Genomic DNA, 576716 nt, shown 5'->3' with positions numbered 1-576716 from the left:
TTATGGAATCTTCCTGGACCAGGGATTGAACCTGTGTCCCCTTCATTGGCAGGTGGACTCTCAACCACTGTACTGCCAGGGAAGTCCACAAGCTTATCTTTCATTCTCTTTGTTTCTTCATTCTTTGGTTCATGAAGGAGAGTCAGTGATGGGTGGGAAGAGCATTGCTCTTAGATGAATGCAGACTGCACAGTCTCCCTCTCTAGCAGAGGCTAGTATATCTTAAGGAGGGTAAGAAAAATAAGAGCTAATCTCATAGTATGATAGTCCTCAAGACTTTGGCTCATCTTCCCTTCTCCTCCTGCCCCCAATCCCTCCCAGCATCAGAGACTTTTCCAATGAGTCAACTCTTCGCATGAGGTGGCCAAAGGACTAGAGTTTCAGCTTTAGCATCATTCCTTCCAAAGAAATCCCAGGGCTGATCTCCTTCAGAATGGACTGGTTGGATCTCCTTGCAGTCCAAGGGACTCTCAAGAGTCTTCTCCAACACCACAGTTCAAAAGCATCAATTCTTCGGCGCTCAGCCTTCTTCACAGTCCAACTCTCACATCCATACATGACCACAGGAAAAACCATAGCCTGGACCAGATGGACCTTTGTTGGCAAAGTAATGTCTCTGCTTTTGAATATGCTATCTAGGTTGGTCATAACTTTCCTTCCAAGGGGTAAGCGTCTTTTAATTTCATGGCTGCAGTCACCATCTGCAGTGATTTTGGAGGCAAGAAAAATAAAGTCTGACACTGTTTCCACTGTTTCCCCATCTATTTCCCATGAAGTGATGGGACCAGATGCCATGATCTTCGTTTTCTGAGTGTTGAGCTTTAAGCCAACTTTTTCACTCTCCACTTTCACTTTCAAGAGGCTTTTGAGTTCCTCTTCACTTTCTGCCATAAGGGTGGTGTCATCTGCATATCTGAGGTTATTGAGATTTCTCCTGTCAATCTTGATTCCAGCTTGTGCTTCTTCCAGCCCAGCGTTTCTCATGATGTACTCTGCATATAAGTTAAATAAACAGGGTGACAATATACAGCCTTGACGTACTCCTTTTCCTATTTGGAGTCTCCATAAATGAGGCACAGTTGTTCTCTGCATAAGAGGTAATCTGCTATAGCCAAAGTTCAAGAAATTTTTACTGAATATTCCCAACTTCTTGACTCTCATCTTCATTATGAGTAATTAGTACTAATTCTCACTTTCTCAATTTTATGCCCGAGACTTCTATTAGTTAGTTAAAGCAATCTGGGTAAAAGTTTAAGAGGGTCTTTTTTCCTGATGTAAAAAACAGCCAGGCAAGCCAGTACTGGTATTTCCTCCACTAAACATTTTTGTACTCAGTATCTCAAATTGTCTTTAGGACAAAAAAATCCTACCATGACTTATAATTCCCCTGTTTTTTCTTTTTCTTTTTTTTTAAGTTTCTAAACAGTTTTATGTTTCTTTTAATCTCAGATTTTGCAGATGTCACCGGCTATGCAGGAGAGAATTCCCTTTGCCTGAATCTAGTTAATACATTCTTTAGGTCTCAGGTTTAGTGTCATTTCAACCTGCAATGTGGGAGACCTGGGTTCAATCCCTGGGTTGGGAAGATCCCCTGGAAAAGGGAATGTCTATGCACTCCAGTATTCTGGCCTGAAGAATTCCATGGACTGTATAATCCATGAGGTCGCAAAGAGTCAGACACGACTGAGTGACTATCATTTTCACTTCCCTTACCAAAATGAGATCATATTTCCATATTGCCTGACAGTAAACTTTTCTGCTGCAAAACATTCACTTCTGTGTTTATACATGTGGTTATTTAATTAATGGCCATCTCTATTATTAGAATGTTAGTTCCATGTGGCCATAGGCCACATGTACTATGTGCAGTGTCTTTTTTTTTTTAATTTTATTTTATTTTTAGACTTTACATAACTGTATTAGTTTTGCCAAATATCAAAGTGAATCCACCACAGGTATACATGTGTTCCCCATCCTGAACCCTCCTCCCTCCTCCCTCCCCATTCCATCCCTCTGGGTCATCCCAGTGCACCAGCCCCAAGCATCCAATATCGTGCATCAAACCTGGACTGGCAACTCATTTCATACATGATATTTTACATGTTTCAATGCCATTCTCCCAAATCTTCCCACCCTCTCCCTCTCCCACAGAGTCCATAAGACTGTTCTATACATCACTGTCTCTTTTGCTGTCTCGTACACAGGGTTATTGTTACCATCTTTCTAAATTCCATATATATGCGTTAGTATACTGTATTGGTGTTTTTCTTTCTGGCTTACTTCACTCTGTATAATAGGCTCCAGTTTCATCCACCTCATTAGAACTGACTCAAATGTATTCTTTTTAATGGCTGAGTAATACTCCATTGTGTATATGTACCACCGCTTTCTTATCCATTCATCTGCTGATGGACATCTAGGTTGCTTCCATGTCCTGGCTATTATAAACAGTGCTGCGATGAACATTGGGGTACTCGTGTCTCTTTCCCTTCTGGTTTCCTCAGTGTGTATGCCCAGCAGTGGGATTGCTGGGTCATAAGGCAGTTCTATTTCCAGTTTTTTAAGGAATCTCCACACTCTTCTCCATAGTGGCTGTACTAGTTTGCATTCCCACCAACAGTGTAAGAGGGTTCCCTTTTCTCCACACCCTCTCCAGCATTTATTACTTGTAGACTTTTGGATCGCAGCCATTCTGACTGGTGTGAAATGGTACCTCATAGTGGTTTTGATTTGCATTTCTCTGATAATGAGTGATGTTGAGCATCTTTTCATGTGTTTGTTAGCCATCTGTATGTCTTCTTTGGAGAAATGTCTATTTAGTTCTTTGGCCCATTTTTTGATTGGGTCATTTATTTTTCTGGAGTTGAGCTGTAGGAGTTGCTTGTATATTCTCGAGATTAGTTGTTTGTCAGTTGCTTCATTTGCTATTATCTTCTCCCATTCTGAAGGCTGTCTTTTCACCTTGCTAATAGTCTCCTTTGATGTGCAGAAGCTTTTAAGGTTAATTAGGTCCCATTTGTTTATTTTTGCTTTTATTTCCAATATTCTGGGAGGTGGGTCATAGAGGATCCTGCTGTGATGTATGTCAGAGAGTGTTTTGCCTATGTTCTCCTCTAGGAGTTTTATAGTTTCTGGTCTTACGTTGAGATCTTTAATCCATTTTGAGTTTATTTTTGTGTATGGTGTTAGAAAGTGTTCTAGTTTCATTCTTTTACAAGTGGTTGACCAGAGTTCCCAGCACCTCTTGTTAAAGAGATTGTCTTTAATCCATTGTATATTCTTGCCTTCTTTGTCAAAGATAAGGTGTCCATATGTGCGTGGATTTATCTCTGGGCTTTCTATTTTGTTCCATTGATCTATATTTCTGTCTTTGTGCCAGTACCATACTGTCTTGATAACTGTGGCTTTGTAGTAGAGCCTGAAGTCAGGTAGGTTGATTCCTCCAGTTCCATTCTTCTTTCTCAAGATCGCTGTCTTATATAAAATGTATTCAATGAGCATTTGTTAAGTGGGTCAATTCATTTAAATATGAGAATAAAAAATAATTGGATCTTATAAAATCTTTAAACACATATAGCAAATGCAAGAATATAATTTCTACTCAGGTGTTGGTTTGGGCAGTTTTTGTTGTTGTTCAGTCGCTCAGTCATGTCCAGCTCTTTGCGACCCCATGGACTGCAGCACACCAGGTTTCCCTGTCCTTCACCATCTCCCAGAGTTTGCTCAAACTCATGTCCATTGAGTCTGTGATGACATCCATCTCGTTCTCTGTCATCCCCTTCTTCTTCTACCTTCAGTCTTTCCCAGCATCAGGGTCTTTTCCAGTGAGTCAGCTCTTTGCACCAAGTGGCCAAAGTATTGGAGCTTCAGCATCAGTCCTTCCAATGAATATTCAGGATTGATTTCCTTTAGGATTGACTGGTTTAATCTCCTTGCAGTCCAAAGGACTCTCAACAGTCTTCTCCAACACCACAGTTTGAAAGCATCAGTTATGGAAAAATAAATGCCCTTGTTATATACCATTTAAAATATATAACAGTAGAATATGAGAGAAAGAAATATGAATTATCAGAATTGTGTAAATAATTACTCATGAATCCTAATATTAATTTTAAAATCTAGAGTTAATACTATTTCCATATCTAGAATTAAATGGAATAAAGCAAAATCACTGTTTTCAAAATATGTGTGATATCACTTTTCCATTACACAGCTTTCACCAGGAACTGGAGTGAGTGAAGGCATTTATGAAATTTCAAGTGTATTGATAGAGGACTCCAGTCAGGACTCATCTTCACATTAAAATACTGCTAAGAAAATGTTTTTTAAAGATGTATACATCCATATTAGAAGGGCCTATACTACTCACTATAAATAGTCCAGTTAAGGCACCAGTTAAAAGAAACAAAAACTAAGGGCTGCTCCCTTATGAAAGACAGTTTTGAACACTATTTCTCCTTTCCCTCCAATGAAAAACATAGTAAAGATAGAATTTTTTGGAAGCTAATCCATTTGCAACATACAATAGCTGAAGCCAAAAGAGATTTTGACAAATAGCATGGCTTTCCCTGCTTTTCTCTGCTGTGTTAAGAAGAATTTCTTTCACAACACAATTAAAGCCTATTTCACTACATAACCAGATGCTCAAATGGACTCTGAGAAAAAATTTAATGTCAGAGAAAGCCATTGTCCAGTGCAAAATCAATGACCTGGTCAAGTTAAAGACATATTTTAAAACCCGATTACATTGGATGGCAAGTCTTGTGAGAACATTCAAACTGTTACTGTATTAGTCCTCAATTCAACCACCAGTGTCAAACATCATTAGTTTTGATTGCTTGGGGATTTGGAAATTCATATTTATGAAATATTTTTTTTGTGGAACACTGGGAAAGAGTTTTTCACTTCTTTCCCATAATTACCAAGAGGAAGAGGATAATACTGCTTTCATTGACTAGATTATAGAAAAAAATGTTAAAAATAGGGCACAACTATGCAAAGACATTAAACTCTAAAAGCATATAAAATAAGCTTGAAGAAATTGAGTGCTCTACTAGAGATGAATATGTTATTTGATGATCATATAATATGGAAGAAAATATTTAGATTCAAAAATACAACCTACATTAATAGATTTAAGATGATGCCTATCTTTTGTAAGGTGTTCAGTCATAAATAAATGAAATGAACATTTTAGGTGTTATACTATTTCTTTATTTTATGTTAAAATTGTATTAATTCTGCCTAGCCTATAGCAGAATGTTTTTGTGTTTTACCAAGAAAATGATTCCTTACAATGTGATTTGTTATATCAATTTAGAATACTGACCAAAGTGCTTAAACCTGGTAATTTAGCCTGGTAATTTAAGGGTATTTAAGTTATGCTTTTTAATTTTATTATAAAGAATGAATGTTGTTTATTTTGCATGTGATATACTTTGCCTATATAAAGATAGAAAACTGGATTTTTCATTTCTTACATTTTGAGTTTGCATAATATTCAGATCTATTGGTCTCTTTTCTCTCCCTCATTTCCATGTACTTTATTGGTAATAGCCTTCAATTTATTTTTAGAAAGAGCTATAAATTGTCTAACAATTCCTGCCCACCTCATTTTTGTTACTAAACTAGACCCTTTTTCACCTCAGCAGGGAAAGATATTGTGTTATGACAAAGTGGTGTATAAAACAAAATATATGGATATTGATTTCTAAACTCAAGATCCACTGTTTTAGAAAGGTAAAGAGGTTGACATCTGAGCACAATATATTCTCTCATTGCTGGTGACCATTACCTCCCATTACAAAATGAGGTTGTCCCGGGTTCTATCATAAATTTTATTTAGTGTTTGTAACTCAGCTATAAAACAGTCTCTGAGACAGAAATTCAGCACATGAGGATTCAACTTGGGGTGCTTTATTTTTTAATTCAAGTTTAGTTTAAATTGGTTCAACTATTTCTAAACAATAAAATAGTAATAAAAAAGCAAATATGGGAGTGCAGCATGTCTTTGAATTCCTGTAACATGGAAATTAATTTCTTTTCTAAAATACAGTTTGGGGATTGTTTGTTGGAGACATAATTTTATCAATTAAGAGAGAGATATTAAAAATTGTTGAATAGCAAGAAACTAACAATTCAGCACATTTAGATGAAAAATAATAATTAACATATCCATGTAGGCATTTGTTCCTTTATTTATTTTAAGATTAATAAGTCCCTCTATAGCCACTGTCAATTTATCAGGTAGATAAATACTTTTTCTATTAAATAACTTTGCATAAAGTTGGTGACAGACCTAGAAGAAATGCAAGATGTTCATTTATATTAAGTTCCATTTAAAAAAAAATAATTTAAAGTCAATTCAGTACTGGCTAAGGTTATTCAAACTATGTGATCCTGCCTAATTTTAGTAAATAATTAACCAGAAAATGCTATATACATAAGAATATTATATACTGATACATAATATAATGTTACATTTATAGATTTATTTCTCTCCAACTTTACATCTGTACTGGAGTTTGGAGAGAATAATTGCATAAATTATAAGAATAAAAATGCAAATTACAATAAAATTTCTCTTTAATCATGAGGTTGTATACTGACAGGTCATTAAATCTCTTCTAGACCCAAGCTTAGTAGGGGAACTACTTTATATTATTTATCCAGCAATTGGGAGCAGTTTAACTGTGCTATTCACTCTTTCCATCATCTAGTTACTTGTGTCTAGTCCTGTTGGGTAAGATCATAATCACTGACTCTGGAACACAGAACAATTCAAGGACAACATGAGAATCAAACTCATAGGTTTCGACGCGAGACCCCTTAATTTGCTTGCTACGATCCCTGATAGCAACATAAAGCTCAAAATCCCTCAAGCTAGGCTTCAACAGTATGTGAACCAAGAACTTCCAGATGTTCAAGCTGGATTTAGAAAAGGCAGAGGAACCAGAGATCAAATTGCAAACATTTGTTGGATCAGAGAAAAAGCTAGAGAATTCCAGAAAAATGTCTACTTCTGCTTCGTGGACACTAAAGCCTTTCACTTTGTATATACAACAAACTGTGGAAAATTCTTAAAGAGATGGGAATATCAGACCGCCTTTCCTGCCTCCTGAGAAACCTATATGCAGGTCAAGAAGCAACAGTAAGAACAAGACATGGAACAACAGACTGCTTCAAAATTGGGAAAGGAGTATGTCAAGTGTGTATATTGTCACCCTGCTTATTTAACTTATATACAGAGTACATCATGTGAAATGCTGGGCTGGAAGAAGCACAAGCTGGAATCAAGATTTCTGGGAGAAATATCGATAACCTCAAATATGCAGATGACACCACCCTTATGGCAGAAAGCAAAGCAGAATTAAATAGACTCTTGATGAAGGTGAAAGAGGAGAGTGAAAAAGCTGGCTTAAAACTCAGCATTCAAAAAATGAAGATTATGGCATCTGTTCCCATCATCTCATGGCAAATAGATGAGGAAACAATGAAAACAGTGACAGACTTTATTTGCTTGGGCTCAAAATCACTGTGGAGGGTGTCTGAAACCGTGAAATTAAAAGATGCTTGGTCTTTGGAAAAAAAAGCAGTGACAAACCTACACAGTGTATTAAAAAGCAGAGACATTACTTTGTCTACAAAGGTCAATCTAATCAAAGCTAGGGTTTTCCAGTAGTCATGTATGGACATGAGAGCTGGACCATAAATAAAGAAGGCTGAGCACTGAAGAATTGATGCCTTCAAACTATGGTGCTGGAGAAGACTCTTGAGAGTCCCCTGGACAGAAAGGAGATCAAGCCAGTCAATCCTACAGGAAATCAGTCCTGAATATTCATTGGAATGACTGATGCTGAAGCTGAAGCTCCAATACTTTGGCCACCTGATGTGAAGAGCCAACTCATTGGAAAAGACCCTGATGCTGGGAAAGATTGAAGGCAGGAAGAGAAGGGCATGACAGAGGGTGAGATGGTTGGATGTCATCACCGGCTCAATGGACATAAGTTTAAGCAATCTCTGGGAGGTGGTGAAGGACAGGGAAGCCTGGTGTGCTGCTGTCCATGGGGTCACAAATAGTCAGACATAACTGAGCAACTGAACAACAACAGCAGCAACCCCTGTAGACACCAACTTAATACCTTTTTAAATCTTTGGGTTGAAAGCCTATATGGCAGGAATGAAAGAAAATTCAGCCAAACAAAAATCCTAACACCTAGGGTTGACCTGGGTCTTTCTGGGCCCACACTTTTGCTGCCTCTGCTTTTTCTATACCAGTCTATATCTGATTTTCTGTCCCCCGCCCCTGATATTATACACAGCCTGCAATGTGTTTAATTTGACTTGGATAACCTCTGCTATTTGATCACTGCCTCTGATTCATTAGATATAATCTCTGCCCTTGGACTCTCAGTCTCTGGAGTATCTCCTCACTTTCTTTCTCCCTTTTCATTCTTTTTTTTCTTTGGTTCTGTAGAATTAGCATTCAAATATCAGTATAGCACCTGACCTAAATAGACTTCTGAAATTTCTCACCAAACATATTGTTGGGTCTACAGAGGTACTGATAGAAAGCAGAAGAAAAATACATTGGTGCTTCAGTTTTGGGGTGCAAAAGTAAAGTCCCGCACCTTTCCAAACCTTGAATAATGCTTTGTCAAGAGCCATGTTGGGCATTACTGACAAAATGGAGGTACGGCCCCAGCCCCCTCTCCTCATTCCGCAGGCACGGACCCGGGATGAAGGAGTTAGGCCTTGTTTTTTCCTCTCCTCGGCTGAGTTGACTGAAAAGGAATATTAAGGTGCTTATTGTTCTTGAGAGGAGCATGAGAAGGCATGAAGCCTTCTACAGCTGTGCTCAGAGAATAATTCATAAAGTTAATCATTGACATTTCAAGGACTTTTACAAAAGAGTATTCCAGGATGAGCACATAGGCCATAGCTTAAGACCATGGGAGGGATTGCTATCTGAAGCCTATTTGTGAGGAAAATGTTTATGGCAAAGGTGTTTACTGAATTTAGGGCTTAGAAATAATTAAAATAGTTAGAAGTTAAAGATTTAAGAAATGTTGTAAGTTAACATATTTTACTATAGCTTATAGAGGTTAGGAATTTTAGAGATACTATAGCTAGAAGCCTTTTTAAGAGATAGTGAGCTCAGGATATTAGGGGCAAACAGGATTTAGAAAGGTAAGAAATAAACAGGAATGTAGCATGAGTTACAATGTAATCACAAATTAACTATAGGACACATAAGAGGAAGTAGATAATAGATGGTAAAGCTGATTCCGAGAGAATTGCTAAAGGAGGAACTCTGTTTGAAGAACAACAATGATTTATGGAGATAATAAATCTGGGTGAGGCGGAACTGAAAATGTCAGACCTCTGGCCTAATGTTTTTGTAAAAGTATAAAAGAGAATCTTAAACTTGAAATAAGTAGGCAGTCCAAGAAAACTGAGAGGCTGTCTCATCACCGACACCGTCCATCTTTTCAGGTTGAATCCCTGGCTGCTGGAGCTGGACTCTGGCAATGCTTTATATGGCATTTTTCATCTATGCTTTTGACTGAAAATGACCTGTAATTATCCTTTTCCATAATCTCTTTGTCTTATTTTGTAAGCAAGATAAGAAAGTTGTAAGACAAGTCGTTGATTTTTCTTTCTATTCTCTTCAAAGAGTTTAAGTAAGATTGATATTTATTCAAAAACATTTGGTAAAACTTTTTTGTAAAATCATCTCCTTTGAAGTTTTCTTTGTGGAGAATTCTTTTTGTTTGTTTGATTGATTGGTTTCTTTGTTTTTATTAAGGATTTAATTTCCTTAATGGTTGGGAGAGAATTAGGATGTCCTACTTTTGTTGAATTTGTTAAATGTATTTTTGTTGGATTGATGGGAAAAAATTAACAAGGAGATTAATTAAATGGATTTTCTGTCAAGAAAATATTCCATTGTGAATCACAGTTTCAGCAGGCAAATGAGATCAGTTAAGTTGTGAGACACTATTCTCAGTGCCAACTAGAAATTTTTGTCCTAAATCAGTAATTTATGGTATTTAAAGATTTGTGTAAGCAAAAAGAAATGGTATGCATACATCTAAAACAACTATATAGAGGGAAGGCAGCTATGAAGAGGCAAGTTGGAGCTAGATTTTATGATTTTTTTACAGCCCATATATTTTTTAAGTTGTTTTTTTTTTTTTACACCATTTTTATAAAGTCTTTGGTTGAATTTGTTACAATATTGCTCTGTTCTATATTTTGGTTTTTTAGCCCAGAGGCATGTGAGATCTTACCTCCCCTAACAGGGACTGAACCTACACCTCCCTCCATTAGAGAGCAAAGTTTTAACCACTGGACTGCCAGGGAAGTCACATAACCCATATATTTTAGGAATTATAGGTATTCTCTAAAAAATAAGATTTATAAACATTTAAAATTCTTTCAAATAAAAACTGTAAGTCAAAGGTTCTTATCCACAGATGACAGTAGGATCACCTATGGATACTTTATACAAATATTGATGCACATGCAGTCTGAATCAATTAAATGAGCAACTTACAAGTTGAGGCTTACCATCTGTGTTTTGTAGAAGTTCCAAATGATATTAAAATAAAGCCAAGTCTGAGAACTACTGATTTAGATGGATTGGTGATTGCTCTCAAGACAAAATGTGAGGGTTTGAAATATTATATTTTTCATTGGTGGGCTATGATACATTCACAGTAAAGTATGGGGCTGAAATATGATTTTCATGTTTCATTAATACTGTTCCTGAGCACTTTCTATTATTATAATTCAAGACATTCAGAACAAAGCAGTGAACGTTGTCTAGCTTCATGGTTTTATGGAGTATATTTTTGGGTTGTGCCAAAGGAGGAGTAACAAATAAAGGTCAGTTATTGATAAGTGCACTTATTTGGATGAAGGAGTAGAAATTGTAGGCGGACGATCAGGGGAGTCCTCTCTGGGAGTTATTAACTTACATTTAAGGAATGGGAAGGGGGATTCCTTGATGGCTCAGATAGTAAAGAATCTGCCTGCAATGAAGGAGACCCAGGTTTGATCCCTAGGTCAGAAAGATTCCCTGGAGAAGGGAATAGCAACCCACTCCAGTATTCTTGCCGAGAGAATCCCATGGACAGAGGAGCCTAGTGGGCTACAGTCCACGAGGTCACAAAGAGTTGGACATGACTGAGCAACTAAAGCTTTCACTTCACTTTTAAGCAACAGGAAAGAAAAGGCTGCAATGGGCTTGTAGCAAGAAGAGATGGCACAATAGTAGGTAGAAGTCACCTTATAGCAGGTTTTGTAGTTGAAACCAATGAGTTTGGTTTTCATTCAGAGCTTTTAACTCAGGGAAGTATATAGTCTGATTTACACTAAAAGAATGGGGCCATCCTGGGTATAATGTGAAGAATAAATTGAAGAAGAATCAGAGAGAAAGCAAGGATACTGAGAATAGGTTCTCATATAATGGATGAGTTTTTTTTTATTTTTTTTTATTGGAGTATGGTTGATTTACAATGTTGTACCAGTCTCTGTTGCACAGCAAAGTGACTTGATTATACACAGATAGACATTCTTTTCCATTATATTTTATCACAGGATCTTGAATATAATTTCCTGCACTACACAGTAGAATCTTGCTGTTTATCCATCCTGTATATAACAGTTTGCATCTGCTAATCCTAGTATTTCCCTGTCCTCCAAGCCCCTCCCCTTTGGCGACCACAGGTTTGTTCTGTCTGTGATTCTGTTTCTCTTTTGTGAATAGGTTCATTTGTGCCCTAGTTTAGATTCCAAATATAAGTGATATCATTTGATATTTGTCTTTCTCTCTGACTCACTTAGTGTGATAATTTCTGTTTCTATCCATGTTACTGCAAATGGCATTATTTTGTTCTTTTTTATAGCTAATATTCCATTATATATATGTACCACATCATCTTTATCCATTCATTTGTCAATGGACATTTAGGTTTTTTCCATGTTTTGGCTATTGTCAATACTGCTGCTATGAATATAGGGTTGCATGTTTCTTTTTGAATTATAGTTTTGTCCAGGAATTAGGTGGTTTTGACTTGGGTTGAAGGGTGCAAGCATGAGATGAGGTGGGTGGATACAGAATATACTTTGTAGTTTGACCTGACAGGACTTGATAAGGAATGTCATACAGAAACTGAGAGAAAGAAGAGAATAAAGATGACTTCTAAATTTTTGGTTTCAGCAACACGATAGGCATTAAGATGGTAAAGACTGAAGGAGAGGAGAATTATGTGAAGAAAATGAAATCAGGAGTGGAATTTTCCAGTGTCAAGTTTGAGATTCCTAATAGAAATTCAAACAAAAATGTCCAATGGGTATTGGATATACAGTCTAGAATTCAAATCGCAGAGACAAGCCTGAAGTAGAAGTTCTGGAGTCAAATATATTATGATAATTGAGGGAAACTGCCTCTGAGTAAAACAATGAAAGTCATGGGAAAACTGAATCGCAGAGACTGTACAAGCAGGGTTTCTTCCCAGAGAATAAAAAGACAAGGGAAAACAGAGCGTTTGGGTTTGGCTTAGCCATCAACCAGTTCTTAGGAAGAGTTAGGGTACAAATAGAAGTCAGAAGTCAAGAAAAATTTGGAAAGAGTTGTCAAGAAGCAAAAAGATCAGGAAAAACACTGAGTCCTAACCCAGCAAACAGACTGAGGAAATCTCCATATAGTCTTAACAACGTTTATATTGGAGCTTCTTTCTTTCTGATGGAGCTGAAGTCAATTCTGGAAGTCCATGGCCCAAAACTGAAATAAGGAACCCGAACAAGTGGATTTCTGACTAAGTTAATGCAGGTGGAAATTAGGATAAAAAGATTAAAAAAGGAAATTAGGATAAAAGGATAGATAGTAACAAGATACTTAGGAACCTGAAAGATGTGTGCTAATCAGATATTCCAGTTAAATATTTAACTTTGCACTCCACAAAATTCTGTAGACTTGGTTAAATTCAGTAATATAGTTTATTTTACTGACCAGTTAAAAAAGTACTTTCTTTGCAGGAAAAGTATTCAATTTACTAAACTTGGAAATATACATATATGTATATCAGCAAATGTAGTAATCCTAGAAGTAGTAAACAATGCAATAAAAAAAACAAAAGAGCAGTTAAGTACAATTAAATTTTCTGTGCTATTTGAACTCATTGACATGTAAAGTCTACTGTATTTCCTCAAGCTGTGTTTTTTTATCATTAATGTGAACAAAAAAGATTATATTACAAAGTATGTTTGTGATAGTAAAGGGAGGAAAATGTTTTATAAAAATAAATATATAAGGGAAGTCCTTTGGATCTAAGATTTCATATTGTTTCTGGCATGATTTCTTTATATAACAAAGAAGCCATCTGTAGACATCTGTTTGGGTTCTACATTTTCCTTAACAAAATAAAATCTTAAAAACATTTTTTGCATATCTGCAGTGTTCTTATATTTCAGATTCAACTTGCAAATTGCATAGAATTTGTTGCATCACCAGAAAATATTCAAAGTAGGAAAAATCAGTGCTTTGCAAGTAGGTCATCCCTGTTTTTTTGTTTAATTTTTAGAAAAATACAATATAAATATTCAGTTGTTATTCATGTATTGCCTGTACAGATAAATAATGAAATTAATCTCTATGTCTCAGCATATGAAAGTAAAGTAAAGAATAAATGTTTATTCTGGTGTAACATAAAATTAGCTATTCAGAAGGTAAGATTGTCAATGTGGCCATAAGACTTCTCACCTCCTGCCTCCTGGTCATTAGGACTGCAATTACAGGCAAGGAAGAAGAAAATGAGATATGAAATTCATATTACTCAGTTTTCCTTCTAGCTCACAGTTACAGTAAAAGATCTAAGGGCCAAAAGAAAACTTGGTAAACAACTTCCCATCTGAAATTAGAGTTGTCTTAGACTTCTCTTTGCCTGTTTCATGACCCAGAATTTAAAAACTCACATGTGATCTCTTGTATCCTATTACTATTATAATGTAAATATGACTCTATTGGCAAATGGAGAAGAAATAGCTACTTTCTCATCCTAGTCTGAGTGAGTTCCAAAGTCAAATGTAACTGTGGCAGCATCTGGTAAGAGACAGAGCTGCAAAGTAAGCAGTGTACTGAAATGAAAGATGGGTACCAGACAACCATATGCAGGTACTAGATAACCTAACTCAGGAATTGACTGAAGGCTTTGTACAAAGCTACTGGAGAACTGATCTGTGTGGGACATCCAACTTTTTTAAAAAGGAAAGAAAGAGAGAAGGGAAGAAAAAATGACTATTTCTAATGATTTCAATATTTTGGCTAGAATATCTCCAGATCTTTATGGATTGTATTGTTTCTTCAATAAGGACATTTGAGTTGTGTGTAGTAAACACTATTATTCACTTTCCCTTTAGCTGCTGTTCCATTACCTCCTTCTAACAGAACCTAATGTTAATGTGTCCCACACCAGGCAATGTAAAACAGTTGGGAAAAGACAGTCTCAGTGTTGCTGTAACCCTTGGACAGATAGTTTTCCAGACTCCCTTTCCGCTCTCACTGGCCATGTGAGCCATTCTCTCCCATGGGACGTTGCATGCTCTCCTGGGATAGGGCTTTTCTTTTCAGAAATGTTATGTTCCCAAGAAGGAGACAGGACAGATACCTTTTTTCAATTTCTTATTGTTTTGATTTTGAAAAAGATGCCTGTATATTCAGTAGCCATGCTGTACACACAAGGTAACAAATAGCAGATGAGTGGGTATGAACTAAGTCCAGTGAAACAGAAAAAAAAGAGCCATGAGAACCAAAGTAATGCTTACAGCATTTTACCTCCAGACTTTTATTGTAAGTGAAACATTGTGAGTTGAATATTCTGTTACTCTACCCAGTTGAATTCCTAACTTATATATTCTGGCCAAATTATTCTTAAGGATTATCTGTAGAGCTCTTTGACTCCAAAATTCTACCATTTCCTCTTGGGTAATGTTGAGAGAAAAAATGGTCATCCTATATCTCTATTTGATTTATTTTGATTCATAATACCCAGTGAAATCATGACATAGTCATCAGTTTCTCATCCTAGGATTATATCACGTTCAGTTTCATTAAATGTAATTGTTCTCTCTGCACTACAAACTAAAATCAAGAATTGGTCTACTTATTCACCAGTTGGCCTACTTATTTACTTTTATTTTTATCTTTTTTATTGAAAGTATAAAAAAGTATAACATTATAAAGTATAATAGTGTTTTTCTCTGAAAAATATCAAACATTACTTGTGTCATGTATTTCTTAAAAACAAAAGGCATTACTATTGTTAATACCAATATAAATATTGCTTTGAGTTTTAAAAATATATCAAAATTTTCTCAGAAGAGATAAAATCAGGAATGCACCCTGAAATTTTGACTAGCTTTATAGATAATAGAAAATTATCTGACTATCTCTGTCCTGAAACATCATAAAACAAAGAAATATACCTGTCTTTCAGCTCCATCCATTTTATCACAAATGGCAGGATTTCCCTCTTTTATAAGGTTAAATAGTATTTCATTTCATGTATATGTGTATCTATACATGCACATCTATATGTGTGTGTACCATCTACCACATTTCATCATTCATTCCTCCATGGATACTTAGATTGTTTCCACAATGTAAATATTATAAATAATGTGGCAATGAACATGTAAACACAAGAGAACAAATGTGGCTTTGAGATAATGACTTTATATCCTTTCGTTATATATCGGGAGGTGGGAGTGCTGGTTCATATGGTTCAGTTCAGTTCAGTTCAATCGCTCAGTCATGTCCAACTCTTTGCGACCCCATGAATTGCAGCACGCCAGGCCTCTCTGTCCATCACCAATTCCCGGAGTTCACCCAAACTCATGTCCATCGAGTCGGTGATGGCATCCAGCCATCTCATCCTCTGTCGTCCCCTTCTCCTCCTACCCCCAATCCCTCTCAGCTTGAGTCTTTTCCAATGAGTCAACTCTTCACATGAGGTGGCCAAAGTATTGGAATTTCAGCTTTAGCATCAGTCCTTCCGAAGAACACCCAGGATTGATTTCCTTTAGGATGGACTGGTTGGATCTCCTTGCAGTCCAAGGGACTCTCAAGAGTCTTCTCCAACACCACAGTTCAAAATCATCAATTCTTCGACGCTCAGCTTTCTTTATAGTCCAACTATCACATCCATACATGACTACTGGAAAAACCATAGCCTTGACTAGATGGACCTTTGTTGGCAAAGTAATGTCTCTGCTTTTGAATATGCTATCTAGGTTGATCATAACTTTCCTTCCAAGGACTAAGCGTCTTTTAATTTTATGGCTGCAATCACCATCTGCAGTGAATTTGAGCCTCAAAAAATAAAGTCTGACACTGTTTCCCCATCTATTTCCCATGAAGTGATAGGACCAGATGCCATGATCTTAGTTTTCTGAATATAGTAGTTCTATTTTAAAATTCTTGAGGAACTCCCTGCTGCTGTTGCTAAGTCGCTTCAATCATGTCCAACTCTGTGCAACCCCATAGACGGCAGCCCACCAGGCTCCTCCATCCCTGGAATTCTGCAGGCAAGAATACTGGAGTGGGTTGCCATTTCCTTCTCCAATGCATGCATGCATGCTAAGTCACTTCAGTCGTGTCCGACTCTGTGCGACCTCACGGACAGTAACCCACCAGGCTCCCCTGTCCACAGGACTCTCCAGGCAAGAATACTGGAGTGGGTTGTCATTTCCTTCTCCCAAGGAACTCCCTACTCTTTCTTAAGGCTGCTATGCAAGTTTACACTCCCACCAACAGTGTACAAAATTCCTCTTTTCTCCAATCCTTGCCAGCATTTGACATCTCTTGTCTTTTTGATAATAGCTATTGTAACAGGTGTGGTTTTGATTTGCATTTTCCTGGTATTTAGTAAGGTTGAGCATCTTTTCATGTACCTCTTATCCATTTGTATGTCTTCTTTTGGATAATGTCTGTTTAGATCCTTTGCTCATTTTTAATCAGTGTATTTGTTGTTTTGCCAATTGAGTTTAATGCATTCTTTGTGTGTTTTGAATATTAACCCCTTTTGGATATATGGTATGCAAATATTTTCTCCCATTCAGTAGCTTGCCTTTCATTTTGTTGATGGTTTACCTTGCTAGTCACAGGTATTTTAGTTGGATATGGATTCAATTGTCTATTTTTGCTTTTGTTACCTTTGCTTTTGTCCTGGGTGTTCTTTGGAAGAAATGATGTTAAAGCTGAAACTCCAGTACTTTGGCCACCTCATGTGAAGAGTTCACTCATTGGAAAAGACTCTGATCCTAGGAGGGATTGGGGGCAGGAGAAAGGGACAACAGAGGATGAGATGGCTGGATGGCATCACCGACTCAATGGATGTGAGTTTGAGTGAACTCCGGGAGTTGGTGATGGACAGGGAGGCCTGGCGTGCTGCAATTCATGGGGTCACAAAGAGTTGGACATGACTGAGTGACTGAACTGAACTGAACTGACTGAACTGACCTTTGCTTTTGGTGTCAAATTCAATACAATGTCAAGGATTTATATACCTATAGGGTTTTTTCTAGGAGTTTTATGGTTTCAAATCCTCATGAAGAAGCTGACACTTGGGGTTCCCTCCTAATAATTGTGGAGTGGAATTTATGACAAGAGTGTGTCTCAGCCTTTCCTATCTGTTTCAGTGTAGATATTTTTTTCACTCGCCCTGTTAAAAGATCAGCTAAAATATATATAAAATATTAAGAGTTTATTTGAGCAAACTGATTCAAATTAGCACCTAATGCGAAGTGGTTAGGAGCGCTCCACTGACAGGAGCTAGCAGCAAGAGTTTTATAGAGAAATGTGCTTAGTCGCTCAGTCATGTCTGACTCTTTGTGACCCCATGGAATATAGTCTGCCAGGCTTCTCTGTCCATGTGGATTCTCCAGGCGAAAATACTGGAGCGGGTTGCCATGGCCTCCTCCAGGGGATCTTCCCAACCCAGGGATCAAACCCAGGTCTCCCACATTGCAGGCAGATTCTTTACCAACTGAATCACCAGGGAAGCCCAAGAATACTGGATTGGGTAGGATATCCCTTCTCCAGGACATCTTCCCAACCCAGAAATCAAACTGGGATCTCCTGCATTACAGGCAGATTCTTTACCAAACTCAGAAACAAAACAAAGCAATTGATTGGCTATATAGCTTAAGTGGTTATCTTTTTTGGGGGGTGGGGGGGGCGGGTAAAGCCTAGTTGGCTGTTTGTGATTGGTTGTCAATTAAGTTTTAATTACTTAACCTGAGGCATTTATAGGCTTAGGTTGTTTCTGTGCTTAAATAGTGTGCTAAGGCATTGAGGCCACCTTGTTAATTAAACAATCTGGTGTGTAGGAGTGCCTCAGCTAGTTTCTGATCTCTTTCAGAAGATTGTGTGGCTGCATGTTCCATGTGTCTGTGGAGCAGGGGAACTCAGGAGCTTCTATGTCACCCTTTTAGCTGAAGAATTTTGTTTCATGCAGGTTGCAGAACGTATTGGCATACAATTGTTCTTAGCACTCCTTCATCTTGTTGTTTAGTCTCTAAGTCATGTCTGACTCTTTGTGACTCCATGGACTGTAGCCCCAGGCAAGAATAATGAAGTGGGTTGCTATGCCCTGCTCCAGGATCTTCCTGACCAAGGGATCAAAAGCATATCGCCTGTCTCCTACACTGCAGGTATATTCTTTACTGCTGAGTCACCAGGGAAGCCTATTTATTTCTATAAAGTTGTTACTAACAAACCCTTCTTTATTTCTAATTCTAGTCATTGATGTCTCTTTCACTTTTTTATTGGTCAGTGTAGTAATTTGTTAAGTTTGTTGTATTTTCAAAGAGTCAGTTCTTTGTCTTGTTGATATATATTGCTTTTCTAGTCTCCATTTCCTTAATTTCTATTCTAATCTTTATTGTTTCTTTCTGCTTGCTTTATGTTTAGTTTTCTCTTCTTTTACCAATGTCTTAAGGAGATCCAACCAGTCAATCCTAAAGGAAGTTAGTCATGAATATTCATTGAAAATACTGATGCTAAAGCTGAAACTCCAGTATTTGGCTACCTAATGCAAAGAACTGATGCACTGGAAAAGACCCTGATGCTGGGAAAGATTGAAGGCAGGAGGACAAGGGGACGACAGAGGATGAGATGGTTGGATGGCATCACTGACGCAATGGACATAAGTTTGACTAGGCTCTGGGTGTTCGTGATGGACAGGGAAGCCTGGCGTGCTGCACTCCATGGGTCTCAAAGAGTTGGACACGACTGAGCGACTGATGTGGTCCACTGGAGAAGGGAATGGCAAACCACTTCAGTATTCTTTCTTGCCTTGAGAACCCCATGGACAGTATGAAAATGCAAAATGATAGGATACTGAAAGAGGAACTCCCCAGGTCAAGGTGCCCGATATGCTACTGGAGATCAGTGGAGAAATAACTCCAGAAAGAATGAAGGGATGGAGCCAAAGCAAAAAGAATACCCAGCTGTGGATGTGACTGGTGATAGAAGCAAGGTCCGATGCTGTAAAGAGCAATACTGCATAGGAACCTGGAATGTCGGGTCCATGAATCAAGGCAAATTGGAAGTGGTCAAACAAGAGATGGCAAGAGTGAATGTTGACATTCTAGGAATCAGTGAACTCAAATGGACTGGAATGGGTGAATTTAACTCAGATGACCATTATGTCTACTACTGCGGGCAGGAATCCCTCAGAAGAAACGGAGTAGCCATCATGGTCAACAAAAGAGTCTGAAATGCAGTACTTGAATGCAATCTCAAAAACGACAGAATGATATCTGTTCGTTTCCAAGGCAAACCATTCAATATCACAGTAATCCAAGTCTATGCCCCAACCAGTAACACTGAAGAAGCTGAAGTTTAACGGTTCTATGAAGACCTATAAGACCTTTTAGAACTAACACCCAAAAAAGATGTCCTTTTCATTATAGGGAATTGGAATGTAAAAGTAGGAAGTCAAGAAACACCTGGAGTAACAGGCAAATTTGGCCTTGAAATACGGAATGAAGCAGGGCAAAGACGAATAGAGTTTTGCCAAGAAAATGCACTGGTCATAGCAAACACCTTATTCCAACAACACAAGAGAAGACTCTACACAGGGACATCAACAGATGATTAGCACCAAAATCAGGTTGATTATATTCTTTGCAGCCAAAGATGGAGAAGCTCTATACAGTCAAAAAAACAAGACCAGGAGCTGACTGTAGCTCAGATCATGAACTCCTTATGGCCAAATTCAGACTGAAATTGAAGAAAGTAGGGAAAACCACTAGACCATTCAGGTATGACCTAAATCAAATGCTTATGATTATACAGTGGAAGTGAGAAATAGATGTAAGGGCCTAGATCTGATAGACAGAGTGCCTGATGAACTATGGAATGAGGTTCGTGACATTGTACAGGAGACAGGGATCAAAACCATCCCCATGGAAAAGAAATGCAAAAAAGCAGAATAGCTATCTGGGGAGGCCTTACAAATAGCTGTGAAAAGAAGAGAAGTGAAAACTAAAGGAGAAAAGGAAAGATATACCCATTTGAATGCAGAGTTCCAAAGAACTGCAGGGAGAGATAAGAAAGCCTTCCTTAGCAATCAATGCAAAGAAATAGAGGAAAACAACAGAATGGGAAACACTAGAGATATCTTCAAGAAAGTTAGAGATACGAAGGGAACATTTCATGCAAAGATGGGCTCAATAAAGGACAGAAATGGTATGGACCTAACAGAAGCAGAAGACATCAAGAAGAGGTGGCAAGAATACACAGAAGAACTATACAAAAAAGATCTTCATGATCCAGATTATCAAGAAGGTGTGATCACTGACCTAGAGCCAGACATCCTGGAATGTGAAGTCAAGTGGGCCTTAGCAAGCATCACTACGAACAAAGCTAGTGGAGGTGATAGAATTCCAGTTGAGCTATTCCAAATCCTGAAAGATGATGCTGTGAAAGTACTGCACTCAATATGCCAGCAAATTTGGAAAACTCAGCAGTGGCCACAGGACTGGAAAAGGTCAGTTTTCATTCCAATCCCAAAGAAAGGCAATGCCAAAGAATGCTCAAACTACAGCACAATTGCACTCATCTCGCACGCTAGTAAAGTAATGCTCAAAATTCTCCAAGCCAGGCTTCAGCAATATGTGAACCGTGAACTTCTTGATGTTCAAGCTGGTTTTAGAAAAGGCAGAGAAACCAGAGATCAAATTGCCAACATCCACTGGGTCATCAAAAAAGCAAGAGAGTTCCAGAAAAACATCTATTTCTGCTTTATTGACTATGCCAAAGCCTTTGACTGTGTGGATCACAATCAACTGTGGAAAATTCTGAAAGAGATGGGAATACCAGACCACCTGACCTGCCTCTTGAGAAATCTGTATGCAGGTCAGGAAGCAACAGTTAGAACTTGACATGGAACAATAAACTGGTTCCAAATAGGAAAAGGAGTATGTCAAGGCTATATATTGTCACCCTGCTTATTTAACTTATATGCAGAGTACATCATGAGAAACGCTGGACTGGAAGAAACACAAGCTGGAATCAAGATTGCAGGGAGAAATATCAATAAATTCGGATGTGCGATGACACCACCCTTATGGCAGAAAGTGAAGAGGAACTAAAAAGCCTCTTGATGAAAGTGAAAGAGGAAAGTGAAAAAGTTGGCTTAAAGCGCAACATTCAGAAAACGAAGATCATGGCCTCTGGTCCCATCACTTCATGGCAAATAGATGGGGAAACAGTGGAAACAGTGTCAGACTTTATTTTGGGGGCTCCAAAATCACTGCAGATGGTGATTGCAGCCATGAAATTAAAAGACGCTTACTCCTTGGAAGGAAAGTTATAACCAACCTAGATAGCATATTCAAAAGCAGAGACATCACTTTGCCAACAAAGGTCCGTCTAGTCAAGGCTATATGGTTTTTCCTGTAGTCATGTATAGATGTGAGAGTTGGACTGTGAAGAAGGCTGAGCGCCGAAGAATTGATGCTTTTGAACTGTGGTGTTGAAGAAGACTCTTGAGACTCCCTTGGACTGCAAGGAGATCCAACCAGTCCATTCTGAAGGAGATAAGCCCTGGGATTTCTTTGGAAGGAATGAATCTGAAGCTGAAACTCCAGTACTTTGGCCACCTCATGTGAAGAGTTGACTCATTGGAAAAGACTCATGCTGGGAGGGATTGGGGGCAGGAGGAAAAGGGAACGACAGAGGATGAGATGGCTGGATGGCATCACTGACTCGATGGACATGAGTCTGGGTGAACTCCAGGAGTTGGTGGACAGGGAGGCCTGGCGTGCTGCTATTCATAGGGTCGCAAAGAGTCGGACACGACTGAGCGAATGAACTGAACTGAACTGAGCGACTGAACTGAACTGAACTGAACTAAGATTAAGTTTCCCTCTAAGCACTGCCATAGCTATGTCTCATAAGTTTTTATATATTATGTTTTCATTTTCATTCCTTTCAAGGTATTTTTTATTTCTTTTTTGATTATTTTTAATAGATCATATCTTGGGTGTCAATCTTTGCCTAGATCTCAAGATTCTACTTTTAATGCTGAAATCAAGTTGATTTATTGCATATAGTTAGGCCATGTGTTTCAATTCATTCTGCCAATCTCTGTCATTTAATTGGTATATTCGACCATATACATTTTATTATATGTATTGATATCTTTGAACTTTTTCTGCTTTTTATTTTTTATGTTTGTTCTCTATATATTCCTTAATCTTTCTAATATTTCCTTGAATATTGTTTAGAATCCTATTCTTATCTTAATAATGTTTTTGAATGAATTTCTTTGTGTGGTTTTTCAGTGGGTCTAGAAATTTAACAATACACACATTATTCTTTACAGTGTACTGGTGACATAATTTTATGAGTTTGAGCAAAATACCTCCCTTTATAACTGTCTATCCTTTCTCACATATAACATAGTTATCGTTAACCATTTCCTCTATCTTTATTTAGAACCACATAAGACTGTTATATTTAAAACCCAATCTTAGATATGTGTGGGAAAAACCAAGCAAACAAACAAATAAAACACAAAACGTAGGAAGCATACCTTTATACTGTCCTTCGGTCTTGAGGACTTTAGCCTATTGGTCTTCTCCTCTCCACTTTGTCTTCTTAGAATTGTTTTATATATAATATCCACATTTCTTAGTTGTCTTAGCAGAGGAAATAAGGGAAAGTATCACTATTTTCACACAAGGAGAAGTCTCAGTTCATTTTTTTTTAATCATTGAGCAGTGCTCTATTATATGAACAGACTACCATTTGGTTAGTAGCTAGATGATTTTTTTTTTGTTTCCAGTTTTTTGCATATATGAATAAGGCCATATTAAACATATAGTACAAGGGGGTTTTTTGTATGAACATAAGTTTTTATTCTATTTTGGTAAATACTGTGGAATAAAATTGCTGGGTTGGATGGTAAGTATATTTTTAACAAGAGACTACTGAACTGTTTTTATCAATACCTGTACCATTTTTTGCTTTCACCAACAATATATTTATCTCTGTATGTATATCTGTCAAACTGTTCATATTGTTTACCTTATGAATGAGTGCTAAGTGGCTTCAGTCATGTCCAACTCCTTGCAACGCTATGGACTGTAGCCTGGCAGTCTCCTCTGTCCATGGGATTCTCTAAGCAAGAATACTGGAATGAGTCAGCATGCCCTCCTCCAGTTGCTACTTACCCTTATTTTACCATTGCCTGCTTTCAATTTTATTAATAGAACTTACCATATTAGATGTGGCAAATTGTTTATCAAATATATTTTCACATACATATGCAACCTGGAAAGATTTTTGAAACTAGGTATTATTAATAATTACCCCTCCAAGATTATGATATGACTTTATATTTTTTTAGATCATATACTGTTATCTGTTTAGAGTACTACATTTTTCATTATAGGGACTCATAGTTTTTTTACACATTTATTTCTAAAAATTTTATATATTATTTATGACTGTGAGTGAAATATGTTTCCCACTTCAACTTACAGGAATTTATACTTAGAGTAGCATAGAACTATGTTTTATATCTATATCTATATCTATATCTCTTTTATTTAGCTATGTTAACTGGATTAGAATGTATATTATTAATTCTGATAGGTATATTTTATGAGATTCTCTTGAGTTTTATAAATTATTTACATATTATAGCAAAAGACATCAAAAATGTTTTTGTTATGCCAATTTTTTTTCTTATTTCTTTTTCCAAAGTCTTCCAGTATATCTTTAATAATAAAGTAAGAGTAGACATCTCTATATGTCACTGATTTATATTTTAAAAATGTTGAGGATTAGAATAATACTGAATTTTGTCTATATGTACTTTATTTCTATTTTACTTGCACTTTTCAAAATCAACTTTATTAAAGTATAACTTGTGTATAATAAATTCTCCCCATATATAAGGTATTCAGGGCTTCCCTGGTGGCACTAATAATAAAGAACCCTCCTGCCAAAGCAGGAGACATAAGAGACACAATGTAAGGGAAACAGGTTGGATTCCTATATTGGGGAGAATCCCCTGGAGGAGGGCATAGCGACTATTCCAGTATTCTTGCTTGGAATCCCATGGACAGAGGAGCCTGGCAGGTTGACAGATATACAGACAGACATAAAACCACCACAGTCACTGTACAGAATTTTTCTGGGGTCCTTGAAAATGTCTTCATGCCTCTACAGGCAATCCTGCCCTTTGTGCAGCTCTCAGGCAATTATATATCTGACTTCTGCCACTTTAGATCACTCTGTATTTCCTAAAGACGTCCATTGAAATCACATATCCTCCTTTGGACCTAGCTTTTTTTCACTCCACAGGTGACCAATATGCTACTGGAAATCAGTGGAGAAATAACTCCAGAAAGAATGAAGGGATGGAACCAAAGCAAAAACAACACCCAGCTGTGGATGGGACTGATAATAGAAGCAATACTCGATGCTGTAAGAGCAATTTGCATAGGAACCTGGAATGTTAGGTATACGAATCAAGGCAAATTGGAAGTGGTCAAACAGGAGATGGCAAGAGTGAACATCGACATTCCAGGAATCAGTAAACTAAGATGGACTGGAATGGGTGAATTTAACTCAGATGACCATTATACCTACTACTGTGGGCAGGAATCCCTTAGAAGATATGGAGTAGCCATCATAGTCAACAAAAGATTTCGAAATGCAGTACTTGGATGCATCTCAAAAACGACGGAACGATCTCTGTTCATTTCCAAGGCAAACCTTTCAATATCACGGTAATCCGAGTCTATGCCCTGACCAGCAATGCTGAAGAGGCTGAAGTTGAATGGTTCTATGAAAACATACAAGACCTTTTAGAACTAACACCCAAAAAAGATGTCCCTTTTGTTATAGGGGAATGGAATGCAAAAGTAGGAAGTCAAGAAACACCTGGAGTAACAGACAAATTTGGCCTTGGAATATGGAATGAAGCAGGGCAAAGGCTAATAGCGTTTTGACAAGAGAACACACTGTTCATAGCAAACACCCTCTTCCAACAACACAAGAGGAGACTCTACACATGGACATCACCAGATGGTCTACACTGAAATCAGATTGATTATATATTCTTTGCAGTCAAAGATGGAGAAGCTCTATAGAGTCAGCAAAAACAAGACCAGGAGCAGAATGTGGCTCAGAACATGAACTCCTTATTGCCAAATTCAGAATTAAATTGAAGAAAGTGGGGAAAACCACTAGGACCATTCAGGTATGAACTAAATCAAATCCCTTATGACTATACAATAGAAGTGAGAAATAGATTTAAGGGCCTAGATCTGATAGACAGAGTGCCTGATGAACTATGGTTGGAGGTTCACGACATTGTACAGGAGACAGGGATCAAGACCATCCCCAAGAAAAAGAAAAGCAAAAAAGCAAAATGGATGTCTGAAGAGGCCTTACAAATAGCTATGAAAAGAAGAGAAGTGAAACCTAAAAGAGAAAAGGAAAGATATACCCATTTGAATGCAGAGTTCCAAAGAACAGCAGGGAGAGATAAGAAAGCCTTCCTTAGCAATCAATGCAAAGAAATAGAGGAAAACAACAGAATGGGAAACACTAGAGATATCTTCAAGAAAATTAGAGATACCAAGGGAACATTTCATGCAAAGATGGGCTCGATAAAGGACAGAAATGATATGGACCTAACAGAAGCAGAAGATATTAAGAAGAGGTGGCAAGAATACACAGAAGAACTGTACAAAAAAGATCTTCACGACCGAGATAATCAAGAAAGTGTGATCACTCCCACTTAACTAGAGCTGGATATTCTGGAATATGAAGTCAAGTGGGCCTTAGAAAATATAACTACAAACAAAGCTAGTGGAGGTGATGGAATTCCAGTTGAGCTATTTCAAATTCTAAAAGATGATGCTGTGAAAGTACTGCACTCAATATGTCAGCAAACCTGGAAAACTCAGCAGTGGCCACAGGACTGGAAAAGGTCAGTTTTCATTCCAATCCCAAAGAAAGGTAATGCCAAAGAATGCTCAAACTACCACACAGTTGCACTCATCTCACACACTATTAAAGTAATGCTCAAAATTCTCCAAGCCAGGCTTCCACAATATGTGAACCATGAACTTCCAGATGTTCAAGCTGGTTTTGGAAAAGGTAGAGTAACCAGAGACCAAATTGCCAATATACGCTGGATCATCAAAAAAGCAAGAGAGTTCCAGAAAAACATCTATTTCTGCTTTATTGACTATGCCAAAGCCTTTGACTATGTGGATAACAATAAACTGTGGAAAATTCTGAAAGAGATGGGAATATCAGACCACCTGACCTGCCTCTTGAGAAACCTATATGCACGTCAGATTGCAACAGTTAGAACTGGACATGGAACAACAGACTGGTTCCAAATAGGAAAAGGAGTACGTCAAGGCTGTATATTGTCACCCTGCTTATTTAGCTGATATGCAGAATACATCATGAGAAAAGCTGGGCTGGAAGAAGCACAAGCTGGAATCAAGATTGCAGGGAGAAATATCAATAACCTCAGATATGCAGATGACACCACCCTTATGGCAGAAAGTGAAGGGGAACTAAAGAGCCTCTTGATGAAAGTGAAAGAGGAGAGTTTAAAAGTTGGCTTAAAGCTCAACATTCAGAAAACTAAGATCATGGCATCCGGTCCCATCACTTCATGGCAGATAGATGGGGAAACAGTGGAAACAGTGACTGACTTTATTTTTCTGGGCTCCAAAATCACTGTGGATGGTGACTGCAGCCATAAAATTAAAAGATGCTTACTCCTTTGGAGGAAAGTTATGACCAACCTAGATAGCATATTAAAAAGCAGAGACATTACTTTGCCAACAAAGGTCCATCCAGTCAAGGCCATGGTTTTTCCAGTGGTCATGTATAGATGTGAGAGTTGGACTAAAAGAAAGCTGAGCGGGGAAGAATTGATGCTTTTGAACTGTGGTGTTGGAGAAAACTCTTGAGAGTCCCTTGGACTGCAAGGAGATCCAACCAATCCATTAAAGATCAGTCCTGGGTGTTCATTGGAGGGACTGATGTTGAAGCTGAAACTCCAATACTTTTGTCCACCTGATGTGAAGAGCTGACTCATTTGAAAAGACCCTGATGCTGGGAAAGATTGAGGACAGGAGGAGAAGGGGATGACAGAGGATGAGATGGTTGGATGTCATTGCCGAGACAATGACATGGGTAGATTCCGGGAGTTGGTGATGGACAGGGAGGCCTGGCATGTTGCAATTCATGGGGTTGCAAAGAGTTGGACACGACTGAGTGACTGAACTGAACTGAACTAGTATCAAGTGCATTATCCAGCAACCTGTTTTTGAACCTTCATCTTGATTCCTATTTATGGCTATTACAAATAAAATCGCTGCAAATATTTGTATACAAGTCTTCTTGCACATATTTTGCTTCATGCATCCTTGAATATCAATATTTTATGTTTTTGAAGTTTTTAAAATAATGTAACTTTTTTTAAATCTTTTTTTTCTTCTTTTTAAATTGTATTGATTTTGTCTTACATTGACATGAATGTATGGTATGACATGCCATACATTGACATGAAAAAAAAAATAATGTAACTTTTATTTTGCAACTTTTTTGATAGTATGTGGAGATACATTCAGTTTTTGAAGAATAATTTTGAACATTTCTATTTTTTTCAACAAGCTTAACAATAGTTCTAGTAGTTTCTTTTTTTGTAGATTCCTTAACATTTTCAACTTAAGCAAACTTACAAACTTACTACTACAAGAAAATAAAAGAAAATTTAGTTCTTCTTTTCCAAATTGACATTTTACATATCTTTTACTTGCTCTTGTGTGTGTGTGTGTGTGTGTGCACGCCCCCGCATGCTTTACTGCACTGTTTAGGATCCCTGCAACAATGTTGAACAGCAGTGGCAAGTGTTGACATCTTTACCTTGTTTAAGACATTGTATAGAATGCGTTCAATGTTTTACTATTAAAATGCTAATTTAGGGTTGTACTTAGATGGTCTTTTAAGTTTGAAGAAGTTTCTATTCTTGGTTTGCATAAATGAGTACTGAATTTTATAAAGTGTTTTTTGTACATAAAGGAAATAATTATCAATATATGTTCATTCACCTTGATTCAGTTTATATGGTGAAATGTTAAATAAATCTTTGATTCTCAGAATTGACCTCTCTTGGTCCAGAAGTAGTATAATTTTTATAAGATTTAATTTACTATCCAACAATATAAAAAGATACTGTATATACCAAGTGAGGTCTATCCTGAAAATCGAAGGTTTATTTAACATTTTTAAGGATACTTACATTTATGCTCTCGAGGGATATTTGTCTATACTGTTTTTTCTTATAGCTTCTAGTCTGGTGTCAGCTTGTTAGTGGTTCTAGAAAATAAATTGGGAAGTGTTTTCTCCTCTTTTAATTTATTTAGATTTTTAGTCAAGAATGGACTCTAGGTTTTACTTGTCCTTTTAACATGTTTCAATATCTTTTGTTTTTTCATTTGGCATAAATTATATGATTTTTTGGTGCCACTGTATTAATTCTTTCTTATATTACCAGAGACTATTTGCTAACAATTTATTTCAAATTGTTATCTCTGTATTTCTAATTAAGGTTATAAACGAGTGTCCTTTTGTAACCTTAATTTTTTCAGATTCTGATACTAAAGGTAATTTTGCTATGTAAGTTAACTGAAGGAATGTTTCCATTCTTTAGTAATTGAGATATTTAAACCTATAATTTTGTTATCTAAGTGTAATTTGCAACATATAGATTTAGTTACTGTATGTTCTCTCTTTTTTTTTAATCTTCTTATAGTTTTTAAGAGAAGGCAATGGCAACCCACTCCAGTGTTCTTGCCTGGCAGAGCCTGATGGGCTGCCGTCTCTGGGGTCGCACAGAGTTGGACACGACTGGAGCGACTTAGCAGCAGCAGCAGCAGCAGCAGCAGTGACGATATACGGAGAAGGCAATGGCACCCCACTCCAGTACTCTTGCCTGTAAAATTCCATGGATAGAGGAGCCTGGTGGGCTGCAATCCATGGGGTTGCTAAGAGTCAGACACGACTTCACTTTCACTTTTCACTTTCATGCATTGGAGAAGGAAATGGCAAACCACTCCAGTGTTTTTGCCTGGAGAATCCCAGGGACAGCAGAGCCTGGTGGGCTGCCGTCTCTGGGGTCGCACAGGACTCATCTTCTTGAATTCATGTAATTATTTGATTTTCCAAAAACATTTTTAGCTTAAGAAAATCTGAAATACTGGGTCACTTAGTCATAAAGAGAATATGGTTTTTGTTTTATTCAACAATTGTAAAACAATTTTTATACATGGATGTTCTTCTAAGAGCTAAGGATAAAAATATAATAGGTAATGAAATGCATATAGATTTTGTCAGTGCCTAAAGGGAGGGGTTAACATACCACAGGACTTAAAATACTTAAATGGCAAAAAGAAACAATCCATGTAAAATCTTCAAAAATTTTGTGAAATTTGGCGTTTCATGATGAAATAACATAAAGTGCAAAAGCCCCTCGCAAATCCTCTAGGGGTCATTGGAAAGAAAAGTTTCCAGAGCATGCTCATACCACTATCTAATGCTGTGATTACTGGAGTTTAATCTGGATATGTATTTTTTTCATATATGAATCTCCTCAGTGCTATCATTGGTCTATGTTTTTCTTCTTTAGTGCATGGGTTGGTTACTGAGAAATGTATTTATTCTGGGGAAAAAAAAAAAAACAGCCTACAAAATTACCACTGCTTATGAAAGAGTAATTTACTTTTGCTTACTATTGGTTTTCTAAAGTCCTTTAAAAATAGTTTTATCTGCTCAATAACATGAAGAGATATTTGTTTAATTTTTCAGATATTATGATAGTTAAAACCTCACTGCACATAAACCCCTTGTCAAAGTGGTATTAAAGCACCTACTATAGGAGAAATATTATTCAAATAAACATCAAGACAAAAATAACAAAAATGACACACTGAGAACTCTATTATCACACAAATCACACCTGACATCAAAACTTTTCTTTAATTAGTTTATCTAATTCCACATGCAAAGAAGACTGAGCATTGAATTTAATATGAGTGAGTGAAAGTCGCTCAGTCATGTCCAGCTCTTTGCAATCCCATGGACTATACAATCCATGGAATTCTCCAGACCAGAATGCTGGAGTGGGTAGCCTATCCCTTCTTCAGGGGATCTTCCCAACCCAAGGATTGAACCCAGGTCTCCCGCATTGCAGGTGGATTCTTTACCAGCTGAGCTACCAGGGGAATTTAATATATATCCACTTATGTGAGCAATATGATATGACATAACAAAATCAGAGCCTCTAGTTATATAGTGGAAATCAATAATGCGGAATTAAAGATATTGAAAAATCTGATACAATTTCCCATCTCTTTAAAGAAAGACCTTCTTATTCCCCAGTGAGCCGTGAACAACACAGGCTAAGTCTACTGATACATTCTGACACACACGATAAAGAAGAGGCAAGTATCTGGAGCTCTTTTAAACAGAACAGATTGCCATCTATTCACACCATCCATTTTTACATTTTTATCACTTGGAGCTGAGTGAGCACTGTGAAGTTTTTGTCTAAAGATCTAGCTATAAAATCTTTCCTGCCCTTTCCCTGCCAACTATGTCCTGAATGTTACTGAGCACAGAAGAACTCCTGGATGATGTGTTCTTTTGATGGTTTAGGACCACCCTACATAAAACATTCAATATATATTTTAACAGACCAAATTATATAGATGATAAAATGAAATGGGAGTGTATAGCATTTGGCTTTGCTCTATTTCTGTGTGAAAATATAGAAGAATTTATCTTTACCTTTAGGCAATACATCACTTAATTTGGAAAATTTTAGAGTTAAAAGATCCTTGGGAATTATATACTCTCACCTACTCAAAATACTCAAAGTAGTCTCACCGATAAGAGAGTTCATCTATAGAGGATCTTCCAACTTATGCTTGATTACATCACAGAACAGGACATTTCTGTAAGAAGCAGCCCAAGTTTTAGATAAATCATTATTATAATCAACTGTATTATTTGTTATTGGAACGTTTTTTAAATCACAGTTCTGTTCTCTTGATCAACAGAAAATAAATTTAGTGTAGTCCTTCTTCCTCATGGCATCCTTACAGGTCTTTGTAGATGGATATCAGTTCTTTCAAAGTTCATCTATATGATTCTTCTTCCTTCTCCTTTCAGTTAATCTCACTTGATGTTAATACTCCCTGTTCTGTTAACTTTATGTGAATGCAATCTATCACATGAAAGCCTCTCTTAAAATATTGCATCAGGAACTGAGCATATTATTATTCCATGTACAATTTAGTCAAAACAAATTATTTCCAGTTATTTGAACAATTTGCCATTTTAAATACAACTTATCATACTGTTTGCATTTTTAATATTTTTGCAATCACGGAAGACTTGGGGCTTGTAGTGACTGTGTGGTTTTTAATTCTTCCAGGTTCTTTGCACATGAAATGCTATTTAGAAAAACATCCTGACTTCTTTTTGGCTCAACTAAATAAATCCCTATTTACTATTGCCAATTTTTTTCTTGAGTCTGTTTATCATTTCAAGCCTATTGATGTTTCTTTTAATCTATGATCATATTATGTACTTTCCTTCTCTTAATTTCCATCTCCTTCCTATATCCTTCTTCCCCATTCACATTCTAAGTGGTTTGGCCGGGGCTGTCAGTCACAGGGTCCCACCTTTCTACCACAGAAGTCTTGGTCTCTTGAAATTCTGAGTCTTGAACTGAGATAAAAAGGCATGTAAAGCTGTCAGAGCTTTGTTATCTGGTGACAGCAATACATAAGCTTGTCTCAGAGCTCCATCTTCTGTGATCTCCTCTGCCTCCTGGTCGTGATTCTGCCTATTCAGCTGTTCTTGCAGTTCTGTGCGATAGCATGTATTCCCCAGTCATTTCATTCCAAGCTTAACTTACTCAATGCTGATCTACTTGCTCACAACCAAGTATTCTAATTATTTCATACAATCCTCAATTTTGCATCCACTGTAACTTTTATTATTAAAAGTAAAACTTTATTCTTAAAAAAAAAAAGCAAAACTTTATTCTTAAAAAAATTAAGCTTTGCATTTATTATAGGTTAGAAGATATTTATTGATTGTTTATGTAAGCTATGTTTATCCTTTTTTCTGAGAACTGCCTAGTCATTTAGGAAAACAAAATTATTTACTTCCTGGAAATATAATTTAGAGGATAATGATTAGAAAACCTGCTTAGAAAATGTACAGACATTAAGAAATATATGCAAAGATATTTAAATAGATTTATTTTGTTGTTGTTGTTTAGTCTCCAAGTCTCGTCTGACTATGCAGCCCCACGGACTGCAGTGCACCATTCTTCCCTATTTTCACTATCTCCTGGAGTTTGCTCAAACTCATGTCCGCTGAGTCAGTGAGGTTATGCAAATATCTCATCCTCTGTCACCCCCTTCTCCTCCTGCGCTCAGTCTTTCCCAGCATTAGGACCTTTTCCAATGAGTCAGCTCTTCATATCAGGTGGCCAAAGTATTGGCACTTGAACATAGTCCTTCTAATGAATATTCAGGAGTGATTTCCTTTAAGATCTTTTTTAAGTGTAAGATTTATTATATTTACATTTTAAATTCTCAACATTTTAGAAGTATACATTTTAAAATCCAGTTGGTTCAAACACATTTGGCATGTGGGTATAGATGCACATATATGTGTATACCTGCATATATGTGTGTATACATATATTTTATTATACTATATATAAGTTACTTTGTATTCATCACTTCTTTTCTTTTAAGGACTTTTAGAAGATAATTTTCTATGCTTAATAACATGGATAAGTATTTGTTTAATGAATTGTTCAAAGATTATGACACTTAAAAGTTTTACTCAACATGAACTTCCTGTCAGAATTACATTAAAGCACATGCTATTAGAGCAAATATTATTAAAGAAAATGAAGATAAGAAATATGACAAAAATAACACATTTCAGAATGAGAATTTTCTACCAAAATTTTGGAGTGAGAGCAAATACTGTGTAAACTTTATAAAAAACATGTAGAAAATTTATTTCTATTGTGCTTATGTGTGCACCATTCATAAACGCATTTAAAAAATAATATATAATTATATCTTAAGTCTTGGGGGGAAAGTGAGCAATGAATGAATAAATGGATATGTAGAGAGCACATTTATCTTGTTCTTAAAACAGAAACTTGAAACTATCTTTCATTTTTATATGTAAAAGAGAATTTGCTCTATTCTACATCCCTATACAGAGACATTTTGAAAATATACAAGACCATGAACATTTAATTCACTTTTTAATAGTGAGTGCTAAAATTAAACAAATGGCAGCTAAGTTACAGATATTTGTAAAAATGTTAAAATAATTTCCAAACTGAAGCTACTGTGATTTGGAAGCTTAAAAATGTTGGAACAAATGCTCCAATACTACTTGTTGATATTAAGGTACATTGCAACTTAGTATCTAATGCTCTATACTGAGTCAAAATACAACATTTTTTTTTCTTTTAAAGTAATTTCTGAGTTCTTACAATATTAAAATATAAGGCATTTTAAATTATTTTTTCATAGTACTCCTGCTGCTGTTCAAGATAAAAAAGAACTTAAGTTCAGTCACTCAGTTGTGTCTGACTCTTTGCAACCCCTGAACCCCAGCACACCAGGCCTCCCTGCCCATCACCAACTGCCAGAGTCCACCCAAACCCATGTCCATTGAGTCGGTAATGCCATCCAACCATCTCATCCTCTGTCATCCCCTTCTCCTCCTGCCCTCAATCTTTCCCAGCATCAGGGTCTTTTCAAATGAGTCAGCTCTTCACATCAGGTGGCCAAAGTATTGGAGTTTCAGCTTCAGCATCAGTCCTACAAATGAAAACCCAGGACTGATCTCCTTTAGAATGGACTGGTTGGATCTCCTTGCAGTCCAAGGGACTCTCAAGAGTCTTCTCCAACATCACAGTTCAAAAGCGTCAATTTTTCGGCGCTCAGCTTTCTTTATAGTCCAACTCTCACATCCATACATGACTACTGGAAAAACCATAGCCTTGACTAGACAGACCTTTGTTGGCAAAGCAATGTCTCTGCTTTTTAATATGCTGTCTAGGTTGGTCATAACTTTCCTTCCAAGGAGCAAACCTCTTTTAATTTCATGGCTGCAATCACCATCTGCAGTGATTTTAGAGCCCAAGAAAATAAAGTCAGCCACTGTTTCCACTGTTTCCCCATCTATTTGCCATGAAGTGATGGGACCAGATGCCATGATCTTCGTTTTGTGAATGTCGAGCTTTAAGCCAAACTTTTTCACTCTCTTCTTTCACTTTCATCAAGAGGCTCTTTAGCTCTTCTTCACTTTCTGCCGTAAGGGTGGTATCATCTGCATATCTGAGGTGATGGAATTTCAGTTGAGCTATTTCAAATCCTTAAAGATGATTCTGTGAAAGTGTTGCACTCAATATGCTAGCTAATTTGCAAAACTCAGTAGTGGCCATGAGACTGGAAAAGTTCAGTTTTTATAAATGTTTTTACATTTTATTATACTAAAAAATTATGTCTACTTTGGTAAGAAATTTTTATGAGTGACTATTAAGTTTTTTCAAATTATTTTCCTTTTTTGATTGAGATAGTTAAGTCGTATTTATATTGCATAAAGAGAGACCAAATATCAAATCAAAGAAATTAGAATATATAACTGAGGTAAGGATGTAAAAATGCATTGTTTTGCAAAACCAGCATATCTATTTATAGTTTCGTTTTCATTTTTCACTTCAGTATCATGGCACTTAACATTAAATTTCATTTTTCACTATATTATAGCTCATTGGCTCCAGAATTCCTTTTTTTTTAATCATAGAGATTACATACCTATTTCCACAATGGATAATTTTATTAGGTATGGTTAATACAAATTTGAATTGTAATTTTGAGATTGCATATAAATACAAGAGGAATATTAGCTTATTAAAAGCAAATCTAATATCAATTGTTTCTTCCTTATAAGTCTAGGTATAGAATAGATTATTTTTTATGAAATTAATAAGCATTCAGTAAAATGACTGTGCATCCTGATGAAGTAGTAGTGACTTGTTCTGGTATGAAATAAGTTCAGATGAGAATTTTTACATAAGAATTTAAAATATCTTCCATCATATTAAGGTAACATGTGGTTTTTTAGTTTACAACAGTTGGCGCAATTTATAGAGGAAATTGAAAGGGACAAGCAGATAGTATTAAAGTCACAAAGCATGTTATTCAATTAGAAGCAAATAACTATGCTTTAGAAAAATAGCTGCCTCAAAATTTAGAATAATGAAGTCTTATTTCAAACTGACTTATTGTAGCCTGATACACTGTGTAAATATTTAATAGATAAACAGTAGTATTTCTGAGATCTCTGAAATTATAGACTTAAGTATAAGTGTCTGTCACTATTTGATACATTTATTACTGCTATGGAATTTTTAAAGTTCATTTATCTATTCACATTATGCTTTATTTTATTTATTTTAGAGCCTTTAGTCTTAGTGAAGTTTATTTTCTGTGCATATGTATGTCAGCAACAAAATCTCTGTGATTTCTACTTAATTAAAATAGCAATCATTATTTAATTAGTGTAGTAGGCAGAATTCTAAAATGATCCCCATGATTTTTGTTTCTTCAAGTTAAGCCCCTGATTATGTTATAGTCCATGGCAAAGGGATCTTTCAGATATAATTAAAGTTTTTAATCAGTTGACTTTGAATTAATCAAAAGGGGGATAATCCAGACCAGCCTAACCTAATCACCTGAGCCCTTTATTTTTTTTTTTAATTTTATTTTATTTTTAAACTTTACATAATTGTATTAGTTTTGCCAAACATCAAAATGAATCCGCCACAGGTATACATGTGTGAGCCCTTTAAAAGTAGGATTTCTTTGGCTGTTTATAGGAATTGGACAAATAAAATGAGAGAGGTTCAGGGAAGGCTTTCCATTGTTCTCATGGAGCAGGGCCACAGGGCAAATGCAGAAAGTATCCAATTAGCTCTCTCTAGCTCTAAGCACAATTATCCATAATATGTCTCCTAAAGAGCTTTCGCTTCCTCCAAAGAAATGACCCTGATGGATTATTTTAGTTCCTGGATCCAAGCAGTGTCAGCACTGGGTTTCTGTGAAGACGAAGGAAGGAGGACAGGCTAGGGAGGGCTTCTCATCAGTACATGTTCTGACCGGTCCTGACTCTCCTCTCCTTCACCTTCTACACATACAGCAGCATTTAACTGAAGAAACTGCCTCGTCTGAAAGAATGAGAGGGAGTAGGAAGCAGCCTCTGTCAGGCCCTGAGCTGAGGTGTTCTGAGTCTAAATCTGGAATACAACCGAGGAGCTTTCAGCCCACCAGGGGCAGGACAAATGTGAGAAACAGACCATAGAAATATGCCTACAAAGTGGGTAGTTCTGGCTGAACTGTAGACTTCAGGACTTTTCTGCTAGGAGAGGCAGCCTATTCAAGGTAACTCTGAGGACAAAGTTCTATTGTCACTGCCCTGTGGAGGGCCAATTCTTGTCAAACTTGTGAAATGGATTGTACTGGAACTTTCCGTGATAGAACCTCTATTCACTTTGGTTGGGCTAAAAGGGGAATTGGCTGACTCACGTTGGGAAGAACAAGACAGGGGCAGCTACAGGCACAGAGGAATCCCCAGGTCTCTCCTTCTCTCTCTCTCTCCTCTTGAGTCCCACGTTTGTTGCCTTTTAAGGCATCCTCTCTCCCTGTGGTGACAGAGGGTTACCATCAACGTCAGGTTTTCACTGTCTTAGTATCAATCCCCAAAACGACTCTGATGGACCTTCCTTGAGTTAATTTGTACCTCCAGACCCCTCACTGCTTCACCAAGACAGGAGCGGGGACAGGTCCACTCACACTATTCAAATTGGGAAGCCAGAAGAGGGAAAGGGCTCTGAGAAGGCAAAACAATGACATGTACTAGTCATTGGGGCAGCTTTATAGTTTCCCGCCTCCACCTGCCCTGTGAGGCATTTACTCTCCTTTCACTTCCCATCTACCGTCCATCAACCATCTCAGTGCTCTCTGTATCTGTAAGGACTGTTGTCCTAACCACTCTGTACTTTACAGCCTTCAAATTCCAGCCCCTGATAAGGATGGAATGCATAAATTTGGAGCTGCTGAAAGAAATATTCCTTCAACAGAGGAGCCTCCTCTGTTGATGGAGGAAGGTCAGAGCCCATCAGAGTACAGGGTGTAGGCAGTTGTCTTAGAAAGTCAAAAGGTGTTATTTCATTTATTTGAATTCATGTCAGAGCTTCAGGATCCTCTCTAACATACAAGAATAGCCTCCAAGTCTTAGAAAGCTTCTCGAGAAGGCTGGCATTTACCTTATCCATTCAAACAAGCCCAAGCTTAAAAATCTGTTACGAACGCAGCACTAGAGGTCTGAGCCTAGAAGCAGAGCTTGCTCCAGGTCTAGGGCTGCCAAAGTGGCCCCTCCTGGCCCTCACTTCAGAGAAATTCCTTTGAATCAGATCAACATTGCTGGGCTTGTTCTGTGCTCTAAGTTGGACCTGAGGATCAACAAACAGTGAAAAACCATACTGAACCCCCAAGAGGCCCTGACTCATCTTCCCTCACACTCAGAAAATGTCACCTTCCTTATATAACTCTCACAGCTTCCATAGATTATTTTTTGTTGTGTTGTGTGTTTTAATAGTAATTGGACCAGAAGGATTGTGAAAAATCCTCTCAAAATCAGAGATCATAAAATTTAGAACAGTATGTTGGGCTTTACAGGCTAAAGTAGACTTTCCAACTTGTCTTGTTTTCTTGCTACCAAATAACAGCCTTGACCTCTATGGCTCCAGTCAGGGCCTAGTTAAGGACTAGCACTGGAATGAGTACCAAATGCCTCTCTTCTGCATGTAGGGGGAGATCTGTATCAGCTGTGTCTAATAGTCATATGTGCATAAGAGGCCAGAAGAATCATCTCCTCTCTGATTTCTATATTATGTTGGCAAATACCAGAGATTCTCAACCGTTATCACACACAGGATTGCCTGGGAAGCTTTCAAAATAGGCCTATGTCCTGACTTCATCCTCAGAAGCACTGAAATAATTAGTCTCAGGTGGAGCACAGACATTGCAACGTGTTAAAAACTTCCCAGGAGATTCTGCTGCTCAGTAAGGGTTCAGAACCTCTGGTATACACACAAAATTATATTTATTGAGGCCTTGCCATATGCTAAGGATTGCACTAAATTATTTAGAAGCATTATCTCATTCAAGTCTCAAAACAACTCTATGTGATAGTTGCCATTGTTATACTCATTGTATAGAGGAAGCTACTGAATTTAGAGGGGTTATTTAAATAGCCATTAAGCCTTTCTATGGTTAAAAGTCAGTTTCTTTGGGGAGGAAGAAAATTATGATGATGATAGGAACGACATGACAATAATGTAGAAATATTTAGTGCCCTCACTCTTCCTTTTAGGTACACAGAAAAGTTCATTAAAAGAAGATACACATCAACAAAGGAATGGAGAAAGAAGATGTGGTACATATGTACAATGGATATTTTTCAGCCATAAAAAGGAATGAGATTGGGTCATTTAATGAGGGGTGGATGGACCTAGGGACTGTCATACAGATGGAAGTAAGTCAGAAGGAAAAAAAAGTTGTATTTTAATGCATATATGCAGAATCTGAAAAACTGGTAGATATGGTCTGATTTGCAAAGCAGAAATGGAGACACAGAGGTAGAGAACCAACATGTGAATACCAGGAGGGAAAGGGGAGGAGTGGGAAGAATTGGAAGATATGGAATTACATACATACACTACTGTGTATAAAATAGATAATAAATAAGAACATAGCACAGGGAACTCTACTCAGTGTTCTGTGGTTACCTAAGCGGTAAGGAAATCACAAAAATCAAAGTGATTCACTTTGCTATACAGCAAACACTAATATAGCATTGTAAAGTAACTACACTCCAATAAAAATAAATTTGAAAAAACACACACGCACTTGCACATATGACAAAGGGTTTAAAAGAACCTTAAAATGATTTATACCAGCATTTAAATTTTACATATGAGAAAATTGGGAAATGAAAAGTGAAATGATTTGCTCAGTATCACACATATTTGAAAAACCTGATTGTAAGTCTCCTGACTCCTAGTTTGAGCCACTTTTCCATACTCAGTGACAGACAGCTCATCAAGAAGACAGATCAGTACCAGAAAATACACAACATAGTATAATTGCATTCCTTCAACTTATGGTCATGACGTTAAATTGCATTCCTCCAACTTACAGCCATGACATTACCAACCAAGTCACAGTCATGTGCTTATTCTGAGAGTCTGAAAACAGTTTGCAGAGGGCTTCTTGGGAAAGTCTCAGGGCTGTGTCCTCCGTTATTTATACCTGAAAAACAAACGTGTTTTTTTCCAGAAAGGCTACCTAACCCATGTGAAATGAGTCCACCAAACACATATGCATTTAGGTTTTGCTTTTTCAGTGTTTTCCAAACTGGTTCTTCCCTGTCAGGTCAGAATTACTCAAGGTACTGATATCAAAATACATAATTGTGGGTCATGAAACATTAGTACCAATCAGAATTTCTGGAAATGAGGCCCATTTTGAAAAAGTACTCAGGTGATTCTTCTGCATATGAACACTTAAAAACCACTGACTTTAGGCAAGAGCCTTTCCTGCTACAGGTGTGTTCCCAGAAGAACCAGGATAAAATCAGCGACTTCATGACTAAAAATGCCTTTTGCTTTGTTAGTTCTGATTCTTATCTCATACTGAGAGCAATGATATCCCACTAGGAAATCTCTGAGAATCTCTATACAGACTCTAAGCCAGGCTGGAAGGCCTACGTAAAGAGCTGTGGTTCCTCTATCTTTTGATCTTGGGCACTGGAACCAGCAGAGCATGGCATCTTTGTTCACCAAGTCCCTTGAGCCTCTCAGCTCCTTGATGCCTCGTGTGCTGCCAAGAGGACCGTCAGAAGGGGCAGATGGCCAGCACTGGGACTCAGCTCCTGCCCTGCTCGGCAGTGCTTCCCCAACCAGTGGCTTTCCAGAGAGTGACACTCTGACCCTCCTCTGGTCACTTGCCATATTTATACCTTTTTATCATCTCTGGGGAATTCAGCCTTTCCATTTATGCTAGCAATGGAAGTACAAGTGGACCCCTCTGCTGATTCAAAAGTTCTTACCTCTTCTTGTAATGTTTAACCTAAAAAAAAAAAAAAAAAAAATTATGAGGAACACTGGGTGCTTGCTCTCTGAAAGGAAGGCAACCCTCTATATAAAATATATCTATTTCTTTGTATTCTAAGACTTATTTTTCAAGGCATAGGTGTGCCTTCTGTGATATCATAGGATCATAGTATGAGACCTGTCTGATCAGAGATAGGAAGCATCCTGACAATTGGATGTTATATATCTGTGATGCAGGTAGAGGCCAAAGAACAAGGAGAGACAGAAGGGAGTTGCTTCTAACCATTTGTATGAAAAAAAAAACCCATCCAGCTATTTGAAGTAAACTGAACCATGTAGTATTATCATGTTCTGTTATATGTTACCTTGTCGAAATCTTTAGTCAAACAGAATTAAACCCATATATAGTAGGTAAATTTACTAAAACAGAAGAAAACTAGAAAATCCTTATTCTCCAATCTCCTGAATAAACAAAATCTAGAGTTTAATCTGACTTACAGCCCTAGTGCAAATCCAGTCCTACATGCTCACAATGTATACAATGTAATATCAAAATATATTACAATAAACCTATTTTAGACAAAGTATTAAACTAGAATCCAATCATGAATCATGGCATTTGGTTCTAGAGGGAAACATGGTAACAAAGGTGGGAAATCTAAGCAAAAGTATGGCTCTGTGGAATAGTAACTCTGGGAGATAGTGAAGGACAGGGGAGCCTGATGTGGCCATGGGGTCTCAGAGTTGGACATGAACAACAACAACGGAACAGGCCCAGAGCCATACCCCTGTTCCCTGAAACTCTGCATCTGACTACTGTGGAGTCTCATGACTCAAGTGGTTAGGGCTAAGCCCAAGTAGGACAGGGTTGATGTATTTCCCCTAAGTTAGGAACCAGGATTGAGCTCATTGGTGGGTTTGTCCTAAAGACAGCTAAGACAGACAAAGCCTTAGACTAGGAGAAGACAATGGCACCGCACTCCAGTACTCTTGCCTGGAGAATCCCATGGACGGAGGAGCCTGGTAGGCTGCAGTCTATGGGGTCGCCAAGAGTCAGACACGACTAAAGCGACTTAGCAGCAGCAGCAGCAGCAGAAAGAAAGAAGTTGATGGTAACAAAGAATCAACTTGGAGGGGTGCGGTCATACACAGCCTGCTGGTGGAATCAGTCAGGTGGAAAAAAGTCTCCCAGTTCGTTCCCACTGGAAAATAATTTTCCTCCTTAATCACAAGACTTGTCCTTTTACTCTGAGCCAACTATCTGCAATTAAGTTTTCCCAGAACCGAGGGTGCAGTGGAATTCTGGGGCTAGGGTGAGACACCTGCCTCTGGCACCAGCACAAGGACATTGAGTGCTTGGCCTGCAGAGCTGCCCGTTACACGGTTTTATCTGGAAGCCAGGACCACCTGGCTGGAAAGCTTCATCTCCTTCCAAGTCTCTTAAACACAGCGACACCTGGGCTCCCCGACAATGCTGACATTTAAAGAGAAGCCTGTCTTTAAAAGGCAGTGACTATTACCCACCAAAATGATCTCATTCACTTTTGTTCTAGAAATACTTTAACACATTAATATTTAATACTTACCTGTGCTTCCCACAGCATCAACCCAGTAAGTATTGCTTCAATCTTAATATAAAACAATGTGCTTGATTGCAAAAAATAGATGAGTAAAACTCTATATTTGCCCTAAATAGGTTTGCAATCTAGTAATAGTAATGTTTTACACATGCAAAGTGGTGAAGCATCAAGAAGTGCAATCTAGGACAATCTGAATTTGTTAAAGGCAGACAAAGCCTGAATAGGTGTTTCTAAAGATTTAGTGCTAGGTTCTCAGAGTGTCTTTTTTGCTTGATGTGGGAGGACTGGAAAGCTTCGTAGGTTCATTTTTTGTATCTGGATCTAGTCTTTGGCTGTTATTTCCTCTCTGCCTTTTGAGTGTTATTGAGGATATGTAAAACACAAGGAAGAGCTAAAAGGAGTTACTCAATCAGTCTATTGACGTACTTTATATATATGTAATTTTTGTTTATTTCTTTATCTAGCTATGCTGGATTTTCATTGCTGCATACAGGCTTCTTCTCTAGCTACGGTGAGGGGGTCTGCTTTCTAGTTGCTGTGCACAGGCTTCTCATTGCAGTAGCTTCTCTTGCTGTGGAGCACGGGCTCTAGGGTGCACAGGCTTCAGCTGGTGTGGCATGTGGCCTTCGTAGTTGTGGCTCCTGGGATCTAGCGCACAGGCTCAATAGTTGTGGCACATGGGCTTAGTGACCCCGCAGCATGTCGGATCTTCCCAGACCAGGGATGGAATCCATGTCTCTTGCATTGGCAGGGGTGTTCTTTTACCAGTGAGCACCAAGGAAGCCCCAATATGTTTTTAAGTGCTTACTTTTATTCTGGAGCATGAACTCTACCCTGCATTCCAAGCATGTGCTTTTCCATATATTTTCCATATTCTTCACAAGCACCTTATATCCAGTTTATAACAGGCTTAGATGTTCTGTGGAACTTGTCAAAACTTGTTAGAAAATGATAGAGTTGGGACTTAAGTCCAGCTTTGCCTATTTTCAAGTAGTTCTCCTAAAATATTGTTAGATATTATCTTATGCTGTAACTAGCTACCTACCAAATTGTTGTCGTTCAATTGCTCAATCGTGTCCGACTCTTTGTGACCCCATGGACTGTAGCCCACCAGGCTCCTCTTCCATGAGATTTCCCAGGCAAGAATACTGGAGTGGGTTGCCATTTCCTTCTCCAGGGGATCTTCCCAGACCAGGGATCAAACCTGTGCCTCTTGCACTGGCAGACAGATTCTTTAACACTGAGCCACCAAGGAACCCCAACTACCAAGTAGTTGGTATCAATATGGTACTAGGGTTGGGGGTAGAAGTGGAAAATTGTATTCTAGTTTGAACCAAAAATTATAGAATTAAGTTATTTCTCATCATGTCAGCAAAACTCATGGGGGTGGGCAAACTAGACATATTTGCATGAGATGAAAGAAAGTTCATCTGTTATGATTATTAAGTAGCAACCCCACTTTGGGGGATTTTGAAATACCTCTAGTTAAATTCACATACCCACAAAATGTTTGTACAAATTCAGTAGGCTCATATAACTGCTGCAATCCATTCAGACCCAATTAGAGCTGGTCGACTCAGGTAAAGAACATATAATTTCTAAGGGAAAAAGGAACCAGTCACAGTAAGCCTGATGCATTAACCAAGTCTCAAGCATAGTGTGGTGTCTCCTGCTCACCTTTGGCTGGTACTCTAGCTGCCATCCACTCTATTCTTACAGTACTGAAAGCTAAGGTGACAGTAGAAGAAAGAGTAAACCCTTAGGAGGGGTTAAAATTCAATGCAAGCTGCTTTTGTGTAGTAGAAAAACTGCACACATACCAAAGAGAGTACCAAATTCCACCTAAAATGTGGGATTTAGTCCTAACCCTCATGCAGCTTTGGTACACTGGGTGTCAGGTTTGAGTAGCAGTGCGATCTGTCAGGGGCTCCTCCAGTGGCTCAGCAGTAACAGTTGGCCTGTCAATGCAGGAGCCACAGGAAACCCAGAAGCAATCCCTGAGTCAGGAAGATCCCTTGGCAGAGGAAATGGCAACCCACTCCAGAATTCTTGCCTGGAAAATTCCATGGACACAAGAGCCTGGCAAGCTACTGTCCATAAAGTCGCTAGGAGTCAGACTGAGAGACTGAGCAGAGAAGAATGGGATCTGTCACGTAATAATTGATGTGATCTACTAGGGACTTTCAAAACAATTCTGAGAGTTGTCAGTCTAAATGAGGCTAGAGAGATGAGAGCATTAGCAAGAATAACTGCTACAAAACACACACACATACCCCAGAAATTAACAATAACTACTACTATATATGGACTGCAAGGAGATCCAACCAGTGCATTCTGAAGGAGATCAGCCCTGGGATTTCTTTGGAAGGAATGATGCTAAAGCTGAAACTCCAGTACTTTGGCCACCTCATGCGAAGAGTTGACTCATTGGAAAAGACTCTGATGCTGGGAGGGATTGGGGGCAGGAGGAGAAGGGGACGACAGAGGATGAGATGGCTGGATGGCATCACTGACTCGATGGACATGAGTCTGAGTGAACTCCAGGAGTTGGTGATGGACAGGGAGACCTGGCATGCTGCGATTCACGGGGTCGCAAAGAGTCGGACATGACTGAGCGACTGAACTGAACTGAACTACTATATATAATAATTATTATATTATTATAATAAGTAAATAATAATGCAATTATATAATTATTACATATAATGATAGTTATTATTGTGTGGAAAACTTTGCAGAAGTAATTGAAAACATGAAAACATTTGATGTACCAGTGAAAAAAGAAGTGGTTCATTGTGTGAGAAGACTGGAATGTGAAGAGATGGGATCCCCAAAGTGATCAGCCAGCAAAAGCATTACTTTAAAAATCAAATGATTTTTCTATCTTCTAATAATTCCCGTTTTTTTGTAGTGGCCCCATTGAATTCTACTAAAGCTATACAAAATGCATTTTTTCAACAGATTACTTCTCCAAAACCATTAATGTATTGCTTTAAGAGCCTTTTACTATCTATTGTTATTCAAATAACTGTCAAAATAACATGTCAGTTGCTTCTCCAGTCAGAAAAGTCCCTTTAGACCATGAAAGAAATGGTAATTAAACAGAATCCCTACTGGATGCCATTGATCTTTCACTCGGGATTGAAACCTTTCTATAGAATATCAGAACTGACAATAATAAGTTAACACTTGAATATAAAGTGTCAGTGTGCTTTGGGAATCTAATTTCAAATTCTGATTACAAAATATTAGACAGCCATGTATTTTTCAAAGCATTAGTACTTAATAATTGTACTTTAAATTGCTTAATTCTAAAATGAGAATAATGTGTGGCTTCATATGAACTACTTTCTTATTTATAATAATAACATATGCATCTTATGTACAAAAATTATCTCATCAATTTTTTATGTTATTCTGAGGTTTGGGGGATGTTTCTGATATTTTTATGGATTAACCAAAACTAGAAATTGGACATATTGCCATGAAATCCCTTTCTGCAGAAGAGTTTACAATGTAAATCAATAATTGTGGGAAAACAAACTTTGGCAGCACAGGGGTAGTTTTTTTGTCCCTTGTTGTTGATGGTTTTTGTTTTCATGGGGTTTTGTTTTTGTTATTGTTTATCAGGTTAGTTTCTTTGCTTTTGGACACCAGAGAACTTTTATCTCATTTCAGCCCCATCGATTTTTTTAGACATACGTCACTCCTTTGTCTGCTACATTAAACAACTTTTAACTGTTATTTTGCAGCTGAGATTTTTAAAAATCTATTTGAAAACCCTAGTAATCAATTTATTCAACTTGAAACAGTATCCATTGGGCACCTACTACATGCCAAGTACTATTCCGGGCAGCTGGAATACATCCATGAATGGAAAAAGCCCACTAACTCCATGAGCTTGTAGTTTACAAACACCCTAATTAAAAAAAAAAAAAAATTAATGCTATGGCAATATGTAAAAAGGTAGGTAGTGCTAAGGAACAAGAAAATAACAGAGCACAGAAAGAGGGACCAAGAGTCGGTGCAGGGTTGCAATCTTATATAAGGTTGTAGGTGAGACCTCTGGAGAAGGCAATGGCACCCCACTCCAGTACTCTTGCCTGAAAAATCCATGGACAGAGGAGCCTGGTAGGCTACAGTCCATGGGGTCACGAAGAGTCGGACACAACTGAGCGACTTCACTTTTACTTTTCACTTTCATGCATTGGAGAAGGAAATGGCAACCCACTCCACTGTTCTTGCCTGGAGAATCCCAGGGACGGGGAAGCCTGGTGGGCTGCCGTCCATTGGGTCGCACAGAGTCGGACACGACTGAAGCGACTTAGCAGCAGCAGGGGAGACCTCACTGAGATGTCTTTGAGGAAGGATTTAAAGGAGTTGAAGAGGTTAGCTACAGACATCTGGGAAAAAAGGATGAGAAAGAGAGAGGCAGTGCAACTAATATAAAGTGGAATTATATCTCATGCATTCAAGGAATAGTAGGAAGGCCAGTGTGCCTCTAATGGAGTGAGTGAAAGAAGAAAAGATAAGCAGATAATAGGGAGACTTATAATTCTCTACAAGTACTTGTGATTTTACTCTAAGTAGCAGGGAAAGCCATTGGAAGGTTTTTAAGTAGGGAGTCCCATAATCTAACTAAGTTGTAGCCGTTCTGTTGTGATTAGGCTGTAGAGTGTAAGGCCAAGGCTAGAAGAAAGATCAGATAGGAAGATATTAAAGTTATTCAGGTGAGGGAGCATGGCAGCAGAGATCAGAAAAATAGCTGTGTAGGTGACAAAAAGTGGTAAGAAGTGGTTGAATAATTGTTGCTGTTGTTCAGCCGCTAAGTCATGTCTCTTTACAACCCCATGGACTGCAGCATTCCAGGCTCCTCCTCCACTATATCCCAGAATTTGTTGAAATACATGTCCACTAAGTCGGTGATGCTACCTAACCATTTCATCCTCTGCTGCCCGCATCTCTTTTTGCCTTCCTTCTTTCCCAGCATCAGGGTCTCTTCCAATGAGTCAGCTCTTTGCATCAGGTAGCCAAAGTATTGGAGCTTCAGCTTCAGCATCATTCATTCCAATGAATATTCAGGGTTGATTTCCTTTCAGATTGGCTGGTTTGATCTCCTTGCTGTCCAAGGAACTCTGAAGAGTCTTATCTGGCACCACAGTTCAAAAGCATCAGTTCTTCAACTCTCAGCCTCTCTTATGGTCCAACTCTCACATCCATCCATGACTACTTGAAAAACCATTGCTTTTACTCTTTGTCAACAAAGTAATGTCTCAGCTTTTTAATATGCTGTCTAGTTTTGTCATAGTTGTCCTTCCAAGGAGCAAATATCTTTTCATCTTCACTGTCTGAAGTGATTTTGGAGCCCAAGTAAAGAAAATCTGTCACTGCTTCCACTTTTCCCCCTTCTATTTGTCATGAAGTGATGGGACTGGATGCCATGATTTTAGTTTTTTGGATAATGAGTTTCAAACCAGCTTTTTCACTCTCCTCTTTCACTTTTATCAAGAGACTCTTTAGTTCCTCTTTGCTCTCAGCCATAAGAGTGGTGTCATCTGCATATCTGAGATTGCTGATATTTCTACCAGCCATCTTGATTCCAGCTTGTGATTCATCCATCCCAGCATTTCACATGATGGTTTCAGCATATAAGTTAAATAAGCAGGGTCACAATATATAGCCTTGACATACTTCTTTCCCAATTTTGAACCAGTCCACTGTTGCATGTCCTGTTCTAACTGTTGCTTCTTGACATGTATACAGGCTTCTCAGGAGACAGGTAAGGTGGTCTGTTATTCCGATCTCTTTAAGAATTTTCCACAGTTTGTTGTGATCCATACAGTCAAATACTTTAGTGTAGGCAATGAAGCAGAAGAAGATGTGGGTTTTTTTGGAATTCCCCTGCTTTTACTATGATCCAAAGGATGCTGGCAGTTTGATCTCTGGTTCTTCTACCTTTTTTAAATCCAGCTTGTACATCTGGAAGTTCTCAGTTCATGTACTGTTGAAGCCTATCTTGAAGGATTTTGAGGGTTACCTTGCTAGCATGTGAAATGAGTGCAATTGTACAGTAGTTTGAACATTCTTTGGTATTGCCTTTCTTTGGGATAGGAACAAAAACCGACCTTTTCCAGTCACGTGGCCACTGCTGCATTTTCCAAATTTGCTGGCATATTGAGTACATCACTTTAACAGCATCATCTTTTAGGATTTGAAGTAACTCAGCTGGAATTTCATCACCTCCACTAGTTTTTTTCATAGCAATGCTTCCTAAGGCTCACTTGACTTCTCAATCCAAGATGTTTGGCTTTAGGTGAGTGACCACACCATCTTGGTTATCCATGTCATTAAGACCTTTCTTGTATAGTTCTTCTGTGTATTCTAGCCACCCCTTCCTAATCTCTTCTGCTTCTGTTTTGTTCTTATCATTTTCAGTCCTTTGCCATGCCCATCCTTGCATGAAATATTCCCTTGATATCTCCAATTTTCTTGAAAAAATCACTAGTCTTTTCTATTCTGTTTTTTTCCTATGTTTCTTTACATTGTTCACTTAGGAAGACTTTCTTATCCCTCCTTGCTACTCTCTAGAAGTCTCCATTCAGTTGGGTATATCTTTCCCTTTCTCCCTTGATTTTTGGTTCTCTTCTTTCCTCAGCTTGTAAAGCCTTCTCAGACAACCACTTTGCCTTCTTGCATTTCCTTTTCTTTGGGATGGTTTTGGTCACTGCCTCCTGTACAGTGTTAAGAAACTCCATCCATAGCTCTTCAGGCATTCTGTCTACCAGATCTAATCCTTTGAATCTATTCATCACCACCACTGTATAAGGGATTTTACTTAGGTCATACTTAAATGACCTAGTGGTTTTCCCTACTTTCTTCAATTTAAGCCTGAATTTTGCTATTATGAGCTCATGATCTGAATCAGTCAATTCCAGGTCTTGTTTTTGCTGACTCTGTAGAGCTTCTACATCTTTAGCTACAAAGAATATAATCAGTCTGATTTCAGTATTGACCATCTGGTGATGTCCATGTGTAGAGTCATCTCTTGGGTTGTTGGAAAAGGGTCTTTGTTATGACCGGCATGTTCTCTTGACAAAACTCTTGTTAGCCTTTGCCCTGCTTCATTTTGCAATTCAAGGCCAAACTTGCCTGTTATTCTGGGTATCTCTTGACTTCCTACTTTCACATTCCAATACCCTATGATGAAAAGGACATCTTTTTTGGTGTTAGTTCTAGAAGGTCTTGTAGGTCTTCATAGAACCATTCAACTTTGGCATCAGTGGTTGGGGCATAGGCTTGGATTACTGTGATGTTGAATGGTTTGCCTTGGAAACAAACTGAGATCATTCTGTTGTTTTTGAGATTGTGCCCACGTACTGCATTTTGGACTCTCTTGTTGACTATGAAGGCTATTCCATTTCTTCTAAGGGATTCTTGCCCACTGTAGTAGGTATAATGATCATCTGAATTAAATTCACCCATTCCCATCCGTTTTAGTTCACTGATTCCTAAGATGTTGATGTTCACTCTTGCCATCTCCTGCTTGACCATGTCCAATTTGCCTTGATTCATGGACCTAACATTCCAGGTTTGTATGCAGTATTTTTCTATCGAGTATCAGACCTTACTTTCACCACCAGACACATCCATAACTGAGCATCGTTTCTGCTTTGGCCTAGCATTTCATTCTTTCTGGAGCTATTTGTAACTGCCTGCCATGCTTCCCCAGGTAGCTCGGCTGGTAAAGAATCTGCCTGCAATGCAGGAGACCCCAGTTCAATTCCTGGGCCAGGAAGATCCTCTGGAGAAGGAATAGGCTACCCACACCAGTTTTCTTGGGCTTCCCTCATGGCTTAGCTGGTAAAGAATCTGCCTGCAATGCAGGAGACCTAGGGTCCATCCCTGGGTTGGGAGATCCTCTGGAGAAGGGAAAGGCTACCCACTCCAGTATTCTGGTCTGCAGAACTCTGTGGACTGTACATAGTCCATGGGGTCGCAAACAGTCAGACATGACTGAGCAACTTTCACTTTCACTTCCCCAGTAGCATATTGGATGCCTTCTGACCTAGGAGGAGTGCTCATCTTCTGGTGTCATATCTTTTTGCCTTTTCATACTGTCCATAGGGTTCTTCAGGCAAGAATACTAGAGTGGGTTGCCATTTCCTCCTCCAGTTGACCATGTTTTGTCAGAACTCTTCACTATGACCTGTCCACCTTAGGTGGCCATGCACAGCATGGCTCATAGCTTCATTACATTATGTAAAGCCATTTTCCATGACAATGCTGTGATCCATGAAGGGGGCCTGGATAATAGATATGTTTTAAAGTTAATGCCATGGGATTTGCTGATGGGTTAGAGAGTGAGAGGAGTTGAAGATAGCTCTAAGTGTTTGGTTTAAGCAATCAGAAAGATGGAGATTTCATAACTTGGAGAACACAAAGCCAAAGAGTAGACTTAGAAAGATCAAGAACTCTAATTTTTTAAAAAGTGGAGTTTGGACTTCTGCTTTCCTGTCTGGGATTTAAGAAACTTAGAAGTCATCACTCCACTCTAACGTATAAAAAACTGAAAAATCAACAACTCTTCTTACCTCCATCACAGAAATGATGTCACAGCCCCACAGTTGCCCCTCAAATTGGGGAGACAGGCAAGTACATGGAGAGGCAAGTACACTGGAGAGGGAACCTGTAAGCAGTAACTTCCACAGGAACCAGTGCAGTGCAGGAAAACTTGCCCTGTAATTGATGAATTGCTGGAGGCTCAGTGTGGGAAGTTTGAGAGTTTAAAACTACAGGGGCCCCACTCATGAGGTTCCCCAACATTTATGTACGCTTTACCTTCAGAATCCATACAGATCCTCACAGTGAATACCAGAAAAAATTCTCTTCATGATTCCAGCAGAGGACAAAAAAAGAAACCCTTTGAAAATATGCTAGAGAATTCTGATTCTAAGGCCTATCCTCAGGTAAAGCTATTTCACCAGAGCCTAATTTGCTGGGGTTTTATCAGAATCCAAACTATATGAGGGAAGGGAAATACGCAACTGCAGCCCATCCTGTCTCATGTAGGGGAAGAAGAATATTGAGAAGCACTGGTGAAATTCAGAGTCCAGGGATACAGGCTTTCTATGAGACTGAGATCTAACTATAGGTCTTGTTAGCATTACAGAATGCTTCCCCTCCCCACCACACCTTAAAAGTCTTTATTTAGTATCTCATATCCACATTTCAACAAAAAACTTTATAAAACATACTAGCAGAGGAAAAAAAAACAATTTAAAGAGCATTAGAACTGGAGTCAGAAATGACAGCTATGATACGGTGGGGTGTATTCAGTGTTAGATGCAAATGATCAATAAATTTCTGTCTGCCCTGCTCCCAGCTTTTTACGCAATTTTGCCTCCAATGAGCTACAGCTGTCTGTTGTGACCTATTGTCCTCAGTGTACCAGAGCCACTTGTGCAGAAAGCTGAAAGCATCTGGGTCTTTCATTCTCACCACCATGCCCACACCCTTATTCTACATCCAGTCCTTTGCAAGTGACAGATGGCACGGCAGGATGACAGCCCAGCTTACTTGCCTTGATTTGGGACTGTTTGCACCCTTGCAGCATCAGGCTAGGGTACCCATCCCCCTTCTGTTCATATTTACCCCGTTTCTCCAAAGACTGCTTCTCAAATACAAGAGTCCTTCTGAGAAAGTTGACCTGAAACATTTCTGTAGTAAGTTTTCACAGCACCTTGTACTTCTGCTTCATATTACTCAACTCATAGGCAATTGCTTGTGCAAAATCTATTTTCCCTGAAGTGTGTGAACTCTATGAGTGACTCTGTTGTCCTCACTGTTGTATCCTGAGCATCTAACCTTGTTAGTAGTACATGGATTCAAATACGTGTTGGATTATAAGTGAATGAATGAACAAACCAAGAGGGTCAAGATTAATTAGTGAATTAGTGACATGTTTGTAAGGTTTTTAAAGGAAACAATGCTTTATTGCCTCTAAGTAGAATTAGTGAATTAACCTAAGATAGATAAGCCAGACTTACTGCTGGAAAAGTCCTTACAAATATGCTTGTCAGTTTTTAGCCTTCTGGACCTTCTTTATATTTTCAACTCTGATCACTTTGCTTAAAAGAGAAGACAGAAGCAAGAAAGGGGCTAAGTAGGTACCAGTTACACAGGATACATGGTTGCCTTAGTCCTTCTTCCCCTTAGGTTCCATTCTCATAGCTATGATCAATTGAACAATGTTCAGAATATCAGATTCTTTGAACAAAATCAGCAAGACACAACTCATGGTTCAAGTCCCAGTCATCACCTCTGCTGCTCAAGTTTGCTAAGTGAGGCCTCAGCAAATGGTTCAGGTCATCAGAGCAATAAATTCAGGAGAGAAAATGTGTGCATTAATCCACCTGTTCATCTGAAGGAAAAGGAACTAACTGATTCTCTCAGTGTGTGTTCTCACTCACTTAAGACACCAAATGGCAACATATAATTCCTGAATAATGTTAAGGCAAAGAATACTGAAGAGAAGTACACATGGAAAAAAAAAAAGTTGATTCTTCCTGCCCTCCTGCCTAGAATTTTAAAAGGCACACTGAACAAATGTGAATTTTTCATTTTTAAACCTTTTTTTCAGCTGTCTTCGTCCTTTGTGAGTTGAATATTTCATTCATCCTATATAAATGCCAATTTTGAGTTGTAATGTGGAACAAGATGTGTTCATTATTCATAAGACCTTGACTCCAATTTGTACCATATTCCCTTGGGGAGCTAAGGAACCTTGCTCAAGATGAAAGAAAATAAGGTCCTGCTCTGAGTTGAAGAGAGTCCTGAGGAGAGAAAAGTCAATGTATATTGTCTGCAAAGATGTCTTCTTTATAAAAGCCTCATGCTAACATATGTTATATCATCTCAGAAAAGAATGAAAACTTTGTTTGACTTTGTGTGCTAAAGGAAGAGAGAATTCTTCCTCTTCTTTCTCTTGAAAGAGAGATTCCTTCTAATTCAAACTAAATCTCTGTTTCATCATGTATGCAAATTAACTGTATTGATTTTAACTCAATAACTAAATCTTTGTTTCCCCATAAATGCAAATTACTGTACTAAAATATAATGTATTTAATCCAAACTTAGATGAAATGTTTATTCACATAGTCCATGTGAAAAATAAATAAAAACCCTTAGTTCATGGCAGTGTTGTTTTATTTTTGTTTTCCATTTATGGTAGTTGATTTCAGTTCAGTTCAATTCAGTTGCTCAGTCGTGTCTGACTCTTTGCAACCCCATGAATCGCAGGACGCCAGGCCTTCCTGTCCATCACCAACTCCCGTAATTCACTCAGACTCACGTCCATTGAGTTAGGGATGCCATCCAGCCATCTCATCCTCTGTCTTCCCCTTCTCCTCTTGCCCCCAATCCCTCCCAGCATCAGAGTCTTTTCCAATGAGTCAACTCTTCGCATGAGGTGGCCAAAGTACTAGAGTTTCAGCTTTAGCATCATTCCTTCCAAAGAAATCCCAGGGCTGATCTCCTTCAGAATGGACTGGTTGGATCTCCTTTCAGTCCAAGGGACTCTCAAGAGTCTTCTCCAACACCACAGTTCAAAAGCAACAATTCTTCGGCGCTCAGCCTTCTTCACAGTCCAACTCTCTCATCCATACATGACCACTGGAAAAACCATAGCCTTGACTAGACGGACCTTTGTTGGCAAAGTAATGTCTCTGCTTTTGAATATGCTATCTAGGTTGGTCATAACTTAGTTGATTTAGAATTTCCTTAATGCTGTTCCTGTGGCTTTGGTTGACATTTGATAAAGACAGCTTGATGGTTACATTTTTAAGTTCCTGAATATATACTCTGGTTCTTTCAAAAAAGAGTTAATGAGCTTATGAAAAGATGGCACTGGAATGGTTATTGGAAATAAATAAATCAGGAATGGAAAATAAGGACTGAAGAAAAAATAGAAATTCAAAGATGCTTCTCATGGAGATTAATGCTGTGTATATGACTGAACTTCTCAACTTCAGGACCTCCTGTCAGCCTTCAGAAGGTCAAATGCAGTAAGTGTAAACACACTAAACAAAAGACAATGGGGAAAAAAAACATCAATACTTCATTATATGAGACTCAGTTCAGTACAGTTGAGTTGATCAGTCATGTCCGACTCTTTGTGACCCCATGAACTGCAGCCAGGCCTCCCTGTCCATCACCAATCCCGAAGTTTTCTCAAATTCATGTCCATTGAGTTGGTGATGCCATATAACTGTCTCATCCTCTGTCATCCCCTTCTACTGCCCTCAATCTTTCCCAGGATCAGGGGCTTTTCAAATGAGTCAGCTCTTCGCATCAGGTGGCCAAAGTATTGGAGTTTCAGCTTCAACATCAGTCCTTCCAATGAACACCCAGGACTGATCTCCTTTAGGATGGACTGATTGGACCTCCTTGCAGTCCAAGGGACTCTCAAGAGTCTTCTCCAACACCACAGTTCGAAAGCATCAATTCTTCGGCATTCAGCTTTCTTCACAGTCCAACTCTCACATCCATACATGACTACTGGAAACACCATAGCCTTGACTAGATGGATCTTTGTTGACAAAGTGATATCTCTGCTTTTCAATATGCTATCTAGGTTGGACATAACTTTCCTTCCAAGGAGTAAGCGTCTTTTAATTTCATGGCTGCAGTCACCATCTGCAGTGATTTTGGAGCCCCAAAATACAAAGCCTGCCACTGTTCCCACTGTTTTCTCATCTATTTGCAATGAAGTGATGGGACCAGACGCCATAATCTAAGTTTTCTGAATGTTGATTTTGAGCCAACTTTTTCACTCTCCTCTTTCTCTTTCATCAAGAGGCTCTTTAGTTCTTCTCACTTTCTGCCATAAGGGTGGTGTCATCTACATATCTGAGGTTGTTGATATTTCTCCCAGCAATCTTGATTCCAGCTTGTGCTTCTTCCAGCCCAGCATTTCTTATGATGTATTCTGCATATAAGTTAAATAAGTAGGCTAACATTTTCCGATTCTAAACCTTAGACTGAAATTTTCACTTGGAATTGTGTATATGAAATATTGATTGTTCACTAGACATTACACTTGGTAACATTTTACAGCAAATGCACAATCATTTCATGAAATTGTACATGGTTAAATATTTAACACAGCTGAGTAAAGATGAAATGTTTCCTTGGTATCTCTAATTTTCTTGAAGAGATTTCTAGTATTTCCCATTCTATTGTTTTCCTCTATTTTTTTGCACTGATTACTGAGGAAGGCTTTCATATCTCTCCTTGTTATTCTTTGGAACTCTGCATTCAAATGGATATATATTTCCTTTTCTCCTTTGCTTTTCGCTTCTCTTCTTTTCACAACTATTTATAAGGCCTCCTCAGACAGCCATTTTGCTTTTTTCCATTTCTTTTTCTTGGAAATGGTCTTGATCCCTGTCTCCTATACAATGTCACAAACCCCCATCCATACAGGCACTCTATCAGATCTAGTCCTTTAAATCTATTTCTCACTTCCACTGTATAGTATAAGGGATTTGATTTAGATCATACCTGAATGGCCTAGTAGTTTCCCCTACTTTCTTCAATTTAATTCTGAATCTGGCAATATGGAGTTCATGATCTGAGCCATAGTCAGCTCTAGAGATATCTTCAAGAAAATTAGAGATACTAAGGGAACATTTCATGCAAAGATGGGCTCAATAAAGGACAGAAATGGTATAGACCTAACAGAAGCAGAAGATATTAAGAAGAGGTGGCAAGACTACACAGAAGAACTATACAAAAAAGATCTTCATGAGCCAGGTAATCACAATGGTGTGATAACTCACCTAGAGCCAAACATCCTGGAATGTGATGTCTGGGCCTTAGGAAGCATCACTATGAACAAAGCTAGTGGAGGTGATGGAATTCCAGTTGAACTATTTCAAATCCTAAAAGATGATGCTATGAAAGTGCTGCACTCAATATGCCAGCAAAAGTGAAAGTTGGAAAACTCAGTAGTGGCCACAGGACTAGAAAAGGTCGTTTTTTATTCCAATCTCAAAGAAAGGCAATGCCAAAGAATGCCCAAGCTACCACACAATTGCACTCATCTCACATGCTAGTAAAGTAATGCTCAAAAATCTCCAAGCCAGGCTTCAGCAATACGTGAACTGTGAATTTCCAGATTTTTAAGCTGGTTTTAGAAAAGGCAGAGGAAACAGAGATCAAATTGCCAACATCTGCTGGATCATGGAAAAAGCAAGAGAGTTCCAGAAAAACACCTAATTCTGCTTTATTGACTATGCCAAAGCCTTAGACTGTGAGGATCACAATAAACTGTGGAAAATTCTGAAAGAGATGAGAATACCAGACCACCTGACCTGCCTCTTGAGAAATCTGTATGCAGGTCAGGAAGCAACAGTTAGAACTGGATATGGAACAACAGACTGGTTCCAAATAGGAAAAGGAGTACATCAAGGCTGTATACTGCCACCCTGCTTATTTAACTTATATGCAGAGTACATCATGAGAAAAGCTGGGCTGGATGAAGCACAAGCTGGAATCAAGATTGCCAGGAGAAATATCAATCACCTCAGATATGCAGATGACACCACCCTTATGGCAGAAAGCAAAGAAGAACTAAAGAGCCCGTTGATGAAAGCGAAAGAGGAGAGTGAAAAAGTTGGCTTAAACGTCAACATTCAGAAAACTAATATCACAGCATCCAGTCCCATCACTTTATGGCAAATAGATGGAGAAACAGTGGAAACAGTGGCAGGCTTTGTTTTTTGGGGCTCCAAAATCACTGCAGATGGTGATTGCAGCCATGAAATTAAAAGACACTTACTCCTTGGAAGGAAAGCTATGACCAACCTAGATAGCATATTAAAAAGCAGAGACATTACTTTGCCAACAAAGGTCTGTCTAGTCAAGGCTATGGTGTTTCCAGTAGTCATGTATGGATGTGAGAGTTGGACTGTAAAGACAGCTGAGTGCCGAAAATTGATGCTTTTGAACTGTGGTGTTGGAGAAGACTCTTGAGAGTCTCTTGGATTGCAAGGAGATTCAAACAGTCCATCCTAAAGGAAATCAGTTCAGAATATCCATTGGAAGGGCTGATGTTGAAGCTGAAACTCCAATCCTTTGGCCACCTGATGCAAAGAACTGGCTCATTTGAAAAGACCAAGATGTTGGAAAAGATTGAAGGTGGGAGGAGAAGGGGATGAAAGAGGATAAGATGGTTGGACGTCATCACCAACTCAATGGACAGGAGTTTGAGAAATCTCCGGGAGTTGGTGATGGACAGGGAGGCCTGACATGCTGCAGTCCTTGGTGTCCCAAAGGGTTGGACACAAGTGAGCAACTGAACTGAACTGAACTGAGTAAAGATGATTCTGTGAGCCATGCTTACATGGCAAATTCTGGTAATCTGAGTCATGTTAATGACAATTTTAAATGACCAGAAGTAGAGGGCACTTTATTTTTCTTAAATGGGTGTTTTCTCAGCCAGGCTTTTGTTAAGATCTAGATGGTAGAAAAATTAGATTTATACTCTTCAACTGGTGTTTGAGAAGCAAATGTCTGTGCTGACTGTGCACTGAAGAAAGCTCCACATGCTTTGGAAACCGAATGAGGAGGTGCGTAGACTGATCTTTTCTCAAAACAGTTGGTGAAGAATCTGCCGTTCTCCTTTGGATAAACTAGTGATCCATTGATGCCCACAGGTGAGTGTTTCTTAGAAAGCCAATAAGTGTTATTACAAAAAAAATTTAGATATAATACAATGCTTAAATAAGTCATATAATTTATACTCTCACATGACAAGAAAAAGATTTTTACTTAACAGCACTTTTGCTTTGGGAGCAAATGCAATGATGCTGGTGATGAGAGTTCCATTGCTACACAACACAGTATGCTTTGGTCATAACAACAACAATAATAGTAATGATAATAGTATTATTTATTACAAGCTTATTTGTGTATGAAGCACTGGTACCAGTGATTTACACATAACAACAGGTAATCTTCAGTAAACTTGGCATTATTGCCCAATTTTACAAAGGAAACTACTGAAATATGAAGGTCACACAGCTACTAAGGGTTGGAGCCTAGACAGTCTGATTTCAAATACTGATCTCTTAACCGATTTGCTAAAAATGAACAACTATAAGAATTATAATGGGAGAAACAAACTTATCGGCAGATAATCACATGATTGTCTACATTGGAACCTCAGCAGGATACCACAAATTAACCATTCTCCAGGGTAACTTGATAAAAAATCAACAAAGGACAATAAGTAGAGTTTCTATATCTCTGTAATATCCAACTAGAGAGGAAAAGTAATAGAAAAAAGATCCCCTTCACAAAGTTGAAAAAAACTGTAGAGCATCTCAGAATAAACGTAACAAAAGATGTTTGAGACCTTCACGAATAAAACTGCAAAGCATTATAAAAGGATATAAATAAATTTAAATGAATTTAAAGATGAATGGCTGAGAAAAAAATCAATACTCTATTCCAAAAAGATTGATATAGATTCAATTCCAATTAAATTCCCAAGCAGGACTTTTACGAAAATTGATCAATTAATCTCTAAAACTAATATGGAAGAGTGAGTCAAGACTAAAGAAAAATAAGATATCAAGATATAAAAAAGGCATAGTCATATACTTAGAGAATGAACTTATGGTTGCTGAGGGAAGGAAAGGGGAAGGGATAGTTAAGGAGTACACACTGCAATATTTAAAATGGATAAGCAACAAGGACCTACTGTATACCACATGGAACTATTTTCAATGTTATGTGGCAGCCTGGATGGGAGGGGAACTTGGGGGAGACATACATGTATAAGTACGACAGAGTCCCATCGCTGTCCACCTGAAACTATCATAACCTTGTTAGTTGGCAATCAGTTCAGTTCAGTTCAGTTGCTCAGTCGTGTCCGACTCTTTGTGACCCCATGAATCACAGCACGCCAGGCCTCCCTGTCTATTACCAACTCATGGAGTTCACTCAAACTCACATCCATCGAGTCGGTGATGCCATCCAGCCATCTCATCCTCTGTCATCCCCTTCTCCTCCTGCCCCCAATCCCTCCCAGCATCAGGGTCTTTTCCAATGAGTCACCTCTTTGCATCAGGTGGGCAAAGTATTGGAGTTTCAGCTTTAGCATCATCCCTTCCAAAGAAATCCCAGGACTCATCTCCTTCAGAATGGACTGGTTGGATCTCCTTGCAGTCCAAGGGACTCTCAAGCATCTTCTCCAACACCACAGTTCAAAAGCATCAATTCTTCGGCACTCAGCTTTCTTCACAGTCTAACTCTCACTTCCATATATGACTACTAGAAAAACCATAGCCTTGACTAGATGGACCTTTGTTGCCAAAGTAATGTCTCTGCTTTTGAATATGCTATCTAGGTTGGTTATAACTTTGCTTCCAAGGAGTAAGCATCTTTTAATTTCATGGCTGCAATCACCATATGGAGTGATGTTGGAGCCCAAAAAAATGATGTCTGACACTATTTCCACTGTTTCCACCATCTATTTCCCATGAAATGATGGGACAACATGCCATGATCTCAGTTTTCTGAATGTTGAACTTGAAGCCAACTTTTTCACTCTCCTCTTTCACTTTCATCAAGAGGCTCTTTAGTTCCTCTTCACTTTCTGCCATAAGGGTGGTGTCATCTGCATATCTGAGGTGATTGATATTTCTCCCCGCAATCTTGATTCCAGCTTGTGCTTCCTCCAGACCAGCATTTCTCATGATGTACTCTGCATATAAGTTAAATAAGCAGGGTGACAATATACAGCCTTGCTGTGCTCCTTTTCCTATTTGGAACCAGTCTGTTGTTCCATGTCCAGTTCTAACTGTTGCTTCCTGACTTGCATACAGGTTTCTCAAGAGGCAGGTCAGGTGGTCTGGTATTCCCATCTCTTTCAGAATTTTCCACAGTTTATTGTGATCCTCACAGTCTAAGGCTTTGGCATAGTCAATAAAGCAGAAATAGATGTTTTTCTGGAACACTCTTCCTTTTTCCATGATCCAGCAGATGTTGGCAATTTGATCTCTGGTTTCTCTGCCTTTTCTAAAACCAGCTTGAATATCTGGGAGTTCACAGTTCATATAATGCTGAAGCCTGGCTTGGAGAATTTTGAGCATTACTTTACTAGCATGTGAGATGAGTGCAATTGTGAGGTAGTTTGAGCATTCTTTGGCATTGCCTTTCTTTGGGAGTGGAATGAAAACTGACCTTTTCCAGTCCTGTGGCCACTGCTGAGTTTTCCAAATTTGCTGGCATATTGAGTGCAGCACTTTCATAGCATCATCTTTCAGGATTTGAAACAGCTCTACTGGAATTCTATCACCTCCACTAGCTTTTTTCATAGTGATGCTTCCTAAGGCCAACTTGACTTCGCATTCCAGGATGTCTGGCTCTAGGTGAGTGATCACACCATCATAATTATCTGGGTCGTGAAGATCTTTTTTGTACAGTTCTTCTGTGTATTCTTGCCACCTCTTCTTAATATCTTCTGCTTCTGTTAGGTCCATACCATTTCTGTCCTTTATTGAGCCCATCTTTGCATGAAATATTCCCTTGGTATCTCTAATTTTCTTGAAGAGATCTCTAGTCTTTCCCATTCTGTTGTTTTCCTCTACTTCTTTGCATTGATTGCTGAGTACCCCAATACAAAATAAAAAATTTTTTAAAAGAAAATAATCTTGTCCACAAAACACATTCAATCAATTTTTTATTGAAGTATAGTTGTTTTACAATTTTGTGTTAATTTCTGCTGTCCACCAAAGTGATTCAGATATATATATATATATATATATATATATATATATATATATATATAAGCTAAGTTGCTTCAGTTGTGTCTGACTCTTATGACATTATGGACTGTAGCCAGCCAGGCTCCTCTGTCCATGGAATTTTCCAGGCAAGAATACTGTAGTGGGTTGCCACTTCCTCCTCCATGGGATCTTTCTGACCCAGAAATCCAACCTGCATCTCTTATGTCTCTTGCATTGGCACGTGGGTTCCTTACCACTAGCGCTACAGTTATATATATACAAATTCTTTTCATATTCTTTCCCATTATATTTTATCACAGGATATTGAATATAATTCTCTGTATTATACAGTGAGACCTTGCTGTTTATCCAAAACACTTTTAGTCTTAGTGTTAAGATTTTTGTTTTGTATTTTGCATACTTCAGATTTCCTAAAATTAATCAAATTCTATTTTTTTAAATGGCAGAGTAATTAAGTAATTAAGACAGCCAGCATTGGTGGAGCACATGGAAAGGACATGACCAACCACTGATTCATGAGCTGTACCCAGGCAATCAGAATCCCCTTGCTCCCCTCCCCTGTCCTTTTGATACACTTTCTTCCCCAGCCATTCCAACAGCTGGAGCCATTTTCAAGGATTCAGTCTTCAAAGTGATGATTTATTAAAATCACCTGGACTGATTGGAACAAGATGGCGGAGGAGTAGGTGGACATGGAGTACATCTCTCCATGGATACATCAGGAATACACCTTCAGACATAGAAGTACATGCAGAACACCAGCTGAGAGCAGACAGGAGTACCTGACCAGTGGAAAAGAATATATAGACCCACACAAAACTTGGTAGGATGAAGGAACTAGCGGGGAAAACAGGAATGTCAGTAAGACTGGACATACCCTCGGTAGGTGGGGGAACTGAAGCAAGGGCCTGATCCCCACAGCGGGGAAATTGTTGAGTCAGAGAAATATTTAAGGCTGAGAGTGAAACAGCTGATATGCGGCAGCCTAAATGGAATGAGAATCAGACAGTCCTTGCCACAGCCATACATACTCTGGACAGGAACGCTGGTCTCCTGGAAGGGGCAGCAGCTGGGAGCTGGAATTAAGGGATTGTTGATCAATCCCAGAGCAAGGGCTGCTGTTGACTGCAGAGAGATGGATTGAGGGGATGTGAGGGAGGAGATTGTGGTGGGAAATACTGGTGGAGGAAAGCCAGGCAGCCATGGAAGCAAGACAATACTGCTGACACATGTATTGGGTGGAGCCATCACCATAGCCTCTCTCCCCACATGCCAGCATAAGAACATAGATGCAAAAATCTTCAGCAAAATTTTAGCAAACAGAATTCAGCAACACATCAAACAGCTCATACATCATGATCAATTTGGGCTTATTCCAGGTATGCAAGGATTCTTCAATATATGTAAATCAATCAATGTGATATACCATATTAACAAATTAAAAAATAAAATTCATATGATCATTTCATTAGATGCAGAAAAAGCCTTTGAAAAAATTCAGCATGCATTTGTAATTAAAACTCTTCAACAAATTGGCATAGAAGGAACCTACCTCAACATAGTAAAGGCCATATATGATAAGCATACAGCAAACATTATTCTCAATGGTGAAAAACTAAAAGCATTCCCCCTAAGATCAGGAATAAGACAAGGGTGTCCACTTTCACCACTATTATTCAACATAGTTCTGGAAGTCCTAGCTACAGCAATCAGAGAAGAACCAGAAATAAAAGGAATCCAGATCAGAAAAGAAGAAGTAAAACTTTCACTGTTTGCAGATGACATGATACTGTACATAGAAAACTCTAAAGATAATATCAGAAAATTACTAGAGCTAATCAGTGAATTTAGCAAAGTTTCAGGATACAAAATCAATACACAGAAATCATTTGAATTTCTATATACTAACAATGAAAAATCAGAAAGAGAAATTAAGGAATCAATCCCATTCACCATTTCAACAAAAAGAATGAAATATCTAGGAATGAATTTACCTAAGGAGACAAAAGAACTGTACACAAAAAATTATAAGACACTGATGAAAGAAATCAAAGACAACCTAAACAGATGGAGAGATAGTTTGTGTTCCTGGGTAGGAAGAATAATATTGTGAAGATGACTATATTACCAAACATATTCTGCAGATTTAATGTGATCCTTATCAAATTACCAGTGGCATTTTTCACAGAACCTGAACAAAAAAATTCACAACTCAAATGGAAACACAAAAGACCCTGAATACCTAACAAGTCTTGAGAAAGAACAATGGAACTGGAGGAATCAACCTTCCTGACTTCAGACTACACTACAAAACTACAGTAATTAAGACAGTATGGCACTAGCACAAAAACAGAAATATAGACCAATGGAACAAGATAGAAAGCCCAGAGATAAACTCATGCACCTGTGGGTACCTTATTTTTTACAAAGGAGGCAAGAATATAAAATGGGGCAAAGACAGCCTCTTCAATAAGTGGTGCTGGGAAAACTGGACAGCTACATGAAAAAGAATGAAATTAGAACACTTCCTAACACCATACACAAAGATAAACTCAAAATGGATTAAAGACCTAAATGTAAGACCGGAAACTATAAAACTCTTAGAGGAAAGCATAGGCAGAACACTCGATGACATAAATCAAAGCAAGGTCCTATATGACCCACCTCCTAGAGTAATGGAGATAAAAACAAAAGTAAACAAGTGGGATCTGATTAAACGTAAAAGCTTTTGCACAGCAAAGGAAACTATAAGCAAGGTGAAAAGACACCTCAGAATGGGAGAAAACAATAGCAAATGAAACAACTGACAAAGGATTAATTTCTAAAATATATAAGCAGCTCATACAACTCAACCCCAGAAAAACAAAGAACCCAATCAAAAAGTGGGGGAAAGACCTAAACAGACTTTTCTCCAAATAAGACACAAAGATGGCTAAAAAACACATGAAAAGGTGCTCAACTTCGCTCATTATTAGAGACATGCAAATCAAAACTACAATGAGAATTCACCTCACACCGGTCAGAATGGCCCTCATCAAAAAGTGTACAAACAACAAATGCTGAAGAGGGTGTGGAGAAAAGGGAACACTCTTGCACTGTTGGTGGAAATGTAAATTGATATAGCCACTATGGAATTTGGTGTGGAAAAGGTATGGAGATTCCTTAAAAAACTAGGAATAAAACCACCATATGACCCAGCAATTCCAGTCCTAGGCATATACTCTGGGGAAAACAAAATTGAAAGAGAAACATGTATCCCATTGTTCATTGCAGGACTATTTACAAAAGCTAGAAAATGGAAATATCAATAACCTCATATATGCAGATGACACCACCATTATGGCAGAAAGTGAGAAGAACTAAAGAGCCTCTTGATGAAAGTGAAAGAAGAGAGTGAAAAAGTTGGCTTAAAGCTCAACATTCAGAAAACTAAGATCATGGCATCTGGTCCCATCACTTCATGGCAAATAGATGGGGAAACAGTGGCTGACTTTATTTTTCGGGCTCCAAAATCTGCAGATGGTGATTGCAGCCAGGAAATTAAAAGACAGTTACTCCTGCGAAGGAAAGTTATGACCAACCTAGACAGCATATTAAAAAGCAGAGACATCACTTTGCCATCAAAGGTCCATCTAGTCAAGGCTATGGTTTTTCCAGTAGTCATGTATGGATGTGAGAGTTGGACTGTGAAGAAAGCTGAGTGCCGAAGAATTGATGCCTTTGAACTGTGGTGTTGGAGAAGACTCTTGAGAGTCCCTTGGACTGCAAGGAGATCCAAGCAGTCTATCCTAAAGGAGATCAGTCCTGGGTGTTCTTCAGAAGGAATGATGCTAAAGCTGAAACTCCAATACTTTGCCCACCTGATGTGAAGAGGTGACTCATTGGAAAAGACCCTGATGCTGGGAGGGATTGGGGGCAGGAGGAGAAGGCGATGACAGAGGATGAGATGGCTGGATGGCATTACCGACTCGATTGACATGAGTTTGAGTGAACTCCAGGAGTTGATGATGGGCAGGGAAGACTGGTGTCCTGTGATTCATGGGGTCACAAAAAGTCGGACACGACTGAGCAACTGAAATGAACTGGGAACATGGAAGCAACCTAGATGTCCATCAAAAGATGAATGGATAAAGAAGTTGTGGTATATATACCCAATGGAATATTACTCAGCCATAAAAAGGAACACATTTGAGTCAGTTCTAATGATGTGGACGAACCTAGAACCTATTATGCAGAGTGAAGTGAGTCAGAAAGAGAAAGATAAATACTGTATTCTAATACATATATACAGAATCTAGAAAAATGATACTCAAGAATTTATTTACAGGGCAACAGTGTAGAAACAGACATAAAGAATAGACTTATAGACATGGGGATAGGGGAAGAGAGGATGAGATGTATGAAAAGAGTAATGTGGAAACTTACATTACCATATGTAAAATAGACAGCCAATGGGTATTTGCTGTATGGCTCAGGAAACTCAAAACAGGGGCTCTGTATCAACCTAAAGGGATGCGATGCAGAGGGAGATGGGAGGAAGTTTCAAAAGTTTCAAAAGGGAGTGGATACATGTATACCTATGGCTGATTCGTGTTGAGGTTTAAACAGAAAACAGCAAAATTCTGTAAAGCAATTATCTTTCAATAAAAAATAAATAAATTTTAAAAAATCATTTGGTCCTAATACATGATTGAACACCAGTTAAGGCCTCTATGTAAACTTAAAATGTGGTGGTGGGCATAGAGATTGACTGGCTTGGTGGCCTCGCAAGACAAGCCTCATGAGTAAGTTCTCTTGTTTATTGAATCTACCACCTCCTAGTCTGGAGTGGTCTGCCTTTTTCTTCCATCTCTCAATGACTTTCATGTACAGGAAACAATTTGTGAACCAACAGTTGGCAAACCAGTTAGGAGATGGGAGAAATGGGCCTTGGTAAAGGGGTGTCCACAGAGAAAATCCAAAGTTGGTCTTTGGCCTCTGTGTTCTTTAGATGCTTGTGGATTGCTGTGTGTATAGGGACTCCCTGAAAATGCTGGCTAGACTAATGTGCTTCTTCAAGGAACAGGGTGGAGTGCACTTCAGCAAAGAAAACTGCATGGCTGCACATTAGGCTGGGCTCTGCTGTGGGCAGTTCTGTGGTCACTGATACCCAACTAGAGGCAGAATTTTGGGTTAGACATTTGGAAGGAGGGCTGTGATTAGAGAAGAATGTGTGGGTGTCCACTACTCTGGCAGTTCAGGGCTGGCATATAAGATGGGCAAACTGGATAAATTGGAGACATTTATGTGCTGCTTTGCAAAGCTAGAAGGGTAAAAGTTGCAATTGATCATGGTATGAGTGCTGGTGATAAAACAGGTTGGGGTGCCAAGAGGTGGAATCTTTGTGAAAATGAATCTAGAGGAAGATGCTCTTGTGTTTGAGAGAAAGGATGATCCTTCAATAGATGCAGCAGACTGGGTGCATGGAAAAAAACACCCACTGTTGCACCTGGGTGGATGGCATATTGCCAAGAATGCCAGATTTCCACTGAAGTATTGGGCCGGCCAAAAGATTCATTTGAGTTTTACTTTCACATTGTATGGAAAACCCTGCACAAACTTTTTGGCCAACCCAATGCAGTAACTTGGTTAATGCAATTATAGCTTGTTCTGTGTGCTCTAAACAACAGCCAAGGCAACTATCAAAGGAGTCTGAGGTTGCCCACCAAGGTTCTCAACACGCAAGGGATTGGCAGATTATATTAGGCAGACCAGTCCCTCTGAGTAAGGTTCTAAATGTGCCTTAGTTTGTGTGGACACCGTGTCTGGCCTATCCCAGCCTGCCATCACTAGGGACTAGAGAAGCTGAGTACCATGTATGAATACCCTCCTCTACTAGATGGTGATTGGGATCACATTTCAAAGGTCATGATGTGTTATTGTTGTTCTTTAGTCACTAAGTCGTGTCACTCTTTGCGACCCCATGCACTGAAGCATGCCAGGCTTCCCTGTCCTTCACTATCTCCCTGAGTTTTCTCAAACTCATGTCCATTGAGTCAGTGATGCCATACAACCATCTCATCCTCTGTTATCCCCTTCTCTTCCTGCCTTCAATCTTTCCCACCATCAGGGTATTTTCCAATGAGTTGGCTCTTCGCATCAGGTGGCCAAAGTATTGGAGCTTCAGTTATCACTCCTTCCAGTGAATACTCAGGGTAGACTTCCTTTAGGATTGACTGGTTTGATCTCTTTGCAGTCCAAGGGACTCTCAAGAGTATTCTCCAGCACCACAATTCAAAACCATCAGTTCTTCCACACTCAGCCTTCTTTATAAAGACTTAAGTGAACACCCAAACTGATCCAATCCCCAAAGGACTTAATAAATTAGTGGTTTGGCTCTTGGTGGAAAAAAAAAAAATGTGTTACTTCTTTTAGGTATTGGTGAAGAGGAACTATAGGGCCTCTTGATAAAAGTGAAAGAGGAGAGTTTAAAAGTTGGCTTAAAGCTCAACATTCAGAAAACTAAGATCATGAAAACAGGTCCCATCACTTCATGGCAAATAGATGGGGAAACAGTGGCTGACTTTATTTTGGGGGGCTCCAAAATCACTGCAGATGGTGATTGCAGCCATGAAATTAAAAGACAGTTACTCCTGGGAAGGAAAGTTATGACCAACCTAGACAGCATATTGAAAAGCAGAGACATCACTTTGTCAACAAAGGTCCGTCAAGTCAAGGCTATGGTTTTTCCAATGGTCATGTATGGACATGAGAGTTGGACTATAAAGAAAGGTGAGTGCCAAAGAATTGATGCTTTTGAACTGTGGTGTCGGAGAAGACTGTTGTTCATTGGAAGGACTGATGTTGAAGCTGAAACTCCAATACTTTGGCCACCTGATGAGAAGAGCTGACTCATTTGAAAAGACCCTGATGCTGGGAAAGATTGAGGGCAAGAAGAGAAGGGAACGACAGGGGATGAGATGGTTGGATGGCATCACCGACTCAATGGACATGGGTTTAGATGGACTCTGGGAGTTGGTGATGGATAGGGAGGCCTGGCGTGCTGCGGTTCATGGGGTCTCAAAGAGTTGGACACGACTGAACAACTGAACTGAACTGAACTAATCTTCATATGTGGTTTTTCTTGCATTCACTTCTGTTGCTATTGTGGTATCTGCCTCTACTGCAGCCAGATAGCCACCAAATGAGCCATTTCCATGCTAGTGGAAGTCCTTGCTGACATCTCAGGGTGTCTGTAAGTTATGAGGCACACTGGAGAAGGTCTTCCATAGGACATGACTGCTGCTTGACCCATAATTTGGACCCAGGCAAATGGAGGCTCCTCACAGCCTCGCCTGTCCTTCAAATGAATGTTCTGCTCACTTTATCCACAGTGGGAGCTATTTTCAAAGCTGTGGCCTTGAGAGAACAATATGTTGAGACCATCTGGATGGTAGGTATACTTGACTGAATCTCATTATGGCCTCTTTATGAACTTTTAAGGTTAAGGCAGGCTGGTGCAAAGATCTTCTCATCTTGCGACTGCACAAAACAAGCCTCGTTAATTTCCATAACTGTTAAATAGCACCTACCAATCTAGAGTGGCCTGCCTCCTTCTTCCATTTTTCCTTTCCCTCCTTGTGCAGGAACCAGTATTCAAACCAACAATGAAATATTGGCATTAAAAAAAATCAATGAACCAGAAGAGATCTAAAAACACAGATGCATGGGTGTGCATCCACACTTGTATATATTTATAAACTTAAACAAGTGAAAATAAAAAAAAGTGCAGAAGGATGGACTATTCACTAATTGATTCTGGAATATAATAGAGAAAAAAACTTGATTCCTATCATAAAACATAAAAATTATAACTAATTAGATACACATATAAATAATACAATTTTAAGAATGCTTAGAATAAGTAGATTATAGTAGTTTCAGGGTAAGAAGGCTTTTTGGAGGGATAGTTGATATACAATATTAAATAAGTTTCAAGTGTATAACATTTGTTGTTCATGTCTGACTCTTTGCAACCCCATGCACTGCAGTATCCAGGCTTCCCTGTTCTTCACTATCTTCTGCAGTTTACTCAAATTCATGTCCATTGAGTCAGTGATGCCATCTAACCATTTCACCCTCTTCTGCCCTCTTCTCCTTTTGCCTTCAATCTTTCCCAGCATCAGGGTCTTTTCCAATGTGCACCATAGTATATAGTGTACAACATAGATATTCACAATTAAAGGTTATATTCCATTTATAGTTGTAAAATATTGGATATACCCCCTGTATTGTACAATATTTTCTTGTAGCTTATTTTACACATGATAATTTGTACATTCATGCCCCATTGTTCTCTTGCCCCTCTCCCTTCCCTCTTCCCACTTATAGCCACTAGTTTTGTTCTCTAGATCTGTTTTCTTTGTGTTGTACTCATTAGTTACTTTTATTAGATTCCATTTCTGACTTATTTCACTTGGCATTATAGACTTCCAAGTTCATCCACGTTGATGCAAATGGCAAAATTTTTATCTTTCTTATAACTGTGTAGTATTCCATCATCTGTGTGTATCCATTCTTTATCCACTTATCAGCCGATGAACACTTAGGATACATCCATAACTTGTCAATTGTAAATAATGCTGCTATGAACATAGGTGTGCATGTATCTTTTCAAACTAGTGTTTCTTTCAGATACATACCTAGGTTTGGAATTGCTAGACCAGATGTTAGTTACATTTTTAGATTTTTTAGAAATCTCCATACTGTTTTCAACCAGAGAAGGCAATGGCACCCCACTCCAGCACTCTTGCCTGGAAAATCCCATGGATGGAGCAGCCTGGTAGGCTGTAGTCATGGGATCGTTAAGAGTCGGACACGACTGAGCAACTTCCCTTTTACTTTTATGCATCGGAGAAGGAAATGGCAACCTACTCCAGTGTTCTTGCCTGGAGAATCCCAAGGACGGGGGAGCCTGGTGGGCTTCCATCTCTGGGGTCGCACAGAGTCGGACACGACTGAAGCAACTTAGCAGCAGCATACTGTTTTCAACAGTGGCTATGCCAGTATACATTCCCAACAACAGTGTAGGAAGGTTCCCTCTGCTCCACATCCTTGCCAACATTTATTTGTGTTCTTTTTGATGGTAGCCAATCTGATAAGTGTGATGTGATGCCTTTGTAGTTTTAATTTGTGTTTCTCTGATTAACGATGTTGGGCATCATTTCATGTGCCCATTTGCCATCTGTAAGTCATTTTTGGAGAAATCTCTATTCACGTTTTCTGCACATTTTTTGATCTGTTTGCTTTGTTTTGTTGGTTGCTGAGTTCTATGTACACTTTGTATATCTTGGATATAAATCCATTATCAGTTATATCATTTGCAAATATTTTCTCCCATTCAATAGATTGTCTTTTCACTTTGCCAGTGGTTTGCTTTGCTGTCCATAGGTACCATATGTGTTTTTGTTTTTGTTTCCTTTGCCTTAGGAGACAGACAAAAATATTGCTATAATTTATGTGAAAGAGTATTTGGCCTATTCTTTCTTCTCAGAGTTTTGGGTCTTAAATTTAGTTCTTTAATCCATTTTGAGTTTATTTTTTGGTATAATGTTGGAATATATTTCATTCTTTTCCATGTAGCTATTGGATTTTCCCAGCACCACTTATTGAAGAGACTGCCATTTCACCATTGTATATTCTTATCACCTTTGTCATAGATTAATTGACCATAAATGAATGGGTTTATTTCTGGCTCTCTGTTCTGTTCCATTGAGCTATGTGTCTATTTTATGCCTGTATAATACTGTTTTGATTACTGTAAGCTTGTAATATAGTCTAAAGTTAAAGAGCATATTTCCTCCATCTCTGTTCTTCTTTCACAAGATTTTATTGACTGCCAGAGATCTTATGTTTCCACACAAATTTTAAAATTATTCTAGTTCTGTGAAAAATGCCAATGGTATTGACAATGTAATTCTTCTAATCCATGAAAATGCTATATCCTTCCATCTGTTTGTGTCATCTTCAATTTTTTTTTCATCGATGTCTTATAGTTTTTGGAGTACAGGTCCTTTGCCTCCGTAGGCAATTCCAAGTATTTCATTGCTCTTAATGCAATTATTTCATTGCTCTTAATGCAATTATTTCATTGCTCTTAATGCAATTACAAAGAAAATCGTTTCCTTAATTTCTCTGACAGTTCATTGCTAGTGTGCAGAAATTCAACAGGTTTCTGTATATTTTGTACTCTGTAAATATATTGATGATCTTCAGTAGTTTTCTGTTAGCATCTTTAGAATTTTCTATGTATAATATTATGTCTTCTACAAACAGAGACAGCTTTATTTCTTCTTTTCCAATTTGGAATTATTTTTATTTCTTATTGCTGTGACTAGGACAGATGGCCAGTACAACGTTGAGTAAATGTGACAAGAGTGGACATCATGGTCTTGTCCCTGATCTTATAGGAAACACTTTCAGCTTCTCACCATTGAGTATGATGTTTGCAGAGAGTTTGTCAGATAAAGTCTTTATCATGTTGAGATGTGCCCTTTATGCCCATTTCCTGGAGAATTTTTATCCAGGAAATGTTAAATTTTGTGTAAAGCTTTTTCTGCATCTATTGAAATGATCATATGGTTTTTGTTCTTCAGTTTGTTGATGTGGCGTATCACATAGATTTTTTTGTGAATATTGAAAACCCTTGCATCCCTGGTATAGATCCCACTTAATCATGGGGTATGATCAATTTAACATACTGTTGGATTTGATTTGTTAATACTTTGTTGAAGATTTTTGTATCTATCTCCATTAGCGATATCAGCTTGTAATTTTCTTCTTTGTGATATCATTATCTGGTTTTGGTATGAGGATGATACTGACCTTGGAGAATGAATTTGGATGAGTTCCTACCTCTGCAAATTTTTAGAATAGTTTGTGGAAGTTAGGTGTTAACTCTTTAAATGCTTGGTAGGAATCATCTGTGAAACCATCTAGTCCTAGACTTTTGTTTGTTGGGAGACTTTTTACTACTGATTAAATTTCATTATTGGCCATTAATCTGTTCATATTTTCTATTTCTTCCTGGTAATATTGGAAGATTGTTCATTTCTAAGAATTGGTCCATTTCTTCTAGACTGTCCATTTTATTTACATGTATTTGTTTGTAATAGTCTCTTATGAGCCTCTGTATTTCTGTGGTGTTAGTTTTGACTTCTCCTTTCTCATTTTTTATCTTATTGATTTGAGCCTTCTCTAATTTTTTCTTGATGAGTCTAGCTGAAGATTGATCAGTTTTGTTTATCTTTTCACAGAACCACGTTTTAGTTTCATTGATCTTTTTATTGGTTTTTTTTTTTTTTTAGTCGCTGCTTCATTTATTTCTGATTTTTATGATTTCTTTCCTTCTACTAACTTTAGATTTTGTTTGTTCTTTTTCCAGCTCCTTTAGGTGTAAAGTTAGGTTGTTTGTTTGATATATCCTTGTTTTCTGAGGTAAACTCACATAACTATCAACCACCTACTTAGAACTATTTTGCTGTGTCTCATAGATTTTGGATTGTTCTGTTTTCATTGCCAGTTCTAAGTATTTTTTGTACTTCTTTCAGAGATTCATTAGTTGTTTAGGAACGTACTCTACTTTATTTTGCAGCTTTTTCTTATAGTTGATTTCTAGTTTGATAGCATTTTGGTCAGAAAAGTTGCTTGATATGATTTCAATTTTCTCAAATTGATTGTTTTCTCTTGTGACCTAGCATGTTATCTATCCTGGGGAATAGTCCATGTGCTTTTGAATAGAATGTATATTCTGCTGGTGTTGAAAAGAATATTCTACCTATGTATATTGAAGCCCATCTGGTCTCATGTGTCATTGAAGGCCAGTTTCATATTGATTTTCTGTCTAGATGATCTGTACATGATGTAAGCAGGGTGCCTCCTACAATTACGTTACTGTCAATTTCTTCCTTTATGTCTATTAACATTTTATTAACTGGAGACATATTAATACATTTTTTGTTATCCAACTAAAAACATTTCAATATTCACTTATGTAACAAATTTCTGGCCACAGGCAGTAGCTTCTGCAAAAATCCTCCAGTCAATTATCTGTTACTATTTAATTTCTGTATTTAGGTGCTCTTATGTTGGGTGCATTATATATTTACAGTTGTTGTATCTTCTTGAGTTGATCCCTTGATCACTATGTAATGTCATTCATTGTTATTTGTGACAATATTTTAAAGTCTGTTTTGTCTGATACAAGTATTCTTCAGTTCAGTCACTCAGTCGTGTCCTCTTTGCAACCCCATGAATCACAGCACGCCAGGCCTCCCTATCCATCACCAACTCCCAGAGTTCACCCAAACTCACGTGCATCGAGTTGGTGATGCCATCCAGCCATCTCATCCTCTGTCGTCCCCTTTTCCTTCTGCCCCCAATCCCTCCCAGCATCAGGGTCTTTTCCAATGAATCAACTCTTCGCATGAGGTAGCCAAAGTTTTGGAGTTTCAGCCTCAGCATCAGTCCTTCTAATGAACACCCAGGACTGCTCTCCTTTAGGATGGACTGGTTGGATCTCCTTGCAATCCAAGGGACTCTCAAGAGTCTTCTCCAGCACCACAGTTCAAAAGCATCAAATATTCTTACCATGGCTTTATTTTGATTTCTAAAAAGAAATATCTCTTAAAATACCTCCTTCTATCTTCTCACTTTCATTCTATGTTGGTCTTTAGATCTGATGTGAGTCTGCTGTGGTTCTTGTTCAGTGCCTAAGTTGTATGCAACTCTTTGTGACCCCATGGACTGCAGCATGCCAGGCTTCCCTTTCCTTCACTATATCCCACAGTTTGCTCAAAGTTATGTCCACTGAGTTGGTGATACCATGCACTCATCTCATCCTCTGTTACCCCCTTCTACTCCTGCCTGCAATCTTTCCCAGCATCAGGGTCTTTTCCAATAAGTCAGCTCTTCAGATAAGGTGGCCAAAATATTGGAGCTTCAGCATCAGTCCTTCCAATGAACATTCAGGGTTGATCTCCTTTAGGTTTCACTGGTTTTATCTTCTTGCTATCCAAGGGACTCTCAAGAGTCTTCTACAGCACCATGATAGGAAAGCATCAATACTTCAGCACTGAGCCATCTTTATGGTCCAACTCTCACATCCATACATGACTACTGGGAAACCATAGCTTTGACTATATGGACTTCTGTCAGCAAAATGATGTCTCTGCTTTTCAATACGCTGTCTAGGTTTGTTGCAGCTTTTCTTCCAAGGAGCAAGTGTCCTTTAATTTTGTGGCTACAGTCACCATCCACAGTGATTTTGGAGCCCAAGAAAATAAAATCTGTCACTGTTTCCACTTTTACCACAACTATTCATCATGAAGTGATGGGACCAGATGCCATGATCTTAGTTTTTTGAATGTTGAGTTTTAAGCAAGATTTTCACTCTTATAAAGAATCTCCTGGTTCCTCTTCAACTTTCTGCCATTAGAGTGGTATCATTTGCATATCTGAGGTTGTTTATATTTCTCCCAGCAATCTTAATTCTAGCTTTCAGATTCATCCAGCCTGGCATTTCACATGATGTACTCTGCATATAAGTTAAATAAGCAGGCTGACAATATACAGCCTTGACGTACTCCTTTCCCAAAGTACTGTTGTACAGACTTTCCCAAAGTCTGTTGTTCCATGTCCAGTTCTATCTGTTGCTTCCTGTCCCGCATACAGATGTCTCAGGAGACAGGTAGTGTGTTCTGCTATTCCCATCTCTTTGAGAATTTTCCAGTTTGTTGTGATCCACACAGTAAAGTCTTTAGCATAGTCATTGAAGCAGAGTAGACATTTTTCTGGAATCCCCTTGCTTTTCCACGATCCTCTGCTTTTTCTAAGTCTAGCCTGTACATCTGGAAATTCTTGGTTCACATACTGTTGAAGCCTAGCTTGAAGAATTTTGAGCATTAACTTGATAGCGTGTGAGATGAGTGCAACTGTATGGTAGTTTGAACATTCTTTAGCATTGCCTTTCTTTGGGATTGGAATGCCAACTGATCTTTTCCAGTCCTGGGACCACTGCTGAGTTTTCCAAATTTGTTGACATATTGAATGCAGCACTTTCACAGCATCATCTTTTAGGATTTGAAATATCTCAGCTGGAATTCCATCACCTCCACTAGATTTGTTCATAGAAATGCTTCCTTGGGCTTCCCTGGTGGTTCAGCTGGTAAAGAATCCACCTGCGATGTGAGAGACCCGGGTTTGATCCCTGGGTTGGGAAGATCCCCTTGAGAAGGGAAAGCCTATCCACTCTAGTATTTAGGTCTAGAGAATTCTATGAACATGGAGTACATAGGGTTGCAAAGAGTCAGACACTACTGAGCAACTTTCACACATACAAGTACAATGCTTCCTAAGGCCCACTTGACTTCACAGTCCAAGATGTCTGACTCTAGATGAGTTCCATGCCGTTGGGGTTATATGGGTCATTAAGACCTTTTTTGTATAGTTTTCTGTGTATTTTTGCCACCTCTTCTTAATATCTTCTACTTCTGTTCTGTTCTTGCCATTTCTATCCTTTATTGTGCCCATTTTTGGGTGGAGTGTTCCCTTGATATCTCTAGTTTTCTTGAAGAGATCTCTAGTCTTTCCCATACTGTTGTTTTCCTCTCTTTCTTTGCATTGTGCACTTAAGAAGGATTTATTATCTCTCCTTTCTAATCTCTTGAACTCTGCATTCAGTTGGGTATATCTTTTCCTTTCTCCTTTGCCTTTCACTTTTCTTCTTTTCTCAACTATTTGTAAAGTTTTCTCAGACAACTGCTTTGCATTCTTGCACTTCTTTTTCTTTGAAGTGGTTTTGGTCACTGCTTCCTGTACAAAATTACGAACTTCTGTCCATAGTTCTTCAGGGACTCTGTCTACCAGATCTAATCCCTTGAATCTGTTCATCTATCCCACTGCATAATCATAACCACTGTATAATCATAAGCGATGTGATTTAGGTCAACGAAAGGCAATGCCAAAGAATGCTCAAACTACCGCACAATTGCATTCATCTCACACGCTAGTAAAGTAATGCTCAAAATTCTTCAAGCCAGGCTTCAGCAATACATGAACCATGAACTTCCAGATGTTCAAGCTGGTTTTAGAAAAGGCAGAGGGACCAGAGATCAAATTGCCAACATCCACTGGATCATCGAAAAAGCAAGAGAATTCCAGAAAAACATCTATTTCTGCTTTATTGACTATGCCAAAGCCTTTGACTGTGTGGATCACAATAAACTGTGGAAAATTCTGAAAGAGATGGGAATACCAGACTACCTGACCTGCCTCTTGAGAAACCTATATGCAGGTCAGAAAGCAAAAGTTAGAACTGGACATGGAACAACAGACTGGTTCCAAATAGGAAAAGGAGTACGTCAAGGCTGTATATTGTCACCCTGCTTATTTAACTTATATGCAGAGTACATCATGAGAATTGCTGGACTGGAGGAAGCACAAGCTGGAATCAAGATTAGCAGGAGAAATATCAATTACCTCAGGATGCAGATGACACCACCCTTATGGCAGAAAGTGAAGAACTAAAGAGCCTCTTGATGAAAGTGAAAGAGTAGAGTGAAGAAGTTGGCTTGAAGCTCAACATTCAGAAAACGAAGATCATGGCATCTGGTCCCATCACTTCATGGCAAATAGATGGGAAAACAGTGGAAACAGTGGCTGACTTTATTTTTCTGGGCTCCAAAATCACTGCAGATGGTCATTGCAGCCATGAAATTAAAAGATGCTTACTCCTTGGAAGGAAAGTTATGACCAACCTAGACAGCATATTCAAAAGCAGAGACATTACTTTGCCAACAAAGGTCCATCTAGTCAAGGCTATGGTTTTTCCAGTACTCATGTATGGATGTGAGAGTTGGACTATAAAGAAAGCTGAGTGCAGAAGAATTGATGCTTTTGAACTGTGGTGTTGGAGAAGACTCTTGAGAGTCCCTTGAACTGCAAGGAGATCCAACAAGTCCATCCTAAAGGAGATCAGTCCTGGGTGTTCATTGGAAGGACTGATGTTGAAGCTGAAACTCCAATACTTCAGCCACCTGATGTGAAGAGCTGACTCATTTGAAAAGACCCTGATGCTGGGAAAGATTGAGGGCAGGAGGAGAAGGGGACGACAGGGGATGAGATGGTTGGATGACATCGCTGACTTGATAGACATGGGTTTGGGTAGATTCCAGGAGTTGGTGATGGATAGGGAGGTCTGGTGTGCTGTAGTTCATGGGGTTGCAGAGAGTCAGACATGACTGAACAACTGAATTGAACTGAACAGAATGGTCCTGTGGTTTTCCTGACGTTCTTCAATTTAACCCTAAATTTTGCAATAAGGAGCTGATGATCTCAGCCACAGTCAGCTCCAGATCTTGTTTTTGGTGACTGTATAGAACTTCTCCATCTTTGGCATAAAAAAAATATAATCAATCTAATTTTGGTTGACCAGCCAGTGATGTCCATGTGTAGAGTGGTCTCTTCTCCCATGAGGATACCACAATCACAACTAGCTGTTGAACAGCCGTTGACAGAGGATGCTGTACCTCACCAAACCAAGATAGCCCACATCCAGGGACAAAGGAGAAGCTGCAATGAGATGGTAGGTGGGACCCAGTCACAATAAAATCAAATCCCATACCCAGTGGTTGGGCAACTCACAAACTGGAGGACAATAATACCAAGGAAATTTGCACACTGTTGTGAAGGTTTTAGGCCCCACATCAGACTTCCCAACTTGAGAATCCAGCAAAGGAACTGGGAATCTCCAGGGAATCTGACTTTGAGCCTGTTGTTGGCAACATATATATGGGTCTTGTTTTTGTATCCATTTAACCACTCTGTCTTTTGATTGGAGCCTTTAATCCATTTACAGTTAAAGTAATTATTGATATGTGCCATTTTGCTAATTGTTTCAAGTTTGTTTTTTTATATTTTTTTTAATAGGCTCCTTCTTTTGTGATTGGATGTCTATCTTTATGTTTGGATTCCTTTCAGTTTGTGTGTGTGTGGTTTATTATAGATTACTGGTTTTCAATTACCATGAGGTCTATAAATATAGCAACAGAAATGGCAACCCACTCCAGTACTCTTGCCTGGAAAATCCCATGGATGGATCCTGATAGGCTACAGCCCATGGGGTTGCAAAGAGTTGGACACGACTGAGCGACTTCACTTCACTTTGTGTTTGTGTGTATGAATATGACTTTTGAGTTATTGATCTCTTAATTTCAAATTCATTTTAACAACCCTGTATTTGCACTCTCCTCCCCTCATGATTACTGATTCTGATATCATATTTTACATCTAATTGTTTTGTGTGTTCCTTAACTGCTTATTGTGGATATAGATGATTTTACTATTTTGTCTGTTAACCTTTCTACTAGCTTTGTGCATAGGTGACTACCTAACTTTACTATATGTTTACCTTTGCCAAGGAGCTTTTTCCTTTCATAATTTTCTCATTGTTTCTCAGTGCATGCTTTACTTTCTCTCTTAAAGAAGTTTCTTCAACATTTCTTGTAAAGCTGTTTAGATGGTATTAGAACTCTTTTAGTTTTTACTTGTTTGTAAAGTGTTTAATCTCTCGGTTCAAATCTGAGAGACTTGCCAGGTAGAATATTTTTTATTGTAGGTTTCTCATTGATCTCTATCAATATATCATGCCATTTTCTTCTGGCTTGCAGTTTCTGCTGAAAAGTCAGCTGATAGGCTTATGGGAGTCCCCTTGTACACAATGTGTTGCTTTCCCCTTGTTGATTTTCATATCCTCTTTATCTCCAATTTTTGCTGTTTTAATTACAGTATGTTTTGGTGGGTTCCTCACTGGAATTTTCTGTTTCCTGGACTGGTCTATTTCCTTTGCCACGTTAGGAAATTTTTTAATCATTATGTCTTCGATTATGTTCTCAGATTTCTTCTCTCTCTCTCTTTTCCTTCTAGAGTTTCTGTAATACAAATATTAGTGTGCTTGGCATTGTCCCAAAGGTCTTCTAAACTGGATGCATTTATTTTCCCTTTTTTTTCTTCTGTTCAGTGTTGGTGATTTCCACTACTTTCTTCCAGCTCAGTGACCATTGTTCTGTATCATTTAGTCTACTATTGACTCCTCGTGTACTTTTCATTTCTATCCCTATACACCCATTTTGCTCTTGAGTTCTTTGATCATTGAACTCTCTTGGGTCGATTGCCTATCCCCACTTCACTTCATTCTTCTTCTGGAGCTTTATATTGTTCCTTCTTTTGGAACATGCTCCTCTGTCACCTCATTTTGCCTCAATTCCTCTTTTTGTTTCTATTTATCTGGTACATCGGTTTTGTCTCAACCTTGGAGAAGTGACTTTTTTAGGAGGCATCCTATGGGTCCCAAAAGCACACTACCCTCATCCCCAAAGTTATATGCTCTAGGGGTTCCCCCTATGAGTGTTGTGTGGCTCTATCTATTATGAAAAATTATATGGGCAGTCTGATAGGCCTGGTTGGCTTCCAGTCTACTTGGTTGCCAGGTCCTACCTTGTGGGAAGGCTACCAGTTGCTGGTTGGTGGGAGTCAATCAACAGACAGCTGACTGTGGAATCCTAGTGGCCCTGGGGTTAGTGCTAGGTCCAGTCAGTGCAGTTCAGTTCAGTTGCTCAGTCGTGTCCAGCTCTTTGCGACCCCATGGACTGCAGCACGCCAGTGCTAGGTTACTTGTGGTTAAAGTCAGAGTCCAGGATACCCAGGGGCTGTTTTCATATCCTGGTGGATGAAACCAGCCCTGGGGTTACTGCCAACATACTGGCAGTTAGAACTAGGTCCTGGAGCTTGGTTGCAGAGTGCATGGGTCAAAGAGCTGGTGTCAAATCACTTGTTTGATGGGGCTGGTTCATGAAACAGTTGGAATCAGTCTTGAGGCTTATGTTGGTCTGCTGGGTTATGGGACCAGAGCCCAGTGGATCACAGGGCAGATTCTGGCCTGCTCATGAACAAGTTCAGTCCACAGACTGAAGCACTACAGTTTTCTTACAAGTGGTGTCTGCTCACTGATGGGTAAGGCTGGGCCTGAGGCTAGAGCAGGCTTCCTGGAGTACAAGGCCAGGACTCAGGCATTCTGGGGCTGGTACCTGTGCACTAGTGAGTGGAGGTGGGTCCCAAAGTGTCTAGTTGGAGCACCCTGGAAGTTTATGGTCTAGCACCTATGCAGTGGTATGTGTGGCTGTGCCCTGAGCCCTTTGAAAAACAGGAATGTTTCCAGGGGTGACTTTAGGCTCAGAGAGACTTAAGGCAGCGTGTCTGCTGGTAGATGGGGCTTTGTCCATGCCCAGTTAGGTGTTTGGCCTGAGGCATCCTGGAAGTAGTAGCAGTGGGCTGTTGGTCCAGGGCGGGGCTGAGTTCTGGGGCTAATAAGCTAGAGGGAGTATTCTAAAATGGTACTCGCCAGCACCTGTGTCCACGTAGTAGAACAAGCTTCCCAAAATACTTGACACCATGGTCTATGTCCCCAGGGTGAGCTGCAGTTGCCTCCTGCCTCATCAGGAGACTCTCCAAGATAAGTAAGTAGGTCTGACCCATGTGTGTGTGCTCAGTTGCTCAATCATGTCCAACTGTCTGTGGCCCCATGGACTGTAGCCCATCAGATTCTTCTGTCCATAGAATTTTCCAGGTAAGAATGCTGGAACAGGCTGCTATTTTCTACATCAGGGGATCTTCCCGACCCAGGGATCGAATCTGCATCTCTTGGTGTCTCCTGCATTGGCAAGTGAATTCTTTACCACTAGCACCATTTACAAAGCCCAGATCTGACCTAAGTTCCTATCAAATTACTGCCTCTTCCCTGAGTCCCAGAGTATGTGAGATTCTGTCTGTACCCTTTAAGAGTGAAGATTCTATTTCTTCTGCTGCTGCTGCTGCTAAGTCGCTTCAGTCGTGTCCGATTCTGTGCGACCCCATAGACGGCAGCCCATCAGGCTCCACCATCCCTGGGATTCTCCAGGCAAGAACACTGGAGCAGGTTGCCCTTTCCTTCTCCAATGCATGAAAGTGAAAAGTGAAAGGGAAGTCGCTTAGTCATGTCCAACTCTTAGCGACCCCATGAACTGCAGCCTACCAGGTTCCTCCATCCATGGGATTTTCCAGGCAAGAGTACTGGAGTGGGGTGCCATTGCCTTCACTGTCTATTTCCTCTCGCCCTCCTAAAATTAAACCCAACTTGCCTTCAAAGTCAAATACTCTGGGGTCTTATCTTCACAGTGCAGGACCACCCGTCTGGGGAGCCTCATGTGGGAGTCAAGTCTCTCACTCCTTTGGGAGAACTTAACAATTGTAGATATTCTCCCATTTGGTGGGTGGCCCTCCAGGGGGATTTGGCACTTGACTATATCGTGATTCCACCTCTCCAATCACCTCATTGTGGTACCTTCTTTATGTATTTATGGAAGATCTTTTCTGATAGGCTCTGATCTTTTTTATTGATGGTTGTTCGGCAAATATGTGATTTTGAGGTCCCTGTGAAAGGAGGTGAGCGAAGTCTTTCTAGTCCACCATCTTGGCCAATCTCCTTAAGAAGCCTTTCTCAAACTGCAAAAAAAACCAAATATGATAAGGGAACACTAAAATTTTTCCTATATAAATATCGTAGGTTGGGATCCCCTGGAGAATGGAATAGCTACCAACTCTAGTATTTTTGCCTCCAGAATTCCACGGACAGAAGATCCTGAGGACACAAAGAGTTGGCTGAATGAGCAACTAACACACAAGAAGTAACGAAAAAAATTGGGAAAGATATGTGCAGTACATAAAGCACTCAGGCATACTAAACAAAATGTATAAAGCCCTAAAATTTAAAAAGCAACCTAGAAGACAAATGGTTAAGTACATGGACTTCAGGAGGAAAACCATATGACAATAAATATTATTATGGTTAATCTCACTAACAGTGGGGTAAAGCAGACTAAAATCACAATGAGATACTATTTTATACTTATCAGATCAACAAAACCTGTATGAGATCATATGTACCAAATGCTAAGTACATAGGTAAATAGATCTCTTGAGTGTTCTACTGGTATGTAGACACAATCATTCCAGAGGACAGTCTGGTAATATATTATAATTGAAGACATTCATATCCTTCAAACAAATCATTCCATTTCTAAGTGTATATTCTAGAAACTCTGGCACAGAGGCACAAAGAGAAATGCACAAAGGTTTTCACTGAGCATTGTTTATTTTGCTACTATACTTGGCTATTATAATCTAAAATAATCTAACTTTGGGTCATAACAAATTGTGGCATATTCTCATGATGAAAAATTATGCAGCCATTTAAAAATATGAATTAGATCCTCATGAATTAAAATGTACATATCTCAAGTTTTGAATGAAAAATTTGCAGAAGGATGACATTTATGTAAATGCATAAAACACAAGAACAATTTTCTATACATATGAACATATTTATGTTATAAAAGTATGAGTGGAAAGGACACATAAAAACCCTGGAACAGATTTTACCTTTAGAATGGGGAGAAGGAGATGAATACTGAAGGGAATTCAAAAGAGACTCTGTAAAAAATGTTCTCTGTTAAGAGTGAATCAACGATTAGCAAAATGTCACCATTTGTTAAAACATTCTCTTTTCACTAAATCTTTGAAATATTTTATAATTTGGAAAAATAGGCAAACTCCAAGTCCAGAGTTTTATTAACATCTCTGCTGCTGCTGCTGCTGCTTAGTCGCTTCAGTCGTGTCCAACTCTGTGTAACCCCATAGACGGCAGCCCACAGGCTCCCCCATCCCTGGGTTCTCTTCTTGGAAATTCTAAAACTCCTAGGATTCCTTTATTTTCCTCCCAGTGGCCCTCTCCCACCCACCACTGATCCATTTCCTTGCCCCCTCTCTTCTTAGCTCCCAGCATAGTTGGGTCTGAAATAGTGCTTCTCACTCTTCCCGCTGCATTTCTATTTTTTTTAATAAATTTATTCATTTTTTATTTTATTTTTTAATATAAATTTATTCACTTTAATTGGAAGCAAATTACTTTACACTATTGTAGTGGTTTTGCCATACATTGACATGAATCAACCACAGTCTTCCTTTACCATTGAGACTCTGCCTCAGCACTATTTTTTTTTTCCCAGATGGATTGGAGGATGGAGGAGTTGGGAGAGGTGTGACACAACAGATAAAAATAAACAAGCAAAAGGAAGCAGGAAGGCCATGAAAACCCTCAGTCATACAGCATAGTGATTTAGTATTTTTGAAGATTATACTCTATTATATGTTATTACAAGATAATGGCTATAATACCCTGTGCTATAGAGTAAATCTTTGTTGCTTATCCATTTTATACACAGCTGTTTGTTAATCCCATATCCCTAATTCCTCCCTACTTTCTCTCCTGTTTCATAGCCATAAGTTTGTTTTCTATATCTGAGTCTTTTTGTTTTTACATATACATTCATTTGTATTTTTGAGATTCCACACATAAGTGATATCATACAGAATTTTTCACTCTCTGATTTATTTCATTAAACATAATATTATCTAGGTCCATTCATGTTGTGCAAATGGCAGTATTTCATTCTTTTTTATGGTTGAGTAATATTCCATTGTGTAGGTTTATGTACATTGTGTATGTATATATACACATGTATGTATATGTATATGTATATATGGTGTTTGGGTTTCTTACATGTCTTGGCTATTGTAAATAATCCAGTTACGAACTTTAGGGTACAAGTATCTTTCCAAATTAATGTTTTCATATTTTCTGGAAGTATACTGAGGACGAGATTGCTAGATCAGATGGTGGTTCAATTTTTAGTTCCTTGAGAAACTTCCATGTTGTTTTCAATAGTGACTGAACCAATTCACATTCTTCCCAATGGTGTGCAAGAGTTCTCATTTTTCCACAGCTTCACCAACATTTGATATTTATAAACTTTTTGAAGATGGCCATTCTGACAGGTACAAGATGATAGCTCCTTGTCTTAATTTGTATTTCTCTAAAATAATTAGTGAGGTTGAGCTTCTTTTCATGTGCCTGTTAGCCATCTGTATGTATTCTTTAGAAAAATGTCTATTCAGATCTGTACTTTTTATGATTGGTATTTTTTATTTATTGAATTATTGTTGAATTAAAATATTGCACGAGTTTCATGTGTACAGTGTAGTGATTTCATTTTTTTCAGAGTATGTTCTATTATAGGTTATTACAAAATATTGGATATAATTCCCTGTGCTATATGGTAAATTCTTGGTTGCTTATATGTTGTATCTATAGAAACTTGTATCACTTCATCCCATACTTCTAATTTGTCCATCACCCTTTTGGTGACCATAAGTTTGTTTTCTTTGTCAGTGAGTCTGTTTTTGTACACAGACTCATTTATACTATATTCTCTATTCCACATATCAGTATATAACTGTTTGCCTTTCTCTGTTTCACTAATATCCTCTATGTTTATTGATACTGCTGAAAATGGAAATATTTTACTCTTTTCAATGGTTGAGTAATACTCCATTGTGTATTAATATATAATTTCTTCTTAAGCCTGTTAATGGTTACTTGCTGTGTTTTTATGGCATGGATATTGTAAATAGCACTGCTATAAATGTTAGGGTGCATGTATCTTTTTCAATTAAAGTTTTCACTTTTTCCCAGATCTATACACAGGAGTGAGATCACTGGATCATATAGTAGCTCTATTTTTAGTTTTTTTGGAAGCCTCTGCACTATTTTCCATAGTAGCTGCACTAAGTTACATCCCAACCAACAATGTATGAAGGTTTTCTTTCTTTACACCCTCCTCATTATTTATTACTTGTAGACTTTTTTTTTTCCATTTATTATTTTTTTTAATTAATTTATTTATTTTAATTGGAGGCTAATTACTTTACAATATTGTGGTGGTTTTTGCCATGCATTCACATGAATCAGCCATGGGTGTACATGTGTTCCCCATCCTGAACCCCTCTCCCACCTCCCTCCCCATCCCATCCCTCTGGGTCATCCCAGTGCACCAGCCCTGAGCACCCTGTCTCATGTAGACTTTAACATTTTTTATTAGAATATAGTAGATTTAGAATATCATGTTAATTTCAAGTGCACAGCAAAGTGAATCAGTAGTATATATACATAAACCTACTCTTTTTTACATTCTTTCCCCATATAGGCCATTACAGAGTATTGACTAGAATGCCTTCTGCTACACAATAGATCCTCATTAGTTACCTGTTTTATATATAGTGGTGTATACATGTCAACCCTAATCTCCAAATTTATCCCTTCCCCCACCTTACTCACTTGTATCCATAAGTTTTTTTTTCTTACATCTGCAATTATATTTTTGTTTTGTAAAGAAGTTTGTTTTTACCCCCATTTTAGATTCCACGTATATGCAGTATCATATGATATTTGTCTTTCTCTGACTTGACTCTGTGTGACAGCCTCTAGGTCCATCCACATCTTTACAAATGACCTAAATAACCCATTCCTTTTCATGATTGAATAATATTCCATTGTATACATGTACCATATCTTTATGCATTCTTCTGTGGATGGACACTTAGGTTGCTTCTGTGTCTGGGCTGTTGTAAATAGTGATGCAATGAGTATTGGGGTGCACATATCTGTGGAAAATTCTTCAAGAGATGGGAATACTAGACCACCTGATCTGCCTCTTGAGAAATTTGTATGCAGGTCAGGAAGCAACAGTTAGAACTGGACATGGAACAACAGACTGGTTCCAAATAGGAAAAGGAGTTCGTCAAGGCTGTATATTGTCACCCTGTTTATTTAACTTATATGCAGAGTACATCATGAGAAACGCTGGACTGGGAGAAACACAAGCTGGAATCAAGATTGAGGGGAGAAATATCAATCACCTCAGATATGCAGATGACACCACCCTTATGGCAGAAAGTGAAGAGGAACTCAAAAGCCTCTTGATGAAAGTGAAAGTGGAGAGTGAAAAAGTTGGCTTAAAGCTTAACATTCAGAAAACGAAGATCATGGCATCCAGTCCCACCACTTCATGGGAAATAGATGGGGAAACAGTGGAAACAGTGTCAGACTTTATTTTTCTGGGCTCTAAAATCACTACAGATGGTGACTGCAGCCATGAAATTAAAAGACGCTTACTCCTTGGAAGGAAAGTTATGACCAACCTAGACAGCATATTCAAAAGCAGAGACATTACTTTGCCAACAAGGTTTGTCTAGTCAAGGCTATGGTTTGGAAGATTTGGGAGAATGGCATTGAAACATGTAAAATATCATGTATGAAATGAGTTGCCAGTTCAGGTTCGATGCACGATACTGGATGCTTGGGGCTGGTGCACTGGGACGACCCAGAGGGATGGAATGGGGAGGGAGGAGGGAGGAGGGTTCAGGATGGGGAACACATGTATACCTGTGGCGGATTCATTTTGATATTTGGCAAAACTAATACAGTTATGTAAAGTTTAAAAATAAAATAAAATTAAAAAAAAAAAGGCTATGGTTTTTCCTGTGGTCATGTATGGATGTGAGAGTTGGACTGTGAAGAAGGCTGAGTGCTGAAGAATTGTTGCTTTTGAACTGTGGTGTTGGAGAAGATGCTTGAGAGTCCCTTGGACTGCAAGGAGATCCAACCAGTCCATTCTGAAGGAGATCAGCCCTGGGATTTCTTTGGAAGGAATGATGCTAAAGCTGAAACTCCAGTCCTTTGGCCACCTTATGTGAAGAGTTGACTCATTGGAAAAGACTCTGATGCTGGGAGGGACTGGGGGCAGGAGAAGTGGACGACAGAGGATGAGATGGCTGGATGGCATCACTGACTCAATGGACATGAGTCTGAGTGAACTCTGGGAATTAGTGAGGGATAGGGAGGCCTGGCGTGCTGCAATTCATGGGGTCGCAAAGAGTCGGACACGACTGAGCGACTGATCTGATCTGATCTGATCTTGATATATGCTGAGAAATGGGATTGCTGGATCACATGGTTGCTCTATTCTTTAGGTTTTTAGAAAACCTCCATACCATTCTGCATAGTAGCTGCACAGTTTACATTACTACCATCAGTGTAGGAGGGTTCCCTTTTCTCCACAACCTCTCTAGCATTCATTGTTTGTAGACTTTTTGATCATGGACAGTCTGACTGGTGTGAGATGATACCTCATTGTAGGTTTTTTCTGTTTGCTTGTTTTTTACATTTCCCTAATGACTAGTGATGTTAAGCATCTTTTCATGTGCCTGTTAGGCATCTGTCTGTATTCTTTAGAAAAATGTCTATTTAGATCTTCCACCCATTTTTTTGACTGAGTTGCTTGTTATCTTGATCTTTAACTGCATAAGCTGTTTGTATATTTTGAAGATTAATCCCTTGTCAGTTGCTTCATTCCCAAATATTTTCTCCCATTCTGTAGATTGTCTTTTTGTTTTGTTTATGGTTCCCTTTGTTTTGCAAAACCTTAAGTTTAATTAGGTCTCATTTGTTTATTTTGGTTTTATTTTCATTAGCCTAGGAGGTGAGATTTATGTCTAAGAGTGTTCAGCCTGTGTTTTCCTCTAAGAGCCTTATAGTATCCGACCTTACATTTAGGTCTTTAATGCATTTTGAATTTATTTTTGTGTATGCTATTAGGGAGTGTTCTAATTTTATTCTTTTACATGTAGCTGTCCAGTTTTCTTAGCACAACCTACTGAAGAGACTGTATTTTCTCCATTGTACATTCTTGTCTCCTTTGTCATAGATTAGATAATCACAGAAGCATGGGTTTATCTCTGGGCTTCTATCCTGTTCCATTGGTCTACATTTCTATTTTTGTGCTATACCATCCTGTCTTGATTACTGTAGCTTTGTAGAATAGTCTAAAGTCAGGGAGCCTGATTTCTCCAGCTCCATTCTTCTTTCTCAAGATTGCTTTGTCTTTTGTGTTTCTGTACAAATTGTAATTTTTGTTCTAGTCTTGTGAAAAAATGTCATCGGTAATTTGATAGGGTTTACATTGAATCTGTAGATTGCTTTGCATAGTGTAATCATTTTCAAAATATTGATTCTTACAATCCAGGAACATGGTACATCTTTCCACTTGCTTTTGTCACCTTTTATTTAATTCATCAGTATCTTAGAGTTTTCTGAGTGTAATTCTTTTGTTTCCTTAGGAAGGTTTATCCCTAGGTATTTTATTCTTTTTGATGCAATGGTAAAACATGGTTTACTCTTTGATTTCTCTTTCTGATCTTTCATTGTTAGTGTATAGGAATGCAAGAAATTTCTCTGCATTAATTTTTTATCCTTCAACTTCACTAAATTCATTGATGAGCTCTAGTAATTTTTTTCTGGTAGCATCTTTAGGGTTTTCTATGCATAGTATCATGCCATCTGAGACAGTGACAGCTTTACTTCTTCTTTTTCAATTTGGATTTATTTCTTTTTCTTCTCTGATTGCCTTGGCTAGAACTTTCTGTTGACTAATAGTAGCAATAGTGGACATTTTTGTCTTGTTCCTGATTTTAGAGTAAATACTTTTTTTTTATTTTTAAACTTTACAAATTGTATTAGTTTTGCCAAATATCAAAATGAATCTGCCACAGGTATACATGTGTTCCCCATCCTGAACCCTCATTGAGAATGATGTTTCCTGTAAGTTTGTCATATATGGACTTTACTATGTTGAAGTAGGTTCCCTCTACACCTACTTTCTGGAGAGATTTTAAAAAAAAATCATAAATAGATGTTGAATTTTGTCAAAACCTTTTTCTGCATCTATTGAAATGATCATGCATTGTTTATTATTCAGTTTGTTGATGTGGTATTGTGGTATATCACACTAATTTATCTGCAGATATTGATAAATTCTTGCATCCCTGGAATTAATCCTACTTGATCATGGTGTATGATCCTTTTAATGTGTTGTTTGATTCTGCTTGCTAGTATTTTGTTGATGATTTCTGTGTCTATGCTTGTCAGTGATAATGACCTGTAATTTGGTGGGGGGATGTGGTGGTATATCTTTGTCTGCTTTGGTATCACCACGACAGTGGCTTTGTGGAATGAGCCTTTAAAATCTTTTGGAAAAGTTTCAGGTTGACCTCCCAGATGGCTCAGTGGTAAGGAATCTACCTGCTAATGCAGGAGACACAGGAGACATGGGTATAATCCCTTGGACAGGATGATCCCCTGGAAAAGGAAATGGCAAACTGCTCCAGTATTCTTGCTGGGAAAATCCCATGACCGAGAAGCCTGGTTGGCTACATTCCATGGGGGTTGCAAAAGAGTAGGACATGAGTAAGCAATTGAGCACATCAGAAGGTTAGGTGTTAATGCTTCTCTAAATGTTTGATAGAAATGTCTGTGAAAGCATCTGGTCCTTGACATTCATTTGTTGGAAGATTTTTAATCACAGCTTCAATTTCAGTATTCATGACTGGTCTGTTCATATTTTCTGCTTCTTCCCGAGTACATAACTGAACCAAGAAGAAGTAGAAAATATGAACTGACCAATCATAAGTATTGAAATTGTTGACTTTTTCATGATATCTTTCTGACCAGTATGAAGTGATTTTTTTTTCCACAAAAAAAGCTCTTTGTGATTTTTATTTGTATTTCTATAAAAGTTAGCAATGCTGAGCATCTTTTCATGTGCCTGTTAGTCATTTTATGTCTCGTTTGGTGGGGGGGGGGGAAGTGTCTATTTAAGTCTTCTGTCCATTTCTTGTTTTTTTTAATTTTGAGTCAGAGCTATTTTTATATTTTGGACATTAATTTTGTTAGTACAACATATTTCCTCCAATTGCATAGAATGTTTTTCTCATTTTGTTGATGGTTTCCTTTGCTTTTGAAAACCTTTTAAATATTTCTTTTGCATTAGGAGACTGATCTAAGAATATATTGCTGGGATTTTTATCAAAGAATGTTTTACCTATGTTCTCTTCCAGGAGTTTTATTATGTCATGTCTGATATTTAGGACTTTAAACCATTTTGAGTTTATTTGTGTGTATGGTATAAGGGAGTGTTCATTGATTTACGTGTAGCTGCTCAGCTTTCCAATCAATATTTGCTGACCAGACTGTCTTTTCTTTATTTCTTCATTGTATATTCTTGCTTCCATTGTCATAGAGCAATTTACCATGGGAACACAGGTTTATGTCTGGGCTCTGTATTCTGTTCCCTAGGTCTATATTTCTGTTTTTGTGCCAGTATCGCATTATTTTGGTTATGTACCTTTGTAGTATAACATGAAGTCTGGAAGGGTTATATATCTGCTGCTGCTGCTGCTATGTCGCTTCAGTCATGTCCAACTCTGTGTGACCCCATAGATGGCAGCACATCAGGCTCCCCCATCCCTGGGATTCTCCAGGCAAGAACAGTGGAGTGGGTTGCCATTTCCTTCTCCAGTGCATGAAAGCGAGAAGTAAAAGTGAAATCACTCAGTTGTGTCCAACTCTTAGCGACCCCATGGACTGCAGCCTACCCAGCTCCTCCATCCATGACATTTTCCAGGCAAGAGTACTGGAGTGAGGTGCCATTGCCTTATCCGGTTATACATCTAGCTTTCTTTTTTCCTGTAATTGCGTTGACCATTCTCAGTATTTGGTGCTTCCATATGAATATTGGAATTATTTGTTCTAGTTCTAAGTAAAAAGTGTCATTGATATTTTGATAGGTATTGCATTAAATCTGTAGATTGCTTACAGTAGGATTGCTCAGTCAGTCAGTTCAGTCGCTCATTCGTGTCCAGCTCTTTGTGACCCCATGGACTGCAGGACACCAGGATTCCCTGTCCATCACCAACACCTGGAGCTTGCTCAAACTCATGTCCATCAAGTCGGTGATGCCATCTAACTATCTCATTCTCTGTTGTCCCCTTCTCCTCCTGTCTTCAGCCTTTCCCAGCCTCAGGGTCTTTTCCAAAGAATCAGTTCTTTGTATCACATGCCCAAAGGATTGAACTTTCAGCTTCAGCATCAGTCCTTCCAAGGAATATTCACAGCTGATTTCCTTTAGGATTAACTGGTTGTATCTCCTTGCAGTCCAAGGGACTCTCAAGAGTCTTCTCCAACACCGCAGGTCAAAAGCATCAATTCCTCGGCACTCTTTACAGCTTTCTTTATAGTCCAACTCTCACATTCATACATGACTCCTAGAAAAACCGTAGCTTTGACCAGACCCTTTTTGGCAAAGTAATGTCTCTGCTTTTTAGCATGCTGTCTAGGTTGGTCATAGCTTCTCTTCCAAGGAGCAAGTGTCTTTTAATTTCATGGTTGCAGTCACCATCTACAATGATTTTGGAGCCCAAAAAATAACATCTGTCACTGTTTCCATTGTTTCCCCAGCTATTTGCCATGAAGTGATGGAACCGGATGCAACGATCTTAGATTTCCGAATGTTGATTTTTAAGCCAGCTTTTTCACTCTCTCCATTCACTTTCAGTACGAGGCTCTTTAGTTTTTCTTCACTTTCTGCCATAAGGGTGGTGTCATCTGCATTTCCAAGGTTATTGATATTTCTCCCAGCAATCTTGATTCCAGCTTATGCTTCATCCAGCCCAGCATTTTGCATGATGTGCTCTGCATATAAGTTAAATAAGCAGGGTGACAATATACAGCCTTGACATACTCCTTTCCCGATTTGGAACCAGTCTGTTTTTCCATGTCCAGTTCTAAGCGTTGCTTCTTGACCTGCATATAGATTTCTCAGGAGGCAGGTCAGTTGGTCTTGTATTCCCATCTCTTGAAGAATTTTCCACAGTTTGTTGTGATCTACACAGTCAAAGGCTTTGGCATAGGAACTCGCTTGCTTTTTCAGTGATCCAATGGATGTTGGCAATTTGATCTCTGGTTCCTCTGCCTTTTCTAAATCCAGCTTGAATGTCTGGAAGTTCACAGTTCATGTACTGTTGAAGCTTTGCTTGGAGAATTTTGAGCATTACTTTGCTAGTGTGTAAGATGAGTGCTACTTTAATAATATTAATTATTCTAATCCAAAATGTAGGATATCTTTCCATTTATTTACATTATCAATTTTCTTTATCAATGTTTTCCAGTATTTAGAGTATAGATCTTTCACATCCTTGGTTAATTTTGTTACTAGGTATTTTATTTTTATAAATGTAATTTAAAATGGGATTTTTTAAACTCTCAGTTCAGTTCAGTTCAGTTGCTCAGTCATGTCCGACCCTTTGAGACCCCATGAATTGCAGCACGCCAGGCCTCCCTATCCATCACCATCTCCCGGAGTTCACTCAAACTCACGTCCATCTAGTCCGTGATGCCATCCAGCCATCTCATCCTCTGTTGTCCCCTTCTCCTCCTGCCCCCAATCCCTCCCAGCATCAGAGTCTTTTCCAATGAGTCAACTCTTCGCATGAGGTGGCCAAAGTACTGGAGTTTCAGCTTTAGCATCATTCCTTCCAAAGAACACCCAGGGCTGATCTCCTTTAGAATGGACTAGTTGGATACCCACCTGATATTTCATTAGTGTAAAGAAACATAACAGATTTCTATATATTAATCCTGCTTTCTAATACCTTGCAGAATTTATTCTAATAGTTTTTGGGTGGTGACTTTGTGGTTCTCTGTATAGAGTATTGTGTCATCTGCAAAGAGAGAGTTTTACTTCTTCCTTATCAATCTGGATAACTTTTATTTCTTTTATTGTCTTATTGCTGTGGCAAAGACTTCCAATACTATATTAAGTGAAGTGGTGAGAATAGGCATCCTTTTCATGTTTTTTCTAAATTTAGCAGGTATTTTTTTCAGCTTTTAACCTTTAAGTATGATATTGGCTGAGTTTCTCAAAAATGGCCTGTATTATGTTGAGATTTGTTCCCTCTATACCTACACTGGTGAAACTTTTTATTTGAATAGATGTTGAATTTTGTCAAATGTTTTTTCTGCATCTAGTGAGATTATCAGGTATTTTTTTTTCTTTCCTTTTGTTAATGTGATGTATTACATTTATTTACATATGTGGGTTCATTCTTGTGACACTGGAATGAATCCAACTTGATCATGGTTGATACTTATGTATTGTTGAATTCATTTTTCTAATATTTTCAGATGTTTGCATCTATATTACTGGACTGTCATTTTCTTTTTTGTAGTTTCTTTGTCTAGTTTTGGTATCAGGGTGATGGTAGTACCATAGGATAAATTTGGGAGTATTCTCTCTTCTTCAGTTTTTTGGAATAGTTCGAGAAAGATAGTTGCCAAGTTCTTTGTATACTTACCAGAATTCCCCAATGAAGCACTCTGGTCCTGGACTATTTATTCCTGGGTGGTGTTTTGTGTGTGTGTGTGTGTGTGTGTGTGTGTGTGTCTGTGTGTGTCTGTGTGTGTCTGTGATTAGAGAGTCTATTTTCCTTCTAGAGTTTCATCTGTTCAGATCATCTATTTTTTCTTTTCTTGGTCTTGGCAAGCTGTATATTTCTAGAATCCTCTTCTTTGCTTCTAGGTTGTCCAGTTTGTTGACATTCAACTGTTGAACCCACTCCAGTACTCTTGCCTGGAAAATCCCATGGACGGGGGAGCCTGGTAGGCTACAGTCCATGGGGTCGCGAAGAGTCCAATGCGACTGAACAACTTCGCTTTCACACATTGGAGAAGGAAATGGCAACCCCTTCCAGTGTTCTTGCCTGGAAAAATCTAGGGATGGGGGAGCCTGGTGTGCTGCCGTCTATGGGGTCGCACAGAGTCGGGCACGACTGAAGCGACTTAGCAGCAGCAGCAGCATTCTTATAGGACTTTGAGGATATTTCTATTGTATGGGTTGTTATTTCTCCTCTTTCAATACTTACTTTGATTTTTGGGTCCTTGCTTTTCTTCCTGGTGAGCCTTACTAGGGGTCTTGTTGATCTTTTTTTCTTAATCTCTTCAAAAAGCCAACTCTTGGTTATATTGATCATTTCTCTTGGTTTTTGACCTTTGTGTTATTTATTTTCTCTCTGATCTTAATTTCCTTCCTTCTTCTGACTTTGGGCTTGTTTTTTCTTATTTCTCTAATTCTTTTAGGTGATAGATTAGGTTGTTAAGATTTTTTTTCTTTTCTTCAGGAACACCTGTATTTCTGTGAACCTCCTACAGCTGTTTTGCTGCATCCCATAGATTTTGTGATTTGATTTCTGCTTTATTGACTAGAAAACAAGATTCTCTTTCTGCTTTATTGACTACACCAAAGTCTTTGACTGTGTGGATCACAACAGACTGTAGAAAATTCTTAAAAGATGGTAATACCAGATCACCTGACTTGCCTCCTGAGACATCTGTATGCAGGTCGAGAAGCAACACTTAGAACTGGACATGGAACAACAGACTGGTTCCAAATCAGGAAAGGAGTACATCAAGGCTGTATATTATCATCCTGCTTATTTAACTTATATTCATGGCACATTATGTGAAATGCTGGCTTGAATGAAGCACAAGCTGGAATCAATATTGCCAGGAGAAATATCAGTAACCTCAGATACATGGATGACACCACCCTTATGGCACAAAGCGAAGAACTAAAGAGCCTCTTGATGAAAGTGAAAGAGAGTGAAAAACTAGGCTTAAAACTCAACATTCAGAAAACTAAGATCATTGCATCCAGTCCCATCACTTCATGGCAAATAGCTGGGGAAACAATGGAAACAGTGACAGATGTTATTTTTTGGGCTCCAAAATCATTGTAGATGGTGACTGCAACCATGAAATTAAAAGACACTTGCTCCTTGGAAGAGAAGCTATGACCAACCTAGACAGCATGCTAAAAAGCAGAGACATTACTTTGCCAAAAAGGGTCTGGTCAAAGCTACGGTTTTTCTAGGAGTCATGTATGAATGTGAGAGTTGGACTATAAAGAAAGCTGAGTGCCAAGGAATTGATGCTTTTGACCTGCGGTGTTGGAGAAGACTCTTGAGAGTCCCTTGAACTGCAAGGAGATCCAACCAGTCAATCCTAAAGGAAATCAGCTGTGAATATTCCTTGGAAGGACTGATGCTGAAGCTGAAAGTTCAATCCTTTGGCCATGTGATACAAAGAACTGATTCTTTGGAAAAGACCCTGAGGCTGGGAAAGGCTGAAGACAGGAGGAGAAGGGGACAACAGAGAATGAGATAGTTAGATGGCATCACCGACTTGATGGACATGAGTTTGAGCAAGCTCCAGGTGTTGGTGATGGACAGGGAATCCTGGTGTCCTGCAGTCCATGGGGTCACAAAGAGCTGGACGTTACTGAGCGACTGAACTGAACTGATCCATTTGTTAATATCCGCTTTACAATATTTGCTTTAGTTGCCCCTCTATTTGGTGCATAGAGATTAATAAGTGTAATATTCTTACTGAATTGCTACCTTCATCATTATATAATGTCCTTCTTTATCTTTCTCTACACCTGTGTTTTAAAGTTTAGTTTGTTTTATATGAATATTGCTACTCCCACATTCTCATCATTTCCCTATGCATGTAATATCCTTTTCCATCACATCACTGTATTGTGTATTTTGCCATGAAGTGGATTTCTTTCAGGCAATATATTGCAAACTGTTTTTGTTTATTTTATTTTTTTGTATTTTTTTAAACTTTACAATATTGTATTGGGTTTTGCCATATATCAACATGAATCCGCCACAGGTATACACATGTTCCCCATCCTGAACCCTCCTCCCTCCTCCCCTCCCCATACCATCCCTCTGGGTCGTTCCAGTGCACCAGCTCCAAGCATCCAGTATCGTGCTTTGAACCTGGACTGGTGACTCGTTTCATATATGATATTATACATGTTTCAATGCCATTCTCCCAAATCATCCCACCCTCTCCCTCTCCCTCAGAGTCCAAAAGACTGTTCTATACATCAGTGTCTCTTTTGCTGTCTCGTATACAGGGTTATTGTTACCATCTTTCTAAATTCCATATATATATGCGTTAGTATACTGTATTGGTGTTTTTCTTTCTGGCTTACTTCACTCTGTATAATAGGCTCCAGTTTCATCCACTTCATTAGAACTGATTCAAATGTATTCTTTTTAATGGCTGAATAATACTCCATTGTGTATATGTACCACCGCTTTCTTATCCATTCATCTGCTGATGGACATCTAGGTTGCTTCCATGTCCTGGCTATTATAAACAGTGCTGTGATGAACATTGGGGTACACGTGTCTCTTTCAATTCTGGTTTCCTCAGTGTATATGCCCAGCAGTGGAATTGCTGGGTCATAAGGCAGTTCTATTTCCAGTTTTTTAAGGAATCTCCACACTGTTCTCCATAGTGGCTGTACTAGTTTGCATTCCCACCAACAGTGTAAGAGGGTTCCCTTTTCTCCACACCCTCTCCAGCATTTCTAGCTTGTAGACTTTTGAATCGCAGCCATTCTGACTGGTGTGAAATGGTACCTCATAGTGGTTTTGATTTGCATTTCTCTGATAATGAGTGATGTTGAGCATCTTCTCATGTGTTTGTTAGCCATCTGTATGTCTTCTTTGGAGAAATGTCTGTTTAGTTCTTTGGCCCATTTTTTGATTGGGTCATTTATTTTTCTGGAATTGAGCTGTAGGAGTTGCTTATATATTTTTGAGATTAGTTGTTTGTCCGTTGCTTCACTTGCTATTATTTTCTCCCATTCTGAAGGCTGTCTTTTCACCTTGCTAATAGTTTCCTTTGTTGTGCAGAATCTTTTAAGTTTAATTAGGTCCCATTTGTTTATTTTTGCTTTTATTTCCAATATTCTGGGAGGTGGGTCATAGAGGATCCTGCTGTGATTTATGTCGGAGAGTGTTTTGCCTATGTTCTCCTCTAGGAGTTTTATAGTTTCTGGTCTTATGTTTAGATCTTTAATCCATTTTGAGTTTATTTTTGTGTATGGTGTTTCTTTTAATTGAGGTATAGTTGCTTTACAGTGTTGTGTTAGTTTCTACTGTACAGTGAAGTGAATCAGCTCTAAGTATACATATATCCCTTTCCTTGCGGACCTCACTCCCACCTCCCTCCACCCCACCCATGTCCGTCATCACAGGACATTGAGCTGAGCTCCCTGCACTTTATTGCCTGTTCCCACCCTCTATTTTATACATGGTAGTGCATTGGAGAAGGCACTGGCAACCCACTCCAGTGTTCTTGCCTGGAGAATCCCAGGGACAGTGGAGCCTGGTGGGCTGCCATCTGTGGGGTCGCACAGAGCCGGACACGACTGAAGCAACTGAGCAACAGCAGCAACAGTGTATTTATAGGGCTTCCAAGGTGGCAGTAAAGAACATTCTTGCAAATGCAGGAGATATAAGAGATGCAAGTTCAATCCCTGGATTGGAAAGTGTCCCTGGAGAAGGGCATGGCAACCCATGCAAATATTCTTGCCTAGAGAATCCCATGGACAGAGGAGCTTGGCTGACTATAGTCCAATAGGGTTGCAAAGAGTCAGACATGACTGAAATGACTTAGCACACAGGCATGCACATGTATTTATGAACTTCACTGGTACCTCAGATAGTAAAGAATCTGCCTGCAATATGGAAGACTCAGGTTTGATCCCTGGGTCAAGATCCCCTGGAGAAGAGAATGGCTACCCACTCCATTATTCTTGCCTGGGGAATTCCATAGACAGAGGAACCTGACAGCCTACAGTGTATTTATGTCAGTCTTAATCTTCCAGTTCATCCCTCCAGCCATCAACCCTATGTCTAAACATCCACTTTCTATGTCTGCATCTCTGTTCCTACAAATAGGTTTATCTGTACTGTTTTTGTATAGTCCACATATATGTGTTAATATACAATATGTGTTTTTATCTTTCTGACTTCACTCTGTGTAACAGATTCTAGGTCTTCCACAAATGACCTGATTTCTTTTCTTTTTATGGCTGAGTAACATTCCATTGTATATGTGTACCACAATTTTATTATCCATTCATTTGTCATTGGATATTTAGGTTGCTTTCATGTCATGGCTATTGTAAATCATGCTGCAATGAACAATTGGGGTGCATGTGTCTCTTTGAATTAGGATTTTTTCAGGGTATATGCCCAGTACTGGTATTGTTACATCATATGGTAGTTCTATTTTTAGTTTTTTAAAGGTCCTCCATACTGTTCTCCATAATGGCTGTATCAACTTACTTACATTGCCCTAAGAGTGCAAGAGGGTTCCCTTTTTTCCACACCCTCTCCAGCATTTTTTGTTTGTAGATTTTGATCATGGCCATTCTGACTGGTGTGAGATAATACCACACGGTAGCTTTAATCTTCATTTCTATAATAAATAATTATGTTGAGCATCTTTTCATGTGCTTTTTAGCCATTTGTATGTCTTCTTTGGAGAAATATCTATTTCGGTCTTGCCTGCATTTTTTGACTGGGTTGTTTCTTTTTGTGATATTGAGCTGAATGTGCTTTTTTATATTTTGGAGACTAATTCCTTGTGAGTTGCTTTATTTGCAAATATTTTCTCTCATTCTGAGGGTTGTCTTTTCATCTTGTTTACAGTTTCCTTTGCTGTACAAAAGCTTTTAAGTTTGAGTCCCATTGTGTTTAGTTTTGCTTTTATTTTTCTTACTCTGTTGCTGTTCAGTCACGAAGTAGTGTCTAACTCTTTGTGACTCCATGGACTGTAGCATGCCAGGTTCCTCTGTCTTCCACTATCTCCTAGAGTTTGCTCAAATTCATGTCCATCAAATCCGTGATGCTATCTAACCAGTTCACCTTTTGCCACCTCCTTCATGTTTTGCCTTCAGTCTTTCCCAGCATCAGGGTCTTTTCCAATGAGTCAGCTCTTTGCATCAGGCCAAAGTATTAGAGCTTCAACATCAATCCTTCCAATGAATATTCAGATTTGTTTGACTAGTTTGATCTCCTTCCAGTCCAAGAGACTCTCAAGGGTCTTTTCTAGCACCACAATATGAAAGCATCAATTCTTCGGTGCTCAGACTTCTTTATAATCACATCCATACATGACTGCTAGAAAAACCATAGCTTTGACTATATGGACCTTTGTCAGCAAAGTGATGTCTCTGCTTTTTAATACACTGTCTAGGTTTATCATATCTTTCCTTTTAAGGAGCAAATGTCTCTCAATTTCATTGCTGCATTCACAGTCTGCAGTGATTTTAGAGCTCAGGAAAAGAAAATCTGTCACTGTTTCCACTTTTTTCCGTTCTATTTGCCATCAACTGATGGGACTGGATGCCATGATCTTAGTTTTTTGAATATTAAATTTCAAGCCAGATTTCCCATTCTCCTTTTTCACCCTCATCAAGAGGCTCTTTATTTCCTCTTCGCTTTCTGGCATTACAGTGGTATCACCTGCATATCTGAGGTTGTTATTTCTCCCAGCAATCTTGATTCCAGCTTGTGATTCATCCAGCCTGGCATTTCATATGATGTATTCTGCATATAAGTTAAATAAGCAGAATGGCAATGTATAGCCTTGTCATACTCCTTTCCCAATTTTGTACCAGTCAGTTGTTCCCTGTCTGGTTCTAACTGTTGCTTCTTGACCCACATACAGGTTTCTCTGGAGACAGGTAAGGTGTTCTGGCACTCTCACCTCTTTTCCACAGTTTGTTGTGATCCACAGTCAAAGACTTGAGCATAGTAGGATGTGGTTTAAAAAGATCTTGCTGTGATTTATGTCAAGGAGTGTTCTGCCTGTGTTCCTCCAAGTTTTATAGTATCTGGCCTTACATTAGGTTTCTAATCCATTTTGTGTTTACTTTTGTATATTGTGTTAGGGAGTGTTCTAATTTCATTCTTTAACATGTAGCTCTTCAGTTTTCCCAGCACCACTTGCTGAAGAGATTGTCTTTTCTCCATTGTATTTCTTGTCTCCATCATAGATTAATTGAGCATAGGTATGTGGATTTATCTCTGGGCTTTCTGTCCTGTTCTATTGATCTATATTTCTTTTTTGTGTCAGTACCATACTGAGTCGATTACTGTAGCTTTGTAGTATAGTCTGAAGCCAGGAAGCCTGATTGTCTAGCTCTGTTCTTTTCTCTCAAGATTGCTTTATCTTTTGTGTTTTCATACAAATTGTAATTTTTTGTTTTAATTCTGTGAAAAAGCCACTGGTAATTTGATAGGGATTGTACTCAATCTGTAGATTGCTTTGGGTAGTGTAGTCATTTTCACAGTATTGATTCTTTCTATCCAAGAACATTGCACATCTCTCCATCTGTTTCTTTCATCTTTGATGTCTTTCATCAGTGTTGTATAGTTTTCTGAGTAAAGGTCTTTTGCCTCCTTAAGTAGGTTTATTCCTAGGTATTTTATTCTTTTTGTTGCAAGGATAAATGGGATTGTTTCTTTAATTTTTCTTTCAGAGCTGTGACTGTTATTGTATGGAAATGCAAGAGATTTCTGTGCATTAATTTTTTTAATATAAATTTATTTATTTTGCCACTTTACCAAATTCACTGAGCTCTAGTAGTTTTCTGGTGGCATCTTTAGGATTTTCTATGTATAGTACCTGGAGAAGGCAATGGCACCCCACTCCAGTACTCTTGCCTGGAATATCCCATGGACGGAGGAGCCTGGTAGGCTGCAGTCCATGGTGTCGCTAAGAGTCGGATACGACTGAGCGACTTCACTTTCACTTTTCACTTTCATGCATTGGAGAAGGACATGGCAACCCACTCCACTGTTCTTGCCTGGAGAATCCCAGGGATGGGGGAGCCTGGTGGGCTGCCGTCTATGGGGTCGCACAGAGTCATGACCATATCATCTGAAACAATGACACTTCTACATCTTCTTTTTAGTTTGGATTCATTTTATTTCTTTTTCTTCTCTGATTGACATGGCTAGAACTTCCATAATTATGTTGAATAATAGTGGTGAGAGCAGAAGTTCTTGTTTTGTTCCTGATCTTAGAGGAAATGTTTTCTGTTTTACACCAGTGAGAATGATGTTTGCTGTGGGTTTGTCATATATGGACTTTATTATGTACAGGTAGTTTCTCCCTATACCCACTCATTGGAGAGTTTTTAGCCTAAATGAATTTGAATTTTGTGAAAAGCTTTTTTTTTTTTTTCTTTTTGAAAGAAGAGAAGCTAAAGGCAAAGGAGAAAAGGAAAGATATACCCATTTGAATACAAAGTTCCAAAGAATAGCAAGGAGAGATAAGAAAGGCTTCCTCAGTAATCAGTGCAAAGAAATAGAGGAAAATAATAGAATATGAAAGACTGAGATTTCTTCAAGAAAATTAGAGATACCAAGGGAACATTTCTTGCAAAGAAGGACACAATAAAGGACAGAAATGGTATGGACCTAACGGAAGCAGAGGTATTAAGAAGAGGTGGCAGAATACACAGAAGACCTGTACAAAAAAGATTTTCATGACCCAGATAACCACGATGGTGTGATCACTCACCTAGAGCCAGACATACTGGAGTGCAAAGTCAAGTGGGCCTTAGGAAGCATTACTATTAACAAAGCTAGTGGAGGTGATGGAATTCCAGTTGAGCTAGTTTAAATCCTAAAAGATGATGCTGTGAAAATGCTGCATTCAATATGCCAGCAAATTTGGAAAACTCAGCAGTGGGCACAGGACTGGAAAAGGTCAGTTTTTATTCCAATCTCAAAGAAAGGCAATACCAAGAATATTCAAATTACTGCACAACTGCACTCATCTCACACGCTAGCAAAGTAATGCTCAAAATTCTTCAAACCAAGCTTTACCAGTACGCAATCAATAAAATTCCAAGTGTTCAAGCTGGATTTAGAAAAGGCAGAGGAACCAGAGATCAAATTGCCAACATCCGCTGGATCATTGAAAAACCAAGACAGTTTTAGACAGACTTTATTTTCTTGGGCTCCAAAATCACTGCAGATGGTGACTGCAGCCATGAAATTAGAAGACGTTTGCTCCTTGGAAGAAAAGCTATGACCAACCTAGACAGCATATGAAAAAGCAGAGACATTACTTTGCCGAAAAAGTTCTGTGTAGTCAAAGTTATGGTTTTTCCAGTGGTCATGTACAGATGTGAGTTTTGGACTATAAAGAAAGCTGAGTGCCAAAGAATTGATGCTTTTGAACTGTGGTGCTGGAGAAGACTCTTGAGAGTCCCTTGGACTGCAAGGAGATCCAACCAGTCAATCCTAAAGGAAATCACTCCTGCATATTCATTGGAAAGACTGTACTAAAGCTGAAACTCAAATCATTTGGCCACCTGATGTGAAGAACTGACTCATTGGAAAATACCATGCTGCTGGGAAAGATTGAAGGCAGGAGGAGAAAGGGGTGACAGAGGATGACATGGTTGGATGGCATCACCTACTCAATGGACATGAGTTTGAGCAAGCTCCGGTACGTGGTGATGGACAGGGAAGCTTGGCATGCTGCAGTCCATGGGGTTGCAAATCATGTTGATGTATGGCAAAACCAATATAATATTGTAAAGTAATTAACCTCCAATTTAAAAAAATGACATCTTAAATAAATAAAATTAAAAATAAAATAAAATAAAAAGAATTTTCACTGTAAAAAAAAAAGTCGAACATGACTGAGTGGCTGAACTGACTGAATGAGATGATGATTATATATGTTTTTTATTTTTAATTTGTTAACATGGTGTATCATATTGATTAATTTGGTATAAAGAATCCTTCATCACTGCAATAAACCCACTTGATCATGGTGTGTTATCTTTTTAATGTGTTGTTGGATTCTGTTTGCTGGTATTTTGTTGAGGATTTTTCTGTTTATGTTCATCAATGATATTTGCCCCAAATTTTTTTTTAGGGGTTATATCTTTGTTTGTTTTTGATATCAGGATGATGGTGGCCTCATAGAATGAGCTTAGGAGTGTTCCTTCCTCTGGAATATTTTGGAAGCATTTGAGAAGGATGGATGTTATCTCTTCTTTAAATGTTTGATAGAATTTACCTGTGAAGCCATCTCGTCCTGGAATTTTGTTTGGAAGATTTTGCCACTTTGTCTTTTCATCAGATTATTTTGTTTTTTGTTATTTAAAGTAATTATTCTTAGGCATGTACTTATTGCCATTTCTGCCCTAGTTGTTTTTGTTGTTGTTGTTCTGGTTTTTTTCCTTTTATGGTTTCATTTTCTTTGTAGTATGTTTGAGTTCCTTTCTTTTTGTTTTTTTATAAATCTATTTTATATTTTTGATTTGTGGTTATCATGGAATTTAAGAATTTGACACATAATTATATCTATTTGCTTTAACCTGAGTCATTCAATTTAAAGGCATTCCAAAAGATCTATATTTTTATATACTCCTCACCCACATTTTGTGATTTTTGTGTTCTGTTTTATATCTTAATACATATCCTTCTACTTCTGTTGGAGTTATAATCATGTTTACCATTTTGACTGTTTTTAATCTATGTACTTGATTATTTAAATGATTTTCAATTCTTACAATATATTTGCCTTTCATTTTGGGATTTTTCTGTTTCCTTTAGATTTTTGTGTGTTTTTTTTTAAATACCTTTCTGTTCTCCTTTTAAGGTAGGTTTAGTATGCTGAATTCTTTTAGTTTTCACTTGTTTCAGAAGTCCTTTATTTCTTCTTCTATTCTAATCCAGGTAAGAGTATCCTAGATTGTAGTTTTTTCCCTTGTAGGACTTTAACTATATCATGCCACTCCCTTCTGGCCTGTAAAGTTTTCTGTAGAGAAATAAGCTGGAGAGGCTTAAGGGAATTCCCTTGTGTATCACTTTTCCTCTTGCTGCTTTTAGAGTCCTATTTTTACCTTTAAACTTTTACCATTAATTATATTAATATGACTGTTTGGGTTCATCTTGATTGGGACACTCTGTGCTTCCTGTACCTGGATATTTATTTCCTTCTTTAGATTTGGGAAGTTTCCAGCCATAATTTCTTCAAATAACATTTTTAATGCCCTTTTCTCTCTTCTCCTCCTGAAACACTTATTATGCAGTTGGATGGCATCACTGACTCAATGGACATGAGTTTGAGTAAACTCCAGGAGTTGGTGATGGACAGGGAGGCCTGGCATGTTGCAGTCCTTGGGGTCGCAAAGAGTTGGACACAACTGAGCGAGTGAACTGAACTGAACACGCTTTATATTATCCCATAGATCTTGTATGTTATATTTTTTTGGTCTCTCTGCTATTCTGATTGGGTGATTTCCATTATTCTATTTTCCAGACCACTTAAGCATTCTTTGCTGTCATTTAGTTGACTGTTCTTTGCTTCTAGATTGCCTTTTATTTCAGCAGTTGAATATTCTATTCTTGATTGTTTTATCTTTATACTTTCCATTCCTTTTTACTGTATCTGCATTTCTATTGATAATTTTATTAATTCAGTTAGCATTTGTATTACCACCCTTTTGATCACAGAGTGTGGTAGACTGGTAAGCTCTGTTTATTATTCTTTTAGGAGATTTCTCTTGTTTCTTTGTGCTCAGTCACTTGGTCATGTCCGACTCTTGGGGACCCAGGGACTATAGCCCACCAAGCTCCTCTGTCCATGGAATTTTCCAGGCACGAGTGGGCATCCATTTCCTACTCCAGGGGATCTTCCCAACCCAGGGATTGAACCCCTATCTCTTAGGTCTCCTGCATTGGCAGGCAGATTCTTTACCACTAGTATCATCTGGGAAGCCCCAGGTATTCCTTTATTTGTTCCTTTAGTTGCGTATAATTCCTCTGCCTTTTCATTTCACTTTACTGTGGCCTTGAGGGTTTGTTTCTATGTTGGAGCAACTTTGTACAGAGTGTGTATGTCCAAAGTCTTTGGTACAAGGGCTGGTTTTGGTATAGACACCAGTCATGTCTTTCCTCAGGGTGTACTGGCCTTTATCTGATAGGAGGGTGCAGTTGGTGTTGGAGAAAGTAAAACCTGTGGGAGATATGATGTAGAACTTGCTCTCTGCTCTATGTATGTCACTGCCCTGTTGGTAGTGGGGCAGTGCTTCCCAGTTTTTGGAGTAGAAGCCCTGAGGATAATGTTTGATCAGGCTTCATTGCCCTTGAGTGCATGTCCTGCCCCAAAGGAGGTAATTGCTAAAGTGATTCCCATGTGGTGATTCCCACATGCACTGCCTGTATAGATGTCTGCAGCTCTGCTTAGAAGCAGGCCAAGATCACATCCCTTCCCATCTGTGTTCATACCACATCTAGTCCAAGGTTATGTGGTAGAATAATCTGGGACTGAGGGTATGGCATTCTCAGGTGGCTGCAATGTTGCCCAGTATCTGGGCTGCCTCTGTGGCAGTATTCTCCCAAGAACTGTCTGCCCCAGATCAAGTCCTAAGTTTTGGTGTGGAATGGGCAGGGCAGGGTGGTCTCATTGGGAGATGAACCACTGCATGCCCCTGCAACGCATAGCTGCCACTGCCTGCCTGGACCACACCTAAGTCCCCCAGGTGTCTCTGCATAGCTAGGTTCTGAGTCCTTTCCCAGAGCTTGTCTGCCAGTCTTCCAGATCTAAGCTGCAGTGCACTCCTATGATATTGCCTTTGGCACATGCTGACAATGGCCGTCACTGCTCCACTCAGATTACACACCAGACACTCCTCTGTGTCTATGTACCTAGTATAAGAGGGCTGTGACTAGAGTGAATGGAGCCAGGGTTTTTGCCCTGTTTGGATTGGGGAGTACAGCAGCAAGGTGGCAGCCCATAGTGCAAGACTTTCTCCACTCTGATGGTTGGCAAGCCAGCACACATGCACTCCTCATGAGTAGAGTTTAGGCTTCTCCAGCTCTTCTGTCTATGCCAGTGGTTTTCCCAGCAGCCAACAGGATTTGTCTCTTCTGCACAGGCCCCTAGGACTAGGATACCCAGATTGCAGCTTGACTGCTTGTTCCATAGGATGAGGGATCTACAGTGACCTACATTTAGATCTTTAAACCATTTTGAATTTATTTTTGTATATGGCGTGAGGAAATGTTCTAATCTGATAGCTTTACATATGACTTTCCAGTTTTCCAAGCACCACTTTTTGAAGAAACTGTCTTTTCTCCATTGTATATTCTGGCCAGTTTGTCATAGATTAATTGACTTTATGTTTGGGGGCTTATTTCTGAAGTCTATTCTGGTCCATTGACCTATTCGTCTGTTTTTGTGCCAGTACCATGCTGTTTTGATTACTGTAGTTTTGTTGTCTGGGAGGGTTATAACTCCAGCTTTTTTTTTTCTTTTTTCTGAAGACACTGTGACAATTTGAGGTCTTCTGTGGTTCCATGTGAATTTTAAGATTATTCGTTGTTGCCTGTAAAAAATGTGATACCTTTTTGTGAGGTGTACCTCATTTGATTTGCATTTCTCTAATAATCAGTGATGGAGAAGGCAATGGCACCCCACTCCAGTACTCTTGCCTGGAAAATCCCATGGACGGAGGAGCCTGGTGGGCTGCAGTCCATGGGGTCACAAAGAGTCAGACATGACTGAGCGACTTCACTTTCACTTTTCCCTTTCATGCTTTGGAGAAGGAAATGGCAACCCACTCCAGTGTTCTTGCCTGGAGAATCCCAGGGACAGGGGAGCCTGGTGGGCTCCCGTCTATGGGGTCGCACAGAGTCAGACACAACTGAAGTGACTTAGCAGTAGCAATAATTAGTAATGTTGAACATCTTTTCATATATTTTTTGGCCATCTGTATGTCTTCTTTGGAAAAGTATCTCTTTAGATCTTCTGTCCATTTTCTGATTATGTTGTTTGTTTTTTGATATTGAACTACATGAGCTGTTTGTATATTTTGGAGATTAATCCCTTGTCAATTGCTTTGTTTGCAAATATTTTCTCCCATTCTGAGACCTGTCATTTTGTTTATGGTTTCCTTTGCTGTGCAAAGGCTTTTAAGTTTAATTGGGTCTATTTGTTTGTTTTTATTTTTATTGCTGTTTGAGGTGGATCAAAAAAGATGTTGCTATAATTTATATCAGAGAGTGTTATGCTTATGTTTTCCTCTAAGAGTTTTATAATATCTGGCCTTATATTTAGGTCTTTAATCCATTTTGAGTTTATTTTTGTGCACAGTGTTAGGAAGTATCCTAATTTTACTCTTTTACATGTAGCTGTCCAGTTTTGCCACCATCACTTTCTGAAGAGCCTGTCTTTTCCCCATTGTATATTCTTGCCTCCTTTGTCATAGATTAGTTGGCAATAGGTGTGTGGGGTTATCTCTGGACTTCTTATTCTGTTCCATTGAAATGTATTTCTGTTTTTTTCCTAGAAACATTAGTTTTTTAGTAGCATGTTCTTTAGTGTCCACGTGTTTGTCCTTTTCTCATTTTTGCTTCTGTAGCTGAGTTCTAATTTTGTACTATTAAGGTAAGAAATAGTGCTTGATATAATTTCTATCCTATTCAATTTGTTGAGCACTCTTTTATGCCCTAGTATGTGCCTTTTCTGGAGAATGTTCCATGTGCACTTGAATGTGTATTATGCTGTGTTTGGATGTAATACCCTGTAGATATCAATTAAATCCAACTCATCTATTGTGTCATTTAATACCACTCTTGTCTTGATTTTTCCATCTGGATGAGCTGTATGTTGATGTCAGTGCCTCAGTTAAAATTTCCCACTATTATTGCTCTTCTGTCAGTTTCTCCCTTGAAGTCTGTTAGTATTTACTTTATATACTTACATGCACCAAATATAGGGACACCTAAGATCATGGCATCTGGTCCCATCACTTCATGGGAAATAGATGGGGAAACAGTGGAAACAGTGTTAGACTTCATTTTTTATGGCTCTAAAATCACTACAGATGGTGACTGCAGCCATGAAATTAAAAGACGCTTACTCCTTAGAAGGAAGATTATGACCAACCTAGATGAATTGACTTAGCAGCAGCAGTAGCAGTAGATAGCATATTAAAAAGCAGAGACATTACCAACAAAAGTCCATCTAGTCAAGGCTATGGTTTTTCCAGTGGTCATGTATGGATGTGAGAGTCGGACGGTGAAGAAAGCTGAGTGCCGAAGAACTGATACTTTTGAACTGTGGTGTTGGAGAAGACTCTTGAGAGTCCCTTGGACTGCAAGGAGATACACCAGTCCATCCTAAAGATCAGTCCTGGGTGTTCATTGGAAGGACTGATGTTGAAGCTGAAACTCCAATGCTTTGGCCACCTCATGCAAAGAGTTGACACTTTGGAAAAGACCCTAATGCTGGGACGGATTGGGATCAGGAGAAGAAGGGACGACAGAGGATGAGATGGCTGGATGGCATCACCAACTTGATGGACATGGGTTTGGTTGAACTCTGAGAGCTGGTGATGGACAGGGAGGCCTGGCATACTGTGATTCATGGGGTCACAAAGAGTCAGACACGACTGAGCAACTGAACTGAACTGATCTTAATGGATATTATAATATCCTCTTATGCATTATTCTATCAATATATAACAGCCTTATTTGTCCTTCATTATCATACTTATTTTAAAGTCTATTTTGTCTGATATGACTATTGCTATCTCTGCTGTCTTGGGAGTTTCCATAGAAACTTTCTTTTTTCCAACTTCTCATTTTGTGTGTATATGTCTTTTGCACTGAAATGTGCATATTGCAGGTTATTTTATTTTGTTTTTTAAATCTAATCTGCTACTACGTCTTTTGATTGGATCATTTAGTTTGTTGATATTTATCATAATTATGGATAGGTATGTACTTATTGCCATTTTAATCATTGTTTTCTGGTTATTTTTGTAGTCCTCTGTTCATTTCTTTTGTGGTTTGATTATATTTTGTAGCCTGATTGATTTCCTTTTTATTTTTTATGTCTGTTGGAGGCTTTTGATTTGTGATTACTATGAGGTTCTTATTGTTGACCTATAATTATATCTACTTGATTTAAAGTGATATTCATTTAAGTTCAAATACATTCCAAAAGATCTACAATTTTTACTTTCCTTCTCCATTTCTTTCTAATATTATATTTTCTAACTTAAGCTTATCCCTTAACTGTATCATTGTTATAGCTGCTTTTACAAATCTTTGTCTTTTAATCAATACACTGGCGTATCTAAATGATCTTCAATCCTTACTCTATATTTGTCTTTTGTATTGAGATTTTCCCTGTTCTGTAGACTCTTGATTCTATTCTATTTAGAGAAGATACTTCAGTATTCCTTTTAAAGGGTAGGTTTAGTATGGGCAAATTCCTTTAGATTTTGCTTGTCTCCTGCTGCAGTCCATGGGGTCACAAAGAGCTGGACACGACTGAGTGACTGAACTGACTGAGAAGTTCTTTATCTCTCTTTATATTCTAAATATTTAATAATCTTCCTGGGTAGAGTACCCCGGCTTGCAGCTTTTTCTCTTTCAGGATTTTGAATATATCATGCCACTCCCTTCTGGCCGGTAAAGTTTCCTTAGAAAAATCAGCTGTCAGCCTTATGGGAATCCCCTTGTATAACTTTTCTTCTTGCTGCTTTTATTCTCGTTTTGTCTTTCAGTTCAGTTCAGTCACTCAGTCATGTCCGACTCTTTGCGACCCCATGGACTGCAGCACGTCAGGCTTCCCTGTCCATCACCAACTCCTGGAGCTTACTCAAACTCATGTGTATCATGTTGGTGATGCAATCCAACCATCTCATCCTCTGTCTTCCCCTTTTCCTCCCACCTTCAATCTTTCTCACCATCACGGTCTTTTCCATTGAGTCGGTTCTTCTCATTAGGTGGCCAAAGGACTGGAGTTTCAGCTTCAACATCAGTCCTTCCAATGAATAATCAGGGCTGATTTTCTCTAGGATTGACTGGTTGGATCTCCTTGCAGTCCAAGAGACTCTCAAGAGTCTTCTCCAACGCCACAGTTCAAAAGCATCAATTCTTTGGCACTCAGCTTTCTTTATAGTCCAATTCTCACATCCATACATGACGACTGGAAAAACCATAGCTTTAACTAGACCATTTTGGGCAAAGTAATATCTCTGCTTTTTAATATGCTGTCTAGGTTGGTCATAGCTTTTCTTCCAAGGAGTAAGCATCTTTTAATTTCATGGCTGCAATCACCATCTGCAGTGATTTTAGAGCCCAAGAAAATAAAGTCTGTCACTGTTTCCACTGTTTCTCCATCTATTTGCCATGAAGTGATGGGACCAGATGCCATGATCTTCATTTTCTGAATGTTGAGCTTTAAGCCAACTTTTTCACTCTCCTCTGTCACTTTCATCAAGAGGCTCTTTAGTTCTTTTTCACTTTTTTCCATAAGGGTGGTGTCATCTGAATATCTGAGGTTATTGATATTTCTCCTAGCAATCTTGATTCCAGCTTGTGACTCATCAAGCCCAGTGTTTTGCATGATGTACTCTGCATATAAGTTAAATAAGTAGGGTGACAATATATAGCCTTGACATACTCCTTTCCCTATTTGGAACCAGTCTGTTGTTCATGTCCAGTTCTAACCATTGCTTCCTGACCTGCATACAGATTTCTCCAGAGGCAGGTCAGGTGGTCTGGTATTCCCATCTCTTTCAGAATTGTCCACAGTTTATTTTGATCCACACAGTCAAAGGCTTTGGCATAGTCAATAAAGCAGAAGCAGATGTTTTTCTGGAACTCTCTTGCTTTTTCAATGATCCAGTGGTTGTTGGCAGTTTGATCTCTGGTCCCTCTGCCTTTTCGAAATCCAGCTTGAACATCTGGAAGTTCACAGTTCACGTATTGCTGAAGCCTGGCTTGAAGAATTTTGAGCATTACTTGCTAGTGTGAGAGATGAGTGCAATTGTGCAGTAGTTTGAGCATTCTTTGGCATTGCCTTTCTTTGGGATTGGAATGAAAACTGACCTTTTCCAGTCCTGTGGCCACTGCTGCATTTTCCAGATTTGCTGGCATATTGAGTGCAGCACTTTCACAGCATCATCTTTTAGGATTTGAAATAGCTGAACTGGAATTCCATCACCTCCTCTAGCTTTGTTTTCAGTGATGCTTCCTAAGGCCCACTTGACCTGGCATTCCAGGATGTCTGGCTCTAGGTGAATGATCACGCCGTCATAGTTACCTGGGTCATGAAGATCTTTTTTGTATTGTGTGTTTTTATCTTTAACTTTTGCCATTTTAATTATGACATGCCTCAGTGTCGATCTGTTTGGGCTCATCTTTATTGGGACCCTCTGTGCTTCCTGTCTGAATATTTCTTTCCTTCTTTAGGTTTGGAAAGTTTTCACCCATAATTTCTTCAAATAGTTTCTTGAAATCCTTTTTTTTCTTTCTTCCTGTAACCCCTATGTTGGCACCTTTGATAGTATCCCAGAGACTTCATATGTTATACTCACATGTTTTTATTTGTCTGCCATTCTGATTGGATGTTTTCCATTAGTCTATCTTCCAGATCATTTATGCATTCTTCTGTGACATTTAGTTAGCCATTTGTTGCTCTTAGTGTGCTTTTTATCTCAAATATTTAATTATCTATTTTTTTGTGGCTACTTCTTTATAATTTCTGAGTCTTCATGAAAAATTAACTTTGTTTACATCAATTTTCTCCCCTAATTCAGTCAGCCTTATTATTACCAATATTTTGAATTATCTGTCTGGTAGATTACAGTCTGTTTCATTATTTTTTCAGAAGTTTTCTCTTGGTGTTTCAATTGAGAGTAGTTCATCTTTTCATTCTACTTAACTTTCTCTGACTCTATGAATTTAGATGAAAGTGTTACCTATTTTGGTCTTGAAGGGGTGATCTTATGTGGGAATGTACCTGTGTAAACCGCATGTGTTCAACCCCTTTGATGATAGGGATCAATTTGATGTGGCTGCCAGTCATGTCTTTCGTCAGGGAGTGCTGGCAGCTATCACTTTGGCAGGAGGTGCAGCTGCTGACAGAGGAGTTTGAGCCTGATAGGGGTGTAAGGCAGGACTTGCTCTCTGCTCAGTGGCCATCACTGCCTGTTAGGTTGGGGGTCTTCTCTCAAGTTGCTGGAATAGAATACCTGAAGGTTTGGCTCAAGCTAGCTCCAGTCCCTTCAATTGTGTGTTTTTCCTTCTCCCCACACCGGGACCTTTGTACCAAAGGAGGGCACTGCTGAAGTAGAGCCGGTGTGCTCACAGAGGCCCAGTGCTCTGCCTGTGTAGGCATCTGGGGCTCTGCTCAGATGTACACATGGTACATCTTTTCCCCTGTTGCAACCACCTTAGATCTAGTGCTAGACTATGGCATGCAGTGGGCAGGGCCAGAGCATTCACTTGGCTTGGACTGGGGACCTCTCTCTTCCATGCCTGGGGGCAAACCAACACCTGTACACTCCTCAGGAGTAGAGTCCAGACTTCTCTAGTCTTTCTATCTGTCCTAATGCTTTTTTAATCAGTCAAATGGGCTTGCCTGCCATACATAGGACCCCTGGACTGGGATACCCAGTCTGCGCCTTGAGCCATTCACTCCCCAGGGTGAGTGTTCACATGTGCAGTCTCCCTTTTCCTCCTGGTCCCCTCCCAGGTGGACAGATCCTGGCTCAGTGCTTTTCTTCCCATCCTACCTAAATATGTCTGTATCTTTCTTACAGCATTGCTTTTATAGGAGACCTTCTGCCCATTTCCAGTTAGTTTTTCATAAGAAATTACTCCACATGTAGATATATTTTTTGTGTGTTTGTGGGAAGAGATAAGTTCCACATCATCTTATTCCACCATGTTGACCTCCCTTCTGCTAATTTTTATTCTACTACATAAAGATAACATAGAATCTCTTCTTTGTGACAGCAGTTAGAGGAATCAGTTGTTTGAACACACTGTTCTTCCCAATACAACTAAGCCAGCATTGTAGACTATTTATCTTGCAATTTTCCACATCAGGAGAGAGGTATTCAATTTATAACATTTCAAGTGTACAATATTAGTAACAGAATCCCAAATCAAAAACAGTATGGAAACTTTTAATCTCTAAGAGTCCAGAATTAGGGGTAGACTCCAGACAAGGTATAATCCATGTTTCAGCTCCCTTCTTCATAGTTCTCTTGGCCCTACCCTCTCCTGTATGCATGCTTTCTCCTCAGGATGAGTTCTCAACAACAGTCAGTATGGTTTCATGCAACAGACAACTCTTCCTTATACATCTAAAAAAAAAAAAAAACCTTCTTCCCCAGTAAAACTTAGACAAACTCTGTTGGATCATGTTGCCACAGTTGGGCCATAGGAATGCTGTGTACTAATGGGCTGAGGCTGGGCTTCCTAAATCAATTACTGGCAACCAGGATGAGAGTACCAAGATGAACTCTGAGTCTAGGCTTTAGAATAACCAAGATTCAGCGATAGAATTGGAAACAGCTTCTCCTCATTCTCTTGGGCAGTGTCTTTCTAAAGCAAAGGAGAACTGTCTTAGGAAAAAGAGAAAAATGAATCTTGGGTAGCCAGTCAATATGGTCACTGTTGAGTGGTAGGGCTAAACTGAACCCGGTGAATGATGATGGTTAAAAAAGACAGAACAAAGCCCTCCCTAGGGACTGTTATCTGGACTGTCAGGAACTCATTCTTACCTAACCCAGATTTTTGAAAAGGGAAAACAGATTTTGTATAATGCTGTATTAAGCCCATGCAGGTTGGCCCATACACAAAAATGGCCCATACAATCAAAGGCCAATTTCAGAGCCTTTGTGCTTCTTTAAACCTGCATTCCTGATTAGCATATGAATCCAGTTGCCATGGCAATTACAGTGGTGTATATTGTGTGCTGTCACTTTAGAATAGGATCTAGAAAACTAACGGTCCTAGAATAGAAAATGAAAGCCTTCTTGGTAATAGGACCAAATGGAATTATAACTTGGGCATCAAAACTGAGAAACATTTCCACAAAATGAGAGGCTCTTGTGTTTCACAGAGACATTCTGAAATTTCAGTGAAATGAGACTACGCTTCACTTATGATTGCTCCTTGCTTCCAAATGGTTTTGTGGTACCTTTAACATTTAAACTCATAAAATAGGGCAACTAAACAACTAGGAAAGAGAAGGAAGAAGGAAATGGAAGAAATTGAGAGACATGTTGGGTGGTGTTTGGTGGTATATGCATCTTAGTATTGAAATTTCCATATTAGCCTGCTATGTTTATTCTAACCACTTGCTGGAAGAAGAGGTAAGGATACTGGGTGTGGGAGATACTTTAGCCTCTAAGTGCAAAGGAGTGGTGGGACAATCTTTTAGGCAAGATATATCATTAGCTAAGGATCTGAACACAGAAGGTCCCTTTTCTACTGGGTGTTGCCAATCCAAAAACTTTGCACTGTGTCTGATTCAATCATGTTTCTCCTCTATTCTGGCCTGGGAGTAACTATCTCTTTTGTTCTCTGCCTGAGCTAGGGAGGCAGAGGTTATATGCAGGAGTCAAAAAGCCTGACTACTGCCAATTATCCCAGGATCCCATGCCATAGGTGTATCAAATTCTTCCTTGTTTAACATCCTTGGAGCCATGACTCCTTCTTAAACAATACCCTCCATCATGTATTTTGATTTTTGGATCCATTCTTCAATGAGATAATGTTTTGTTTCCCTTCTTTCAAGAATTGATCATAATTGAGGATCTACAGAGTACACTATTTTTTCATGTTCTACTGGAATTATGAGTTTATTAAGTATCTTTTCCATCATTTTTAGGGATCCAGGCAAGAGGGAGAAGCGGTAGTATGTACTCATTCTGCCATTTTGAAGTGAAAATATTCACAAACATTTCTGTGATGGCATGAAAAATAAAGAAGTAAATGGTTATGTACACTGTTTTTCAAACATACTCTTCCTTTGTGAGAATCAGACAAATGCCTCTTTTCTGCATTTCCAAAATCACAGTCTGTGATTGGTCACGACAGGGCCTGTGGTAGGCAGAATGAGATGTAAAGGACAGAACCTGGAAGTACATACATGCAGCTAGAATCTCTGTGTGGTAGACTGTCCCTTCCCCCAGCCTAATGGTATAAACTGCTCACAGGTCTAGGCTCTAGTATCTTAAAGGAATTACCATTATTTCTTGTGAACTGTCAAGATCATTGAAATTTGGAACTAGGAAGACTACTAAGAAGCTTAGAGTAACTCAGCTGTTGTCTCCATGAGGCATGTCAGGACATCGAGGCTCCATGAGGTTAAGTTGTTCAAACGCACAAAGCTAATAATAGTCACATGCCGAACTCGCTGCCCCAAAGTCAGCCTCACTAAGCCAAAGGCCTTTTATTCAATGCTGCACTTAGTAAAGCATACTGCTCCAGCTCAACATGCTGACACTAACCTGTACTGCATTTAATCCCACGAAAAATCTACTAATCTTACAAAGTTGTACCATATGAAATTGCTGTTTTTATAACCCAGAGATGGTCAAATATTGGTAATCTCATATGGTTCAGTCTGATATATTGTCCTTTAATTGTATAATGAGATGGAAAATTTTTTCTTTCAGCAGTAAATATAGGAATTCCTCATAGAAGTATCTTGAGCTTGTTGGGAATTTACCTTGATAAGCCAGCTTGAAGTAGGCAGATCCTTTCCGAGAATGGGTGACAGGATTTCTAACAGAATCAGTTTGTCTTTGAGGTGAAAGAGGATGAGGCAACAGAAAGCTTGCCATAGAGTGAAAACTCTGGAAATGAGAAGTCACAAGGAAAAGTAGCACTTCCTAAAGATCACAAAAATGGATATTTGAGGGAAACTTATCTAGGTCTCAAGGATAAAGGAAGATCTTACTGGTACCCAAGATACTATGGTTCCATGTATTTCCTGAACAGTCACATCGTGAGTAGGGAACCAAAATATGTTTATTCATGTGATAGTGGTGGACATTCTTTAAAAGTTCATTGAATTAAAGAATAAGATTGTCAGTATGTTGCTGGATGCCACATATGATCTAAATATTCTTTAGTGCATTTAGCATGTGCTAGAAACTTATAAAGCATGAATATAAATAGCTTAGATTCTGATAGACTGACAGCTTCAAGGCTGGTAAAGGTAACCTACCAAGATATGTAAATTAACCTTTTTTTCCAGGGAAAACGAGATAAATAATCTGGTCACATAAAAGAAGGGTATCACTCAGTTTTACTGATAAAAATGTTGGGCAGTAGCAAGATTCAGACCCTAAGCTGTCCATCTACTATGCCATTTAAAGTAGGGACTAATGCTAAGCATAAGAAGCCTTGTTCCACAGTGATTTCCAAGAAGTATGTCTGTCCTCTGACTTGCGCCTTAAGTCATTCTTTCCTCAAAAATGCAGAAGTCTCTTAGAGACACCAAAGTTTTCCATTTCTTTAATACTTCCCTTCTAGTTTATATCCTTCTGTCTACTAGTATTTTAATAATAAATAATGGAGGTTTAATATTAATCTATATGAATTAAAAGTAAAAGATACCTAATTTTTAAATATTCTTCAATATCATTCTAAACTTTTTAACTACATTATACTAAAAAAATAGTGAATTAAGGAATCTCTAAATATGAAATCCCTCTTTAAGAGCATATTTAAACATGCCTTTGTTTTATATTTATATCATTATTGTCATCATACATGAGCAATATGATACTTAGCAACTATGAAAAATCTCAATTTAGGGAAAACATTTTGAAGGAAAAAAACACTGGGATGAAATAATTTATTACCATTGCTAAGATGAACACATATACTTGATACTCAATTTTAACTTTAGAACTTTAAAAAAATAGTTTTAATACAGTATCAAAATTTACACAAGTATTTTGTCAAAAGACCAGTGTTCCTTGTATTAGCTTCTGCAGGCTCTACTGCAGGCATAAAACTTTTTTTAAATGTCTTCAGAGTGTAGGAATACAACAATTTAAGGATGAAAGCTTTTCCAGAAAAGGTGTAAATATAGCAAGCAATTTTCCCTTATAGAGTAATAATATTCTCAAAATATATAACATTTTAAAAGAAAAGCTTAAATGGTAACCCAATTACAATAATTAGAAAGATAATTCTATAGCAAATTAATTCATAAATATTTTCTGAGAATAGGATTGCCTTTTCATCACAATAACATTCAAAAAAGTATAACAATTCCTTCACCAATGACAATTAATACATGTATAATGAGCCCACTTAAAAACAAGAGCAACAGAATATCTGCTATGAATCAAATCTGAGTAATTTAGAAGAAAACTGGGAATCGTTGCATTCCTACTTTTATAATTTTATATTACAATATAAAGTTAGCATTCGGTCACAGGCCTCTTGCACATTCATACAAGAAACTATCATTGCATTTGAATAAACACAAAATACCTATCATAGCATTTCCAATACACACAGTCTATTACTTTATATATATATATATATACCAAAAATAAGGAAAAACTAAAGCTAGCACACCTCCTTTTCAAATCTCAAGCAATCTGAACAAGAGCTTTTAGCTTCAATAATGAAGGACATGCGTCAGTTTCATAAAACGTTAAGATAGCTGCTGTAGGCTAAGAAAGCTTTTTCCATAAATGCAGTGCAATATTTTAAAGTTTACAGAAAGTTTATTAAATATAACAGCATGTCTAGAAACTAAATTGTAGAAATTGACATTCACAGCTGGAAACACTTAGAAAAATTGTTTGCTTGTTCTTTAATTGAAATTGTTAATATTAACATTAATGAATACACTGAAGATGGAGGTTGATATGTCCCCAAGATGTGTCTTCATGAATAATACATTAAGATGAAAAGAAAAGATGTATTTACTTTGATCAATTTAAGTAAATGGCACTCTGACAATGCACTTGACAAAGTCCTGCTACCCTTCTAGCTGGTAAGGAAAACTGATGTGGTATTTTTAGTACCTCAAAAGTCAAAACAAAATCCAAGAAACCTAACCTTATCTTGCATCCAAATTAATTATGCATCAGGAACTAGCATTTTATTGACTAAAATATAATAGGTGACCAACTCTCCAACTTGGGAAGCTGGAAACCACTTGTTATCTTCAACAACATGGTAGAACACTGCCACCATGATATACAATGATTCGATTCTATCAAAACCACTGAGGCTCTACTGGGCTCTTCCAATCATGCAGGTTTCCCCATTACAATCTTAGATCTGAAGAGTCAAAAACATTTTAGTTCTAATGAAAATATTGGAACCAAAATGGTGATTTTCAAAGCTACCTTGTTTGAGATGGACTGTAGTGAACATCAAAGTGAGAGACAAAAAATACAACTTCAGCCATACTAAATTTTATCGAGGGAAAATATGTGCAATGTACAATTGCTCCAGGTCTGTGGAAATCCACTCTTTCCTCTCTTATCTCTCTGGCAGTGGTGATGTCATGTTTGAAAGCGAGTACATCTCACATGGGTCCCTTGTACTGGTTTCCAGACAAATGTTGCCTAATTCCAGGACACGAACCTGCAGCATCTCCAAGTTTCCTCCATACAACCTTAAGAAAAAGAAGAAAAAGAGTAAGCATCTTAATTGTCCTGTTCCACAAAGGAGTGTGTATGTTTTTTGTTTTTTTTTTTTAAGCGGGGAAATCTATGAGAAGGACAAAGAGGAATATAAGACAAGAGACAAAATATTCACACAAATGAGCTCAAAAATAAAATGAAATGTGATGCAAGTTTCTAAATCATGAGAACTGCTCAAGAGACAGGAGTGCCATGCTTCTTTAGCAATCAGGGTCAAAATTACAAAATGATATGCCAACTTACATTGGTTATGAGAGTGGTCCTCAACTCTGGCTGTCCACTAGGAATTACTCTTAAACAGGTAGGGTTGTCTATTTTTTTTAAATCTGTCAACATGATTCTAATGTGTAGTTAAGAATACATGAGCAAAATCATCCTTGTTCCTATATTATACATCTAAAATGAGGAATACCAAAATGTTAAATAACTAAGAACAAAAGCTCCTCCACTGTCTGTAGTGGTTTAAAGTCCTGAGCTAACAGCCTTAGGGTCACTAGTAGATTTCCCTTGTTTTCCCTGTGGAATGGGGGCCTTGCTGCTGCTGCTGCTAAGTCGCTTCAGTCGTGTCTGTGCGACCCCATAGACAGCAGCCCACTAGGCTCCCCCATTCCTGGGATTCTCCAGGCAAGAACACTGGAGTGGGTTGCCATTTCCTTCTCCAATGCATGAAAGTGAAAAGTGAAAGTGAAGTCGCTCAGTCGTGTCCGACTCTTAGCGACCCCATGGACTGCAGCCCACCAGGCTCCTCCGTCCATGGGATTTTCCAGGCAAGAGTACTGGAGTGGGGTGCCATTGCCTTCTCCGAATGGGGGCCTTAGTTATCATAAATCTTAGCTACCCAATAGTATATCTCAGATTACGACAATAGAAAGCATTCAGATGCAGGGAAAAGATAAGAATAAATTCAAGAGTCACTAAAAACAATATGTTAAAAATCAGGCTATTTTAAAGGGACAATAGCAAAGGGTGAGATTAATAACAAGTAAAACCACCGAATCCAACAATGATATACCAATATACTACATTAAGAAACCACATAGTAACAGTCATAACTCTTTTAGTGTTTCACTGTTAGGATTATGATCAGATTGACTACTTCCACAGAAATTTACATTGCTCTAACATGAACATAAACCAGCTGGTTCATCAATACTTCTTTGTTTTCTCTTTTAAAAGAGCAGATATTCCAGTGAAGTAGGTTTCTAGTCATAGTAACACATAAGCATGTAGGGGTCTGTCTACCCTCATTTTGAAACCTATGGAACTATTCATCTCTGTGTGTTAGCAGACACTACTATGTGGTAGAGATGTCCTGTCATATTTGAAGGGAGCTGTAGTTATGGTCCTTAAATATTTGGGAGGGAATTTCCTAGTAGCTTAGATGGTAAAAAATCCACCTGTAATTCAGGAGACCTGGATTTGATCCCTGGGTCAGAAAGATCCCCTGAAGAAGCAAATGGCTACCTATTGCAATATTTGTGCCTGGGAAAGCCCATGGACAGAGAAGCCTGGCTAGCTACAGTCCATGGGGTTGCAAAGAGTCAGACACATCTGAGCATATATAGCAGTGAGTGGTTCAGGCTGTTAGGGAAGTGTCCTTTCTCGATACACTGACTGAAGAGGGACACATTCTGAATCAGGAAGCCAACAGACACTATGGACTTTCCCTTTCTAGCCCTTAAATGGTATTACATCTACCCAGAATGTTTCGATGTCTTGTTTAGAAGCAAAGGATAGATTCAAATGATCAGGAACAAAAGGCATTAGATGATTACAACTCCAAAGTGTTGTATACAACTCCCTCTCCAAGTATTCAAATGTAGAATGTAATGGGCCTTAACCCTGAAATTACATGGTGAAAGGAAACTCAGAGAAGACAGAACTTTGAAATAAGCCAAAGACACTAAGACAGACACAGAGTAGTGACTTGTTAAATAAGAGAGCTGACCAGTTGGGTATCTGAGATGGTTACTGAGATGCAGGGCCAGTCAAGTATCTCAGCTGCTCTCAGGGAACTGACAAGGGCCAAACAGAAAAACCTAAGATAAAACTATTACTACAAAAAGATAGATAATATACTGTTTCTTAGAGAACAGTATATTTTTGTGGTAGAGCTTGGAAGAGACTAGAAGCACTACATGCTTACTAATCAAAATGATGGTGCTGTGAAGAAAGGTTGTTAACATCTATAAAATGGAAGACTGTATAGATGTTAACCTATTTCCAGAAAGAATACCAGAGACAGATATAAACCTGAGTCTTTTAACTGATCTCACATTATGAGAAAGCTTTACATTTCTGTAACATTATTGTAAAAGCCCATAATTCCTCTAATAGGTTTCATAATCTTATATACATTATTGCTTAGAAATTTTGAAACTGACAAACTGTATTTTTGTTTATTCTCCAATATTTGCTATGTGTTCTTGATGTGTATATAACTTACAATGGTGACACAAATATTTTAAATCAACATTTTTTATTCTTGTGGCTTTTAAATAGTTTCCAAATATAACAGTGCTAACAATCAGATTTGAACTAATTTACTTTTTTTGTTCCTCAAATTTCGGTGACCAAAGGCAAAAACAGAAAAGATGCCCTAGAGAACTTTCAAACGTAAAAAGCTCTTGGCTTTCTGAAGGCAACAATAATTACCACTGTGTGTGTCCTTTTGAAGGATTTTTGGAAATACAGGCAAATCAAGATCAATGCAAAACTAATCAAGATCCAATTCATTAGTGGGTCCCTTCTCTAAGAAATAAATTTTCTAATATCTAAAAATATTTCATCAAAAAAAGAGACAAGAAACAGTCCTGTGTTTATTTAGACAAATTCTGGCATTGAGCACAATAGAGATGGTTTCCTCTGTAAGACACATTGATTTTCATTCTTGAGAAAGAAAATGGAAGTGCCTAGATTCACTACAATTGGGAAAGTGGAAAGAGCTGGTCTTCAGAGAAAATCTGGGTATATGCCTGACTTCCCTATTCACTAGAGGACAATTTGTGGCAAGTAACTTAATTTCAGAATCTTAGTTTCTTCAAGTATAAAATGAGTTCCTACCCCGAGTGCCCAAGATCTGGTGCGAAACCCAGACTTCTGAATTATGAAGGAGCCTCAATATGACTCTGAGAACCACTGAAGATATGACCTCCTATGGTCCCTTCCAGTTTTACAATTCCTAATGTTTGAACTTTAAAGTTTATCTGAGGCAGGTGTTCAAACTGAAAAGTTTAAGAACAGACAAAAAGCTACAGAAGACAAATAGTGATACATTTAGGAAATCAAGACATCTAGAACCAATGACCATTTGAAAACAGACAACAGATATGTAAGAAAGAAAAACACCACCACAAGCAAGCAAGAAACTATATGTGCTGGGGCAAGAGTGCTAAATGCCCATGGGACTTATTTAACATTTACTGGATTCTAGGAATGCCTCAGGGAGGTAGGTACAGGAGATACCTGGTCCTAATAGCCTAAAGCTGAAGGGTATTTCTAAGCAATTTTGATATCCTAATGAACAAAGGATAAAAGTATAATGAACACCAATTCAAATCAAAGCTTAAAATAACTGACCATGAATTTTTGCTTTTTAACAAATGTCTTCCCCATCATATTCTACTTAGTTTTTAAATAAATTCCACAAATTATATTCTTGATTAAATGATATATCCAAAGCATATTACTCAAAAATTAAAATTAAGATTAATCAAATCCAAACCTCAATAATGATTACATAGGCTAAGCATTGTGAAAATAGCATGTCTTCTTTTTTTTTTTTTTCCCACTGTATTTCTGTGATTTCATAGGTAGATTTCTGTGTGTTTATCTCTTAAGTTCATATCTATCTCTTACTATTTTGAGATACTGCTGGGCATGACATGAAGCACACCTCATATGAATGAAGAACTTAGCAAATATTACCTATTGGGTTGGCTAGGAAGTTCATTCCAATTTCTATGGAAAAAAAAGAACAAACTTTATGGCCAACCCAATATTAAGATGGTGATTTTTTTCCCCAAGTATTGTTACAAATAATCTGCAGAAGGCTGTGTTTTCTTTGTTTATCATAGGTTTTTAAACACTGCTCTTTAAGGAAAACTATGAAATGGAAACTGATTTATTTTATCAAAACTAGTAACATTTTAGGAAATTTATTGTTCAGAAACTTTCACAGTTCATTCTGGAACACAGAATTGGCTGATTCTTGCTCACCTGCATATTTTACATGATTATTGTGTTAAAAAATACTACAATAACATTTACTAAAGAAAATCAAGGTCTGGTTTTACTTTTACATAAAAATATAAAGGCATTTGGCCAGCATTTTAAAAGTAGGTATTCATGAAGCAAAATCTAAGCTATGATGAGGCTTTCAACACAGAATACACAATAAAGCACATTAAACTTACATTGCACATTTCTCTGACTATAGCTTTTTCTGTCTCACTAAGGTCATGTTCATACTCTTTACCCTGTTGACGATCTATAGTTTCCTGAACATCCAAGACCTGGATTTGTTGAAAAAGAAAAGCAAATTTCACATGGAAAAAAAAAGTTTGTTAGTTATGAATAAAAATCATCAAGGAGCTCCACTTTGTAAAAAGAAAAAAAAAAAAAAAACCTTAGTTTTTTTCCATGTCTGCATATCAGAGTAGGTTAGTATATGGCAAAATCTTTTAAAAGAGTTGATTGTTCTGAAAGCTATCTGGAGTCAATTCTACTTGATTTTCAAATGGCCATTAAGAGCAATCTACTGCATCACTAATAGTCAATTGAATTCATTCATGTCCAAAATAATTAGATGCATTAGTTAATTTGGTCATTAAGATAAAGCTGACTGTCAACCATTTGGAGATAGTCAATAAATCTTGCTCCATTGTAAAGACTGGCATGTAATTAATTATATTACTCAACAGTCCAAATGATATGTAGACACGGCCTACAGAAAAAATGACTAAAAAGGATAATAGTGACAGGTGAAACTTGTCAGAACCCATAAGAACTTTTAACATGAATGTTACTGACCTCAGAGTTCTTGCCTGGCTGTGTTCCTAGTGCCTAGGACAGGACTATGGAGACAGCTCTTTGACAAAATCAAAGAGAAGCAATGGCTCCCCAGTTGTGAAAATATGTGAGCAACACTAAGTATTTTTCATTTTTCATCTGAGAATGAGATGTTTTTAAACAATTTTAGATTCTACCTCTCTAAATTATTCCTAAATGAATTGAGAATAAGATTCTGTTCAAAATGTCTTTAAAAGTTTCATGTCAATACTCTATATAGGACAAAACAAGACAAAACTTTGGCCTTGAGTGCTGTTTGTTATTTTTCTCTACATCAGCTTCTAAATCAAATCACTGATGTAGTATTAAAAAAATGCTTTTCCTAAAAGCTCCTGTATAATCCAGACTGAACTATAACACTGCTAAACCCCTTGGTTCTATTGCCACGGTCAACGCTGATGGCCACACCTAAAGGCGTCACCTGAGAATCCACACTTAAAGGCCTGAAGCAGAACCCTACAGAGTCAGTTCACATTCTTTTTATACTTAGAGGAAATTATTGATGATGCCCAATGAATATTCATAGAAAACTTAAGGCAGTCCTTGGAACAAGCTCATTTGCCCACAAATTCGATTTATTATACACCTGAGAGACGTGTACTTCAAATCAGTTAATTTCTGCTAAATGAAGTGAAGCTCCAATTAATAGTTATGAATTTTAAAGCAAGAAAAATGTGGCGTATTTCAAGTGGACTAATTCCTCACGTTGATTTACAACTCTTTCCCCCAAACTATGACCATGGAGTTTATTAAAGTTTAGAAATTTTTAAAACTTTACGAGAAGATGAGAAACTGAGCCACTGTTTCAACTACTACTTTCAGAACAGAAAAAAATGATATAAATCAGCTCTAGATTGGTAGCCTTTTAAAAACAAAACATGTCAAGAGGCTACATTTTTTTTTATGTTGAGGTATTCCAAAGATGCGTTTCCCAGAGGCTATGCTTGCACATATTTCTGTCTCAACTCATGGAAGCAAATGCATTCTATATTCAAGAGCCTCCAGTTACTCAATCAAGGTGCTTTAGTTGCTCAGCACTACCCATCAGCCAAGTGAGGACACTTAATGTGTTCTGATTATAACATAATATCTTCCTCTCAAGATAAAATTTTATATGAATTTGGAGAAAACTGAAGAGCTCTTCCTTGCCCTCCCCTTCCTTTTAGGCCATACTACCACAGCTGCGTTGAGAAACCAGGGAAAGATGGCAGTGTGACCCACTACACTGATCTGATTCCAACCGCACTTGTAATTGAATAAGGCAATGGGCTGAAACAGGCTTCAGTTTGGAAAGCAGGGCAGTGTGTCATTTCTGGAGCATGTGTAGATACCAATACTACAGGCTTGAAGCCACTCCTTCATTTTTCCATTTCTAAAGTGCTTTCAGATTGCTAGTGCCTGATTTATGCTCAAGTAACAGCTTGTTTAGCATGCTGTTCACACTAAACAGTATCCAAATGCTGTTGCTAAGAGCAAGCTAGTTGATAAACCAGCAGCTGTCAGACAAAGGGCAGGGAGGGCCCCTCATTCTGGTGTGCCTTCCCACAAATTCCCCTCAGTTGTTCATTTTGTGAGGTTTCCCAATCGAAACAGGAAACACCAAGTTCATTGCCACTGGCCCCCAGCATAGTTCTACCACCTCCCCTTATCAGCAATCTGTAAGTGCTTGGGAGAAGCACACTCATTTCATCTAAGTTACAGCAAAATGTAATGAGGGAGCTAAATCAACTGCTAAAACAATCATCCTCAAGTCAAGTAAATATTTTGAAGTTCTCATCTACTTCTTTGCTTTTCTGCATGCCAAGGACAGTGTGGCCCCCTGCATAAGAGTGCTTCATCAGCCTGTGGATAAATCATTCTGAAACCAAAACAACTTTAGAAAAGTTGTGAAATCCATGTGGCAAAAGCAGGACTGAAGCACTCTACCTACTTTATGGCTCAGAAAGGTTTAGTCAAGGCTGCTGCTGCTGCTGTTGCTAAGTCGCTTCAGTCGTGTCCGACTCTGTGCGACTCCATAAACAGCAGCCCACCAAGGCTCCTCTGTCCCTGGGATTCTCCAGGCAAGAATACTGGAGTGGGATGCCACTTCCTTCTCCAACGCATGCATGCATGCTAAATCGCTTCAGTCATGTCCGACTCTGTGTGACATGTTAGGAATTAGAGATAATTTGGAGGACAGTGTTTTATACTTTGGAGCTGATGAAATTTCAAGGAATTGTCTCAGGTTTTAATATGATTTTTATTGCCTGCAGTTTCTTCTTAGGTAAATATTCATATTGCATATTATTAATTTTACTTATTGGAAAGCTCATTACTGGTAAAGAAAAATAAACGATAAATTTAAGCCACATCTTTCTTTATTTCAGAATCTTAATTATAAGCCAAAAATAATATATCTTTATGAATAAGACCAGATGTCTATTTTCTATAGTCTATAAAGAGGCATTAACTAGACTTTGAAGACTTAATTTCTACTTAGTGATGAACAGAGTAGGCTTTTGTTTATTTGAAAACTTTTTTTTAGTAAGTTGCACAACATACTTCAGTTGCAAAAAGAAAAATATGGTATCCTTCGTTATTTTGGCTAACTATTAAGTTCTGTATTTGAAGACGTCCATGCTACAAACATTGCACAGAAAATACCTGTAACAATATTTTACACATACATGCACATCAGACTTCAACTTCAATGCAGATAGATATGAATCACATTACTCAAAACAAAATGATAAAATTAGAGATTCAATTCAACCATAAGTACTCGAACCCACTATTAGTTTATAAAATTAAAATCATTCTTCAAAACTTAATATTAAAAAAAGTATACCATAGGGGTCAAAAAATAAAGTATCTATGGTTAAAACGAGACCGTGAGGATTACCAGACTATAGTGAACAAGCCACAACACAACTGAAGTACTGAAGAAATGGTTGTACACAGTTGGTTACCTTAAGAGAGTGTACCACGGGTTCAGGCTGCTGAGAAGGTGTGGTATGTCCACTGAAGCTAGCTGGAGAGTTGGGTGAACTGTTACTCCCATCAGCCCCAGATGACAACCTAAAAGAACCCTTAGTAGAAAATCAACAACTTTGTTATTAAAACAAAAGTCGTTTATAACTGAAGAGATGTCATTAAATATTCAATTTCACTGCCAAATGAGAATTAGCTTTTTTTTTCCTAGCCTGTCATAAGATGCTATCAACCTGTTAATTGGAATACACTTGCTGCTTGACCAGCAAAAAAAAAGCTAACCAAGAGCCATCTCTATGCATTTCCAGATGTCAGCTCTGATTTACTGAAGAGAGCAATGCCCCCTAAGGAATGCCCATTAAGAACATTTTAAGAATGATTTTTGAAACTTAAAGATACTCAAGAGTAGGGAATTTGTGAGTTACTCCACATTTGAGTTAAAATGCTCACTCAGCATGACAAATGCCATATTCCATATGTCTCAGAAAATGCAGATACTTCACATTGGAGAAATGGTGTCCCTTACCTATGGTGGAACATTTCCCAAAGAGATTTAACCATATGCAACATTTTCTTCAAGAATTCTCTTATTTTATGAACTTTTAAAAAATGAAAAAAACAGATTGCAAATTATATATTTGTAGTTTAGTGACTTTTCAACTGAATTGCTGAGAAGTCAGAACCTGGGCATGATTAATTTGACCTGCAAGAGTCACAGTCGCCCATACAGGAAATGGGAAAAAGTAAAAATGTCACTTTTTCCAGGGTTCCTTAGGAAAAATATTAATGGATCAGGAAAGAAAAAGAACAGCAGTGTTCTACCCTCCTAGCAAAAACAATCTAATGGGAATTTTCCTGTTTTTAGGGTCTGAGAGATTTTAGTTTCTATCCATCAACAAATCTGCAGATTTTTTCATACCTACTAGATTAATAACTGTTCCCTTTAACTTGACCCTATGAATCTAATCCCCTGAGAAGGAGCCATGGAAGGCGCAGCATATGTGGATTCTTGGTAGGAAGAAACAACACTGATCTGGGACATTAATTTTCTAGCATCCACAGAAGCGCTTCTGTGTTGTGCATTTTAGGGATGGGTGGGAGAAGCTGAGCACAGCAATAGTTACAGGTATGGGTTTTACACAAACCGTGCTAACTGCAGAGAAATTAACTCTTGCTATTGATTTTTACAGAGATTATTATTTATAATGAATTGGGAATATCTTATCCGTTCCCTCGTCACTGTCCTTTCTATCTATATGTCCCTGAAGGCTGTCCTTGCCATCTCACAAGCCAACTGAGGCCATGTTCTTTCCTATGCAATCAGGTCAGGTCCTGCCCCCACCCTCACTAGCCACCAGGGAGAGGAAGCCATGGATTATGACATTTAGGTGACCTTCCAGCTTCTGTTTGCCACTGAAATTAATGATGCAATTAATAGCAGGTGATGACATAGGACATACAATTGTCACAACCCAACCTGCTCTGGGAAAAAAATATAAGGTTTGTTTTGTTGTAATTTGAATCATATCAGACATAGAGTACCTAAAACAAATAATAGAAAGTAATCTATATGAAGTTTAAAGATGATTAATAACAGGCACATGCCCCCCATCCAACCACCAAATTTGGACATTCTCTTCCTTTGTAGAAATCAAATATTTCCAGAACAAATGAGGAACTAAAGGAAGTTCTTCCCTGAAAAGCTCTGGTTCTCTACTATTCTCCTTCCTTACCGGTACCACCCTCAGGAACTCTTCGGAAAAGTTTTCTGAGGTTATACAGAGTTCACATCCATGTCCCATTTGGGCTCCACCACTGCAGTGCTGTTTCCTCTGAATGGTAATCTAACTTGTCAGGCAAGATCCCTCCCCTTCTGGAACAAACACCCTTCAAATTCTTCCTTTTCTGCCCAGCCTGTTTCAAATCCCAGACCTGGCAAAATGTGGTAGGCATGCCCAATTCTAGCTTCTTTGCCCTTGGGCACAGGACCTCTATCTTTCAGGGTAATTTGGTTTAAGAGAATTTCTGAAATCAATGATAAGTAGCTTCCCTAAACCACATTCTTTGGGCAATTTAGCATTGTTTAGACTTAAGGACAGTCCTGCCTACTCAGAAAGACATACCCTTTTATTAAAGAAGTTTCACCACCATCATCATCACAAAAGCTACAATTGAAGCTACATAGGTGAGGGAAGGGGGAAGAGGTGGTGGCAGGCAACTTATTCAGGGATTCAAGCTCTACTTCAAATCTGCTTTGCAAGCCATGGACTTAGTCATCATTAGAAAGGTAAAGTTTCATATTTCATGTAGTTTTTGTGTAGCTGCAAAGGTTACTGAATGCAGGTTAAGTTGTACACTAATAGATGCTAAATAGTTTTCTTGATTATAACAGAAACAAGCACCTCATTCTTTCTGTCACATCTCATTTAGTTACTATAAAATAAAATTTTAGATTTCTAGTGCTGATTGGTAGAGTTTTATCTGGGCTTTCTCTAGGCTCTGGGCTCCATCAATACATATTCTCAGTTGAAGAATATGTTTTCACTGAAGTACTTTTTAAAATATGCTACTGGGTAAAATACTAGCACAAAAAATATTTTAAAAGAGTCCCTTGGAGTTTATTTCAATAAGATTTAGCCTGCTTATTTAAATTGTATCTTGGCTGACTCAGGAGACTGGGAATTTAAAAAGAAAAAAATCTTACCGAAATTGGAAATGAGAGTCCCAGCTTTGGGGTTGCTTGTTTTCAAGCTACACGTGACCACACACAGTGCACACACCACCGCTTGGGTCAGGTGTCAGTTTGAAAGGGCAAGGAATAATTTTCTGAGCTGGTCTTGACACTTCTGGCAGTGTCTAACAGTTCATTTTCATGGTCACTGAAAACCCCTTTTCAAAAAAAAGGTGTAGGTACCATTCTCCTTCTTCAATGTTTGGGGTTATTCAACTTTCACCCCCAGGTTCAGGGGGAAAAGCACTGTTCAGAAGATAAAAGACTCTATTCCCGCCTTCCCTCCCCTGATCTGGACACACAGTGACTTTCCTTCATGTGTGCAGACTTGTTCTCTCCCCCCAGCATAACTTTTCCTCTAGCAACAGAATCCATCTGGTTACGCACAGGCAAATCAGTAGCTGACCCATCTTCACTCACCGGGAGAGTGGGCAGGCATCGTCCTATTCCTCGGCACCCTTGCCACCACTGCAAGACCCGCCGGGCTCTGGGCCCCCAGCCTTTCTCCATATTTGAGCTGTTTCTAGTTGGAGGTTGCCTTCTATTCTGGGTGGCCTTATATTTGGAACAATATAGTACAATCACTCAGAAAAATGCTGTTTCCCAAGTCTCAAGAAAGCAGATAGAACAAGAAGCTTAATGAAATGAACCACAATGACCACGATGGCAAGCTGTAACATGCACCTCTAACAAGGGAGAACATTAAAAAACTCAGTGAAGTCCTGTATGTAAGAGCTAATATTGATTCTTTTTTTTAAGTTTTGGGCAGAGGTATAACTAATTCTCAAGCTATCAAAAAGAGATAGATGATAATGCCAAAATTCTACCAAAAAAATAGAAAAGGAAGCTATTTATACAACTTAATTTTGTTGGTTTTATTTGTGAGAAATAGAGAATTAACATAAGGTCTTCTAAGTATTTAAACCAGTATCTTCAGAACTTAGAAATTATTTAAATGTACTTGGGAGCACTCAGACCTTATGTTAAGAAACACAAGTTGGGTAGATATATTCATACTCATAAAAACTAACACTGCATCAAATTCTCAGCAAAATTTCTGTACACTGAAGAGTATATAATGAACTCAGAGAACTGTTGCAAAAAACTATTTTACATGGGGCACATACATAATTATCAAAATTTCTATTAATCAGTCATTTCCTAAGTTTCTGTACTGGTTGTAACTAGAGCTATCATATAACTGACATAAAAAGAAAATAAAAAGAGTTTTCATCCCCAAATTCTAGTTTTTTCAACAACCAAACTAATTTTATTAAAATGATCAGAAACAAAATTAACTCATTTGTCCATAATTTCCTTTCCCTGCCAGCTTTCACTAAGACCTTCTAAGAATGCTATGTCCTAAAGAATAAACAATTTTTGAAATATAGAAAACTTGCAAATGTAGTCTAAAAATTCCAGTGTACAAATATTTAAGTTAATTTTAGGAGACTTAAAATGAGAAAATAATTTTTTAGTTCTCATTAATCTGTTATTTGTTTTATGGTGAACAGCACTGGTCTAATTTTTACTTTTCTCAGACTTTTGGAGGCTGAACAATAAAGAAAATATACCATGGTCAGAAGTGAAATCAGAAAGGGAGCAATGTCGACCAGCATTTGGTACTCACAAAATTTTATTCTGAGTCTACAAAATAAGTACAAGTTACCTATTAAGTAAGAAAGTCACACATATTATTCACATATAGCAGAGAAAATTATATATTTGCAGTTGGACCACAATGATCATTTCCTCAATCAACACTAATTTAAACTTTGCTCTCTCAGTAATCATCTGTCAGTGTCTATTTCCATCATTAAGAATTATCCAACAATTTATAATATGGTGGATGGCTGAAAAGTCACCCCCTATCCCAATCTGCGCAGTTTTGTTCCTGGGATGATCATTAGCAATGAATGAAGATTTTTTTTTACAAATGAGCTCTACATTCTCTCCAAGACTTAAACATCTCACAGATTTCATGCTTTTTGTATCCAACAACCAAATAAAACATAAAAATTTATTTCATTTGTATTTAATGTGTAGTGAGATTTAATCCCAATGCCTCTCCACTGTAACAAAACTTATTACAATAACCATGAAATCTAAGGTAATATCTATGACCAGTTAGAGGCCTGCTGGAAGGAGCAGTCATTTATTTTCATTTCCAGAAAGTTGATACAACATGCAATAACAACATTTTTCAGTATCTGGTAAAAGGTTCTTTTTAAACATACTCAATACAGATTGTAGAGGATTAATCTCATAAAAGGGGGCAATATATGTATTCTTGCCTCAAGAGCCCCATGAACAGTATGAAAAGGCAAAAAGATAAGACACTGGTTGTACCCAATATGCTACTGGAGATCAGTGGAGAAATAACTCCAGAAAGAATGAAGAGATGGAGCCAAAGCAAAACTAACACACAGTTGTGGATGAAACTGGTGATAGAAACAAAGTCTGATGGTGTAAAGAGCAATATTGCATAGGAACCTGGAATGTCAGGTGCATGAATCAAGGCAAATTGGAAGTGGTCAAACAGGAGATGGCAAGACTGATCATCGACATTTCAGGAATCAGCAAACTAAAATGGACTGGAATGAGTAAATTTAACTCAGCTGACCATTATATCTATTACTGTGGCCAAGAATCCCTTAGAAGAAATGGAGTAGCCATCATGGTCAACAAAAGAGTCCAAAATGCAGTACCTGGATGCAATCTCAAAAACGACAGAATGATCTCTGTTCGTTTTCAAGGCAAACCATTCAATATCACGATAATCCAAGTCTATGCTCCAACCAGTAATACTGAAGAAGCTGAAGCTGAACGATTTTATGAAGACCTACAAGACCTTCTAGAACTAACACCCAAAAAAGATGTCCTTTTCATTATATAGGGGACTGAAATGCAAAAGTAGGAAATCAACGAATACTTGGAGTAACAGGAAAATTTGGCCTTGGAGTACAGAACGAAACAGGGCAAAGGCCAATAGAGTTTTGCCAAGAGAACACACTGGTCATAGCAAACACCTCTTCCAACACAAGAGAACACTCAACACATGGACATCACCAGATGGTCAATACCGAAATCAGATTGATTACATTCTTTGCAGCCAAAGATGGAGAAGCTCTATATAGTCAGCAAAAACAAAACCAGGAGTGGACTGTGGCGCAGATTATGAACTCTTTATTGCCAAATTCAGACTTAAATTGAAGAAGTAGGGAAAACTGCTAGACCATTCAGGTATGAGCTAAATCAAATCCCTGATTATACAGTGGAAATGACAAATAGATTCAAGGGATTACATCTGAAAGATTGCCTGAAGAACTATGGATGGAGGTTCATGACATTGTACAGGAGACAGGAATCAAGACCATCCCCAAGAAAAAGAAATGCAAAAAAGAAAAATGGCTTTGTGAGGAGGTCTTACAATAGTGGTGAAAAGAAGAGAAGTGAAAAGCGAAGGAGAAAAGGAAAGATATACCCATTTGAATTCAGAGTTCCAAAGAACAGCAAGGAGAGATAAGAAAGTCTTCCTCAGTGATCAGTGCAAAGAAATAGAGGAAAACAACAGAATGGGAAAGACTAGAATCTCTTCAAGAAAATTAGAGATACCCAAGGGAATATTTCATGCAAAAATGGGCACAATAAAGGACAGAAATGGTACGGACCTAAAAAAAAGCAGAAAATATCAAGAAGAGGTGACAAGAATACACAGAAGAACTACACAAAAAAGATCTTCATGACCCAGATAACCACGATGGTGTGATCACTCACCTACAGCCAGACATCCAGGAATGTGAAGCCAAGTGGGTCTTAGGAAGCATCACTACAAACAAAGCTAGTGGAGGTGATAGAATTCCAGCTGAGCCATTTCAAATCCTGAAAGATGATGCTGTGAAAGTGCTGCACTCAATATACCAGCAAATATGGAAAACTCAGCAGTGGTCACAGGACTGGAAAACGTCAGTATTCATACCAATCCCAAAGAAAGGAAATGCCAAAGAATGTTCAAACTACCACACAATTACATTCATCTCACACGCTAGTAAAGTAATGCTCAAAATTCTCCAAGACAGGCTTCAACAGTACATGAACCATGAACTTCCAGATATTCAATCTGGTTTTAGAAAAGGCAGAGGAACCAGAGATAAAACTGCCAACATCCACTGGATTATCAAAAAAGCAACAGAGTTCCAGAAAAACATCTATTTCTGCATTATAGACTATGCCAAAGCCTTTGACTGTGTGGATCACAATAAACTGTGGAAAATTCTGAAAGAGATGGGAATACCAGACCACCTGACCTGTCTTCTGAGAAATTTGTATGCAGTTCAAGAAGCAACAGTTAGAACTGGACTTGGAACAACAGACTGGTTGCAGATTGGGAAAGGAGTAAATAAAGGCTGTATGTTGTCACCCTGCTTATTTAACTTCTATGCAGAGTACATCATGTGAAATGCTAGGCTGGATGAAGCACAGGCTCGGATCAAGATTGTCAGGAGAAATAGCAATAACCTCAGATATGCAGATGACACCACCCTTATGGCAGAAAGTGAAAAAGAACTAAAGAGCCTCTTGATGAAAGTGAAAGTGGAGAGTGAAAAAGTTGGCTTAAAGCTCAACATTCAGAAAACTAAGATGATGGCATCTGGTCCCATCACTTCATGGCAAATAGATGGGGAAACAGTGGAAACAGTGACAGACTTTATTTTAGGGGGCTCCAAAATCACTGCAGATGGTGATTGCAGTCATTAAGTTAAAACATCCTTGCTTCTTGGAAGAAAAGTTATGACTAACCTAGACAGCATATTCGGAGAAGGCAATGGCAACCCACTCCAGTATTGTTGCCTGGAAAATCCCATGGACAGAGGAGCCTGGTAGGCTGCAGTCCATGGGGTCGCTACGAGTCGGACACGACTGAGTGACTTCACTTTCACTTTTCGCTTTCATGTATTGGAGAAGGAAATGGCAACCCACTCCAGTGTTCTTGCCTGGAGAATTCCAGGGATGGGGGAGCCTGGTAGGCTGCCATCTATGGGGTCACACAGAGTCGGACACGACTGAAGTGACTTAGCAGCAGCAGCAGACAGCATGTTAAAAAGCACAGACATTACTTTGCCAACAAAGGTCCATCTAGTCAAGGCTATGGTTTTTCCAGTAGTCATGTATGGATGTGAGAGTTGGACTATAAAGAAAGCTGAGTGCCAAAGAACTGATGCTTTTGACCTGTGGTATTGGAGAAGACTCTTGAGAGACTCTTGGACTGCAATGAGATCCAGCTAGTCCATCCTAAAGGAATTCAGTCCTGAATATTCATTGGAAGGACTGATGTTGAAGCTGAATCTCCAATACTTTGGTCACCTGATGCAAAGAACTGACTCATTGGAAAAGACCCTGATACTGGGAAAGATTGAAGGTGGGAGGAGAAGGGGACAACAGAGGATGACATGGTTGGATGGCATCACCGACTCAATGGACATGAGTCTGAATAAACTCTGGGAGTTGGTGATGGACAGGGAGGCCTGGCATGCTGCAGTCCACGGGGTCGCAAAGAGTGGACGTGACTGAGCAACTGAACTGAACTGAGCTGATATGAGCCAGATTTTCACAGATGAATAAACTACTTTATTGTCATTTTAAAGGAAAAGGTACTCTTTTAGAATCAGGATTATTGACTTTCTACTCATTTCAGTAACTTTCTTGTTTTAAATCAGGTCATGGAAAAATGTATTCTGGACTGGCCATCATTTTTGACCTTCAAGTAAAATATAATGAAGGTTTTGTGCTAGCTCTACAGTTGTCAATCATGCTATTTTTTTGAAGATAGATTTATAGAATATAATCATCAGTAATTCTGGTTGGAGTGATTTCTGGCAAATTCAGAACCTGAAGTGGGGATACCCAAATTCTATCCAGGAATTGGTAGAACAATTCCCAACCACCTTCATAAAGTCATTTCCTGTTTTCTAAGGAATTCTATTTTGCTTTGTTTTCTGCAGTTTTCCAAAAATTCAAATCCATTTTTTTCCTAAAAAGCAGGCATGAATGACCCTGCTATGGTACTCATTAGCTATTGTTGAGCTACATTATATATAGTTAATCTGAAAATTATTTAGTATTCCATTTATTTAGTATTCTATCTATTTACTATTTATTTAGTATTTTGCATGTTATTTATCTTTCAGTTCAGTTCGGTTCAGTCGCTCAGTTGACTCTTTGCGACCCCATGAATCGCAGCACGCCAGGCCTCCCTGTCCATCACCAACTCCCGGAGTTCACTCAGACTCACATCCATCGAGTCAGTGATGCCATCCAGCCATCTCATCCTCTGTCGTCCCCTTCTCCTCCTGCCCCCAGTCCCTCCCAGCATCAGAGTCTTTTCCAATGAGTCAACTCTTCACATGAGGTGGCCAAAGGACTGGAGTTTCAGGTTTAGCATCATTCCTTCCAAAGAAATCCCAGGGCTGATCTCCTTCAGAATGGACTGGAGGACTGTCCATTGACTGTCAGCTATGTCATCATAGCTGACATTATAATCAATGGGTGAAAAGTAAAAGCATTTTCCCTAAGCTGAGCAACAAGACAGGGATGTCCCCTTTTGCCAGTTTTATTCAACATGGTGTTAGAAGTCCTAGTCATAGCAATCAGACAAGAAAAAGAAATAAAAATACTAATTGAAAAAAAAAAAACTGTCACTGTTTGCAGATGGCATGATACTAAACAGAGAAAATCCTACCCATTACCAAGAAACTATTAAAGCTCACCAGTAAATTAAGTGAAGCTACAGTATACAGGATTTATACACAGAAATCTGTTGCTTGTCTATGCACTAATAATTAACTATCAGAAAGAGAAAGCAAGAAAACAATCACATTTAAAACTGCACCAAAAAGAATAAACTACTCAGGGATAAAATTAACCAAGGAGGTAAAATACCTGTACTCTGAAAATTATAACACTCTGATGAAGGAAATTGAAGATGATACAAATAAATGGAAACATATCCTGTGTTCGTGAATTGGGAAAAAAATAATATTGTTAAAATGTCCATACTATTCAAAGGAATCTGCAGTCCTAATGAAATCCCTATCAAAATACCTATGACATTTTTCTCAGAACTAGAACAAATAACCCTAAAATTTATATGGAACCACAAAAGACTTAATAGCCAAAGAAATCTTGACAAAACAGAACAACACTGGAGCTATCATGTGTCTTGAATTCAGACTATACTACAAAGCCACAGTAATCAAAACAGTGAAACGCTGGCACAAAAATAGACACTTAGATCAATGGAACAGAATAGAGGGCCCAGAAGTCAACCCACACACTTATGGTCAATCAATCTATGACAAAGGAGTTAATAATATACAACAGGGAAAAGACAGTCTCTTCAATAAATGGTGCTGGAAAAAACTGAACAGCTACATGTGAAACAGTGAAATTAGAACATTTACTTACACCATATATACAAATAAACTCAAAATGGATTAAAACCTAAATGTAAGATCAGACGCCATAACACTAGATGAAAACATGAGCAGAACAGTCTTTGACATGAATCAGCAATGTTTTTTGAATCTGTCTCCTAAGGCAAAGGAAACAAAAACAAATGAGACCTAATTAAACTTAAAAACTTGTACAACAAAGGAACCCACTGACAAAATGAAAAGACACATAATGGGAAAAAAATATTTGCAAATGATATGCCCAATAGGAGTTAATATTCAAAATATTTAAAACTCATATATATATCTAAAGCTCATATATATATATATATATATATATATATATAACTCACATATATATGAGTTTTAAAAGCTCATAAAACTCAGTATCAAAAAAAAAACCTGATTAAGAAATGGACAGAAGACCTAAATAGACATTTCTCCATAGAAGACACACAGTTGGTGAACATGCATATGAAAAGATGCTCAACATCACTAGTTATCAGAGAAACGCAAATCAAAACCACAAAGAGGTCATCCTGCTCACATCTGTTAGAAAGGTTATCATCAAAAAGACCACAACTAAACACTGGTGAGACTGCAGAAAAGGGAACCTTTGTGCACTGTTGCTAGGAATGTAAATTGATGAATCCACTACGGAAAATGTTATGGAGGTTCTTTAAAAAACTAAAAAGAGAACCACCATAGGATCCAGCAATTCCACTCCTGAATATATATCTTAAGAAAACAAAAACATTAATTCAAAAGGATACCCCCCAATGTTCATAGAAGCATTATTTACAATAGCCAGGATACAGAAACAACCTCAGTGCTGACTGACAGATGAATGTATACAAAAGATATGTAACTATGTATGCATGATCCTAGTTCCCCAACCAGGGATTGAATGCACACCCCTTACAATGGAAGCACGGAGTCCCAACTACTGGGCCATCAGGAAGTCCATACTACCAATTTTTTATGACATAATATCTGTAAATTTGGGATACTTTCTATTATTGTCCTTAAAATAACTGACCTTCAAAATTAAGCAAAAAATATGAAACCATCAAATTTTTAAAAGATCATCTAAACAAAAAGAAAATACTTATGGTCCCAGAATACTTATTACTTACAGTCCTGGAAGAAAATTATTGCAATTCACAATGTGAGATTTAAGAGAACTAGCAAGATAAAGCTTTTGTGATTATCTTCTTGCTATTGTATGGTTATATTTTACTAGTTTTAATAAAATTATATTTAACTGACACTCTAGAAGCTTCCAGTCTTTTGCCTCATAGAAGTACATTTTTAAAAAGTCTTTAACAAGAATAGGACAATATTGTGTTTTTATATTTTATCATAAATACATGCTTCCCACTTTGATATAAATCAGATGTAATGCATTTGTAACAAACATTAGAGCCCAGCCCCCTTACCTATTATAGAAAGCCAACTATGAAAGCCTGAAGATTGATCGGCTAAAGTGGTTTCCTGTTAGTTAAAGATGTTTAATTTTTTATAAATCCTGAAGCTAGGTCAAACTATCAAACTGTGTGCCTCATACCTCATGAGAATGCATACCTAGTTTAAGAGTGAGGATGAATTCTCTTTTTCCTTATTATATGGCAAGAGCAGATGCTTTGGAAAATAATATTTTGCTCAGTTTGATCAGTCTTCATTCTGACATATCGCAATACTGCCACAGCACGCCAACAAATGCTCAGATAAGAAGAGATTTCCTGAGAATAAACTTAAAAATGCTAAGAGACCCTCTGCTTTGGTCTAATAGACAATAGTTGACTGTATTCAGAGAAAAGCACTTCTTATTTAAATTAAAGAATCTATTCAATACTACTTTAAAATATTAAATAATTTCCTAGATAATTCAGATATTCATTTATTCACTTCACATATATTTACTAAGCACCTACCAAAGATAATATTCCATATGATGCCAAGTACATTTCCATTCCAATAAATTTTTGTTGCAAGAAAAGCACAGTAAGTTTGTATTGTTGACTATAGGATCACAATGCTTAGGTTCAGAGTCTTAAGCTGACACTTAGCAGTGGCATGACCTCTCTGTGCCTCGGTTTCCTAGTCTATAAAATGTGGGTAGTAATGCTACAATGGAAAGTCAGTCTACAGGTTTGGTTACTTACATGAAAAGAGCTTTACAACAATGCCTGGCCCACAGTAAGTGCTAAGTAATCGCTGTCATTATCACAAATATTTTAGCTTTGCTTGTCAACACATTTTATAACTTGTTTGTCAATCTACTTTCACATGTTTATTATTTAGTGCAGTTCTCAACCTGAGGTGATTTGGCCCCCAGCAGGAGATACTTGGCAAAGAGGCCTACAGATATTTTTAGTTGTCAAAACTGGGCAGTTTCTATGGGAATCTAGTCGGTAGAGGACAAGGATGCTGCTGAATATCTGACAATGCACAGGACAGGGACAGCCCACTACAACAGCATTATCCAGCCCCACATGTCAATAGTGCTCAGGTTGAGAAATCCTGATGTAGTGAACCTAGGGAATCTCTGCATTTTGTGTGTGAAGACAAGTTGCCCACAAGACTGCGATGGAGCCTGTGATGATTTTAAAGGAAATTCTCTGAGCTTAAGACCTCAGGTGATCTAAGTATAAAGACATCCTTATTTCCACCCACCCCCCATAAGCAAATTACTCTTTCTAACAAAAGGAATAGTATTAAAAACACCTGATACATTCTACTGTAATAACACTAGCAGAAACAGCACACAGAATGGGCAGGCTCAGGGCAGCAGTCCAGAGGACAAAGAACTGTAAGAGTGGAGAGAGACAGCACTCTGCAGCACCTTGAAAACAGAGACATCCATCCCACAGAGAGTAAAACTGGCAGAGGTGACCTGTGGACATTATGGGAGAAAATGAATCTTCCTTAGCAAAACAAAAGGTAAAGATTCTGCCATTAACATTAAGTAGTCATACCAAGAAAGAATAAAATTGCCCACAAATAGAAATGAGGGCTCTGACACATGAAACAACATCCCAGGGCAGATGAGAACATGCTGTGATAGGCAGAGAGCAATCAGAGAACACTGGACTAGAACACGGACCACTCTCTCCAGATGCAGCGAAGTCTGTTCACATGTTTGTCTCCTCAGTGGGAAGAAGACTCCTTGAGGGTGCATCTGAATCATAACAGCTCTCAATTACTAAGCCCCTGCTACGTGTTAGGCCTCTCCTAAGTGCTGTCAATTAAAAGATTATTAAGAGTAGCTCATATGAGCTTCTACTATATGATAATATCCATTAAGACATGAACTGTTGGCCTGGCGCTTGTTCTCAGTAATTTATACTTCGTAGTGACTTTTTTTTTTCTTTTTGGCTTGGGGCCCTGAAGTTCTTCTGTTCCAGGTACTCGTCCTTTAGCTCCTGGGCTACAAGGAGATCGTGTAGATCCTAGGGAGCATCAGGACTGACCCAGGGGCTTGGGGAGGTCAGAATAGAAGCATGTTAATAACTGATGCAGAAGAACTGGTACATACCAGGTGAACATCAGCTGTGGGCCCAAGGACTTTGTCCACTCTAGACCCAGAATTGTGGCCACAACAGTTACATAAAGCTTGTAGCTGTAAAAAGCCAAAGATTTTGAGATTTGAGATTTGCTGAAGTCACCTAATGAATTTGTTGAGAATTGTTAGCAGCTCACTTTGGAGTACTGTGTAAGTCACGGTATAAATGAAATACAATAGGGTTCCAGCTCAACACAGTTATCAAGAAAGTAATCTATTTCCTATTCTAGCTTTCTGCTCTCTGGGTTTGCAGTTCCAGTGATAGTTTCCTGGATCCCATGCTTTTCTTACTCTATACTGGTGTGATCCAGGATGTCACTCTCTTGATTCCGGTTCCTTCATATTTGTTCATATTCTTTCTCTTATTCTGGAACAGGTGTTGAAAAAGCTTGCTTCCATCCTGGCTCTGATGAACAAGTCATGATCATGGGGACTCTACTTTCATGCTTTGACAGAGGGTACAATTACCCTGACCACTCACTGCAAGGTGAGCTGATAAGACTCTTGTTCATAGCCCTATCCCATTTGATAGTAATATATCATGTATCTTGGAGCTCCTTAAGGTCACTGCACTTTACTTTTATTATCTCTATAATCACAATGACCAGCACCCTATCTCCACATAGAAGTTGCTCAATAAACTTAATATACTAGTGGATAATAAAAATCTATGTGCAGGACAGTGGCTTTTCCTCTTTCATCTCAGAAGTAGTTATGTAAATGCTTTAATTGTGTGTCTGTGTACTCTGTAGTTAGTAGGTACTCAACTATTTATTGAGTCATTAAAGCTAGTGGAGGTGATGGAATTCCAGTTGAGCTATTTCAAATCCTGAAATTTTATGCTGTGAAAGTGCTGCACTTGATATGCCAGCAAGTTTGGAAAACTTAGCAGTGGCCACAGGACTGGAAAAGGTCAGTTTTCATTCCAATCCCAAAGAAAGGCAATGCCAAAGAATGCTCAAACTACCACACAATTGCACTCATCTCACATGCTAGTAAAGTAATGCTCAAAATTCTCCAAGCCAGGCTCCAGCAATACGTGAACCGTGAACTTCCTGATGTTCAAGCTGGTTTTAGAAAAGGCAGAGGAACCAGAGATCAAATTGCCAACATCTGCTGGATCATGGAAAAAGCAAGAGAGTTCCAGAAAAACATCTATTTCTGCTTTATTGACTATGCCAAAGCCTTTGACTATGTGGATCACAATAAACTGGAAAATTCTGAAAGAGATGGGAATACCAGACCACCTGACCTGCCTCTTGAGAAACCTATATGCAGGTCAGGAAGCAATAGTTAGAAATGGACATGGAACAACAGACTGGTTCCAAGTAGGAAAAGGAGTATGTTAAGGCTGTATATTATCACCCTTATTTAACTTATATGCAGAGTACATCATGAGAAACGCTGGACTGGAAGAAACACAAGCTGGACTGGAAGAAACACAAGCTGGAATCAGGATTGCCGGGAGAAATATCAATAACCTTAGATATGCAGATGACACCACCCTTATGGCAGAAAGTGAAGAGGAACTCAAAAGCCTCTTGATGAAAGTGAAAGAGGAGAGTGAAAAAGTTGGCTTAAAGCTCAACATTCAGAAAACTAAGATCATGGCATCCAGTCCCATCACTTCATGGGAAATAGATGGGGAAACAGTGGAAACAGTGTCAGACTTTATTTTTCTGGGCTCCAAAATCACTCCAGATGGTGACTGCAGCCATGAAATTAAAAGACGCTTACTCCTTGGAAGGAAAGTTATGACCAACCTAGATAGCATATTCAAAAGCAGAGACATTACTTTGCCAACAAAGGTCCATCTAGTCCAGGCTATAGTTTTTCCTGTGGTCATGTATGGATGTGAGAGTTGGACTGTGAAGAAGGCTGAGCACCGAAAAATTGATGCTTTTGAACTGTGGTGTTGGAGAAGACTCTTGAGCGTCCCATGGACTGCAAGGAGATCCAACCAGTCCATTCTGAAGGAGATCAGCCCTGGGATTTCTTTGGAAGGAATGATGCTAAAGCTGAAACTCCAGTACCTTGGCCACCTCATGGGAAGGGTTGACTCATTGGAAAAGACTCTGATGCTGGGAGGGATTGGGGGCAGGAGGAGAAGGGGACGACAGAGGATGAGATGGCTCGATGGCATCACTTACTCAATGGACGTGAGTCTGAGTGAACTCCGGGAGTTGGTGATGGACAGGGAGGCCTGGCGTGCTGCGATTCATGGGGTCGCAAAGAGTTGGACACGACTGAGTGACTGAATTGAACTGAAAGCATACTTCTAGGGTGCTAAAATGGTCTGAAACAAAGAAAACTGAAATTTCTGTGATGTCTACAGAATTTAAACACAGACTAAATTTCCATTCTTTTTTTCTGATTCATCAGAATTTAAATATAGACTAAATTTCTATTATTTTTTTATTAGCCAGAGCAAAATTAATTTATTCTGAAAATCTTGAGTCACTTTCTTCTATTTTTAAAGCTGCAGTGAGCTCAAAATGTTAAAGAAAAAAAAAAGTGAAAAGATTACTAGGAATGGTTAGCAAACCAAAAGTAGAAATAAGATCTTATTATGGAGGCATCCAAAGTATATGGTGATTTCCATCAAAATCATTGTATAATGCCAAACACCAAATGGTGAATATAAAAAAAGTTATTATCAAAAGAGGTATTATTCTCAGCTTCATTAAGTATAAGCCAATGAATAAGTAGTCACATGTTCCCAGCTAAGGATTCAAGAAGGTACTATTCATTCACTGACCAGGCGGCATCAGTGGTAAAGAACTCGCCTGCCAATGCAGGTTCGACATAAGAGACATGGGTTCCATCCCTGGGTCAGGGAGATCCCCTGGAGGAGGGCACAGCAACCCAATCCAGTATTCTTGCCTGGAGAATCCTATGGACAGAGGAGCCTGGCAAGCTGTGGACCATAGGGTCGCACAGAGTCAGACATGACTGAAGTGACTTAGCATGCATACATGCATGACTCCTCATTTATCATGCCAAACAATGTCTAAGATTGAGGTCTGTGAAGTCACAGTTGAGGTGGTGAGGAGCGCCAGTTCAGATAACCCGAAATTTTAAGTAGTTGTCACATTCAGGGAAACAGGAAGTTGTTCAGAAGAATGTGAGCCTAGAACATTAGGGACAGGGTAGCAAGAAATGAGGCTGACATGAACAGCAAGAGGTGAGATGATGAAGAACCTTCCATAACATATAAAGGATTTGAAATTTATTCTATGATGAGGCATGAGCTGCATGACAAGACCTGATGTGGTCTGGTTGGTTGTTATGGGAATAATGTGGAGCTTGATCAAGTGGGCCTTAGAAAGCATCACTATGAACAAAGCTAGTGGAGGTAATGGAATTCCAGTTGAGCTATTCCAAATCCTGAAGGTGATGCTGTGAAAGTGCTGCACTCAATATGCCAGCAAATTTGGAAAACTCAGCAGTGGCCACAGGACTGGAAAAGGTCCGTTTTCATTCCAATCCCAAAGAAAGGCAATGCCAAAGAATGCTCAAACTACCACACAATTGCACTCATCTCACACGCTAGTAAAGTAATGCTCAAAATTCTCCAAGCCAGGCTTCAGCAATATGTGAACTGTGAACTTCCTGATGTTCAAGCCGGTTTTAGAAAAGGCAGAGGGACCAGAGATCAAATTGCCAACATCTGCTGGATCATGGAAAAAGCAAGAGAGTTTTAGAAAAACATCTACTTCTGCTTTACTGACTATGCCAAAGCCTTTGACTGTGTGGATCACAATCAACTGTGGAAAATTCTGAAAGAGATGGTAATACCAGACCACCTGATCTGCCTCTTGAGAAATTTGTATGCAGGTCAGGAAGCAACAGTTAGAACTGGACATGGAACAACAGACTGGTTCCAAATAGGAAAAGGAGTTCATCAAGGCTGTATATTGTCACCCTGTTTATTTAACTTATATGCAGAGTACATCATGAGAAACGCTGGACTGGAAGAAACACAAGCTGGAATCAAGATTGTCGGGAGAAATATGAATAACCTCAGATATGCAGATGACACCACCCTTATGGCAGAAAGTGAAGAGGAACTCAAAAGCCTCTTGATGAAAGTGAAAGAGGAGAGTGAAAAAGTTGGCTTAAAGCTCAACATTCAGAAAACGAAGATCATGGCATCTGGTCCCACCACTTCATGGGAAATAGATGGGGAAACAGTGGAAACAGTGTCAGACTTTATTTTTCTGGGCTCCAAAATCACTCCAGATGGTGACTGCAGCCATGAAATTAAAAGATGCTTACCCCTTGGAAGGAAAGTTATAACCAACCCAGATAGCATATTCAAAAGCAGAGACATTACTTTGCCAACAAAGGTTCGTCTAGTCAAGGCTATGGTTTTTCCTGTGGTCATGTATGGATGTGAGAGTTGGACTGTGAAGAAGGCTGAGCGCTTAAGAATTGATGCTTTTGAACTGTGGTGTTGGAGAAGATGCTTGAGAGTCCCTTGGACTGCAAGGAGATCCAACCAGTCCATTCTGAAGGAGATCAGCCCTGGGATTTCTTTGGATGAATGATACTAAAGCTGAAACTCCAGTACTTTGGCCACCTCATGTGAAGAGTTGACTCATTGGAAAAGACTCTAATGTTGGGAGGGATTGGGGGCAGGAGGAGAAGGGGACGACAGAGGATGAGATGGCTGGATGGCATCACTGACTCAATGGACGTGAGTCTGAGTGAACTCCGGGAGTTGGTGATGGACAGGGAGGCCTGGTGTGCTGCGATTCTTGGGGTCACAAAGAGTTGGACACGACTGAGCGAATGATCTGATCTGATCTGATCTGGGTGGGACAAGACTTGTACTTAGTCGCTCAGTCATGTCCGACTCTTTGCGACCCCATGGACTGTAGCCCACCAGGCTCCTCTGTTCATGGGGTTCTCCAGGCAAGAATACTGGAGTGGGTTGCCATGCCCTCCTCCAGAGGATCTTCCCAATCTGAAGCCAGGTCTCCCGCATTGCAAAGAGTTCCAACCAGTTCATTCTAAAGGAGATCAGCCCAGGGTGTTCTTTGGAAGGACTGATGCTAAAGCTGAAACTCCAGTACTTTGGCCACCTCATGCGAAGAGTTGACTCATTGGAAAAGACTCTGATGTTGGGAGGGATTGGGGGCAGGAGGAGAAGGGGACGACAGAGGATGAGATGGCTGGATGGCATCACCGACTCGATGGACGTGAGTCTGAGTGGACTCGGGAGTTGGTGATGGACAGGGAGGCCTGGTGTGCTACAATTCATGGGGTTGCAAAGAGTCGGACACGACCGAGCGACTGAACTGAATTGAACTGAGGGAGGCTGAAAGAGGACTCCAGGATGGGACCAGCTAACTGGTCATGCCATTAACCAGCATAGGAAATGCCAGGAGATGTAATATATCTAACCCTTTCATCAGATTTTAAAATCAAGATCAAAGAGGGAATTAACAGCATAAAGCACAAAAGCATCTTTCTCACAAATATTCCCCAAAATGGTTTCCTTCTGACATGTAAAATAGGAGCTTGCAAAATATTTAAATTGTAAATGACTTGAACTTCATGCCATAATGAAAATATGTTCTTGGAAAAGAAAATAATTCTGAAATATCTATGATGCTAGGTGAAACCTGCAGATATTTAAATGCAGTTTCCAAAAATAATAATAATAAATGAAAGTAATTACAGAGGTTAGCAGGATGCCTTTTTACAAGAATGAGAGAGGACAAACCCCAGGAAGAAAAGAATGAATATCTTGAAAGGGCCAGCACAGCGAACACCCTCTATCTCTGCAGCCAGTGCAACAACAAAGAATAACAACAAAGGCGTAGCAAAAAAAAAGCTATTAAACAATAGGTAGGAAATGTGGACAATTAGATTTACATCATTCTGCTTCTAAGTAAAGCGTTTGCGTGCTTAATTCTTGTTCTGTATTAACCATACACCTCCCTGTTGAGAAAGACTGAAATTTCTAGGGGAGGGGGGGAGATGATATCTAAATGGGTTTCCAATCAGGCTGACATTAAGTAGTATGGGTACAACACTGTTGTTGAGAGAAACATATCTGAATAGTTTTAGGTCTTGAGCTTATAAAAAAAAGGCGGCGGGGGTGGGGAATAAGGAGAGCATGAGGAAGAGTGAGAGTTCAAGGCCTGGAAGGCAAATGACAGTGCAGATGCAAAATCAAAAGCGTAATGCTAATTAACACTGCATTTGGCTTGCAGAGCAGAGCTCAGTAATGATTGTGTTAAATACCTCAGCACTTCAGAGCCCAATAGAAGAGATGTAGCTAGAGCCCCAGGGACTAAACAGAAACTTAAGACAAATCCTTGCGAGGTGGTGTTTGCTGGTTGGGCTTTGGCAAGCGGAAGGATCTCCAGTTTCTTCAGAGTCTTCCAGCCCACAAGGGTCCCACACAAAATGGGGTGATCAAGATACAAAAGAGGTCAACAGAGAAATGCAAAGAGTCAGCTTCATCCAAGGGCGGTTACCACCCTAGGACAGGCGTTCATAACACAAATAAGGACGCTGCCTGTCAGGCTGCAGCTCAGCTGTGCCATTTGTGGAAAACGCTACCTCGGAATGATTCACAAGGATCTGAGTGCAAAAGGTTTATAAAAACCAGAGTGGCCCAAACGAACCGAGGCCCCATAGTCTCTGCACACATGGCAGTAATATCACCAGTGGGGAGAACTGAGATCTCCAATCAGTGACAGCTCCATTAGAGCTCAAAAGGAAGCATCACAGGGACATGAGCTCAATTTTCACAAAGGGCTCTTACTAGGGAAGGAAGAAAATAAGTGATTTTACAAATATGTTTATTTCCGCATTACTTTCTAACATAAACAATTTAGGATGCACTGTACTCCTCTCTCCTTCCCTACCTCTAACTTGTGCTATGTCCCAGGGCACAGTCCACAAACCACTCCCACCCCCCCAAACATGCATTCACAAAAATTGCTTATTCAGTCCCATAGCTGTGTATTCTTTCAAATTTTTATATTCAGCACTGACCTTTCCCGAGTTCCCCATATCTGACTCTACATCTGACATCTCGTCTGTGTCCAACAGCTCACCTTTCCCACAGCCCAAAGAACTTGATTCCCCTGCAATCCCTCACCTGTTCCTTCCCTGCCTCCCCATCTCAGTAAGAAGCGCCACCAATCATACAGACAGCTGCTTAGATCATAATCCAAGGGTCATCCTTGATTTCCCCCTTGGCCACCATGTGCTTCACAGTCTCTGTAAACAGCTCCTCCTGGGGTGGTTGGTGCCCAACCCGTGCAGTTTCTTTCCTCTATAGTCCACATCCAATTTGTCATGAAGCTCCATCAGCTCTACTTAAAGATACAGCATTGTGAATCCCATGTCTCCTCACCATTTCCATCCCTACCTCAAGCTACCATCAGCCCTCAATCCTCCAAAACAGCTCCCTAATGAGTGGCCCTAAGTCCGCTCCCCCTGCCTCTACCATTTGCAATCTGGTCTCCATCCAGCATTCACAGAGACCTTTGAGAATGTGAACAGATGATACCACACCCTCACCCAATTCCTCCAATGGTTTTTCATTAACTAAGACCCGGAATCCACCCACTTGACCTTGCTCAATAGAGCCCACAGGGTCTGTCCGCGTGTCAGACTTCTCATCCTGTTACTCTCTGTTCCAAGCATTCTGTTCCAGCCCCTCTAGCCTTGTAGCTCCTGTTTCCTCACACACACCTATCTCAATCCTACCTAAGGCTCTTGCCCTTGCTGTTCTCACTTACTGCAATCCTCTTTTCCAGCCATAAGCCTTTCCTTCTTTCAGGCCTCTTCGGATGTCACATCCTAGAGAGGTTTTTGCTAACTCCACGTAAAACACCCCTTACTCCAGTCACCATCCAATTCTTTACCCTGCTTTTGTTTTCTTTATAGTTATCATCACTTCCTGTTACTACGTATTTAAGCTTTAAAACAATAATCCACCTATTAAAATGTAAGCTGCATGAATATTTTATTCAGGGCTGTATCCCCATTGTCTGAAACAGTATCTGTATATGAGGGATGCTTAAAAAATACTTGAGGGGTAAAACACTGACTGAGTTGCCAATACAAGTCATCAGCCTCCCATGACCTACAGAAATTCCATTCCCTATTTGTTAGGGGTTGTTTTGGTTATACTAAGAAAAGCAGAGAAAGCCCAGTGATCACTCATTATTGAATGACTATCGCTGAACCAATTTAACAACAAATGTCAGCATCTCTCCTTCCAAAAATTGAGGTTAATGCTTTGTCTAGCCTATATAAGCTTCTGGGAAGAAAAGACAGACTAACTGAAATAGAAAGCAGTTTTATCTTACCCTTCCATACAGATTTTGACAATAGCTAATGCCACAAACCAAGTCTCCCTGGTTAAAAATTTTTATTTCTCCTGAAATCTCTCCTGAAGTCTCTAGGTGAAGAACTCAAGAGAAATAAAAGGGCCAGAATCATGAGATCATTACCTAAACAAAGAGGCTGGCTAAACTTTAAAATGCACAGCTAAATTTCCTCTGAAAAGGTCTGAAAAGTGACATTATAAAGCTTTAAGAAAGGCAAATTTTAAAAATTATTAAAGTTAGAATTTCTGTAGTAGTTTTTTCCTGGAAAACAATCAGGTCAATGAGTAGGTAAGTTTTCCAAGATTAGAGTTGTCTTTAAAAACAAAAGAGAGATAGTATTTTTCTAACCCAAGAGAGATGACCCAGGGATTAATGAGTTCCATATGCAACTCACTGCCTGACCCTCAGCAAGTCATTTGGACTCAATGCTAAAGCAGAGAGAGGCCTGTCAACTAGCTTCACGTGGTGACTGAGACAGGTGACTAAAAAGCTGATTGCAAGGTACTCTGAAAACAACAAGCAATACAGAGAAAGGCCTGCTAATGGCTAGGTTGCCATCAGTCACCATCTAAGCACTGCGCACGCACTCAGCTCTTTTTAAGCTCCCTTCTTCCTCTTGACTCTTCTGATATCAATCACTCCCGGTGACAAAGACAAGTGAGGATTCCCCTGTTTCTCCAACTCATTTCTCATTTCCTGATCTACTGGAGACATGAACTAGCCTTTGTATTCCTCTTTTGTTTCCAAAGCACTTTGCAGATCCCCTATGAAGGGGTGTGTGTGTGTGTGTGTGTGTGTGTGTGTGTGTGTTTTGGTTGCTCAGTCATGTCTGATTCTTTATGACTCCACGAACTAACTGTAGCCGATCAGACTCCTCTGTCCGTGGAATTTTCCAAGCACAAATGGCCAACTGAAGGCCTAGCTTTCCTTTCCTTTCTAAGCACACACAGATCATAGTGAAAGCCACATATTTGACAAAGATGATGAGAGAGAAGATTAATATAAAGGACCTGAAAATACACATTTCACTTAATTCCTGTCAGCCATCTCCCTATATTTTTAGTCTTTCATGAAATGCTCTCACTAAAGGGAAATGGAGATTAACTGATTTCTGATCTCCTCCCAAGTGAGAAGTGGTTTTCCTCATTTATTGATAAACGTGGATTTAAAATTTTGCTTGTCTGTGAAGGACTTTACAGAAATTCACATTCTTTCCAAGCCACCAGCCATATGGTATTTATTAAAGACAAGCCTGCCCCATATTATCTTCCCAGCCATCTCTTGAAGATAGGCAAGAATAGCCAGGACACAAAACCAATATAATCACTCATTCACTAAGTGCAGATTCAGTCACCATATGTATGTGCTTCAGAAACATACATATTCCTGTTAGCATCGCAACTGTCCTTGTAAGGGAGGACTTGCCTTTTCAAGTCAAATGTAAGCACCTTGATCAACAAAATTCTTCCAAAGCTAAGTCGTTTGTTAGGAAACAATACCTTTACTTTTGCTCAACTACTCATTTAGTTCAATTACTTTTCAAATCCCAGATACTGATAACATGTTTGGAGATGATGAGACAAACTTAAACCAATGAAAAAATAATACTTATTGAGAAAACTATTTGCATACAATAAATTCTTTACGCACATATGAAAATTTATGTAACACTGAAAGCGTTAGTCACTCAGTCGGGTCGGACTCTTTGTGACCCCATGGACTGTAGCTTGCCAGGCCCCTCTGTCCATGGAGTTCTCTAGGCAAGAATACTGGAGTAGGTTGCTATTCCCTTCTCTAGGAGATCTTCTATGAGAGACCAATTTAAAAAAAAGGTATTAACAGATAACCCAACTGACACACAAATGTTTTTAGTGTAGGTCAGGAGTCAGCAAACTACTCCTGACTGAGTTAATTCCAGCCCCTTTTACCTGTGCTATAAACAAAGTCTTTTTAGAAAACAGCCAAACTTATTCATTTAGATATTCTGCATTTGTTGTCAGCTGTTTTGGTTCTACAATGACAGACATGTGATGCTGAAACACACCGTATGGCTTACAAATTTGAAAATGTTTACTATCTGCCCCTTTACTTAAAAAGCACCAACCCCTGGTATAGAAGATAACAAGGTCACTGCCAACTGGAATAGTCTGGGAAGCTTCTGGAGAAGGAGGCAAACAGTTAAGGAGAGACTATAACTGGACCAGAAGGTAAGTGATGTAAGTGAACCAGTATGTTTTTTCCGGAGTACTCATTTATCTAGGGGCTGGAAGTGTCCTCAAGACTGATTAAAGGATGAGATCTTCCCATGCTGAGAAAATCATTATTAGAGTGATGAAAACTCTCAGTGAATAGCAAAGCAGATGGACGAGAAAATTAACTGGGTTTCTTAGTTAATTCCCAATTCACACCTCAGTGGTACCACACCAGAGGTTTGTCTTGGATGGTGGTGGAGACGTTGCTGGTCCTGGTGTTTCCGTAGCTATCTTGTTTCAAGAGAAACATACTTGCCACAGGACAAGTTTCAGCAAAATGGGAAGAATACTATGCTAGTGGCCCCTGAAAATCTGCACACAAAGCTTGTCTCTGCCCATTAGTGAACATATGCTGCTGCTGCTAAGTCGCTTCAGTCGTGTTCGACTCTGTGTGACCCCATAGACGGCAGCCCACCAGGCTCCTCCGTCCTGGGATTCTCCAGCAAGAATACTGGAGTGGGTTGCCATTTCCTTCTCCAGTGCATAAAAGTGAAAAGTGAAAGTGAAGTCGCTCAGTCGTGCCCGACTCTTAGCGACCCCATGGACTGCAGCCCACCAGGCTCCTCTGTCCATGGGATTTACTCACCTGCAATAGGGATAATCACAGGGACCAAGGTCAGAATGGAAATCAGTCCCAAGACGGACTCAATTTCGGTCTACTCGCCAGGACCTCAGCTGTTACTCGGCTTGTGGTTTAGTGCCTATGACCTAAACGAGCCTCCTGGGTGGAATGGGAGACAACTGTTACATCCTGTAATGCACTGTCTGCACCCTGAGGGGGACCCAGCTGCAAGGGTCACAGATTCTTCTAAGTCACTCATCGTACTGTGGGCCAAGCTGTTTCTCAAAGAAAGAAAGGTTCATTTTAGTCTATTACCACATCATGTAAAAGAAGAACATATTCAAATAAAAGAATTAGACATTATCCTTTTCATAACCTACAATGGGGTATCTCAATGGGCTCTGAAAACTTAAGATTCTGAACAAACATAAAATTAAAACTAGCAGGATTGATGCCTTCAAACAGAATTACCATAAAAAAGATATAAAATAAAAAGCATAATTTAACAAAGAATAGCAAAGAGAGATAAGAAAGCCTTCCTCAGTGATCAGTGCAAAGAAATAGAGGAAAACAACAGAATGGGAAAGACTAGAGATCTCTTCAAGAAACTTAGAGATACCAAGGGAACATTTCATGCAAAGGTGGGCACAATAAATGACAAGAAACAGTATGGACCTGAGAGAAGCAGAAGATTTTAAGAAGAGGTGGCAAGAATGCACAGAAGAACTGTACAAAAAAGATCTTCACGACCCAGATAATCACGATGGTGTGATCACTCACCTAGAGCCAGACATCCTGGAATGTGAAGTCAAGTGGGCCTTCGAAAACATCACTACAAACAAAGCTGGTGGAGGTGATGGAATTCCAGTTGAGCTATTTCAAATCCTGAAAGATGATGCTGTGAAATTACTGCATTCAATATGCCAGCAAATTTGGAAAACTCAGCAGTGGTCACAGGACTGGAAAAGGGCAGTTTTCATTCTAATCCCAAAGAAAGGCAACGCCAAAGAATGCTCAAACTATCGCACAATTGCACTCATCTCACACGCTAGTAAAGTAATGCTCAAAATTCTCCAAACCAGGCTTCAGCAATACCTGAACTGTGAACTTCCAGATGTTCAAGCTGGTTTTAGAAAAGGCAGAGGAACCAGAGATCAAATTGCCAACATCTGCTGGATCATGGAAAAAGCAAGAGAGTTCCAGAAAAACATCTATTTCTGCTTTATTGACTATGCCAAAGCCCTTGATGTGTGGATCACAATAAACTGTGGGAAATTCTGAAAGAATGGGAATACCAGACCACCTGATTTGCCTCTTGAGAAACCTGTATGCAGGTCAGGAAGCAACAGTTAGAACTGGACATGGAACAACACACTGGTTCCAAATAGGAAAAGGGGAACATCAAGGCTGTATACTGTCACCCTGCTTATTTAACTTCTATGCAGAGTACATGAGAAACGCTGGGCTGGAGGAAGCACAACCTGGAATCAAGACTGTCTGGAGAAATATGAATAACCTCAGATGTGCAGATGACACCACCCTTATGGCAGAAAGTGAATAAGAAATAAAGACCCTCTTGATGAAAATGAAAGAGGAGAGTGAAAAAGTTGGCTTAAAGCTCAACATTCAGAAAACTAAGATCATGGCATCTGCTCCCATCACTCATGGCAAATAGATGGGGAAACAGTGGAAACAGTGGCTGACTTTATTTTTGGGGGCTCCAAAATCACTGCAGATGGTGACTGCAGCCATGAAATTAAAAGACGCTTACTCCTTGGAAGGAAAGTTATGACCAACCTAGATAGCATATTAAAAAGCAGAGACATTACTTTGCTGACAAAGGTCTATCTAGTCAAAGCTATGGTTTTTCCAGTAGTCATGTATGAATGTGAGAGTTGAGCTATAAAGAAAGCTGAGCACTGAAGAATTGATGCTTTTGAACTGTGGTGTTGGAGAAGACTCTTGAGAGTCCCTTGGACTACAAGGAGATCCAACCAGTCCATTCTGAATGAAATCAGTCCTGAATATTCATTGGAACAACTGATGCTGAAGCTGAAACTCCAATACTTTGGCCACCTGATGCAAAGAGCTGACTCATTGGAAAAGACCCCGATCCTGGGAAAGATTGAGAGCAGGAGGAGAAGGGGACGACAGAGGATGAGATGGTTGGATGGCATCACCGACTCAATGGACATGAGTTTGGGAGAACTCCGGGAGTTGGTGATGGACAGGGAAGTCTGGCGTGCTGCAGTTCATGGGGTCGTAAAGAGTCAGACACGACTGAACTGACTGAACAAGACAGTAAAATATTCTTTTAAAACAGCAATGAGATAACAAAATTAAACATTTTCCTGGTTTAAAGACCAGTTGAAGTATGATTCACAAATTACTCTGGTATCACTTATAGCCCTGAAGCCCTGAGAAACCACCTAGAATTGAGAGATGTCTTATCACATTCTGGTGACTGACTCTGAAGGACCTTGTCAATACCCAGATCCTGAGCAGCGCACTTGTTTTAAGTGAAAAACATTGGAAGGGCAGCTGTCCTTACCTGCTCTCAGGCCCATTTTGATCTTGTTCTCAAGTGTCAAAGGCTCAATATAGCTGGTCCCTCACCAAGAGAATCCTCTCTGATAAAATGAAAGCTGTGAGGCCACATGAGCCACCTTCTTGACAAGTGGCCATTTAGTAGAGGGTCCAGTCTTCAACGGACCTCTCCAACGTCCTTTTTAATTGGCAATGAACCTGAGCTGCCATCACTACCTACCATTTTCAGAAATTATCAACAAAGACATGTGAGTTTTGCTGGCTAAGGATTTGTGCATTATAACAGGAGTGGGAGAACAAGGGCTGAAAAGTGAATGGAATTTGTCCCAAACAAGATAAATTTCAGAATGCAAAGTTGTTAAACCCCACTCTGTCTAAAACTCTGTCAGAAAGCAAGCATCCAGATTCTATCTGCAGCTTCTGTTATGTTCTGGCACTCAGTACATGCCTGGCACCCAAAACGATAAAGACCCATCATTCCCAAACAATTTATTTGTGATCAAATTTACTGGAGTTGTAATTTATTTCTGAGTTTGTATTTTATGTTTTTCTTTTATGATATTTCTATAGTTAGGGTTATTTCAAATAAATTTCTTAGGACATGAAAGTGTTTAAATTTTTTTTTTGACTCTTTTTGTTTTGTTTTTTTATTTTTTTTTATTTTTAAACTTTACAAAATTGTATTAGTTTTGCCAAATATCAAAATGAATCCGCCACAGGTATACATGTGTTCCCCATCCTGAACCCTCCTCCCTCCCTATACCATCCCTCTGGGTCGTCCCAGTGCACTAGCCCCAAGCATCCAGTATCATGCATTGAACCTGGACTGGCAACTCATTTCATATATGATATTTTACATGTTTCAATGCCATTCTCCCAAATCTTCCCACCCTCTCCCTCTCCCACAGAGTCCATAAGACTGTTCTATACATCAGTGTCTCTTTTGCTGTCTCGTATACAGGGTTATTGTTACCATCTTTCTAAATTCCATATATATGCGTTAGTATACAGTATTGGTGTTTTTCTTTCTGGCTTACTTCACTCTGTATAATAGGCTCCAGTTTCATCCACCTCATTAGAACTGATTTAAATGTATTCTTTTTAATGGCTGAGTAATATTCCATTGTGTATATGTACCAAAGCTTTCTTATCCATTCATCTGTTGATGGACATCTAGGTTGCTTCCATGTCCTGACTATTATAAACAGTGCTGTGATGAACACTGGGGTACACGTGTCTCTTTCCCTTCTGGTTTCCTCAGTGTGTATGCCCAGCATTGGGATTGCTGGATCATAAGGCAGTTCTATTTCCAGATTCTTAAGGAATCTCCACACTGTTCTCCAGTAGTGGCTGTACTAGTTTGCATTCCCACCAACAGTGTAAGAGCCCTCTTTTGAACATTAATGTTTAAATTTTTTTAAAAAATCCCTCTTTTTAACATTAAGACATACCTTCCTTGAATGTCAAAAACAGCTGAAATATTTTGATGATTAAAAAGCCTTTTTTAGAGCCAGCTTTTATGTAAGCCCAGGATGGCTCCCATCTGGTCGTGGGTTTATTAGTTATTTGCTATCTGTCAAACATTAGAACTTCTGCTTCACATGTTGTTCTGTTGCAAATGGGAGGCATTTTAGGTCAAGAAAAAGACAGTATCAAATTTCTTTATTTTTTCTACTACATTTAAGTCAGATTTACATTTCTTCTGTGATCCTTATATTTCTATGTCCAACCTTTTTCTAATAAACTTCTAAGAGCAATAGCTGGATGATAAAACTACCAAAATACTAATTAGTCCAAGAGTTTTTAAGCAAGGTTAGCTGTCTCCTGTGTTTTATTTTTCTCTGTTTTAGAAAATAATAATTCGAAACTTGCTTCTATTCCACTAAACTATGTTATGGAAGTTATAGAAATCTGAAAGAGGATTAAAAACTCATAAAGAGGACTTGATGATCTGTGTGCCATGGCTAAAGCACTCCTGAAATCACAAGTATCTGAGATGAGTGGATTTGTATGAGTTATTGAAAAGTTTGGGGACAAGATGTTCTCTCAAAGGAAAGAATTACACCAGGGAAGATACACTTAAAGAAATACTTTCAAAAGGGAGGAACAATCTTTAAATAGACTGTCCTTTCACTAATCATACCTCTTCCTTCCCACCTCCAGTGCTGGGTCTAACACTAAAATCCTGTGGTAAGAAATGGTTTTTCTATGGGCTTTGGGCCTGGAACAAGATGGATGACAGATAGGAATTGGGGAATTTTCTCAGCCCAGAGAATGCTGGGAGCCCTGATCACAGGACCCCTGGGAAAGGGCCAGGATATCACTGTAGCAGCCAGTCAACAACTCAAGTCAGGACCAGACTTAGGAGGACAGGGAAACCTGTACACTTGTGGGGGAAGCAGCTCCCAAAGGGAGGCCCCCAAGCGCTGAGCATAGACCCCATCCACCCACCCAATTTGTGCTGGCTGGGCCTCAGCAAACAGTCTACCATGACTTTCAAAGGAACACCACATTTACACGTGTGTGGGGGTTGCTTTTCAGATACTCTACTGCTTAGCAATACAGAAACTGCATTGTAGAATTTCTAGATTAAACTTTAAAATAAACCCTAAATCCAGCCCCTAAAGGCCTTTAGGTCATAAAACAATTAAGGGGAAGCCTGTAGTGTATTTCATACACTTTTTCTTCATATTGCTTCTCTGCTGCTGCTAAGAAGCTTCAGTCGTGTCCGACTCTGTGCGACCCTGCTTCTCTACACATGCTTTAATTAGCTTCATATGTCAACACGTTACCAGTTTATACAGATTCCATGGCACACAATCCGAAAGACAGTTTATAAATGTTCCGTGGGAACTGTAAAAGCAACACTGATCACTGCCTCGCAGTGTATCTCCTACCGGTTCTCTTTCAATCTCTGCGTCATCTACTATATCCAAAGAAACGCCTGGTTCACTTCTTGCTGGCTGCTATTTCAGATGCTTTAGTCTGCAGCCTACAGTCATCTATGAGAAATCAGTTTCCTTTGAAAGAACATTTTCTTCCTTCTGTGGATCCCAGTATATCCGCCTTTGATGCACACACAGGGCCTCTTGCATTATTTCCTCAGTCCAGTCACACTGCAAAAGACTGTCTGATATGTCATATCTTTGTCATCTCTTTTTCACAGTACTTTATTTTGGCTTCTCTCAGAATCGAATTCCTGAAAAGTATGTTATATTTTAGAATAAAGGATACACATTGTTTTGGCATAAATTAGAGGTAAATAATAAAAGTTGATTTTCTAACATTTCCTATATTGGTGTTCTCTTTCAACATAATTTTAAAAATTGTGTGAAATATCATTCTCCATTTCTTATATAAAATCCTTTGAAATATTTTAAATATGATTTTTTTTAAAATGTTGACATTAGTTTTTGTGCTTAAGAGGGAATATCCTAAGTTCTGGTGATCTTTAACTATTATTGGTATCAACCTGGAAAAGGCATTTCTTCTCAAATGATAAAACCTAATAGATAATACTGCATTTTCAAAATATAATAGGGCTGTTCATACTTTGGGGGCTTCGCTGGTGGCTCAGAGGATAAAGCATCTGCCTGCAATGCAGGAGACCTGGGTTTGATCCCTGGGTTGGAAGATCCCCTAGAGAAGGAAATGGCAACCCACTCCAGTATTCTTGCCTGGAGAATCCCATGGACAGGGGAGCCTGGCGGGCTACAGTCCACGGGGTCACAAAGAGTCGGACACGACTGAGCGACTTCACTTCACTTCACCACATCTTTCTTTGAAATGCTGTATTCACAAACTGGATGTAGAGCACAGCTCAGTGATGCTTGTGGGGTACCACAGAAAGCATGGGAGAACAAAGAGCCTGTGCTCAGTGGGTGATGAGTGATACCCATCCATATTTCACATGGGCTCCTCGTTATCACTGGATAGAACCAACTCAGTTGTCACTGCATTCCTCTATCTGTTCTGGACTACAGACCCCTTCATTCTGGGGCTTGGTGGTTTTGCATAGTTTTAAGACATACACACACTTTTATTTGTCCTTGGGTTCAGAATGTTCAGGGCTGAAAGGAACTACACTTTCCAGTGAACAGAGGCCTTTGTATCTGACCAGAGAGATATCCATAAGCGATCATTACACTCATCTTGGTTATTTTTAAATGTGTATACTATTAGGGAAAATGAGTGCCTTTATGTTCATTACATATAATTTTATATAAAGAATAAAAATAAACATTAAGGGGACTGCGCATTATCTCTCTAAATATACATAAGCTAACATGGCCCGGACTCAAATGTGAGCCCCATTATATGCATATTTGATGCGATATGAACCTCAAAGTTTAATACACAAGACAAAATGTTAACAAATTTAATAGCTATCTGATGAAATTTCATTAACGTTAGAACACAATAAGGTAGAATAACGTACAATACACACCTGTAAATAAAAGATCCAATACAGTGTCAAGTTGTAGTTTAAGGGAACTTTCTATCAGAATTAAAAAGGGCGCACCTCTTTTGTGCATACATTACACATACACACAAACTTTCTCTGGGTAAAAAGTCATGGATTTCCAGTGTCCCATCAGGACACTATAAAACTCTTAGAGAAAACACAGGAAGACCATTCTTTGACATAAATCACAGCAAGATCTGTTTTGACCTACCTCCTAGAGTAATGAAAATAAGAACAAAAATAAACAAATGGGACTTAACGAAACTTAAAAGCTTTTGCACAGCAAAGGAAACCATAAAGACAATGAAAAGACAACCTTCAGAATGGGAGAAAATATTTGCAACCAAAGCAACTGACAAGGGATTAATCTCCAAACCATGCAGATAGTTCATGAAGCTCAATATATTTTTAAAAAATCTGCAAAAAATAGGGCTTCCCTGGTGGTCCACTGGTTAGGAATCTGCCTTGCAATGCAGGGACACTGGTTCAATCCCTGGCCCAGGAGGATCCCACACGCTCTGGAGCAACTAAGCCCAGTGCACCACAACTCCTGGGCCAGCTCTCTAGAGGCCAGGCGCCACAACTACGGAAGCCTGTGTGCCCCAGAGCCTGGGCTCCAACCAGAGAAGCCGCTGCAATTGGAATCCCGCACACCACAACAAAGAGTAGCCCCTGCTCACTGCAACTAGAGAAAGCCCGCGCAAAACAACAACTCAGCGCAATAACAACAACAAAATAATTACAAACAATAAATGCTGGAGAGGATGTGGAGAAAAGAGAACCCTCTTGCACCACTGGTGGGAATGTAGATTGATATACCAACTATGGAGAACAGTAATGGACAGTCCTTATACTGAAAAAATAATTCAAAAAGACAGATGCACCCCAATGTTCATTGCAGCACTATATAATAGCCAGGTCATGGAAGCAGTCTAAGTGTCCGTCAACAGATGAATGGACAAAGATGTGGTACCTATTTACAATGCTATATTAACTCAGCCAGAAAAAGGAATGAAATTGGGTCATTTGTAGAGACGTGGATGGACCTAGATATTGTCCATCTGTAATTCTTATACAGACTGATGTCAGAAAGAGAAAAACAAATATTGTATATTAACACATATATGTGGAATCTAGAAAAATGGTACAGATGAACCTATTTGCAAGGTAGGAGCAGAGATGCAGATGTACAGAATGACATGTGGACATGGGGGATAAATTGGGTAATAGGGACTGACTTACATACAATACCATGCGTAAAACAGAGCGCTAGTAAGAACCTGCTGTATAGCATAGGGAATTCAGCTCAGTGCTCTGTGGTGACCCAGAGGGGTGAGACTGGGGGGAGGGGAAGGCAGTGGGAGGGAGGGGATATATGTATATATATAGCTGATCCAATCTTCCTTTTTAATCAAGGCATTTAAGGTTCACAGAGGTTAGGGTTCCGTCCTGGTCCAACAGTTCATTAGGTCAAGTCCTAATTCTTGTAATTCCTAGTTGGTGCTTGGTCTAGCATATTCACAGTGACTCCATTAATTACTTGTTTACTAACAAGAGTCCAAAGTCATGGCTGACTATGTCTCAGCTTTTTAAAAACAACTTAGTTATGTTTTGCTTATTTATCACACAATGATAGCTTTTAAAATATAATTTAGGAAAATCTCAACTCACTTGGAAATATATTGACAAACTGTCTTCCTTTGTCAAAGAATATAATTATTTGCCTATATTACATTTATTATTTATATTGTATTTATACTTAGGAAATACAGATGTTGCCTATATTACATTTATGTTTGTCTACATTATACTCTGAAGATATAGGTAACTACCAATTATTAAGACACACCAATTTTAATTTTTATTCTAAGTTACGCATTTTCCTCAGCAACAGTACACATGTGTGCTCAGTAGCATTCGACTCTGCAACACCATGGACTATAGCCCGCCAGGCTCCTTGGTCCGTGGGATTATCCTGGCAAGATACTGGAGGGGGTTGCCATTTCCTCCTCCAGGGGTTCTTCCAGACCTGGGGATCGAACCTGTATCTCTTGGATCTCCTGAACTGGCAGGTGGATTCTTTACCACTGTACCACCTGGGAAGCCCACACACTTCCTCAAGCTACAGTAAAGAACCAAACTGAACATTTAGATTCGTAAATGAAAAAATGCCAAAACTCCACTGTAGGAAAGGTTGGAACCAGAGATAAGAGGAGGATAGAACATGGTTCAGATGCCTCTCCTCCATCCGTCAGAGAGGTCATGACCTCCAGCAGGAAACAGAGATAAGAATGAGGCTGTGCTCCAATGGGGGTCTCAGCACCTTCACAAGTGTCAACTAACCATGGTGTCATAACTTACATTTTTATATCCATATTTCAGTAGTATTTAATTTACTTAATTTAATCCCCAAGTCAAATATGATACAACATTTTCCACCACATTTTTTTTTAGTGTTTGTTTATTTGTCTGAGCCAGGTCTTCTTTGTGGCACACGGTATCTCAAATTGTGGCATGCGGGATCTAGTTCCCAGACCAGGGATTGAACCTGGACCCCCTGCACTGGGAGCACTGAGTCTTAGCTACTGTACCACGAGGGCAGGCCCTCCACCACTTTCGATAAGACTGTTTTCTTACCCTTAGAAAGGAGCAAGAAAAGCGAAGACTGTTCCATCTCTACCTTATAAAAATTTTTTGACTCGACTCTGGATTTAAAAACATGAGTAAAGAGCCTTTACTACAGCACAAGGCATCGTTAATTTCTCTCATAGTTCCATCTCAAATTTTCCCCCAATATTCCTCCATATTGCTTCTCCTTCTTTGACTCTAGTTGATATTACTATACAGCTAAACTTTGTGCTCAGCAAGTCCCATCCTTTTTGGTGACAAATTCTGCCACAGACAGGTAACAAAACTGCTGCTATTTTTATGGTGATGACAAATCAAAAACCTTTTTAAAAACATGCCTTTGTGATTGAATTACTAACATACCAGTATAGCTATAAAAAAACACATTGTTAAATATAAATTATTGACACCACAGCCATAATAATTGAGTACCTTTTAAAATCAATAATTATATTAATAAGTTTAATAAGTAGCATAGCTGTGTTTCCTATTGCATTTCTACTTCATTAATTTTCTCTCATTAGAAATAAGATTACTCATCATGAAGCAGATTCTCAAACAAGAATTCTCAAGCATGAAGAGGGTCACTGAGGAAAGCTATAAATACACCCTTTGAGAGAGTCCATGTTGCCATAGACATTTTTCCTATGAGCTTTACTTTTTTATATTTCCTGAAAGATGTTCGCTTTTCCCTTAACCTAGTCTCCATGTATTTAGATTCTCCAGCATGACTTTCCTCCATTAATTTACTTTCCATATCTATCTGTCTCTTTTATTCCAATACACCCACACCACTTGTGTAGCACCCATCTGTCCTTTGAAAACTCTATTGAACTATACATAAAAGCTTTTTTTCCTTGTGTTTAATTATATAAATCATGGTGATTTAGAAAAAATCATATTCCTCAAGCACTGTTTCTCTGGTGGAGGATGACTAGCAGCAACCAACCCTTAACGGATTTAACTGAACTCTCCTATCACTACCATCCCGATTCTACTCAGGTTATGTAACATAATTAGAGCTGCTATCCAGGAAAACAATCTTTTTGCACAAGTTACTCCCTAGGAGTGTCACATGCAAATAACAACAGGATACCACCACTCACTTGAAGCCTCCTAGAAAGCACCACTGTGTGTCTCCTTTTGTGCAATTGTTACTGAATTTTCCTTCCAGAGCAACTATAGCTCAAGAAAAGCCAAATATATTTATGACCTGATAAGACAAAAGTGATTTGCAAAACATAAAGTCAGAAAAATGTGGAAAGGAGAAAGAGTGACACAATCAGTAAATAGCTCCACAGCAAGACAGGAAGAGCACAGGAGGCAAATCTACACGTCAGAGAGAAGCACCCCCAGCCTCATCTCTGCCCCGCGCCGGGCAGTCTGCACAAGCACACAGGTGAGGGCGCCTTTCTGAGATGTGACGCTGACCTGCGGTGTGTTGCCATGGAAGTGAGGGGCTCGATTTCCTCAGCTCCTGTGTACCCTCCTCAGCACTTCTGGGAACAGTGACAGCTTCTTTCTTTTATTCTGAAACAGTTCTAGAAACGACCCTGCCTCTTGCCCAGAACACTGAAAGACCGCACTGTTTTGAGGCCACATTGCAACCAAATTACATGAGAGGGAGATTTTGCATTTCCATTCCTAAAATTAGCCTCTTGCATGTGTGCTAGCACAACAGAAATAGAAACACTTGCTGGAAGGGCCCACTCGGTGGTGAGCCAAGTTGCCAGTGCCTTTCAAACACACTGCTGAACCCACAGCACAGGGCAGGCGCAGGACACTAGGCACCAACACTGAAAACTGGTTCTAAAATGTTGGTCTCAAGAGGTGGGTGCTTTGTTCTGGAGAGGGTTTCTGGGGCGCAGAGGACATACAATGCTTTCCTAGCAGATGCTGGTGCCAGAGCATTAGAAGAAAAAACAGATTTCCCAGTAAGACTTGTAATAAATGTACTTAATTGATTTTGAATTTTCAGCAAACCGCTTGTTTCTTGTCTCTAGCCCTCTCTGTGATGCAAGATTCAAACTCAACACAAGATGGGTGAAAATAGCTTTAAAAATCTTAGTTTTTACCTTATGGTTGTATCTGAAAAGTAACTGATGCCTTCAAAGGATAGTATTTATAATAAAATCATCAGATAGGTAATCATCATCCACTTTAAGATATTTTCTCCTGGTGAATAGACTGCATCTCAGACATAACACATCAACGTTATCGGTTGCTGCTGCTAAGTCACTTCAGTCGCGTCCGACTCTGTGTGACCCCATAGACAGCAGCCCACCAGGCTCCCCCATCCCTGGGATTCTCTAGGCAAGAATACTGGAGTGGGTTGCCATTTCCTTCTCCATCTCAGACATAGCACATAGCACAATAAACGTTATTGGTTAGGTCTGGATTAAAAAAATATTTGTGACCATCAAGAAAAAGACAATGGAATGAGTAAAGAGATCCAAGTAAGGGTTTTGAATTTTGGCTAAAATATCAAATGTCACTGGGATATGCCTCAAAAACCACTATTGCATCTATTAATTTCCCTGCCCACCTGCCTCCCAATTATCTGAACAAATGACCGTCTTGGACCACATGCTGAGAAATCAATTTCTAAGTATGCAGATATGAGTCAGTGTGTTTGTATAATACAATTTTATGATTCTGAAGTATTTTGAAAATGTGTCAGGGAGGAGAAGACTCTAAAATATGTTTTTCTTTCATTTATGATGGATACTGCAGCCTGAAGAACAGTATTTCCCTTAAAGCAGGAATAAAGGCCTAATGAATCTTAGATGGCTACTCAGATCTAATTTTAATTCTTAAGATGGTGGTGGTTTAGTCGCTAAGTTGTGTCCGACTCTTGTGACCCCATGGATGGTAGCCCGCCAGGCTCCTCTGTCCGTGCGATTCTCCAGGCAAGAACACTGGAGTGGGTTGCCATTTCCTTCTCCAGGGGTTTTTCCTGACCCAGGAATCAAATGTGGGTCTCCTGCCTTGCAGGCAGATTCTTTACCGACTGAGCTATGAGGGAAGCCCTTTTTTTTTTTTTTTTTTTTTTAAAGATAAATGTTTAAAAAAAGAATTTGACAGTAGGACAAAAATAGACATAGCAACTTAATTCCAGTGAATTAAGTTAATGGTATGAAATGATTAAAGGCAGCACTGTGTGTACACTAGAAAGAATGCTGAACAGGCCCACATCTTGGCCTGAGTCAGTCTGTAATTAGCTGTCTGACCAGGACTATACTCCCAGACTCTGTGAACCTTACATACCTTTTCTAAAGGAGGGGGTTGTCCAATCTGATACAAAACTAAGGTTCCAGTCAGACTTGAAAATTTATAACTTTATCCAGAGCAAGCTTGTGTTTATGTGTAAATATACATGAAATAAGTATGTTCCTTTTAAATTTCATATAAAATTCCTGGGACTTCTCTGGTGGCCCAGTGGTTAAGAATCTGCCTTCCAATGCAGGGAATGCAAGTTTGATCCCTGTTCAGGAACTAAGATCCTACATGCTATGGAGCAATGAACACCCAGTGAAGCCAAAATAATAATAGTAATAATAAATTTTATATAACTATAACTTTATACATCTCAGGTCTTTTAGTTACAAATGGCTATGCATGACCTTGTGGGTAAATCTACCTTATTGGATTTGAAAGTTAATGTAATTTCATAGATAGCAACTACATGTATTTAAGTAACACACAATCTTCATTTAGGGTTCATACCATATTAAGTGGGCTTCCCTGATAACTCAGTTGGTAAAGACTCTGTCTGCAACACAGGAGTCCTCGGTTCAATTCCTGGGTCAGGAAGAATCCCTGGAGAAGGGATAGGCTACCCACTCCAGTATTCTGGCCTGGAGAATTCCATGGACTGTATAGGCTATGGGGTTGCAAAGAGTCAGACACGGCTAAGCAACTTTCATCATATTAAGTATATAGATAGTGGAGTTGATAGACCAGTCCGAGCAGTTTTATCATTATATGTATTATAAGAGGGTAGATACAATCGTTTGAAACATTTTCAAACATAATTTGTAAAAAATGTTAGTTTATGTGCTCAAGGAAGATATCCCAGGTCCACGTTATTTTTAATGACTATTTATGCCAACTTTCAGAAATGCATTTTCAAGGTTTACCCATGTTGTCTTGTATGGCAGGATTTCCTTCTTTTTTAAAAGGCTGAATAATGATCTATTGTATGTTTATACCACATTTTCATTATCTTTTCACCTGCTGATGGATATTTAAAGTTGCTTCCATATCTTGGCAATTGTTAATAGTGCTGCAATCGACATAAGAGTGCTAATATCTCTGTGAGGTCCTGATTTCAATTATTTTGGGTAAATTGTCTGGATGTGGGATTGCTGGATCAAATGGTAATATTACGGCAGGAGAAATAAGCCAGTCACAAAAGGACCGACATCACGTGATTTCACTTACATGATGAGGTGTCTAATACAGTCAGACTCATAGAAGCAAAAAATAGAATGGTAGTCGCCAGGAGTTGGGAGAGGGGAAGGGAGAGATGAGAAGTCACTAATCTACATGTGTAAAATTTTCAATACGCAAGGTAAGTTCTAAAGATCTAAAGTACAATGTTGTGCCAGTAGGTAACAAGACTGTATTATACACCGAAAAATCTATTAAGAGGGTAGACCTCATGTTGTCTTCCTCACAAAGTTTTAAAAACAGTATAAAAAAGCATTTCCTTTTCAAATAATACCTAGCAAATAATAATAATGCATTTTATGAAATTAATGAGACTGTTCTCACTTTAGGACACCTTTGAAATACTGTGTTTACAAAACGGACTTCCGGGGCAGCTTAGCTGTCCTCGGAGGATACTGCAAAGGCTGTGGCAGAGCAAAGAGTTCTGTGCTTGCTAGTGATGACCTGCCGCAGCAGCCATACTGGCATCCCATCCATGCCTCCTGTGAGCTCCTCGTCACCGCCAGACACAACCAAACTGAGTCTTCACTACATTTTTCTATTTTATAAAAAATCCTTCATTCTGGGACCTGGTAACTTTGCATGGGCATAACACTGGACCCAAGCTTTAATTACACTTAGGCCTATGAAATGTAAGCGCTAGGAGAAACCTTGTTATTTACATATTAGGAAATGGAAGCGTTTGCAACTACCCAGAGAAAAATCCACAAGCATTTATGACACTCATCCTGGTTAGTTTTAAATATGTATTTCTAGGGCAAAGTTGTGACTTTCTGTTTATTATATACAATTTTATCTAAAGAATAAAAGTAGGCATTAAGGAGATTTCTTCATCCAGGAAAGGTTTTATGTAATTTAGTCTAAATACTCAACCAACAGCAAGGAACCTTGCTATAGCCACAAAAGGTATCTGATACACTTGGAATTCCTATTGTCTACTATATTCTTATTTCTGATTATCCAAACACAAGTGGACTTAAAAAAAAAAAAAAACGGGAATAAAAAAATAATACCTTCTAATCAAGGCACAGTGAGCAAGTTCTTATAATTGAAAATCAAGTGTTCAGATACTGATACTAATTTATACAGGGATGTCAGCTTGTCACATTGAACTGACCTTGCAAATCAGCTCATATCTTGCAGTCAGAAATTGTTTCTGGAGGGAAATTTCATGACTAAACATCTAAGAATAAGTTACATATGTCTTTGTGTTATTTAGTCCAAGTCTCAGACTTCTACAAGGATTCAGTTGACATGATTCCCACTGCTCTGAGGTCCATATACTATTTTCCATTCTCAGTTCTGATCTACCATCCGTGTTCATTTCAGGGTTTTTTGTTATTGTTCATTTTGTTCAGTTTTTGTTCACCAATTTCACTTCATTTCAGTATTTATATAAGTAGTCGCAAATGGTGATTCTATCATACCTATCTTAGCTATAAATGAAGGCAACACTCTCAAGTACAGAAATTTAAAATGAATAATATTTTTGAACTGAGTCAGACTATATTCATTGCATAAGTCCAAGAGAGTATTGCAAACAATAGATCTTCTCAGCATTAAAGTACTTTAGATACATAAAAAGCTGAATTCTAAAAAAATTATTTTTTCTTAACATCCATCACTGAAATCAGCAAGAATCTGACAATAATTGACAACATCTTCTTTCTTTCTGAAAAGTACATATGATAACAGTGCCTCCCACATTAATAACATCCTAGGTTCAATAAAATATGGGTTTTTTTAGCCCTTTCTCGTAGAGAAAACCAAAACCAAAACAACAGCAATCTTCTTTGATGAAAAACAGCAATGCACTTAAAACTATATGAATTTGTAAAAAATAAGTAATATCATCTATTCTTAACTATGCAAATATTTAAATATACACGCACATATCAGGTATAGTTGAGGACTCTTCTGATCTCCTTTCAAGACCTCTAAAACTCACTTTCACAGATTAAAAAAAAATCAATTTTATAATTATTTTCCCATTTGTTGTACCTCTTTTTCAATAAGACAGCACACATGCATATACTCAATACTTGGTGTAAATTTCAATTCCCACTCAGAGGAAAAGCAAGAAACATTTCTTTTTTCCCTCTTTTTTTGTTGCTTACAATCCCAGTTGCCTCAGAGATGGTATAACATGTATAAAATAAACTAATTGCATTTCTTAGGTTTCTTGGAACAGAGAAGTTAGATGTTGTCAGTTAAGGATATTAGCACAGTCATACCCTGAATCCAATATAAAAGGGAAAATGGCAAAGAAATTTTAAAAATAAACAATACAAAAGAAAGCAAGAAAAAACTCTACCAGTAGTATTTTATTTCATAATGCAAATAAACCTTTCTGTCATCATAAGCATTGACATATGTACAGTTTGAGAAGGGTGAGAAATAGCCTCACTTCATTTAATCTCCAATGACTGACCAATAAAAGAAAGAGACATTCCTACATGCAGTACCTGACAGCCTAAACCATTGCAAAACTACTTTAAAAACAAGGTTTAAAAGACCTAAAACAGCTTTCCAAAGTCTTTGGTTAATTCTTTGTATTAATGTTTATATATCTTCTCCTGAACTATAAACACTCTTTGTCTTGACATTTAAATTGTTTATTATTAGAGGTTTAATTTTCTCTTAGTCACTAATGAAATAGAAAAAGTCACCAGAATGTAGAAAGAACACTAGTGACTAAATGTTGAGAAAATTCTTTTCTATAACATATTAAAATACGTTACTGTTTACCTGTCTGTCAAGGAAACCAAGCCAAATCAGTAGATTTGTTAAACTCTTCAACAAGACATTTCCCAAGAACCATGACCTCAACCAACATCATTTCAAGATAAACAGCCCATGGGAAAAAAGTAAAATACATTTTTAAGTAAAATATATGGCAAGGCCTTAAATCCCATAAAAAGTACCATTTTATATTGATCCAGGAAAAGAAATTAAGCCCCAAGGTAAAAACTGTCAATTACTGTCATTTTTTTTTGTTGCACTCTAAGTGTTCAATTATATCACAAAAAATTTCAGAAAGTACTCATTTAATTAAAATATGAAATCTTCAAACTACCTGTAGCTCTCCCTAGCTTGTAAATTAGCACATTTCCACTGAAATAAAGTCCCTTCCCTATGTTCACCAACAACATGCATGACAGATGTGAGCAGTACCTTTCTACTCTTTCTACTCTTGTTTTCTCTTTCTTCTTCCTTACAAAATGATACGACATACTTATTTTAGACACATGTACCCTTTGGTATCACGCTTAAGAATCTGGACAATATGATGATTCATTATGAAAAGCAATCATGCTGCACAGTGATGAATGACTACTGACAAAATGATGTCTATCATTTAAAGGAGAAAATGTAATTGAGACTTTAAATTCCAAATAAAATACTATAACTCAAACGACACTGACTAGCTGTGAGCTTCTAGAAGTCACCCACCTGGGGCAGCACGCGATTTTCTTCCTCCAGCTGTCTTACTCTTGCCTCCAGCTGCCTAACATAGGACAAGGTTGATTCTAAAATTGAAAAGAAAGAACTCACATTATACACACAGGTCTTGTTTGGTACACTGTCAGGCTACTTCTGGCTCCATTTATTTAAATCAGGTAGTGACTGATATTTAGGGAAAAAAAAAAAGATCTCTCCCCAGAAAAACTAGGTAACAGAAGCCATTAAAACTCTAAGCAGTTTGAACAATGGCACAATGTTAAGGAGAATCAGAGAAATATATAGGCGATAAGATTGTAGGCGTCTGCACACCATGCAGCCTTCAGAACATTAGACTTTATAGTTATTCCCCCTTTTCTACTTATTTTGTGCATTTTGAGCTTTCCCACACATAAGCCTTCTTGTAATAATCGTTATAACCAAGCTAAATTACAAGGTCTTTAAAAAAATTGAAAATAAAATATTTTGAATACCCAGCTCTCTTCATTTTCTCAATAAACTTTTCAAATCTTAAGAGGAATGGTTTGTTCTTCTCACAAACCGATAGATACCTATGACTGTATCTAGAGAACAGCTACAAAAGGGCTAAATAATAAAGCTAGTCTGAATTTTGACTTGATTTTGGCTCAAGTTTTTCCCTATTTAGGTAAATCAGAGCAGACTTGAAATTTGTTGTTTTCATTTCTTTAACAAGCTCAGGTGTGTGCTGACAGCTCCGAGTCAGCATCATGTTAGAGTCTGTTCCATAGGGAAACACTAGATTTTATAGCTTTACATTATGAAAATGTGGTCCACATGTGGAAAAGGCGGAGTTTCATTCTGAGCAACCATTTGACAGCAATGCTTCTTCATTAAACCGAAGATAATCCAGAGCACAGCATCATACTACAACATAGCTGAAATTCATTCCTTAGCCAAGAGCAAACATACTTCAGGTATAGTGAAATGTACATGACCAAAGAATCCCTCCAGAGCACACTTCCACAGTTAATATTAGAGCAACAGATCCTCAGTGCATGCTCTTCAGCCTCAAAAATACAAGAGTAAGAGGCAAGGCCAAGTTGGTAGTGGATTTAAGAGGACAGCATTTGAAGCCCCTGATTGCACTTAGGATGACTATGTGTGCAAATGAATATCTTGACCTGAAATTAATCATGGAAACTCTATAATTTTTATATGAAAATTGGTTATATGAACCCAGTTCCATTTTGTGACCTCCAAAGCAACAAAATAACATTTTATTTTCTTAAAACACCTAAGAAACTTCAGTACTTAATTCACAATGCAAAAATTAAACTCACCCCTAACTGGTTTATAGCCTGCCTGTTTTCATAAATGTTTGCAGAAGTCCCCATCACTAACATTAATAGAATCATCCACTGATCTCACACCAATGGTGATGACTTGCCTTGAGCATTTCTCAACAAGACAGAAGAAACACAAGGTAAAGGAAACTGGTGACATTTGCTAGAAATATGTTCTCATTCTTTTTTTAGCCCAATGAAATGTTATGTGTTTGCCTTATGGACTTCAAGAGGGGAAAAAGTGTCTGGCATAAATGAATAACAAACTTACTGATTTCATGAATCTGTTTTACTCTAGCAAATGCCTACGTGATTTGCTGATCATCAAAATGTGAATGTATAACAGATTCCCTGATTTACACAGTTCTACAAGCTCCCTCTCTTAAAAAAAAAAAAAAAAAAAAGACTTGATAAATGCCATTGAAGTGAAAAGGTGCTCAGAAACAATCTATGTAAACCATGAACAGATACAATCCTTTTATACTTTGTTCACAATTTATACCCTATCTTTATTGTACATACTGCACTATCCTTAAGGCTAGGATACTGAAAGGAGCTGAAATGACACTTATACAGAGTGATTTAGGTGACAGCTGAAAAATGCTACTGAATGAATTTTAACTCAATAACTATCCTCAGTCACTTTAATCTATTTCTCTTCTTTAAATCTTTGCAGTTTACATATTTGATGACTTCATTAACTTTCTACTTATATTACGAAAGTCATATGTCAATTCCAAAAAATGGGAAATTCTTGAATTTGGAAAACATTCCTTAACTGCAATTTTTACTGTCAAGTTACAACAGATGAAGTCCAAATATTTGTTTCAAAGCATTCACTGCAAATACGGGCAGGGACAGGAAATGATAGGGAATATTTTCAGACAGGCAACATAATGAGATGGGTTAGCTCTACAGTAAAGGCAGAGTTGAGGAAAGTTTTGAGTTTATTTGTTCCACACAAGTATTTATTGTGTCACTGATGTCTGTCAAGGCATTACTGGGGTTGGGATGAAGAGAAGGCCAGTTACTGGAAGTCTTAAGTTTCTCAGAAGGCAGACTCTGTTTTAAGATTACATGCCCATGTGCTGTGTTCCAGAAGGTCCTGTTCTTCCAGGTTCAGTTTCTGTTGTAATTATTACTTAACAATGAACAGATACAAAGAATGGAAAGACTCCTCATGTGTGTGTGTGCATGCACATGTGTGCATGCATGTGTGTGTGTGTGTTTATGTGTGTGTGTGTGTGTGTGTGTATGGAGGGAGAGGGGACAGGAAGCATAGCTGATCTGCATAAACAAATACAAGAATTCACACTGTTCACTGTTTAGTTCATAAAGAAACTGATTATATACTGGTTTTACATGGGAATAGAGCATGCACACTTTTTTTCTAGAATATACTGGAAGATCATCACTGAATCCCTGAGTCCCTATATGAAGAGCTATTGAGGAACCATTCAATCTTTCAATTGTGACATGACAGAAAAACAAACATTTGTTTTGTTAAACCCATATGACTTCAAGATTTGTTACTGCACCATAGGCTAGCCAAGCCTGACTACTAGTACATAACCAATAATGGTACACAAAATATGTAAACATTTTAATAAAACATAATACGATAAAGTGCAAGAAATTCCACTTCAAAAAATACACCACAATCCACATCCTAGCCCTAGTTGATCATTAGAAAAGAAAGATAAAATCTTGTAAGAAAGAAAAAGAGCCCTTTGTGTGCTGGAATATATTTAGCCATGTCTGCAATAGTCCCTTCCCCAGGCTGCTGCTTCCTTTCCCTTCCTTCCTCAAGGACCTTCCAGAGTGGTGTCAACTCTAAGATAAGCTGGTCTTTCATTACACCCAGGGAGTGTGGAGTACAGCTGTGCTCCCAAGAGAAGTATATGACAGAAATAAGTGTTTTTATTACAAAATGATACATACATGCATGTGCATGCACGCACACACAACTGCATTAGAACATGCTATCATTTGAACTGATGGCTACATTTATACCAGTGGCTGACAGCTGTTAAAACAGATTTCAGGATGTCATTTTTGGCTTTCAGAAGTGTGAGGATGAGGTTGCAAAGGAGCAGCAAGATTCCCTGCATAAAATAGCCAAATATGAGGCTATACATAGATGTCCAACATATTAAAGAAGGATGCTATCTTCAAGGAGTGTATAAAGAGTTGAGGGGAGATAAGGAGGGAAAAAAATAAAGCAATAAAGTAACATGATATTCTGAGCTGAATCATGTGAAACAGGAGTACACCAAGATCAATACTGTCTGTAGTTCTTCTGAAGAAACCTCACTAATGGATCAACAAGAGCTTCAGAGATCAGACAGAAGCCAGTGAAGTCACAGGATGGACAAGAATGATACTGCTATAAACAAGGAAGAGAGAAGGAATTTACATGAAAGAAGAGAAGGGGATATACTGGGGAAGAAGAGGAGAAGCCAGGTAGGTCCCACTCTCATGGATCTGAAGAACCAATGTAAAATCACAGATACGCAGATTGTGAGATTTGCTTTCTACTTCCGCCAAGGGCATTTTCTATTTCCACCCTGGGAAATCTACAGACATCTACACATTAAAAGAGCTAGGTAAAGCAAACAATCAGATCAGATCAGATCAGATCAGTGGCTCAGTCGTGTCCGACTCTTTGCGACCCCATGAATCGCAGCACGCCAGGCCTCCCTGTCCATCACCAACTCCTGGAGTTCACTCAGACTCACGTCCATCGAGTCAGTGATGCCATCCAGCCATCTCATCCTCTGTCGTCCCCTTCTCCTCCTGCCCCCAATCCCTCCCAGCATCAGAGTCTTTTCCAATGAGTCAACTCTTCACATGAGGTGGCCAAAGTACTGGAGTTTCAGCTTTAGCATCATTCCTTCCAAAGAAATCCCAGGGCTGATCTCCTTCAGAATGGACTGGTTGGATCTCCTTGCAGTCCAAGGGACTCTCTAACACCACAGTTCAAAGCAAACAATACCACTGTGAAAATCCAATGACATTCTCAAGATATCCTGGGTAAATCTTGATCACATTTTCAAGGCAGAAACCATTCTCTCCATGTATCTCACTTTTTTTTTGAACCTATATTGAACATGAGTTCACAGTATCTCTTGCAATAAAACAAGTCTAAGAAACAGTCATAAGAATTTCACTAATATACATCTTCTAATTGATTCCACTTTTAGAACTGAAATATACCTAAGCGATTCCCTAATCTAACCCATCCCTAATCCCGACTCATTTGGCAGATGAGAGAATAAAGTCCAGGAGCTAGTGAATTTGGCCTCCGACACTGGGGATTAGCTACACACATTCAAAAGATTTTGTTTCATTCCTGGGGCATCACAGGGATTCCTACTGTGGATCTTCTAATCACTGAGATGTCAAATTTCTCACACAGATCATTAACTTCTAACTTCTTTTATTTTTTCCTGATTTTAGATATTCTGGATGAACTTTTACCTTTATTTTTTTTTATTTTACTTTATTTTTAAACTTTACATAATTGTATTAGTTTTGCCAAATATCAAAATGAATCCGCCACAGGTATACATGTGTTCCCCATCCTGAACCCTCCTCCCTCCTCCCTCCCCATTCCATCCCTCTGGGTCGTCCCAGTGCTTGATATTCTCCTTGGACAACATCCTGGACTTGATTTCACTTGAATTTACCTGAAATGCATTCAGTCATACAAAGTAGCTTGACTTTTTTATTTTCTCTGCTAGTTTGAAAATACCCTGGTCGGCATATTAAACCCTCTAATTTCCCCCTTGGTTTCTAAAGTGGTGTTTCTCTCCCTGGAGGACTCCCATCCATGAAATCAGCCATGAGTTACTCTGATAACTGTACCTAAAAGGTTTACCGCTGATATTTGCAACTGCCTAAGGTTTGTCAACAGAGAAGGCAATGGCATCCCACTCCAGTACTCTTGCCTGGAAAATCCCACGGACGGAGGAGCCTGGTGGGCTGCAGTCCATGGGGTCACTAAGAGTTGGGCACGACTGAGCGACTTCACTTTCACTTTTCACTTTCATGCATTGGAGAAGGAAATGGCAACCTACTCCAGTGTTCTTGCCTGGAGAATCCCAGGGACAGAGGAGCCTGGTCTATGGGGTTGCACAGAGTAGGACATGACTGAAGCGACTTAGCAGCAGCAGCAGCAGCAAGATTTGTCAAACTTCTAAGTGGTTTTGATTAGAGAAAGTGCCATCCGGTCTTTAAGATTTCAGGGCAAAAGATAAAATTTGGTAATGGTCCATTCTAAAACACATTACAGCATTTGGAAGGATGTGCAGGAGGAAAGTCATCTGGAAGACTTTTGCCACTGTGGGTTTACAGGCGTTAGCTTTTCTGAGGCCAAGTTAGTCTCTCTCAGCCAGAGAAAGTCCAACAGCCAGATGATTTCAAATCTGTAGGCAATCTCTTTAATAAACCCCAAACTCTAAAGACACTCCTTGAATTAGTTCCAAATTAATCCCACCATCCACAGGCTTTTACATATTCCTGAGGGAAAGTCTTCAGAACTATATGTTTTAAGAATTATTATGGTTCTAAAAGTGTTACTCTTTCTTCCTCAGGCAAGCAAAGTTCAGCCTCCTACTTAAGAATTAATATTAGCTCCAGAAGTATAAGTGATTACCATTTCTCACTATAATTTGATGCTTTTCTTATTAAAAAAAAAAAAATCTTGTTGGCATCAGCATTTTAGGATTTGCCTGGATATTTAACTCAGACTGCTTTATTGGCAGAGATAGAATTTTTTATTTTTAATGGGATCTTTAATTGTCCTCAGTAGGTTAAAAAAATGATGTCAGGTCTTTGCTCTGGTTCATCATCTATGAAGCTAATTCTACTCTTGTCAGACCCTTCTCTGGATGGCAATCTGAAAGAAATATGAGATGGTTATTTTCTATTCCAGTCCTCCCATGTGGAAACCTGTTCACTGTTTTTCACTGGCCCCAACTTCTCTTAGCTCTGGGTCTCTGCCCACACCTTCCCTGCCAAATAATCTTTCTCTGCCTAGTCTATACTCCTTATTCCTCTATGCATGTTATGAAAAACAGCTTTATAATGAGATTCAGCAAAGATTTCCACCTGCATATGCTGCTGGGCTAGTCTCTACCTCTGAAAATCAATAACTGTACAATTTTAAATTCTTCTCCCTTCATAAGTGCCTTTCAATTTTCCTTATCATTTGCCAAGAAATCATATATGGAGGGTCCTGGGATTTTTCTTTACATAGTTGTTTATGTTGTTGCTGTCGTTCAGTCACTAAGTCATGTCCGACTCTTTGAGATCCCATAGACCACAGCATGCCAGGCTCCTCTGTCCTCCACTATCTCCCAGAATTTGCTCAAATTCATGTCCATTGATTCAGTGATACTATCTAACCATCTCATCCTCTGTCGCCCCAATCACCTCCTGCCCTCAATTTTTCCCAGCATCAGGGTCTTTTCCAATGAGTTGGCTTTTTGCATCAGGTGACCAAAGTATTGGAGCTTCAGCTCAGTCCTTCCAATGAATATTCAGGGTTGATTTCCTTTAGGATTGACTGCTTTGATCTCCTTGCTGTTCAAGGGAATCTCAAGAGTCTTCTCCAGCACCACAGTTCGAAAGAAAGCATCAATTCTCTGGCACTCAGCCTTCTTCATGGTCCAACTTTCACATCTATACATGACTACTGGAAAAAACTATAGCTTTGACCATACAGACCATGGTCAGCAAAGTGATATCTCTGCTTTCTAATACACTATGTTTGTCATAGCTTTTCTTCCAAGCAGCAAGTGTCTTTTAATTTCATGGCTGCTGTCACCATTTGCAGTGATGTATATGTTATTTATTTTCACATTTTCATTTCTTGCCCAAATATGCTACATTAAAACATTCCCTTAAACCCTACACAGTAACTGCTGGTGTTCCCTGCAGGGATTTAATACACACTTGTTGATTTCCTGTAATATCAACTCTTGGTCATCACCAATAGTGAATATCTGCTATGTACCAAACACTGTTCTAGATACTGCAGATAAAGCATCAAGCAATAGCAAGAGCGATAAGGATGTGAGTTCATGATAGCACATTCCAGAGGGGAAGACAGACAATGGGAAGCAAATACACTTTTTTGTGAAGGCGACATGAGAAATAAAGGCAGCAAAAGAGAGATCTTGGGAAGAGAGATGAGCACAAGTAGGGCTGCATTAGGGAGCCTGGCCTGGGAAGAATTCTCTGGGGAAGACAAGCTGCAAATAAGTCAACTATACCCATGGCTTGGGGAAGAGAATTCTCCACATCAGGGAAGGGTGTGCACAGGCTCTGCTGCAGAGTCCCTTCTGGGGTCTAGCTGTGAAGGGGAAAGGGACAGCAGCTTGAAACTGGGACCTGTTTATCTCATCACCTTTCTCCATTACTTACATTTTTTAAAAACCTTGTGTTCTCTTTGGCTATTTACACTTAGACTTAGACTTTAATCCTTTGACTGTTAAGTTTTCTTTGTGGCAAAAGCTTTAGCATTCCACTTGGCTGCACCCTCTCACACACTCTGCTTGCCCCTCATCAGGAAATTCTGTTGACCCTGCTGCCAAAATATCCTGAAAATCCAACCTCCTACTAGTCTCCTAACAGGTGTCCTCTCTTCTATCCCTACTTCCTTTCCTGGATCTACTATCATGCAAGATCTATTTCAAACCCACAGCAGCCAGGGTTTACTTCCTAAAATGATGTCTGATCACGTCATTCTTTAAAACGCCACAGGAGCTCACCATTTTGCTCCACATAAAAGTCAAAGTCCTGTGGCTCCTTTGGTGGTCTCAGGTGGCTGAGAATCCGCCTGCCAGCGCAGGGGACACGGTTTCAATCCCTGGTCCAGAAAGATCCTGGACGTGCCACGGGGCAACTAAGCCTGTGCACCACAACTAACTAAGCCTGTACTCTGGAGCCCAGTAGCCACAACTGCTGAGCCCACTTGCCCCACAGCTCCTCCTTCAAAATGAGAAGCCACTGCCATGAGAAGCCCACACACCACAACTAGAGAGGAGCACCCCTGCTCTCCGTAACTGTGCACAGCAACTAAGACTCGGTGCAGCCAAAATAAATAAATGTACACTCTTAAAGTCAAAGTCCTTAAAAAGCCCAGCAGGGACCCTATGATCTGGACTCCCGGCAAGTCTCTGACTTCACGACCTCGCACCTCAGCTCCAGCCCCCAGGCTTCATTTCTATTCCCAAACATCCCAGAAACACACTTGCTTTTGTTATCCAGCTTCTGGGCTGCTCGTCCCAGGGAGATGCTTGGCTAATTTCCTCACTCCTACAAGTCTCTGTGCAGATCCCTCCCTCTCAATGACACTCACCAAGCCTACCTAATTTAATCCTGCAAACTGCCCCTATCTCCACCCCACATCTTCCTGACCTCTGGTAGCTTATTCTATTTCCTTATTTTTCTTCAAATACATTATCACCTTCTATCATATAAACTGTCTTATTCATATGCTACGTTTACTGTATAAGCCCCATCTCTCCTCATCAGAATGTCAATTCCAGGAGGCAGGGATCTTGGTGTGTTAGGTGATGCACTCCACATGCCTAGAATGGTGTCTGGCACCATAAAAATTTACTGAACAAGTCAATAAACCAATTACACAGACAGTGCCCTGAAAGGACACAATTTCATAGGACAAGTCTGCATGTTTCAATCACACCAGGTAAGACAGTTTGTATTTGAATGGAGCCAATATCAATTCGGTTGTGCCACTGAACATGAAGAACATTCTACAGAACATTAAACTTTGGATGGAAACACTGGAGAGGTTCTCAGATTATGTCAGATCTAATCATTGATGGGCCATTTTGGTAAGAAAATCTAAAATGCGTTTTCATCGGGCTCAAAAATTTTTTTTCTGTATTGGGGAGGGTGGTGCATGGAGAATGAAAAAGGGCAAGAGGGAAAGTCAAGGTGAGGGAGGATAGAAGGAATAGACAGAGAGACAAATATAAGAAGAGTCATGGGAAATGCGCCAATATGAAGCATTTCTGCCACTAGTATCTTGGAACACAGTATTTCCAGCTGGAAATCTGCTTAAATTGATAAGGTTCCCCATTTTGGTTAGAAATGCCAGTGGAAGGAATTTAAACTTCACCTGGAATGGACATTCTCCTCCCAGCCCATCCCTGCGACGGAGGGGTGTGTGAGGGGGAAGGCAGGGAGGCAATCGCAGGGGTGTGTGAGGGGGAAGGCAGGGAGGCAGTCGCAGGGGTGTGTGAGGGGGAAGGCAGGGAGGCAATCGCAGGGGTGTGTGAGGGGGAAGGCAGGGAGGCAGTTGCAGGGGTGTGTGAGGGGGAAGGCAGGGAGGCAATCGCAGGGGTGTGTGAGGGGGAAGGCAGGGAGGCAATCGCAGGGGTGTGTGAGGGGGAAGGCAGGGAGGCAATCGCAGGGGTGTGTGAGGGGGAAGGCAGGGAGGCAATCGCAGGGGTGTGTGAGGGGGAAGGCAGGGAGGCAGTCGCAGGGGTGTTTGAGGGGGAAGGCAGGGAGGCAGTCGCAGGGGTGTGTGAGGGGGAAGGCAGGGAGGCAGTCGCAGGGGTGTGTGAGGGGGAAGGCAGGGAGGCAGTCGCAGGGGTGTGTGAGGGGGAAGGCAGGGAGGCAGTCGCAGGGGTGTGTGAGGGGGAAGGCAGGGAGGCAGTCGCAGGGGTGTGTGGGGGGAAGGCAGGGAGGCAGTCGCAGGGGTGTGTGAGGGGGAAGGCAGGGAGGCAGTCGCAGGGGTGTGTGAGGGGGAAGGCAGGGAGGCAGTCGCAGGGGTGTGTGAGGGGGAAGGCAGGGAGGCAGTCGCAGGGGTGTGTGAGGGGGAAGGCAGGGAGGCAGTCGCAGGGGTGTGTGAGGGGGAAGGCAGGGAGGCAGTCGCAGGGGTGTGTGAGGGGGAAGGCAGGGAGGCAGTCGCAGGGGTGTGTGAGGGGGAAGGCAGGGAGGCAGTCGCAGGGGTGTGTGAGGGGGAAGGCAGGGAGGCAGTCGCAGGGGTGTGTGAGGGGGAAGGCAATCGCAGCTGTGGGGCATGGGGCAGGGGCCAGCTGGGCCCTGAGCGAGGGGCTCTGAGCTGGCAGAGAGCAGCCTGAGGAGGCCGGAGAGCAGTGATCCATGTCGACACAGGTTATGTTTCTTCATGAAGAGAAAAACCTGTCATTTCAAAGGAAAAGAGAACAGAACAATGTGTTGTCCTGTTTATTTTAATTAGAATGAAGGCTGGAAATGAAGGCCTTTCCCGAGAATGCTTTGACAGGAAAAATCACAAAGTGCTATCTCCTGAGAGTGCCATGCAAAGGGTATGTTTTTGGAAACAACCCAGAGTTTGTTTCACTAATTATTTTCTATAAAAGAGTAAACAGTTAAATGAGTATGGAAATCCAATGATGCGCACATAAACCAATTTAGAAAACAGAAAAGAAATTCAGGGCCTATGTCTTAGCTTTGTTTTCGGTGAAAATAATCACCGAACATTTTTCAAGTTTCTCCTTTTTTCAAATGAGAGTGTTTTTAAACTGAGAGAGAATGGCATTTTGTTGTCTATTTGCCAACACCCACCTGTGCCTATTCCTTGGGAATTAGTGCCTGGTTCTTTCAGCTTCCATTTCTCTTTAGAAACTAGAGGCTCCACATGGCAAGTGTTTGGCCTTGTAGTTACGTTCTGATCGGTCCTATGACTCACACAGCGCTATGTGTGAAGGTGTCCCATAACTTTTGGTTGAAGAAATGAATGAATGTCCTTATCATTCGGTTCCCAGCTGCTCTGGTTGCTCTCTAAGTTTGGTGTTCCCAGAACAGTCTGAAGCATTTAACTCAAAATCCAGTCAAATTTCCACCAGAAGATCACCAATAACAAGCCATCTAAACTGATGTCTGGCTTAGAGGAAGTTTGTGTGCCCTCAAAATGTTTTCCCTTTGACTTTGCTCTTTGAAAGCATCAACCCTGTGAAGGAGAAACTAGATATGTAGCACTGAACTGGCCTGAAGGACTGGAAAATATTTCAAACTCTAAATAGCTGTTTAGTGTATTATTTTAACAGTTACTCTGGGTTCAATTGTGCCTTACTTTCCACTGTTATGATGCTGCTGCTGCTGCTGTTGTTATTTCCTAGGGAAAAATGACTGCCTTTTCCCAATGCTGGAGGATAAAAATTCATGTCATTTTAAGAAATGTAACAATTTCCTTCAATGTATGTGGCCCCCTTGTAAGTGCATCTTGTCAGCACTGTCAATGAATGAACAAGGAAGCAAATCTATAAGAAAATAGATTTTCAAAAGACAGTAAGCCTATAAAATTTTTTTCTTAGGATAATTACTTTGATTTTTATGTATATTTAGATGTTTTTAAAAGCCTATATACAATAGCTTTTTATTGTCATACTTTTCTGCAAAATAAAATATTTTTATGGCATTGTACAGCAAAGCATCATTAGTTTGAATTTCATCAATTGGGAATTCATAAAAATTTTGTTCATTTCAGCTTATATATAATTTCTGCATTGGCTATGAAAAGTAGTGGGCAAAACAAACTCAGAGTGTGACAATTAAGGAATAATTGCCTTACTTAAGAAAAGCAAAGTTTTCACAATGTTTTAGCATTATCTATCCACACACACAGTGATATAGATAGATAATGGATGAGTCTATTAGATAATGGCTAAATAGTTTAGATAATATTGGAAAGACCACATACTGTGGAACTTTTTTTTTTTTGGTTAAGTATTTTAGTTGTATTAACAAGCACTGTGGACTCAGTTAACATACATTTATTAAGTAATTACTATGTGCTACACTCTGGCTTGCTATACTCACTCTACTGAAAACAAATAGGGCTCCTCTGCTCAAAGAACACTCTAGTATGGAAGACAGACAGACATGCAAACACCAACACAGAAGTAAGCACACTGCTCCCCTGTACACTCGCCACAACTTTAGCTGAGACCTAGATCATAAGAGAAGACTTCAGGCATTCAAATTGAAGCTTGAATCTAAAGATTCTGGGAACAAACTTTCCAAACAGCAAGAATAAAATCTGTAAAGTTCCCAAGAAGGGGATGAGCCAGAGGCGCTCAACAAAAAGAAAGACTGTAGTGGTCCTAGAGAAGTGAGGGGAGATGAAGTTGGAGGAGTAGAGACAAGACCCATGGTGTCAGTGAATCAACAAAAGGAGATGCGATTTGGTACTATTTGGAGCAGGGAACCATTAGGGAAGGGAGGCGGGTATGCTGCAGTGGCATCAGTTCAATGTGTTGGTCACCTGCTGTGAAGAGCCGACTCATTAGAAAAGACCCTTTTGCTGGGAAAGATTGAAGGCAGGAGGAGAAGGTGAGAGTGTCAATTCCTAGGCAGGTTGATAAGAAGTCCAGGGTCTCTGAGAAGGAGAAAGGCGTCTGCGGCTCTCAAGGAGGAGATAGGAGTCTGGCATGCTCAAGGAGGAGGAAAGGACAAACTTTTTTATTTTTTCCCCTACATTTCTTAGTAAGGATTTTATAACAAAACTACATCCTGCTTGAGGGCAATTTCTTCTTCCTGAAAACCTTCTGACTAATCCTGTTCTTTCTATTGTTAAATTCTAATCCTGTTATCTTAAAATGTAAATTGTGGGAATGGGTCTAGTAAGATCTTTACAACCTTGAGACATGCTTTTGATTGACTGTAATAACCAATTGAAAAAGTATATAACTCCTTTTTCTAAGACTAGCGAGGGGGGAACTCTTCTTCCCCCTTCTGATGTCAATGTCAGAAGCTTTCTTTGTCCCTTTTCAGTGTAATAAAACTCGGCTACACAAAAGCTCTCGAGTGATCAAGCCTGGTCCCTGGTCCCAAAGCCAAATCTTCTTCCTCAGAGATCACAAATCTGACATCGTTCACTGTAAGCTATCAAAGGGAATGACAGAGGATGAGATGGTTGGATGGCATCAGCGACTCAATGGACATAAGTTTGAGCAACCTCCAGGAGACGGTGAAGAACAGGGAAGCCTGGTGTGTTGCAGTCCATTGGGTTGCAAAGAGTCAGACTAAATGAGTGACTAAACAACAAATCTCAGAAGTCCTATTAAATACACCCAACACAGGGCACCCTGGATATGTTTGTGATGGTTTTCATGCCCTTTGATGTCAGAGACACCTGATCATAGTGCAGGAGGGAGGGCAAGTTCTAAGCTACTTTGCATCTTTCTTCATTCCCAAAGATTCAATCATCTTGTCTCAGTAAACAGTTATTAGGCAACAAACAACAGACTAATCAGTTTGGTCAAGCAAGTATATCAGATGATACCCATAATACCTAATAATTTTAATTTGACTTATCATTTATCAAGCAATTCACTAAAGGGGCAAAGGCATTTTTCACATGCAATAATGCATTTAATCCTGACTACAAGATCATGAGAAATGCTGGACTGGATGAAGCATAAGCTGGAATCAACATTGCTGGGAGAAATATCAGTAACCTCAGACACACAGATGACACCACACTTATGGAAGAAAGCAAAGAAGAACTAAAGAGCCTCTTGATGAAATTGAAAGAGGAGAGTGAAAAAGCTGGCTTAAAACTCAACATTCAGAAAACTAAGATTATGGCATCCAATCCCATCACTTCATGGCAAATAGATGGCAGTGGCAGACTTTATTTTGGGGGGCTCCAAAATCACTGCAGATGGTGATTGCAGCCATGAAATTAAAACACACTTGCTCCCTGGAAGAAAAGCTATGACCAACCTAGAAAGCATATTAAAAAGTAGAGACATTACTTTGCCAACAAAGGTCCATCTAGTCAAAGCTATGGTTTTTCCATTAGTTATGTATGGATGTGAGAGTTGGACCATAAAGAAAGTTGAGCACCAAAGAATTGATGTTTTTGAACTATAGTGTTGGAGAAGACTCTGAGAGTCCCTTGGACTGCAAGGAGATCAAACCAGTCAATCCTAAAGTAAATCAGTCCTGAATATTCATTGGAAGGACTAATGTTGATGCTGAAACTCCAGTCCTTTGGCCACCTGATGCGAAGAACTGACTCGAAAGATATGAGTTTGAGCAAGCTCTGGGAGTTGGTGATGGGCAGGGAAGTCTGGCAGGCTGCAGTCCATGGGGTTGCAAAGAGTCAGAGACAACTGAGTGACTGAACTGAAATGACCTTCAAGTAAGCCAGAGTCAGCCAAAGTAAAGCCACAAGTTTCTAGTTCAAAAACCACCAAACCACCCCTGGCTAAGTGCTTGGATTTGCCAGATCATTAGGTGCTGATGAGGTGTAAGGTGCTCAGTCATGTGCAACTCTGCGACCCCATGGACTATAGCCCACCAGGCTCCTCTCCTCTGTCCATGGGATTTCCCAGGCAAAAATACTAAAGTGGGTTGCCATTTCCTCCTCCAGGGGATCTTCCAAACCCAGGGATCAAACCCGGGTCTCCAGCATTGCAGATTCTTTACCATCAGACTTCTTCTTTACCAGAGAAAACTGCCAAGTCATTAGTGGACTTAATGAACACAAATACCTTTTACAACATGTTCTTTGAACAATTTTACAAACTTCTTACAATTCAGAAACCTACAAACCAGTCAATCCTACAGGAAATCAGCCCAAAATACTTGTTGGAAGGACTGATGCTGAGACTGAAGCTTCAATACTTTGACCACCTGATGTGAAGAACTGACTTATTAGAAAAGACCCTGATACTGGGAAAGACTGAAGGCAGGAGGAGAAGGGGACAACAAAGGACGAGATGGTTGGATGGCATCACTGACTCAATGGACATGAGTTTGAGCAAGCTCCAGGAGATGGTGAAGGACAGGGAAGCCTGGCATGCTGCAGTCCATGGGGTTCGAAAGAGTTGGACATGACTGAGCAACTGAACAACAACAGGCTTAGAAGAAAATTCTGGACAAAGACAAAGAGCAGTTTCTTCTAGCTTGCTGAGGTCTAATCTGAGTTGTTTTCACAGCAGCTGCTTTCCTGGATTCGCTTCTGAACCGCTGGGGAACTCAATGAAATGATACCCACTCTGCTTAATTTAATGTCACAGCTACCAATGCTGTTTACCATTCTTCCTGGTGAGAGCAAAAAGAAATCTGATATACATCACCTCGTAGGCATCTGAACAGAAGCTGGTTATTCCCCCAAGGCAAATATCTCAACACAGTATTTCTAAAGTAATCATCCTTGGCCACAAAATCCTATAGACACTCAAAGTATGTATCAACACTTAATGAGTCATGAGAAACAAGAGCAGGTACAATGAACTTGTACACCTAAAGTAACCGTAATCACCAAACAATGATGTCTCAAGTTCTGTACAGTATAATTTCAGACTGGAAAACAATGGAAAGCATATTTTAACTTCATTTTGGCCCTGCAATGAATTTACTAAATTCTGTTTATACTAATTTCCAGACTGATAATGTATTATCCTAGAAATGTTATGTGCTGTATTATAAAATGACATAATTGAATCAATGATTTTTATTCACCCTCACAAAATATAAGAGGGCTTCTTTAACTTTCAAAGCAGATGGAATTGAAAATCTTTAAGTTTTCACTTGTGTTAACTCTTCTCAGTGCAGTCTCTATTTAGGGAAAACCTTAAGTTATAAATAAAAGAAATGCATAAGTCAAAAAGTAAAAGAAGAAATAATATAGAGTGTGAAATCCTAAAATAAACTATGAAGTCCACATTCCTTAGGGAAGGGACTGTGCTTTTTTTTTTTTCCTTTATAACCCAAGTCTGGCACCAATATTTAACTTCAAATAGATGCTAAACTAAACTGCTAAGGTGCATGCCTCTTCAACATGAAAATGACCTTTGAGTATTTTGAGAATAAAAAATGTGTCTATAAAGTTCAAGTGTATGTGAGCTGAAAGAAAGTCCAAGCAGGTGACTTTAAGGAAGAATTGTAACAGTGAATAAAAGCAGCAGATGCGCAAATCAGATCACAATAAAAACATTTTCCTTTAAAACACATTAAGAAAAAAGGTCTACCTGGTCTCAGATGGGTTGAGTGAAGGATTCTAATTAAAACAATAATTAAATGATGTTTTTATACCCTTGGGAAAATTGCATTCTAAAGAGATATCTTAGGGTGTAGGTAGGAGACTGGTCAAAGAGGTACCCTTTGCCTGTGTATTCCTTCAATTAATAATTATTATTTTAAACATTATTCTATTCCTACTCCTCTGGGAGTACATTGCTCTGGGGGTGAGTATCATCATCGTGAAAAGAGTATTATGAGTCTAATATTTCTCCTTGAGAATAAAGCCATGCAAGAATTTACAACAATGCAAGGGGGGGGGGGCAGGATCCACTAATGGAACTGTTTATAAATATATCCTTCTCCCCTCTATGGAGAGCTCAGCTTTCTGCCATTAGCACCAACAAACTAACCGGGGCTCCTGTTTATGGCTATTGGCTTAGCAGATTTATTGAGAAAAGGCTTCTTAAATCATCACATTTGACCCAGGAATGGGACAAGATAAAGTATTTTTAATTTGCTGTCTGTCCATAAGAAGTACTCAGGAACATTAAGATAGAATAAAACAGTAGGTCCATGGCCCATGTAAATTCAAATCCATGGAAAATGATGAATGCCTCTTAAATCTACAAATGTATATATCTTTCCATAATATCCATTTTAATGAACTGATTTATAAAGAGATAAATTGTCTTAGTCTAAATAACAACTCACTTGAAATTTATTTTCCTATTGCTCTCTGTGCAGCCCCCAAAGACATTCATCTGGGATCTGGTATAGACTAGTGGTGAAGAGCATGGAGCCAGACTGCCTGAGTTTGCATCCTCACTCAACCACCTCCTCTGCAGCCTTGTGTGAGTTATTAAACTCAGTTTCCTCATTTGCAAAGTGGATCAGTAACAATCATCCACTCATGACGTAGGTACTGAGTAAGTTACTAGGGAGAAGCACCCCAGACAGCACCTGGCACAGGGTAAGCCCCAGCTACTCTTCACACTTGCCTCCCTTCTAGTGCTCCGTGTGGTTCTGAGGCCACCATCAGCACCACAGGCCCTCTGCAGTGGGGCAGGCTGCTTGCTTGGCCCTCCTCCTTCCAGATACTCGATGGCAGACAGGATGCACTCCACATGTGTGCTGTCTCCTGTGCACATGCATTTCACAGGCTCTTCAGCCTTGCTCTCTGGCTACTTTGTCTCAGCCATACACATGAGCCCTGGTAAGTCAAACCTTTCACTGAGTGCAGCCTGACCACTGCATCAAACACTGAACATCAGCAAAGAGAATCTGTGAGATGGGAGTGAAAACCAGCTGAATACAAATGGATAAGAAGATTTAAAGGAAAGGGAATGCCTATGTTTGGGAGCAGCACTAACGAAATGTGCATACACCTCATTTGATTAGTCTTTATAAAGTGACTAGTGACCCTCTGGCTGTTAATGAACACTGAATGTAGACCAAAAAAGCATATATTTTTATATAGCAAATGGTGATGAAGGAGTGGCTGGAGAGTTAGAGAAGGCCCCTTTAAAGAATGGGCATTTAAATGAAGAAATAATGACTGAGAGCCATGGTTTAGAAGATGAGCATTCTAGACAAAAGGGGCAGTTCATGCAGAGCCCCTGTGGTAGAGATGAGCAAAGTATTTATTGATTTATTTTAATTAGAAAATACAGGGACTTCCCTGATTAAGTGGTTAAGAATCTGCCTTGCAATACAGGAGACATGGGTTCGATCCCTGGTCGGGGAACTAAGATCCCACATGCTGTGCAGCAACTAAGGCCACAACTACTGAATCCTGGGCGCAGAATGAGAGTCTGTTCACCACAATGAAAGATCCCACACGATGCAACAAAGACCCCCTGTGCTGCAACTAAAACCTGATACTACCAAATAAAATAAATAAATATTAAAAATAAAATAGTTAAGTACAATTAAAAAGAAAAGTATTAGGCGCCAAGTCTGTATCTGGTGGTTAGGTTCATGTGATCCCTTCCAGCTCTAAAACTCCATACATCTCTCTAGAAGGTGATGTATTGGTAGGTACAGATAAGGCAGATTAAACTGGCTCTAGTACTCTGGACTGACTATACAAAAATGCCAGAAGAAAGCATTTTAGTAGATGATGTGCATAAGCAGCCATCTGCTTTCATCACAAGAATATAGAAGATGGATTGGATTTTATAAGTTCTGTTATTATCTGGTTGGTCAAAGAAAGAGTAAAGTGGTCAAAGACAATCCTCATCTTCACAATTTAAAGACCATGGGACTTGAGGATGAAGGAGATGAGAGAGAAAGTGGGAGTTGGAGATGAGACAACAGCCAAGCAGATCCATGAATGACCTAGAGTTTAAAAAATCATTTAAAAAAATTTTAAATTTCAAAGGCTGTTCATGAACATCAGTTACACTGCTCTGCAAGACCTCTGAAACAAACACCCTCTTCAAGTCCCTTCTGAAAAATTCTTTTCCAATTATGAAGACAACTCCAATATTTTAGGTAAAATTTCCTCTTAATGAGGGAAGAAAGAGTCTGAGGATAGATAAACGGAGTTGCCTGGCTAAGTATTTAATTTCTCACTCAGTCTGGCAAGTCAAGACAGAAAGCCTTAGTTCATACATTAATATTTATGAAAAATGGCATAATGTTCCATTTGGAAAGAAGATGTGGGGGAAATGCTACACCCAGCAAAGCTCCTCAGACTCTCTGGACTACAAACTGCTGCTGCAGGTATGCCCCTTATTAGGGAAGGTAAACTTCCAATTAATGTGGAATTTCTGTTGTAAAAATATCTTCCAGATAAATAGATCAAAGAGAGGCCTCGGAAACCACAGAAACTATATATTTTAATTAAAGTTTGCAGCCCAAAAGGAAAATCTTAAATAATTGGTGCCTCCAAGTCTTTGCTGAATTGGCTTAGCTATGGGAAATACAGGCTTTTAGTAACAAAAGAAAAATCTTCCACTTTACCATCTTCCATTTACTACACGCATCTCTTAGAATGTGAGATAGCCTGAGTTAATTCTCCAATATGTGAAGCTAAAATTTGCCCTCTGAATAGAAAGTCCACTTGAACACAAATAGAAGAAAAATTATAACTCTGGCTTAGGAATGTTTTTCCAGCCACAGGTAAGATGTACACAAAAGACATTTTAAAAACCTTTTGACAACTACCATTAGTACTCTCAATTTATTGAATGTCAATGATGTCTGTTTATCATAGAAAAGTGACATTTTGCTACTTTGTGAATAATTGCCTGAAACAATTTAACCACATACTTATTCAACAAACATTTTATGGGCAGTCAGCCATGTGTCCGTATAGAAAACAAATATCCTAATAGAATACATTTAACAGAACTTTCCGATACTATGTGCCTTCTGGACACTATGCTTTATTTTCACAATAATATCATAACTATTTGACAGACAGGGTGACAGTGACCTAGTGAAGATTAGTGACTTTTTGTAAGTACTATGTCCAAAATCACTGCAGATGGTGACTGCAGCCATGAAATTAAAAGACGCTTACTCCTTGGAAGGAAAGTTATGACCAACCTAGATAGCATATTCAAAAGCAGAGACATTACTTTGCCAACAAAGGTCCGTCTAGTCAAGGCTATGGTTTTTCCAGTGGTCATGTATGGATGTGAGAGTTAGACTGTGAAGAAGGCTGAGCACCGAAGAATTTATGCTTTTGAACTGTGGTGCTGGAGAAGACTCTTGAGAGTCCCTTGGACTTCAAGGAGATCCAACCAGTCCATTCTGAAGATCAGCCCTAAGATTTCTTTGAAGGGAATGATGCTGAAGCTGAAACTCCAGTACTTTGGCCACCTCATGCGAAGACTTGACTCATTGGAGAAGACTCTGATGCTGGGAGGGATTGGGGGCAGGAGGAGAAGGGGACGACAGAGGATGAGAAGGGGATGACAGAGTAAGGATGGCATCACTGACTCGATGGACGTGAGTCTGAGTGAACTCTGGGAGTTGGTGATGGACAGGGAGGCCTGGCGTGCTGCGATTCATGGGGTCGCGAAGAGTCGGACACGACTGAGCGACTGAACTCAACTTAACTGAACTGAAGACTGTGTCTATAACTGCAAGCCAGTTCAAAGCTTCAATAGAACTAGTCAGTTAACTTCATCAACAGCCTGTCAATTTCTGTCAATAATACCAAAAATAAAACTCATGTAAATCACTGGAGTGATCTATCTATGCACAGGAAAAAATCCAAATGGGATCAGACTGCTTTTGTCCCTAACAATGAAGAACATGTTGTAGGAGAACCATATAAGTGTCTGTATGATCATATAAGCGTCCTGGCAAAGATTAATAGTTAAATGTCATCCAAACCAAATGTAGCACTGGGGCAGTTCTTGGAATGATTCCAGAAGGAAACAGGCAACATTTTATTTGAAATTTATAATCTCCTTTGCTGTCAACTAATCCAAATATCTAAGTTTTTCAACAAATATGTCTCAGGAATATATTGTTACTATTTATTATTAACATTGTGCTCCCCTATCACCACTCTATCTGGTCCCAGGTCTGCCAACACCAAGTCCACCACTGAACTGCCTCCTTCTATCATAAATGGGTGTTCTACGTATCGCCACCAAGCTGAGAAAGTTCCAACTTACAATTAAGCAGGGCAGCTGGGATGGGATTCTTCCTGTTTGAGGTGGACACATTCATTCTCTCAGGTCCTGCAGGTCCACTTGCCACCGCAAAGGGGAACTTCCCATGATCACCCCCTGACACAAAACACTGCCTCGCACACAACAGGGCTTAAGGAGCCTTTCCTTTGAGGAGGTGTGACTTACATATACTTTTGCCCATCTAAACATTGTCCCTTTTCTTGGTGAGATCTACAATTCCCACCTGCCTTTCAGTAGCTGGCCCTCAAGTCCTTCCATCTCAGCAGAGACTCCTTTGACTAAGCCAGTCTGTCACAGCCGCTCCCGTCTCTGAATTCATACCACACTTTGCCTTAACTCAGTGTAATGCTACACGGAATAACAGTGGATTCCATTCCCATGTATCCATGAGAACAGTGGTTCTACCTCGCCAGTTGTTTCAGTCCCTTGAAGGCAGAAGCTTGGTTGATATTCCATGGTGTCAGGGACAATGACAGACACATAGTATAAGCTGCATAAATACTTTCTATGTGGTAACTATTTTCAGTCTCAAAGTCATTTCCATAGCTAGATTCAGTTACTTAAAAAATAGTCACTTTTACTTCTACCAAGTTTTTTTTATGAAATTTCCCCATTCCCAAAAGACTTCTGGGAAAAAAGTTATTTATGCAAAATGCAGCCTGATAAAACAATTAGTATTTTTCCCACTCTTGATTACAAAATGTTTAAACAGATTGCATTTAAGAAGTTACCTCAGCCAACCCAATGGGAGGTGGGGTGGGTGGGCAGAATTCCAAGAGTTTATTTGTAAACCAGTCGTTGGGAAAAAGGAAAACACGTTCCAAGTGACTGACATAATGCCCCAGGTTTGGGGGGGCGGGGGCGGTGTTGTTCGTCTTCCGGCAGCCTGTAACTGATGAACCCAAGGGGGCTGAGAGGAAGGGACACGGCCTCAGGGAGGCTGACATGACGCCCAACATCAAGGCTCTGGGAAAGGAAGGAGGAACAATTGCAGGCGCCCTCCACACCCCTTCCTCTAAATCCTGACTGGGAATCAGGGACCAGTGCTCCCATGCTGGGGGTCAGGAAATTCCAAAGAGCAGTGAGTCTCCACTATAACTTTCAAGAGGGAAGGAACACCAAGTTAAAGTAGAAAGGAAAGGACCACTTGTGGCTCCTCAACTGGATGGGTCATTTGTGTATCCATGGCCTCTTAAATGAATGATGGATGTACTGAGGTACCCTCCACTAGCAGGCATCTGGGAGATCGCTGAGCACAGTCTTTCTCAAGCTTGAAACTCCCTCACCAAGTCAACAGCTTCTCTGGGAGAAGACACACCATGGTCCATCAGTCTGGGAACCACCAGGCTAAATAAAAATCATCTCAGGTCATCACCGGCTACTGGAAGATAACAATGAATATTGTAAATCTTGTCAATGTTGAGGGAAGACAAACCATGCAACATTTCCCAAACTATATGAACACAGGATGCTTTTCCAGAAGGCAGCACTGTGCGGGTCAAAGGGTGGAAAACACATATGAACCCATCCTCTGTATTTTACAGATGAGACAACTAATTTCTGGAGACAGCAGGATTACTATATGGAAGAACAGGAATAAGACTCAGATCTGTCCTACTCTAGAGCTGTATTCTTTCTTCAGAGCACCTCCCAGTTTCTAACTGCAACTCTGATCACAGAATCCATTGTTAGGGAGCTGTGGCTCAGCCCAACCTTCACTCCTCACAATCCTAAGGCTCTGCCTTTCCCTTCCCTTCCATAGCTAAGAGCCCAAGCTCATTCAAGACCACCCTTGCCTCCTGAACTACTCAACTCTACCTAATATCAGAGCCAGTCTCAACTGCCTGCTCACCTGGATCTCTGCAGATTATTAGAATCCTCACCTCAAGGTGGTTGAGCCAAAATCTGTTGCCCTTTTCAATGCTGACTACTGCCTGCAGCAACTCCATCTCCTGACACCACACTCTGACTCCCTCCACAGGCCCAGCCCTGACTATAAGGTCCCCCATAGCTTCAGGGGTCCAAGCAAAGTCCCTGCCCTCCCTGTGAATACCTGGTACTCACATCCCATCCCTGTTCCTTCACCACCCAGCTAGTTATTTGTTGCCACAGGCAACATCATATACCAGGGCCAGGAGGACAAACTTCTGCCAGGGCAAGTATCCATGGTAACCAGATGGGGCCAGCAAATAGAATTAAATTCCATAGATAATTCCCCAAAGTTAGCTTAGCTGATAGATGATTTATCAGAGCAGTAAACATTTGGCAAAACCAAGTACATTGGGCCCCAAATCCTCTTTGTTGCATTGTGGTCTGCTGGGCAAAGACATGGCTTAAAGTGAGAGTCTGCAAAAGACAGCAGTCCTAACCTTAACAGACCTAGAGAAAAAACACTGCCTAGGAAATGAAACAAATGCAGGCAGGATGCAAATCAGGATGTTAGTTCTCCTTATTCCCACTTCAGATTCAACAACATTTATCAAGGGCCTGTGATGTACCAGGTAATATAAGGAATATCAAGAAATGTATAACACACGTGAGATTTGCACAGACTAGTTAGGAAAGTAAAACTGAAATGCATAAGAAGATAAATATGATTTAAGTGACTATTAAGATAAAAACAGAAAGCAAAGTTACCATAAAAAAGAACGTGACTAGCTGTCAACTCAATGGTACAAACAACAATAGCCATGAATGGTCAGATGACAGTATGACAATTACTCATCTCCGCTCATAACAAAAGACTCTGAGGACACAAAGGCAGTGAGACCATCTGACTCATTAATCCTTTGATCAACTGAGTATGTTAAGCCCTGACCCATGGGAGGGTTAGACAAGACGGCGTATATGAAGCAGTCTGGAAGCATGAAGAACTCTTCAAACTCAGTTATCATGCTTTCGTATTTCAGGATCAAGAACTAGACCACCAAGTCAATTCTCTTCATGTGCAACTCCAGAAACATTGCATCAAATCAGCTTCAGGGCCAGTGAATATTGGCAGATTTTCATAATTAGAGATGACTGTAATTAGCACAGAGAAGACAATAAATACCAAATACATGACGTTAAAATCAAAGTGCTGTGCAGATAGTATTTCCTTTTGCCAAGTTAAAATCCTTAAACTCACTTTATAAAGTGGACTCTCATAAAGCAGATCATGCTTCCCTCTGAGACTATACAGTAACTGGACGTTTATTTCTGACCAAGGATTCGGTATCACAGCTGTCACAAATATAGTCTACAATGTCAGAGAAGCAAAGACAGAATAATCATAAATCTTCATAATCATGGAACGCACTAAAGTTCTCCTTCAAACCCTATAATAGAGGCATCTTGCATGGTACACAATGATTACACAAAGGACCTAATGCATCATAAATTGTACGTACATCAAAATACAACCCCATTATATTATAAATTCAAACCCAAACTACTGTAGTAACTATAATAAACATTTAATTAAAAATGATTTTCTTGCTGGCTTAGCACTGTCTCCAGGTACTCACACACAGTACAAGACATTCTGATTTAGGCTTCAATTTTCTCCCAATAAATGTCTCATAATAGAGGCATTCTAAATCAATCCATCAACTGAGAGCTGCCATTTGAAGAAAAAGGTTTTAATAGATGCTTTCTAGTGATCCTGATAGTGATGCAGGCATGTCTACACCTCAAAAATTACTCTGCAGGTCACCAAGAACCCAGCGCATGTCCTCTTCTTTTGCTCCTACCTCCTGCTTTAGTCACAGAAAAGCAAATGCCCCATGTCACAGCTCAACAGTGCCACCAGGAAGCAAGTGCCCCCCATCCTCCTATCTATAACAGTCTGGTTTACCAGACTTCTGTGTATAGCAGTGCCTCTCCACCACTAATGTGCATTCAAGTCACTTATGGATCACCTTAAAGTGTAGGCTTTTGGCTCAGCAATTCTTGGCTAAGATGACACTCCTGTTGCTAGTCTTGGTACTACCCTTGAGAAATAATGTATTAGAATGCTGCAGATGCTTGAATCCCTGCTCTGCCTTCCACTAGCTGTGAGACCCTGAGCAAGTCATTCAGCCTGTAGAACTGGTCTGACATCTGCAAAAGAGAATTTCCACTGCTCCATCTTTAGAATTATTGTAAAGCTCTTAGTAAGGTACCTGACAGATAACTAGATTCTCATTAAGTGTTAGTTACCTTCACTATTGAAAAGTCATCAAAAGGAACCAAACCAAGATAATAACAGATCATTAGCTTAAGCTTCCAGAAGCAATCTGTAAACAACTCTTATCAGAATTGCTAGAAGCCAACAATGGCCAAAATCCTGTGTTTAAATATTGATGGAAAGTGTCGAATGGAAAAAGACACTGGGACGTAAGGGATGGTGTGACTGCTACAATATGATGAGAGCAGGAGGAAAACGGACAACAGTTAAAGAGGGCTATGAGATGTTAAAGCTTATATTCTCTTCCTCTGTCTCTTCCCCTGAGCCTTATCACCAGAGAGGACCAAGAATTCTGAAGAAATACTGAAACAAAATACAAATCAAAATTATTCTCTCCCTTCTGTATTTCAATCCAAATACCAACATATAAGGAAAACATATATAAGAATGACATAAGAATAACATATCCACAGAAATGTTTAAGGACACTGCTACTGAACTTACAGGAAATCTGGGTAGAAAAGGTCATATTTGACATTCACTCCTGAAATTAAAAGTTGCCAGCATTGTAAGGATCAAGAGTTCCTGGAAGGTATGAATTCAACAGACAAATGGCTCAAGCTGTGGGAGGAATAGGGATTCAATAGTCTTTGTTTTCTGTCTATGCACATCTATAAATCTGCAGTGAAAATTTTGATGGGATTAATTGTTTCTTCCTGAAAAGCACATGCAATTTTCCATACAACCTTGCTATATATAATTCTCAGATATAGCCATATATTTAATACAAACTTAAAACAAACTACTAATAATCAGTCAGAGAACCCAGGGAACATGAAATCAATTAGGAATGTGCTCAGATAATCCAATAAAGTAAGGTGAAGTTGATCAATTTTTTGTTTGTTTATTTGCTTGATCAGTCTAGTTGGACTGATTTGGTTCTTAATATAAAATCATTAAGTTAAAAAATAAAATAAAATTTAAAAAAATCATTATCGTGGTCCAACTTTGTAAGGACCTTGTTATAAATTAGAATAAAGGAAGTCCATTTTGTCTAAACAGAATTGTTCTGAGATTCCTGTTGTGTCCTCCCATGAACCCCGGGACTTCTTGTTGCTTCTGGTAGCTGCAGTTGACAGAATAGAAAGGTAGATTCCATCAAGAATATATGCTAACCTCCACAGCATCTTAAGCTGGTCCATGGTCCACTAGAAACTGCTTCATGTATTTAGGGGAAACCCTCCTCTTCAGACCTGCCCCTCTCCTTGTCCAAATAAGCAAACCTCTGCTTAACAGTCAGTTGTATCAGTGAACATGGCCGTGGCATTTCATCCAAGGCATGTTTCTGTCTTCCCTGAGACTACAAGTACATAGGTTAAACAGTACTTGGAACCAGAGACAGCAAATAACTCCAGCCCTCCCACAATTGGATGGGATCAGGAATATATCATTTCTTGAAGTCCCTGGTTCTTCATATGTCATATGGGCTAAACTGAGATTCACGATATGACCAGTATGACTCCTCCAGGGCCTTATGCAAACATACAAGAAGAAAGAAAACCCTTTTTCTCTGTTAGGCAAAGTGCATATTAAATTATAAAAACTCAAGAAGCAGGACTTCCCTGATGGTCCATTAGTTAAGACTCCATGTTTCCACTGCAGGGGGAGCCAGTTCAACCCCTGGTTAGGGAATTAAGATCCTGAATATTGCATGTGTGGACCAAAAAAAAAAAAACAAACAAAGAAGCAAACAAACAAAAACTTAAGTAGCAGCCATACAGTTTAGGCATAGAGCTCAATTTATATTTAGCCAACTGTGCTGTGATGAATTCAGCTTCAAACCCCACTGTCAAAACCCCAGCACCTTCTCAGAAGCATTCAGTTTCCTAGTTAACATCCTTTCCTGCCCTCAGCTAGCATAATAGTCAGTGACAACTTTTCACCACAGGGTACATGATGGCTTCTTTATTTGTTCAAATTCCTTCCTAAAGCCATTGAATAAATGTGACCATCAAAAGACGAACCAATATCAAGTAGATTCATTTCCTCAGTTCAAACTGCCCCAAAATTGATTTTCAAAATCACTTTTATTATTAATCAAATGTTATAAACAATCTTGTCACCTCGCCCATCAGCATCACCATTACTTTCTGAGAACTATTTTATACAGTGCCATTAGGTAAGTTATCACTATACCATCAAACATTTTAGAAACTGAGCTTATGATCCCAAATAGGGTCTCTGAAGCTTTTACGATCATTAAGCTGATGGTCTCACTTAATGTGTTGTAAGCGGAAGCTCATAAAACATTCTTACAAAACAACTATATCTGCAGAGAGTTGCCTATCAGATTCAAGAGCTGGTTCTGATTTCAAGAAATTTAACCATTACAAGAATTCACATCATAAGTTACTTATTTTCTTTATTCTGTCTTCAGACAAGAAATAAAATCTAAAAAGTTTACTCTGTAAAGTTATCTTACAAAAAAGTTTTGCTACATAAATTCATATACTATGGTTTTTTCCTAATTTTTCCCACAGAAAGAATGCCCAGGTTCCCATTTAATCAAAATAAATCTCAACAACTCTCAATACAGCAGACTTATCTTATTAATAATAATATTTTCCCATTATTTCTATAAGAGGCAGTCTCAGGGTCACTTTTAGAGTCTGGAACTTTGGAAACTGGGGAATTCACCTCTCTTTGCCACATCCAAAAGGGAATTCTGGTTTCCAAAGAGAAGAATCCCCTCACTTCCCCCAAAGGAACAGCCTCTCTCTCTCCAGGCAACCACCTATAAGTTGTAAGGCTAGGACTCCAAAGCCAAAGAAACTTGGACTATACAGCACATGGTACACAGATTCAGTGTAACTGTAGACCTGTCAAAGGACTGGAATTAGTGGACATCTAAAATACAAGCTTTTTCCCACTCACAAATAATTGCCATTCTGGCTGAACCCCCCTTCTTTGCTTTCAATGAATAGTAGTATCAATAGTGACAGAGCTTTATAAAAAAAACTCCACAGTAGGTTATCATTAGGTTCAATTTTCCAGCTGAGGGAAAGTAAAGTTCAGGAAATTCATCTCTCCAGTACTCACTAATGTTCAAATAACTAGCAGATAGCAGTCGAGATTTGAAGCCACATCTTTCTGGGTCCAGAAGAAAGTGCAATCTGGTTAACTCCCACTTTAAGTGGATCCTCACAGTTCCAAATGCCGTAAATAAATCCCAGTCTAAAGTGACACTGGCTGAGCCCAGAACCCTTCATGGATCTATTGATGAGCGCTCCCCCAACACTGTCCTCCATTTTAGTCCAAAACAGGTTAGGCAGGAGCAAGGAGGAGTTCTTTCTGCAGAGATATAGACAGCTTGCAGTATATAGACAGCCTGCAGGTGGCACAGTGGTAAAGAATCCTCCTGCCAATCCAATAGATGGGGGTTTGATTTCTGGGTTGGAAAGAAAACGGCAACCTGATCCAGTATTCTTGCCTGGAAAATTCCATGGACAGAGGAGACAAGTGGGCTACAATCCATGGGGTCGCATGACTGTGTGACTGAACGACAACAACGTAGCTCGAAGAGTGAACTTCAGAACAGAGACATTTTAATGAACATCAATTAAATCTCTCTCTAGTGGAAGCAGCTCAGATATTCTTCTTCACTAGAATGGAAGAATAAACTGTGGTACATCCAAACAATGAAGTATTACTCAGTGTTAAGAAGAAATGAACTATCATACCATGAAAAGACATGGAAGAATCTTAAATCTATATTATTAAGTGAAAGAAGCCAATCTGAAAAGACTACATACTGTATGATTCCAACTCTATGACATTCTGGAAAAGGCAAAATGATGGAGATGGTAAAAAGATCAGTGGTTGCCAGAAGAGGGGCGGGTGGATGAATAGGCAGAGCATAGAGAATGTTTAGGGCAGTAAAAGTAACCTATATGATATTAAAATGAAGGATATCTGCTATTATACTTTTGTCCAAACCCATAGAATGTGCAACACCAAGAATGGACCCCAAGGTAAACTGTGGATTTTGAGTGATTAGGATCTATCACTGTAGGTTCATCAGTTGTATCCAATGTACCACTCTGATGAGGGATGTTGGTAGTCGGGGAGGCTATGCATGTGTGGGGTAGTGGGTATGTGGGAAAACTTTGTACCTTCCAATTTTGTTCTAAGTCTAAAACTTCCCCAAAATATAAAGTCTTGAAAAAGGGTCTCATTTGAAAAAAATGACTGAAAATGGTGAACTACACCAGCTTCTCCATGACTAGTTTGAGGAAATGTCAAGATTTGCCCATGATGGCTTAGGCTGCTGTCAAACCACCAGGTCACCTCTTTAAATATCTAGTCATGCTAAGAGTATAAAAACAGAATGCTCTCAGATTGAATCAACTTCAGAATGGGAGTGACTCACATAAAATGTACTTCCTAAAGACATTTAAGGGTTTGCTACGGACAATAATGTCATGAGGCCTGTGTTCAGAAAGGCCTTTCTGCACTGCACTGTTACTCACACCAAGCTTACCTCAACTGCCAACAGCCACTGCTCAAAAAACTCAAGAAGTCATTCCTATATATGAGTCATAGCCACCTCTCTGTACATAACAGATGTATTTGGAAAAGATTTTTTTTTAATAAATCAAAGTTTCTATATGTCAAATCATTTTATATCAGGTTTGCTTTAGTCTAAGGTATATTACATCTTCTGCAGCAAAGCCGGAAGCAGGGAGGAACATCTTGATATTGGAACTACGTAACAACCATTACAGGCTCTTCTATCAACTTTGCTTCACTGCAGGTCAGTGCTGGGATGCCCTTGGGCTCTGTGTGCGTCCTGCTATTTCCACTTAAGCCATCACTGGACTCCCCATCTTTCCTTGCTAAGTAAAACAGCACAGATATGGACAAGGCATGGGCCTTGAAGTCATGGAGACATTTGCTCTAATCGTGGTGCTGCCAATTACTAGGTACACTACTGTTAACTGACTCTCAGTTTCCTCACCTGTAAGATGAAGATAATAATATTTACAGAATTGCTCTAAGAATAAGAAATAACTGTCACAAAATAATCAACAGTAGGCTAAGTATTATCACTTTTACATGCAGACATCAATAAAGAAGAGCAGACCCAAAGTCTCCACTCATCAGTGTCACTCAGTAGAAGAAAAAGGGCTATTTGTTCAACAGATATTAGTTCATTAAGTTTCTACACTATTTCTTATCATTGGGCAAGGTACCAGGGTCACTCCTGCAAATGAGAGAGGCCAGTGTGGGACTTGACTGAAAGCTGTCCTGATTCACACTGGACTTAAACCCAGTTTTTTTAAATGCACAAATGATAATTTCTTATTATGGAATTAATACATTTCATAATGATAAATTTCATTATTTGCTATTTTTCTTGTTTTGCATACCTAAAAGCAGGCAATCACTTTAAGTGGTCATATAAGAAAAGAAAGAAAAATGAATTTTAAAATATTTACAATAAACTACTTAAAAAGACTCCAATTACAACTAGTTAAGACCCTGGAAGTAAATTATGAAGATGACCGCCTAAACATCTTTGGCTTGGGCTGAAGTTCTAGAAATTCTTTAAATGTTTAACTTTATCTCCAGCTTAAAAATCTAAATTATTAAGAAAGTCACATAAATTTTGAATCAAGTAAAATCACTCTTTCTGAATTTTCAATCGATCAACCTAAATTAGGCAAAATGCCTTTCCAAGATAATGAGGGCTGGGAAAGAGAAGAATGTAAACCACTGTGGACAATAATCATGTTGAATATGGCAGTAACCTACTAGATCATCTTGTCCAGAAGGACAGGTGCTGCATCTTGCTCACTGCTATAACTCAGCACCTAGCCCGGGCCTGGCACATAGTAGGCGTTCAATAAATATCTATTTATTGATGGGTGTGTGCTCAGTTTTGTCCAACTCTTTGTTGGACAAATGGACTTTGTTGACCCCATGGACTGTAGACCACCAGGCTCCTCTGTCAATGGGATTATACCGGCAAGAATACTGGAGTGGTTGCCATTTTCTCCACCATCTATTTATTGCCTGACCAAGTATTGAATTGTTGACTTGATACTTGGCAGATCTCCAGCTAGAAACAGTCCATGCTACGGACTAAACATGTCCTCAGACCCCTACAGTGAAGCCCTAATCATCACCCCACGGTTTTTATTTGGAGGTGGAGCTTTTGAAAGGTAATCAGGTCATAAGGGTGGAGCCCTCATGAATGGGATTAGTGCCTTTTAAAGAAAAACACAAGAGAGATGGTCTATCTTCTCTACCATGTAAGGATACAACAACCAGGAAGAGGACTCTCACCAGAACCCAATCATGCTGGGACCCTGAATCTTAGACTTCCAGTATAGAATTAGAATAGAATCTTAGACTTCCATATAGAATTGTGAGAAATAAAATTCCATACCTAGTCTGTGATATTTTTGTTATGGCAGCCCAAGTTAAGACAGGCCATGACAGTGGGTAACTACATGCAATAAAGACAGTAAGTAAAGCAATTCTAAGTTATTATTTTCACTATGGTTATGCAATGAGTTAAAATTTGAATATTTCTATAAAACATTTTCAATCCAACTCAAAAATTGCTGCTAAGAAAGACAGAAGTTCTTCTATGCTCAAGTCTCACAAAATTTGTGGTACAGAAGAAGAGGCTAAGACCGCCTTGTTTGTGTTTACCATCATAACCACATCATTGAGCACAGTCTGGCACCTAAGGTTTAATACAATTTTTGTGAAGAAAGTGAAAGAAGGAACAAAGAGCATGAGAAAGGAGGGAATCTCTTCTTGGAACAACTTTATAGTTCAACTGAAAAGAAATGTGTCAATCTTCAAATTGTCATTTTTGGTACCAAATATCATTATCCAGGAAACAAGAGTACTTGATTATTAAATCAGCAATGCTGATTACATAATCAAAAGCACTCTACACAGAATTAAATTCAGCAGTTAATCAAAAGCCAACATGCCCACTTGTAAATAACAATATCAAATTTTAAGCATATAAACCAGCCAATCAATTAAAACTGAGACCATGACTTTAATCAGTGAATGTTGAGATGCAATTTGCTGAATTCTGCAAGTAAAGAAACTTAGGTCATTGTTGAAACCTGTTAAAAGGTAAACTAAGGCACATTAAAGTTTTGAAAAGCCTATGAGAAAATGTTTATTGGCATTGGGCAGTACTAAACCAAAAGTGGCAGTACTAAACCAAAAGTTCCACCAAGAGGAACTGGGGGCAAAGTTTTCATAGTGAAAATATGAAAGCAAAGAATTTATAGCTTCCCTCAGTATATACAGGGGACTGGTTCCACTGCAGATACCAAAATCCATAGATGCCTGAGTCTCTTATATAAAATAATGTAGAGTATCTGCATATAACCTATACACATCCTCCTGCATACTTCAAATCACCTCTAGATTATATTACCTAAAACAATGTAAATGCTATGTAAACACACTTTGCTTCTTGGAACTTTCTGGATTTTTTTTTTTTTCCTATCATGGTTGAATCTGAGGATACAAAACCCCTATATAGGAAGGATCAACTGTACTTGACTATTTATAGCATAAGTGGTTGGTGGTTGCCTTATTTGAAAAAGTCTCATTGGCTGTTTGTGACTGGGTGTCCTTAAGTTTCATTTTCTTGTACTCAAGTGTATTCACTCTGATTGAGATTTCGGTTAGCTTACCTAGGTGACCAAGGCATCACCTAATGGCCTCCTTATCATAATACTTTTAACAATCCTGATCTTCTTGCCTTTGGGGCAGATACACAAATTATAGAAATTCTCAGTGTCATTTCTACTGTCTGTTCTCTTGCCTTTTGAATAAATTTGGAAGCAGAGGTCATATACTACAAAGAGAACTCCCCTAACTGCGAACACAGGGCAGTATGTTTTAGCTTTTAAAAGTATAGGAACTAGAGACTACCCAAGTTCAAGTCCCAATTTCACTCCTTACTAGCTGTGAGTAAGTAAGTTACTAGGGTAGGTTACTTGGCCTCTCTGTGCTTTGATAAAATGGAGATGATAATATTGGGTTGGCCAAAAAGTTCAGTAAGACCTGAAGAAACTTTTTGGCCAACCCAATACCTACCTGACATACTTATTGGAAGATAAAGTTAACACCTGTATCTGCTACACAGTCAACTGTTCAGTAAATGTTAGCTATTACTAACAAATTTATGTATTTGCTGTCCATTCCTTAAAGTCGCAATGTGTCAATAGCATTACATTCTAAATATATTCATATGGTCATTAAATTTTTTTCTAATAATCCTAAGGATAATCTTCCATGGATTATTAAAACTTTTTTAAAATTTCTAAACATTTAAAATTAAACATTTTAAAGAAAATTTACTAAAGTCAGACATTTTCTTTAAAATATTTGAGATAAGGACTTCCCTGGTGGTCCAGTGGTTAAGAATCCACCTTTCAATGCAGGAGACATGGGTTCGATGCCTGGGGTTAGGGAACTAAGATGCCACATGCCATGGAGCAACTAAGTCCTCACGCCCCAACTACTGAGCCCCACACCACAACTTAGATAGAAGCCCACACGCCACAACGAAGAGCTTGTATACTGCAACCAAAAATTTTAAAAAAAGAGAATTATTTTTTTTTAATATTTGAGACACATTTCTGTCTCCCAGATTCCCCCATGAATAAAACTGAATATCAGGTGAATCATTTTTTCATACATTTGCTATCTCAACATTTCTGAGTTTCACATTCCTCACAGTATTATTTCAAGTGGCCCAACAGTTCTCCCCATAACTTGAATTTCCTATGCTTCTACCAGCACAGATGCAAATAAAATCACAGTGTTATTTCACCTCATAATTATGTCTACTTGGCCCAGTGAATTCTCATATAAATGCACTAGTCCTAGAGGAAATTATCAATGCCACTGCATAAAAGTCAAACCTGCATGCATATCATGTTCCTTAGAATTACAATTCTATTCAGAATCCATCTTCAGTGCAATTGTTTAGTGTGAGCATGACAGTGTTTCAAACATTATTTATTTGAAATGTCACTTCTGTGAATCTCCCCGTAAGTCCAGAAAGCCCAAATAATAGGTGCTATCTTCAATAAAAACCACAAAATGTAAGGTGAACCTTCCTGTCAGTGGCACCGGTCATGAAATGGGATGGGACCGCAGATAACATGTCGTATTTCCCAATGAGAATGCACTTACAACAGCCCAATTCACAGCAATGCAGGGAACCATCACAATTGCCACCTAATTGAAATAACTCATGTAACTGCTGCTTTCATCTGATGAAAATCAGTAGGACAAAGAGCTCTAACACCTACTTTTTCCTCTCTTTGTTCTAATCTTTATCTCTTTCACAGCTTCTCCTGGCTTTCCTTGATACGATGAACTTCCTCAACTCTTAGTGTCAGTTCCCAAAAATGCCCTTACAGACTCTTAGCTTCCAACCAGCCTGCACTAGGACATACATCACCCAACTTATTACCTGTCCATTAACAATGCCAGAACATAAGAGTCTAAACTATACTTAATGCTTATCAAATAATTGCTCCTTGCATTCACCAAAGACAGTTCAAAACTTTATGGGTATAGTAATTTTCTTCCTGCAATCAATCAAAAAAAAAAAAGAAAGAAAAGAAAGAAAGAAGGGACCTGGTAGTTTCTCATCTGCACTGGAAACAGAGCAACCATGCAGAGAGAGAAAATGATCAGGCTCTCATAAAGGCAAACTCCTCTTTCTCCCTAAGCTTTTGCTCCTAGTAATTAGCAACTTTAGAATGCCTTTACTGGCTGGTACCTTTCAAGCAAAGCCTACTTATTCTTTCAGATTCAGTGTTCAAATCATGTCCTACTCATGACAGTCCTTGATCATCTTTATCCATTTCTTCATGCAACAAATACTGATTAGGCATATACTCTGGCCCAGGTCTCCAGCCAAGAACTGAGGGTGTATCAGAGCAGAAAATAACAGTTGATGTCCTCTGGGTTCTAGGTCCAGCATTATATCTTTAGAACTATTTGAGTTTGAACCATGACACTATGCATATTCTTTCACTTAAACATTACATAGGTGCACGGGCATGGGGACCATAAAGTATAGAGAGGACATAATCGTAGACAGGCAGCTTTTTCTGAGTCCAGCACAGGGGACAGACAGATAAGTAAGGAACTGCAATTCAGGGAGATCAGTTTGTAAAAGATGGGTGTAAGGGGATAAGAAAACACAGAGAAGGATTCTTTTTAGGTTGAGGAGGAAGCTGGAGATGCCTTCACAATGGTAGCACATAAACAAAGGGCAAGCACAGTGTATCCTAATGCAAAAACAAGGCAGACAGACATAAGGGGCAAAAGTACTGCCAGGGAAGTGGGAGAGAGGCCAGGGGGTGGGCAGAGGTCAGGGGATGAAGAATCTTTTCCTATCTTCACAATGCTCTTTGACCAAGGCATTGGATAGCCACTGAAAAGTGATAAATGGAAGAAGAACAGACCAGATTTGTGTGATAAGAGATGGGTAAATAACAAGCTAAGAAACTAGTACAATTTAAGAGGACAGTATAATTTTGTAGGTAGCTAATGAGGAGAAAGATAAAATTTAAAAAAAATATTTGGAAAAATCATGGAAATTAGGACAGAGTTCATACTCTGAAGAGTGAAGGAAGGAGGTGATGGATGCAAGAGAAATCTATGTTCCTTGATGACGGGTGCTATGTTTCAAATTTCTTTTGTATCATAGAGCATACCCACTGCAGTATATAGACATAGAAGAGGATTTCAATAATTTTAGCCATTTGATCATTTTGGGAAAAAATCAGGGTGTGGAGAAAAGGGAAGCTTCCTACACTGTCGGTGGCAGTGTACATTGGTACGGCTCCTCTGGAGAACAGTATGGATATTCCTTAAAAAATACTAAAAATGGGAGTTATCATAAGACCCAGCAATTCCACTATTGAGCATCAGTTCAGTTCAGTTGCTCAGTCATGTTCGACTCTTTGCGACCCCATGAATCATAGCATGCCAAGCCTCCCTGTCCATCACCAACTCCTGCAGTTCACTCAAACTCATGTGCATCGAGTTGGTGATGCCATCCAGCCATCTCATCCTCTGTCGTCCCCTTCTCCTCCTGCTCCCAATCCCTCCCAGCATCAAGGTCTTTTCCAATGAGTCAACTCTTCACATGAGGTGGCCAAAGTATTAGAGTTTCAGCCTCAACATCAGTCCTTCCAATGAACACCCAGGACTGATCTCCTTTAGGAGTTATTGCTTTGATCTCCTTGCTGTCCAAGGGACTCTCAAGAGTCTTCTCCAACACCACAGTTCAAAAGCATCAATTCTTCAGTACTCTGCTTTTTTCACAGCACAACTCTCACATCCATACATGACCACTGAAAAAACCATAGCCTTGATTAGATGGACCTTTGTTGGCAAAGTAATATCTCTGCTTTTTAATATGCTATCTAGGTTGGTCATAACTTTCCTTCCAAGGAGTAAGCGTGTTTTAATTTCATGGCTGCAATCACCATCTGCAGTGATGTGGGAGCCCCCAAAAATAAAGTCTGACACTGTTTCCACTGTTTCCCCATCTCTTTCCCATGAAGTGATGGGACCAGATGCCATGATCATCATTTTCTGAGCTTTAAGCCAACTTTTACACTCTCCTCTTTCACTTTCATCAAGAGGCTTTATAGTTCCTCTTCACTTTCTGCCATAAGGGTGGTGTCATCTGCATATCTGAGGTTACTTATATTTCTCCCGGCAATCTTGATTCCAGCTTGTGCTTCTTCCAGCCTCACATTTCTCATGATGTACTCTGCATATACGTTAAATAAGCAGGGTGACAATATACAGCCTTGATGTACTCTACCGATTTGGAACCAGTCTGTTGTTCCATGTTCTGTTCTAACTTCTGCTTCCTGATCTGCATACAGGTTTCTCAAGAGGCAGGTCAAGTGGTCTGGTATTCCCATCTCCTTCAGAATTTTCCACAGTTATTGTGATCCACACAGTCAAAGGCTTTGGCAGAGTGAATAAAGCAGAAATAGATGTTTTTCTGGAACTCTCTTGCTTTTTCTATGATCCAGCGGATGTTGGCAATTTGATCTCTGGTTCCTCTGCCTTTTCTAAAACCAGCTTGAACATCAGGAAGTTCACAGTTCATGTATTGCCGAAGCCTGGCTTGGAGAATTTTGAGCATTACTTTACTAGCATGTGAGATGAGTGCAATTGTGTGGTAGTTTGAGCATTCTTTGGCATTGCCTTTCTTTGAGACTGTAATGAAAATTGACCTTTTCCAGTCCTGTGGCCACTGCTGAGTTTTCCAAATTTGCTGGCATATTGAATATAGCACTTTCACAGCATCATCTTTCAGGATTTGAAATAGCTTAACTGGAATTCCATCACCTCTACTATCTTTGTTCGTAGTGATGCTTTCTAAGGCCCACTTGACTTCACATTCCAGGATGTCTGGGTCTAGGTGAGTGATCATACCATCATGATTATCTGGGTCATGAAGTTCTTTTTTGTACATTCTGACAGAATGTGGCCCGCTGGAGAAGGGAATGGCAAACCACTTCAGTATTCTTGCCTTGAGAACCCCATGAACGGTATGAAAAGGCAAAATGATAGGATACTGAAAGAGGAACTCCCCAGGTCGGTAGGTGCCCAATATGCTACAGGAGATTAGTGGAGAAATAACTCCAGAAAGAATGAAGGGATGGAGCCAAAGCAAAAACAATACCCAGTTGTGGATGTGACTGGTGATAGAAGTAAGGTCCAATTCTATAAAGAGCAATATTGCATAGGAACCTGGAATGTTAGGTCCATGAATCAAGGCAAATTGCAAGTGGTCAAGCAGGAGATGGTAAGAGTGAATGTCGACATTCTAGGAATCAGCTAACTCAAATGGACTAGAATGGGTGAATTTAACTCAGATGACCATTATATCTACTACTGTGGGCAGGAATCCCTTAGAAGAAATGGAGTAGCCATCATGGTCAACAAAAGAGTCCAAAATGCAGTACTTGGATGCAATCTCAAAAATGACAGAATGATCTCTGTTCGTTTCCAAGGCAAACCATTCAATATCATGGCGATCCAAGTCTATGCCCCAACCATTAACGCTGAAGAAGCTGAAGTTGAATGGTTCTATGAAGACCTACAAGACCTTTTAGAACTAACACCCAAAAAAGATGTCCTTTTCATTACAGGGGACTGGAATGCGAAAGTAGGAAATCAAGAAATACCTGGAGTAATGGGCAACTTTGGCCTTGGAATATGGAATAAAGCAGGGCAAAGGCTAATAGAGTTTTGCCAAGAGAACACATTGGTCATAGCAAACACCCTCTTCCAACAACACAAGAGAAGACTCTACACATGGATATCACCAGATGGTCAACACTGAAATCAGAATGATTATATTCTTTGCAGCCAAAGATGGAGAAGCTCTATACAGTTAGCAAAAACAAGACCAGGAGCTGACTGTGGCTCAGAACATGAACTCCTTATTGCCAAATTCAGACTTAAATTGAAGAAAGTAGGGAAAACCACTAGACCATTCAGGTATGACCTAAATCAACTTCCTTATGATATACAGTGGAAGTGAGAAATAGATTTAAGGGACTAGATATGATAGACAGAGTACTTGATGAACAATGGATGGAGGTTCTTGACATTGTACAGGAGACAGGGAGCAAGACCATCCCCATGGAAAAGAAATGCAAAAAAACAAAATGGCTGTCTGAGGAGGCCTTACAAATAGCTGTGAAAAGAAGAGAAGCAAAAAGCAAAGGAGAAAAGGAAAGACATTCCCATTTGAATGGAGAGTTCCAAAGAATAGCAAGAAGAGATAAGAAAGCCTTCTTCAGCGATCAATGCAAAGAAATAGAGGAAAACAACAGAATGGGAAAGACTAGGGATCTCTTCAAGATAATCAGAGATACATTTCATGTTGAGATACATTAAATTAAAAATACATTAAATGTTCATGAAAGGGAACATTTCATGCAAAGATGAGCTCGATAAAGGACAGAAATGGTATGAACCTAATAGAAGCAGAAGATATTAAGAGGTGGCAAGAATACACAGAACTGTACAAAAAAAAAAAAAAAGATCTTCACTACCTAGCATATATCCAGACAAAACTCTAATTCAAAATGATACATGCACTGCCATGTTCATAGCAGCACTATTCACCATAGCCAAGACATGGAAACAACCTGAATGTCCATTCACAGATTAATGGCTAAATAATATTTAGTGTGTATATATATATATATGTATATATATATATACATGTATACACACACACAATGGAATATCACTCAGCCACAAAAAGCACAAAATAATGCCATTTGCAGCTTTTGGAGCAACATGGATAGACCTAGAGACTGTCATACTGAGTGAAGTCTGACAGAGAAAGACCAATATCATGATATCACTTATATGTGGGCTTCCCAGGTGGCCTGCTGCTGCTGCTAAGTCGCTTCGTTCGTGTCCAACTCTGTGCAACCCCAAAGACGGCAGCCCACCAGGCTCTGCTGTCCCTGGGATTCCCCAGGCAAGAACACTGGAATGGGTTGCCATTTCCTTCTCCAGTGCATGAACACGAAAAGTAAAAGTGAAGTCGCTCAGTCGTGTCCTACTCTTTGCACCCCCATGGACTGCAGCATACCAGGCTCCTCCGTCCATGGGATTTTCCAGGCAAGAGTACTAGAGTAGGGTACCATTGCCTTCTCCATCCCAGGTGGCCTAGTGGTAAAGAACTCATCTGCCAGTGCAGGAGACATAAGAGGTGGGTTTGATCCATGGGTCAGGAAGATCCCCTGCAGGAGGACACGGCAACCCACAGAGAACTCTACTCAATACTCTGTAATGTCCTACATGGGAAAAGAATCTAAAAAAGTATATGTGTAACTGATTCACTTTGCTGTATACCTGAAACTAACACAACATTGTAAATCAACTATACTCCAATAAAAATTTTTCAAAAAGAAAACAAATCAGCAAAACATTTATCTTAATGGGTCTAAGTTCAGATTAAAAGAACTAAGATATGGTACAATAAAAATAATGAAGAAAGTCATGTCTACTACTAAGATACTGAATAGTAATATCACTTTCAAATGGTTGAAATTTTAATTTTAAATGGGAAAGAAATTATTCCCTTGGAAGTTTCAACCTCATTCTTTATCTTCAGCCCTACAAGATACATTCAAAAATGCTACAGTACGCTTTGGGGAACCTAGGGTTTACAATCCAACGTAAGCCCCAAATGCCTTGCGTGTGGAAATGACTAAACTAAAACGTGAAGGATTTCTTTGAAATTTCAATTATCAGAAATATATTCAATCAGAACTCTCTAAATCCACTAAAGAATGTGCAGTCTGCAACTGTCAGCATGTCCTATGAGTTAAGCACTATAATCTGCATCTCAGAGACAGAACACCACAGTCCCACAAGAAGAAGGACTGACACTGAGTGGTCACATTAGCAACATATTGTTCCAGCTTGGAGAGCCCCGAAGAAACTTTGTTTTTCTTTTCTTTTCATCCTCCCTGTTCAATTTTAATCAAGTACTTATCAATTTTTGGTCTCTGTTTCTTTATCTCTAAAATAGCCATAGAAATAGTTCTTACTTCACAGGGTTAATATAAGGATGAAATAAGTCAATATGTATCAAATATTTAGAAAAAGAATATAAATGCCCAGTATTTCCTATTATGTTTTCTTTTAGATGATAAACCTAATCTTATGACAAAAGTTGAAAGTATATTAAGTCTCTGGATTTTATAAGAAATCTGTGACTGGAAAACAAGTAATTATTTCCAGCAGTCTATAAGCTTAACTCCTGGGTCAAGGAGAGAATAGAAAAGAAACCAGCCAGTCCATTCAAAGGGGGCATGACAAGTGGACAGGAAAAGCACTGATCTGGCTCCTCTCTCCAGCTCTGCAAGACACAGAGCACAAATCTTGGTTTCTCCCCTTACTCAGGTTATCAGCTTAAATGCACCAACAAAGTCTTATCAATTTCATCTGCCTCACAGGGTTCATATGAGCATCAAATAAAAGAAAAAGAGGGAAATGCAATTTACTAAAACCCTCATTCTCAATTCTTATTATACCAGGCTGGCTGTAGAGAAGGGTACAAAAAGCTTAGAAGAGCTGACATAATGCACACTAATAAATATAACACACATGCTCACAGTGACTCTAACAGAGATATTTGTAAAAATGAGCTTTATGTTGCAATTATGACATTAGTTTAATATTAGGTTTATGGCAGAAAACAGAGGAAACAAAGATATCTTTGTATTCAGAAAACATTATCTGAACACATTCACCTCTATCTAGATCTTATTGTCCTTAGCAAATAGTACAAAAGCAAATACATTTCTTCCAAATAGTTTTCCCCCTGCAATCACGTGGTTAGTTTTTATGGTCCAAATTTCTGAATGCCATACCCATCTGGAGGTGGGTTGCAGGAAGGAAACTTATGTGGGCCAAAGCATCACATGTTATTCTCAGTGGTTTTACAATCAGCCTCATTTCTGTCTCTCAGTGTTTCTCAGAAGTCCTTCATTATATTTCACTTCATCATGCCTATCTAGGTATCTACTGCCCTAGGGAAAACAGTCTTCATCCAATGGTGCAGGTCTATTTATGGTCTTTTAAACTCTATCTTTTGTTTAAGCCATTCTTTGTGCAGAAAATGTCCACCTCTCGTCTCAGAACCTAAAAAAAAATTCAAATTCCACATTGCCTATAAAGTTTTTCCCAACACCCAAACACCATTTCCAATGGCTTTTCCCTTTCTTACTTGCTATTCACTCAGTGTTAATCACATCTTGTCCAAAAACTCATTCAGCTGGATATCCCATGTTTCAGAATAATGCCTCAAGAAATTCGGCTTGGAAAGTAGGGCCAAAGAAACTACATTTAATGGCACCTTAGGGGATTCTTTCTTGGGTGGTAGGAAGGCAACACTCAGAGGAAGTCCTGCCACTAATTCATCTCATGACAGAACTCTGCACACACTCACACACAAATACACACATTTAGCTACCACTGAGTAATTTGATTTGCCTCATAAATACTTTCATGACATTATATTATTTCAGTAAAAGCAGTATCCAAAGTGTAGAGGTTGACTTCTTTCACATTTTATGGTACAAAAACTTATTTTATGCAACTTGAACAGATTAAAAAATAGTCAGGGGAGGGGGTTGAATATTACTGTTTCCATTCATTGCTGCTTATAAAATAAAGCCAGGGTTTCAAAACCTGTATTACTTAGATGATAATGTAGACTAAAATTCACAGTTTGTAGGAAAAAATTAATGTGATTAAATGTGACTCAAAACATAAACTCTTAATGTAAGATTCACTGTCTTTCCAAGGCAACCAACACAAATGCAATTGCACTAGGAGAAAACATCATTCCAGATTCGAGATGACAAGAGCAGGCCAGCCCATGCACACTGACCAGAGTGCCCCATACTGCCACCTACTTTTACATCAGGTTATCTGTAACTACTTTGGAATGCTTCCCTAAATCCTCTGGGAAAAAAAAGACTATAACTGAGTTTACAAACAGAAAGGTACTCCATCCTTGAAAATTCAGGCAGTGGTGTGCTAGAGTGACCCTTGATTTCTGCATCTACAGTCTCTTCCACCCAACTAGGACACACTGATCATGTTCTAGGGGGCTCTCTTCCCCCGACCAAGCTCAGCCTCAACCGAGGTGACTAAATCTGCCATTACAGTAGGGGGAGGGGGAGAAGGGATTGCTGGGGAACTCTAAGTCAACTCACTAACAGATCCATCATTATATTATACTTGCTGATCAGTCAGTTCAGTCGCTCAGTAACATCCAACTCTTTGAGACCCCATGGACTGCAGCACTCCAAGCCTCCCTGTCCATCACCAACTCGTGGAGTTTACCCAAACTCATATTCAGTAAGTCGGTGATGCCATCCAACCATCTCATCCTCTGTCCCCCTTCTCCTCCCACCTTCAATCTTTCCCAGCATCAGGGTCTTTTCAAATGAGTCTGATAGATATACCACCTGAATCTATTTTCAGCATCAAGAAAAAGTGCTTTCTATGTTTACCTATTCAACAAATATTTATTTAGAACCTACTTTGTATAACATATGGTATTTAATTTCAAGAGTCTTATGGTCTAGACACAAAAGTAAAACTCCAAACTCCACCCATCTCTTCCCCAAAGAACCATGTCCTGTCCTTCATCCCCAAATATCTCATTCTGTGTCTTGATAACTTGTACAGCAGCCAGCTCCTTCAGGTCCAGGGTCCATGGAATTCTTTCTGTGAATCTCAGTCACCTTGGAGGGGCCTGGTCAGCCTGGATCCACATGAACTATCTGTCTCTGAATGCTGGCAGCTCCCAGGGCCACCACTAACACCTCTTTATGTCACCCAGGTGCCTCTTACCTGCCATCATTCTCTCCAGATACTGTACTCCTTTATTTCCCAGAATAGGGCCTATTGAATATGCCAAAGGTCAAGTCTCCTGGCCAGCTGCTCATCTCGTTCAGTTTTTCCCAAACTGGTAAAGTTCACTCTTCAAGTCCTGATTTTGCCCTTATAGTCACTGCACCTGGGACATCTAAGAAATGGGTCCCCCTTGTACTAGGACCTGAAGTGAACCACTGTCGGTCTTTAGTTAGCAAGAACACACTTTCCAGCCCCACATCAAACACCTTAATCCAGCTGTAAAAAGCGATGGGGTGGGGATGAAAGCTGATTTCATGAGGACAACGGCAGGGATCTGCAGCTAATATTACTTCAGGGAGCTAATTCGGTCTGTCTTTTTGCTTACAACGAGCTGTTCCTCACCCTTCTCAGTTTCTTGAATCAGGACAAGTGTTCAGCAGCCATCATCCTTTCCCATCTCCACAGCAGCTGGAATCTCCTCTTCCAAGTCAGACAGACTATAGCTGACCACCCTCCACTCCCAGCATTTTCTTTCCCGTGTTCATGCTGCTCATTCAACAACCAGCCCACTTGCCAGAAAATGTGTTTCCAGTGGCAAAGCAAGGAAAAAAAAGGCCTCTGGGCTCCAAAATAGAGAAGAGCCTTGCGCTCCCAGGCAGACATTGAGAATCTTAATTCTAGACTGCAGCACGGATGCACCCAGGCAAGGACATTAGAAAAGACTAATCAAGGAAGAAATCAGCAGGGGGCATCCGTGCAGTGGATGGCTGACAGCACTCAGCTCAGCACAGCCAAGGCTAATAGCCTCCTTACATCCTTCCTGCCCATTAAAGATGCCCTGAAAACAAGCTACCCCAGAATACTGCTGCAGTTATCACAGTTACCAAATTGGCAGGCCATCTTCTCTAAGTGCACTAGGCCAAGAGCTGAGGATTTCCTGTGCACCCTTCTCTCTTTCAGATGGAGTGCAGTTATAAGAGCAGTGAGAGCAGAGGTGTCGCGATAAATAATGCATGAGAGCTACAGGTGCAGGAAGCTTTATTCAGACCTGCCAGGCTAATGCATGCCTAAGCCTGCTCCGCACGGCCCGCCCCCTCAGCATTTGCTACAATGTGACTGGATTTGCTACTCTGTGTGTCCACAATGGTAATCAGAATGACAGAGTTGAATAAGGATCAGTACCTTTGATCTGGTCCTTACCCTCCCTCCAGCTGCTCTGTCCACTCTGCTCTGCAATCCTCTCCCATCTAGACCTTTGCAATTTGCCTAGCTAATAAAATCACAGCATTTCCAAGGCCACAAAAGTAAACAGAACTAATGTGTGCGGTTAAATACTCTTTATTAGTAAGCCCACAAATTTCTAACCTTGCAGAGCTGTATTTGCAATTAAATTAGCTGCCGCTCCTTATTTCCAGTTGTTCTCTACTCTTTAGATTGGTGATGTCACCATGAACCATTCAAGTGACTGCTTGGACTTCAGTTGTCCTAGAAAGAGTGGAAGAAAATCTAAAAATGGAAAAGGTGTAGTGGGCTCAAAGATACCTTCAACTCATCAAATCCTTAGGATTTGATATCACATATATTAAAAGACCTGGAGGAGGGCATGGCAACCCACTCCAGTATTCTTGCCTGGAGAATTCCCATGAACAGAGCAGCCCAACAGGCAACAGTCATGGGGTCACAAAGAGTCAGACACGACCGAGCAACTAAGCACACACACTTATATATTAAAAAAATATTCCTCAAACATTTCTGAATTCAGCTGGGCAGAAACAGAAGTAAGGATCCAACTACTTACTGAAAGCATTAACATGCGCCTTTAACCAACTGTGGAACAATATCACTTTTTCTCCACAATGCAGACTATCATGTGGTTGAAATGAAGACTCTCCTGCATTTAGGAGACTCCAAGATCTGAAATTCCATGATGTTTCCTATCTATGGCATCTGACTGGAACTTCTTCACACACCGGAACCCTCACTTCTGCAATTACCTCTGTATAGAGCACAGAGCATTGGATATTGCTTCAGTCTTGCATATTCTCTCTCCTGCTGCCACTTCTCAACCAGGACTATTAAGTCAGCTTCAAATTATCCCCAAACAGCACAGGTTGCCATTTAGCAAATGCATCCACAAACAAGGAATCATCATGTTTCAACATAACATCAACCCCAGGAAGGTTCCATGGCTGTGCAAGACGGCTCCAGGGTTTGGAGCATGACCTTGTAAATTTCTGCAGCCCTGTATGGAATGGCACAGCCTGGGAATAATAGCTAACCCTTTCACAGAGTGACTACATAGCTGATAGCAGATCACAGAGATTTAAACTTGGAACAGGTTGAAAGGTACCACCATTTCACAGACTTCTTTTTTTTTTTAAATAAACAACCCTAAATACTGCCAATGGTTGGTGCCAAGCTCTGTCTGCCAAGTGCCACACAATTTGGCCAAATGGCCAAGGGAGAATGCAGCTCTGGACCCAATTCGATGTACTAACACCCAAGGCCCCAAAAGCATTTCAGGAGGCAAGCTCTGACACTCACCTGAATTTAGTGAGAAAATATTTCCCACCATCTACACTATTGGAACTCACTGAGAATGGGGCATACCCTTGGTCCTTGGGGACCTCAGTGTAACACAGAAAACCTACCAATGAGGAACCACTTTCCTTGGCCCTGCACTGTGATTCCATTTGAAATGTATCAGCATTTAGTTGATTAACTCTCCCTCATTATGTAGCTACATCACAAATGCCATAACTCTTGGCCCTAAAACTTGAACCACCACACACGCATGCTTTGGAAACAGAAAAATGTACATATGTCACATAAAGGTCACATAATGGAAAACACAGACAAGTACAAAGACTGGGGTCCAAAAAAGCTAAGAGAAGGATGTGCTTTTCTAAACACAGAGCTAGAAGAAAGGCATTGCCTCTCTGTTGTCCTGAATATGTTTCCCGAACTCATCCATACTCCACTTAACACACTGATAAGAATTCAATTCAATGAAGCAATGTGGCTTGGCTTGCTTCTTATTCACCCGATCATTTTAGTGCCATTGTGGGAAGCATTTGTAATGTGCTTACAGATACATGCCCCCACCTCTCAACAAATAAGTATTTCCTCAGTAAATCCCGCTGAGAATGCACTCCAGAAAAAGCAGTGCTTGCAAAACATCTCATGTTCATTTTTCAGAATTCAGAATGAAGTGACTAACCCCTGATATACAATAAAAATGATTAAATGCAAACACTACTGAGCCTCCATAATAAATATTTTATATATTAATACATTTTCAAAAGTCTTATATCATTTTTACAGCTTTTGGTACAGCATTATTCTATTTTAGTACATGCAATGAAATAATCTTTCATGAAAAGAAGTTGAATTTTCCGGTCCATTTTAAATAAGCAAATGGATAATTATTGTGTTATTAATTCACTATGTAAATTGTTTAAACTGTTCTTTCCTCTTTCCATTATCAGAGATGGTTGAATCCTTCCCAAGGAAAATGGAAAATTCCTTCCCAAGGCAAACTGTTTCCTCCCTCACATTCAAGACATATAATCCAGGTGCTCTCTCCTATGATTTTTTACAAAACAAGTCATAAACTCAGTGAGAAGCACTGAGTATAATGCCTGCTTAATGCTCATTCAATGTCAAAATCCGCTAACATTCCCTTCTCTACTCCAGAAGCCACCACCTTGCTTAGGCGAAAACAGCGGGTAGGGACCACTTGGTGCCTCCACAGAGTAATAATAGATGCCTGGTGATGCTGCCTTCTCCTCCAACAGGCTTAGGTGTGCTTCAGTAGTCTCCATTCCTTGGACCTAGACATTATCCTGCTAAGCGAAGTAAGCCAGACAGAGAAAGAAAAATATCTTATGATATCGCTTATATATGGAATCTAAAAAAAAGAAAAATTCAGTGATATAAATGAACCTATATACAAAGCAGAAATAGATCCACAGACACAGAAATGATATCTGTAGTTACCAAGGGAGAAAGGTGAGAGAGGGATAAATAAGGAGTTTGGGATTAATAGATACACACTAGGACATATAAAATAGATAACCAACAAGGACCCACTGCATAGCACAAGTATACTCAATATTTATTAAAAACCCATATATCACTATATTGTACACCAAAATTAACACAACAGTGTAAATCAACTACACTTTAGTAATAAAAAGGTCTCTATTCCTTGTTTTCATGTGCTGTTTATGGAGAAGGGAAAGAAGAAAACTACCACATTCCAGGGACTCCTCAGTAGGTATGATAAACAGTTTTTATAACATCCTGGCACAGTTTAGCAATAGATCATTTTCTAAAATAAGGGACACACCTTTTATGCAGGTGCTATGATGGTAGCCAGGGAGGCACACACATGGCCGTGAGACACATTTAGAAGCTTCTATTAAGTGGGAAATATTAAGGAAGAGAATAAAAAGAGGCAATGAGAGCTATACCCATGAGATTCTGTCAGCGTGCTAAAGTTCCTGATGTTATTTTCACATAGAAGAAAGGAAAATTGCTTCCTGTAGATTTCACATTTTAAAAACTGACTTCTTTTTTCATTTTCAGGCAGGGCTGCCTGCCTCCCGTCTCCTTATCATATATGTAAGAAAGATGTCAACACTTTACTGACTTAATTGGAAAGTAGTAGAAAACCCTGTCAGCTAAATTTGCAGAATCCTGACCCAGAAATCCTCAGGCTCACAGCACGTGGGCAGCCACCTAAGTGGCTTGGCACCTCCCCCTCTCACCAGGCCTGTGCCTGAAGCTAGAAGCTACTAGGTGTGGGCGGGAGAGGGATTCCCCCCAGGCATAGCCTTCTCATTCTATCCCCCACAGATTTTCCTGACATTAGATAATGATGCTAAAGCTCCTGGGAAGAAGTCACTACACAGACCTTCTTAATTTGGACAGAGATGATCTGGAACAAGAGTGAGTAGCAGCAGAGGACCCCTCCTCAGAGAGAGGGGTCACTTGTCTTTAGTGGAGCCAGGCACCACTATCCACTCTGAATGCCACCCTCTGAGGACCCTTAGGATGGACTTCAGTAGCATCCTTTCAGAAAGAGGTCAACCTCCTTCCCACTAATCATATGTAGGCTGAGTTTCCAGATCACAAAGACAGAAGAGTGAACAGCATGCTACTAATCAGTTAGACTCACAGCACAGCCCGTAAGCAAAGTCTGGCCCTTTGTAAAGAAACCTACCCATCCTGGAAGATGACAGATTAATAAACACAAAGGAAACCTTGATTTTTGTCTTACTACACAAAAGAAAATAAAATTTAGGATAAAGTTCAGAAATAATGATCTAATGCTCTTAAAAACAAGTGCAAGGGAAAAATAAATAATAAACACATGGGCTTCCCTGGTGGCTCAGACAGTAAAGAATCTCTGCAATACAGGAGACTTGGGTTTGATCCCTGGGTCCGGAAGATGCCCTGGAGAAGGGAATGGCCAACCCACTCCAGTATTCTTGCCTGGAGAATTCTATGGACAGAGGAGCCTGGTGGTCCATGGAGTTGCAAAAGAGTCAGACACGACTGAACAAATAACATGCTTGTCAAATTAACTTCTTTATTGAAGCTGTGAGACTACTTTTAGTGGGTTAAATTTAGGTAGCTGTTTGACTTATTAAAAAAAGAAAGAAAAACACTGGTCAGTGAAAAAGATCTGGGCAGAAAAAAATGTAATATTTGGAGCATATTCCTTCAGCAATCTGGATGTTATAAATACAATGTTTGAATCTAATACTCTTATCAGGTAATGCATATAGTTAGTTCAATGACTCAAGTTTCTGCTATCACATGTTTAGTCTTCATGACTACCAAAACCACTGCTGGAATTTTTACTACTATTAACAACACCAACCCATTCTGAGAATTTTTGGTACCTAGCAATGGGAGATCAGAGAAGGCGATGGCACCCCACTCCAGTGTTCTTGCCTGGAGAATCCCAGGGACAGGGGAGCCTGGTGGGCTGCCGTCTATGTGGTGGCACAGAGTTGGACATGACTGAAGTGACTTAGCAGCAGCAGCAGCAGCAGCAGCAGCGATGGGAGGTACTGGCCTTGGGAACCACCATGTACTTCCTCACAGCTAAAGCTCTCTTCAAAGCAGCAAATCTCATATTAGACTTAGGGTCTTCTTTTGTCAATAGAGATATAGTTGATTTGAAAGCGAAAGTTTTAGTCACTTAGTCGTGTCTGACTCTATGCAATGCCATGGGCTATAGCCCACCAGGCTCCTCTGTGCATTGAAATCTCCGGCAAGAATACTGGATTGTAGTTGATTTACAATGTTATGTTAGTCTCTACATATAGAAAAGTGATTCAGTTACATTATCGGTTTTCAGATTCTTTTATATTATAGGTTATCACAGGATACTGGATATAGTTCCCTGTACCATACAGTAGGGCCTTATTGTTTATTTTATCTGTTATCCCAAGCTCCTAATTTATCCCTCCCACCACCTCATCCCTCCCCCACCTTTTATTCTTTGGTAACCATAAGTTTGTTCGCTGTGTCTTTGAAGACTTAGAATCTTAAGTGTGAAGTTTCTAGAAGTCCTCCCCTCCAGCTCAGCAACCTGGAAACACTATACTCTTTTCAGTCCCCAAATTCTGATGCTGCTTAGGTAAGGATTTTATCTGTCATTGCCAGCCAGTTGCTATATGAAACAGACCAAGTGACTGAAAATGATGTGAATCCTCAATTCTGAAATTTTTCCAGTAGTCATGTACGGATGTCAGAGTCGGATCATAAAGAAGGCTGAGTGCCAAAGATCTGATGCTTCCAAATTGTGGTGCTGAAGAATCTTGAGAGTCCTTTGGACTGCAAGGAGATCAAACCAGTCAATACTAAAGGAAATCAACCCCAAATATTCATTGGAAGTACTGATGCTGAAGCTGAAGCTCCAATACTTTGGCCACCTGATATGAAGAGCCAACTCACTGGAAAAGATCCCAATGCTGGAAAGACTGAGGGCAGGAGGAGAAGGTGGTGACAGAGGATGAGATAGTTGGATGGCATCACTGACTCAATGGAATTGAGTATGAGCAAACTCCAGGAGATAGTGAAGGACAGGGAAGCCTGGCGTGCTACAATCCATTGAGTTGCAAAGAGTTGGACACAACTTAGCAACTCAACAACGAGAACAACAATTCTGAAAAGAGTTATCTGATTAGGATGAACAAGAAGATAAACTAATTACAATATGCCACTTCCAAACTAAGAATATCACTGACTAGATAACACTACTGTAACCATTTCTACAGAATGAAAAGCCAACACCATGAGCTGGGAAACTGACTTGTAAGTCCAATCTATGGTACGCCTTTGGCTTTTCTCTTCATACAGTCCTCCAGCATAGAACATTCCAACTGGGATAGCTAGTAGGCAGCAAATAGGTCATTAATAGGCCACAGACACAGATCCCCTCACTGACTGGAGCAGCCATCCAGTGCCCAAGGGGCTGGAGTCCTGAATCTGTGCTTCTCCAGCCCGGTCCATTCACTCCACTGTGCTGTACAAGGGCTCTCATTTTCTATGTGTGACATGACAAGGCTGAGTATGTTATATTCTTTCATCTGGGCTTCACAGGATTATTTCGCTTTAAAATATCCAGAAATTTACACCTACATAGGTATGCACATTACTTCATTTTTAGCTTCTTTTTATAAACGATTTCATCAATGTTAGCCATGATGGGATGGGCTGGGATGGCACTAAGCCAGGGACCAAAATCCACAATGCCTTTGTGGTCCCTTTGGAAGATACAGGTATAAATGCCATGTCCAAAGGAACTGTGCACTCCTGTAGACCCCTGGTAACCCAGAACAGACCACGTGGAATATTTTTCATTATCTGCCTAGGTTTGAGGCAGTTACAATGGCACCCCACTCCAGTACTCTTGCCTGGAAAATCCCATGGACGGAGGAGCCTGGTGGGCTGCAGTCCATGGGGTCACTGAGGGTCAGACATGACTGAGCGGCTTCACTTTCACTTTTCACTTTGATGCATTGGAGAAGGAAATGGCAACCCACTCCAGTGTTCTTGCCTGGAGAATCCCAGGGACGGGGGAGCCTGGTGAGCTGCCATCTATGGGGTCACACAGAGTCAGACACGACTGAAGCAACTTAGCAGCAGAGGCAGTTACAAGTGACCTACAACATTAAAAGCAGGCCAGACTAATTTCATGTCCCACGTGCATGCATGCTCAGTTGCTTCGGTTGTGTCTGAGACTGTGCAACCCTATGGACTGTAGCCTGCTGGGCTCCTCTGTCCATGGGATTCTCCAGGCAAGAATACTGGAGTGGGTTGCCATGCCCTCCTCCAGGGATCTTCCGGACCAAGGGATCAAACTTGTGTCTCTTAAGTCTCCTGCATTGTAGGCAGGTTCTTTACCATTAGCACCACCTGGGAAGCCTCCATTATCCTGCAAAGCTCCAACCACACTGGGCTCTGATGGCTCCTCAAATGTCCTTTCTTACTTCAGAACCTTTGTACTTACTGTCCCTCTGAACTCCCAGATTTTCACAGAAATAGCACCTTTTCATCTTTTAAGTTTCAGTTTAAACATCAGCTACCCAGAGAGGCCTTCTCTAAGCAGCCTAGCCAGGGTAGCCCCCAGCGTCATATTCTCTCAGAGCCACAGCCCATGACTTCACAGCCATCGCTACCGGCTCTTTTCGTCATCTTCTGATGCGTTCCATTGTCTACTGATGTGTTCTTCCAGCCTCTCTCTCACTAATACCCTGTCACCAAGGCCCAGTTCAGTGCCTGCCTCACAGTGGAGGCTCCACCAGCACTTCAGTGACGAGTAAGTGAAGACATGAGCCACAATATGGCTGGATCCATCTATATTTTGTTTTTGAGCCTCTACGCAAAGATTAAGACATCAAGATTCTCTTAATTCTCTCACTGTTCTATTTGTATTCTTTGTTACTTGTCTCTGAAATACATTTAATTTTCCCAAGATCAGAGTCTCCCAATTTATCATCGGTTGTACTAATAAGGACTAGCATACAACCCACACAACATAGTTTCTGTAAATCATCTCCCATCCCCCAAATAGAGTTACAGGATCAAATGAATCCAGGCAACGTGCCACATTTCTTTTTTTTTTTTTTTGCCTTGGAAATTCACAATGCACATTAACATATTAAAAGCTCCAGAAGAATTTCAGTAAAGAAGCCTGGTTATCCTCATTTAACCACAGCTTTAAGATTTTCCACACTTGTTTGACAACAGCACCAGTTTTTCTACCGGCACCAATGAACATCCGTGAGAACTAGCATTTCACAGGATACGCCAGGGAAACGATTTAAGTCGTGTCCGACTCTTTGCACCCCTATGGACTGTAGCCCACCAGGCTCCTCTGTTCATGGGATTCTCCAGGCCAGAATACTGGAGTGGGTTGCCATTTCCTTCTCCAATATGAATATATAGAAGATGCCAAATGTAATTTTCTTAGGAGACATTTGCCAAATTCAAGGTAGATATGTATTGGTGCTATAAACTTGAAACAATGAAAAAGATAGTTAAAAGTCAACGATCCACAGGAAGCTCAACCTGGTACTCTGGGCTGTGACAACCTAGAGGTGTGGGATGGGGTGCGAGGTGGGAGGGAGGCTCAAGAGGGATGGAACATATGTATACCTATGGCTGATTCATGCTGATGTATGGCAGAAACCAACATAACATTATAAAGCAGTTATCCTTCAATCAAAAATAAATTTTTAAAAAGTCAGTGATCTATAGACCAGAGGTTAATTATATGATTTCAGAATCATGTACACTATTTCCTTTTCCTGTTTGTCTTCTGGATAGTTAAACAATAACCATTAGTGATGTTAACTATCAAGTTCAAACTAAAGCTGAGTAAGCCTGGAGGAGTTAAAGAGCAAAATTTCACCATAAACACAAAGAGAATTCATTGTTCTCATTCGCCATTACTGAGAGGCAAAGAGTCAGGCATGTTGAATCATAAACATGGGAAATGGCAAAAAGCTATTCTCTTGCCCTGTGCTCCATAAACAATGACTCTTCTGAAGGCCCCCTTCTAGCAAAACCAGGAAAAAGGCACACTGAAAAAAGTAGAGATGTCATGTTAGTATTGGCAAAAAGTTACACCTTCAGCATTCACATAAATGATGTAGTTAATAATTCAGAACCAAAACAGCTAGAATGACAGATAATGGATTAAATTTAAGACTGATCTCTCTGAGTGACTATAGACAGAGAGACTGAGAACTCACTACAACTGAAATGTCAGCACTGATGTAAGAAAAGAGGAGGGAACTGGAGAAGGATGTGACCCACAGTAGTACAGTACGGAGAACCAGGTCACAGCAGGAAAAGATAGTTGAGTCAGAACCAGGACCATCACTACCCCAACTCTTCTGGGATAGGGTCTGACTGAGACTCCAGGGCCAGAATAAGCTCTTCAACTTGATCTGTGTGAAGAAGATGGTGGCGGGACAACTGAGAGGGCCCTTTAAGATCCGGTGTGCATCCATCTCTCCAGCTCCATCTCTCAGTGTCCCCTACTGTCACTTCTGCCTTAACTGTTTTGGACTCTACATTCTAAGCAATGAAGCAGCTTCCCAAGCATGCCACTGTCTCTCAGGCTGCTCCCTCAAAAATAAAAAATAAATAAATAAATAAAAATGTTCATTCTAAAAAAAATAATAAATAAAATAAAATGTATATGAAAAGCCAAAGTCCTAGAATGACCAAAATAAACAAGCTCAAAAAAAAAAAAAAAACCACCTTAAAAAGTCTGAGTTAACGGAGTCTCCCAGGGCTCACATAATTATATCAGAATAGCTATAATTAAGCTGTTGATGGGAGAATCCCGTGGACAGAGGAGCCTGGTGGGCTACAGTCCACGGGGTTCATACAGAGTCGGACACAACTGAAGCAACTTAGCATACATGAACGCATGCTGCCGAGTCTATTTACATGACAGTTTATTGTCATGCTTATCCTCAGTGCCTGTCACAATCAGCAGTAAACAGTAATATGTACACGTAGAAAGAATACATGAAAAAAATCTATGCAAAAAGAGAGACAAGGAGTGATAATGTGAAACTGAATTCAGCCAATAATCAGAAATCATGGGTCCTGGTGCCTACTGACTTATGAATCTATATACTGTCACTGAACATGCTGATGGAGCTTAAGCAACTCTGCCTGTACTATAACCGGGAAACCTGGTCTGCCTCCCAGACTCCCCAGTCCCCTCCCATCTCTGCTAACACTGTTGAGTCACTCACTGTCATGCCAGTGAATCCATCAGAAACTAAAGGGTCACCATATATGGGGCACAAGTTTCTCTGCACACTGGCCTTTAGAAATAATCATCACTTTTTCACTAGAGAGCAAATGCCATGCCCCCCTCCTCAAGTCATGTGAACTATTAACATAGACACCGAACTACAATTTGCAAGGTTCATTGATTAGGAAAATGGTGTTAATTGTGGTGCTCTGGTTTCAGAATCTACAATTTCATCGCCATCAAATTTTTTTTTAATATTGATTTGAATTCAGCAATGGTAGGAAGAAGCAGAAACAGGGCCCCAGGAGATGAAACATATTTCTCTAGTGGTGTGCTCCAAAATACACCACTGAACTTAGTTCTCAAAATGTCATTTTCATGCCAAATTAAAGGTAAACATAATTATGTGTAATACATCAAAAGTGCCTAATTAAAACATTCTTTGAGGCTAAAATATGCATACAGACATAACCAATTCTAACTTATTTCCTAATAATTTCATTACTTATTGAAAAGTATCAGTCAAAAAACATTAAACTGGTTTGTGTTTATAATAAGAGCTTAAAAACTGGCAGCGATTCTCATCATAATTCATTCCTGGTTTCTTGCTTCGTGAAATCTATAAGCTTCTGATTATTTTGATTTTAAAAGGGGAAGAAAACAACAAAAGGAAATTTTAGGTATGGAGAGGCGGTTAGTGAAGATTAACCCTGGTGAGTCATGTTGAGTTTGCTTCAAATAAAAATGCTAGAATTGTGACCAGATATAAAACTATTCATCACACTAATATAAAGGCCTCTGTCTTCCTCAGTCCACCCATCCCTCCACAACGAATAATGACTATAGCATCAGTGATCCCTTTCAGCAGTGGGGAGGGAATTGTCAATCAGCTCCCAAGCATCGTATTCAGAGGTGAGGCTGTCTGCCAACTCTGGAAAGCAAGGAGACAGATCCTAAGGCTTCCCCAGAGAGCCTCTTCCATGATTCATGGCAGTTCTTTGGGGAAGAGGAAAAACCTGAAGATAACAGAGAAGGAACTTAAGAGGCCTAAAGCCCTGCTCCAAATTGGGAAGAAAAGGTCACACTCCCCAAAGTAGTTCACATTTATATGCACGGAATGTTGCATGCTGGGGCTACCAGGTCCCATTTCTTAACATCAGGCAAACAGTGAAAAGAGAAAGAATTCAAAAAGGGTAAAGGTGAGAAAATAAAAGACAAATAGCAGACCTGGAGCCAAGAAAGAAGACCCACATAAATACTGGGTCTGAAAGGCTGAGCCTGACATATTAATGTATCTGGTAGACAAAGAATGCAAGACAGAGAATCAGTCATTTAACTTTAATATGTATCCAACAGACAACGTTCAGTTCAGTTCAGTCGCTCAGTCGTGTCTGACTTTTTGTGACCTCATGAGTCGCAGCACGCCAGGCCTCCCTGTCCATCACCAACTCCCAGAGTTCACTCAAACTCATGTCCATCAAGTTGGTGATGCCATCCAGCCATCTCATCCTCTGTCATCCCCTTCTCCTCCTGCCCCCAATCCCTCCCAGCATCAGGGTCTTTTCCAATGAGTCATCTCTTTGCATGAGATGGCCAAAGTATTGGAGTTTCAGCTTTCTTCTACTTTTAGTCCTGACACAGTAATTGGAACTGGCCTTGCCTTCCTGGCATAAACAACTAAAAAGTTGGATGGAATATTAACAACCATTTTCAGAAACTAGACAACAGGCAGTAGAAAATCTTTGAGAGAAGGGAAACCTAACAAAGTCTGTAGATCTCCCACAGGTCCCTGATCAAGGGCTGGGCTGTACAAGAGAAGAGAGAGACCCTGGAAGTCCAAAATAAATGAATATTCCAAGTGTTACACGAACATGAAGAAACACTGGAGTTCAGCTGTAGCCAGAGTGGAGAGACCTCATCACACAACTTAGCCTTCAGTTAAGACCACAGAATGGCTACACTTTGGAAAAGCACCACACCCTAAGGAAAGGTCATCCCATAACACTAAAAAATTAGTAAGGACTTGAGAGATCTGCTCAGAACTATCAACTCATGAACATTTAGAAATGGCTACATCCAGGAATGTCAGAATTCACATTCTTCTCAATTACAAATGGGTTACTCAAGAAAGAGCAATAAAAATCATATTATAGAATATGATATACAGAAACAAGAGAATTATATTAAAAATCAAGAATACTATAAATACCTAAGTATTTAAAAGGTAATGACTTATTAGTAACTTTTTTATTTAAGAACAAATCAGAAGGAAATTTGAAATTGATGAGTAACAAAAACACAATATACCAAAATATATGGGATGCAGGTAAAGAAGTGCTTAGAGGGAAATGCAGAGTTTTAAATACTTAAAAAAGATAAAAAGGCTTAAGACCAGTTATCTAAGTTTCTTTTTGAAGGAGCTAGACAAAAGTGAAAGAAATGTTAGATCCAAAACAATTAGAAAGAAGAAATGATCAAGATAAAACTTAATAGACTAGACAACACAAACACCAGTAAAAATTTAACAAAGGTTAAGCTAATTAATTTAAAAATTATGACAATTAATAAACCCCTAACAAAGCTAATTTAAAAAAAGAAAAACACAAATTGCAAATAATCATAAAGGAAAGATGGTATATTACTATACACCTACACATACAGCAACCAAGTAATAGAAACTTTAAAAACTTGGATGAAATAGACACATTCCTTGAAAAATACAAATTATCAATATTTATTCAATAAAACCAGCATAACTATGATACCAAAACCAACCTAAAATGATTTTAATTACAAATCAAAAACCTTCATAGATTGAAAAAATAATCATAAAAATATCCACACCCAGCAAGATAAAAAAAAAGTCATGATTATGCAGAGTTTGTTCCAAACACTAATTATGTTTAACAGTCAAAAAATCAATGTAATTCACTCTAAAATAATTTAAAAAAAAAAACATATTGTAATAAGAGACATAGAAAACATATTTGACAGAACACCCATGAAAACTCGGGAAACTGGAACAGAAGGGCACAACATTACAAAGGACATCGACAAAAAAGTGATAGGGACAACTGGACATTCAAATCCAAAAAAAAGAAAAATGAATCTAGATATTAGACTCTTCACAAAAATTAACTCAATATGGTGCACCTGGAAGAAAACCTCAATCACATTAAAAAAAAAAGTGACAGACACATTCAGTTCAGGTCAGTTCAGTCGTTCAGTCGTGTCCGACTCTTTGTGACCCCATGAATTACAGCACGCCAGACCTCCCTGTCCATCACCAACTCCTGGAGTTCACTCAAACTCATGTCCATTGAGTTGGTGATGCCATCCAGCCATCTCATCCTCTGTCGTCCCCTTCTCTTCACGCACCCAATCCCTCCCAGCATTAGGGTCTTTTCCAATGAGTCAACTCTTCGCATGAGGTGGCCAAAGTATTGGAGTTTCAGCTTCAACATCAGTCCTTCCAATGAACACTCAGGATTGAGCTCCTTTATTGTGGACTGGTTGGATCTCCTTGCTGTCCAAGGGATTCTCAAGAGTCTTCTCCAACACCACAGTTCAAAAGCATCAATTCTTCGGCGCTCAGCTTTCTTCACAGTCCAACTCTCACATCGATACATGACTGCTGGAAAAACCATAGCCTTGACTAGACGGACCTTTGTTGGCAAAGTAACATCTCTGCTTTTCAATATGCTATCTAGGTTGGTCATAACTTTCCTTCCAAGGAGTAAGCATCTTTTAATTTCATGGCTGCAAACACCATCTGCAGTGATTTTGGAGCCCAAAAAAATAAAGTCACCCACTGTTTCCACTGTTTCCCCATCTATTTCCCATGAAGTGATGGGACCAGTTGCCATGATCTTCGTTTTCTGAAAGTTGAGCTTTAAGCCAACTTTTTCACTCTCCTCTTTCACTTTCATCAAGAGGCTTTTGAGTTCTTCTTCGCTTTCTGCCATAAGGGTGGTGTCATCCGCATCTCTGAGGTTATTGATATTTCTCCTGGCAATCTTGATTCCAGCTTGTGCTTCTTCCAGACCAGCATTTCTCATGATGTACTCTGCATCTAAGTTAAATAAGCAGGGTGACAATATACAGCCTTGATGTACTCCTTTTCCTATTTGGAACCAGTCTGTTGTTCCATGTCCAGTTCTAACTGTTGCAGTCCTGACCTGCATATAGGTTTCTCAAGAGGCAGGTCAGGTGGTCTGGTATTCCCATCTCTTTCAGAATTTTCCACAGTTTATTGTGATCCACACAGTCAAAGGCTTTGGCATAGTCAATAAAGCAGAAATAGATGTTTTTCTGGAACTCTCTTGCTTTTTCTATGATCCAGCGGATGTTAACAATTTGATCTCTGGTTCCTCTGCCTTTTCTAAAACCAGCTCAAACATCTGGAAGTTCACGGTTCACGTATTGCTGAAGCCTGGCTTGGAGAATTTTGAGCATTACTTTACTAGTGTGTGAGATGAGTGCAATTGTGCAGTAGTTTGAGCATTCTTTGGCATTGTCTTTCTTTGGGATCGGAATGAAAACTGACCTTTTCTAGTCCTGTGGCCACTGATGAGTTTTCCAAATTTGCTGGCATATTGAGTGCAGCACTTTTACAGCATCATTTTTCAGGATTTGAAATAGCTCAACTGGAATTCCATCACCTCCACTAGCTTTGTTCGTAGTGATGCATCCTAAAGCCCACTTGACTTCACATTCTAGGATGTCTGGCTCTAGGTGAGTGATCACACCATCGTGATTTATCTGGGTCATGAAGCTCTTTTTTTGTACAGTACTTCTGTGTATTCTTGCCACCACTTCTTAATATCTTCTGCTTCTGTTAGGTCCATACCATTTCTGTCCTTTATCGAGCCCATCTTTGCATGAAATGTTCCCTTGGTATCTCTAATTTTCTTGAAGAGATCTCTAGTCTTTCCCATTTTTCTGTTTTCCTCTATTTCTTTGCATGATCACTGAGGAAGGCTTTCTTACCTCTTCTTGCTATTCTTTGGAACTCTGCATTCAGATGTTTATATCTTTCCTTTTCTCCTTTGCTTTTCGCTTCTCTTCTTTTCACAGCTATTTGTAAGGCCTCCTCAGACAGCCATTTTGTTTTTTTGCATTTCTTTTCCATGAGGATGGTCTTGATCCCTGTCTCCTGTACAATGTCACAAACCTCCATCCATAGTTCATCAGGCACTCTGTCTATCAGATCTAGTCCCTTAAATCTATTTCTTACTTCTACTGTATAATCATAATGGATTTGATTTAGGTCATACCTGAATGGTCCAGTGGTTTTCCCTACTTTCTTCAATTTAAGTCTGAATTTGGAAATAAGGAGTTCATGATCTGAGCCACAGTCAGCTCCATTATGAAATATCAAATGCTTTCCCTTTCTAAGCTCAAAAAGGACTCTCTCATCTATTCAATTTATTATTTGAGTTCCTAGGGGCACAAAGAGTCAGACACAAATGAGCACGCTTGCACATGTCTATTAAGGCAATAAAAATAAGCAATATAGATTGCAAAGTGAAATAAAAATGTTTTTATTTGTAGATGACATGATTCTTTTCCTTTACACAGATAATCCTAAATATTTCACCAAACAACTACTACAGTAGGAGAATCTAATACTGTCACAGGACACAAAGTTAATATATAAATATCAACTGATTTCTACATACAATCAAAAAAATGGAACAATCCAATAAAAAATAAAATCTTTAGGAATAAATTTTTAAGAAGAAATGCAAGGCCGCTATTCTGAAAAAAAAAAAAATTCTAAGAGATGAAACAACCTAAATTAAAAGACTCCAGTATTATTAAGATACATAGATTCAATACAACCCAAATTGAAATTCCACCTGGCTTTTTTTTTTTTGAAAGTAAAAAGTTGATTCTGAGATATATTTGATCTCAAATGATGGAAATAATCTTAAGAACAAGGACTTAGGCTATCTGATATCAAGACTTTCTAGAAAGCCACAGTTATCAAGACAGTCTTTTAGACGAATATAACAGAACAGATCCACAGAAAGTTCCATGCATATCTGATCAAAGGATCTTTAACAAAGGTACCAGTATAAGACAGTCAATGGAGAAAGAATACTCTTTTTCAACAAATTGGGCTGGAACCAGGATATTCTTATGGAGTGGGAAGAACCTTCAATTCCTTGTATTAGTGGGGGAGAAAAAATGGCATTAAAGGAATAATAGATCTAAAAAGGTAAAACCTAAAGTGATAAAAGTTCTAGTTAAAAGAAATATAGCACAGAAGATAATGATGGAGTAGACAACACTTTCTTAGAAAGGATAACAAGTACAAACTTAAATTTTTTCAAGGATACACTGGACTTCACCAAAATTAAAGACTCCTGTTCTTCTAGAAAGTGAAATATTAAGCTTAAGACTGAAAAACTATTCACAATGTGTAGTATCAAACATGCTTTTCTGACAAATGACTTGATTGCAAATATATAGAGAGAGAACACCAACAATTTAATAAAAAAGATGAATAATCCAACTTAAACTCAGAATAATTGCACACTTCATTAAAAAGAAATACAAACAGCCAACACACACATCAAAAAGTACTTATTACTTATCAGTTCAGTTCCTCAGTCGTGTCCAACTCTTTGCAACCCCATGAACCACAGCACACCAGGCCTCCCTGTCCATCACCATATCCTGGAGTTTACCCAAACTCATGTCCATTGAGTCAGTGATGCCATCCAGCCATCTCTTCCTCTGTTGTCACTTTCTCCTCCTGCCCTCAATCTTTCCCAGCATCAGGGTCTTTTCCAATGAGTTGGGTCTTTGCATTAGGTGGCCAAAGTGTTGGAGTTTAAGCTTCAGCATCAGTCTTTCCAATGAACACTCAGGACTGATCTTTAAGATGGACTGGCTAGATTTCCTTGCAGTCCAAGGGACTCTCAAGAGTCTTCTCCAACACCACAGTTCAAAAGCATCAATACTTCAGCGCTCAGCTTTCTTCACCATCCAACTCTCACATCCATACATGACTACTGGAAAAACCATAACCTTGACTAGACGGACCTTTGTTGGCAAAGTAATGTCTCTGCTTTTTAATATGCTATCTAGGTTGGTCATAACTTTCCTTCCAAGGAGTAAGCGTCTTTTAATTTCATGGCTGCAATCACCATCTGCAGTGATTTTGGAGCCCAAAAAAATAAAGTCAGGCACTGTTTCCACATCTATTTCCCATGAAGTGATGGGACCAGATGCCATGATCTTAGTTTTCTGAATGTTGAGCTTTAAGCCAACTTTTTCACTCTCCACTTTCACTTACATCAAGAGGCTCTTTAGTTCTCCACTTTCTGCCATAAGGTTGGTGTCAATTGCATATCTGAGGTTATTGATATTTCTCCCGGCAATCTTGATTCCAGCTTGTGCTTCATCTAGCCCAGAGTTTCTCATGATGTACTCTGCATATAAGTTAAATAAGCAAGGTGACAATATACAGCCTTGATGTACTATACCTATTTGGAACCAGTCTGTTGTTCCATGTCCATTTCTAACTGTTGCTTCCTGACCTGCATATAGGTTTCTCAAGAGGCAGGTCAGGTGGTCTGGTATTTCTATCGCTTTCAGAATTTTCCATAGTTATTGTGATCCACATAGTCAAAGGCTTTGGTATAGTCAGTAAAGCAGAAATAGATGTTTTTCTGGAACTCTCTTGCTTTTTCGATGATCCAGCGGATGTTGGCAATTTGATCTCTGGTTCCTCTGCCTTTTCTAAAATCAGCTTGAACATCGGGGAAGTTCACGGTTCACGAATTGCTGAGGCCTGGCTTGGAGAATTTTGAGCATTACTTTACTAGCATGTGAGACGAGTGCAACTGTGCATCAGAAGAATGCAAATGAAAACCACAAGGTATCATTATATACCCCCCCCCAGAATGGCTACAGTTAGAAAGCCTGAATATTGTTTGAGTATTTGAAGCAACTAGAACTCTCATGCACTTGATGATAAGAGTGCAACGACTTTCAGAAATAATCTGGCATTTTTTTTAAAACAAAGTTCAACATATACCTATCCTATGACCTATATTTCCACTTCTAAGTTTTAACCAGAACAAATGAAAATGTATGGGTACACATACAAGGCATTATTTAAAATAGTCCCAAACTAGAAGCAACCCAAATGCCCATCAACACAATCATGTATAAACAAGTTGTGCTATATTCATACAATTGAACACATTTTTTGAAAATAATTAACTGATAATGGAGAAGGGAATGGCAATCCACTCCAGTATTCCTGCCTGGAGAATTCCATGGACAAAGGAGCTCGGCTGGCTACAGTCCATGGGGTTGCAAAGAGTCAGACAGGACTGAGCAACTAACAGAAACACACAACTAGTGATACATGTAACATGGCTCTGTCAGGCATGTCCTTCCCTGTCTGAGCTACTCCAACTCACTTTCCTAAACTCAAAGCAAGAGTCACCCCCTCTTAGAAACCCAGCAGAGATAATGCTGCTTTCTCTACATTATGGTGTTTCCTAAGAAGAAAATATTAAGTGCAGCCCCATAGGAGGCTCCAAGGCCACATTTAGAGCCTTATCTTACTCATGCTTGCATTCCTTATGCTGAGCAGTATCTTGCACACAGAAAGGGCTAAAATATTTTATCTGAGAGAATAAATGAGAGAACCACTAAAGATATGAATTCTGTCAAGGATTTCTTCCAGAAAACACTGAAATGTAGTATCTGAAGCAATCATCTTACAGCAAGTCAAAGTCTGAGTACCGCCTATGACTTTAAATGAGGCCGGTGAATTTTCTTATGCTTCCATGTCTCTGGTGTCAAATGGGGAGACTGTTAAACAATCACTAAAAATTCTTCTCAAATCCAGACGTCTGGGGTGCAAGAAGGAAATGGGCTTAATTTAAAATAGGAGAGATTCTAGCTGGACAATAAGAAAGAGCATCTTAACAAGGAAGAAAATGAGGGATATTTTGGGGTTCTGCTCCCAGAGTTTTCAGGAGAAAAACCACCAACCATCTGTTTTAAAAGTTTGAACCATGCCCTGAACATGAGGGGCCATACAAGATTATTTTTAAATTTTACCTCCTTTCCCACTTCCTAATTATTATAGGATGCAGACCTCAAAGGTACAAGTAGAAATTCCCCACTGGGAAAGATTAGGGGAAGGTTTATCAAAGAACTGCCAGCTTGACACCAGGACCCAGCTTCCCTGTTTAAGCTGAGCTACTGTAAAGGGATCAAACTGTCACTGGAGACACCATCAGCAACCCAGGGGGAGAGCTTACCAGACACCTGGCCCTGCTGATACATCACTGATCATGGGCTCCAGAAATGTGAGAAAGAGATTCGCGTTGTTTAAGCCAGTCTATGGCATTTTGTTAAGGCAGCCCAAACAGGCTGAGATACAGGTTACACTTAACAGATTGTGATGGTTAACTTCATGGGTCAACTTGGCTGGGCTAAGGCACCCGGATGTTCGGTCAAACACTAGTCTAGATGTTTCTGTGAAGGGATTTGTGAAGGTGACTAATATTGATAATTGATAGATCTTAAGTAAATCAGATTACCCTCCCTAATGTGGACCCAATCAGTCCAAGGCCCCAAGAACAAAAATATGGTTTCCCTAAAAAGTGAGTGAGTCTGCCTCAAGACTACAGCAAAAAAACTCTACCCGAGCTTCCAGCCTGCTGGCCTGCCCTACAGATTTTGGACTCATTAACCTTTAGCCAGATTTCTGATATGCTGCTGCTACTGCTGCTGCTGCTAAGTCGCTTCAGTCGTGTCCGACTCTGTGCGACCCCATAGACGGCAGCCCACCAGGCTCCCCCGTCCCTGGAATATGCTACCCAGCCCCATAAACTTCAGATTTACCACCCCTCCCCAACTGTCCCTTAAAATAAATCTGTTTTCCTATTTCTCTATTTGTGTATCACATGTATATGCTCTTTGGTTCTGTTTTTCTCTAAAACTCTGCCTAATACACAAGTTAAGCAAAATGGTACAACACACACACGGGACATATCAAACAATATACCAAATAATTATGACTAGGAGAGACAGGGACATGAAGAAAGAAAATAGCACACCTTTCCCAAGTTATCTTTAAGAGGGGCAATTTGCAGAGAAGTGTGTGTGTGCACACGCGCTTGGTCACTTCAGTCATGTCAACTGTTTGCAACCCTATAGACTGTAGCTTGCCAGGTTCCTCAGTCCATGGGAATTCTCCAGGTGAAGATTACTGGAGTGGGTTGCCATGCTTGCCTCTAGGGGAATCTTTCCACCCACAGATCAAACCCAGGTTTCCTGTGTCTCCTGCATTGCAAGTGGATTCTCTACCGTTGAGCCATCGGGGAAGCCCTTACAGACGTACACTATTTTAGACTTATCTGATTTGGTTGATAAGGCTAAGCAAAGAAGTAAAAGCTTTTAGTACTGTCTACTATGATTATGTTTAAGTAAGTGAAAGTGTTAGTCCCTCGTTTGTACCCAACTCTTTGCCACCCCACAGAGAGTAGCCTGTCAAGCTCCTCTGTCCACAGGAATTCTCCAGGAAAGAATACTGGAGTGGGTTGTCATTTCCTTCTCCAGAGGATCTTCCCGACCCAGGGATCAAACCCTGGTCTCCTACATTGCAGGGAGATTCTTTACTGACTGAGCTACCAGGGAAGCCCCATGATTACGCTTGCTTTGACTAATTTTGTGTTTTTCCCTAGAGATAATAATGGCCTTGAAGATTTAAAAAAAAAAAAAAGGAGTTTTCCCATTTGCAGAGTTTTCAATTCATTCATCTTTAGTATTTGCCAGCAGATTGCCATATGTCTGACAAAAGATTTTTTCCCCACAGTGAACAAACATCAGATATCCTATCAACTCTTTTTCTTCTGGGGTCCTCTTCTGGAGTCACCTCCAAGTCCTCCTACTCCTCACACTCAGATCTACTCCATAGCTGTCATCCCGGGACACCCTTTTCCTTTCAGTGTTGTATTGTCTTTTTTATGGAACCCATGTCCTTCTTTCTTATTTACTCATTTTGTTGGAGTGCATCTTCCAATAACTTTTCAAGATAGGTTATATGGAAGGTACATTTTAAAAACACTTTTATCCCTGAAAATATCATTATTTTACTTCACAATTGTTTGATCATTTGCTGGGCATGAAATATTAAGTTGAAGGTAACACCCCCTCAATTTCAAAGGTGTTGTTCCTTTGCTTTCTAGAACCTAGCTGGTGTTATTATAAAGTCTGACTCTAATTCCTTTGTGTTTCTCTGCCCCCTACCTGCCCGCATCCTACGGTGTGGAATTCTACCATGGTCTAGGTTTTACTCCATGTACTAAGGCATTCAGTGAATGTACCTTTCAAAAATACATGCCTTTCTGAATTTTGATTTGTTCAAAAACATGTATTTTTTTCATTGCTTCTATGTTCATTTCCTATCCTTTTTTGTTGATCTCTGCTGAATTCATATTGATTTGAACCTCACAAGGTGATCTACTTTTCTTATCTTTCATCTCCTATTTTCCATGTTTGCTTTTTATTTACTTTTTAGGAGAATTATTTTCCAAATTTTCCTTCAAATTTATTTCGGCTATGTTTTTATTTACAAGACTGCTTGTTTGTTCCCTAATTCTTCCTTTATCATAGCATCATATTAATTCATAAATAAACTACCATCCCAAATCTCTTTAAAAATATTAACTGTGGCTATTTTGACTTTTTCTTATCTCCATTTTTATACTTTTTTTTCCAATTTGTTCATATTAGTGTTTCTTCCTTATTGAAAGTTTCCTCTAATGCTGTGATCTTTGCTTGCATATTCATATTTACAAGTTAAAGCACTAAAAATCTCAGTGGGAGCTTGACATGTACAGGCTTGGCACGTTGCCTGGTAGCTTCACTGAGGAGGAATCAATCAGAGAAGATGTTTCTTCTTTTTTTGAAGAGACTCTCAAATGTAAGGATCTGGAAATCCATCCAGGAGTCAGGCTGTTTCTCAAGACACTAATTTTCTACTCTCCTGCCTCTGGAGTATCTACGTGCAGATTCACTGAATTTCCTTGCTTTCCCCTGTAATTTATCTTTGCCCCCTGCTACATACATGATATTCCCAAGTACAGAGGCTTCCCAGCTAATTTGTCAAAAAAGAATCTCAGTTCTATGATAAAGAGAGGGGAGGTTGGTGAAGAAAGTATCACATGACCATGTCACATACAGAGGGGCCGATGATCCCCAAACTTACTGTTTCTTATGAGGCTTTTCCTAGATATTTAAGATCTCAATTTTACTTCTACACATGGCAACGAACATATCAATAAAAATTTAATAAAAACTTTAAATGAAACCACTTACAATAGAATAAAAAAATCAAATATCCAGGAGCACATCTAACAAAATATGAATACAACTTCTGCATGGAAAAACAGAAAAAGGAAAAAAATAAAACCTGAGAAAAATTAAGAAGAGCTAAATAATTGGACTGATATATCTTTGTCCATGGATTGAAAAGCTCAATATGGTAAACATATCACATTCATCCAAACTGATGTAGTTTCAATGTGATTCCCCAAGAAAGAGAGAAACATCTAGGTGCTTGCCAAGCCCATCAGCTAAACAGTTGTGTTGCGACAAGCTGGTCTAGTCATTGCCTACAGGCCTTGGTGTTCTCCTGTTAAACAGTTCCACTGAACATGAATACCGGAAAAGAACACCCAGTGCCCATGCTGGAGCAAAACAAGACTACTCTAATCACGTCTGGAAAGAGGCAGGACATGAAAATTGTCAACCCACAAACCACCAAAGAGTCCTCTATCCTGGCAAAGATGAAACTGTAGCTTCTTTACTGATTACAACTTTGGCTTCAGTCTAGTTTGCCTCTAAGGGAAGATTTGAGATAATAATAATAGAATTAGCCCTGTTTTCTGACAATGTCTGATGCAGAGCAAACACATACTTCCTTAAACTTTCCATAAAATCATGTAATACAAACCTGCTGCTGCTAAGTCACTTCAGTCGTGTCCGACTCTGTGTGACCCCATAGACGGCAGCCCACCAGGCTCTGCCATCCCTGGGATTCTCCAGGCAAGAACACTGGAGTGGGTTGCCATTTCCTTCTCCAATGCATGAAAGAGAAAAGTGAAAGTGAAGTCGCTCAGCAGTGTCCGACTCTTTGCCACCCCATGGACTGCAGCCCACCAGGCTCCTCTGTCCATGGGATTCTCCAGGCAAGAGTACTGGAGTGGGTTGCCATTGCCATCTCCAGTAATACAAACCTAAATTCTACAATAAATCTTTTAAAATACCATCTAACTGAGATATCCTCTAGTTCCTCATGATGTACATTCTCTCTCGCTACAGTAAGTAATAAATTCAACATATTCAACAAGTATATTCCTGGCCTACTTTGGCTGGAGAACATTGCATCTGGTAAGCTTATTCCAAAAGCTGAAATATTATTGCCTAATGTCAAAATTATTTGGATACTTTCTAGTTACACCTTTCTTTGAATTTTTAGCATAATTCTACTCTTTCTGGCTAATATGTTGTTAAATAACAAAATTCAAATCAGTAAATTGTAAGGATATTATTGGCCTCATTCAGTGATTCATGAATCGAGCAGCATCCCCTCTAGCACAATCAAAGGCATTCGGAAGAACTGTACAAACTGTAAGAATTTTATAGGCAGAAGGGAGTGGGGAAGGAAGTTACGTTACTACAAACGGGACTGGCTGTGGCAATGTCACTGCCCTTTAGAGGATGATAAGCATCTACGAGGCAGGCTACCTCACTAGTGCTTATCAGGCAGATCCTGGTCCAAAATTCTGCTTCTGAGAGAGGCTATAAGTGTAATTAAGTTAACTCTCAGTTTGGTAACATTGGGAGTAGCATAAGTGACTTTGGGCCTGTTGTCTTGTTTCTGATAAGCATTCAGGCTTGTGGATTTCTGTGCTGTTGTTTAGTTACTAAGTTGTGCCTGACTCTGTGACCCCATAGACTGTAGCCCGCCAGGCTCCTCTGTCCATGGGATTTCCCAGGCAACAATACTGGAGTGGGTTGCCATTTCCCCTTCTAGGAGATATTCCTGAACCAGGAGTTGAACCCACATCTCCTGTGTGGGCAGGAGGATTCTTTACCACTGAACAACCAGGAAAGCCCATGGATATCAATGAGTTCAATGTAATGAGGAAACTGCTTTCATTTTGGTAAACATTCCATGTTCATTTGGGGAAAATGTAATAATAAGGTATATGAAGGAATATAATAAAGACATATATTTAGTTTTTCATTTTAATATTCTCTGTCAATGTGACTAAGTTTATTAGTAATTTTGTTCAAATTTTTCACCTCAACTGGATTTTTCAAGACATTTATATTAATGTCCCCATTCTGTTTTTTTTTTAATTTGCATAGTTTCTTTTAGTTCAACGTTATGAACCTTCTAAAAAAGAGTATTTTGACAGTTTTCAGACCTATCACATTGCCACCATCTGCAGTACCTGCTACCTCTAAGACCATTAGGTTCTATAAGATGAATCTATTTGCTTCTGGGCAGTATACCCCTCTGTAAGATGTTAAGTGGTAGCTTCCTCTGTTTTTCTAAGTTGGTTACCACTCCTCTTTCTGCATTTGGTCTTGCTAAACTTGATTCAAGTCTACTATCCACTAATGCCATCCCATTTTCTTTAGCCTTAGGGATTAATATCATTTAATAACTTTACTGGTGTTTGATAGTAGGACTTCCCTGGTGGCTTAGATGGTAAAGCATCTGCCTATAATGTGAGAGACCTGGGTTCAATCCCTGGGCTGGGAAGATCCCCTGGAGATGGAAATGGCAACCCACTCCAATATTCTTGCCTGGAAAATCCCATGGGCGGAGGAGCCTGGTAGGCTACAGTCCATGGGGTTGTGAAGAGTCGGATATGACTGAGCGACTTCACTTTCACTTTCACTTGGGTGCAGAAGGTGAGGAGAGAAAAAACAAGTGGTCTACTCATCATATTAAATTGTGTCCAAAGTCCAGGCTCACCATATTAGTCACACACACACACATAATACAGCTTGACTAACATATTTAGAAATGAAACCCCACCTCACCCACTCCTCTGAGCTTCCCACCAGGTTCAGGCAGAAGCTGGAAGAAGAGGAAGTTCACAAATCCAAGTGGTGCATAACTTGCTTAGACCTTTCCCTCCATGTCATCAATGCCATCATTTGTCAACAACAGCAGGGACCTGGCCGGGGACAGCCTGCCACTGACAGGAATAGCCTAGATCTGTTTCTGCCCCTGAGCACACTGTCTTTATGCTCTGTTTGAAGCTTCCTGATCTGGGGCTTCTCACCTTCCCCAGATGGAGGGAATGCCTCCCCTTGTCTCTGTGCCTCGTCCGCCATCAGACACAGAGAGCTGTTCAGCGGTGGAGACCAAAGTGGTCTGAAACTTTGAGGCAGAATAATGCATCAGGAGCAGCTTGACAGGGAGGGGAAAAAAAAGACTGAAGGATTTACTATCACTTGCTTGCCTCTTTATAAGGCAACCCGACCATCTCTGCCCTGAATCTCACCAGCATAACTCTGACACCTGCTGTGTAGTGTCTGTGAACCCAAAGCAAAGATGCTCCATTAAATAGGGCAGAAAGAAGCTCTGGCTCATGTAAAATGCCTCCCACTTCTAGTTAGCATTCCCGCCTTCTCGGCATCTGAGCCCTGCCAGCCTAACCAGTGATACCTGTCTGCTCCTCTCCACTAGAGTTTGCTGTTTAGCTCAATCTTGTGCTTGCCTAAGGACACACAGGTTCTACCCATCCTCCCATTGTGCTCTGTCCAGTGGTAATCCACTACTCAAATTATTCTTGTCTTTACTGAAAACCAGTTTCTGCTCAAAATCCACAGCTCCTCAAAACTGACCCACATCTGACCCAAATCTGATTCTAGCCCCAAAACTCTAGTTTAGTAAATCCTACAGAAGAGGTGATGTAGTATACTAGTAACAGATTAAACACTGGAGTCAGACAGACCTGGATTCAATTGCAGCCCTGCCACTTATTAGCTGTGGGATCTTGAGTGAATTATTATAATTCCTTAAGCCTAACTCAACTGGAAAATAGAGATAATAAATTCTAATTCATAGAGTTGTGAGGATTCAAAGAAATAATATAAAATTATCAATTAGCAGAGTATATAAAATAGAACAAACACTTGATAAGGGTTAGTCCATCCCCAAACCAATTTGAACCAATAATAAATCAGTAGTTTCCCCATGGTGTACAACTTAAGACTGTTTGAGAAGCACGTGGACCCTGCCTGCCTTGCATTCCTAAAGTAATCACCTTTATCTTTAGTGCTGATTTCTGGATGCTTCTAAATCCTTCAACCTCCATCCAAATACAATGCAAAGTCAATCTTTCAGATCCATTACAATAGTCAACATATATTAAAAGAGCAACTAAAAAAAATTAAAATGGGAGGTTGCTACAATTAATTTGAACATGTAAAAATAACTACAAAAATAACACCTAGGTTTCACAGTTCTTGATTTAAGTGGAAACTCAACTATACTCCTAGGTACATAGTAATTGACATAATATTGCTGATATCCACAAAGTATAGTTCACTTTTCATCCCAAGTTTTTAAATACAAATGGTAGGATACTATTGCATTCAAAGATTTTCTTGCTCTTTGGTATTTTATTATCATACTGTCTTTGGAAATCAGAGTGGTAGCAATATTCTACTCAATTACCTGCTGCTGCTACTGCTAAATCACTTCAGTCGTGTCTGACTCTGTGCAACCCCATAGACAGCAGCCCACCAGGCTTCCCCGTCCCTGGGATTCTCCAGGCAAGAACACTGGAGTGGGTTGCCATTTCCTTCTCCAATGCATGAAAGTAAAAAGTGAAGTGAAGTCGCTCAGTCGTGTCTGACTCTTCGCAACCCCATGGACTGCAGCCCACCAGGCTCCTCTGTCCATGGGATTTTCCAGGCAAGAGACTGGAGTGGGATGCCATTGACTAGGACTCTTAAAAATCAGTCTTTATATATATCTATATCTATATATATATACACCATATACCAGACCACCTTACCTGCCTCCTGAGAAATCTGTATGATGGTCAAGAAGCAACAGTTAGAACCAATGGAACAACAGACTGGTTGCAGATTGGGAAAGGAATATGTCAAGGCTGTATGTTGTCACCCTGCTTATTTAATTTATATGCAGAGTACATCATGTGAAATGCTAGGCTGGATGAAGCACAAGCTGGGATCAAGATTGCCAGGAGAAATATCAATAACCTCAGATACGCAGATGATACCACCCTTATGGCAGAAAGTGGAGAAGACCTAAAAAGCCTCTTGAGGAAAGTGAAAAAGTTGGCTTAAAGCTCAACATTCAGAAAACTAAGATCATGACATCTGGTCCCATCACTTCATGGCAAATAGATGGGGAAACAATGGAAACAATGACAGACTTTATTTTCTTGAGCTCCAAAATCACTGCAGATGGTGACCTCAGCCATGAAATTCAAAGATGCTTGCTCCTTGGAAGAAAAGCTATGACCACACTAGACAGCATATTAAAAAGCAGAGACATTACTTTGCCAACAAAGGTCCATCTAGTCAAAGCTAAGGTTTGTCCAGTAGTCAGGTATGGATGTGAGAGTTGGACTATAAAGAAAGCTGAGCGCCAAACAATAGAAGCTTTTGAACTGTGGTGTTGGAGAAGGCTCTTGAGAGTCCCTTGGACTGCAAGGAGATCAGACCAGTCAATCTTAAAGGAAATCAGTCCTGAATATTCACTGGAAGGACTGATGCTGAAGCAGAAATTCCAATCCTTTGGCCACCTGATGCAAAGAACTGACTCATTTGAAAAGACCATGATGCTGGGAAGGATTGAAGGCAGGAGGAGAAGGGGACGACAGAGGATGAGATGGTTGGATGGTATCACCAACTTGATGAACTTGAGTTTGAGCAAGCTCTGGGAGTTGGTGATAGACAGAGAAGCCTGGCGTGCTGCAGTCCATGGGTTTGCCAAGAGTCAAACATGACTGAGTAACTGTACTGAACTGATATACCTAGTGAATTATTAATAATAGAAAAATCTATTTTAAGGTGTTGTTCTTTGCTATCAAATTATGAAATTATATGAATACTACTTACAAAAACAATGCTAATTCCTCCACAATTCTTGAAATCTTGTCAATTTCCAAGAAATCAAACCTTTCTGGATCCTACCAGTAATTACTGTAGTGGAAAGGGGCAAATTAGCCAATCCCAGCCGACACAAACACATGTATACATTTACCCACCAAGATCTTAATTCCTGCAGTAGAATGAAAACAGGTTGGGTATCCTTGACAGGCTATTTCTGCACAAAATGAATCTGACACTCACTTAGCCTGGCAATGCCATTACTGTGAGAAATCATTTAGCAGACAAGACTCCTAACAGAAGTCCAAATGACAGATATGCACACTCTAAGCTGAGTATAAAATAAAAATCACCAGCAAAGCTAATGTGGAAGGAAAAAAATCTAATAGTGCTGTTTCTGGTAATGGATCATCTGAGATAACCCAAGGGAATGAATGAGTGTTAACTCCGTCTTAGGCCCAAGAGTCAGCCTAATTTAAACAGCTGACTCAGCTTCATACATACACACACATACCCTCACTTTAAAAAGAAACAACAGCTTTCTTTCCTGGTACTTTTTTATCAAGGGGGTGGGTAGGAATGAGACACCATCAATTAAATACAAGGAGATTTTAATTCACATGCTTAAATTAGGAGGACTGAATGTGACCCTGGGAATTGGCACTGCTGGTGAGGCCAAGTGCTATAGTCTTCCCTAGGGAGCACTCTTGGTGATGGATTTGATAAACCCTCAACACATATTAGCAGAGACAAATTTACTGTGATGATAATGAAGCTTAATCTTTAGGATTCTCACTTACATGGGCCTCTTCCAAGGACTTGGGAGGAGCTCCAGCAATGTGTTCATAACAGATTTGGAACTTTGTAAATTTTGTAAAAGTGAGATCTGTTACCACTACCATTGAGATTGCTTCCTTCTACTCCAAATTTTCCTGCTTCACACACACCCTGTCAAACAAACACCCTGCCAGGCAGTGTGGTAACATCCAGGGCAGGTTGGGATCCAGCTAAGGAGAAGTTCAGTTGGGAGGACATTTAGTTGGGATTTAGGAGGATACATTTATGTGCTTCTGTGTAAGGTAAATTATTACTAGGGGTCCTGGTGGAAAATTATTTTCAGGGACGCTCCTGCCATACACAGTCCCAATTCCCCCTGCGTCATGACCCAAAGATGCAGGGCCAGGGACTGCAAAATAAATGTGGTCTGCATCGCCTAGCACCAAAAAGAAATGAGGTGTGGAAGGAGAAAACAAAGGTTGAAATACATGTTCAAAGCCAGAAAAGTCTGGAAAAGTCTTCCAAATCTTAGAGGAAGATATTTTCCATGAAAGAAACTGAAGTTTCCCAAATTTGACAATAGTGCTAAAAAACATATGACATTATTAATAAAATCTAAAATTTTTCTAAACTAATGATAAAAAACAAAGTCCAATTAATGCTGATAAAGGCAAGATAATTATCTAAGCTCTTTGTAGAAAATATCACAAAAACCATTGCTGTATGAAGTGATCAAAGACCATGCAGCCAAAAATGTTTTTCAAAAATCAAACGGTAGAAGCAAATAAAATATTACATAATTTTTCTGGATATTTATGATAATGGTGTTATTTGTCAGGCTTTTTTAAATTGTAATTTGTTAGGATTTTTCTCATTCTAAATAGTCCGTTTGTACTTAATCTATTGTTTTTCCTTTAAGCTGCTACTGCTGCTGCTAAGTCGCTTCAGTCATGTCCGACTCTGTGTGACCCCATAGACGGCAGCCCACTAGGCTCCTCTGTCCCTGGGATTCTCCAGGCAAGAATACTGGAGTGGGTTGCCATTTCCTTTTCCAATGCATGAAAGTGAAAAGTGAAAGTGAAGTCGCTCAGTCGCGACCGACTCCTAGCGACCCCATGGACTGCAGCCTACCAGGCTCCTCCATTCATGGGATTTTCCAGGCAAGAGTACTGGAGTGGGGTGCCATTGCCTTCTCCTTTTCCTTTAAGAGAGCCTCCAAAATTTTGTGCTTCAGGTCCCATAAAACCTGGGTCTGCTTCTGAATAGTAGATCCTTATTTTCAATATTCCATAGGATAATGGAAAATCATTTCTGATATATATGTGAAAGCCTCAGGGACTTCAAAAATTAACTTAATCTTAACCTGAAGAGCTTATGTAAATCTTCTAAAAAATAATGAATTAACCTGGAGCATAATTGGATCTAACATCTCCTTTAATTCGTATATAAAGCTTCAAGGGCATCATTTAACCATCATACAGAAGAGTCAACATAGACAGTCTATGAGATTTATCCTTGAAATTTACCTTTTAGGAAAAAGTGTTGACATAAGCCTTCTGAGCCTACCAAACTTCACACCAAACACCAATGGCTCTAATTCCACTACCATTTAGCCTGTTTCTCTAAATTATGTTTGAGGAGAAAGTCTAGACATTTCTAAATCCTGATAGTTAGATTTTTGAGTAATTACATTTATTTTAAGTGTAATTCTGGGTGAAGTTCAAAATAGTCCTGAATTACAGTGAATCCCAGTCCCCAGTGTTTCTAGTTGAAATATGAGTCTATTGGTTGTCTTCTGAGGTTAACCATGTAAAACACACCCAGATTTATGCTCCATGAGGTCTGTGAGCACTCAATAAACCTACCCCAATAGACCCTGCCATCCCCCTGGGTTCCCTCTGGATGCCAGCACGCTGAGCCATGTCGGCATGCCACATCCTTCCCATCTGGTCCCAGTCAGAGTGAACACAAGGGTCTGTGCACTGTGATGAACACACCAATTACCTTTTTGAGAAAGAATAAAAAGCTGGGTGGATCAAAACATCGTTCAAATGATTTAGGTGTGCACCATATGTAAAAAGGCCATGAGCACTTGGAACACTATCATTTCCAACAGGTTTAATCAATCTTTTTACAAGTCTGCATCTTTTTGTTTAGGGAACAAAGATCAGAAATAGCAGTACTGGTTGTTACAGAGATCTGCTCAGGGAGCTGGCTTGACTCCTGTTCTGTAGCCTTCACTAGGGATGGTGCATACTGGCAGGAAAATGGGTCTGGGGGGTGGAGGAGGAGGAGTTCATCTCTATTTTTAGGGTCAGCAAAAACTGTTCCACTTCAGAACAGCTTCTACTTCTCAGCTGGAAATATCACAAACCAAGCCCATAAACATATTTCATTGTCCATAATTACATATTACACTATCTCTACATTGTATATATATTTTTTAAAAAAGCTAAGGCCATCTTCATGTGTGCAAGCACAAGGAGATTCACAAATAGAAAAATCTTTAAAGACCTTGTTCTCAAATAGTCACTTTTTATTTCAAGCAAACCATATTCCACCCGTTTAATGTCAAAGGTCTTTTATCCCATCTTCATATAACAATAGGGAAGTCTTAATTAACTGCTAACGTAGCTTAAGCATCCTCATTTGAACAACTTACTAAGGGTCGGGTTATAAGCAGGTGACAACAGCAGGGACAGTGAAGTAACAGGACAAAGAAACTGAACAACAGGAATCAGGAGGCGGCTGAGGCCAAGCAAGACCCTCCGTGAAAACACAAAGTCACGAACCCTAAACTATACACTTCAAGGCTTTCTTCAACTCATCTCGTATACATTAAAGTTAACATTTGGTAGCTGTGTTAGTAGAACTGTCCTCACAGAAGGGATCAATCCAGAAAGTTGATTTAACTATAGGCAACTTTAACTGGTATTAGAAGGACAGCTGTTCCTTCTATAGCTTGTCCTTTCCTTCTGATGCCTCTTCTTTTCTCCTCTTCCCTTTTCCTACCCCTCAAGTAAGACTTAGGAGTGCCAGCAGTATCCATGAGCAATGCCTGCCCCCTCCTCCCCTTGGCATTCTGGCAGATTAAGTTCACACAGTAGTATGTACCAGGAGAAAAATAAAGGAAGGTAGAAGGGGAGGAGGTTAACACCAGAATGAGGCCATTGTGTTACAGGCAAATCCAGGAAAGCCTCCTTACAGAGGTGACATTTTACCAGAGATTTAATCCAGGGTCTAAATCATGCAAGGATATCCAACTAGTCCATCCTAAAGGAAATCAGTCCTGAATATTCACTGGAAGGACTGATGATGAAGCTGAAACTCTAATACTTTGGCCACCTGATGTGAAGAACTGACTCATTGGAAAAGACCCTGATGCTGGGAAAGATTGAAGGCGGGAGAAGAAGGGGACAACAGAGGATGAGATGGTTGGATGGCATCACTGACTCAATGGACATGAGTTTGGGTCATCTCCGGGAGATGGTGATGGACACAGAGGTCTGGCGTGCTGCAGTCCATGGGGTCGCAAAGAGTCGGACACAACTGAGCTGAGCTGAATAGAACCATACAAAGTACCTAAAGGTAAAAGGGAACAGTACACGCAGGGGTCCCAAGGCAAAAGCACACTGGGTGTGGCTGAAGAGCAGGGTTGCAAGGATGGCCTGGAGGGGAGTGAGTGAGGTGAGGTGTGTTGGGAGGTGAGATCAGAGAGAAAGGTGGGGGCAAGATCACAGAGGGGCTGCCTTCTGAGTCCTTTAAGGACTTCTGCTTTCAGACTGTAAGAAGGGAAGCTATTAGGAGGGTTGAGAATAGAAGTGTGATAGAATGAGAATCTCTGGCTGCTGTGCGAAGAATAGACCATGAGGAGCAAGGGACATGTAGGGAGACCAGTTATGAAGCTACTGCAAAACTCTCAGAGAGAAACCACAGTGGCTCAGACCAGGATGACAGAGGGGTAGGTAGGGAAAGTGGATGAATTCCACTTTGAAAGCAGAGCCAGTAGGATTTGCTGGTAGTTTGGACATGAAACTTCAGAGAAAGAGAGGATGTGAGAGAGTCAAATGTGACATGTGGGTTCCTGGTCTGGGAAATAGAAAAGATGGTGTAGATGATGTTACTCTCTATGAAAACGGGTCAGGCAACCCAAGGAGCAGGTTTTGGGGGGATGAGGATATTAGAAGTTTGGTTTTCAACAAATTTGAAAACCTACTGGATATTCAAGAAGAAATATCAAATACGAGATACAAGAATACAAGAATGTGGAATTCTGGAAGAGAGGTTCAGGCTGTAGATAAAATGTGAAAGTTAAAAGCAGAGAAATGATAATAAAGGCTGTATGAGTGACACGAAATGGGATAAAATCATTTATGGAACAAGGAGAATGGAAAAGGGAAGGGAGTTAAGGATTGAAACCTAGGGCAGTTGAATGTTTCAGTTTGTAAATTGAGGGAGATAAAATCAGGAAAAGGGGCTGAGAAGGAGTCCCTTCTAAATCATATGTGCCTCACTGTAAAAGGAAAATGAACTAGTTCACAGTCCCCAAGAGTCATGCTCCCCACTGCTCAGGTGTCTACACTGTCCCACTCTGGCTCTCGCCAACAAACATGCCTTCTATACACACAGGAACACACTTTGGGATTTTCCCAGCCAGGACTTCATGGAGCCAGGAATTAACCGCGAGCATCACTCCACTCACCTGCCGAGGCAGACAGAGAGGGAGGAAGGGAACAGGGACTCTGAGGACTTCAAGGTAGTGTATGATTCAGTTACATAGACTATTTTCCCAAAGGAAACAAAACCTCAGAAGTAAATTATTCTGCTTGTCTCCAAACATTCATTCAAGTATTAAAGAAGAATTTATTTCTTACTAAAACTCACAGAGATTAACACTATCCAGGAGCTCTCTGAGCATGCTCAGCAGTGAAGACGAAGAGCCCCAGGACGGTCAACTCCCCTTATGCACCAGGACTGAGCAATCTAAGTCTGCGGGGCTTTCTTTGGAAACTCTAGGCCTCTGGATTAGGCTGCGTTTCTATGAGATGTGATAGTGCCCAGGAAAGGTCAAGTTTTACACTCTAATTAAGTACTTTCTCTTGTTTTGTTGGCTCGCAGTATTTCTAGTTCTGTTCTGCAACTAAGTATTCATTTGGTCCCTGCTGGTCTCTTTGTTAATCAAACGCTTTAAGTGGTCTTGAAAAAGAAATGTTCTCTGAGGCGCCTCTTATTTCTCAAGCATTATAATTGAAGCTGTAGTTATATTTTGCCAAAGTAGTGGAATGATCCAGTCAGGGGAGAAGTGGGCAAACCAAATGCCCTATTTAGAGACATGTGGCTGAGTCCTTAAATTTTCTATTCGTAAGCTGTTGTGCTGGCATCACATGGACATCCTCTGTACCTTGGAGCCTGCCTGTGATGACTGGACTGGAAGCAAGAGACAGCAATGCCCTGTCTCAATCCTCCTCTGAACATGAGTTCTGACCCTGCCACAGTTTCTCATAAACACAAGCACCAGTACGTACCAGTTACCACAGAGACTTTAATGAACCCGTAACAGTGTGTGGATTGCTTACTGATGGCCACCACTAGGAATGAGCACCTCCCAGTGAGGTGAAGACAACCTTGATTACCTGGGGGTACCTGAGTTACACCACTTTATCCAGCAGCACCTAATTGCCCGAACTCAGCCTTCTCATTCAGAAAAACCTTTAGACACTAAGGGAATCTGAGTGAAAGTCATTTTTGTATTAGACTGAGACGTTTCCAACAATTAGTTACAGAAAAAAGTGAAACAAGTCTGTGAGCAAAGCCTATCATTCTGTTTGAGATAAAGCCCCAAAATATCTGATGTACTCCTGTTCATACCAATTTTTTTTTAATACAAAACCATTATTAAGTTGGCCCTGAAAAAACCACCCTACAGTTATCCAAACCTCAATCAATGCTTAAGTACAAGAGAATGAAATCTTGCCATCTGCAACAACATGGATAAACCTTGAGGATATTATGCTAAGGGAAATAAGTCAGACAGTGAAAGACAAAATACTGTATGATCTCATGTATGTGTGCAATCTTAAAAGTAAAAAAAAACAACCCCAAGCTCCTAGATACAGCGAACAAATCAATGGTTACCAGGGGCTAGGGCTAGGGGAGCAAGTGAAACGCCTGAAGAGGATCAAAAGATACAAACTTTCAACTGTAATGGGGATGTAACATACAGCCTAGTGACTGCCTTAATAACAGTATATTCCATATATGAAAGTTGCTAAGAAAGTGTATGTTGAAATTTCTCAACACAAGAAAAGAAATTCTGTAACTATTAAATATTATGGTGATACCAGACTTATTGTGATCAGTTAGTATATACACATGGAGAAAGAAATGGCAACCCACTCCAGTGTTCTTGCCTGGAGAATCCCAGGGACCGGGGAGCCTGGTGGGCTGCTGTCTATGGGGTCGCACAGAGTCGGACACGACTGAAGCAACTTAGCAGCAGCAGCAGCAGTATATACACAAACACCAAATCACTATGCTGTACACCTGAAACTAATTAATAATGTATATTAATTACACCTCAGTGGTAAAAAATTAAAAGTGAAAAAAAATTTTTTTCAAAAATAGTAAAACTAAAATTATACTGACTTTAGACATGTGTCATAACTCAGTAGATTTTCAACAATTCAGTGACATTAAAGAACAATGAAAAAAGACTAAAAAAATTCAATTTTAAGATGCGTTATTGTACAGCTAGAAGTGAAAGTCACTCAGTAGTGTCCAACTCTTTGTGACCAAATAGACTGCAGTTCATGCAGTTCTCCAGGCTAGAATACTGGAGTGGGTAGCCTGTCCCTTCTCCAAGGGATCTTCCCAACCCAGGGATCAAACCCAGGTCTCCCACATTGCAGGCAGATTCTTTACCAGCTGAACCATAAGGGAAGCCCTTATACAGCTATAGACTAGCCCATACCTCCACTGACCCTCTCAAATTTCCTCTACATTCCCACTCCTGATCATGGAAATTTCACCACTAGAGAAAAACTGGGTTCATGAAGTTGTCTCTTCTTAGCTTCAAAATACTCTAAAATTCTCTAACACAGTATATGGCAAATGTTCATTGAGTACATATAAATGAATGTATGGTTAACTGCTTCCATTTGCTCTTTTCTAGTTTCCAGGAAAGTAGATGCCAGAGTAGCTAGGACAGTAGATGCCAAGATGGGGTTAAGGGGTGAAGAGTCAGCATGTGGCTTGGTTTGAATCTCTGAGCAACTGAGAACTACAGTACATGCGTCAAGGGCATCATTAAAGGATATGTGAAGGGTGCTCCAAAACTTCACTTCACATACAACACAAACTTGCCCCATCACTAGCACTATTTCCACCTTTCAAATAGCAAATGTACAGCTAGCTCATTCTCATTTCACCAGATGGAGAGTCTTCGAGAGCCGGGGCCAGGTTATCCTTTACAGGTCTTTGATACTCACTCAGTAAATGTCAGGTAAAGTGGACTAAGTAAAATGAGGCATTGCTTCAGTTGTATCCGACTCTTTGTGACCCCATTGACTTTAGCCCACCAGGCTCCTCTGTCCATGGGTTCTCCAGGCAAGAATACTGCCGTGGGTTGCCATGCCCTCCTCCAGGGGATCTTCCCAACTCAAGGATCAAACCCACATCTCTTATGTCTCCTGCATTGGCAGGCAGATTCTTTACCACTGAGCCACCAGGGAAGTCCTAAAATGAGGCATAGATTGTGTGAATACAACCAAAGTGATCCTACTGTGCTGTAATGAATGCAGAATTTCAGGCTGGCTTAAATGTGATAAGTCTTAGCATATGAATTTGGTTAAGTGATGTATGAACATTCGGAATGGCAGCAGAGCTATGCCTGAGTCACTTTGGATGCAGGAGGATATGCACACAGCATCCGTAAAGGAAGGAAAGAGGATGGAACACCCAGGCTTATAAATTACCAATCTCACTGCCCTACTTCCCTCTGCAAGGCTCAGTGTTTCAGTTCTAGCCCAAGAATAGCACTATATGTTTATACAGCCCTGTGGTTTTCAAAGTGCGACTGCAGGTTTCCTCACAATCTCCCTGATGAAGGAGGTTTCATTATCCTCATTTGAGAGATAAGGAAATGGCATTTCCAAGAGGCTTTGCATATTTCCCTGGATCACTCAAGGACAGGACTGATCTAAGATTCAAACCCAGGGTTCTGACTCAGGACTATTCAGGGCTGTGTCAACTTCATTCCTAAAGCAGATTTGTTTTTAAGAGACGAAAACTAAAAACTAAACGAAATTGTATGAAATGATTTTCCAAAGGCAAGGTGCATTTAAATTTTTTTTGCTTTTTGCAAAGATCTATGAGAATCTAATAACCAAAGGTTAAATGCCCTGGAATACTACAGAGACTATTCAGGCTAAATAGGATGTTTAGCCAACAAATTGAACCACTAGGAATATTTTTTAAATGACACTGTTTTATACATCCAATCGATATTTTCCTTATACTAAAGTAATTACCTGCCAGGTATGCTTCCCTGATGGCTCAGCAGTAAAGAATCCACCTGCCAAAGCAGGAGACCCAGATTCAATCTCTGGGTCAGGAAAAACCCCTGGAGAAGGAAATGACAACCCACTCTAGTATTTCTGCCTGGGAAATCCCATGAACAGAGGAGCCTGCAGGGCTATGGTCCATGGGGTCGCAAAAGAGTCAGACATGACTTAGTGATTAAACAACAGCAACGGTTACTACACTTCCAGAGCAAGTGACTTTACGCTAACTCCAGGCACCCTCACACACAAAATTCCTGGCAGCAGCACCTAGTGGAGAGGTCACCCGGGTCATGAATGCGACATGATTACTAACACAGCTCCGACCTGCTCATTATGCTAAACTTCAGAACCACGGCACACGGCTACTTTTGACGGCAGGTAAGTTATCATGACGTTAGAGCAGCTCAAGAAAAACTGGACAAATATCATCATGTTTGTGAAAGCCCATGTTTGAATAAAAAGTTCCACTAACGTTTTATTTCAAGCATGACATCTCCCATTATGGGCAGAGGCAAATATCTTCTGGAAAGAGCAGTGATTAAAGGAAAGATTCTTGTGATTCTTTGTTAGAATCGACCTTTATTTTTCACCAGTGCCCCCAGGCTGATTCAAGCTGAAATCCCTAGGAAAGCCAAGCTCCAGAAAGTCTACTCTCCAGCAGGAGGCCAAATGGTGTTTTGGCAAGGGCACACATTACTGATCATCTCTTGCCTGCTGCCCTGTCCATTTTGCCCTGCTGCTGTTGTTGTTCCATACTATCTTTCCAGACATCAAGATGCAGGCTGATTTTCAAATTGGTATTTCTCTGCTCACCATCAATCTTAATGTTTTACGACTCTCTGGTTTATTTCACATTCTACTTCTCATGTCTTGAATGCTAGTTTGCTTGCTAATCCACCACCTCACATTTCCCAACTCAATAGGAACATTTGAGTAGGTTTGGCCAAGGGAGTCCTCAGGTCTCCAAAGAACAGACTCATAAGGAAGCAGGTCCACTGGGGTCCAATGGAGATGTTCCAGCTATCAAGACTGTCCCCCAAGATGAGCTATGGGAGTTCAGCATTCAGTGTCTGAGGAGACAGGGAGAAATCAGACCTGACCTGGGCCATCAGCAGTGTATCTGAAGAGGCCTAATGTGGCAAAAAGGACAAAGGAGCTTTCAGTGGTTTTCAGTCCATTAAGGCAACAGAGGGCTGGCCATGCAGGTGGAGTTCCAGGTGATACCAAACTCAAAGAGGAGCACTAGGAGGAAATAGAAACAGTTGCCCAGACTGCAAATACCAAAAGGCTCAAGGGAGGGCTACAGCTCTGTGGACATCCAAGGGGCAGAATCCACCACATCCATATCAGACATGGGAGTACAGAGAAAAACTAAATCCACCTCCAGCCACCAACAGACTGGAAGCTCCCAGTGTGCACATTCCCTGTCCTGCTGAAGGTGCTCAGGGACTGGATGGGCCTGAACTAGAAGGGAGAGGCCTAGAAGACCAGGGCCAGGAAGTGGTGCCGAGGGGACCAGGGCCCACTGGCTCTGGGGCCATGGCTTTCCCTCTTGTCTCCTTTGCTCTTTACCATTTCGTGACATTAATTCTGATATGTCAGTCTCTAGGAGTGGGGAAGAAAAAAGAAGTCAGTGCATGTGATTCTGTCTACAAAAAATGAGCCACATTCAAAACAGTATTAATGTAGCCCCAATGTTCACTGCAGCACTATTCACAATAGCCAAGACATGGAAGCAACGTGCATGTCCATTGACAGATGAATGGATAAAGAAGATATGGTGTGTATATACACATGCATGTGTGTGTATACATACACAATGGAATATTATTCAGTCCTGAAAAAGAATGAAATAATGTTATTTGCAACATCATAGATGGACCTAAATGTTAAATTACTAAGTGACCTAACCAGAGAAAGACAAATATCAGATATTGCTTATATGTGAAATCTAAAAAAAAATAATTAAAAAAATGATGCAAATGAACTTACAAAATAGATCCACAGACATAGAAAACAAACTTGTGGTTACCGAGGGGGAAAGATAAGGAAAGAGGGATAAATTAGGATTTGGGGATCAACATATACACACTGCTATGTATACATATTGCTATGTATAAAATAGATAATCAGCAAGGACCTACTGTATAACACAGGGAACTATACTCAATATTTTGTGAAGTGAATTGAAAGTTGCTCAGTCGTGTCTGACTCTTTGTGACAAAATTTTGTAATAATCTACAATGAAAAAGAATATATATATATATATATATATTCTTTTTCAGATTCTGCTTCTTCCTTATCAATGTATGAATAATTATACTTGTAAATAAATATAAATTTCCTAAAAAAAAGAAAAAAAAGGAACAAAATAGTATCAATAATATACCCCTACTACCCCTGGCTCGCAGGCCTTTATTCTTTACCAACCTTCCTGCTCTGTTCATCCTCAGTACTAGTAAGCCCTGCACAGCCCTCAGCTGAAGGAAAAAGTCATAATCTAGGTCACTATAAATACATGACATCCGACCTTACTTGGTCCTCAAGGTTGCCTAATTCTTATTTTATTCATCTCACATTGATGGGGAATCACCTGACACTCAGCAATTATCCTAGACTTTACCAAAGGGCCTCAGCTCACATCTTACCCACCTATTTAAACTGAGGACTTTATTTCACATTTTAAGGAAAAGACTACAGAAATCCAACTTAAAGTGCTCCAAATTTCTTTCCATCTGTTTCAAAATCACTCTGTGTTTACCTTCTCCCTCGTATCTCAGGAAAAAAATGTCTCCTCTTCTTGCCAAGCCAAACCCAGACTTGATCTCTTTCCCTCTTGACTTGCACAACTTTATGAGTTCCTTTCTCTCATAATTCAACTGCATTTTTCTACTGACCCCCTCTTTGTCACAACCATATTCAGGTCTCTCCTGCCCTGTATCTCATTTTCTCTTTTAAACTACGACCTTATTCTCCCAAAATTCTAGATGAAAGAGTCTGTACCCAGATGCCAAACAGCCCCATCCCACAGCCACCTTTGTTTGGCACGATTCTCTATGAAGAAGGACACAGGTTAAGGCCAAGCCAGGCCAGGGCTGATGGCAGAGCATGACATGGGGAAGAGGCACCACACTCAACACACTGCCTTTATCTCCCCAGCACCCACTCACCCCTGAATGTCTTGCATCCTGGCTTTTAGTGAGATCCTAGGGGCTGTGTCCACAGACATTTTTCATTCTTCATTTTTCTCGTGTCCTCCCACCGCACACTTTCTTCCACTGGCTTCATTCTTCTCCCTCCCTGGCCGTTCCTCCACATCTCCTCCCACAGTCCCGCTTCCCCCCTCACTGCTTCACTGCAGGGGTGCTCCTAGACCCAGCTGTCTACCGTCTTCTACATCCTCACATTCACTCCTCAGAAACTGGTTTACTCCTTCAATGCCATGTCCATGGCTCCCAGGCTGACATCTCAAGGAAGAACATCTCTGATAAATTCTAATACTTCGATGATTTAAGAAGTAGAAATCCAAACCTGTTATGCTCGCTGACCCCCATAAAGAACAGTCCTGATTTATCCACTCTTGTTGATGAAAAGGATATCAACATCTTATCACCATCTTCCACCCCTGTTTCTTTCCCTCCCTCAGTGGCTAACACACAAAAATTTGACATCAAGAGCATCTTTGTTTTTTCTCCTTCATACCAATTCAAAGATAAACTATCCTTTAGATCTTTGCAATTGTTCATTTAGATCATCAAAATAACTTCCAAACTCATCTCTCTGCCTCTAACTCTTCTTATGCATACCTGAATACATACCTCATTAGCCTTCCAAAATATAGTTTCTTCCACTCAAATCAAAAAATTAACAACTCCTCATTCAGGCATCTAAGAACCTCCAAAATATGCCCAAACCTACCTTCCTCCTGGATATTTTTTACGTAACTTCTCTACCCCTGCCCCTCGCTTCTGCCTGTGAGGTTGCATACCCCTCAACTTTGCCACCGCCTGTTTCTCTTCCACTGCCTTATGCTCTTCATTGTAACTTTACCACATTTCCCCATCTTTCTCTTTCACTAAAGCTGAAACTCCAGTACTTTGGCCACCTCATGTGAAGAGCTGACTCACTGGAAAAGACCCTGATGCTGGGAGGGATTGGGGGCAGGAGGAGAAGGGGACGACAGAGGATGAGATGGCTGGATGGCATCACTGATTCCATGGATGTGAGTCTGAGTGAACTCCGGGGGTTGGTGATGGACAGGGAGGCCTGGCGTGCTGTGATTCATGGGGTCGCAAAGAGTCAGATACGACTGAGCAACTGAACTGACTGAACTGAACTGAAACCACCGTAATTGGGTTTATTTTTTACTTAGGGTCCATTTTAAACACTACTTTCTTCATTAAAAACTTTCCTGATCCCCTGACTGAAAACACTGCCTTCCCTTTTTGAACTTCTATAGTACTCTGGGTCTCATTTTTGTCACCCGTTACAGTCTGGTTTGCATGATTATTTCTGCCACCTCCCCAACACATATACACATATATGATAATACAATACTATAAAGTTCTCTAAAGTCAAGGATTGAGTCTTATTTAAGTTTGTGCTTTGTGCTTCCAGAATGTAACAAGACCTTATTCAGGGAGGGTACATGTTAAATGTTTGATTAAAGCAACTTGATTAAAAGCAAACTAGAGTCTATAATTGCATTGGAGAAGGAAATGGCAACCCACTCCAGTGTTCTTGCCTGGAGAATCCCAGGGACGGCAGAGCCTGGTGGGCTGCCATCTGTGGGGTCACACAGAGTCGGACACGACTGAAGCGACTTAGCAGCAGTAGCAGAGTCTATAATATGGTAACTTCTAAGGTCATGGACCATTTGAGCTCTTTTGCATTCATGGTATTGGAAGGGTGGCACTATGTGGACTTCAGGTCAAGGTTCCCTGTGTGAGTGAACTCTCTCCTTTTCTTTCTCAATACTTTGACAGGTTGAATCTGTCTGAGGTTACTACCAGTTATTTTTAAAACTCTCAAGCACAAAATGAAAAATAAATGGCATTTAGCAACACTTTACAAACGGTACCTGTTCTTTTTTGTTTGTGTTTCCTTTTTAATATGTTTTCAGATGAGTCTGCAGGACTGTTTCCTCTTTTCACAACTTCTGAAATCACAGGGATCTTACCAGCCCCGGTGTGAGCGTACAGCTTACAGTACACAGCAGTCATTCACACAGCTTAGGCCCTGGGCAGGAGATCTGTTCATCTGGCTAGGCAAGAGACTCTAATCCAGACAATACCTGAGTCACCTGTGTGGCTCTTAAATTAGGATAAAAATGGCTTGCCCTACTTTGAATTTTTAAAGTGAACACTGAAGATGTAACCCTCTAAAAAAAAAAAAATCCGACTTAATGCTGCAAATGAATTCTGATGGGTATAACTCATTCCCTCCTTATGCATGAGTTATTTTAGTCAACTATTTTATAATTGAATTTTCTTTAGGCAATTCACAGCTAGTCTGACTGACAGGTTTTAAAGTGATAACACTGATCAATAGACCACCAAGGACACATTGTGCCCACTTAATAAATAGTAATAAGGTGCCTGACATCTGAAAGATAGTCTCATTAATTAATCTCAGACACAGCCCTACAAGCTACCTTGACTCTGCTTTAAAAGATCTGTAATCCCTTACAGCCAGCAGGTTGGTTCTATCTTCCCATAAAAACATAGCACAATAACATGCACAATTATTCAAAATGCAACACTTACTCTTATTTTTAATTTCACAATAATAGCCCTTTCATAGAGTCCTCAGTATTTCAGCCCGTAATCAAGATATTTTAGAATTCTGATCTTTGTAAAGAGCTAATTTGAATATTTGATCCCACCAAGCAATTTACTGTATTTTCCAGGATCATGAACAGGAAGCCTCTAAGGACCTTGAATCTACAAGGGCTATGCACATCTTCTCATCTCTTCTACCAACCCTTTCATCACCTCAAATGCTTCTCTGTATTTTCAAATGCCCCTCCCATCTACTGCTTTCAGCTCTAAGAAAGAAATGCAATCCCCCTCACCTTGTTACCAAGGCTAACTTTGTACTCTGCTCTGGTCTCCGCTAAATACTATTATTCCTGTATTTTCATTTTCTCTTTCTCCACATCATGTCTATTCTATGCTTATCATCATATCCCCTCAAAAAAAAAAAAAATCCCTGAACCCATGACTTTAGTAATGACCCAGAGTTCCATCACTTCTTTCTCCTTCCTAGCTGATCATCAACGATGTTCTCAATTCCCTGGACCTGATGACTGGCCTCGTTTTCCAAGCTCTTAAATGTCTACAGCATTTGACAGTGCTGGTTGCTTCTTCCTTCTGAAAGTTCCCTCACTGGCTACCATAACTTCATGTGCTATTCTCTGGGTATTGGCTGCAGGAAAGTGCTCTCCAAGATGACCTAGAGTCTGTCATACAGAGTGAAGTGTGTCAGAAAGAAAAATAAATATCGTACATTAATGCATATATGTGGAATCTAGAAAAATGGTGATGAGCCTATTTGCAGGGCAGGCATAAAGATGCAGACATACAGAACAGATACGCGGACACAAAGTGGAAGGAGGAAAAGTGGGATGAGTTGGGAGGTGTGGACTGACATATACACACACCCACGCGTAAAATAGAAAGCTAGTGGCAACATGCTATATAGCGCAGAGAGCTGAGCTCAGTGCTCTGTGATGACCTAGAGGGGTGGGACGGGTGGGGAGGTCTGAGAGGGAGGGGATATATGCACACATATAGCTGATTCACTTCACTGCAGGCAGAAACTAACGCAACACTGTAAAGGAATTATACTCTAACAAAAAATGTAAAAAGACTAAATACACTAATCCAAAAAAAGAAATAAGATACAGTTCTCACTATCTTCATTCTCTCCAGTAGTTTCACCTATGGCTCCGTATTTGTCCTTACACTTAAAATGCCATCTCCAGCCCTCCCTTCTCTTGCAAGGTCTAGCCCTGCATTTCCAACTGTCTGTGGGCATCTCCAACCTAATATCCCAGATTAAACATGATCTCAGCCAGACTTACCCTCTTCCTCTCAAAAGCCTCTATCATTCCCTTAACCTTATGAATTGTACCTTAACTCCACATCCACTCAGGTGCTAAAGGTCACCTCTTTTCTCCCTAACTCCTTCCCCTCCTTTACCACCCACCTTTTATTAACCACCAAGTCATTCTGACATATCATTTTCATGGCCACTGATATATGCTTTACTCCTCTGACATATCCATAATCACTACTCCAGTACATGCTATCTCTGTCTCCCAATTTCTAGCAGTTAGGTGGGATCATGCAATCAGTCTGGTTAATCACCTGTGAGGGGAAATAGGTTACTTCTGGATGGGAATAAAGAAAAGCAAGGCATGGGGACTCCATGTGTTCTCTCCTCATTTTGAACCAGCCAGCAATGTTCTAGAAGGGGAAACCACCATCAGCTGGGGTCCCCCAGGGCCTAGAAAAAACAGGAATCTCCTCTCCAAGGCATATCATTCATGTAGGGAAAGGAGGAAACAAGCCTCTTTAAAGTCAAGCCCCTAGCATCCGGTGGTTAATGTGTTATCATACAGAACCTAGCTGGCTGTCTGTCTTGCCCCTTCAAACAGCCCTATTAGATATGTTTTTCTCAGCTCCTTCTCCTACCCAAATGATACTATTCTTCTTGCACCTTAATTATCAACCTCCCTAGGCAAGCCTTTGCTGATGTCACTAGCTAGATCCAAGCCCTATTTATAAGCTCTCATAAACCATGTATTTCTCCCTTATGGGATACATCACGAGCCTGGAAGTGCCATTAAGAGCAGAGATGCCATGCTTGTTTCAGGTCACCATGGAAACCCAACAACCAGCACAGCATAAAGAAATTTATACACACTTGGGAACTGAGTCAATGTTGCTCATCTTTCTATTTACAGTGTCTAGCACAATGCTTGGTACAATATTTGGTTTTCAATATTAATTAAATTATATATGGTACTATCATGACTTAATCACCTCTATTCAATTGTTTCAGGGCAAGATTCACATTTTTATCCTTCTTTAAATTATTTTTTTATTGGAGTATGTTGTATTAGTTTCTGCTGTACAGCAAAGTAAATTAGATGGACATGTATACATATCCACTTTCTTCTAGACTCCATTCCCATATATCATTACAGAGCACTGAATAGAGTTCCCTGTGCTCTACAGTAGGTTCTTATTAGTTATCTTTTATATATATTGAGTGAAGTAAGTCAGATAAAGAAAGACAAATATATATGATATCACTTCTATGTGGAATCTAAAAAACTGTACAAATGAACTTATTTACAAAACAGGAATTGAGTCAGAGATATAGAAAACAAGAAAGAAAGGTGAGGGGATAAATTGGGAGATCAGGATTGGCATTTACACATTTTTATTCTTGATATCACTGCTCCCACCACCACCATAGTTACGGGGACACAGCATCAATAAATCCTGTACAGCATCATCAAAGTGACAGCTGGACCCTCTGTGAACTCGCTGAAGAGTGCTTTATGAGCTGCAAAAAGAAAGTAGGATTTGTCCTTTCATATTCATCAAGTTCAACAGACCTCATCATTCCTCCATATACCTACTCTAGCTAACTCGTGCCTGCTAAAAGGGAAAATACAAACTCCACACTGACATACACATATCTATGTGCTACACTGTGCTTAGTTGCTCGGTCATGTCCGACTCTTTGCAGCCCCATGGACTGTAGCCCACCAGGCTCCTCTGTCCATGGGCATTCTCCAGGCAGTAATACTGGAATGGGTTGCCGTGCCCTCCTCTAGGGGATCTTCTCAACCCAGGGATTGAACCCGAGTCTCCCACATTGCAGGCGGACTCTTTACCACCTGAGACATCAGGGAAGCCCAAGAATTCTGGAGTGGATAGCCTATCCCTTTTCCAGGGGATCTTCCCAACCCAGGCAATGGAACCGGGGTCTTCTGCATTGCAGGCGGATTCTTTACATCTATATTCATATATATATATATATATATTTTCAATATATATAGATATATAAGTACATGTCTATACATACATATATACATAGATTCAATACACATACATTTGGTACACATGGATAGATGTGTGTGGGTGTGCATGTATGCGTGTTTGTGTATCTCTTCCTCAGGAGTACAGAGGAATAAGTTAGAAGAAATGTAACACATTCTATTAATACCCACGTGTCAATCTATGACTTAGAGCCACCACAGCCAGCAACTGCTTAGATGAACACAAAATTAGTCACGCCTGTCCTTGGTTTTGCCAACCCCTTCCCAAATCTGCATTCTTCACAGCCATTTAGTTGAGGTGCAGATGGCATTAGTCACTGACATCACCCTTTTGCCACTTTTCCAACCAGAAACCTAGAAGTCATGCTTGACACCTTCCTCTTCCAGTCCCTATAGTTTAACATCAACAAGTCATGTCAATACTTGCTCTGAAATCTCTCTCAAATCCACCCACTTCTCTGCATTGCTGCTGCTACTGCTAAGTTGCTTCAGTCGTGTCCGACTCTGTGCGACCCCATAGATGGCAGCCCACCAGGCTCCTCTGTCCCTGGAAATCTCCAGGCAGGAACACTGGAGTGGGTTGCCATTTCCTTCTCCAGTGCATGAAAGTGAAAAGTAAAAGTAAAGTTGCTCAGTCACGTCTGACTCTTCACGACCCCAGGGACTGTAGCCTACCAGGCACCTCCGTCCATGGAATATCCCAGGCAAGAGTACTGGAGTGGGGTGCCATTGCCTTCTCTGCATTGCTACTGCCACCCTTAACCAAGCCACTTCCTCTCTGGATTAGAATACTGAAATAAGCTTCTAACCATCTCCCTTTATGCACCCCGGCTCTTCTCCAATCCAATCTTCAGCCGACATCCAGAGCTATCTCTTCATAAAAAGATATCTGATACCCTCCTCTCTCCAACTCTACTGCATTTAGGATGAGCACAACCTCACATGATGGTTCACAAGACCCAGAAAATTCAGTCTTACCTTCCTCTCCAGACTCACTCTGCACCCGCCTCTTTCTGTGCACCCCATGCCAGTCTTCTTTCAGCTCCTCAAATGCTTCCCACTCCCTTTTGCTACAGGAGAACTCACCTGGAAACTCTTTCCAATCATCGCCTGAATTGTTGTCATTCTCACCCTTCAGCTCTCAGTTCAAGCATACTTCCTCAAGGAGGCCTTCCCAGACTTCGTATTTGATCCATTCTCTAAACCAACCCAGAGACACCACTTTGCTAACAAGGGTCCATACAGTCAAGGCTATGGTCTTTCCAGTAGTCATGTACGAATATGAGAATTGAACCATAAAGAAGGCAGAGCACTAAAGAATTGATGCTTTCAAACTGTGGTGTTGGAGAGGACTCTTGAGAGTCCCTTGGACTACAAGGAGATCAAATCAGTCAATCCTAAAGGAAATCAACCCTGAATATTCGTTGGAAGGACTGATACTGAAGCTGAAACTCCAATACTTTGGCCACCTGATCCAAAGAGCTGACTCACTGGAAAAGACCCCAATGCTGGGAAAGATTGAGGGCAGGAGGAGAAGGGGACGACAGAGGATGAGATGGTTGGATGGCATCACTGACTCAATGGACATGAACTTGGGCAAACTCCGGGAGATGGAGAGGCACAGGGAGGCCTGGTGTGCTGCAGTTCATCAGGTTGCAAAGAGTAAGATACAACTTGGTGAGTGAATAACAACAACTAAACCAATCCACAGTTTTAGAGACTGCCATCAGAGTTCATCCTCCAACAGGGAGCAGCACTTGAAGAGGATGTGAGGGGGCACTTCTGGGTGCTGGTAAGTTCTTGATCGGTCTCAAGATCTGTAAGCTGATCAGTTTCTTGATCTGGTGCTAGCAACACAGGAATTTTGAGGTCATGAGACTCCATCAAGCCATATACTTATAAATGTCCTCTCCGATATGTATATCATATTTAATAAAAAGCTTTTAAAAGTACACAGGGCGCCCTGATCCTAATGTATTTCTTCATTTGTGTATCTTGCCTCTGCACAGCTGCAATTTCAAATCATTAGAATAACATCTAACATTCTCCCATTAGATGATCAGCTCCATGGAAGTCGGCTGGGTGCGCTCTTCAGTAACTCTGCACTGCCCGGCCTAGATAAATGCTCAAGAAATATGTGATTTGGCCGGTGAGACTATGGTAAAATGAATCTCACAGAAAATTTTAAAATGGGTCACAGTGAATGGCACAGACTACATGACAGGAGAAAGAATGGTCTCTTTCTCTCCTGCAGTGGACATTCCACTCTCTCAGGGTGCCCCCACCACCACCCCGTGCTCATCTGGTGTGAGGAAGCCAAGCTCCCCATCCTAGAAAGACCTGTGTCATTCAGGAAGGCAGAATGAAGAAGCCATAGAGGCACTATAGAAGGGAGGGAAGTAGCGGCATCTCGATGGCAAGGACAGGACAGCACGACGAGACCGCACAGGCAGAGGAAGCAGGGAGCTGGCACCAAGCTGGCCGTGGAGGGAGAAGCCCAGGGGCCTCCGGCAGCAACACAGCCCACGGGAGGCTAAGCCAAGAGGAAGGTGCAGCTTAGGGTAAACAATGGTAAGAACAAAGAAGGGAAAAGGAACAGTAGAACCCACTGAAAATGAGCAATTGTGAAGGAAACAGAGTCTGAGACTAAACAGCGGCCAAAACAGCAAAACCACCATACACAGAGGCAAATCCAAGGGAAATTTTCTTTTTCCACCATTTTCCCAAAGAGCAGCCTTTATCTTTCACTCTTTTGCCCACCTTTTGCAGAGAAAGCAGCCACTTTTTCTCACATCCACCAAGCACCCAATATGCAGCACGCAATGGGCTGACATGGGCTCACAAGGCCTTAGATAACCATGAGGAGGAAACAGAGCCATGTCAAGTCAAACGCACCCATGCCCTCCTTTCCCCAAAATCTACAGGACTATCAGCATATCTTGGCGTTACTTAAGGATCCAGGATATGAGCCTGGGGGAGGAACACAGCACTGATAATATCAGATGAGGGAGAGTATTGGACCAAAACCACCCAAAAAGAAAAACAAAACAAGACAACAGCAACATAAAAAGGGGGTAGGGGAGAATTACACTAGAGTGGAAAAAGAATAAACAGGAAGCAGAATAGAAAACAAAACAGAAGAGAAGGGAGGTCAGGTAGGCATAATGGAAATCTGGCAAAAAAAAAGGTGAGACATTCACAATAAGAGCACTGTGCACAAAATCCTTCAAACACACTCCTAACATTCCTCTGTTTGTTCTGGCTCAACAGATCATCTCTGGACACAACAAACAGTCAATGAGCAGAGAACTGATTGCTAAAATTAACCAAACACCTCAGTTTTTCTGGATGCATCAATATTTTTAAAAGAAGCATACAGTTTGAATCACATTATAATCCTTCTTCTAATATATTCACTTCTAAAAACCCAGGAAAGAAATCCCTACTCACTGCTTCTTAGGAGACCTGGAATTCTCCATCCTCAGCCTGAATGTCCCGGCCCTGGCCTCCATCCTGGTTTCTTCCTGGTTCAACTGCCCTGCCAGTAGGCCAAGGAGAGCTTTTCTTCACATTTATCCGAGGAAGATATCTTGATACGTTTATCATCTTATTCTTGACACACAGTGCAATATCTTTCTCAACAATGGGCCCAATAGAAAGTCTGCATGTCTTCTAACTTCAAGCTAAGAACACTTTTCAGAGTACTCATGCACAAGCCTGAGTGCATGGAAATAACTGTAAAACTCCACTGCAGTCTCTATACCAATTTCAGATAGGATCTAGGGGACATTTCTACGGCTAAAGATTAGGAGAGTATCCTAACTTAAAATCGTATTTTTTGAGCAGGCTTCCCCCAAATGAAACAAGTACCAAGCCCGTTAAAGAGTTAATATTTGTTTCTAGATGCTTCTGCTATCCCACAAGGCCCTTGCCATCCATTGTACTCCCTGATAACCCCTATGACTGTACACAGTAGGGAAGTGAACTCTGTGAACACACAGATTTCATGGACAAGGCCCCGCCTGCCCTTCATGGCTGCTGGCTGATGGCATTTACTGCCTCAAGATCCTCAAAAGCAGAGCTGATGCAAAGAATGAGGTGATGAAGCCATTTAAATAAAGCTATGGCTGGGCTTGGCAGTGTTACAGCAAATTAAATTTTAATGAGACACGGAAAATGCTGAACCTTCGGAAAGTTTATCAGAGGAAGGGGCATCTGAAGGACACAAATGCCCCAGGGCCCAGGCATAGACAGAGGGATAACTACATGCCACCGCCACTCAAGGTCAAGAATTTGCAAACAACACAGACATCCAGAGAGGGGAGACTGCTGCTGCTAAGTCGTTTCAGTCGTGTCCGACTCTGTGCGACCCCATAGACGGCAGCCCACCAGGCTCCCCTGTCCCTGGGATTCTCCAGGCAAGAACACTGGAGTGGGTTGCCATTTCCTTCTCCAATGCATGAAAGAGGGGAGACTAGCCCTCTGCAAATATGCTGGGTTTTTTACTCAGAAGGCAAAGCAAATTGATGCAAGCTTCTTCCTAAGGTCTCAGAGAAAACTAATATGTAACAAGGTCGAGTGAAAGATGCCATATGTACAAAGGTAACTGACTTAAATACAGCTGCTGACCAACGACCCAGTGACCTCCAAGCTGCCAGTGTGTCTTCTGAGGTTGGTTTCAGGGACAGACTCACAGATGGGCTATGAGCAAAGACATTTGCTGTGTCCTCATCCGGATTCACTCTCCCCTTGTCCACCCTGCTCTGTGCCCCAGAAAGCTGCCTCACCCCAGCTTCCCTGCCTTTTAGCATTGGGCTCAGATGATAAGCCTTAGCAAGAGATGGGAGTCAAAAAAGAGAAAAGCTGGAGTTCTCCCCAGCCAGGCTGTGGTTTGGCAGTGGGTACATGCTCCTACTTCAGGCAGCACTCATATCTGGGGGCCCCTCTCTCATGTTGACAGCCATGTCTTCCCCTTGTGCCCTTGTCCCTGTGGGCCTGATCCATATGGATTACAGAAGTGGCTTCTCCCAGCCTCTGGCTTCCGCCTGGGGTGTCACTGAGCAGCATTGGAGGACACTGGACAGAGGGCAGAGAGCGAGGTCCTGGTTTTCATTCTCCCAACAACTCCCTCCCATGGCACTGTGGGCTGACATCTGACACTTCACTGAAGGTCACCCCTGTCTTAACCTTTGTCAAGGAGTTCCACCTGTTTGTTCTGAGCCCTGACACAGATACCCACCTGATATGATCTTCAGGACAACTACCACAGCTGTGAGTGTGGATTTTAAGGTTCAATTCTCTGATATCAGTTTTGATTTTTGCCAGTCAATATCATGGAGCTTCCCAGATGGTTCAGTGGTAAAGAATCCACCTGCCAAAGCAGGAGACACACGTTTGATTCCTGGGTCAGGAAGATCCTCTAGAGCAGGAAACACACTCCAGTATTCTTGCCTGGAGAATCCCAGGGACAGAGGGGCCTGGTGAGATACAGTTCATGGTGTCGCAAAGAGTAGGACATGAATGAGCAACTGAGCATGCCACAGTCAGTATCTATGCTACCTTGGACCAGTGACCTGCCCTCTTCGAGCTTCCTCATCTTGGGGATCCTAACGGAACCCAGATCAGAGTGTTGTCATGACAATGAACTCAGGCATGTGGCATTGAGCTTACCCTCACCATGTAAAAGTGCTTGCTAAAGTTAGTAATTATTATTATTACAATGATTCCTCCCTAGCTTTTCCTTTGCTGAAATGTTACCTGCCTGAAACTCCCACTTTTGTGATAAGCCTCTGCATTGCCAGAAGGCACTTGTTAAAATAGAAACACCTTGAGAATATCGGGGAAATCTCTGTACTTTCTATTCAATTTTTCAGTGACCCTAAAACTTCTCTAAAAAAATAAAGTCTATTAAATTAAAAAAAAAAAAAAACAGAAACACTGCAGGGAGACATGACACATCCAGCAGCTTGGACCACCTATCACTTTAAGCAATTATGCGCCCAGAAGGGACGAGTGTGGTAGGGAGGACTGAGTGCAATGCCACAAGAGTCCTGAGAAGCCAGGGCCTTCAAGCAGAAACCAAGGCCTCGAGAGAGAGGCCAGCCACAAGGCAGAGAGGCCAGCACGGGAATGGAGGTAGACGGGCACCCAGGGCCTGTGTCATCTGCTTTCCTGTCTTTCCAAGGGCAAGCCTGATATATGGGCCAAGCAGCATGGGGGTCTCCCAAGTGTACCACCACACCCCAGCACCTAATCAGGAAACTAGGGCTGTCCCCAAACCAGAAGTCACCAAGGCTGGAGACCCTAGCAAGGAAGCCCCTTCCAGACCCAGCCAGGCCCAGAATAGACTCTTCACCCTAGATCCATCGTCCTTCCTGCCAGCTGGCAGGACTTTCTCCTTCTTGAGCCAACGCTTCTGTGGAATATTTAGACAGCAAGAGCATTTATCACAGTGATATATTCTGACTTCCAGAAATGGAGACATCTAGAAACAGCCATCTGAGTAATATCACTTATATCTCCTGTCACTCTCTCAAACAATCCAGGAGAGAGAAAGATCAAGTTGCTGTAATTTTCCCCTGAGCAGGTAAAGCATGAGTATGCCTGACATGTCTCCCTGCTCCCCGGGAAGCGCGGGATATTTCTGAAGCACTCTCCTCTCCCTCTCTAAGCAGCTTCAGGTACCAGCCAAACATGGGTCCCAATTCCAATATCCTCAGACTCCCCACTTGTTTGTTCCATCAATGTATTCTGTCCTTTCTTGGAAAGGATTAAACAGGGCCACACTCCACAGAACTGTATAAGAAGGGGAAAAAAAAAATCTCTTTTCTGTGTCCTTCACATCCTCTATGATGTCTTTACTTTGTTTATATTTTAAACGGTCTAGTCTTTTTCATTTAACATTTTTATCAAAGTAGAAAAGAAGACACTTATCAGTCCCCATCAAAACAAGACAGTCTGGAAATATCCAAACAAAACACTTCAAGGATATAAACAAGGTGGCTTCAAGGATCCTATTAATTCTTTCTGTGGCCTCCTACTGCATTAAAAGCCAAAATACTCTCAATGAGAAAAACCAGGACAACACTCCAACTGCTTTAAGATTGTAGAGGGACACTCCAGGTATGTGATCCATGCAAGGCAGAATTGCAGAAGAAAAATGTATCTTCAAGTTTCTTTCCTCTTCCTCCCAGGAACAAAAAAAAAAGTTACCTGTCACATTCCAAGTCTATAGTTCCCAGATAAATATTAAAGTTTAAACTTCTCAGCACTCACTGCCACTAGATATCAGTAGGTTACTTACTGTTAGTCTCCAAGCAACGTATTTTTACTGCAGCTCAGTGTCAGAGAGTCTCAACGCCAATCCAAACAAGAGATCATGACAAAATAGGAAAAGCTCTAGAATTTACTGTGTTCTGCTGCTGCTACTGCTGCTAAGTCACTTCAGTCATGTCCAACTCTGTGCGACCCCAGAGACGGCAGCCCACCAGGCTCCCCTTCTGGTCACCTTCAAATTCCCCCACATTAGGCAGTCAGAGTCACACACCCTACTCAGTCATGGTTCCTAGGCAGAACCTGTACCATGGCATAATCATGTTTCGAGAGGCTATCATTTAGCCTGTAGCATATCTGAATTCCCATAATAAAATTATAAAATGAGCTTCGTTGAATTTTTATAAGAATAGTTAAGATTATTCTAATCACAACTCCTTCAAATCCTTCACACAAGATGCAAGGATGACTGGAATGGATTGTTCTTTCTCACAATAAATATTTTCAACCATGAAGTCAGCAGAGAAAGATCCTAAAACCATCAACCTTCGAATATAAAACAGAGCTGAAACAAATACAACAAAAGATACATATTTAGCTTTAAAAAAAAAAAAAAAACTCAATGAAAGAAAACTATGCATTGAAAACTATAATGTTGAAATCAAAGTTGACTATATTCTCATGTTCCAAATCCCCTCCTCCTCATATGTGTTCTCCTTTATTACTTTACATTGACTCTTCTTTCTAGGAATTTCTTGTTTAAAAAGTTGTCCCTTCTTCAAAGGTCACCATTTAAGATGTCAAAGGGAGCTGCAGATTAGAAGAGGAAAACACAATGACATACTAGGGAAACATCTCTTGGCAACGGCACTATTCCCCACTCTCCTCACCCTCAAGAAAGCCTGTCCTTCCAGCAACTCGCTGTGAATGTCCAAAACCAAATGAAGCGATGATCCTCTAATGGATTCCCTATGCTGACGCTGTGATCTGCCTCTAAATGCCAATTCAGGTCACACTCCTCCATCGTCTCTCAGGATATAAATTTCATTAATTTAGCTTAAAAAATATAGAAGGCATCACAACATAAAACCTTTTCCTCTCAAGACAGGAGCCTGAAAATCAAGTTGAATTTAAATTCTACCCATTACCAAGTAAGAGTTGTCTCAGGAATGCACAGTTGGTTCAACACATGGAAAAAAAAAAAAAAAAACCACAACATAATAGACCATATTTATAAAGAACAAAATCACATGTGATAAATTCCAATACCTTTTCATAATAAAAAGACTCAACAAACTAGGAATAAAAGGAAATTTTCTCAAGCTGATAAAAGGTGTCTATGAAATATCCACAGCTATCATCATACTTATTAATTAAAGACTGAAATTTTCCTACTAAGGTCAGGAACAAAATAAGGATGTCCCCTTTCCACTACTTCTATTCAAGATCGTTGGTGTAGGAAATGGCAACCCACTCCAGTATACTTGCCCGGAAAATTCCACCAGACAGAGAAGTCTGGTGGGCTACAGTCCAACGGGTCACAAACAGTAGGTTTTAACTATGGAAATTAGGCAAGAAAGTAAAATAAAAAGCACCCAGTTTGAGGGGGAGGGAAGTAAAACTCTCTTTCTGCAGATGGCATGATCTTCTACATAGCATCCACAAATAAACTACTCGAGCTAATTAATGAGTTCGGAAAGCTTTCAAGATACAAAAATCAACTGTATTTCTATTCACCAGCAATGAACAACCCAATATGAAATTAAGAAAACAATTTACAAAGGCATCAAAAAAGTACAACACTTGGGAATAAATTTTACAAAAAAAGTGCAAAATATGTACACTGAAAACTATAAAACTGTTGAAAGAATTATGAAACTGGAGCCTATTATACAGAGTGAAGTAAGCCAGAAAGAAAAACACCAATACAGTATACTAACGCATATATATGGAATTTAGAAAGATGGTAACAATAACCCTGTGTACGAGACAGCAAAAGAGACACTGATGTATAGAACAGTCTTATGGACTTTGTGGGAGAGGGAGAGGGTGGGAAGATTTGGGAGAATGGCATTGAAACATGTAAAATATCATGTATGAAACGAGTCGCCAGTCCAGGTTCGATGCACGATACTGGATGCTTGGGGCTAGTGCACTGGGACGACCCAGAGGGATGGTATGGGGAGGGAGGAGGGTTCAGGATGGGGAACACATGTATACCTGTGGCGGATGCATTTTGATATTTGGCAAAACTAATACAATTATGTAAAGTTTAAAAATAAAATAAAATTAAAAACAAAAAAAAAAAAACAAACAAACAAAAAAAGAAGGCCTAAACAAATGGAAGGATATCCCAGTTCACTGATTTGAACACTTATAATTGTTAAGACGTTCAGATGATCCCCAAACAAAAGTACTCCCCAAATACAATGCCTATTAAAATCCCAGCTGGCTTCTTTGCAGAAAATGCCAAACCCAAATACACAAAGCAATTCAAGGGCCCCAGACCAAACAAAACAGTCTTGAAAAAACAAAGTTGGAAGACTTACACTTCACATGCAAGATTTACTACAAGCTACAATAATTAAGCAGAGAAGGCAATGGGACAGTGTGGTAGAGGCATAAGAACACGTAGGTCAGTGGAATAAAATAGTCTAGAAATAAACTCACATTCACAGTCAACTGATTTTTAACTAAGATGCCAGGATATTTCAATGGAGAAAAGTCTTTTCAACAAATGGTTCTGAGATTGTATATCCCTGTTCAAAAGAACAATATTAAAATTCTAGCTCATATCATATATAAAAACTAACTCGAAATGAATCAAAGACCTAAAAGTAAAAGGCAAAACTACAAATTTCTTAGAAGTAAGCATATGCATAAATCCTCATGACTATGGATTAGAAAGTTGTTTCTTAGCTATGACACCAAAAGCAGGAGCAAAAATAGGCAAACTTGATTTCATCAAAATTAAAATTTTGTTGTGCTTCAAATGACACTATCAAAAAAGTGAAAAACAGACCCTAGAATGAGAAAAAAAATTTCAAATCATGGTGATAAGCAATTTGTATCTGGATTATATAAAAAATTTGTAATCCTAATAAAAGACAACTCAATTTAAAGAATAGGCAAAGTATTTATCCAAGCAATACAAGAAAAAGGCCAGTAAAACATGAAAAGATGCTTACTAATCTATCAAAAAAGTCAAAGTGAAAGTGAAGTTGCTCAGTCGTGACCGACTCTTTGCGACCCCATGGACACTAGGCTCCTCCGTCCATGGGATTTTCTAGGCAAGAGTACTGGAGTGGGTTCCCATTTCCTTCTCCAGGGATTCTTCCCGACCCAGGGATCAAACCCAGGTCTCCCGCATTATAGACAGACGCTTTACTGTCTGAGCCACCAGGGAAGTCCAAATGTGAAAGTGAGAGTCGCTCAGTTGTGTCTGACTCTTTGCAACCCATGGACTATACAGTCCATGGAATTCTCCAGGCCAGAATACTAGAGTGGGTAGCCTTTCCCTTCTCCAGGGGATCTTCCCAACCCAGGGATCTAACCCATGTCTCCTGCATTGCAGGCGGATTCTTTACCACCTGAGCCACAAGGGCAGCCCTACTAGTCTATAGGGAAATACAAATCAAAATTTCAAGATACAGCATTTATACCTATTAGGATGACAATGATCCAAAGACAGACAATAACAACTGGTAGCAAGGATGTGGAAGAGACAGGAACCCTCGCATATTGCCAGTGGGAATGTAAAATAGTACAGCCACTTTGAAAAATAGTTTGGCAGTTGTTCAAACAGTAACACAGAGTCACCATATGACTCTACTCTCAAGAGCCATTCTATTCTCAAGAGAATTCAAAACATATATCCACACAAACACCTGTGTACAAACATTCATAGCAGCGTTGTTCACTAGTCAAAATATTTAAATAATTCAAATACCTATCAATGGATGAGTGGATAAATAAAATAGTCCATCCATACAACGGACTATTATTCAGTCTTTAAAAGGACTAAAGTACTGATACATGGTACAATGTTCAGTTCAGTTCAGTTCACTCGCTCATTCGTGTCTGACTCTTTGCGACCCCATGAATCGCAGCACGCCAGGCCTCCCTGTCCATCACCAACTCCCAGAGTTCACTCAGACTCACATCCATCGAGTCAGTGATGCCATCCAGCCATCTCATCCTCTGTTGTCCCTTTCTCCTCCTGCCCCCAATCCCTCCCAGCATCAGAGTCTTTTCCAATGAGTCAACTCTTCGCATGAGGTGGCCAAAGTACTGGAGTTTCAGCTTTAGCATCTTCCAAAGAACACCCAGGGCTGATCTCCTTTACAATGGACTAGTTGGATCTCCTTGCAGTCCAAGGGACTCTCAAGAGTCTTCTCCAACACCACAGTTCAAAAGCATCAATTCTTCGGCACTCAGCTTTCTTCACAGTCCAACTCTCACATCCATACATGACTACTGGAAAAACCATAGCTACAATATTAATGAACCCTAAAAATATTTTACTAAATATTGGGTTAGTATTCTATAATTTCTTACAGAAAAATCCAAATGAACTTTTTGACCAACCCAATGAAAGATGCAGACACAAAAGATCACCTATGGTATGACTCTATTTGTATGAAATCTCCAGAAGAGGCAAATTCATAGCAACAGAAATCATGTAAGGGGTTCCTTGAGATTAAAGGAGAAAGGAATGCAAAGAAACTGCTAATGTTTCTGTCTGGAGTGATAAGAATGAGATCTATGATTGGTGTTAATAATAGTTTCACAATTCACTATAAATTTACTTAAAACCAATGAATAGTACTCTTTAAGAGGGCAAATTGTATGGTATATGAATTATACCTTAAAACTTTGAACTTTAGTGGCATGTAGATTTTAAGAGTATGAAAATCTTGGTTTAAAAAAAAAATCAAGCAATTCCACTAAAAACTTACCATGAAACAGATAAATATATAAAACTACAAACTAATAAAAAATATCTGAAGTTAAGAGAGTCCTTAAAAGTATGATTCCAGATAATTTCCAAGGGAATTCTTCAACAAATTATCACATCATATTACCGCTGTCACTGAAGGGTCAGGATAATGTGCTTGCTGAACAAGGCCAGACAGTCCAAACCTGGAAAGTGTCTTTATCTTGGTCTGAAGATTCCAACTCAGTAACTGTTTAAGAAAACCCTTAGTCAAACAGAGTTTATCCCCCCAAAATTTCTTAACAAATCTTCATTATTAAAATGGGTACTGCCAATTTATTTCTCAAATAAGTAATTTGAGAAATAAATTACAAATAAGTGAATTTTACAAGGCTCCAGATGCCAACCTAGTTGGTGGAAAGTGTTTTCTCTCCCAGTAACAAGTAGCTTCCTACAAAGTTACTTTGAAGAGGGAGCTGTCGCACACCAGATAAAACCTACACGGAGTAATTTGTCAGCCAATACAAGCCATTAGTCAGCCTGGCTTCATAAGCCTATCACTTCATGTCATTGCTCTTTTGGACTTCATCATCCTGAATTCTCTATCCCTCTTGTCCACTTTTAAACAAAGAATAGCATGACATGTACCTCGCACATGAGGACATTTCATTATCTCTTTTCTGACCCAAACAGACTTTCTGTGCCTACTCCACAGTCTTACAGTGACCCTGACAACTAGCTCAATAAAAAGACAGTGAAATGTCTACTCAGAGAAGCTCAAAAAGCACACCCCTCTCTCTTCAGGATTTTAAATTTCAGCACACCTTAGAGAGGAAACCTGTCTCTCTCTTGAAGCTACTGTGCATTTTTTTTCAGCTGCCAAGGGGATTCTTAAGTATAAGGACCCATTTTGCTTTTAGATTAGTACCAAGTATATGGATATAACGTCCATCTCACAGGGAAACATAACATGAAAAGATATAAAGTAGTTAAATAACCTTCAGCAAACATCCGCTTCACATGTAAGGTTACATGTGTACAGGATAGTTATCAACTGAATCAATCCTCTGTGAAAATGACTGGTTTAGTGTAGACTAACCCATGATTCAAAATTCAAAATAGTACAAGTTAATCACTCTTGCCCAGAACTTAGTAAATGATCAATTCTTTGAAGCAAAAACAAGTCTCTGATTATGCAAACAAACTGCATAATTTGGTCACTCCAATTAACCAAGTACCCCTACAAAAACAAAGCCTCTAAATAATTTTCAAAGTTTTTTTCCATATTCTCGACATGTTTGTACAATGCTCAAAGATATGGGCTACACAGACTGCACCAGAAATGCCATAAATAACAAGCCCTATTTTTAAGAAAAGGCTATATTATACATTTGAATTTTAAAAAAGAAAAAGTTGAGTGCTGGGTGCTGATTTGACATCAACTACTACCTCCTGGCAGAGCGGCCCAGTGGAAGGAGCAGAAATAAACAGGACAGGCAGGCAGCCCTGTGTTCAAAGCCCAGCCTGGCCATGAATTGGCTGTGGGTGAACTTGAGAAAGTCACTTTACTTCTTCAAATGTCTGCGTTTAACTCCGGAAAATGGAAATAATTATATCTAATTTTTAAGGTTACGTGAGGATGCAACAGTCACTGTCTCAGGTAACACAGCATGTGGCACAAGACCCACCGTCCATCTCTATGCCTGGAGTAGGCCCCTAACCTATACTGTTTTCACTTACAAAAGAAACAATACTTTACTACTCATTTGTCACAGCAGATTTGTTTTATCATTATCATCCAGCGCTTAGAGGCATCTCAACTGTGGCTCCAGCAAACCAACGAGACTTAACTTTTAATCCTACCTGCACTGCACCCAAATAAGTAGACTCACACAAAATTTCTTAACCTTCCAAATGCAGTCCTTTTCCCTTGTTCTTCTAGTCCCTTTGTCTTTAAAACAGGGATAAGACATTCACATAAATTGCCTAACAAGGTGTTTGATACACATTTGGGATTACTGCTATTACTTATTAAGATTCTAATATGAGGTTTTTTTTTTTCTTTCTCATGAATTACTTTATGTACCCATCTGCTTAATCTCCATCATGGCAGCAAAAACAACATCCCAGAAACACCTGCAGACACCTGCTTTCTGCCTCCTGCACCCAAGCTTCCTAGCCAAATGAGCTAGGCCTGCCTGTTATCTGAATGATCATTCTAACTGCAACGAAAATAAGCTTGAAGAGCTAATGATAGATGATGCATGCTAAGTCATGCTGGGAATCTAGAGAGGACATCCAGCTTTGCCAGGGTGCACAACAACATCTGAGCAAGTGCCTCTCCAGACTGGCAAGGTCTGGGTCAACCCACCTAGTGAGGCTATAGAGTCTAGGTCTACTCCAGGGAGAGGCTTGATAGAACAGAAATGCTGAATTAAGCACTGTGTAGAAATGGCCCTTTGTATCAAAGAGCAGTTTGCACAGATTAGCAGCCAGTTAAAATATACATTTTGATGAGCCATGTAAATAAGCTCTAGGCAAGCTGGACAAGACAGATGGAATCAACATTCCTAAGGGGAGGGGACTGCTTTGTAATTTCCATGAAAGACTCTGCATTACTCACATACTTGGGCATAAGAATGAGTAAGGGTGATGCGGACAGAAGAAGCCTGACAAATCTGCACAAACGTGAGGCTGAGTTTCTGAAGCAGCCACCTACAGAGAGAAAAGAACATACTCGGGAGACCTGGACTCTTGACCCTCTTTCACTAGGTAGCCCAGGATGCTGATTTTTATCTCATCTGCCCCAAGTCATCACCCCTCATCCTGATCCTATGCAGAGTATTTTTAGATTTTGAAATGGAATGTGCAAAATGTGGGAGGAGAGCTAAACAAATAAAATAAATTTCTCATAAAATGTCAAGAAGTGTGCAGGCTCACACCTCCTCTATCCTTCCATCCATTGCTCTTCCTCTTCCCTCCACAGAGACCCTTCTCACCTCCTCTCTCCTTACCATCTGCACCGGACTCCAACTCAAGGGAGAGGCCAGGTCTGCAAATGGATTACAGAAAACACAGCACAGGTCACACTGTGTTGACCCTCCTGGTCTCCCAGCTTTGGTCCCTCCCTCCCCGTCCCATTCCATCAGGCACACGATTGTGTCACTTCTCTGCTCAAACACAGGAAACAACTTTCAACTGCCCGCTTAATACCAGCTGGTAACTCGTAGCACATACAGGGTACCAGAACTGTACGAGGCTTTCCTTCAGTATTCCCGGTGCTCACAATGACCCTGGAAGAAAGTTATTCTGCTATTATTGTTGTTACCCCCAGTATTCTTCCACCACCATATCTGGTCACATCTGTACATTCCGTATCATTCCTTGAGCCCTCAACAAACTGAACTTGCAGCTTCTTATTCAAGCCTTTGGCTCTTCCCCTTTGGTTCTTGCCTGTGGCTTTCCCTCTAACAGAAACGTCCTCCTACTTCTCAGGCACTTCTTTTCAAAGGCGGTCCAGACACACTTCCTCCACAAGAACTTCTTATACCTCTTAGCCAAAAATAATGTTTTTTCTTCATTATTAGAGATATTTTTGTAGCCTGCCAGGCTCCTCTGCCCATGGCATTCTCCAGGAAAGAATAGTGGAGCGGGTTGCCATGCCCTCCCCGAGGGATCTTCTCGACCCAGGGATCAAGCCTGTGTCTCTTACGTCTCCTGCACTGGCAGCCGTGTTCTTTACCACTAGCGCCACCTGGGTGGCCCCCTCTCATCGCTAAGTTCTGTCTTTTCTCTAATTTACCTTTTTCATTTGTGTGTAAAAAACAGTATCAAAACAAGCCTTCTACAGTCTTATATTTTTCAAAGTATATCTAATAATGGTTACTCAAGGCTCTGGTTGACTCTGTAGTAAGTGGACCTGAAGAAATTAAGGGAAGAAGCTATGCAGAAAACTTTCTGTGCCTACTCGATCAACTAGTCTGAGTGACAAGATTATCCAGATTTTCATTTAGTTACGCTTGCAGATTAGGAGTAATAAACTAATATTTAGCTTCATACTTTTTCTCTATCACTTGGCACACTAGAGAAGATGGTATTTCAGTATTTTCAGCTTGTTCATAGGTCTCCATGGAAGTTCAGTGTAAATTAATGACCCTGAAACCTTACATCTGCTTTGTTTCTGATTTTAGTAAACTGTTTTTCACAACCTGAGATCAAGTTATTTACACTCAGGCTTATAGGTATTTGGGAACATCTACTAAGCTATTTCTATCAGCAGACATGATAGAACTGTCAACTTTCATAATATGCTAATTATTATTCAACAAATAATTAGAACATAGCATCTCCCCTAAGTCAGCAAACAGGCAGGACAAGAAAAGAATGTGTAAACACTCAGGTGAAGGAAAATGAATACATAATCAAAGGATTAAAAAGATTAGATGAATTCTGAATCTCTTTAAGAAAGGTCTAAGCTGGCTCTGGAAGAACATGCATATTTGAAAGGGAAATGGAACCCAGAGAGGAGAAAAAGATAGATGATGAATAATGAGGGACTGACAAGTAACAGGCAAATATGGGAAAAAGGCTGCTGCTGCTGCTGCTAAGTCGCTTTAGTCATGTCCGACTCTGTGCGACCCCACAGACGGAAGCCCACCAGGCTCCCCTGTCCCTGGGATTCTCCAGGCAAGAACACTGGAGTGGGTTGCCATTTCCTTCTCCAATGCATGAAGTGAAAAGTGAAAGTGAAGTCGCTCAGTCATGTCCAACTCTTCTCGAGCCCATGGACTGCAGCCCACCAGGCTCCTCCGTCCATGGGATTTTCCTGGCAAGAGTACTGGAGTGGGGTGCCACTGCCTTCTCCGAAGGAGTTACAAAATGAATCAAGATGAGAAAAAGCTTGAAACACAAGGGAAAATCAAAATCCACGGAGGGTGAATTTTTTAAAAAATCAGAAAAATAATTGTAGCCCAGACATTCTAAAGTGGTAAGAGCAATAGTTAGGAAAGGCTAAGGAAGCCTGCGGTGTTGGGGTGGGGATGGGGGAGGCGGTGGTAAGGTGGAAGTTTAATTCCACACTGCTTACTGAAGTCCTATTCAGGACAAGCTGTCATGTCAAGAGCTGCAGAGCCCACAAGACAAAATAAGAAAGAATTCACTCTCCAGAAGCCTAATGAGATGATGAAAACAAAGCTAGCACCACACCTAAAAACCACGATAGATGGCAGATGGAGATGACTACCAGGAGAGAAGAACCCAGAGATGAGGAGGAAAAGGACTAAGCTCCATAGTAAAGGACACGACTCACCATCATTGACACACTTGACCACGAGCTCAAGACCACAAGAGTCATTCAAGAGAAGAGAGAGTTCAATAAACACATGAAAGCCATTCTCAGACTCACAAACACAGCATAGGAGAACTCCAGTAGAGAAGGGGTCTGCAAACTGTGGCCCCTATGCTAAATCCAGGCCACTGCCCATTTGTACGTGGTCCACGAGTTATGAATGAGTTTTATATTTTTAAATGCTTAAAAAGAAAGTTTTTAGAACATATTTTGTGACATGTGAAAATTACATAAAATTCAAATTTCAGTGTCCATAATAAAGTTTCATTGGAACCCAGCCACTTTATTACAGATTGTCTATGGTTTCATTGGCACTATAATAGCAGTTGAGTAGTAATAACAGAGACCTTTTGGCCCAGAAACCCACCCTAAATATTTACTATCTGGGTGACAGTAAAAGCTGACTGACTTCTGCTTTAAGAGCCTGCCAGGCCTCTTCAACACAAATGTCAAGCATGAATTCTGTCACTTTTCAAAGTGAGACAGGAAAGCTGTGTAGTTTTGTCATTACACAACAGGCTCTGTTGTCACAAGGACGGAGTTCCAGTCCTGATCCCTCAGTCACCAGCCATGCAATCTGCCAGTTTATTTAACTTATTAGAGCCTCAGTTTCCTCACCTGCCCAGAACACTATCAATCCACACCAACCAACCAGCAGTTAGGCTTACCAGGAGCTGGCCAGGCTGCGAGTTCTTGGCCTTCACCTTTTAGCTCACATAGAAGTTCTTCTTCTTTCACATGCCCATCTGAGATGTTTATATGTACACGACACAAAGGCACTGGCCACACAGGGGCACGAAAGACTAATCCCAAATCACAAATCAATTGTTTTGCTAACATCAGTCATTTTTAATGCCTTTTTAAATCACAAATCCCTTTGAGTATAATCATGCATTCATTTACCCAAAAAATAATTGAGTTCTGTTATTGCCAACTGATATTCTGTTGGGGAAACAGACAACAAATACAAATCTATATACCCTTACACACATTCACATATATATAGTTTTTTATATATATATATATATATATATATATATATATATATATATATATACACACACACACACACACACACACACATACCCCCATACAATTTTACTATGTATAGACATATGGAGAGAGAGTCAACAGGCTGGATATGGAGGATGAGGAAATGCAAGAAATTGAATACAAGTAAGAGATTTTTGGTGTGAGCAACTGGTGCCATTTTCTAAGATCAGCAATTCCACAGGAGAAGCAGCGATAAGCAAGAAATCCCCAGTGTGCTTTGGGGCAAGATTTAAATACCAATCAAACACCCTAGTGATAATGCTGAAGAGGGATTTAGAGAGAAGAGTCTGATGTTCTTCAGTAAAGTGATGGATACAGGCACAGATTTGAGAGTCCTCTGTACTAAGTTAGCATTTAGAGCCCTTGGAGCAGACGAAATGACTTAAATATGCAGATAGAAAATGGGGGGGGGGGGGCGGTACACAGGAGAGCACCCTGGGGCCCTTCAACACTGAGAGGTCAAGCAGAGAAGCGAGGAAGGTCTAAGAGGAAGAACAGCCTGAGAAGTAGACAAAGGGAACACGAAGTCACGAAAGCCTCGAGTTAAGAGTATTATTAATACAAGGAGAAATGGCCTTCGCCCATTGCTGCTGAGCAGCTGCAGCACAGTGCCCTCTGGGATCACCAGGACGGAGGCAACTCGAACGGAGTCATCTCAGTGAAGTGGTGGGCAGTGAAGAGCTACTGGAATGGGGTAAGAAAAGAACATGAAGTGAGGAAGTGAAAAACGTAAATATCTCTGATGAAACCAAGAACTTTTATCCCAGACCAAAAAAAAAAAAAAAAAAAAAAGGCACACTAACATATGAAGCATCAAGTATTAGGGGACTGGGGGGATTACACAGTAGAACTCTCTAGAACTATGAACCCCCTAAGGTTCTATGTACTCCATTAAAAAAACCTTGGTCCACAGTGGAAACATGCCGCCATGGCAAACTCCACACTGCCAACCAAAACCTACAGTCATGAAAACATGGACAATTCCAGGTATTTGGAGATCTCCTGTCTTTCCCATGAAGCTTGCTTCCTTTAGAATGTGTCTCTTTTTTATAAAATGGAATCACTGAGATTCAGAAAGAACCGTTTTCATGGACTTGTTTAAGAGATCCTGTTCAACTGGGGAACGGGGGCTTGGTGGGGGGAGCATCAGAGCTCAGATACCTTAATCCTGTTACCTGACTTGCTTTTCCTGCCACCTCAAGTTTTCGAGACTGTGGCTAGCACAAGGATTTAACCAAGAAAGCAGTTGAAATATTCTTATTTTTCCAGAAAAGACTCTAGTGCCAAGTTAAGACAATGAGTAGCCAGGACATCATACTGTCAGATCCTACAGAACTTGAATTTTTAAAAGATAAAGTAGTATTCACAGAACTAATTTTTTTCCACCTCTCATTGGCTCCTAAATCTCGACTTTGGCTGGCATGTTGCCCTTTCATATAGGGGAAAGATACCAAACCATGTATGTCAGACTTACCACATTTCTTACAGCCATGCTGAGATGTAATGCACAGATAACCAGGGCTTGTGTGGATCATGCTTTACAACTCACTTAAGCACAGACACCAACTTTTAGTAGCAAAAGAATCTGAACCAGAAACAGTTCATGCTTGTTCTTCTATCTCCTCCAGCAACCCTCTACCAAGCACTGCCTATACTCTTTCAAAAGGCAAAACCAAGGTGAGGACCAAGAACCAATCACTGAGTTACAGCCGAGCTGTAATGGAGCTCACATTTTAATGATGAAAGACAATTAAATTAAATAGCCATGTCTCTCACTATATGAAATTTTCAAATGGAGATACACACACACACACACACACACATACACACATATATAAAGAAACTTTCAAATTGGGATTCTTGTTTTTTTTTTAAAATATGAGAGAGCAGGGTGGTCAGGGAAAGACTCTCAGAAGAGGTCATGCATGAGCTGAGATCTTAATAACAAGGTGTCAGCCATGGGAAAAGCTGAAGAAGAGTGTTCTGTCTATGCTTTTAAAATCCTGCTTCCAATATCAGACTTGGAATCACTGGAAAATAACCTAGACTAAGCCATTTAGCAGCAGTATTGCTAACAGCAGAAAAAATAAATATGAACTCCTGGGATTGCCTATAAAAAGGAGTGAGTCATTACTTCTTTTATGAGGTTTTCAATGACTAATTAAGAGAAGAGGGAGCCCAGAAAAATTACAACTGCTTGTACTTTTACTGCCTGTGTCCACGAATTACATCATCTGCCCTTGGTATCTATCCCTAGAGTAAGTCTATGTTGCTAAATTATCAGTCATGACTTCCGAATATCACAAGCAGGGAAGGGTTTAGTTCAATTAGTCTAAGTAATTGTACAAATTTTATGCAGACTCAAGAAAAGGACTGAAACACAGAAAATGAAACATGAGATGCAGAAAGTAGAATGTTGAATATGCTGGGCTCAACGCTGGGGCTTCCCAGGCGGCACAATATGGTAAAACATCTGCCTGCCAATGCAGGAGACTCAGGAGACATGGGTTCAATCAGGAGACATGGGTGCAATCCCTGGGTAGGGAAGAACTCCTGGAGTAGGAAATGGTGACCCAGTCCAGTATTCTTGTCAGGAGCGTTCAATAGGCAGAGGAGCCTGGTGCCCTTTGGTCCATGGGGTTGCTAAGAGATGGACACAACTGAGCATGTGTGTAATGTTGCCCAATACCTTGATAAATTTCACTCGCTGATTCTGATAATTACACTGTCTAGTATTAAAAAAAGAGTTCAGGCATAATTTTACTGACAACATCAATATCTGTATCAACTTCACCAAAATTCTCCGACAAAAAGAAAAAATTTTCCTAGCATAATATCAGAATCAAAATTCAGGTACATCCTGCTGCTAAAGCAAAGTCAGCTCAAAGTGTAAGTCACTGATTCCCTGGTGAAAACCCATTTGCTGGGACTGATTCATTTTTGCCTCAGAAAAAAACACAGACAGTGTAGGCTATTTAAGCCTAATTTGTACCATATTATCTCAAAAAATTGATCACTTTCATGTTTCATTTAGGAAAAAAAAAAAAAAAAACAAGACAAAGATTTAACTGTTTGTAACTGCTTCATCATCTTCAACATGGTTCTCCTACCTTTAAGAATGAGCAATTTTATGATTACCTACGGCAAAACTCAGAATCAACCTGCCAATGCAAGAGATGCAGGTTTGATCCCTGGATTGGGAAGACCCCCTGGAGAAGGAAATGGCAACCCACTCCAGTATTCTTGCCTGGAAAATCCAATGGACAGAGGAGCTTGGTGGGCTACAGTCCATGAGGGTTGCAAGAGAGTCAGACATGACTTAGCAACCAGACAAAAACAGCAAAAATCAGAGGTCTAAGATACCAGCAGTATGCTGCTCCTTTTTCTCTAACTTCCCTCTCCTCTCCCCTATTGCTAAGTCACTTCAGTTGTTTCCGACTCTGTGCGACCCCATAGACAGCAGCCCAACCAGCTCTGCCATCCCTGGGATTCTCCAGGCAAGAACACCGGAGTGGGTTGCCGTCTCCTTATCCATTGTGTGAAAGTGAAAATGAAAGTGAAGCCGCTCAGTCGCGTATGACATGTAGCGACCCCATGGACTGCAGCCCACCAGGCTCCTCCATCCATGGGACTCTCCAGGCAAGAGTACTGGAGTGGCTTGCCATTGCCTTCTCCCCTATACTCCAGTGGAATTAAAGAAATAGAAGGAGGGAGGGATAATATGTGTAGACTTCCGTGTTACTGCCACCAATACTCAAGGCTTACAGAATTTTGCAGAACTAAGGTCTAAAATGACTCAGGTCTAAAATGGCACTCACTCACTCAAAGCTCAGGCCACAATTACTAGCTACAGTGTTCACAACTGTATCTAAACAATGCTCCTTTAAGGTCCTCTATTAAAAATGAGAGAAACATCACACATGTCCAAAACATTCAGCCAAGCAAAAAGAGGAAATGAAATGGATTAGAAATAAAATAGATATTCAGAGACAGAAGTGCCCTGATCATGCAGGATTAAGACTCATAAGCTAACACTCAGTTCAGTTCAGTTCAGTCGCTCAGTCATGTCCGACTCTTTGCGACCCCATGAATCACAGCACGCCAGGCCTCCCTGTCCATCACCAACTCCCAGAGTTCACTCAGACTCATGTCCATCGAGTCAGTGATGCCATCCAGCCATCTCATCCTCTGTCATCCCCTTCTCCTCCTGCCCCCAATCCCTCCCAGCATCAGAGTCTTTTCCAATGAGTCAACTCCTCGCATGAGGTGGCCAAAGTACTGGAGTTTCAGCTCTAGCATCAGTCCTTCCAAAGAAATCCCAGGGCTGATCTCCTTCAGAATGGCCTGGTTGGATCTCCTTGCAGTCCAAGGGACTCTCAAGAGTCTTCTCCAACACCACAGTTCAAAAGCATCAATTCTTCAGCGCTCGGCCTTCTTCACAGTCCAACTCTCACATCCATACATGACCACAGGAAAAACCATAGCCTTGACTAGACGGACCTTTGTTGGCAAAGTAATGTCTCTGCTTTTGAATATGCTATCTAGGTTGGTCATAACTTTTCTTCCAAGGAGTAAGCTAACACTAGGATGGAAAAAAAAACACCCTGGATATGCAATGACAAGTGAAGCTTTAGATAAATTCCTGCAAAGAAAACAAAACTTTCAAACAGAGGGTATATAGGTCCTAATTCAGCTGATAAAAGTAACTGTGTCACAGCAGTCCTGGACTAGGATAAATAATATAGGAAAATCCTTCACTGGCTGAGAGAGAGAGATTCTGACCAGCAAGAAGTTCAGGGTCTTCAGAACCATCAGCAGCATCCAGGTCTCTTTTTATTTTAGTTGTGCAATGGGAGAGCCTTATCCTGAAAGCTTATTATTTAAATGTATTATCATCCAATGAATACAAAGTTTAGAAGGTTGATGAAAACATATCTTCTCTCAATTTGATTCTGAATCTTAATGAGGCCACATCCAGTGGAATTAAAGAAACAGAAGGCAGGGGAAAGAATGTGTAGACTTCTGTTACTGCCTTTAGACACGTATCAAATAAGAACGACAAACATATATACTGTCCACTTATAGTGCATAAGTGTGTTGTCTCACTTAATTCTGAGAAGCACCTTATAAAAAGGTGGGTATTATCCTCAGTTTACAGATAAGGAAACTAGGGCACAGATAAGAAACCCTATCACAGAGCTTGAAAGCAGAGTCAGAAGCAGTTAACAGTCTGGCTGGCTTCCCAAAGGAAGTTCTTAGTTACATAGTTATTCCTTGATGCTCCACGGGAGACCTTTAGTCCTCAGCTCTGCTCTGTGCTATGTCCTTTAAAAAAGCACCTCTTAATCTCTCAGCAACTCAGTTACTTCTATGACTCTGAAATAGTACAGATTTACTTTACAAGTCACAGTCAAAGTTCACAACAGAATGAAAAATTCTGTGGGGAGAGCACTGGTGTCCAAATTACTGAGTCACACTTTTTGAAACTTAGGTAAGCTCCCTTTGAAAGGGCACTCAGACCATCAACAAACTTCGTAACAAGCCCACAGAGGGTTCTGAAAAAGGTCTTCAGGGGCCTTGAATTCTGACAGGGGAGAGAGGTTAAGCTAATATATAGTTATTATAAACATACAATAATTAAATACACCAAGAAGATGGAGTAGGTCTCATTGTCTCAGACAATGGATAGGGTTTGTTTCAGAAAGGCTGCCTGGAGAAAAAAGGCCTGTGGGCTGTAATTTTTTGGAAGGAAACAATAAAAAGAAACCGGAAAAAAAAAAAAGAATATTCCTCCATACATAATGAGTAGCCTGGGCAAATCTTCAGATCGTGAGCCTGAGTTCCGGCCAGAGTATCTATAGAGCTCAAATGGACAAAAGCTAATTTCTACTTAAAACATTTCTTAGAAGACAAATGCAAGAAAAATATTGCTGCCATGCTGTTTTCTTCTACCTCTAGGCTATTTTTCCCCAAATAATGAAATCATTTTAATAAAAAACTGAATAATAAAACCCTGAACTATTTTTAAAGTCTGAAAACATTATATCTTTCTTTCTGTTGCCAAGCAACATATGTTTGCTATGATAAAATCTGAGACCTTGATTAACATTCTCAGTCGTATAGAAAGGTTATAGAAACAGGAAATCTTGATTACAGAATGACGGGTTTTTTTTAAATAAATAAATGAAAAGAAAACAGTAAGAAATGAAATAGGACTCATATCAAACCACTGCATTTTTACACTGGAAACAGAAAGCCATGAATTCCTCAATCTCAGAAAACTCCAAGTACAGGGCTAATAATAAAGGGGGATTCTATGCAGATACTCAAATTGCTGCAGCCATATGTAAACGTAGCAACGTCACTGCTACTGTGTTAGCTATAATTAAGTGCTTTTGGTGACTGAATGGTTTTTTGTTAGCTTTCGCATCTTTCAGTGCTAGACTTCACCTAGCTGATGGTAACAGAGCTGGGTAACTGATGGTAAACAGAGCAAAATGAGTAGAGTTCTTACTCTCATGAAATCCAGAGTCTAGAGGAACTTGCTGCACTCACCATCCTCATTTTATAGATGAGGAAATAAAGTAACTTCCCCACAGAGCTAGTTTGTGGTAGGCGTGGAATTGCAACTCAAGTCTGTTTTGACTCCAGAATCTACCACAGTTCAATGCTTGTGCCCTAATTTGAGAGGTGAAAATTCCACTGTGCCTCACAATAATATCACACCTAGAAAACAGTAGTTATTAGTTCTACATGACTCAGTTTAAAGGGAGCCTTGAATTCCTCTAGACACATTCTAGTTTGTCAATCAGGAGAGTGGAATATCTGGAAAATATATTAGGAATACTCTCCAGGTTGTCTGACCAGCAGAGAAGATTTAGGTGGATATGCAATAAACATCTATATAACAGAAAATTTTTGCATAGAAAAAGTATGAGACTTATTCTATAAAGCCTTGAAACAAGAGTAGAACCAAAGATAAAATAATGGGTGGAGGATAAGAAGGGGCAGATTTCAATTCAACAAAAAGAGCTTTTTTGACACAAAAATTTGTCCAAAATTGATTATAGGTGGTTTCAGAACAAAATGAAGACGCTTCCCTGGTGGCCCAGTGATTAAGAACCCACCTGCCACTGCAGAGGACACAGGTTCGATCCCTGCTCAGGAAAGACCCCATATGCTACAGGGCAACTAAGCCTGTGCACCACGACTCCCGAGCCTGTGCTCTGGAGCCCGCAAACAGCAACTACTGAGCTCGCCTGCCGCAACTGCTGAAGCCCTCACGCCTAGAGCCTGTGCTCCTCAACAAGAGGAGCCGTCACGATGAGAAGCCCGCACACTGCAACTAAAGTAGGCCCTGCTCGCTGCAACGAGAGAAAGCTGGCGCACAGCAACAAAAACGCAGCACAGCCAAAAACAAAACAAATGATTTTTTAAAATATGCTTAAAAAATGAAGTCTCAGGAACTAAAATTCTTCAAGTGGAGAACAGCCAATAAACCATGGATGGTGATATGGATGATGTATGAGAACTCGAGGTTGGATCATAGTTTCTAAAAATCCATCCACATCAATATATTATCATTCTAGAGGAAAGTCTTATACTTTAGTTTTTGACACATACGTACATACATATAAAATTCAGGCCACCACGCATATATTCCTACGTAGAAGAAAAAACTCATTTTTAATTTTCTTTTAAAATTATGTTGACTATATCAAGGAGAAAAGGTTCAATGAGGTGCCTATTTATCTTTAACAACTCTCTTTAAGGCTTGCTGAAAAAAATCAAAACAATAACAGCCAAAATATAGCAGGAGTGGGCTGAAGGAAACCCAAGAGCCAGGAATCAAAGAAGAGTTAGCAAATATAAATGAATATTCAAAACTCTAAATCCTCTACCAGCAAATCTGTAAGGTTTCCAGTTCAGAGAATATACATTGGTCCTATCACAGGACCACTGAGTATCACTGTGCATTTTATAGTCTCTGTGAATTACACTCCATGGAGCTGTTCAAGGCATAATTTGCCAGGCCATATGCCCCAACCCTGCATATCCTTCATAAACCAAGAGAACATAACCAACTCCCTTCCAGGTAGAAGAAACATGTGGAGTTCCATGTCCCCTAGTGCCCATGGCCTTGTAAGCTCAAGTTACCTTTTCACCAGCCCCTCATGACAGAGGATGGTATGTATTTACAAGACTGGCTAAGACAGTGATCAAATTAATGATCCTGATTTCACTGGCCCATTGCTCTAAGACAATAAGCTAAGCAAGCACCCTGTCTGGTTATGGCCAAAAACGAAAATCAAAATCAGCTCACTATTAATAAAAATTGTAATAATTTCTTTTAAAAAAAAAGGTCACTACTTTTCTGACCTTGCACTTTTTTTTTTTTTTTAACAAACCAGCTATGAAGGATAGAAATTTCTTTTTTTCAGCTTGTCCCTGATTTGCAGTTAAGGACCGATAATACAGAATTGCTTGAGGTTTCCCACACATAATATACAGTATTATTTAGCTCTCTTCCTTTTTGTCATCCTAGGAGATTTTCTGCTGAGAGTGGAGGGTACAGAGCCTGAAAAGGAAAAGGAGACTTAACTATGGTGTTAAAAGGTCTGAAACAGTTACAGAGAGGAACAAGAAAAAAAGATGTTAACTGAGTCCAGTATTTTTTTAATGTCTAATTTGCAGATATGATGTTAAATACAGAAAATTCTAAGGAATCCAATAAACTATCAGAACTAATAAATGAATTCAGTAAGACTGCAGGATATAGAAATCAACTCTATTTCTATACACTAGCAATAATCAAACAAAATAAAATTAAGAAAAACCAGTTCTATTGACAAGGCCATCAAAAAGAATAAAGCACATATAAATAGATTTAATAACAGAAGTGTAAAAAGATCTAGAACAAATAATTTCACAATTTGTATGGAAATACAAAAAACCTCGAATAGCCAAAGCAATCTTGAGAAAGAAGAATGGAACTGGAAGAATCAACCTGCCTGACTTCAGGCTCTACTACAAAGCCACAGTCATCAAGACAGTATGGTACTGGCACAAAGAAATATAGATCAATGGAACAAAATAGAAAGCCCAGAGATAAATCCACACACCTATGGACACCTTATCTTTGACAAAGGAGGCAAGAATATACGATGGAGAAAAGACAATCTGTTTAACAAGTGGTGCTGGGAAAACTGGTCAACCACTTGTAAAAGAATGAAACTAGAACACTTTCTAACACCATACACAAAAATAAACTCAAAATGGATTAAAGATCTCAACGTAAGACCAGAAACTATAAAACTCCTAGAGGAGAACATAGGCAAAACACTCTCCGACATACATCACAGCAGGATCCTCTATGATCCACCTCCCAGAATACTGGAAATAAAAGCAAAAACAAACAAATGGGACCTAATTAAAATTAAAAGCTTCTGCACAACAAAGGAAACTATAAGCAAGGTGAAAAGACAGCCATCAGAATGGGAGAAAATAATAGCAAATGAAGCAACTGAAAAAGAACTAATCTCAAAAGTATACAAGCAACTCCTGTAGCTCAATTCCAGAAAAATAAATGGCCCAATCAAAAAATGGGCCAAAGAACTAAATAGACATTTCTCCAAAGAAGACATACAGATGGCTAACAAACACATGAAAAGATGCTCAACATCACTCATTATCAGAGAAATGCAAATCAAAACCACAATGAGCTACCATTTCACGCCAGTCAGAATAGCTGCGATCCAAAAGTCTACAAGCAATAAATGCTGGAGAGGGTGTGGAGAAAAGGGAACCCTCTTACACTGTTGGTGGGAATGCAAACTAGTACAGCCACTATGGAGAACAGTGTGGAGATTCCTTAAAAAACTGGAAATAGAACTGCCATATGACCCAGCAATCCCACTGCTGGGCATACACACTGAGGAAACCAGAAGGGAAAGAGACACGTGTACCCCAATGTTCATCGAAGCACTGTTTATAATAGCCAGGACATGGAAGCAACCTAGATGTCCATCAGCAGATGAATGGATAAGAAAGCTGTGGTACATATACACAATGGAGTATTACTCAGCTATTAAAAAGAATGCATTTGAATCAGTTCTAATGAGGGGGATGAAACTGGAACCTATTATACAGTTAAGTAAGCCAGAAAGAAAAACACTGATACAGTATACTAACGCATATATATGGAATTTAGAAAGATGGTAACAATAACCCTATATGTGAGACAGCAGAAGAGACACAGATGTATAGAACAGTCTTTTGGACTCTGTGGGAGAGGGAGAGGGTGGGATGATTTGGGAGAATGGCACTGAAACATGTATAATATCATATATGAAACAAATCGCCAGTCCAGGTTCGATGCAGGATACAGAATGCTTGGGGCTGGTGCACTGGGATGTCCCAGAGGGATGATACAGGGAGGGAGGTGGGAAGGGGGTTCAGGATGGGGAACACGTATATACCCATGGCAGATTCATGTTGATATATGGCAAAACCAATACAATATTGTCATTAGCCTCCAATTAAAATAAATAAATTTATATTAAAAAAAACCTATACACTGAAAACTCCAAAACATGATTGAAAGACATTAAAGAAAATCTAAATAAATGGAAAGACATCCAATGTTAATGAATCAGAAGACCTGATACTGCTAAGCTGAGCATATTCCCCGAGTTGGTCTCCTGATTCACTGTAATCCCTATCTAAATCTCAGCTGCAGGACTTTTCAGTGGTTAACAATCCGAGCTCCCAAAACACGGGGCCTGGGTTCAATCCCTGGTCAGGGAACTAGACTCCACATGCTGCAAATAAGACTTCATGTTGCAACCAAAGGTCCTGCATGCGGGAACTAAGATCTGGCACAGCCAAATAAATATTTTTAAAAATCTGAGCTGCTTATTTTTGAAAAAATTATGAAACTGATATCAAAATTCATAGAGAAATTCAAAGGACCCAGAATAGCCAAAATAATCATGAAAAAAAAAAAGTTGGATGATTCACATTTCCTGATTTCAAACTTACTACACAGCTGTGGTAATCAAGACAGTATGGTACTGGCATAAGGACAGACTTTTAGACCAATGAAGAGAACCTTCATAAATCTAAGGGTTTATTTTTGACAGAGGTCCCAAGTCCATTCAATGGGGAATAGTCTTTTCAAAAATGATGCTGGAGTAACTGAACATCCACACGCAAAGTAATGAATCTGTACTTCCTACCTCACCCCATGCACAAAGAAAAACACAAAATGGGTTTTAGACCTAAATTTAAGAGCTAAAACTATAAGACCCCCTAGGAAAAAGATGGGTGTAAAACTTTCATGAGCTAGGGCAAAGCACTGGTTTCTTAGACATGACCCTAGAAGCACAAGCAACAAAATAAATTGGACTTCAACAAAATTAACACCTTTTATGCTTCAAAGGTGGAGAAGGAAATGGCAACCCACTCCAGTATTCTTGCCTGGAGAATTCCATGGACAAAGAAGCCTGGTGGGCTACAGTCCATGGGGTCACAAAGAGTCAGACACGACTGAGCGACTAACACACACACACACACATATGCTTCAAAGGACAATACCAAGGACAAAATGACTTATAGAATGGTGAAAAATATTTGTAAATCTGATATGTATACTTGATAAAGGACCTATATCTAGAACATATAAAGAAGATTTACCACTTTAAAAAAAAAAACAGCTTTAAAATGGGCAAAAGAATTGAACAGACATTTCTCCAAAGATGACATACAAATGGTCAAGCACATGGAAAGATGCTCAAAAAACTGTGATACTACTTCATATCAACTAGGATAATAATAATAATAAAAAAAGACAACAACCAGTGTTGGTAAGGATGGAGAGAATTAGAACCCTCATATATTGTTAGTGGGAATATAGAATAGTGCAACCCCTTTGAAAAACAGCTGGAAGTTCCCCAAAATGCTAAGCACACATCATATGGTTGCCATGTAAACTAGAATCTCACTCCTAGGTATTTATTCAAGGAATAGGAAGACATATGTCCACACAAAAAACTTTCATACAAACATCCATTGCCGGGAGCCGGCATATTGCATATTGAGTGAGGATCTGTAATAGCTCAACTGGAATTCTATCACTGCCTGGAGCCAGCGTGAGGCACTCCGCCCATGACAAAGGTCATGAGGAAGGAGGCTCGGCATACGCAAAGGCGGGATCGAGCCTCAGGAGTCCCCCTGGAAATTCTCGAGCATCTACCCCCAAAACCAGAGTCTGCCTACTTTCTGCTTTGTGCTTTCACCTACACCTCTGACTTTACGGGGGGCTGTCTCCCACTACCTCTCTCTGAAAAAAGAGTTAGCTTACAGCTCCAGTTAATAATCCCTGGGCGTGACAAGAGTGTTTTAACCTACAAACTCCTCTGAAGGTTCTCTAGCCTGCCTGACAGGCTTGTCCGGCCACATGTGATTGCTCACAGCCTCCCAACCATGAGAGGCACAAGATGCTTTAAACCTTCTAAAAACAGGTTCTTTAGAAAAGTTAGAAAATTATTAGTATAAGTGTAATGGGCTGATTAGAAATCATATTGGTGAAGGGTTTTTCATTTGTTGAGCCAATGTTTACTGCTAAGTCTCCACATCCCCTGCCCTTATACACATTAATGAATATATAGAAGACATAAGTATTAACCTTTGATATTAATCACGTTAGACCTTAGGCTAAGTAAATTCTTTCCTTAACTAAAACCCACTACACCCTCACCCTATAGGAATGTAACTTTATTTGGGTGGCGTCTGTTTTAAGAATAATCACCCCTGGAGAAATAAGTGTCCTGGTTGACTGACCGCTGTCACAAGGAGAGGGTCGTAAATTGTCAGCAGGCCCCCTGGCCAGAAGATGATGTAACACCCCTAAGACCTCTGTATACATTTGTATGAAGCACCTGACTTTGATAAAAGTCAGGACTGCTGACCCCGCGTGACTTTTGCATAACACCTCAGTGTATAAAAGTAGACCATGGAAAATAAAGAATTGGGATCAGTTCCTCGAAAGACTGGTCTCCCCATGTCTCTCTCTCTCTCACTCTGGTTGAGTCTCCATCTGGAGCGCGGAACCCACCATGCTTACTAATTATGCCTGGGCTTCTAAGATCCGACCGGGGAGGCCTCAGTGTCTCCTCTCCTTCGGGAGAACGGAAGGACGCCTGCGGCCTACGTAAGTGGTGCAAGCTTCTTGTCTTGAAGTTTTATTGGTCCCCCGCGTAAACCAAGCTACTCAGCCTCTTTTCTCCACTGAATTTTCCTCACTGAGCTATCCTTATTCTATTCCTTAATTAACGTTTAATTAAGCAGTTGTTCCCCGACCCTCGCCTAGCCGTCTCTCCTTCGAATACCCTGGATCAGCTGGGGCTGGTCCCCGGCAATCCATAGTAGGTTTAAAACAGCCAAGATAAGGAAACCTAAATGTCCATCAACGGATGGAGGGATCAAAAAATGTGGAATATGCATACAATGATGCATATTATCTGGCAATAAAAAGCAACAATATACAGATACATGTTAAAAGACAAAGTTTGAAAACATTATGTCCAATGAATGCAGTCACAAAAGAATAATTATATGATTCCTTTTATATAAAATTCATTATAGGCAAATCTATAGAAGGAAAATATATCAGTGATTTCTTTAGGGTTGTGGGGGAGGGGAGAGATGGACTACTAGTGTGCATGGTGTGTGTGTGTGTGCCTGCGTGTGTGCTCACTCAGTCGTGTCTGCCTCTTTCCGACCTCATGGACCAGCGCCCACCATGCTCCTCTGTCCACGGGGTTCTCCAAGCAAGAATACTGGAGTGGATTTCCATGCCCTCCTCCAAGGGACTCTTTCAGACCCAGGGATCGAACCCACGTCTCCCGTGTCTCCTGCATTGGTGGGTAGATTCTTTACCACTAGCATCACCTGGGAAGCCTTGGGGTAAATACAAATTCTCTTGGGGAAAATTAAAATGTTCTCAAGTCTCAGTGGTGGTTGTACAACTGAATATACTAAACGTCATGGAAGTGTACACTTTAAACGGGTGAATTTTATGATATAGGTTATATTATCTTAAAGACATGAAAGGAGGCGAAAAGGTAAGGTGAGTAGGAGGAGAGAGGGAAGAAGTTGGGTAGGAGGGAAGGGGAGGAAAACAAAAAACACCACTAGACTGTTGAGGCGGATTCTAGAGGATTGTTTAGCGCTATGGAAAGATCCATCTCAAAAAAAAAAAAAGAAAGATCCATCTCATCACAGCTCTGACAAATCGCTGATGAAGCCGCTCCAGAAGTCTGTATGGTCAGACTTTGGGGCAGCAACACTGATGGTCAGAACAATACAGTGGATGAGGTACAGAAGTAAACTCCCCTTCAGCCCTTCAGACTTCTGCCCAGGCTACTTGCAAGAATATCAGATTTTAATTTATAGTAATTTTTTTCACCTTTGGTGTAATGAACTGTCCTTTAAAATGATAATTATTATGTCAAAGATGGGAGCAATGATTTCAATTCGTATTTTCAGGGGATGAGACCAAGATAGAACTATTGAGGTTCATCCATTTTTGGGGACACTGTGAGAGCAATGGTTGACAAACCATGGCTCAGGGTGCCAGAACCTCCTACCTGTGTTTGTAAACAAAGTTTTAGGGGAACAGAACCACGCCCATTCATTTACATGTCGTGCACGACTGCTTCTGTACAGAGTTGAATATCTGTGACAAATTCATGACCTGCAATGTCTCAACTATTTACTTTTACTCTTTACAGAAAAAGTTTGCCGATTCCCACTCTAGAGAAATACAAGTAATTTGATTTTTAACAAACAATTTATACACTCAAATTAACAGTCTCCTTTTCAAAGCATTCACCTTGCTCGATGGTTTATATTTATTTCAGTGATGCCACCACTGCTCAATGCTTTTCTGAAATTCTCCTTCCGGGTTGTCTTTTAAGATCTGAAATGCATATCCTAGCAATGGAAAGCCAAGGTAAGTAGCTATTTGGAACCAAGATGGTAAATGAGGATGGGTAAAATTATCACTGGTTTAAAATCAGGTAAAGCCAGGAAGAAAAACACCAATACAGTATACTAACGCATATATATGGAATTTAGAAAGATGGTAACAATAACCCTATGTACGAGACAGCAAAAGAGACACTGATGTATAGAACAGTCTTATGGACTCCGTGGGAGAGGGAGAGGGTGGGAAGATTTGCGAGAATGGCATTGAAACATGTAGAATATCATGTATGAAACGAGTCACCAGTCCAGGCTCGATGCACGATACTGGATGCTTGGGGCTAGTGCACTGGGACGACCCAGAGGGATGGTATGGAGAGGGAGGAGGGAGGAGGGTTCAGGATGGGGAACACATGTATACCTGTGGCGGATGCATTTTGATATTTGGCAAAACTAATACAATTATGTAAAGTTTAAAAATAAAATAAAATTTAAAAAAAAATCAGCTATGACTTTACATAATCCACTCCAGTATTCTTGCCTGGAGAATCGCATGGACAGAGGAGCCGGGAGGGCTAGAGTCCATAGGCAGGCAGAGTCAGACACGGCTGAAGTGACAGCACAGCACAGCATGCCTGGAAATAATTCAGCCGGTATCCCCATGAAGCGTGTAAACTGTCTTCAGTAGCAATTTCAAACCAGTTCCAAAGATGACTTGAGTAGAGACAGCATCTTTTGAATAATTATTGACGCTCCTACTGTCATTATTTTGAAGAAGAAAGCTCATCTGGATGTATAAATTCCAATATATTGGTTACATTCTCTCTTTACCTCCCAGTCACATATCCTCCTGGGGACTTTGGATACATTTATTATCAACGGGTGGGCAAATATGTCTGATATGCCCCTGAATATTATGTGCCAAGAAAACAGATTTACAAAGACATTAACTCTCCATGGTTCAATTATCCTTGATGGGCTTTCTGATAGGCTGCACATCTTCTTCCCTGCCTAGGTCCAAAAATCCATTCCTCTATAACAGAGAAGTGTTCCAGCCCAGTGGCTCTAACAGAGAATACCCCTCTATGCATGATGGCACATAAAAATGTGTGTGTGTGTTGGGGGCGGGGGAGGGGGGAGCTTGCATTTCAAATAATTCCCAAGTCTTTTGCCTAAGATATGACCTGATGGGGTTATTTCATTAATTCCAAAAGTTGGGAGTCATTTTAACAAGGATAAATATGCACAAAGACCTTTTCTCAGACTCTACTGTACTGCTCACAAAAGCCAGTTCAAAACGCATCACCTAGATGTTCTAGTTTTCCTCTCTTCTTTAAAGTGCAGTGAGAAATTCACACTTAAACATTTGAAAGTAGAGTGAGAAATATGTTATCTAGCAAAATCTTTCTCAATTTTTATGATTCTGTTTTCAAATATTTTACCACTTTCTTGCCCAATTTCAAATTTGACAGCAATTTTCATTAAACAACTTACCTTTACTGAATCTTTCCATAGCATTTGATTTACTTTTCACAGAAAAATAACTCTCCCTTTACTGTTATAGTTCATCAATCTATACAGTATTTTAACCAAATTTCAGGATTACAACAATTGTAATGGACAATAAACAGGTTTGGGAATACATACAACTAACTTCTGGTAAGCAAACAGCTCAACTAGTGGGAGAAGTTGATGAGTGTACCAGAGCGAGTCTTCTTCTAGCCGCAGTGGCACTGGTCAGTATGCTTTATTGCAAAAATGGAAATACTCATTGTGTTAAGTAGGAAAAGTGAAAGTTAAGTGCACATCTACTACACTGTATGTGCATAGGTGGTATACAACTTCATGAGGTTGATAGTTTAAAAAGCCTTGCACACAGGCTGATTCTATCTGAGTAGCCATCTATGAGCCCAAATCTATCCAAGACATTTTGATGAAATGATTTGTGGTTCATCTCTTATTCATAAGTGAGCATTTGTTATTTGTGTACCAGGAAATAGAGTCAGAAAAGTGAAGAACCACAGAAAAAAGAATTAGGATCTTAAATGTGCATGTTTTCATAAAACAGGAATCTGTTTTGAAAAGGAACAGAGACATAATCTGATCCAGTGGACCAGGGGTTGGAGGGTGGTGAAGGCAGGGATGACGAAGGCTTTGGTGGGAATGGAGAAGCTATACTAGACTCCACCAAGAGACCCTACATCCTTGGCCACCTGAGTATCTCTTTCCTGCTAGATCCATGGGAAAATTTATTATATGTTATTTTTGGTAGCCAGGAGACACAAGAGAAGAGGTTATCGATGGAGACCACCTTTACTGCTGTTTTGTTAGGTAAAGCCAGTCACACTTAGCTTTTAGACAATCCATTTGTGGTTGGGCCTATCACTAAGTGCGCTGACGTTGCTGAAGAGTGATCTTCTGGAATGCCACTTAGCTACCGAGAAGAAATGACAAAGTACAAGCTGCCTTCTCAGAAATGCCCGACCCGCTAAACTGTCTGCAATAAGTGAGTGAGTTTCTGGAAAACAAAGCACTAGCCCCTCTGTGTCTTTCTTTGTGCCTAGTTTATTCTTTGAAAGTACATTTGTCTTTCTTTAGAGTCATTATTATAAAAGGTAAGCTGTTTTCAGAAGCTTAGTGATAGCTTCCTGGCTTGCTATAAATAATCACATCTTATTCTCTGATATGTCAATAGTTTAGTGTTTTGTCTTTATACTCTACAAGCTTGGTTTCATAAAAACAAAATCCCTAAAATATTTATTCAGCATGTGGAAGGTATCTGATTTAGCAACCTTTTAAGAGAAAAAAATATAATAGCGGAGCAATGGAATTTTAGATTAAATAGAAAACAACATCCAAAAGGAATTAGAGAGAATATTTGTGCCTAAAGTAACAAGCAAAGATGTTCCCAGAACACTGACATCTCAGGCTTCCCCTAGTATGTCTTGACTTCAGAACGCCATGCTTTTATACTTACTGTTTCCCATATTCCACTGGCCTCCCCTAGCAAAGGTCAGACTCTTCACATCTTTAGAAACCTCAGTGAAGCTCTACCTCTTTCCCACATAGTCAATGGCTCCTTACACCTTGCTCCCATAAACCACCACACTCATGTCTATTACAGTTGGTACAGTCTACTGTTTCTGACACTAACGCCTACTATACTTCAGTCTTATAAAGAAAGGGACAAATTCTTATTCTCATTTGTATCTATCCCACAGTCTAGTATTAATCCTGACACATAATGAATATTAGAAAAATATTTACAGAATAGATGAAACAGAAAAAAGGAAAATGTCTGTTTGTAAGGGGCTAAACAACGATATTGTTCAAATGGAATGGAAGAAAACTAAGCTTACACTTTCTTTAGTAAATGGTGCTATATACACGGATCTCTGAGAGGACAGAGAGGGGTGAACAGCCAGGTGTGAGGCTAAAGTTGAGAAGTAAAATTTGCAAAGCAAGTCGGGGTTGGGGGGCATTCCAGACAAAGGAACAAACCAAAGGCACAAAAATACCAAAAAGCTGGAAAGGCAAGAGGAAGACGAGAAGGCAGAAGACTGAGTTGTTTTTGCAGCAGGATGAGGGAGGGAGTGGTCAGGAAAAAAGAAGCTATTTAAAATGGATACATTTTATTGTATGCAAATGATGCCTCAAGAGAGGATTTTTAAATGCAAGATCACAGAGTGTTTTAACAATAGTTGATTCATAGTATTGTGTTAGGTTTAGGGGTACAGGGTTGTAGAGTATTTTTAATGCCATCTTGTTTGTTGTTGACACACCCTCTAACACTGCATGTAGTTATTTCTCCATATACTGGTAGAGCTTTTTTCTCCACAGTTATTCTACAGAGATCCCTGAGCAAAGAGTCTGTGCTGTTTATCTTAAGTTACTCATCTTCGCCTCCTTAAGATTAACACAAGGCATGGCACATTGTAGGTACACTATACTACTGCTTCTGGCAGGGGACCTAAGGGCCCAGAAAAAAATGGGTGTGTGTGTGTACACGCACACATGGACACACACATACGAATAAAGTCAGTGTGAAGGCACATTACAGCCTAAACAAAATTCAACAATGGTACCCCTGCATCACTACCAACCTCCTTAGTACATTGGTGCTCATGACTATCTTACTTCAGTTCAGTTCAGCTGCTCAGTCGTGTCCAACTTTTTGCGACCCCAAGAACCGCAGCAGCACATCAGGCCTCCCTGTCCCTCACCAAGTCCCAGAGTTTACCCAAATTCACGTCCATTCAGTCGGTGATGCCATCCAACCACTTCATCCTCTGTTGTTCCCTTTTCCAGCTCTCAATCTTTCCCAGCATCAGGGTCTTTTCAAAGGAGTCAGTTCTTCGCATCAGGTGGCCAAAGTACTGGAGTTTCAGCTTCAGCATCAGTCCTTCCAGGACTGATTTCCTTTAGCATGCACTGGTTGGATCTCCTTGCAATCCAAGGGACTCTCAAGAGTCTTCTCCAACACCACAGTTCAAAAGCATCAATTCTTCGGTGCTCAGCTTTCTTTATAGTCCAACTCTCACATCCATACATGGCTACTGGAAAAACCATAGCCTTGACTAGACAGACCTTTGTTGGCAAAGTACTATCCTACTTAATATACTAAAAAATGGAAAAGTCAGGCCCTCACAGTTTGGGAGGCATCTCATAAACTAAATATGTAAATAATAAGTAATTAGCACACCCTTGCAGATGAAAGTATTTTCTGAGCTCAGTAATATATTCACACGTTCCCTCCACTCCTACCTCTGATCTACCCTTCTAAGAAGTGAATTTCTAATAATTCAAGAAGTTAAATGCTATCTCCAAAAATTCTAATATTAAAAATCTATGAGAACAAGACAGCTTGCCCAGTTCCTTCTGACCCAGTCTCTTCATCAAGTCACAACACAGGAAAAAGGCGAGGACTGTGCTAGATGAAAGAACCATAAAGGGACAAAACAACTAGATGCGAAGAGTGACTTGCAATAGAATCTAGGCTAGACTAACTAAAGTTCTAAAGGATATTTTGGGGATGATCATTCAATTTTGAATATGGACCAGGTAATACATAAAATGCAAATTTACTGACCCGAAACAGTAGTGAGCATTAGCTGGAATAAAAGTAGACTATAAAATAGCATGTAGAATATGATTATTTTGGTTAAAAAAGCATGTGCGTGGAAATGGATATGAAGAAAATTTACAGACATTTATGGTAATCTCTGGTGTTAGGAAGATGGTGTTTACTTTCTTATATTTTCTATTTTCTACAATGTATATCTTTGCTGTTATAATAAAGGTTATTTTTAATTTTAAAAAAGCAGTTAAGTAACCTAGCTTCTTTAGCAAGCATAGTTTTGCTTTAAAATAGTTTAGATCACTATATTAAGACTATAGTTTCCATTTTTGTTTTTAAATTCTTCTTTCTCACAAAGATATTTAGCACTCTACCCAAAGTTACAACGTGCAATGTATTTCCTGAAATTACTTAAGGAGCATTTTGACTGAGAAAAATTCTACATTGAGGTTTATTCTTCTTTTTTGCTGCTTTTGTTTTGGTTCCTAAGCAAGATTTTTCACACAAGATGTTGTATCAGACACGATGCCATATGCCCTCAAAACTCAGCAGGAACAACTCAAGAGTCTGTAAAACAGATTTCATGATGCTTTTTCATAAACTAACTTCCCTATGATCCTTAAAATATGCACATATTTTGAGAAACCAATAATCAGGCAAACCCAATTAAGAAAGATAATTATAACTAACCAAAAAGGTTGGCAAATCATATTCAGAGATGTATATTCAGATGTTTGTCATGATTTTCATGTTCAATAAATATAATCCTTGGATAATTAAGATACTTTGCATTAAGTTTTTAGGAAAAAAAAAATCATTATTTTGAACATTTTGCTCTTATTCCACATAGTTCTTTTTCCCTTCCATGCTAGATGTTTATGCCTTTGGGAAGAAAACATCAATACCTTACAAATGCTGGCTGTCTTTACATAGCATCAACATATGTGGATACAAAGTGAAAATTCATTATCCACTTACTTTGCATAACACCAAACATTCACGTACTTTAAAGCACCAAAAAGATATGACTGCCAGTGGAAAAAAAAAAAAAGCTAAGTAAAAGGATTCACCTCCTCCAAAACCAACTAAAAAATTAAATATAGAAGAAATCTCTTTGGAATAAGAAATGACAAATCCACAATGGGAACTATGGAGCACATCTCAACCACAGAGGTAACGTTATCACCCATACCTCCTCGTACATCAGTGGAAGTAGGTTTTCCTAAAAGTTCAAGTCAGATGAGGCCTACAGGCAGAGGAGGCCTATCCAGTGACTAAGGCAACCAGAGGCAGAGGTTTAAATCTGGGGAAAGGGGTGTGGGGAATTGGGAACTTGGGATGGTTATAGGAAATATTGATATATCTGAGGGCAGTAAAGACGTAGAACAAGCCAGAGTATAATAGGAGATACAGCTAAAACAGAAACCTGTTTTTTTTGTTGTTGTTGCTGTTTTTAAATATCTGTTACCTCTGACCTAACCTTAGAGGAGGGAGATTTTCAGAGGAAAAGCAGTCAGGCCAGGAGATCACCGAGTTTCTTACTTCGCTGGTATTGCCATGAGTCACATCACCTGTTAAAAGCTAAACTCTAAGGGAAGACTAACTCAAAGGGAATAAAATAGCCTATTTAATGAGAGGACTTCTGAAGCAAAAACCAAAATTACAACCAAAGATTGTCCCAGTTCACATTCCCCTTACCCCATAAGCAAAGATGAAGAACATAAAAACAATGAAACAGAGAAAATTTTCAAGCTAATAGTTTCCGACGTCTGCAGGGAAATTTTAGATAAAAAGGCTCATTTAAGGGACTTCTCTGGTGGTCCACTGGTTAAGAATCTGCCTTCCAATGCAGGGGATGGGGATTCAATCCCTGGTCGGGGAACTAAGATTCCACATGACTTAGGGCAACTAAGCCCATGTGTCACACTAGAGAAGCCTCCACTTTCCTCAAGAAAGAGCCGTGGGTCAAGAAAGACCCAGCGCAGTTCAGTTCAGTTGCCCAGTCATGTCCAACTCTTTGCAACCCCACAGACTGCAGCACGCCAGGCCTCCCTGCCCATCACCAACTCCTGGAGTTTACTCAAACTCATGTCCATTGAGTCAGTGATGCCATCCAACTATCTCATCCTCTGTCGTCCCCTTCTCCTCCCACTTTCAATCTTTCCCAGCATCAGGGTCTTTTCAAAGGAGTCAGGTCTTCGCATCAGGTGGCCAAAGGATTGAAGTTTCAGCTTCGGCATCAGTCCTTCCAATGAATATTTAGGGCTGATTTCCTTTAGGATGGACTGGTTGGATCTCCTTGCAGTCCAAGGGACTCTCAAGAGTCAGAGTCTTCTCCAACACCACAGTTCAAAAGCATCAATTCTTTGGTGCTCAGCTTTCTTTATAGTCCAAATCTCACATCCATACATGACCACTGGAAAAACCATAGCCTTGACTAGATGGACCTTTGCTGGCAAAGGAATGTCTCTGCTTTTTAATATACTGTCTAGGTTGGTCATAACTCTTCTTCCATGGAGCAAGCGTCTTTTAATTTCATGGCTGCAGTCACCATCTGCAGCGATTTTGGAGCCCCAAAAATAAAGTCTGTCACTGTTTCCCCATCTATTTGCCATGAAGGTGTTTGGGGAAGAGCACTGACTGAAACCTCCCACCCTAGCCAGGCACCATAGTAACCATTTGCATGAGTTGTTTTAGGACAGGAGGTCCTGCTAAGGAACAGGGAACTAATAAACCACCACCAACCAGAAGAGTTCAGAAAAGGTCAAAAGGAGACACCACATGTCTGACCATCTCCCAGAATCCTTCTCTCTGGCATCCATCTTGGCTGAACAAGGCTTGCACCACCAGGAAGGACTCTTGAGTCAGAATGATTGGCTAAAGATAACCCAGAGGGATGGTATGGGGAGGGAGGAGGGAGGAGGGTTCAGGATGGGGAACACATGTATACCTGTGGCAGATTCATTTTGATATTTGGCAAAACTAATACAATTATGTAAAGTTTAAAAATAAAATAAAATTTAAAAAAACCAAAAAACAAACAAACAAAAATAACCTGGAAACTAATCCCATCACCATAAAACCCAAGACTGCAAGCCATGTGGCAGAGCTGTTCTCCTGGGTTCCCTTACCCTACTGCTCTCCACCCAGGTGCCCTTTCCCAAGAAAATCTCTTGCTTTGTCAGCACATGCATCTCCTCAGACAATTCACTTCCGAGTATTAGATAACAGCCCAGTTTCGGGCCCTGGAAGGGGGTCCCCCTTCCTGCAACAAAGTGATAGGACCAGATGCCATGATCTTAGTTTTCTGAATGTTGAGCTTTAATCCAACTTTTTCACTCTCCTCTTTCACTTTCATCAAGAGGCTCTTTAGATTTTCTTCACTTTCTTCCATAAGGGTGGTACTATCTGCATATCTGAGGTTGATATTTCTCCCGGCAATCTTGATTCCAGCTTGTGCTTCATCCAGGCCAGCATTTCTCATGATGTACTCTGCATATAAGTTAAATAAGCAGGGTGACAACGTACAGCCTTGACGTACTCCTTTCCCTATTTGGAACCACTGTGTTGTTCCATGTCCAGTTCTAACTGTTGCTTCCTGACCTGCATACAGATTTCTCAAGAGGCAGGTCGGGTGGTCTGGTATTCCTGTCTCTTGAAGAATTTTCCACAGCTTGTGGTGATCCACACAGTCAAAGGCTTTGCATAGTCAATAAAGCAGAAGTAGATGTTTTTCTGGAACTCTCTTACTTTTTTGATGATTCAACAGATGTGCAACCCAAAATAAAAACATTTCAATAAAGTAAAAAGCTCAATTAAAAAAAGAAACAAGTTTCAAAGAAATAAGATGGCAAAACCCAGATTTAAAAAGGAAAGAGAGAAATGGAAATATTCCTGAGACAAAAAACATTACGAAGAAAAACAGATGGAATGAATACAACTAAAACTACAATCAAAAACAAGATGGACAGGATGGAGTAAGTCATCTTAAAAGGAGGGTGGGGGAAAACACAACACATATAATTGGTGTCTCAAAAGAAGAGAAAAGAATTAAATGCAGAAAAATACTCACCCTAATATAATGGGCCTCATTGGTGGTCAGGAAGGAACAAATGAACACCTGTATTCTAGGTTTCACCTATTAGACTGATAAATTTTAAGTTATACAAATTGCCATTATTGGTGAGCATTTCATCCACTACCGGTGAGAATCTAACTAGAAATGTCCACTCTGGAACAAGTGGTATCATCGAGGAAAGCTGAAGACTGACACACCCCATGACTCACTCCAAAGTACAATCCTAGCCATGGTACACATGCTTACATGAACCAGTAACATGTATAGAGCTGTTCATGATGACTTTTTTCATAATTGTCAAAATCCAGTAACACCCTTAAGCCCATCAGCAGGAGAACAGATTCACATTTTGTGAAATATTCATGCAGTAGACTACTACACTTTCTACTTTGAGAACCTGTGATCTCTGTTGCAATTACTCAATTCTGCCATGGAAACACAAAGGCAGCCATAGACACTACACACACAAATCAACTGCCATGTTTCAGTCAAACTTTATTTATGGACAATAAAATCTGTATGTCATAACTGTCACATCACAAGATATTATTTTTCTTTAGACCTTTTAAACTATCATTTAGAAATTTTAAAACCATCTCAGCTTGCAAGTCATAAAAACAGGCAGCTGCCTAGCCATGGCCTGCAGGTCAGAGTACAGCAATGAAAATATACAAAGCACAACCAACTGCAGAAGACTTATGAATCTACAAACATAAGACTGAGTTTTTTAAAAAGTGAGCAAATTCCACATATAAGTGAGATCATGAAAATTTTTTTCAATTTAAAAAGTTTAAAAAGAATATATGCTAAAGAGGGAAATTATTATATTAATATAGAAACAGCCTTTAACAAAAACCCAATACTCTTAAACCAGGAATAGAGAAGAACATCCCTAATTTGATCTCAAACATCTACAAAAATCATACAGCCAAGTTCATACTGGATCCTTTGCCCCTAAGATCTAGGACAAGGCAAGAATGTCCTATCTCACCATTCCTATTCAACATCACACTGAAAGTCCAGCAAGTACAATAAGGAAATAATATACAAATTGGAAAGGAAGAAATAACATTATCTTTGCTCACAAATGACATGATTGTCTATGCAGAAAATGCCAAGAGGTGGGGAGGTGAAGGAGGGGAATACCTCCTGGATCTAACTAATAAGCCAGTATGGTAAGGTCACAGGATAGAAGGTTAATACATAAAAGTCTACCACCTTCCTATATATCAGAAATGGATAACTGAAATTTGAAACTTAAAAAACAATACCATTTATAGCAAATCAAGAGCTAGGTTCACAGACTGGAAAACTTACTGTTGGCAAGACATCAATTTTCCCAATCTGATCTACAGATTCAATGGAATCCCAATCGAAATCCCAGAAAATATTTTGTGAATATCAACAAACTGATTCTAAAGTTAGAGGCCCCGAATAGTCACCACAATCGTGCTGGAGAACAAATTTTGAGGACATGCACAACCCAGTTTCTATAATCACAAAGATATAGAAATCAATGGTGCAAAATTAGCAAAAGGATACACATCAATGAAACAGAAAAGAGAGCTCATAAACAGACCCACATAAATACAATCAACTGATCTTTGACACAGAAACAAAGGTAATCAAATAAAACTGGTGCTGTCCATAGACACAAAAAATTGACACAGTCCTTACATCTTTCACAAAAAGTCAAAGTGGATCACAGACCTAAATGTAAAACATAAAACACTCAAAAAATAACAAAAATCCAGGTGACCTTGGATCTGACTATGAATTTTTAGATATACCACCAAAACATAATCCATTTTAAAAAAAATTGGTAGACATCATTAAAACTAAAACATTCTGCTCTACAAAAGACACTCCACAGACTGGAAGAAAATAATTGTAAAACACATATTTGATAAAGGACTTGTATCCAAAAACACACAAAAAAACTTAAAAGTTCAGTAAAACAAACGATCCATTTTAAAATGAGTAAAAGATCTGAACAGATGTTCACCAGAGAAAACATACAAGTGGCAAAACAAAAAACACTCAATGATACTGAACATCATTTGTAATTAATAAATCCACACAGTGCAAGTTTAAGTAAACTAAACTAGACCATTTCAGGAAATGAACACTGAGGTTAAGACTACAAGAAAAGCAAGGAAACAATGACTCTCAAGGTCAGCTTAGGGTCCCCCCAAGGGAAAGAAGGGGTGTCATGATTGGGAAGGGATAATAGGAGTTTTGCGGAGGCAGTGAAGATTTGGGTCTTCACCCAGGTGGTGGTTCCCTGAAAATTTGGTTTATAAACAATTCTTCAGTTCAGTTCAGTTCGGTTGCTCAGTCGTAACAATTCTTACAACTGTACAATTTAGTTTCAATCCATTTTCTCTACATTATGTTACAATAAAAAAGTTAAATACTTCAATGATATAATAGAATAATAATAAAATTTAAAAGCATCAATAGGGCATCCTCCACCCCAGGAAAAACAATTCTGAAGCATCAACATCAAGACATGCTCAGAGGAAGTTTACTGAAAAACCTAGGCGGAAAAAGTCACATTCATGAAAAGGAAAAAGTCAAGTTGGCCTTATATTTCTCTACGGTAATCTTCAAAACAAGGTGGGGGGATAGATTTATCTCAGTTTATAAAACAATTTCTGTCTACCTTTCATCTATAATATGCATGGGAGCTGTGTAGAAGGTTCACAAATTTGAAGGATGTTTTTAGCTGGATGATACAACTTTGGCTTTTCTTCCCTTTCTTATAATTTTTCTGGGTTGCTTAAATTTCTTTATTATATGAAATTTTACAAAAACAATGAAGTCATTATTCTTGAGGGTGAGGAGGAGGTATATCACATTTCACTTTGAGGTTAAAAGTCCAGACTCCAGATTCAAACTGCCTGAGTCTGAATTCAGGTTTGCCAGGAAGCAAAATCCACTGTTAACCATGATTTACTCATACTCTTCATTCCCATTTTTCTTTACTTGTACAATCTTTAGCTCATCTTAGATACTAGGAATTTGGCAAGCGAGATGAAAGAAAATTCACCCCCTGGGGAATTAGCCTCCAGGTAAAGTTTCCACCTCTGTTACCACTAACTTTCACTTACAGTCTCCAAGCAATACAGCCATCAATGGAAAATCCTAACCCGTCTTAGACATTTATGCAGCACTTACTAGGTGAAGGTTCAATCTAAATGCTTTAAATATGTTGATTTTCTTACTATTCACAACATCCCTGTAAGGTAGTTTTACCACCTTCTTCCTATGAATGAGAAAAATAGGTTCAAAAAGGTTACATCACTTATCAAAGGTCATACAAGTAGCAAGTGGAGAAGCCAAGAAATAAAATCCCTTCTGGCCTCAAAGTCCAGACATGTATAATATATTCTATATACAGTAACATCAATTTCGTCCCTAGGAAACTGTGCTTATCTGTGCAGACTTGTCTCTGGAGAACGCTCAAATCACCACCTACTATCAGTCAAGCTGAGTCCCCGACGCCTGTCCAGCTTTACTGGACACATCTGGTACCAAACCCTGCTGCTGACTGTGCACCCTCTCCCCCAAATTCCTGTTCAGTAGTAAGGCTTCCTCTACCCAGACTGTGCCACTTAAATGTGACTGGCTCACATTTATAAGAAGAGACTATTTAGGATGGTTCTATTTTCAGTTATTAGACTTTGTTCTTTCTATGCCCGAGTTGAGGCAAGGGATAAAGAAAATCACTTCAACAGCAACTTTTTTACACTTGAAATAAATACGCCTAATATCCAGTCATTAAAAGTGCATTAGTCTCCTTCCAAGGGGTTCCTAGAGTACATAATAATAAAAATTTTAAGAGGCAACTCAATCCCCGTTTGGCCTAGATCCTAGAGTCTGGGTATTCAGTCACAAGTCATCAATCTCCCCTCTTGCTTCAGCTGCCTAGAAAAAAAAGCAATTCCTAGAAGAACTCCTTTTTGGTTGAAACCTGGGTAATTTTAGCCTCGGCTCTTGGCAACACAAAGAGCCAGCTGCCAATTACAGCCAAATCTAAACTCTTCATAAGACAAGATTGTGGACCTCAGCTGCTCCTGCACTGCCTTGCCATCGGAGCCCTTCTGAGTTTCTGTCTATAAGAAGTGGGAATGAAATACAGCTCCACGTGAAATACTGACCCAAGACCACAGAAACAGTCAACAGAGGACCAGGTCTAAGCAGTTAGCTTGAAACTGAAATTCTAGACACTCAGAGCATGTCAAGTGCTTCTTTCTTCTTTCATAAAACAAGAGTGACCACAGAGAATCTTTGTAAAGCTGTCAGCTAACATAATAGTATAGACCCCTGCAGAGGACTGAGTGGTCAGTTGAGAGCTCTTCACCTTTCGTTCCCTTGATCCTGTGATCTTATATCCTCTATACACATCACTAGTGACAATTCACTTGCAATCTGAGGTTTACTTGCTTCTAAGTTGCTGCAATTAAAGTGACAAAATAAGGAGCTAAGAGGTGAAGGAAATGGCTCTCCGATTGTCAAACAAAATATTTAGGTGTACAATTATTTCCCTTCTGGAGGAAGGAAAGAAGGGACCTAACATTTGTTAATTTCCACTCTTACCTGCTACTTACATTTTATAAATATGGTGAGGCTCTATGAGATAAGCTGTCCTCCAGGACGTGTAGTTCAGGAAAAACTAGAACCAGAATTTGCAGAGTGCCAGGCTCCAAGTTCACATCCTGCCCACTGCACCACAATGCTTCAGAGAGAACTATTGTGAAAATCTGAGTTGCTCACTGAGGGAACTAAGAAATGAGTCACAAATGCAGGGACACACAAAGGAAGGTTCTTCTTGACATTTATCAGGAAGGACTAGATTTAATACTTTTATTTTGTAATATACACAAATATATTACCACAGGCTTCCCAGGTGCCACTAAGGGTAAAGAATCTGCCTGCCAATGCAGCAGAAGTGAGAGATGAGGGTTTGATCCCTAGGTCAGGAAGATTCCCTGGAGGAGGGCATAGCAACCCACTCTTGGTAATCAGCCACCTACCTGTATGTTCTTCTCATCTCTAATATCTCCCATTCCAAACTGTCCTCTGTTTTGCAGTGATCTTCCTAAACTATCAGATCATGTTAATTCTCTGCTACTGACGGTAGCATCTCTATGCTGGGACAGTAGCATCTCTATGCTTCCCATCTTTTAACTGGGAAGATAATCCACTGAGGTGTAATCTGTGCTTGTACTGGCCGTGTCCTGTATCTGCACTTGCAGAAATGTATTATCTTACCCATGTATTCATTTCCTTATTTCTTGCCTGGAGAATCCCATGACAGAGGAGCTGGGCAGGCTACAGTCCACAGGGTCGCACAGAGTCCGACACGACTGCACACATGCACATTATCAGAATATACAGTTTTCAGAAAAAGATCTTGCCTCCTTCCCCTCCCAAATACACAATTTGTATACATTCCCTTTCAGTGTGAAGAGCACAGAGAAAAATGCCTTCCCCCTGCCAAACAATAACTTGGAACAGGATTCTCTCCCCCATCATAAATTTGCCCTTCCACAAGAGTAATTTTGGAATGGAATCACTGGTGGGCTTCAACCAGTCAACCATTCCATCAACATTTACCAACAGCCCTACATATGCCAGGGATTGATATACAAGACAAAAGATAGTTTCTGCCTTCAAGAAATCTAAACTAGAATGTGAAAGCAGGTGGTAAACACATTATTATACTGCAAAAATACTCTGGAATGTCACAGAAACCCAAAATTGAGTTGGGACACAATGGAAACGTCAGAACACCAGCAAAGGCTTCCAGTTTAGAATATGGCCAGGTGTACCTGGCAAGTACTTGGGAGCAAGTGGCCAGTTATGACCAGAGTAACTTAGGGTGTGAATGTCCTGGAGCGGGTAAGAGCAGTTTGGATATGAGGCCTAAGAGCCACACGCAGTTCATTCTGTTAAGATATCCTGTGCCATTTTGAAAGAAGGCTGAGTTTTATCCAGAGGCATAGAGATGCTACTGTCAGTAGCAGAGAATCAACATGATCTGATAGTTTAGGAAGATCACTGTAAAACAGGATAGTTTGGAATGGGAGATATTAGAGATGAGAAGAACATATAGGTAGGTGGCCGTTTACCAGAAGTACCAGTGATGAGAGGCTGAGCCAAGGGAGCAACAGTAGGTACAGGGGATCGAGAGAGGAATACACACAAGGTTAAATAAATTAGACAGTCTAGGGTGATGGGCAAGGAAAGGACTGGATAACACCCAGTATTCCAACCAGGACAATGATGATACCTTCACTGAAAGAAGAGAAGTTGGTAAAAATGAAAAGGGAGACAACGGCACTAGTTTTAGACAGTTTTTCTTAATTCTTTAAGCCTGTGGTTGCTTTATTTCTAATATTCCTACGAGTGCAGCACCAATAAACAAGAACTTCATTATTTACAACAACTGTGCTAACACCCACAGGATATTTTAAAAATAATAAACAAGTGGCTTGGCCCATCTTCCCCAAAAGAAGGAAATGCACATGGCCAAGAACAAGAAATAAGGAAATGAATACACGGGTAAGATAACATGTTTCTGCAAGTGCAGATACAGGACACGGCCAATACAAGCACAAATTACACCTCAGTGGATTATCTTCCCAGTTAAAAATCACACAAAGCTTCTCAAAAGGACTCTGCCAGGTGAGTAATCTTTGCATTTCACTCCTTTCCCCAAAGGACACACTTCGATTTATCACTGTGAATGGTGACAAAAGAAACTAACTAGAATTTAGGGTTCACCTACTTTTGGAGGTACAAAGGAAGAGCAGTAATTCCTTACCCAAAGCCCTCGGGGGCAGTCAGATGGTAGAAAAGAGACAAGGAACTAGACAAGGAACAACAGACTGGTTCCAAATAGGAAAAGGAGTACGTCAAGGCTGTATAGTGTCACCCTGCTTATTTAACTTATATGCAGAGTACATCATGAGAAACACAAGGCTGGAAGAAGCACAAGCTAGATTCAAGATTGTCAGGAGAAATATCAATAACCTTAGATATGCAGATGACACCACCCTTATGGCAGAAAGTGAAGAGGAACTAAAAAGCCTCTTGATGAGAGTGAAAGAGGAGAGTGAAAAAGTTGGCTTAAAGTTCAACATTCAGAAAACAAAGATCATGGCATCTGGTCCCATCACTTCATGGGAAATAGATGGGGAAACAGTGTCAGATTTTATGTTTTTGGGCTCCAAAATCACTGCAGATGGTGACTGCAGCCATTAAATTAAAAGACGCTTACTCCTTGGAAGGAAAGTTATGACCAATCTAGATAGCATATTCAAAAGCAGAGACATTACTATGCCAAAAAAGGTCTGTCTAGTCAAGGCTGTGGTTTTTCCAGTGGTCATGTATGGATGAGAGAGTTGGACTGTAAAGAAGACTGAGCGCCGAAGAATTGATGCTTTTGAACTGTGGTGTTGGAGAAGACTCTTGAGAGTCCCTTGGACTGCAAGGAGATCCAACCAGTCCATTCTGAAGGAGATCAGCCCTGGGATTTCTTGGGAAGGAATGATGCTAAAGCTGAAACTCCAGTACTTTGGCCACCTCATGTGAAGGGTTGACTCATTGGAAAAGACTCTGATGCTGGGAGGGATTGGGGGCAGGAGGAGAAGGGGATGACAAAGGATGAGATTGCTGGATGGCATCACCGACTCGATGGACGTGAGTCTGGGTGAACTCCAGGATATGGTAATGGACAGGGAGGCCTAGTGTGCTGTGATTCATGGGGTCGCAAAGAGTCTGACACCACTGAGCAACTGAACTGAACTGAACTGAATGGTAATAGAGATGTGTTTTGCCTCCTTGGGCAGTTTTAAAACAAAGTTGCAAATTCCTCTACACTTAGCAGGATGAGAGGAGGGGTATGATCTCTCTTTACAACTTGGTGGGCTTGAGACTCAATCAGTAATAGGCAAGGAAAGTGACACAGTATGACCTCTGAGGATAGATCCAAAAAGGCCAGGTGGCTTTTGCCTGATTCTGCTAGAACTCTTGCTCTTGGCTGGCTGAGCTGCCAGGTAGCAAGCCTGATTATCCTGAGGTTGCCAAGTCACAGAAGACACAGAGAAAAGACCACATGGAAAGACCTGGAGCTGCACACAGATTTGGAGGGTGCCCAAGCAACCCCAAGATATCCCAACCCAAGCATATGACATGTGAATAACAATCAGTTCAGTTCAGTCGCTCAGTCATGTCCGACTCTTTGCAACCCCATGAATCACAGCACGCCAGGCCTCCCTGTCCATCACCAACTCCCAGAGTTCACTCAAACTCACATCCATCGAGTCAGTGATGCCATCCAGCAATCTCATCCTCTGTCATCCCCTTCTCCTCCTGCCCCCAATCCCTCCCAGCATCAGAGTCTTTTCCAATGAGTCAACTCTTCGCATGAGGTGGCCAAAGTACTGGAGTTTCAGCTTTAGCATCATTCCTTCCAAAGAAATCCCAGGGCTGATCTCCTTCAGAATGGACTGGTTGGATCTCCTTGCAGTCCAAGGGACTCTCAAGAGTCTTCTCCAACACCACAGTTCAAAAGCATCAATTCTTCGGCACTCAGCCTTCTTCACAGTCCAACTCTCACATCCATACATGACCACAGGAAAAACCATAGCCTTGACTAGATGGACCTTTGTTGGCATAGTAATGTCTCTGCTTTTGAATATGCTATCTAGGTTGGTCATAACTTTCCTTCCAAAGAGTAAGCGTCTTTTAATTTAATGGCTGCAGTCACCATCTGCAGTGATTTTGGAGCCCAAAAAAATAAAGTCTGACACTGTTTCCCCATCTATTTCCCATGAAGTAATGGGACTGGATACCATGATCTTTGTTTTCTGAATGTTGAGCTTTAAGCCAACTTTTTCACTCTCCACTTTCACTTTCATCCCCTGAGCTGAGGACCCAGACACTGTGGAATAAAAACAAACCATCTCCACTCCAAATTGTCCAAATTTCTGACACACAGGATCCATGAGTGTGATGAAAGTGTTGCTGTTTTAGAATTCTAGGTGCTGAATGGTCTGTTACCCAGCAATGGAAAACCAGAACACTTCCATGAAAGAGGCCGCCACTACTGCGTCTGCTGACCAGTACCATGTGGGGGTGCATGACCAGTGGCAGAAGACCCTCCCACTTATCAAGAGAAGACAGAAATGCAGGTTTGTATGCAACTTTTCCAACTGCTAGAAAACTGTGTGGGCCAAATGAAATATGACTGTGACTGGATCTTGTCCTTAGATCATTCGTTTGCAAGTCCTCGTGTAGAATATAGAAGCTACAGTGGCACAAGGATATGCACGTGGTGTTGGCCTCTTTCAACAAGCACACAGTCAGTCAGTGGTTCAGACCACCTTGCCATCGCCACTCTGTGCCACACCAGCTCTCATGGCTGCTTTTCCTTAGATAACACTAGGCCACAAACAGCTCTAGATAAGTCTGAAACACTCCCCCAAATATTCCTAAAAAGCACTCTAGGATTTGCTTTAGTTTTAAACCTCCAAATGATTTTAAGGTCCACATTCCAACACCCAAAACCATGGGGTTGATGTTAAAATACAAGGACCACTAAGTTTGGAAGTCCCATATGTGAGTTCAAGCAGCAGGCCTAAGATCCATAGTCTATAAAGCAGAGCTGGAGAATAAAAGTTCAGCTGGAGAATAAAAGGGAGCACTGAGCCTAGTACCGAGTGCTGTGTTGTGTGTTGTGCTTAGTCGCTCAGTCGTGTCCAACTCTTTGCAACGCCATGGACTGCAGCCCGCCAGGCTCCTCTGCCCGTGAGGATTCTCCAGGCAAGAATACTGGAATGGGTTGCCATAGCCTCCTCCAGGGGAACTTCCCAACCCAGGTCTCCCACATTGCAGGCAGATTCTTTACCAGCTGAGCCACCAGGAAAGCCCAAGAATACTGGAGTGGGTAGCCTATTCCTTCTCCAGGAGATCTTCCCGACCTAGGTATTGAACCAGAGTCTCCTGCATTGCAGGAGGATTCTTTACCAGTTGACTTTCCAGGGAAGCCCAGTACCTAGTAGTAAGCTCAGTAAAAGATAAAAGAAGATCCCGGAGAAGGAAATGGCAAGCCACTCCAGTCTTCTTGTCTAGGAAATCCCACAGAGATCAGAGCCTGGCAGGCTACAGTCCATGGTGTCACAAAGAGTTGGACATGACTCAAAGAGCAAAAGCACTCATAAAAAGAGGAATAAATAACCATTTCAATAGGTGATGTGTCCCATCTTCCTTCAAAATGTATTTTGGCATCTCCACAAAGACAAAATCATAACCCAGTCTCAATTCACTTAGGTCTTAAACTGATGTGAATTATTAAGTCTCTAAAACAGAAATGACAAATTCTCCCAAGTTTCTATCTCTGATGGTGACCTAGCAGTACAGCTAGTTCATTACAGCCCAATACAGAATAAAACCTTTGCCAAAAATGAAAGTATTAAATAGACAACCAAAAAAAGGCCACTTTCATTTAAACTATGAAAGAGGAAATTTTGTGTATGAATCAACATTGACTTCTGGGGGGGAGGGGGGGGGAACAGACTCTATTAGTACCCAGGCCTCCCACAATGCAGGCAGATTCTTTACCAGCTGAGCCACCAGGGAAGCCCATTTGTATCTCTAAGTTTTACCAAATATCACCCAGGCCTAAATTAATCTTTTTGTGACTAGGATTTTGCTTAATTTTCTTTATAAGAAGCAGAGAGAAGAAGGCACATGAGAATCCATAAGAATGTTTACTTTCAAATAGGTTGCATTCAACAAATTAGCATTCTGTTTACTTTCTTTGAAATCACTGTACCACAGCCATCTGTAGAAGGAAGCTGTGATAGAAATTATCACATCAAGACCAAATATGAAAGACAACTTGAATACGAACTCTGACAGCAAATTCAAATCTGCCACCATTCTTCCATCTGCTCAGAGAAATATGGCTCAGAATGGCCAGACACTGACACCACGGCCAAAGGATTCCTTCCTTCCTTTCCTTTCTGCCTGATTTAGACCCCAGGCATACACGCACAGGAAGTTCTTGTGATGGTGAAGAATGCCTGCTGCCTCCTCTCTGTCTATCACTAAGGATACAGTTCATTGCAGCAGAGCATTATAACCAAGGGATTTCTGAGATTCCATACAGGGTACAGAAGGAAATTCTGGTTTCTTTGGTAATTATGAAAGGATTCTGGAGACCAGAACGTGCCAAGAGTTTACAAGGAGACAGGAGGAACATCCCCACTGCCAGCTCTCCTGATAATGCTCTGTCCTCCCCTACCTCCCTTTAACCACATATACTGGGTGAGTCTGGAAGAGGAGAATGAGGTAGAAGCTGGAAATTATTATATTGAAGCCTGTCAAGTCAATGTGAAAGTTTCTCTGACTCAAGCTGGGTTCAAGGCACTTCTTGACCCCATGGCAAGTGGTTCACCATGGGCCCAATAAATTCTAAGCTTCCATTCATCAATCCAGGCTCTTTTTGATTTACCTGAACCCAGTATTCTAGAAGCCCTGACTACAGTAAAGCAGAGGCTCCTGTGTTGCTGTAATAAACACCACTGCTTCAAAATGCTCTGCTGCAATGAACTGTATCCTTAGTGAGTTTTAACACTTTGGTGGTGGTACAAAATTAGGCATGTTTGTGAGAGAGAGTATGTGTGTATAAGAGAAAGAGCAGAGATGTAGAACAAAACCTCATTTTATAGATAAAATTACCAATTTATCTTTTCTTTCTGAGCTAATATAATTTAGTATCCTGAATAAAAGCTGGCTTTTCAACAAATAAATCTTCTGGTCAGAACTCAGAATTAAGTCAATGAGGCCATTAAATGACCCTAAAACTCAAACACGACCTTTTCAAATGGCAACCTACTGATGTAACAATAAAGATCACATTTATCTAATTAAGCTAAGAAAACATAAATTCTGCCCAAGTAGTTCCACAAAACAGAGAGGAAAAGGGAAGGCTCCAACAGAAAAAAGTTATTTGTTGGTAGATTCAAGGATAAACATTAAGTTACATTTCTCTAGAAAAGTTTGTCACTACTATGAAAATCACTCAAAATGACCAGCACACACCTCAGCAGCTCCCTGCAGAGGTTAACAAAAGCTTGGTTTCCTTCAAAGAAAGTACATTTTGTTTCTTCTCCAGCCCCAGAGGGCATCACAAAATAAAGAACAGATGGTGGAGACTAAAGCAGGAGACCCTGAAGGTGAAGGTTTTTGAAGATGCACTAATTTAAACGCCTACCTCTGAAAAAGACAGTCCCCAGGCCTATAAATTAACCTGAATGTGTGTTTTCATAACATGCCTATCATCACAGCTGAGACCAAGTTCACACCCTCAACGACAAGAATAATCAAGAAATGGTGTTATCTGGGACCATCTATTCTCTGGTCCAGAAACCCAGCTCATGCATCCAAATGTTGCTTCTGTTGGCCTCTCTGGGTTAGATCATGGGTTTTCAAACTTTGTAAAAAGTCACCTTTGTTCCACAGAAGCTTAAGCAGAAGTGTGAACAAGCCAGTTAAATGCAGGGCTGCCCCAGATGAAGGGCACCTGTGGTCATCTGCAGCGGGTGGCAGAGTCTGGCTCCTCCTACCCCTGCCAGGGCTCAGTGGAACACTTTAAAAACCATCTGAGACTGAATATACAGCAACAAGGGCTAAACTGAGGTCAAAACAGCACATTTGGCCCATATATGAGAGACATCAGAATGAATGAAACATAAAGGCTAAATTAGGTTAATTTTACATTACACCAACCCAAAGGTCAAAAAGTTCCAAGAATATTTTTCTCACTTTATTGTTTTAACAGAATTAATTTACTGATTTGCACCTAGCAGTGTATGTCTGCCTTCTGGAGAATGAGGCTATATTTTCCCCAAAACCTTACCACATCTTTATTACTGACTGAAAAGATACTAGTCAGAAGATGGGTTTTCTTAGCGGATGACCCTCATTGTAAAACTTGCCCACTAAAAAAGAACTGTAACTCAGCATAGCCTTTGCTAGAAAAACTAACGGAAGAGGATTAAATGGTAGCATAAATTTGGGTACATAAAGCCCTCAGGCACTGATCACTGTAAAATTTTTTTCCTTCAGGAATCCTAAAGAAAAGAAACAAAGAAATTAAACAGAGTTATAAAAATCCTAACAAGGGATTTTTTTTTTATGCTAATAAACTAGCTTTTCTGGTCCATTTCATTTAATCAAAAGGTCCCACCAATGGAAAACATTTTACCTTCCTCCTAGTATGAGAAGTTAATGTCTACTAGGAAACAATATTGGAAAGCAATACCCTCTTGTAATCTAGCCTCTACCCACTTTGCAGCATCACTTGCCGCAACCTAACAAAGACCTCCAGCACAGACCTGCTCCCACCCTCGTGGTTCCTTAAAACTGTTTGCACATTTCTGATTCACATTGTCTTTTCCAGACATCCTCAACCCGCTTGCCAGTGAATCCAAATTAGACTTCTCCTAAGACCCAGCCTGACAACAGGGCTCCATAAGTGGCCAGCACTGATGTTACAGAATGTGAACAGCACTCAGGCTCACAGAGGCCCACAGCACCAAGTTCACTCTGTCCACTTGGCTCATAATCACACACCTCCTCCCATGCACAAGGTGGACAGCTAATTCCTAGTATGAAGGGCCTGTGGCTCACTCTTCTGCTCCCCCTCATAGAGGATGTATCACCAGGCTGCACCCACACAGAGCATACAAACACTTGTCGAATACATGTGTTTATACCCGTGTCCTCAGACAGTAAAGAGTCTGCCTATAGTGTGGGAGACCCAGGTTCAATCCCCGGGTAGAGAAGATCCCGTGGAGAAGGAAACAGCAACCACACCAGTATTCTTGCCTAGAAAATCCCAAGGATGGAGGAGCCTGGCAGGCTACAGTACATGGGGTTGCAAAGAGTCCAACACAACTAAGCAGCTTCACTTTCACTTTCTATGTGTGTCATTTTCAATCATCTCTCATCTACACACGAGACAGTGGAGATACTTTTACAAAGCAATGAAACATGAGCAGAGTTTGGCTTTCTGCTACCACCCACAGCCTTGAGTCTTTTACCAGCTCGTGCTTCTTCCAACTGTCATTTATGTTTGTTTGGCTATGTTGTTTATCTTAGGACATGCTGTGATTAGCCTTTAATTGTTGTAATAAATCTGTTACCCCGATACTGCTTAGAACATGTGCCTGGCTGATAAACCAAGGAAAGCTTTACAATGCAACTTTGCCTTTGCCTTCAGTTCATGGTACCCACTCAGTTTCATCGAAGAGTCTCCCTCCAAAGTAGTCCAAGCTCCAGCTGTGAAGTTACAGGATTATAGTGCTAAATAATGGAAAGAATGGCTCCTCTTTCACCCCAAGGTTCCAGGAAAAGGTGACCAACATCTGGCTGGATGGGACATAACAGAAACATAAGAACAGTATGGCGACACTGGCTTATTCTCGTTCGATCTTGAGTTGATTAAACCATCCTCTCCCATTTGGTACAAAGGTGGCAAAGAGATTTGAGAAAATCTGGTCTACAAAGGAGCAGAAAGTAAATTCCTCCGCTCTGATTTTCCAGAGCACTGTCCCACTAAGCAACAGGGAAATAAGAATCTTGACCCAGAATGCATTTTTCACCCATGACCAACCCATTTGCAGCCTACCATCTGAGACCACCCAAAGAGAAGAAATCTTACATCAGACTCCAGGATGCTACAAATCCCAAGACACCTCCGCTATAGCCTCTAGAGCTCCCTGTTCACCCATGAGGTATTCAATCCTTACTGTAGCCATGCCCAAGGGCAGTGAGTCTGTTTGGACATTGCTGGGTGAATGCTGCAAACCCAACAAGTTCCTGACAAGGCACAGAGACGCAGGGCAGGATCTAGTGCCACAGTTCTCAGGGGGTGCCATACACAGTGAATCTTCCACCTGAGCACAGAAGCCCTCAAGGGTAACAGCCTCACTGCTCTGTGAGGAGCCCAGACCCAGCTGCACAAACTCTGGAGAAGGCAGGTAGGCTCACATGCAGAGAGAGGAGCCCCCAGCCCAAGCTGGTCAGGCCCTCAATGCGTCTCCAGTCTTCCCGTCCTTGTAAGAGGAGGAGCAAGAAGCTGGAAGTGGTACATGGGCTGTACTTCCTGGTTTCCATCAGTTCACCTAGACTCTGCCTAAGTGAAATCAACATTGTGGGTTCTGTGTTTATCAACATGTCAAGCTGTTGAAACTAGATTTTCTATGATGACTGAGATATAAATAAAGTCCACAATCATGCTGGGCACTTGACATGCACTTCACATTGCATCCTGGAATCTGAAAGCCAGGCTATATGTTGTTACTATCCCCAAAAAAAGGTTAGTAGAGATGTAGAGATATATCAGTACAATGTGAGGGGAAAAAACTACACTTTAGTAAATAGTATCTTTTGTTTCTAAATGTTCAAATGATCTTTTGTGACAGATGGTGTTAATAGATGATTGTTTTACAGTAGTCCTTACCTAACAAACATAGAAAGTTGGCAATTCTTGGTTTATTCTCAGGTTTTATACATCTATAAAATCCAAATTCTGAGACTATTGACTTAGAAAAAATGTATTCCAAGCCCCTTATCTGAGAGAGAAATTATCTTGCCCACTGAAGTGAGTGTGCTAAAGGTCATACAGCAAAGTACGAGGTTGAAAGTGGCAAAGCCAGCTGTATACCCAAATCTCCTTTTATGAAGTTAGGGTATCACGCTTTAACTCCATGAAAAACTGTACTAATTTTTAACTGTTTTGAAATACGTTTTAAATAAATATCACTTAAAGGAAGTTTATAAGACTGCTTCATTGTCTTTAAGTTATAAAGGTAGTGTGCTGCTGCTAAGTCATTTCAGTCGTGTCCGACTCTGTACGACCCCAGAGACGGCAGCCCATCAGGCTCCAACGTCCCTGGGATTTTCCAGGCAAGAACACTGGAGTGGGTTGCTATTTCCTTCTCCAATGCATGAAAGTGAAAAGTGAAAGTGTAGTCGCTCAGTTGTGTCCGACTCTTAGCGACCCCATGGACTGCAACCTACCAGGCTCCTCCATCCATGGGATTTTCCAGGCAAGAATACTGGAGTGGGGTGCCACTGCCTTCTTCTAAAGCTAGTGTGCCATATGCCAATTTAAGGATGGCTGGAGCCACATGGTGCTGGAGCAACTGTGAGAAGATACCCCACATCCAAGGGTAGAGAAGCCCCAGCAAGACAGTAGGCACAGGAGCAGTGGCTACTTGGCACTGGAGCGACTTTGAGGAGCTACCCCATGTCCAAAGGCAAGGAGAAGCCAGCAAGACAGTAGGAGGGGCAAAATCACATTTGGAATCAAACCCCATACCTGCCAGAGACAATCAGAGGTCTCAAACATACCTTGTGCACACCGGGACCCAGAGACCCCACAGAGACTGAGACAGAACTGTATTTGAGTTTCTCCTGAGAGGTATGGGTCAGCAGTGAACTGCTCCAGGGGCAGGGGCAGGGGCTCTGGGTAGAGCAAATCTGGGTATGGCATAAGCCCTCTTGGAGGAGGTCACCATTAACCCCACCATAGAGCCTCCAGAATTTACACAGGACTGGGGAAACAGACTCTGGGAGGGCACAAACAGAACCTTGTGTGCAGCAGGACCCAGGAGAAAGGAGCAGTGACCCCACAAGAGACTGACCCAGACTTGCCCAGGAGTGTCCAGGAGTCTCCAGTGGCACTGTGGGTCGGCAGTGGCCTGATGCAGGGTTGGGGACACTGAGGGTACCAAATGTGTGCATGGGACCTTTTGAAGGAGGTCACCATTATCTTCATTACCTCCACCACCATAGTTTGGCCTCAGATCAAATAACAGGGAGGGAACACAGCCCTGCCCTTCAACAGAAATTTGGATTAAAGACATACTGCGCATGGCCCCGCCGATCAGAACAAGACCCAGTCTCCCCCTCAGTCAGTCTCTCCCATCAGGAAGCTTCCGTAAGTCTCTTATCCTTCTCCATCAGAGGGCAGACAAACTGAAAACCACAGTCACAGAAAACTAACGAATCTAATCACATGGACCACAGCCTTGTCTAACTCAAAGAAACTATGTGCCATGCTGTGTAGGGCCACCCAAGACAGATGGGTCATGGTGGAGAGTTCTGACAAAACGTGGTCCACTGGAGAGGGGAATGGCAAACCACTTCAGTATTCATGCCTTGAGAACCCCATGAACAGTATGAAAAGGCAAAAAGACAGGACACTAAAAGGTGAACCCTCCAGGTCAGTTGTGCCCAATATGCTACTGGCCAATATGTTAGGTTCATGAATCAAGGCAAATTGGACAAACAGGAGATGGCAAGAGCGAACTAAAATGGGCTGGAATGGGTGAATTCAACTCAGATGACCATTATATCTACTACTGTGGGCAAGAATCCCTTAGAAGAAATGGAGTAGACATCATAGTCAACAAGAGTCCAAAATGCAGTACTTGGATGCAATCTAAAAAACATAATGATCTCTGTTCATTTCCAAGGCAAACCATTCAATATAACAGTAATCCAAGTCTATGCCCCAATCAGTAATCCTGAAGAAGCTGAAGCTGAAAGGTTCTATGAAGACCTACAAGACCTTCTAGAACTAATACTCAAAAAAGATGTTCTTTTCATTATAGGGGACTGGAATGCAAAAGTAGGAATTCAAGAGATATCCAGAGTGACAGGCAAATTTGATCTAGGAGTACAGAATGAAGCAGGGCAAAGGTTAATAGAATAGAGATCTCTTCAAGAAACTTGGAGATACCAAGGGAACTTTTCATGCAAAGATGGGCACAATAAAGGACAGAAATGGTATGGACCTAACAGAAGCAGAAGATATTAAGAAGAGGTAGCAAGAATATACAGAAGACCTGTACAAAGAAGATCTTCACAACCCAGATAATCACGATGTTGTGATCACTCACCTAGAGCCAGACATCCTGGAATGTGAAGTCAAGTGAGCCTTAGGAAGCATCACTACAAACAAAGCTAGTGGACGTGATGGAATTCCAATTGAGCTATTTCAAATCTTAAAAGATGATGATGTGAAAGTGCTGCACTCTATGTCAGCAAATTTGGAAAACGCAGCATTGACCACAGGATTGGAATAGGTCGGTTTTCATTCCAATCCCAAAGAAAGGCAATGCCAAAGAATGCTCAAAGTACTGCACAATTGCACTCCTCTCACACGCTGGTAAAGTAATGCTCAAAATTCTCCAAGCCAGCCTTCAACAGTACATGAACTGTGAACTTCTGGATGTTCAAGCTGGTTTTAGGAAGGCCAGAGGAACCAGAGATCAAATCGCCAACATCTGACAGATCATGGAAAAAGCACGAGAGTTCCAGAAAAACATCTGTTTCTGCTTTATTGATTATGCCAAAGCCTTTGATTGTGTGGATCACAATAAACTGTAGAAAATTCTGAAAGAGATGGGCATACCAGACCACCTGAGCTGCCTCCTGAGAAATCTGTATGCAGGCCAAGAAGCAATTTAGAACTGGACATGGAACAACAGACTGGTTCCAAATTGGGAAAGGTGTAGGTCAAGGCTATATACTGTCACCCTGCTTATTTAACTTCTATGCAGAGTACACCATGAGAAATGCTGGGCTGGATGAAATACAAGCTGGAATCAAGATTGCCAGGAGAAATATCAATAACCTCAGATATGCAGATGACACCACCCTTATGGCAGAAAGCAAAGAACTAAAGAGCCTCTTGATGAAAACGAAAGAGGAGAGTGAAAAAGTTGGCTTAAAGCTCAACATTCAGAAAACTAAGACCATGGCATCTGGTCCCATCACTTCCTGGCAAATAAATGGGGAAACAGTGGAAACAGTGACAGACTTTACTTTGGGGGGCTCCAAAAATCACTGCAGATGGTGACTGCAGCCATGAAATTAAAAGACGCTTGCTCCTTGGTAGAAGAGTTATGACTGACCTAGACAGCATTTTAAAAAGCAGAGACATTACTTTGCCAAAAAAGGTCAATCTAGTCAAAGCTATGATTTTTCCAGTAGTCATATATGGATGTGAGAGTTGGAGTATAAAGAAGCTGAGTGCCGAAGAACTGATGGTTTTGAACTGTGGTGTTGGAGAAGACTCTTGAGATTCCCTTGGACAGAAAGGAGATCCAACCAGTCCATCCTAAAGGAAATCCAGTTCTGAATATTCATTGGAAGGACTGATGCTGAAGTTGAAACTCCAATACTTTGGCCACCTGATGCGAAGAACTGACTCATTTGAAAAGACCCTGATGCCGGGAAAGATTGAAGGCGGGAGAAGGGGACAACAGAGGATGAGATGGTTGGATGGCATCACCGACTCAATGAACATGAGTTTGGGTAAACTCTGGGAGTTGGTGATGGACATGGAGGCCTGGCGTGCTGCAGTCCATGGGGTCGCAAAGAGTCTGACACAACTGTGCGACTGAACTAAACTGATCTACATATTCCTTTAAAATGTGAAATTTCACCTATACCTACAAATGTAAAAATAACTAGCTAGGTTTTGTGAATAGGTATAATAGTAGTAGCCTAACTCTCTTTTTTAAATAAATGCCTACTGTATACATGGCTAGTCAGACTCTAGCAAGAACAATGTTTCCATCACAGATAGATTTATGTGCTAGGCCAATACAACCCAAAGTGGACAATTTTGAGATTGCAACAGGAAAAAGTCAAAAGTAGTTTAGGGTGAAAACCATATGGCATGTAGTGTAAGAGTAAGAAGGACTAAGTATTGCTCTCCGTTTAAGAGCTAAAAGGACACTATAAAATCAAGCAATTTTCTAGCCTGTTTCTTGATTCCTAACAGTTTTTCATGAAAATCACTACAATGAGGAAGCTATTCATGACAAACCACCTGAATGTTTATTTCTAGACCTCTAATTGATCATAATCGTAAATGTATTCTCTTCCAAAGTGCCCTTTATATACAATAAACAGCTAAATTCAGCCAGTCCCCCTGCCCTCCCATACAGCTCCATAAGCAGGTCAATTCTGGTTGGGTCCTGTAACAATGAGGCAGCTGACCTTGCCTATCACATAAGACTGCTGCCCATTAGCAACAAGGGGCACCACCAAATAGATCTTTTAACATTCCTCAACAAGGGGCACCACCAAATAGGTAGATCTTTGGACATTCCTCAAGGCACCCCCCTCACTCAGCCTTTGTCCAGTAATTTCACTCTGTCCCCTTCTTTCCTGTAAGTTGACTTTTACATCACTTTCTTGTGAGTCACTAGGAATCCACCACCTACAGATACGACTAAGTGGCTTGTCTGTCAGGGTTATATTACACTGCGTAGGTGAACAGGTGAACTGGCACTTGCTGTTTAGGAAAAATTGAAGAGATGCTGAATTAACAAGCATAGTTCATTTGAATTCTCAAGAGTAGTTCAACAGACCAGGCTGCTTGGAACAGAAATTTGCAACTCGGATATTCTGACCTTTTAAATGACATCAAAAGTGTAATGAAAGTGTACTTTACTTCTGCCCACAGTAGCATAAATCAGAAAAACGGGCTTAATTAGTTTTGTTTGCAGTAAGCAGAGTTATTAAAAACACAATTCCTTGAGAGCAGTTGGTGTTGCCATCTGGTCTAACCCCTTGCTCCTGGTCTTTCCTTCTGTTTCTTGTGGTCCATAAGCTGACACTTCTCCAGACAAAGCCCTTTGGCTGTGAAGACAATCAGATGTGTGAGGAGAGGACTAACGTCAGCCCATCTTCACAAGACTATTGATCTGGAGGAATGTGGTCCTGGGATGGGATAAGTCCATGTGTGAGGAAGAAGAGCAAGAAGCCCGTTGGTCTCTCAAGCAAAAAGCAGGACTATTCCTTCTACTAGGGATGCATTTCAAGACTTGTTCACCCAGCTGTGAACAGTTCACCCCATTTAACTGAATCAAAGGCAGGAAATCCCAGCTCCCCTCCTGCATCTCCAGGTCTCCTCTGTAACTTCTCTAGGCCCAAGTCTACTGACATCCACCCTGTCTCACTCATCATTGCAATTCGCTGGTTTTCTGGAATTTCCAGCAGGAATACAGGAAGACTGGTTTCCTATTCTATTTAGCATCTTTGTTAACACTACCCCTACATCAAGCACCTTCCAAGTCTGGAGGATTAAATATCTTTATAAAAGTGATGCTTTGCCCTGGAGTCAACAGGATTCTAGTTCTCTACTAACTGGCAATTGGCCTTGAACAACTCACTGAACATCTCTGAAAGTCAATTTTCTCAATCACAAGTGCATAAAATGGAGAGGACTTTACAGCTCCATCAAGTGGGAGCTCAATGGACTTGATGGACATGAGTTTGAGCAAGCTCCAGGAGTTGGTGATGGACAGGGAAGCCTGGTAGTGTGCCGCAGTCCATGGGGTTGCAAAGAGTCGGACATGACTGAGCGACTGAACTGAACTTACAGCTCCAAGTGTTATCAGATAGTGTCCTAATTGTTTAGCAGTGAAATAGACATTCTCAATTAACCAAATAAAATAAATACGTATGAACACATATATCTATGCTCCCAAATGCAATTGACACTTAACATTTCTAAAACAAGAGGCAATTATGGACACTCAGGAAGCTGCAGCTGCACATCAGCCAGATCGGGGTCACCCTTAAAAGCCAAAAGATGCCCCCCTCAATAATTGGAAGAAAGATGAGAGGGCCTTTCAGTTTCCTTTATAATCAAGACTAGAAGACAAAATTCTGAGTTTAACATAGCAATGAACATGTCTGACTAGAGAAACCAACTCAGGAATCAGAAACCATCTTCAAAATTTTGGTCATCAAAAGGTAACCAAAGCATTCTATCCCTCAACTACTGCTACTGCTAAGTTGCTTCAGTTGTGTCCGACTCTGTGCGACCCCATAGACAGCAGCCCACCACGCTTCCCCGTCCCTGGGATTCTCCAGGCAAGAATACTGGAGTGGGTTGCCATTTCCTTCTCCAATGCAGGAAAGTGAAAAGTGAAAGTGAAGTCGCTCAGTCGTGTCCAACTCTGGCGACCCCATGGACTGCAGCCCACCAGGCTCCTCCGTCCATGGGATTTTCCAGGCAAGAGTACTGGAGTGGGGTGCCATTGCCTTCTCCGATCCCTCAACTACAGCAGCAAGCAAAAATGGTTATATAATTATCTTGTCTGTGAGATTTTTAAATGTAAGTAGTCACTTTCCTTTACATAGCTGACAATGGAAGGAGTCATTCAGTATTTTCAAATTCAAAGCATTTAATGTTTGATGAAAAATGCATATAAGAACACTCAATGTAGTGTGCACATGAGAGAGAGAAAAGCAAATAACTGAAACAGAAACTTCGAGCAATCATCAAACTCAACCTTTCTCCTTTACATATTCCGTCTCATAGAAAAGCCCACGGGAGGCCTAAAAACTAAGGATCTGAAGAAGGAAAAACTAAAAAATATCACTCCCCATACTTTCATCTATTTATAATTGAATGTGTGCCTAATTTCAAACCAGGGCCAAGATGAACTCCCAAGACTTTGTGCACCCTTCCATAATGATTCAAGTATGTTAGCGCTGTAATACATTTAACTCTTTGCCATGTGAAAACTGTAAACCACTCAATGGTGTGAATAACTTAGCCATTGTCTTTCCTTAAGGAGGACAAACCAGCGTTGCCTTTATAAGGACAATGAAACAAGCTGCTATTCTTCTGCTCTTTTCTCCTCTCTAAACACCTCTTCTGCCACTCTGCTGCTCAAGGATCTCCACTCTCTGAAAGAGCAGCCACTCTTTCTATTGGAAACTCTCAAATGGCACTCTAAAAGAGAAAGCAATTTATGTCAGGAGCAGCAGTAACTTGAACCTCACTCTCTTGCAGATTAGAGACATAGAAATTAGAGCTGAGATTTCACACATCTGATTTCTCAAGTGTCCCATGGTCTACTCTTGATGTTGAATCACAAATTTCCTAGATCTCTTGAAGAATCAGCCCATTTCATAAAATGAAACTTTTAATATTTCCCAGGATTGAGTTCAAAATAAGTGTTTTTCTTCAAATGTTCACAAAGCTTGTCATAAACACTATGCATTAAAGTAGTATTAAGAGCAACCTGGTTGTTCTGTAGTACCCAAGGAGCAAAAATTGCTGAGTTGCTAACAGGTTCTCCGGCTATCAGAAAAAAATGAGAGTTCCTATGAAACTGTTTGTAAGCTAAAATGCTGTAAAGTGAAGCAGCAATTACCTCAGACACATCTTGCTAACAGATGCACAAAGCAAATTGAGATAAAGCACAGATGCTCACAGACACAGTGCAAAGCTATGGAGGCCTGATGCTGAGTGTGCTTCCTGGGGAAGGAGCTTGGGGGTGCTGCCCTCACCGCTGGTGTGTCCACTGGGTCTCCAGAGGCTCACTGCCAAACCAACCCTGAAAGCCATTTTTGCTTTTCACTTTTCCATAAAATTGAATATCCTCTTTAGATTTCTTTAGGTTAGCAAAAACAGGTACTAAGGTAGGTCTTCAGTAGAGCAAATTTTTGAAAGGTAGGGGGACCCCTGTATTACAGAAACACTTCAATTATCTGAAACACAGTCAAGACCCAGAAAACAAGCAAAAACTTACTTTTTCAGCCCAAATAACTGACAAATGCATGACACATGGATCATGCACTAAAGCCCATGCACTTTACTCATAGAAGGATACTTCAAGGTCACTTATTCTTGTTTTCAACACAGTTCTTTCTAATCAGTGTGGTTATCCATTTTCCCAAGGTATGACAACCATTAGAGCAGAGCAGAATTTAGAAACAGCGAGGCCATGAGTTAAAATCAGGCCAGGTAAGGGCAGCAAGGAATACTGCTGACACCATGCTGGTACTAGAGTGACTGAAAATCTATTAAAAGTAGATATTGGGAAAAAAAAAAAAGATGAGCCATCTAACATAGGGACTCACAGCTCTATCTAGCTTCAGAGTTTCTAAATATCAGAAGTGGCTAAAACGAGTAATTTCAGAGTCTAGGGCCATAGACTTCAGCACGTGGGTACATGCTAAGTCGCTTTAGTCATGCCCAACTCTTCGACCCTATGGACCGTGGCCACCTCTGGAGACACACAGGCTCCTCAGTCCATGAGACTCTCCAGGCAAGAATACTGGAGTGGGTTCTCACGCCCTCCTCCAGGAGACTTGAGCACACACTAGCCCAGTGGTACTACACAAGCAAAACTTTTTTTTTTTTCAGTTATTGCAAGGTTTGCCTTCACATTCTTACTTTTGAGCAGTGGAGCTTAACTAATATGATCCCCACACTGACGTCTCCAGAATAATCTATCATTACTATGAGTAAATGTAGAGCCTTACAGCAATCACTCTGTCTTATTCATTTGACACTTGTGAAAATGACTTCTCAGATGAAATGGAATAGTCACCGTAATTTTGTTGTAAGTTAGGCTTTTTCTGAATCATTTCATTTAAAAAGATAAAAGCATTACTAACTCAAGGGTATTTTCCTACTGTGCATATCTTCTGAAAAGTTGCAATGGACCCCAAACTACAAATGTTTAATTGATTTCAACTAGGTCTAAAGAGCACAACCATGATCAGCTGAAAGTAATTTGTCTTCAGCTTCACAGCTTATGTGACTGAACCCAAATGCATTTGAAGATGTATGCTAAACAGAATCAATCAGCTGAATGGCTGGCATTATTTAGACATAATATTAAAGTTACTGAAATATATATATATATATATACACACACACATACATATAGAGCATATAGATGATATAGATAATCTCTTTAGAAGATTAAAATGGTCCCCAAGATTTCAAGAATGTTTATAGCTTTGTGCTATTGCCAGTGCAGCTGAAAACCTTACATTCTACTAGAAATTACCTCTGTAAGCCATCTAGGCTTTCCAATAATAGCTTGCCCTGCAGATATTTTGCAGTATCTTAAACTATATTTTCAATATTAAGCATTCTATGTCATTAAATAGAACTAACACCCAAAAAAGATGTCCTTTTCATTATAGGAGACTGGAATGCAAAAGTAGGAAGTCAAGAAACACCTGGAGTAATAGGCAAATTTGGCCTTGGAATACGGAATGAAGCAGGGCAAAGACTAATAAGAGTTTTGCCAAGAGAATGCACTGGTCATAGCAAACACCTTCTTCCAACCACACAAGAGAAGACTCTACACATGGACATCACCAGATGGTCAACAAAGAAATCAGATTGATTTATTCTTTGCAGCCAAAGATGGAGAAGCTCTATACATTCAGCAAAAACAAGACCAGGAGCTGACTGTGGCTCAGATCATGAACTCCTTATTGCCAAGTTCAGACTTAAATTGAAGAAAATGGAGAAAACCACTAGACCATTCATGTATGACCGAAATCAAATCCCTTATGACTATACCGTAGAAGTGAGAAACAGATTTAAGGGACTAGATCTGATAGAGTGCCTGATGAACTATGAATGGAGGTTTGTGACATTATACAGGAGACAGAAATCAAGACCATCCCCAAGAAAAAGAAATACTAAAAAGCAAAATGGCTGTCTGAGGAGGCCTTACAAATAGCTGTGAAAAGACAGGGAAGTGAAAAGCAAAGGAGAAAAGGAAAGATATAAGCATCTGAATGCAGAGTTCCAAAGAATAGCAAGGAGAGATAAGAAAGCCTTCCTCAGCGATCAATACAAAAATGCACACAAGACCACCAGTCCAAGTTCAATTCATGAGACAGGGCACTCAAAGCCACTGCGCTGGGACAACCCTGAGGGATGGGATGGGGAGGGAGGTGGGAGGGAGGTTCAGGATGGGGACGCATGTACACCTATGGCTGATTCATGTCAGTGTTTGGCAAAAACCACTAAAATATTGTAAAGTAATTAGCCTCCAATTAAAATAAATAAATTAATTTTAAAACTGTTCAAAAAAAAAAAAGAAATAAAGGAACACAATAGAATGGGAAAGACTAGAGATCTCTTCAAGAAAATTAGAGATACCAAAGGAACATTTCATGCAAAGATGGGCTCGATAAAAGACAGAAATGGTATGGACCTAACAGAAGCAGAAGATATTAAGAAGAGGTGGCAAGAATACACAGAAGACCTGTACAAAAAAAGATCTTCACAACCCAGATAATCACGATGGTGTGATCACTCACCTAGAGCCAGACATCCTGGAATGTGAAGTCAAGTGGGCCGTAGGAAGCATCGCTACAAACAAAGCTAGTGGAGGTGATGGAATTCCAGTTGAACTATTCCAAATCCTGAAAGACGACACCGTGAAAGTGCTGCACTCAATATGCCAGCAAATATGGAAAACTCAGCAGTGGCCACAGGACTGGAAAAGGTCAGTTTTCATACCAATCCCAAAGAAAGTTACCTTTGCCAAAGAATGCTCAAACTACCACACAATTGCACTCATTTCACACGCTAGTAAAGTAATGCTCAAAATTCTCCAAGTCAGGCTTCAGCAATATGTGAACCGTGAACTTCCAGATGTTCAAGCTGGTTTTAGAAAAGGCAGAGGAACCAGAGATCAAATTGCCAACATCCACTGGATCATGGAAAAAGCAAGAGAATTCCAGAAAAACATCTATTTCTGCTTTATTGACTATGCCAAAGCCTTTGACTGTGTGGATCACAATAAACTGTGGAAAATTCTGAAAGAGATGGGCATACCAGACCACCTGACCTGCCTCTTGAGAAACCTGTATGCAGGTCAGGAAGCAACGGTTAGAACTGGACATGGAACAACAGACTGGTTCCAAATAGGAAAAGGAGTACGTCAAGGCTACATACTGTTACCCTGTTTATTTAACTTATATGCAGAATACATCATGAGAAATGCTGGGCTGGATGAAGCACAAGCTGGAATCAAGATTGCCGGGAGAAATATCAATAACCTCAGATATGCAGATGACACCACCCTTATGGCAGAAAGTGAAGAAGAACTAAAGAGCCTCTTGATGAAAGTGAAAGAGGAGAGTGAAAAAGTTGGCTTAAAGCTCAACATTCAGAAAACGAAGATCATGGCGTCTGGTCCCATCACTTCATGGGAAATAGATGGGGGAAACAGTGGAAACAGTGGCTGACTTTATTTTTCTGGGCTCCAAAATCACTGCAGATGGTGACTGCAGCCATGAAATTAAAAGACACTTACTCCTTGGAAGGAAAGTTATGACCAACATAGCATATTAAAAAGCAGAGACATTACTTTGCCAACAAAGGTCTGTCTAGTCAAAGCTATGGTTTTTCCGGTAGTCATGTATCGATGTGAGAGCTGGACTATAAAGAAAGCTAAGTGCCAAAGAATTGATGCTTTTCAACTGTGGTGCTGGAGAAGACTCTTGAGAATCCCTTGGACTACAAGGAGGTCCAACCAGTCCATCCTAAAGGAGATCAGTCCTGGGTGTTCATTGGAAGGACTGATGCTGAAGCTGAAACTCCAATACTTTAGCCACCTGATGCAAAGAGCTGACTCATTGGAAAAGACCCTGATGCTGGGAAAGATTGAGGGCAGGAGGAGAAGGGGACAACAGAGGATGAGATGGTTGGATGGCATCACCGACTCGATGGACATGGGTTTGGGTGGACTCTGGGATTTGGTGATGGGCAGGGAGGCCTGGCGTGCTATGGTCCATGGGGTCACAAAGAGTCTGACATGACTGAGTGACTGAACTGAACTGACTGATGTCATTAAATCAAATTTATTTTTATGATAAATGCAACATGCTTTGAATAAACAGGTAGAGTATAATCGATTATATTTTTCAAAATGTCTTAAAATTGATAACCTATCAAAGTGTATATAAGGCCACCAAATTACCATACTGAAGCTTGAAGATTAAAAACTATTATCCATGTCTTTAACCATCTCTGTGTCAGCTCACACAATAGAAATTATACTCAGAGAACCTCAGTTAAAAATCAGTTCTGTAGTATTTCTGTAACTGTAACTGCTGACATTTTTCTCCCAAGAGACAGTCAATTTCTATTGTCCAATGCATTCATAAGTGATGGTCTGACTTTTTCTAAGCAAAAATAAAAGATGGATGAGAGCAATCAGTCATGCTGTAATGTACCACTATTGAACTCACAGTCAACCTTGCTTCAGAGAAACCCTGCTGTGCTCTTCCACACACAGGTTATCTCATTCCTAACAGACAAAGCCATTTTTGTGTTATCAGCATCTTTCGTCTACTCATTAGTAATCTCAACAGAGAATTAGAAGCAATCTTAAAACTCAAGGTAAAACCTATAAACTGAGAGATCTGAAATGCGGGGTTCTCTTGTGGGAAAAAGCCATTAGGATGGCAGATGCCATGTGATCTACATGCACCGTAAGCATCCACTGGAAATAAGTTAGAAACCCCCATGCTTCTTTATCTTGATTTGAAGGCTTTAAAAAGTAGCCTTAAATGATTCATATGTCAGAGCTTCCCCAAACTAACGTAATAATCCCACCCTCCAAAAACTCAAATTTTCAACCCACACCCCCAAAGATAGCCTTGGGCTGGGGTTGTGAGGGGTGCAGGTTTTCGGTAGCTGCTATGATCAGTCCTCTCAGTTCTGGAGTTCAGCAAAGACAGAACTTCCATCTTCCCAGGCTGCCTAGGTGTTTAAGAGCTTCACTCACACCAACTTACCTTATCCAACAACCACGCACCTTGGCTAGGGGCTTCCACCTGGTCTGCTTATTAGAATCACCTGAAGGGCTCTTTTTAACAATGTGCCCACAGGACAGTGCCAGAACAAATCAATGTTCATCAGAACGTGGGGTCCGTGCGCCAGTGTTTTTACAAAGTCAGCCCAGTGATTTTAACCTGCAGCCAAACTGAAAAACACGGCTCGGAAGCAGTGATTTTGAACCAGGGGCAATTTTGCCGTCTCGCTACCCCAGGAACCTTTGACAGCCGTCTGGAGATATAATCGTCACAACTGGGGATGGCTTACCGGTAGACCCGTGGGTCGGGAATGCTGCTACACCTGCCAAATCACACACGACGACTCCCTCACAACTTTCACCCGCTTTGTGTTCAAGCAAAAACATTTAAGTACTCACCCAAAACACCCATCACGTCAACCCCACTCTGAAGGACTCTGTAAATGACTCAGCAAATTTGCAATTTGGGATTTACCTCGCTCTTGATTCCTATCTGTTTATAAACCAGTAATTCAACCAAAGTGTGTGGGGATTTAAAAATTTGAAAAGTCATGTCTCACCATCCATATAAAAAATTAATTTGCAACAGCAGGATAAACACAAGCTACCAGTGCCCAAGTTTCCAGGCTGATGATCCATAAACATCTCATCGTGCCTCTTCATTTTCCAATTAATTATTGAAATAAAAATGCAATGCAAATGGACCACAAATACACTTTGGTGAGGATATCAACTGTCAGAAGATTTGTCAGTTTTGAAAGAGAAAACCTGAAGTAAACGAGAAGCTATGGTTTCATTCTAAAGAATACATCTATGTTACATCAAATTTTTAACTAAATTAAAAAAAATTTGTTTTAATAATTTTCCTGTGACATTTGTCTGAACTCAGGCAATAAGATTCCATGATGTAATGTCCTCTCAATCTAGAGACAGACCTTAGCACAAATTGCTTAAAAACTGCACCTAAAATCTCTTCTGGTAAGTTAAATCATACATTAATTAGAGAAGTTCTTTCTTTAAATAACTTCTTTTGCAAGAAGAATTGTTTTGTAAGTGAACCACCTGCCCTTAAGTAATCTTTATTTGGATTCAAGATACAAAATTTCCTCAAAATAGTGTGCACATTTACTTGTCATGCTAGTTAAAAAATAATCAAGAAATGGAAGTCATCAACTTTACCTTCCCATTAACCCGTTACCCCCAAAGTCAGATTTCATGGCTGGTGATATATACATCCTGTGATAGCAACACAACCAAAATATCTTTTTAAAAGAATTGCATCTCTTGTGAGAACTACACAGCTGAGGCCGCCCTGCAATCAGGCTGCTCCTGCACCTCCCCGAGAAACAGCAAGTGCAAGGGAGGGCCCATCAGCCAAGTAAAAGCCCCCGCCAGCCAGGCAGTGGCCTCAACGCAGCAGTGAATTGGCTTCTCCTGGCTTCCACTTCCCAGCACACACAACTGAGAAAGCAACAGCATCCGCCCTTTCCTGCTCTTTCCAGTTCCAAATCTGTGCTTAAAATATTGAATGTATTAGAAGCCAAGCTTCAGGAGTCAATTTTCAGCACTATGAGATTAGGATGAAATGAAATCCAACAGGTAAATCCCCAAGTATAATATTGAAAATTTACCCCTTTGTGTCATTGCTAAAATTAGTGGCCTCGACCACTGCTCAGAGCTGACTGCACACAGACTCTGGGGCAGCTTTCAAATAAAGTGAAAAACCTCAGATACTGAAATTTTTTGGATGCAAAAACTCCACTTGACAAAATCTGTCATTTTAGTTCTAACTCAGCCACATGTAACATAAAAGAACTGTGAGGATTTTTTTTTTTTTTAACAGAAAACTATTTTCTCTAGAGTTCAAAGTGGTTTCAGAACCAAGGTGCAGAAAATTAAACCTCTTCCAAAAGGTTTGGAGTCACGTTTAGGGGTGCTTCAGCAAATGTAGTGGCTGTTATGCTTTGGAAAGCAAAAGAATGTCCAAACACATCTGTACATTTTAAAGGGAACATTTAAATAACCAGAAAGACGACTCACAATGTAAAAGAGCATGCTACTCAGAATACGTTTGAGGGACTTTGGTGAGAGGATTGGGTGGGTTTTGACTGAACTGGGAAGGAAATCATTTGATGCACTCCAGATGGAAAGAGAAGTCACAGATTCCTGTCAAAGTCCCCAACACAATGCAAAACATTCTCAAGGTAAAGTAAGGCATGTTTACAGGCGCCTGGCAACCCAGTTTCAAGCCATTTAAGGATGCCCTAGTTCTTTTTTAGTGTTATTGTTTTTCATAATAAATACTTATTTCTTCCTGCACATAAAAGCTGTTAACTGGATTCAAAAAGCTTTGGTCACCTGTTTCAGCAGAGCCCGGTAGGAAACTATACACAACTAGGAAAATGTTCAAGATACAGAAATCTTCAATGACCTAAATCTCACCCTAACTACTCAGGGTCCCACAGAATTATTGTTTTCCTCTCCTTCCCCTGCCCCCTCCTCCCCAGCATTCTCCAGGCTACCTGATAAATGCATAAAACTAGGACAAATGGAGGGGGAGTAACACACATCATAATTTGGGGGCAAATGTATGCTGCCCTTCCCCACACACCTCCAGGCCAGCGCCTGCTGGCACCTGCACTTTCTTACGTGGCTGGCAAGCCTTTCATCATCTTAACTGTCTACAGAGTTGCCCCAGCTCCGCAGCACGTACTGACCCACCGTTCATGCCACTGTAGACATTCCGGTGATGGGCTGACGCATCCTCTTGCGCCTGCCGTCGGAGGGTGCCCTCCCTGCTGCTGCTGCCGCTGCCGCTGCCTCCTCCACCCACGTGTTTGTGATCAGGGCTCCCTCCGAAATGCTGTTTGAGGTGCTCGGGGCTAGTGCCCCTGACCCTGGGGAGGTGCTCCAGGCTCCCACCGAGGGCGTGTTTCTGCAGATGCTCGGGGCTCCCTCCGCTGTGCCTGGTGTGCTCCGGGCTGCCGCCGGGCCTGTGCTTCTGGAAGTGTTCGGGACTCCCGCTCAGCACGTGCTTGGGCAGCGTTTCCGGGCTGTTCCCTGCGTGTGGGTGCCTCTGCTGTTCTGGACTACCCTTGCACAAGGGTTTGTGGTGCTCAGGGCTGGGGCCTTTGAGAGCTTTGGGGTGATCTGGGGTCCCGGAGGCCCTAGCTTTCTGCAGATGCTCGGGGCTGGCACTCCCGTGCTTGGAGTGTTCCGGGCTGCCCTCCGCCCTGGGTTTCTGCAGGTGCTCGGGGCTGCCGCCGCTGGCGTGGTGCTTATGGTCGGGGCTGTCGGTGCTGCCCGTGCTCGAAGTGCTGCTGCCGTCGCCCACGTCCCGCACGTAGGGGGCTGTGGTGGCGGAAAGCTGGCACAGGCTGGCCTGGCTGTCGATGGAGCCACGGCTGCCCGCGCAGCCCGGGCCCTTCTCCTCGTCCAGCAGCACACACAGCTCCTTGAGCTCCATGTTCTCCTTCACCACCTCCTCCTGCTTCACCTCCAGCTCCTTCAGCTTCTGCAGGTATAAGGCCACTTCCTTGTGCATCACCCCCGCCGTATATCGGCCCAGTCTCTGCCACTCCCGGGACACCCTCTTGCCCTTCTGCCGGTCATCATCCAGGAAACAGCAGAGGTCCCTCAGCTCCTGGTTGTCCTCCTGGAGTTTCTGGTTAATATCCTGAAAAGAGACACACAGCCATTCAAGGGAGGAATAATCGTGTATGGGCCGGGGCACTAGGCTCAGACTTCCTGGGAACTGGGAGTCTGGAATGGGTGAATTCTCTGTGATGTTAGGGGAGGAAGTGAGAAGGTTAGAGCAAGCTAAAGATGCCTGCTGCTGCTGCCGCTAAGTCACTTCAGTCGTGTCCGACTCTGTGCGACCCCATAGACAGCAGCCCACCAGGCTCCCCCATCCCTGGGATTCTCTAGGCTAGAACACTGGAGTGGGCTGCCATTTCCTTCTCCAATGCCTGAAAGTGAGACGTGAAAGTAAAGTCGCTCAGTTGTGTCCTACTCCTAGCGACCCCATGGACTGCAGCCTACCAGGCCCCTCCGTCCATGGGATTTTCCAGGCAAGAGTACTGGAGTAGGTTGCCATTGCCTTCTCCAAAAGATGCCTAGCTATCCATAAAGATAAAAACAATGGGTATCGATTATGCTCCCTGCCCTATGTTTTACTTGCATTATCTCATCTACTTCTCACCAAACCCTCAGGGGATAATGGTTATCATGGGTCTTTTACAGAATGGGAAACTGGACCTCGAAAAGCTTCACCTGTCCAAGGTCAACCAGTCAGTCTTGAGGGAGTAGCCAGTTCATTAACAGGAAATCGGTAAAAAAGAAAAAGAAAAAAAAAAAGACAAGGGTCCCTGCTTCACCTTCAAGAAAGAAAGATGGCTACCTGTGACCTGTGAAAGACTTAAAAGCTCTGAAGCGACAGACTTTTCATCACCGCAAACAAGAAACAGAGCCTTGGTGTTCAGCCCATGACATGGGATGCGCAGCCCCGATCCCTCGCTAGGGAGCAGCATAATTGCCCTCTGGTGGCGCTTCAATCCTGCACATCCAGCCCCTTATTGCCACCCCCAACCGCCACAGGTCTCCCAGGCATCTCATGGAAACTCAAGCTCTTGTGTTATATCCAGACTCCCCTCCCCAAATCACACCTCTCAGCACATGCCACCTCCACCCATCCTGTTTCTCTTCATAAGAATTTGTAGTTGTGCCTGACACCTCCTTCTCCCTCACCTCCCATTTGCAAGCCAAACACATTTCCTGAACTCTACCTCTGAAACTTACCTTGTCACTCCCATGCTTCAAACCCTTAAAAGGGTCTCACTGCCCTTAGGATAAAGTACAAAATCCTGTAAGTCTCAAAAGGCTCCCAGTCCTCTTAACTGGCCTACTTCTCCAGCATGAATGGTGATTCCTTCATGAATATTTAGTAAACATCTATTATGTGCAAGGTATTAGTCCAGGTGCTAGGGAGAGATCAGTGGACACAGCAAGGACATTGACTGTGGACCTTGACCTTGAAGGACCTTGACCTTCCTATGGCTTTCATTTTGGTGGGAAAGACTAGCAAAAAGTATAGAATGTAATGTCATATAGTAACAAGTGCTGGGAAAAAGACTAAAGCAGGTGAAAAAATACTATCTATAAAGAGAAAGCACCTCTGCAGAGAAGGAAAACATTTGAGCAAAGACCTGGGAGAAATCAAGGAGCAAACATTTGTTGAAAGCGAGAAAGGCCAGTGTAAAAGCCCTGAGACAAGTGTGGCTCAAGCTGCAGCAAGGCCAGTGGACCTAAAGCGGAAGGAGCAAGGGGGGCAGAGTGAGGAAGGAGGTCTGGGAGGCGAGGTCCAAGTGGGTGAGTGCCAGGGCTAGGTAATGTGGACCACAGCAGCCACAGGAAAATTCTGGACTGTTGATGAGCTGAGGCTCAAGGATTGACATGATGTGATTCATTCTATAAAGAATCACCAGTGTTCTGTGCAGGAAAGAGTTTGCTGGGGGATGGAAGGAGGGAGTGACTTGAAGTGAGGGAGACAGGATAAGGTGAAAGCTGGAAGACCAGCTAGGAGGCTACAAAGTCTAGGTAGAGGGAGATAATAGCGGCTGAAACCCATGGAGGCAGTGGACAAAGTGAGACCATTCCTCCCCATCACGCACTGAGCCCCACCCATGCTGGCTGGTCTCAGGCCCAAGGGATGAGCCCTTCCCCCTTTCACTCAGTCTAAAGAAGTCCTCTTCTATGCTGGACCCCTTCAACGTCCCCTCTGTTGGGCTTTTTACAACTTCTAATCACACATGGTTGAGTGTGACTATTGGTCAAGTCTCCTTCTTCACAGGACCAGAGGCATGAGAATGGAGACCCATCTATTCCTTTCATCTCTGTGTATCCCACACACAGCACCCCCACTGTGGATACCTGAAATCAAGGAATTCAGAATTAATTGTGAAATCCCCATTTAAATCTCCATTCACACAGAGTAAAAGGGGTAGCTGTTTCTTGCAGCACCATCCTTTGGAGGGGGTGAAAGGGGGCAGCTACCTAAGATTTCCCTTGCTTCACAAAGCTTGAAAACCTCTGGTCTTGTGACTGTCAGACGACCCAGAACTAGAGGCACTCAGAGAGGGGACCTGATTCTCTCAAACTCAGACTGATTCCAACACTTTCCTTGATATTGACTAGAAAGTAAACCATAAAACATCTGCCAACCATGCCTGGTACCTCCTGGCAGTCATGAGGCCTAAGGCAGGAGTGATTCTCAAGGCCTGAGGAGAAAGAGGATCAGTGCAGCTTAGTTTCCAACTTGATTCTAACTCCTAGCATCACCAATGGCTCTGTTTCCTTGTGTCTAATGCCCCATCCAGTTCTTCCGCTTCTCAGTGCCACCTCTGACCTCAGGCCTGCTGTCTCCAAAAGCATCCCCAGGCCTCCCAGCCTTGATCTGCCCAGCCCCTAACTTCCCTCAGTCATTCCAATTCAAGCTCTCCCTGGCCAGACTGATCTTCAAACACCCTCCCTGCAGGTGACATCTCTCCTGCCTCCATCACCTCCCCTTTGCCAGGGAAAATGAAGAAACCCTTGGACCAGGCCTGAAAGGCTTTCTCCTGCCTTTCTACCTTTAGACCCCTCTAATTAAGAACCAGCCAACCAGGAACCCTGATTAGGTCTAAATTTCCAACTAGAAAAAACTACCTTGTCCTGTCTGTGAATTTGCCTAAGAGGAGAGCTTGCACTTCTAAGACTCCACCAGCCCTACAAGAGCACCAGGTCTGAAAGAACGAATGAATGAATTTCTACTCACTCCTCACTGCCTGTAGGAAACTCTCCCTAGAGCACTCACTGGGCATCACTTTTTTTTTTCTTTTCTAATGTAGATGGCTTCTGGAGGGCAAGAATCCATTTCAGTGTCTTTCCTTGCATATTTGATTCATCTGACTTGGTGCACTGCACACAGTGAATGCTTAATAGGTGTTGATGGAGCGACCAACCCTTTAAAGCCCTAGGCAAGTGATCCAAACAAGACACAGCTCTAGCTGCTGACAAAAGGCTTCTTATTGTTTTCTGCTGGCTCCTGCTGTGTTGGAGCCTATTGTAATAAGAGAATAAATTATCCCTTGACACGGGTGCTTTATGGAAAATCAGAAGCTGTGGATATTCTAAGAAAATAATGCTAAACAAAATCAATCTTTCACAGCTTCAAAAATTCTTGCACATTTAGCTTAATTCTGATATTTCACAGAAATTTTAAGTCATGTTCTTCATCTGAATCCCCATGTGAAAATATTACATTTTGACTATCCTACAACTATTCCTGTTTTCTCTAGAACTGGGAAGTAAACAGGACTTGTGCCACCATGGGTTGCTTCCCAAATGGAGTGAAATATATACATGTGACCCCTGAACAAGCTGGGGGCTAGGGGTGCTGACATCTGGCCAAGTTGAAAAGCCATGCAACTTATAGTCGGCCCTATACACACCAGATCCGCAATCGCGGATTCAACCAATGGCAGATCATCACCCTGCAGTCTTTACTAGTGAAAATATCCCTATAAAAGTGGACCTGAGCAATTCAAACCTGTGTTGCTCAAGTGTCAGAATTCTAGTTGAGGTTGAAGGGATAGGTATTGCCTCATTCAGTTTTTTCAGTATCCCCTTTTTTTATTTATTTCATTTATTCACTATTCCTTTTTTTCATTGCATGCGTGCTAACTCACTTCAGTCATGTCTGACTCTTTGCGACCCCATGGACTGCAGCCCACCAGGCTCCTCTGTCCGTGGTGTTTTCCAGGCAAGAATACTGCAGTGGTTTGCCATACCCTCCTCCAGGGGGTCTGCCCAACCCAGGGATCAAACCTGCATCTCTTATGTCTCCTGCATTGGCAGGTGGGTTCTTTACCACTAGCGCCACCTGGGTTCTTGCAAATATTATGTCCTCTCCAATTTTTAGCTATTTCCTTTGCCTTCTAATGAATAGCTCAGCAACCAGCTTGATAATAACCGTGTGAGCTAGTTTTTTCAAATCTGTCTCTTTAAGACTTGGGTTGTCTTTTTCAAAACAGTATTTTTTTTAACATTGCAACAGGCCACTAGATGTTACCCATTTGTCTAAAGTGGGCTTTTTAAAAGACTATATGTATAATCACTTGAAATTCACATCATCCCAAATTTCATACCTAGGGCTCTCGAGTGCTACGTGTGTATGTGCGTGCGCTCAGTCACTGAGTCGTGTCTGACTTTCTCGTGACCCCATGAACTGTAGCCCGCCAGACTCCTCTGTCCATGGGATTTTCCAGGCAAGAACACTGGAGTGGGTTGCCAGGGGATCTTCCCAACTCAGCGACTGAACCCGCATCTTCTACACTGGCAGGTAGATTCTTTACCACTGCACCATCAGGGAAACCCCTCAAGTGCTATAACTGAGGTTAAAGAATTAGTTTGTTGTTTTTCCATCATTGCAGAATGGGGAATTAGTGTGTTGGAGAGCAAGGAGGAAAATTAATGTGTTGCAGATAAATCCATAGAGATTCAGTTGCCCCCAACCTCCCCTGCCAAAATTCTAGGCCAGAGCCGTGTGAGTGCTGGTACATGTTCAGAGAGCAGGAACGTGGTTCTTAGGAATTCATCCCTTTCAACATCAGCACCCTAACCAGAATCTCCTTTCTCGAACCCCTTTTAGGAAGACGCATCCCAACCAGAGAATGTCAACCAGCCAAAAGAAAAAAAAATCAGCTTACTTGGATCATTTCATATCTGTGTGACCTTAAGAAAGCTATTGAACCTCACTGGGTTTCTTCATCTGTGTATCATTTAATCTTCATCAAACTTCATGCAGAAATAATATACCCATTTAGCAGATGAAAAAAACAAAAGCTCAAGAAGGTGAGTTATTTGCCCATGCTACCCAAATTACCAGGGCCCAAAACCTTTCACTTTCCACTGCTCCACCCTGCACTACCAAGCCAATGCTAGGACTTAGTCATAGGCCCCTCAAAGGACGAGAATGTTGCTTCCATCTCCCCGTGTCCACAGCCAGAGTACCACCTAGTAGCCTTCAAAATATTGAAATGCAATTTCAAAGGCAGCTCACAGAAAGAGACATTAAAAAAAAAAAAAAAAGGCAAAGTGTTGTGGCCTTAATTACTCCAAACTTATAGTCTTCAGCTAAGAGTCCCAAACCAACAGAGGGCACAAAATAAATTCCCTTCCTTCCAAGTAAATGAAAATAAATATACTATTACTTATTCAGTCAATGACATTTATGGATCATGATGGTGTCTACAGAAGCTCTGAGCAGAGATGAGGAAGGGAAGGAAGATGGCTGGCCCCTTGACAGGGCTTTACCATAGCCCTGGGGGGATGAGGGAGGCCTGGGCGGGGGCGGATGATGGGGATGAAGAGTAGAGGCTGTGTCAGATAGCAGTAACCTGCCCCGTCATTTCTGAACTTGGTGGACTGGTCACAAATTCCAGCCACAAGGGAGACTACTTGAGGTGTAACAGTTACTCTTAACTGGCCGTATAGGTATTCCTCTAAATGAGGTTACTGGAATCAAGACCAGGTCCCCCATTCCCCACACCACTTACACATAGACTTACACACACAGTCCACACAAACGAAAAGAACTTTTAAGTATTTCTAAGCACTTATATCAATGCTCCATACTATCAAAATCTCTAGGAAATTAATTACAAACTCTCCCAAGTCATATTATAGTTCAAGCCATAGAAGAGGATGAAATTGGACAATCATGAACTATACCTGGGTCCAGCTTTGCCTAGGAAACTGAGACTGATCCGGAAGATTCACAGCTATACATACACTTATGCATCGTCACCTGATGACAATAACCACCATTTTTGTAGACAAGTCCAGAATTAAACCTTTGCCTACATTATCATAATTGTCACAACCCCCAAGGTGATGGTTACTATGATTTGCATTTTATTAATGAGTAAAATGAAGCTCTGAGAAATTAATTACCCAAGCTCACCCTCCTGGCCAAATGAGGATTCTACTGTAGATGCAAACCCACCTGAGATGATCTCCCCACTACCCTGGCCTGCCTCTCATCCCCCAAGAGTCTAGTACTTAATAAATAGTCCATTAGTAATGAATTAAACCAAAAGAGAGATTAAGCCTTGGGGTTTTTCTAACTGAGATTCTCCCAACTGCACCCACTCTAGGGACCATATGACAGTCAGCTGGAGCCTCAGGGCAGAGCCATCTCCACCTGGAGTGGGCCCAGCACCCAGGTGAGCATCTTGCCTTCTGCTCCTCCCATTCCCCTTTGTCCCAGAATCCTAGAGCTGGACCGCTGAGGAAATCCCGAAAGCGTCTAGGGCCTGAGGAGTTGGGTGGGAGTGGAAGAGAGACAAGAACAGCATGTGCCTGTGGGTATTTGCTCCCCAGGTTCCTTCAGAGATTTCGTTTGTGTCTGGCTTCCTATAAACAAAAGAAGAACAATGAGAGGAAGGAATACCAGGAGGCACCAGCGCAAGCAGTGAGGAAAGGAAGTTTGTGATACACAGGGGCAGGGCGGTTCCCCACCACTCATCTGCGGCAGCCACTGGGGCGGGCACACTGCAGGCACACTCAGAGGCTGCCAGGAGAAAAGAAACTTAGTGGGGGTTTGGGGCTTTACTGTTTTGCTTTTCTTTCGTTCTTTTCTTTCCCCTAATAGCAAAGAAAGGAAAAGCATCATTGGCTGATACTTGAGGTACATTTTCAAATCCCTGTGCTTCCCGCACTGAGTCCCTCTGCCCTTCACCCCAGGCTAGATGAACTTATAATCAAATCGGGGGCAAATGGTACGGTCGGGCAACCCCAGATGATGCCAGTCTAACTCGAGGAGAAGGAAAGCATCGGAACAGGTAGAAAACAGAACGGGAAGGCAGAGGTAAGCTTCTCTGCAAGATGAGACATAGCCCAGCTCCAGGGATGGCGCCGGGCTTCACCCTGGGCGCCCCGTCAACCCCTCTCCCCCGCCCCTTTCTTCACTTTATGCCCCATGGAGAAGTCGTGGCGCCAGAGCAACGCTATCGTGTCCCTGATCCCCAAGGGCGAAGACGCTCTGGACTCAACCCTTCGCTCGTTTTTGTTTTTTTCCTGCCTGGCTGTAACCCGGCTCCCCAAAGCACCGATTTTCCAGGTTTCCTGGGAAATTAAAGATTGCGCGGGCCCATCGCTGACCTCCCAGCCTTTCTACATCCTTGGAGCACGCTCCTGGGGCCACAAAGGACCACCGAGCTCGACGCTAGCGCGCCCCATATGGAGAAGAAGAGAGAACCGAATGTCTCCGAAGTTTGGAAAAGTTTCCAAAGGGCTGGGGAAGGGGAGCGGGGGGGTGGGGGGGGGCGCTGCAGACAGGGAGAAAGGGGAGCACTACCTGTTGACGGAAGGAGGGAAAGTCGTCTGGCCCCACCTCCCCGGGGCGCCCAGCTCCCCGCCCTGCCGAGCTCAGCGCTCACCTTGAGCCCGCGTATCTCGCCGAGGTGCAGCTGCAGGCGGCGGTTGACCTCCCGGATGAGGTTGCTGTGGTCCAGCATCGCGCTCACCTTCTCGGCCTCCGCTCGCCGCAAGCAACGGATCAGCTCCTCCTTGCTCCACTGCAGCAGCTCCTCGTCCGACACTTTGGACAGGTCCTCCACGGCAGCGGCCGCAGACGGGCCGGCAGAGGTTGGAGGACAACTTTCCGCCGCCGATGCGCCTCCAGCCGCTTTCGACATGGTATCCGCGCGGTGGCAGGTGCCAGTGGGTGGAAAACGCAAAGCGACTCCGGAAGACGCGGGCGCTGCGGGGCCGCCTCCGCCCACACCCCTGTGCGCTCCAGCGAGTCAGCTGCACCGCCCAGGGGCCGCTGGGTTGGGGCGGCAGGGGTCGCACTGGACGGCCATCCTACCTCGCCATCTCCGAGCGCGCGCCCGCGCACCCCCAGGGCCGGGCAGCCACCCGCGCGCTGCGGCCAAGGCACATCCCGACTCCGCGCAGGTCCATGGTGAGGGGCGCCGGGAAGCGGGTGCCGCTCGGGGAGACACTGGGGAGCCGCACCCCGGATCCCCTGCCCTCTCTGCCGCCCTAATTTGAGCCTGTCGCCCCCTACACTCTCTCACGCACACAACGCACACACGCTCACTTTCTTCTCCCTTGGCCAGCTGCAGCCCCGCCTCTCTGCTAGCCTCGCTGGGGCGCGCTGGGCCCCACGGCACCTCCGGGGCTAAACTAGGGCCGCCGCCGCTGCTGCCCGGGTGATCCGTGCGGACGGCCGGCTGAGTTCCTCCGACCGCCTTCGCTACTCCCGCCGCCGCTCCCAGGGAAGCCTAGGATTTGCAGCGCCGAGCCGAGGAGGGGTGGAGGCTGGGTGGGAAAAGGCTAGATCGGCAGGAGGAGGAGCCTGGAGCCAGGGCCGCCCGCAGCCGGCCGCACCTCCCGCGCGGGCCGGACGCAGCTGCAGCCGTTCGCTTGCCTGCTGGGATGCCGAAGCACGCTCTCAGCTGTCCCGCCGGGGAAGGCCGGGGGTGCGGCTCGTTCTGCGCCCCGGCGCGGGTGGGGCGGGAGAAGTATGAGAAGACGTGATGCTAGGGCTTTGGGAGGCTCGCGGGCGCCACCGTGTGACCGAAGTTACTGCTTCCTCCGCCCCTTGCCTGCCAGGCTCGTTACCGGGCAGGCGAAACAGCTGTGAGCAAAATGAGAGCTACTTGAAGAAACTGGGGTTCAGGAAAGATGAGTAGGACGACATGAGGGTAACCTTCTGAGTATACTTTGGAGGACGGAAGAAAAGGTCGGCAGCAAAGACATCAGAGGGCTGTGGGGAAGAAACGTGTAAGAAAACCCTCTAAGAAGGGGAAAAAGAGGCTTCTGGGCAATACTCTAGGGACCACAAACCCTTACACTCACCACAGCAAGCCTCTGTCTTGTCTAAAAACCCACTACTTAGTGAAGAAGCTTAAGGGGAGGTTCTGGATCTTTTATATTTTTGTTTGAAAAACATCAAAGCCTTAAGGGAAAAATAAAAACTCCTGCTCAGGGAGGGATTTGATTTAGGTCATATCTGAATGGTCTAGTGGTTTTCCCTACTTTCTTCAATTTAAGTCTGAATTTGGCAATAAGGAGTTCATGATCTGAGCCACAGTCAGCTCCTGGTCTTGTTTTTGCTGACTGTATAGAGCTTTTCCATCTTTGAATGCAAAGTATATAATCAATCTGATTTCAGTGTTGACCATCTGGTGATGTCCATGTGTAGAGTCTTCTCATAATGAAATCCCTTATGATATACAGTGAAAGTGGGAAATAGATTAAAGGGACTAGATCTGATAGACAGAGTGCCTGATGAACTATGGATGTAGGTTCGTGACACTGTACAGGAGACAGAGATCAAGACCATCTCCAAGAAGAAGAAATGCAAAACAGCAAAGTGGCTCTCTGAGGAGGGCTTAAAAATAGCTGTGAAAACAAGAGAAGCCAAAAGCAAAGAAGAAAAGGAAAGATATACCCATTTGAATGCTGAGTTCCAAAGAATAGCAAAGAGAGATAAGAAAGCCTTCCTCAATGATCATTGCAAAGAAATAGAGGAAAACAATAGAATGGAAAAGACTAGAGATCTCCTTAAGAAAATTAAAGATACCAAGGGAACATTTCATGCAAAGATGGGCTCAAAAAAGGACAGAAATGGTATGGACCTAACAGAAGCAGAAGATATTAAGAAGAGTTGGAAAGAATGCACAGAAGAACTATACAAAAAAGATCTTCATGACCCAGATAATCATGATGGTGTGATCACTGACCTAGAGCCAGACATCCTAGAATGTGAAGTCAAGTGGGCCTTAGGAAGCATCACTACAAACAAAGCTAGTGTAAGTAATAGAATTCCAGTTGAGCTATTTCAAATCCTAAAAGATGAGGCTGTGAAAGTGCTGCACTCAATATGCCAGCAAATTTGGAAAACTCAGCAGTGGCCACAGGACTGGAAAAGGTCAGTTTTCATTCCAATCCCAAAGAAAGGCAATGCCAAAGAATGCTCAAACTACCGCACAGTTGCACTCATCTCACACGCTAGTAAAGTAATGCTCAAAATTCTCCAAGCCAGGCTTCAACAACAAGTGAACCATGAATTTCCAGATGTTCAAGCTGGTTTTAGAAAAGGCAGAAAAACTAGATATCAAATGACCAACCTGTGCTGGATCATCGAAAAAGCAAGAGAGTTCCAGAAAAACATCTGTTTCTGCTTTGTTGATTATGCCAAAGCCTTTTACTGTGTGGATCAGAATAAACTGTGGAAAATTCTGAAAGAGATGGGCTGGATGAAGCACAAGCTGGAATCAAGATTTCAAGGAGAAATATCAATAACCTCAGATATGCAGATGAAACCACCCTTATGGCAGAAAGCGAAGAAGAACTAAAGAGACTCTTGATGAAAGTGAAAGAGGAAAGTGAAAAAGTTGGCTTAAAACTCAACATTCAGAAAACTAAGATCATGGCATCTGGTCCCATCACTTCATGGCAAATAGATGGGGAAACAGTGGAAACAGTGGCAGACTTTATTTTTTTGGGCTCCAAAATCACTGCAGATGGTGATTGCAGCCATGAAATTAAAAGATGCTTGCTCCTTGGAAGAAAAGCTATGACCAACCAAACTATACAGCGTATTAAAAAGCAGGGACATTACTTTGCCAACAAAGATCCGTCTAGTCAAAGCTATGGTTTTTCCAGTAGTCATGTATGGATGTGAGAGTTGGACTATAAAGAAAGCTGAGCACCGAAGAACTGATGCTTTTGAACTGTGGTGTTGGAGAAGACTGTTGAGAGTCCCTTGGATTGCAAGGGGATCTAACCAGTCCATCCTAAAGGAAATCAGTCCTGAGTGTTCATTGGAAGAACTTATGTTGAAGCTGAAACTCCAATACTTTGGCCACCTAATGCGAAGAGTTGACTCATTGGAAAAGACCCTGATGATGGGAAAGATTGAAGGTGGGAGGAGAAGGGGACAACAGAGGATGAGATGGTTGGATAGCATCACCAACTTAATGGACATGAGTTTGGGTAAACTCCGGGAGTTGGTGATAGACATGGAGGCCTGGCCTGCTGCGGTCCACAGGGTCACAAAGGGTCAGACATGACTGAGCGACCGAACTGAATGAACTGCTCGGGGAGGCCTCGATTTTAAGGTCAGCAGTCACCTCCTGAATACACCCCTTAGGCAAGCTGTAATGCCAGTCAAGACTGCCCTGTATTACTGCTTGGCCTTTTATGGTGGTAATTTCTGGAAGGGGTACCCTGTGCCCCTGTGTACTGTCCTTGGGCTACAAGAGTCTCTTCGCCTATCCTCAGTTCTGCTCTCACATATGATTCACATGGAATCATCTGAGAGGAAAACGCTTGTTTTTGCCTGAAGAAGTGGATGCGTTTGGTCCTGGGCATGTCACTTCAGTGTATACTTGCTAAAGTGACATGCGCAGGACCAAGGGTGGGGCATGTCATGGGGAATAGGATGGAGACAGTGTCAGAAAACCACAGAGATTTGCCCCCAAGGGACTTCAGAAAACCAGGGTGCAGAGACAATCTCTCTGTCCAGTAGGATGAGGATCTAAATCAGAGGACCACCCCCCACCAGCTGCTCAGTGTATGTCCCCTGATAAAGCTGCTGCCTATTAAGAGATGATCGCTCAGGGACTTCTGAGACCTGACTTCCTGGAGAGCCTGAATGGTGGTGTCTCCCTTTGACCTTGATGCCCTTAAATTTCCCCTCCACTTAACTACACTTCAAACAAGTTTCTTCCTGACCATCCTGAAGGTCCATGACTTCCCTTTCCATAGAACACTTACTTTAGAAGACTTTCCATCATAAATTCTTTCTCTGCTCTCTTGAACTGTAGATCACCTCCCAGCCTATCACCAGTATTACCACCCAGAAATTCTTTCTCAAGGACCTGAGAGCCATCCCTTTGAAATGTGATCATCAAGGAAGATAGTGCCCTAGCTCTCTGGGAGGTAGAAGCCTAACTTCAATGAGTGCCAGTTAGCAAACACAGATGGCTCATCACATCAGCTAACATTCCCTGACACCCAGACTCCTCTAGTGCTGTTGACCCTTGAACAACAAGAGTTTGAACTGTGGGGTTCTGTTTATACCTGGAGCTCTGGCCATCCATCTACATTTGAGGCAGGAAGGAGTTAGAGGCAGATGGCAAAAGTTCTCTTGGTAACATGACCCAGTGAATCTCATTTATATCCTAATAGGGCTTACGATCTGACCACCTCCCAGCTTCACGGGAAGCTAGGTAGTTTTTTTAAGATAAGCACAATAATGTCACAAGTAAAATCAAAGTTGTGTTAATAAGAAATAAGGAAACTGATATTATAAAGCCAACTAACAGTTTCATATGCAAACCTTAGCAGGGGATTCTGTATACAGTAAATGGAGGTATCTAAAACCAGCCATTACGTGACTCTACGTCATTAGGTCCTGATGGTTTTACCTCATCTGTCCTTTTGAATTAACTATTCCATAATAGCTCACTATTGCCCAACCCAGAGTCTCATTAGGTCTCACCTGAGTGTCCGCACTGGTTCTTCTGACTCCAGCATCACTTCTCTAGAGTTCACACAAATAAACTTCCTTCAACAGTCAAGTCAAGCTGTTTCACCCCTCAGGTGGGGTGAATCATGGCTCCTCTCAACCTCCAGGTATAATTCATACCATCTCTGCCCAGCGACTTTGCAGTAAGTCCCACCAAGGCAGCAGGGTTTATCCTCTGCCTTGATGATTTTGTGCTTGGCCACAGGACTTGCTTTGCTAATGGAAAGTGGGTGCCCCTGAGAGTGTATCGTTTCTCCGGTGAGCACGCACCCACCTGTACTGTCACAGTTTATGTGGAAAGAGCTAACCTTGGGTGGCTTCCGTTGCTTCAGTCTGGGCCCCACACAGAGTCACCCTGAAGCCAGGCCACCCTCCCCTTGTAGACTCAGATCTGTGTGCGAGAATGTGTGATTGTTAGTAAGCCACTGAGTTTGGGGCATCTTTATCGTGCATCATGAATGCAATAGATAGGAGATACAACTCCCTTGCTGAAATCCCTTCAGTGGCATCTCGGTATCTCTCCATCAGGCAAAGCCACGTTCCTTAACAGAGCACAGAGGGCTGGCACAGTCTGGCCTTTGCCTACCTTGCCTTGTATTTCATACTTATCCAGTGCCAAACTGCCCATCGCTCCCTATGGGTGCTCTCCATACCTCTGTGCCCCACTGATGCTCTTCTCTCAATGCCTCTGCTGCCTTTTCCCCTGAACAATTCACACTGATTTTTCCCATGGGTACCAGCTTCTCCAGGTCCCTGGCATCAACCCACACTCTTCAGTGGAAGTAGGAGTGCGTATCCCATCTCATCTCCAGTGCATACCATAGCTCAGCACTTGAAACAGAGTATCAACTACAGAATAGTATAGGTAGAGACTCAGACTAACCCAGCTCAATCCTAGTGGAAAGTTTAGCTCCAGCCAGAGTTTAATATTCTATCTTTCGTATTGTCTCCAAACCCTACAGACTCCCATCATCCCCTACAGAGCCCCTCAGGACCACGGGAGATGCTTGCTATTGAGGACACTACTGAGTGTATTCCACAATGCATTGCATGACACTTCATCCTCATCCTTGCCTGGAAAATCCCATGGACGGAGGAGCCTGGTGGGCTGCAGTCCATGGGGTCGCGAAGAGTCTGACACAACTGAGCGACTTCACTTTCACTTTTCACTTTGACGCATTGGAGAAGGAAATGGCAACCCACTCCAGTGTTCTTGCCTGGAGAATCCCAGGAATGGGGGACCCTGGTGGGCTGCCATCTATGGGGTCGCACAGAGTTGGACACGACTGAAGCGACTTAGCAGCAGCATCCTCATCCATAAGACTTCTTGGCAACTCATTAGTTTTAATCTTATGGAGACTGAATTATGCATCTGGTAAGCACTCTTCTTTGCACTGCCTGCTGGGAAGTCAGATCCAGATTTGCAGCCCACATTCAGCTACTTCAACAAGACTTAAGGAATATAGTCTGTTGACTAACTCTGACTTCTGTCACTTTTTTTTTTTACTTTCAAATTCCCTTCTCCAAATTTCCAAATTTATTTTTTACCTTGTTCTGTATGTATATTTGTACATTGTCAGATACATACATCTGTAAACATACACACAATAAAAAAGGAACAAAAGGGAAAGAGAGGACTTTTCTTCAGTCATAGACCCTATATGTTTTGTCTCCCATTTACTTTGATGTCTTTTCCCTCTATCAGCCCTAAACTCTGTCAACAAGGCCTGCTTCCTACTCAAAGTCAGCACTTAATAAAGGAGGGAAGCAAGGAGAGAACAAGCTTCCTAGAAGCTTTTGTTCAGAATTTTTTATCCCCCTGGTTTGGAATGCCTCTTCCTTTTGAAAATATTAATTACTGTTTGGCATTTGCTATTATAGAAGTCAAAGGAGTGCTTTGCAGTTTAGAAGACTTTTCAGATTTTTCAAAATTGTTTAAAGGTAGGGTATTATGGTGCTCAAATGCTACAAAATGCTCTCAGGTGACAGATTTATTCGCTGATGATGCCAGAGTAAGTAACGGTACTGCATCAACAAGGCCGAGGCTTATCTCATTGTATGTGTGTTGTGTCAAGTAACACAAGCAGCCATTGAAACATCCTATCTTGCTCCCCCAAGGGCCGGTTTCCCAGGCAACATTTCAAAGCTCGATGGAAGTACATCAGACTCTAGCTTTGGTGTCTAATTCTGTATCCAGATCCAGAGAACATGGCCCTTGTGTGGAGCTGGGCAACAGCTGAGATTCCCAGCTCTGGTGAGAAACCTCTGGGGGTAGTGGGTATTATTGATGGTTGACTCCAAAACATGTTTCTGCCTCAAGCCAATGCGGAAGTGCTTTGCCTTGATCCAGCCGCACATACAGGACATTTAGGAGCTTGCTGGTTTTTATTGTACTTTGTTCTGCCAAGTACTAAGGCAGAAACTTCCAGGCAAGTGTTAATGTCACTGCCAGAAGCACCCAAGGGGGAGAGGTTCAGTCGGCCTGATCATCAGTGTTGGGATCCCCAGTGTCTCCCGGCTCATGGAAACAGCAGCTCTGCCCCGCTCACACACACAGTCTCACAGCTGCACCGTGGGTGGGATGAGGCAGGTATCTCAGGGAAGAAAGTGAAAGCAGAGGGTACTTCAGGAGCCCCTATTTTCTGTCTTTTGTAAAGGAAACAGTCATACCTGTTCATGGTCATCCCTGGACCTTTAATGCTGTTGCCACTGTTAACCCTCCTCCGGTCTTTACTCCACAGATTCTCAGTCTTGATTGCATATTGCAATAACCAGGGCTTCTCCCTAGAGATTTTTGATTTGATAAGTCTGGGGTACAGCATACACATTGGGTTTTTTTTTAACTCCTCACGTGATTCTGTTGTGTAGCCATTTGAAAATTACTGTTAGATGGTGTAGATGGAATAGAAATACAGTACAAACCACAAATACAAGTCACAAATGAAACTTTAAAGTTCCTAGTTGTTTAGTCCCTAAGTCATGTCTGCCTCTTTGTGACCCCATGGACTGTAGCCCACCAGGCTCCTTTGTCCATGGGATTCTCAAGCCAAGAATATTGGAGTGGGTTGCCATTTCCTTCTCTAGGGAATCTTCCTGACCCAGGGATCGAACCCGTGTCTCCTGCATTGGCAGGCAGGTTCTTTACTACTAAACCACTGGGGAAACCTGCAAAGTTTCTAGTAGTTTTTTTTTAAAGTAAAAATAAATGGGTGATACTAATGTTTCATTTACCCTAATGTATCCAAAATGTTAGTTCAATGTGCTACTGCTATTGCTAAGGCTGCTAAGTCGCTTCAGTCGTGTCCAACTCTGCGCGACCCCATAGACAGCAGCCCACCAGGCTCCCCGTCCCTGGGATTCTCCAGGCAAGAACACTAGAGTGGGTTGCCATTTCCTTCTCCAATGCATAAAAAGTGAAAAGTGAAAGTGAAGTCGCTCAGTCGTGTCCAACTCTCAGCGACCCCATGGACCGCAACCCACCAGGCTCCTCCGTCCATGGGATTTTCCAGGCAAGAGTACTGGAGTGGGGTGCCATTGCCTTCTCCGAGTTCAATGTGAAATCAACATAAAAATTATGAATGAGATGCTTTGCATTTTTGTAGTAAGTTTTCAAGATCTAACATGAGCTTTATGCTTATAGCACATCTCAATTCAGACAAGCCACATTTCAAGTGCTCAATATCCACATGTGACTAGTGGCTTCCAAATTGGACAGCACAGATGTATTATTCCATTTGGTGGCAGGGGGGGAGGAGTGGAAGAAAGAGAGTGGCACCTGTGGTGGACTGAATAATAATGCCCTCAAAGATAACCTGTGCTAATCCCTGGAACCTATGAATGTGACCTTACATGGTAGTAACAGACTTTGCAGATAGGATTGCATTAAGAATCTTGAGATAGGGCAGTAGCTTATCCTAGCAGGTCCTGCACGCAACCACATGTATCCTTATAGAAGGGACACAGAGGTAGAATTCCCCAACAGGAGAGGAGAGGGCTATGTAACCACAGTGACTGGGATTGGAATGATGAGGCTGCAAATAAAGGAATGCTGGCTTCCACTAGAAACTGGAGGAGTCAAGGAACAGACTCTCCTGAGAGCCTCTGGAGGAAACACAGCCCTTCCGACACTTTGATTTCAGCCGCTTAAGACTCATTTCAGATTCCTGGGCTTCTGTGAGAAAATACACTTCTATTATTTAAAGATGTTAAATCTGTGGCCACAGTAGGAACTAATGCGACATGACACCACTTATAACAGAGCACTTGCTTTTGATCTGTAGTATTGGAGTCGTCACAGCCTGTCTTCTTTTACAGCTAGTTGAATATCTATTGATATATTCTTTTTTTTAGTAAGAATTTATTTTAATTGGAGGCTAATTACTTTACAATATTGTATTGGTTTTGCCATACATTGACATGAATCTGCCACAGGTGTACACGTGTTCCCCATCCTGAACCCCCCTCCCACCTTGCATCCCCATACCATCCCTCTGGGTCATCCCAGTGCACCAGCCCCGAGCATCCTGTATCATGCATCGAACCTAGACTGGTGATTCATTTCACATATGATATTATACATGTTTCAATGCCATTCTCCCATATCATCCCACTCTCGCCCTCTCCCACAGAGTCCAAAAGACTGTTCTATACATCTGTGTCTCTTTTGAGGCAGGGATATGCATATTCATTGATGTACCCTCACCACACCCAGCCAGTAAGGTGGTTGCTGTAGGCATTACCAAAGATTGTTCAGATGCACCTGAAGTGCTGTCTCCAACGTGCCCAGATTGTGTGTGCTCTGAAAAAGCATGAAAGGAAAGCTGCCTCCAAGGGAGATCTCTATCTGATGGAGTGACAACAGATCACAAACATCTAGACATTCATTTGATCCATTTTAACACCTGCCTGCCCTAGTCTCTTGAAGTATCTTTGAGAAGCAGTAACCCCAGGAGTCCCCACTCCAGTACTCTTGCCTGGAAAATCCCATGGACGGAGAAGCCTGGTAGGCTGCAGTCCATGGGGTTGCTAAGAGTCGGGCATGACTGAGCGACTTCACTTTCACTTTTCACTTTCATGCATCGGAGAAGGAAATAGCAACCCACTCCAGTGTTCTTGCCTGGAAAATCCCAGGGACGGAGCCTGATGGGCTGCCGTCTATAGGGTCGCACAGAGTCGAAAACGACTGAAGCGACTTAGCAGCAGCAGCAGCAGCAACCCCAGAAGTAGAGAAAAGGAAGAAAGTGCTAGAAGCAGGAACTGGCTACAAGGTCTGACCTGCGACACAAACTCCAGCAGAACTAGCCCACCCCCGCCTGTCCCAGGGCAGACCCACCCCGACGGGAATTTTTTGTCTGTTTGCTCAGCTGCCTGAAATAGACATAGTTAAGAGTCTCACAGGTGAAAATACCTTTTCACATGTCTGCTCAATAAGATAGCTTTCCTCCTAATGTGGAGATCAGCTGCTCTGAGGGTGTGTAAGTTTGATTGGGAAGTCTGCTCTTAGGCAGAAGGACAGTCTCCTGGAAGCATTGGTACCACCTGGGATGTTGCTTATCATGCCCCCAGATAATTTAAAATGATAAATGACAGAGCAAAAATTAAAGTACACACTGTCCTTCAGAACAGAAGCTTCCAAAATGCTGTGGGCACACAGAACTGGAGAACTCTCATGGGCAAGGTACACGATCTTACTGGATCAACTATGGGACCAGGCATTTGATTCCCTTTTATATATGAGTAGTCCAAGGCTCAGTCCAGACTCTCACAGTTAACATAGAATGTCATCCGGATGATAGTCTTCATCCAAAGAAAACAGGAGGCGTTTGAAGATTCTGCAGGAGACTCTCTGGGCCCCAACTTCCATACAGCCTTCAAAGAATGGCATGGGGTCTTCGGTGGTGCACTGATTCCTAGGTTTTTGGAAATAGCAGTAGAGCAAACATAGAATGAGAACAGCCTCTGAAAGGGGACATATAAAGGGTTCTTATGCCTTTGCCACTGGGAAAGAAAACCTAATTGCAGAATATTTTGCAAGGAAGGGAGTTGTAACATTTTTTTGTCTTTTGGTTTGTCTGGTAGCATCTACAGAAGTTGCTAAAGCAGGCTGTTTCCCACAGGGATATTTGCAAATGATGCTGTCTGCCTCAGCACCATTGTGCTGCTGCTAATTCCTGCCCCTTCATGTTGCAGCCTTAATGTCACTGCCTCAGAGATACCATCACTAATCAGGTCATCAGAAGGACCTACTCCTTCATCGTGGGTTCATCACCTTATTAGTTTCCTTTATAACACTTTTCATTTGAAATTGTTTCTATTTTGTTTGTTTACTTTCCATTTTCAGCTCGGAAAGGCACATAGGGAAGAAGTGTGTTTGTGTTGTGCCTGACTCATGGTATCTATTTGGAAACTCTTTTTTAATAACTAGATAAATTGCAGATGTTTAATATTTGCTTATCAGCACAGCAAGCCCCTAATCACTCTATGCTTTGTAACAGTACAAATCCCCCAATACTAGAAGGCTGATATAGTTGGTCGGGGGTGAGGTCCTGGAAATGTGTATTCTAAAAGGCTGCTTCTTGCTAACCCTGATGTGATCAGTCAATAGAACAGCACACAGGACCCCATGGCTGCCTCCTCACACAATTTGTATTTGTTCTCTTTGCAGTGAGAGACATGGCAACAACCTAATTCACACACCCATTTTTGGATCTTGGGGATGTCTGAGTGTATCTTGTGACTCCTATTTGCATATGTACCCTTGTCTAGCCACAAGAAGGCATAAATAAAATTCAGAGCTCATGTTACCTTCTATACACCATGAGTTAATGCTCCCCAGTAAGAAGGAGAGACAAAGACCACCAACATGGTGGGAATTGGGGGCAATATTCAGGGTAGCTAAAGAATTCCACTTTCTGGAAAATGTATTCCAAGTTCCTTGGAACCTCAAAGTGACTTACATCTTTTGGGGGTTTGCAAAAGAACCAAAAGGTAGACCACCTAAGGATGGCATGTGAACCCTATGCAGATTTGAGTGACTGGAGATAATACTAAATACTCTTTTAGCAATAGATGGGGAATGAGGCTGGAAATGGCAGTGACAGGGAGCAGAGTCCACAGCCACACAGTAGTAACATCAAAAGGAAAAAAAAAAAAAGGAATTGAGTACCTGAGAAATTAACATCACTCTGGGCCTTTACTCTTCATGGTGTGGTCCGAGGACCAGCAGCATGGTCTTCACCAAAGACCTTACTAGAATATCAGAATTCCTGCCCCCACTCTGGAAGTACTGAATGGGAATCTGCCTTTAGACAAGCTCTCCAGGGAATTTAAAAGAACTTTAGAGTTTGAGAAGGGCTGGATTCTTGGCCTATAACTTTAGCCTCCTGGAATGCTGTGTGACTATGAAGATCACAAAACTTTAGAAGATAGTGTAGGAATCTGTTATTAATGCTCCTAAATAAACTGTGTCATTCTTCATAGGGGTCTTTCCGGAGTTGGAGGTGTGGCTGTGTTGCTTTCCTCTGCATTAAATGACCCAGAGGGAAGGTTACATAAAAGTACAAGAAATCATGAAACCAATTTAGACAGCATCTGAAAACAAAGCAAAAGCAAAACATGGTTCTCTGGTTCACTGACTTCCATCTTCTCCCTGGGGCACAAGAAGCTCTTAACAGCATGGTAATATCATTGCCACTCTTTCTCTGCCCGCTGGGGATGGGCATCAACAATAATTCTTACTCTGAGGCCAATATGTCAGATTCTGCAAACATGACCTCACATCCACTCTCTCTCTTTTGTGGTGACCTGTGTGACACCCCAGTGCCCTGAGTGCTTAGGTATTGAGGGCTTTTTTAAAGAAATTGTTAAGCAAACAGACCTGAGATGTATGTGTGTATGTGTGTGCACATTTGTGCACACATGTGAGCATGTATTTGTGTATGTGTGGATTCTTGCTTTACAGCAACTAGAAGAGACTATGGACCGTGGGAATAGAAAACTCGATTAAAATATACAATTATAATCCAAATAAGCATGACTATTTTCTCAAAAACTTAAAATCTGCACCAGCCAGGATCTATTTGTTCTTTGATGAAACCATGCTCCTACTTATCATATTCTACTTTTCCTAAGAAGTAAATGTTTCTACAGGCATATATTTTTTAAAATTTAGTGTGACTCTTAGCATAGATGTAAGGTGTTCAATAAACACTAGCTGTTAGTTTAATTACTGTAGTATCCAAGAATGATAATTGCACATACTGTGAATGTTTAAATCTCCACTGATTATCTGAACATTAACTTTGAATATTTTAGAATCCAAATCTCATCACCTTTGCTATGAGACAAAGTTCCAATTCTACAATAAAATTTTCAAAGTGTAATTTCCTTCCTGAGATACAAGTTTAATAATCTTATATTGTGGTGTATATTAGAATTCATAATCTCTCTGAACCCTCAAAAATTATACAAAAGTTTTTGAAACCAAGGAGAGAAAAGAAGTGAAATGCTTTGAAAGAGCATTCTGTCAGGCCTGTGAGGAAGCCTGGAAAGAATCCAGGAGTCCAGACAGCAATTCAACTAGAGAAAAAGCCTGACCCCTAAAAGCCACCTTGCCACAGGGACATCCCTTTGCAGCTCTGTTACCCCACATTTAAAATGAGACTAAAACAAGCATTCAGCATCCTTCCCTGTATTAAAGCAGAGAAGGGAACATGTTTTGAAAAGTGCACACTGCTACACCTAAATGCAGCTTGACTATTTTGTGCCAATAGCTCTTATCCCCAGTTTGCTGTATCTCTTTCCAGTGAGCAAAGGTGTTCTCAGGGTTTACTGCTAATGTAGCAGAGGAACTAAAACCTTTAATTGCTTCCATCCCTCTGGAATTAGAAGAATCACCTAGAATATAAACTCATGCTGTGACTAGGAGCTTTAAACCACAGTCAAACTGTAGGCTACACAGCAGTGGAGGGGAACATGGTTATTCAAATTATACTTATCAGCCCCCTTCCCACTTCTCCACACCCAGTGCCAGAACCTTTGTTAGTCCATATGGAAAGACTCTCAAGAGTCTTCTCCAACACCACAGTTCAAAAGCATCAATTCTTCGGCGCTCAGCCTTCTTCCCAGTCCAACTCTCACATCCATACATGATCACAGGAAAAACCATAGCCTTGACTAGACGAACCTTTGTTGGCAAAGTAATGTCTCTGCTTTTGAATATGCTATCTAGGTTGCTCATAACTTTCCTTCCAAGGAGTAAGCGTCTTTTAATTTCATGGCTGCAGTCACCATCTGCAGTGATTTTGGAGCCCCCCAAAATAAAGTCTGACACTGTTTCCACTGTTTCCCCGTCTATTTCCCATGAAGTGATGGGACCGGATGCCATAATTTTCGTTTTCTGAATGTTGAGCTTTAAGCCAACTTTTTCACTCTCCTCTTCCACTTTCATCAAGAGGCTTTTGAGTTCCTCTTCACTTTATGCCATAAGGGTGGTGTCATCTGCATATCTGAGGTTATTCATATTTCTCCCAGCAATCTTGATTTCAGCTTGTGTTTCTTCCAGTCCAGCATTTCTCATGATGTACTCTGAATATAAGTTAAATAAACAGGGTGACAATATACAGCCTTGACGTACTCCTTTTCCTATTTGGAACCAGTCTGTTGTTCCATGTCCAGTTCTAACTGTTGCTTCCTGACCTGCATACAAATTTCTCAAGAGGCAGATCAGGTGGTCTGGTATTCCCATCTCTTTCAGAACTTTCCACAGTTTATTGTGATCCACACAGTCAAAGGCTTTGGCATAGTCAATAAAGCAGAAATAGATGTTTTTCTGGAACTCTCTTGCTTTTTCCATGATCCAGTGGATGTTGGCAATTTGATCTCTGGTTCCTCTTCCTTTTCTAAAACCAGCTTGAACATCTGGGAGTTCACAGTTCACATATTGCTGAAGCCTGGCTTGGAGAATTTTGAGCATTACTTTACTAGCGTGTGAAATGAGTGCAATTGTGTGGTAGTTTGAGCATTCTTTGGCATTGCCTTTCTTTGGGATTGGAATGAAAACGGACCTTTTCCAGTCCTGTGGCCACTGCTGAGTTTTCCAAATTTGCTGGCATATTGAGTGCAGCACTTTCACAGCATCATCTTTCAGGATTTGGAATAGCTCAACTGAAATTCTATCACCTCCACTAGCTTTGTTCATAGTGATGCTTTCTAAGGCCCATTTGACTTCACATTCCAGGATGTCTGGCTCTAGGTCAGTGATCACACCATCATGATTATCTGGGTCGTGAAGATCTTTTTTGTACAGTTCTTCTGTGTATTCTTGCCATCTCTTCTTAATATCTTCTGCTTCTATTAGGTCCATACCATTTCTGTCCTTTATCGAGCCCATCTTTGCATGAAACGTTCCCTCAGTATCTCTGATTTTCTTGAAGAGATCTCTAGTCTTTCCCATTCTGTTGTCTTCCTCTATTTCTTTGCATTGATCATTGAAGAAGGCTTTCTTATCTCTTCTTGCTATTCTTTGGAACTCTGCATTCAGATGCTTATATCTTTCCTTTTCTCCTGTGCTTTTCGCTTCTCTTCTTTTCACAGCTATTTGTAAGGCCTCCCCAGACAGCCATTTTGCTTTTTTGCATTTCTTTTCCATGAAGATGGTCTTGATCCCTGTCTCCTGTACAATGTCACAAACCTCATTCCATAGTTCATCAGGCACTCTATCTATCAGATCTAGGCCCTTAAATCTATTTCTCACTTCCACTGTATAATCATAAGGGATTTGATTTAGGTCATACCTGAATGGTCTAGTGGTTTTCCCTACTTTCTTCAATTTAAGTCTGAATTTGGCGATAAGGAGTTGATAGTCTGAGCCACAGTCAGCTCCTGGTCTTGTTTTTGCTATATATAAATATATATATATATATATATATATATATATATATATAGTGTGAAATAAAGAAGTTATAGACACTGATAAGTCCCAAGATTTGCAGCTGCAAGCCTGAGACTCAGAAGAGCTGATGCTCTCATTCCAATCTAAATTCAAGGTCTGAGAATCAGGAAAGCCAATGGTATAGGTTTCAATCTGAGTCAAGTCCAAAAGGCAGGAGAAGACAGATGTCCCAGCTCAGAAGCAGACAGAGAGGAAAATTTCCCTTATTCCACCTTTTGTTCTATTCGGGTGTCCAGTGGATTGGATGAGAGCCACTCATGTTGGCAAGGGCCATCTGCTCGACTGAATCTACCTATTCAGATGTTAATTTCATCCAGAGGCACTCTCACAGACACAGGTAGAATCATGTGTGACCAAATATCTGGGCACACTGTGGCCAAGTCAGGTTGACACATAAAATTAAGTAAGGTGCATGGTGGACTACAGGCCTATCTGCCCCTCGGCTGGGCACAGCAGCATAGAACACAGTCTACACAACGGTGGGAACTGCCCACCGTTTTAACAACTGCTCCAAGAAATGGCCTCCTCTTCTCCAAGTTCAGGGACTTTATAGTGGCTTCCTCAATCCCACCATGTTTCTGGACTGATCATGGTTTAGACTCAGTACCCTAAGAAGGTACCTCATTTTAGGAGTTGTTCTGATGAAGCCTCCTTTTATGTTAATTTGTATTCTTTTATTTAAATTTTTACTTATTTATTTGGCCGCACCTGGTCTTGGTTGTGGCACACAGAATCTTCAGTCTTTAGTTGTGGCATCCGAATTCTTAGTTGCAATATGTGGGCTCTAGTTCCCTAACCAGGGATCAAACCCAGGCCCCCTGCACTGGGAGCACAGTCTTAGCCACTGGACCAACAGGGAAGTCCCAAAGCCTCCTTTTAATTTTTACTAGGGCTACCCAGACAAGCATCTGAGTTACGTGACTTGTGTAGGTCAAGGGTATGATGCTGAACCCCCCCCTTTCAGTGGGAGAAGCACAGCTTTTCCCTGGACTGGCAGGTCTATGTGATACACTCAATCTCCCCTCAGAAATTGAAGAAAAGAGAAAATAAAAACAGAAAACAACAGGAAGAGGACGAAAACCAAAATGAGTCTACAAAGTAAGGACTCATGTAATTGAACAGGGAAATAAACAGAAAAAACAGCTGCCAAAGTGTTCAATGAGTACTGAGTCCCAGAAACGGCATTTGTGCAGAATGGTAGCATACGAAATGACTCACTATTTACTAGTCACAGACAAGGTGCTGTCAAGTTCAACACTCTGAGACAATTAGGAATGGAAAGTGTGATGCCTGGAGAGTAGTGGTGTAGGGCCGGCATCAGAAAACACACAAAACTTACCTTTATCACGACCCTATCAGATAGGAGGGTGGTGTGTAAAATTCCCCCACATAAGAGAATTTTTTCACACATTCAGAATATAAATGTTTCATAAGCAAAGGTTGCAATAAATGGCAGTTCCAAGTGAGTTAGAAAAAAAAAGGTTTAGATGTTGTTAGCTAAGAAATATAAACAATGCAACTAGGGAAAACTGGGGAAAATAGTTCTTGCTGTGGTGATAGGTTTAGAAACCAAACATGACTCTGATGTGAAAATACAATTTTTTATGCTGGAAGAATAAGCATAAATTAGTTTGCCTTAAAATACAATTTCACGGTTCATCCCTGAGATCTGAAAACCTGGAAAGGGGTCTCAAACCCAAGGAGGCAGAAGCTTTGAGGGTGGGGTTTTTAGGTGATTTTTCTCCCACAGAGTATGAAACTCTGGCCTTCTGCTTGCCATGTGGAGATGCATTTATAGCCTATTTTTGTAAAAACTCAGATTAGTCATCATGAGTGAACCTCAGTCCCAGGTCAGCCTGCCCTCTAGATACCAAGGACTAGGCTTCCCAATGCCCTTCACAATTGAATGTCCACTCAGAGAACCTGGACCTCAACCTCCTAGGGAAGAAGCGTCATCATCTATGTCCGTCTGTCCACCTCCTTGCCAGCGTAGCCTGGTATACTCTCCTTCCAGCAACAGTTGCATGTTCAGTGGTTATCAGCCTAATTCATCCAAACCTGACCTCCTGAGAGTCTTCCAAAATTGATCTACCTGCAGCCCTCCCCTTCTCAGCAAATGACCACTGCATCCTCCCAGTTACACAGACCAAAACCATGAAGTCATCCTTGACTTTCTCTCTCATACACTCAATCTAATCATCTGTAATTCTGTTGCTCTACCTTCAAACTACAGAATTTGACTGTTTCACACCTCTTCTGTTGTTGTCACCCTAACCCAAGCCACTACCATCCTTTGCCTGGATTATTGCTGTAGACTCCTAGTTAGTTTTGCCTCTTCCTTTGTCACCCTGGTTCTGTTCTCAACTGAGGTTAATGTAAGTCAGATCATGTCACTCCAATATGCAAAACTTTACAGTGTCCCCTACCATGAGAGCTGAAGTCCTTAAAAGGACCTAGAAGGCCTTGCACATCTGTTCTCTTCTCCCTCCATTTGGTATGTCTGTGACTTTGCCCCTTGTTCTCTCTGCTTCAGCCACATTGACTTTGTCTGCTTCCTTTAACACACCAAAGCCAACCTCACATTAGGACCTTTGCATGTGCTTGTCCTTCTGCTCACAATACTCCTGTCTCAACTGCCTCTCATCCCCTCACTGCCTTGAAGCTTTTGGGTCTCAACTGAAACATCTCCATTAGAGCTTTCCTGGCCTCATTATTTAAAATGTAACCCCCTCCTTCACCACTTCCAAACTCCCCCCAGTGAGGGTTGGCAGAAGAGGAGGAGGGTGGTCTGTCTCTATATAGCACCAGGGTCCAAGGCTGTTTAATATTGCTGTCCTGTAAGCTGCACAGTCTGGAACATGCGACCTCCTAGGTTGCCAGAGATGGGAAGAGAGAGCTCAGAGGTGGCACACTGGCCATTATGTGCCTGAACATAGAAATGGCATATGTCACTTTCATGTGTATTTCATTGGGTTCAATTAGTAAAACAGTTTCACCCAGTTGCCAAAGGGCTAGGAAGTGTAGTAGTACTACACAGGAAGGAAAGTAGGGAAAGACACAGGTGGATTCTATGTGGATTCTACACCGTGAACTACAAGCCGCTTCCCTGGAAGTCCCTCATAGCCTGAGCAGTAGGGATCCTTGCCTCTCTATCTTATTGCTCTAAGATTCAGCATAGACTGATTCCTTTCCACTCATCCATTCAACAAACAGTGTTTGAGTGTCTCCTATGTGCCAGACATTGTGAGTGATGCTGAAGATACAAGACAAGGGGTAGTGTTGTATTCCTGGCTGTGGTACCCGTGGGAGAGTGTGATAGGCACAGCACAATACATGACACCAACTGCCCGCACCCAAAGTCAATGACGTGATGCACATGCTCCCTGGATAGATGTGCAGGATGGATACAACAGTCTTAACCAGGAGTGTTGATGTTCCAAAGGGGTGCTATCAATGTAAGCTTTCCTGAAAGTTCTTGCAGTCTTCCCAGAAACTAATAAACCTACCTTAGATATATGCAGCCACATAACTAACTATGATCTCCTTTATTCAAGAAATAACATGGAAATGTTCATATGATCTTCCCAGAATGATGAATTAATCACAAACATTTATTCTTCTTTAGACTTCATGTCTTCACCATAGAATTTTTTGCAGCAAACTAGAAACAGAAATCCGAACATGCTCACAAGGGTAGAATTTTTTTAATGTGCTAATCGTGGAAACCGTAAGGTATACAATATTTATGAATATAATTTATGTAAATTAAAAATGCATATACTCAAAACCACAAAACACTATATATTCTTCAAGGAAATGTGTATATCAAATACATGTGTGTGTTAAACACACTAGAATGGCTGCTTATGGAAGAGAAGAAAAATGAAGTGGGGATAAGGATGAAAGAAGAGGAAATAAACAAGGGGGCTTCCAGGCATGGATCATGGTAATAACATGCCATCAGCTGAAGAATATGATTAACTTGCCAAATATAAAAATTTACATTCCAAATTCTGTTTATTTTCTGAAGAGACACTCTGAGAATATTTGTTGAATTGATTAATGAAAAGGTATCAATCTAAAATTAGTATTTAGAGCAATGAGACAGACTGACAATGCTTCCTTCTGTACTTCTATATTCTGATCTAAGCTCAGAGTTAGGCCTATAAGTAGATAAAAATAATATATCATACTAGCACACTTTTTTCTTTTGAATTGACAAGCATAAAAAGTTGTAACAGACTTTGTTAGCCAGGGTGTAGAGAAAACAGCACTTTCAAATTACTGTTAAGAATATAAAATGGGGGCTTCCCTGGTGGCTCAGCAGTAAAGAATCCACCTGCCAATGCAGGAAACATGGATTTGATCTCTGATCTGGGAAGATCCCACATGCTGTGGGGCAACTAAGCCCATGCTCCACAACTATCTAGCCTGTGCTCTAGAGCCCAGGAGCTGCAACTACAGCTCTGCAACGAGAGAAGCCATCACAACGAGAAACCCACAACCATAACAGAGAGTACCCCTTGCTCGCTGCAACTAGAGAAAAGCCCATGCAGCAATGCAGACCCAGTTTAGCCAAAAAAATATGTAAACTGATATATCTTTCTGAGAAACAATATTTACTAAAATCCAAAAAAATATTTGTAGTTAAAGACTTCCACTTTTAGGACTCTAACATAATAAAAATAATTTAGGTACAATCATATTTATTATATAAAATTTCTTTGAGGCAATATAACTTGAAACAACAAAACTGCAAATAATGTAAATATTCAGAAACCAATTCAGTTCAGTTCAGTCGCTCAGTCATGTCCAATTCTTTGCGACCCCAAGGACCACAGCACACCAGGCCTCCCTGTCTATCACCAACTCCTGGAGTCCACCCAAACCCATGTCCATTGAGTCAGTGATGCCATCCAACTATCTCATCCTCTGTTGTCCCCTTCTCCTCCTCCCTTCAATCTTTCCCAGAATCAGGGTCTTTTCAAATGAGTCAGTTCTTCACTTCAGGTGGCTAAAGTATTGGAGTTTCAGCTTTAACGTCAGTCCTTCCAGTGAACACCCAGGACTGATCTCCTTTAGGATGGACTGGTTGGATCTCCGTGCAGTCCAAGGGACTCTCAAGAGTCTTCTCCAACACCACAGTTCAAAAGCATCAATTCTTCGGCGCTCAGCTTTCTTCACAGTCCAACTCTCACATCCATACATGACCACTGGAAAAACCATGGCTTTGACTAGACTGACCTTTGTTGGCAAAGTAATGTCTCTGCTTTTCAATATGCTATCTAGGTTGGTCATAACTTTTCTTCCAAGGAGTAAGCGTCTTTTAATTTCATGGCTGCAGTCACCATCTGCAGTGATTTTGGAGCCCCAAAAAATAAAGTCTTACACTGTTTCCACTGTTTCTCCATCTATTTGCCATGAAGTGATGGGACCAGATGCCATGAGTTTAGTTTTCTGAATGGTGAGCTTTAAGCCAACATTTTCACTCTCCTCTTTCACTTTCATCAAGAGGCTCTTTAGTTCCTCTTCACAAAATTCTGCCATAAGGGTGGTGTCATCTGCATATCTGAGGTTATTCATATTTCTCCTGGCAATCTTGATTCCAGCTTGCACTTCTTCCAGCCCAGCGTTTCTCATGATGTACTCTGCATAGAAGTTAAGTAATCAGGGTGACAATATACAGCCTTGACGTACTCCTTTTCCTATTTGGAACCAGTCTGTTCCATGTCCAGTTCTAACTGGTGCTTCCTGACCTGCATACAGGTTTCTCAGGAGGCAGGTCAGGTGGCCTGGTATTCCCATCTCTTTCAGAATTTTCCACAGTTGATTGTGATCCACACAGTGAAAGGCTTTGACATAGTCAATAAAGCAGAAATAGATGTTTTTCTGGAACTCTCTTGCTCTTTCAATTCAGAAACAGAGGACTGTTTAAATAAATTTTGATATAGCTACATGATAGAATTATATTTAATATGCAGTGATATAAGAATATGTTTATAATATATTAATAAGTAAATGTAGCAGTCTAAAATATGTCACATAGTTCCAATTTTAAAAACAAGAAGTGAAAGTGAAGTGAAGTCGCTCAGTTGTGTCCGACTCTTAGCAACCTCATGGACTGCAGCCTACCGGGCTCCTCCGTCCATGGGATTTTCCAGGCAAGAGTACTGGAGTGGGTTGCCATTGCCTTCTGTTAGATATCTCTGCATTAATAATATATTAATTCAATGAGTACTGAGTGGTGGAATTATGTAAGATTTTTATATTCTTTGTTCTCATCTATAGAGGATATTGTTTTAGTTGGAAAAATACTATAATAATAAACATCACTGTATGTATCAGATTATAATTTCTCCTGTTATACTGTCTCAAATGCATGAAAAAAGATGATCATTTACATGCTAAGTTCTTAAAATGAAACACTTCCCTGTGTACAGAATTTTCAAATCTTAGTCACATTTCAAACATTATTCAGTCATACTCAGATGTGCCACCTTGAGCCACTACATCATTCCCATGTTAATAATTAAAGAGAGTCATTTTGAGATAAGAATATGGATTAAAAAATATCCCCTGGAATTTTCTAGGCCTTAACCAATAATTCATTGAAACATTTTATGAAGCTTTTGTTTGTGATTAAAATCAAGGGAATCCATTTTATCATCAACATGAGTGTTCTTACAGTTAAATCATGTCAAGACAAAAGATAAATGACAAAGCATATGACCCATTTGAAGCTAAGAGTTCTATTAAAACCCAGGTCAGCTTTTCTTTAATACTAAAGAATAAATGTTATTTAATATTTTTACTCTGAAATATAAAATCATGGAAGGGTGGAGAGATAAGCATGGGCTGGATGGAGTCGAAATTCAAACACTGATATATTTTCTTTCTTCTATGTGTAATCACTAGCTGTAGTATCTTATCACTTTAATAAATAAATCTTCTTGGGGGGGCGGTTAATTAAAAAACAGACACATGAAAACAAAACTAACCTGGATCAAGATTTAAATTTCACAGAGACCAAATGTTGTCACATTTTTTAATTCCACTGTAATGAGTATACCCATAAAAACAAACATGGTATTTTTAGTCTATTAAGCACAAAAACTAAAGAAAACTGAGGGGAAAATAGGCCAGCCAGGTATGACTTAAATCCTGTATAAATTCACAGTAAAGGTAACAAATAGATTTGAGGGCCTAGATCTAGTACACAGCGTGCCTGAAGAACCATGGACAGAGGTCTGTAATATTGTGCAGGAGGTGGTGAACAAAATCATCCCAAAGAAAAATAAGAGCAAGAAGGCAAAGTGGTTATCTGATGAGGCTTTACAAATAGTGGAAGAACAGAAAGAAGTGAAAAGCAAGGGAGAGAGGGAAAGTTATGCCCAGTTAAATGAAGGGTTCCAAAAAATAGCTAGAAGAGACAAGAAGGCTTTCTTCAATGACAGTGCTTAATAATAGAAGAAAACAACAAACGGGGAAAGACTAGAGATCCCTTCAGGAAAACTGGAAACATCAAGGGAGAATTTTGCCCAAAGATGAGCACAATAAAAAATAAAAATGGCAGAGACCTAGTAGACAACGAAGAGATCAAGAAGAGATGGAAGCATACACAGAATTGTTTAAAAAGGTCTTAATGAACTGAATTACTACAGTGGTGTAATTAGTCCCCCAGAGCCAGACATTATGGATTGTGAAGTCAAGTGGGGCTTAAGAAGCACTGCTGTTAATAAAGCTAGTGGATACAATGAAATTCCAGCAGAACTATTCATATCCTTAAAGGAAAATGCCATCAAAGTTTTGCATTCATTATTTCAGCAAATCTGGATGACCCAGCAGTGGCCACAGGACTGGAAAAGGTCAACTCTCACCCCAGTTCCCAAGAAGGGTAATACCAAAGAATGTGCAATCGGACAATTGCACTCATCTCCCATGCTAGTAAGGTCATGCTTAAACCTGCATGCTAGCCTTCAGCATTATGCCAACCAAGAACTTCCAGATGTCCAAGCTGGGTTTAGAAAAGGAAGAAGAACTAGAGATCAAATTGCCAACATTCACTGGATTATAGAGAAAGCAAGAGAATCAGAAAAACATCTACCTCTGTTTCATTAGCTACATTAAAGCCTTTGACTGTGGGGATCATGACAAACTGTGAAAAGCTCTTAGAGAGATGGGAATACCAGACCATCTTACCAGTCTCCTGAGAAACCTGTATGCGGGTCAAGAAGTAACAGTTAGAACCCTGTATGGAACAAATGATTGACTCAAGATTGAGAAAGGAATACGACAGGGTTGTCTGCTGTCACCCTGTTTGTTTAATCTATCTGCTGAGCACATCATGAGAAATGCCGGGCTGGATGAGTTACAAGCTGGAATCAAGATAAGCAGGAGAAACATCAACAACCTCAGATATGCAGATGATACCACTCTAATGGCAGAAGGCGAGGAGGAACTAAAGAGCCTCTTAATGAGGGTAAAGGAGGAGAGTGAAAGAGCCGGCTTAAGATTAAACATTAAAAAATCTAAAATCATGGCATCCAGCCCCATTACTGCATGGCAAATAGAGGGGGAAAAGGTGGAAGTAGTGACAGATTTCCTCTTCTCGGGCTCTAAAATCACTGCAGGTGGTGACTGCAGCCATGAAACCAGAAGACAACTGCTTCTTGGCAGGAAAGTGATGACAAACCTAGACAGTGTGCTGAAAAGCAGAGGCATTACTCTGCAGACAGAGTTCCGTATAGTCAAGGCCATGGTCCTCCCAGTGGTCATTTATGGATGTGAGAGCTGGACCGTAAAGAAGGCAAAACACCAGAGAATTGATGACTTCGAATTGTGGTGCTGGAGAAGACTTCTGAAAGTCTCTTGGACAGCAAGGAGATCAAACCAGTCAATCTTAAAGGAAATCAACCCTGAATATTCACTGGAAGGACTCTTGCTGAAGCTGAAGCTCCAGTATTTTGGTCATCTGATGCGAACAGACGACTCACTGGAAAAGTCCCTGATGCTGGGAAAGATTGAGGGCAGATGGAGAAGAGGGCATCAGAGGATGAGATATCTGGATGGCATCACCGATGCAATGAACATGAACTTGGGCAAACTTCAGGAGATGGTGAGGAACAGGGAGGCCTGATGCACTGCAGTCCACGGGGTCTCAGAGAGCCACTGAAGAACAAAACAGCACACACCAATACAAAAATTGAGTCTTGGTAATTACAGGAAGGGCCACATTCCAAGACAAAATGTTACAGTTAGCATCAGCTGATGGATAGTACTTTTTTTTAGTGGTTAGTTACTAGTTTAGGATGTCACTAAGATTTAGAAAAGTGTATGAGTTTTTGTTAAGTGTACATTTGTAAACCTGTCTACCACCTGTTACTTTGAACTACTGGCTTCTTTGATATAATTTTTAAATTGCATTATGTAAATGACTTAAGTTATTATGAACAACCCATAAGATCAGATGTGTTTAAAACTCATAAATGTGGCTAACATGAAAAACGTTAATTAAGAAATCAATTTTGATGTCTTGCTTTTTAAAAAATGATAACCCTGGCTAGATAGCTAACTCCTATAATATACCATCCTCCAAACAGGAGATATAAATCTACCCTGTACTGCTAAGGACTGAATGTATTCTCCCAAAATTCATATGGCGAAGCCCTAGACACCCCATTCCATGTGGCTGTATTGGGAAATGAGGCCTCTAAGGAAGTAATTAAGGCTAAATGAGGTTATAAAGCCAGGGCCCTGATCCCACAGAGCCTTATCACTCTTTCCTAGAGAACACAGAAAAGAGATCATGTAGAAAGAGACTCATAGACTTAGAAAAGAAACTTATTTCAGGAGTTTAGAATTGAAATATACTGCTATATTTAAAATGGGTAACCAACAAGGACCTACTATATAGCCCAGGGAACTCTGATCAATGTTATGCAACAACCTAATTGGGAAAAGAATTTGAAAAAGAATAGATACATGCATCTGTAAACTGAATCACTTTGCTGTGTACCTGAAACTAACACAACATTTTTAATCAACTATATGCGCGTGCATGTGTGCTAAGTCGCTTCAGGCATATCCAACTCCTTGCGACCCTAGGGACTGTAGGCCACCGGGATCCTCTGTCCATGGAATTCTGCAGGCAAGAATACTGGAGTGGGTTGCCATGCCCTCCTCCAGGAGATCTTCCTGACCCAAGGATCGAACCTGTATCTCTTTTGTCTCCTGCATTAGCAGGCAGGTTCTTTACCACTGACACTACCTAATACCGTGGACTAGGTGACTCACACAACAGAAATTTATTTTCTCACAGTCTTGGAAGCTTAGAAGTCCAAGATGAAGTTTTGGGCCAGTTCAGTTCCTGTGAGAGCTCTTTCTTATGAATGACTGCCTTTTATACACCCATGACCTCTTTTTTAAAAAATATCTTCTAGCCTCCAGGACTGTGAGAAATAAATTTCTGTTGTGTGAGCCACCCAGTGCCAGGAGCCAGCGTGAGGAGCTCCACTCGTGGCAAAGGTCATGAGGAAGGAGGCTCGACATACGCAAAGGCGGGATTGAGCCTCAGGAGTCCCCCTGGAAATTCTCGAGCATCTACCCCCAAAACCAGAGCCTGCCTATTTTACTGCTTTGTGCTCTCAGAACCTACACCTCTGACTTTATGGGGGGCTGTCCCCCACCACCTCTTTTGGAGAAGGAGTTAACTTAGAGCTCCAGTTAATAATAATTCCTGGGCATGATAGGAGTGTTTCAACCTACAAACTCCTCTGAAGTTTCTCTAGCCTGCCTGACAGGCTTGTCCAGCCACATGTGATTGTTCACAGCCTCTCAACTGTGAGAGGCATGAGATGCTTTAAACCTTCTAAAAACAGGTTCTTTAGAGAAGTTAGAAAACTATTAGTATAGTATAGTAGGCTGATTAGAAATTGTATTGGTGAAGGGTTTTTCATTTGTTGAGCCAATGTTTGCTGCTAAGTCTCCACATCCCCTGCCCTTATAAATATTAATGAATATATAGAAGAAATAAGTATTAACCTTTGATATTAATCACGTTAGACCTTAGGCTAAGTAAATTCTTTTCTTAATTAAAACCCACTACACCCTCACCCTATAGGAATGTAACTGTATCTGGTACTTTCGGAAGGTGGCGTCTGTTTTAAAAATAATCACCCCTGGAGAAATAAGTGTTGACTGACCGCTGTCACAAGGAGAGGGTCATAAATTGTCAGCAGGGCCCCTGGCCAGAAGATGATGTAACACCCCTAAGACCTCTGTATACATCTGTATGAAGCACCTGACTTTGATAAAAGTCAGGACTGCTGACCCCGCGTGACTTTTGTATAACATCTCAGTGTATAAAAACAGACCCTGGAAAACAAAGAATTGGGATCAGTTCCTCGAAAGACTGGTCTCCCCATGTCATTCTTTTTCTCACCTTCTGGCTGAATCCCCATCTAGAATGTCAAGCCTACTAATCATGCCTAGGCTTCTAAGATCTGACCAGGGAGGCCTTAGTGTCTCCTCTCCTTTGGGAGAATGGGAGGATGCCTGCGGCCTACGTAGGTGACGTAAATTCCTTATTTTGGAATTTTATTAGCTTTCCACGTAAACCAAGTTATTCAGCCTCTTTTCTCCACTGAATTTTCCTACTGAGCTATCCTTATTCTATTACTTTTTATATCTCTAATTGATATTTAATTAACGCTACCGTATCCTGATCGCCAAAGCCATTTCTCCTTCAAATGTCCCTGGATCCACCCAGGACTGGACCCCGGCAACCCAGTCTATGGTATTTTGTGATGGAAAGCCCAATCAGATTAATACATAATTATTTCAGGTAATTTATGTATTTGTTTGGTACTTAAATATAAGTTATTGACTGACTGGATTCTACTAAATACAAGCTTCTTTTACTATCTGGACTTCATTCTGAAAATTGGGGATTATGGATGTGTGGCATCTGTGCCACCATTTTCTGAAAGAGAAAGTCACTCAGTCCTGTCTGACTCTTTGTGACCCCTTGGACCATAGCCTGCCAGGCTCCTCTGTCCAAGGAATTCTCCAGGCCAGAATATTGGAGTGGCTAGTCATTCCCTTCTCAAGGGGATTGTCCCAACCCAGGGATCAAATTCAGGTTCTCTTGCATTGCAGGCAGTTTCTTTACCATCTGAGCCACCAGGGAAGCCCATTCTCTACTCCTAAATAAAATGGTAGATATTGCTAATTAATCACGGCATTATTTCCTCCTGAATCTAAAACAGATTTTATAATCCTTGTCAGCGATCCAAGCAGCCTTCATCAGTTAATGAACTAGACATTTAAGATGAAATCTAGCCATCATTCATGGGGTAGACATAAGCACATTGAGTACTTTGATATTATCTTATTTCTTTCTTATAACTTATAACCTTTCATGTAAATATTTATTGAATTAAATAAATTGTATTCTGAGTATAAACCTTCTATAAAGAAAGATCCCTATACAAGACCTCTGGGCCTTGAGTCAAGATAAGTTCTACACGAATGCATGAGAAAGAGAGCATCATGTGTACTTTTAACTTTGACTGAATTTTCATCAAGTATGAATAATGAGTCATAATGAGGATCATAAGAATAATTCATAACAATAATACATAATTCATACTAATGAATGGCGCATTATGCATCATTATATGCAAAGTTCAAAGCTGGAAGATACAAGGACATGAAGGAGTAGAAAGCTCAGTTTTGTGCCTTGCAGAACTTCCCATCAAGTTGAGATCTTAGACTCTTACACATGAACATCTAACTCACAATATGGACAGAATGTGACAAAGGCAACTGCCAAGTGAATGGTTTTGACAGAAGCACCAGTGTTCGGAGGGAGGGAAAGATGGTTTCGGGTTCCCCAAACAGGTGCATACTTTCTCCAATGCTCCACCCTATCATATGCAAAGCAGATGGAGAGGAATGACTTTCTTCTTTCTTGAGCAGCCTGGGAGATGCTCTGTATCCTCCCTTTGATGACTCAGTAACCCATGCTCAAAGTCTTGTCATCCTGATTTACGATGTTCAAACTTTCAATAGCAAATCACAGCAACAAATAAGATGTGAGGCTTCAAACCCACCTTTGGGGCCAAAATTCTAACAAATTGCTTGATTTCTTACTCTTAGGCATTTATTTCTTAAGGCTACATGTAACTTACTGAGTTAAGTAAAGTGAAAGAGAAAGTGGCTCAGTCATGTCGGACTCTTTGCGACCCCATGGACTAAACAGTCCATGGGATTCTCTGGGCCAGAATTCTGGAATGGGTAGCTAGCTGTTCCCTTCTCCAGGGAATCTTCCAGGTCTCCAGCATTGCAGGCGGATTCTTTACCAGCTGAGCCACAAGGGAAGACCGAGTTAAGTAAGGAGAGCAGCATTTAAATTTTCAACCAAGAACAAATTTGGCGTTCCTGGACTAGTGGTAGTGAAACACCATTATTCTCAAAATTAGCAAGAGAATAGCCTCTCACCCAACTCATGGTGAGCAATAAGCAAGTATGTATTAAAACTATTAGCATTTGATTACAGAGAAACTCTATATCATTCTGAGTCTGATGATTTTCTTTTTAAGTGGAAACTAGATGAAGAAGGGAGCGCATCATTTCCCATGCATGAGCACTCAAAATACTCTTTAAAGACCCTGAAACTTGTACCAAGTGGCAGCCAGAATTTTTAGAGCTGTTTACTCTAGTAGAAACTAAGAATCATGTCCCAGATTACATTTTCCCTGGCAGCCATCCAGTTTATCTATAGAATGAGATAAAAGAAATAGCCCCAGGCTCCATGCTGGGTGCCATAAACAGGCATCCCCTGTTCTCCTCTAAATTAAAAAAAGAAAACAAAAACAAAACAAAAAACCGGGAGAATCTTGTTTTCAAGATGTAGAACTACATCCTCCCACCAACAACCCTTCACCTTTAACCCCACTTCCCTAGGGCATCTGGATCTCAGGATAAGAGGAACATGGAATCTGGTTGATAGAGCTACATATTTTTAAGATTAAAGGTTAAAATGACCTCATGTTTAAGAGCTGGCAAGTGGTAGAGTTTTCTGTGCTTAACAGAGAAAAGTTTTGTGTCACCAAGTGAATCATTTTCTCCAGCTGTAAACAAATAACTGAAATAGCACAAAAGACAGAAATATTGAGAAAGGGGACAAGGAGGGGTGAAGGCTGCCACCCTTATTCTTGTTTTTGAGATGGTAAATGGGCACAGAACTCTTTCTGGTCTTACCTCTCCCAGACCAACTGTGAAAGAGGGGGAGAAGCGGGGCTGGCAAGAGCATGCCTCTCCACCTGCTCTCCCTCTCATCACCTGCTCAATTGCAGAAATCATCATGTAAGTGGTTTCCTGGCTCTTCTCAAAAGAGAGATCCCCAAAGGAATCCCCAGTAAGTGAGGAGTTATTTGGCTGGAATCCCAGGATAAGAGGGAAGAAGGAAAAGAAGAGGAAGAAAATCAACATTGTTGAGCTCCTAGTTAATGATAGGCATGTTTAATCTACTTAATTCTAGCAATCAAATATGAGACACTGGATTCAGATGAGACCTAGATTTGAATCCCAACACTATCACTTACTAGCCATGTAACTAAACCTATCTGAAAGTCAGTAGTCTTGTCTGTAAAGTGGGGTTGCTAATAATACTCTTCTAGGCTTATGGAGATGATTAGGTGAGGTCAAGTATGTATACTACTTATTGTAATAAATGATAGCAACAACTTATCAAAAATGAGCTCTGCTGTACACATGAAATATATGACTCCGAGGTTTAGGTAACTTTCATTCCAAGTGACACCCAAAAGACAGCACATTCCCTCCTGAAATGATGCCTGACTAGTTCTAAACGTTTTACAAGTATTTGCATGTCTTTAAAAGGCACGCCCATTCTATACATTCAGGAGTTACTTGGTAAAATCCCTTCATAATAATGTGAAACAAAGACCTTTGAAAGTGACCAGGAGACTGTGCAGCTCAGTGCCTGCCGCAGGCCATCCTAGTAGCCAGAGTGAGAACCCAGCTAGTTGAGGGCTCCATGGAGCTCCTTCCAGACAGACCAGGCTCTTTTGTTACCCTCCTCTACCTCTCTTTTGAGTGGGTTCCAGCACTTCCCTCCTCAAACTTCAGCCATAGCACCCCTGCCCCATTCCTTCTGATGAGGTTTTTACTCATGTATATTGTGATAGAAACAGAATTCTCACCAAATATTACTTTCTCTTATACATTTCCTGACCTCCTTAGAGCTACAGGGCCATCTGACTAGTTCTAACCAACAAAACATGTTCGGAAGTGACATATATCACTGTTGCACCATGGAAGTGAAAAGCCCATGTCAGATTCTTCAGTTTTATTTCTCCTGCTGTGGGGCATAAAGTCTACATGACACAAATGATGCAGAGAATAAAACAGCAGAAACTTGGATAGCTTGGGTCCCTGAGTAACTGAGTGGGACAGATCATCACACTATACCACACTGGATACCTTGTATGAGATATCAACTTTCATTTTGTTAAAACAATGATTTGGGACTGTGTGTAATTATAGCACAATCTATCATACTCTAATTTATACAAAATGCAATTCCTGCCTATAAGTTAGATGTGAATCTCTTACTTTTGGCCACCTCTCCATGATTCCCACGTTGGTTCTCATTTTGCCTTTTTGATCCTAATATGCTTTGCAGCAAGTGTAGAACCTGAAGTTCTACTCACCTCCCAGGATAAATTATCTGAATTCCTTCTTCCCCTTTTTACCCTAAATCCTACCTCAACCCAAGTTGGTCAGGAGCTGACCCAGCTGGAGATTAAGTTATCACAGGGAGTTTCCAGCTGAAGCAGAGTCACTAGAGCAAGGGAGGTAAAAGAACTGAAATTGAGAGATTAGATGGGGGCGCTCAGAAGTCAGAGTCTTGAACCAAATGGTTCAGGATGGGAAGATGAGGCCAAGGGAAAAGTGAGTCATGATCAAAGTTTAGATGGTCCTGGACACTTCCCTCTAGCTCTGTTGGTGTACCTCTACCGGATAGGCAGGTGAGTCTGCTGGGGTCAAGAATCCAGTCCAATCCTGGCTGGCTTCAAGGATCAGGTGCCTACCAGCACAGAAGCACCTACCAATCAACTGTGCTAGGTGGTCTGTTAAATTCTATTATCCATGCTAATACACTGGGGAGCATGGTTTATTCCATGCACCTTGGTGCAGGGTCCCTCTTTCTCTCTTAATGCAGCAATTCACATATCTCTTACCAGTGGGCTCCAACCTAACATGCTTAGTAACTTGCTTCCTATTCTAAAAGCTTATAATCTTATTCACTTGCGTAATGCAATTTCCCCAGAATAAGCACAGAGCGAACTGAAGAACTTAATGACTAATTTCTCAAGCCAAACAAGATGTTCACATTACCTTTTGACATTCAAGTTTGTGACCAGATTATCTGATTTGGCTATGAAAGCAATAATCACAACTTACACCCCAAATAACATTAAAAACCAATGTGCAATGGAAAAGTTAATTAAGATTATGAAATATTAATTATCCTTTTTGATCTTTTCATTTAAAAAATCCATTCTTCCTTCATTTGCTCTATATTCAAAGCTGAACTATAGATGATGTATCTCTGAATTTACAAGGTTATACTCAGTGATATTTACAAGATAAATCTCCGTATCACACACTGAATATTTGATGAGAAGCAGCACACTGCGCAGTATCTCCTCTATTATTGATACTCCTCGTATCTGGAGAAACTGTAAATCTTTACATATAGACCAAATTAAGTTTGCGATTAAATGAAAAGTCAAAAAAAAAAAATCCATCTACTTCAGGCCTCCAGATATAGTGAGAGGAAATGTTGCTATCAATGAAATTTCTAAAATGATCCAGTCTAAACCAAGCCAAATTCTTTTACCATGAAGGAACACTGAGTTCATCTGTAGAATGGCTCCCTGGTGGCTCAGACTGTAAAGAATCTGCCTGAATTGCAGGATACTTGGGTTCAATCCCTAGGTTGGGAAGATCCCCTGGAGAAGGGAACGGCTACCCGCTCTAGTATTCTGGCCTGGAGAACTCTATGGTCAGAGGAGCCTGGCAGGCTACAGTCCATGGGGTTACAAAGAGTCAGACACATCTGAGTGACTTTCATTCACTCACTTCCACATTAAATGGAATGAAAAGTTCAGGTCTTCATTTGCACAAGCTACATTTCAAGTGTTCAATTATCACATGTGAGAAGCATCATGGCAGAAAGGTCTATTGAACAGTTCAGAATTAGGGAAATCTCAAGGAAGAAAGACATACTAAACTCTTGACAATAGGGATCTAATATATAACATGGCGCTTATAGCTAATAACACTCTGCTATATACTTGAAGTTTGGTAAAAGAGTAAATCTTAAATTTTCTCACCCCCCCAAAAAAAACACAGTAATTATGTGAGGTGATGGAGGTGTCAGTTAACACTACTATGTTTTTTTCAACATATAAGTGTATCAAATCAACATATTCTGCACCTTAAACTTATACAATATTATATATCAATTATATCTTAATAAATCTAGGGAAAAAACCCAGGATAATAGGTAGTGAAATAGCCGTTCTAAAAATAAAAAGATGTGCACCCTAAGTTTGTGAACAGTTGATATTAGTTACAAAATTACAGATGTTACAAAATAGAGAATTGCTACAAGAAAATTTAGAAATTATATAAGCCAACCTCTTGACCTAATGCATGAAAATAAGATGGTTTACCAATAAGTTTTGGAAGAAGTAATGCATAAATGCTAAGGGAACTATAAAATCTCTATTGTATTAATAGTTAAAGAGGCAAGGGTTAATTTTAGCTGGGGTCAATAAAGGTATGCTTCAAGGGGAGATGGCATCTTCAATAAGTCTTAAAGTACATGCAAGATTTCAGTAGGTGGAAAACTCAGGAGAGGAGGGGCACTTAGTCTGAAGACAGAGGCAAAAAAGCAGAAGCCAAGTTCAGTGAAGTTTTATTTTTCAGATTGTCCTTGTGGTGGACGATAAAGATGGACCAATGAGCTGGGGCCACTTGAAGGAGAACCAAGCAAATGAAGTCTCCCTCCTAGCAAAAAAGCCAGACTCACAGACTGTTTCTGTGGAGACAGACTCAGACCCTTTTCACCCATTTGTCCCTCTTTAGCTTGCTATTGTTAGGGCAATGAAAAGTGATTTCTCATCACAAGATCACTCCAAGTGTTCAAATGATCTATACCCTCAGGGTCAGCCCCTGTCTACAATTTGGCAGGACTTGAGGTTAATTCTTCAGAGAAGGCAATGGCACCCCACTCCAGTACTCTTGCCTGGAAAATCCCATGGACGGAGGAGCCTGGTAGGCTGCAGTCCATGGGGTCGCTAAGAGTCAGACACGACTGAGTGACTTCACTTTCACTTTTCACTTTCATGCATTGGAGAAGGAAATGGCAACCCACTCCAGAGTTCATGCCTGGAGAATCCTAGGGACAGGGGAGCCTGGTGGGCTGCCGTCTCTGGGGTCGCACAGAGTCAGACACGACTGAAGCAACTTAGCAGAGGTTAATTCTTAGATACTAAAGGACAATGGTGACTTCACTCAAACAAAATGGACTAATATTTCTATGGTGTGATTTCAGGACATTGTTATAATTCTGTGTCCCATTCCCTACCCTAAAACTTTGTAAATTGGTCAGTGAAACTAGCTTAAGCAAATAGGAAATGTGTTGGCAGGACTCTAGGGTAGCTCAGAGAATCAAAGAGAGCTTGCCTCCCAGGCTCTTAGCAGGACAACAAGGGCAGTGCTGAATATCTTAGAGGAGAACAGATTGCTTGTCACCTGGGCTTTCCCTACCCCAAATGCTCCTCGTCCTCTGTCTGTAGACAGTCTCGGTCACCAGCTGTGAACACGGAACCGCAGCTGTGTTAGGGGAAGCACACTGATTGAAACTGCCCACCCTGGCCAGGCACCATAGTAACCATTTGCATGAATTGTTTTATGACAGGAGGTTCTGCTAAGGAACACGGAACTAATAAGCCTCCATCAACCAGAAGAGTTTGGGAAAGGTCAAAAGGAGACACCACATGTCCAACCACCTCCCAACATCCTTCTCTCTGGCATCCATCTTGGCTGAACAAGGCATGCACCACTAGGAAGGGCTCTGAGTCAGAATGATTGGTTAAAGAACCTGGAAACTAATCCCATCACCATAAAACCCGAGATTGCAAGCCATATGGCAGAGCTGTTCCCCTGGGTTCCCTAACCCTGCTGCTCTCCACCCAGGTGCCCTTTCCCAATAAAATCTCTTGCTTTGTCAGCAGATGTGTCTCCTCAAACAATTCATTTCCGAGTGTTAGACAAGAGCCCAGTTTCGGGCCCTGGAAGGGGTCCCCCTTCCTGCAACAGTTCTGTTATCAGAGAGGGCAGCTGCCATTTAAGAATTCACAAGGAAGAACTCAGAGGGCATGTCTGGATCCATCACCGTGGTCTGGGAACCAGGGACATATAAAATGATGGCAGTCCTCTTTTAGACTACATGACCAGGGGCTAAGGCGAGAGGAGGAGCTTTCCTCAAAAGAAGGGGGCAAGACATGACCACTGGAAAAATTTTTGTCGTCAGCTACCTCACTATGAGTATCGGGCACAGGGAGCACCAAGAACAGTTCTTTGAGGAAAACAGGGGCGAGAGTTTGCAAAAGGATCACCACAGCAAGTCCCACTGTGCCAGGCTACCATCATAACATGTACAGGAGGCCTGATGTTAGCCAAGCCATGACCTTCTCCTACTCAACTCCAGTCTTGTAATCCTAAGGCTACACTAAAGAGCGTGGGGTAACTGCCTCCAGTTTGCCAAACTCTCCCATAAAATCCCTCAGTATGGAACTTTTCTGTAAGAAGCATGCTGCCATCCGAAGCAGAGCTAAGCCTGATTCCCATTCTCTCCTCTGTCTTCAGGGTATTTCTCAGGCACACTATGATTTTTTCATTAAACAAATACATTGATTGTCTAGGATTTGAATAATAATAAATGTAACATGTATCAATGATGGATGACAATATATTTTAAGACACAAATATGCTAAAACTAAAGATGATCCCAAAATGGGAAATCTACTCTAGGGGACAGTCATCTTGGCTGGAAAAATCACACTCCAATTCACAGTATTCACTGAATAGAGCCCAAGGCATTCCTGACCTTTGTGGCCCCTACAGTGGTTTACCACATCCACTCAAATGCAAATGTGTGCCTGCAGAAAGAATAAAACTTTCAAAGTCCTTTGGAGAAAAGAGCCTTTGCAGCTGGATCTGCACCTTCCAGAAGCTGCTTATTTAAGGAAAAGGGGCAGTCCTCTAGTGGGCCAGATTAGATAAATCACCCCAGCCTTCAAACAAAGCAATCCCATACACAGACCGCTCACAGCCTGTATGAGCATTGAATATCATTGCCGACTGCCAGTCTTATGGATGTTTCCAGACTGCATGCATGCTAAATAGCTTCGGTCCGACTCTTTGCAACCCTATGGACCATAGCCCACCAGTCTCCTCTGTCCATGGGATTCTCCAGGCAAGAATACTGGAGTGAGTTGCCATGCCCTCCTCCAGGGGATCTTCCCAACCCAGGAATCGAACTCGAATCTCATGTCTCCCACTCTGGCAGGCGGAGTTTTTAGCCACTAGTGCCGCCTGGGAAGCCCAGACTGGCCAAAACCAATTTAAAAATGTGGTATAAACTGTGTAAAAATGAAAAGCAAATGCATCATCTGTCTCCAAAATCAGCTTCTCTTCCTGACTTCCAAGTAGTTGTCAATGAAAATATTATTCTCTCTATATCCCAGGCTTTGGACCCCACCTCCTGATACCTTCTTTCTCAGTCCCTGCATGTAGTCACAAAGCCTAGCAGTTTTTCATCCATGGTTTTTCCTAGCCCATCCTTTGTGTTCCTGCCCCCTGGCACAGCTCTAGTACCATTTGGGCTGAGAGCCAAATCTGGCCCACCACCTGTTTTGGGGAAATAAAACTTTACTGGAACTCAGTCTTCCTTACATTTCCATATTATCTGGCTGCTTTCACACTATAATAGCAAAACTGAAGGATTGAGACACAGACTGTTGCCTCTCAAAGCCTGAAATATTTACTATGAGGCCCTTAACAGGAAATATTTGCCAACTGCTTGCTCCTCTATATATATTATTGCAACAGGTCTGCCCCATTCTAATTTTTTTCTTGTTCTTTCTACTTTTTCAAGTGTCCCCTAACCAATACCCTGTAGTCAATTACTAATGGATTTTATCACTCTCTCACACACACACACTCTGTTTAAAACTTATAAAAAAAAAAAAAGCTTCTCATTGCCCTTAGAACAATTCCCAATGCTATGTTCTACTCGAGTGGGTGTGGCTTACCTCTCCACCTTGCCTCCCCACTCCATACTCCAGCTCCACTGGCTGTTCTTGTTGTCTTCCAGTATCAAGTTCTTCCTGCTCCAGGGCCTTTGCACCTACCGTTCCCCTTGAGTGGAACCATCTTCCCCATCCACTTTCATCTGGACAACAGCTCTCATCCTTCATCCCTGCATCAATGTCAACTCCTAGGAAATGAGTTCACTCTTCCTGATGAAGCTTTCTCTCACTCTGATCTCTCCTACTTTTCTAGTACCCTCTCGTTTTCATCCGTGGAAAGAAATTAAGCATTTATTTGTTTGTTTATTGTATTAATGTCAATCTCACTGATCATAATAGCTCCATAAGGCCAATAATTATGTACATTTTAATTATCATTCCACATCCAGCTGTGGTCAAATCATATTTTTTTAATGAATGGATGACCTTCTGTTCATTCTCAAATACAGGAGCAACCCCAAGTCCAAGGAGTGGTGGCTGCATGGGCATAGGAGGCCGAGAGGAACTACTCCACGTTCAAGGTCAGGAGGGGCGGTGGAGATATCCCTCGTCCAAGGTAAGGAGCAGCAGCTGTGCTTTGCTGGAGCAGCCGTGAAGAGATACCCCACGTCCAAGGTAAGACAAACCCAAGTAAGACGTAGGTGTTGCAAGACAGCATCAAAGGGCAGACACACTGAAACCATAATCAGAAAACTAGTCAATCTAATCACACAGACCACAGCCTTGTCTAACTCAATGAAACTAAGCCATGCCATGTGGGGCCACCCAAGATGGGCAGGTCATGGTGGAGAGGTCTGACAGAATGTGGTCCACTGGAGAAGGGAATGGCAAACGACTTCAGTATTCTTGCCTTGAAAACCCCATGAACAGTATGAAAAGGCAAAATGATAGGATACTGAAAGAGGAACTCCCCAGGTCAGTAGGTGCCCAATATGCTACTGGAGATCAGTGGAGAAATAACTCCAGAAAGAATGAAGGGATGGAGCCAAAGCAAAAACAATACTCAGTTGTGGATGTGACTGGTGGTAGAAGCAAGGTCTGATGCTGTAAAGAGCAATATTGTATAGGAACCTGGAATGTTAGGTCCATGGATCAAGACAAATTGGAAGTGGTCAAACAGGAGATGGCAAGAGTGAACGTCGACATTCTAGGAATCAGCGAACTAAAATGGACTGGAATGGGTGAATTTAACTCAGATGACCATTATATCTACTACTGTGGGCAGGAATCCCTTAGAAGAAATGGAGAGGCCATCATGGACAACAAAAGAGTTCAAAATGCAGTACTTGGATGCAATCTCAAAAATGACAGAATGATCTCTGTTCATTTCCAAGGCAAACCATTCAATATCACAGTAATCCAAGCCTATGCTCCAACCATTAACGCTGAAGAAGCTGAAGTTGAATGGTGCTATTCAACAAGACCTTTTAGAACTAACACCTTTTAGAACTAACACCCAAAAAAGATGTCCTTTTCACTATAGGGGACTGGAATGCAAAAGTAGGAAGCCAAGAAATACCTAGAGTAACAGACAAATTTGGCCTTAGAATATGGAATGAAGCAGGGCAAAGGCTAATAGAGTTTTGCCAAGAGAACACACCGGTCGTAGGAAACACCCTCTTCCAACAACACAAGAGAAGACTCTACACATGAACATCACCAGATGGTCAACACCGAAATCAGATTGATTATATTCTTTGCAGTCAAAGATGGAAAAGCTCTATACAGTCAGCAAAAACAAGACCAGGAGCTGACTGTGGCTCAGACCATGAACTCTTTATCGCCAAATTCAGACTTAAATTGAAGAAAGTAGGGAAAACCACTAGACCATTCAGGTATGACCTAAATCAAATCACTTATAATTATACAGTGGAAGTGAGAAATAGATTTAAGGGCCTAGATCTGATAGATAGAGTGCCTGATGAACTATGGACTGAGGTTCATGACATTGTACAGGAGACAGGAATCAAGACTATCCCCATGGAAAAGAAATGCAAAAAGGCAAAATGGCTGTCTGGGGACACCTTACAAATAGCTGTGAAAAGAAGAGAAGCGAAAAGCAAAGGAGAAAAGGAAAGATATAAGCATCTGAATGCAGAGTTCCAAAGAATAGCAAGGAGAGATAAGAAAACCTTCCTCGGTGATCAATGCAAAGAAATAGAGGAAGACAACAGAATGGGAAAGACTAGAGATCTCTTCAAGAAAATTAGAGATACCAAGGGAACATTTATTGCAAAGATGGGCTCAATAAAGGACAGAAATTGTATGGACCTAACAGAAGCAGAAGATATTAAGAAGAGTTGGAAAGAATACACAGAGGAACTATACAAAAAAGATCTTCATGACCAAGATAATCACAATGGTGTGATCACTCACCTAGAGCCAGACATCCTGGAATGTGAAGTCAAGTGAGCCTTAGAAAGCATCACTATGAACAAAGCTAGTGGAGGTGATGGAACTCCAGTTGAGCTATTCCAAATCCTGAAAGATGATGCTATGAAAGTGCTGCACTCAATATGCCAGCAAATTTGGAAAACTCAGCAGTGGCCACAGGACTGGAAAAGGGCAGTTTTTATTCCAATCCCAAAGAAAGGCAATGCCAAAGAATGCTCAAACTACCGCACAATTGCACTCATCTCACACGCTAGTAAAGTAATGCTCAAAATTCTCCAAGCCAGGCTTCAGCAATACGTGAACCATGAACTCCCAGATGTTCAAGCTGGTTTTAGAAAAGGCAGGGGAACCAGATATCAAATTGCCAACATCCGCTGGATCATGGAAAAAGCAAGAGAGTTCCAGAAAAACATCTAATTCTGCTTTATTGACTATGCCAAAGCCTTTGAGTGTGTGGATCACAATAAACTGTGGAAAATTCTGAAAGAGATGGGAATACCAGACCACCTGACCTGCCTCTTGAGAAACCTATATACAGGTCAGGAAGCAAAAGTCAGAACTGGACCTGGAACAGACTGGTTCCAAATAGGAAAAGGAGTACGTCAAGGCTGTATATTCTCACCCTGCTTATTTAACTTCTATGCAGAGTACATTATGAGAAATGCTGGGCTGGAAGAAGCACAAGCTGGAATCAAGATTGCCGGGAGAAATATGAATAACCTCAGATGTGCAGATGACACCACCCTTATGGCAGAAAGTGAAGAGGATCTAAAGAGCCTCTTGATGAAAGTGAAAGAGGAGAGTGAAAAAGTTGGCTTAAAGCTCAACATTCAGAAAACAAAGATCATGGCATCTGGTCCCATCACTTCATGGGAAATAGTTGGGGAAACAGTGGAAACAGTGGCAGACTTTATGTTTTGGGCTCCAGAATCATTCCAGACAGTGACTGCAGCCATGCAATTAAATGATGCTTACTCCTTGGAAGGAAAGTTATGACCAACCTACATAGCATATTCAAAAGCAGAGACGTTACTTTGCCAACAAAGGTCCATCTAGTCAAGGCTATTGTTTTTCCAGTGGTCACGTATGGATGTAAGAGTTGGACTATGAAGAAGGCTGAGTGCCGAAGAATTGATGTTTGAACTGTGGTGTTGGAGAAGACTCTTGAGAGTCCCTTGGACTGCAAGGAGATCCAACCAGTCCATTCTAAAGGAGATCAGTTCTGGGATTTCTTTGGAAGGACTGATGCTAAAGCTGAAACTCCAGTACTTTGGCCACCTCATGTGAAGAGTTGACTCATTGGAAAAGACTCTGATGCTGGTAGGGATTGGGGGCAGGAGGACAAGGGGATGACAGAGGATGAGATGGCTGGATGGCATCACCAACTCGATGGATGTGAGTCTGAGTGAACTCCAGGAGTTGGTGATGGACAGGGAGGCCTGGCGTGCTGGGATTCATGGGGTTGCAAAGAGTCAGACATGACTGAGCGGCTGAACTGAACTGAACTGAATCTCTCTTTGGCCTGGTACACTGTGGTTCTATTCCATTTTCCAGTCCTAGTTGGATGCCTCACTCCAGATAAACTGAGATAACCAGCATTTCCCACATATACCCTTTTTCACTTTCCTCATTCCTCTCCTTCACTGGCTTCTCTATCATTTTTGCTTGGGAAAATCTTTCTCTTCCAGGCTTAATTCAAGCAATTATCCTAGGATGCTGTGTAATAATTAAAATAGTTTGAATAATATAAAATAAAGGCATATTTCATAAGGATGCTTCCTGAAACAATCTTTAATATAGTTTCATACTCTCATGCCAAAGTATACAATTCAACAAAAGAAACTTTCTGCAGGAAGGCTATGATGCATTCCTGATTCTCTAATAGGCTTCACTTAGGGAAAAATTTTAGAGTGTAGATGGATGACTCACATAACCTTCAGGTTGTTTTCCATTAATATTTTTTCTCTCAGCTTCAGTTTGGAAAGTAATTGAGTACTAATGAGTACTGACAGGTACCTTTACTCTGTTTCAGTTAAACTGAGCTGGGGAATAGAATTGATAGCTTTGTGTGAAATCTGAGGATCCTGACTGAGACTCATGCCAAAGAACAAAGAAGGCGAACTCACATTCAGTGATAATTCGGTGATAAGAAAGTGCATCCTTATGTCAACCTCAATGAGGTGCTATACCAAGGATATGGCAACCTGTCTACTGAACACTTTTAGCTCATCATCGTAAAACTTTACCATCTGCATAAAAGAGAATGCTCAGGGTCTATTGCCTATTGTCTACATTCAGTTTTTTAGAAGAGATAGCAAATTATCCCCCCAAAAGTTAAAGAGGAGTGAGGCTACAACACATTTCTGTTGTGCGTGTACTTGTCCCCTCCCTTGTTTCACATAAAGAGTATAGCTTTCTATTGCTATTGTTTCTGAGTTGTTTACTCATAATGACCTTGTTTTTGGCAAGAATCCAAAGCATTTCTTTTGTGTTGCTGCTCATCGACAGCTTCCTGTTACATATGCAGTTGTAATTGTAAGATTCAAATATAGGGATGTATACACAAATATATGCATACCCAAATTTTGTTCTCCCTCATAGTTTCTTTATGTCAAGTGGCTTTATTCAAGCCATTTATGACTCTGTTGAACCTGACAAGAGCCACAATAGCTTCAGCATGCCTCCAGTCTCTTCCAGTGACATTCACTATGAATCAGTACCCTAATCGGTGCCTCAACAAGCTCTTTGCCCTCACATCCAGTACTTTGACATGAAACCATTAGACAAATAATATTGAGCTCCTACTGTGTAGCAGGCATCTTGCTAGGGATTATTAAAAAGAGAACATTTCTGACATCAGTTACTAATGGAAGCTTATAGGTGGGCCATAAGTTTTTTTCTTTGGGATGATTTTGTTTGCTTCCTCCTGTACAATATTATGGACCTCTGTCCATAGTTCTTCAGGCACTCTGTTTACTAGATCTAATCCCTTGAATCTATTTGTCACGTCTACTGTATGTTCAGCTAGAAAAGACTCTTGAGAGTTCCTTGGAAAGCAAGGAGATCAAATCAGTCAATCCTAAAGGAAATCAACCCTGAATACTCTTTGGAAGTACTGATGTTGAAACAAGCTCCAATACTTTGGCCACCTGATGTGAACAGCTGACTCGCTGGGAAAAAACCCTGATGATGGGAAAGATTGAAGGCAGGAGAAGAGGATGACAGAGGATGAGATGTTTGGATGGCATCACTGATTCAATGGATAAGAACTTGGGCAAACTCCAGGAGATGGTGACGGACAGGGAAGGCTGGCATGCTACCATCCATAGGGTCTAGAAGAGTTGGACATGACTTAGCTACTGAACAATAACAAAAGTCACACTTATAAACATAAGTAAATAACATTTATATACATAAGTAACATTCGTATTGAATCAGCCACTATTTTAAGCACTTTAACTGTACTGTGTCATTTGGTCTTTTAAAAAAACAAAAATCCCTAAGGAAGGTGGTATTATCTATTATTTATACAGAAGGAAACTGACATTTAGGGAGATTAAGTAATATGCCCAAAGGCACTCCTCTAGAAAGTGGTAGAGGCAGGATTCAAACCCACATGCTTCAAAGCTGGCACATTTAACCCTCTTGCTATTTAAGACACCATGTCTGGCCACGCAGTTTGCGCACACTCAACTCAGAGGAGCAAGTTCAAATGAACTACAGCCTGTACAATCCCATACAGCAGCATAAAGCACACCACTGTGTTTCCTTGAACTATCCTTTTCTAGTGTCCAAGACAAAAATAAACATAAAGATGAAGGGAAATGAAATGGGCAAATTCCTAGGAAGACGTAAAATACTGAAACCAACAAAAAGAAATAGAAAACCTGAATAGACATAATAAATAAGGAGATAGAGTCAGTAATTTTTAAATTGTCTACAAAAAAATTCTAAGCCCAATTTTCCTTAATGATAAATTCTACAAAACCTTTGTAGAAGAAAACTAACATGTCATAAAATTTCCAAAGAAGAGAGAACACTTCCAACGCATTCTTTGACACCAAAAGCACAAGCTATAAAAGTGAAAAATAAAATGGCTGCAAAGGGTACCATCAAGAAAGTAAAAACATAACCACAGAATGGGAAAAATATTTGGAAATTAAATAACTGGTAAGGGAACTAGTGAGCATAATATAAAAAATCCCTTACAACTCAATAATAAAAAGACAACCCAATTTTAAAATGGTCAAAGGATTTAAAAAGACATTTCTCCAAAGAAGACATGCCTGAACAGGCAACAGGCATATAAAAAGATGTTCAACATCATTATTCATAGAGAAATGCAAATCAAAACCACAAAGAGATTTCACCTCACACCCACTAGGATGGCTATAATAAAAAAGACAATAACAACTGCTGATGAGGATGTGGGGTATTTGGGACCCTCATACATTGTGGGAATATAAAATAGTGCAGCCAATTTGGAAAACTGTCTGGCAGTTTCTCAAAGATTAAATATAGAGTTAACTCAGCAATTCCAGTCCTAATTATACCTGCAAGAAAAATGAAAGCATACATCTACACAGAAACATAGTATTATCCATAACGGCCAGAAAGTAGAAACAACCCAAAGTCCACCAAGTGATAAATGTATAGATACAATATGGTATATCCTGATGCTGGAATGTTATTTGTTAATACAAAGAAATGAAGTATTGATACATGCTACAACATGGATGAACATTTTAAACATTATGCTAAAGGGGTCAAACCCAGGTCTCCCGGATTGCAGGCAGATTCTTTACTATCTGAGCCACAAGGGAAGCCCAAGAATACTGGAGTGGGTAGCCTATCCCTTCTCCAGGGGATCTTCCCGACCCACGAGTTGAACCTGGAGGAGGTGAGCTACCAGGGAAACCCTAAGTTAATTAAGCCAGCCACAAAGGGCCATATATTGTATGATTTCACTACATGAAATGCCCAGATTGTAGCTCAGATGGTAAAGAATCTGCCTGCAATGCAGAAGACCCGGGTTCAATCCCTGGCTCAGAATGATCCCCTGGAGAAGGGAATGGCTGCCTACTCCAGTATTCTTATCTGGAGAATCCCATGGACAGCGGAACCTGGCAGGCTACAGTCCATGGGATCACAAAGAGTCAGATACGACTGAGCGACTAAAACTTTCATAGCGACAGAAAGTAGACTTGTGATTTCCTAAGGCTGGTGGGATTGAGGGAAATAGGCAGTGATTGCCAACAGGTACACATTTATTTTGGGTTTGAAATATTCTAAAATATTCTACATACTTGGACAAAAATATACTAAAATTGACGGTGGCGATGACTGCTCTGAATATACTAAAAAAAAATATTGAATTGTATACTTTAAATGGGTGAATTGTAAGATCTATGAATTATAATTGAACAGAGTTTTTACTAAAAATTGATGTAGAAAGGGTGGGATGGAGGGAGAAAAGAATGGGGGGGCAAAGTTCTCTTTAAATATGGAACATTAAGTAACATTCATTTCAGTCAGTTCAGTTCAGTCGGTCAGTCGTGTCCAACTCTTTGTGACCCCATGAATTGCAGCGTGCCAGGCATTAATCTCTCCCCAAATGCCAACAAAATACTGAGAAAAAAAATTTTTTTAAGGCATAATCTCTTTTTTAAAAGAGATGACAAATAACATGGGAGAAAAGACTACAGCCAAGGGGAGATGTCAACACAATTTTGAATGCTGGAAAAGTAGATGCATGAGTGTCATCCCGACATAGCAGACTCAAAAAAGCTGAAAACCAAGCTTATATGGGAAGACAAGATGGAATATTTGCATGCCAGAAAGGACCAGAAAGTCTCAGAAATGGAATGCATTGGTTACTTCTGAAGACCGTGCTATGGGATGAGGCTGAAAATAGGAGTGTTGGTTGAAAGTTTATGTAAGGAGGCATTAAGTTCCCTTCCTACACCCATGGAATTAGGCAACACACCCCATCACCACCTCTATGCCTTCCCTGACTCTGCTGCTGCAATGGGAGAAAGACAGGTGGTTTTCCTTCTGCATAGGAAGTGGGTTTCAGACTCTAGGTTCAGGACATAGGCTCTGGACTCAGAGACCCAAGACATGGATGCAGGAGGATTGAGATGATCAACTAAAAATAGGAGAATGTAATCAAATCCATGGAAAAATAAAGTATAAGAATCTCACATAATGTAAAACAAAGTGACAAAAAGATGGTAAATAAGAGAGAAAAGAACATTGGAGGATTAATTCAGATGGTCAAACATTAAAATTATAAGAGTTCTAAGCATGGGTGGGTGAAAAATGAGATCAGGAAAATAATGGAAGGAAGATTATAAAAAGAAATAATGCAAGAAATTTTTCTACAACTTGAATGTGCTTCTAAATGGAAAGGATGTGTCAGGTATCCTGCAGAATGCCCATCATTGCAAAATTTCATAATACTAGAATTCTGGAAGAGTACTTACTTCAAATTTCTAAGGGAAATTCTGCCCAAGACAGATTTCTATACTTAACAAAATGACTGGTCAAGTGTGAGGGTAGAATGTAGACCAAGGAAGAGGAATCATGTAAACCACGAGGTCAGGATTCAACACAGGAGAGAAACAAACAAAATTCCCAGAATGATGGTGAAGGGGAGCCTCTGGGTGACAGCTGGGCTGCAGACCTAGAGAACAGTTGGAGCAGATGGAAACAGAGGGTAGGAGAATTCTGAAAGGCTTATCTCCAAGGCGAATGGGCAGGGGTAGGGAGAGCAAGACATTACTTGAAGTGATGACCTTATAGAAAGAAGGGCTCAGCCTTCAGGAGTTTAGGGGTGAGCTAAATAGATAAGAAAAACAGAGCAACTTAATAGCTCTAGAGCAAATAAAAGGTACTATAAGAAAAGAAGAGTAAATTTAGAGGTTGTTGTTGTTCAGTCACTAAGTCGTGTCTGACTCTCTGCGACCCCATGGATTGCAGCACACCAAGCTTCCCTGTCCTTCACTATCTGGTGGTGTCTGCTCAAACTCACATCCATTGAGTCAAGGATGCCATCCAACCATCTCATCCTCTGTCACCCTCTTCTCCTCCTGCCCTCCAACTTTCCCAGCATCAGGGTCCTTTCTAATGAGTCAGTTCTTTGCATCAGGTGGACAAAGTATTGGAGCTTCAGCATCAGTCCTTCCAATGAATATTCAGGACTGATTTCCTTTAGGATTGACTGGTCTGATCTTGCAGATTTAGAGGTATATAATTGTAATTTTTGGGTCCTTCCAAGATACTTGGTAAATCATTTTTTCTCTTCCCCACATAAGTTTTGAATAATTTGATAAATAAAACTAAAATTCAGGGGAAAGATAAAATACCACTTTTATTCTTTATGATAAAGGTTGATTTGGCTAAAGTAGTTTAGTTGGGAGAGCCAAATGGACTGAACCCCAGATTGGGCACATTTTCTCACCCAGCAAGGGCAGTGCTCCACGGAGTGCTTGTTCCTTGGTAATGAACAGTTTCCAGTGGGGCAGAAGGAAAAATAACTGATCCGAATTTACCAACCAAATCAAGCTACTCCCTCTCCCTTGAGAGAAGGAAATGACTAACTGAGTTGGGCAGAGAGAACAGAGAAATCCCACCTCAAGGAAGAAAACTTCAGGAGTGGGGAACAGGCTTCCCTCCTGACATTAACGATGCCAACGTGAAGAGTGATTTCACCAGAAACTATAACCAGGCCATGTAAGAAGGGTAAGGGAGTGCGGACATTTACAACAGAGGTAGCGTTAGAGAGCTAAATCCCCATTCTCAAAAGAGAACTGCAATAGCTGGTATGAAAATGAAAAGCCAAGAAATGGTAGAACATATTCAGAGGCAGTAAGTAGCCAAAGAAATAGCTGAAAACAGCTCTAAGAGTAGAATGTGGCAGCTTTGGAGAAAGGGCTGGGTGGGGAAATGCAGAGCAGAGAACTCCTACTCTTTCAATGTGGACTTGTCTGTCATGCTGTTGAACTTTAAGATTTTGGGTTAGGTTGAATCAACGAAATTGCCAATATGTGACTATGTATGACCTTAAAATGGCCATCCCATGTACACGAACATACATTTGCATAATTCAACCTAAAATGTTAAGAGAAATTCAATTTTAGAAACTTTTCTAATGGGAGGCAAAGGAATGTGATCCTTGGAGAACTGTCTCTGCCCCTCTTTCTCTGGTTTGTGTGCCTCTCCCTGGAACCCCCTCGCCCCCATTGATGTACCTATGTGTGTGGTTCACAGCACTGTCATCCTCTGACCGGTCTCCTCTACACTGGTTGTGACTATTTTGAGAGGATGACTCTTTTTATAAGGGAACCCACACAGCAGCAAGCCCAAAGCAGCCGCAGTATTTTCTAAATGACATAACCTGTGTTAACAACCTTTGTTGAGTCTTGGACCCAAAGCTCCCTTTCCCAGGCATTCATAGTAACTCCTTATGGCTTCTTGACCTTCTGGCTAAGATCAAGCGTAGTATCTTCTTAACAGTTTACTATAATAACCCCTTAGTAGACTATCATAGGATTTTTCACAGAATCTATATCAAGCTCACTACTTGCAATTTGTAGAATCTATTATAGTCTCCTTTCTTTTAAGGGAAAAAAACATTTTTTAACAGAAACCAGTTTTCCCATCGAGGCTTCCCAGGTGGCTCACTGGTAAAGAACCCACCTTGCCAATGCAGGAGACCCGGAGGAGGAAATGGCAACCCACTCCAATATTCTTTCCTGGACAATCCCAAGGACAGAGGAACCTGGTGGGCTATAGTCCATGGGGTCGCAAAGAATCAGACATGACTGAGCAAGCACACACACATTTTTCCATTCAGCTTCTCACCACAGTCCACGTTACATATTTGGAAGTTCTCTCAACAGTTGGAGTGATGTGTGTGCACCAGGAGACCTGATCTCTCTTAGGTGCTCTAGAGGCCAAATAATGGAGTGATTTAGCTCTCAGACTCAGATGGCCAGGGTATAAATTATGTTCCTTCCCTTCCCCTAATTACATGAAACATAAATAGTTTCACCTTCATAAGTTTGTGGTTCCTAATATCTAAATAAGATAGTGCCTAAAACCACAGAGTTATTGTACAAATTCAATGAGATGATGCAGGAAGCATTCAGATATGTCACTGTTACTCTCTGACACGGGTTTCCTCCAGTCTGGACTTCTATTTCCCTTTCATTGATGGATGTTCTATGATTTTCAATCCAAAGATCATTCTTTGTTGCCAAAATAATGGTGAAAGAAGGAGAAAAAGCTCTGCTTTTTTTTTTTTTTGAATTATTGGTATGCACAAAACTCCAGGTAACAGGCCCATTTCCCACCTCTGCCTTGTGGAGTTACTCTTAACCTAATTTTATTGGGTTTGTTGCCCTGAACATTTCTTACTAGCTCATGGGAATTGAAGTCTCCACAACATTGTTCCCACAGGGTTTGCCTATCACCCCTGGCTCCAAGTGCTCACTTCCCTCTCCAAGTATACTTCTGAAATGACAACTCATCAGAGAGTCCAGTGTAGCCACCCTGGTTTTTCTAAGCACCCATTTTTACCTCTCACTGGGTGTCTGCATTTGTGCAGATGAATACCATGGCTTTGAAAGCTCCTCATCCCTCCAGGTACCTGCTTTTCTCTGAATTCCAGGCCCCAGGGTCTCAGCCTCATCAGGTCCAACTTTCCTCCCTGGCTCTCACTGCCTCAGCGAGTCTCACAAGACTCTTCTCACTCACCACTACCCTCTCTTGGCTAGAATTAGATCTCAAGCAGTGATTTTACTACTTACTTAATTTCTAAATAAGCTGGGAAATAATAGATAATCAGAAAAACCCTATTTGTGTGAAGGTGTTTGGGGAAATTTACAGTACAAATGCGTAAGTACCAGTTTTCACTCAAAGAAGGAACTCTAATTCTGAGACTTTCTGACAGCCTATTTAGCCAGCAAAGGAGAGAATGTTTGGTGCCCTGAATAACTTCTTGGCATCCTTTAAATCATGATCTTTACCCAAATGGCCACTTCATCTAAATGAGAACCATTTTGGTGATGAGATGAGAAGATGTAGTTCCTCTGCCATCATCCCTTTCCTCGGAGCCTCTGTTTCTCAACTGTAAATGAAGGTGCTGAAATGGGTGATCCCAAAGGTCTTATCACTATGAAAGTTTGGGGATTTTAAGTAGACTGAGGGTTTAATAGACTGAGGATTTTTCCTGATAGCTAATGTTTGACCTAATCAGACAGTAAAAACTCTGCTTGCAATGCAGGAAACCTGGGTTTGGTCCCTGGCTTGGGAAGATCCCCTGGAGAAAGAAATGGCAATCCACTCTAGTATTCTTGCCTGAAAAATCCCATGAACAGAGGAGCCTGGTGGGCCACAGTCCATGGGGTTGCAAAGAGTTGGACATGACTGAGCGCCTAACACTTTCACTTTAAAGAAAATATTATGTCAAAGAAGCATATTAGGCCTGGCGTGCCGCGATTCATGGGGTTGCAAATAATCGGACACGACTGAGCGACTGATCTGATCTGATCTGATCAAGGAATACGTAAACATCCCATCTCTTTCCATGTTTCCTTTTATATATTCATGAAGTTCTCTTTTTCTAAGTATTCATTCTTTTGCACTGAGGCCCTCGCCAAGCCTGTTTTTCATCTATTGTTCTATTTCCCCAGTAGATGGCAGCCGGTCACAACTTTCAATTACCTTCTGCCTACAAACAGACAATCCAGAAAATGAACGCAGAGTGAAGAGAATGGGATGGGGGGAAGGCATTTATCAAACACAGATAAATAAAAATAAATTTATATTAAGCATGCACCCAAAATATTTATTGAGTTTTCTAAAATTTAAACAACAAATTAGGTTCTACATATTAATATAAATTATGTCATAAACTAGTGTTTGATAGACATTTCAGAATGTTGTATGTTAGAATTGAGTGCAACCCTTCAGAATTATGAAGCTATGGGATAATGGTTGATCCAAATGATGCTGTCACATTGCTATTTTTAAAACATTTAGAAACCCATTTTCTGGAGGACACTCCCAGGATCAGTTTCTAGCCTACATGAGAAAAACAGCCTCAATGCCCCCTTTTTGACAATCCTTCCCCAATAGCATCACCTTCCTTGATAATCCTTAAATTTAAGAGATGTTTTTAATCCCCTTGGAAAGTTATTTCCAAATATTCCACACTCAATGAAGTTTGACCATTGACTTTTAATTATTTTGGAAAGAACAGAACTCAGCATCTTACTACCAAATTTTCAGCCCATGTGCTCTCTCTCCCAGCTGGCTGCTTTGGCCTTGGTGGGTAGAGCATGGTCCATATTGTAGGAGGGTTTATTCTGGAACTCTGGCAACCAAAGAAGCCAGATGGAAAAGGCCTCTAGAATTGTGAAACATGAACCCTTACAAATTCAGATTTACCTTCTGAGAAATTTAAGATGGTGAGCAAAGATCTCACCAGCCTCAGGTCATAAAGAACCAGTTCCTGCTTCAAGCCTGGCAATGGATTAGGAACCCCAGTGCCATCAGCATAGGCCTTACCAGGACTGGTCTTGCTGCCCTTAGCCTACATGCAGAGCTCCTAAAAAGGCCCAGCTACTTGATACCCTTGGAGCCAGAACCATCCGGAGTCATCTGAAAGTGAAGTGAAAGTGAAAGTTGCTCAGTCTTTGCAAGCCCATAGACTATAGCCCGCCGGGATCCTCTGTCCATGGAATTCTCCAGGCCAGAATACTGCAGTGGGTAGCTGTTCCCTTCTCCAGGGGATCTTCCCAACCCAGGGATCAAACCCAGGTATCCCTCACTGCAGGAGGATTCTTTACCATCTGAGTCCTTATCTGAAGGCTTTCCTATTTCCCTACTGGAAGAAAAGCCCTGCCCTGAACTATTTCTCTGTAAATCCATCCCTGGCTCTTTCAACATGGCCAGCCCATGCTGAAAATGCACAGGCATGCGTGCATGCCAAGTCACCTTGAATTGTGTTTATTTGCAACCCTATGGAACACAGCCCTCCAGGCTCCTCTGTCTATGGAATTCTCCAGGCAAGAATACTGGAGTGGGTTGCCTTGCCCTTCTCCAGGGAATCTTCCCAACCCAGGGATCAAAGCCGAGTCTCTTATGTCTCCTGCATTGGCAGGTGGGTTCTTTATCACTAGTGCCACCCGGGAAGCTGGAAAGTACACAAGAAAGATGCACAAACACTATCATCCAGCCCAACCAATAGACCCCACCTCAGATATTACTGACCTGTCCTATTCTCCTCATATCTCCTCAAGTATTGTGTTCCCTGACCTTTACACTCCAACTCTCAAAGACTACCTTGGGCTCTGCTTACCACGGGGCCCTTCTTTCCCCACCACTGTCAGCTTCTGTAACTCTCTGGGTTTGGGTTCCTCCAGGTATGAGATGGGCTCCTCTTGGCCCATCCTCAACCTATGAACTCCCTGTTCTCTGAGAGGAGAAAGGATCAATACCTGGCTCTGATGCCCTCATTTCTCACCACTGAGATCTTAGAGGATAGGGAACATCAACATTTCAATGGATTATACTCTGAAACCACTGGGTTGAGTTAACATAAAGGTTGGTTGCATGATCTTCTAGACCTCTAGTGACATGAGCAATTATGTTTCCTAGTTGCTAAATCTAGTTTGATTCAAGTTTTCACTAATTGGCTCCTTCAACTTCCTCTGGTGGTTGCAGCCTCACCCACAGGCCATCACGAAGTTCACAGCTCTAAAGCTCTGCAGGTTTATAGGCGCGGTTTCGTGGCTTCCTACGGATGTGAGGATACTCACTGCAGTTAAATGGTGGGAGAACTAGGCCATCTGACTCCCAGGTTAGGTTTCCTTGGGCAAACCTTTACTGACCCTGAATTGCTCTCATTTTAACCTTCAGTGTGTTTTTTCCACAGCCTGAAAATTCTCTGCTATAGGAACTTACAAGTTAGTATAACAATGACAATTCTATCCACATCCTATAACTCTATAGTAATAATCCTAATATTTATTATTTACTATGTGTTCGCCCCTATTCTTAGCACTCTTTTTTATTATTTAATATTGTAAACAACTCTAGGGGTTGGTATGATTATTATCCCCATTTTTAAGAAGAAAAGATTGTGAGATAAGCCACAAACCAGAGAGAAAAACAAATATTCCTATTTCAGATTCATCCACACAAGTTTGTGACTCAAATGAGCTGTTTAGTCCATAAAGAGGCCTCGGGTTTATGGCAGTGGTCCAGGCAGGTCTTTTGGCAGGAGCTCCAGAGCCCAAATGAAGAGAAACTAAACCCTTGAATGTGAAAGAAGAGAGTGAAAAAGCTGGTTTAAAACTCAACATTCAAAAAACTAAGATAATGGCATCAGGTTCCACCACTTCATAGCAAAGAGATGGGGAAAAAGTGGCAACAGTGGCAGATTTCATTTTCTTGGGCTCCAAAATCACTACGGATGGTGACTGCAGCCACAATATTAAAAGACGCTTGTTCCTTGGAAGAAAAGCCATGACAGATTTAGAGAGCATATTAAAAAGCAGAGACATCACTTTGCCAACAAAGGTCTGCATAGTCATAGCTATGGTTTTTTCAGTAGTCATGTATGGATGTGAGAGTTGGACCATAAAGAAGCCTGAGCACCGAAGAATTGATGCCTTCGAACTGTGATGCTATAGAAGACTCTTGAGAGTCCCTTGGAAAGCAAGGAGATCAGATCAATCAATCCTAAGGGAAATCAACCCTGAATATTCACTGGAAGGACTAATGCTGAAGCTGAAGCTCCAATACTTTGTCCAAGCTGTTGCGAAGAGCCAACTCATTGGAGAAGACCCTGATGCTGGGAAAGGTTGAGGGCAGGAGAAGGAGCCACAGAGGATGGATGCAATGGTTAGATGGCATCACCAACTCAATGGACATGAGCTTAAGCAAACTCCAAGAGATAGTAAACGACAAGGAAGCCTAGCATGCTTCAGTTCATGCAGATGCAGAGTCGGACAGGGCTTAGTGACTGAACAACAACAGAGCCCAAGGGGAGATGCTTGGTCCATGGGGGACACTATCACCAAACTTCTCTCAGAGATTTCAAACCAGGACTTTTAGGAGTAACCTTACATGGGTAAGGTTAGCTTCCAAACAGGCTTTGGAACACAGAAGAGAAAGGATCTAAGAATCATATGATATCTGAAATGGGCCTTGTACTGAGGGGTTCCCAGCATGTGGACTTTTCAGTGCAGATACCAGGAAGATTCCAGGAAAACCAGGATGAACCATTCTATCTTTCAAAGAAATCCAGCTCTACTTTAATACTACCAGAGACTCCAGGGGTCTCCTGTCTTCCCTCAAAGTTCATAAGACTCCTAATTTCATTGGCTTCCATCTCCCTCCAACACTCAAACAGGGATGAGATCTATATATCAAATTCCACGAGACCTGTTGATGGGTTTCCTAGCTGGTCTTAGTACAAAGGATGAAAATCTCTTGCTTCTTGCCAACAGTAAACTTGTGGAACTTATTACCACCACCACCGCCCCCTCCACCAACCCAAATAGAATTGGAATAACTTTTTTTTTTTTTAAGTTTGGATGCAAAGGAGTTCAGAACATGCTACTACAAAATACGGCACTTTGGCATATTGATTATTCTGAGTTAAAGGTTTTGAAAAAGTGTACATGGAAGAAAGACTCTCTGATCTTTCTTTTTCTTCCTGAAAGCAGGAAATAAAATTCCCACGTGAAAATTGCCCTCCGTACATTCTAGGGAGTCAGGAATAACTCTCATTTTCCTTTATATTTTGGTTACTTTTCCACAATAGCCACATTTTGTTCAACTTGGAATAGAAGCACTTAGGCCTAGTCACCACTTTGGATCTTCTTTGTTCTTGTAAGGGCTATGTACATATTCAATATAAATAAAACTTGTATGCTTTTCCCCTGTTAATCTATCTTATATCAGTCTCAGCTGGAGACCCTAGAAGGGTGGAGGAAAATTTTACCTTCCCCACAAATGAACTAATGAAATTCAGATCTCTAAAGGATTAGAACTGGAGAAGGTGATGGCACCGTACTCCAGTACTCTTGCCTAGAAAGTCCCATGGACGGAGGAGCCTGGTGGGCTGCAGTCCATGGGGTCATGAAGAGTCGGACACAACTGAGTGACTTCACTTTTACTTTTCACTTTCATGCATTGGAGAAGGAAATGGCAACCTACTCCAGTGTTCTTGCCTGGAGAATCCCAGGGACAGGGGAGCCTGGTGGGCTGCCATCTATGGGGTCGCTCAGAGTTGGACACAACTGAAGTGACTTAGCAGCAGCAGCAGCAACAAAGGATTAGAAACATAAAGATGGGTGAAGGAAGGAAGTGATGTCACCCTATGAAAGTCCCACAGGCCTCTATTAGCATAAAATTGTAGCCCTGTGGACCATAGATCTGAGTCAGTAAAACAATTCTTGTATTCAGCAATTATTATGGGTGTTTGGGGAGAAAACAATGAACAAATAATCCTGACTAACATAAATATATAACTGAAACACTTCAAAAAAAGAAAACCAATTAGTTATAGCCAAGTGATTTTTTAAATCCTTTCTTCCATTTTTGCCAAATTTAAAATACAAGAACCAAGAAGAAAGATAATTCCAGTTTATGATTTTCTTATCTTCTTCTTATTCCTTGTCAGACTTCAAATGGCATGTCTTCCTGAGGTTAGGCAGGCACAAAAAGTTCTGTTGAATAAGGGACTCACCGAGGATTTGCCTCCTGGTGAGCCAGGACTGGTCATTTAGTAAAGCCTACCACCCAAGTCTCACCCAGCTGCAGTTTCAGACAATTGCCCTGACCATACTCAAATCCATTTTCCAGCTGCTGAGTTCTGGCTTTGAACTCTGTTTTTAGTCCCTGCCTTTAGCCCCTACAGACATGATATTTAAACCTCTTCCATCATCAATATTTTAGCTACAAGACTTTGGCTTGTTCTTTGGGCTCCTGGGATCCTCCACGGGCTTTGATAGGAAATCACAGCCCTAGCCTTGACCCCTCAAAACCTAATCCACTCTCCAGTTACTTAGCTGGGCAACACTGCTGCTGCTGCTGCTAAGTCGCTTCAGTCGTGTCCGACTCTGTGCGACCGCACAGACGGCAGCCCACCAGGCTCTCCAATCCCTGGGATTCTCCAGGCAAGAACACTGGAATGGGTGGCGACACTGGCCTCTCCTGTATGGAGTCAGGCCTGAGATTCAGACAATCTAGAATCTGGTACTAACTCTTTAACCCCACGGGCCTCTGTATTTCCAGATTAAAATAAAGGCAATCCCTGCCCTTTCCCTTAGACAACTGGGGACTTCTTAGAACAACTTGATAAACCCATGAGGAAGACTGCTAGGATTCTAAGAACATCATTCTACCCAACATTGCCCTTGACCACATTTAAAAATAGGCCCAGTGCTTTCCAACTTAAAAAAAAAAAAAAAAAAGACAAGGAAAGCAATTAGAAGGATTTAGGTAAATACTTTGAACAGTTAAAGAAAGGTACTGTCTAAAACTAATTCCTAATCTTTATTTGTATTCACATTTCCAGCCTAGAACCAATAAGTAGTATAACATTAGGAAACCACCAATAAACCTCATTTAGTATAATAAAATGATAGTCATCATCTTTACTCCAAAAGAGAAGACATAGGTACTGGAGACATTACTGCCAAGCAGATTGCTAAATAGGATCAGTAGAAATCATCCAGGCAATTCCAATTTTCTAATATCAGTGAAACCATGTCCTTACTCAGTAGTTTCTCCAGAAGCGTCTGAGTCAGACTTTTGGTATCGTAGAGGTCTGGTTTTGTACTATTGCTCGAGTTCCCGGGTTCAGAAATATGCTACCTGGTGGAAAGGGTCCTCATCCAAGCAATGAGGCGAGCTTTCGGATGAAATACCCTTTGTGTCCTCCGGTGCCTCTTTCATTTGCTCTGTCTCCCTTACATCTCTCTGGGATAAAATTCATTCCACCTTTTAAATAAAATACGTCTGCTGAATCCTGCCCCAAAGAAACTTGCACTGTCCTATTTATTTTAATAGTCCTGGGATCTACTAATGAACATTGACCAGCAGAGATTAAACAGGAACCCTCTTTCTAGAAAAGCTGTGCTTTATCCACTAAATACATGTGAATTTATGATGATCTTGCCTCTCCTTGTGCCCAATGACTAATCAAGTTTGAGACAGTGGCTGTCAAATGCTAGGAAAAGAATGATTTATGTGAAGGGTATTTTTGGTCTCTGATATACCCAGCTTCAGAGAGAATAAAAGAAGTCATTACTGTATCAGGATTGTGATGACCAGCAGTTTCTAACAATGGAATTGCCCTCCTACAATGAGCTAGTCTAGTAACTGAAAGCATTACTTCCATTTTTGCTTTCACATCCTGCTCCTGTACAGGTTTGTATTTACATTTTGTATTTGTAGATTTGTGTTTACATTTGTAAATACAAATTTGTGTTTACATTTGTAAATACAAATTTGTGTTTACATTTGTTTCAGCTGCAACATTTATTCCATTGTCAGTTATCCTTCCCTGAGATCTTATTGAAGCTGGGAACCATGGAAATAAGTGATAATCTCAGTAAAGAACCAGCTACTGGGCCCAGCAGATGATGTGTGATGTACCAGCTTGCCCCCCTCTCAGAAACAGCAACTCAGGAACATTCTGGTCATCCATGGAGGAAACCCATCCCCTGTCTATAACCCTATCCCATTCTTCTCACTTGGTACTGTAAATGGTAGTAGGTGAATAGAAATTTCAGGCTGATATATATGAACCAGGTTTACAATACTGCCTTTTTAGAAAGAAAAAGGCAGGAGGGAGGGTGGGGGAGAGTTGAGTAGGGGAGGCGGGACTGATTTTTATTTTTATTATTTTTTTTGTATTGGTTTTGCCATACATCAACATGCATCTGCCACGGGTGTACACATGTTCCCCATCCTGAAGCCCCCTCCCACCTTCCTCTCCATACCATCCCTCTGGGTCATCCCAGTGCACCAGCCCCAAGCTTCCTGTATCCTGCATCAAACCAGGACTGGTGATTGATTTCTTATACGATATTGTACATACCCAGGATGTGTAATTCAGAACTACAATTATGTCAACCTATAAGCTTTAGAAACCCCAATAACTTGTTTAATGTTGGTGACTATATATTGGCTTATTTTATCACAGAGATAATTTGACCAACTAGCCAGATCTGAAAGACTGGCATGGATCACAGTGCAAAAAGACTTCTGACTTTTTGTGACCTTGCTTCATTGGATCTTCTGCTACCCCTGAGAGTTGTTTCACATGGATCTAAGAGTAGTATCACCATTTTCCATCTCCTCCAAGTTCTGATGCTCTTATGGTATCAATTCTGCCCAGGTAACTGATAGAGTACCCTCTAGCCATCCACTCTCCAGTTCCTCAGATGGGCCCTGGGCACACACTTCTCTCCATTTCCTACCCTATCCCACTTGTAGACCCAAACGTTGACTCCTATAAGTAGATTTTTCTGAGAACTTGTTAAATGGATCTTCAGTGATGTACTTGGAAATGGAGGCAAAATTCTTCCAAGCGTTTAGATTCCCGAGGAGTGAGGAATTCAAAGAGTAGATATTCAGATCTCAAGGTAACAGACGGAAATTGTTTTCATTTTACCCCCTTCCTCTCATGTTCTACTCCTCCTATCTCCCATCAGGTATCCAGGGCCTTCAAGCTGCCTCCACAGCTCTGCTGCTGCTGCTACTGCTAAGTCGCTTCAGTCGTGTCCGACTCTGTGCAATCCCATAGACGGCAGCCCACCAGGCTTCCCTGTCCCTGGGATTCTCCAGGCAAGAACACAGGAGTGGGGTTGCCATTTCCTTCTCCAATGCATGAAAGTGAAAAGTGAAAGTGAAGTCGCTCAGTCATGTCTGACTCTTAGCAACCCCATGGACTGCAGCCTACCAGGCTCCTCCATCCATAGGATTTTCCAGGCAAGAGTACTGGAGTGGGGTGCCATTGCCTTCTCCGCCACAGCTCTGCAGCCTCTCTCAATACTGTTTGCTTCCCCATGAAAAGCCCCATTCTTTTCTCTTACCCCAACAACCCTGCTCAAAACATCCACCAGCGAGAATCACGGTGATTAGGCTGTGACATTCAACTATAACAGATGCATTTAACACAAAGGGAATTCACATAGATGGGAAGCTCCAGGGCAAATGAACTGCAGGAATAGCTGGGTCCAGGGGTTTAGACACTGTTTTCAGAAATCTATCTCCATTGCTCAGCAGTTCCTTTTTGGTCTTAACTTCATTTTAAGGGGCTACCTCGCTGTGTTATAACAAACAGCACTGCCAGCTCTCTGTTGTTTACACAGCTAGTGTTCTCAGTAATTCCAATAAAAATCCCAAGCTGGACTCTGCTTGGCCGAGCTTAATTACGTATTATCCCTGAACTATTTACCAAGGTCAAGTGGATTGTATTCTAATTAGTCAACCTGGGGTCATATACCCACCTGAAAGAACTTGTAGTGGGCTCCCCACTGGAAATAGGGGCTTTGTTACCATAAGCAGATAGGTCAAGAGGCAAATTTGGAAAAATACAACTATAGCTATGCTAACAGTCCACTGATGAAATGGATTCATTAAATTAGATTAAGTTAATACTAATTAAAATGCCTCAGCCCAGATAAACAGGCCTACAATGGAGAAATCTCCTCCATTAATAACAGGCTAGTACGAATCAGGGTCTTCTAGAACCATTCTAATCATTTTTCCTGCAATAGGCTATTTGCTGCAGCCATATCTAACTCCCTCAAAAGGGAATTAGAAGTGCAATATGTAGAGTATTCATACTGAAATTGGTCCTACTTCGCATCATTGTCTAAAGCAACAATATTCAAATTGTTTTTAAGCACCAGGATTTCTTCAAATTAAATATATGTAAAATTCCAAATATAAAATAGATGAACATGAGCTGCTCCATTTATAGCTAAGAGTTGCAGGTGATGAAGAGGTAGAGGGGCAGACACTTTCCCTGGGATGTGACATGGGGGCCCAGCCCTTTACCACTTGTTGTCCCAGGGAGGTACATCCTTGGAACCCCTGGGGTTCCTGAGAGAGCAATTTGAAAATGATATCCAGATCTGGACACCAGTCTTTTGATTATGAATGGGCTCAGGGGGTAAAGAATTTGCCTGCAATGCAGGAGACCTGGGTTTCCTGGGTCAGGAAGATCCCCTGGAGAAGGGAAAGGCTACCTACTCTAGTATTCTGACCTGGAGAATTCCATGGGCTGTATAGTCCATGGGGTCACAAAGAGTCAGACATGACTGAGTGACTTTCACACACTAAGCTAGTAAAGAATTTACCTGCCAATGCAGGAGACCTGGGTTTAATACCTGAATCAGAAAGATCACCTAGAGAAGGAAATGGCAACCCACTCCAATATTCTTGCCTGGTAATTCCCAGGGACAGAGGAACCTGGAGTCATAAACTGTTGGACATGACTTAGCAACTAAACAACAATTTAGTTTTCTTATTGTAACTAACTGTAAAGGAGATCATTTAAGATAAGTAAATAATAAAATAATAATATATTAAGACACTTATATTGAAATAACGGTAACCCAAAAGAAAATATCTTACATCACAATCTGAAATTCAATTAATATTTCAATTTATCTGTGTCAATGTGCTAGGTACCATCTATATAAATGTTCAATCTTCAGTTATTTATAATATTATTCAACTTTATATTAGCATTATGCTACATATATTTTTCCTTCTCCTTTCTCTTCTCCATCACTAAGTAATCACCATTGACAGCCTGCTTTTCTATATTTGCATATCTTTCTTTAAGCTTGCACAATCATACATAGACATAATATGCACATCTATGGGGAAGAGTAGTTTTTCTTTGGTTTACAAATAAGAAATTAGAATATGTTAGAAACTTTGTTACACCTTACATTTCTCCTTACAGAATTCTTTGTAGAAATCCCTCTTGCCCAACTAGTGTAGACCTAAATCATTCTTTCAGTTCAGTTCAGTTCAGTTGCTCAGTCGTGTCTGATTCTTTGCAACACCATTAACCACAGCACGCCAGGCCTCCCTGTCCATCACCAACTCCCGAAGTTTACTCAAACTCATGTCCATTGAGTTGGTGATGCCATCTAACCATCCTGTCCTCTGTCGTCCCCTTCTCCTCCTGCCTTCAATCTTTCCTAACATCAGGGTCTTTTCAAATGAGTCAGCTTTTCGCATCAGGTGGCCAAAATATTGGAGTTTCAACTTCAACATCAGTCCTTCCAGTGAACACCCAGGACTGATTTCCTTTAGGATGGACTGGTTGGATCTCCTTGCAGTCCAAGGGACTCTCAAGAATCTTCTCCAACACCACAGTTCAAAAGCATCCATTCTTCAGTGCTCAGCCTTCTTTATAGTCCAACTCTCACATCCATACATGACTACTGGAAAAACCATAGCCTTGACTAGATGGACCTTTGTTGACAAAGTAATGTCTCTGCTTTTCAATATGCTGTCTAGGTTGGTCATAACTTTCCTTCCAAGGAATAACCATCTTTTAATTTCATGGCTGCAGTCACCATCTGCAGTGATTTTGGAGCCCAAAAAAATAAAGTCAGCCACTGTTTCTGCCTTTTAAATTTTCTTTTGTCAACACTTCATAATCTTTAGTCTACAAGCCTTTCACCTTTTTCATTAAGTTTATTCCTAAGTATTTTATTATTTTTGATGCTATTGAAATTAGAACTGCTTTCTTAATTTCCTTTTCAGAGAGATCATAATTATAGAAATGGAACTTGATTTTTATATGTTGATTTTGTATCCTAAGACTTTACCAGATTCACTTACTAGTTATAACATTTGTGTGTGTGTGTGTGTAGTTTTTAGAGTTTTCAAATATAATATCAAGTCATCTGCAAACAGAGATAGTTTTACATCTCCCTTTACAATTTGGGATGCCCTTGGTTTTGCCTGATTGCTCTAGCTAGAAATGCTAATACTATGCTGAGAGATGAGAGTGGGCATTCCTGCTTTGTTGTGGTAAAGGGAAAGCTTTCAGCTTTTTACCATTGAGTGTGATGTTAGCCATTTTAAACTAGCCTTTAATGTGTGTTGAAGTAAATTCCTTCTATAATTCCTAATTTGTTAACAGTTTTTATCATGAAATGGTATGTAATTTTGTCAAATCCTTTTTCTGCATCTGTTGAGATGTAGTTTTTATCCTTCATTTGTTAATGTAGTGTATCATATTGATATGTTGAACCATATCCATATTCCAGGGATAAGTCCAATTTGGTTATGGCATATGATTCCTTAATGTGTTGTTGTTTCAGTTTACTAGTAATTTGTTGAGGATTTTTACATCTATATTCATTAGGACTATGGTATTTTTGGAGGTGTCTTTGTCTGGCTTTGGTATCAGGATGATGTTGACCTGACAGAATGAGTTTGGAAGTATTCCCTCTCCTATTTTTTTTTTTTTTTTTGAAAGAGTTTAAGAAAGATTCTTCTTTAAATGTTTGGCAGAATTCACCCATGAAATCATCTAATCCTAGACTTTTCTATGTTGTGAGCTTTGTTTTCATTACTCTTTCAATCTCATTTTTAAATTTTGTTTGTGTTTTCTATTTCTTTTTGATTCTGTTTTGATAGATTGTAAGTTTCTAGGAATTTCTCCATTTATTCTGGGTTGTCTAATTATTTTGTACATAATGGTTTATATTGTTCCTAAATATCTGTGGAATCAATGTCTTTTATTTCACTTTTTATTTGAGTCTTCTTTTTTCTTAGTTAACAAAAGGCTTTTCAATTTAGTTTATTTTTTCAAAGAAACATTCTTTGTTTTGTCATTTTAAAATTCTTTTCTATTATCTATATCACTTATTTCTGCTCTGATCTTTATTATTTCTTTAGATAATTTTAGGTTTAATTTTTTCTAGTTCTTTGAGATGCAAATTTAGATAGTTTATTTGAGATGAACCTTCTATTTTAATGTAGGCCTTTGTTGTTATAATCTTCCCTCTTAGCATTGCTTTTCTTGCATTCCATAAGTTGTTTGCTTTTTTCCTATTGAAGTATAGTTGATTTATAATATTGCATTCGTTTCAGGTGCACAGCATAGTGATTCAGTATTTTTATGGTTTATACTCCATTTTAAGTTATTATATGATAATGGCTGTATTTCCTGTGCTATACAATATATCTTTGCTGCTCATCTATTTCACACATAGAAGTTTGTATAACTTAAGGCTTTACCCCTGACTTGTCCCTTCCTCCCTTTCCTCTCCCCACTCGTAACCACTAGTTTGTGTTCTATACTTGTGAGTCTGTTTCTGTTTTGCTACACACAGTCATTTCGAAATATATACAGTTGGTTTTTTTTAAAATATTTCTGTCATTATTGATCTGTATTCTCTTGTAGTTCATTGAATTTCTTTAAAGTGATTATTTTTTAATTCTTTGCCAAGCAGTTTTTGGGTTTCTATTTCTTTCCAGTCCATTACTGTAGCTTTACCAATTTCTTTTTATGATGTCATGTTTATCTGATTCTTTGTGATCCTTATATTTATTTCTTCATTGCTGTCTGTATATTTGAAGAAACAGTCACATCTTCTAGTCTTGAAAGACGGGTTTCAGATTAAGACTTTCACTTGTCAGCCTAGCCAGAGATTCTAGGCTGGTTAGCTGGCAGGGTTTTGGACTATCTGGTGGTGTCTGTAGGTAACCTTACTTTTGGCACCCATGAGTGAGGCCGTCAAGTCCCTGGTCAGGTGGGAATAGAGCCAGATCATGGGGCTGCCTCCATATCTGCAGTCAGGTCCGTAGTTGGCGAGCCTGCTCCTGGGACCATTAGCCCACCTTCTCCAGTTAGGTTTCCTCAATATTGGACTCCACTAGGGTGTCACAGCCTCCTACCTGGATCCTTAAGCTCCTGACAGAGGCTCTTTGGTCCATGAATGGTTGCCAAGTTGGTGTTTCTATGGGGAACAAGGACTGGAGATGAGGCCTCCTATTCTGCCATCTTGCTAACATTTCCTTTTCTTTCCAGTCTATTACTCTAGCTTTACTAATTTCCTATTATGATGTCATGTTCTCCAGGCAAGAATACTGGAGTCGGTTGCCATATCCTTTTCCAGGGGATCTTCCTGACCCAGGGATCAAACCCAAGTCACCTGCTTGGCAGGTGGACTCTACCACTGAACCATCTTTCTGACTTTTATTAAGATATAATTATCATACTGCACCAGATGGCTCAGTGGTAAAGAATCTGCCTGCCAAGCAGGAAACATGGCATGATCCTTGGTTTGGGAAGATCCCCTGGAGAAGGAAATAGCAGCACACTCCAGTATTTTTGCCTGGGAAATCCCATGGACAAAGGAGCCTGGAGGGGAGAAATACCCAGTGCAGCTGGAAAAAAAAAAAATAACTCTAGTATTTATTTATGTTATAGCTGAAAGTTCCTATCTTTTGACTGCCTTCATGCAACATCTCCTTCCCTCTCTCTTCACCTCTGGTAATCACAAATCTGATCTTTTTTTTTTTTTTTCCTAAGAGTTGTTTTGTATGTTTATTTTTGAAGTATAATTGACAGACCACACTATGTTAGTTCCTATAATGTTAGTTCATTACAGGTTTCTCTACATTTCAAATTGACCATGACAAGTCTAATTATGATATGTCACCATACAAAAACTTTACTTATTGACATATCCCCCCTGCCATACATTTCATACCCATAACTCATTTATTTTGCAACTAGAAGTTTGTACCTCTTAATCTCTCTCATCTATTTCTTTCCTCCCCAAGTCTCCTTTCCTCTGTCAACCACCTCTTTGTCCTCTGCTTCTGTAACTGTTTCTCTTTTGTTACATATGCTCATTAGTTTTGATTTTGCTGCTGCTAAGTCACTTCAGTCGTGTCCAACTCTGTGCGGCCCCATAGACGGCAGCCCACCAGGCTCCCCCGTCCCTGGGATTCTCCAGGCAAGAACACTGGAGTGGATTGTCATTTCCTTCTCCAATGCATGAAAGTGAAAAGTGAAAGTGAAGTCGCTCAATCGTTTCCGACTCTTAGCGACCCCATGGACTGTAGCCTACCAGGCTCCTCCGTCCATGGGATTTTCCAGGCAAGAGTACCGGAGTGGATTGCCATTGCCTTCTCCGACTTTTGATTTTAGATTCCACCCTGCCCACTGTTGTTGGAAATATAAACTGGTGCAGCCTCTATGGCAAACAGTATGGAGGTTCCTCAAAAAATTAAAATTAGCTCTACTATGATATTCAGCATTTCCACCTCTGAGTATTCATCTGAAGAAAATGAAGTCAGTATCTCAAAAAGATATCTGTACCTCTCATTTATTGCAGTTCATCTACAACAGCTGAGACATGGAAACAACCCAAGTGTCCTTTGACAGATGAATGGATAAAGAAAACATGATAAAAAAAAGAAAATTTTTCATAGATTTACAACAACATGAATGAATCTTGAGGGCACAATAATAAGTGAAATAAATCAGGCAGACAAAGTCAAAAAAAAAAAAAAGATTCCACATATAAGTAAAATCACACAGCATTTGTCTTTCTCCGATTAACTTCACTTAGCATAATACCCTCTAGGTCCATTCATGTTGTCTTTTTAAAGTCCATTTTGTAGGGTTGCTTTTATATTACATATATATATATATATTTTTTTTTTTTTCCCTGTACGGGTTTATTTGACTCAAGACTTTATTTGCACATCAAAAAGGATGGATGAGATCAGACACAGTATAAAATGAACTATATGACCTGTATATTGCTTATTAAATAATTAAAAACTCAAACATAAAATTAGTAAACTAAAGATGATATTTAGATGTCACTATAGTGTGGTTCCTCTATTTCCTTGCATTGTTCGCTAAGGAAGGCTTTCTTATCTCTCCTTGCTATTCTTTGGAACTCTGCATTCAGATGCTTATATCTTTCCTTTTCTCCTTTGCTTTTCATGTTTCTTCTTTTCACAGCTATTCATAAGACCACCCAGACAGCCATTTTGCTTTTTTGCATTTCTTTTCCATGGGGATGTTCTTGATCCTGTCTCCTGTACCACGAACCTCCATCCATAGTTCATCAGGCACTCTATCTATCAGATCTAGGCCCTTAAATCTATTTCTCACATTCACTGTATAATCATAAGGGATTTGATTTAGGTCATACCTGAATGGTCTAGTGGTTTTCCCCACTTTCTTCAATTTAAGTCTGAATTTGGCAATAAGGAGTTCATAATCTGAGCCACAGTCAGCTCCTGGTCTTGTTTTTGCTGACTGTATAGAGCTTCTCCACATTTGGCTGCAAAGAATATAATCAATCTGATTTTGGTGTTGACCATGTGGTGATGTCCATGTGTAGAGTCTTCTCTTGTGTTGTTGGACAAAGGTGTTTGCTATGACCAGTGAGTTCTCTTGGCCAAACTCTATTAGCCTTTGCCCTGCTTCATTCTGTACTCCAAGGCCAAATTTGCCTGTTACTCCAGGTGTTTGTTGGCTTCCTACTTTTGCATTCCAGTCCCCTATAATTAAAAGGACAGCTTTTTTGGGGTGTTAGTTCTAAAAGGTCTTTTGGTCTTCATAGAGCCGTTCAACTTCAGCTTCTTCAGCGTTACAGGTTGGGGCATAGGCTTGGATTACTGTGATATTGAATGGTTTGCCTTGGAAATGAACAGAGATCATTCTGTCATTTTTGAGATTGTATCCAAGTACTGCATTTCAGACTCTTTTGTTGACCATGATGGCTACTCCATTTCTTCTGAGGGATTCCTGCCCACAGTAGTAGATATAATGGTCATCTGAGTTAAATTCACCCATGCCAGTCCATTTTAGTTCGCTGATTCCTAGAATGTCGACATTCACTCTTGCCATCTCCTGTTTGACCACTTCCAATTTGCCTTGATTCATGGATGTAACATTCCAGGTTCCTATGCAATATTGCTCTTTACAGCATCGGACCTTGCTTCTATCACCAGTCACATCCACAACTGGGTATTATTTTTGCTTTGGCTCCATCCCTTCATTCTTTCTGGAGTTATTTCTCCACTGATCTCCAGTAGCATATTGGGCACCTACCGACCTGGGGAGTTCCTCTTTCAGTATCCTATCATTTTGCCTTTTTATACTGTTCAGGGGTTCTCAAGGCAAGAATACCAAAGTGGTTTGCCATTCCCTTTTCCAGTGGACCACATTCTGTCAGACCTTTCCACTATGACCCTACTGTCTTGGGTGGCCCCACAGGGCATGGCTTAGTTTCATTGAGTTAGACAAGGCTGTGGTCCATGTGATTAGATTGACTAGTTTTCTGTGAGTATGGTTTCAGTGTGTCTGCCCTCTGATGCCCTCTCGCAACACCTACCGTCTTACTTGGGTTTGTCTTACCTTGGATGTGGGGTATCTCTTCACAGCTGTTCCAGCAAAGTGCAGCTGCTGCTCCTTACCTTGGACGAGGGGTATCTCCTCACGGCTGCCCCTCCTGACCCTGAATGTTGAGTAGCTCCTCTCGGCCCTCCCATGCAGCAACTGCTGATTGGACATGGGGTTGCTCCTCTAGGCTGCCGCCCCTGACCTCAGGCAAGGGGTCTCTCCTTTCAGCCACATTTTTGTGTGGTCCAAATGGGAAAGACTAGAAATCTCTTCAAGAAAATTAGAGATACCAAGGGAACATTTCATGCAAAGATGGGCTCGATAAAGGACAGAAATATATGGACCTAACAGAAGCAGAAGATATTAAGAAGAGGTGGCAAGAATACACAGAAGAACTGTACAAAAAAGATCTTCATGACCAAGATAATCACGATGGTGTGATCACTCACCTAGAGCCAGATATCCTGGAATGTGAAGTCAACTGGGCCTTAGAAAGCATCAGTACGAACAAAGCTGGTGGAGATGATGGAATTCCAGTTGAGCTATTTCAAATCCTGAAAGATGATGCTGTGAAAGTGCTGCACTCAATATGCCAGCAAATTTGGAAAACTCAGCAGTGGCCACAGGACTGGAAAAGGTCAGTTTTCATTCCAATCCCAAAGAAAGGCAATGCCAAAGAATGCTCAAACTACCGCACAATTGCACTCATCTCACACGCTAGTAAAGTAATGCTCAAAATTCTCCAAGCCAGGCTTCAGCAATACGTGAACAGTGAACTTCCAGATGTTCAAGCTGGTTTTAGAAAAGGCAGAGGAACCAGAGATCAAATTGCCAACATCCGCTGGATCATCAAAAAGCAAGAGAGTTCCAGAAAAAACATCTATTTCTGCTTTATTGACTATGCCAAAGCCTTTGACTGTGTGGATCACAATAAACTGTGGAAAGTTCTGAAAGAGATGGGAATACAAGACCACCTGACCTGCCTCTTGAGAAACCTATAAGCAGGTAAGGAAACAACAGTTAGAACTGGACATGGAACAACAGACTGGATCCGAATAGGAAAAGGAGTATGTCAAGGCTGTATATTGTCACCCTGCTTATTTAACTTATATGCAGAGTACATCATGAGAAACGCTGGGCTGGAAGAAGCACAAGCTGGAATCAAGATTGCGGGAGAAATATCAATAACCTCAGATATGCAGATGACACCACCCCTATGGCAGAAAGTGAAGAGGAACTAAAAAGCCTCTTGATGAAAGTGAAAGAGGAGAGTGAAAAAGTTGGCTTAAAGCTCAACATTCAGAAAACAAAGATCATGGCATCCGGTCCCATCACTTTATGGGAAATAGATGGGGAAACAGTGTAAACAGTGTCGGACTTGATTTTTTTGGGGCTTCAAAATCACTGCAGATGGTGATCACAGCCATGAAATTAAAAGACACTTACTCCTTGGAAGGAAAGTTATACCAACCTAGACAGCATATTCAAAAGCAGAGACATTACTTTGCCAACAAAGGTCTGTCTAATCAAGGCTATGGCTTTTCCAGTGGTCATCTATGGATGTGAATGTTGGACTGTGAAGAAATCTGAGCACCGAAGAACTGATGCTTTTGAACTGTGGTGTTGGAGAAGACTCTTGTGAGTCCTTTGGACTGCAAGGACATCCAATCAGTCCATTCTAAAGGAGATCAGTCCTGGATGTTCTTTGGAAGGAATGATGCTGAAGCTGAAACTCCAGTACTTTGGCCACCTCATGCAAAGAATTGACTCATTGGAAAAGAATCTGATGCTGGGAGGGATTGGGTGCAGGAGGAGAAGGGGACGACAGAGGATGAGGTGGTTGGATGGTATCACCGACTCAATGGACATGAGTTTGCGTGAACTCCGGGAGTGGTGATGGACAGGGAGGCCTGGCGTGGTGCGTGTGATTCATGGGGTCACAAAGAGTTGGACACGACTGAGAAACTGAACTGAACTGACTGATAGTATGGTTCAGGACTATTGACTATTGACTCTTAATGGGAATGGTGCTGATCCATTCTTAAGCACTGCTGAGCCGTAGATAAGTCATTTTCCCAGCACCAATTTTTGGATACCTGTGCTCATATCATGCTTCTGCCTCAGGCAAGTACTTTCATCTTTTTCTCAGGAATCAGAGAAAACATGTGAGGAAAAGCTCAAAGAATCTTTATGACCCAAGGTCCTGCGTCAGTAAACTTAGAGGCAATTTGGCTGAGGGCTGGGGCACAGAAAAAGAGAACACTGAACAATCTTGTTCATCATACAGAAAATGAATGTTCCAGCAAATCATCAATCTTTCCACAGACATTTTAAGAGACTTTCCAGTAAGTGGAGACATATAGTTGAAACATTCCCTGGAAGCTCAGAAAAATTATTGTCCTTTTTGTCCCTATAATATTGTTAAATAATTACTATGTACCAGGTCTCAACCTCAGCCTTTAATTTTTCACCTTACTAATTCTCCTAATAGCCTTGTAAGTTAACAATTATCATATCAACTCAGCTGAGAAACTGAGTCTTGGAAATTTCAAGTCGCTTTCCCAGAGTCACACAGTTGGAAATATAAGTGGTAAAGCTAAATTCTAACCCAGGTCTGCTTATTCCCAAGCCAGTCTTCTTACATTTATACCATATAAACTCAGAACCTAGGATAGAATAGTAATTGAAAAGAGCTGGCAAAAAGTTACATGTGTCTAATATGAGCCTACCTATTTAAAAACATAAACACATGATTAAAAGAGTGAAAGGGAATATATGAAAGCATTAATAGACCATCCATCTAGGTTGATGAGACTATCATAAATATGCTAATAAATAACCTCAGATATGCAGATGACACCACCCTTATGGCAGAAAGTGAAGAGAAGCTAAAAAGCCTCTTGATGAAAGTGAAAAAGGAGAGTGAAAAAGTTGGCTTAAGCTCAACATTCAGAAAACGAAGATCATGGCATCCGGTCCCATCACTTCATGGGAAATAGATGGGGAAACAGTGTCAGACTTTATTTTGGGGGGCTCCAAAATCACTGCAGATGGTGACTGCAGTCATGAAATTAAAAGACACTTACTCCTTGAAAGGAAAGTTATGACCAACCTAGATAGCATATTAAAAAGCAGAGACATTACTCTGCCAACAAAGGTCCGTCTACTCAAGGCTATAGCTTTTCCAGTGGTCATCTTTGAATGTGAGAGTTGGACTGTGAAGAAGGCTGAGCGCTGAAGAATTGATGTTTTTGAACTGTGGTGTTGGAGAAGACTCTTGAGAGTCCCTTGGACTGCAAGGAGGTCCAACCAGTCCATTCTAAAGGAGATCAGTCCTGGGAGTTCTTTGGAAGGACTGATGCTAAAGCTGAAACTCCAGTACTTTGGCCACCTCCTGCAAAGAGTTGACTCATTGGAAAAGACTCTGATGCTGGGAGGGATTGGGGGCAGGAGGAGAAGGGGATGACCAGAGGATGAGATGGCTGGATGGCATCACTGACTTGTTGGACGTGAGTTTGAATGAACTCTGGGAGTTGGTGATGGACAAGGAGGTCTGGCGTGCTGCAATTCATGGGGTCACAAAGAGTCGGACACAACTGAGCGACTGAACTGAACTGAAGTGCTTACTATATGCCAGGCACCTTGCTATGGTTATTATATCATTAATTCATTATCTTATTAAATCCTCACGACAACCACTTGAGGCTGATATGATTATTTTTCTCATTTTACGGAAAAGAAAATGGTAAGCGACTTGCCCAAAGTCACATAGCTTGTGAGTTCTGGGCTCAAACTCAATCTCCTAAGACATTGTTCTTAAAAATATACTGACACCTGTCACTAATAGTGGACATATATTTATTTTTTAATCAGACCGAAAAAAACCACTAAAGATTAAAATGAAATCAGATCTGGAACCAACTTTTTTTCAATGCAAGGTTATTCAGCAAGACATGGGAGCTTCCTAGGCTTGGCCGTTGTTAAGCCTAAAGGTTAGTCTGAGCTGCAAGGCCATTCAGCCTTGCCCTGGTCGAGTGGCTACAGGACATGCAACCCCACAGTCACTTTCTCCAGCTGGCATAAACCCTCCTTCATGGTGGCTCAGCTCATGCCCTCTCCGGGGAGGGACACTTGCTGGGTGATCTGCTTCAGAACCAGATTACAGAGATCTAACAGCTGTTGGTTTGGCCTGCACTTTCTGTGTTTCCAGACTGATGCCTGCCTCACTTCCATACCATATCTCTTCCATACTTTTGCTACCAAGTCTCTGGGTCACCTAAAGACAGAACCTACACAGACCGCTTGTAGGTAGCCTTAGAAGGATGGACTACAAAGTCCACAAATCACAGACACAGCTTCCAAAATGATCAGAAAGAAAGCAAAGTTGCCATCATAATTTCTCCTTGACCAGCTAGTCAGCTCCTACCCTCTGAACTGGGGACTGGACTCTGATGCTTCAGCACCGACCGGCTCTGTTGATTTCCCTGGTAATGTGTCTGCTCCAACGGCAGGCAGCTGGGGAGTACTCCCCAGTACTGCCTCCCTCGTGGCTTGAGCCTTGACCATAGCAGTCCTCGTGTCTTCAGTTGAACACTGAGCTAGTGTTGCCTCCCTGACACATTCAATGCTGTCCTTCAAGCTAAGCAACTCCGAGGCCTGGACTTCTGCATCTAAAGTTGGGTGAGGCTGACACCCATGCCGCCAGCCACTCTGTCAACCAGCTCACAACTGCTCCTGACCTGTGGCTTCCTTCTCATGAGAACTGGTCTCACTGATCCACCTGAGCCCAGGTGTGGAGTTCAGGTGTCAGAGTTGGTTGGTCCAGAGGAAGTCTGTGTGAGTTCACAGCCTCCTGAGACTCTGATCTTGAGTGACTACGGACTCTCTGTAGCTTTTCTCAGGGCAACACAGAGTATTACAGCAACTTGCCATTTTCTTTAGAGTAGTGTCCTTTAGAGGCTGATAATATGTTACAAGGGGTGGGGGCAGTGTCTGTTATTAAACGAGTTTGGAAAACTGTACCTCCATTACCTTTATTGGAGATAGTTCACAGTTCGCATTAGAATATCCAAGGGTCTGTGCCATCCTACCATAAAGAAACCTGCTTACATAGGCTGTACCCAGTGTTCCCAGACTTATTTATAAAGCCACAGTTCACCCTTTTGTCCCCCAGAATACCTAAGGAACCCACATTGGACACCGATGTTTTAATGAACACAGTTTGGAAATCTCAGTGGCTTGAAAATGAGCACATGAGGGTAATCACCTAGTTACACCTCAGTCAGGTTACACAAGCCTCTTCACCTCTCTAGGCCTCAATTTCTTCATCTTTAAAATGGGTTTTTGTTGTTGTTGTGTTAGTTGCTCAGTCATGCCCAACTCTTTGTGACTCCATGGACTATAGCTCGCCAGGCTCTTCTGTCCACGGAGTTTTCCAGGCCTCCGGGAGATCTTTCTGACCCAGGGATTGAGCCCGGGTCTCCTGCATTGCAGGTGGATTCTTTACTGTCTGAGCCACCAGGGTGCCCATAAAATGGGGTTTAGATTAAAACTATTTTAAAACTAATCTCGAGGGAAATTTAAAGAATCTATGAACATACCTTAGGAGCTCCTACCTCAAGGAATGAAGTGGAAGAGAGTTTGGCCTGGAGAGAGCCCTCCAGATCCCCTCCTCCCCACTCTTGGCATAGCTCTGTTGGAAATTGTTTTGTGTATAATGAAGTGGCCTTATCAGAGAATCTTTAGAAATGCCTTTTGGGAGAGAAGGCAGTGGGAAAGGGACAGACGAAGGGAGGTAGAGTGGGAGGATATAAATTACTGTCTTGTTCCCCTGGTTCCCATACTTGTGCCTCACTCTCCCAGTTTGGTCATTGGTTTACCACCCCCCTCAATCTCTCTGCCATTCAAAGGCTGGATATGACATGGTCAGACACCCCTGTTACCACCAGCAAACCTCTATTTCTCAAGATGAGGCATACAGAATGGTCATATGCTTATTAAAATGCAGATTCCTGAGCTCCACCTCAGACCTATTGAATCAGAATAAGAGGAGAGCAGAACCTAAGAATCTGCATTTTAACTCCAGCTGATTGGTAGAGATTCTGAAGTTTCAGATCCACTGCCAAGATCTTGGGAGCTGGAAAGTTTCCATCACGCTAGGCATTTGACCCCCTCCCTCCTGACGAGGGTTACTCCCGTGGCAGGTGCTAGAACTCAGCAATGCTCCCACTACAAATGCACTGCGTGGGCCGCAGGTGCAGCCCCGTAAGCCTGACCAGAGAACACTGAACATGCGGCCAGGGAATAAAGGTCGAAAATTGGTTGTTAGAAAAAGAAAGTCTGATAAATACATTACTATATATAAAAGAACTAATAAGAACTTGCTGCTCAGCACAGGGATCTCTACTCAATACTCTATAGTGGCCTATATGGAAAATAATCTAAAAGAGAGTGGATATATGTGTATGGATAGCAGATTCACTTTGCTGTACACCTGAAACTAACACAACATTGTAAATCAGTTATACTCCAATAAAGATTTTTAAAAAAAGAAAAAGTCTTTAATGCATATAGGACGTTAAACAATTGTCAAAAACAGGGTTGGCACTGGAGAAGCGAAAAGCAAGCCATGGAAGGTCTGCATGGCCAAAATGAGAGAGAACACCAAGCTGAATTCCAGAGACACAGATCAATGCCCAGATGGGATTTGTTCTGTCTTTTTAAATTTTTTGTTCTGACTACACATTTGTGTATTACCAGCTTATGTTTGCAAGAGTGGACAAATCTGTTGAAGAGATGGCAGGAAAGCAGCAGACACAGGTGGAATCAGGAAGACTTTCCTCCCTCTTTCCATTGAATGCTGGCTCTGCGGCTCACACGCTCCGTAGGTTAGGTACTTGCAAAACTAAGGGTCCGTAAGCCTAGGTAAAGGGCGTGTAAGTGTCCTCGTCTGCGCTGGAGATAATAATGACAGTGCCTGCAACATTAAGGCCACTATGACGAGTCAATAAAGAAATACCGGGCAGGCCTTAGCACTGGACTCCATACACATTTAGATTTTTATTATATGCCTCAGATTTCCAACAAGGCCTTTACAAATTCTTACAGCAGATAAAGTTCAAAACCTTCCTAGATGGTCAGAAGTTATTGAATTGGTCAGCAGCTACTGAATTGAATTTTGCAAGTAATGAAAATACAGAAACTCGGGTTTCTGGTATAAATTGAGGAGAGCATGGATTTGAAAGAGATGTAGGTGCCTTTCAAACTAGTTCACATACAATTGAGACAGACAAGCGGTTTCTTATTTGTTCTAGTGGAATTGTAACAGAGTAAAACAACCAATAGCACAAATCAACCAATTTTCCTCATAAGCAGGGGGAAAAACACCGAATTCCAAGATGAATACTGGAAGGTACAAATAGGCATCAAAGTTCTGAAACGGCACTCACCCTTCCTTAATACGAATACGCTTCTTTTAACTGCTATCCTCGCTCCTGACTTCTTGTCCTGGCAATGTTCCCTTGCTTTCTGGATTGTTGTTCTAAAAGTTTGATGTACCTCAGAATCACCTGGAGGGTTTGTTAAAACACAGATTTATAGGCCCATCCACAGCATTTCTGATCCAGGGAGTCCTGGGCAGGACCTGAGAATTCGCATCTTCACAAGTTCCAGGGAGGCTCCTGACTGAGTCCTCATTTTAAACAGCACATACTTAATTCCATCCCTTAGGAGTCACTCAACCTCTTTATGCCTCAAGTGCTGCATCTATAAACTGGGGATAAGAACATTTACCTCACTGGGTTATTGTGAGGATTAAATTAGTTACTCCTCAAAAAGTGCTTAGAACACTTTCTGTAACTGTTAAGCCCTCCATAAATGTGGGCCTTGGTTCAGAGAGAGAGCTACAGTAAGAAAGTACTCTACTAATACAATCCTCCATGCTTGCTCTATGCAACTCAAATGGTCCCACAAAACAAGTCTCTTTCTCCTTGTGCTCATTACATCAAGCTAAATTAAAAATAACAACACCTAAAATTTATTGAGTACTCACTATGTGCTGGAGAAGGCAATGGCACCCCACTCCAGTACTCTTGCCTGGAAAATCCCATGGATGGAGGAGCCTGGTAGGCTGCAGTCCATGGGATCGCTAGGAGTCGGACACAACTGAGCGACTTCACTTTCACTTTTCCCTTTCATGCATTGGAGAAGGAAATGGCAACCCACTCCAGTGTTCTTGCCTGGAGAATCCCAGGGACGGGGGAGCCTGGTGGGCTGCCGTCTATGGGGTCGCACAGAGTCGGACACAACTGAAGTGACTTAGCAGCAGCACTATGTACTAGGCATGCTAAGCAATTTACAAACATCCTTTCACTTTCACAACAATCCTGGGAGGTGCAACTATAATCCCACTTGTGCAAATGAGGAGAATGAGGCTGCAAAAGTACCTAAATATCTTGAGTATCTTGTGTTGTCTCACAACCTCTAAGTGTCAAGACTGGGATCTGACCCCCCAAACCCATGAATGCAAAGCCCATGCCCTTCATCAGCCCAGATGAAACAAGTAGGTTTCATTGTCCATCATCTCATCTGCTGAGAGCTGCCTGGGGCACAGTATTCTGAGGCATAAATATCCTGGCTTAAGAGGAAGGATTGCTAGAATTGATTAGACATGTCTAGCTGCCATGCAAGCTCGTGGGGGTGGGGAGGAAGTAAAAACATAGACCAGATATCTGCTGTCCCTGCACTTTGCTATGGCAACACGGATGGTGGTAAGGGTTTCCTAATTTTATTGAAGATTATATTTAAATACACACAAATCAAGTGAATGCTCTCAGGAGTTGCTAATGATTTCAGATCTGTAGTCCGGCTCCCCTGCCCACTGTAATTTAATTCACATGGTATTTCAGTGCATCTCGACAAAGGCAAATAGTTGTGTGACTAAGAGTCATCTGTAGACGATACAGAACCATTGTTCTTTGGTTTTATCCAGTGGGGATATGGTGGTTGAAAATTGTCATTAGACTATCTGACATGATTAATAAATATTCTAGCAAGCTTTTGGATAGTATTCAAGGATTTAAAGGGGAAAGCAATATTCTGTTTTCAGGTAAAACACACACACACACAAAAAACACCAAAGCTTTAGCCTCCTGAAGCTGACTCCTGTTGGTGTTAAGATATTTTCCAACTCCCTTAAGCCCAGGGTTCTCAAATTTCAATACATGGGAAAACTGGCATCAGGAAGTTTTTTACAAATATTTCTAGTTCCCTGCCTAGGAGATTCTAATCCAGAGGGTCAGGGATGGAGCAGGGTAGTTGCACGGCAAATAGGTACCACAGGTCCTAGGACAAGACCTGGGAAGCCTTGCCTTAGAGGACAAGGACAATCCTGCCTGCCTACAGAGGACCATGGGCCAAGGGGGGGAACCTCTGACTTCAGTTTTGATTTCTGACCATTCTAGCACATGCTGTAGAATAGGCGTTCCTTCTGTTTTTCAACAGGAAGAAAGCTTTTCTATTCAAAACATATCTTAGACATCACTGGATAGCAGTTGAGAAGATGAAGGATGGCAAAAACTACAATTCATTTTGTAGTTATTATAGATAAATATGGATATATTTGCCACAATACTGTACAAATAGATATTTGAGAAAGAGGAGAAACGCTGTGTAAGAGACAGTGTTTAATTCATCTGTATGACATGTTCTGTGCACATACAAATTTTAAATCTTTTACGGCAACTCTGCAAACCTTTCCTCACTCCTCCCAATCCTGCCTGCCTACAGAGGACCATGAGCCAAGAGGGGAAACCCCTGACTCCAGTTTTGATTTCTGACCATTCTAGCACAGCTGTCCCTTGGTTTGTAGATGAGCCATTACTCACTGGAGAAGGAGAGAAGAAAAATCACCCTCATGGAGCCCTTATATGACAAGTGTGGATCCACATTAGCTGTTTCACGTACAATTCCTTCTTCCACCATTAGCACTAACACAGTCCAAACCCAAATTTGATTAATAAATTCTCATTTTACTGTAAAGTCAGATATCTCCATCCCTTATATCTCAGTTCCAGTTTCTATGTTTTTTAAGGCTAAAGCTCACATTTATAAGCAGTAATGAGTCAGAGAAAGGTGTTGGGTATCTACTGTGAGCAAAGCACTATGTTGAGCATGATAAAGAACTTATTAAAAATCAGCGTGGATTGAATACTAGGGTTCTTGTCATTAAAGAAATATTCATTTGGATATTTTTGGATGGTTTCTATTCTGTTGTCAGATTTAAAACTCTTCTTGTCTTTAGAAATGGAAAGGTAGGAAAACAGGATTGTCTTTTCTTTATTAAGAGTTACTCAGTTCCAACAGACGTGGTTTAAATAAGATTATGATCCCAATTTCCATTTGTTTATATGCACATTCATTTTGGCTGGGTTTCCCTGAGAAATCCCTGCCTAGACAGTGGAAGGTGTTGGTCTAAAATTCAAAATTTCCAGAGAAAATCTATAAAGCACGCGTGAGCAGAAAGAAACAAGGAATATATGTAAAAGACAAAGACAGCACAATGATCAGTAACCAGGAAGTGCTTGCCCGTGTCTGTCGTTCCTGGACTGTGTCGTGGCTGGACATGGCATGTTTGTTTGATATTGTTGTAACTGGTAACAATGAGGACTTGGACTGTGCTGAAAGTCCAAACTTAATAATACAAGGAAAAAGCACTCAGAAAGCTATCTTAATTGACTCAGTTCTGATGGTTTCTGGGAGGCTGTGCTCAGATGTAAAACCACCATGCTCATAGATGATTGAGCTGTAGTTCATTAAGAAATGCTTGAAGGGTGATGAGAAAGGAGAAAATGAGAACTGCTTCATTGCGGGAAATTTTTTTTAATGCTATTTGTCTTCATGACACCAAGGAGAATCACAAGGAGAGTCAGCAGCTGCATTTAGTTTGTGATGACCTTTCACCTCTGTTGATCTCTGACCTGGCTGTTTCAATCACACAGATGCAGCAGCTCGACAAGGAGATGTTTAAGGAGACAGTTTTCCTTTGTAGTGCAGTGGGAGGAAAAGAAGTTGAGAAGACAATCTCTCCAGCAAAACAAATTGCTTCTGTGCTTCAGCTGACAAAGGGTTAACAGACCATCAGGCCCAGTTTCTGCTCAGCAGTTTAATTGCTGCAGGCCAGGAAATATTGGAGGGAGAGAGGGCTGTTACTGGGGACCTCATTTTTCAAAGACCTGTCAGAAAGCTAGGCCACTGCACAAGTTTGATATGCAAACCAGAAACTGGGTCTCTCTCCCAAATTCAAATGAGTCAGGTCCTATGGACCTGCCCCTCAGCAGGAATTCTCTAGGTGTTGGCCTCCAGGATCCTTTTAATCTGTTAATAGATGGTTTCCCCAAAGAGGCACACCAGACAGAGAGTGTGAGGGTGTGTGTGTTTGTGTGTATGTGCCTTTAAAGCAGGGTTCCTAAGCTTTAGGATGCTTCAGAACCACCTGGAGGACTTGTTAGATAGTATTCAGCGCACACTTCTATATCTGTTTCAGCAGATCTGGGGTGTGGGGCAGAAATCTGTATCTCTAGTAATTCTGAGGTATGCTGTTGCTGCTGGTCTTGAGACCTCTTTGTGAGAAACAGTGTTCTAAAATACACTTTCCGCTATCTTCTTTCTGCCGTAATAACTACACTTATACACACACACCAAGATAATAAATGTTACATATTATGCTATAAAAATGCCAACATTATCATTATTAATAATAGCCACTTGGAGTATGCACTGTGTGCCAGGGCTACTAATTCTCCAAGGCAGATAGTATTGCCCATTTTTACCAATTAAGGCCTGACCCAGCCCAAATCCAACTCCTAAACCCACGATTTTAACTTCTTTAACATATATCTAGCAAGTAATAAAGCAATGAGTTAAAATTAACCAACATGCACATGTTTTTAATCAATGTATTTTCTATATGCTAATAACAAGCATGGGCTTCCCTGGTGAGTCAGCGCCTGCCGTGCAGGAGATGCAGTTTCAGTCCGTAGGTGAGAAAGATGCCCTGGAAGAGGAAATGGCAACCCACTGCAGCATTCTTACCTAGAGAAGCCCATGGACACAGGAACCTGGAGGACTAAACAACCTCAATAACAACATACCTGTACTAACTCTCAGTGAAAGAGTATAAACGTCCATATATCACCTAGAGCTAAAAAAAAGGAATATGCAAGGAATATTGCAAAATCAACCAGCCAAGAAATGCGTACTGAGTTCTTCCTGAACTTGAGGACCACAGGACAAGCCAGCTTCCTGATCCAACGCACCTGAAACAAGCAGGGAGTAGTCTAAGATTAGTGCAAATGTCGAACGTAAGTGTCATGAGATTTTCTTTCCTGCCTTGACAAACAGTAGTAAGTGCAAAAGATAATATGGCACCCTAGCAACGTCTTAGAGCCGTGGTTCTCAAGGTTTACCCAGTCTCCCGGAGGGCTTGCTGAAACTCATACAACTGCCTTCCACTTTCAGATTTAACAGGACTTGTGGGAGGCCCAAGAATTTGCACTGCTAACAATTTCTCAAGAGATGCTGAAACTGCAGGTCCAGGGACCACACTGTAAAAATACTGTTTTAAATGAGGCTTCCTGGATTCTGATCCAACTTTTAGGCATGGATTCAGCAGACCACTGCTGGAGTGACTCCCATGTGTAAAGCTTCTTTCTAGCTCTGAGAATAAAGCTGTAAGCCAAACAGACAAAATCTTTGCCCTCACTGGGCTTCCTAGGAAGGACACTGACAGGAAATAATAAATTCATAATGTAACAGGTGATTTGAAAAATGGGCAGATAGAGGACTCTCTTAGTGCACTCACCTCTCTGAGGAGATAATATCCATCAGAACAAGCCAGTGTAAGCATCTTGGTGACGAGAGTTCCAAAGAGGAAGTACAAAGGCCCTGAGACAGAAATGTGCTCAAAGAAAAAGTGAATTCAAAGAAAAGCAAGGAGACTAGTGGCAGAGGGGTTTGTGCAAAAGGAGAATGGTAGATGAAATTCAGATTTAACAGGAGTCAACTTTCTAATAAACACCAAGGCTCAGAAATGACTTCTGAGGTGCAATTACTTCTAAAGCTCATCCAACTTTTTCAGTTTCTCATCAACACTATTTTGGTGTGAGATTTGAGAATAGACATGTTCCCTGAAGCAGAAAACAAAGAATACATCCTCATAGGAAAGGTTTCGAAGAAGGCAATGGGCACCCCACTCCAGTACTCTTGCCTGGAAAATCCCTTGGACAGAGAAGCCTGGTAGGCTGCAGTTCATGGGGTTGCTAAGAGTCGGACACGACTGAGCGAATTCCCTTTCACTTTTCACTTTCATGCATTGGGGAAGGAAATGGCAACCCACTCCAGTGTTCTTGCCTGGAGAATCCCAGGGATGGGGGAGCCTGGTGGGCTGCCATCTATGGGGTCGCACAGAGTTGGACACGACAGAAGCAACTTAGCAGCAGCAGCAGGAACAGCAGGAAAGGTTTATTAGGCATGCCTGGAGACAGAGCTTTGCATGATTTTTATTGAAAAAAATCATGTCTCCCTCCTAAACAAGACCCTGAGTCAAGCTTACATATTGAATATGCAAATGGAGGAAAGAATTGAATCCAAAGAGGAAAGGGAAGCTCTTGATGACAGACAAGATATGGAGGGCAAAGGAGGGAAAGAATAGATATGCATGGCTATGAATGAGGATTTAGAGAAGGAAAGGAATTTACACGAGGATGACAGCGAGTCTGGCTTTATGCCTAAGTCTCTGTGAATCTAGTGGAAGTGTGTGTTTGTGTGTGTATGTGTGTGTGTGTGCACATACGCACACTGAGAAGTAGGAGAGATAATAAGACTTGGAGAAAAGTCATGGCTGAACACAAACAGATGACAAATGAAACCCCCTAATTAAATATGTTACCTGAAGAAGTGAGCATGGAGGGTGGAGAACAGAAGGTAGGGACTCAGCCCTGGTGCAGAGAGATGACCATGGGAGGAAGAAGAGATACAGAATCAACAGCAGGGTACCAATAGCTCACAACAGCCCACCGCCTATTACCCTAAATTACTGTTTCTGACAGAACTGCAGCAAACACAAATCAGGAAAAGGCTAGTTCTTCTGTCCTTCAAGCATCTGGCTTTGCAAAAGGGAGCTCACATTACAGAAAACACTTCATCCCATAAATAAGTCAGACTCAATTATTTTATATCAAAACAATATCTTAGCTTTTAACAAGCACAACTGCCAATACACAGAGTCAAGCGTTATGCTCACAAGATTTGCTCCTTCCTACACTTTCTAATTTCCTGCTAAGGAGACAGGGCTGAATGGGGTCATTAATCTGAATTAGAAATACTGTGACCTGCTCTGCACTTTGCTTGCTAACACTGTGATGGAGCTGGACCTGTGGGGGGTTTACTTCCCATTCAGTTCTGAGGAAGAGATGGAACAGAGAGATGGACGGAGATTCTGAGTGAGTTTTAACTTTTAAGCCCTTTTTAAATTCCAGATACAATTTGGGCGTCTCACTATGGGGCTTTGAAATCATTGCTGTTATCTCAATGCTTTTACTGGAAATGGCATCAAATGACAAACTTCACTCAGCTTCTGTCTGGGTTCTAGAAGGCTCACCTACGCAGCCTAAAATGATATGCTGGCTTTATTAGAAAAGGGGAAATGTATGTATCTTGCTCAAACTACCGCACAATTGCACTCATCTCACACGCTAGTAAAGTAATGCTCAAAATTCTCCAAGCCAGGCTTCAGCAATATGTGAACCATGAACTTCCCTGATGTTCAAGCTGGTTTTAGAAAAGGCAGAGGAACCAGAGATCAAATTGCCAACATCCGCTGCATCATCAAAAAAGCAAGAGAGTTCCAGAAAAACATCTATTTCTGCTTTATTGACTATGCCAAAGCCTTTGACTGTGTGGATCACAATAAACTGTGGAAAGTTCTGAAAGAGATGTGAATACCAGACCACCTGACCTGCCTCTTGAGAAACCCGTATACACGTCAGGAAGCAACAGTTAGAACTGGACATGGAACAACAGACTGGTTCCAAATAGGAAAAGGAGTACGTCAAGGCTGTATATTGTCACCCTGTTTATTTAACCTATATGCAGAGTACATCATGAGAAACGCTGGGCTGGAAGAAACACAAGCTGGAATCAAGATTGCCGGGAGAAATATCAATCACCTCAGATATGCAGATGACACCACCCTTATGGCATAAAGTGAAGAGGAACTCAAAAGCCTCTTGATGAAAGTGAAAGAGGAGAGTGAAAAAGTTGGCTTAAAGCTCAACATTCAGAAAACGAAGATCATGGCATCCGGTCCCATCACTTCAGGGGAAATAGATGAGGAAACAGTGGAAACAGTGTCAGACTTTATTTTGGGGGGCTCCAAAATCACTGCAGATGGTGACTGTAGCCATGAAATTAAAAGACACTTACTCCTTGGAAGGAAAGTTATGACCAAACTAGATAGCATATTCAAAAGCAGAGACATTACTTTGCCAACAGAGGTTCGTCTAGTCAAGGCTATGGTTTTTCCTGTGGTCATGTATGGATGTGAGAGTTGGACTGTGAAGAAGGCTGAGCGCCGAAGAGTTGATGCTTTTGAACTGTGGTGTTGGAGAAGACTCTTGAGAGTCCCTTGGACTGCAAGGAGATCCAACCAGTCCATTCTGAAGGAGATCAGCCCTGGGATTTCTTTGGAAGGAATGAATCTGAAGCTGAAACTCCAGTACTTTGGCCACCTCATGCGAAGAGTTGACTCATTGGAAAAGACTCTGATTCTGGGAGGGATTGGGAGCAAGAGGAGAAGGGGAGGACAGAGGATGAGATGGCTGGATGGCATCACTGACTCGATGGACGTGAGTCTGAGTGAACTCCGGGAGTTGGTGATGGACAGGGAGGCCTGGCATGCTGCGATTCATGGGGTCACAAAAAGTTGAACATGACTGAGCGACTGATCTGATCTGATCTGATGTATCTTGCTGGCTTAACTGATGTAACGTAATGGATGATTCACTGGCACTGCCATAGAGGGAAGGATCTAAATGAGTTAGGGGCACCTGCAAGACCTTTGGTTCTGTAAGTGTCTCCCACAACTGCCTGCTTACTTCAGAGTAAATATAGTGAATGGCCCTTCAAAAAACATAATGGCAAAACCATCATTGACAGCTTTCAGATAGTTATTTCACTTGTAATAACTACTTGCTGGGTGGGCTGGGAAAAGACACTGAGAGAAGTTTATTAATTTATCTTCTTGTTTAAGTCTGGTAAGAATTTTGATGGAATTACTGGGGCTGATGGGAGTTAGGAATTCTCTTCAGAGCTATACCCACCTTGTTCTCTTGAGGCACCTGGAAGAGAGTCACAGGTTACAGCAGACACATAGTGTAGCAACCTGTGGTTGAAAGATGCCTTTCTTGACCTACCCAACCTAGCTCTACCCCCTGACTGCTCACAGCCCTTGCTGTTAACAGTACTACGAAGGGAAATTCATTAGAAATAGAGTGGGTCTGCAAAGGGTTGGATGAATTCCCAGTAGGTAGGTCTGTTGGGCTTCCCTGGTGGTTCAGATGGTAAAGAATCTGTCTACAATGCAGGAGACCTGGGTTTGATCCCTGGGTTGGGAAGATCCTCTGGAGAAGGGAATGGCAACCCACTCCAGTATTCTTGCCTGAAAAATTCCATGGACAGAGGAGCCTGGTGGGCTACAGTCCATGGGGTCACAGAGAGTTGGACATGATTGAGCGACTAACACACACACACACACAGGTATGTTAGGGTGTGTCTGGAGGTGTAGGCCCAGCCTTCTGAGGTCAACAAGAATGGCTGCATCCCCTCAAGCCACTGCTGGATGTCTCTCCCAGGCTCCAAATACAGAACTGAAGGGACTGCGGCTTGAGCTAAGAGTCATTCATTTGTCTGTCTTAATCACTGGGTCCCACCACCCCACTCCTCCTTGGAAGCCAGGAGGGTGGGAGCCTCACATTTTCTTTATAGCTTGTGCGTGAAAAACGTTCCCTTTCTGACTCATCCCCTGGCCCCACATGGCCTCCCGTGGTCCTGGGTGGTAGGTCCCTGAAATAGGCCCATCAGCAGCTTCACCCTGACCCTCTTGAGCCGGCCAGCATTCTACTGCCCACTCCACGTACCCCATCCCCTCCTGAGAGACCAGAGGTGACTGCAGCCAACTTGCTTTGGAGCCTTGGGCTTTGGGGGTTTTGTTGTGGTTATTGTTGTTTAGTCGCTCAGTTGTGTCTAACTCTTGGATCCCATGGACTGTAGCCTGCCAGGCTTCTCTGTTCATGGGATTTTCTAGGCAAGAATACTGGAATGGGTTGCCATTTCCTTCTCCACAGGATCTTCCTGACCCAGGGATGGAACCCACATCTCCTACCAGTCTCTTACATTGCAGGCAGATTCTTTACCACTAAGCTGCCTTGCTCTAGGGCTATGGAAAACTCAAGTAATCTTCTGTGGTCACAACCCCAGGGTCCCCAGGCAGTGTAACTATGTCAATCACTTCCCTTCCAATTCTGGTTTCTCTTCCCTTTTGGCAGGTAAAATCACTTCCATGGCTCCCTTCTCCTCTCAGTAGGACATTTGTACAGGCCATTTACGTCACATCACATGAATCTTCTCAACTGAATGCTATTTGGGGTTTTGCACTTATTTATTGAACTCAGAGAGTGGAAGGCCTGTCATCCACCTCACCTCCCTCTACAGCCTAGGGCAGTCTTTTCTTTCCCTAAGTGTGAGTGCCAGGCAGACAATCCGTGGATGAAGAAACCACCCTAACACAACCTGCAGCCCTCAGTCCCCTACAGCCTGACTTGGAGATGCCCCCAGCATGTACTGAGGCCAGAGGTAGCAACATGCTTTCCACATGGAGCCATGGAGGGTGGACAGGGCAAGAGGAGGCTTTATGTGCACTGGGAAATGTGAGGGAGAACCCCTTCCAAGCAGGTCCAGGCCTCCCTTACTACATTAACTAGGAGGAAGAAAGAAAAAGAGAGTGGGAGAAAGGGAGGGAGAGAGAGAAAAGAAAGGAAGGAAGGAAGGAAAGAAGGAGAGACAGAGAGAAAGAAAGAAAAGAAATGCCTTCTTGAGTCAAGTAAAGCAGTTTCCAGGTAGTTCGATGGTAAAGAATCGGCCTGCTGATTCAAGAGATTCAGGAGACTCGGTTTCAATCCCTGTATCAGGAAGATCTCCTGGAGGAGGAAATGACAACCCGCTCCAGTATTCTTGCCTGAAAGTACTAAGGACAGAGGAGCCTGGTGGGCTACACCTCTCCATGAGTCCATGGCATCATAAAGAGTCGGACACGACTAAGCATGCACATATTTATGAGTCAGTTGTGTGGAGCCAGAATCCAGGGGGCTTGGGCAAGTGTCCCTAGAACAGCTCCTAACTGCCCTTCCCCTCTCTGCTCATCAACAATCCCACCAAACAACCCCACAGAAGGTGTCTGTGTTAAAGCTTTTCATGAGGTAGGAGTTCTGCTTTGGTCTAAACCAACCCACAGAGCCCAGAACCCGGAAAGTTCTATGCCTGACATGCCTCATCATCTTTGAAACCTTAAAATTCCCTGAGTGATATGCATTTGCATGGTTCCAGGTTTGCAGTTTCCTTTTTCTGAGAGCATGGATTTTGCAGTCAAACTTGGAGCCAGATTCACTGTCCATTCTTGCCCCAGCAGCACATACTTCAGAGGCCTTGCTGCATTTTTAATTATGTCATTCAGCCACTGTCAGCATTTCCACAATCATTTCTTGTGCTCCTTCCCCCAGCATTTTCAACATAGCAGCAATTTCCCACAGAGGATGTCAATATAGTAGCATAAAGTGGAAAGAGAGTGTGGTCATAGAGTTGGGGGGACCTGAGTTCAGATCTCAAGTCAGCAACTTGGTAGCTTCGTGGCCTCGGGCAAGTTACCAACCTTTAATTCCAGTGTCTTCATGAATAAAACAGGGGTGATAATGGCATCTACCTCCTGGAATAGTTGTGAGGATTAAATAAAATAATGAACAAAAATATCCTGGGTCAAGAGCAGGACTGCCCAGTAAGTGCATATCGTGAGCTATGCATTCAATTTTAAATTTTGTAGTAGCTTCATTTTTAAAAAGGGAAGACAGTTGAACTTTATCTTATCTATTATAAAGAGCATCAATATAAAATATATAAATGAGGTATCTTTAAATCCTTCTTATCATACTAAATCTTTGAAATCTTATGTGTATTTTATACATCTCAGTGCAGACTAGCCACATGCCAAGGGCTTGTGTGTAGTGGCTATAATATGTTTCTCTGCCACCGATTAGTTTCACACCAGAGTCCCACTAAGGCCCAGTTGAAAAGAATGGGGTGGGCTATGCATGAGGATGTTGGGCGGGGCCAACACACTTCTCCAGAGATGTGGAAGGAAAGGAGCAGCTGCAAGGGGAGATTAAGCTCAGCTGCGCTCCCATCGATCAATAAATCAGTCCATCTTTATCGAGCTCCTCTGCCTGTACATGCTCATTAGCCAGCATGGACCCAAGAGTTGCAGCCCTGAGTCTGGGATTGGAGGGGGAGGAGAAGGCCTCTGGTCAAACTATTTGCACCTCACAAAGTTCACTGGCATCCCCATAGGGTCATTAGCTAGTTCATGCTAAGGTGTTAATGACTTATCAGCTTTCATTCTTTCTAAAGGGACTCTAGCCCAGGGAGTGATCCTGGGTAGGGACTACCGAAAAGGGTAAATGATAGAGAAGTAAATACTAAAGGCAAGTTTTGCCGTTTTCCCTAAGGTTTGGGACGTGAATATTAATTGGGGTCAGGACAGAAGGTAGGAGCAAGGCTCTGGTGACAGTATACTGCTTTCATTCCCCTCCCCGAACGTGACCTTCAGCTGGTCAGTTAGACTCCCGAGCCTCTGCTCCCTGACCAGTACAATGGGAAGGTCCACCAAGTACAGTTGGGAGGATAAAGCACTTAGTGAAGCTCTCAGTTTAAAACAGAACAAAAACATGGCAGTTACTTCTATTCATATTGAATTAAACCCAGATTGACAAGAGCTACAACCTTGGAAAAAGGGGCTGGCTAGTGGATCTTCCTTGGCCTTCCCCTTCTTGTCATCCAGGCTTCATTCGGTGGTCTTTTATAACACTGTCACCTGCAAAATTGTCCAAATTTTTTGATATTCATCTCCTTTCATTTATATATCCTCTTTGGCTTACTTCTTAATTGCTGAGTCTTGTAAGTTTATTGCTCTAAAATCTGAAATATCAAAGTGAGCCTCCCAGCCCAGTATTTTGGGACAAGGTGACCAAATGGCATTTTATTTTTCCCTTTGGTTCATAATTTTATAGATTCGGCCTGTGTTTTGTCTCAGGCTTTTCCCTCTTCAGAGCCTGCAGTGTGTCTTTATGCCATAGTCTTGCCTGCTCCCCATTCTCCATTCATTCTTTTAACAGACATTTATTGGATTCCCTCTAAGTGCTGCTAAGAAGGGCAGGGCCACAAAATGGTCCCTTTCCTCATAATCATTACCTACTAATAGGTGAAGACAGGTAAGAAATAAATAAGCAAATGAATAAAATAATTTCAGTGTACTAAAGTATAAATAAGTGTGATAGAGAAAAGAAATAAGAGGTGAAGATGAAGACTACTAGATAAAAGGTTGTCCATGTGAGGGAAGAGGTCCTCAGGTGTGGAAGAGGCTAGAGTGAGATCCTGAGACATTGACTAGGAGGAACTAGAATTAGGCTGGCTACAACCTCATGAGCTTGGGGGACTTGGACAGTCAGTGAGGGTGAAGGCATTGGATGGAGCCAGATCACCCAGAGCTTAGTAGTCCATCATAAGGAGCCTAAACTTTACTTTAAATTTGGTGAGAAGTTGTTGAAAGTTTTAACCATAGAAGTAACATAATCTGATCTGTGTTTTGCAAGATTAGCTAGTGGAACATGGATTAAGTTTGAGAAGAAAACAGATTGTAAATTTGGAGAGTGCTGCCTTAATCTCAAGGAGAGATGGTGGTCAGGACCAGTGGAAAAGGGTAGATTGATTCGGAGCACATTTACAAAATAGAGAAGAGAATTAGAAGGGCTTGGTGATGGATTGGATGTGCAGAGTAGGGTGAGGAAAAGTATTATAAAGAATGATTCTCTGTGGAGTAACTGGATCAAGGTACAAAGGTATCATTAATGAGATATGGAAGATATAAAGCAACGCATAGAGAATTAAGTGCCCTGTTTCAGACACACATTAATTTTTCGATGTCTGCATGGTGTGATGTGTTAAAAATGTGGATGGATTTGTGAGCCCGGAGCTCATCAACATGACCAGATGTGAATTTAGATGTCATAGCATAAAGATGACCTGTAATCCTCAGCACTCAATCCATTCATCTCCCTCCCACCAAGCCTTTTAGGTTCTCTCCCAGGATCACACTCCAGTGCTATTTTATTTGTTGAGCAGCCAGTAAGCCTGGGCCCACAGATTTCCAGGACTGACCAGAGTCCCAGGAGACAAAAACCCAGAGATGAGGTTCAGTTCAGTCACTCACTCATGTCCAACTCTTTGCAATCGCATGGACTACAGCACACCAGGCCTCCCTTTCCATCACCAACTCCCAGAGTTTACTCAAACTCATGTCCATTGAGTCGATGATGCCATCCAACCACCTCATCCTCTGTCATCCCCTTCTCCTTCTGCCATCAATCTTTCCCAGAATCAGGGTCTTTTCAAATGAGTCAGTTCTTCACATCAGGGGGCCAAAGTACTGGAGTTTCAGCTTCAGCATGAGTCCTTCCAATGAATATTCAGGACTGATGTGCTTTAGGATGGACTGGTTGGATCTCCTTGCAGTCCAAGGGACTCTCAAGAGTCTTCTCCAACACCACAGTTCAAAAGCATCAATTCTTCGGTGCTCAGCTTTCTTTACACTCGAACTCTCACATCCATACATGACTACTGGAAAAACCATAGCTTTGACTAGACGGACCTTTGCTGGCAAAGTAATGTCTCTGCTTTTTAATATGCTGTCTAGGTTGGTCATTACTTTTCTTCCAAGGAGTAAGCATCTTTTAATTTCATGGCTGCAGTCACCATCTGCAGTGATTTTGGAGCCCCAAAAATAAAGTTAGACACTGTTTCCACTGTTTCCCCATCTATTTGCCATGAAGTGATGGGAATGGATGCCATGATCTTCATTTTCTGAATGTTGAGCTTTAAGCCAACTTTTTTACTCACTCTCATCTTTCACTTACATCAAGAGGCTCCTTAGTTCTTCTTCACTTTCTGCCATAAGGGTGGTGTCATCTGTATATCTGAGGTTACTCATATTTTTCCCGGAAATCTTGATTCCAGCTTGTGCTTCCTCCAGCCCAGCATTTCTCATGATGTACTCTGCATATAAGTTAAATATGCAGGGTGACAATATACAGCCTTGACGTACTCCTTTTCCTATTTGGAACCAGTCTGTTGTTCCATGTCCGGTTCTAACTGTTGCTTCCTAACCTGCATACAGATTTCTCAAGAGGTAGGTCAGGTGGTCTGGTATTCCCATCTCTTTCAGAATTTTCCACAGTTTGTGGTGATCCACAGTCAAAGGCTTTGGCATAGTCAATAAAGCAGAAATAGATGTTTTTCTGGAACTCTCTTGCTTTTTTGATGATCCAGCAGATGTTGGCAATTTGATCTCGGGTTCCTCTGCCTTTTCTAAATTAAACTTGAACATCTGGAAGTTCACAGTTCATCTACTGTTGAAGCCTGACTTGGAAAATTTTGAGCATTACTTTGCTAGCATGTGAGATGAGTGCAATTGTGCGGTAGTTTGAGCATTCTTTGGTATTGCCTTTCTTTGGGATTGGAATGAAAACTGACCTTTTCCAGTCCAGTAGCCACTGCTGAGTTTTCCAAATTTGCTGACATATTGAGCTCAGCACTTTCACAGCATCATATTTTAGGATTTGAAATACCTCAGCTGGAATACCATTACCTCCACTAGCTTTGTTCATAATGACGCATCCTAAGGCCCACTTGACTTCACATTCCAGGATGTCTGGCTCTAGGTGAGTGATCACACCATCGTGATTATCTGGGTTATGAAGATCTTTTTTGTATAGTTCTGTGTATTCTTGCCACCTCTTCTTAATATCTTCTGCTTCTGTTAGGTCCATACCATTTCTGTCCTTTACTGAGCCCATCTCTGCATGAAATGTCCCCTTGGTATCTCTAATTTTCTTGAAGAGATCTCTAGTCTTTCCCATTCTATTGTTTTCCTCTATTTCTTTGTACTGATCACTGAGGAAGGCTTTCTTAACTCTCCTTGCTATTTTTTGGAACTCTGCATTCAAATGGGTATATCTTTCCTTTTCTCCTTTGATTTTTGGTTCTCTTCATAGCTATTTGTAAGGCCTCCTCAGACAGCCATTTTGCTTTTTTGCACTTGTTTTTCTTGGGGATGGTCTTGATCCCTGTCTCCTGTACAATGTCACAAACCTCCATCCATAGCCCATCAGGCACTCTGTCTATCAGATCTAGTCCCTTAAATCTATTTCTCAATTCCACTGTATAACTGTAAATTTTGATTTAGGTCATACCTGAATGGTCTAGTGGTTTTCCCCACTTTCTTCAATTTAAGTCTGAATTTGGCAATAAGTAGTTCATGATCTGAGCCACAGTCAGCACCTGGTCTTGTTTTTGCTGACTGTATAGAGCTTCTCCACCTTTTGCTGCAAAGAATATAATCAATCTGATTTCAGTATTGACCATCTGGTGATGTCCATGTGTAGAGTCTTCTCTTGTGTTGTTGGAAGAGGTTGTTTGCCAAGACTAGTGCGTTCTCTTGGCAAAACTCGATTAGCCTTTGCCCTTCTTCATTCTGTACCCCAAGGCCAAATTTGCCTGTTACTCCAGGTGTTTGGAGACCCAGTAGTCACTGCTGTTTCTGTGGAGCCACACCCTCTCAATCAATTCTTAGGAGCACTGCTCAGTGCCCATATAGTTTTCTCCCAAGGCTTACTGCAAGTTTACTATAAGCACCTTTTGGGAAAATGGCCATCTCAGTAGGTACTCAAGCAAAAACTTGTTCTGGTTTTGAAAGTGGACACAAATGACCATTCCTATCTGTAAAAGCCTCTTTGATTGATACCACATCCTTTGGGTGGCTAAATTTACTATTATTTCAGGCTTTTTAAAGCCAATATACTTTAGGCATTACCTATAACCATGGTTATGACATCAAATGAAAGGAAATATAAACTTTGATAAACACGAGAGAGGGCAAGAGAAGAGACTGGGGCATCTTTTATCCTGTGGTTACATCCCTAGGGAGCCCAGATTTCCACAGTGATTTTTCTCAATGAGTCTATTCAGGAATCATGAGCTATCAGAGAAGAGAACCATTACTTATGATATCCAGTTTTTTCTGGCTTTTATATTTCTCCCATTTTAACTGAAAGGATGCTGCACTGTTTTCCCCTTCTTGTGTGTATAGAATTTACTTCTAGACAAGGTTTAACAAAACTTAAATTTTGAGTTTGTAAAATATTTCCAGAGGGTAGTCATTTATAAAGGAGATGCTGGTGAACAAGTACTTCAAGCAAAAATCACTACACTATTAAACATTTTGCATACTATTGTAATGTTTTCCATATAAAATTACAAAAATTTGCTAGCTATTTACCTGCTCTCAGCCTAAGGAGAATCAAAGCCATCAGCATATGCCACGCCAGCAACTTTTTTTCTGTTTTAAACTGCACTAGGGAGCTTGAATTTGCATGCTAAAGTAAATGAAACAATTTGATTATATTTGCTGAAACAGCCCATTACTGTGTATCATTTCAGAAGACCACAAAATTTAGCACATGTAATCGAAATGGATTGCCTCCTTCTAACTGTGAGAGCATTGAGGAGAAACCATAAAAACACTGGGTATTGTGATAAATTGAGTTCTCAAAAATAAGACTGGTTAATTTTCTTACCAATTATCTTGCCATTACTTGAATACAGTTTAAATACAAGTGTTAAGTCTTTGAATTTTCCCTATGAATATTTCAGTGTTTCCATTAGAAGGATTTAACTCTGCATTTATTTGTTCATATCTAATCTTCTAAGCCAATTAGATATCTTTTAGCTTTTGATGCCAAAAGAAGTATTGTTGTATGTGGTATGTTGCTTATTCTATAAGGAAGATTTCCAGCACGTGACAATTTAAGTTTTAATATAGAAGTTTCTAATGTATCCATTTTCTAGTCAACATACTAACAAAAAATGTGTTTTAAAGGAAAGTTTCTTAATCTATCTCTATGGGAGTACTTTTGCTTAAGCAAGCCAGCAAGCTAAAATTAGAAATGTTCTCTGACAACAAAAAGCACACAAACTCTACAAGAGGCCTGGGAATTGAACAGAGTGGAAACACAAAATGAGTCATGATATGGAAACACTTGGCCTCGTGTCACCTTTCTGTGCAGATGCTCATGTTCACCTTTCTGGGGCACAAATCCCTTCTGTTCTCCTGGCTTCTATCTGAGGTTTTGGCTGAAAGTGAAAGTCGCTCAGTCCTGTCTGTCTCTTTGTGATCCCATGGACTATACTCCATGGAATTCTCCAGGCCAGAACTCTGGAGTGGGTAGCATTTCCCTTCTCCAGGGGATCTTCCCAACCCAAGGATCAAACTCAGGTCTCCCACATTGCAGGTGGATTCTTTACCAGCTGAGCCACCAGGGAAGCCCAAGAATATTGGAGTGGGTAGCCTATTCCTTCTCCAGCAGATCTGCCCGACCCAGGAATCGAACCCAGGGGTCTCCTGCATTGCAGGCAGATTCTATACCAACTGAGCTATCAGGAGGTTTTGGTTAGGAGCTCATAATGTAAATGTGCAGGTGTCTCCACATAATTCTGGGCTTTTTGTTTCAATTTAATTGGGAGTTTTTTTTCACCATCAGAAAAGTAAGATGCATACTGTTCACAAAACACACACACACACAGACACAAACCTTAGAGAAATATGTCTCAAAAAACTTTTCTCACAAATGCTCATTGACACAGAACATCTTAACAAGAATACCAATCCAATATCTGGCCAAAGATAAAATGATAAAGCAAGGATGTTATGAGAAAGAAAATTGAAGACCTCTGGAAACAAATTGAAAAACCGAAGTAGTATCATTAAAGAGATAAATAAATTAGAAAAGCAAGTAGCAGAATAAGTGCCACCAATAATTAAATTCCTAGCATAGAATAAAGACTTAAGATAATTAGGATACATGCATGCATACAAAGATTAATTAAAGCCGTGGGGGAAAAGACAATTTATATAAAAGACATGGGATAACTGATATTCTTGAGAAAGCTTCATATATGGAGTAGTTACTTATTAAAACATATTAAAAAAAAATATATATATAACATATTATACTATAGGAAAATTTATCTGAACCAATGGAAATTTTAAAAAATTATCTATAGTTGGGCATTTCCCTAGTGGTTCAGTGGCTAAGACTCTGTGCACCCAGTGTAGATGGCCCGAGTTTAATCCTGATCAGGGAACTAGATCCCAACATGCTGCAACTAAGAGTCCACATGCTGCAATTTAAGATTATGCATGCCACAACCAAGACCCAGCTCAGCCAAATAAATAAATAAATATTTTTTAAAAATTATCTATAGTTGGAAAGAACATGTGATCTGAGAAAATTAATACAGGTGTCTACACCAAGGCAGATTCTAGTTAATTTCCTAAATTTCGGGAATAAAACAATTTCAGGCATCTGGACAGAAAGAGCAAATAACATGCAAGGAATTAAAATCAGACTGCTTTAGAGCAATCAATGCTGTAAGACAATGAAACCACCATTCTGAGGTGAAAATAGCATGATTCTAAAATGTTATATCCAAAATGGCAATCAAGTATAAAAGCATTATGAGCTATGACTAAGAAAAGCAGTCTACCCATGAGCCCATCTGAGAAAAACTCAATAATGAAAAACCTGCCAATTTACTTTTAGTCAAAATTTAAAACTTAGAGAAAAAGAGGTTTTTTAAAACAGACTAATCACTTCATGGGAAATAGATGGGGAAACAGTGGAAACAGTGGCAGACTTTATTTTGGGGGGCTCCAAAATCACTGCAGATGGTGACTGCAGCCATGAAATTAAAAGATGCTTACTCCTTGGAAGGAAAGTTATGACCAACCTAGATAGCATATTCAAAAGCAGAGATATTACTTTGCCAGCAAAGGTCCATCTAGTCAAGGCTATGGTTTTTCCAGGGGTCATGTATGGATGTGAGATTTGGACTGTGAAGAAGGCTGAGTGCCGAAGAGTTGATGCTTTTGAAGTGTGGTGTTGGAGAAGACTCTTGAGAGTCCCTTGGACTGCAAGGAGATCCAACCAGTCCATTCTAAAGGAGATCAGCCCTGGGTGTTCTTTGAAAGGGATGATGCTAAAGCTGAAACTCCAGTACTTTGGCCACCTCATGTGAAGAGTTGACTTATTGGAAAAGACTCTGATGCTGGGAGGGATTGGGGGCAGGAGGAAAAGGGGATGACAAAGGATGAGATGGCTGGATGGCATCACCGACTTGATGGACTTGAGATTGAGTGAACTCTGGGAGATGGTGATGGACAGGGAGGCCTGACGTGCTGCGATTCATGGGGTCGCAAAGAGTCAGACACAACTGAGCAACTAAACTGAACTGAACTGAATGATGAGCAGTCAGTTCATTTAAATATTAAACATATGTAAATTGAAGTTACAGAATAAACCCAAACTAGGTGACAGTAATAATAAAATATACAAAAGTTGAAGGCAAGGAACTGGAGGAATCAACCTACCTGACTTCAGGCTCTACTACAAAGCCACAGTCATCAAGACAGTATGGTACTGGCACAAAGACAGAAATATAGATCAATGGAACAAAATAGAAAGCCCAGAGATACATCCACGCACATATGGACACCTTATCTTTGACAAAGGAGGCAAGAATATACAATGGATTAAAGACAATCTCTTTAACAAGTGGTGCTGGGAAATCTGGTCAACCACTTGTAAAAGAATGAAACTAGAACACTTTCTAACACCATACACAAAAATAAACTCAAAATGGATTAAAGATCTCAACGTAAGACCAGAAACTATAAAACTCCTAGAGGAGAACATAGGCAAAACACTCTCCGACATACATCACAGCAGGATCCTCTATGACCCACCTCCCAGAATATTGGAAATAAAAGCAAAAATAAACAAATGGACCTAATTAACCTTAAAAGCTTCTGCACATCAAAGGAAACTATTAGCAAGGTGAAAAGACAGCCTTCAGAATGGGAGAAGATAATAGCAAATGAAGCAACTGACAAACAACTAATCTCGAGAATATACAAGCAACTCCTACAGCTCAACTCCAGAAAAATAAATGACCCAATCAAAAAATGGGCCAAAGAACTAAATAGACATTTCTCCAAAGAAGACATACAGATGGCTAACAAACACATGAAAAGATGCTCAACATCACTCATTATCAGAGAAATGCAAATCAAAACCACTATGAGGTACCATTTCACACCAGTCAGAATGGCTGCGATCCAAAAGCCTACAAGTAATAAATGCTGGAGAGGGTGTGGAGAAAAGGGAACCCTCTTACACTGTTGGTGGGAATGCAAACTAGTACAGCCACTATGGAGAACAGTGTGGAGATTCCTTAAAAAACTGGAAATAGAACTGCCTTATGATACAGCAATCCCACTGCTGGGCATACACACTGAGGAAACCAGAAGGGAAAGAGACACGTGTACCCCAATGTTCATCGCAGCACTGTTTATAATAGGACATGTAAGCAACCTAGATGTCTATCAGCAGATGAATGGATAAGAAAGCTGTGGTACATATACACAATGGAGTATTACTCAGCCATTAAAAAGAATACATTTGAATCAGTTCTAATGAGGTGGATGAAACTGGAGCCTATTCTACAGAGTGAAGTAAGCCAGAAAGAAAAACACCAATACAGTATACTAACGCATATATATGGAATTTAGAAAGATGGTAACAATAACCCTGTGTACAAGACAGCAAAAGAGACATTGATGTATAGAACAGTCTTATGGACTCTGAGAGAGAGGGAGAGGGTGGGAAGATTTGGGAGAATGGCATTGAAACATGTAAAATATCATGTATGAAACAAGTTGCCAGTCCAGGTTCGATGCATGATACTGGATGCTTGGGGCTGGTGCACTGGGACGACCCAGAGGGATGGAATGGGGAGGGAGGAGGGAGGAGGGTTCAGGATGGGGAACACATGTATACCTGTGGCGGATTCATTTTGATATTTGGCAAAACTAATACAATTATGTAAAGTTTAAAAATAAAATAAAATTAAGTAAAAATAAATAAATAAATAAATAAATCCACCAAAAAAAAAAAAAAAGTTGAAGGCAAGAGCAGAGAGATGTGAAGATAAATGATAGTATTATGGCCTTATTCTATCACAGCAGAGAATAAATTTAAAATGTTGAAAATTTAAACATGTAACTTTAAAAACCTTGATTCCAGTATCAATATTTTTCATGTTTTCTTAACTTTAGACAAACTTTTTATGAAATAAAAGAGGAAACATGAGATGAGATTAAGAAATAGACATGTGAAATTCAGTAGTTCCTCTAGTCTTACTTCTAAGTTCAACTAACATTAAATGTAATGCTTTTTATTTCAAAATAACATTTATAATTTTATAAACATGATGATAAACTACTTATTTTTAAAAAGACTGAAAGTAGATAGGTCAGATGTTACCAATGGCTCATTTTGAGTGATAGAAAGATTATTATAATTTCATCTTTGCTCTTTTCTGTAATTTTTTAAATTAAAAAAATTAAAGCACAAATTAGAGCTGCACCAGCAATGTATGATAAGAGTTTTTCTCAGATTCTCCCCATTCTAGATAGATTTTTGAAGAATTTTTATCTTAGACTTTCCCTGGTGGTCCAGTGGTTAAGAACCCATGATTCCACTGCAAGGGGCACAGGTTTGATTCCTGGTCAGAGAAGTAAGATCCCACATGCCCCACAATGTGGGGAAAAAGAAAAAGAATTTTTATCTTAAGCTACTGGGAAACTTATGTAGCTATTTGTCTGCTACCTATACATATATTGGGGCTTCCCCCATGGCTCAGTGGTAAAGAATCTGCCTGCCAATGGAGGAGACTTGCAGGAGACAAGGGTTCTATCTCTGGGCCAGGAAGATCTCCTGGAGGAAATGGCAACCCACGTCAGTATTCTTGACTAGAAAATTCCATGGACAGAGGAACTTGGCGGGCTACAGTCCATGGGGTCACAAAGACTCAGACATGACTGAGTGCCTGAGCACACACCTGGTGGTGGCGCTTAAGTCGCTCAGTCGTGTCCGGCTCTTGAGACCCCATGGACGGCAGCCCGCCAGGCTCCTCTGTCCATGGGGTCTCCAGGCAAGAATACTGGAGTGGGTTGCCATTTCCTTCTCCAGGGGATCTTCCCAACCTGGGAATCAAACCTGGGTCTCCTGCATTGCAGGCAGATTCCTTACCAACTGAATTACAAGGCAAGCCCCGAGTACACACATATTTATCCATCTATTATAGTATATATGCATGTATGTATAAATGAAATAAGTAGCCCTTCCATTTTTTTCATTCTATGTATACCCCTCTAACTCTCCCCTCACCAAACCCTGGCTCTCTTTCTTTGCTTGTTCAGTAGACTGAAGGTAGCACAGCATGGTGTCATGAAAAGGTGTGTTTTCTGCCTCCTCACTTAGCCGCAAGAGAGGGGCTTCTCTTTCCAGGCCTCACTGTTTCATCTATAACACATTATCTCCTGCCTGACGATAGGACTTCAATAAATAACTGAGCAGATACTTGGGTTGGAGCTGAGGAACATGGAAGAGGCCTGAGCCCTAAACAACTAGAGCAGTGTTCCCAACGGGGCTACCTTTCCATCCAGCCTTCAGGAGGACTGTGGGCAGGGAAAGGTAACTGGTTTATGGCTGGACCAAGTTGTTCACCCTTGTCAGATGAATGTCAATGACATAAACATACTGGTTAGTTGTTTTAATCTTTAAACTTTCCTGTTCTTTTTCACAGACTTTAGGAGGGGTAAGGTTGGGAGGAAATCATACAGGAAGCAAGAGAACATACCCCATAAGTTCATTAGTATGCAAGGAAAAGAGAATTGAAGGAGGGACAAAGGTACAAAGCAGCTATATGACAGCCCTTTCTATAAAATATTTGTGTAGCCTGAGACCTCACACCTGTACCTTCCTTGACCCTCATGAATGCAATACTTTCATGCAAAGTTAAGGAAAAGTAGCATGACCATGGTCCCTACTTTATACACCACATCAAGGATTTGCCCAAAGTCATTAGACTGGTGAATGGGAATATCATTTTCCCCAAAAGAGGATGCTCTTTCTAGTACCACAGTCTTTCAGATATAAAACTATCACAGTCCTAAGTTCTTTTATGCAACAAACAAAGCAGAGAACCTGAAGAAAAACAGAAAAGGGACAAAAGAAAAAAAAAAAAGCTCTCCAACTTTCCCAGTTCTATGAAAGGAAATCTCTTACTCCCAATTTGCCCTGGACCTTCTCTGACAACAGCATTCCACCCAAATGCCTGAGTTCTGCCCATGCCAAGCACAAGGCTCAGCTAGAGCCATGCAGAGAGGAAGTAGAGTATTGTGTGTGGGAGGCTGTGTGTGTCACACAGAAACTTGCTCATGAGGACCTTAGTCCCCAAATGCTTCCATGACTTCATTGATCTGCTTACAGCCTTGTTGGGTGCTGCACAATTACTCTTATATTTAAAGAAAAGAATAGATTTTAGAAAATATTGATATGCTATATATTTCTAAGCCCCTGGGAGAGTGCAGTTCTGTCCTTTCAAGCATCCCTTTTGCACAGATTCCAGTGGCTTATTTCCTCACTTACCTTCACTAATGTAATTTTTGGTAGTTTGAATGGAGATCGCAATTAAGAGTTCACATTTCTTGAGCACTTACAGGCCCTGGGGCAAGAATGTTGTTGGCATTGTCTCAGTTAAGAGAATTATAATTTTGATATTTTAGATGATGGAACTGAGGATCAGAAAGGTTAACTCTTTCTGACCACATAGCTTCTATGTAACAAGCATTAGATTCAAGCTCTGGTCCAGCTGATTCCAGAGCGATATTCTCCACCACTAGTCTAGCAACTGACATACTCCATCGGGTTAGCACCACAGCTGACAAGCACAAAGAATATCTGCTGAGTGCCTGAATAACCCCTTTGGAATGAACATGGGAAAGCTTTATGGTAGCATGGCATTATGGCTAAAAGTTTGGGCTCTGGTGTCAAGAAGCCTCAAGTGCAAATCCCAGCTCTGACATCTAGAACCTGGCAACATATTGGAGACTCCGCTTCTCTAGTGAAACAAGATAATGACAGCAGCAGCATCACAGCGTTTTAATGATTAAATGCAATACCTAAAGTAAGCTTAGCTTGACTGTCATGTTGCAGAAACTCAAGAATGTTACTACTATTCATATTAAGCTGAAATAGAAGCGACTAGTCCTTCCTGTCAGCTTCCATTAGCAACTTAATTGGAGTACAACTAATAAGAGTTTGCAAATTTTAAAACTATTGGCTAAACAAATCAACCACCTGGAGATCCCATCTTTTTTAACATTTTAATATTCAAAAGATCCCATCTATTTTAAACATTTTAATATTTACCTGAAAACAACAATGCAAAGACTGCCCAAGGTAAATTGACCAACTATTATTTATGAAGCATCTAATATTTGCAAAGCATTTCAAGATACACAAGCGAGTATAAATTTCAGAGGCTGCCCTCAAAGAGTTTTCAGACCTTGTTATGTAAACAGAATGATATGTACATGTTAAGTCACTTCAGTCATGTCAGACTCTTTGGATGCTATGCACTAAAGCCCACCAGGTTCCTCTGTCCATGGGATTCTCCAGGCAAGAATACTGGAGTTAGTTGCCATGCCCTCCTCCAGGGGATCTTCCAACCCAGGGATCGATCCTGCATATCCTGCAACTACTACATCGCAGGTGGATTCTTTACCACTGACCCAGCAGGGAAGCCCAAAATAGAATGATCAGATCAGATCAGATCAGTCACTCAGTCGTGTCCGACTCTTTGCGACCCCATGAATCGCAGCACGCCAGGCCTCCCTGTCCATCACCAACTCCCTGAGTTCACTCAAACTCACGTCCATCGAGTCAGTGATGCCATCCAGCCATCTCATCCTCTGTCGTCCCCTTCTCCTCCTGTCCCCAATCCCTCCCAGCATCAGAGTCTTTTCCAATGAGTCAACTCTTCGCATGAGGTGGCCAAAGTACTGGAGTTTCAGCTTTAGCATCAGTCCTTCCAAAGAAATCCCAGGGCTGATCTCCTTCAGAATGGACTAGTTGGATCTCCTTGCAGTCCAAGGGACTCTCAAGAGTCCTCTCCAACACCACAGTTTAAAAGCATCAATTCTTTGGTGCTCAGCCTTCTTCACAGTCTAAATCTCACATCCATACGTGACCACTGGAAAAACCATAGCCTTGACTAGACGAACCTTTGTTGGCAAAGTAATGTCTCTGCTTTTGAATATGCTATCTAGTTTGGTCATAACTTTCCTTTCAAGGAGTAAGCATCTTTTAATTTTATGGCTGCAGTCACCATCTGTAGTGATTTTGGAGCCCCCCAAAATAAAGTCTGACACTGTTTCCACTGTTTCCCCATCTATTTCCCATGAAGTGATGGGACCGGATGCCATGATCTTCGTTTTCTGAATGTTGAGCTTTCAGCCAACTTTTTCACTCTCCACTTTCACTTTCATTAAGAGGCTTTTGAGTTCCTCTTCACTTTATGCCATAAGGGTGGTGTCATCTGCATATCTGAGGTGATTGATATTTCTCCCGGCAATCTTGATTCCAGCTTGTGTTTCTTCCAGTCCAGCGTTTCTCATGATGTACTCTGCATATAAATTAAATAAACAGGGTGACAATATACAGCCTTGACGTACTCCTTTTCCTATTTGGAACAAGGCTGTTGTCCCATGTCCACTTCTAACTGTTGCTTCCTGACCTGCATACAGGTTTCTCAAGAGGCAGATCAGGTGGTCTGGTATTCCCATTTCTTTCAGAATTTTCCACAGTTTATTGTGATCCACACACTCAAAGGCTTTGGCATAGTCAATAAAGCAGAAATAGATGTTTTTCTGGAACTCTCTTGCTTTTTCTATGATCCAGTGGATGTTGGCAATTTGATCTCTGGTTTCTCTGCCTTTTCTAAAACCAGCTTGAGCATCAGGAAGTTCACGGTTCACATATTGCTGAGGCCTGGCTTGGAGAATTTTGAGCATTACTTTACTAGCGTGTGAGATGAGTGCAATTGTGCGGTAGTTTGAGCATTCTTTGGCATTGCCTTTCTTTGGGATTGGAATGAAAACTGACTCAAATAGAATGATACCTAATCACAAAAACAACACAAGAGATAATCCAATATAGATGACTTTACAATGCATCCCTCAGCTAGTAAAGAATCCACCTGCAATGCAGGAGACCCCGGTTCAATTCCTGGGTCAGGAAGATCCTCTGGAGAAGGGATAGGCTACCTACTCCAGTATTCTGGGGCTTCTCTGGTGACTCAGTAGCTAAAGAATCCGCATGCAATATGGGAGCCCTGGGTTCAATACCTGGGTTGGAAAGATCCCCGGAGAAGGGAATGGCTACCCACTCCAGTATTCTGGCCTGGAGAATTCCATGGACTGTTCCATGGGGTGGCAAGGAGTTGGACATGATTGAGCAACTTTCACTTTCAGTTTCACTTGAGGGGTGAAGTAGTGACACTCTTAGCACAAAGTAAAGCCTTACAAGCCAGAGAAGTTGTGTAGGGTAAGACAGAAAGAAAGAATTTAAGAAAAGGGCAAAGACAGTGAAAAAGAAAGCACAGTACCTGGTGGTGCAGAGTTGGGGAGGGAAGACAGAGGGGGAAAGACAGTTGGCATGTAAGTAACTGTAAGGGGGTATGTGCGGTCATGGTGGAGTAGGACAAAAGTAAATAACGCAAGTTCTCCCACCCCTTCAGCTCTTTGCTCATGGACCAAGCTAAAGAATAGGGAAAACATTAAAGCTTTATCAGAAAGGGAAATTCCTAAAATAACCTTCTTTAGGTAATCTCTGCAGCACTATCTCTTGGAGAAGTTATAGGGTGATGATTGTTCACCATCTTAAATCTGTCTGAATTTGAACCCATCAAAAGAACTAAGATACAAAACTCAAGTAGTCAAAATACTGTATCAGCTCATGTATGTGTGTATATATATATATATATACACACACACACTCACACATATATATGTCTCAACAGTTTTAGAGTACAGTAAATAACAACTATAAAAACACTTTACCTTCTGCATTTTCCCTAGGAATTTATTATTGAGATTTTTGAGACAGGCTGGGATGTGGGACCCTTTGCTGCAGTGCTTGTACTTGGACAAATGTCTCCTTGAACAACAAAATACAAAGAAATCACAAGGGACTAAAAATAACTGTGCATGTGCAGTTGAGGCAAATTATGGACAACAAGATACAAAAAGACCAAAAACCCACCTGTCACTTCTGAAGAGCTGAGAGCAAAAGAGGTTACTGCTCATGGCCCCTGAACAGACCACCAAAGGGGAGGACAAACCACCTAAGCCACTTCTCCAGCCTGACCCCGGAACCCACCCCTACCCTCACCCCATGTAAGCAATCAGCTCATCCCTGCCTTGAGTAAGCAAGCAAGGGAACCTGTTATGTATTCTTGCTCCCTCATGCTATAGCAGGGACCCCAATAAAGCCTTGTCTGAATTTCTTATCTGGCCTTTTATCAATTTCTATTGATTCAGGAGGCCAAGAACCCTGGTCAGTAACAATTTTCTTTGTATCTATTAGTAACTTTAAAAATACCCTTCTGTGTTTTGAGGGCATTGGATCTATTTCTGCTGTTTTGAAAGAGCATCATAATATCACTTTCTGGGAAAACCAAAGTAAGCAGTATTTCAAGGGCTGTTTTTTATGCCTCGGATTTTGCAGACTTCAACATTTTGAATTTACAGGGATAAAGTATCATTTTTGTACTTTATAAAGATTGATTCAGGCTTCCCAGGTGGCACTAGTTGTAAAGAACCCACCGGCCAACGCACAAGACATAAGAAACACAGGTTGGATCCCTGGGTCGGGAAGATCCTCTGGAGGAGGACATGGCAATCCACTTGAGTAGTCTTGCCTGGAGAATCCCATGGACAGAGGAGCTTTGCCAGCTACAGTCCATAGGGTTACACAGAGTCAGACACAACAGAAGCAGGTTAGCACACATGCGTGCAAAAATTGATTGGAAAATAAAACATGATGTATTTGAATATTGATAGTATTTGAAGTGGAGAAGGCAATGGCAATCCACTCCAGTACTCTTGCCTGGAAAATCCCATAGATGGAGGAGCCTGATAGGCTGCAGTCCATGGGGTTGCTAAGAGTTGGACAGGACTTCACTTTCACGTTTCACTTTCATGCATTGGAGAAGGAAATGGCAACAACCCACTCCAGTGTTCTTGCCTGGAGAATCCCAGGGACGGGGGAGCCTGGTGGGCTGCCATCTATGGGGTCGCACAGAGTCGGACACGACTGAAGCGACTTAGCAGCAGCAGCAGCAGTAGTATTTGAAGATTAGTCTCTAAACTTGAACCAGAAGTTCAAATATCCCTCTCAAAGAACTATAAGAAATGAAATTTATCAGTGGAAGCAAGTATATTAATTGTTTTGTTTTTGTTTAGATTTTGTGATGGAAGGCCTGAGAATGTGACTAATTTCAAAAGCTTATGCATCTCTCTTTTCTTTTTCCTTCCTTCTCCCAATCCAATTTGAAACTCCAATGTCTTAATTACCTTAGCTAAGTGTGGATCTGATTAAAGCAAACAGTATTAAAATAATGCTCACAGCCCCAAATACTTCAACATGCATTTATATTAGAAAGATGCACTTGTTCACTCAGATGACTTTGATGTATGGAACGTGCGTCGCTGGGCTTAAAGCGAAGTTCCCTTGCAATCTAGACTGTAGTAGATTCTTCTAGTCACAGATCCTCTAGGAACAATGACTTGTTCTTCATAATGTTCCAGTTGCTCAGGTCAGTGCCAGGGTTGGCTAAGGGAGAAGGGACAACAGTGCCCCTTTGGGTACAGGCAGTACAACCTGAAGCCTGGGAGGCAGTGGGAATTTCACATGGTCTGACTCAGGAGAGCTTGAAGCCTCCAAACACAACCCGAGGTTTTCAAACATTTCAGGTGACTGGGGAGCTATCAAATAAATCACCCATCTTGGAAAGAGGGTAATGATCTGGTATCCAATATCCAGGTGACTTGGATCTCTAGGAATCCTCAAGAATTCACAGAAAAATCATATCCCTGAGTTGGTGAACTCAACATTAGTACTGACATTCCAACTGTGATATTACAGTAAGAACGTTCAGGCTCTACACACACATGCACACACACACACAGCAAAATTTCAGACTTGCTCCTTTTTCCTCAAATAGCCTTTTTCGGCTGTGTAGACCCAATTTCTCTGATGTTACAAACACCCTAAATCAAACTCCTCCAGCCACAGGCATTATCTTCTCTCAAGTAGAACACGCAGTCCTCATCTCCCCTAAGTTTTCTCAAACTAAACTCTCTTTTTTCTTTCCTATATTACCAGATTTTTTTTTTTTACAAATTATCCCCCACATAAATTATCCTACCAACTGATTCTGAGCTCCAAAGTTGAGGACTACAATTAGACAAAATTTTAAACAAAGCACATGCCTTTGCTAATGGCATGGGAACACTAAAATATGGACTGTTCATCTTCCTAAGCCCTTGTTGGGCACAGATATCCTCAGTCCTGCAGGGTCCAAGTTACTAGTGAAGACCCCCTGATGGGATCTTGTGGACCTAAGGGCACAAGCAGCCTAAAAGCAAATAAACCCAACTTTTCCCAGAAAAGGAACATCAAGGAAGTACAATGTACCTGATACTCAAAGGAAACCATCTGAATCTTGAGACAAAGCACTAAAAAAATATAAAAATGGGGACTTTTTTGGGTATTAAATTGATGGTATGCTAAACTAATCAACCTCACTCATTGAGATGTTAACAGACTGCACCACTCCTCTCTTTCTCCTTTCAAGTGCCCCTGGACTTAGAGCAATTCTCCAGGCCAGCAGCTCAGTCTCTCCTGGGAACTTGTTGAAACACAAATTCCTGGTCTCATCGCAGACCCACTGGATAAGAACCTCTGAGACACGGCCCCAGCAATATAAGTCTTAAGGAGCCCTCCAGGGGGTTCTGAGGCACACTAACGTTTGAAAAGCGCTGCTTTAAGGCACTTTTCAAGCTTTCTCCCTCTTTTCTTCATGCTACAGCTAACTCCACCTGTTGACAGTCCTCTTCCCTAACCAAAACTAGGTACTGTCTACTCTTTGGGGAACTCTGGGACCTTCAGGTGAGAAATAATATAAAGGTTTATAGTTGCTCAGTCATGTCTGACTCTGCAATCCCATGGACTGCAGCATGCCAGGCTTCCCTGTCCTTCAGTATCTCCCGGAGCTTGCTCAAACTCATGTCCATTGAATTGGTGATGCCATCCAACCATCTTATCCTCTGTCATCCCCTTCTCCTCCTGCTTCAATCTATCCCAGCATCGGGGCCTTTTCCAATGAGTCAGCTCTTCACATCAGGTGGCCAAAGGATTGGAGCTTCAGCTTCAGCATCAGTCCTTCCAGTAAACATTCAGGGTTGATTTCTTTCAAGGCACTGGGAACAGGTTTTTATTCCCTGTTTATGGATTTATATATATATACACACACATACACACACACAAAAGAATAGGCCATAAGACTATAATAACAAGTCTCACACTGTAGCTTTTGAAGACAAAATATAGATTAGCTTAGACTGATCACAAATATATTATTTTAATAAATTAAATAATCATTATTTAACTTCTGTTTGGATCCCAGGTGAACAAGTGACCCTTGACTTTGACTTTAGCATATCTACCACACCATGACACAACTAATTAAAATTGCACAATTTTAGAAATTCATTTATTCTTCCAAATATTATTTGAGTAGTTAAGAATCTGATCAGTAAAGTCTGTTTCAGGCATGCATGTGTGCTAAGTCGCTTCAGTTGTGTCCGACTCTTTGAGACTCTATGGACTGTAGCCCACCAGGCTCCTTTGTCAGTGGGATTCTCCATGCAAGAATTCTGGAGTGGGTTGCCATGCCCTCCTCCTCCCGACCCAGGGATCGGACCCATGTTTCTTTTGTCTCCTACATTGGCAGGCAGATTCTTTACCACTAGCGCCACCTGGGAAGCCCAAAGTCTGTTTTACTTACTGTCATTTCCTTCCCTCTACCTTTCCATACCTTGTTTCTGACTTGTGACCAAATCTCTCAGCCAGCAAATTGTCTGATGTCCACAAACACCAGCAAACACTGAAAGTCCACAATGTTGTCCAATAGCGAAGAAAAGCCAAGTAGAAAAGATGATGAAAACAGAACTAAAGAGGAAATGAGGAAAACTAAACTAATGAGGATGAGGAAAATTCAAATTCTGGAAGGTGAGGAAGAATAAGACAGAGTTCAAAGAAAATCATGAGCCTTCTGCAAGGAAATCTGGGTCCAGATGTAGCCCTTAAGCTCAATGAACTGAATTAGCATCATCACTTAATTGAGCTGAAGATGAGCCTACCTTCCAAAAACTCTGTCCCAATGCAACTTATTTTCTTTCTCCAGATAATCATGAGCAGATTGAGACTCCAGAAGCTAACAGGTTTTCTTCCCTCTATTTCTCACCTTCCAGGTAACTCATCTTTTTCCAATATATTTTTGAGAATTCTTTTGACCATTTTCAGATAGAGATATTGTTCTGTGGGGTCCTAACCAAATTTTCTATGAGTGCTTTGAAAGAAAAAGGGCTTGTCCAAAAGGAGGAGTTTGGACTGATTTGGAGAACTTGGACATGTAACTGTAATGTTTTGGTCTGGGTGATGACTGAAGAAATCATTTTCTCTGACACAACAAATGGAGCGTTTCTATCTTTACTGGTTGTGATTTTCAAATGCCAATTGTACATTTAGTTCAGTTCAGTTCAGACGCTCAGTTGTGTCCGACTCTTTGCGACCCCATGGACTGCAGCACGCCAGGCTTCCCTGTCCATCACCAACTCCCGGAGCCTACTCAAACTCATGTCCATCGCATCAGTGATGTCATTGTACATTAGGTAGCTAAAAACTTGGCTGATGAACTCTTTATTCTCTTGTGACAAAAAAGTAGAGTATTCATAATAAAAACTGCAAGTTTTCAAATGTCATGTACTGGGAATACTACATCTTAATAACAAAAGATTATGAAACAAACAATGCATCAAAGTTGCTTAGTTCTTTCTTTGTCCTTTCCCAATCTTCCAAATATATATGTTTTTAAAAACATTCATATTTGTTTTTGCCCCAGTATAGCCCTGAAATGATTCAAGTATACCTGGTCCATACTCTCCTCTAGCCCTCCAAAAGCATAAATGTTGAGTAGAGTGTCCGTTAACTTTAGGATGTCAACTTTTGGTCTTCAGTGCTGCAGTATTTCATAGGTGATCCCAAATACGTGTGTCTGATACAAGAGAAAAGTGGTAGAGAAAACTGCTAGAAGAGTACCCAGTATAAACACAAAGCCAAACAAATCTTTTAATTTCCTCTTTTACTTGCCAAGTAAACATTTTACAAAGACAAAAATTATTGTTCCCTTGGATGACATTGGTAAGCTACATATTTAGGGAAGTATGCATTTGTATGACATGTGGTTAGAGGTTAATCAGTATTTCATTCCGTTTATGGCAACCAAATGCTCACATAGGCCATTTGGTTTTTCTTTGGCATTTTATTAATTATATTATAATAATTTATTCCACAGATATTTAAGTGCTTACTACAGTCCCTGTTACATAGTAGGTACTTGATAGCTCTTTATTGATGCAGAGAGTATTTCTTGAGAACTTGCTATAAGCAGACTCAATACTAAGTTCCCTGGCTGAGATGATTCACAGGCAGACATGGGAATACTTTGCTATCAGAGCTCTGATATCTTTGCTATCAGACTCATAGCTCTGAGTCTATGAATATGAAATCATTTGCATACCAAGCAAATCTGGCCTCTTCCTTCTTCTCCCCTTAGTCATTCCCACTACTGCTAATGAGACAAGTAATCTAAAAGCTTAAGTAACATGCCCGTAAATCCATCTCTAAGGCTCTGCTCAACAATATGTCCTCCCTTAGGCCTATTGCAGGAAAACATGCACCATTTGAAACCTGAACCATTCACTGACATAGAAAAGCACATGAATCAAATGCCCACATTAAAGTCTGATGCTCACTGGCTCACTATTTGTAGTAACTCCAATCAGTGGTATCTCATTACTTTGCCAAATAGAAGATACTCATCAAATGCTACCACCCAGACAGCTCTCACACTACTGGGGAGCTTAGAGAGTAAAGTAATCTTACTGCTCCCCTCAGGGTTCTCCTCATGTGGGGGCCTTCCTAACACTCCCACTCCTTTTCTTCAGCAAGGAATCCCTTTGTTCTTTGAGACTACCTCTGCAATTTGAAGAACTCTCAGTGATACAAAGTGATACAAATTTTCTAATAAAATTGTTTGTGTGCATGCTTTTTAAGAACAGGTACTCTGGCTGCTTCACCTTTAAAACCTTAATACCTACCATGGGTGGTTTTCAAGTAGATTTTCTTTGCTCTTAATGAGTCAGTAAACAAATATCATTCAGCCAGATCCTGCAAGCCATATAAACATTAGAAATATGTATTTAATCTGCTGTGTGTGCACCTAACAGACCTAAAAGTTTCTTGCCATAGTTCATCACTATATGCAAAACCGAGAAAATACTTTGATTAATGTATTAATGTAAAACTACACAAGTTTTGAACAATTGTGACGTTGATGTCATTCAGCTAAAAATGAATGGCAGAGAGAGACTAGAATCCTGTATCCCTGCTTCCTTCCTGGTACTTGGTTTACCAGTTCATGATCTGGATTCTGCTTTATTAAAGTTCCATTTCTTGAGTAATTCATGGAAAAGTCTGTGGAAGGCTCTGGCAGTTGAGTTGCATTCAGAAAGAGGAAGAAACTAAGAACTCTTAGCGATCCCATGGACTGTAGCCCTCCAGACTCTTCTGTCCATGGAATTTCCAGTCAAGAATACTGGGGTAGGTTGTCATTTCTTTTTCCAGGGTATCTTTCTGAATCCAACTTAGACTTAGTGACTGTCAACATTAGAACTGTGCAACAGTTTTATATTCATGCTGTGCTGTGCTTAGTCGCTTTCAGTCATGTCTGACTCTTTGCAACGCTATGGACTGTAGCCTGCCCAGCTCCTCTGTCCATGGGATTCTCCAGGTAAGAATACAGGAATAGGTTGCCATGCCCTCCTCCAGGGGATCGTCCCAAACCAGGGACTGAATATGCATCTCTTACATCTCCTACATTGGCAGGCAAGTTCTTTACCACTAGCACCACCTGGGAAGCCATTTACATTCATGAAAATAGTCAAATTTTAAGAATAAATTTTAAATACTGGCTTTATTTTAAAATTATTTGTTGTTGTTGTTTTTCAGTTGCTAACTCATGTCCAACTGTTTGCAACCTCATGGACGGTAGCACACCAGGCTCCTCCATCCAGGCATTTTTCCAGGCAAGAATACTGGAGTGGGTTGCCATTTCCTTCTCCAGGGGATTTTCAGGATCAGGGATTGAAACCATGTCTCCTGCATTGGCAGGAGGATTCTTTACCACTGAGCCACCAGGGAAGCCCTTAAAAATTATTCAACTCATTAATTATAATTTGTATTTTATCCCTTAATTTTGATAAACCTTGAATATTTTTGGATAAATGTAACTTAAAGCTTATATGATAAACAATTTTAATTTAAAAAATGTTCCCATTTATTCTATATTTTTTCCAAAATATAATTAAATGTATGCTTTTGATTGTATATGTACAAATGCTCTTTATTTTTATTGCCAGTTTTCTGTTTTATAAATACATGGCATCACTCACATTAGTTTTATTTTGTCATTATGGAGGTATAGTTGTCAAAGTAAAAAAAAAAAAAGAATATATTTCATTTAGCAGTCTGTTAGCTTGATTTGGAACTTTTATATCAGTAGACATATGGTTTGTGAGCCTCCATTTGTCCTCTCATCTCAGGTGCTGAAATGTTAGGGGTGGCCAGTGTACAAGTTACTAAAAATTAACGTAAAATGAATGAAGTCCGAAGGTAAGACAACAGTAGAAAAATAAACCTCTTCCCTTTTCTTAAAGTGAGACTTTTTTTTTCCCTTGAACCGTCTCAGTCTAAGATGGAACCCCACAGGTACATAAGGCCATGGACGCTCCCAGTGCTTCTGACCATGGAACCAGTATCAGAGAAAGACCAATTTGGTTTTGCCAAATGTTCCTGGGATGACTGCTCTGTTTGGATGGATGTAGTATGCACCTGTGTCTAAGGGCTCCATAATGTACAAAGAATACAAAAGTAACAAAGGGATTTTCAGGTTTGGGGGCCTGCCAGTAACTGCCATGTCCTGATTAGAATGGGACTGGAAAGTGATCAGCCCCGCAAATTCTCTGTTTGGCCACAACTGGCTGATCTCTATGGGTCTGGATCATTGCAGTGTGTTCACAATGGCCTAAGAAAGGCTACAGTAAAATAGGATTATTCTAGCTTTAGTTTTCATTGGTGGCTCAGATAGTAAAGACTCTGCCCACAATGTAGTAGACCTGGGTTCAGTCCCTGGATCAGGAAGATCCCCTGGAGAAGGAAATGGCAACCCACTCCAGTATTCTTGCCTGGAGAATCCCATGGACAGAGGAGCCTGGCGGGCTGGGACAGTCCATGGGGTGACAAAGAGTCAGACACAACTGAGCAACTAACGTTTACACAATGAGCATCCTTGGAGAGGCATGCACTGATCTGTCATTTATACATTAATGTCTTACCCTTTCTTTACCCTTTGTGAAATTTTTTATATGTTTTTTGATTTCAGTCAATCTCCCAAAACAAGCTTACTGTTGAATTTTTACCATATTCCTCATAAAAGTCTGATAGATTTTCTCTCTGGCAATTTTTACACAGTTATTTGAAGCTGGCTAAAATTTCTCTCATTTGATAATGGAGTTGCCCATGTCTTCACACTTTAAACACCTTTCACATTCTAGAATAGAGTTTTGTATTATCAAGTACCCATTGATCTTAAGAAAATTTAAATAAACAAAATTTGAAGAGAGTAACAGCATGAGCAAGAAGGGAATCCTATTTAAATAGTTCAGGCCCTCCCTCCCCAATAGTTTCGCGAACTTAACCCCACACAAAGACAGCATGCTTAAGTGAGCCAGGGCTGGAAGCTTTGAGTCTGCCATGTCCTGTGCACTGAATATGATTTCAGTATTTAAAGACATATCTTTTTCAAACATTATCCCTTAATGCAAGCCAATTACACATGAGACTCAACTGCAGGTAGAGCATTCTGTCCCAAAGTTTGAGGAAAAAACTTTTGAAGACAGTGTGTCTTCAAAGTGTTGACCTTCTTAGCAGTTTGACTAATTACCATTCTCACCTTATACACCAACTTTAGAAGTGAAGCTTTAGGTAAGCTATGAATTACAGTTTTACGTTTAGCCTCAGGTGGCACTAATGGCAAAGAACCCACCTGCCAGTGCAGGAGATAAAAGAGACTCGGATTGGATCCCCAGGTCGGGAAGATCCCCTGGAGAAGGGCATGGCAACCCACTCCAGTATTCTTGCCTGGAGAAGTCCATGGACAGAGAAGCCTGGAGGGCTACAGTCCACGGGGTCGCACAGAGTCTGACACGACTGACGCAACTTAGCACACACGCACACACCTGCCTATAGGTTCTTAGTGAATAACATCTATGTTTGATTCATCCTTTGAATCCCCTGCAGCCCCAAAACAATGCCTTAAACTGAGAGGTGTTGGACAAACTGCTTTGAATGAATGAACAAAAGATAAATATCCATGTATTGAAAAGTGTGTCTCTCGGTGGCCTCTGTAATCCATGTAATGAAGGGGTCCCCAAGTGGATGATACCATATTGATACTAGATGCGTCTAAGACAGAGTTTCTTAAAGAGTGGTCACCAGGTCACCTGCTTCAGAGTTAGATGTATTAATATTTGAAAGCAAAGGCACAGGCCCTACCCCACACCTCTCGATTCAGCATCTCTAGGAGTGAAGCCCCCGAGCCTGCATCTCCTCAGACTCTCCAGGTGAGCATGCACTTCAAAATTAGAGCGTACTGGTGGTTCTCAGTGGTCATCTATGGCTTAGAATTGCCTGGGGAGATTTTGTTAACTGAAAAATACCTGACTCAGCCCAGACTGAAAAATCAGAATCTCTGGGATGGGTGTGGCCATCAGCATGTCTTTAAAGCTCCTCAGTCAGAAGGAGAACCTGAGCAGTGAGGGCTGAGAACCACTGCATTAGCCAGATGTCTTTTTAGCTCACTCACAATCTGCTATATCAGCTACATTCAGTGGGCACCAGGAAAGAACTGAAGAAACCCAAGCAAAAAAAAAAAGACAAATGTCAGGGTCTGTGGGAAAGCTAAAATCTGGGCAAACTGCTTCACAGTATGGTTCCAAGACAGACTGCATCACAGTCAGAATGATTGGCTCTAACCAAGCCAGCAAAAGAGCAACATTGGACAGAAGCATCAAAGGGAAGATCTTTGCTACTTTACATGTTGCCTATTATTAATTAAATGGAATTCATGTCACTATTCCTAGGACTGACTCATGGCATCCCTCCTTGGAATTAGAGGAGGATAAGTTACTCCCTTGTTTTAAAGAACTAATACCTGACTGTCTTTCCCATTCTATTGTTTTCCTCTGTTTCAGTAGAAATAGACATCTTTTAAGAAAATTAGAAATACCAAGGGAACTTTTCATACAAAGATGGGCTCAATAAAGGACAGAAATGTATGGACCTAACAGAAGCACAAGATATTAAGAAGAGGTGGCAAGAATACACTGAAGAACTATACAAAAAAGAGATCTACATGACCCAGATAATCATGATGGTGTGATCACTCACCTAGAGCCAGACATCCTGGAATGTGAAGTCAAGTGGGCCTCAGGAAGCATCACTATAAACAAAGCTAGTGGAGGTGATAGAATTCCAGTTGAGCTATTTCAAATCCTAAAAGATGATGCTGTGAAAGTGCTGCACTCAATATGCCAGCAAATCTGGAAAACTCAGCAGTGGCCACAGGACTGGAAAAGGTCAGTTTTCATTCCAATCCCAGAGAAAGGCAATGCCAAAGAATGTTCAAACTACCGCACAATTGCACTCATCTCACACACTAGCAAATTAATGCTCAAAATTCTCCAAGCCAGGCTAAAACAGTACATGAACCGTGAACTTCCAGATGTTCAAGCTGGATTTAAAAAAGGTAGAGGAACCAGAGATCAAATTGCCAATGTCTGCTGGATCATCAAAAAAGCAAGAGAGTTCCAGAAAAACATCTATTTCTGCTTTATTGACTATGCCAAAGCCTTTGACTGTGTGGATCACCACAAACCACGGAAAATTCTTCAAAAGATGGGAATACCAGACCACCTCGCCTGCCTCCTGAGAAATCTGTATGCAGGTCAAGAAGCAACAGTTAGAAATGGACATGGAACAACAGACTTGTCCCAAATTGGGAAAGGAATATGTCAAGGCTGTATATTGTCATCCTGCTTATTTAACTTATATGCAGAGTACATCATGAGAAATGCTGGGCTGGAGGAAGCACAAGCTGTAATCAAGATTGCCGGGAGAAATATCAATAACCTCAGATACGCAGATGACACCACCCTTACCCTTATGGCAGAAGGTGAAAAAGAACTAAAGAGCTTCTTGATGAATGTAAAAGAAAAGAGTGAAAAAATTGGCTTAAAACTCAACATTCAGGAAACTAAGATCATGGCATCCAGTCCCATCACTTCATGGCAAATAGATGGGGAAACATTGGAAACAGTGACAGACTTTATTTTGGGAGGCTTCAAAATCACTGCAGATAGTGACATGAAATTAAAAGACACTTGCTCCTAGGAAGAGAAGTTATGACCAACCTGGGCAGCATATTAAAAAGCAGAGACATTACTTTGCCAACAAATGTCCATCTAGTCAAAGCTATGGTTTTTCTAGTAGTCATGTATGGATGTGAGAGTTGGACTATAAAGAAAGCTGAGCGGCAAAGAATTGATGATTTTGAACTGTGGTGTTGGAGAAGATGCTTGAGAGTCCCTTGGACTGCAAGGAGATCCAACCAGTCCATCCAAAAGCACATCAGTCCTGAAGGAAGGACTGATGCTGAAGCTGAAACTCTAATATTTTGGCCACCTGATGTAAAGAACTGACTTATTGGAAAAGACTCTGATGCTGGAAAAGATTGAAGGCAGGAGGAAAAGCAGATGACAGAGGATGAGGTGGCTGGATGGCATCACTGACTCAATGGACATGAGTTTGAGTAAACTCCAAGAGTTGGTGATGGACAGGGAGGCCTAGCATGCTGCAGTTCATGGGATGGCAAAGAGTCGGACATGACTGAACAACTGAAGTGAACTGATTTGCCTGTCTCTGAAAGAAATCATGTCTATTTTGCATAAATTCTTTATAAAAATATTGTATGTATCATCTCTTATAAACTTCCCAATAGTTATGTATTATAATCAGCAAAAGTACTATTGTCTCCACTTGAGAAACAGTAAACCTGGGTAGAAAAAGCTACAAAGTAGCTTGTCCAAGGTCATATATTTAGTAAGAACCAGGACATAACCCATGTCTTCTGAGCTGAAGCCATTTTTTTTCCTCACTCCATTCAAGGTCATCAATACTATCTTTCCTCTAAAAAGAAGAAAAGCATTCACATTATATGGATTACCTGTCTGCTTCTCTCTTGTGATACTTATTACTTTTTGCTTTATATTGTGTAATTATTTACAGAGGTAGATCTCTTATTATTCTAGTTAAAGAGGAATGGTGTATGTTTGATTCATCTTTACATTGCCCACAATGTCTATCTCTGAAAAATGGTGATAGTCAATAAAAATGTCTTGGATACTTAGATTAAAATAATATATGCTTAAATTTTCAAACTGTAAACCTTCAACCTGAGAGCAAGCATAATTCTGCTAATCACCATCTTAAAGATGAATGGTATATGAGATTACACTAATGGATAAAACAGAAAAGAGACAAAGGCACTACACAGAGTAGAAGAGGAGGCACAAGAGAAGCCCTAATAAAGATAGGAGCTGTTATACTATGAAAAGACCCCTAGAACTAGGGACCTGGAAGGGAGCAGACAATAATGCAGCTGACTGAAGAATCTGTGGTCTGGCTTTTGAATGGTGCATAATGAAGAAGGCTTATGTTTCTGATGTCAACAACAACAAAAAATTAAATGAATGTAGTAATTCCAGGAAAATAAAATGCTGTACAAAAACCATGGCAAAATTAGAAAGTATGATAATAAGAAATTTATTGAGTCTAAAAAAAAGAATCTGAAATTGGAACTTGAAGTATTCTACTTCAAGCAGACTTGACGTAAGAACATAAATTACATCTCCTCTACATTTACACTCTGGGTCTACAATGAATAAAACTGAGCAATATCATAATATTGTAACTAATTTTTATTTCTACTTGGTTTTCAGGATCAATATAAAGATAAAGCATGAAAGAAAATTAATACGTTATCATTCAGGATGAAAATGCTTTAAATCTTTGAAATGTAAAAATAAGGGTAGAATTGACCAACAGTAGGTTTTAGAGGTGAGGAGGAGAGAGAGATAGGAGAATTAGAAGTGACCACCTCCACCACACCTTATACCATGGGAAGTTATCCAATATGTCTGATGCTGACAGAACAAGAAATAAAAGCCAAACATACTATTTGAAGTATAACTAATAGGAGGACCAAAAGGAAAAAAAAAATGGGGAAGAAAGCTGAGTACTGAAGAATTGATGCTTTTGAACTGTGGTGTTGGAGAAGACTCCTGAGAGTCCCTTGGACTGCAAGGAGATCCAACCAGTCCATTCTGAAGCAGATCAGCCCTGGGATTTCTTTGAAAGGAATGATGCTAAAGCTGAAACTCCAGCACTTTGGCCATCTCATGCGAAGAGTTGACTCATTGGAAAAGACTCTGATGCTGGGAGGGGTTGGGAGCAGGAGGAAAAGGGGACGACAGAGGACAAGATGAGTGGATGGCATCACTGACTCGATGGACGCGAGTCTGGGTGAACTCTGGGAGTTGGTGATGGACAGTGAGGCCTGGCATGCTGCGATTCATGGGGTCACAAAGAGTTGGACATGACTGAGTGACTGAACTGAACTGAACTGATAAGGCAAAAGGAAGAGGGGTGGTAGATGTGAAATGAAGTTAGTCATTTTCCACAATAAGACAACAAGAAGTTAAAAGAGAAGCTTGAACTTATAAGCCAAGAAGTAGATATTTAAAGTTCTTTAGAAAATAGATATTTAGAGCTATAGTGATAACCACTAGAAGAGTTTTAAAAGCAGAAAATATCATGAGTGGTAGCCTTTTGGGAATAGGGCTTTAGATAATGAAAGGAAATACACTTTTCATCTGGCACTCTTACCATTTTATCAAAATTTTATTTCCATGAGGATATACTTTTAAAGTTCTCATTAGTACACTGAAATATAACATCCCAAGTTTTCCACCTTTCAATGTTCTAACCATTAACAAGGCAATGACTCCATACAATGATCAAAACTTGACAATAGGTTAAATTTCCATGGTCTTCAAGTCTAAAGTCAGTAACCAACTCACTGAAACTCTCTGTCTGAAATATATTACTTCTGGACTGTAGAAGCAGATACTTCTGAACTATCTCCAATTGTCTGCTTGTTTTTCCTGCCAGGAACACCAGTTTTCTATGAATGTCATCTTATCTTACAACCAAACAGCATAAATCTCTCAATACGTCTCTTCAGTAAGGTGTGTTGGTTAAGTCCAGGGATTCCTTACTTCTGAACTTCCGGAAAAAAGAAGGTTGCCAGAACTGAAATCCTAACAGTAAGACATTTCAACTTTGAGCTCTGTCCTGTGCTGTGCTTAGTCGCTCAGCTGTGTCTGACTCTTTGCAACCCCATGGACCATAGCCCACCAAGTTCCACTGTCCACAGGGATTCTCTAGGCAAGAATACTGGAGTGGGTTGCCATGCCCTCCTCCAGGGGATCTTCCCAACCTGGGGATCGAACCCCAGTCTCCCACATTGCAGGCAGATTCTTTACTGTCTGAGCCACCAGGGAAGCCTATTCAAACCTATTGTAGGTTTCAAGTTAAAAAGTTTAAGTAAGTTGTGTAAGGTCACACAGCTTGCAAATAGTAGACTCTAGCCCAGAACTTTTTTTTTTTTTAAACCAAATAATGATTAAGCATAAGGGGAGAAGATAATCCTCAAACCTCTAAGTCTACAACAAACAATGAATATCACCTGATCTGAAAATTGATGATAGTACAAACTTCTTTTTACCACATATTGGCAAATTTCTACTATGGTTTAGTCTAAGACTTGAGGGGATACTTAAATTCAGGGAAATAAAAATTTGAATTTTTTAGTTCAGATAAATCACAGAGTCCAGGACAAAAATCATTCCATCTGATTATATCGGTCTCTGAGAATATTAAACACTAAAGTGTTTTATTTTTAAATAATACGGATTTTTTAAAAGGCTAACCTATATTCATTCCAATATTGAAGAATTAGCATAAAATATCTTTTTTTTCTAAAATGCACCTTTTTGTCCAATGTAATCCTCCGTATATGGTTAAATGTGAAATATCAGATCAGATCAGTCGCTCAGTCATATCTGACTCTTTGCCACCCCATGAATCACAGCACGCCAGGCCTCCCTGTCCATCACCAACTCCCGGAGTTCACTGAGACTCATGTCCATCGAGTCAGTGATGACATCCAGCCATCTCACCCTCTGTCGTCCCCTCCCAGCATCAGAGTCTTTTCCAATGAGTCAACTCTTCACATGTGGCCAAAGTACTGGAGTTTCAGCTTTAGCATCATTCCTTCCAAAGAAATCCCAGGGCCGATCTTCAGAATGGACTGGTTGGATCTCCTTGCAGTCCAAGGGACTCTCAAGAGTCTTCTCTAACACCACAGTTCAAATGTCTTAATTATTATTGATTTAAGTCAAAATTTTTAAGAATACTGCCTAAATCTATACCATTTCCATAATACAACTCCTCTAGTTTACCTTTAATCTAGGCATTTATATTTCTTTCTAGAATTAGTCTGAAAAAAAGAAAAGTGAAAGTGTTAGTCCCTTTGTTGTGTCCAGCTCTTTGTGACCCCATGGACCATAGCCCACCAGGTTCCTTAGCCCATGGAATTCTCCAGGCAAGAATACTGGAGTGGGTAGCCATTCCCTTCTCCAGGGGATCTTCTTGACCCAGGGATCAAATCGTGGTCTGCACTGGAGCAGATTCTTTACTGTCTGAGCCACTGGGGAAGCTAGCGCTTGAAGCACTGTGTCAAGAAGGATTCTGATGTATCCAAGTTCAGTGGTAAGAAAGACTCTAATCAATTAACATGTTTACAATGGAAACAAAAGAAGAACATGACTATATGTGCTAGTCACCTCTGTCAGGTGCTCAAACCTGACATTGTACATTGTACATTGCACATGGTAAAACACTGAATAGTTTTGTGTTTTTTTTTAATAAAACACAATTTCTTAAGTTGAAATTCTATCATACAAAACCTATATTGAGCCTTCAGAAATTACCAAAATTTTCAGTTACTCAAGCTACCCCAGAAAGAAGATGAAAGTGCTTCAATATAAATATCAACTTGTCATTCAGAGTTCTGGAGAGTAAAATCATGGGAATCAAATGACTTGGTAACCTAAGTCCTCTAACTTAACACTGCTGCTGCTGCTAAGTTGCTTCAGTCATGTCCGACTCTGTACGACCCCATAGATGGCAGCCAACCAGGCTCCCCCGTCCCTGGGATTCTCCAGGCAAGAACACTGGAGTGGGTTGCCATTTCCTTCTCCAATGTGTGAAAGTGAAAAGTGAAAGTGAAGTCGCTCAGTCGTGTCTGACTCCCTGCGACCCCATGGACTGCAGCCCACCAGGCTCCTCTGTCCATGGGATTTTCCAGGCAAGAGTACTTCTTTAAATCAGTTTCTCCAGGGATCATTACTGTCCATAGACTACAAATACTTTCTTTTAAAAGGATAGCCTAGTAAGAGACCTATGTGTAATTTGTATAAACTTAACATATGATTTAGGAGATAGGCGGAAAAGGGAGGATGAATCTGGGGCAAATAACTATTTGCATTTTTTAAAATGTTTCAATTATATCCTCATCTCACCAAAAATACATACACCAAGTTTATACAAATTTTGATTTAAATGTGAAGAGTTACATTGTTTGTTTCAAACCTACAGAAAAAAGTAAAGGTAAATTTTTACCTTATCTCCGATTAGGGAAAGATTATTTAAGTTTAAATGCAATGAAAGTAATGACAGAGAAAAAGATCAAAGATATAATTATCAAAATTTTTAAAGCATGCATATATTTTAAAGAATCAAAAGCAAAAATTGGGGGAAAAAAACTTTAGATTTAAAAAGAAGTTAAATAAATTGCTTAGGTAGGAATGTTTTGGTTGAGGGATTGAATATCCATTCAATGACTTCCTGTGAAAAATGCACAGATTCCTGTGGGGAATCTAATTGGAATGAAGTACAAGAAGTAGAGCTGGACTCAGAGGAACAGAAAAATGGTTGGGGAGTTCCTCTCTCCTCTCTCTGTCTCCATCTCTCCAACCACATAGTCTTCCTCGGGCCCTCCACATGTCCCCTCTACTCTCTTCTGAAAGGAAATATGCCTATTCCTCCTTTTTAACTTTAGTTTGCATGTGGTTTTAACTGACCTTGAAGCCAAATTTGGCTTCAGAACCCAGTACCATTGTACTGACTCAGTCTTTCAGTGCATTTGTCCCAAACTTCTGGGAAGAAGATATAATAAACCCAACTTGGCCAGGCATCTATACATAGTTTTGCCAGCTATGGCTAATGGACAAAAGCGTGTCCCATTGACAAGGAACTTGTGAAGCCTACATGTTTCTCAGCAGCTCTGGGTGCAAGGTAATTGTTTAAAGACAGGGACATGGAATGGGCAGGCACCAAACACATCTACTACACAGGTGATGCTATTGTGACAGAGGTAATAAGAAGTTAAGCAAGAAAAGCCTAGTGAAAAGTTTTATAGTCAAAATTCTCTTCAGTATGTGAATAACAAAAACATGGCTATGTGAGCAGTACATGACAAGGATCACTTTTAGTTTTTCTGATTTGTTATACTAGTTTGTACTTCCCAAAGTTTCCATTACAAATATGCATAATTCTAATAATCAGGAGAGAGAGAAAAGACGAAAAGCTGAAAGTTTTGGAAACTAAGTGCCATGTATTCAATTTAGGTTGAATTCTCAGGCCACTTTTGCTGACTGACATGTCCCAACTTTCAATCCCACCACTGCCCTCCACATTCACTACTACACTCCAGCCACAGTAAGTGACAGACACTTCCCTGAAGACTGACCCACATTCACCAACTGTGCCATTCTTGCCATCATGTCAATTAGAAAATTCTTCCAAGTTTTCTCTGCCCAGCGAAAGCTCCTCCTCCCTCAAGATATGGATGAAATAGTGAACCTTCTGCAAATGACATTGTCCCACCAAAATTCCTTCTAACCTGTGTCTTTTAGCCCTGAGTTTGTAGCTCTACTAGAAACCTCATCCCAACTGTGTTTTCATCAGCTGTACACGTCTCTACTCTCCTGGATACACTTTCAATTTCTCTTAGAGAAGTGTTATGAATGCTACTTCAGCAGCACTAACACAGGACATAAGCAAGAGTAATTTCTTAATGAATAAACATTTATTGCTGAATAAATGTTGAAAGTTTAAGGAATTATTTCTGTATTTGGGTCAGAGACTGCAGATTGTTCTCATTCCAAAAAATTTTTTACTAAGAAAAAGTATAAGATGTTTGTAACATACCAGGAAAAAACAAACAAACAAACAAACAAACATTTATTTTAGAGCCTAGAAGACAAGTTTTGAATCCTATGTCTGTTACTCACTAGTTGAGTAAACTATTAAACTTTTCTGAGCTTCAGTTTCCTCATCTTTAAAGTTAGATTGACAACACTTTTCATGCAGAATTTATTCAAGGATTAAAGGTAAAATGCATAAAATGGCTGGTATATAGAAAGTGAAAGTAAAGTCGCTCAGCGACCCCATGGACTGTAGCCTATCAGGCTCCTCAGTTCATGGAATTTTCCAGGTAAGAGTACTGGAGTGGGTTGCCATTTCCTTCTCCATGGGATCTTCCCAACCCAGGGATCAAACCCAGGCCTCCCGCATTGCAGGCAGACACCTTACTGTCTGAGCCATAGTAGGGGTTTAATAATGGTAGCCATTATTTACACAGGATTTATTAACTTGGTTGATGAAATAGGTAGAAAATACTCAGAAAGTTGTGTACTCATGGAAAATGCATGATATTTTAATTATATTTCAAAACATTAGGAAAGATTTCATTTCCAAAAATAATCAGTGTATTTATAAATGTCCAGAAAAACCAGTACTTATGGAATGTACAGGCTGGAAAATTTTATGTGAAATTATAAAAATATTAAGATTTACCAGGGCTGTCTGATTTTAGCATTCAACCCTCCATTTCAGCTGATGGTAATCTTTTTCAGCTGAAAGGCCATTAATCCATTAAAGCACATTATTTTAAACAAACCTCAGGTTGTCAAACTGCTATTGCAGTGTTCTGGTAAGTGGGGTCAGATTTTTTCTTCATTATTAGCTATGACAAATGTAAAACACAATGGGCTACTTATCCATAAAAACATTCTAAGGTGAAAGAACAAGCCAGGCCATAGAAGGCAGAGAAATCCTCTCCTGGTCCAGTGTATGATGTGCTGAGGCAAGTCACAAAATAAGAAACTCTGGTTCTGGCTCAAATGGAATCCTCCCAAAAGCATGGTTGTGAGGGGCCAGCACTTGCTGTGGGTACATGTGAGCAGGAATAAGAGTGGGCCATGGAGTCAGTTTGGTTGTGTGCTGAACTTTGTGTTTTATTATATTTATGTATATTTAAGATACATATTTATTGAGCACCCACTGTATGGAAGACCCCACATGTAGGGATGGGGGTGGGCAGGTAAAGACAAAGGTGTTTCATGCCCCTAGTGGATACATGCCCCTAGGGAGTATCCACTCTACCAGGGAAGCATGGACAAACCCACAAACAACTCCAACACCAGGTCATGCAGGATACGTGCCACAATATGTATATCTTAAGTGTCCTGCAAATATTATATGGTTTCAAAGGACTCCTGGCATCTTAAAGATTATCGTATTAAAAAAAGGGTTCAGAACACTTGAAAGTGAGTCCCTCAGTCATGTCCGACTCTTTGTGACCCCATGGACTCTACAGTTCATTGAATTCTCCAGGCCAGAATACTGGAGTGGGTGGCCTATCTCTTCTCCAACAGATCTTCCCAACCCAGGAATCAAACTGGGGTCTCCTGCATTGCAGGCAGATTCTTTACCAACTGGGCTATCAGGGAAGCCCTTCAGAATACTTACTAAAAAGCTATTCAGTAACAAGCACAGCAGTCTTAGGGTTAGATTAATAAGATTTTTACAGCAAATGCTTCCTGAAACCTATACATGCAGTAAATATTTTCCTCCTACAAAGTAGGTGCATTTAAGGGGCTCTGCAGTACTCTTGCCTGGGAAATCCCATGGACGGAGGAGCCTGGTGGGCTGCAGTCCATGAGGTCACAAAGAGTCAGACACGACTGAGAGACTTCACTTTCACTTTTCACTTTCATGCACTGAAGAAGAAAATGGCAACCCACTCCAGTATTCTTGCCTGGAGAATCCCAGGGACGAGAGCCTGGTGGGCTGCCGTCTATGGGGTCACACAGAGTCGGACATGACTGATGTGACGCAGCAGCAGCAGCAGCAGCAATTACCCCAAAAATGCTACTCATTACTTTGCCTATATTAGTGATTTTTTATTATAATAGTTACATAACTCCCTCACTGGGGTCTTTACTCTTGCCATGTGCTGTGCTTACTCAGTTGTGTCTGACTCTTTGTGAAAACATGGACTGTAGCTCACCAGGCTCCTCTGTCCATGGGGATTCTCCAGGCAAGAATACTGGAGTGGGTTGCCATGTCCTTCTCCAAGGGATCTTCCCAACCCAGGGATCAAATCCAGATCTCCTGCATTGCAGGCAGATTCTTTACCATCTGAGCCACCAGGGAAGCCCCTTACTCTTGCCATTTCTTCCCCTTAAAGATCTCCCCTAGATTTCCCATGTCCTGCTCCCTCATCCATTCAGGTCTCTGCTCAAATGCCATCTTCTTCAGTTCAGTCAGTCAATTCAGTCGCTCAGTCATGTCTGACCCCATGTGTGACCATTTGTGACCCCATGGACTGTAGCATGCCAGGCTTCCCTATCTATCACCAACTCCTGGAGTTTATTCAAACTCATGCCCATTGAGTTGGTGATACGATCCAAGCATCTCATCCTCTATCGTCCCCTTCTCTTCCTGCCTTCAATTTTTCCCAGCATCAGGGTCTTTTCAAATGAGTCAGTTCTTGGCATCAAGTGGCCAAAGTATTGGAGTTTCAGCTTCAGCATCAGTCCTTCCAATGAATATTCAGGACTGATTTCCTTTAGGACTGATTAGAGACACTTATTCTCCCATCCCATCAATCCCCTCCTCTTTGCTTTATATATTTTTCTGTGGTATATATTATCACTTGACATTTTATTATATATTTGCTTATTTTCTGTCTCCCATTGCTGAAAGTCAAGAGTACTTCTGCCTCAGTTCATCATTATATCCTAATACATAGAATATTACCTGCACCTTATAAACATTTATAACATTATAACTTTTGTTCAGTGAGTAAAAAAAAAAAGAAAGAATGGACACTAGATTCCTTCGAATATTTTTAAAAGTGACTGAAATATCATCTAGTGGATATGAATTCAAATTTTTGAATTGGCCAAATTCACTTAGCACTTTCTAGTTAATAAAATGAGTGGATGAAGCTGAAGTCATTCACTCATTCACAAATAAGGATCAAGGGCAATTGTGTGCCAGACAATGTTCTAGGTACTAAATTATCCAGTTGGTCCCAAATGAAATGTGACTACTGAGTAAGATGATGGACTTTAGTATGTAATGGTAAACTAAATTCTGAAGATTCCAAAGATATCTCTCACAATAGCATGACAACTGAAACAGAAGCAAAGCTTTTAAAAATGACCACTCGTGACTTGGATGTAGAAGTTCTTGCACATTTGTTTTTAAAAGACAAGTTTCATTCATGATTTCACTTCCTAAAAATAGGTTCTCTTGGATGCCCACAGTGGGTCTTGTGGAAGTAGGAGGGGTTGTAGTGAGGTTTTCTCTAAATTATTCAGGACACTCCAATATATAACAGACTCACCTTCCACAGCTATTTGTGGGTAGAAAATACATAAGCTGGCAATCTGAAGCATAGGCGTTTGTGGGGAGTGTTCACTGGTATAGGGAAAATTATTTTTAGATGTAAGTAAAACTCCTAAAGACATGCATTCAAATACTGCAAACAAATATATCTTGAGACTTTTTTTCCCTCCTCAGAGTCCAGAATAGAAATTACTTGGTATGTAATCTAAGTTTATAATAGGGTCCTTTAGAACCAGGATATCTAAATCCAACTTTTCTGGTGTTAAAATGGTGATATTCACTTCAAGGTAAATAGATTGGGAAGGAAAGGAAACAGTGGCAGATTTTATTTTCTTGGGTTCCAGAATCACTATGGATGGTAACTGCAGCCATGAAATTTAGACACTTGCTCCTTGGAAGAAAAGCTATCACAAATCTAGACAGCGTATTAAAAAGCAGAGACATCACTTTGCCGACAAAGGTCTGCATAGTCAAAGCTATGGTTTTTCCAGTAGTCATGTATAGATGTGAGAATTGGACCATAAAGAAGGCTGAGCGTCAAAGAACTGATGATTTCAAACTGTGGTGCTGGAGAACACTCTTGAGAGTCCCTTGGACTGCAAGGAGATCACACCAGTCAATTCTAAAGGAAATCAATCCTGAATATTCATTGGAAGTACTGATGCTGAAGCTGAAGCTCCAATACTTTGGCCACCTGATGCAAAGAATTGACTCACTGAAAAAGGCCCTGATGAGGGCAGGAGAAGAAGGGTAGTGACAGAGGATGAGATGGTTGGATGGTATCACCAACTCAATGGCCATGAGTTTGAGCAAACTCAGGGAGATAGTGAAGGACAGGGAAACCTGGCATGCTGTAGTTCATGTGGTCACAAAGAGTCAGACACGACTGAGTGACTGAACAACAACAAAACACTTGTCTACATCTAAGAGTACTGGAAAGTTCTAATCTATTGTGTATGCATTATATTCTATAGCCTAGCCAATTCAGCATTTATCAATAAAATATTGTAAGTCAGAAAGAGAAAAACATATATTAATTATGTGGAATCTAGAAAAATGGTATGGATGAACCTATTTGCAAAGCAGAAATAGAGACAGAGACGTGGAGAACAAGCATATGGACACCAAGGGGGGAAAGGGTAGGTGGGATAAAGTGGGAGATTGAGATTGACATATGTATATATACTATTGATACTACATATAAAACAGATAATGAGAACCTACTGTAGAGTTCAGAAAACTCAGAGCTCTGTGGTGACCTAAATGGGAAGGAAATCCAAAAAAAGAGGGGATATTTGTATACATATGACAGATTCACATTACTATACAGCAGAAAATAACACAACATTGTAAAGCAACTATGCTCCTATAAAAGTTTAAAAAAGAAAGAAAGAAATTGTGATGTGCCAGATTTTGTTTTACCTTTCTCCAAACAACTTCGAGAGGCCTTCCTTCTCAGCAAAAATTTGTGTTTAGGAAAAATTTTCTCCCAAAGCTCTGCAGGTAGCCTTCTGGTAGAACTGTTTCTGGTGTCTCCCCTGCTTCAATAACCCTTTGAGCACAACAGATCTAGAGTTGGATGTCCAAATTAGAATAGTTAAATCCATGTGGCAATACAGCTGTGGCTTCTGTCAACTCTTCAATAAAATATTAGATGTGCGTCTATTGTTTGGGAGCTGTCCGCAGTCCCTTGTTCAGCTGGCAGGGGTTAAAGGGTATGTAGATTACTTGGCCAGCTGTTTGGTAATTGTCAGTCAGTTACTTGGTAACCATAGAATAGCATTCTCTCGAGGTAGAGCTTTGTTGCTAAGCAATAAATTCAGGTAAAATAACTGTTTCCTGGTTCTTATCCATCCAGTTTATAACAGGTTACAGGTTGGGTTGTCTCCCTCACACCTCTTTTGTTTATCCATCCAAGCCATGAAATACATGCTAATAACTTGGACAGCTCTTGATTTGGGGGACTTGTCTGCTGCTGACACAGGCTGGAGACCAAATAAGTGACTGGGGAGCAGGCTTTATTGGGGCATAATCTTACATTTCCACTATCATAATGTACCTTCTGGATCTCTGTTTTGGGACTGATCAATCTATCAGTCAGATGGACACAAAGAAGACCAAAAACAATGACAGGGATTTAATGGAAAGGAAGGAGCATGTATGCCTGATGATGGTTTGTCTACATTAGTATCAACTCTATAATTATTATCAATGTTATTATTTGTTACATCTTGAAATATCTCCTTGCCTTCACTACTTGCATAAATGCTTTTTAAGTAAATAACACTGTGTTATAAAGACCAAGAACACTGGAAAGGAAGGGACTCAAGCAGGAAAATATGAATTCAGTTCCTGTGCATGTGTCCTAAGTCACTGAGTCATGTTCCACTCTTTGCAACCCTATGAAGTGTAGCCCACCAGGCTCCTCTGTCCATGGGATTCTCCAGGCAAGGATACTAGAGTGGGTTGCCATTTCCTTCTCCAGGGGAATTTTCTGAACTAGGGATCGAACCCGTGACTCCTGTGTCTCCTGCATTTCAGGTGGATCTTTTACCACTGAGTCACTGGGGAAGCACTCAGTTCCTGTGACAGGTTTAAATCAGCTTCCTCCTTTAAGGGGCTGACTGCAAACAAGCTAGTCAACCCACTTCACAACTATACTTTTTCCTACTTCATAATTTTTGAAAAGATCAGGAAATGATGTTACAAATGAATATTCACTCACTATTTTTTTAGTCTCACCTGGCAGTGTTTGATTAGAAGAGAATTAAGAAAGAGTCATGTTTTGGTTCTCTTCAAAAAGTCTATAAATAACAAATGTTGGCAAGGATGTAGAGAAAAGAGTTTCCTTGTACACTATTGGTAGGAATCTAAATTGGTGCAACCACTATGGAAAACAGTATGAGGATTCTTCAAAAACTAAAAATAGAACTACCATCTGACCCAGCAATTCCATTCCTAGTTCTATCTCCAAAAAAACTAAAAGTACTACTTTGAAAAGATATACACACCTCAATCTTCATAGCAGCATTATTTATAATTGCCAAAACAAAGAAATAACCTAAGTGTCTATAAGAGATGAATGGGTAAAGAAGATGTGCCCCTCCATACACTCACACTGGAATACTGCTGCTGCCGCTACGTCACTTCAGTCGTGTCGGACTCTGTGCGACCCCCATAGATGGCAGGCCCACTAGGCTCCTCTGTCCCTGGGATTCTCCAGGCAAGAATACTGGAGTGGGTTTCCATTTCCTTCTCCAATGCATGAAAGTGAAAAGTGAAAATGAAGTCTCTCAGTTGTCCCCGACTCTTAGCGACACCAAGGACTGCAGCCTACCAGGCTCCTCCGTCCATGGGATTTTCCAGGCAAGGGTACTGGAGTGGGGTGCCATTGCCTACTCAGCCATAAAAAAGAAAGTCTGCCATTTGAAACAACATGAATGGGCTTGGAGGACATCACGCTAAGTGAAATAAGTCAGATGGAGAAAGATACTTTATGATATCTCTTACATGTGGAATCTAAAAATACAACTAGTGAATATAACCAAAAGAAGCAGACAGATATAGAGAACAAGCTAGTGGTAACCCGTGGGGTGGGAAGAGGCTATATAGAGGTTGGGAGGTGGGAAGCACAAACTATTGGTGTAAAATAGGCTCAGAGATGCATTCCACAGTATGGGAAATATACCCAATATTTTATAATAACTTTAAATGGAATATAATCTATAAAAATATTGCATCACTATGTTGTACACCTGAGACTAAGGTGTACAACATATGGTTTACAATGTAATATTGTAAATAAACTATAATTTTAAAAAAGCATAGTACAAAATAAACTTTTTAATAATAATAAATTTTTTTAAAAAAGAAAACCTATGAATTCAACTGAGCATGCCTGCCATTTGTCATGGAGAGTCACTATTGCTCAGAGGCAGAGTTTGAATTCTGCCTGGGATTCCCATTTGCTGGGGCCTGCCTCTGTCACTTCTCTGGGTGAGCCTCATCTGGGTGAACCCCATCCAGGAATGTCCAGATCTATCCTCACAGGTAATTTAATAGGTAAACACTTTCATATTAAAAGTTAAATTCATGTTCAAAAGGGCTCACACACACACACACACAAATTCCTTCTAATGGTAATAATCTCCACTAGCAGATTTAAATGCTTCCTTTTTTTTTTTTTTTTTTTTCATGGTGACTCAAAGTATACCCATAAGGTACAAAAACTGTGGAATGTAACATGCTTCAGGGCCAGCACAGAAGCCATTTCCTGGTCATAACCTCTCTCAAAAGACTTCCAGCTGTAATTTATGGGCCTCAGCCAGCCAGCCTGGCCGTCTCTGCTCCCGTACAGGAGCAGTGGTTAAGAGCAGCAGGAGTCTGAAACCTGATTCCCCAGTTTAGTAACTGGTCAGCCTCAGGCAATTCACTTGACCTCTCTCCACCACAGTTTCCTCATCTTTAAAATGGGCATAAAATAAGGTTATTTAGAAACAGGGTTGTTGTGAAAATTATATGACAATGCATTTAAATCCCTCACTACCTGATAATCATTAGTTTTGATGAGTTATCTCTTCATTTGGGGCCATAGGGTCTCAAATTATCATAAAGTGCATAGGCAAGGCTCTGTGCTGGTCACTTAAATCTTGTTACAGCTAATGAGGATAAAAGGGTATTAATGACTTAATGTAATTATATGACTTTTCTAGAGAAGCAACCTATAAAGAATACAAAAGAGAGACATAGCCAAAGCCTCATCAAGGGAGAGACAGAAGGGACCTACCTCTGCTGGGCAGCAGCCTGGACACTGGGTGTTACTGAGCGAGGTCCCTGTGCTGGGTTACAGCACCAGCATACATCTTGGAAGCCTCCCCTTGCTCCAGCAAATTCTGGTCCCCAAGAAGTGTTCAATAAACATGTGTTCAAGTTGTTGGATTGGAAGTCAGGTTCAAAGCATTTCCTATCATTTTTGTTATCTTCTTGTCTGTTTCCCTTTTAAATCTAAAATACTCTTTTAAATCTAAAAGTCCTTTATGGACTCTTTCACCACGTAGGTAGTTAGAGAGGCATCTTACTCTCCTCAGAGAGACTGCTGAGAGAACACACATCCAAATTGGAGCTCAAAATAATAACAGCCACATAAACAAAACAATACAACAAAACATTAATTTGGACAAAATTCCACGCAGGCCTCCCTCCTTCCACATTTTCATTCAAAGAGATTGTCTTGAAATGGCAAGTTAGATAAACTAGTTCAGTTCAGTTCAGTCGCTCAGTCGTGTCCGACTCTTTGAGACCCCATGAATTGCAGCACGCCAGGCCTCCCTGTCCATCACCAACTCCCGGAGTTCACTCAGACTCACGTCCATCGAGTCGGTGATGCCATCCAGCCATCTCATCCTCTGTCGTCCCCTTCTTCTCCTGCCCCCAATCCCTCCCAGCATCAGAGTCTTTTCCAATGTGTCACCTCTTCACATGAGGTGGCCAAAGTATTGGAGTTTCAACTTTAGCATCAGTCCTTCCAATGAACACCCAGGGCTGATCTCCTTTAGAATGGACTGGTTGGATCTCCTTGCAGTCCAAGGGACTCTCAAAAGTCTTCTCCAACACCACAGTTCAAAAGCATCAGTACTTCTATGCAAAAAGAGATGTTCACAGTCCTTCAATAAAAGGAACTTAACAATAAGAAGAAAGAGATATATTATTCTGTGCACCTCGATGGGCTGGCCCCAACTCCCATGGACATGTCCCTTGCAGCTTTGCTCCCCAGAATCTTCTACTGGGCAGACCCTATCATAAATATGAACCAAGCACCAAGGGCCGCAAAGTAAACTGACAAACACAAAGAACAAAAAGAACCCCCCAGCACAGCTTTTGTGAGGGCAAGGAGGAGAAATCCTTAGCTAACTTCTGAGCTTACTGACAGCTTAACTTAATAGACTCTTTTTATTGTGCAGAGTAAATATTTTGGGTTAGGAGGAATTCTTTTAAACCTTAAAGTAAGTTAAAGAAGCCCTTACTACTTCACATCTGAAATTTGTGCATGGTATGTTTGTTAGTTGATGGCTCTAAGTGAAATCCAAAAGAAAATTTCCCGTCACCTGTGGAGCATGCTGAATTGTGTGTTCCTAAGCTTCACTCTTTGTTAGCTTGATAATCAATGGTCGTATAAGTTTAAACACTGAAATTGGGCTTTTTACAGTCTTTTCACACCTTATACTTTCTCTGTAACCTTCTGATAATGATTTCCTCGTTGCAACAACCTCCTGTTTGTTGGAATGATCCTTTGGATGAAATAACCTCATAAAGAAGTCATTTTGATATTTCAGAAATAAAAGTCCTTTGGACCGAGTCCAAGAGTCACTATCACTTTAAAACAAATTGGTTTTTGTGACAAGTCACATATTAAAACTCTTGGTATTTGGCAAAACTAATACAGTTATGTAAAGTTTAAAAATAAAATAAAATTAAAAATAAATAAATAAAAAATAAAACTCTTGGGTGTTTTAACTTAGGTTCTGAAGAACACTCTATCTCTGTTACTCAAATGTCAGAATCCTAAACTAAGACCAATTCACATTTTTGGCTCTGTCCTGTCTCTGAGTATGAAAAGACACAATATTTTGACAGCTGAGGCACATTCTATATTTATACTTCACACAAACAAGGCACCCTTACACATTTTATTACCACACAAAATAAACCTAGAAAAACATCTTTCTTCCTGTCCCATACATGTCACTTGGTCATGAGGCATTATTCTTGTCTCCTTATTCTTGTTGTTAGAACAAGTTGTGTTTTAACTAAACTTTCTTTTTTTCCTGTTTTAACAGTGATCCATTAGATGTCTTCTTGCCCTGCACAATGAGAGAGCATCTCCCTTTCTGCATGCTGCTCCTAATTCCTGCACCCAGAGCTCTTCACAACCGGGAACAATTTTTTTCTTTTATTTTGAGACAGAGTATACTGGAAGAACATGCAAACAGATAGGAAAGAGCCTTCCCCAAAGTATGCTCTTTTTGGAACACAGTTATTGTGAAGATGGTTCAAACCTGCCTGATAATTTTTTATCTAGACTGAACTCTGATGAGGATTTTGTTTTATTTGGTTTAGTCTGTCTTTTTTTTTTTTTTCTTTTTCTTTTTCTGTCTCACAAAAACCAAGTGTTCTCCAGCAATGAGGCAACGGAAAAAATCAATACTTGCCATGTACCATGTAACCAATAGAATAAGGGGAATGATTTATGTATGGATGGATGCAGCCTGAATCAGCTGGGGCCTCGCACAGAGAGCCAGAGAGAGAGGGAGAGACAGAAAGAGAGAGAGAGAGAGAAAGAACAGAGGGAGGTGGGGGGAGATCTGAACTGCGATGATTATTTCTACAGTGTGGCCAGATTTTTTTTTTTTTTCCTGCAGCAATAATCCCCTTCTCCAGCACTGCAGGACAGAGGGAAAGCCTGCTATCTGTGGACTATAGGATAGTTCAGCTCTCCCTCCTTTCCTCATAGTCCCGATGCCTTGTTCATACTAAGGTACATTGAGAAGGGGAAGATGATGTATGGCCTTCAGCCCTTCAACCTTCCAGTCAACTCCACCCTAAGAAAGGCTAGTGATGGGTCGACAAGCACTAGTTGACAGAGAGTCAGATTATCAACAGGGTTAAAAAAAAAAAAACGTTCCAGCACCGCTTTCTAAGAAGACCAGCAAGAAGGGCTTACAGAGGAGAACTACTCTACACTCCAGGAGTTTCTGCTGGAAATATAGTTTGGTTAACTGGAAATCCAGGGTGCCGCAGCATTTAAAGGTATTTAATCTTGAAGGTAACTTTTAGGGTAACTAATACTTTGCTCAAGGTTTAGCTATTAACTGTACTTATATGCTTGTGGTGTGAAGGTGCAAATAGCACTGAATGCAGCGACTTCCCAGATGGATACATGGTACTATTGTATATGGAATTCTGCTGGTTGGGACTTTTCGCTGAGTTAATAATTTGCTTTAGAATGATATAATATATAGTTTTAAATGACATGCTTTATTAAAACCCTACTCCCTGCTTTAAACTCAGGATGAACCATGTAAGACTTTGTTAAAGGCATATATGACCATTTCTTGGGAATATCTTTGTTTTTTGAGATGCATTTAAATAGGTCTAAATTTGTTTTTGTAAGTTATTTTCCTTCTACATTGTGCTTGAAACTATGGAGAGCTTAACAGCATTATATTTCTATCGGTCTGTTGAAAAAGGCTGAATTTTGTCCTTTTATAAGGAAGATTCGTGCCATATAATTTTTAACAATGTTTTTTGCATCCTTTAATCCAAATCCAGTGTTAAAGTCACAGTTAGGCAACCCCCTATATTCATATACAATCCATTACACTACACATAATACTTGGAAAGATATTTTAAATCCTGAACGGAGCAGAATAATGTCATGCCATTCATGTATGCTTAATTTGGAGCTGGTAGTATTAACACCCATATACTGTTAAAATTGTTTTTTCCCCCTTTCAGTTGAAAGTATCCATTCAACCCCAAATTATTGTAAACTCTGCTGACAAAATGTCATGTTGTTCTTTTAAAATTTGTATGTTCTGTAAAAATTATCTTAAACTCTCATAACAAAACTCCATGTTGTTTTTTAAATGTGTATATTCAAAGTGCATTGAATGGCAATTTTTAGAATTTTTCCATATATATTTGATATCTAATTTTTTCTTTCATTTATTGCATATTTAACTTTTTGTTTCTGGAATATTAAAATTAGTCCCTCATTTACACTGCATAGCCTGTACATTTATTTAGTAGTTGTGTGCAGACATAGGATTAAGAATTGGAAGCAAAGAGTCAATAACTAGAAAAATATAAAGGACTATTCTCTGTAGTCCTCATCTTTTAAATGACTCTTCATACTTGAATATCATTTTTATGGCTGATATTGAAGAGCAGTTAAGTTGAAGCACTATTAGTTATAAACCAGAAAATACTCTCATGTCTTCATTTAACTACCTAGTCATTGAGAAATTTGATTTACCCTGATCTTTGCAAAATTATTCTGGGAAGATCTTCATGTAAATTAAATACATATGATGTCTTTCCTTTAAACAAAATTAGAGCAATAAAAATGTACTCTACAAGTAAACGTTATATAGTAAAATAGCTTTCAGTAATTTTAATATAGAAGTGATTACCCAAATCAGCAGAAACTACACATAATCCTTCTGAATGGAGGAGACAGACTGAGCGAATATCTGCTGCTTTCCCATAAGGACAGATGAGCCTTAATTTTTACATTTAGATCTGTATCATCATTTTCTATCTCACTCTTCTATTGGCCCAAACAGGTAAAACAACAGAAACTCCTTACCATCTTCACATTTGGTTCCACTGCCTCAGTCAAGCCGTCCAGCTGCGGGTTAATAAACAGAAAATCTGGAGATGGTCCAAATGTAGTAAGGACCTTGAAGACCAAGCTCAATGCTGCAGGTACCACAGCCAGAAGAAACGTACTTATCGCCCTACAAGCAGGTATGGGCTACCCCCAAAACTAAAGGAGCTGGGAATGAAGAAGCATGATCACAAGAAAGGTGCTGCTGAAGCATAAGGTAAGCACAAGCAAGACTGTGTTGCAGGTTTATTTTTAGAGCTGTGTTGCTGCCACTTAAGAAAAACTGTTATCTATAGCAAAGAAAAAGATTAAAAGTCTGCCAAAGGCCACAGTTTGTTTAACCAGTCTAGCCACGTCTACTATATTATTTGAGATGGGCCTTACGGCCCCGGGTACCTGGAGTGTCAGCAAACAGAGAATCCTGGCCCTAACAATAGGAGGAACACACAGAATGAGTGATGAACTAACTGCAGGCAGGAGATAAGTAAACAGGAAGCTCAAGAATTGAATTTCATTGTCAGTTAACAGAGTGCCAACAGCACTCTTTTGTTTTAAAAGTTTATGTGTATTAAACATAACTTTCCAAGTTCTAATGAAAACCGAATAAGCCTTCTTTCCAATATGAGATTAATCTGGAGTTAAAATGCATAAATGAAACTCATGTTGCCATCTCATGCCATGACCAAAAAAAGGCAGATCTTCTCATTGTGAAAGGGGTCTTCAGTAAACACCTGCTACAGTTTTCTCTCCTTTATTGGTGGTTACAATTTCACTGATGAAATACCCATTAAAAAGAAAATCAATATCTGAGCTTAACCGCCTGCTTTGTTTTAGTATCTCAAATTATTTTTAAAACTGATTAACATAAATAACTCACTAGTTAGGAAATACAACAAATGAGTGTTTCACATTGCTATTCTAGCATCTACAAAGAAAAAGGAAAATAAAAAAGGTAATATCCAATTCTTATCTACTTAACAATGCACCAATCTACTTAATAAAAATAAATGAAAGAACTAATAAAAATCCACATTTTTGCTTTCTAAAAGTCTAATTTAATCCTTGTATTAACATAAAATAAAAACTAAAAATTAATGAAAATATTTTAATGTTAAAAATCAATATTATTGCTTCTAAATAAGACTGATAATACCTAAGCGATAACTCGCAGGCTCTCCTTAAAAGAACAGTCTCTGACTCACTTGGCTTCTTTTTCCTTCAATTAGCCCATATCAGCCAGAGTGTCTTGGGCTCATCTAGTTTAATCTGAACATAATTGGGTGGCAAGTTTCTATTTTCTAATCTAAATGAATTCACCTTAAAAATACATAGAATTTAGAGTCTATTTAGCACAAAGTTTAAGTAAGGATGACAAAATGAGACATTGCAATTCTGTTCACCGATAGAGTATTAAATATGATCTCCTATATCTTCCAGACCTTGTCCAGGCATAGAAGTACAGGCAACATCTGCTGAACATGTTCAAAGACCGATGCCCAAATCTACACCTCAACCGATTTGTCTGGTAGTGTGAGGTTTTGAGGCCCTCATTCTGACTGTTTGCATTTGCATCTGTGTAAATTATATGAACATGTAGATCCTCTCAGAAAACTGTCTAGTTCTACCCACAACTTATGGTTTTACTGTATGGGCTGCTTCATTCATTCGAGCAGAATTTTCCTCTTGTAAGATCTAAATGAGAGCACATCCTCCCCACTCTCCAGGGAATAATCCAAAAGATGGGAGGTTCTTAATAAAACAATTAATTGTGATAAATTTCTGATTTTTGCTCCTTCGTCCAGGGCTATTTCCATGGCAACATCCTCTCATCCTATTGTTGGGCTGTTCTTCATTCACACAGCAGGTTAAGCCCAGGGCAGTGAGGGCAGGCTGATGGTCAGCCTTTATTTTCTCTGGCCCTTCAACAAAGGTTAGTTGAGGTCACCAGAAGTCAAAGGGTAATTACTTTTCCTCCGCAGGGTTAAAGGTACATAGATTGCTATTGGGACCACTGTATGGATGACCTTCAGCTTTTAATGCTCAATCTTCTTTTCTTTCATCAGAGTGAGTAAGAGTGATGGAACAGTGGTGATGCACCCCCATGCCTGAAATTCAGAATAGAAAGCCAAGTGTCTTTTTATTTTGTAAAGCTACTATCTATTAGCATAATATACTCTTGGAATCAATTGGAAAACCCAATGTATAAAATGTTTCCTATCTCTTAAATAGGAAAACAAAACAAAACAAAAAAACCTCTGGCAGAAAATAGCAGCTGTTCACTGGTTTCCTTATTTACTTAATTTGATATTCATAATTTCCCAGGCTTCAGTCATTTTCCTGAAGGTGTGTTCTTTAAGGCTGAGAAGTAAATGGAAGCTTTCCTTGTTCCATGAAGCATCTGGGGCTCAATTTTTTCCCCCTCAAACACCAATTGTGACTTTGTCTCTCGAAACTAAGAGTAAGTCAGACTGAAATGAATTTCCTCTCTTTACTTCTCTATTCTCAAATAAAGACAGTCTCTAAATCAATTTGCAGGGCTAGGGGGAAGATCTTTTGAAAATGAGTAATTAACACAGTTTGCCCACTTATTTGAAGAGCCACTTTGAGACTTTGGCTTGTTGTTTCAATCTGGAATTTTTTTTTTTAATGATTATTATCATTTTGGGGGCTCCAAAAACAGAGCCAGCCACCAGCCTGCTGGATGCATTTGCCCTGGTTCCACCACGAGGCAAAGGGACTTTTGGCTCCCTGGACAAGATGGCTCTGCTAATGGTTCATCTCAACCGACCACAGGAGGGAGCCTGAGCCCATTCATAGGGTCAGGCTAAGATCACCTGAAAGAGTCACTTGGCCCATCTGTAGCCTTAACCAGAGGCAACCATCCCCCTGGTCTCACCACCTGTGTCCAAAGACTAGCCTTGATAAAAGAGCACAAAGGGATCTGAGAGTAGACACCCCCATTCCCACCTTAAGAGGGAAGTAGAAATACTGTTTCTGCTTCTCAGATTCACCTTCCTGTGATCTGAGAGTAACCAGCCACTTCATACCCTGTAGTCCTCTGTCTCTTCTGTCAGCACTGGTCTAACTGCCTCTCCAGCCCCTCCCTCACACCCTTCATATCGAGTCATCCTATGACTGAGGAGCTCCCTAGGAACCTCCAGACCCATCTCCCACGCGTGCCACCTTGGTTGCTTCATCAGCTGAGCCCTCCGTTTGGCCTCCCCCCCTTAGCCACTCCACCTTAGTCAAGGAGCCTGTAGCCTCTGGTGGGTGACTCTACCCTCCCTGGGCTTACGCCATCCTTTTACGCTTTTCCCCTTTCTCTCTTCAGTTCCTGCTTCTTTGAAACACTGGCTTAAAATTTAGTTCCTTCAGAAATTCCTCCATATTTTATCCCCTGCTACAACTAAATAAATACATTAAAAATATTATATATATATATATAACATATAACATATCATACACATAATTATATAATAAAGCCATAGAAAATGCATCTAAATATCAAATCTTATTAAATAGCAACTTTTAAAAACCAAAAGTCTTAAATCACCATCATTTACAAATACTTGAGTCTCTTACAACACTACTGTTTTACATGAGACAATTTATCATCATAGTTGCCATATTTATCTTGGCAAGTTCTATTTTTTTCACTTTATTTTCTATTGTCCTTTCTACGTTTATACAAAGTCCCGTCATTCTGGAGAGTGAAACACTTTGGTATTATATCACAATCTCCCCAAATAATCTCCTTATTGTTAAAGAGCATAACTGAAATCTGCTATTATTAATTGATGATCATGCATTGGAGAAGGAAATGGCAACCCACTCCAGTGTTCTTGCCTGGAGAATCCCAGGGACGTGGGAGCCTGGTGGGCTGCCGTCTCTGGGGTTGCACAGAGTCGGACACGACTGAAGCGACTTAGCAGCAGCAGCAGCAAGGGGATAACAGAAAGTAAAACAAAGTGTAACCACACCCAAGGATATTTTATTTTAGAAGGGACTCCTGAAGACCTCAAGACCCATAGAACATAGTGCTGCATGTGGAATGGTCAGCAGTAGAGATAATATTTGGTAAAGGAGATAGAAAACCTAAGGAAGCATGCATCAGGACCTGGCATGTGACCTGCATGCCTGTAACCAGATGAAAGAAGGGAGGGGAATATCCAGCACTGCCCACACTGACAGCACTGCCTGGGCGTACAGCAGTGCCCCTCACTGGTAAAGAAACTGCCCTTTCCTCAGTTACAGACCAAAGTCAAAAGGGCCAGCTATATTCTCTGGTCAGGGCTCCCTAACCAGGAACATTTAATGCAGCCTAAACTGGGAACTCCTAAAGCTGGCTCTAGGCAGGTTAGCAGGTTAGCTCAAAGAAGTGTCAGGGAATGTGATGACTTCACACAAGGTAAACTTTAGGAAAGTTACTCTTTCCCTTTCTGCTTCATTTCTCTCCTTTCTCATTCCTTCCAGATCATCTCCAGATGCCCCAGATCCCCGGAGTCCCAACTCACATGGGGGTTTTAACATCAGTAGGCCACATTTTCCCCAGATCTGTTAAGAAAGATACCTGGGTGGAATATTTAGCCATAAACAAGGCATCTCTAATGATGAAATGTCAGGCATTTTGAATTTTGATGAGGGAGATATGTAGCAGTATCACCTTCTGAGATGCTACCAGGTAACCCTTTGAGTGTTCTCTGGGCCAGTGACAAATTGAAAGAACCTGGGACACATTAGATCAAATCTTCCAGTAACACAAGTCACTCATTTTCACCCATTCCAAAATAGATGTGAACATTCTCCCTCTTTAGGCAATATTTTTAAAAGCTCTTTTATTTTTTTCTTGAAATACAGAGCCACTGGGTTCTCTGTCTTATAGTGGGCATCTCTCTTCCCACTTTGTAGAGAAAGTGTTACTAAAAGGTTAAACATAGAGGATTGTTCAGTCACAATCAGTTCGTCCTCATGTGCCAGAAATAGATGTGACTTGTCGTCTCCTCTTATTGGTATCTTCAGATGTGGGAGGTAAGGATGTCTTCTACAGAACCTTCTGCAGAAATGTCTCTAGCAGTTGTTGAGTAGTAACAGAGAGTGATAGGAAAGTGCCATGGTCCAGAGCATCACCCTCAGTGCCAAATGAGTGATGAGTGCTCTGAGGTCCAGCAGGGACTGCCTGGCATCTCAGGGTGATGTGCTCTCCTAAAGCTGGGAGCACTACCAGGGCTGACATGAGATGGGATCTGGGGAAAAGACTGTAACACAGTGCTACTCAAATTGTAATATGCATAAGAAGCACAGATTTCTGGATCTCACTTCTTGAGAAACTTATTCAGTAGGCCCCCAGATCTGCATTTCTAATAGGACACCAGGTGATAAAGATGCTCTCAGCTATGGTCCCACCTGGAGGAGTACTAAGGTAGATTTCCCTTCTCAGGATGTCACTCCTTGTACCTCTAAAATGTACCACCACCTTTCCACTAGGCAAAGGGTTTCTTACTTCTTCATAAATGCTTATGATTTCTAGACACACTTTTATCTTTCTGTTCTCTGCTCTGGTTCTCACTTCATTTTGACAAAAGCTTCTAGTTTGTATGGATTCTATGGGCCCTTAAGAATAGCACTTTTCCTATTTTATTCAATTACAAGTCAACTCCAGTTTCCTGCTATTAAGAAGGAAAATATCTTGCCCTTCACTATCATCCTCTATAACCAGAGAAGCTCTATCCACAAATTCCAAATCCTCAGCTCTCTGCCAGAACTTAGGTGGTCTTTCACCTCTCTGATCTTAGATAAGCTAAGAGGTTGCCAAGACATACAAGTAGACATAATCCCTTTCTCAGGAAGCTTGCACCATGGGGTGACTACTTAGTCTAGTGGTGAAGTGCATGGGCCCAAGTGCCAGAGAGACAGGTTGGTTCAGGCCCCAACTATGCCTTTTATAAGCTGTGACCTCAGACAAATAATTTAACCTTTCTAAGCCTCAATTTGGGTTCCCCGGTGGCTCAGACAGTAAATAATCCACCTGCAATAAGATCCCTGGAAGAGGGCGTGGCAACCCACTCCAGTATTCTTGCCTAGGGAATCCCCACGGACAGAGGAGCCTGGCGGGCTACAGTCTATGGGGTCTCAAAGAGTCAGACATGACTGACTAAGCACAGCAAGCTTCAATTTACTTTTCTGCAAAGTGGGAATAATATAATAATACAAACATATAGAGTTTTGATAATATTTGAATAATATAATGCATATAAAGAACTTAGACACAGTGCCTGGAACACAAGTGCCTGGAACAGAATGCTAAGTGGTCCACAAATGTGAGTGGGATGCTGTGTCTAGGAGCTGGCCTCACCTACATACTAGAGTGCCACCATAGTGTTCCTTGGCACAGACAAGCAGGAGAGGGATTCACCTCTCCCAGGTCCTGGAGCCCTGGGCCACCTGTCTTTCCTGAGCCTCCAAGGAACAGAAGAAGATGGAAGGCACCACTGGGCCCCTTTCTAGGTGTGCACTGTTATCACACCCTCTCTGAGGCTGACCTCCTTGTCCAACCAGGCTCCCGTGTGCAGGCTGCCAGGGGCTGCTTCCCTGCCCTTTCATTATTTCCTAGCATCCCCCAGCCTCCTAACATCTCTCCTCTCAGCTGGTTAAGCATGTTGCAGATCGATGCTCATTCATCTGCAAGACGTTTTCCTGGTTATGATTCCTCTTTCATGGATTCATGGGTACATAAACTGAGGCCCTGAGAGGTCTGGAGGCTCCCTCCCAAGTACCAGGAAGGAGCCTCTCATTGCTTCCTGTGTGAGTCCCTGAACTGGGTAGAAACAACAGAAAACGAATCTCTCTAGTAGACAACAATGAGGCTGCATAAGCAGAACTTATCTCCACTGTCAAAAGCTGAACAATATTTTGTTCCATGTCAATTTAGTGGATGGCTACTGAGTACCCTAGATGCTGTGCTGGAATACAAGTATGGAGAAATGTAAACTCTACTCTCAAGGCAAAAGGTTACAATTTATTTCTTTCTATAGCCAAGGGAGAAATTTGCATGATTTTCATCCAATGTGCCAAAAGACCCAGTCCAGCAAGTGTGATGTAAATGCCTCAGGAGAATGAGAAAAGGCAGCCGTGGGGGTAGATTTGGTGTGAATAGCTCTCAGAGAATTTACCCAGTTTAATCTACATGTAAGGACACATTTTCCACAGTTCTTTCTGAGAGGCTCTTCCTTCTCCCTGAAGATACCTGACTTTCTCCCACCTGCTACCTGAGAGATTTTGAAGATTTTTCTTCATTTTAAAATGTTCATCAGAAGCAAACCCTGCTGACTGAATAAACAGAGGACAGTAAACATGTTCTAGTCCTGGCTCAGCTGTGGAGCAAATGAATGCCTGGAGCAAGTCACTTCACCTCTCCAGACCTCAGTATCCTTATCTGCAAAAGTGAGCCCATTGAACTAACTGTACCAGTGCACACAGCATCGACTGTGTGCACATCCTCAGGGCACTTCACACATGCTCCAACTCCTCACAACAACTCTGTGAGATAGGGAACGTTTTTTTATCACCACTTTACAGATGAGGAAACTGAGGCATGGGGTGGTTAAAATAATCTTGTTCAAAATCAGGTAACTGAGAAGCAGAGATGAGATTTGGACGTGTTCAGTCTATTTCCAGCATCTGTACTCTTAATCTATATGATGGGCTGCGTTTCAGCAGATGAAGAGAACTAGACAGTACTAAAGTCCCTTCTAATATTTACATTCAATTGATCTATGAGTTTAAAATGACTCCTAAAAGCTCAGATTCTGTATTTTAGGCCAATGGAGCAAATAGCTCATGAAAAAAATGTTAATTTATTAATCAAAACTACCAGTTCACACTACACTAGAAATAAAAATTTTTAAAGTGCATCATACATATGAAAATGTATGAAAATATGTATGATCCTCTTAGATCCGAACTGGATCTTGACATAGAGAAGGCAATAGCACCATCTATGAGGCCAGGAAAAGGAAGTCCAGAGAGGTCAGGACTTGATTATGGTACCCAAGAAAACCAGGGGAGGAGTCGTACTGCCTTAGCACAACCAGGGGCCTCCATTCAACCTGCATCACATATTTCCTCTAGGACTTCATCTTGGATTCAGAGAGACCCACTGGATTCTGAGTAGTACGGAGAAAAGAGCCTGTCTCTCTGAAACTCTCCTCCACGGCCCTTCAGTGTTGGGTCTCTCACACAGATACCAAGATGTCTGGGCCTGCAATCAAGGGGGTGAACTCACACAACCCTGCAAAGTTGAGACGCATGTAGTGTTGCTGCAGAGGAAGCTGTTCTGACATTGAATTCCACGCCAGGCCTTCCAAAGAGCCATCTAAGCTTGACGCCTCTGCTAGCTCTGCTCCTCCTTCCTCCACATTTACAAGGTAGCTCTGCCCTCCACAGAGGACACTGTGCTCTCAAATATCACATCTAACTTCCTAGTCCAAGAAGCAGCTGCTTGTTCCCTTAACTCACCTGGTGCTTTCCCAGTGACAAGCTTCTGCTCACCTCCACCCTCCCCCTGGAACATGGTTCCCACCGTCTTGTCTTCAAATACTTTCCTTGTTTGCAGCCTTCCTCACATGTCCCTTCTGCAGGAAGCTTCTCCTAGCCCTTCCAGTCAGGTGTAATCTATTCTTCTTTGATCATCCATTCTTGTGTGCTCTATGACATGCTCAAATTCTGCTTTTTTATTGCAGCTGGGTGTATACTTTCTTACCTTCGTCACACTCAGACTGCTTTTTACTTCCTGGCAATGTTGGCAGCAGTGTCTGGCGCTTGATAAATATCTGCTTGACCACTCTCTCATTCTGTAGAATATTCACTCTGCAAAAATATATGGCAAAGAAGAACGATCATTAGATTCTAATGTCATTTCCAAATTTTACTGACTGCTTTTTTTGTTGTTGTTATTTCCTGACTGACAGAGCTCAGCCTCAGAGGTGAGAGCTTTCAAAAAACTTCCATGTAGGCTGTATCCAAGAGGTTTCTGTATGTGAACATGTCAGCCCAAGACTCTATTAACTGGACCTTCAGCTGCTCAAGGTCTACACTACACAGCTGCAGTTTTACCCCAGCAACAGAGAACCAGAAATGATGTAACCAAAGGAGCCAGATTAGGAAAATGTCCTCGGTCTTCCAGGGCACTTAGTTTTCACTGAGACTCTTTGTACTTACAGGCGGAGAGGGTGGGACCAAGGAAAGAGCAGCTAGTGTGTTTCTTTCACAATTTCCCACCTCTCCATCCCCAACCATAGTAACAGAGAAGAGGGATGGTTATTTAGAACGCTGACGTTTACAAAAAGTTAAGTTTAAATTGTTCTGGTGAAAAAGAAAAACCTTAGTCCTCTCCTCTAAACACAGTAAAACCAGTCAGCATAAAAATGCTCCCAAGATTTTCAAGTTTTTCAGAGTTGCTCATCACAATTAACTCTACATATGCCATTCTACATAGCGCATAACTGTGCAACTAGTATTTGACTGGTTTTTCAGCCCCATCTCATGGAGCTGGAGAACTAGAAGCAGAGAATAATATGTTAGGACCAATGCTTTGGGGATTAGGCCTCTCCCTCTGCCCACATCGAGGCAAACTTGGGGCACCTGTGGGACTTAGACACCATCCACAAGCAGATGGGTATCCAGAGTCCGCTTGATCAAATCAAGTGCTTTGGAAAGTTTGAGAAAAAAGGCAAAAGGACCCACTTTCTTCCCCACAAAGCCATGTGTCTTAATCTTTTTTTTTTTTTTCATTATATCCCCTCTAATCGATCTTCTTAGTTTTTTTTCCTAACTGCATCTCCTTGACATTTTAATGCCACTGATATACTGCTGATCTGTGTACCGTGGCCCTTAGGAGGCAACAAGCCACTGTAATGCCTCAGATTTCTATATCCTTCAAACACTGATCCCTCCCACTGGATGGGATACCCATCCCCTTAGGAATGCAAGTCACAAACCTGCCCCTGAGAGTAGAGATGCAACTGGAAACTTGCCAGGCACCACTCCTGGCATTTCTTTTTCATCTTTTCTCTCACTTTCCTTCAGACTCAGTATGAGCCTTGCATGCACAGAGCTAGAAGGTGACTCAAGGTGACTGGGTAACCGTCATGGCAACAGGAAAGCATCAGAGCAGAGAGACTGACAACAAATCTGAGGCAATGGTGTGTTTCACTCAGTGCAATCGTAGGTTCCGCAGTAACAAGTGTTGTACTAATAACTACAAGACATAAATGAATGGGAAAACTTTTTGCAACCAACTTATCCAAAGAATAGCGTTACAGAGTTTAGAAATTGGTTATTCTACCCCCTCCCCCACCCTTTTACCAGCAAAAGGGTGTGAAATTGGATTTTTCCTTCTGGCTAATTCATTTTTCCAATATTATAATTAACTTGAAAAATAGACTTCAACTTCTGCAGCTTCCCTTTTGCCTACACACTTTACAGGCACAACATAATGATTCTAGTTATTAGCTCACGTTAGGCCAAAAATAAGAAGCCTAACAATACATTAACATTTCCATTATCAATCAGAAAACTGCAGGTCAGCTCCTTGAATGATATGTTGCTCAGCATATTAAAATCCCTGATCTCAGCAAAAATGTATAAATACTTTTACTCCTGAAATTATGGTTTAAGAGAGACATGTAGCAGAGTAAATGGAAGATGAGGAAGATAATCAATTTAGATTGGTCTAAATGGAAGAGCAATGGATTGCTATTTTTTTCCTTTATCTAATACAGAAATTGAGTGCCTATGGTACCCATTTTCATATTCATTTGATACTCATTTTAGTATCAAAGAGGTGGCAATGAGCAATTTATCAAAAATAAACTTCTCAGCCTTTGGTTTTGTGCTTGCACTTAACCATCTGGTCGATACATATCACCCTGGGAGAGCGCCAATGGATGTTTACCAACTGATATCACTAAACAAGGTTACTCTCCTTTCACCTGGGCACCAGAGCACCTGACTATTCTGTTTGAAGCCAGTGCCAACTCTGTGTGTCAGTAACTGCAGATTCCACAGTTTATTACTAACTTTCTCCTAAACATTTGTTACTGCCAATGTTTTGAGAGCCCAGTAGTGTTTCCAGGTGAATCTCCTCTGTAACATTATCTTTCTCCACTGCTGCTGCCATTTAGTTGCTTAGTTGTGTCCAGGTGTTTGTGACCCCATGGACTGTAGCCCACCAGGCCCCTCTGTCCATGGGATTTCCCAGGCTGGAGTACTGCAGTGGGTTACCATTTCCTTCTCCAGAAGATCTTCTCGACCCAGAGATTGAACCTAGGTCTCTTGCTTGGCAGGTGGATTCTTTACCACTGAGCCAGCTGGGAAGCCCCTTAAAAAAGGGTCTACATTTAAAAAATAGATATCTTTAAAAAAATAAGTGATTGTCCTCACCTGTGCATGAGTGTATTTGCATCTAAACTTTTGATGATATCAATATACTCATTAAACACACTCATCTTTATTAAATATCTACTATTAAATATATTAAGTAATTAAATATCTACTAAATAGTTCTAAGACACAAAGCTATAAAAGACATGGCCTTGCTATCAAAGAACTTAAAATCTGGTAGAGATGCCAAGATCTACAGATTCCCCAAATTCTATTTGACTTCAAAAAATTTCAATAAGTTGAACATACAGTGGTAAGGAAACCTTCACACTTGAGCTGAATGATAACTTAATTGTCATAACGTGAACAGTATAAAAAAACCAACTTGCATGTATCCCTTGAAAGTTTCTTTCCTTCCCAGGTGCCATAGTGACTAAAATTATACTACAGTTTAGAAATTCATTCCTTTAGGTTAATTTCCTTCCAGTACCAGTAAGCTATTATTTAGATTTTTCCTAGGTATTTTTAAGTACTGGTGTTTTAGATATAAGAACTGCTTAAATAAATTACCACAATAGATTACCTTTATTTTTTCTGGAGATCTCACTTAAGATGAAAATGCCCTTAGATGACTTAACATGTTGTCATGTTGCTTATCAGATCACTTTCCACTATAAGAAACAGGAACTCAGCCCTATGAAGGTGCTGGGAACTTTGTGCAAATGATAATTAAAAGGGAGACAGTATACGCAAAAGAAGGGATCCTACAAAATAAGCTCCTTACGACCTATCAAGACTAATAGTCTATAAGGAGTTAATGTTTCCAAGAAAATCAAGACTCAGAAACTAAGAGAAAGGTGGTCATGTTACCCCCACACTTCTGAAATTAGAGTCAATAGTCATATTGAATGGGATGATGGTGATAAAGGGAAAAGAGAAAAAAGTGATTTCCCATAAATTCTGCGTTATTGATGACTGACCACACAGAAGCTAAAGTCCACAACAATAATGAGCACTTATAAACTCATGCATTAAAGCTCTGTCCTGTTCTAATGCAAAAAAATAACCCTCTGTTAACTTAAGATTTTTAATGCCTTGATCATAGAAAGAACCACATGAAATTATTGACAAAGCCTGAAGCAAAATGCAAGGTACTAAAATCATAACATAGTTGTAGGGAATTCAAAAGCATTATTATTCATTAATAAAAACTAAACACCATATCAAAGCAGAAGACTTCAATAAACCTTTTTCAACTGACATTGCATGTAAATAGGACTTGATTAAATGACAATAATAATTTGCCAATCCAGCGACAGCTATTACTAATAAGTCTACCCCAAATCTTAGCAATACAAATTTTGTTTTCTATTTTATTTTATTTATTTACTTATATTTGACTTCCTACATGTTATAATACATAATCATCTTTCTGGGATTATTTTTCATTTTTTTCTTGGTGTGTGTGTGTTTAGTTCTATGAATCTTTGTCACATGTAAAAATTTATTTCCCCAGGTGGCTCAGTGGTAAAGAATCAACCTGCAATGCAGGAGACTCAGGAGACAAGGGTTCGATCCCTGGGTTGGGAAGATCCCCTGGAGAAGGAAACGGCAACCCACTCCAGTATTCCTGCCTGGAGAATCCCATGGACAGAGGAGCCTGGTGGGGTTAGAGTCCATGGTGTCACAAAGAGTCAGACATGACTTAGCAACTAAACAACAACAAAAAATTTCGATAACTAGCACCACAATCAAGATCTGGAAATGATCCATCACCACAAAGTGTTGTTTATAGTCACCCTGTCCCTTATACCTGGCAACCGATGATCTTGTCTCTATTTCTATAGTGTTGTCAGTTTGAGAGTGTTGTATAAATCTTTGTTTGAAGATTCGTCTATTTTTAAAGTACATATATGGCTCATATATATATACATATATATATACACACACACACACACATACACACATACACAATCACATACCTATGTTTACTTTGTATAGTCTTGCTTCAATTTTGTAAGAGTGTTTTTTAAATTCAACATGATACAATCTATAACAAAACATTAGAGACAGCCCTTCAGGGTGGACTGAAGGGTAAATCATCCCAGGACAAAGAATAGAGCCTTCTGCTTACAATGGCTCAATCGCTCTGAAAGCTGGATTCTATGATGAAGTGCCAAAGCACGTAATACAGGAGTTTTTGGAGCAAATCTCCATAGCCTAGAGCTCTGTCTTTGGAATGTATCACTGGAGAGAATGCGCTAGAGGAAAAAGGCAGCTTTGCTTTCCAAGTGCAGTGTCCATCCTGCCTTCACTCAGATTTTCTGGCAACACAGAAGCCCCATGAGTGATTTTGCTGAACAAGGTGAAGATAAAGAGTTAATGATTTCTAACCAGGCCATAAATTAACCTGTTTTTTACCAATCTGAAGGAAGAGGTGCTCAGAAGGACTAAATGAACACACACATCTAAAAATAACTCCCATTTAATTAACTGCACACTACACAGTTGCTCTAATTAAAACTGCTGGCTGGGCTGAGAACTATCAGTTCCTCTATCTTTCCATGCTTCTCACCTTAAGCTCCCTGAAACACTGAAATTACTTGAACTTTATGGCGAAATAGCAGGCAGGTAGCCCAGGAGAATGATGCCACAGGGAGAAATTAATTTCATTTTAAGCAAGGAAGCCATCAACAGACTGGAAGTCAAGCTATGCAGAAGGTCAGGATGAGAAAGGAGGGACCAGAGATGGAACCAGAGTGGCAAAATCTCTAGTTCCAAGCAATTTCCTCAGATGGTCTGTGCAGCAGGGAGGAGGTCACCTGACGCAGGAAGTATCCTCCTCTGCCTTTAAGAGGCCAAACACAGCCCACCTGGGGAAAGAATAGAGTCGGAAACATTTACTGAGGGCTTATTTTGTGCCAGGAATTGCACCAACTGCACTAACACACATTACCTCATATATACAACAAAGCAGTTTATAGATATAAAACTGAGACTTAGAAGAGTTATTTTGCTTGCCCAAAGTCCAGAGCAAGTCAGTGGATGAGCTGGGAAATAGACCCTGGCAGACTGAGACCCCCCAGTACTTCCTTACTCAACAGGGACCGTTCCTACTTCCAGGACTTCTGTGACAACTCAAGAGGGCCTGGCATTTCTTAGGTGCTTAAGTGTTTCCCCTCAGATCTCTTCTAAAGGCCTATGTCAGACCCTAAAGAAACCGACCAATAAATTTTGTTCCCTTTGAGTAAGACTTGGCATCTGTAACAGTACTCAAAAACAAACAAACAAATACAGGTAGCATATATTACATGCATACTATGTCCCAGAAAACTTCTACCAGGTTTGAAAAAGGAAACGTTAAACAATAAACTTAAACGCTCTAAGGATAATTCCTTTCTCAGAAAGCTAAAATATTAAAAGATACACCTCTTCTTTTAGACCTGGTAATTGATATCTTTTCTACATTTGACACATGATCTTGAAGTTTACAGCTTAAACATCAATGAGTGGCTGAATCAACCTAACAAGTATTACAATGAGTAACTTCAAACCTTAAATATCAGCATTAGCATTTTCATTATCTCCATAACAATCTAAATAGAAAAAGTCGAAGTTAGACAAAGATTTATATATCACTCAAATACTGATAAAAGAAAATACAGTGATAAAGTTTAAACTGGCAGTATATTGGCTTGAAATATTTATCATTTTAATTCACCACAAAAAATGCAGTTCATGTATACTGACTTTTAATACATAGGGAACATGGGAAAGTTGTATATTTCATTAATTCACTCTACCAATTACTACCTTTGAGTAAGGCAGTAAATGACTATAGGAATCAGGCAGGAATGCAAATAATAAGGCAGGCTAGGTATAAGACTCCAGGGATGAGTAGAGACTGTGGCAAACTTGGGTAGCACCTACCTATCTGAAGAGAACAGTTGGTTGCTGCCATTTGGAAGGGTAGGCCCAAAGACACATACTATTTCTAGCTTGTATGTGAAATTTCCTAATTGTTAAAACTCAGTAACTGCAGTAACTAACAATTTTTTTCCAAAAAATTAAACACTGTACCAGCTAAAGAAAGTACTTCTTAGGCTGGATCCAACCTGTAGATCAGAATCCTACTTCTTCTAAGTGACAGGCAAGTAAGGACAAATTTTGATTGGTTGAAAAGGAAGAAAAGGGTCTAGGAAGTAAGAGCCTGGATTGGGCAGAGAGGTTGGTGCAAGAGACCCAGGAGTGTGATCCCCCCATAACTTCGAAACTCTCTAAAAAAGAGCAGAGAAGGCAGAAGTAGAAGGTAAAAAAAAAAAAAAAACAAAGGCCAATGACAACCACAGCAGACAATGTTTCTGGGCATCACTATGTCCCGCTCCATGCTATGTGCTTTACAGGGATTATCACATACTTAATCCTGACAACAAAATCAAGTAGTTATTATTATTTCCCCCACTTTTCAGATAAGGAAACTGAGGGTTAGAGACATTAAGTAACTTGCCCAAGGTCATAAAATTGGTAAAAGGCAGAGCTCACACTGAAAAGCCAGGACTGTCTAATTCCAGGGGCTGAGTTCTCAACCACTATCCAGTGTTGTCTCTCTTGCTAGGCTTGAAATGAGGGCAGAAGATAGAAGAATAAGTCCTGCTGAAATGTTGCACATACTCAACCTTCCAGGAGCTGAAAAATCTACAGAGAGAGCTAAGGAAGCCCATGTTCCCTGTTCCAGACCATGGTATTTTATGGGTGGCAGAGTGAGATGGTGATGAGAGCAGTGTACCAATATATCCACATCCGTTTGCTCTCCACTGCCATTTCTGAGCTGTGTGACACAGGCTGGGTCACTGGAGCTCTCTGAAGCTCTCTAGGATTTCATTCATCTGTATAATGAGAACAATACCATTCTAGCTGCTGAAGAAGAGAGGTCCCAAGTTCTCAAAGACTATCCTAAGACTAATGCCAGCATTGCCCACTTTTGCATCGTCCTTCTCTTACTCTTTAATGCCCCCAGAGAGTTCACTGCAATGTGCTGTTTCTCAGGTTACTACAGATCACAACACATTCAAGAGCCCATATCCCAATCAGTAATCACCTCTGATCTGTAAGTTTCAGATTTGCCTATATTTAACCAGAGGAATGGTAGACAATTCTCAGAGAATATAAAATCCCCCCAAAGCTATGACCCCTAATTTTAAAGATAAAGGTGAAGGTGGTTCAGATGGTTAAGAATCTGCCTGCAGTGTGAGAGACCAGGGTTTGATCCCTGGGTTGGGAAGATCCCCTGGAGAAGGGAGTGGTTACCCACTCTAGAATTCTTGCCTGGACAATTCTTTGGACAGAGGAGCTTCGCAGGCTATAGTCCGTGAAGTTGCAAAATTTTGGACACAACTGAGCAACTAACAATTTTTCATTTTTTTTCAACCAGAGGAATGGTTAGAAAATTCTACAGAGAACATAAAATTCTAAGGTCCATGACCCCTAACCAAAAGATAAAGTGAAAGTGAAAGTCACTCAGTCGTGTCCGACTCTTTGCAACCCCATGGACTATACAGTCCATGGAATTTTCCAGGCCAGAATACTAGTGTGGGTAGCCATTCCCTTCTCCAGTGGATCTTCCCAACCCAGAGATCAATCCCAGGTCTCATGTATTGCAGGCGGATTCTTTACCAGCAGAGCCACTGGAGAAGCCCAACCTAAAAATAAAGGTGAATGATAAAGACATGAGCATAAAATTGATTTTAAAAAATTATTAACATTTTTTTGTTAACACACCAACCCACACCAAAATATATACTTACTCAGTCTTTCTTGAGGTAAGGAAACGAGATTTTCAGAGAAATCATTCAAAATTTCACAACTAAAAACCTCTATGGTAACCAAGTATAGTGACAAACCTGAGTATCCAAAAGTAGTAGAATCTTAATAAGTATATGCTGATGGTGCTTAAGATAACTAGCTCTAAAGTTTAATTAATATTAATATACGTGCATGCATGTTCAGTCACTAAGTCGGGTCTGACTCTTTGTGACTCCATGGACTATAGCCCGCCAGGCTCCTTTGTCCATGCAATTCTCCAGGCAAGAATACTGGCTGCTGCTAAATCGCTTCAGTCATGTCTGACTCTGTGCGACCCCATAGACGGCAGCCCACCAGGCTCCCTCCTCCCTGGGATTCTCCAGGCAAGAACACTGGAGTGGGTTGCCATTTCCTTCTCCAATGCATGAAAGTGAAAGTGAAGCCGCTCAGTCGTGTCCAACTCTTAGTGACATGGGTTGCCATTTCCTCCTCCAGGGGGTCTTCAGACTCAGACATGGAACCAATGTCTCCTGCATCTCTTGCATTGCATGCAGATTCTTTACCACTGAGGCATCTCACCTGGGAAGCCCCAATATTAACATGCTGCTGCTGCTAAGTCGCTTCAGGTGTGTCCGACCCACCAGGCTCCACCGTCCCTGGGATTCTCCAGACAAAAACTCTGGAGTGGGTTGCCATTTCCTTCTCCAGTGCATGAAAGTGAAAAGTGAAAGGGAAGTCGCTCAGTCGTGTCCGACTCTTTGTGACTCCATGGACTGCAGCCTACCAGGCTCCTCCTTCCATGGGATTTTCCAGGCAAGAGTACTGGAGTGGGTTGCCATTGGCTTCTCCAAAATATTAACATAGCAGGTTGTATTTAACCTTGATTTGAGTGAAAGCTGTTGAGGGAAATTAGAGAAGCTGCTATGGAAGGACCTACCGTGGTCCATCTATACTGTTTTGCATTTGGAAACTCCCCCATGCTGCTGGCACCTCCCTCTAGCCACAAGATTATAAAGTGAGATTGTGCTGCTGAGTTTAGGAATGGATTTCTTTGACTTCCACTCTTTGAAATTCTGGCTTATTCAACAGCACCAGTAGTTTTTGATAACCAAATGTATTCAGTGCTGAAATTTAAAATCTGACTTTGTCTTGGATTCTTCAACAAACATATTGAGAGGAAAAAAAAGAGAAAGGGGAAGGGAAACCTATATCTTAAGAAAAAAAACTTTATTAAATGTATCAGGTTACAACGTAGAAGCCTTATTTCCATACTAATCTCAATAAATTATCATCTTGAAAAATTATGAGATAAGGAAATTTAAATATTGCCTGGATGTTTAATATTATTAAGGAATTATTGTTAATTTTTAAATGAGATAATCATGTTGTGCTTATGTTTTAAAAATAATGTTTTATCTTTTAGAGATACATGCCACAATGTTTATTGATTTAGCAATATAATATCTGAGATTTGCTTCAGAATAGTCCCCCAGAAGAGACGAAATGGGTGGGACTGGTTTAAGTGTAGCAAATTTGGACATGAGTTAAAAATTGGTAAAGTGAGGCAGTAGTAAGTGGTAGTTCTTCACATTATTCTCTCTCTTTTGTATATGTTTGAAATTTTCCATAGAAAAAGGAAAAAAAAAAAGAAACAGTGCAGGTATTAAACATCTGGGAGTCAGGAAATTCTTATAAAAGGGATGCCCACACATTCCAGGTAACCCATGGCTGATTTCACGTAATTGAAGAATATGTTCATTTTTTTCCTAAAAGTGACTTTAAGGTCCAAATCGTCCCTTTGAGCAGCCAACCTCCTACTTATCTGAGCTACAGATATTCTTTCCAGGGGCCTCTGTGCTTCTCCACCTGAAGGCTGATCTGAAGGCAGAGCAAGTTCACATCTAAAACCAATCGACCTTATTATTAATATTTTTTCAACCAAACCTATTTCCTTATTCCTTATCATAGTACTACAAGCACTATTTCCATCAGTAGCTCTAAACCATAAACCTAATAGTTAATTTCAGTTTTTCCTTCTCCCTCCTGCTCACATCCACTTGTCATGTCCAGTCAACTCTACATCAGAAAAGGCCCATCAGCAATGAACTGGCCTGTGCTCTGAGAGTTGCAGAACTGAAGGAGAGGACAAAGGGCCTGCTGGTCAGCTGCTTGCATCTAAACAGCTCAGGGACGTGTATTCAGCTGTAAAGACAGGTAACCACAGGGAAAAGCAGTAGCAATGAGAAACCTGCCAGTTCGAGTGAGAGTCCTGCTAACCTCTCTGAGAGCCCTGATACTCTAAAAAAAGGCTGGGTGTAACTCCCCATCTACAGGGAACCCAAAGCACATGATGATAGTTTGAATCTCTCAGAGAGAACCAAAAAAGAAAAACCTATCCCAGGACCCAACCACAACCTGCAGATTACAAACAGAAGAAGGAGAAATGCTGAGTTGTTCTAATGGCAAAAGGAGACACTGATAAAAACTAAAATAGCAAGAATAGTAGTCAGAACTTAACTGCTGTCTACAAACAGCACCTGAATCTATGTGCCAATGATACTCACAATTCATCTCCAGAAGTCACCCTTGGAGCCAAGTGAGCAAAAGAAAACAAATGGCATTTGACAGGAAAGATGCTTGCAACACATTTAATTTTGCATAAGGAATGTAAATTTCCCAAGGATATGACCCAAAGCATTAAGCCAGTCCATATATTGTTCTAATCAATTAAGGCTTCCTGCATCAGCACTTTTGGACTACAAACAACTAAAGTCATCATGTTGTCTAATCAGGAGAAAAATATTCACACAGATTGGTATATTTCCCCTATTTTTTAAGTTACATTTCTTGAAAAAGCAGAGAATAACCTGAGAATCTCTGCAAGTGAAAAGGATAAGTTATCATTAAATTATACCCATTTGAGAGGAAGAAATACCTAGATACTACTCAGTGCTTATCTTGGGGCTTTTTAACATTTTGAGATTTTAAAATGTGGGTTTTCATATGTGAGAGATGTCATTTAGAATTTTCCAAGCTCAAAAAAAAAAAGGAGCCTTTAAAAATTTCCTGGTACCTATTGCCTTAGATTTATCAAAATTACAAAAATGTATATTGTATGGGCTTCCCAGTGGCTCAATGGTAAAGAATCCATCTGCCAATGCAGGAGACACAGGTGTGGGTTCGATCCTTGAGTTGAAAAGATCCCCTGGAAGAGGAAATGGCAACCCACTCCAGTATTCTTGCCTGAAAAATCCCATGGACAGAGGAGCCAGGTGGGCTACGGTCCATGAGGTCACAAGGAGTCAGACATGACTGAGCAGGCATGCATGTACATTTTATAGCTGGAATGAGGTTAGAGGAAATCTGTTCCATCCTTTTCAACCTCCCTTTGAAAATGTAGCAACCTCTGTGGTAGGATCTTTATTAGTACAGAAAATAATAGTAATCAAACATTTATTGAACACTTACTATGTGCCAGGTGGTATGCAAAGCTCTTTATATACTTTATCTCATTATATTCTCAATAAATTCTATTAGATTGTCACAATTACTAACTCCATTTCACAGATGATAAGACTGAGACTTCTAATCAGTGAACACTCAGTGGACTCCTTAGATAGACATGAGATTTTAAGAGCAATAAATAAATGCCCCTACACAAAATCTTCAGAAAATTACTTTATTCCTTAATGGAACAATAACTTTCAAGCTTCCTCCTCTGATGTCCTCAGAAAGTATCATCATAAGGAACAAAGTTTACATTCAAATATTTCCCCAGAAAACTTCAATTATATTACCCTCAGACTTATTCAGTATCTTCTTCAGTGTTTAGGTGATTTAACCATTCTTAGACATCCCAGAATATAAAGATAGAAATCCAGGTAATGTTTAAAGGGTCTACTGTGTGCTATGGGAAACCGTGAAAGAGTATCTTTCATATTCTGCAGATGTAAACCTGGAGCAAAGATATAAATAGCTGGCAAGCTTGTGCCTGGGTTTTAGATCTGGATCTTCTACTTCCTAAAGGAGGGTAAGCGACTGGACTCAGGCTTGCAACTGTGGGGCAGAAGAATTATTTCACAACAAAAATAAATTGAAACAAAGAGCCAAACTAAAGAAAGCTTATTGAAGGGTTTTAATTATTTATCCAATTCCTGGATCTGGATAGCAATACACAGAGTGTTGTCCTGCTCCCAAGCTTCTTTTGACAATTTCAACACGGATCACATGTGAAGTAAATTTTAAGTTGATAGCCCCAAGTTCTCGCTTTCCACAACATGCCCTCGTCATCAGTTCAGTTCAGTTCAGTTTAGTCGCTCAGTCGTGTCCGACTCTTTGCCACCCCATGAATTGCAGCACGCCAGGCCTCCCTGTCCATCACCAACTCCCGGAGTTCACTCAGACTCACGTCCTTCGAGTCGGTGATGCCATCCAGTCATCTCATCCTCTGTCGTCCTCTTCTCCTCCTGCCTCCAATCCCTCCCAGCATCAGAGTCTTTTCCAATGAGTCAACTCTTCGCATGAGGTGGCCAAAGTACTGGAGTTTCAGCTGTAGCATCATTCCTTCCAAAGAAATCCCAGGGCTGATCTCCTTCAGAATGGACTGGTTGGATCTCCTTGCAGTCCAAGGGACTCTCAAGAGTCTTCCTCAACACCACAGTTCAAAAGCATCAATTCTTCGGTGCTCAGCTTTCTTTATAGTCCAACTCTCACATCCATACATGACTACTGGAAAAACCATAGCCTTGACTAGACTGACCTTTGTTGGCAAAGTAACGTCTCTGCTTTTGAAAATGCTATCTAGGTTGGTCATAATTTTCCTTCCAAGGAGTAAGCATCTTTTAATTTCATGGCTGCAATCACCATCTGCAGTGATTTTGAAGCCCCAAAAAATAAAGTCTGACACTGTTTCTACTGTTTCCCCATCTATTTGCCATGAAGTGATGGGACCAGATGCCATGATCTTTGTTTTCTGAATGTTGAGCTTTAAGCCAACTTTTTCACTCTCCTTTTTCACATTCATCAAGAGGCTTTTCAGGAGACATTAAAAATAGGGCCTCAAATTTACGCAAAGATAAAAGGGAAATGGGAAAGCATACTTACCGGGAACAATCACAAATACAGTGATTATTTTTCATCTATGACTGTGCCCAATACTATCATCATGAACTTGCAACTCAACCAATGAAGTCAATAATGCTAGGTGACCTACATTGTTGACATTTTGCAGCAAATGAATTCAGAATTCTGCTAATAGGAGGAGCAACAAACACTTGAAAATGTATAGCATGACTGTATTCATTACCATCTTCTCATTCTGAATCCCCTGAATTGATCTTCCATTTTCAGAAAGTATCCCTGAACCCCAAATACCAGCTGAACCACACAATGTAGATCAATAGATTTTTCAAGTGCAATAATTGTTTCTCTCTGGGAGATTCCCATCAGTCCCAGAAGGAAGGACACTCTGATTGACCTCAAGGAACACAGCAGATGTGGATAAGCTGTGTGTGCTTCCAACCTTATCAGAAGAAAACCAGGCCTTGAAAAATCACAGGGGAACACCATGGGTATGTGTATATTGGCTATGGGAAACCAAACAGCTGGTCAAGCATGTACTGTCTTTAAAAGCCAACCAAACCAAAGGCAGACTACAGGAAGGGAAATTGGAAAAAAAGAAATGTGTGCCTTAATGATATTTCTTTATGTTTAAAAACATTGCTGGGAAATAATAAAATGAATGGAAACAGATGAGGTATCCTGTAAGCATTCAGATTTCTTAATGTACTAGTTAGCAGAAAAGATTTTCTACATAATATCCTGATGGCCCTCTTGCTTAAGTTCCTGGGGACAGAGGAGAAGTTTGCTCTGTTACTTTGAATGCTACATTTCTTATTCATCTCTACAGCCAAATAAGATGGCAGGAAGAGGGTGGACAACCAGCAAAATTGACTTTTCATTTCTAAGCTAATAGATTAAAATTAAGAGACAGAGTAAGAGAGGAAGAAAGAAAAGAAGGAAAGAAAGAGGGAGGGAGGAAGGGGAACCTAGGGGACACTCAGGGAAGTCTTGACTTTGAAGTGGGAGGAGTTTTTAGCTCCACTAAATCACTACCCAATGCTAATGAGTCCAGAATGGGGCAAAGGCAATCCCTGGTTCCCTGCCAGGAACCAGAACAAGAAATGGAGCTTATTGTTAGTACAGAGAATTACAAGCAGCTACACCCTGACATCTCTGAGGAAGCAGCATGTGATCCTGAGCAAAGCACAGTGGTGAGAGTTCATGAAGCAGGTTTTTACAATTTCAGGTTAAAATTATTCCAACTCTGCAGCAAAACCAATGCATTAGTGAACAAACAGAATGGGTGCAGAGACATGAAAGTAAGCCCTGCTCTATGTGCCAGGAGAGAACCTAAAGGAAACCCAGAGGTGCCTTCTAAGGACTCACAGCAGATGTTGCCTAACAGAAAATTTAAAACTTCAACATCCCTCTTATAAACCCCTCAGAAATCAGTTAAAGATCTATAATAATTTTCATTCATTCATTCATTCAGCTGGTGTTTAAGACAGGCCTACTATGTGTCAAGTACTGTCCTAGGTACTCGAGATACAAGAACAAAATAAGACAAGGATCCTTGCCTTTGGAGCTCACAGCTCAACAGAGCAGAAAACCATGGCAGTAATTCAGTACATTACAGTGTACTGGGTAGATGGTGGTTAAAGAAAGTTAAGGTGATGGAATTAAAGAGTGGGTAGATGAAAAAGCAAAGGTCAGGAGATGGAAAGGGGTGATCCTTACACCTTCAGGTAGCTACAAAGAGTTAATTTAAACTCTATTAAACTTTGATTTTGAATACCTCTAAGTACACGATGCACATTCCCCAGCAAGCCCAGAACATACCACTCCCTATTGCCTAACACTGGGCCAGAGGATCACATTTATGTTACCTGGCTAGCCTCTGGCACCACTGGCATTTGAGTGTATGATTCCTGAGTTAGGTCAAGACCAGGGACATACTACCTACTCCTACAGGTCGATTGCTAACATGTGAGGAGTTTTTGACTGTCAAAATAATTGGGAGGTGCTACTAGAAGTTGTGACCTGGAATGTTCCTCATCCTGCAATGCCTGGGACTTTGCTCACAAGGAAGACACGCCTATCCCAGAAGACACACCTATCCCAGAAGACACGCCTATCCCAGAAGACACGCCTATCCCAGAAGACACGCCTATCCCAAACGCCCATCTTTGAGAGACCTTGGGCCAGATCGTGTCATGCTATAACATTTGCACTCCAATAATTATTGCCATGCTCTACTTGAATTATTAACTTTTCTAAGTGACTGACAACAAGAGAACACACACACACACACACACACACGTACACACACAAACACACAAAGAAAAGAATTCCACAAAGAATCTTTGTTTATAATTGATGTGGAGAAAGAGACAACATTTGAAAGGAAGGCAATATTTCTTCCCTGAACTAGTAGCAGTATCTGGCTTCATAACAAAGAGAGTCTTTGCAAAACCAAGATGTTCCTTCCTGCTGCGACTTCATACCAGCACCCTCATTAGAGAAGCCAGAAAGAAAGCTAACCAAAACCATTTTAGAGAGGTTAGCTTTCACATGTGAGATTTCTGGCATCACCCTCCTTTTGATGGTAGCAAATGTTGTACTGGGGATGAGGGGTTACCTACTGGACACATACATCAGAATGATGTCATGGAAACACTTCTGGTTAACCACACAGGACACAGACCACAATGGGGACAGTTCAGAGCCACTAAAGTTGACTCTCACTATTTCTATGGTCTCTCTCCCAGTGCAAATTCCAAGAAAAGTGTTAGTTGCTCAGTTGTGTCCAACTGTTTGAGACCCATGGAGCATAGCCTGCCAGGCTCCTCTGTCCATGGAATTCTCCAGGCAAGAACACTGGAGTGGGTAGCCATTCCCTTATCCAGGGGATCTCCCTGACTCAGGGATCAAACCCAGGTCTCTTGCATTGCAGGCAGATTCTCTACTGTCTGAGCCACCAGGGAGGCCCAAATTCCAGAGAAATTATGATTGTAATACTGTATGCAACTTCCAAGAGTGTGTAGAAAAGGACTGATGATCTGTATCCTGAAATTCCAAAGCAAGTTGTGAATACTTTATACAGACTTTCCAACTCCAGAAAGTGATGAGGGAAGGTCTGCTCCCCCAGGGATGATCCTAGGCAGTGACTGCGAAAGAGTATAGTCTTTGTGAAATGCATGAAGCCAGACAACAATTCTGTGGCCATTGTTTTGCTTTTTCAGCAGGTTAAATAGGCAGGGAAATGAGACAGAAATGAGTCTTCACATACCTGTAATCATTAAAGAGCTACAAGGGGGAATTTTTAAGTTGCAAGGGTAAAAGTTTTCCACTAGGATTTCTGACTAAAGCATAAAATCACAACTGCTATGTATCATCCCCCTGCTCCCTTTACTATCAATCTTTTGAAAATTTGTTGTTGTTATTCAGTTACTTTGCAACTCCATGGACTATAGCCCACCAGTCTCCTCTGTCCATGGAATTTCCCACACAAAAATACTGGAGTGGGTTGCCATTTCCTCCTCCAGGGCATCTTCCCAGACCAGGGACTGAACCTGCATCTCCCACAGGTAGATTCTTTACTTACCACTGAGCCACCAGGGAAGCTCTCTCAAAATCTAGCCCATTCTTAATGCCTCCCCCCTTCACCCTGCTCTTATTCCCACTCTCATTAGTCTTGCCTCTGCTACTGGGAGGCTTCTCATACTACATTCACTAAGGAGTCAACTCGCAGCCCAGTGGCCCCTTTCATTCTCACTGTACCTGACGCTTTTTTTTTTTTTTTTCAAATTCATTCATCCATGCAGGATTTATTGAGATACCACCAGATGCAGACATTATTCTATACCTGGGTGAAAACAGCAATGGACAAGACAGGCAAGGTTCCAGCTCTCATGGAACTTAGAATCTAATGGGGTGGAAGGGAAATAAAGAACAGGATCTAATCAGCTAGCAAAAAATCTACAAAGACAATCAAACAGGGAACTAGGCTAGAGAGTGACAAAGGAGGGGGCTATGAAAGATAAAGGAGCTTCTGGGTACTGGGGCCAGATCACCTGAATTCATATCTTGGCTCTGCCACTAATTAGCTATGTGATCTTAGAGCTGCGTCACTTCTTTGCCTCAATTTCCTGGCCTATGAAATGAAAATAATAACACTACATGTCTTATGGGGTTTTCTTGATGGTTAATGAATTGGTAAGTGCTTTCTAAAGTGCATAGAATGGTGCCTGCCATTAACTGAGAACTCAGTAAGTGTTAACTGCTGATTCATTACTTATATTACCATTCTAATTATTATATTGGGTGGCGATAAAAGGCCTATCTGAGGAGGTGGCATCTGAGCTAAAACCTAAATTATGGGTAGAAACTAGCAGGAATGATTCGGGGGAAGATCGTTCTGGGCTGAAGGAAAACTAAGCTGGGGAATAGCTTGAGAAGATCCCAGGAAAAGTAGAAAAGGTAATGTGATGGGAAAAGTGAGGAGAAATGAAGTCAAAAGTGGTAAGCAGGGCTAAGTCTAGTGGGGCCTTATAAGTCAGAGAATGCCTCTTTGTTTTGTCAGTAGCTGAAAAATCTGCCCATCCACATGGACCGTGGTCCCCAGAGAGGCACCCACAACAGAACACAATCAGCAGCATTCAAGTAGAGCTTGTGTCTTACTGACCATCAAAAAATGTTAAATAGGCGGTCGAAGGACTTGATGTGATCCTTACTGGTTAAGTAACAAAAGTGACTTAACTTGTATACGTTTGTTTCATAATCTGCAAAATAAAATAGATTAAATTAGACGATCTCTAAATTTCTGTCTAATCTGTGATTTTACATCTCCATTCTTGACTTTCCACTAGATATGAAAACAGATCTACGCTCGTAGAGGTATTGCAAACTTTGTAGAAAGTCTTGTTCTGTCTCTACTTATCCTACTAATGGGTCTATTAATTAGGAAATATCAACCTTCTCAAGCTATATTATTATATGAAAGTAAAAATAACAACCAAACTCTGCCTCCTCCAAAACTGTGATTTTGCGAGGAAATCTTATCTTCTGACAAGAGATCCCAACCCAGAGGCGTCTTACTCCTTCTTGCGTGGGATTAATAGCAAACACCTTGTCATAAACATTTTTGAAAGGTCAGAGATGGCAACAATTTGGCTAAGGAGATAAATAGTCAAATAAAGCACTGCCTTAGTAATTCCAGGGCTTCAAAAAACTGCATAAATCTAATCAATAATGAAGCACACAAAAGGTATTGTGGGATAAAGGGCGGTTCTTTTGAGGTGTTAAAAACTTGCCTAAGTCATTTTTTTCCCCAACACATTTTGCATCACCGCCAACACTGGAAACTTAACAGTAGATTCACACCTACAATGTTAGAAAAGTAATATTCTGACTATGAAGCAAAAGATTATTCTAGGTTAAAGAAGTAAATAATAGTAGGAATAAGGAGTTTTGCAAAAGTCAAGGTAAGAACATTTTCCCTCTGCAATAAATCAACTATGGTTATTGAGCTCAAATTTTGAATGGTATTTTAGGTTGTTTGTATTATTGACATTTAATCTTTATCCTAGCACAAACTACAGGAGTTCAAAGGAAACTTATTTATTCCTAAAATGTATATGCTTGTATTTTAGACGTACCTTAGAAATAGCATGTTTTATTCATATGTTCTTATCTATTGCTCTTAAGAGTAAATTTAACATTTTGTCCTTTGAAGAAATAGGTTTTTCTTTCTGAAATTTTCATTGTAAATATTGATTTTTTAATGAAAGTATTTTCAGTCCTTATGGCAGAATTTACATTTCTGGTAAAAGTATTTTATTATTTAAACTGCACTGGGACAACCCAGAGGGATGGTATGGGGAGGGAGGAGGGAGGAAGGTTCAGGATGGGGTGCACATGTATACCTGTGGTGGATTCATTTTGATATTTGGCAAAACTAATACAGTTATGTAAAGTTTAAAAATAAAATAAAATTAAAAAAAAAAACTGCATTATACATTATCTATTATCTGCTCATATTAAGAAAACTCTATTGTTTATTGTGGACAGTCACTTAGTCCTGTCTGACTCTTTGCGACCCCATGGACTGTAGCCTGCCAGGCTCTTCTGTCCATGGAATTTTCCAGGCAAGAATACTGGAGTGGGTTGCCATTTCCTTCCCCACTATTGTCTAAACTATAGTGTTGACTAAACAATCGATAGAATCTAAATGAAATCAGAATAAACTGAAACAAATAAGCAGGTTGAAATTCAGAGAAAATTGAGACCACGTTCACTTTCAAAGTGTTGCCTTTGTAAGAACTTGTTTCTGCCTAAAAGATCTAATTTATCTTTTTTAAGGCCATCAAAGTTAATAATGGATGACATGTCTTATAGCTTCAGTGATGCAGAAACTTGTCAATAACACAAGAGAATTTAGAAACCAATTTATCAATTCATAATTTTTAATTGGACCATGGATGTTTAATTTTAAGTCATTAGACTCTGCAATAACAAAACCCTACAAAGAGAGAGCTAATTAATACAGAAATGGATAACTGTCCCCTGTCTCTTCAATGGACAACTCAGAATTTCTGTTCTGCCTCATAACAGGTGGTGGTACTTTTCACTTTGAGTCCTTTTGGGGGCAGTGGGGCTAAGATGTGTGGAATGGGAGAAAGTAAAGTAAAAAAAAAGAAGAAGAAGAAGAAGAGGGTCTATATATAATACATATTATTATATGTATAGTTATATAATTATAGGCCTACATGAAGATCCCCTGGATAAAGGCATGGCAACCTACTCCAGTATTCTTGCCTGGAGAGTCCCTTGAACAGAGAAGCCTGGCAGGCTACAGTCCATGGGGTCACAAAGAGTCCGACACGCCTGAGCAACTAAGCACAGCACAGCACATATAAGTTTATATAATTGTACATGTATATTTATGAAGTATTTATACTTGTATTTCTATATTTAACATTTTTATATATCTCTTTATATTTTGTTATACATGTGTGTATGTCACAGATACCTCTCTCCCAATACCTACAATGAATCCAATATGTTCTGGGCAAACAGGAAGGAATGCAGCTTTCCTTTCTTTCCTTATTCAGAGGGGAGGTAGGGTGATTAAAGGATTTCTCCACATCTCAGTTTTGCAGTTACTGGTAATGTTGCACCACTACCCACATATTTGCATATAGATATTCTATTATTTATTGGATGTCCACACTGGAAGGGATCTTAGTGATTATCTGGTGCACCTCACCCACTTCATAACTGGGATACCAGAGGCTCTGGGACATTGAGAGACCTGTCCAAAGTCACACAGCCCATTCGAGACAGTCTGTCAGCCTCCTGACTCCCACACCCAGCAATCACTCCACTCCAGCAAGCTTCTCTAGTCTCCCCTGCCCAAGAGAACACATCTTCTGACATTCACAATAGAGAAATTAATGAGTCTGCAAGTTAAAGATTCTTTTTAAACAAATTGGTTCATTATTATTTAATTGAGAAGGCTTCAGAGCAATAAAGGGCTTGCTTACCAAAACTAGATAAGCAGCTCATGAAACACTGAGCTCGAGAAATGCAGAAACTGTCACAAGTCAATAAGGGCTGCCTTTCTGTTTGATAAATGCCACCCAATAGCTTCAGAAGTATCAGAAACTAATGGTGTCCCAGCACTCTGTAGGCATACATTAATGGGATCAGGAGCATAAAATATAAACAATAATGTACATATTGATTGTTCCAGACACTTGAAGCCCAACAAACATTTGAAAGGTCAGTCATTTTACTTGCATCATATTACAGATAAGTCATTTGCTTAAAGCTGGAAACTTGGCTCTCCATGTAAATTTCACTTATGACTATAAACTAAGTCAGCCATACCTCTTTTTGCTTCCTTAGGTTGTCTAGTATGAAAAATAGTCCATAAGTGCCTAACCCCATAAAGCATATACAAGTAAGTGACAATATACACATTGCCAGGAAGGCTATTGTGTGGGAGAAATTTATTCAGTAAGCTGAATAAATAGCAAGAAACAGCATTTTATTCGAACAGAATGTATTGAAAGTTTTCTGTAAGTCAATTGCTATATGAGCTTACAAATGAGTATGTATGCTTTCGGGATTTTCCAAGAATGTACAACATGAGGAAGTACAATGTCATAATTACTTTTACCTAAAAATTAAAATTTGGTTTGACCAGTTCACACTAGAGTTCATCCCCCCCGCCCCCCGCCCCACTTTTGGGGGCAATGAAGGATTTATTCCAGAACAGAATTTTAAAATTTGAAGATTATGTGGCTATCCATGTAGCAGAGATGTCCCTTTACTGGCACTTTCTCACCCACTTACTCCAGAATCAGGCTTTTATCTAGCAGGCTCTCTGGCCCTCCTATGTCTGGATAAACTGGATGGTAGAAAGACAGTACTCAATCCCACAGCCCCAGTTCCTTCCCTGAAGTGATAGGTCCCTCTTTAGAGTCAATATTCCCACTGTTAACTTTAAAAAATGGCAAGAAGGACTTTGAAAGAATGAAAGAAAGACTTGCAATTTATGCCCCCTTTAGAAGCAGAGGCAAGACTTGAAAGTATGCCACCTCCCCTTTAACAAAGCCTCCAATTATCCTAATCTTGGAGAGCTCCTTCATTCTCTGCTAAGGAAGATTGTCAGGGTAAGGAAGAAGCTACAACTGAATAGAGGGGTTGGGTGGCAGTGGGGGAGGAGGCAAACCTGGACATTGTCCTCTATAAGAGGACTTGCAAAATTACTAGAATTTCCTCTGACAGAAGATAGTTCTCTATTTGTGAAACAGTGAAAATATACCTGCCTTTAAGCTGACAGTTTTAATCCTAATTATTTTCATTTCTTTCTTTCAAGTAAGATGACCAGATTTCCTTTTTCTGAATTTTGCATTATATGAATCTTTTACACTGATCTGTCCATAATTCTACAATAGCCAAAACCAGCCATTTTGGAAATGAGATTTCCTTACTCATGGATCATACTAGTTTCAAAAACACTTTTTAAACTCATATGATACTCATTAGTAATTGATAGCCAGTATAAAATTACATTTTTAATTTATATTAAAAGACCTTAATTCTGATAATACAGTAGAATTTAAAATCTCAAAGGAAAATAATGGTGATTTATTTGGTAGGCAAATGACCCTGGTTTTAATGTCAAAGACATCATTTTATAGTTTTCTAATAATTATTTATAGAAGATAATATTTTATTTTAAAATATATAGAGAGCCTTAAGTGAACCAAAGGAATTAATAAATATCAGTTTACCCAAAACTCAATTATTTAGTTGATCAAGAAGGGAAGAACGTTTCAAAGATGTCTAGACTTCTTGCTTCATGCTTTAGGCAGATTCACTGTGAATGCAGTTCCTAGATGTAAATTGTGTTCCATTAAATAAAGTAAATAAGTTTGCATTGCTGATTTTTCCTGCTATTTAGATTTGAAAAGTTTCCAAAAACCTAAATAGCTCTGACATCTTTTATCACAATCAAAGTTCAGTTAAGTCAATCATATTAATATTTGAGTGAAGAAAATTCAGGGCCTAAACAGTGATTACACTTCTGATAAATAAGTTATATTCTGAAATCCAGGCTGTAACTTCATTTTGTTTCATCTAAATTTCATCTAAAACTACTAGGATGGAGGATGTTCATGAAAAATAAAGCAGTCTTTAAGTGTAAACACTCTCTCTTGGCATGCCAAAATTGTATATTTTAGTAAGTTCACATTTAATTACATAAGATCTGCTGGTTAAGCATCCCCTGAAAAGTATTTCTCTGTATTTCAAAAACAATTTTCAACATTTTAAATTTTAAACTGAGACATTTTTAAATGATCAATGAAAAAGAAGAAAAACTTTTAATTTGAGACAAAAGAATCCTACTTCCCCACTGCTTACAATAAGATAAATACAAAAAATGATGAAAGTTGTGTCTTTATTATATTAAAAACTGTTTACACATCCAAAATGCAAGCTTATAATAACAGTTATATAGTTAATAGTTAACAAGACAGAGCCACTTGCACTATCAACTTGAGGTAACTGCACAGTTCTATCAAAGAGGACTTCAGAGCAAAACTAAAAGTACATTTATCATATTCTATTGTGGAATATTCCTTGAAAGTTACACTAATATTTCAAAGCTCAGGTCTAAGACACAGACTATTTTTCCTCTATTCCCAACCCAGGATTATTTCTTCTTGATCACGTAGCATGCAACTCTCTGGGTAAGAACTCCACAGGGCCTGAGGGCCATGTACCTCCAAGTACTGCTCATTACATTTCAGTTTTAGAAAAATTAAACTCAGCTATCTATGTCACATGAATTTCAAAGGACCATTCTCTGCCACAGTACCTAAACTCAAAGGATTTCCTCTTGACATGAGGCTCGTGGTGATGTGAAAAAGGAAATGAGAGTCCCTACTGGGACTCTGAACATCCTCACATTTGTGAGGCCAACTGCCACACTCCGGGCTTTTCTTGTTTCCTGACAAGGCTTGTCCCAGCACTCTACTGGGAGGCTTTTGACAGTGATTGCAAACAACAGAAGCCAGCAGGGTTGTGTAAGAACAGGTGCTGGAGCCTCCAAGGGCAGCCTGTGTGCAGAAAAAGGGCCTCCGCAAAGCAGCGCTGGGACATCCCACTTTGGAGGTGCCCTCTTGCCCTCAGTCATTGCAGGATCTTGCTTCTTTTCATGTAGCAGATGCTTGGAAAGATTTGTAACAATGCTTTATGTTTCTAAGTTGGTGCTGGCAGATTTTCTTGATCAGCTTTTAAGGGGAGCTTGGTGAAATCTCCAACAATATAAAACAAGGATGGAAAAGGTCATTTCATGGCTTTATGATCAGGTAAGGAAATGATAAGAATGAAAGGCTAGGACTTTCCCTATTACTCCATCATTTCAGGTTATTGCTTTGTGCTTCCTACCATTCCTCAGGAAAGGGGACATTCCTAGGTTCAAGGATAGGGGATCTCCAGCATTCAAGAGGAAACATAGCAGATAACATGCCTTCCATAAATCAGTTCAGTTCAGTCCCTTAGTTGTGTTCAACTCTGCGACCCCATGGACTGCAGCATGCCAAGCCTCCCTATCCATCACCAACTCCAAGAGCTTGCTCAACATCATGTCCATCAAGTCGGCGATGCCATCCAACCATCTCATCCTCTGTTGTCCCCTTCTCCAGCCTTCAATCTTGCCCAGCACCAGGGTCTTTTCCAGTGAGTCAGTTCTTCGCATCATGTGGCCAAAATGTTGGAGTTTCAGCTTCCACAAATAGGTGGGGAATATTCACATACCAAATAGCATAGTAGACCCCACTTCAGGAGCATCTGGCTAGCTACTATTAACCCTTATCCTTTTCACTTATTGAAACTGCTCCATGAGCAGGGTGTTCTGTACCATGGGGACAATCATCTGTGTGAAAAAATGACCACTTGGAGTGGCTGCTATCGCCAGCTTCTCAAGGTGTGGCCCATGTGGTCCATGGCCCCAACAGCAGCCAGCAGCATTAGGCATTGCCTGGGGGCTTGTAGGAAATGTAAAAATCCCAGGCTACCTCAGACCTAGTAAAACAGAATTTAACAGGATTCCCAGATGATTCACACGCAGATTTAAGTCTGAGACACACTGTACTATAGCTTCTTAGAGCAGCTCAGTGTTCAGGATCCAGAGCAAGACACTACCCTACACCAGAGCTTTGATTAACATTGCTCCAGGAGCACCTGCACGCATTATCTAAGCCTCAGACTCCCCAGAGAACAGGGGCAAAAACCGATGGATCTATGTTGCAGTTGAGGAGACCAAAGTCAACCAATATATGATTGGGGGGCAGGACCTGAACTCCGAACTTCCAAATTCTAGACTTCAGCCTTCTTGCTGCCTCAACTGGTCCCTAAGGAATGACTGGCTCTTTCACATCTGAGCCTTAAGAGTTTTTTTCCCATTGGCATCATTGGTATAGTAGGAAGAGACTCCAAATCTTGGTTCTGTCATTGCTCATCCTCATGATCTTCAATAAATCATTTCTTTGAAAAAAAAAAAAAAAGTTTGGAAGCCCAACAAAACAAAGGGCATTTCTAAAATAAAATTAATAAAATAAAAATTTTAAATTGGCATGATGATTTAGCAATAAATAGCAAATATTACAAAATTTTCAAGTTCTAATTTTTGAAATGTATCCTAAGAAAATATTCTCAAAGAAGCAAATGTTATAGGTACCAAAATGGTTGCTAGATTATTATTTATGATGGAAAAATACTGAAAGCAACCAAAATACACTATGATCAGGATATAGCTAATTAAATTATGGGACATTTATTCATTTATGTTCACCAAGGCTTGATATGAATATGAATATGAAAAATTCTGGTAAAATGTCAAGAGGAAAAGCAGGTTATAAAATTGGGATACATGATGATTCCAACTAAGTATAGATAGGTACACTTCTAGGAAAAAAATAAGGAAAACATATATGAAAGCTATTATACTCTAACAGGATAAACAGAATATAGATGATAATTTTCCAAAATTTTAGTAGTTATTAAATTGTTTTTATTATTTCTTTAAAAGAAAATAAATATTATGAAAAGGAAATGAAAACAAATATAGTAACCACAAGCCCTCAAACAGTTACTATGAAAATGAAACTGAAAGTTGTTCTGTCGTGTCCAACTCTTTGTGACCCCATTGACTATACAGTCCATGGAATTCTCCAGGCCAGAATACTGGAGTGAGTAGTCTTCTCCTTCTCCAGGGGATCTTCCCAACCCAGGTCTCCTGCATTGCAGGCGGATTCTTTACCAGGTGAGCCACAGGGAAGCCCAAGAATATCGGAATGGGTAACCTATCCTTTCTCCAGCGGATCTTCTCAACCCAGGAATCCGATCAAGGTCTCCTGCATTGCTGGCGGTCTTTACCAACTGAGCTATCAGGGAATAATTTATCATTAAATCTGGCTCTGAACTCCATAGATAATAATAATAACAAAAAGGAACAATTACTGAGCACTCACTCTGTGCTCAGCCCTGTGCTAAATGTCTCAGTTTGCTCATGAAATCCTCCGAGGTCAGTAATATTATTATCTCCACTTTTATAGATGAGAAAACTAGAACACACAGCAGTCAGCCTCTTTGAAACTCAGTTTCTTCTTCTGTGAAACAGAGAGAGTAATAATATTCACCTTGCAGTTTTCTTTTGAGGATTAAAAACATATTGGCTTTCTAATCTGTATGGTCTGTATAGAGGTCATCAAGAGAGTAGAAACTTAATGGTTGTAGGGGAGAGGGGAGCACTCCACTTTTCTGTCAAGGTGGGGACAGCAATAGCTCTCTGCTTGTGCTGACCTTTACAGACTGTCACCACGCAAGGCTGCCTGTTTAACAGAAGGGCACAGGTTTAGGTGGCATCCTCCAACACTCCTGAAGCAATATTATTTTCAATCCCCACATGCCAAGCAGCAGACATCCAGGTTGCATTTGAAGGTGGGATAGTTCCGCCAGCAATACCTGACCTAGGAATCAGGAGAAATGGACTCTGAACCTAGCCATGTCATTTCTCAGGTCTCAGCTGCCCCATCTGTACAATGGGAACCTGTGTTGGTTTTGCTCACCCAGTAAGTTTTGCTCACTGGTCAGCCCCTCCAGTCAAGGTTCCACTCTTTCCCAGTCAGTTCTTTACCCACATGGCTACCAAAGTGGTCATCTCAAAACCAAATTTTATCGCATTACCACACTACTATGCTGCTTCAAACAATCAACTTGCTTCCACTGCTTTTAGAACAAATCCCAACCATCTCACAGAGAAGGGAATGGCACCCCACTCCAGTACTCTTGCCTGGAAAATCCCATGGACGGAGGAGCCTGGTAGGCGGCAGTCCATGGGGTCGCACAGAGTCGCAAACGACTGAGCGACTTCACTTTCACTTTTCACTTTCCTGCATTGGAGAAGGAAATGGCAACCCACTCCAGTGTTCTTGCCTGGAGAATCCCAGGGACGGGGGAGCCTGGTGGGCTGCCGTCTATGCGGTCGCACAGAGTCGGACACGACTGAAGTGACTTAGCAGCAACCATCTCAAGCACAGCCCTCATGGCCCTGTGAGGCCTGGCCTACCCTGGGACCCTCCATGTCGTATCGGACGCTGCCCTCACACCAGCTCCCTTTCACTGGCTTGTGCATCCTCTGCCTCTGCCCACACTGTTCCCTTTGCCTGAGCATCTGTCTCCTCTGCCCTTCCCCAGAGCACCTCAGCTCAGTCACAGTTTTCTCGGGGAGCTTCTCTGACAGGAAAAGCTCACCCTGTGGTACTCACTCCTAGCTTCACCTCTCCTTCCCGCATGCCACTTAGAGCACTTGTAATTTTACAATATTTGCATGATTTTATAATTAATGTCTCTGTTTGTCCTATTGTCACCTCACCTGCTAAAACACAGCTTCCCTGAATGCAGGGCCTTTTTTGTCTCCTCTACTCTTAGCACATAACAAATCCTTGAGAAATCTTTGTTGAATGACTGAGTGAATATTTTCTTCCCTGTCTCCCTCCCCCACAAATTATCAAAGAGATGTATACCCTAGCAGATGCCAAAAAAATCCAGTAGATGTGAAATGACTACAGACATAATAATATACATGACACCTAGACTCCTCTCCTTCACAAAAAAAATGAAACAAAAGGAAATGAAAAGATATTATGCCAGATCAACTAGTAAGAAGTGAGTGAAATGAAGCCACTCAGTCCTGTCCGACTCTTTGGCAACCCCATGGACTGTAGCCCACCAGGCTCCTCAGTCCATGGAATTTTCCAGGCAAGAATACTGGAGTGGGTTGCCGAAAGTCAATGCAAAAAGCATTTTGCAAACTCTAAACTTCAGTGTGAGACTTCCCAGGTGGTGCTAGGATAAAGAACCTACCTGCTAATGCAGGACACTTAGGACGTGGGTTTGATCCCTGGGTTGGGAAGATCCCCTGGAGGAGGCCATGGCAACCCACTGCAGTACTCTTGTCTGGAAAATCCCATGGACAGAGGAGCCTGGTGGGCTACACACCATAGGGTCGCAGAGTCAGACATGACTATAGCGACTTAGCACACACGCAGACAAACTTCAGTATAAACATAAGTTCTTGTCTCTATACTTTTTTAGGAACAGCTACAGTATAAATTGAGATGGCATTAGATTCTTCCCTCGTGGCTCAGATGGTAGAGGTCTGCCTACAATGTGGGAGACCCAGGTTCAATCCCTGGGTCAGGAAGATCTCCTGGAGAAGAAAATGGCAACCCACTCCAGTATTCTTGCCTGGAAAATCCCATGGACAGAGGAGCCTGGTAGGCTACAGTCCATGGGGTCACAAAGAGTCAGACACGACTGATCAACTTCACTTCACTTCACAGTATAAATAACATACATAGTGTGTTGGTGTGTGTATATATATATATAGATATATATATATATACACACACACACAGAGTATAAATATATACAATAAAGTATAAAATACAGGATATAATTGTTACTGACAGCCTATAGAGCAAATCATTAAGTTAAAGTCTCTGGAAGGATTTAAACACAGTCAAATCCCATTGAAACATGGCTTGTTTTTAAAACCAAGGTTTGGATAAACCACAGGGTAGAACTGTCTGGGTCTCAGTCTCTTCATCTTTGTGATAAATGGTTGCATTAAATGCTCCTTAACATCCCTTAAACTCTGAGATTCTGATATTAGACAATGAGAACATATCAATGAGAATCAAGAAAGTCTACATGTACATGATGCAAAGCTATACAACCCTGTGGACACTGACCAGCCCTGCCCAGGTGAAACCCTGAGGAAGCCCAGGTTTGCCTCACCTGTCTACACCCCTTCTTTATCGCGAGGTGCCTCCTTTCCTCCTCACCTCTGCTTCTCTTTGCTCTTAGAATAACCATCAGCAAGAATAATTTAAAGCCATGCGCTCTCTTTCCCTCAGGGCCTTTGCCTTTGAATCTTCTCTCTCAGTATGGTGAAAGTTGTTTCTTGCCCCAGGAGAAAGGATTTCAGGCATTAAGACACTGGTTATAGAGGTGTTTACCAAGTAGGGACTCAGTCTACCAGCAAAGGCAGCTTCCTTCCCCAGCCTCTGAATGAGATCAGCTCTCCAATGTAGAACAAGTGAGGAAATCTCAAAGAAGGGGCAAAGAAAGCCCCAGTCAAATGTCACCTATTCACACTTTATTCAAGTGCATTTGGGTATATGTTCACCATCATATATGTGGCTGAAGTGTCTTGCAAAACTGATGCACAAAAAATTCAATCTTGTAATGTTACAAACTATTATTAATTAACTAGTTTTTACATTGCAAGATGTTCTTGATCACTTAAACAAAATCACTGTCTGGGCATGCAACTTATCTAAAATATTTCATATAGAGCATTTCAAGCATTTGTATGTAAGGGCTCACAAATCTCTATAAAAAATACATATGACACATTGAGCAAAATGTAAAATGTAAAAGTACACACTTGTGTAAATATAACCATCAATTAAAGTATGTGTTCACAATGTCTTCTTGATGATGTAATTATCCATTAAGCAATGAATAAGTACTTGCTATAGTATATTACATCTAGTACACAGAGTTTATATAGGATTATCATGACATAATATCTTAAATAACTACTTTTTAGAATTTGGGAAGATTAGAAGAAAAATTAGATAAACAAAGAATAAGTTTAAAGACTAAAGCATAAAATTTAACTAAAAATTAAAACTTGGAATAATTCTACTAAAGACCTCACTTTCTTCTCCTCTTAATTTCTAAACTTCTAGTATGATTCTGTGTTTATGGGAACTTTTTCTAAATTGCTGAGTGAACTGTGTGTGCTAGAAATGGCATTCTAAATTTAAAGATTTTAAATAGATATGTAAAATTATTTATTAAATATACGAAAATTTTAAGTGCAATGCAAAATAAATCTGTACTTCAAAAATAAGTAGCATTTTGGTAGCACTTAATCAAAGCAATGTCATTTCTAACTCCTTTATGTTATCAGTAGATATTCTGTCTTCTATATGAGTGCAGCATGAACTATAATACCATGCTTGGTTTAACTGATTACACTATAATAAGGCTTGTTAATTTTTTAGAATTTATTATGCTAGAGAGAGGGGAAGACAGTGTGTTCTGAATGGGATTTCTTTTTATGAAGAGTTTAACTCAGCAAAATCTTTACTTTTGGAAAGAAGAAGCAAATGTGTTTTTAATATATGTTTAATTAATGACATTGAGGAAAAACAAAGAATCCTGAGGGTTAAGAACTTTCTAAACCATTTATCATTTGAACCAGGGTTGGCAAAACCATACCAAATGATGTACAATTTCCTTATTTTGTAGCATTTGTTGCTGGAGTATAATTCTGGAGCTCCTCAACACACACTTTCTTCTGTTGCTAATCATTAAGAAAGAACATAGTATACCTAATTCAGTTCACTCAAATTTGGTAGATTGCAGAGTGAATTTCTTACCCCAACATTAGTGTTATCATGCGCACAAGTTTAACTGTAGCTAGCGACTTTCATTCATCGCTTTTTAGCATCTTATAGTAAAGGCGTGGATAAGAAGGAGGAGGGAATAAAGCTTTGACAGATGGTACTCAGCGTTTGACTCCTGCTGAGCTCAGCAGGACCTGTGGTTTCCAAGGTTAGGGCTGTCAAAATGGCTGTGTCTATCAAGTGAATAACAAAGTGTAGACTGCCCGTCCGTTTCCTATACAAAACTTAGATTTCATGTGCCATCATTGTTGGTCTTTCTGCTGATTTAATAACTTCCAAGAAGAACTGAGGATTCTGATGCAGCCTCACTGTTTAAGAAACTACTTGGAGAGGGAATTCTCAAGGGCTGGAAGAGGTAGGCTAAGATCTGATCTCTTCAGTTTCTCTCTCATGTTTCATGACTTGAAAAGGATTCAAAAGCCACCAAAGATTCCCTTTCAGCTAAAAGCTAAATGTGAATCTTTCAAAATGAACTTAATGCCTCTCTCTCTCTCTCTCTCTCAAAAGGGTAAAAATATTTTTATTGAGAATCGTTGAGGTGGTGGGTACTTGTTCAACTAGAAATATTGAGAATGAAAAGAAAAACGTTTCTGTTATGAAATACATTGCTGTGTTTAGATGTGCTTTTTGGGGCCTATTTCTCACCTTTTATAGCTTTTAATATTAAAACCACCCCTTATTTCCCCCCACCTTTGTCTAGAGTCTTCAGATAGAGAAAGTCTCTAGTGCTGAAAGATAAGAGAGCTGAATAACATCATCAACATTTTTATTTTGTCTTGTGCTGTTACAGCTATTTTTCTTGGTAAGTCATGTTTTTCTTTATGTGTATTTTGTGATCTCAAGATTGTTGTTGAGCTTGTGGGATTCAAATAAAAGGCCTATTGGTGGATTCATAAACCCAAACTTTTTATTAAGATGACACTGAAAGGAGGATTGTGGTAGTGCCTCTGAGTAAGCTAATAATTGTATTTCAATGTTTAATTTACAACATTTAAGGTAAAACTTCTCATTGTTATTTTAAAAGGACAAAATAAAATTAAAATGTGGCCTTTTGAAAGTAACAGAGCTGGACACATTTTAATCTTGTCCTGCTACTAAGCATTTTCTTTGCTATTTTTGACAAGCTGACAAAAGAAGTACATAGCTTGTCTCTTTTATGACTCTGGCTTAAGCAGACACATTCACCCATGTGGTGACTATTCCCTATCTGAAAGAAGACTTTCTTGCTACAATATAGTTGAAGAATCTTCCTCAGCAAATATTTAGTTTATATAAGTCCCTTGGTCATAATGAAAATGTTACTTGAAAGAATAGCTATTATTTTTTCCAGTACATTTACTTCAAACATTAAAAAAAATGTTTTGAAGTATTTATATTCTTCTATTACTTAAAAAACCTCCAACCGAGCAGTTGCTTCTCTGAGACACTGCATAGCAGATATTCAGTAAATGTTACTGAATGGAATTTAAAAGGATATTAAATACTGAATGAAAGGAACCTTTGAATTGAAATAAAAAGGAAACAACTTTTACAAATCTGATTGTTATAAGAAATCATCAAATGCCAATTTAGCATATATTAAATACTGAATGAAAGGAATCTTTGAATTGAAATAAAAAGGAAACAACTTTTACATCTGATTGTTATAAGAAATCATCAATTGCCAATTTAGCATAAACCCTTTTCCAGTTGCACTTGCTTTTTTATCCTGGAAATATATGATGTTTTTAATATCTCTGTACATGATAATAGTAATTAAACAGAAATCTAGAAAAGAAAATTCCAAACCAAGATGAATTTTCTTCTCTTTTTCTCTACCTTTTCTCTTACTTTGTTCAATAAAGCAGTTTCTAAGCTTCTTTCTAATAGCCTAGACCATTCCCCAAAGGAGGTTTTGTTAATGGCAAACTTGCTGAATCAAATTTGCTTTTCATGTGTTTGCATTTTTTTGAAGAGTCTCTGTGGGGTTTCGTCATGTGTCTGTGAGAAAAGAGTGCTTCTGTAATTTCATCCGAGTCCATAAACTATAAGTCCCTGGAAATTAAGTCCATCCTTGGCTGGAAATCAGCAATCTTAGAGGAAAAAAACAGAACTAAAACAGACACAATGTTCAAGAACTGCTATTGCATACTTATCCACCCAGAAAATCCTAACCCAACCCACAACATGGGCCCATAACTCTGGGACCAAGAAGTCAAAACTTCCAGATTAGCTAATATAACTCACATCCTCCAACTGCACTAGACCCTTCAATTTTATTTAATCTTTAAGAGTTTTAAATTGTAATAAAATACACACAGCATAAAATTTACCCTCTTAACCATTTTTAGATATTCAGTTAGCAGTTAATACGTTCACATGGTTGTGCAACCAGTTTCCAGAATTCTTTTCATCTTGCAAAACTGAAACTATGTATTCATTTTTAAAAATTCCCCATTATTTCCTCTCCTTACTCCCTACCAATCACCTCTCTGCTCTCTGTCTTTTTTAATTTGACTACTTGAGATTATTCATGTAAGTGGAATTATACAGTATCTGCATTTTAGTGGCTGGCTTATTTCACTTAATATAACGCCCTCAAAATTCATCCATGTGTAGCATGTGTCAGAATTTCCTCCCTTTTTACAGCTGAATAGTATTCCAATGTATGTATATATCACATTTTACTTATCCATTCATCCATGGATAGACAAAATTGGAATTAAAAGCAAATTGGGTTGCTTCCACTTTTTGGCTATTGTGAATAATGCTGCTATGAACATGGGGATACTAGATTCATTTGTTTTAGAATGTGATTACTTTGTGCTATAGAGTAAATAAAGACCACAGCACACATTGTGTGAAGAATGGTAGAAAATGACAATAATAAAAAAATACCCAGTGTTGATCAAGTGCTTACTATGTACCAGACACCGTGCCATCACTGGTATTAACTCTGTGAGAGATGCATTATTAATATTTTCACTTCCTAGAAGTGGAAACTAAAGCACAGAGAGTTTGGTTAACTAGTCTGAAGTCATCAGCTATTAAGTCACTGGGATGCAAATCTGAGAAATAGGGGTGAGGGTCTCTGTACTTAGAGGAAGAAAGAAATCACAGACTTCATATTTATGGGGCCACAGCCAAGTAGTAAAGAACTCCTTGACCATTGAGCAGGGTATGACCTAGTCGAATAGAAGCCTAGTCAGATAGAAGCCAGAAAAACACAAGGATTTCTGTAACCGTCTTGCTGCAGAACCCTCAACAAACAACTACCCTCTCTCTCCCTGCTCAGTGCCACAAAAGGGGAGGTGGAATTGAGTATATTTTGGTCTGTGATTTTTGACAAGAGACGCAGCAGCAGCAGCAGCATTCCAAATGAGATTTACTATCTAATATTTTATTACTTGGAGTATTATTTCACCTACTTGGAGATAAAGACAAAATTGAAAATCTTTAAATGCATGCTTAAGTCTCCAAATTTCAATAATAAATAGTCTTCTGATTCCCATTTCACTATATTCAAATTGTTCTTGGTATCCCACTATACTTTAATAAAACTATAAAGTAAGAATACAGTGACACAGTACAACAGGAGTGTGTAAGGTAAAATGAGCTTTCTCTTTCAGAGGGTCCCTAAGTGTGCCTACCCAACATAAAAATAAAGTGGAGAATTGTCAACAGTGTTCATTTAATATATATTCACATAATTAGGATCATATAGTGCCCCAGCCTCCTGCCACTGAAGGAAAAAAGAGGGCTCTGTCTGAATGAATCCACGTGTTCGTCTTTGCAGTCAAAATTTATCATTCCATAGTGTCTCCAGGAACAAAGACTATACATAAGTACTCTCATCATTATAAACAGTTTTATCAGCTCTTTGCTTCTGTGGTTATGAGTTCAGGTCACAGATCTTTTTGTATTCATTTTCATTTTCAGACCCTAGCCTGAACTCTTGCTTTCGCGATTGAATTGTACTCAAGGAAACAAAGAAAATTTTTTTTTTAAGTTTTTAAAAAATTCTACGGTCCTGGGGAAGAATATCTGAATATTACTAATCTAATAAGGTACAAGTGAGTGCACATTTAAAGACCCATGAAGACCCCTTACCAGAAAAACCCTTGCAAGTCAGACTAAAGAGAAGCCTTGAGTTGCAGTATTGTATGAATACTATGCAAATTAAGTGACAAATGCTTATTTTACCAAAGTCCATCAAATAGAGTTCAGACAAATGATTGATCAGGCCTGCATCTTTTCAGTGCTATCAGCAGATAAAATTCAATATTAACTTAAAAGAATGTTTTGGTTTTTTTTTTACTATCAGCCAGCAATTTTAACAGGGTTGATTATTTATTTTAAACCAAATTATTACAATGGAAGCATCCTCCATATCCCAATTCATGAGATTTGCTATTCTGATGGTAAACTACCTTCAGCCAAGCTAGAGAATTCTGTGATTACAAACTTTACCTTCCAACTGTGGTTTTGGAAGATGGGAGTTCTGCAAACCAGACAGAAGAGGGAGCTACCCATCTGGAAATTAACTGATCCTTTCAAAAACATGTCAAATAAATATAGAAAGAAATCCTAATATGATCAAGTCTTATCTTATTTGGTCTAATATTTTATAGCAATACTATAAATTTTCTATAAATTTAAAACAATAAAAAATACTACCAGCAAAGGCAAAAACAATGAGCTAAATAAATTAATGAAGAGACAGAATATACAAACCATTAAAAGGCCAATTACAAATACACTCACACTTTATGGTCTGAACTCATATTTCATAGCAAAATATAAAATTAGAATACACTCCCAAGAGGCCAAAAAATTTTTTTTACTGCCATACACATCACTAATTTTACCTTCCTATACCTTACCATTTTTCCTGATCATAAAATGGAGCTCTGACTTTAAAACTGATAACATCTGGAAACAATGGCAAAATAGAAAACTGTTGGGCTGCATCTGTCTTGAAAATGCTATGTAATAAGATTTACTTAATATATTTGAAAGAAAAAAATGTTTTGTTCCCTAATTTGTTGCAACATCTGAAAGTTCATGAGGTTATGACCCCTCTTTAAGAAAGCATCTCCCACCACCTGCAAATACCCCAGGAAAAGCAGTTGGAAACAATAAAACACGTGCTAGTTAACTGTTACCAGGGAAACGGTTCTGGTTCACCAATCCGAGCGCCTGCGCTTCCCAGTGGCTTTGTCTGAGGGAGACATGCGCCAGCTGTTAGTGAATAACCATTGTTGTAGATCATCAGGAAATCACAGTCAGCAGGCAACCCAGCCCCACTGGAAGTTTATTTCTCATATTTGTTCATCACCAGGGCAATCCTCCACCTTTAAAACATCCCCTTAGGCTGTGTTAACTAAATAACGCCCTGCACTAACAGGATCACTTAAAGGAGGCAAGTTGCAAAATGGTCTTTTTTCACAGCAAACCCATTGCTAACTTTGATTCCAATTGCATCACCTTCCTGCCCTTTTCACTTTTCAGGGCAAATATCTGAAGCCAGTGCTGTTTTGGGTGCTGCCTTCTTGCTGACTGGCTGCTCAGATACATACAGGCACCTACACACACCCAACAACCACCACCACTAAGAGTTTTCAGAAATAGTTGCCTTACTCCATCCTGGAGAGAGCAGCACCCCTGACAAATGAGAGATTCTGCAGAGGAAGTTGGGGCTGCCATCAACGGAGGGTCTGAGAGGATAAAACTATAGATTCCTGCCTCTCCAACACACACACTTAAAACCAGAACAGCCCCCACTTTTCCAATTTTATATTTTTAAAAAAATTTGTAGATGTTCTTTGAAACAAGATGGTACTTATTTTTTTTTAAGTGTAAAAGCTAATGAGGTCAAAACCCTTATAAGCATCAGACTCATCCTGAAAAAGAGAGACTTCTAGACTTCTGGTTTCTCATTTGGCATGTAAGGAGCTCAGAAGTCACCACCCTAACAATAAATCAAAGCTGAGCAAACTGAAAGATCCACACAAAAGTTTTTTTTAGATTCCTCAGAGAAGAGCATTCAGAGCACAATGCACTCCCCCCAAATTGGATAGGCAAGTGAATTCAGAGAGTCACAACTTTCTGGAGCAGAAACCCATGAGAGAAACCTCCATGGGAACCAGTGCCAATGAAGGAAAACCTAAAATGCAACTGATGAATTGTAGTGACTGAGTGTGGACAAGTCTGAGAGGAAAGCTCTGGAAGGATTCAGTCAGAGAAGAGCCCCCACACTTTTGTGAGATTTACTTCCAGGAGCTCAATCCAGTCCCAACAGTATATACTGGAGAAAAGTCTTGTGATTCCAACAGAGCCAGGGTAAAAAAATACCATTTTCAAATATGCCAGAGCATTCTGTTATTGTGAACAAGGCCTGCCCTCAGGCAAAACTATTTATCAGAGCCTAACCTATAGGGGTTTTGTCAGAGCCCAACTGGCTTAGGGGAAGGGAGATACCCAACTTCAGCTCCCTCTAGCCATCTTGTCCCACCTAAGGTGCGAGGGCTGGGAGACTGAGAAACATTGGTGAAATTCACAGTTCAGGGGAGCAGGTTCATCAACAACTGAGATCTAATTATAACACTGTATAACACTGTCCCTCAATTACCCCCATGTTACTAAAGATCTATTTACCACAGTTTCTGAGTACATCATACCTACCTTTCAACAAAAAATGACAAAGTGTACTAAACAGCAAGAAACATAGTTTGAAATTATCATACCATAACCTGAGAAAAAGAAAAACCATGATAAGGTCTTTACTAGAAAAAGTAGACAATGTGCAGGAACAGATGGTTAATGTAAGCAGAGAGATGGGAGTTTTAAGAAAGATCAAGAAGAAATTCTAGAGGTCAAAAAAATACTGTAACAGAAATGAAGAATGTCTTTGATAGGTTAATTAATAGACTGGACACAAAAGAGGAAAGAATCGCTCAGAGCTTGAGAATATGACAATAGAAACTTTGAAAACTGAAACACAAAGAGAAAAGTGACTGAAAAAACTCCCAGAACATCTAAGAATATGGGATGACTACAAAGGATGTAATGTATGTGTTACAGGAGTACCAAACGTAGAAGAAAGGAACAGAGGAATATTTGAGGAAACAGTGATGGAACATTTCCCCAAAATTATTATAAGACATCAAAACACAGAAAACTCAGAGAACACTAAGCAGGACAAATGCAAAATAAAACAAAACTACTAGGAATATCATATTCAAAATTCAGAAAATCAATGATAATCTCAGAAAAAGTCAGAAGAAAAATATCACCTTATCTATAAAAAAAAAAGCAAGGACAATAATTACATTAGGCTTATCTAGAAGCCATGCAAGCAAGAAGAGACTGGACGGAAATGTTTACAGTGTTGAGAGTGAAAAAAATCACCAAGCTGGAATTCTACACCTTTTGAAATTACCTTTCAAAAGTTAAAGAGAAATAAGACCTTCTCAGACAGACAAAAATTGAGGAAGTTTGTTGCCAGTATGTGCCTTAAATGTTAAAAGTTCTTCAGAGAGAAGGAAATGGATATAAGCCAGAAACTATGATCTAATAAAGAAAAAGAAAGCATCAGAAGTGGTAAGGTAAATAAAAACTTTTATTATTATTTTTCTTAATTGATCTAACAGATAAAAGTTGTTCAAAATAATAACAACATATTAAATTAAATATGTATATGTGTGATATATATCTAGATAGGTATAGCTATATGCTTATGATGCTTATGTATAAGTGAAATGAATTACAACAATGATACAAGGGTTTCCCTGATAGTTCAGTTGTTAAAGAATCTGCCTGCAATGCAGGAGACCCCGGTTCGATTCCTAGGTCTGGAAGATACCCGGAGAAGGGATAGGCTACCCACTCCAGTATTCTTGGGCTTCCCTTGTGGCTCAACTGGTAAATAATCTGCCTTCAATGCAGAAGCCCTGGGTTCGATCCCTGGGATGGGAAGATCCTCTGGAGAAGGGAAAGGCTACCCACTCCAGTATTCTGGCCTAGAGAATTCCACGGACTGTATAGTCCATGGAGTAGCAAAGAGTCGGATTCAACTGAGTGACTTTCACACACATGCACATACAATTAATAGTATGGATGAACTAGGGATATTTTGTTATTACAAAGTACTTATACTACCTGTGAAATGGGATAGTGTTATTTAAAAGTAAACTTGGAATAGTTGTAAATATATATCGTAAACTCTAGGGAAACTATGAAAAAAAATGTTTAAAGTATAATCAATATGCTAGGAAAGGAGAAATAAATGAACTATGTAAAATGCTGAACTGAATCTAAAAAATGCAGAAAAATTATGAAAGATAAAAACAGGAGGATCAAAGACAACAAATGAAAAACAATAGCAAATATGATAGATATTAATCCATCAATAATCACTTTAAAGGTCAATGTTCTAAATACACCAATTAAAAGACTGTCAGAGTGTATCAAAAAATAAGACCCAACTCTATATTGTCTATAAGAAATCCACTTTTTAAAAACTTTTTTTTTATTGGGGTATAGCCAATTAATGTTGTGATAGTTTCAGGTAAACAGCAAAGGGACTCTGCCATACATGCGCATGTATTCATTCTCCCCCAAACTCCCCTCCCATCCAGGCTGCCACATAACATTGAGCAGAATTTCATCTGCTTTATTAGATCCTTGTTGGATATTTAAAGAAATACACTTTAATATAAAAATACTAAAAGTCAAGCTATGGAGGAAAACATACCATGCTAACACTAACCAAAAGAAAGTGAAACTAACTATATTAATTTCAGACAGAGAAGACTTGAGAGTAAGGAAAGTTATTAGGGTTAAAGAGGGATGTTAGATACAGATAAGGAGGTTAATTCTCTAAGTAGACATAACAATCCTTAACATGTGTGCACCTAATAACAGAGTATTAAAATATATGAGCAGAAACTGATAGAACTTCATGGAGCAATTGATGAATCCACTATTTTAGTTGGAGATGTTAATACCCCTCTCTCAGAAATGGACAGATCCAGTAGCCAGAAAAATAAGTTAGAACATAGTTGAACATAATAGCACCATCAATGAACTGGAAATAGTTGCCATCTAGAAGCTACTTCATCCAACAACTACACATTCTTCTCAAGCTCACATTCACCTAGATATACCATATTATGAGCCATAAAACACACCTAACAGATTTAAAACATTACAAATATGCTCTCAGGCCACAATGGAATTAAACTAAAAATCAATAACAGATAACTGGAAAAATCACAGAATACATGGAAATTAACACACTTCTTGATAACACATGGGTCAAAAAAAAATCTCAAGAAATTTTAATTTTGAACTAAATTTATCCAAATGTATGGGATGCAGTGAAAGCAGTTCTTACAGAGAAATCTATAGCATTGAATGCATATATTAGAGAAGGAGAAAGCTCTAAATTCAATCATCTAAGTTTCCACCACAGGAAACTAGATCAAGAAGAACAAATTAAATCCAAAAGAGGCAGAAGAATATAAATAATTAAAAAAAATTAGAGCAGAAATGAACAAAATTGAAAACAAGAAATCAAATAAAAAGTTAACAAAACCAAAATCTTATTCTTTGAAAAGATCAATAAAATCAATAAGCTTCTAAGAAGGCTAACAAAGAAACAAAAGAGAGAAAAGACACACATTACTATTATCAGAAATGAAAGAAGGGACACTGTATGAACATTAAAAGGATAATAAAAGAATGCTGTGAACAACACTATGCCAACAAATTTGATAACCCCTAGATGAAATGGACCAGTTCCTTAAAAGATATAAGCTTCCAGAACTCACACAAGATTAAATAGACAATCTGAATGGCCTAATCTATTAAAGAAATTGGGAACATTTTCTAATTCAATCCACAAGGCCAGCATTACTTTAATACCAAAACCAGACAAAGAAAATAAAATAGATCAATATCTCTTACCAATATGAATGCAAAAATCTCACCAAAATATAAGAAGATCAAATAAACAATATATAAAAGGAGTTATATACCATGACCAAACAGGATTTATCCTAGCAATGCGAGGCTATTTCAACATTCAAAAAACATGTACACTAATGGCAGATTCAAGTCAATGTATGGCAAAACCAATACAATATTGTAAAGTAAAATAAATAAATTAATTAATTAAAATAAACAGTGTCATTCATCATATCAACAAACTAAAGAAAAAAATCACATGGTTATATTAATTAATGCAGAAAAGCATTTGATAAAGTCTAATCCCTATTCATGATAAAAATTCTTAGCAAACTAGGAATAGAGAGGAGTTTCAAAACTCTATTTTTAAAAATCTATTAAAAACCAATAGCTACATTATACGTAATGGTGATAAATTTGAAGTTTTCATGCTAAGTTCAAGAATACGACAAGGATGTCCCATTTCACTACTTTTTTCAACATTGTATTGGAAGTTCTAGCTAATTCAATAAGGCAAGGAAAAGAAAGAAGTACACAGAGTGAGAAGGAAGAAATAAAAATATTTGTTTGCATATGACACTATTGTTTACATAGAAAACCTGAAAGAACTGACAAAACAACTCCTAGAACTAATAAACAATTCCAACAAGATTGAAGGATACAAGATTAATATGAAAAGTCACGTTCCTATACACCAGCAATGAACAAGTTGCATTTGAAATTAAAAACACATTGTCATTTACATTAGAACCCCCCAAATGTGAAATACTTAGGTATAAATCAAGAAAAGATGTACAAAAACAGATGAGAAAAAACTACAAAACTCTGATGAAAGATTTCGAGAAAGACTGATTAATATTGTCAAGATGTTCTGCCTTCCCAATTTGACCTGTAAACTCAACATCAGTCAGTTCAGTCGCTCAGTCGTGTCCGACTCTTTGTGATCCCATGAATCACAGCATGCCAGGCCTCCCTGTCCATCACCAACTCCTGGAGCTTACCCAAACTCATGTCCATCGAGTCAGTGATGCCATCCAGCCATCTAATCCTCTGTTGTCCCCTTCTCCTCCTGCCCCCAATCCCTTCCAGCATCAGGGTCTTTTCCAATGAGTCAACTCTTCACATGAGGTGGCCAAAGTATTGGAGTTTCAGCCTCAACATCAGTCCTTCCAATGAACACCCAGGACTGATCTCCTTTAGGAGGTACTGGTGGATCTCCTTGCAGTCCAAGGGACTCTCAAGAGTCTTGTCCAGTACCATAGTTCAAAAGCATCATTTCTTCAGCACTCAGCTTTATTCACAGTCCAATTCTCACATCCATACATGACCATAGGAAAAACCATAGCCTTGACTAGACAGACCTTTGTTGGCAAAGTAATTTTTCTGCTTTTGAATATGCTATCTAGGTTGGTCATAACTTTCCTTCCAAGGAATAAGCATCTTTTAATTTCATGGCTGCAGTCACCATCTGTAGTGATTTTGGAGCCCAAAAAGATAAAGTCTGACACTGTTTCCCCATTATTTCCCATGAAGTGATGGGACCAGATGCCATGATCTTTGTTTTCTGAATGTTGAGCTTTAAGCGAACTTTTTCATTCTCCACTTTCACTTTCATCAAGAGACTTCATAGTTCCTCTTCACTTTTTGCCATAAGGTGGTGTCATCTGCATATCTGAGGTTATTGATATTTCTCCCAGCAATCTTGATTCTAGCTTGTGCTTCTTCCAGCCCAGCTTTTCTCATGATGTACTCTGCATACAAGTTAAATAAGCAGGGTGACAATATACAGCCTTGATGTACTCTTTTTCCTATTTGGAACCAGTGTGTTGTTCCATGTCCAGTTCTAACTGTTGCTTCCTGACCTGCATATAGGTTTCTCAAGAGGCAGGTCAGGTGGTCTGGTATGCCCATCTCTTTCAGAAATTTCCACAGTTTATTATGATCCACACAGTCAAAGCCTTTGGCATAGTCAATAAAGCAGAAACAGATGTTTTTCTGGAACTCTCTTGCTTTTTTGATGATCCAACGGATGTTGGCAATTTGATCTCTGGTTCCTCTGCCTTTCCTAAAACCAGCTTGAACATCTGGAAGTTCACAGTTCATGTATTGCTGAAGCCTGGCTTGGAGAATTTTGAGCATTACTTTACTAGCATGTGAGATGAGTGCAATTGTGTGGTAGTTTGAGCATTCTTTGGCATTGCCTTTCTTTGGGATTGGAATGAAAACTGACCTTTTCCAGTCCTGCAATGCCATTCAAATCCCAGCAGATACTGAAAACAGATTCAAAAGTTTATATGAAGAGGCAAAAGACTCAGATTAGTCGAGTCAATATTGAAGGAGAAGAACAATGTCAGGGGACTGACACTACCTAACTCCAAGACTTACTATAAAGCTACAGTAATCAATACAGTGTGGTATTGGTGGAAAGAGAGACAATATAAAAATGGAATAGGATAGAGAGCCCAGAAATAGACTCACTTAAACATAGTCAACCGATCTTTAACAAAGGATCAAAGGCAATACAATGCAGCAAAGATAGTCTTTCCACAAATGGTGCTGGAAAAACTGGACATTCATGTACAAAACAAACTAATCTAGATACAGAACTTACACCCCTCACAAAAATTAGCAGAAAATGGACCACAGACCTAAATGTAAAATGTATAACTAGAAAAGTCCTAGCAGGTAATACAGTAAAAAACCTAGGTGACCTTGATAATCACAGTGACTTGTAAGACACAACACCAAAGTCATAATCCATGAAAGAAATAACGGATGAATTTGGCTTTGTTAAAATTAAAAACATCTGCTCTTCAACAGACAATGTCAAGGGAATGAGAAGACAAACCACAGACTGGAAGAAAATATTTGTAAAAGATACATCAGATGAAGGAATGTTATTCAAAGTATGCAAAGGACTCTTGAAACAATTAGAAAACAACCAGATTTAAAAAGCGGTAAGAGACTTGGACACCTCACCAAGGAGGAAGATATACCAATGCAAAGTAAGCATATGAAAAGTTGTTCACCATCATATGTCATTCAGTTCAGTTCAGTTCAGTTGCTCAGTCGTGTCCGACTCTCTGCGACCCCATGAATCGCAACACGCCAGGCCTCCCTGTCCATCACCAACTCCCGGAGTTCACTCAAACTCTCGTCCATCGAGACAGTGATGCCATCCAGCCATCTCGTCCTCTGTTGTCCCCTTTTCCTCCTGCCCCCAATCCCTCCCAGCATCAGACCCTTTTCCAATGAGTCAAGTCTTCTCATGAGGTAGCCAAAGTACCGGAGTTTCAGCTTTAGCATCATTCCTTCCAAAGAACCCGCAGGGCTGATCTCCTTCAGAATGGACTGGTTGGATCTCCTTGCAGTCCAAAGGACTCTCAAGAGTCTTCTCCAACACCACAGTTCAAAAGCATCAATTCTTTGGTGCTCAGCTTTCTTCACGGTCCAACTCTCACATCCATACATGACTACTGGAAAAACCATAGCCTTGACTAGACAGACCTTTGTTGGCAAAGTAATGTCTTTGCTTTTCAATATGCTATCTAGGTTGGTCATAACTTTCCTTCCAAGGAGTAAGCGTCTTTTAATTTCATGGCTGCAATCACCGTCTGCAGTGATTTTGGAGCCCAAAAAGATAAAGTCTGACACTGTTTCCCCATCTATTTCCCATGAAGTGATGGGACCAGATGCCATGATTTTCGTTTTCTGAGTGTAGAGTTTTAAGCCAACTCTTTCACTCTCCACTTTCACTTTCATCAAAAGGCTTTTGAGTTCCTCTTCACTTTCTGCCATAAGGGTGGTGTCATCTGCATATCTGCATTATTGATATTTCTCCCAGCAATCTTGATTCCAGCTTGTGCTTCTTCCAGCCCAGTGTTTCTCATGATGTACTCTGCATATGTCATTAGGCAATTGAAATTAAAACAAGAGACCTGTATGTACCTATGAGAATGGCTGGACTCCAAAGTGCTGACAACCCTGAATACTGAAAAGGATGTGTAGCCACAGGAACATTGTGGGAATGCAAAATGGCATATCCACTTTGGAAGACAATTTGTCAGTTTCTTAGAAAACTGAATTACTCCTACCATATAGCCCAGCAGTCAAGCTCTTCTCTATTTGCCAAAATTAATTGGAAGCTTTTATTCACACAAAACCCTATATGTGGTTTATAGCAGCTTTATAGTTGTCAAAACTTGGAAGCAAACCTTCAGTAGGTGTATGGATAAATTGTGGTACATCCTAACACTGGGATATTATTCAGTGCCAAAAAGAAATGAGCTATCAGGCCATGAAAAGACATGGAGGAGATGTAAAGACAGATTATATTAAGCAGGGAAACAAGCAAATCTGCAAAGGTTACATACTGTTTCCAACCTTATAACTTTCTGGAAAAGACAAAACTATGGAGATAATAGAAAGATCAGAGGCTGGAGAGAGGGACGGATAAATAGTCAGTACATAGGCAGTAAAACTATTCTGTGTAACACTATAGTGGTGGATATATGTCACCAAATTGTTGCCAAAACCCATAGAACACTAAGAATGACCCCCTAATGTAAAGCATGAACTTTGCTCAATAGTGATGTGTCAATGCCGGCTCATTGATTGTAACAAACGTATCACTACAGTGTATGATGTCCATAGTAGGGGAGGTTGTGGGTATATGGGAATAGGGAGTATATGGGAGCCCTCTGTACATTTCATTCAAGTTTGTTATGAACCTAAAATGCCTTTTAAAATAAAGTTTATTAATTTGTTTAAAATAGAGCCTTATCGAATTCACATCTTGGAAGTTCAGGTTCAGGGTTGGGTATGGAAATCTGTTTCATAAATTCCAGAATGATTCTGATGTACAGTTAGGGTTGAGAACCACTGGGTAGATCTTGGCCTCCTGATCTTTCAGAATGTTACTGTACTGTTCCAAATTTTTTCAGACTTTTAATCTCTTGTAGGCTTAGTCTTATAAATTCATCTGTGCTGCTGCTGCGAAGTCACTTCAGTCGTGTCCAACTCTGTGCGACCCCATAGATGGCAGCCAACCAGGCTCCCCCATCCCTGGGATTCTCCAGGCAAGAACACTGGAGTGGGTTGCCATTTCCTTCTCCAATGCAAAGTGAAAAGTGAAAGTGAAGTCACTCAGTCATGTCCGACTCTTAGCGACCCCATGGACTGCAGCCTACCGGGCTCCTCCATCCGTCATTTGTACTGATACGTTAATATCAGAAGGAAAAGGGTACCCACTCCAGTATTCTTAGGCTTCCCTTGTGGCTCAGCTGGTAAAGAATCCACCTGCAACGCGGGAGACCTGGGTTTGTTCCCTGTGTTGGGAAGATCCCCTGGAGAAGGGAAAGGCTACCCGCTCCACATGTCAAATGTTTGCATTTATAAAAGGGTCTCTCTGTGTGTAAATGCTGAAACTAATGGGAGCCCTGTATTATAGGCTGGCTATCTTAAAAGAGCCTAGTCATTGAGCTAAAATGATGTTGCTTTTCCACAGCTCTGTTCCATCCATGCCTTTCCATGGAGCAAAGAAACAAGTTATCAACAATCAGGGGCATGGCAACTATGATTCCATCATTCACAAGTTCAATTTCCTTCAAAAGAACAAGTGATACTGTTAACCAGGCCCTGCAAGCACATATAAAACAAACAGCATGACTGGAAAAGAGAAAATGAAAAATGGTCTAAGAAACCTTATCTTTCTCCCATAACCAAGTATACTAGTCCCACCCTTTGGAGCTCAGATGAACAGAATGAAGATCATGGAGTTCCTAACACTAGCCCTTTCTTTCTACATAACCCAGAATGATGTAGCCCTCTATTTAAAAGGCAGTAAAAAGGATGCAAATGTTCTCCCTTGAAGCCCAGATGTTTTCTATCTTTCTAAGCTCCAATTATTTCACCACATTATTTAGCTGCACTCACATCAGATCAGGGCCACCTGTTACATCCTCTGAACACTTGTGATTTAATGTTAAGTTTGCATTTATGGTTTATCTAGAACAGTCATAATAGTCATCTTGGAGCCAAAGGATGTGTATATGGCAGATTAACAGATGATTAAGACACTGTGTTATGTAGTGTAAACAAAATCAAACCTAATTTTGTGATTCATTATTACATAAATTTGGATATAATCCAGGACTAGAAAACTCATCATCTTAAATAAAACTACATGCCAAAAAGGTATAATACAACATCATTAGACTATAAGGAAATTGATTTTTAAAGTTCCATTATAAAATATTTTATTATAGAAATGTTCTTTATTACCAAGATAGGTTTTTCATATTTAAATATTCTATTTTTGTCTTGTCTAAAATTAAATAAGTTCACTCTGATATCAATACAATATGTGACTTGATGTATATATTACTGCCTTTCTAATGATACATAAGAATCTGCACACACACAAAAATCCTAATTAATGTCCATTCAGTATATAAGTGTTTATTGAGTACCTATCATGTGCCAGGAACCATTCTCTGTGCTAGGATACTGTAAGGAACAAAATGTACAAAGTCCCTACTGTACTCAAATATTGAAATAAACTTCCAGCTAACTCTGGGAAAAAAGTATCTTCTCAAAAATGAACCAAAAAACCAACTCTGTAGAGTTAATGATATCATGATTTTCACAGATTATTCTTGAGCTTCTGGAGTAGTAGTTCAGTTGGTAAAGAATGTGCCTGCAATGCAGGAGACCTGGGTTCAATCCCTGGGTTGGGAAGATCCCCTGGAGAAGGGAATGGAAACCCACAACAGTATTCTTGACTGGAGAATCCTATGGACAGAGGAGCCTGGCAGGCTGCAGTCCATGGGGGTCACAAAGAATTGGACACAACTGAGCAACACAAACACACACACACACACACACACACGTATTATTCCATCACTTTAAAAGTTAGTAGCAGGTAATGTTCGGAGAAGACAATGGCACCCCACTCCAGTACTGTTGCCTGGGAAATCCCATGGATGGAGGAGCCTGGTAGGCTACAGTCCATGGGGTCACAAAGAGTCGGACATGAGTGAGCGACTTCACTTTCACTTTTCACTTTCATGCATTGGAGAAGGAAATGGCAACCCACTCCAGTGTTCTTGCCTGGAGAATCCCAGGGACAGAGGAGCCAGGTAGGTTTCCGTCTACGGGGTGGCACAGAGTCGGACACGACTGACGTGACTTAGTAGCAGCAGCAGCAGCAGGTAATGTTATTTATTATAAGACAGCTACTAAATAGTAGAGAAATGGGGAAAATAAAAGTGAGAAACACACCTCCTGATTCTACTCATCTCTCTTGTGATTAGACATACGTGTCAATTAAGATAGACTGAAAACCCAATTGCAAAGTCTAATCGTTAGATAAAATTCCTTGAAACTCAAGGATATTTACTTGGATTGCCCATAAGGCTTTTGGTGTGGCCAAAACAAATTAAACCAGTTACAAATTAAACTGGTTGTGGTTTGGGGAGGCTTTACTTTTCCCCCCCTTTTTTTTTTTTTTTTTTTGGCAGTCTCTGGGGAGATGTGTGGCAGAATCGAAGATGTGTGGCAGAATCAGAGAGTGTCCATTCTCATTTACTTTCTTATCTGAAACCCAACCATAACTTCTTTTTCCTATTCAGTTCCAACCTTGGATAAATACAGTTTTAAAATTAGCAGTCCTGGAAAGATCGCTGTAGAAAGAACGCAACTTTTTTCCATCTTAAATACAACTTCAAAGTGGCAGACTGGAAAATCTCTGCAGGCAAATGTGATGTCACTAAAGAAATCACACACTTACCCGTAGAGATTCTACAGTCTGACATCTTCAAACATCAAACCATTTCATCCACCATAGTTTTCTGTATGCAGTTCTTTGACTTGAAATAAATCTGGATTGGCCAAATAACCAAACTGTAGCTAACTTACTAAACTTTGGATTCTTCTAAACCAAGGGGACATACATATCTCAGGATGGTTGAATCCCACCAAATAGTAAGATAAGACAGTTAACATGACTTAAAGCTGTTGCCAGATTCCCCTGCCTAGCAGCATCAGCATCACCTGGGAACCTATGAGTTATGCAGATTCTCATGCCTACCCCAGGTCTCCTAAATTAGAAACTCTGAGAATGAGCTCCGGAAATCTGTGGTTTACCAAGCCTTTCAGGTGATTCTGATTCACGTTGAAGTTTGAGAAGTACTGGCTTAAAGAAAACAAAGATTATTGCTGGACTGAAAAAGATTTTGATAACAAAAATAAGATTATTGCTGCACTGAATTCAGAGATCTTCTGATGTTACATAATGTATGAAAAAAAATCAGACAATATATGTTCATAAAGTATTATTATCTTATGTTTATTCTTTTCTAAATTATCTTAATAATAAACATAAGCATTAATAATAGAATGAAACATCTTCCTTTAACTCTTACTTTGCCAATGAAATTGCAGAGCTCTGCTTATTTCCTTAGAAATAAAGAGTTAAGAAATCTTACTTAGGAGGAGAAAACGTTTTCATGTTTGGGAGGATTAAAAGGGTACTGACATCATTCAAGTCATGAGCCATAATTCTTATTAGATTTTATTGCTACATTCTTCACACAGCTTTGGAAAGTTATTCCTAACAGCACAAAATATGCACTTAGACTGCACACAGAGAAGGAAAATGCTCTCACAATGAAATTATTTTAGCCTGACCCAATGATATTTGAAAGACTCAAGACTTGTTCTCTATGTAACACATCTTTTCAAAATAAGAGATGACTTGTATAAATTTGTCTTTTTCAATATCCTTTGCAATTTTCCCTCTTAACAGTTAAATTTGGCTATAAAAGATCTAATTCTGTATACTTAAAAAGTTAGTTTCCTTTCCCCTCTGATATTATAAAACTGAACAGCTGAAAGGGTAAAAAAAAAAAAAAAAAAACTATTAAAAATTATAACTGAACTTGACCTTTAATGACAATGAATAAAATGCACAATTTAGTTCTTGTATATCAGTATGTAGTGTCTGTTAATCAATAACTTCTGGTAGCTTCCCTGGTAGCTCAACTGGTAAAGAATCTACATGCAATGCAGGAGACCGTGGTTCAATTCCTGTATCAGGAAGATCTCCTGGAGAAGGGACAGGCTAACCACTCCCATATTCTTGGGCCTCCCTTGTGGCTCAGACAGTAAAGAATCTGCCTGCAATGCAGGAGACCTGAGTTCTATCCCTAGGTTGGGAAGATCCCCTGGAGGAGGGCATGGCAACCCACTCCAGTATTCTTGCCTGGAGAATCCCCATGGACAGAGGAGCCTGGCAGGCTACAGTCCATGGGGTCTCAAAGAGTCAGACATGACCTAGTGACTAAGCACAGCATGTTAAAAATTTATCTTCAGTTTCATTCATACTGAATTCATTCTTATTATTTCTGGACCACAACAATTTCTCATGATAAGATGGAAAAATGGTAACATTCAAAAATTGAATTAGATCACACACAAAACACCAACTCACTCAGATGATAATAACAAGGTTTGACTTATTCATTGAAAAGTGAGAGCCCAACTATGTCCAGAATCTGCAAAGACAGTGCTGGAGATCAGCAAGATGTCTTAGACACCTCAAACAACCTGAAGGAAGTACATTTCCTTGGACGAGAATGAAGAGGCTCTTATTTAGGGTTCTTTGCTTTTATTGGGTCTAAATCAATTTAGTATTGATGCAATTACTGATTAGGGAATCCAAGGCCATTGATAGTAATAAAAATATTATTAACCAATAAGGGCTTGCCTGATGGCTCAGACAGAAAGAATCTGCCTGTAATGCAGGACACCTGGGTTTGAACCCTGGGACAAGAAGATCCCCTGGAGAAGGGAAAGACACCCCACTCCAGTATTCTTGCCTGGGAAATTCATGACAGAGGAGCCTGGAGGGCTACAGTCCATGCAATCACAGAGTTGGACATGACTGAGCAACTAACACACACACACACATATGCAGTTTGATATTCAAAATACTTCAAAACACGGGGCTCAATGCAATATAAAAAAAAAATGATGCTAGGAATTTAGCATCTTCCCAAGGGAAGCTACTGATAGCAACAGCTAATAGCAACTAAAGCCTGAAGCACTCTATACACATTATTTAATTTAGTCCTCATATAAACCTGGTAAGGAAGGTATTGTGAACAGTGCCATTTTATGAATGAAGATACTGAGGCTTAGAAAGACATACATGGAAAGAAAAGAAATTATCTGAATCTGGACAACTGTACATCTGGGACATTAGTAGGGAGGAACAAGGTTGGAACTACAGGTCAAGAAACCTGGATCAAGAATATTTGACTCCTCTTATGGCCTCTCTGTGTCCAATTTCCTCATCTTTAAAACAAAGTATCTTCTTTCATGTTTACTTCCTCTGACTGGGAAACTACTTATTAAGAATAAAGAGCTGAGAAGATGTAGGATGTTGTCATTATAGGATGTAGGATGTTGGAGTGAATTAGGCAAGTTTGGAAAGGGCCTGGTCTTTTGCTACTTGCCCACATCATCGATGTGGAAACTGCAAGAGAAAGAATGCTGATGAAAGCACTGATTTGCCCATAATTATCCCCTCCAAAGGACACTGGCCTAATGTCTTTGATTATCCTCCTTATCAGGCCTAGTCATGTTCCTTTGTCCCACTCTAGTGATCTCAAGGCCACTCATCTTTAGGGCAAGCAAACAGCTTCTCTTGAAGGACTGTACAAAATGAGTTCACATAGTTTTTCTTCTTCTGACAGGGTAACAGATTTCCTCTTCTTTCAAATGATGTCAAGGTTTTCACTCAATGTGTAACTAAAATACACCAATGCCCGAGGGCCTATGCAGAAATAAAGCTTGCTTATAATGTGCCCTAATGGCTCAGCTGTAAAGAATCCACCTGCAATTCAGGAGACACAGGAAACACAGGTTCAATCCCTGGGTCAGGAAAATTTCCCTGAAGGAGGAAATGGCAACCCACTCTGCTATTCTTGCCTAAAAAATCCCATGGACAGAGGAGCCTGGCAGGCTACATACAGTACAAAGGGTTGCAAAGAGTCAGACACAACAGAGAGACTGAGCACATAAGGTGCCACCCCTTCCAAATCTGAAATTCCTAACTGGATACAATCCCAACAGACACTTCAGAAGCTCTGTCATTCACAGAAACTTAACATTTTAGATCTGGAAAAGAAAATAGTGACTACTGACTCTAAATCTATTATTTATTGAGCACTGAGTGCACTCTAGGCATTTTACACGCATTGTCCCATTTAACTCCTCTAACAATCTTTTATGAAGTTGACCTTCTAGTGGTCCTGTTGTGCAGATGAGAAAATGAAGCACCTAGAATTTTAATAAGGACTTTGAGCCAGTTCTGTTGGATCCCAAAGCCCATCATCTAAACTACTATCTAATTTTAAGGCCCAGAGGTTAAGTGACCACGGATCATACAACTGATCAGTGGTAAACCCGAAACTAGACTTCAGTTTTCTTTGCATCATATGACACTTATTCCTGTGTAAACAGTCTATATTCTTATAAAAGTGCCCTAAGAATTATTCAATCCGTGATGTAAGCCAAATGGCTGACTCAAAATCAAAGCTGTTACAATCCACTCCTTAACAAGGAAGATAAGTTCTTATGAATTCTGCACCTATTTATACTTTAATGCCAATGGGTAAAAGCTAAAATTGTAGTATTTTATAATAATAAATGCTATTTCTATAATAATAATAAATACTATTGCTGAGGACATGACAAGCCATCAGATTCACAAATCATTATGAAAGAGATCTCATCCTTCCCTAATTTCTGCTGGCAACCTAAAAATCAAGCCAAAACAAATCAAATGGCACCATGGTAAAGAATCTGCCTGCAATGCAGGAGGCACAAAAGATGCGGGTTTGATCCCTGGGTCAGGAAGATCCCCTAAAAGAGGAAATGGCAACCCACTTCAGTATTCGTGCCTGGAAAATTCCATGAACAGAGGAGCCCGGTGGACTACAGTCTGTGGGGCCACAAAGAGTTGGACATGACTGAGCATGCAGTTGAATTAAGCACTGCAAAAATAGTTTTGTGGTTTTGTAAGACCAGACTTGAATTAGCACTCATAAACAGGTAAACATTACCAAATTCATACACATTGTCAAATGTACACATTGTCAACTCTGTCTTCTATGAAGTTTCAACTGAAGGACCCAGTAAGGATATTACAATGTGCAAAAAATATTTTTTCCACTTGAAAATGGCTTTCAATTTTCTCTCTTGGTAGTAACCCACCACGGTGGTTGCCATGGAGAACCTCCTTCAGCTCATAATTGATTACCTACCAAAATAAATATGGCACATAATGAAATGTGATCTAATCAGAGGTATGGTTAATTGCTATGCTAAGTTGTAATATTACTTCCTTGAAGCAAAAGAAAACAACAAAGAGACCTTTCCAGTGTAGCTTTAACTCAGCATTAGATCTCTCTTTGTATACTTCTGTTCCTCATTGTCTCACTTCTTATTTTGTTTCCCTCCTTCTACCCTCTGCCTCATCTCTACAAAACTCAGAGCTGTGTTTGGTTGTGGGGAAGAGTTCAGGTAAACAGCAAAGTCATTTCAACTGGTCGTGAAATGACATCATCACTAGTTCACACAGATTATTCATTCCCCTGAGGCTCCAAACAGGAGCTTCCAAAGAACTAAAAGTCATGTTTCTTCGCACAGGTTATTGTTTAGGGGAACCAGGGATCACTGTGTGTTATATGAAAAAGGTAACTTATCATCATTATCATTATTGACAAATATTTGCTGAGCACGCTATGTGCTTGGAACAGTGCTGAATGCTGTATGTTCTTGAAGGCTTTAAGCAAAAATGACCAGGCATTTCTTTTTTAGTAGGAACTCCCCTTTGAAACCCAATTTTCAATGCCCTAATGAGTTTTGGGGGGCTTCCCTCGTAGCTAAGCTGGTAAAAAATCTGTGTGCAATGTAGGAGACCTGGGTTCAATTCCTGGGTAGGAAAGATCCCCTGGAGAAGGAAATGGCAATCCACTCCAGTATTCTTGCCTGGAGAATCCCATAGACAGAGGATCCTAGCAGGCTACAGTCCATGGGGTCACAAGAGTCAGACACAACTTAGCGACTAAACCTCCAATGAGTTTTGGAGGCACATAAACTTTTCCATTATTTCAGGACTTAATTATGATTTTGAAATCAGGATTTTATTCAGATTTTAGTATCTCACATTTAGGGAATTTTATGGATCTAAAAAAAGTGTTTTCCTGAACTCATTTTTAGTACAAGCCCTTTTTTCTCATTTGATATGCGAAACATTTTAACTGACCACATTTGACTTTAAATATATACATAGAAGGATACAAATTCATTTAAGAAACTAAGCATGTAAAAACCATGAGTAGAAAATGTTTGTAAAGATGGTAATGTTCTCTTTCTTGACCTGGGTGGTAGTTCCATGGGTGTGTTCCCTTTGTGATAATTCATCAAGCTGTACATCAATGATATGTGCACTTTTCTGTAAGTGTATTTGCCTCAGTAAAATAGCTTATTCACACAAGTGTATGTATGAAGAGTCCTGATATCCCCTCCCCCAAACACCTGCATGCCCACAATCAGAACATCTGATTCCATGAGGCAGTACTTAGTTTCCCTCTCCTGCAAGCCTCAGTTCTTACCCTAGGGACCTTCATGCTCCAACCTCAATTCTAAGAGGTTGTTTATAGGGCCGCCCTCCCATTAGATATTCTCCCTTTAGACTTTTTTTCCCATGGGCTTTCTTCTGTAGACTGAGCCCCTATATTCTGATCCTGATTTTCTCTTAATATCTCAGAAACGGTGTAAAAATGTCTTCTTCATTTTTTCCTTTCAGTACTATCTGTAGCCACCTTGGTGGCTGCCCACAAACCTCCAAATCTCATTTTCCGAGTGCTGGCTCAGTGGCTTTCTCAAGCTCCTCTTTAAGAGGGGTGCATCTGATTAGAAAATGACTAAATTTTCCCTCTTTCTCCTTTTCACACTGTACCTCTGGAACCTGTATTTCCAGAAAACAAGTCCCTGTTTCCTTGCAACTCCATAGAAAATTACTGCTATTGGACATTCTCTCATGTTTAGCTTGACTTCTATAGATACCTTCCAGATAGGGTTGTAATCAACATAAAATACGTATTAGTGTAAGTCTAGGCTGGTAAATGGCAGCTTCTGTTATGGTTATTAATAGTAGTATGATTAGCTAAGGTTGTTTTTTGTCTGTTATGACAATAAAGTCAACTCAAATTCTTTTTTCTTTCAGTTTCATTGAGTTATAATTGACATACTGTACAGCATAAATTTAAGGTGTACAGTACAATGATTTGAGTTATGTATTATATGCATCATGAAATGATTACCACAATAAATTTAGTGAACATCTGTCATCTCATATAGATACAAAATTTCTTAACCTGTGAAAATTATTGCAGTGCTGAGGGAACAAAAAAATAGCGGCTATCATTAAGTGTTCTATAGTAGCTGTTGTTAGGCACTTTATATAAATAGTCTTATTTAAGCCCCTAGCAATCCTATGAAGCAGATAATGGGATTCCACTTCAAAATTTAAAAGCTCAGTTTTCTAGGAGTCACACCATTTTCCTGGGTCATCAGCCAATTAAAATGATCATGGGGATGCATTTGCTTCTGAAATAACCACCTTCCTGCAGGACATGCATCCTGTGAGATTGTGTCATGACACCCAAACCCTCAATAGGAAGCCCTTGGACCCCAATCAGGCTCTGTGGAAAGAAATCTCAAACCAGCCTTTAAAGAACAGGCAGTGGGGAAGTCAACTCTGTTCCAACTTTGCCCACCATTTTTTCATTGAGACCTAAAACTTTCCAAGCTTCAGGTACCCAGTCATCTCCCACTCCTCTGTGCTTATTGCTTTCAGCATCTCCTCTATCATCCCAAACCAAGCATCATCTTAGGAAACTGTGACCAATTTAGAGACTAAAGTTTCTTCTCTGTTGCAAGAATCTTCAGAGGTCTGGGATTCTAGACACTCTCTCCTAAAAAGCTCAGGGATAAACGTCCCTCTTTCGCTTATTGCAGGTGTACTCTACAAAAGGAGGTAAGTTTAGGCTGATTCGGCCGCTATGACTACAGTCCTGTTGAGCCGTGATCAATGTCTCCTGTCACTGAAGCTAGTTATTGCTGTTTCTCTGGCCTCCAGAAAGAGGACCTTCCAAAATTCTTTCTTCTTTAAAAAAGGGAAAGTGGCATATGCCAAGTCTTAAGGGTTAAAATCCAATTATACATAGGCAATCTCTAACGGCTATTCTTAAAGCAATTACTTCATTTATTTCTCTCCAATTACTCATGTCAATATCATTATCCAATCTGCTAATGGCTTTCCTTGAAGAGATTATTTATTCATCTGCTTGGCTGCAGTTATGAAAGATATATTGTGTCCCTTGAAGTACAGCTGTCTTCTTTTTAAACCTTTATAGAAGTCTGAACTAGAGAAGGAAAAACCTTTGTTAATGGGAGCCATCTTTTACATCAGTTACACTACTGCTTTGTCGTTAATTGTGACTACCTATTCAAGAATGTCTCCACCATTCAGAATGTAGAAAACATGCCAATGGGAAGCTCAGCTCAATGGCAGTTCTGGCTTCAGCCTTGGGCTGGACACCCACTTATGCACAGTATGACTCAGACTTCCTTCTCGTAACGCCTTATCTCTAGACACCATTCTCCATGAATCCCTTTCTCTATTCGTAATCACTTCTAATCCTCATGCTCCGCTGTCTGACCTTCTCTTCCCACAAAAATCCAGAAAGTATGCACTTAATAAACAAACAAATCCATTGACAAAGATAGATGTATTCAGGGCAGCTTTACCAAAATTCAGCTTCAAACTGGTATTTAACAAAATTCCAGCCAAAATGCTCATTTGTAACTCCAGCCAACTATTTTATTGAAACCAATTTGAAGCCAAACATTTTCTGAATGCCTACAAGGCTACAAAAATAATAAATAATGTTTGGCTATCTTTCAAACCTTGGGGGATTCAGAGTCCCAATTCCAGAAAGAATAAGAAGACAAGGTAAAAAGGAAGCAGACCTGAAAAAGGTTATTGCTTGGAGAGTGACTCCTGCCCAGAACTCAAAGAGAGGAAATTCATGTGGGGAAACTTCAGGTGGTCACCACAACTGCCAGGAAATTGGGTCATAGAAGAGAAACATACTGAATGGGTTCTTACAAGTCCTCTCACCCAGCAGCAGCTTTTCAGCTGTTCTTGTTGTTTTTTAATAGATTTTCTCCATTATTTTGAATAAATTTCTAAAAGGGGGATTGCAAAAGACACTCAAATGTGACAAAATTAATATTACTCCAGTCAGTGTGAACCAGAGTACCCAAAGATCAGGGATGTTTCACAATTTACACTTGAAAGCTGAATGAGGACTAGATTTCTAAACAGTATGTCTCATATGATAGTGTGTTCATGTCCATAAAGAAGAGAAAATTGAATTATAAATATAGCTTATATCAACTCTAGCTACCATGGGGTCTTAAGAAACTACAAACATCATGTTAACTCAGAAGCCCCTCAATGTAGAAATAGAAACACCTCCTGACCTAGTACCCTAGTCTACCCTAGTCTACTCTGGTACACCAGTAATAAATCAGTAACTTAAGCAAGGTACAGAAGCAGATATGTACCTTCTAAGAAGAAGGAAAATAACAAAGACAACACAAGCATAAAAAATAAGAGTGAAATTTTAGTATCTTTTCTAAACTCTAAAGGTTAGACATTTTAAAAGAGAATAGAAAAAATAATTGTTAACCAAAACACCTGGTAGTGAAATTAAACAAAATAAAACTAGAGTTAATTGAGTATATAGGTATCAGATTCTGTACTTGGTAGACATTTTCACAGATATTATCACATTTGGCTCTAAAAATCTCATGCACAAGTATTAAATGCAGAAACCAAGGCTCAAAGACACAAAATAATTTGCCTTTAAAGCCCACAGCTAGTAAGTGGTAGAACCAGGAATCATGTCCAGTTCTTCCTCAGTCAAAGCTTGTGTGCTTCCCAATGCCTTGTGCTATGTTCTAAAATCAAGCTTGCAGTAAGAAAGAGAATCCCTCCAAGTTTTCAGGAGGTATATAAACAATTCCAGCTTTGAGTAAATATTGCTGGCCTTGGACTTCCCTGGTGGTCCAGTGGTTAGAAATCTGCCTGACAATGCAGGAAACATATGTTCAATCCCTGGTGTGGGAGGATTCCACATGCCTCAGGACAGCTGGGTCCATGCACCATAGCTACTGAGCCTGTGATCTGGTGCCTATGAGCCACAACTACTGAGCCCACATGCCCTAGAGCCTGTGCTCTGCAACAGGAGAAGCCACTGCAATGAGAAGCTGTGTTCCACAACCAAGAGCAGCCCCCATTTGCTGCAATTAGAGAAAGCCCAATTGCAACAATGAAGACCCAGTACAAACTAATAAATAAAATTAATAAATTAATTAAAAAATAATAAAGGACCCCTGGTAAAGAATTCACTTGCCAATGCAGGAGACACAGATTTGATCCCTGGGCTGGGAAGATCCCCTAGAGAAGGAAATGGCAACCCACTCCAGTATTCTTGCCTGGAAAATTCCATGGACAGAGGAGCCTGGTGGGCTACAGTCCACGGGGTTGGAGAGTCAGACACAACTGAGTAACTGAGCACACAAACAAGATATTTAAAAAAAAAAAAATCACTGGCTTTCAGGAAAATATTAAAATTGCCACCATATGAAAAGATCCAGGCTTCCCCGGTGACTTAGCAGTAAAGAATCCACCTGCAATGTAGGAAATCCAGGTTTGATCCCTGGGTTGGGAAGATCCTCTGGAGGGGAGCTTGGCAACCTACTCCAGTATTCTTGCCTGGAAAACCCCATGCCTGCCAGAGGAGGCTGGCAGGTTACAGTCCATAAGGTTGCAAAGAATCTGACACGACTGAAGTGACTGAGCATGCAAACAAATCCAGTGACCTGACAGGAATTTCTTTGTTACTTCCTAATACAGATCTACAGAAAATCTCCAATAGAACTGCAATCACCAATGCATACATTGCAATGCTTCTGAAAGTACCTGTAGAAACACCCTACTATGGATTTAGAGGCTCCTTTTCTTTGATGATATCCCTTAAATCTCTAAACAGGATGCATAGATACCTTTAGAAATAGCTTAATCCTTGATACTTTACTCTGCTACTTTTTTTTTTTTCAATTTACTGAGCCTATGGACTAAAAAAGTAGGGAAAACCACTAGACCATTCAGGTATGACTTAAATCAAATCCCTTATGATTATACAGTGGAAGTGAGAAATAGATTTAAGGGCCTAGATCTGATAGATAGAGTGCCTGATGAACTATGGACTGAGGTTCGTGACATTGTACAGGAGACAGGGATCAAGACCATCCCCATGGAAAAGAAATGCAAAAAAGCAAAATGGCTATCTGGGGAGGCCTTACAAATAGCTGTGAAAAGAAGAGAAGGGAAAAGCAAAGGAGAAAAGGAAAGATATAAACATCTGAATGCAGAGTTCCAAAGAATAGCAAGGAGAGATAAGAAAGCCTTCTTCAGCGATCAATGCAAAGAAATAGAGGAAAACGACAAAATGGGAAAGACTAGAGATCTCTTCAAGAAAATTAGAGATGCCAAGGGAACATTTCATACAAAGATGGGCTCGATAAAGTACAGGAATGGTATGGACCTAACAGAAGCAGAAGATATTAAGAAGAGATGGCAAGAATACACAGAAGAACTGTACAAAAAAGATCTTCATGACCCAGATATTCACGATGGTGTGATCACTGACCTAGAGCCAGACATCCTGGAATGTGAAGTCAAGTGGGCCTTAGAAAGCATCACTATGAACAAAGCTAGTAGAGGTGATGGAATTCCAGTTGAGCTATTTCAAATCCTAAAAGATGATGCTGTGAAAGTGCTGCACTCAATATGCCAGCAAATATGGAAAACCCAACAGTGGCCACAGGACTGGAAAAGGTCAGTTTTCATTCCAATCCCAAAGAAAGGCAATGCCAAAGAATGCTCAAACTACTGCACAATTGCACTCATCTCACACGCTAGTAAAGTAATGCTCAAAATTCTCCAAGCCAGGCTTCAGCAATATGTGAACCATTAACTTCCAGTTGTTCAAGCTGGTTTCAGAAAAGGCAGAGGAACCAGAGATCAAATTGTCAACATCTGCTGGATCATCGAAAAAGCAAGAGAGTTCCAGAAAAACATCTGTTTCTGCTTTATTGACTCTGCCAAAGCCTTTGAGTGTGTGGATCACAATAAACTGTGGAAAGTTCTGAAAGAGATGGGCATACCAGACCACCTGACCTGCCTCTTGAGAAATCTGTATGCAGGTCAGGAAGCAACAGTTAGAACTGGACATGGAACAACAGACCGGTTCCAAATAGGAAAAAGAGTACATCAAGGCTGTATATTGTCACCCTGCTTATTTAACTTATATGCAGAGTACATCATGAGAAATGCGGGGCTGGAAGAAGCACAGGCTGGAATCAAGGTTGCCTGGAGAAATATCAATAACCTCAGATTTGCAGATGACACCACCCTTATGGCAGAAAGTGAAGAGGAACTAAAAAGCCTCTTGATGAAGGTGAAAGAGGAGAGTGAAAAAGTTGGCTTAAAGCTCAACATTCAGAAAACAAAGATCATGACATCTGGTCCCATCACTTCATGGCAAATAGATGGGGAAACAGTGGAAACAGTGGCTGACTTTATTTTTCTGGGCTCCAAAATCACTGCAGATGGTGATCACAGCCATGAAATTAAAAGACACTTACTCCTTGGAAGGAAAGTTATGACCACCCTAGATAGCATATTGAAAAGCAAAGACATTACTTTGCCAACAAAGGTCCGTCTAGTCAAGGCTATGGTTTTTCCAGTGGTCATGTATGGATGTGAGAGTTGGACTGTGAAGAAAGCTGAGTGCCGAAGAATTGTGCTTTTGAAGTGTGGTGTTGGAGAAGACTCTTGAGAGTCCCTTGGACTGCAAGGAGATCCAACCAGTCCATTCTGAAGGAGATCAGCCCTGGGATTTCTTTGGAATGAATGATGCTACAGCTGAAACTCCAGTACTTTGGCCACCTCATGCGAAGAGTTGACTCATTGGAAAAGACTGATACTGGGAGGGATTGGGGGCAGGAGGAGAAGGGGACGGCAGAGGATGAGATGGCTGGATGGCATCACTGACTCGATGGACGTGAGTCTGAGTGAACTCCGGGAGTTGGTGATGGACAGGGAGGCCTGGCGTGCTGCAATTCATGGGGTCGCAGAGAGTCGGACACGACTAAGCGACTGAACTGAACTGAACTGATGGACTATCTAGCCACATTTGCATAGTTTTGTTACCAAAATCACTTTCTACCAGTTTCCTCCTTTTTAGTTTTAAATGCTTGTCACAGCAAGTCAGTAAGGTGGGCTAAGCAGCAAACTATTTGTTGTGATCTCCTTTCAGAATCCTCCCCACTGCTGTTGTGGGAATACCCTGTCTTGGGTTCACCTACAACTATCTCATCTTCCTCATCAATGTACGGTATTTCCATTTATGATCTTTTTCTAATGATGTCCGGTAAAAGGAAGAAAAACTACATCTTTACTCTTGCTATTGCTTTACAATCATTGTAAGTGTTAAACCTTCTAGGGAGAAAGGAAAATCAAATCTAAGTTTAAGAGGAAAGAAAAAAAAGAATGAACCATCATGCATACTGCTTTGAAGTTAGGTCTGGTTCATCCTAACCCCTCAAGAGAAAAGACGTAAGAAATGACAGTCCCTTGTTTTTTGATTAGTATAAAATTTTCTTTTTATTTTTGATCCTGAGCAATTTGACTCCAGAAGGTAAACTTAGAATTATATTTTAAATGTTAAATTCCAATGAGTGGACATTTTTATTTTTCAAAAAGTAGGGGTTTATATAAAAAACAGGATAATACTCACTTGTTCTTTCCTCTAGTTTCCTAACTCTATATCTGATTTTTTCCCCAAAAAGCCATTTTTCTAACTCAGCAAATTATCACTATTGTCATTATCTGAAATGTCAGTTATCGAAGAACAAATTATGAGCTGGAATGCTTCAACAAACATTTGATTTAGGTCAACACTGTTTTGTTGAGTACTTATTAAGTACTAGGTGCTATGCTGAGAATATAAAGATGGTCCCACATTTAGAAATTCATAGTCTAATAGGGAGACAATATGAATATAAAAAAGCACCATTGTGTATAGCAGCTGCCAGAATAGAGAGAGTACAAGTCAAAAGGGATCACAGAAAAGGGAGACTAAAGAGAATGTCAACTGAAAAAAGATGCATAATTTGAGAGTTGTGAGTTAAGTTTTAATTGGGGCAAAATGAGGACTATAGCCAGGAGACAGCATTTGCAATACCTCTGAGAAGCTATTCCAAAGAGGTGGGGGAGGAGTCACTGTTATATATGATTTCAGTGAGGGGGGCTACATGCGATCAAGCACATATTTTGGCAGAGGCTTGTTGCTAGTCATGAGGAGCAGATGTCACCATTAATGACTTTAGTGCTTTCCTAAATATGGGGGAAATTAGCAGAGATCAAATTAGCAACATCCACTGGATCATCAAAAAAGCAAGAGAGGTCCAGAAAAACATCTATTTCTGCTTTATTGACTATGCCAAAGCCTTTGACTGTGTGGATCACAATAAACTGGAAAATTCTGAAAGAGATGGGCATACCAGACCACCTGACCTGCCTCTTGAGAAATCCGTATGCAGGTCAGGAAGCAACAGTTAGAACTGGACATGGAACAACAGACTGGTTCCAAATAGGAAAAGGAGTACGTCAAGGCTGTATATTGTCACCCTGCTTTTTTAACTTCTGTGTAGAGTACATCATGAGAAACGCTGGGCTGGATGAAGCACAAGCTAGAATCAAGATTGCTGGGAGAAATATCAATAACCTCAGATATGCAGATGACACCACCCTCATGGCAGAATTTTGTGAAGAAGAACTACAGAGCCCCTTGATGAAAGTGAAAGAGGAGAGTGAAAAAGTTGACTTAAAGCTCACCATTCAGAAAACTAAACTCATGGCATCTGGTCCCATCACTTCATGGCAAATAGATGGGGAAACAGTGGAAACAGTGGCTGACTTCATTTTGGGGGGCTCCAAAATCACTGCAGATGGTGACTGCAGCCATGAAATTAAAAGATGCTTACTCCATGGAAGGAAAGTTATGACCAACCTAGACAGCATATTAAAAAGCAAAGACATTATTTTGCCAACAAAGGTCCATCTAGTCAAGGCTATGGTTTTTCCAGTGGTCATGTATGGATGTGAGAGTTGGACTATAAAGAAAGCTGAGCACCAAAGAATTTATGCTTTTGAACTGTGGTGTTGAAGAAGACTCTTGAGAGTCCCTTGGACTGCAAGGAGATCTAACCAGTCCATCCTAAAGATCAGTCCTGGGTGTTCATTGGAAGGACTGATGTTGAAGCTGAAACTCCAATACTTTGGCCAAGTGATGCAAAGAACTGACTCATTTGAAAAGACCCTCATGCTGGGGAAGATTGAAGGCAGGAGGAGAAGGGGACAACAAAGGATGAGGTGGTTGGATGGCATCACTGACTCAATGGACATGAGTTTGAGTAAACTCCAGGAGTGGGTGATGGACAGGGAGACCTGGCATGCTGCTGTTCATGGGGTCACAAAGAATCAGACACGACTGAGAGGCTGAACTGAACTAAAATATGGGGAAATGCAAGAATTGGGCTCATAAAATCTCCTGAAAGTATCTAACTATCTGAAGACCTGTTCTGCCAGTTTCTCCCAGAGCACAGGGTGCCTCATTCCTGATCTCTACCCTGAACTCCTTTCAGGGGGTGCTGAAGGTCAGCAGCTGTGCAGCAGCTCAGGATTTAATCCTCGTAGAGGCAGAGGTAGATGACAGATGACAATGTGTCGTCAGCAAGAGAAAGCGATGTCTGATGTTGGCTTTAGATTCAGCATCTGTATGTCATCCACACAAAGTGTGTGCATGTGTGTGTGTGTCTGTGTGTCTGTGTCTATGTTCAAGGAGAGAGAGAAGAGGAAGCCACTCTGGATATGAGCAAAGGCATAATACAGCTCACTGGATTCTTGGAACTTCAAGCAGTTGTAGCCAGAGTCTACAGTTCAGGGGAAGAAACGGTCTAGGATGAAATGAAATGAAGCTCGAGAGCAAGGTGGGGCAAATCCGTGTCAAATCGCAAATCTCAGCCCCAAACCAGCCCTATAAAATTAAAATCCACACAGGAGTCTGGGGGATCTACATTTGTAACAAGCGCCTCTGGGTAGTTCTCAAGCTTTTTATACACTCTGAAGCCTAGAATCCCTGAAGCAGGTGGTAGAGACCCTCTGTGGGTGTCTCCTCCTCCCTCCTTTCTTGATCAGTATTCTACCAATGATTAGCCCCACCCAGAGGACTGAAGGGGCTGAGGCTCAAGCCCCAATCCAATTTAGTCATAATAAAGCAGCATGAGCAAAAGGGAAAGACACGGAAACTCTCATCTAATAAAAGTAAGACCTGGACCCCCACTGTCACACCTGCCTCCTTGGTGAGTATACGGTCATCACTTTTTTCACTATCACAACTGTTGGTTTTCTTGCCTGAGGAACTATTTTAGAGTGCTTAGTTTGGTATTCCCAAAATCTTTTTTAAATTTTGTTTATAAGTGGGTTTTGAGGGATCAGTTTTACACCTACCTAACCTCCTACTTGATTGTGTTTCTTATTATTTAAGGATTAAATAGGATAAATCCTTTCTAAATGCAAAGATTATGCTTTTATGACATTACATGCAATGTTCCATATACCAGAAATGTGTGAAAATAAGGTTTCAACTCAGCAAGGGGAATAACTTGATAATGTTTCAACAACAACAAAAATCAGGGATACAAAAGACTTCAAAAGTGTCTTCAGCTGCTACACAGTGAACAAAGCCATGATTCTACCCAAGGCACCTGCGTGATCTTCTTCTTGCAGGTCTAACCTGGATGGCTGTGAGTTGGCTTAATCTCAGCTGGCAACTGTGAGATGTTCATACAGTCCTCCACAGTGGTCTCTGGGATTATGCTAAACAGAGCAATCTCCTTGCCCTCATGGATCAAAAGACTTGCATGGCAACCAAAATTAGAATACCAAATTTCTATTTCATGACCAAAAAAAAAAACCCTGTTATGGTTATAGTTCTGTGTCTTTTTTTGAAGTCCTTTTATATTGCAAAGGCAACTGGAAAGGTCTTCATTGAATTCATGGGCTATTGATATAGCATGTCTTCAGTGCTTGCTGCTTGTTTCTTTTAAAAAGTTGCAATCAAGGGGGTCTATGTGTAGTAAACTGAAAGCTGAACCTAAAATGTTTTCCTTCTGAAAGCTCCTCCCACTCTTTTTGTGGGTGCTACTCTGTCACATTCCAAACAGTTCAAAAGGGGATATGATCTCCTGCCAGGCCCTCCTCAAACTTCAGCTGCCAGATTATCACACTGAAGGTTCCTTCCTCATTCCTTCTGTGAATGTTTAGCATTCAACTGTCCTAACTGATATTGAAATTTAGAATCCACTGTGGCTTAGTCTAAGGTTGCCAAAAGACTTTTGAGTTGTACCTAATTCCAATTCTTGGTGACCCCTGGAAACAGAAAAACATATGAGTACAAATGTAATTCCTTAGGATAAAAAAATGACCACTTTTCTTCCTCGTTCACCCAGCAACACAAAGCAAATTAGATGGAGCAAATTTATAATTAAATGTTAATATAACTAAATTTATAATTAAAGATTAAATTTAACAGCATAAATTATTAAAGATGCTATTTCTTGGGTCTTGACTGGCACATAGCTCCTTGTGTATCCTCAGAAAGAGAAGCCTGTGCTGCTTGATTAAATTACGGTTCTGTTATTGAGGCAGATCAGTATGATCTATTAGGTTTTCTTGCCAGAAATTGATGTTAGGAGTAGGAAGTCAGCTTGAGGACCAGTTATTCCCAGACTAACAGAACAAATACATTCATAAAAGCCAGAAAATAACTTACCTCTTATAAGGAGCCTGGTGGGCTACAGTCCATGGGGTCGCAGAGTCAGACACGACTGAGCGACTTCACTTTCACTTTTCACTTTCACTTACTGGTAAGAATGTGTGTGTGCTCAGTTGTGTCTGACCATTTTCGAGCCTGGGAACTGTAGCCTACCAGGCTTCTCTATCCATGGGATTATCATGGCAAGAATACTGGAGTGAGTGGCCATTGCCTCCTCCAGGGAATTATCCTAACTCAGGGATCTAACCTATGTTTCCTGCAGCTCCTGTATTGGCAGGTGAATTCTTAACCACTGAACCATCTGGGACTTTCTTGAAAAGGGCTTCATAGTAATTCCCAGGGCTCATTGCTGCTGCTGCTGCTAAGTCGCTTCAATCGTGCCTGACTCTGTGTGACCCCATAGACGGCAGCCCACCAGGCTCCCCCGTCCCTGGGATTCTCTAGGCAAGAACACTGGAGTGGGTTGCCATTTCCTTCTCCAATGCATGAAAGGGAAAAGTGAAAGTGAAGTCGTTCAGTCGTGCCTGACTCTGTGTGACCCCATGGACTGCAGCCTACCAGGCTCCTCCATCCATGGGATTTTCCAGGCAAGAGTACCTCAGGGCTCGTTAGGGCCTTTTAAAGCTGTGAAACTCTCCAAGTGTCTATATCTTTCCATTAGTTGAAATAACCATTTCTCCCCCACCAAACATTAAAAAAATCCCAATTCTAATTCTTGGTGACAATTTTTCGAGAAGGACAGAAAATTCTTTTTTTTTTTTTTTTTTCAAAAGAAAAGAGACAAATGTAATTCAATAGAGTAAGAAGCGATTTTTAAATGTTGAGCACTGACCATGTGTCAAGCACTGTTTGTTGCCATGTTGCACATGCAGTAAGCGTATTATTGCTGTCTATAGATCCTTGCATGAGATGGTTGGATGGCATCATTGATTCAGTGGCCATGAGTCTGAGCAAACTCCAGGAGATAGTGAAGGACAGAGAAGCCTGGTGTGCTGTAGTCCATGGTGTCGCAAAGAGTCAGATATAACTGAGTGACTGAACAACAACAACATAAATATTTGCAATACTATCTGCACATACAGGTACCCTGGGAACTTTTAGAAATGCCAATGGCAAGGGCTCCACCACAAATGAATTAAATCACAGCAATCAGGGGTGGGCTTGACGTGCCTATTTAAGAGCTACTGAGTGGATTCTAATGTGTGAGAATCACTGGTTTTGAGCCCAACAAGAAGGCTGTTGATGCAGTGGAGTGAGAGGAAAAACCTGGTAGGAAATGGGGTTGGAGCACTAATGGGGTGGGCCAATCTAAGGATATGGGGTTTTAATGCAAATGACTTGAGAAGCAAGTGAAGAGTTTACTCAGAGAAGTGGCATGACACATCTACAGGTAACAGCTCAAAAAGGATTTTCTCCAAACCAAATCATTTATAAACTTTCTCTTAAAAAAAAAAAAGTTGTAGATTCCAAGAAACGTCCTTGCAAATAAATGTTAGGAACATAGATCATAGGATAAGCAATTCCCACCGAGAGGAGAGAGAGGATGAAAAAGCAAAAAAGAAAATATTAATACCTGAGGAATCAGCTGCCCCAACTCCTGTCAACTAATTAGCTGTGTTACTGTTTTAAGAAAAAAAATCAACTATCTTTTCAGCAATATAGAATCTGACCATTTTATTTTCTTAACTTTAAAATTCTAAATAGAATTGCATGCTGATAGTAATTAGCATCAAAATAAAGGGAGGATTTGGCATGTCTACCAATGAAACATTCAAAGTATTGCTGTTATTCAATTACTCAGTCATGTTGGACTCTTTGTGACTCCATGGACTGAAGCACGCCAGGCTTCCCTGTCCTTCACCATCTCCTGGAGCTTGCTCAAATTCGTGTTCAATGAGTCAGTGATGTCATCCAACCATCTCGTCCTCCTTCCTTCAATCTTTCCCAGAATCAGGGTCTTTTCCAATGAATCTGTTCTTCGTATCAGGTGGCCAAAGTATTGGAGCTTCACTTTAGCGTCAGTCCTTCCAATGAATATACAGTGTTAATTTCCTTTAGGATTGGCTGGTTTGATCTCCTTGGGTCCAAGGGACTCTTAAGGGTCTTCTCCAGCACCATGGTGAAGGCATCAATACTTTACCACTCAGCCTTTTTTATTATCCAACTCTCACATCCGTACATGACTGCTGGAAAAACCATAGCTTTGACTATATGGACCTTAGTAGGCAAAGTAATGTCTCTGTTTTTTAATATGCTATCTAGGTTTCTCATTGCTTTTCTTCCAAAAAGCAAGTGTCTTTTAATTTCATGGCTGCAGTTACAGTCCTCAGTAATTTTGGAGTCTGAAGTCTGTTACTGTTTCCATTGTTTCCCCATTTGTCATGAAGTGATGGAACCAGATACCATGATCTTAGTTTTCTGAATGTTGAGTTTTAAGCCAGCTTTTTCCCTCTCCTCTTTCACCTTCATCAAGAGGCTCTTTAATTCCTCTTTGCTTTCTGCCATAGGTCAGTTCAGTTCAGTTCGGTCGCTCAGTCGTATCCAGCTCTTTGTGACCCCATAAACCACAGCACGCCAGGCCTCCCTGTCCATCACCAACTGCCGGAGTCTACTCAAACCCATGTCCATTGAGTTGGTGATGCCATCCAACCATCTCCTCCTCTGTTGTCCCCTTCTCCTCCTGCCCTCAATCTTTCCTAGCACCAGGGTCTTTTCAAATGACTCAGCTCTTCTGCCATAATGGTGGTGTCATCTGCATATCTGAAGTTATTGATATTTCTCTCCACAATCTCGATTCCAGCTTGTGCCATCCAGCCTGGCATTTTGCATGACATACTCTGCATATGTTAAATAAGCAGGGTGACAATATACAGCCTTGATGTACTCCTTTCCAAATTTTGAACCAGTCCATTGTTCAATGTCTGGTTCTAAGTGTTGCTTCTTGACTGCATATAGGTTTCACAGGAGGCAGGTAAGGTAGTCTGGTATTCCCATCTCTTTAAGAATTTTCCAGTTTGTTGTGATCTAAATGGTCAAAGGCTTTAGCATAGTCAATGAAGCAGAAGTAGATATTTTTCTGGAATTCTCCTTTTCTGTGACCCTTTTTCTCTTTTTACATAGCTTTTTCTATGATCCAGTGGATGTTGGCAACTTGATCTCTGGTTCAAAGGTTCTGCCTTTTCTAAATCCAGTTTATACATCTGGAAGTTCTTGGTTCACATACAGTTATAGCCTAACTTGAAGGATTTTGAGGATTACTTTGCTAGCATGTGAAATGAGTGCAATTGCACAGTAGTTTGAACATTCTTTGACATTGCCCTTCTTAGGATCTGGAATGAAAACTGACCTTTTCCAGTCCTGTGGCCACTGCTGCATTTTCCAAATTTGCTGGCATATTGAGTGCAGCACTTTCACAGCATCATCTTTTAGGATCTGAAACAGCTCAGCTGGAATTCTATCACCTCCACTAGCTTTGTTCATAGTGATGCTTTCTAAGGCCCACTTGACCTCACATTCCAGGATGTCTGGCTCTAGGTGAGTGATCACACCATTGTGGTTATCTGGGTCATGAAGATCTTGTTTGTATAGTTCTTCTGTGTATTCTCGCCACCTCTTCTTAATATCTTCTACTTCCATTAGGAACATAACATTTCTGATGTTTATTGTGCCCATTTTTGCATGAAATGTTCCCTTGGTATCTCTAATTTTCTTGAAGAGATCTCTAGTTTTTCCCATTATCTTTCCCATTCTGTTGTTTCCCTGTTTCTTTGCACTGTTAACTAAAAAGCTTTGTTATCTCTCCTAGCTATTCTCTGTAACTCTGCATTCAGATGGGTATATCTTTCTTTTTCTCCTTTGCTTCTCTTGTTTTCTCAGCTATTTGTAAGGCCTCCTCACACAGCCATTTTGCTTTTGCTCATTTCTTTTTCTTGAGGATGATTTTGATCACTGCCTCCTGTACAGTGTTACAAACCTCTGTCCATAGTTCTTCAGGCACTCTGTCTATAAGATCTAATCCCTTGAATATATTTGTCACTTCCACTGTATAACTGTTAGGGATTAGATTTAGGTCATACCTGAATGGAAAGTGGTTTTTCTTACTTTCTTCAATTTAAGTCTGAATTTTGCATTAAAGAGTTCATGATCTGAGCCACAGTCAGATGCTGGTTTTGTTTTTGCTGACTGTATAGGAGTTCTCCATCTTCGGCTGCAAAGAATATAATCAATCTGATTTCAGTATTGACCATCTGGTGATGTCCATGTGTAGAGTCGTCTCTTGTGTTGTTGGAAGAAGGTATTTGCTATAACCAGAGTGTTCTCTTATTAGCCTCTGTTTTGCTTCATTTGTTACTCCAAGGCCAAACTTGCCTGTTATTCCATGTATCTCTTGACTTCCTACTTTTGCACTCCAGTCCCTTATGATGAAAAGGACATCTTTTTTTGGTGTTAGTTCTAGTAGGTCTTGTAGGTCTTCATAGAACCATTCAACTTCAGCTTCTTCAGCATTAGTGGTTGGGGCATAGACTTGGATTACTGTGATACTGAATAGTTTGCCTTGGAAATGAACCGAGATCATGCTCTCGTTTTTGAGATTGCACCCAAGTACTGCATTTTGGACTCTTTTGTTGACTGTGAGGGCTGCTCCATTTCTTCTAAGGGATTTTTGCCCACAGTAGTAGATAGAGGGTCATCTGAATTAAATTTGCCCGTTCCTGTCCATTTTATTTCATAGATTTCTAAAATGTCAATGTTCATTCTTGCCATCTCCTGTTTGACCACTTCCAATTTACCTTGATTCATGGACCTAAAATTCCAGGTTGCTATGCAATTTGTTCTTTACAGCTTTGGACTTTACTTTCACCACCAGACATATCCACAACTGGGCATTGTTTCTGCTTTGGCTCAGCCGCTTCATTTCTTCTGGAGCTATTTCTCCACTCTTCTCCAGTAACATATTTTATACCTACTGACCTGGGGAGTTCATCTTTCAGTGTCATATCATTTTGCCTTTTCATACTGTTTGTGGTGTTCTCAAAGCAAGAATGCTGAAGTAGTCTGCCATTGCCTTCTCCAGTGAACCACATTTTACCAGAACTCTCCATCATGACCTGTCCGTCTTAGATGACCCTTCGTGGCATGGCTCATAGTTTCATTGAGTTAGGCAAGTTGTTAGATGGGGTAAATTTATGCCTGTCCTAACTGAAAATGGAGTACAACAGGCTCACTACCTGAGACTTTGTTAGGGTGCCTGGGAGCTGAGTCCTCGCCTCAGTCACTGGCACCAACACCGTGGCTTGTTACTGTACCCTGAAGACTTGTAAGTCAAAACAGCAGCAGCTGTTCTCTCTCTCAGAGCAAGTGGGAAGACTGAGTCTGCAGGCCTGTACCTTTGACTTGTGCTGAATCTGTGATCCTGAGGTATAGCTATAAATCTGAATTCTATTTCTGCCCAGCACAGGTGGCCACGTTCTACTCATCTTCCAGCTTGTGTGTTCCTGTCCGACCATAGATTCCAACTCACTGAGGCTCTGACCTCACCTCTAGACCTCGACTTGGCTCTGCCCGTAGGAGCCATGGTGACTGTGTGCCTCCCATTTCCCTTACCTATTTGAGGCCTCAATACAACTTCTTTAAATGCTGTCTGAGTTTGCTCTGACCAGATGTCCTGGCATGTACTGCACATCAATCTGTGGTACCCAAAGCTTGTACTGAATGTTCTCTAAGCATCTCTGGCTTGCTCCCTGGGTGTAGACTTGTAGTTCCACAGGTCCTACCACCACCCAGCCCCAGTGCCTGCCACAGTGGCGTAAGTCCAGAGGTCAAATGATTTCTCTACTGATTTCCTGGTTTTCCTTACTATCTGACAGTTCCCTGAGAAAAGGACTCCTCCTGAGATCATTCCCATGGATAATTCTTGACTGAGCCTCCTTAATGCTAGAAATCAAAATTTCAGTCTTGGCCTTAAAAGTTAAGATTTCCATTAGAAATCCATTTCTATGAGATAGCCAGGCTCAAGAGGCTGACCTAACTCTTCCATTGCTGGAGGAAGCCTTTTGTTGCAAGGAAATCTCAACTTGAGAGCAGGTTTTACTCTATTACTCAGAACAAACAGCTAGATGGCCACCCTCATTCTGTCAAATAACTTTATTATCCTCTGCACCCAAATGGATGTGCTAAGAAGTGTGGAAAAGCTCAAATCAGGCCAATAAAAATTTCATATGCCACCAAAAAGGCCTATGAAATCACTGAGAGTCAAAGTAACCAGAGACATACTAGCAGCACCCCCAATAAATAGTAGCCCCAGGCCTACAATTGGCTGCCTTCTGTGGACATCCAGATTAGAATTTTCTGTGGCCCTTCCCAGGCAACACTACTGAAAGATGAAGAACTGTTGAAAGCCCAGAAAATGCCATCTTTGTCTTCCTTTGGCACCACCCCCTGAAAAATATGTATTAAAACAAAAACAAGATAAAATTAAGTTAAAATGGCTATGTTTTCAGTAATCATTTCAAAGTTTCCATGAATTCTGAAGGTGGCCATTGTATCCAAGTCAGAGCTGTCTTCCATTAAGATAGAGCAGGATTAAAGATGGGCTTCCCTGGTGGCTCACTGGTAAAGAATCTGCCTGCAATGCAGGAGATGTGAGTTAACCCCTGGCTTGGGAAGATCTCCTGGAAAAGGAAATGGCAACCCACTCCAGTATTGCTTGGAAAATCCCATGGACAGAGAAGCCTGGTGGGCTATGAGATCACAAAAGAGTCAGTCAGGACTTGGCAACTAACCAACAACAAGAAACAAAAAAACCCTTCCTGGTTACAGACTCATTTTCAGACAGAGCCCATCAAAATTGATAACCCTATCAGGTACCAAATTTGATCCTAGCTAGCACATTCTTCAGGCTTCCCTGGTAGCTCAGCTGGTAAAGAATCCACCAGCAGTGCAAGAGACCCTGGTTTGATTCCTGGGTCAGGAAGTTCCCCTGGAGAAGGGAAAAGGGTACCCACTCCAGTATTCATGGGCTTCCCTGGTAGCTCAGATGGTAAAGAATTGGCCTGCAATGTGGAAGACCTGGGTTCAGTCCCTGGGATCTTAGGAAGATCCCCTGGAGAAGGGAATGGAAACTCACTCCAGTATTCTTGCCTGGAGAATCCCAATGGACAGAGGAGCCTGGAGGGCTATAGTCAATGGGCTCTCAAAGAGTCAGATACAACTGAGCAACTAAGCATAGCACAGTACACTCTTCTGAGTAATCCTCAAAGTTGAAACTTCTAAACACACACACACACATGCACACTCTCTCTCTCTCTCTCTCTCTCTCTCTCTCTCTCTCTCTCTCCTTTGGGGGTTATGGCATTATTTAACTCATATTCTCAAACTTAATGCACTTGTGACCCACACTTCACTGACAGCAAACATGGTGGTCTGGAGAGGGCAAATGTGGGGACAGTGCTAAGAAGCTCAGCCAACATGCTTGATCAAGAAGAAACTCTGCTTCAGATTCTGCTCCCCATCAAATATAGCTATTTCTTATTTTACAAGTTCTTAATGCCAGTGAGGAACCAGGTTCTGTATTGGGAATGGAAACAAGCAAATCATCCTGGCCTCAGTCTAGTGGAGGAGTTGGTTGTTAAATCAATCATGTAAATATCTCCCTTGTAATTATAGATGGTTAACTTCTATAAGCAAAGGATGAGGAGACCTCATCTAGATTGGAGGTGAGGTCGAGATTTGAAAAATGAATAGGAATTGTATGAACAGCATGGCGAAAACCTTGGGAGAAAAGAGTTGATCAACTCTAGGAATGGATATGGCTGTCCCTTCACTATCTGACAATCTGTTAGCTGGAACAGACCAACCAAGAGGATCTCTCTAGAATAACTTATACGGGGTAACTATGGAAAGGGTGACTCTGCTTTTCAAGTCTGTTACAGACACCTCAATTACTGGAAGATGCTCTTAGCCTTTACAGTGCTCCAAAGATTGCTCAAAACCATGACTTGGATTTTAAGATTCTCATGTTTTACAATGGCCTTATCTCTGAGTTGTCTTCCCTTACTACCATTCTGCATAGTTCACAGGCATACCAGCTATATTTCCATAACTCAACCCCAAGAACTGCAGAGTTTCTAGTCGATGATTTTCTGGGGATGAAAGTAAAGGTAAACAGGAAGTTTCAAATGTACTGAAAGATCTGTACTGATACAACAAACAACATTTCCTGAATCCAGTAATTACTAAAACTTGGAACTTCTGTAGGTGCTTAGTTTTGGCCTTTTTCCTTCTAAATCATCATGCTCACTTAACTGCTGTAGTTCTTAAGATCACCTGTTTCCAATAGCCCACATAGATCAGGCTAAGAGCAGTGGTTCTCAAATTATAGTCCCCGGATTACATCACCAGGGAACTTTTAAAAATGCCAATCCTTAGACCCCATTTCAGATCTTCCAAATCAGACACTAAGTGTGTGTCCTGCTGCTGCTGTGTCACTTCAGTCGTGTCCGACTCTATGCGACCCCATAGACTGGACTATGCAGCCCACCAGGCTCCCCCGTCCCTGGGATTCTCCAGGCAAGAACACTGGAGTGGGTTGCCATTTCCTTCTCCAATACATGAAAGTGAAAAGTGAAAGTGAAGTCGCTCAGTCGTGTCCAACTCTTAGCGACCCCATGGACTGCAGCGCACCAGGCCCCTCTGTCCATGAGATTTTCCAGGCAAGAGTACTGGAGCGGGGTGCCATTGCCTTCTCCAAAGTGTGTGTCCTAGCACACAGTATTTTTTTTTTTTTTTTAATTTTATTTTATTTTTAAACTTTACATAACTGTATTAGATTTGCCAAATATCAAAATGAATCCGCCACAGGTATACATGTGTTCCCCATCCTGAGCCCTCCTCCCTCCTCCCTCCCCATTCCATCCCTCTGGGTCGTCCCAGTGCACCAGCCCCAAGCATCCAGTATCGTGCATCGAACCTGGACTGGCAACTCGTTTCATACATGATATTTTACATGTTTCAATGCCATTGAACAGTATTTTAACAAGCCCCTTGGATAATTTCTGCTGCATGCTTGTTTGATAACCACTGGCCTAAATAGGACCTTTCAACATCTCCATGAATTCCTCTTTCCCCACCCAATTTCCTATAGCGCTTTGTGATGAAAGATGATATACCTCTATCTAACCATCCCAGCCACCATATCCAGTCCTCAGGGCTTTCAAAATTTGCAGTCTTAGACTAGGCACTCCAAATAGTAGAAGGCTAGAATCGTGACATGTCAGCAATTGGACTCCTACCCAGTTACTTTTGATAAATAACACTACATAGAGATCACTCAGTACATATTTACAATAATCAAACCTTGAGGGACCTTGTTTTTCACCTACTTTTATTTTATCACATTCCTCCTAGTTTGAAAAATGACACAATACTAATTTCTCAGTTACTATTGGAGTTGTTAACTCAGTTCCCTAATCTGTCAAATTTAGTTGCAAGACAGAAAACTATACTTACAGAGTGATCATGAGAGTTATAGAGGACTACCATGAGGAACTGACTTTTAGGATTCTTCTCCTAGTGTTCCTTCTCCAACAGATATCTTAAAGTTCTGAGTACCATTCTGCTTATAACTCCTTTGGGTTTACAGAAATACTCTCTATGAAAAGCATATAAACCTTAAGGAAATGTCTGTTAAACAATTGAAATAACATACTTGATCACTGGTAAGAACTCTAGAAAAAAGATACAAATGAGCTGGAAATTATGGTCCTAGAATATGTTAATGTATTCCAAAATTTCACCATCTGTAAAATAAAAATATGATGAAAACTTAACTCTGAGGCCTACTTAGGATTCAGATGAATGAAGAAAGAACAAGTAGCAATCAGTGAACTCTTTAGTCTCCATTCTATGATCTCCACCTCTCAGCTCTACCTTTATTCTACTTCAAAATCCTGTACCAATTATCTCCTACCCTTTATATCCAAAATAACCCATGTAAATCAGAAGTTCCATTGGATAGAAGGATAGATTTGCTAAGTAACACTGCTACTGCTGTGCTAAATCACTTCAGTTGTGTCCAACTCTGTGCGACCCCATAGACGGCAGCCCACCAGGCTCTCCCGTCCCTGGGATTCTCCAGGCAAGAACACTGGAGTGGGTTGCCATTTCCTTCTCCAATGCATGAAAGTGAGAAGTGAAAGTGAAGTCGCTCAGTTGGGTCCGACTCTTCGCAACCCCATGGACTGCAGCCTACCAGGCTCCTCCGTCCATGGGATTTTCCAGGCAAGAGTACTGAAGTGGGGTGCCATTGCCTTCTCCACATTTATTCCATATTTGGGGGGAATTCTTGAGGACTAGTTAGAAATGTATAATGAGATCATAAAAAGCTGACTTGTAAAATTATCAATAAGAAACCAGTAACATTCTTGGGGTCATATACTTGGCCACAACATTCTTCTTGGTGTCATGTGCCTCCTATATCTATAACTCTAATTCTAATCATACCACTTCAGTGAGCTAGAACTCTAGAATGGTTAAGAAGATATAACAAACTCATTTTGAAAATGTACATGCAGTTTATCCTAATCAATGAATCTAAAATTAAATGATCATTGTGTTGTATGTATGTGTTAGTCGCTCAGTTGTGTCCAACTCTTTGCAACCCCATGGACTGTAGCTCGCCAGGCTCATCCATCCATGGGATTTTCCATGTAAGAATACTGGTGTGGGTTGCCGTTTCCTGCTCCAGAGGATCTTCTCAACCCTGGGATCGAACCCCAGTCTCCCTCATTGCAGGCAGACTTTTTACCATCTGAGCCACCAGAGAAGATGTTAGACTGTCTTATTCAAATTCACCTCATATTTTAATATTTAAAAAATAATTATTAAAAATAAGAATAGCTTAAGGATATTAAAAATAGCTTAAGGATAGCTATTTTTTAAATATATTCTCTAAAAAAATACTCATTTATGTTGGTCTGCCATGAAATAAATGATTGTGCTAAGTGAGTCTTATACATACTACCTTTACAATATCTGTCTTGGTAAATGGGAAAATTACTCATTAGCATGAATTTGTATTGATTTATCAGGTTACATATTGAAAAGAGTTACTTAATTGCAGATTTCATATGTGGAAACAAAGTTGCTGCTTTCAGAAATAAATGATACTGAATATAATTAACAGAGTTTTTGATGTCGCAGATACTGCATCAGGAACTGATTGGATAAGAATCAGTCACCATCAGTTCCTCATGCATTGCCTTCAGCATCTAAACAAGCATCAGTAAACATCCCAAATTAGATTTGCTGTGATGTATTTATGGTTATACAATAAAATAAGCACTTTTAATGAAACCCTAAAGAGAAATGTTTCTGAGAGAGGTGGTCCTAAGATGCTAAAACACCAATCATTAGCCTACCATTCTTAAAGATTTATTCATGAAACCAGAGAAGTTAACCTAGTTCCATATTTATACCAATAATACACTTCTACCTTTCTTGATAAATATATTAGCATGAAATAAAACAACCTAAAATTTGCTGATTGTTTTTATAACTTGTGAAAAAAGTAAGTAGATATATTTTGTTTGCTATCTTTGCTTACTTTATTTTAACTTAGGAATCTATGGAGTTTAAATAGGTATTGCTATTTGAATAGAGATTATTTCTCATCATTATCACTGAAGTAAATATCATAAGAAAAAATGCTATAGAGCAATTACTATAAAATATAAAATGTTATAACTAATTATACTTTTAACTAGCCTAAATTCATTTGTATTTCCAGCATTTTCTAGCATTAAGGGTCAAGATGGTTTGACAAGCAAGCTCATTTTGTTTCACTTATGAATTCACCTATCAGTCATCTAAAATTTATTGAACACCTACTATGTGCCAGCTACTTTCATAGGACCTGTGATATAGCAGTGAGAAGAGCCACTGCCTTAATGAAGCCTACATACTAGTAAAGGGAGCAGACGGAAAACCACTTTATAATACTTTGTGTAAAATGAAGAGTTTTCAGTAGAGTCACAGTCCTAGAAATAGATTTAACATGGATTTAACATTATTGTATAAAACAATAATAAAACCTTTTGTGGATAATTGTAAAATAAATTCAATAAGCAATTTAACATTGCATACTATATACTGTATGCTATGCATGTACTATGTATTTTTCCATAGGCTCAGCTGAATATGTTCCTCAAAGAGAAAAAAGGCTACTATGCTATGCAGGATCTCTGAAAAGTCATTCCGGGACATAATGTGAGACATAAATTTAATGTTTATTAAATTTAAATTTAACCCAAATGTGTGCCACAAGGTCCAGTTCCAGTGTACTGTTACATTAAAAGAAAAACAGGCCAATGACCATAAGTAATTGTAAAAATAATCCCCACTTCTTGTCATATCTGCCAAAGAACATTAAAGGAAAAACCATCCAAGTTAAGAAATTAAGTTACGAAAGTAAAGAAATTCATAACTTTCAGCAATACTTCTAGAAATCCTGTCTCCTGTTCTTAGTAGCCCCACAGTTGCTCCAGAGCCTCTCAATCTCAATTCTCTAAACTTTGCCAATAAAAGCCCCAGCCTACCTGACTTCCTCCACCTCTTTTTCCATCTCCTTTTCTCCCACCTTCCCAATTCATTCTCTCCTTCCCTTTCCTGCTCTGACCCTCTTCTCTCTCCTTGCTCCTCCCTCTCCCTCTCAACACCCTACAGAATCAGCCCCCTAACCTCCCTTTCTGTCAGTTCCTTCCATTCCTACTTACTAGCCATACCCAACTCCGCTCCATTCTCCAAACATTCACATAGCTAGCTCTCTCACTTCAAGTCTCTGCTCCTTTTCAGAAACACCTCCTCCAACTACTCTATTTAACATAGCTCCTCTAGTCTATCACTCTATATCCCCTTTTTAGGCTCTTTCTTCACAGTACCTATCACTACTTGACATTGTCTATATACATTTTTGGTTTTTTTAATTGTCTGTCTTCCTCACCAGAATGTAGGTAGTTTGAGGGTTGAGGCTCTGTGGTGTTCACTGTGGTATTCCTAGCACCTAGATTTCCTGGCACATAGTAGGTTGTTATAATTGTTTAAAATAAATGAGTTGATTATATCAGAAAATAGTATTTTAATTCTTCCTTTCAGAGCAATAGCATATACCTAAAATATGAAATAGTGCATTTCTAAATATGAAAGTTTAGCAGATTTCCTAATTAGGTCCTCAGGCTGTTTCTCTATCTTTAGTCTCTCCCTGCCCCCACCTTCTTGCTCCCTACCAGGGATTAACCCTGTATGTCCTGAGGAAACTATAATAGCCTTCACTGAGATAGTTTCCATGCAAGACAATGCTGAGTCTCCTTGGGACCTACCCCTCCTGCGTGCTCAGTCATGCCCAACTCTTTGTGACCCTATGAACTGTAGCCCGCCCACCAGACTCCTCTGTCTGTGAAATTCTCCAGGCAAGAATACTGGAATGGGTTGCCATTTCCTCCTCCAGAGGATCTTCCCAACTCAGGGATCCAACCTGCGTCTCTTGCATGTCCTGCATTGGCAGGCACATTCTTTACCACTGAGCCACCTGGAAAGCTCCTCTTTGCTTCTAGATCTGTTCTGGATCTATGTGCTCAGTCACTTCAGTTTTATCCAACTCTTTACGACCCTATAGACCATAGCTGCCAGGCTCCTCTGCCCATGGGATTTTTCAGGCAGTACTGGAGTGGGTTGCCATGTCCTCCTCCAGGGAATCTTCCCAACCCAGGGACTGAACTCGCATCTCCTGCATTGCACGTGGATTCTTTACCTCTGAGCCACTGGGGAAGCCATTCTAGATCTATATCTAGACACAAGTGCCAACAGGCCCCTAAATGTGAGGTACAAAATGTGACCCATAAAGAGTTGCCTTAGACTCTAAAAGAATAGTTGAGTCTTCTAACTTACATGATCAGAAATCTGGAGAATATGTGTCCGAATGGATAATAAGAGTGAGGGATAATGATAGAAGAAACATGAAGTTGAGTCAGGCTGAATTTATTGATCTGGGCTCACTAAGTAAAGAGTCTACATGTTCTGCTGCAGCTCAGGGAGTTAGAAAAGGCTCTAACAGTCTGGTTCATTGGTTGCCTGAAACATGGACCAAAAGGTTGTTCACAGTTAGTTTAATGTGGAGGAAGGGATTTGAAGACTTAGGGAGACTGGAATGTTAGAGGAGATTTGTCATTTAAGACCTACTCACTCACCCTGGGAGGGTCCGAGACATACATTTCACCACGACTGTGAGAAGTGAATTCATGAGGGAACCCTGGATCCTTGAAGAGCTCTTATCTATATGCCAGACCTGACAGTGGAACTATAGTACTGAATTGGCAAACCTAAATGTGATGGGAGTAATTGAATCCCCAGGTGGCAGGGGCCAAGTGGCAGCATTCAACCAACAAAGGCGGGGTGGGCATGGTAATGGATAGTAAAGTGGCATTCAGGACAGTCTGACTGCTGCAGCCCTATGATATTGGCTAATTAATTGTGGCAGTCCTAAAAATGAAATAGATAGAAATATATAGGAAGCCTACTAACTTCCCACTTACCTGTATAAGCAGAAAAGTTCTAGGTCAAGTGAACAAAAATATAACACGCATGATAAAAACAGAGTCATGCCCCTCAATCAGTTCCCAGCCTTGAGCTAGTTTACAGACAAAGAAACCCATTTTTAGTTCTCAAAAAAGAAAGGAAGGATGGATCCCCTTGAGGAAGGACCCCGGTATACTATCAAAAATTTATGCTGTTAACCTTTCTCCCAGCCATACCCAAAGGGACCTATAGCCTTTTACCAGGGTAACTATGTACTGGGGGGAACTAACACTAATTCCAGAAGAACCAAAATGTCACTGTGGCCCACCAGTCAGAATAGAGGCTAGAAATCATGAGATCAATGGAGTTTTAGCTCAGGTCTGTCTCAGAATAGGCCCAGTAAGTATCTGGGCCCATCCTGTGGTTATTTTTTCAGTTCCATAATGCATAATTGGAATAGATGTACTCAGCAACTGGCAGAATTCCTACATTGTTTCCCAGACTATAACTGGTCTTACAGTGGGAAAGCCTGAGGAGAAGTCACTAGAACTGCCTCTACCTTGGAAAATAATAAACAAAAATCAATGCCTCATTCCTGGAGGGATTTCAGAGATTAATGCCTTCGTGAAGGACTTAAAATAAGCAAGAATGAGGATTCCCAACACATCTCTATCCAACTCACTTACTTGGCCTATGACCAGCTACAAAAGAATAACCTTCTGTTCCACAGATTTATGACTTGTGTTCCCTGGTGGTGGTGTCCTCTCCTGAACAGTAGGATCTCCAAACCCATACAGCCCAAGGTTTAAGGAGAGGAAACAGTTCCTTCAGTGGATCATACGTTAAAATAGTGATAGAGGCAATTTCCACCTCCACCTTTCAAACATGAAGAGTGTAGTGCCTGATGGAGAAACAGCCTGCTCTAGAATGTTCTTTCCTCAATTTTTACATGGCTGGCTTCTTATGTATAGATTCCGCTCAAATGTAACCTCCTCAAAGAGATCTTACATGACCACCTCTTGTCTAAAGTAATGCATTCTCCCCACGCCTACAATCAGTCTATCTCAGTCATGTTTTATTTCCTTCCTAGAATTTCATATGTTCTAAAATAAATTTTCAGCCTGTGATTTTGTCTTATTTCTTTACTACCTAGAATAGGGCCTATATATAGAAAATGCTCCAAAAAGTACTGTTGAATAGCATAAGGATTGTTGGCCTCCAAGGAAATAGGCAAGAGGGAACCATTTGCCAAAGTTCAAGTATGAGCTAGAAGATTTCTAGAGAAGAAATCTGTTCTCTGCAAGTGGGAACTCAAAAGTATATTCTGGAACTGACAAGAGCATTTTAAAATGCTCTGTAATGATTTGTACTCTTAAAGTGATACCAGTAGTCTGTGGATTCAGAAGAGATTTTTTTAAGCCTGCTGCTGCCGCCAAGTCGCTTCAGTCATGTCCGACTCTGTGAGACCCCATAGACGGCAGCCCACCAGGCTCCCCCGTCCCTGGGATTATCCAGGCAAGAACACTGGAGTGGGTTGCCATTTCCTTCTCCAATGCATGAAAGTGAAAAGTGAAAGTGAAGTCGCTCAGTCGTGTCCGACTCTTAGCGACCCCATGGACTGCAGCCCACCAGGCCCCTCCATCCATGGGATTTTCCAGGCAAGAGTGCTGGACTGGGGTGCCATTGCCTTCTCCATTTTAAGCCTAGTACTTTGATTTAGTTATGGGGACAAAATGAAAATATTGATTTTTGACAGAAAGAACACTAAAGTGATCCGTACTGGTGCTAGTATAGTCCTCTTTAAAAAAGGCAAAATGTACTTTGAATGTGTAGTTTGAAAAGGACTTGCTTGCATTGTAAGGACTGTGAAGAAATCTGTGAGATCTGTGAGAAGGACTGTGCCTTATTCCTCCACATCATGTCATCACCCTGCAAAGCTCCTGGCAATAAGGATAGGAGGTGGAAGGGCTGGAAGAACTTTGTGAAATGCTTTAGCATCCACAACACAGAAGTGAAGTCAGGCCACACCCAGAAACAAACTGCCACCATGGAAAATTCGCCATGCTTTTCCATAGTGCCTTGTTTTCCTAGGAGGAAAGTGACAAACCACCACGCTGTAAATTCTCACCCATTTCCCCCAAACAATCTCGATCCTGCTGTATTTATCTGAGGTATAGAGTGGGCATGTCTGTTCCCCATTACTAACTCACTAATCTGGACTCAGGAAATATTTGGGAATAGGGATTGTGGTCCACATCACATCAGTCACAGATAACAAACCACACACAACAAGTACCCTAGTTTATAAATAATAGGCTCTCCAAGAACCCACATGACATCCCAAGTGCTGGATGGTACTTCTAAAAGCTCCCAGAGAGCTGAAAATCACACACAGACAAGCAAGTCCCTGCGGAATACACATCTAAGGAGCCGTGGATGCATTGTTTATTTCAGCAACTTTATGGAATAAATTACACACAACAAAGTAGTTTCAGATGGTAGGATATGAATAGCTGATGTGCAGTATAAAGGAAAGTGAACTCCCATTTTTGACCTAACTTCTTCCCATCTCAAGCATCTCAGACTCAGAATCCAGATGCAAACCAGTTTTGAAAATGCCATGGAGATTAGAAAGTTGATAAGAGGTGAGGATTAGAGATTTCAAAAAGCAACTTATGAGCACTATTAACTCATTATATTGTCCTATGATCTTTGGTTTTTGATATACGTGGAAACCATGAATAAAATTAAACCCATCCTTCCTTCTTCCCTTCATTACCACACAATCAAAAATAGTTTTTGTCTGACATTTCCTACCTGTACAGAAATTTCATAATAGATTCAACCCAACACACATTTAAAATTTTCACTGCATAACACACTGGGACAATCATTTATGTTCCTAAAAGAGACATAATATCTCTTTTCCTCCTCATTATTCTTTTTTGTTTCATTAACATTGTAAACTTGACATCTTTTGGTGTACAGTTCTGTGAATTTTCACTACTTGTGTAGTCCTAGAAAGATTAGTGCAATCAGGGTTACACAACAATTTTCACACCCCCAAATTCTCTGGTGCTACTACTTTGTAATCCCCCACCTACCATAAACTACTGGTCTCCATATCACCATGGTTTTATCCTTTTAAGAATGTAAAAAATACAACCCTTTTCATGTAACTTTTTACTGCGTAAAATGCCTTTGAGATTCATCCAGATTGTTGCTTAATAGTTTGTTGCTTTTCACTACTGAGCAGCATTCTGTTATGGGAATATGTCAGTTAATTTATCCATTGAATACTTAAGTTATTTCAGTTTGTGGCAATTATGAATAGAGCTGCTATGAACATTTGTATATAAGTTCTGTTGGGAATGTAAATTTTCATTTCTCTTAGGTAAAAATCTAGGAGTGGGATTACTGGGTCATATTGTCCATGGATGTTTATCTGTGTAAGAAACTGCCAAACCTTTTCCAGATGGCTGTATATAATTTTTTTTCATAAAACCCACTAAAAGTGACCCATTGGTAGTTTAATCACTCATATTGAGGTGATTCCAATAATGTTATTCACCGTGAGAAAACAATGTCCCTAAAATAATCAGAAGTATTTTATTTCATTTTTTCTTTTCACTTTTAAAACTTAATCAAGTCTTTAATGTTTTAACGTGATTTTTAAAACAAAGTTAGATGCTTGACAACTGTAGAAATGTAAATAAGGAGACTTTAACAAGAGAGAAAGAACCAGGGAAAGTTCTTATCACAGCTAAGTTTGAGCAATTTCGCCCAGTGTCATATGCATCAAGTCCAATTTTCAATTCATAAATTAGCCTCCCCCTCCCTGCCTCCCAAAACTTCCACCCCAAGGCTAATTACAGAAGAAAACGGAACATGAGCACCGGCCAGAAAAGATTCACAGTTGCCACTCTTCAGTTGCTACTTTAATAGGAAACATATGTGCAAGATACCACCCAGGAGACAACTGACCAGTGTGTTCTGAAAAAAGGAACATCACCAGAAAATGAGCCACAGGAGATGGCTTACTCTTTTGGACAGGCTGAGACCAGAAAGTGGGTTGATAGCATTTTTATTCTTATATAAATATGTGCTTGTCCAAGGATAAGATGTTGGGACAGAAAAACAATCTGTAATGATAATGTTGAAGGCAATGATGTGAATTAGCCCTCACTAGTTATCATGGCACCCCACTCCAGTACTCTTGCCTGGAAAATCCCATGGACAGAGGAGCCTGGTAGGCTGCAGTCCATGGGGTCGCTAAGAGTCAGACACGACTGAGCGACTTCACTTTCACTTTTCACTTTCATGGATTGGAGAAGGAAACGGCAACCCACTCCAGTGTTCTTGCCTGGAGAATCCCAGGGACGGGGGAGCCTGGTGGGCTGCCATCTATGGGGTCGCACAGAGTCGGACACGACTGAAGCGACTTAGCAGCAGCAACGGCAGTTATCACCTCATCTACGTGCCCTGCAATCAGCTTACAATCATATTTGGGAAGTTCTTAGCAAAGTTAACAAAAGAAGATACAACACAACAGATTTGGAAGAAAGGGTATAGTGATGACTACAATTGTAATATTAAATAGTAACACTAAAACTCATTAGCTGCCTCCTACTACAGGTAGCCAACACTGTTCTGAGTGCTGTACATACAGCATCTCATTGTATCACTAATTTATAGGGTAGGGATTAACTCCACTGTGTTAGCTCAGGTTGCCACAACAAAATAGATCAGATAGCTTAAACACTAAGAATCTATTTCCCACAGTTCTAAAGAAGGAGATCAAGGTGCCAACCAATTAGGTTCTTGGTTAGGGCTCTCTTCCTGGCTTGCAGAGGCTACTTTCAAGCTGCGTGCTCACTTGGTAGAGAGAGAGAGAAGAAGCAAGCTCTCCGGTCTCCTCTTAGAAGGAGACCAATCCCATTGTGAGGCCCCCACCCTCATGACCTCATCAAAACCTAATTTCCTTCCAAAGCCCTGTCTCCAACTACCATACTTTGGGGGTTATGCCTTCAAGATAAGAATTTGGGAGAACACAATTCAGACAGTAGCATCCACTTTACAAATAAATGATGTTTTTGAAAGGTTATGACTTTTACAATTGATCATTCAGTCAGCAGAGCTTGAACTTGAACTTGAGTCCATGTCTGACTCTAAGGAATAATATCTAGTACTTTTTGACTGCCCATAAGGGCTGGGTGCATCTACACAATATCTCCAATCCTCACAGATAACTTTACAAGTCAAAATTCTTCCCTTTTATAGATGTGGAATCTCTGGCCCAACTCTGGAACCATCTGAATCTAATTTTTTGCACCTACTGTATCCTAGTGGTTCTAAAAGTATAGTCCTCAGACCAGCATCATCACCATCTTTGCTTGAAAACTTGCTAGAAAAGCAAATTCTTGAGCCTAGCTGCAGACCTACTGAATTAGAAGCACTAGGGGCGATGTCCACAGTCCACACTTAACAAGCCTCTAGGTGAGTCTGATCCATGCTAAAGTTTGAGAACTGTTTGTTCCATAAATTTATTGGAATCATTAATGTTCAAAATTAAAATACAGGTCTCTTTGGCGCCAAATCTGTGGCTTTCTGCTGTGCTATACTTCACCATCTCAACTTTACCAGGGAAGATGTTGGAGATGGAGCCTATTTTAAATGAACTGTGATTACAGAGCATGATTCCGAATTCTGTTTGGCCACTATAATGATGATCAGTTCTCTTATCTACAATAATGTCATACTGTCCAAAGGACAGCTCCTAAGAATTGCCAGTGGTGCTTTCCTCTACTCAAAAAATACCTGTGGTATGAATCTGAAAACCAAGCTTAGTGAAATTGTTATTGAGGCTGACAACTTTGTATTCCATTTAGTGAAAATGAGAAATAATCTAGTATGGAACAAAGCAGTTCTTTAAAAAAGTGAATTTCATTCCCCTTATTTTTAAAAATCATGTTTAATTCATCTAATCAATCACTGCTTTATCTACTGATATGTATAGTTGCTATATGTAAGTGTGTGTGCTCAGTCATGTCCAAATCTTTGCGACTCCATGGACTATAGCCCCCAGGTTCCTCTGTCCACAGAATTTTCCGGACAAGAATACTGGAGTGGGGTGCCATTTCTTACTCCAGGGGATCTTCCCAACTCAGGGATCGAACCCACATCTCTTACATCTCCTGCATTGGCAGATGGATTCTTTACCACTGCACCACCAGTTGCTGTATAGTTATCCCACTTTCCACCTCCAAGGAACAAGACCGTATTGCATTCCATTTTGGAAGTCTGGACAATTTACAGAAAAGGATAGAAGTCTGTGCATAATGGAAATGGCTAATTTTTGGAGACTGGTGAGTGACGCTGCTTGATCTCATACCAAGGAACTTTTAAAATCATTTGCAAAATCAAAGCACTTCAAAAAGGGTTATTTCCAATGCAAGTACGATCATCTGCTTGTGATCAATATCACCTCTAAAACCTTTTATTAATATTAACAATATTAATGATCATGTGCCATTCACTGCTGGAGAAGTCAATGACACCCATTCCAGTACTCTTGCCTGGAAAATCCCATGGATGGAGGAGCCTGGTAGGCTGCAGTCCACGGGGTCGCTAAGAGTCAGGCACGACTGAGTGACTTCACTTTCACTTTTCACTTTCATGCATTGGAGAAGGAAATGGCAACCCACTCCACTGTTCTTGCCTGGAGAATCCCAGGGACGGGGGAGCCTGGTTGAGTGACTTCACTTTCACTTTTCACTTTCATGCATTGGAGAAGGAAATGGCAACCCACTCCAGTGTTCTTGCCTGGAGAATCCCAGGGACGGGGGAGCCTGGTGGGCTGCCGTCTGTGGGGTCGCACAGAGTTGGACACGACTGAAGCGACTTAGCAGCAGCAGCAGCAGCCAGTCACTGCTCTAAGCATTTTACATATGGTAAAACTTGTTTAATCATCACAGACATGTGAGGTGGGTTCTAGGATTATTCCCTTATCAGAGATAATGAAACTGAGACTCAGAAAGGTCAAGTAATTAGCCAGAATCCCTTCAGTCAGGAAATACTGTACTCTAGAGTAAATATGAACCCTTGGCATGGATGGATTCACTTGCTCTGCATCTGGATTAATTCCAAAGATCCATCTATGAGCCTGCCTGACCCATGGTCTTGCCACTCCATCTGGATAGGATAAAGGATAGCAGCAAAGTGATAATGCAGTAGACCTGAGAATGCCCTCCGTTCACTGCGAGACAGAAATCAAAGTGATAAAGGGACAGAGTGAGAATTGTACTTTTATTTGCCTGTTTGTTTTTCACTTGGTTCTTGAAAACGGACCCATTAATCATTTAGTTTGTAGTTTTGTTAATTTCACTGATTTCTAACACATTTGAGTCAATGAGGCAAGGATGGCAAAATCTAGGCCCATTCAAACATCTCATGTGGAGGTAGCATTAAAATCCTTTCTTATCTCCTGCTCTATCTCTACAGATTCCCCGCTCTCATTCTTTTATCCCTTCTTTGTCTTCACACACACCTCCACCCCTTCCATCCAATCTGATTTTATTCATTGACATTTTAAAGGACACTATTAGGAAAGGAGGTAAAGCTTTTATAACATGTAGAGGCTTTTAGTGCAGTAATTAAGGTCCTATATTGGCCTGGCTAGACTTGTCTTGTCACAAGTCATGTCCATCCAACTCTCCAAAACCGTGTAGATTTAGAACCTCCTAGTTTGAATCCCTCTTTCATTCCTTTATAAGCACTTGGATTCGTTGACTATGCTGGGAGTTTCAGATAGAGCAGATACTAAGTCTCTACCCTGGAGGAGCTCAGGCTTGCCTGGGAGGTCAAGTATACAGCAGGTGGTAGGTTTGTGAATAATAAAGTTCTCCCCAGTTAATCTGGACCCAAGCTGATTCATTTAGGAGGCAGTTACCCTTAAATTCCCTTTTAAAAGAGATCCTATCAGGCATCAAATTCACAGCAAATTTCCCTTGGTCAAGGATGGAAAGCTTTCTGGTATAACAATGAGTTTTGAAATCAGATCCACTTAAGTCCAAATCTAACTCTGCCTTGGACAAGTGAATCTCATAAAGTCTCAGTTCTCTCTACTGCAAAATGAGACTAAAACCTGCTGAAGAGTCTGTCTGAGGATTAAATTGAGAAAATGTCATATAAAGCATCTGGTATAATTCCTGGTACACAGGAAGTGCTCAATAAAAGTTTGTTTCCCTTTTTTCGTCCTCCCTTCCCAGGCCTTACGGGAGGAAGCTGTGACCTTCTAAAGGGAGGACATGAAAGAAGCTTTAACAATATTAAACACTTCAATATCACCCACTACTGTCCCAAGCACTATTGTAGGCACTTTATGTATTTTAACTTATTTGATTCTTCCCCAAAACCCTATGAGATGAGTACCATTACCATCACCTCCAATTTATAGATGAGGAAACTAAGGGACAGAGATGCCAAGTATAATTACTTGCCAAGTTCTCACAGGTAGTATGTGATGGGGCTGTGATTTCTCCGTATGTTATCTAGCTCTTGTTCATCATTCGATAAGAGGCAAATCAAGAAAGAAGCACTAACTTCAGCTGGAATCAGAGTATACAAACTACAGTCCTTAGTTAAGCTCTGCTTGGTTTGCATGGTGGTGTAAAAATTGGGAAACCTCACATTTAAGCCTGTATTTCTGACTTCTCTTGAAAAAAGTTTGAAGATCTGGCAATAAACAGTCCATATAACAAGTTGCAGACTGGTGGCTACTCTCTGGACCAGGCACATGCTATCCAAATCACCACAGCTGTGTTAGGTGGACCCTCCTTTGCTTCTGACCTGCACATGCATTTGAGCTTGTGATCTAGAATTAGGCAAAGTTCTAAGCACAGTCTTGTCCATAAAGACAGAAGAACTGCATTCAGTAATGTACACACAATCACTGACGTCTGAATGACAGGAAAGAACAAAGGCATTCAGGAAAGTGGTCTGACCAAAAAGGAATCAGCAACCAGATTCAAAACACAGCCACTTTGCTGTGCTTAGACAGCCACTTTGCTGTGCTGAGACAAGCCTTTGAATCATATACACAGAAATCATCAGCACCTGCCATTCTTCTCCACATCCCCATACCTAAACAAAAAGACAAAAAAAAAAAAAAAAAAATTTCCTTATAGGTCCTAGGTTTAAGACCCATTTGCCTTTATTATTAGAAAAATTCTTCTTTGCTTGGCATAGCCTGAAGAGATAGTTTAAATTTTCATGTACCGCTTTTAATACCAACTAAACTTTTTTTCTTCTTTTAACTCTTTAGACCTTTCTGATTGTCATGATCTTGGAGACAGACAGATAGACAGTAAAACTCTTCTAGAAATCTGGAAGATGTAGGAGGGGGAAGGCATGGAGCCTTCGCTGGATAAGCCTTATGTGTGTGTGTTTGTGTATGTGTGTGTGTGGGCTCAGTTATG

General features: G+C 40.3%; 1 protein-coding gene and 2 long non-coding RNA genes across 8 annotated transcripts; 2 read left to right on the top strand and 1 right to left on the bottom strand.

The window, feature by feature from the left end:
- Positions 1-116666: 116666 nt before the first annotated feature.
- Positions 116667-344312, bottom strand: CCDC85A (coiled-coil domain containing 85A). 6 transcript variants are annotated; one of them, XM_055540156.1, is made up of 7 exons: positions 343386-344312; positions 334630-335584; positions 169003-169079; positions 129688-129822; positions 126515-126634; positions 122912-123010; positions 116667-118468 (listed from the first exon to the last, which is right to left on the bottom strand). In XM_055540156.1, exons 1-7 carry the CDS (start codon positions 343641-343643, stop codon positions 118379-118381), a joined length of 1734 nt encoding a protein of 577 aa, XP_055396131.1. In that variant the 5' UTR covers positions 343644-344312; the 3' UTR covers positions 116667-118378. The 6 variants fall into 6 exon arrangements, with proteins under 6 accessions (XP_055396131.1, XP_055396130.1, XP_055396132.1 ...); XM_055540155.1 differs by lacking the exon at positions 122912-123010 and having other exon boundaries at positions 343386-344308; XM_055540157.1 differs by lacking the exon at positions 129688-129822 and having other exon boundaries at positions 343386-344308.
- A 9690-nt stretch (positions 344313-354002) lies between these two features.
- Positions 354003-355548, top strand: LOC129623101 (uncharacterized). Its single transcript, XR_008700347.1, has 3 exons — positions 354003-354167; positions 354680-354745; positions 355155-355548. It is a non-coding gene; the product is annotated as an uncharacterized LOC129623101 (long non-coding RNA).
- A 162180-nt stretch (positions 355549-517728) lies between these two features.
- Positions 517729-534048, top strand: LOC129623099 (uncharacterized). The gene is made up of 3 exons (XR_008700346.1): positions 517729-517973; positions 518319-518420; positions 533073-534048. It is a non-coding gene; the product is annotated as an uncharacterized LOC129623099 (long non-coding RNA).
- The last annotated feature ends 42668 nt before the right edge of the window (positions 534049-576716 follow it).

The sequence above is a fragment of the Bubalus kerabau genome, chromosome 11 (genome assembly GCF_029407905.1).
Source record: "Bubalus kerabau isolate K-KA32 ecotype Philippines breed swamp buffalo chromosome 11, PCC_UOA_SB_1v2, whole genome shotgun sequence".
Classification (NCBI taxonomy): domain Eukaryota; kingdom Metazoa; phylum Chordata; class Mammalia; order Artiodactyla; family Bovidae; genus Bubalus; species Bubalus kerabau.
The sequence above is the reverse complement of the archived record's forward strand: the minus strand, read 5'-3'. Positions and strand labels throughout refer to the sequence as shown.

Bases quoted from the DNA above. Each gene is read 5' to 3' on its own strand.
- CCDC85A (XM_055540156.1), bottom strand. From the start codon at position 343,643: ATGTCGAAAGCGGCTGGAGGCGCATCGGCGGCGGAAAGTTGTCCTCCA. The intron at 169,080-334,629 runs GTGGGTCAGTAC...TTTCAATTTTAG, and splicing joins TGTCTACAGTGGCATGAACG to AATCAACCTTGTCCTATGTT. The intron at 129,823-169,002 runs GTGGGTGACTTC...TCCAAATATAAG, and splicing joins AAAATCGCGTGCTGCCCCAG to GCCACCCAGAATAGAAGGCA.